General features: G+C 43.6%; 3 protein-coding genes across 7 annotated transcripts; 1 reads left to right on the top strand and 2 right to left on the bottom strand.

The window, feature by feature from the left end:
- Window positions 1-199,977: 199,977 nt before the first annotated feature.
- On the bottom strand, window positions 199,978-236,369 carry SPARC (secreted protein acidic and cysteine rich). Its single transcript, XM_073621128.1, has 10 exons — window positions 236,216-236,369; window positions 214,831-214,900; window positions 214,676-214,729; window positions 213,183-213,276; window positions 211,937-212,058; window positions 211,399-211,519; window positions 208,756-208,889; window positions 206,930-207,078; window positions 205,453-205,601; window positions 199,978-200,747 (listed from the first exon to the last, which is right to left on the bottom strand). Exons 2-10 carry the CDS (start codon window positions 214,885-214,887, stop codon window positions 200,719-200,721), a joined length of 909 nt encoding a protein of 302 aa, XP_073477229.1. The 5' UTR covers window positions 214,888-214,900; window positions 236,216-236,369; the 3' UTR covers window positions 199,978-200,718.
- On the top strand, window positions 227,953-486,180 carry G3BP1 (G3BP stress granule assembly factor 1). Of its 4 annotated transcripts, none has more exons than XM_073621124.1 (12): window positions 412,058-412,205; window positions 472,444-472,557; window positions 472,989-473,070; window positions 473,173-473,346; window positions 474,878-474,968; window positions 476,772-476,865; window positions 477,161-477,374; window positions 477,460-477,561; window positions 482,125-482,236; window positions 482,368-482,493; window positions 484,767-484,876; window positions 485,076-486,180. In XM_073621124.1, the coding sequence occupies exons 1-12, from the start codon at window positions 412,126-412,128 to the stop codon at window positions 485,283-485,285; spliced, it is 1,509 nt and encodes a 502-aa protein (XP_073477225.1). In that variant the 5' UTR covers window positions 412,058-412,125; the 3' UTR covers window positions 485,286-486,180. The 4 variants fall into 4 exon arrangements, with proteins under 4 accessions (XP_073477228.1, XP_073477225.1, XP_073477227.1 ...); XM_073621125.1 differs by lacking the exon at window positions 412,058-412,205 and adding an exon at window positions 458,434-458,590; XM_073621126.1 differs by lacking the exon at window positions 477,460-477,561.
- Window positions 375,874-412,342, bottom strand: ATOX1 (antioxidant 1 copper chaperone). Of its 2 annotated transcripts, none has more exons than XM_073621130.1 (4): window positions 412,291-412,342; window positions 390,183-390,258; window positions 386,250-386,408; window positions 375,874-376,801 (listed from the first exon to the last, which is right to left on the bottom strand). In XM_073621130.1, exons 1-3 carry the CDS (start codon window positions 412,318-412,320, stop codon window positions 386,278-386,280), a joined length of 237 nt encoding a protein of 78 aa, XP_073477231.1. In that variant the 5' UTR covers window positions 412,321-412,342; the 3' UTR covers window positions 375,874-376,801; window positions 386,250-386,277. The 2 variants fall into 2 exon arrangements, with proteins under 2 accessions (XP_073477231.1, XP_073477232.1); XM_073621131.1 differs by lacking the exon at window positions 412,291-412,342 and adding an exon at window positions 411,985-412,125.
- Window positions 486,181-487,587: the final 1,407 nt, after the last annotated feature.

A 487,587-nucleotide genomic window follows, 5' to 3' on the forward strand; every position in this document is an offset into this window, starting at 1 on the left:
TTAATTGTTTGAGCGTTTTCTTTGAGTTTCTCAGGAGGCAATTGATGCCCCTCCCCCATTGTTTTGGGTTTTATCGCTTTAGCTGCGTCTTGTATTGTATAGCTTGCGGTAGAAAAGAAAGGCTTTGGTTTTAAAACTCGTTTTATATTGACTTTATTGTTTAGAGTTGCTTTTGTGCAGCGAGCAGTACATATTTTGTTCATGGCTAGACTGTTAGTTTATTAGGCGTTTTATTGTGTGACTACTGAGACATCGTACAACTGTTGAAATAGACAGCAGAAGGCTATCCCCATTTTTTTGTGATTATTTAGAGAAGCCACATTGTTCTGTAGAGAAAGCGGGCGTAAGTGTGCTGTGTAGTTTAGTCTGGCGACTCAGTGTACGGTCGTACAGTGGATACACTTGTGTATGCATACACTGTGAGGGGTAGAGACATAATTCGGGGGTGATCTGTGGTTGTTAACTAATTATTTGGCATAGTTAATAGTTGGTTGTTATTATGGGCATTGCAGTGTAAAAGAGTGGTACTCTGTAGTTTTGTGCCAAAAGTGTTAGAGCAACAAGCTCTAGAGTTAAATAACGCCTTGGTTAGGGTTTCGAGTTGCTAGACTGGACCAGATATAGTGGTTGTAGTCCGTCAATCTACCATAGAAGAAGGCACCGGGCGGTGCTCTCCTAAATAGGTGCAAGGGTTTCCCTGGATGCAGGGGTAAGACTATAAGCCGATTCGAATCGTCATGGGCAATTGTCAGTCCATGCAAGGGAAGGAATGCGTGGCTTCCCACAGTCAGATGGCTACACAGTACATGAAGTCTAGTTTTGGGGCACAGGCCATGAAACCCCTTAACCACTTGCTTACCAGGCCAATTCTGACATTTCTCTCCTACATGTAAAAATCATAATTTTTTTGCTAGAAAATTACATAGAACCCCCAAACATTGTATATGTTTTTTTAGCAGAGACCCTAGCAGGGGCGGATCCGGGGGGGGGGGGGCAACGGGGCAATTGCCCCCTCCGAGAATGCGGGTGACAGTGCGGGCGGCTTCGAGAGTGACAGTGCGGGCGGTTCCGAGAGTGACAGTGCGGGCGGCTCCGAGAGTGACAGTGCGGGCGGCTCCGAGAGTGACAGTGCGGGCGGCTCCGAGAGTGACAGTGCGGGCGGCTCCGAGAGTGACAGTGCGGGCGGCTCCGAGGATGACAGTGTGGGTGGCTCAGAGAATGACAGTGCGGGCAGCTCTGAGGGTGACAGTGCGAGCGGCTCCGAGGATGACAGTGCGGGTGGCTCCCCAGGTGACAGTGCGGGCGGCTCCCCAGATGACAGTGCGGGCGGCTCCCCAGATGACAGTGCGGGCGGCTCCCCAGATGACAGTGTGGGCGGCACCACGGGTGACAGTGCGGGCGGCTCCGAGGATGACAGTGCGGGTGGCTCCCCAGGTGACAGTGCGGGCGGCTCGGTCGGTGAGTGGGCAGGTGAGGGAGAGGGGGTAGCTGGGCAGCTCCGTGTGTGACTGAGCGGGCTGCTGGCCAATCAGGGAGCCGGCGGGCAGGGGAGCAGAGAGATGACATCTCTCACCACCCTGAGCCTGCCCTGCATCCCTGCAGTTCCGCCCTCACTGTGAAGGCAGCTGTGGGCAGCAGAGAGATTACATCATCTCTCTGCTGCCTGACTCGGGGACATAGCAAGAGACCACCTTAGCAGGAAAGTAACACGGCAGGTGACAATCCGCATCTGGTGACAGGCAACGTGGCAAGTGACAATCCGCAACGTGTAGCAGGTGACGTGACAATTTGCAGCGTGTGGCAAGTGACAGTCCGCATTTGGTGGCAGGCGACATGGAAAATGACTCCCACTGATTCTGCGTTATGGTGAGTTGAACTATTTCATTGTATATTACAATGTAAGAATAGAAATAATGCGCTTCAATCATCCTGACACCATAATAACCATGGTGCCGTGATGATTGAAGCGCCAACACCAGCTATTTCCCAGATAAATTGCCCGCAAAAAAAATGTATTTTCTGGCAGTGCCCCTCCCGGGACTTGACTCTGGATCCGCCCCTGGACCCTAGAGAATACAATGGCGGTCATTGCAACTTTTTATCTCGCATGGTATTTGCACAGCAATTTTTCTAATGCGCTTTTTTTTTGGAAAGAAAAACAGTTTTGTGCTTTAAAAATAACAAAACAGTAAAGTTAGCCCAATGTTTTTGCATAACGTGAAGGATTATGTTATGCCGAGTAAATAGATACCTAACATGTCACACTTCAAAATTGCACACGCTCGTGGAATGGCGCCAAACTTCACTACTTAAAAATAACCTTAGGTAACACTTCAAAATTTTTTGCTGGTTATATGTTTTGAGTTACAAAGGAGGTCTAGGACCAAAATTATTGCTCTCACTCTAACGTTCACGGCGACACCTCACATGTGTGGTTAAAACACAGTTTTCATATATGCGTTCGCTTCTGCGTGCGAGCTCACGGGGACAGGGGCGCTTTAAAAATTTTTTTTTTTTTTTGTTAATTTTGCTTTATTTATTTTAGCTTGACACTTTTTTTTCCCCCCAAAATTTTTTTGATCACTCTTATTTCTATTACAAGGAATGTAAACATCCCTTGTAATATGAATATGGCATACAGAGGCCGGGCGTGACGTCATAACATCTCGCCCGGCCTCTGAACGATCATAGAGACTCTGGCGACCATCTGTTCCACCAGAAATCTCTATTCTTAACATCCGGGGCCGGCAGATCCTGTGTCCGACTCACCGATCGTAGCAGTGAGTCGGTAGAAGCACCAGAGGGCAGTGGGAGGGGGGGATGTCCCCTCTCGCCCCTGTAAGAACGATCAACCGGCGGAACAGCTGCTATGATCATTCTTATGGTGCACAGATTTGCCGGCTCTAAAAGACGATATCTGAATGATGCCTGTAGCTACAGGCATCATTTAGATATCCCCACTCAAAGCCGGGGGCGTCATTTGGCATACGGCAGGTGGGAAGCGGGGTTGGGGTATCTCTCTGGAGGGGACATTTGACGTCTGGAGGTGGGAGAAATTCATAACTGAGTTTAAACCCAGGCTCTGGGCAGCAAAGACCTTAGATGTAGCTCAGCTGTGGTTTCAGAAGTCTATTATGGTAAACTGGCAGGGTATACAGAAGGCAGTTTCAGTCCAGAAGAACCACATTATGTACACCTGGCCCGAGGGGATAGCAGTGATTGGTGATCCAATGCTGGAAGTGGAAGAGGCTTAGTCTGGGCTAACTCTGCTGAGGCAGGCTGGGTCCACCAACACTGGATCTGTTGTAGTTTCCTCTGATGCTTCTGCCATCACCAATGTAACCAACCCTACTCTGCTCTCTCCAGCTACCATTCCTCTCTCTCCCACATCTCCACCTAATCATCTCAGCTTTGATGCTAAACCTCAAGCTAACCCTCTCTATCAGTCTCCCTCTGCTACATCTGGGGTGTTTTCTCTGCCGATTGTGGTTAAATATGAGTCATTTTCAACTGGTAATCTGCAGATGCTATCTGAGTCTAAGGGAATTGAGACAAGACTAAGGATCTGTGGGGATTGCATAGCTGTGCTGAGAGCTTTTGATTCAGCCATGCCTGCCATCTACCCTTCATTAGTTGGCTTCTAGACAGGGAATGTTGTTGATGAGGTAGCACACATTAGCCCACCAATGAAGCCACAGCCTCCAAGGTATACACCTGGCCCCACTTATGTCTCTGAACCTGGTACTTACCCAGTCCGGGTGCAACAATACGAGGGTGTTCCCAATACCAACGGTGAAATGACTTTAGGAGGGAGGGTGGTATGGCATGTCCCTTTTGCTTCCTCAGAAATCAGGACCATACTGGTCGAACTGCCTGACTATAGAACGAATCCCAGAGGATGCGCAAGAATGTTTTGCCAAAATCAATTTAGTTACAGCATGAGCGGAACGGATTGTGCCCAGGTTCTGAGGGCAAAAGTAGGAGAAGAGCTGGCAGTTGTTGATGGGGACAAAGGCCTCATCCCCACAACCCTTGCCCGGTGGTTGTGGGGGTCTGCGGGCGGGGGGCTTATCGGAATCAGGAAGCCCCCTTTAACAAGGGAACCCCCAGATCCCAGCCTCCCCGGCCTTCAGTTTTATCTATATTCAGACTTCTCAAGTCTCCCACATTTGACGGTGGGCTCACAGACACCCGCGAGTGCAGCACAATCTCCTGGCTGTCAGCCACAGCAGCCCGAGCCGCCCCCTTCTCCCAGCCAGGGGAGGCAGTAGCATTGCTATGGGGATCGATTGTGCCAAGGTAGGTGCAGCACAGGACTTCCTATGTGTCCCAGACTGTTACTCCGCCCTCCTCTCATAACCCTCTAGCTCCCCCAATCACTGAGCATCCCTCCCTCTGCCAGTTCAGTTCAGAGAGAGTTAGGAAACCGGGACAGCCAGTGGGAGATGAGCAGCAGCTGTGTGGAGGGAGCTTGTGTCAGATTCAACAGAGGGAGGAGTGAATCCTGCAGCGAGTGAGAGAGAGCTGGTGAGTGTGAGGACGGCATTCATTACTGTTATACACTGCAATGTCTTCTCTGGCAGCACTGTGTTCCTGGCTGGCTCTCTGTGTGCTTCCACACAAAGCCTGGTGACCGTGCAGGCAGCCCCTGAGTGGTTTACACACATGGTGGGAGCTATAGAGGAGTGCTGGTACCTGGGAGGCAGGTAAAATAATTTGGTGGGAAATCCTGACTAGTCAAATATTCTCCCAGGTAGCCTTGTCTGGGGGCAGGGAACACTGATCAAAGGGGGGTTTAAATTTCAGGTGATTTCCCCATTTCTATGTATGCATCCAGATCACACTGACCCTTCCCGATGTCTGTTGGCAGGTTGGCTGAGCCTATTTGTTGTTTCCGCTGCCCTGATGTAAAGGGGAACTCTTTAGACTTTGATGGTGGTAGTGGGGGGGGTGGGGGGTGCAGGAAACACCGTGTGGCGCCACCTTCCTGAAATGGTTTTGCCACCTCCCTGAAATTAGTTTTTGCAGGTTGGGATGTCTGTATATTGTCGAGACCTTCTCATGGGCTTTGAGACGTGTTCTCTGTGTGTGTGGGCGTTTGCCGGTTTGTAAATATCAAGCGCAATGCCCAAAATTAGTGTGACTGCACTAATCCATAAATGCATATATATATATATATATATATATATATATATATATATATATATTATTACCACTAATGCATTTTTACTTATTACCTTTAAACTGCCATGTGCCAACAAAAAAATATAGAGTATATAAAGTAAAACATATGTAGCACTAACTCTCGGTGGACTGCTGGTTTAAACGGGCTGCTACCTTCACTCTCGATACCTCTGTTTCACCGGCACCGGGTCTAGGGTTCCATTGAGTTTAACTCTGGACGATATAAGCACCAACACTTGAGTACATTTTCAATGCTTTATTGAACCAAGTAACAATGGAAGTAGCAGGAAAGAGGCAGGAGAAAAACGGCAGGGAAGCTCAAATACCTTTCTTTAGGTTTCTTTAGAACAGCCTTTTAAGTTGAATACTGTAATTGAATGCAATCCCATTTTTGTGGGACATGATCTTTGCTCGCCTGGATAGGCCTCTCTCACTTGCCTAGCAGCCAGTACGTAACACGAACAAAAGTCTCTGCCACAGACTTGCTTGAAATAAACCCGTACGATCCTCTGCCACAGGATGTATTGGTTAAATGTCAGACACAGTACTTGGACCTCTAAGCCAACCCGGCAGTACCATGCAACAAGACTACTTCAGGATACGTCCTCCAACCGAGTCACCAGGCCCCTCTCCAGACCAGCACTCTGCATGACCCTTCCATGACGGGTCCTCCCCTGGGATCTTCTCGGTTGTCCAGCTTCTTCCCTCTGGATAGACAGCTCAGGACCATTCCTCGGCTGCTGTGGTAGGCCCCAGACAGGCTTCTGGGTGTTAGGGAAATAATTCACCATCTCAGACCGTCCTCGGGCATCAAGGTAATATTTATTGCATATGCAAGAGAAATGAATAGCATTACATCTTCATGCTGTCATCGTCATTTCTAAGGAAAATACTGTGGTACATGTCTTTTTTATAAGCCCCAGACACCCCCCTTTCCTGTCTTAAAACATGCCCAGTCTCATGTATTTTCAACTTTATTCTGGACGTAACAGGAAAGGTGGAAGTGTCTGTTACAGACTGTTATCTTCATCTAACAATGGTTACAGGATACTGACTTGAAAACTCCCCAAGTCAACACAAAAATACAGGATATATGCAAAACTGCAGCTCTAAGCATTTTATATTGCTGAATATATATATATTGCTGACTCCATATTATCTATAGTTTATTTCTAGGCCATGATAAACAAAATGGCGTCTTTCATAACTGACATTTAAAGTATAATTTCTCTTACATCTCCCCCCTTTTATACTAATAATGTCAATACTTCAAATATCCAGGTTATTTTATTTTACCAGGTATTATCATTTTGACAGATGAGTCCTCAGCGAGAGTTGTAAATTCATCATCAGGTTCCGAGTATAGTTCCGTGTCGGTCTGGAGGAGCATAGTTTTTGTTAAAGATGTGTCAATCAGTCTTTGAAGAATTCCCCTAATACAGGGAATGCAGCAACATCCACACAATGTAAGAACTGCGGCTGCCATGACAATAGAGATAAGCAAACTTTTTGCAAGATCACCCCATTTACCAAACCATTTTTCAAAGAGTCTCGTCAGGGGGTTCTCTACACCAGAGTTCTCAGCTAATTCTTCGGATAGCATTTGTAGGCCTTGTAAGGCCTTGGTGATACTTCCATCAGGTGCCGTATTTTTTTGGAATAAAAGTGCAGCAGAAGGTGCCGAACATTTTGCATTCTGCCAGCAACATACCCAACGCTATACGGTTCTGCCACGCTGTCAAAGAGGTGGCATCCAATTGTGCTGCTATGCCTTTGATAGCATCTCTGGTGTAATTCACAAACCTCTGCTGGTTGTAGTAGATGTAGTTTATCCAGTCGACGTTCTTGTTGGGCTGGACCCATATGAAGAGTGAGGTGAGTCCTGCTGTTATTTGATTCTGCGCTTTAATTCCATCTGGAACTCCTTGTGGAACACCTATTTCGTCTATATACACTCGGTTGTCAAATGATCCTTGTGGTGTTTCTCGCTTAATTCCTTTAAAAAAGTATTTACCTGGTAGTTTCATTGATTTATCACTCATAGGAACTATATAAAAGGGAAGCAGCAATCGGGTAAGGACACAATTACCCTCCCCTCTAGGTGGCAGTCTGGGCCTTAGTCTCTTATCTCCACACAGACACCAAACATCAGCCAATTGCTGTTTTTGTTCCTTAAACCATTTTAGTTCATACTTAATGTCCGTAGTACGGGTTGTAATTACACAATATTCAGGGGACAGGGTGCCAACATTTGTACCATTACTGTCACTGTTAGAAAAACAAGTAAAATTTCCTGGTAATGCTTGTACTGATGGGGGTATACTTTGCATTTTAGTCTTAGGGTAACTCTTTTTCTCATTTACACATTCTGACCCAGTTATATTTTATGAAAACATTCTTATTATACAAGTCAAGTCTATTTCCTCTTTAGAGAGAGGAACGGTGGCTAGTTGTGGAATATAATAAGGTTTACAATACAACATTTCATACGGTGTTAGTCCTTTAGCAGTAGGGGTAATTCTTATACTCAACAATGCCATTGGCAAACACTAAACCCATTTATTTTTCCCTGTTTCCTCCAACAATTTTCTTAGTTTACTCTTTAAGGTACCATTGTGTCTCTCCACTGTGCCCACAGATTGTGGGTGGTAGACACAGTGTTTTTTTTTTTTTTTTTTGTCAATATTGTACCATTTACCAATTTGTTGTATTGTTCGGTTTACAAAATGGGAGCCATTGTCACTGTAAATCACAGAGGGGATCCCATGAAATGGAATCACCTCTTTAATAAGTACTTTGGCTACTGACTGCCCATTTGGGTGTGTCATAGGAAAAGCTTCCGGCCACTTTATAAACAACAATAATCATAAAATCCATGCATATCGTGTGAAAGGGATAAGAGGGTTGTGGGAAATGACCTCTTAAGGGTCTTAGGGCACCTTGAGCATGGTATCTGGTACAAAGCGGACATGTGAGGCAAAAGTTTCTAGTCGTTCGTAAACCCATATGTTGTGAACACCTTATTGATCACCTGCACCATCCCTCCTTTTGAGATATGGGCTTGCCCATGGCTCAATAACGCAGCATATCTAAATAGTGATGTAGGTAAGATGGGTTTACCTTCTGTACTTGTGTATATACCATTGACCAGGGTTGCCCCTTTAGATAACCACTTTTGTTTTTCACCTGCCGGTGATGTTTTCTGCATTTCTGATAACCATGTTTTATTAATAGCTTTCCGTACCTCACCATTTTCTTGGGGACCTGTATAGTATATGTGTGTTTTTTGCGGTCCTGTAGTAGCTTCCCTTGCGGCCTTTGTCTGTTAGTGCATTTCCTAGAGTAATTGGATCTGTTCCCTTTCTGTGTGCTGTACATTTACAAATAGCCACTTGTGTTGGTTTCTGTACATTTTCTAGAAGGGCCAGGATAAGATCTCCATGTGAGATTGGTTTACCTGTGGACGTAATCATACCCCTATTTTTCCGTTGTTGGGCAAATATGTGTATAGTAGAAAAAGCGTATTGGCTGTCTGTATAAATATTTATTTTCTTCCCTTCCCCTAGACTACAGGCCCAGGATAGGGCAATAATTTCAGCTTGTTGTGTAGAGTAGGAACTGGGAAGGGGTCTGGCTTCAATGACCTGGTCATGTGTTACTATAGCGTATGCCGTTTGATGTACCCCTTTATCGTCCTTTTTACAAGACCCATCAACACAAAAGGTAATGTCAGCATCTAGAAAGGGAACATCCGTGAGAACCCACAATGAGGTGCTTTACCTTTGTAAATGCATCCTCTGCTTGCACATTCCACTGAATGGAATCTTTTGCAGCCATTAGTGAACCATAGATGAGATCAGAAAGAGGCGCCACCTCCATAGCATAATTTGCTATCCATGCTCTACAGACATTTGCCATGCCAAGAAATGACATCATTTATTTTTGGTATGTGATTTGGGGACTTGAAGGATGGCCTCTTTTCGGATCTCATGCAAAAGTCTACCTTCTTGAGATAAAATGTAACCCAGGCATTTCACCTTTTCTTTCCACAGTTGTAATTAGTCTTTGCTGACCTTTTGACCTTGGTCTACGAGGAAATGCATCAGAACCATGGTAATTTTACATACATTACTACCAGAATGTCATCCACATACAAGAGAATTTAACTCACACTGGGAGGTACAAACCGAGACAAATTATTGGACATTCTTTGTGAGAAGGTAGTTGGACTTTCACAATATCCTTGGGATAACCTAGTGTATGTGTACCTCTTTTTTTTTCCGTGTACATAAATGCAACCCAGAACTGACTGTCTTTGTGTAAGGGAATGGGAAAGAAGGATTACTGTTTTCGATAACAGAAAATACCTTGTTCTCTGGGTAGAGCTCGTTCAGGAGGACATGCATGTCTGGGACCACCGGGGCCCTCGGTAATACGGCCCCATTAACTGCCTGTAAATCCTGCACGAGTCTCCACCCATCTTTCTCTCCCTTATGCCTCCTATACCTCTGAATCCCTCTGGATTTTAGTTTCTCATCTGTCAGTTGGACCCAGTTCGTGATAAGTTCTCCTAGCTCATGCCATGATACCTTGGGGTTCCGGGTGACCGAAACATGAGGTACAGTATCCTGCCTGTATATTTGCAGAATAGGCTATGGTAGGAGACAAGTAGCCACGCTATTTCCTTCCTTATCACAGTACAGACATTTTAATAGAACTTCAGTGTTAGTGAGACTCATTAACTGTTTCTCATAGAACTTATCAGGCCCAGAGGTCTTTCTGTAGTACATGGTGCAATAGAGGTTTGCCTGGACCTTATACCTTTTCCTCACAGACTCTTCATCAATTATTTCTGCCAGGGTTTTGGGTATATTTAATCCCTCAGTTTGCAAATTCCAGGCTGTACCAGTATCAGGGCTCATTATCCACGGCTGTGATTTGTTTTTCACACAGCCGATGGGCTCTGAGACCTCCCTCCACTGGTACGACAGAAATATCAAGAGCGTGCAACATGTCTCTACCCAACAAATTAACAGGACATTTAGTCATAATGACAATTTTACACTGAGCCTATTTACCTGTTTGTGGATCTTCCACAGTAAGGCCTTCAGACATGACCTCCTGGTGCATCAACCCATTTTGCAGATTCTACATATACTACACCTTTTTCTTTACCTTTTTCATATCCAGCGGGTGTATTAGGGTCCTACAAGCCCCAGTATCACAGAGAAATGTTAGCCATCTACCCTTCACAACCAAGATTATTTCTGACTTGACTTTAGCATGCAAACAAGTTTCAACAGTGCACACATCCAAAATTTCAGATTCTTTCTCATCATTTTCTTCTGTATCTCTCTCTCTGCAGACATACTAACATCTTCTAGTCATGCTTCTTCCTCTCTGTTTGACCTACATTCTTTTACCAAATGACCTCTTTTACCTCACAGGAAACACTCCCTTCTCTTTTTTTTTTTTTTTTCATAGTCCTGAATGCGGGGCCTTGTTCAGGTGTTTCCCATCCTTCTGTTCTCTATCCTTGCTATAAGAGCATTTCTCCTGTTTTCTAGTGCTGCATCATCATGAGGCAACACAACTCCCTGATTGTTTAATCCACTCCAATCTCCCACTACATGATGCCAGTCGGGACCCAGGATCTGTCTGATATTCTGCTCTATTTCCCTCCCAATCAGATGATAGTTAGCAATCATTCCCATGATACCATCCCTGATTTGAGCTATGTTGACCTTGGGATGTGGTACCCCTTCAGTAGTTTTTTTTTAACATCTTCAGGGGTCCAGGGGCGATATACCATCATAGTGTTGGGGACTACTATACCACCTACATTTTGTCCTGCCCTAGGGTTGGGAACTTCAATTAGTGGAAATTCTTCCTCTCCACATTCTGTTTGTTCCCCTGCTGAGGGGGATATCAATTGGTTCCCCAGGTCCCTGAAAAATTTTGTAACAGTTGCTGTAAAGGGAGACCTTGTGGACTCCTCTGGACAGCAAGAGTCATCTTGAGAGGGGGTTTAGCTGCAGCCATAGGAGAATCGGTTGCATCTGCGGGTGACCCAGGTGACCACGGGGGAACAACAAACAGTGGAGAGTCAGGTTGCATTTGGTTTGTTACGTTTTGTTCAGTCAATACTTGCTGAACTAAACTTCAGAGGACGGTCATATTATTGTCCTCCTCTTTGTTCAAAAACATAGTCTTTTTATGGTTTTCTGAATTTAACCTATGGTTAGCCTCCTCAAGCCATTTCTTTGCCTGGGGAAGGCCTAATTTCTTGTTTTCTTATTTTTGTGCCGGCATAATTTTTAAGCTTTCTACACAGTATTAAACAATAATCCTTATTTAAAAATGCATCAAAATCATACTTTGTTTTCAAACATTTTAGGAAATGTCACATTCTCTTTGTCTAGACTACACATATACTTAACATCTTCATTCATACCAACAGATTTTCCATGGATCATACCTACTTTGTTTATCGTGCACACGGAGCTCTTTTTTTGTTAATGTCTTCTCACAATGACACAATACACGCACACAGTATCTTATCACTTGCAATCACTCACAGACTTTCTAGTCATGATATATCACTTCTAGATTACTGATCTTGTGTATTGCTAAAACACTGGTGTCTTAGAGAATTACAGAATTACGAGGAGACTGAATTCTCCCGACTGTTCTTTCATTGTTACTTAAAAATTCACTAACTTGTAGAGAGCATTTACAGAATTACGAGGAGACTGAATTCTCCCGACTGTTCTTTCATCCTATCAAAACATTTAATATTTCAGTCCTTGATCCAAAGGTATTTATGTGCCTGCTCAGGATTAATACAACATATGAGGCTGGCATGAACACTGCGGTCCGCCAAATGTCCTCTGTTTGTTACCTGGAAATCTATCAGGCCACACCCTTGTATCAGGGGGGTTCTTTATCTGGAAATATTTTTGATCCAAGGGTATTTATATGCCTAGAAATCTATCAGGCCACACCCTTGTATCAACGGGGGGTTCTTTATCTGGAAGTATTTTTGATCCAAGGGTATTTATATGCCTAGAAATCTATCAGGCCACACCCTTGTATCAACGGGGGCTTCTTTAGGTTTTGATCTAGGAGTATTTATGTGTCCCCAAGGGATTTTCTGCAGTTTACAAGGCTGTCTGGATCTAAGATCCAATCGACAAATTTCCTTTATCTGCACCCGGATATTAGTATGGGACCATACCCCTATATCAAATGACAATTAACCAGAAGAAACAAACAAGAACACACATGAGAGAACACCCACAGTGCTCGACTGCCGCCAGGTCGCCCTGAGCGCGTCTTCCCAAAACGCGGGCTAGTCACTAGGTCTGCCCATCCAGGATGGCCACAGACAGATCTATACGGGGAATACGTGACCACTTATTTCCCCTCAACAAGAGTAAAGCAGATAGGACAGAAACAGATAAACATTCAATCAATCTCTATATTGTATGTATATATTCAAATCCCTTATTCATCAAATTCCTAATGAAGTCTAACACAAAAGGTTAATAATAAAATAAAAATAAAAATCTTACCTTGTCCCGAGAGCGGTCTCTTGTGCTGATCCGGTAAGTCGCTGCCCGGGAGGCACTAGTTCAGCGGACCGGCCTTTTTTTAACATCTAATTTAAGACGGAGGACTTACAGTTTTGCCGTACGGTCATCGGTCACTGTTGGCCAGTGCTTCTCGGGGGACTCCCGGCTCCTCGAAGGACCAAAATGTTAGGGAAATAATTCACCATCTCAGACCGTCCTCGGGCATCAAGGTAATATTTATTGAATATGCAAGAGAAATGAATAGCATTACATCTTCATGCTGTCATCGTCATTTCTAAGGAAAATACTGTGGTACATGTCTTTTTTATAAGCCCTGGACACCCCCCTTTCCTGTCTTAAAACATGCCCAGTCTCATGTATTTTCAACTTTATTCTGGACGTAACAGGAAAGGTGGAAGTGTCTGTTACAGACTGTTATCTTCATCTAACAATGGTTACAGGATACTGACTTGAAAACTCCCCAAGTCAACACAAAAATACAGGATATATGCAAAACTGCAGCTCTAAGCATTTTATATTGCTGAATATATATATATTGCTGACTCCATATTATCTATAGTATATTTCTAGGCCATGATAAACAAAATGGCGTCTTTCATAACTGACATTTAAAGTATAATTTCTCTTACACTGGGCCCACCCACGTGCCGCAGCGACGTGGGCCTCTGGAACGGAGGACCACGAGGTGATACTCTAACACATACCTGTCGGCCAGGAGGGCCAGCAGGTGGCTGAAAACGAAGCCCTAAACATGGCGTCTGTCCCATAAATACCCTCTCCCAGAATGCAACTCGGAGGACCACCTCCACCGAGTTGTCTCCGGGACAGAGGAGCACTCATCCGCTTTAACACGTTGCTTTTCCAACACCCGCCGATGGTGACAACAACACCCACCGGCACAATGTGGAACCACACGCAACGTCAGCCAAGCTGGAACAGAGGCAAATCTACCTCCCTATAACGAGCAATTCACAAAATTTACCTATCAAATGGTAGATCATAAATCTACCAGCGCTACATACTCCCCCCACTACAACAGACGTTGTCCCCAACGTCTGTCCAAAAATAATGATATAAACTCCCAAGCCTGAGAGTAGGTATTTGAGCTTAAAACTTGGATTAGATAAAGAAGAAGGAAAGACAGTGGAAAGACATTATAAGATTAATATCTATAAAACAATATGTTCACGTCCGTAAACAAAACCATCCTATGACTGTACATAACCTCACTGTCTATCTAGTTGAAAATCCTAACAGCTTGATAGAGGATCAAATGGTTCCTGAAAAGGAAAGCATATTAACACATATATATCCTGTACAACTTCAGGAGCAAAGCCTCATTTAAAAATAAGACTCTCTTCCCATAATCTATATCAAAATAATCTTTAGGAGTCCATCCCTGTATACATTTTTTTTTTCTTCAAATGAAAGAAATCCGGCTAGCAAAAAGGATTTGAAACACTGAGATGAATATCCAGATCTTGACCACGAAGATCTCTTTATACTGACACTAACTAACTAACTAACTCCAAAGTTCTTTTGTCCATAATCACCAATAAAACCGGGGATCTGGCAAGGTCAGTGTCTTTCCCAGTTTATCCACTGTAGTAATGAAATATACAACGTCCTCTTTTCCGAGCCTGCAGATAACGACTTTGTCAGCATAGATGTGCCGACCGAAGTTCCAGTGCATAAAACATCCACTAAAACGTTCATCCATTTTAACAGAACATCCTGTCTTTTGGAAAGGCTTAGGCACAGGCAAATAGTCCCAAACAGCTTCACTGTACCAAAGTTCCAGGTTAACTTCAATCACTTGCATTATGTCCTGAGGGACATAAAGGAACTACAAGCCATATTCCGTAGCTACACGCTTCTTCAACATTCTCTGCAAACATGCAAGTCTGGGCAAGGATCTGTTCTTCCCCATACCAGGAGGCACACATGACTCCAATGATTTGCTCACCATAGACCCAGCCGGTGTCTGAAGTGAACTAACAACTTTTGACGATGTCTCATTTACAGTGCTGCGACGTCTTCCCAGAACTCAGGGCTGTCCATTCAGGGAAAGTCATAGCAGAGGTGACATCCTCGCCTTGTGCCCACAACATCTCTTGTGACATAGTCTCAAATAGGTCATCATCACCGGAAAGATCCGACAAGGATTCTATTTCCGAATCTCCCAGTTCTTCTGCTGGCAGATACTTATTTACAGTCCCAGATACATTCCCCATCAGCTGCTTACCCGTTCCCATCGTGGACTTTGTTGGATCCGGTTCGGGTAGTCTCTGGGGTAGGCCTCGGCCACGGCCGCGGGAAGCCTTCACATATCCCCCCTTTCTCTGGATAGGTACAACAGAGACAGGCGTGGTGGACACAGAATTCAAAGCAATGTCCGCTGATGAGACGACAACAGCAGTGTCTCTCTCCGGAACATTCTCGGCAACAACAGGCAAAGTGGTGGCCTGCCGTTCTCTCTCCGTAGTAGTAGCAGCTTCTACTGTGGCGATACCTGTTGCCCAATCCATTCGATAAGCACAGGGCGACATGGTAGGTTGCTCCAGCACAAACAAATACTCTCCACATTGCGGACATCGGCCAAATGGACGGAGATGTACGGTCAATCCTTCACATCGGTGGCAGATCATGCCCAGTCCCTCAATATCTCCTGAGGTATACAGAACAAACCTCCCCTGCGGCTTCAAACGAACGCCAGTGTCTGTAAGCAGGGTTCCGGTCAATACAACATTCGACACAGTGCTTGCAGGGAACATTCTTGGTCTCATAATTGGCTGCATCGCTGAAAAAGACATGGCCACACTCTGATCTTCTCAGCACAATCACGAGGCCTCTCTTCTTCTATGGCGCCAAACACACACACGCGTCCCACGCGGTATCAAGTAGGGTAGGCTCCTCCCACTTGTTCTGACCACGTAGCTCCCGGGCTTTTACTGGCGCCCGCTGCCTACGCATTCAGAAATAAAGTCCTGCAAATTTTAACCTATTCTCTTCCTGAAAAATTGACAAAGTCCAGCTCTCACCGTAAACTCCCGGTGAAACACCTCTCTGGGTCTCTGCGAGAATTGATGGTCAACAAATTCCGAACGACGCCCCCACGTGTAGCACTAACTCTCGGTGGAGCTGCTGGTTTAAACGGGCCGTTACCTTCACTCTCAATACCTCTGTTTCACCGGCACCGGGTATAGGGTTCCATTGAGTTTACCTCTGCACGATATAAGCACCAACACTTGAGTACGTTTTCAATGCTTTATTGAACCAAGTAACGAAGGAAGTAGCAGGAAAGAGGCAGGAGGAAAACGGCAGGGAAGCTCAAATACTTTCTTTAGGTTTCTTTAGAACAGCCTTTTAAGTTGAATACTGTAATTGAATGCAATCCCCTTTTTGTGGGACATGATCTTTGCTGGATAGGCCTCTCTCACTTGCCTAGCAGCCAGTACGTAGCACGAACAAAAGTCTCTGCCACAGACTTGCTTGAAATAAACCCGTACGATCCTCTGCCACAGGATGTATTGGTTCATGATGAATATCAGACACAGTACTTGGACCTCTAAGTCAATCCGGCAGTTCAATGCAACAAGACTACTTCAGGATACATCCTCCAACCGAGTCACCAGGCCCCTCTCCAGACCAGTACTCTGTATGATCCTTCCATGACGGGTCCTCCCCTGGGATCTTCTCGGCTGTCCAGTTTCTTCCCTCTGGATAGACAGCTCAGGACCATTCCTTGGCTGCTGTGGTAGGCCCCAGACAGGCTTCTGGGCGCACCCACGCGCCGCAGTGACGCGGGCCTCCGGAACGGAGGAGCACAAGGTGGTACTCTAACACATACCTGTCGGCCAGGAGCGCCAGCAGGTTGCTGAAAACGAACCCCTAAACATGGCATCTGTCCCATAAATACCCTATCCCAGAATGCAACTCGGAGGACCACCTCCACTGAGTTTTCTCCGGGACAGAGGAACACTCATCCGCTTTATCACGTTGCTTTTCCAACACCCGCCGATGGTGACAACGACACCCACCGGCACAATGTGGAACCACACGCAACGTCAGCCAAGCTGGAACAGAGGCAAGTCTACCTCCCTATAACGAGCAATTCACTAAATTTACCTATCAAATGGTAGATCATAAATCTACCAGCGCTACACATATATAAATAGTGCAGTATAATAGAAAAAATGTCAAAGTTAATGTGACTGCGCTAATCCATAAATGCATATATATATATTTATTATTACCACTGATGCGTTTTTATCTACTACCTTTAAACTGCCAAGTGCCAACAAAAAAATAGAATATATAGAATAAACCATATAAATAAATGGTGCAATATAATAGAAAAAATGTCAAAGTTCATATGGTGAAACAGGGATCACGATTGAAAACCACATCCATGTGTTTTAAATCTCCAATATATAAAAAGTGCTCTTGTGCTTCAAATTTCATTTGTGCTGTATAGCCATAACATTTCACCACTTCTTGTGCCACCACTAGGGATGAGCTTCGTATTCGAATCGAACGCATGTTTGATTCAAACATTGCCTGTTCGGTCATTCACCGAATTCCAAACAATATGGGCCGTTCACGCCAAATTCGAGCGGAATCGCAGTGCATTGCTGGCTGATGATTGGCCAAGCATGCACTATGACCCGCATGCTTGGCCAATCACAGCGCCGTCTGTACAGAGAGCCGTAATTGGCCAAAGCCAGGGTGGCTTTGGCCAATTATGGCTCAGGGGGTTTAGTACACGCCCCACACTATATAAGGCCGCCTGCACGGCGGCCCTGTGTAGTGTGTTCCGGCGTTGAGAGAGAGAGATAGATAGACAGAGAGACAGTGTAATTTAATTTAAGTTAGAGTAGGCAGGCGAGTCAGTTAGCTGCACTTACAGTGTATATATATACATACATCCTAGATGGTGTTTGTGTGTGTGTGTGTATATATATATATATATATATATATATATATATATATATATATATATATATATATATATATATATATATATATATATATATACACACACACACACACTGTATTCAGCTTAGCTAGATCATTTCCTTTTATTCTCTTCCTACTACTGACAGGCAGGCGTTTTTACAGTATTTACAGCTACCTGAAGAAAATTGCTGGTGTTCTTCTGATCCTATTAGTCCTATTAGCTACAGTATTTACAGTTAGTGTAGTGCGTCCTCTGCACAGTGTGCACCTAAAGCTACCTGAAGAAAATTAGTGGTGTTCTTCTGATCCTATTAGTACAGTACCGCAGGCAGCTGCAGTATTTACAAGTTAGTGTAGTGCGTCCTCTGCACAGTGTGCACCTAAAGCTACCTTAAGAAAATTAGTGGGGTTCTTCTGATCCTATTAGTACAGTACCGCAGGCAGCTGCAGTATTTACAAGTTAGTTTAGTGCGTCCTCTGCACAGTGTGCACCTAAAGCTACCTGAAGAAAATTAGTGGTGTTCTTCTGATCCTATTAGTACAGTACCGCAGGCAGCTGCAGTATTTACAAGTTAGTGTAGTGCGTCCTCTGCACAGTGTGCACCTAAAGCTACCTTAAGAAAATTAGTGGGGTTCTTCTGATCCTATTAGTACAGTACCGCAGGCAGCTGCAGTATTTACAAGTTAGTGTAGTGCGTCCTCTGCACAGTGTGCACCTAAAGCTACCTTAAAAAAATTAGTGGTGTTTTTCTGATCCTATTAATACCACAGGCAGGCAGCTACAGTATTTACAGTTAGTGTAGTGCGTTCTCTGCACAGTGTGCACCTAAAGCTACCTAAACAAAATTAGTGGTGTTCTTCTGATCCTATTAGTACAGTACCGCAGGCAGCTGCAGTATTTACAAGTTAGTGTAGTGCGTCCTCTGCACAATGTGCACTTAAAGCTACCTTAAGAAAATTAGTGGTGTTCTTCTGATCCTATTAATACCACAGGCAGGCAGCTACAGTATTTACAGCTAGTGTAGTGCGTCCTCTGCACAGTGTGCACCTAAAGCTACCTGGAGACAATTGTTGTTGTTCTGCTCCTATTAATACCACAGGCAGGCAGCTACAGTATTTACAGTTAGTACACTGTGTCCTCTGCACAGTGTGCACCTAAAGCTACCTGAAGAAAATTAGTGGTGTTCTTCTGATCCTATTAATACCACAGGCAGGCAGCTACAGTATTTACAGCTAGTGTAGTGCGTCCTCTGCACAGTGTGCACCTAAAGCTACCTGGAGACAATTGCTGTTGTTCTGCTCCTATTAATACCACAGGCAGGCAGCTACAGTATTTACAGTTAGTGCACTGTGTCCTCTGCACAGTGTGCACCTAAAGCTCCCCGAAGAAAATGAGTGGTGTTCTTCTGATCCTATTAATACCACAGGCAGGCAGCTACAGTATTTACAGTTAGTGTAGTGCATCCTCTGCACAGTGTGTACCTAAAGCTACCTGGAGACAATTGCTGTTGTTCTGCTCCTATTAATACCACAGGCAGGCAGCTACAGTATTTACAGTTAGTGCACTGTGTCCTCTGCACAGTGTGCACCTAAAGCTACCTGAAGAAGATTAGTGGTGTTCTTCTGATCCTATTAATACCATGGGCAGGCAGCTACAGTATTTACAGTTAGTGTAGTGCGTCCTCTGCACAGTGTGCACCTAAAGCTACCTGGAGACAATTGCTGTTGTTCTGCTCCTATTAATACCACAGGCAGGCAGCTACAGTATTTACAGTTAGTGCACGGTGTCCTCTGCACAGTGTGCACCTAAAGCTACCTGAAGAAAATTAGTGGTGTTCTTCTGATCCTATTAATACCACAGGCAGGCAGCTACAGTATTTACAGTTAGTGTAGTGCATCCTCTGCACAGTGTGCACCTAAAGCTACCTGGAGCCAATTGCTGTTGTTCTGCTCCTATTAATACCACAGGCAGGCAGCTACAGTATTTACAGTTAGTGCACTGTGTCCTCTGCACAATGTACACCTAAAGCTACCTGAAGAAAATTACTGGTATTCTTCTGCTCCTATTAATACCACAGGCAGGCAGCTACAGTATTTACAGCTAGTGTAGTGCGTCCTCTGCACAGTGTGCACCTAAAGCTACCTGGAGACAATTGCTGTTGTTCTGCTCCTATTAATACCACAGGCAGGCAGCTACAGTATTTACAGTTAGTGCACTGTGTCCTCTGCACAGTGTGCACCTAATGCTACCTGAAGAAAATTAGTGGTGTTCTTCTGATCCTATTAATACCACAGGCAGGCAGCTACAGTATTTACAGTTAGTGTGGTGCATCCTCTGCACAGTGTGCACCTATAGCTACCTGAAGACAATTGCTGTTGTTCTGCTCCTATTAATACCACAGGCAGGCAGTTACAGTATTTACAGTTAGTGTACTGAGTCCTCTGCACAGTGTGCACCTAAAGTTACCTGAAGACAATTGCTGGTGTTCTCATACTAATAATACTACAGGCAGGCAGTTGATTCTGCTAGCTGCAGTATCAGTATATATATACATCCCAGCTTTGTGCAGCTGCATCTCACTGTAGGCCATTAGTACCCTGTTTCCCCCAAAATAAGACCTAGCGTGATTGTCAGTGATTGCTGCAATACAAGCCCTACCCCCCAAATAAGCCCTACCCTGTTTCCCCAAAAATAAGCCCTACCCTGAAAATAAGACCTACAAGGACTTTAACTTGGGCTTATTTGGGGGGTAGGGCTTATAATGCAGCCATCACCGACAATCATGCTAGGTCTTATTTTCGGGGAAACAGGGTATGTCTGGAAGGCCAAGAAGGAGAGGCAGACAGTCACAAGCCAATAAAAGAGGGCAAGCAGGCTCTGTGTCTAGAGGCAACAGTGCTGGTCGTGGAGATGGTGCATCCTCATCAGCACGTGGCCGTGGGACACGCTTGTCCTTTTTTTCGGCAGCTGGCCGTGTTGAGCCGCAACATGCGAAAGACTTGGTAAAGTGGATGACCAAGCCGTCCTCATCCTCCTCATCCTCTCTCACCCAGGCTCAGGGTACTTTGTCTGGCAAAGCAGCTGCCAACGCGGCCTCTTCCCTCGGCTCAATGGCATCAGTCACTCCTTCCCTAGCCCCACCATGTCCTCCTGAGGAGTCCCCCGAACTGTTTGACCACAGTGTTGGGTACATGCTCCAGGAGGATGCCCAGCATTTTGAATGATGGTACCCAGCTAGAGGAAGGCAGTAACGTGAGCCCAGAGAGAGGGGGTGCCCGAGAAGGACAGCAGTCTGGCAGTCATGTTCTCCCAGCTGCAGCATACTGCCAGCTTTGCTCCAGTGATAAGGAGGAAGGGGATGATGAGGTCACTGACTCCACATGGGTGCCTGATAGGAGAGAGGAGGAGGAGGAGGCACATCACCAATGAGGCAGGTTGCCCTCCAGAGGCCAGCTTAAGGGCAGCACACCGACTGTATCACACCGCAGAGCTCTGCATGTGCAGGGCACTGCTGTCTCTGCGTGTTATTCCAAAAGTTCTTTGGTGTGGGCCTTTTTTGAGACGAGTGCATCAGATCCCAACCGCTGCTATTTGCAACATATGTCTCAAGCGTATCTCTCGTGGCCAAAACCTCTCTCGCTTGGGCACCACATGCTTGACCAGACATATGTTGACCTGCCATGCAGTTCGTTGGCAAGCATACCTGAAAGACCCACACCAAAGAACAAAGAGGACCTCTCCTTGCTCCTCATCAGCTTTGATCTCCAACCCCATTATACCTTCAGTCCTCTCTGAGACCTGCACTGAGAGAAATGAAGGTGTAGAATTAGGTGTGTCACAGCCAAGTACTTGGGGGCAATCTGCTATCGGTACACCAACTTCAGATTGTACCAGGCAAATTTCCCTGCCCCAGCTGCTGCACCGCCGAAAGAAGTTCGCTCCCAGCCATCCACATGCCCAGCGGTTGAATGTTAGTTTGGCTAAATTGCTAGCACTTCAACTGCTGCCTTTTCAGTTGGTAGACTCTGCCCCCTTCCGTGAGTTTGTGGAATGTGCGGTTCCTCAGTGGCAGGTTCCCAAACACCACTTTTTCTCACGGAAGGTGATTCCGGCTCTTTACCGGCATGTGGATGGCAATGTCTTGGCCTCGCTGCAGTGCGGTCAGCGGTAAGGTGCATATTACCGCTGACTGATGGTCCAGCAGGCATGGACCAGGACATTACCTATCTTTCACTGTGCACTGGGTAACTCTTCTGGGAAGGATGCAGGACAGGGTGCAGTAGTGTTGGAGGTTGTTCTGCCACCACGCCTCCAAAATACTACTAGTGGTGATTCTGCCACACCTCTCTCCTCCACCCCCTCATCTTCTTCTTCCTCCATGGCCTCTTCCTGTGCTGATTTGACTTCGGAACCAGTGGTGCTCCGTAGGCATTCAAGGGGCTACGCAAGCACGCAGGCCAAAAGATGCCATGCGTTGCTTGAGCTGGTGTGCTTGGGGGACAGGAGCCACACTGGGGCAGAGATTCTGTCAGCTCTGCAGGGGCAGGTTCAGAGGTGGTTGACGCCACGCCAGCTTAAGGCAGGTATGATGGTTTTAATGGTAAAAAGAGTATGTGGCGCTAATCTATCTAAATATACCACTCACAATTGTGGAAAGGACCTCTCAAAATAGCATGAATCTAAATCCTTCCTTAATTCACAGTGCACGTAATGCCTATGATTAGTGTAACAACCAATAAACACCTACAAATAGTTACCATAGACCCGTGTACATGTTTTTCCGATAGGAACACTGCGCTTCAGTATTGGCTACTACCTTCTCCTGTTTCAAAAACTGCCAAACTATATTAAAGTGCTAAGTGCTGGTTACCATTCCTAGTGAGATTCTATAAATAAATCATACAGTGTACATAATGTTCCTAAACCACACGTGTGAAAAATGTGACCAGAACATTAAAATAGGTGTGGATAGTGAATAAAAAAATATATATAAAAATATATAAAAATATAGAAATACAATTCTTCAAAATATATAAATACAATGTGCATAATATTCCTAAAAACCACAACGTGTGAAAATGTAGCCAGAAAATTAAATAAATATTACTGGTGAATAAATGGAATCCAGTTCCTCATAATATAAATATAAAAAATGCAATGCAATGCTTGATTAAAGGATGCGACTCTGCACTCTACATCTACGCATAAGTGATCAAGTGCAAAACAAAGTGACAATTGTGCAAAAATCATGCATATATAAATGCGACTCCAATAATAACCCAAAATCAACACCCCTCCCACCTGCAAAAAAAAAAAAAAATATCACTGTGACAAATGATGTGATTGAGTCCAATTAGATGTTGCTTCATGCAATGTGATTCTTAATGTTCCTAAAAACGTGCCAGTAAAGGTGACTTAGTGCTGAATTCTTTCACTCCAAAAACTGGTGCAGCACACAGGTGTTTCCCCCAGCCTCTCACCTCAAATGGCGGCCCCCAATGGGCCAAGTCAAGCAGAAGGTAAATGCTTCTATGCAGAGGATGAAGGTCCAGAGGCTATCCCCCTCCTCCGGAGGGTGTGCGTGGGTCAGGCTTTCTATAGTAATCACCACCGCTCACACAAACCCCAGAATGACAATAAGGAAGAAGAGGAAGCCCTCATAGTGTAGTAATTCGATAAAAGTTTAATATAACATAAGTAGCAACTTACATATAAAAACGAAAATAGCAGCAGGAACAGTAAGGCTTCCGGGTTCGGCCGTCCCCAGGAAGCGTCGGCACCTGGCTCCTCCTACCCTGACGCGTTGCGTCACACCACGTGACTTTATCAAAGGGATCTCTTTGATAAAGTCACGTGGTGTGACGCAACGTGTCAGGGTTCCTGCTGCTATTTTCGTTTTTATATGTAAGTTGTTACTTATGTTATATTAAACTTTTATCGAATTACTACACTATGAGGGCTTCCTCTTCTTCCTTATTGTCATTCTGGGGTTTGTGTGAGCGGTGGTGATTACTATAGAAAGCCTGACCCACGCACACCCTCCGGAGGAGGGGGATAGCCTCTGGACCTTCATCCTCTGCATAGAAGCATTTACCTTCTGCTTGACTTGGCCCATTGGGGGCCGCCATTTGAGGTGAGAGGCTGGGGGAAACACCTGTGTGCTGCACCAGTTTTTGGAGTGAAAGAATTCAGCACTAAGTCACCTTTACTGGCACGTTTTTATGGACATTAAGAATCACATTGCATGAAGCAACATCTAATTGGACTCAATCACATCATTTGTCACAGTGATATTTTTTTTTTTTTTTGCAGGTGGGAGGGGTGTTGATTTTGGGTTATTATTGGAGTCGCATTTATATATGCATGATTTTTGCACAATTGTCACTTTGTTTTGCACTTGATCACTTATGCGTAGATGTGCAGAGTCGCATCCTTTAATCAAGCATTGCATTGCATTTTTTATATTTATATTATGAGGAACTGGATTCCATTTATTCACCAGTAATATTTATTTACCGTATTTATCGGCGTATAACACGCACCGGCGTATAACACGCACCCCAATTTAGGAGGGAATTTTAAGGAAAAAAAACTTTTAGGAGGGAAGTTGAAGGGAAAAAAAACTTACATTTAAATGCCCATCATTGCAGCCTTCTCAGTGCAGCCTTGTCAGTGCAGCCTTGTCAGTGCAGCCATGTCAGTGCAGCCTTGTCAGTGCAGCCATGTCAGTGCAGCCTTCCCCAGTGCAGCCTTCCCCAGTGCAGCCTTGTCAGTGCAGACTTCCCCAGTGCAGCTTGTCAGTGCAGACTTCCCCAGTGCAGCTTGTCAGTGCAGACTTCCCCAGTGCAGCTTGTCAGTGCAGACTTCCCCAGTGCAGCTTGTCAGTGCAGACTTCCCCAGTGCAGCTTGTCAGTACAGACTTCCCCAGTGCAGCTTGTCAGTGCAGCCTTCCCCAGTGCAGCCTTCCCCAGTGATCCCAGCCATTCTGGGCTTCAAAATCGCCGACCGCGATTTGAAAATGGCGTCGCCGGCGCCGAAATACACAGTGCCGGTCCTCGGCTCTTTCCGGCGGCTCTCGTTCACTTTCGGCTCCACTCGTAGTCCCGAGTGGAGCTATCCGAACCTAGCCGAGTAGGTTCGGATAGCTCCGCTCGGGACTACGAGTGGAGCCGAAAATGAACGAGAGGCGCCGGAAAGAGCCGAGGACCGGCACTGTGTATTTCGGCGCCGGCGGCGCCATTTTCAAATCGCGGTTGGCGATTTTGCAAATCTGACAGGTCGGGATCGCAGGGGATCGGCGTATAACACGCACCTGCGATTTTCCCCTGGTTTTAAGGGGAAAAAAGTGCGTGTTATACGCCGATAAATACGGTAATTTTCTGGCTACATTTTCACACGTTGTGGTTTTTAGGAAAATTATGCACATTGTATGATTTATTTATATATTTTGAAGAATTGTATTTCTATATTTTTATATATTTTTATATATTTTTTTATTCACTATCCACACCTATTTTAATGTTCTGGTCACATTTTTCACACGGTGTGGTTTAGGAACATTATGTACACTGTATGATTTATTTATAGAATCTCACTAGGAATGGTAACCAGCACTTAGCACTTTAATATAGTTTGGCAGTTTTTGAAACAGGAGAAGGTAGTAGCCAATACTGAAGCGCAGTGTTCCTATCGGAAAAACATGTACACGGGTCTATGGTAACTATTTGTAGGTGTTTATTGGTTGTTACACTAATCATAGGCATTACGTGCACTGTGAATTAAGGAAGGATTTAGATTCATGCTATTTTGAGAGGTCCTTTCCACAATTGTGAGTGGTATATTTAGATAGATTAGCGCCACATACTCTTTTTACCATTATTACGCATTTATCAGGGTGTGTGAGGACACCTTTTATGTTGGCGGCTGCTTTATCTGATACCATCGTCCTTGGGCTTTGAGAGTGTGGTCTTGCGCACTCGTTTTTTGCTATTTTAGGTATGATGGTTTGCGACAATGGCACCAACCTCCTTTCCGCCCTCCGACAGGGACAACTGACCCATGTGCCCTGTTTGGCTCACGTCCTTAACTTGGTGGTGCAGCGGTTCTTGGGTAGGTACCCGGGCTTACAGGATGTCCTGAGGCAGGCCAGGAAAGTCTGTGTGCATTTCCGCAGGTCATATAATGCCAGTGCTCGGCTGGCTGACCTCCAAAAGGAATTTAACCTGCCCAAGAACTGCCTAATCTGTGACATGCCTACCAGGTGGAACTCAACGTTGGCCATGCTGCAGCGGCTGCACACGCAGCAGAGGGCCATCAATGAGTACCTGTGCGACTATGGCACCAGGACAGGGTCAGGGGAGCTTGTTTTTTTTTCCCCACACCAGTGGGCCATGATCAGGGATGCATGCACTGTCCTGTCACCATTTGAGGAGGCCACGAGGATGGTGAGCAGTGACAGTGTATGCATCAGTGACACTGTCCCCCTTGTCCACCTGTTGGAGCACACGCTGCATGGAATAATGGACAGGGCACTTGAGGCAGAACAGAGGCAGGAAGAGGAGGACTTACTTAGCTCTCAAGCCCCCCTTTATCCAGACAGTGTTCCTGCGTGCCCGCCGATCACACGGGAAGAGGACGAGGAGGCGGAGGAGATGGAGGAGGATTGTGTCAGCATGGAGGTGGAGCCTGGCACTTAGCATCAGCAGCAGTCTTTAAGGGATTATTTACAGTCCCAAGAAACCCATGGACTTGTACATGGCTGGGAGGAGGTGGCTGCGGATCATGTTGTCCTTAGTGACCCAGAGGACTCCGGACCGAATGCCTCAGCAAACCTACGCTGCATGGCCTCCCTGATCCTGCAAAGCCTGTGGAAGGATCCTCGTATTCGTGGTATCAAGGAGAGGGATCAATACTGGCTGGCAACCCTCCTTGATCCATGTTACAAGGGTAAGGTTGCGGACCTTATCTTGCCATCGCAGAGGGAGCAGAGGATGAAACATCTTCAGGAGGCCTTGCAGAAAGGTCTGTGCAACGCGTTCCCAGAGACTGGGAGGTTACAAACTCCTGTTCCTGGACAACGTGTTGCTGAGGCTTCGGTCAGTCAAAGAAGGAGCGGTGGAGAAGGTGGCCATCTGACCGATGCGTTCAGACAATTTTTTAGTCTGCAGCCCCAAGGTATGATCGGTTCCAGCAACCATCACCAGCGTCTGTTTTACATGGTGCAGGAATACCTAGTGGCAAGATCTGACTTGGACACCTTTCCCACCGAAAATCCTCTGGGTTACTGGATCTTGAGGATGGATCACTGGCCAGAGCTTACACAGTAGGAAATTGAGCTACTGGCCTGTCCTGCATCCAGCGCTCTTTCGGAACGCACATTCAGTGCTGCTGGAGGTTTTGTAACTGATCACAGGGTGTGCCTGTCCACCGACTCGGTCGATCGACTGACCTTCATAAAAATGAATCAGTCTTGGATCGCCACCAGCTACCAAGCACCTGATGCTGATGTAACCGAATAATTTTTTTTGAAAAGTGAGATCCTTTCAGACTGCCTATGCTGATGCTGAGTGCCTATCCTGTTATGCTGAGTGACTATCCTCTTCTTCCTCAATGATCATGCTGATAGCTTGTAAGAATATTTTTGGTTCTGGGTGCCGCCACCAGTGGCTAAGGCCCAATTTTTCAGCCCCTGTTTAACAGGGGCGTGTAATTACAATTTTTGATGCAATATTTTACAGGAGGGCTCATTCCTAGAGTATCGGTGAGGGGTTGCAGTGTTGTGGCACCAGTGCCTAAGGCCCAATTTTTCTGCCCCTGTTCAACAGGGATATGTAATTACAATTCTTGATCTAATATTTCACAGCTGGGCCTGTTTCTGCGCCCACCAAGAGTAACTGTGAGGACTTACAGTGTTGTGGCACCAGCACCACCACCACCAAAGGCCCAGTTTTTCTGCCCCTGTTCAACAGGTGCATGTAATTACAATTCTTGATCTAATATTTTACAGCAGGGCCCGTTCCAGCTCCAACCAAGAGTAACTGTGAGGACTTACAGTGTTGTGGCAACACCACCAGCACCAAAGGCCCAATTTTTCTGCCCCTGTTCAACAGGTGCATGTAATTAAAATTCTTGATCTAATATTTCACAGCAGGGCCCATTTCTGCGCCCACCAAGAGTAACTGTGAGAACTTACAGTGTTGTGGCACCAGCACCACCACCACCAAAAGCCCAATTTTTCTGACCCTGTTCAACAGGGGCATGTAATTACAATTCTTCATCTAATATTTCACAGCAGAGCCCACTCCTGCGCCCACCAAGAGTACCTGTGAGGGCTTACAGTGTTGTGGCAACACCAACATCTAAGGCCGCAATTTCTGCAGAGTATATAGGGCAGGTCCCTACTTTCAAACATCCAACTTACAAACGACTCCTACTTGCAAACGGAAGGAGACACCAGGAAGTGAGATGAAATCTACCCCTAGGAAGGGAAATTCTCTCCTGTAAGAGTTAATATGGGAAAAACGTGTCTCCTCTCCACTGATGCTTTATAACCTTTATCAATCCTTGTTTCACTAAAAACCCCAAATTGTCAAAAAACTATTGTCATTGGGACAGAAAGTGAGGTAAAATCTTCTGAAGAGGTGCACAGACAGCAAAACAAATGTCACAGGGGTGATAACTCTTCCCTATGTTTTCCAAAAAGCTTAAAAATAGATTTTTTGGCTAGAGCTATGCTTTAAAAATGTAGCAGTTCAAAATTACAAACAGATTCTACTTAACAACAAACCTACAGTCCCTGTCTTGTTTGCACCGCCTGTGTACTGCTGTTCAGATGGCCTGGTGTAACAAATACTACACCTGGGGCCACGCCTTTCCTTTTTTTAATTTGGGTGCAGAGTGCATGAACATAATGGGAAATGTAGTTCCAAAACATCTGGGGTGCCAAGATTCGCCATCACTGCTATAGACACTCCCCAGGTACGATATTTAAAGGAATATTTCACTTTTTTTTTCCACTTTAAGCATCATTAAAATCACTGCTCCCGAAAAAACTGCCCTTTTTAAAAAGGACAATACCATGCAAATTAGCCTTTAAAATTAGCACTTTTGGTTTTGAACGTTTGAGTCCCATAGACTTCAATGGGGTTCTAACATTTGTGTGAATTTTTGGTCCGTTCGCAGGTTCTGGTGCGAACCGAACTGGGGGGTGTTCGGTTCATCCCTAGCCACCACCACCTTCTAGATTGGTCACTCACCAGAGCCTAGAAAAAGTATTGCCTTTGGTTCATATAGGGATAACCACTCCACTATCCTGGCGTCTCTCCAGTCAGTATATCACCAGATGTTTCTCAATGTCCAATGTAGGTATTTCATAAAGATTTAAAGATTATTATTGCACAGTGTTTATATAAAAGGGAATTTATTTATAATCATTAAAAACAATAATGCCCCGTACACACGGTCGGATTTTCCGATGGAAAATGTCCGATCGGAGCGTGTTGTCGGAAATTCCGACAGTGTGTAGGCTCCATCGGACATTTTCCATCGGATTTTCCGACACACAAAGTTTGAGAGCAAGCTATACATTTTTCTGACAACAAAATCCGTTGTCAGAAATTCCGATCATGTGTACACAAATCCGATGGACAAAGTGCCACGCGTGCTCAGAATAAATAAAGAGATGAAAGCTATTGGCCACTGCCCCATTTATAGTCCCGACGTACGTGTTTTACGGATTTTACGACAACTTTGTGTGACCATGTGTATGCAAGACAAGTTTGAGCCAACATCCGTCGGAAAAAATCATAGGATTTTGTTGTCGGAATGTCCGAACAAAGTCCGACCGTGTGTACGGGGCATAACAGTGCACACTCACATTTCCCAGTGCCTTAGACTGGCACTGAGTGAATCCAGCGTTCTGCTGTGCGGCTCTGTTCTATTGTTGATTTCCTCGTCCCTGGCTTGCACTCCAAGCCTCGTTTTGGTTCGGGTTAGTGACCGGAAGTGACATTCAGAATTACCCAGAAGCCTCTAGCAGAGCGCACTTGGGTTGAATCGGGACCAGCAGTAAAACTGTCAGTATGAAAACCTTCTCATGGGCTTGGAGACGTGTTCTCTGTGTGTGTGGGTGTTTGCCGGTTTGTAGCAATGTCCCCACAGATCTTCTCAAGCCTGTAATAAAAAGTAGAATGATCTTACTAGATACTGGTTACTTTGAGCAGTATTGAATAGGCTCCATGCTGACCAAGATGGTGGATGTGCATGCATGTGGCTGGGTGGGGGGGCAGTGTACATGCCTCAAGTGGGTGAGACATGTGCACCCCCCCCCCCACTCCTGTAGATGCCCTGCCTTTAATGTTGTAATTTCCTGTGTTGTCATTTCCTGTGATGTCATTTTGCATGGAGGGAGCGATTGGCTGTTGGGGCCATGACTTCTGGTTTGTCATTCCTTTTGTTGCCGATAAATAAAAACAAAGTGCCAGTGCTCTTGAGGTCAGACTCATCGAGACTCCAGCTTGAAGCAGCATCTTTTCTGATTCTATCTGGTGCTACTGAAGTACTTCAATTTCCTTTGTACCAAAGAGCTTGATACAAACATGCTTTTAAGCACAAAGGAATTGTTTTGTGCTTTGTGTGCATTTTGATGCTGGAAGTGCACATTTTAGCACGGTGTGGATTTGCGTACATAGCCAAAGGAAATTTCCATGACACAACCACAAACGTAAATGTATTTTATTGGGATTTTATGTGATAAACCCCAAACAAAGTGGCACATAATTTTGAAGTGGAAGGAAAATGATAAATGGTTTTCAACATGTTTTACACATAAATATCTGAAAAGTGGAGTGCATTTGTATTCAACCCCCCCCGAGTCAATACTCTGTAGAACCACCTTTTTCTGCATTTACAGCTGCAAGTCTTTTGGGTATGTCTCTACCAGCTTTGCACATCTAGGGAGTGACATTTCTGCCCATTATTCTTAGCAAAGTAGCTCAAGCTCTGTCAGATTGGATGCTGAGCATCTGTGAACAGCAATCTTCAAATGTTGCCACAGATTCTCAATTGGATTTAGGTCTGGTCTTTGACTGGGCCATTTTAACACATGAATATGCTTTGATCTAAACCATTACATTGTAGCTCTGGCTGTATGTTTAAGGTCATTGTCCTGCTGGAAGGCAAACCTATGCCCCAGTCTCAAGTCTTTTGCAGACTCTAACAGGTATTCTTCTAAGATTTCCCTGTATTTGGCTCCATCCATCTTCCCAACAACTCTGACCAGCTTCCCTGTCCCTGCTGAAGAAAAGCATCCCCACAACATGATGCTGCCACCACCATGTTTCATGGTGGGGATGGTGTGTTCAGGGTAATGTGCAGTGTTAGTTTTCCGCAACACATAGCGTTTTACATTTAGGTAAAGAAGTTTAATTTTGGCCTCATCTGACCAGCGAACCTTCTTCCACATGTCTGCTTTGTCCCCCACTTGGCTTCTCTCAAACTGCAAACGGGACTTATCATGGCTTTCTTTCAACAATTGCTTTCTTCTTGACACTCCTCCATAAAGGCCAGATTTGTGGAGTGCACCACTAATAGTTGTCCATGGACAGATTCTCCCACCTGAGCTGTGGATCTCTGCAGCTCCTCCAGAGTTACAATGGGCCACTTGGCTGCTTCTCTGATCAATGCTCTCTTTGCCTGGCCTGTCAATTTAAGTGGATGACCATGTGTTGGTAGGTTTGCAGTTGTGCCATACTCTTTCCATTTTAGGATGTTGGATTGAGCATTGCTCCTTCAGATGTTCAAAGCTTGGGACATTTTTTTATAACCTAACCCTGCTTTAAACTTCTACAAAACTTTATCCCTACATTTTAAGAATGATTTTAATGCCAAAACCTTTGTTTCTAGATGCTGATCTTATACTGTCACCTCTCAAAATATGTGGACAGCATGGACACTTATTTGTTCCACAATGAAAATTCCCTTTAAAATGCAACCAAGTGCCAGGTTGGGCAGAATGCAATATAAATGGACTAGGGGATGAAACATTTTCCCAATTTAGGAGATCTTCGTTATACAAAGTCAGTCCTTCTCTTAAAAATGTCAGAATATGTATTATCATTAAAAAAAACAAGTAAATGTCTATCTTTATGTAGTGTTACTCCCTTAGGAGCCGCTTGATTTTGTGTCCCCCTTTGTCTGTACAGCGAGGAAACAAGCATTTTCAGCAGACACACAGGGTGTTGTTTTGTTAATTTATTGGGGATAACTTAGATGGGGTTAGGTTGGTATGAAAGGCCCAGAACTGCGTTAAAGTACAACTTTTAGGACAATTGTAGCCAATTCTGTCTTCTTAGCATAAAACTCCAGACTGTGTTCCCATGGAAAACTACTAGCTAACTACTAGCCACTAACTAAATTTACCTACACTATGTACACAAGGAGGTGCTGCAAATAATATTCCTAATATGCTGATACTCCAAACTAAAAGTGGTGGAAAAAATGGGTTTCTTTCTTATACGAAGTTCATCCTTTCCCTTGGTTTTCAATAAATCTATTCTAGTTTTCTTTTTAGCCATTTAGCATAGCAGGAGAATAACCTGAAATAAATTGCTGATACATGACCTCAGCCTCTCTCTCAAAGGTATCTTCTTCAATGCAAATGCAACAAAGTTGTTGAAATTATCCTACAGGTATGGCTTTGATAGTATGCTTAGGATGTGCTGATTGTGCCCGTAATAAATCATTGCCTAACATGGGTTTTGTATGTAATTTAATGGTGACACGATTTTCATTGATAATTAAAAGAAACAGGTGCGCTAATCTATAAGAATATTCACAGTGCAAAAATACACATGACAAAAATTTAAGGGCATAAAGTCCACTACTACAAAAACAAGTGTAGCACCCCCTGGGCATACTGGGAGCAAAGAGGGTACCTCCAGATACAGGGAGCAGACTTACATTCACCCCAGGGCTGAGTCCATGGCTATAATGGGAAGTTAGAACAAATATGGGCGCCAGTCACTTTAGGAATTTTTCAATGCTTTAATTAGAACTTGAGAAAGGTTGTAGGAAAGAGGTTGAGGGGAGGTTTCAGATACCTTTTTAGCAGATCACTTACAGACTCCATGAATCAAAGGGCAAAACACAGGAACGCATAGTCCGGTCAAGTTCCTCATCAAGGACTCAGGGCTGTGGAATGTCGTGAGTATTACCACAGTGGAGGGCTGGAGGTGCCAAGAAGTCTGTGAGGGAACTCTGCTTTTACACGGTCATTAGCAGTCTCCATCAAACACACAGTGGATGATGAGGAGTCCTGAATCAGAAAAGAGACTGTGGGAATCTGTGTCAAGTCGATGTGGCCTGAGGGCACATGATTTGCAAGTTAGGCTGGCTGGGAACAGTAGTCCATTTTCTAAAGTCATGCTTTTAACCTACTAGGCCTCCGGGAAGAGGTTCTGCAGGCCTCAGGCCTAGTAGCAGTGAGCAACCAGAGCCAGTAAAGGGTCTTATTCAGAGTGGGCCTCTATTACCCAATAGAAGAAGATGTGATATACTTTATTTCAGTAACTACAAGTGTGTGCAGGAGGAAACCAGTGTATGTGGATAGAAGGAACAAAGCTTTGTGCAGGAGGGAAGAAGTTTCTGGGAACATCATTTCTACACGGTCAGAAGTGGTGTCCTCATTCTCTTACACGGTATTGAATGAGGAATCCTTGGAAGAAAATAGTCTGCGGGAGGAGAGCAGAAGAGGAGCAACAGTCTGCATGGATATGCAGGAGGAGATTTATGTTTAATGTTCATGCACATCCAATCTTCTGGCTCTAACATTGTGCGTTTGTGCTTAAATTCTAAATAAAATGATGGCAATGATAAATCCTATGGGCATCCCATATTCCAATCCCTATCCGAGATGTACCCCCCAATAAAACAACAAAAACAAAACTCGCAAAAGACTGTTCATTGTCTCTGGAAGTGATGTATGAAGTCTGGCAGTGGGGTGATTTGGCGGATTGTTTGTTACTAGCTGCAACACCATGGCTACATTTGGAGGTCCCACCGAGATCTGCCTTCACGGTTAAACTGCTGGGTGTTGCCCCAAGCAACCTGTTTTCCCAAGTTTGGGGTACAACTAGGGAAAAGACTATGTTTGCACTTAAATTGACTTTTGCCACATGCCGTTGCCCATGGCAACCAAAGTGTTGTTGTCTATAGCAACCGTCCAGGATCAGCGCTGCCATCACGCCCCTGCACTTAGTTGTTTCAATGGAGACTCACCACCGTGAAAAGCCCTGCAACCAGTGATTGTAACCATGTGCTATCACCCGTGGCAACCACGGCAATCGATTGCGCTTCGGACTACCAATATGTCCAGTGCTCTGCATGGCACGGCATTGTTCACTGCATTGCAGAGAAGAAAAAAATGTTTGACTTTATTAATCCTGCTAAACACAGTAAAAAGAGTTGTGGATATCTGCTGTTGCCCCTAGTAATGGAAGGCAATGAGGGAGTGTCTTTGATGGGATTTTGCACGGTCAGTCACACACAGTAGGATATCACAGGAGAGACTTTACTATGTTAATGGTGATCGCTGTACAGTTTGCCTGCTTTCAGTTCCAGCTCCGTGACGCAGTTTTAAAACTAAACCCGGACAGTGTCTGCAATTCATCAGCGCCTGCCACCAGGTGTCACTACAGCGCACACTGTCTGAAGCCTGCTTACAGTTCCTCACACGCTGAACCAACGAGCATGTGGGCGGAGTCACGCCCCCGCGGAGGACAGAAAAGAACCCAGTGTGCTGCACACCAGACACGAGGTGGAGGAAGATGGCGGAGGGTGATCGGAGGATGCATGCTGTGCAGCGATTGCCTGAGATGCAGGACCGGGTGCTAGTTGACACTGGCATCCGATTAGAACTTTGTGGTGGACTCGCTTTGGGAATGATCGGAGGAGTGGAGCGGCAATGCATGTTGTGTTCCAGGTGCCATCTAAATACAATCGGAGTCAGCGTCTGGGCCCGGTGCACTCACTGTGGTGAGCCCCTAACCCGCTTAGAGCCGGTGCAGTGGGAATTGAGGTACTACAATATCCACCTGCTCACAGGACTATGCACGTTACAGCCGCAGGACAGTCGAAGGGCCAGAGAGGGCCAAGGATCACTTGTCAGTGATGGAGGAGAGTGTCCAACAGGTGCGTCCACCCCAGAGTTCCGGAACATAGGAGAAGAAGAGACTGCTTTGGAGACCCATGGCCTGGCCAGGTGCCCGGAGGCTGCAGGAGTCAGTGTGTGGCCTCTGGTTGATATCCCTGAAAAGCCAGTTCCAAGTAAGTCCCTTGCTGTGCCCATCCAGAGGGAGCCCATGCTGCAGGAGGAAGTACCTTCAGGTGAGCTGGATGCGGTGAGCAAGGGCCTGTTCATAGGTTTGGGTTCGCCCAGGATGCTGGAGAGGTTCGGGTCAGTAGAGATGTTGTTCTCCTGGTCTTCCCCGAGAAGGGCTTCAGTGAGGAAGAATGGGAGACCAGAGATTCCCCATCTGTTGATACCCCATCTGACAAAGTAGAGGAACCACAGTTCCCAGCATGGACCCCAGCACAAACCAGCAGGATCTTTACAAATCAGCCATCCACTACCCAGACCAGGGCACCCACCTACAGACAATGGGCTATTAAGGCCCCAGATGCCTGCATACTGCCAGGAAGAGGAAAAATTAAGGAGTTACCCCGACTCTCAAGATTCCAGCGGGAAGTGCAAAGGAGGGTAGCTTTGCAGTGGGGCTTTGATTTTCCCTATGCCCCAGCCCAGACCATGGACGTCATAGAGATCTCACGGGGACAGTGGGAGGATGACATGGTTTGGGATTTTCTGCACGTCCCCAAGCCACTCCGGGTACCAGAGAGTGATGCCTGGGCCCATTTCAAGGACATCAAGAAAGAGTGGAGGTTGGGTTGTGCAATTCACAAAGACCGGGTCTTGGTTGTATAGGCGGGTCAGCCTACCAGGAGTGGGGGGCTGGAGGTGCCAAGGAGTCTGTGAGGGAACTCTGCTTTTACACAGTCATTAGCAGAGTCTACATCAAACACACGGTGGATGATGGGGAGTCCTGAATCAGAAAAGAGACAGTGGGGATCTGTGTCAAGTTGTCAAGTCGATGTGGCCTGAGGGCACATGATTTGCAAGTTCGGCTGGCTGGGAACAGTAGTCCATTTTCTGAAGTCATGCTTTTAACCTACTAGGCCTCCAGGGAGAGGTTCTGCAGGCCTCAGGCCTAGTAGCAGCGAACAACCAGAGCCAGTAAAGGGACTTATTCAGAGTGGGCCCCTATTACCCAATAGAAGAAGACATACTTCATTTGAGTAACTACAAGTGTGTGCAGGAGGAAACCAGTGTATGTGGATAGAAGGAACAAAGCTTTGTGCAGGAGGGAAGAAGTTTCTGGGAACATCATTTCTACACGGTCACAAGTGGTGTCCTCATTCTCTAACATGGTATTGAATGAGGAATCCTTGGAAGCAAATAGTCTGCAGGAGGAAAGCAGAGGAGGAGCAACAGTTCCCCTGATGAAGCCACGTGACCCGTGACGCCACGCGTAGAGACAGGCACCTTCCACTGTCAGCAGTGTACGAGCTCGCCGCTCGTTTGGCTACAATTTACCCTCTGTTACGTTACTGTGTGAGTACCCTTGTTTGTTATCTATGAATAAAGCCCTAAACATTTTAAAATACTACACTATAAGGCATCCTTGTCTCTCCTTTGGCCGCTATGCCCCCTGTGGATCTGAGGTATACTGAAGGACAGTCCGGGACCCAGGACCTACCCCCACGGGAGATACCACAAGCGCTGATTTCCTTATGCTGTAACCTCAGTGTAATGAGGTAAGGGGCCATTACCTTCCAGTGTAGGCTTGTTGCATGAAGAGGACTGGTTTATACACTTCACATTTTCCACCTATTGAAGCAAGTGATGCTTGAATCTAGCTGCTGCCTGCATTATCTCACTGTTTGGCACGTTTGATGAAGTATTGGAGCTGTTTGCTGCTGCACAAGTCACTTTTTCTTTGAACTTTAATACTGTTTTTATACAATTGTGAGCACCTATTGTTGGCACTGGACACTTTATTGCATCCGTCACAGACATTGTGATCTCTCCGGACATCCATTGTAACATTGCACCTTTGTGGTCTATTCTGTTTTTATGTGATTTATGCTCCAGATATTTATTTATTTATTTATTTATTTATTTATTTATTGTTTGCACTACAGCTGAAGTGCTTACACTGCATAATTTATACACTCATGTCGATATTTGCATCTAGTACTATTTATGTGTACTAGACGCTGTGTACCGGACGCTGGTTTTGTTTTGTTACATGTTTTTGTTTTATGTCTTTCTGTTCCCCCTGTCTGTAGACGCGGCAGATCCACTCTCACAGGTGGTCGGCGTCACTTTTATAATTACAGTACTGCACTGGGTCATCACCCTGCTACCTGTTAATATGTGTTCATGCCAATAAATTGCTACCTTTTGCTACTTAAACTTGGTCATTGCTCTTCCATTCAACCCTGCTTTTCTCTTTCCCCACCTGTTTGGGATACTTTTTTACTGTCTTGTTTTGGGGTTGGAGCGCAATCACCATAAATTTATGGTTTATAATCTTTAGGCATTGAACCCTAACATATGAGTCAAGCCTCTCTATCCATACTTATTTTTATACAGTTTTTTCGGATCACTGGTGATCCATTCATGAGGCACTCTATGGTACCAGGTTTCTGACTCAGTAGTGTTATAGGATATGCTGTGATTGGTCTTGGTATTCTTGCTGGAATTTTTTGTGTCTCTGCCCCCCAGCATGGCCTTTGTTTTAGGGGAAGACATAGACCAGGAAATTAATCAGGCTTTCAAAAAAGATTCAGTATCTATACCATCACAGGAAGAGGAGATAAAATCCCGATTTAAAGACCACAAGAAACTGCTTATTAAACACTTAAATGGGAAATGGGACATTTGCTTTTTAGAAACATACATTGCTAACAAAATAGTCCCGAGAGGGTTGAGAGATAAAACAATACCCGCTGAACACCTCCACAGTCCTGGATTCCTTGAAAAATGGAAAGAACTATGTATCAATCATGGAATCTCAGTGATGAAACTTATAGTAGAGGAAGAAAAGATCCAGCTGGGGGAACTGGCAGCAGCCATTGCTGAAAGCTCCACAGGCTTGGATCCGTTTAAAGGTCATGAGGAATTTCAGAAATTGAACGACACATTAAAGAAAGAGATCGAGAAAACACAACAGACACTGAAGGCGACGAAACAATCAAAATTTAGGCGGGATCTGGGTGACTGGGAGAGAGGGGAGATCTTTGATCTCACACCACGCCGCAGCCGAAGCAGATCTAGACGTAGGTCATCCTCAAGGGGCCACAAACCCCACAGTGACACTGACGAGGAAAATATAACCATGAGTGTGACTTTTTTATAAAACGAGGGGGCAGTGGGCGAAGACGGGGAGGACAGACAGGACGAGACATCGCACACACACAGACTCCAGGCCCCCAAAACAAAGAAAACCAACAGGGAATGACATCCACACAAAGGAGGGACTCGCACCAGGAGCCAACAAAGTCAATGGGACTAACTAGCGGAGAGGGACAGGTGATATGAAAATTATCAACCTTTCCAACTTCAAGCTTGAACAAAGACATACAGACCTCCTACAGCGTGGTATGTCCTTCTCACCTACAAACCATATGGATGAGTTCACTGTTTTTAAGGATATCTCCCTGTTTCTCTATAAGGTCTTTTTCCGCTCCCTATACACACATAAATCAGTGTCTGGAGAAGAAAAGGAGCTTCTAAATAGTAAAGACAAGGAGACCTTGGAGATCCTTAATTCCCTCTTGGAGGAGAATGAAGAGGTAGGGGAGGAGGACCCTGGTCCCCACAAGAGGCCATCCAAACTGAATATACGATCCAACAAGATGCCCCCCCCTAAGTAAAAACAAATGGCTGACCCTCTTCCTTGACCTCATACAGATTGATCTGGCTAAGGTTGACTGGGACTCTAAGATCACTGATAATCTTACACCCGAAGAACGAAGAGCTATTAGGGAGCTTACTGAAGCGCAGCAACTGATAATAAAAAACAGTGATAAAGGGGGTAACGTGGTTCTCCTCAACGAGAGAGACTACGAGAGAGAGGTGTTTCGCCTCCTAGGAGACACTAATACTTATAGGAAAATGCCCACAGACCCCTTTCCCAACCTAATTCTCAACCTTAATACTATGCTGCGCTTTGCAAATGAGGAGGGCCTCCTGAGTAAGCGTGAACTAAATTACCTCTTAGTGGAGGAATACAACATACCCACCTTTTATGCCATCCCCAAGGTGCACAAGTCCCTTGTCAACCCCCCAGGGAGACCCATTGTCTCGGCCATCAAAGGACCCCTAGAGCGGGTGGGGAAGTACCTTGATAATCTTCTCAAGGACATGGTTACTGATCTCAGATCATACGTCAGGGACACAGGTGATATCCTTGGTCACATAGCTCAAATTGACTTACCTGGGGCCCCCCTTCTCGTGGGGATCGACGTGGAATCACTATACACCTCGATTCCCCACGAGTGGGGCATAAAAGCAGTGGAACTGTTCCTTGAAAAACACTTCCTGAACAGTGGACCGCAAAATGAGTTCCTGGTGGACCTCCTTACTTTTGCCCTTCACAACAATTATTTTCAATTCTTAACCAACTTTTATCAACAAACTAAGGGCACCTCTATGGGTGCACCGTCGGCTCCAGCATATGCCTGCTTGCACCTGGGACTGTGGGAGGAGGATCTGGTCTATACCTCGCCAATGTATCTGAGCCACGTGCACACGTGGCTCAGGTACATTGATGACATGTTTGTTATATGGATGGGTGATGAGGTTTCTCTTAGGGAATTCATTGATGTCCTTAATTGCAATGATCGTAACATCAAATTAACCTTTACATGTGATCACACAAGGATTTCCTTTTTGGACCTCTCCATTGGGATTGAGGACCTCTCCCTGGTCACCCGTACCTATCGAAAGGAAACCTCGGCCAATACACTCCTGCGAGCCGACAGCCATCACCCACGTTGGCTTAAGGATGGCATCCCAGTGGGCCAATTCCTCCGTATTAAACGCAACTGTACCAATGCAGAGGATTACAGACGGGAAAGCAACGACCTATATCGAAGCTTCCGTGAACGTGGGTACTCCCACAAACAGATCCGCAGGGCTAAACGAAAAGCGGCAGCACGGGACCGTTACGCTCTCTTACAAAAATCTGACCAAGATCCTTCCACCTCTCCCCCTCTCGTTACGGATCCCAGACCGGTGAGGATTATTACACAATACGGTACCCAATGGGATACCATCAGGTCTATACTACAGAAACACTGGGGGATCTTGACAAACACTCCTGGCCTAGCACAAATAGTGGGACCTTCCCCGACAATGACGGCTAGGAGAGCACGCATTCTGGGTGACTGCCTCATCCAATCAGAACATGTCAGGAACCAGGATACCACCTGGCTCTCCCAGTTCCTCAGAACCAAGGGGATGTTCCCCTGCGGGCATTGCCAAGTATGCCCATTCGTTCATAGAACTGCGGTTTTTAGTGACTCCCAAAATAAAACAGAGTTCCATATAAAAAATCTAATTAGCTGTGCCACCAAGAGGGTTATCTATATGATTACCTGTCCATGCAACAAAATGTACATAGGTAAAACAAAACGACAATTTAGAATCCGTCTTGGTGAACACATGAGAGAAATTGAAGAAAAAAATCCGGAGAAACCGGTGGCTAGGCACTTCGCCCAATTCCATCAGGGCAAAGTCTCTGGCATGAGGGTGAAGGGTATCTATGTCCTCAATCTCTCCTCTAGAAGGGGTGATTTTAACCAGATACTCCAGCAACAGGAAAAACAATGGATTTTCCGGTTGGGCTCTCTTGTACCTATGGGCCTCAACACGGAATTAAATCTACAACCTTTCCTGTTGTCCTAGGTCTCTACACCCCTGGGAGACCCACTCTGTGGACCCTACACAACTCTATGCTGGAGCCCTCAGTGGCTTATGTGGCATACTCTACCCTAGCCATACACGCACAGGTCGGTGAATGGGCCTTTAGGCTGATTTGATCTGCCCACACCCACACTGCACTATGGCCTGCTTCCTGTCTATGTACTGTCTGAGTATGTTGTTTCCCTGTTCTTTCCCCCCTTCCCCCATCCCCTCTTTCTCCCCCCCCCTTTTTTTTCTTCATCACCCATTTCTTTTCCCCTCCCCCCCTTTCCCTTTCTCCTCTCCAACTTGGACATGCAATCTCCTCACCCTCTATAAACAATGGACGATGGCAGGCTTACCATACCAATTAATAATGGGCTTTTTACCCCTCTCTAACCATGTCTGGGCCTTTAAACATCCTATATTAACTATAGGTTTGGAATTTGTTACACGATTTTAAAAGTATTTATTGCAATCAAAAGATTCCCAGATAAGTAACGCTGAGCGATTCACAGCAGTCCGATTAATATACAATACAGGGATAGCCTCTCCTTTTTTGTCATTAATCCTCCCAGGTGGGCGTAACCGAGGCGGGAACACCACTACAAAAGGAGTCCTCGGGAACCACCTATTACGTCAGACGAAGCTACACACTCTTAGTTGTGAAACGCGTTACGTCATTTCCGCCCGGACGCCATGCTTAGGCACCATTCCCTATTGGTGCTCAGGGGCACATGACTCTATGGGAGAAATCCGATCATGTGATCACAGGGTACAGAGGAGGAACTGAGGAGGAACGGAGGAGGAGACCGCTGAGACTGCATACCGAAATTACCAATTGAGCCTCTCAGGAATGTCAAGCTACGTGCACTCTGCACTCAGCGCAAGGACCTTGAATACCGCATAGCGGTGCAGCGATTCTGCGCGGAGGACGCCAGCCTCTGTACATGCACGATGGCACCAGTGTGAGATGGTAAAGTAACCTGGTCTTTCTACTGCCTTATCTATACAGCCCGATGTATTGAAATCTCTACAAGATGATGACTGTTTCCTGCTACTTGCTGCTACGACTGTGATGCACTTCCACACAGCAGGATACCTACATGTCCCTCCACTGTAGACTATACGGACACACTATCTGATGTACATAAGCAAGATAATTTTTGACACAATTATTAGCTCTCAGATGCTTTATGGACCTTTCAAGATCCCTCCATTAGCCTCCCGCCCTTCCTCCTTCTCCCTCCCCCCTCCCCCCCCCCGTGCCCCTCCACCTCTGGGATTGATGTCAGCCCTGTAGCCCTACTGAGCATTGGCTCCTTTACGCCCCATTGGACAACAGGACTGACATCAACTCATTGTGCGTCCGGACGCTGGTTTTGTTTTGTTACATGTTTTTGTTTTATGTCTTTCTGTTCCCCCTGTCTGTAGACGTGGCAGATCCACCCTCACAGGTGGTCGGCGTCACTTTTATAATTACAGTACTGCACTGGGTCATCACCCTGCTACCTGTTAATATGTGTTCATGCCAATAAATTGCTACCTTTTGCTACTTAAACTTGGTCATTGCTCTTCCATTCAACCCTGCTTTTCTCTTTCCCCACCTGTTTGGGATACTTTTTTACTACTATTTATGTGTAGTTTGACTATCTCCACCCATTTTCATCAATGTTAATATTTTCCTAATCGAGCACAGCTCGTTATACCTGTATTGTTTGTTTGAGTTTAATTTTAATAAGTATACTGAGTGTAGGCGATTTGCCTCCCAGACAGTAATACCTTAGTATGATTGCACCTATGCACCGGCGTGTATATAAGGATTAGCGCAGCACCATTCCCACTTGTGAATTTACGTTCGTATCAGGGGCCAGGTTGGACCCCATTCGGTGCAAGCTGCTTTTCCCCCCTCACCACTTTTTTTACCGCATGGTAGCGCAGGAATAATACACTTGACACTGCGGAGGAGCAACAGTCTGCATGGATATGCAGGAGGAGATTTACATTTTTTTTACACCTTTTATGAACTGAATCGTATATTTTTCACTTTATGAGTCATTTCATCCAATTTTTTAATTTATTTTTATACACTTGTTTTTGCAGGAGTGGACTTTATGCCCTTAAATTTTCGTCATGTGTATTTTTGCACTGTTTCTTTTAATTATCTATGATTATGTTAGGGGTTCGGACCTTTAGGTTGCAGCTTTTCTTTATCTATATATTTTCATGTATTTATGTGTTTGATTTCTCCATTTCAGTAGTCACACTTCCCTTCAGCAGGAGAGTAGGATATATTAACAGCGCTTAATATAATGAATACTTGAACGACTGACCGTTAAAGTAGAAATAAATATCAGTGGTAATAGAGAGCTCTGATCCCAGCGCTCAAAATGCAGACAAAATAAATAAATAAAACATTTAGTCAATAAATACATAAGGCATAACCAAATCAATAAAGTCCTTCAATGAATAGTTGCATGTGCGGAGCTGACAGTGATGTGAAGATGGACTTCTAATCAGGCCAAGTGCTCTAGCCAAGGGCCGCTATACCATCACCGAATCACCACGTGAGAACCCCCTTAGTGAATGTGCTTACCAGAGGCAATAATCAGTATAGCCTGTGATTAATTTCTCAGCGTTGACCTGCTCCTCAGCCGCTGGATGGATCAGCTCTCCATAGCCACAGGATAACCAAGCTGTGGGTATATCATGCAAAAATACAATGGGAGGCTTCCATAGTGTAAAACCGTTTTTTATTATCAGAAAGAGCCCCCCTAGTAGAAGTTGTGCTCACAAGAAGTAAACTTTAAAATGCAGCCATTCACAGTGCCAATGTTAGCTCACCGCAGATACAGGAAATTCAAACAATCCCGCCCGCCGCGATGAGTCCCGGGATGACTTTGTCTGTGTACAGCTGATGGGTCATGTGGCCACGCCCTAACGCGTTTCGTCATTACGTCTTCAGGGGGCGTGGCCACGCTACACAACCTCGCATCTTAAGTAGCTCAATGGGCGGGATCCTCCAGCGCCGTCAACTCAAACGTCATCGGAGGAGAATCTCGCCCCACTGTCAGCAGTGGGAAGCGTGTCTGTCAGAAGCTGAAAACACCAGCGTAATCCGAAAACATTAACCCGTCCCCTTGCCGTCTCAATAGGCTTACCGAGGCTAACGCGCAGCTTCCCATCCAGAGCATGTGAACCTGTTAAAAATCAAAGATTAAAATGAACTTAGAGGTGCTTACTAGCAAGCACTCTGGAGATCATTAATTATCTGCCATTGAGTAATAATGCGTCCATTGATACATACATAAAATGTACCAACGGCAGCAACTGTAGTCTAATAGAGTTTTTTTATTTACTCTAAGGCTGTATATGAGATGATTTCCAGCTTGATGGGAAACTTTCAATCAGTTTTATTTATCCCACTTATTTTGTCTGCATTTTGAGCACTGGGATATGAGCTTTCTATTACCACTGATATTTATTTCTACTTTACCGGTCAGTCATTCAAGTATTCATTATATTAAGCGCTGTTAATATTTCCTTATTCTAAGGAATATATTCATTGTTATATGGTTTTATTTTATTTTATAATAGCAGCTAGTAGGACATTGGAACAATTTTATCCATTTTGAGCGCTAGGGTCAGAGTCCCTGTTGGCTCTGACATCTTTTTAGGAGCGTAGGATAAGCGCAGGATTTTAACCCTTTTTTGACAAGATTTTCATTGCCCACTAGATTTAAAAAAGCCACTTCAACAGCATTCGTTTGACCTGTGAATGATACATTTAAACTATTGGTATTTAGATAATCTAATAGCGGACTATTCTCTTAAAATATTGTTGTTGCCAATAACATACTCATGACCCTGACGTCACCCATAATTTCCCTACCAAATTTGCTATCCTCTTTAGATACTTTTGCTTCACTCTTGGGACTTTGCGTTAATCATGCCAAGTCTAAGGCAATGTCAGTCAACCTTTCACCTTTCGAACTGGCTGGTTTTAACCACTTGCCGTCCAGCGCGCAACGATATATGTCGGCAGAATGGCACAGCTGCGCAAACGCACATACCCGTACGTCCCCTTTAAATCCCAGGCTAGCAGGCGCGCATGCCTGCCACGCGCTGTAGGTGCCATGGACTCGATGTCCGCCGGTGGCCCTTGATCCTGACACAGAGAGGCAGAACGGGGAGATGCCTATGTAAACAAGGCATTTCCCTGTTCTGCCTAACAACATGACAGGGATCTACTGCTCCTAGTGATCGGGAGCAGTGATCTCTGTCATATTCTAGTGAGCCCATCCCCCCTACAGTTAGAGCACACTGAGGTAACACAATTAACCCCTTGATCGCCCCCTAGTGTTTAACCCCTTCCCTGCCAGTGACATTTACACAGTAATCAGTGCATTTTTATAGCATTGATCGCTGTATAAATGTCAATGGTCTCAAAATAGTATCAAAGTGTCTGATCTGTTCGCCGCAATGTTGCAGTCATGATAAAAATCGCAGATTGCCGCCATTACTAATAAAAAATTAATAATAAAAATGCCATTAATCTATCCCCTATTTTGTAGACGCTATAATTTTTGCGCAAACTAATCAATATATGCTTATTGCGATTTCTTTGCCAAAAATATGTAGAAGAATATATATCGGCCTAAACTGAGGAAGAATTTTTTTTTTTTATATTTTTTGGGGGATATTTATTATAGCAAAAAGTAAAAAATATTGCTTGTTTTTTCAAAATTGTCGCTCTTTTTTTGTTTATAGCGCAAAAAATAAAAACCACAGAGGTGATCAAATACCATCAAAAGAAAGCTGTTTGTGGGAAAAAAAGGACGTCAATTTAGTTTGGGTGCAACGTCGCACGATCGAGCAATTGTCAGTTAAAGCGACGCAGTGCTGTATCGCAAAAAATGCTCTGGTCGGGAAGGGGGTAAATTCTTCCGGGGCTGAAGTGGTTGAGGGAACCTTTCCTTTCCAGTTGCTTACTTCTCTGCTGTACTTGGGAATTCAGCTCACCCTGACCTGTGAGGTACTTTACCACACTAATTTCCCTCCTTTATTCAGGAAATTGACTGAGATGTTGTCCTCTTGGGCCCATTTCTCATTGTCTTGGTTTGGCAGGATTGCCGCAGTCCGCATGTCTAATCTTCCAAAATTGCCAAACGTTTCCGTGTTTTACTAGTTTCAGTCCCCTCACATATCCTATATATACACCAGCGCAAACTTTTGAAATGTGTGGACCACTATTGATCTTGTAGACTCCTACCCCATGCCCTTATCTTCCTTACCATAGCTTCCCACTACTCTTTGCCCAATGACATATAGCCTTATTTTACTTCATACTCTTAGTTTGTGGGACTCGGTCAAATTTTCTGCAGGCTTGATTTCCCCCCATCTACCTTTGGTTTGTCTTCTCCGGTGTCCACTATTTTCCCTGGGGCTTGATAATCCGCAACAATTCTCTTGGTGGACTAACAATGGGTTTGTTGATATCCACTCACTTTATGCCCCCACTAGGATTATAATGTTTGATGCCTTTAGATTAGGTACTTCACATGACATTCCATTGTGAGAGCATTATAGGTATCTTCAACTGCGTCACTTTATCTGCCAACTTCTGGGGTCCCAGCCCACCCCTTTTTTGCTGACCCTATTCAAGAGCCTTTATAGAGCCTGACCCCATTCCTCTGGCCTAATTTCATTGATCTATTCCTCAATAATATCTTCCAAAAGGCCCCCACTGCAACCTTACCATCTCCAGTGGGAAAATGAAATGGAAGTGCGGCTGGATCCGAAAGGCTGGCAAATCCCTGCAATGACACACATTTGATTACTTTACCCGAGGGTGTGCAGACTTTGGGTCAGGGTCTATGCACTTCTTTGCACTTTGCTTCACACTGATCTTACGAGAAATCCATACAAAACTCTTCTTTTCAAATCGATCGATGAACTGCTTCACCCTGAATGAATTGGCCTTGCACCTCTTTACTACAACTAAATTGACTTATGCGAGAGCTTGGAAAACCCCAACTCTTAGCTTTGATGCTGTCAAAAATCATATGAATGACATTTTGGTCAATGAGAAATTGACAGCCATATTATCAGATACCCATGAGAAATTTCTTTGGGTTTGGCAACCCTGGATTGCCCATGCCCAGCCATCTCGGTTCAAAAATACCCTTTTGTTGATCTAGTGGTCCCGCATTACGTATTCCTGGGACTCCTTTTCTTCTGCTCCCACTTTCTTTTCTTTTATGTAGAGAAAAGTAAATGGGACCTTAAAGGAAGCATATATAAATGTGTCTCCATCCCTAAATCAGCAGGAAGTTCTATACTCTTTTATGACAATAAACATGTGAAGGTATAACATATCATTTTTATTCGGTTGCTGGCCACTTGCCTCACTCAAAGTCCCAAAAAATAACCCCCCTCCTCATTTATCTGATTTAGGGATGGAGGTACATATTTATATGTGCTTCATTTAAAGTCCCATTTACTTTTCTCTACATACATGCTTAATAGGGATGGAGGCTTTTGGCTAGCTGATGTACATTTATGCACTGCCATCTATGTATGTTTACGTTTCCCATGTGTTTGAAAGACTTTGAATTGGTATGCACACACTGGATATATTTAATTTTACATCTTAGCAATGTTTGGTACATTGTTCCAATTTGTCACAGTATTCACATTCTAACAACCTCATAAGGTCTACCCTCATGGGGCTGCCTGGCCGTCTGATATCCGGGAGCTGCGATGCACACCGGCGCCCTCCCCTTCCCTTCCCTCCCCTTTGCATTGTGATGGGAGGCAGGGGATAGAGTGGGCAGTACATGCTACGCATCGGCATCACGCTGGGCGCAGCGCGCATGTTGTTATACGAACGTTATGATGTGTGCACTCTTTCAAACCATTGGCTGATTCTTATGGGGAGAAATTTGGAGCCAAATCACAGGCGACAGCTGCTGCCCAGATTGGGACGCCTCTCCTCATAAATCATGCCAGCGTGAAGCTGGTAGGGGCCAGCGTGGTGCCTAGGATGCCTATAAGACATCCCTCACTGAAACAGCTTCTTCAGCTGCATACCACACGCGGATCATGCCACAATGTAGACACTCAAGGTAATTATTAGGTACACTTTGTTTCCTTTTCACATCTATCTTCTTGGTTTTTAATGGTTTTTAACGTTTTTTTGTTTTATTGGGGCAACATGCATGAGTACCCATTTAACACCCTGTAAATAAGTCCTACCTATTTTTTGTCCACGACTATACTCCTTTCAACCCTCTAACACCTCTTAAGGGACACTGGTTTATACATGTTTATTAGTACTACTCATTTTTATGAGAGTTATTCATTACTCACTAATTCCACAGATCCCTTTGGAGTTATCAATCCCTGCCACTTCACAATACTACATGGAGATTTCCTCTCTGGGGATGGTTTGTGGGCGGTCGCCCTGCTCTTGGTTTTACTGCCTCAGCTCCAGGTGCAGACTACAACCACAGCGGGCCTTGTTTTGCAGTACCATTTGTGCTCATACTCTAGTTTAATGTAAGTAATTAGGACTAGATATCTTTTTTGTTCATTTAAATCTTTTTTTGGATTTTTTTAGTCAAAACCTGATTATATTGGTGATCATATATTTTTTGCAGACATGTGGATGCATCCGCTCCTGAAGAATAGGATTTACCACGAAATGCATCAAGAATTGTTCTTTATTTATTCAGCAATGCTGAAGAAGCTTATTGGAGAGCGTAATGCGTACAGGTGCGAGGTGCCGCCATTTAGGATGTCTTTTCCGTTCACATCTAAGTTGATGATATGCTTGTTTGTCACATATTTATATGAGTATTTTTAATCCCTATGTTAACTTTTAAATAAATGCCAATAGCAGAGAGCACTATGGTTTGCCTTTGTCATTATATGGCCACACATGACTTATTGAGATCACAAGGGGTGGGCTGCACTGCCCAGAGATACCAGGAGGAGGTCTTGTGTTCCTGGGGTGTCCCAGTAGAGAGATCATCAGGCGTGTGTGACTCTGTAGTGGGGTCTATATTTGGAGAGTTTAGGAGGAGAGTGGTGTAACCCAGGAATGCCAGGAGGAGGATTTGTTTTTTCCCGAGGTATCCTGAGTGATATCACAACAGGCGTGCATGACTCTGTAGTGGGCTCAACGCTTGGAGGTGAGCAGGCATTCCAGCTAGCGGTGGTGGTCACTGAAGTCACTTGATATTATGAGCTGTCAGCTAAAGTTGTACAACGGTAGAATTTGCTTATTATGAGGACTTGATTTATTATTATTTTTGGTTACACTACACTTGAATTTGTTTTAAAGTATATATATATATATATATATATATGTAGCGTACCCCCGTGAGGGCTGCTGATTGACTTTATACACCACCGGCTACCCCGACTCTGCAGATCCTCTCTTACCTCTGACACCTTGGGTTCCATTCTGTAATAGGTTGTTATCAATAAGAAACTCACACAATGTCACTGAACCACTCAGAAAGTTTACTAGAGTGAATAATAAACACAATGAACAATGTGAATAAACACAAACAATAAATGACAGTTGATAACAATCAGTTTAGATATGAAAACTGTGGATTTAATAATCACCGTAGGAAGTATATGTAGACAGGTGTACAATGGGACAAGTGTTCAATATTCTTCAAAACCTGTATTAAACACCTTCCCACTGAGGCCTCAATACACACACCAAGTTGCAATATAATGTTTCTCACATTCAATAATACAATGCAATATTTAACCTGCACTCAAGGGCTCCCCCTAGGTTATAATCAAAGTTCAAGCTACAAATAGAACCGTAATGCTTTGCAGAAGATGATAAAAGTTCCTTGACTCCAGATATCTTCAGCTAGCCTGTAGTTTAAACTGCAGTATTTGTAAAAGGGTAAAAGAGAGAAAAAACAAACTGTAGACACAGATAACTGCTTAACTGAAGAAATATGGCACTTGTAACTTCCTCCTTATGTGTGAGTGTAATACAGTACTGACCTTACAGCACAGGGAACGACAAACCCCAGAGTTCAGCTGTATGTTGCCTGTGAATAAGTAGAATCACTTCTGTGGAACTACAAGTCTTACCAGCAGTCTGTAAAATAACTCACTCAGCAAACAGTGCACTTTACTGAAATGGGCAGGTGCCCTCTCACCACAGTAGACTCAGAGGCTGCGAGGCTCCGTCCAGACTCCCCTCCTGATGTATCAGTCTGATGAAAAGATGGTGCCGCCACGATGTACCGCTCCTTCGGATGGCTGTATAGGCTGCAGTCTCCTGGTCACACACACAGACCTCCTGCTGGCAGGCATTGAATGGCGTCCAGAGAGGCCGAAAGATGGCATGCTGATCCTTTTATTACTGCTAACAGCATGCAGTGCTGTGCACTTTGCATTGTCTGTATTGTAGTTTAGGGCTGATCCAGCTAACAGAGTGACTTTCTCCTCCAAACTACATCTCCCACAATGCTTTGCAGCGCTGCTTCTCAAGAATTAAAAGAAAGTCCTAACAACATTAAAAGGACACTAGAGGGAGCCAAACTCATTTGCAACCATAACAACTGCAATGCCTTACATTAGCAAACCCTTGGCTACATATATGAAATGACTTTTAGATATGTACCTTACTGTAAAGTGTTATACTCTTTTATGGCAATAAACATATCAATATAATTTTTATTCGGTTGTTGGCCACTTGCCTCAATTAAAGTCCCAAAAAAATACCCCCCTCCTCATTTACCGTTCTTTTTTTTATCTAGTTTGCCTTTTTCTGCTGCTTCTATCTTCTTATTTCTTGGTTAGCTAATATGATTATCTGGCCGCCACACATTGGCCTTGTCTGGATGGATACTATATGTGCATTTCTCATTTATGACAATAGAGCAAGCTTTAGGTCTAACACATTATGGTTTATGTTTGTACTACAGTCAGGTCCATAAATATTGGGACATTGACACAATTCTAATCTTTTTGGCTCTATACACCACCACAATGGATTTGAAATGAAACGAACAAGATATGCTTTAACTGCAGACTTTCAGCTTTAATTTGAGGGTATTTACATCCAAATCAGGTGAACGGGGTATGAATTACAACAGTTTGTATATGTGCCTCCCACTTTTTAAGGGACCAAAAGTAATGGGACAATTGGCTGCTCAGCTGTTCCATGGCCAGGTGTGTGTTATTCCCTCATTATCCCATTTACAAGGAGCAGATAAAAGGTCCAGAGTTCATTTCAAGTGTGCTATTTACATTTGGAATCTGTTGCGGTCAACTCTCAATATGAGATCCAAAGAGCTGTCACTATCAGTGAAGCAAGCCATCATTAGGCTGAAAAAACAAAACAAACCCATTAGACTGATAGCAAAAATATTAGGTGTGGTCAAATCAACTATTTGGAACATCCTTAAAAAGAAAGAACGCACCGGTGAGCTCAGCAACACCAAAAGACCTGGAAGACCACAGAAAACAACTGTGGTGGATGACTGAAGAATTCTTTCCCTGGGGAAGAAAACACCCTTCACAACAGTATGCCAGATCAAGAACACTCTCCAGGAGGTAGGTGTATGTGTGTCAAAGTCAACAATTAAGAGAAGACTTCACCAGAGTGAATACAAAGGGTTCACCACAAGATGTAAACCATTGGTGAGCCTCAAAAACAGGAAGGCCAGATTAGAGTTTGCCAATCAACATCTAAAAAAGCATTCACAGTTCTAGAACAACATCCTATGGACAGATGAAACTACTCACGGCTATTAATGAATTGCCGGTCCGACAATACACATAGAAGTTCACTGATAAAAACGGCATGGGAATTCCCCAGAGGGGAACCCGAACCAAAATTTAAAAAAAAATGACGTGGGGGGTCCCCCTAAATTCCATACCAGGCCCTTCATGTCTGGTATGGATATTAAGGGGAACCCCGGCCAAAATTTAATAAAAAATGGTGTGGGGTCCCCCTAAAAATCTATACCAGACCCTTACCCGAGCACGCAACCTTCGGTTTCTTCCTCCATCTTCTTCTGGTTCTTATGGTTCTTCTGGTTCTTCCTCCGGTGTTCTCGTCCAGATAGAATAGAATAGAAGAAAGAAGAAGCATTTAAATAAAGGAATTGTCAAAAACTGGCTCTTGTCATTTTTAACATCTTTGACACTTTTTTAGTGAAATGGTAGGGGTACTTTTGTACCCCCTTACCATTTCACACAGGGGGGAGGGCCAGGATATGGGGGTCCCCTTGTTTAAGGGGGCTTCCAGATTCCGATCAGCCCCCCGCCCGCAGACCCCCACAACCACCGGCCAAGGGTTGTGGGGATGAGGCCCTTGTCCTCATCAACATGGGGACAAGGTGTTTTGGGGGGCTACCCCAAAGCACCCTCCCAATGTTGAGGGCATGTGGCCTGGTATGGTTCAGGAGGGGGGGCGCTCTCTCATCCCCCCTCTTTTCCTGCGGCCTGCCAGGTTGCATGCTCGGATAAGGGTCTGGTATGGATTTTTGGGGGGACCCCACGCCGTTTTTTTTTTTTTATTTTGGCGCGGGGTTCCCCTTAAAATCCATACCAGACCTGAAGGGTCTGGTATAGATTTTGAGGGGGACCCCATGCCATTTTTTTTTTTAATTTTGGCCGGGATTCCCCTTAATATCCATACCAGACCTTTTTGTTTTTAAAACAAGTTTTATAACAAGCGCTGAAGGGCGTGATCGTATATACAGCAGCTCAAACAGCACACATTGGAACAGCTTGTTCGCTCTGAACAGCTGAGATGGCAACGGGTGACCTGTGAGATGAAGCTCCGCCCCCGTACGTGGCGTTACGTCGGACTTCGTCAGCATTTGTTATAAAACTTTTATTGAATAAAGCTTTTATTGGATTTACCTCCTATCCTTACGGAGTGCACTTAGAGCTTTCTTTCCTCCCTTTATCTGGATTGCTGCATGTCTCTTCTACTGACAACGGCTGATATCCCCTTTGCCATTGTATTGGAGAGTTCTCCTGCGGGGCTGTATTGGACATCAAGTCGTGGACTTCCTGATTACATGTGTTTTTGACCTCCTGTAATAAGAGGTCCACCCTGTCTGGTAAGCACATCTGCGTGTCTGGGGTGGAGGTTAACGTCACTTTGTACAGAAGAATTATTTTTCCTCTTCACGCCACGAGGGATTCTTTCTTTTTTCTACATAGACTGTTTTATTTATGCGCTGTACTAATATCGTTTCTGCATCATTTATATAGGCTTGGTGATTTCCTATAGTGTTCAGCTTGCATTTTATGAGTTTTGAGTTTGCGCTGATTGTCTCCTTTTTTATACACATTGCGTATTGTCCAATTGCCACGCTACGTCACCTGCCACACGTTGCGGATTGTCCACTTGCCACAAGTTGCGGTTGTCATTTTCCACAAGTTGCGGATTGTCACTTGCCACGTCACCTGCCACACATTGCGGATAGTCCACTTGCCACGTCACCTGCCACACATTTTGGATTATCCACTTGCCACATCACCTGCCACAAGTTGCAGATTGTCACTTTCCTGCTAAGGTGGGGAATGGGGATTGTCACTTCCTGTGTCCCAGTCTGAGTCGGGCAGCAGAGAGATGATGTAATCTCTCTGCTGCCTGCACAGTGAGTGCGGGCGGAACCGCCGGGATGCAGGGCGGGCGCCAGGTGGTGAGAGATGATGTCATCTCTCTGCTCCACCACCCGCTGATTGGCCAGTCCACCCACTGAGCCTCCCAGCTGGCAGCTTCCTGTCCGTTTTCTCACCCGCCCATCCGTTGCTCACCCGCCACCAGCTCACTTGCACGCCGGCTCACCGGCCTCCACTCGGCTGGGGGCCCCATAGCACCCGCGTGGGTCGCTATGGCGCCACTGGTCCCAGCACAGAACCCTGGGGGAACCCACCTCCTACCCCTGACCATTCCGAGTATTCCCCATTTATCATTACCCTCTGAACTCGCCCTTGTACCCAGTTTTCAATCCATGTACTCACCCTAGGGTCCATACCAACGGACCTTACTTTGTACAGTAAATGTTTATGAGGAACTGTGTCAAATGCTTTTGACAAATCCAGATACACCGCATGTCTACGGCCCTTCCTTTATTTAGATGGCAGCTCACCTCCTCATAGAAGGTTAATAGATTGGTTTGGCAAGAACGATTCTTCATGAATCCATGCTGATTACTTCTAATGATACCGTTTTAATTACTAAAATCTTGTATAAAGTCCCTTATCATCCCCTCCAAGAGCTTGCATACTATTGATGTTAGGCTAACTGGTCTGTAATTTCCAGTGATGTATTTTGGCCCTTTTTTAAATGTTGGTGCTACATTGACTTTTCTCCAATCAGCTGGTACCATTCCAGTCAGTAGACTGTCAGTAAAAATTAGGAACAATGGTCTGGCAATTACTTAATTGATTAAATATAGGCAATATGGCGTGTTCTGGAATTAACATATTTGCCTCTTCAGAATTAGAAATGCCCAAACTGAAACCTTGGCTAATTAAGTCTGTCAAAGTAGTTTTAAATCCGTTAGTCAGATCTTTTCTTAGTGTTGTACACAGTATGTGTTTCTGTCAGCCAATTTTCTTATAGCCTCATTTTTATGTGCATCTGCCTCCATTAGTACAATCAAACCTCCTTTATCCACATTTTTTATTACTATGGAGGTGTCATTTTCTAAACTTCTTAAAGCGGTTCTCTCCTGAGTAGTAAGGTTATCATATTTTATACGAGGGGGATAGGGCTACCTTAGAAGCCAGGGAGGTGTGATATCGCTCCACCAACTTCTGAAATTCATCCATTTTACTCCCATGTGAGTTAATTGGATAAAACTGAGATTTAATTTTAAAAGGTACACCTCGTCTTAGAAAATAAACACCACCCTGTAGGGATAAGGTTTGTCCTTCACTAGCTTAATTCTCCAGATCCCTGATAGCACAATAATCTTGCAAATATAGAATATCCTGATCAAGATTATTTCCTGATATGTTAACATCAATATCTTTATTGTCATTGGATAGATCAGAAAAATAGTGTTTCCTAACCGTAACAAAGTTATTAACTAATATGGTTTCAAAAGGATTAGAATGATATTGAGGACAGCAATTTAACCCTTTAGAAAACAAGAATAAGTTTAGTTACATATTGTAACTCTGTTTCTGAAAAGAATATCAGTTGCTGCCTCCGGCAGCCCTGTCGTCTTTCACCTCTTCTGGTTTTTGCCACCTCTGTTGTGAAATTTCTTGTGTTTGTGTTTAGGTGAACCCTCATTTGGAAAATCAGAACTTCCGCCTTATATATATATATATATATATATTCTAATGTTCCAGAGAGAAGTCAGTGTCGGACTAGTGCCATAGTATTATCAAGGGTCTTCGCCTCCGTGTCAGAAAAACTGACATGTTTTTTACTTGTATAATGACCGGACTTCCCCCAAAATTGTTTATTCTTCCAATTATAAACATTGTTGGATTCATAATTGAGTTTGCCTCTAATCATTTTTTCTTTTTTACCCTCAATGATTTATTTCTTGATATAATCCAACTTGTCATTAAGATGTTTATCCAACTTAACAAAGTCCATAGGACAATCTCTTGTTGTAAAGCTGAGAACTCAGATTGCAGCTTCTCTAACTCCTAAGTTTTTGATAAAATAATTAGCCGCATAAGGTCAAAAGAACAGGCTGATAGAGTGTCAGTCCATTGTTTTTTCAAACATATGGGGACATTATTCTATTTGCTCTTAATTTATTCTATATATACAATTGAAAGCAATTTTTTTGTATTTGTCTGTTTGATAACTGCAAAAAAACACCCATTGATCATGTAAAAAATCAAGAGCTGCAATGCTATCAGGAGGTGTGTTGGGACCACAGAACATCAATGAAAGATTTTTAAGATTTTATGTAAAGTCTTAAATTATTGTAAATTCTCTCAGCTAAGACACACAAATCCTGGAATACAATTCAAGTAACAATGTACTTCTCAATGCAGTTCTCACATAAAGGACGTATGCGTGTCTGCCACTAGGGAGCACTGCAGGGGGGAAGCTCCTGTTTGGTTTGCTTGTGGCTCCAACTTCTACCTCTTACAGTTGGGTGATTGTATGATGATAGTTTCTGTCCTCTCAGGCCTTAATTGACAGGTAAGAGATTCAATTTGTCTGACAAACTAGTTTATCTTTATAACCTTTAAATGACTCCTATTAATGTTCTCCACCATTACAGCATAAATGTTTACCTTCAGTCTGGTCAGTAATTTTTTTTTTTTTTACCTCCTCTCGGCAAAATGGTGAGACCAACATCTAGAGTTTGGAAACATTTCCACAGTGCAATTTCTGCTGAGAGCAAAGCTGAAATTCGCAAATATTTTAAGAAGAAATTATTTTTTCCAAATGCCTTAAGGATGACAGAACACATCCCTGCATGTCAAAGGGTGCCCTAAAGATAATAAAAATACTTTATGGAATGAAATGATGATAACCGAATGAAAGTGCAAGTAGCTTTTCTCTCCAGAGTTCTCATTCCAGAAACACTTTCAGCTGCTTCTGGATCATCACAAAGTGTTTCTTCACCAGCAGCATCTTCAAGTAAGGAAATGTTACAAACCACTGCCTCCTAAAAATACACAATACCCTCATTTATATATAAAATTAAACCTGAAAATCAGGAGAACATTTAACAAGCTCTAGCAAGAGCAACATATTCTTGTGGATCAGCATTGTCAATAACTGAAAATGCAAAATGGCAGAAAGCTTTTACATTATTAGTGTGAGAGAGAGATAAAGTGGGGTTGTTACCTGTTCTCATGTATAGTTTAAATCTTCTTAACATATCCAGTCCTTGTTATTCCATTTCCAATAAAAAATAAATACAATTTCAAAAAACAAGTTTAGTTTATTTATTGAATAAGCTGTACTTTAATTTCAAGCATAATACTTTTATGTACACCGCATTTCACCTTCCCAGTGTTACAAAATGACTTTCAATTTGTAAAACAAGTCCACACTGAATTTTTTTCAATTTTTCTGAGAAAAAAAAAATAGGGAAAAAAAACGTTTTTTTTCTCATGGCTTCAAAACTTCCAGAAATGTTATATTTCTAGGGATGACCCTCAACGGAGTACATTGACCACAAAGATTCAGAACTACTGCTCTGAATCATAGTGAGAGTAATGATCTCTGGTTAGAATTAATTCCTATTTTGCACGCCACAAAGGCATCAAAGAGGACATCCACATTAACAGACTGTAAGGTAACTCAAGACAAACAAGGAAACCCAACATCACATGCACCTATTTTCAATAAAAGTGCACTAACCTGGTCTTGTACAGTCATCCCACTTATATAATCTATGACAGTTTGACTAAATTGATATAAATGTCAAACACTCTTCGGATACCTAAATTGCTGCAACATGTTTCAAAATAGCACAGAACAAAAGGCATGACTGGTGTTTACATTAAGGTGGGTCATTCAATTTTTTGTAGCGGCTTCTCACGAGTTATTTACCCAGGTCGACACAAAATAGTTTCTGGTTTTGGCAGCCTTGTGTGAAATGAACTTGGAACAGGGTGATCACAAAACCAGGGCTATAACTCTCCTATTCAAAATGAGAATCTAAAGAAATTAGTCAGCATGCCTCATTCCAGGTGTTCCTGCTCTGTATCAGGCATAGATAGGTACACACATGTATTCTGAGGTGACTGGCAGAAGGACAAACACAGGTGAATCTACACAAAGAAAACGCATTGGAGTGTGAGAAATAATTCTGGCATTTGATAGATGTTTGCCATTGCATGGGGCATCGGTTAACCCGTTCTCCTCATGGCGGGGGTTTAGACTGGGTCCCTGTTGTGTTTAGAAATAGCGTATTCGGTGGCTGGAAGTTTTGTCTGCGCTTTCATCTCTCATCAGACAGGAAGTGAGGGATGTCAGCGCCATACATGTTCGCCAAGAATACACACAGCTGACTGAAAGTGGAACAGCTACTAGGGAGCAAAGTGTGCATTGATTAATGGGATATATAAATAAATGCATGCTAAAAAAATGTTAATGGGAAAGAGTTTCACCTCCCTGATTTCTTTTAATTATTATTTTTTTGGATTTTTACATAGTGCAATATAGATTATAATGTTTCTAATATCTCTTGCAAACCTTGCTCTTAAGATTAAGCTGGAAGCACCAGATACGAAAAAATCATATAAAAAAATATATGTAAAGGAAATGTGCTGCGCTACCTAATATTATAGGTAAATAAATCCAGCAATAAATATATGTGTTTTTAGTTAGACATACACATTTACACTATATTACCAAAAGTATTGGGAAACCTGCCTTTACACGCACATAAATTTTAATGGCATCCCAGTCTTATGCCCTGTACACACGGTCGGACATTGATCGGACATTCCGACAACAAAATCCATGTTTTTTTTCCAACGGATGTTGGCTCAAACTTGTCTTGCATACACACGGTCACATAAAGTTGTCGGAAAATCCAATTATTTTAAACGCAGTGACGTAAAACACGTACGTCGCGACTATAAACAGGGCAGTAGCCAATAGCTTTCGTCTCTTAATTTATTCTGAGCATGCGTGGCACTTTGTGCGTTGGATTTGTGTACACACAATCGGAATTTCCGACAACGGATTTTGTTGTCGGAAAATTTTATAGCAAGCTCTCAAACTTTGTGTGTCGGAAATTCTGATGGAAAATGTGTGATGGAGCCCACACACGGTCGGAATTTCCGACAACAAGGTCCTATCACACATTTTCCGTCAGAAAATCCGTCCGTGTGTACAGGGCATTAGTCCATAGGGTTCAATATTGAGTTGGCCCACAGCTTCAACTCTTCTGGGAAGGCTGTCCACAAGGTTTAGGAGTGTGTCTATGGGAATGTTTGATCATTCTTCCAGAAGCGCATTTGTGAGGTAAGGCATAGATGTTGGATGAGAAGACCTGGCTTGCAGTCTCTGCTCTAATTCATCCCAAAGGTGTTCTATCGCGTTGAGGTCAGGACTCTATGCAGGCCGATCAAGTTCCTCCACCCCAAACTCACTCATCCATGTCTTTATAGAGTTTGCTTTGTGCACTGGTCCAAATCATTTGGTGGAGGGGGGATTATGGTGTGGGGTTGTTTTTCAGGGGTTGGGCTTAGCCCCTTAGTTCCAGTAAAGGGAACTCTTAAGGCGTCAGCATACCAAGACATTTTGGACAATTTCATACTCCCAACTTTGTGGAAACAGTTTGGGGATGGTCCCCTTCCTGTTCCAACACAACCAGTGCACAAAGCAAGGTCCATAAAGACATGGATAAGTGAGTTTGGGGTGGAGGAACTTAAAAGGGGTTGTAAACACTCAAGGTTTTTCACCTTAATGCATTCTATGCATAAAAAAAATAACCTTTACAACCCCTTTAACTGGCCCGCACAGAGTCCAGACCTCAACTCGATAGAACACCTTTGGGATGAATTAGAGTGGAGACTGTGAGCCAGGCCTTCTCGTCCAACATCAGTGCCTAACCTCACGAATGTGCTTCTGGAAGAATGGTCAAACATTCCCATAGACGCACTCTTAAACCTTGTGGACAGCCTTCCCAGAAGAGTTGAAGCTGTTATAGCTGCAAAGGGTGGGCCAACTCAATATTTAACCCTACGGACTAAGACTGGGATGCCATTAAAGTTCATGTGCATTTAAAGGCAGGTGTCCCAACAGTTTTGACAATATAGTGTATATCTTTATTGCTGGATTTGATTACATATAACAGTTGGTAGTGCAGCACATTAAAGTATAAATATAAATACAGAGTATGCATCATATTTATCTGAAGCATCCCTCGAGTAGAAATTCAACCAATATAATAAAACCCTACCACAATTAAAGTGGTTCATAGTTCTTCTATAAAGGTGCACACACACAGACACATTTGGGCATACACCACAAGTATTTAGTGTATTTCTGCACCCAGGAATCACAGGTGATGTTGTACAGCCGTGTCAGCAGCCTGTACAGATCAATGAACTGCACGAGTCCAGGGACGCTCATCTGTCCCTTTATGCGTGTAACCATCTCATGTGTGGTTGAAAGCTGACAGCTGCAGCATCTGTCAGCCTGTCCATAATAAGTACGTGGAAATACTATGGATTCCTGCGGTATACAGTTGTGCTCATAATTTTACATACCCTGGCAGAATTTATGATTTGTTGGCCATTTTTCAGAGAATATGAATAAGAACACAAAAACATTTTTCACTCATGGTTAGTGTTTGGCTGAAGCCATTTATTATCAATCAGCTGTGTTTACTCTTTTTAAATCATAATCACAACAGAAACTACCTATATAAGTCGTTGCACACTGCGCACGCGGCATTACATCTGGAGAGAGCGTTGTGTCAACATCGGAAGAAGACCGGAGGGAAGAAGACGACGGAGAAGACCAGGCCAATGCTAGCAAAAGAGCAGGCAAAAAAGCAGAGGATAGTAGAGGAGCCCGGCAGAAGACACCGGAGAGCAGGAGAAGAACCGGAGAACGGGAAAAGAGGCCAGAGAGAGCAGAGAAGTCGGAAGAGACCCCGGAGCTGCCTAACAAATTACTTTAAAAACCTGTTTAGTGTGTTTTTTTATTGACACTTTTTCCCCCCAGGTGAATGGGTAGGGGTACGATGTACCCCATACTCATTCATATAGGGCACCTGACCGGGATCTGGGGCCCCCTTATTAAAGGGGGCTCCCGGATTCTGATAAGCCCCTCACCCACAGACCCCGACAACCAACGGCCAGGGTTGTCGATAAGAGGCCCCTGTCCTCAGTGCACCCCCCTGCTCTTAAAATTCATATCAGACCGAAGGGCCTGGTATGCTCTTGGAGGGGGAACCATGCCGGTTTTTTATTTAAAATTTGGCGTGGAGTTCCCCCTCAAGATCATCAGAGCACAGGTCGCATGCCAAAGTCGGATCAGGCAAGACGGCGATCTGACTTTGATCTGACTTCAATGATTTTCAATGGGCTAAAGTAGGATCGAAGTCAGACCAGAGTAGTGCAGGGAGCATTTTTTAAAAGTCGACCGACTTGTGTTGGACCAGTTAAGATGGCTCCCATAGGGAAACATTGATTTTCAGACGTCATGCGACATGAGCTTCCAATGTCGGAGCGTTTGTCGCACCAGTGTGAACCCAGCCTAAAAGGTCAATGCGTTTCTGGACTCCTGACAGACCCTTGCATCTTTCATCTAGTGCTGCACTGACGTTTCTGGATTCTGAGTCATGGGGAAAGCAAAAGCATTGTCAAAGGATCTGCGGGAAAAGGTAGTTGAACTGTATAAAACAGGAATTGAGAATGCCAATCAGCAGTGTTCAAACTCTAATCAAGAAGTGGAAAATGAGGGGTTCTGTTGAAACCAAACCACGGTCAGGTAGACCAACTAAAATTTTAGCCACAACTGCCTGGAAAACTGCACGGGATGCAAAGAAAAACCCTCTAATAACTTTAGGTGAAATACAAGACTCTCTGAAAACATTTGATGTGGCTGTTTCAAGATGCACAATAAGGAAGCACTTGAAGAAACATGGGCTGCATGGTCGAGGAGACGCCAGAAGAAAGCTATTACTACGCAAATAGATTATAAAGGAAGAATTGCGCTAGGTGCGTGATAAATAAAAATCATGTAAATAAACCGTGAAGGATATCCTGCTGCAAGGCGCTATAACCCCGATATAGGGCACAAAGAGGTAAATGTATAAATAAGAGTGCAGCGCCAGATAATAGACCAATATTGAATATAATGTGTATGTTTACACTAATGTAAAGTGTATATAATTAATCATGATCAAAAATAAAAAACATCCAGTGAAAAGGTAATCCATACATAATTATTGTGTTGGAAAAAATACGTGCATAATAAAACACAAAATGTGACAACAAAAAAGTTCATAAGTGACGGAGTCCCAACGACAGAATTCCAGTACAGGACCCTGGGTCTGTGTTCTCCACCACTTGTGCTGCCCGTCACCTTTCAATAATCAATGGAGGCTTACCAGAAAGCCTGCGACCGTCCTTCTCAAAAAAAAAAAAAAAGGGGAAAAAACAATTTGTAAGATGAGTCCATAAATAGAACATATCTTATTTGTGAAGCAATTTAGGGTTTGGCCTATAATGTATGGGTACCAAGAGTTGGGACAGAACATGTTTTGGTCTCTGGAGAGTTAAAATCAAAGTGACGGGGTAGTAAAACTCTACTTAAAGTGGTAGTAAACATCGCTTGGTGACTTGTACCTATAGGAATCTCTGCACTACTGGAGTTTTTTTCTTCCCTCCCTTTCTTGGATAATCCATTGAATGCCGTGGAAGTGGCTATTCATCGGCGTGCAGCTCCTGTCCCCTCGGTTATTCATCGGTGTGCAGCACCTGTCTCCTGTGAGTGTGCTATGGAAGGTATTCCTTATTGACGCCAGCTGGTCACCCGTGAGGAAGTCCTCAACAGTGTCCCTGCCGTTTCTACTAAGCCTGATTTGAACCCCCTGAGAAGGGCGGTCGCAGGCTTTCTGGTAAGCCTTCATTGTTTATTGAAAGGTGACAGGCAGCACAAGTGGTGGAGAGCACAGACCCAGGGTCCTGTACTGGAATTCTTTCGTTGGGACACCCTCACTTATGAACTTTTTTGTTGTCACATTTTGTGTTTTATTATGCACGTATTTTTTCCAACACAATAATTACGTATGGATTACCTTTTCACTGGATGTTTTTTATTTTTGATCATAATTAATTATATTCACTTTACATTAGTGTAAACATACACATTATATTCAATATTGGTCTATTATCCAGCGCTGCACTCTTATTTATACAATTACTACGCAAATGCCACAAAGTATCTCACTTACAATACGCCAAACAGCACAGAGACAAGCCTCAAACCTTCTGGCACAAAGTCATTTGGAGTGATAAGACCAAAATTTAGCTTTTTGGCCACAACCATAAACACTACATTTGGAGAGGAGTCAACAAGGCCTATGAGGAAAGGTACACCATTCCTACTATGAAACACGGAGGTGGATCGCTGATGTTTTGGGGATGTGTGAGCTACAAAAGGCACAGGAAATTTGGTCAAAATTGATGGCAAGATGAATGAAGTATGTTATCAAAAAATACTGGAGGAACATTTGCATTCATCAGCCAGGAAGCTGTGCATGGGACGTACTTGGACATTCCAACATGACAATGATCCAAAACACAAGGCAGAGTCGACCTGTCATTGGCTACAGCAGAATAAAGTGAATGTTCTGGAGTGGCCATCTCAGTCACCTGACCTCAATATCATTGAGCCACTCTGGGGAGATCTCAAACGTGCAATTCATGCAAGACAGCCCAAGAATTTACAGGAACTGGAGGCTTTTTGCCAGTGACGGCCCATCCATAGGGGGTGCCCGGGTGCCGCCCTCCATGCTGTTAAAAAAAAAAAAACAAAAAAGGTCACTTTAAGAGTGACCAGGCGCCAGACATGCGGCAGTCTATGGGAAGCTTCCCAGCCTGCAATCTGCTGATTGCAGGCTGGGAAGCTGATTTGCCCATGTTTAGCGTGTGGTCGGGGTACACGTAATGTGCCTGCAAACTCCCACACTCTACTGTGATTTGTCTGTGCCTATAGTAACTGGCTATGGATTGGCGTGGAGAGGACCGGAGGAGAGGACAGTGGGCGGTGCTATTTTCGTCACTGTGGGGTCACTTCCAGTTTCCTGGTCACAGTGGGGGTGTAGTCGATTGGTGTGTGCGTGCGCTGGATTCAGAGACGAGCGGTGCCATTGAAGGTAAGTACTGGCCTGGCGCTGCAGACCCCTGACACTCTTCTCTCGGTCTTTCTGAGACCTTGCTGCCCGCCCCTCCATTCCGCACAGCCACACGCTGACTCCCTGTCCCAGGTTCCTACTTCCAATGCCATGATGCCTGCATGTGCCTGATTTATCCACAACTGCACTCAGACTGTCAGACTCAGACACCAGGGCAGGGCGGATGTGATGCGCAGCCGGATATCAGGGGCCTTTTTTGGGGATTATTATTCTCTTCTTCCAAGTGCCTGGATGTCATGTGTATATAGCTGTATACACTATACAATATACACACATTGTGAATACTGTACATCTGTTTTGGGTAGTGTATACAGCTATATACACCCACCTTCTTCCTTCCTGTATACAGGGAGGAAGAAGGTGGGTGTATACAGCTGTATACACTACCCAGGACAGATGTATTCACAATTTGTGTATATTATCTGTATAGTAGTGTATACAGCTATATATACACACACACCTTCTTCCTTCCTGTATATAGAGACCTTGCTCCATCATCATTGACTGCAGAGATACATAATTTGTCCTGTTACTGTATATATAGCTGTATACAGGACAAATTATGTATATCTGCAGTCAGTGATGATGGAGGAAGGTCTCCATATACAGGAAGGTAGGTGGGGTATATATAGCTGTATATGAGATGGCACTGCTGGGCACAGAAGAGACGGCACTGGTGGGCACAGATGAGATAGCACTTGGGGGCACAGATGAGACAGAACTAGTAGGCACAAATGAGATGGTACTGGTGGGCACAAATGAGATGCACTGGTGGGCACAGATGAGACCACACTAGTGGGCACAGATGAGACAGCACTGGTGGGCACAGATGAGACAGCACTGGTGGGCACAGATGAGATCACACTAGTAGGCATAGATGAGACGGCACTGGTGGGCACAGATGAGATCGCACTGCTGGGCACAGATGAGACGGCACTGGTGGGCACAAATGAGATGGCACTGGTGGGCACAAATGAGATGGCACTGGTGGGCACAGATGAGATGGCACTGGTGGGCACAGATGAGACTGCACTAGTGGGTACAGATGAGATCACACTGGTGGGCACAGATAGGCTGCACTGATGGGCATACTATATACCAGGATTTGTGAGAAATGCTATATACCAGGATTTGTGAAACATGCTATATACTAAGCTTTGTGAGAAATGCTATATACCAGGATTTGTGAGAAATGCTATATACCAGGATTTGTGAGAAATGCTACTTCCTGGCCATACCTCACGTCAGCACACAATGGGTTAATGCCTCATCTGGCGCCCACATAACCACCTTTTCCTAGCTGAATAAAAGACAGCCCCTCCCCCACTGATGTGTTCTTTTTTTTTTGGTTTTGTTTTTTTTTACTTTGTTTGCTGCAAGGTTATCTCCCCTACCGCACCGCCCCTCCATGTTCAGCCTCTCATGGAGTTGGAAGACCCTGAATATTGGACAGTAAAGCCTTCTGAAACTGGGTATCCCTTGTGACGGGTCGTGGGCAAAGTTGCTTAGATAGCACAAATATTTTAGAGGTGTGGTATTAGTAAAGTCTGCTATGTCACCATTGGGGTTTTCCTGTCTTGTATAGGCAGCGTGCTGCGCTCCTGACTTTGTCTTCAGTCTGAGAGCGGCGGTGGATGATGTCACAGAGGGAAGGGAGACGAGCAGCGCCGGGTAGTGATCACTATTTAACAAACAGCAGCTTAAACAGTCTTATGCCGCGTACACACGACCGGACTTTCCGTCAGAATAGACTCCCACGGTCTTTCCGATGAAGTTCCGATGGAGTTCCACTAAAACGGACTTGCCTACACACGATCACACCAAAGTCCGATAGTTTAGAATGCGATGACGTACGACGGGACTAAAAAAAGAAGTCCAATAGCCAGTAGCCAATAGCTGCCCTTGCATTGTTTTTGGTCCATTGGAATAGCATACAGACAAGCATCAGAAAGATTTTGAAACATGTTCTATTTCTAGGTCTGTCAGAATTTTAGAAAGAAAAAGTCAGATGAAGCCCACACACGATCGGAATGTCCGACGGAATGATTCCGTCTGACCTTTTCTGTCGGAAAGTCCAGTCGTGTGTACGCGGCCTTAGAACCTCCGGACAGTAGAGGTGTAAAGTTCTGACTTAATATCTACAGTAGAACTAGCCTCTGAGCGAAGTCAGTTCTAATCTGTTATTTAACACCATGTTGTATGTCAGTTTGATGCAATGTTTCATCCAAATGGAATGCATATGTTCTGGACTCTGTAATGTCAAATATTTTTCACACAAAGTTTTTATTTGAGATAAAAAAAAAAAAAAAAAAAAAAACAGTCTTAGAGCCGGAAGAGGAATTGGTTTCTCTCCTCTCTCTGCGGTCCTGACAGTTTTCTCTTGTGTGGTAAAGACTTGTTGCTGGGTTTTTTCCATATTTTTTTTCTACTTATGAGCTCACCACACCTGTCAGTGGCACAGAAGATTAGCTAAGGTACACAGGGACGGCGTGGGACATATCTTCAAAAGAGTGCTCAAGGAATGCAGTATGGTGTTTTGCATGATTTAGGAGCACAAGCCCTAAATGCAAACACTCCAGAAAATCTAAGACCCGCCACTGGTCATCCCCTGACCAGGACAATAGGCATTCCTCACATTCCCGCACAGGGTGGCTTTCATGCTCCTCAAGAAGCTCACATGGCAATGGCTCACATGCGTTTACATCAGCGCAATAGAAAGTTCCTTGCCCAGACCTGTAGCAAACATTGGCCATTAATTGGCAAGGATTGCCTAAAATGCCAAAGGATAAGGAACAGGCAAGACCAATTTACAGTAAAGGTCTCCAAGCTTTATCCAATGAAGCTGGTTGATGCATGTTTAACTACTTCAGATCTTTGCTACTTTGCTACTTCAGGACCTGCTTTGCTGGGAGTACGGCTATTGACATCCTCCTGTGCCCGAGCAGCCTGCGTGCCCCCTGCAGGGAGCGCGCTCTGTGATCAGCAAGTCTATGAGACTCGCTGGATCATAGATCGGAGTAAGGGGTCGATCCCGACCCCTTACCACATGATCAGCTGTCAGCCAATGACAGCTGATCATGTGATGTCAACAGAGCCGGTAATCGGCTTTTCTTTTCTCCTCGTGCTGACAGCGTGAGAAGAAAAAAAGCCGATCACCGGTGGCTGTGAGAGGGATATCAGTCCCGATCACGGCGAGCTGCAGCCAGATCCTCATTGCCCACCCCTGCCAGTACCACCTAGCAATACGCAACAGTGCCACCTACCAGTGCCCACCAGCGCCACCCATCAGTGCCCACAGTGCCACCCATCAGTGACCACAGTGCCACCCATCAGTGACCACAGTGCCACCCATCAGTGCCCACAGTCAGTGCCTCAACAACAGTGCTGCACATCATTGCCACATATCAGTGCCCAATGTCACCTACCAGTGCCCATCAGTGCCGCCCATCAGTGCCACCTATCAGTGGCCATCAGTGCCATCTATCAGTGGTACCCATCAGTGCCACCCATCCGTGCCACCCATCCGTGCCACCTATCAGGGCCCATCAGTGCCATCTTATCAGTGAAAAATGTCATTTGGGTACAGTGTTGTATGACTGCGCAATTGTCATTCAAAGTGCGTCAGCACTGGAAGCTGAAAATTGGTCTTGGCAGGAGGGGGGGTTTAAATGCCCAGTAAACAAGTAGTTAAGCAACGCACTTCCAGGAGTGGATGGGACTAGTATTGGCTCTATGGTACATTCCAGTGGTAGTTCTCATAGTGAGTCCTCTGAACACACAGCTTTCGGTATTTGTAACAATGTACAAAGGTGAAGTGATAGAAGTTGGAAACACAGTGCCATAGGCTTTTTCCATTGGTGTTTGTCTTCCTCCAGTGTCCTTGATTATAAAGATTTGGACAGAACAGGTTTATGTCATACAGGTGCTTTCCACCTGCCGAAGAGGCCTTGGTTGTCATTCAGCACCACCAATCCTGTTTCCAGTCAAACAAGATCTTTTATGCCAACATTAATGGCAGCACCCCAATCCAGTGAGACTTTTAAAGTGGTTGTAAACCTTACAGACCACTTTGTGCTACAGGTAAGCCTATAATAAGGCTTACCTGTAGCTACCCAGGATATCTCCTAAACCTGCACGGTTTAGGAGATATCCCCTGTATTTGCATGTGCCAACGCCATCGGCACATGCGCACTGACACAAACTGACGCAACGGCAGGTATGTGCCGTTGCTTCAGTGAGTGTGCCAATACCGTGCGCATGTACGGGCTTGACGTCATCGCAGCTCCGGCCAATCACAGCGCTGGAGCCGCGATACCCAGAAGTAACCCCCGGGAGTGATGTCGGCCCCTGAAGCGGTGTATGGACACCGCAGCGAGGGTTTCGATCTCAGGTGAGTAATACATAATGAGCTAGTATGCTATGCATACTAGCTCATTATGCCTTTGTCTTGCAGGTGTTAGTTTTTTTTTTTTTTAAAGTGGGTTTACAACCACTTTAATAGCCTGGCTATTGAATCGACTGGACTGGAGGTGCAGGGAGGCTCATCCGAGGTGGTTAAGACCTTGGCAAAGACTACATGAACCATGAATGCTACATATGAGGATATGAAGGAAGTTTGTTCTGTTTACTCAGAAAAGTTTTCTCTCCTGTGTCCCCACCTCTAGACATTTTTACAATCAGCGCTTGAGGTTGGTCTGGCATACAACTCCACTGAATAATTGCTTCATAAAGGCCATAATTCATATACGACCACCAAGGAAATTCTTGTTCCCTTCACGGGACCTAGGCTTGGTTCTGAAAGTGCTTATACAGGCATCCTTTGCTCCAATAGATTAATTTCCATTGCGGTCCCTAGTGGTAAAACTAGTTCCTCTGACAGCAGTTGCTTCAGACAGAAGGATGTTGGAGGTTGCAACACTTTCCTGCAAAGATCCCTTTTGTGTCTTTTTTAGTGATACATCCATCTCCAAGTGGTATCCAGTTTCCAGGAAAACCTGGGGGCAGTCCCTCTAAGCATTCACATGGAGTTACTGAGTATACAGCAGGAAGACTTCAGGTTCTTACACAAGTTGCTAACAGTGTACATGCAAAGATCAAGGACATGAGGAAAGTGGACAATCCTTTTAATTTTGCCGTCAGGTTCTTGAGTCATCTTCTATTGGTTCAGCAGGGTGATTAGATTGTCATGCAGGAAATGGGCCTTTCAGGAACAGGGGCAAGCTGCTTCGAACTGAGGGGTGGCAGCCTTTGGAGCAGTTGTGCCAGGATGTCAGTGAAGAGTATATGAGAGATGGCTAGCCCTTCATTCAACTTTACAAGCTAGGCATGCAGTTGGCAAGTTCTGCAAAGTTTGGGACGAGACATAGAAATAATTTTTGTCTCTGGCAGCTTTTCTGCGATTATCAATGTTTCTCCCCCACCCATTTATTCAGCTAGTTAAATCCCATTGTGTGCTGACGTGGGGTATGGCCAGGAATATGGAAAATTGTTATCAAATACTTAACGTAATTTTCCTTTCCTGGCCTATCCTCATGTCATCACAGGACTCCCTCCCAAGTGGCCTGTCACAGGCTAGATTATCGAACACGTCAGTGGGGGAGGGGCTGTCTTTTATTCAGCTAGGAAAAGGTGGTCATGTGGGCGCCAAATGAGGCTTTAACCCATTGTGTGCTGACGTGAGGATAGGCCAGGAAAGGAAAATTACGGTAAGTATTTGATAACAATTTTCCGTAATACCAGGATTTGTGAGAAATGCTATATCCCAGGGATTTGTGAGAAATGCTATATACTAAGATTTGTGAGAAATGCTATATACCAGTATTGTGAGAAATGCTATATACCAGGCCTTGTGAGAAATGCTATATACCAGGCCTTGTGAGAAATGCTATATACCAGGCCTTGTGAGAAATGCTATATACCAGGATTTGTGAGAAATGCTATATACCAGAATTTGTGGGAAATGCTATATACCAGAATTTGTGGGAAATGCTATATACCAGAATTTGTGAGAAATGTTATATACACCAGGATTTGTGAGAAATGCTATATACCAGGATTTGTGAGAAATGCTATATACCAGGATTTGTGAGAAATATTATATGCTGTAAGCTATATGTTATACTCTGCTGTGATTCTGGACTGTATACTCTGCTGTAATTCTGGGCTGTATACTCTGCTGTTATTCTGGGCTGTATACTCTGCTGTTATTCTGGGCTGTATACTCTGCTGTGAGTCTGGGGCTGTATACTCTCTCCTGTGATGCTGAGCTGTATACTCCTGACACTATGGGTGGAAGCAAGTGGAATACAGGGGACAGAGTGGGTGGATGCTATAAGAGGTGTGGCTTATAAGTGGGGTCAAAAAAGAGGAGCGAGTCTGGCGCCCCCCCATCCTAAAACTTCACCAGCCGCCACTGCTTTTTGCCTAGAGGAATGAGCAGCTTTACCATCTTTGAAGATAAAGAGCCTCATCCCCAAATACCACAAAAGACTTCAAGCTGTCATTGATGTTAAAGGGGGCAATACACGGTATTAAGAACTGGGGTATGTAAACTTGTGATCAGGGTCATTTGGGTAGTTTCTGTTGTAATTATGATTTAAAAAGAGTAAACACAGTTGATTGATAATAAATGGTTTCAGCCAAACACTAACCATGAGTGAAAGAAAAGTTTTTGTGTTATCATTAATTTTCTCATAAAAATGGCCAAGAAATCATAAATTCTGCCAGGGTATGTAAACTTATGAGCACAACTGTATGCCCGAATGTGTTAGTGTGCATGAGCCCTAATGCTTAATATTTGCACCCCAGCAAAACTCTTAACATTGATTCATTAACACATCTTTAAATGTATTTTTGTAAATGCAAGACGTGTAAGTACCTTGACTGCTGAGGCGCAATGGGCTTAGGTCCCAATTAACGTAACACCAAGGGATCAAATCCCCCACAACCTCTTGCCCTTTAACCCATTAAATAAGACACTTACAATCATTAGGTTGCAAATTCCTTTAAACACGTGACATGTGAACATATTTAACCAGTGCTAGTCACAGCCGTACTGTGAGCACCTAACCAAAAGAGGACACTTAGCACTTAACCAAAAGAGGGAAGTGGGGCCTGTCTTTACCATAAGTGCTGGACAGTCAGCCTATTTCCAATTTTCCATCAAGGGCATAGCCCATTACAGCAACTTTAACTGCTGGTAAGGTCAAGAAAACCGCAGCAAGCTGTGACATATCATAACATAGGAAAAAAGGGGGCGGGAAGGTGGGAAACTCTTCCAATGACTCTTCCGAAACACCCAGCATTGGCTGAGGCACACGATTTCCTGAGCTCTGGCCCATTCCATCCCACATGTCCCAACCAATTGTTCCCGTTGTCATGCACCTAGCCATGCCCCCATCAGTCAAGGCTCTCTTTTCCTAGGGAGGGGCTCAAGAGGCCTTCATGACTGCTGAGGCTCAATGGGCTTAGGTCCCAATTAACGTGACACCAAGGGATCAAATCCCCCACCACCCCTTGCCCTTTAACCCATTAAATAAGACCCTTACAACCATTACGTTGGAAAGGGCAAGGCCACAGCTTTATTACATTCCAAAACATAATATGTGAACATATTTAACCAGTGCCAGTCACAGTCGTACTGTGAGCACTTAACCAAAAGAGGGAAGTGGGGCCTGTCCTTACCATAATTGCTGGACAGACAGCCTACTTCCAATTTTCCATCAAGGGCATAGCCCATTACAAAAACTTTAACTGCTGGCAAAGTCAAGAAAACAGCCAACTGCCCCTCAGTTAATAACTGACAAGCGCCCCACCACAGCCAGCACCTGTTCCACACCTTTCTGCAGGCCAAGGTTGAATATGTCCAACCCAATGTCATTAAGGTGAACGCCATCAGGTCTCAACAGATGATCATTATTACCCTCCAGATCCCTGTGACGGATGACAAACCCACCTATTTGCCGAACAAACTTGGCGACCTGAGCGTTCACTTTCTGACGGAAGCGCTCTAGCCGGGGGCCAGGACGTGTATAACCCACATCATTCCCCCCAGCGTGAAGAATCAAGATGATGGGGCCAGACACATGGGACCGAAGGCGTAAACACTCTGGAAAGACCTGAGGCCAGCTTAAACCGCGAAGTCCAAGCCAGCAGATCCTGGCGAGATCATAGGTAAAACCCAAATTCTTCCCGTAGCTCCGAACTTCCGCCCAACGAGCAGCCCAATAAATGAAGGAATCTTCCATGATCCAGACCATGGCCAGGTAACGATCTGAAATTCAGCACAGGTGTGGGCAGACGTACAGAGAAAAACGGGACGATTCCCACCTACCCAAATGCTGGAGTTCCGTATCAGAGAAACCCATACCCGAAGCCGTGGTGGCAGCGACGATTCGAAAGGAGTGGTCCAGTTTTTCGAGGCAGCAACAAAAAAAACAGCAAAAATTGGAACCTGCTAAGAGAGGAGGAATCGGCGTGGACAAAGAAAATAGGGGACGGGGGGTGTGAGGACAGGAAGGGGGAGACCAACGAAACAGGGCAGAAAGGGCCCCCGCAAGGGTACAAAACAACCCTTCTGCTCTTACCAAAGCTGTCGGTTTTTGATGTGCGCAACAAAATCGACACGCAGCGCTCATAGATGGAAACATCCTCTGCCAGGACGCCGCCCACGAAGGAAGTAGATTTCGAAACCAGTTTGCCGATGCGAAAGGCCCCAAAAATACCCACGAGAAAGCCACCTGGAAGAGAAGGGTCTCAGATGCACAGGGGATCTGGCAGAGGCTGCAAGGTATGAAGCTGAATTTGAATCTCCCGCCCAGCTGGACGCAGGGAGATTCGCCGGCTGTGACGTTCTGGCTGTGTCATGCTGCACGGAGGAGGGAGGAAGACGGGCGGTCAGTGCCAGAGCTCCGGGCTGGCGTGCCCGGCTTCCGTGCCCGGCTTCTTCTGCGGGACACTCTACTACGTGTGGCCTCTCCACCCCCCACAGAGCGGTGGGGGGACCAGGGATGGAAACAGGCTGTGGCTCCCGGAGGTGAGAGGCAGGGAGCGCAGCAGCGCCCTCCTGAGCTGAAGAGCAGGCTCCCGCGAGGGGGGAACAGGCGGCAGGTGACTCTGGGGCTCCTGGAGCTGGCCGGGAGAGAGGCATCCTGGCCCATGGAGTGGACGGATGGGGGGGGACCCGCCGGGGGGAGCTCAGGCGGAGGGATACAGCAGGGGGGGGGCGGAGGGGGGGGGGAGCAGGGGCCCACGGCAACAGGGGTTCCAGAGGAAGGTGGGGGGATGACATGTAGGAAGGCCTCAAGGGACTGGGGCTGAGGCGGGAGGGCGGGTACATCTCCAGGCCCTAGTAGCCTGGAACCCCGCGGGAGGAAGTGAAACTGGGGGGGTGGATGGACATGTCAGGGGTGAGGATGGAGGACAACCAGTCACCATGTCCTTGGAGGGCCAGCTTGTGGACCTGGCCAGCAGAGATTCAGTGTCCATAGCAGAGGTGCAGGGTCCACCGCAGCTCTTCCAACGGCTCTTCCAAAAGACCCAGCATTCCCTGGGGCACGCGATTTGCTGAGCTCAGGCCCATCCCAACCCACATGTCCCAACCAATCGTTCCCCTTGTCATGCACCTAGCCATGCCCTCATCAGTCAAGGCTCTCTTTCCCTAGGGAGGAGCTCAAGAGGCCTTCATTATGTGACTTGGCCTCAGCCTCTTCCAATCCCTTGTACAGAAGAGCTCTGACTGGGGAATGGAAGAGCAGCACAATTAGCCTGTCAGGCTGAATTCCTGGGAGTTGAGGTTTATGTTGGCTTTTAGTGTTCCTGCTAAAACTGGGTTTGTTGGTTTAATTGAAACGTCACTACAAGAATGCTACAACCCAAGTCACATGTCATATCAACACCCATATAATAATGGTTCCTATCTCATCCTGGATATAGCATGTTGTTTAATGCAGGATCACTATCATCACTACTATTGCTAATGCATGGGCAATGGTGATCACAAACTCTTAAGCCGCGTACACACGATCGGATTTTCCGCAGACAAATGTTGGATGGCAGGCTTTAAAATTTTCTGCGGACAAAAGTGTGTACACAAGTCCGTCAGACAAAAGTCCAAAGTACGCATGATCGAAAGCAAGGACAAGCCAGAAGCGGTCAGTCTTGTAAACTAGCGTTCGTAATGCAGAATTAACATTCGTGATGTGGCAAATTATGAAATCTAGAAATGCAGTGCACATTCTCTTCTTTTTTAATGGGATAATAATGAAGCTGCTTTGCTGGTGATACTGATGGAGTTATTGCAAACGAATTTTCAAAGGCTTTTTTTTTTCTAGTGATATCAAGAATAATATTATGCTTGTTATTTTTTTTTTTTTTTTTTGGTGCAAGTTACCACAACACCATTATCCCGTAGTTTTTAAGATCAAAGATACAACTATGTTGGTGTCCCTTGTCAATTTTACATTGTATTTTTTAAAATGTAACTGCCTACTCCCAAACTTTCATTTGAAGTAAAACACGTAGCCAAGTATTATTCTACACAATTTTTTTATTGTGCATTAAAAAAAGAAAACAAATAAAATTAGACATGCTATCTATCTGCCACTGGAACTTAACCAAAAAGTGCATTCTATGCATCCAAAAAATATAGAAAATATACCAAATCAAATCATTATTCAACCAAAAAATAAAACAAAAGCCTCATGCATGTGTCCCTAATATAGGGGGTCAACAACCTCAAGAGTTGATGAAAGCAGGGGTTCGTCATCCAGAGATAATTCCAAAAATCATCTGGATTATTCTCCTGGAGCTCCCGCAGCAAAGGCATATGATATAATTGGTCACGTTTAATAAAGCAACCAATTTTTGGTCCAAGAAATCCTCCTCCTCCTGTTCCTGGACTGGACTTGGGTCAAAGCAATAGCTCCAAGGCCAATAATAAATAACACGTTATCTCCTCTGATTCCGCAACATGGCTGGTTGACGAACAGCCGTTCGGAAACTAACTGAAAAGCGCAAAATGAAAACCACGAATCAACACTCACCAAACTTCCACTAAGACAAAATTAGCAGAAGGAGCACAAAGGGTAGCGCCTGACAATTGAACGTCCTCTTTTTTGGCTCGTAGTACATCTAGTACGTCACTATGTTTGTGTTTGTTGGCCGACAATTCCTTGCCGTTTGTATGCAAGACAAAATCCAGGCACTCGCCTGCGGATAAAAGTCCGAGGTTTTGTCTGCGGAAAATCCGATCGTGCATACGAGGCTTTTGGCTGGGATCTCTCCACCTCCGCTGTCATGCATTTTCCCTTGTGTTTTTTATATATTCTTTAACATGCTTTTTACATATGTTTTTTCATACTTTTTCAGTTGGCCACCCACTCCTTCTCAATAAACTCCACTCCCTTGGCCTCCGTGACTCTGCTCTTTCCTGATTCTGCTCTTACCTTACCTCAGTGCATTTTTAGTGCCACATGCAATGCCATCTCCTCCGCTCATCTTACTCTTTCTGTTGGGGTACCCCAAGGCTCTATCCTTGGGACCCTCCTATTCTCTCTATACTTCCATAGTTTCCAACATTCTCAAAAAATGTATAGGGATGCTTTTTTTGTCTGTAGGCAGAGTCTTATAATTAGGGGTGGGGGCATTCATATGTAGGTGTGGTGTAGCAGCGGTGGGGGTGGAAAAATGCTACAGGTGGCATTGCGGGAATAGAGACGTGGTCTAAACTAAACATAGCTTAAAGGGGGGTGTGGTTAGAGTCTGAGATGAAAGAGAGGGATGGTGGGAGAGAAAAAGAAAAGAAAAGAAAGAAAAGAAAAGAAAAGAAAGAAAAGAAACTACACCACAATAGAAATATGTGTATTCCAGAAAGTTCAACAATCAGCAGATAAAGATACTCCAAACACCTGGTGTTGGCGCTTCAATCATCCCGGCACGATAACTTGTGTCAGGATGATTGAAGCGCATTATATCTTATATTATATTATATTGTAATATAAAATGAAAATAGTTCAACTCACCATCATAATGCAGAATCAGTGGGAGCTCTGAGTACATCACTTGCCACTGTCGCCTACCACCAGATGCAGCGTGTCACTTGCCACGTCGCTTGCTGTCAGATGCAGCATGTCACTTGCCACGTCGCCTGCTACCAGATGCAGCTTGGCTCACTTGTCACCACAGATACAGCGTGTCACTTGTCATCACAGATACAGCTTGTCACTTGTCACCACAGATGCAGCGCGCTTGTCACCACAGATGCAGCTTGTCACCACAGATACAGCGTGTCACTTGTCACCACAGATGCAGCACACTTCGCACCACAGATGCAGCGCACTTGTCACCACAGATACAGCTTGTCATTTGTCACCACAGATACAGCTTGCCACTTGTCACCGCATACACAGCTTGTCACTTGTCACTACAGATGCAGTGCACTTCTCACCACAGATATGTAAAAACAAAGTTCCTCAAAAAAATGGGACTTATGGAGGACCATGAACACTCAAAAGGAGTAGAATTTTTTATATAAAATAATACAAATTTATTACAAAGAGTAAATAACATCATACAACATGGGTAAAACTGAAACACATGATGTAAAGAAACAGTCCACAAATAGATAGATGGAAGAGGCCCAAACCAACTGTCGGGGAGACAGATAAAATCCAACGCATTTCAACAAGTGAGGTAAGGATCTTCTTCAGGGACAAGGAATGGACTGAGGGCTTCCAAATGAATACAAACAATCTACAATATTAATATAAACATAATTACACATAGAATTCAAAGTATCACATATTTTGTAGACTAATCATCTTGGTCATTGTCTATAGACACAGACAAAGATGATTAGTCTAAAACATAAATGTTGGTATCAGTACTGACCTCATGTGTTACGTGTTTCAAACAATGGAGAGCATACGCTCAACACAGAAGAAGAAAAACAGAGACGACCAAATGGCGTCAAGCAAGCAGAGCAGGATGGAGATAAATCATGTCCAGGTGAGACCCTCCCATATCTGAGAACTACCTCCCAAAAGGGGGGCTAGAGCAGTCACAGGATGATAGACCAGCATGGATCTGAATGTAAGACAGAAAGATGAAAACAGGGGAGTAATGTAATGGACTAATGCACAAGATAATCTAATGCACAAGATAAATGGACACTCATTAGAGTCGACCATATATATCTACTATCGCTTTGAAGTTTTAGATTGAATTTTGCGGTGCAAAAGTTCTTTCACAGTCCCGCATCACCTAACAGTGGCCACTAGTGTTGAAATAAGGCTCCGCTGCATATGGAACTATAAAGACATCCCATATTTGAAGGTTGATGCCCCCAATATAGGAGAGCTGGCTAAATAGATAACCAGCAGTCAATCTAAGAGCAGATACAGATATAGTGTGCTTTTATATGATGCAGGGAAATTTATCCCAGCATTAATATTACAAAGAGGGGAAAATTACCCCATCATTGTACAGAGGTGTCAAAAGATATGCTGGCCCTAGATGGGTGTCACAGGTGCAGCAATGTCCTATGTCTCCGGAATGAAGCAAAGACCATAGTGAGCTGCCAGATTTATATAGGGGCCATGATGAGAGGGGGGTGTGGTGAATATGCTTCATCTGTGTTGATCTGTCTATAATGCTCCATAGGTGGCCCCCCTGAGCACCACGCCGTGCCACCGACACAGGTGTCTGGTGGTGGTGACGTTGAGTCACAGCGCCACCCGCAGACGATGCCATCGCGAAAAAACGCTGTGAATGACATCAAGAGCAGACGCCGCAGCCGATCACGTGATGGCACGGCGTGCTGCGTCGTCCGCCCACTGACGCAACCAGGGCTTAGAGACGCATGGTTACCCAGGCATCACAGCCCAAACAAGCCGCCGCCACCACAGCAAAAAGGGGTGGACCGTATGGCCTGGGTGTGTCAGATGGGAGAGCAGGTAAAAACAGTCTCACTACAGATACAGCGCACTTGTCACCACAGATACAGTGCACTTGTCACCGCAGATACAGCTTGTCACTTGTCACCACAGATACAGCTTGTCACCACAGATACAGCTTGTCACCACAGATACAGCTTGTCAATACAGACACAGACACAGCTTGTCACCACAGATATAGTGCACTTGTCACCACAGATACAGAGCACTTGTCACCATAGATACAGCTTATAACTTGTCACCACAGATAAGCTTGTCACTTGTGACCACAGATGCAGCTTGTCACTTGTCACCACAGATACAGCTCACTTGTCACCACAGATAAGCTTGTCACTTGTGACCACAGATGCAGCTTGTCACTTGTCACCACAGATGTAGCACTCACTTGTCACCACAGATACAGATTGTCAACACAGATGCAGCGCACTTGTCACCACAGATACAACTTGTCACCACAGATACAGCTTGTCACTTGTCACCACAGATACAGCACACATGTCACCACAGACACAGCTTGTCACTGTGTCACCACAGATACAGCTTGTCATTTGTCCCCACAGATACAGCTTTTCACCACAGATGCAGCGCACTTGTCACCACAGATACAGAGCACTTGTCACCACAGATACAGCTTGTCACCACAGATACAGCTCACTTGTCACCACAGATAAGCTTGTCACTTGTGACCACAGATGCAGCTTGTCACTTGTCACCACAGATACAGATTGTCAACACAGATGCAGCGCACTTGTCACCACAGATACAACTTGTCACCACAGATACAGCTTGTCACTTGTCACCACAGATACAGCACACATGTCACCACAGACACAGCTTGTCACTGTGTCACCACAGATACAGCTTGTCATTTGTCCCCACAGATACAGCTTTTCACCACAGATGCAGCGCACTTGTCACCACAGATACAGAGCACTTGTCACCACAGATACAGCTTGTCACCACAGATACAGCTTGTCACTTGTCATCACAGATACAGCGTGTCACTTGTCACCACAGATACAGCGTGTCACTTGTCACCACAGATACAGCGTGTCACTTGTCACCACAGATATAGCACACTTGTCACCACAGATACAGCTTGTCACTTGTCACCACAGATACAGCTTGTCACCACAGATACAGCGTGTCACTTGTCACTAGGGATGGGCTGTCTGTTCGAGTCGAACATCGGCCGTTCGCTTGTTCGCTGCATTTCGAACATTATGGGCCGTTCGTGCCAAATTCAAGCCGCGCGTCACGGCCCATAATGCACTGCTTCATCGCAGTGCATTGCTGGCTGATGATTGGCCAAGCATGCACTATGACCCGCATGCTTTGGCCAATCACAGCGCCGTCAGTGAAGAGAGCCATAATTGGCCATAGGCAGGGTGCCTGTGGCCAATTATGGCTCGGGGGGTTAAGTACACGCCCCACACTATATAAGGCCACCCGCACGTCAGCCTCGTGTAGTGTACTGGTGTCGTTTGTTCAGGGAGAGACAGAGAGAGTGTCATTTCATTTAGTTTGAGCAGGCAGGCGATTCCTGGTGTTCTGTTGCTAATATACTTCAGGCAGGCAGGCAAGACAGTTAGATAGCTGCAGTGTATTTAGTATATATATATATATATATATATATATATATGCATCCCGATTTTGTATATTACATATATATATACACACTGTATACAGTTTAGCTTCATCTCACTGCAGACCGTTCCTGGTGTACTGTCGCTAATATACTTCAGGCAGGTGGGCGAGACAGTTAGCTGCAGTGTATTTAGTATAAACCGTATTTATCGGCGTATAACACGTGTTGGCGTATAACACGCACCCCAAGTTTAGGAGGGAATTTTAAGGAATAAACTTTTAGAAGGGAAGTTTAAGGAAAAAAAAAAAAAAAAAAAAAAAAAAAAAAACTTACATTTAAATGCCCATCAATGCAGCCTTATCAGTGTCCATCTGCAGCCTTGTCAGTGTCATTGCAGCCTTGTCAGTGCAGCCTTGCCCCAGTGCAGCCTTGCCCCAGTGTCCATTGCAGCCTTGTCAGTGCAGCCTTGCCCCAGTGCAGCCTTGCCTCAGTGTCCATTGCAGCCTTGTCAGTGCAGCCTTGCCCCAATGCAGCCTTGCCCCTAGTGTCCATTGCAGCCTTGCCCCAGTGCAGCCTTGCCCCAGTGTCCATTGCAGCCTTGTCAGTGTAGCCTTGGATGGATTTAAAATTGGTGCCGCCGAGATCGCAGGGCCTGGGCGGAGCAGAGCGAGCGCCGCCGAGATCGCAGGGACTGGGCGGAGCCGAGATACACATAGCCGAGTGTACTCGGCTCTTCTCGGCCCCGCTCACAGTCACGCCCAGTCAGGACATAACATGGGTCCAATGGCAGGACTGGGCGTGACTGTGAGCGGAGCCGAGAAGAGCCGAGTGCACTCGGCTATGTGTATCTCGGCGCCGTTTGCTCCGCAAACAATCAGCGGGATCAACGTATAACACGCACCCACGATTTTAAGGGGAAAAAAGTGCATTTTATACGCCGATAAATACAGTATATACATTAGCTTCATCTCACTGCAGACCATTCCTGGTGTATTGTTTCTAATATACTTCAGCCAGGCAGGTGACTCACTGAGCTGCAGTGCATTTAAATTTATATATATATATATATATATATATATATATATATATATATATATATATATATATATATATATATATATATATATATATATATATATATATATATATATATATATATATGAGTCTATCCAAGCCTATACCTGACTAGGCCATTGCCTGAGTGCGTGTTAAAGGACACTTTCAGCCAGGCGACTCACTGAGCTGCAGTTCATTTAATCTATAGCTATACAGGCTTGTAATATATATATAGTCTAGCCAAACCTATACCTGACTAGGCTATTGCCTGAGTGCTTGTTCAAAGACACTTTCAGCCAGGCAGGTGACTCACTGAGCTTCAGTTCATAAAATATATATCCACTGCATTGTATTCCAGCCAAGCCTATACCTGACTGTAGGCCATTCCTTGAGTGTATGTTCAAAGGCACTTTCAGCCAGGCAGGTGACTCACTGAGCTGCAGTTCATTTTATAAATATATATATTAGTCTAGTCAAGCCTATACCTGACTAGGCCATTGCCTGAGTGCGTGTTCAAAGATACTTTCAGCCAGGCAGGTGACTCAGTGAGCTGCAGTTCATAAAATATATATCCAAGCCTATACCTTACTGTAGGCCATTCCTGGTGTACTGTTTTTAGTAAACTTCAGGCGTTGTTTTGCTAATCTAATTGTACAGTATGTCTGGAAGGCCACCAATGATAGACAGACGCTCACAGACCACTAAAAGAGGGCAAGCAGGCTCTGTGTCTACAGCAAACCGCGCTGGTCGTGGACACGGTGCATCCTCAGCACATGGCCATGGGGCACGCTTGTCCTTTTTTTCCAGCAGCTGGCCATGTTGAGCCACAACATGCAGAAGAGTTGGTAGAGTGGATGACCAAGCCGTCCTCATCCTCTGTCACCCAGACTCAGGGTACTTTGTCTACCATTGCAGCTGCCAAAGCGGCTTCTTCCATCGGCTCAATGTCATCAGTCACTCCTTCCCTAGCCCCCCATCATGCCCTGAGGAGTCCCCCGAACTGTTCAACCACAGTGTACGGTACATGCTGCAGGATGCACAGGGTTTTGAAGGCTCTGATGATGGTACCCAGGTTGAGGACGAAGGCAGTAACTTGAGCCCACAGAGAAGAGGGGGTGCCCAAGACGGACAAGAAACTGGCAGTCATGTTCCCCCAGCTGCAGCATACCGCCAGGTTTGCTCCAGTGGCGAGGAGGGAGGGGATGATGAGGTCACTGACTCTACGTGGGTGCCTGATAAAAGACAGGAGGAGGAGGAGGAGGCACATCTCCAACAAGGCAGGATGCCCTCCAGGGGCCAGCTTAAGGGCAGCCAACCGACTGCATCACAGCGCAGAGCTCCGCATGTGCAGGGCGCTGCTGACTCTGCACGTTTTTCCAAAAGTTCTTTGGTGTGGGCCTTTTTTGAGATGCGTGCAGCAGCTCGCACTGTTGCTGTTTGCAACATATGTCTGAAGCGTATCAAGCGTGGCCCAAACAGGAGCCGCTTGGGCACCACATGCTTGACCAGACATATGTTGAGCTCCCATGTAGTCCGTTGGCAACAGTACTTAAAAGACCCACACCAAAGAACAAGGCGGACCTCTCCTTGCTCCTCATCAGCTGGGATCTCCAACCCCACTATACCTTCAGTCCTCTCAGAAACCAGCACTGACAGGAATGAAGGTGTAGAATTAGGTGTGCCAAGTACTTGTGGGCAATCTGCTATCGCTACACCAACGTCTGATTGTAGCAGGCAAATTTCCCTACCCCAGTTGCTTAACTGGCGAAAGAAATTCTGTCCCAGCCATCCACATGTTCAGCAGCTGAATGCTAGTCTGGCTAAATTGCTAGCACTCCAACTGCTGCCTTTTCAGCTGGTAGACTGTGCCCCCTTTCGAGAATTTGTGGAATGTGCAGTACCTCAGTGGCAGGTTCCCAAACGCCAATTTTTTTCTCGTAAGGCAATTCCTGGTCTCTACCGACATGTGGAAGGCAATGTCTCGGCCTGGTTGGACAGGGCGGTCAGCGGTAAGGTTCATTATACCGCTGACTCATGGTCCAGCAGGCATGGACAGGGACGTTAACTTTCTTTCACGGTGCACTGGGTAACCCTGCTGGCAGCTGGGAAGGATGCAGGACAGGGTGCAGTATTGCTGGAGCTTGTTCCGCCACCACGCCTCCAAAATGCTGGTAGTGGTGATTCTGCCACACCTCTCTCCTCCACCCCCTCCTCTTCTTCTTCCTCTATGGCCTCTTCCTGTGCAGATTTGTCCTCAGAACCAGCGGTGCTCTGTAAGCATTCTAGAGGCTACACAAGCACTCAGGCAAAAAGATGCCATGCGGTGCTTGAGTTGGTGTGCTTAGGGGACAGGAGCCATACTGGGGCAGAGATTCTGTTAGCTCTGCGGGGGCAGGCTCAGAGGTGGTTGACACCATGGCAGCTTCAGCCAGGGATGGTGTTTTGCGACAATGGCACCAACCTCCTCTCCGCTCTCCGACAGGGACACTTCACCCATGTGCCCTGTTTGGCTCATGTCCTTAATTTGGTGGTACAGCAGTTCTTGTGCAGGTACCCGGACTTACAGTATATCCTGAGGCAGGCCAGGAAAGTCTGTGGGCATTTCTGCCGGTCATATAATGCCAGTGCTCGGCTGGCTGACCTTCAAAAGGAATGCAACTTGCCCAAGAACCGCCTCATCTGTGACATGCCCACCAGGTGGAACTCAACATTGGCAATGCTGCAGCGGCTGCACACGCAGCAGAGGGCCATCAACGAGTACCTGTGTGAGTATGGCACCAGGACAGGGTCAGGGGAGCTTGGCTTTTTTTCGCCACACCAGTGGCTCAGATCAAAGGATGCATGCACTGTCCTGTCACCATTTGAGGAGGCCACGAGGATGTTGAGCAGTGACAGTGCATGCATCAGTGATACTGTCCCTCTTGTCTACCTGTTGGAGCACACGCTGTGTGGAATAATGGACAGGACATATGAGGCAGAACAGAGGGAGGAAGAGGAGGACTTCCTTACCTCTCAAGGCCCCCTTTATCCAGACAGTATTCCTGTGGGCCCGCCGATCTCACAGGAAGAGGAGGAGGAGGAAGATGAGGATTGTGTCAGCATGGAGGTGGAGCCTAGCACTCAGCATCAGCAGCAGTTTTTAAGGGATTATTTACAGTCCCCAGAAACCCATGGACTTTTACGTGGCTGGGAGGAGGTAGCTGTGGATCAGGTCATCCTTAGTGACCCAGAGGTCTCCGGATCGAATGCCTCAGCAAACCTACGCTGCATGGCTTCCCTGATCCTGCAAAGCCTGCGAAAGGACCCTCGGATTCGTGTGATCAAGGAGAGGGATCACTACTGGCTGGCAACCCTTCTTGATCCATGTTACAAGGGTAAGGTTGCGGAACTTATCCAGCCGTCGCAGAGGATGAAACATCTTCGGGAGACCTTGCAGAAAGGTTTGTGCAGCGCGTTTCAAGAGCCTGGGAGGGCTCAAATTCCTGGTCCTGGACAACGTGTTGCTGAGGCTTCGGTCAGTCACAGAAGGAGCGCTGGAGAAGGTGGCCGTCTGACCGATGCGTTCAGAGAATTTTTTAGTCCGCAGCCCCAAGGTATAAATCGGTTCCAGCAACCAGCGTCTGTTGTACATGGTGCAGGAATACCTAGGGGCAAAATCAGACTTAGAGACCTTTCCAACCGAAAATCCACTGGGTTACTGGGTCTTGAGGATGGATCACTGGCCAGAGCTTGCACAGTTTGCAATTGAGCTACTGGCCTGTCCTGCATCCAGTGTTCTTTCGAAACGCATATTCAATGCCGCTGGAGGCTTTGTAACCGATCACAGAGTGAGCCTGTCCACAGACTTGGTTGATCGGCTACCTTCATAAAAATGAATCAATCAGTCTTGGATCACCAGCTACCAAGCACCTGATGCTGATGTAACCAAATAATTTTTTTATGAATGTGAGATCCCTTGAAGACTGCCTATGCTGATGCTGACTATCCTATTCCTCCTCTATGTTCATGTTGATAGCTTCTAAGAACATTTTGGTTCTGGGCACCAGCACCAGTGCCTAAAGCCTAATTTTTCTGCCCCTATTTAACAGGGGTGCGTAATTACATTTTTTAAATTTAATAGTTGACAGCAGGGCTCGTTCCTGCGCTCAACAACAGAATCTGTGAGGGGTTGCAGTGTTGTGGCACCAGCACCAGTGCCTAAAGCCCAATTTTTCTGACCCTGTTCAACAGGGGCATGTAATTACAATTCTTGATATAATATTTCACAGCAGGGCCCATTCCAGTGCCCACCAAGACTGACTGTGAGGGCTTACAGTGTTGTGGCAACACCACCACCAAAGGAACAATTTTTCTGACCCTGTTCAATAGGGGCATGTAATTACAATTCTTGATATAATATTTCACAGCAGGGCCCGTTCCAGCACCCAGCAAGAGTTACTGTGAGGGCTTACAGTGTTCTGGTACCACCAACACCTAAGGCCCAATTTTCTGCAGAGTATATAGGGCAGGCCCCTACTTTTAAACATCTGACTTACAAATGACTCCTACTTACAAACAACTCCTACTTACAAACGGAGGGAGACAACAGGAAGTGACAGGAAATCTACCCCTAGGAAGGGAAATTCTCTCCTGTAAGAGTTAATACGGGAAAAAGGTGTCTCCTCCATTGATTTATCACCAATCCTTGTTTCCCTTAAAAAACCCAAATTTTCAAAATCCAATTGTCATTGGGACAGAAAGTGAGGTGAAATCTTCTGAACAGGGGCACAGACAGCAAAACAAATGTTACATGGGGTGATGATAACCCTTCCCTATGTTTTTCAAAAAGCTTTAAAATAGATTTTTGGGCTGGAGCTACACTTACAAAATGTACCAGTTCAAAATTACAAACAGATTCTACATAAGAACAAACCTACAGTCCCTGTCTTGTTTGCACCTCCTGTATACTGCTGCTCAGAGTATATAGGACCTGGGGGCCCAATGCCTTTTCTTTTTTTAATTTGGGTGCGGAGTTCCCCTTAATATCCATACAAGACCCAAAGGGCCTGGTAATGGACTGGGGGGGGTACCTATGCCATTTGTCTCACTGATTTTCATCCATGTTGCCAGGAGCCGACATTACATTAAAGCCGCAAGCAGTTTTAAATGACTTTTATTCCTTTAAAAATTCAATTTTGTGCAGGGACTGTTCTAAGCACGGGAACAGGTGGGCCACTTTACAGGCATACTATAGACACCCCCCAGGTACGATATTTAAAGGAATATTTCACTTTTATTTTTTCACTTTAAGCATCATTAAAATCACTGCTCCCGGAAAAACTGCCATTTTTAAAACTTTCTTTTGCATTGATACATGTCCCCTGGGGCAGGACCCGGGTCCCCAAACCCTTTTTAGGACAATAAATTATAACATATTAGCCTTTAAAATTCGCACTTTTGATTTCTCACGTTCGAGGATAGAATAGAATAGTTCCCATAGACTTTAACAGTGTTTGAATGTTCGCCACGAACATTCGGTCTGTTCGCATGTTCTGGATGCGAACCGAACCAGGGGGTATTTGGCCCATCCCTACTTGTTACTACAGATGCAGCGCACTTGTCACCACAGATACAGCTCACTTGTCACCACAGATACAGCTTGTCACTTGTCACCACAGATACAGCTTGTCACTTGTCACCACAGATGCAGCTTGGCTCACTTGTCACCACAGATGCAGCTTGTCATCACAGATGCAGCGCACTTGTCACCACAGATACAGCTTGTCGCCACAGATACAGCATGTCACTTGTCGCCACAGATACAGCTTGTCACTTTGTCGCCACAGATACAGCTTGTCACTTTGTCGCCACAGATACAGCTTGTCACTTTGTCACCACAGATAGAGAGCACTTGCCACCACAGATACAGCTTGTCACCACAGATACAGCGCACTTCTCATCACAGATACAGCTTGTCACTTTGTCACCACAGATACAGCATGTCACTTGTCACCACTGATACAGCATGTCACTTGTCACCTCAGATGCAGCTTATAACGTGTGACCACAGATGCAGCTTGGCTCACTTGTCACCACAGATGCAGCTTGGCTCACTTGTCACCACAGATGCAGCTTGGCTCACTTGTCACCACAGATGCAGCTTGGCTCACTTGTCACCACAGATGCAGCTTGTCACCACAGATACAGCTTGTCACCACAGATACAGCTTGTCACTTGTCACCACAGATACAGCTTATAACGTGTGACCACAGATGCAGCTTGGCTCACTTGTCACCACAGATGCAGCTTGGCTCACTTGTCACCACAGATGCAGCTTGTCACTTGTCACCACAGATGCAGCTTGTCACCACAGATGCAGCACACTTGTCACCACAGATGCAGCACACTTGTCACCACAGATGCAGTGCTCTTGTCACCACAGATGCAGTGCTCTTGTCACCACAGATGCAGCTTGTCACTTTTCACCACAGATAGACCGTGTCACTTGTCACCGCATATACAGCTTGTCACTACAGATGGAGCACACTTCTCACCACAGATACAGCTTGTCACTTGTCACAGCAGATACAGCTTGTCACTTGTCACCACAGATACAGATTGTCACCACAGATACAGCGTGTGACTTGTGACTACAGATGCAACACACTTCTCACCACAGATACAGCATGTCACTTGTCACCACAGATACAGCTTGTCACCACCGATGCAGCGCACTTGTCAGCACAGATGCAGCACACTTGTCACCACAGAGGCTGCTTGTCACTTGTCACCACAGATATAGCGCACTTTTCACAACAGATATAGCGCACTTGTCACCACAGATACAGAGCACTTGTCACCACAGATACAGCTTGTCATCACATATGCAGCACACTTGTCACCCCAGATAAGCTTGTCACTTGTGACCGCAGATGCAGCTTGGCTCACTTATCACCACAGATGCAGCTTGGCTCACTTGTCACCACAGATACAGCTTGTCACCACAGATACAGAGCACTTGTCACCACAGATGTAGCGCTCACTTGTCACCACAGATACAGCTTGTTACTTTGTCACCACAGATACAGCTTGTCACCACAGATACAGCGCATTTGTCACCACAGATACAGAGCACTTGTCACCACAGATGCAAGTTGTGACCACAGACACAGCTTGTCACTTGTCACCACAGATACAGCGTGTCAGTTGTCCCTACAGGTGCAACACACTTCTCACCACAGATACAGCTTGCCACTTGTCACAGCAGATACAGCTTGTTACTTGTCACCACAGATACAGCTTGTCCCCACAGATGCAGCACACTTGTCACCACAGATACAGCTTGTCACTTATCACCACAGATGCAGCTTGGCTCTCGTATCACCACAGATGCAGCTTGACTCACTTGTCACCACAGATGCAGCTTGTCACCACAGATGTAGTGTTCACTTGTCACCACAGATACAGTGTGTCACCACAGATACAACTTGTCACATGTCACCACAGATACAGCTTGTCACTTTTTTACCACAGATACAGAGCACTTGTCACCACAGATGTAGCGCTCACTTGTCACCACATATACAGCTTGTCACCACAAATACAGCTTGTCACATGTCACCACAGATACAGCTTGTCACTTGTCACAACAGATGCAGCGTGTCACTTGTCACAACAGATGCAGCTTGGCTCACTTGTCACCACAGATGCAGCTTGTCACCACAGATACAGCTTGTCACATGTCACCACAGATACAGCTTGTTACTTTGTCACCACGGATACAGATTGTCACTTTGTCACCACAGATACAGCGCATTTGTCACCACAGATACAGAGCACTTGTCACCACAGATGTAGGTTGTGACCACAGACACAGCTTGTCACTTGTCACCACAGACACAGTGTGTCACTTGTCCCTACAGGTGCAGCACACTTCTCACCACAGATACAGCTTGTCACTTGTCACCACAGATACAGCTTGTCACCACAGATACAGCGCACTTGTCACCACAGAAGCAGGTTGTGACCACAGACACAGCTTGTCACTTGTCACCACAGATACAGCATGTCACTTGTCCCTACAGATGCGGCACACTTGTCACCACAGATACAGCTTGTCACTTGTCACAACAGATACAGCTTGTTACTTGTCATCACAGATACAGCTTGTCACCACAGATGCAGCACACTTGTCACCACAGATACAGCTTGTCACTTGTCACCACAGATAAGCTTGTCACTTGTCACCACAGATGCAGCTTGGCTCTCGTATCACCACAGATGCAGGGGTAGAGAAGGAAGCACCACCTGAGTGTAGTATTAACAAATGATGTTTAATGACACCAGGTAAAAACACACTTACAGGATAAAAACATATAAAAGGCTCATCTGTATAGGTATGTGGTCCTCGGTGTTCCCTCTGATCCTGTGGTGGTGACGCTGCAGGGATGCTGGGCTGCAGAAGGTGGATTACCAGCTGGGAGCTCCTTCTGTGGCCATCAGGAAGAGACTAGGGGCCAGCGTGGAGCGCACGTGGAGTGTGCATGACGTCACAGGTCGTCCGTCTGCTTCCGGGTTCGGTATCCAGGGGAGGGATCGTCCAGGGAGGAGGGCTAGAAGGGAGGTTGAGAGAAGGCTACGCGCTCGGAGCCACTGCTCCTTCAATAGGCCTAATAGGGAGGTGTCTGCAATGTGCTTTTATATGGCAGTGCTGTGGGATAACAGGTCCCAGCGTCTGTCAAAAGAAAGCACAGCGCCACCTGTGGGCGGGAGGGGAACTACAAGGTAACATAATATACACAGAGAAAAAAAGGAGGTTATATAATAGTGTCATGGAAACATATATATGAAGAAGTGCATGGTAGTAAACATGGAGACAATAATATTAGCAATAGTAAAAATGGGAGTAACAATGGGGGCAAAAAATGGAGGTAAGTATAAAAAAAAAAAAATATATATATATATATATATATATATATATATATACACACACATACATACATATATATATATATATATACATACACATACACATATATACACACACATATATATATATATATATATATATATATATATATATATATATATATGTAAGTATAAAAGCATAACATAATAATAATTCCCATGGTGATGATACAAAAGAACCAGAAAATGCAACGGTAAAAAAACAAAAAAAAATAAATAAATAAATACATAAATACATTTAAATAAATAAATAATAAAAATAAAAATAAATGTGAAAATGAGAACAAAAATAAAAATATTATAATAAAAATATTAATATTAATAATAATAATAAAAAAATTTAAAAATTATTAAATAAAATAAGCAAAAAAAACAATAAAAAATTATTAAATAAAATAAAAAAAATAAAATTAAAAAATTAAAAAATTAAAAAATAAAAATAAATAAATAAATAAATAGGTAGAGAAAGGCAAAAAAATGGTGAAAAAAATTATGGTATAAGAAGTGGACATGGATAAAGCATGCGTATTGGGAAAACACAAGGAACAGGGAAGCACGTATCTGTGCAGGGTTCTTAAAGATATATATATTGTAGCAAGGCTACATCTGTAGGGGTGGTCTCATGAGGAAATGGGGTGGCTTAAAGTAGTGTGTGCACCTCAATATCCTCGTTCAACCCCCCAGGTGCTAAAGTGCCCAAAGAGTAGATCCAGTAAGTTTCTTGCTGGCAAAGACGTTTATACCGCTCAGTGGCAGCGTATTTGGCCAGGATTGATTCAATGACCCACACACTGAGGCCAGCTGTAGATCGGCCGTGGTGAGTCAGGAAGTGTTTAGGGACGCTGTGGTGGTCACGGCCTTTTTCGATAAAGCGTCGGTGCTCCCCAAAACGTGCCCTTAGGGCTCTGATGGTTCTGCCGACATATATTAGGCCACAGGGGCAGGTGAGGCAGTATATAACGAAGTCAGTTGAACAGTTGTAGAATTCTTTTAGGGTATAGTTTTTTCCTTTGACAGTGAAGGTTTTCTGACCGTGTTGTATGAACTGGCAGGTTAAGCAGAGGGTTTTTTTGCATTGATACATCCCTCTGAGGGGTATCAGGGTGAGTGGTGATGAGTTGGGTTGGGTAGGCTTAATTCTACTGGGTGCAATTTTACTCTTAATGTTTCTGGATTTTCTATATGCCACTTTAGGTTTGGTATCAACTGTGGTTCTGAGATGACTGACTGTTCAGAGATATTTCAGCATCCAATCCTCCAAACAGGTGTCTGACAATACTTACCAGACACCTCACCCAACGGACCATGACATACTTGATGAGACTGATCAACCTGCACTTGCTCAACTTGAGGAACTATATGCCGAAAACTTTAACGCTGACCTGGAATGGCTCACCCAACACCGCCCCACCTCTCTTCCAGTCAGGCATACCACACTACACCCCAAATCCATTTTTAACCCCACCAACAACAAAGGCCCTTACCTACAAACCTTTTACCAGGTAGTATACTCGGACTTCACCAAAATGTGAAACACCAACCGTGAACACATCTACATCAAATCCAATCTCTCTCCTTTAGAATGCCAGGCTCTAGAACAGCTCACTCTCAACCAGTCCATTGTCATCAAACCCGCGGACAAAGGGGATAGTATAGTGATCCAAGAAAAGGATGATTATGTCTGTGAATCACGTAGACTGCTCTCCGACACCAATACTTACTCCATCCTCTCCAGTGACCCCACATCCCAGTTCGCCCTTGAAGTTGCAACACTGGTCAACCGAGCCCTGACAGAAAAAATCATTTCCAAATCCGAAGCCTCTTTTATTACAAAACATTTCTATAAAGTCCCCTACTTCTACCATCTACCCAAGAGCCATAAAGATCTAACCAATCCCCCTGGCCATCCAATAGTAGCCGCTATGGACAGCGTCACTAATGGCTTCTCCATCTACATTGACCAATTCCTTCATCCTCTGGCACAGAACCTCCCCTCCTACATACGTGATGGACCCCACCTACTTGATATGCTGAAGCCTTACACTTGGGAACAGAACTACTGGTGGCTCTCTCTTGATGTCTCATCATTATACACCTCCATCCCCCACGATGTGGAAGTCTGTGCTGTTGAACACTTCCTGGCCAATGATCCCCTCACCAACCCCCGGCAAGCCAATTTCATTCTTGAGGCCTTAACCTTTTGCCTCAAACACAACTACTTCGAATCAGAAGGCACACACTACCTCCAGATCAGTGGAACAGCCATGGGGGCTAACTTAGCCCCCAGCTATGCCAATCTCACCATGGGATATTGGGAACATATGTACCTTGCAGCTAACCATCCCCACACCGCCCACTTGATATATTACAGTCGATACATCGACGATATAGTGATCATCTGGGATGGCACGTTTGATGACATCTTGACCTTTGTACAATACTGCAACCATAACAGCTTGGGCCTATCCTTCACTCACGTTGCTGACCCTGACACTTTGGCCTTTCTAGACTTTGAGCTTTGCCACGACAACAAAACTATATATGCAAGAAACTTTACCAAACCTACTGCTGGTAATTCATTTATACACTATGATAGCTGCCACCATCCGAGATGGGTCAACAACATCCCCCGCAGCCAATTCTGCCGCCTTCGAAGGAATTGTACCAGAGACTCAGACTATGACAACCATGGACAACTTCTGTCAAAAAAATTCCTAGACAAAGGATACCCCACCCCACTTATAGACGCGGCATTCCATCATTACCATAGTCTATCCCCAGGCCCCAACCGTCCTCCTACCACTGGTAAACAACCTACCCGCTTCATCACGCAATTTCATGACAAATACAAGAAAATGGAGAAGATCCTGGCTTCACACTGGCCTATTCTGTTGGAAGACCCTCATCTCATAACCACAGTCGATACCAAACCTAATATATGTCGGCAGAACCATCAGAGCCCTAAGGGCACGTTTTGGGGAGCACCGACGCTTTATCGAAAAAGGCCGTGACCACCACAGCGTCCCTAAACACTTCCTGACTCACCACGGCCGATCTACAGCTGGCCTCAGTGTGTGGGTCATTGAATCAATCCTGGCCAAATACCCTGCCGCTGAGCGGTATAAACGTCTTTGCCAGCAAGAAACTTACTGGGCACTTTAGCACCTGGGGGGTTGAACGAGGATTTTGAGGTGCACACACTACTTTAAGCCACCCCATTTCCTCATGAGACCACCCCTACAGATGTAGCCTTGCTACAATATATATATCTTTAAGAACCCTGCACAGATACGTGCTTCCCTGTTCCTTGTGTTTTCCCAATACGCATGCTTTATCCATGTCCACTTCTTATACCATAATTTTTTCACCTTTTTTTGCCTTTCTCTGCATATTTATTTATTTATTTATTTATTTTTATATTTTTTTATTTTTTTTTTATTTTATTTATTTAATAATTTTTAATTTTTTTTATTTAATAATTTTTAATTGTTTTTTTTATTATTATTAATAATATTCATATTTTTATTATAATATTTTTATTTTTGTTCTCATTTTCACATTTATTTTTATTTTTATTCGTTATTTATTTATTTATTTATTTAAATTTATTTATGTATTTATTTATTATTATGTGTGTGCATATATGTGTATGTGTATGTATATATATATGTATGTGTGTATATATATATATATATATATATATATATATATATATATATATATATATACATTTTTATACTTACCTCCATTTTTTGCCCCCATTGTTACTCCCATTTTTACTATTGTTAATATTATTGTCCCCATGTTTACTACCATGCAATTCTTCATATATATGTTTCCATGACACTATTATATAACCTCCTTTTTTTCTCTGTGTATATTATGTTACCTTGTAGTTCCCCTCCAGCCCTTAGGTTATCCCACAGCACTGCCATATGCTAGCCCTCCTCCCTGGACGATCCCTCCCCTGGATACCGAACCCGGAAGCAGACGGACGACCTGTGACGTCATGCACGCTCCACATGCGCTCCACGCCGGCCCCTAGTCTCTTCCTGATGGCCACAGAAGGAGCTCCCGGCTGGTAATCCACCTTCTGCAGCCCAGCATCCCTGCAGCGTCACCACCACAGGATCAGAGGGAACACCGAGGACCACATACCTATACAGATGAGCCTTTTATATGTTTTTATCCTGTAAGTGTGTTTTTACCTGCTGTCATTAAACATCATTTGTTAATACTACAGTCAGGTGGCGCTTCCTTCTCTACCCCTCTCTCATCCATCACAGAGCCAGCTCTCTGAGGACAGCAGCCGCCTAGCCTACCAGCCTACTTTAACCATTACATTACCGGATACCACTTAACCCTTGAACTTCCAACCTGTCCCCTATGGACTAAGTTGCTCAGCCCTTTATTTCTCCTGTTATATATGGACTTGTGTGTTTGCGCTTACAGTTACCAATACTCTGTTTGTCACCACAGATGCAGCTTGTCACCACAGATGTAGCGCTCACTTGTCACCACAGATTCAGTGTGTCACCACAGATACAGCTTCTCACATGTCACCACAGATACAGCTTGTCACTTTTTCACCACAGATACAGAGCACTTGTCACCACAGATGTAGCGCTCACTTGTCACCACAGATACAGCTTGTCACATGTCACCACAGATACAGCTTGTCACTTTGTCACCACAGATACAGCTTGGCTCACCTGTCACCACAGATGCAGCTTGGCTCACCTGTCACCACAGATGCAGGTTGGCTCACTTGTCACCACAGATGCAGTTTATCACTTGTCACCACAGATGTAGCGCTCACTTGGCACCATAGTTACAGCGTGTCACCACAGATACAGCGCATGTCTCACCACAGATACAGCTTGTCACTTTGTCACCACAGATACAGCTTGTCAACACAGATGCAGCGCACTTGTCACCACAAATAAGCTTGTCACTTGTCACCACAGATACAGCTTGTCACTTCTCACCACAGATACAGCTTGTCACTTTGTCACCACAGATAAAGCTTGTCACTTTGTCACCACAGATAAAGCTTGTCACTTTGTCACCACAGATACAGCTTGTCAACACAGATGCTGCGCACTTGTCACCACAGATGCAGCGCACTTGTCACCACAGATACAGCTTGTCACTTTGTCACCACAGATAAAGCTTGTCACTTTGTCACCACAGATACAGCTTGTCACTTTGTCACCACAAATACAGCTTGTCACTTTGTCACCACAGATACAGCTTGTCAACACAGATGCAGCACACTTGTCACCACAGATACAGCTTGTCACTTGTAACCACAGATAAGCTTGTCACTTGTCACCACAGATAAGCTTGTCACTTGTCACAACAGATACAGCTTATCACTTGTCACCACAGATACAGCGTGTCACTTGACACTACAGATGCAGTGCACTTCTCACCACAGATACAGCTTGTCACTTTGTCACCACAGATACAGCTTGTCACTTGTCACCACAGATACAACTTGTCACCACAGATGCAGCGCACTTGTCACCACAGATACAGTGCACTTGTCACCACAGATACAGCTTGCCACTTTGTCACCACAGATACGGCTTGCCACTTTGTCACCACAGATACAGCTTGTCACTTTGTCACCACAGATACAGCTTGTCACTTTGTCACCACAGATACAGCTTATAACTTGTCACCACAGATAAGCTTGTCACTTGTCACCGCAGATGCAGCTTGGCTCTCTTATCACCACAGATGCAGCTTGGCTCACTTGTCACCACAGATGCAGCTTGTCACCACAGATGTAGCGCTCACTTGTCACAACAGATACAGTGTGTCACCACAGATACAGCTTGTCACATGCCACCACAGATACAGCTTGTCACTTTTTCACCACAGATACAGAGCACTTGTCACCACAGATGTAGCGCTCACTTGTTACCACAGATACAGCTTGTCACATGTCACCACAGATACAGCTTGTCACATGTCACCACAGATACAGCTTGTCACTTTATCACCACAGATACAGCTTGTTACTTTGTCACCACAGATACAGCTTGTCACTTTGTCACCACAGATACAGCTTGTCACCACAGATACAGCCTTTCCTATCCCTAGGCAGCAAGACGCTTTCTATCCAGGCATCAGCTGCCTCAAGGACACCTCCTCCCTCCTCCTCCCCCCCCTTCTGCTGCCAGGATCACACGCCTCTCCACTCCAAAGGATCTCTACAGTCTGCAGCTGTGTTTACACACTTCTCCTGAGACAGGCACATCTGACAGCCTAACAGCACCGCAAAAAGAAAATACAATCTATTTACATCCATAGAACACCTAGGTATGGAACTTGGAATAATCAATTGTCCATCACAGGACACATCCTCCTACTAGCAACACCACCTCTCCCCATGTACACATGTCGGCCTACCGGCCCATACAGACTGTGCTCCAGTTCTCCTGGCTCTGATGAAGAGGTTTTCCTCGAAACGCGTCAGCCTTTCTTAAATACCTGCCTCAATATGGGCACACCCCAATTTTAACTTCCTAGTACTTATTTTGTTACCTGTTTTTCCTTTTTTTTTTTTTTTTTTTATAATATTATGTAGTATTTGTATGATTTTATATCTATATGACTATATGTCTGTATTCTTTTACATAAATAAACCATACATTTCTTGATGTAAGCGTCTGATCACGCACCTTCCACCCATTCCTACTAAACACACCACAGATACAGCACATTTGTCACCACAGATACAGAGCACTTGTCACCACAGATGCAGGTTTTGACCACAGACACAGCTTGTCACCACAGATACAGCGTGTCACTTGTCCCTACTGGTGCAGCACACTTCTCACCACAGATACAGCTTGTCACAACAGATACAGTTTGTTACTTGTCACCACAGATACAGCTTGTCACCACAGATGCAGCACACTTGTCACCACAGATACAGTCTGTCACTTGTCACCACAGATAAGCTTGTCACTTGTCACCACAGATGTAGCGCTCACTTGTCACCACAGATACAGCGTGTCACTTGTCACCACAGATACAGCGTGTCACTTGTCACCACAGATACGTTTGTCACTTGTCACCACAGATACAGCTTGTCACCACAGATACAGCTTGTCTCTTGTCACCACAGATACAGCGTGTCACTTGTCACCACAGATGCGGCACACTTATCACCACAGATACAGCTTGTCACTTGTCACCACAGATAAGCTTGTCACCACAGATGCAGCTTGGCTCACTTATCACCACAGATGCAGCTTGGCTCACTTATCACCACAGATGCAGCTTGTCACCACAGATACAGCATGTCACTTGTCACCACAGATGCAGCGTGTCACTTGTCACTACAGATGCAGCGCACTTCTCACCACAGATACAGCTTGTCACTTGTCACCATGGATTAGCTTGTCACTTGTGACCACAGATGCAGCTTGGCTCACCTGTCACCACAGATGCAGCTTGGCTCACCTGTCACCACAGATGCAGGTTGGCTCACTTGTCACCACAAATGCAGTTTATCACTTGTCACCACAGATGTAGCGCTCACTTGGCACCACAGTTACAGCGTGTCACCACAGAGGCAGCGCATATCTCACCACAGATACAGCTTGTCACTTTGTCACCACAGATACAGCTAGTCAACACAGATGCAGCGCACTTGTCACCACAAATAAGCTTGTCACTTGTCACCACAGATAAGCTTGTCACTTGTCACCACAGATACAGCTTATCACTTGTCACCACAGATACAGCGTGTCACTTGACACTACAGATGCCGTGCACTTCTCACCACAGATACAGCTTGTCACTTTGTCACCACAGAAACAACTTGTCACTTGTCACCACAAATACAGCTTGTCACCACAGATGCTGCACACTTGTCACCACAGATACAGCGCACTTGTCACCACAGATACAGCGCACTTGTCACCACAGATACAGCTTGTCACCACAGATACAGCTTGTCACTTTGTTACCACAGATAAAGCTTGTCACTTTGTCAACACAGATACAGCTTGTCACTTTGTCACCACAGATACAGCTTATAACTTGTCACCACAGATGCAGCTTGTCACTTGTGATCACAGATGCAGCTTGGCTCACTTATCACCACAGATCAGTTATCAGGCTGGCTATAGCCTAGCTACCCAGTAAAATTGGATAAGGGGCATGCCGACTTATAGCAGGGTCCATGCACAGGTACAACATGTTCAATGACAATAAAATATCCTTATCCTAATAATTCCCACCTTTTAGTCTACCTAAGACCCCCAACAAATTCCTTTTACTGATTTCTTAGCTTATTTTTGTATTAAAATAACATTTAAAACATTGATCTTCAGTAAGGGTGATACTCTTGTCCTAAAAATTAATTTAGTCAGATGCGTTTTACACACTACAAATGTGACTTACTAAACAATTGTTTTCCATGATAAAAAGGGCCATTTCATTTTTCTGCAGCAATCAGGCTGCTAGGTGTTAGTGAGGCAACCATCAGTATAGGAGGTTAAAGTAACATATCTATAATAACACAGTGACCTCACCCATTGTTAAAGAAGATGTGTATGATATCATGTGATCCATTTTCTTTGTCTTGCCCTTCTGGCTTTCGAGGTTCTGTCAATCAACAAAGATATTTATTACAAAGAACCCCAGTGATACACAGTGAGGGATGCTCAGCGATTTTAATGTTGCAATGACAAAAATTTTGTTCACAGAAAGGTTGTGTTTTTTTTGTTTTTTAGAAATTGTATCTTGATTGTAAAAGAAATTAGAAAAGTTATTTAAACCATATAGAAAGTTCAGACTTTTTTTATTTGGATACAATGATGAGGGGTTAGAATTGAAAGCCCTGTCAGATTTTGATTACTTGTTTTGAGTAAGGTTGCACTGGGCTTTCCGTATGTAGCCAGATTGTGTTGGCCCTTTAACCCCTTCCCACTGACTATACACATATATGTGACCTCATGGAAGCGGTCTTCTTCCGTGGAGCCGCATATGTGGCTACCTTTGTTTGTGCTGAGAGCGCACTGCACATCGTTCTGTTGTGACCCTGTTGAACGAGACATCAGAAAGTGCGGGAATTGCCTACATTTGAATCAAGTGACTCTTGAGAGATAGTCGTTTTTGTTACAGATTCCAGAGAGGCGAGGGGCCTTTGGCCACCATCTTTAGTGTAGTAGTTTATTTCGAACATGTAAAAAATAAACATAAAGACGAAATAGCAAAGTAATCATATAGTAATAGTCAGACACACAAAAAACAAACAAACATAAAACTGTATAAAAAAATAAAAATAAAAAATTTGGTTTATGTATTTGAAAAGGAGTGGGAAGAAGTACAAGCTTATTTAATTCCACCCCTTCTCCATAATTAATAACAATACATTATTGACATCATTTATTTTAGTGTACTCTTTGAAACATTCCTGTGGTTCTAAAGCCAGAAGGTTTCTTATCTTAATGCATTAAGATAAAAAACCCTCTGTGCAATAGCCCCCCTTACCTGAGCCCCATCTCGATCCAACAATGTTTAACAAGAGTCTCAGTTGTCTGGGACTCTCCTTCCTCATTGGGTGAGACAGCAGCGGGGTGCCATTGGCTCCCACTGCTGTCAATCAAAGTCAGTGAGCCAATGAGGAGGGAGGGGGAATGGACACACAGAGCAGCAGCTCGGCTCGGTTGCCCCCATAGCAAGCTGCTTGCTGTGGGGTGACTCAGCAGAAGGGAAGGGCCAGAACGAAATTGGCATCCTTTTTTTCCCACAAATATAGCTTTCTTTTGATGGTATTTGATTGCCTCTTCAATTTTTATTTTTTGCGATATAGACGGAAAAAGACCAAATATTTTGAAAAAAAAAATGATATTTTCTACTTTTTGTTATAAAAAAATCCAATAAACTCAATTTTAGTCATACATTTAGGCCAAAATGTATTCAGCCACATGTCTTTGGTAAAAAAATGTCAATAAGCATATATTTATTGGTTTGCGCACAAGTTATAGCGTCTACAAACTAGGGTACATTTTCTGGAATTTACGCAGCTTTTAGTTTATGACTGCCTATCTCATTTCTTGAGGTGCTAAAATGGCAGGGCAGTACAACCCCCCCCCCGCCCCCAAATGACCCCATTTTGGAAAGTAGACACCCCAAGGAAATTGCTGAGAGGCATGTTGAGCCCATTGAATATTGACAAAAAAATTTTAAAAATACACAAAGTTGTCATTAACCAGTTGCCGCCCGCCCACCGTCATATGATGGCTGGGCGGTGCAGCTCTTGTTCTGGGCCGCCGTCATATGACGACATCACAGAACGGCCACTCTCGCGCGACCGCGGGAGCGCGCACCGCGGTGATCGTGGCTGCACCGTGTTGCTAGGACACGGTGCGACACTGATCTGTGTAAAGAGCCGCGTCCACGGCTCTTTAACCATGTAATCGGCTGTGTCCAATCACAGACGGTCACATGTAAACACAGAGATGCCGGTAATCAGCTCTCCTCGCCTCACACTGACAGAGTGCGAGGAGAGGAGAGCCGACCAGCGGCATCTCCTCACAGGGGGACAGCTAGGGAAGTAATCAGGGCACTGATTATCAGTGCCCTGATTACAAGATATAAATAAAGTGTCACAAATAAAGAAAAAACCATGCCCACCAATGCCAGCATACAGTGCCCACCAATGCCAGTGATCAGAGCCCACCAGTGGCAGCAATCAGTGCCCACACTGCCCACAAGTGCCACAAATCAGTGCCCATTAGCCATTCCAGTCAGTTCTGACAATTAGTGCCGCCTATCAGTGCTGCCCATCATTGCCTATCACTTCTGTCCATCATTGCCCATCAGTGTTGCCCATCAGTGCCACCCATCAATGCCCATCAGTGCCCATCTGTACCGCCTATCCATGCTGCCTATCCATGCCCAGCAGTGCTGCCTATCATTGCCCACCAGTGCCACCTATTAGTGCCCATCAGTGCCACCTAACAGTGCCCATCAGTGCCGCCTATCAGTACTCATCAATGCCACATATCAGTGCCACCTACCAGTGCCCATAAGTGTGACATATTAGTGCCTCCTCATCAGTGCCACCTCATCAGTGCCCATAAGTGCTGCCTCATCAGTGCCCATAAGTGCCGCCTCATCAATGCCCATCAGTTCAGCCTATCAGTGCCCATCAGTGCCGCCTCATCAGCGCACATCAGTGAAGGCGAAAAATTACTTAGTTACAAGATTTACTTACAGAAAAAAAGTAAAAAAACTATTTTTTTTTTTTAAATTTCGAAGGCCATAAAATGCCAAGATAGCACAACCCCCCCCCCCCCCCCCAAATTACCCCATTTTGGAAAGTAGACACCCCAAGCTATTTGCTGAGAGGCATGTTGAGTCCATGGAATATTTTATATTTTGCCACAAGTTGCAGGAAAATGACAAACCTTTTTTTTCTTTTTTTTCTCCTGAGTACGGGGATACCACATGTGTGAGACTTTTTGGGAGCCTAGCTGTGTGCAGGACATTCTGTGTTTTTCTGTCAATATGGGGTGCTGTGTGTGCATTAATGAGAAAAAAAATGAACTTCCTTTTTCTAGTCCCGTCGTACGTGCTGTACGTCACCGCGTTCTGGATGGTCGGACTTTGGTAGGACTTTGGTTTGACCGTGTATAGGCAAGACTGTAGGCAAGAACTTCTCCAGAGTGCTCAGGACCTCAGACTGGGCCGAAGGTTTGCCTTCCAACAAGACAATGACCCTAAGCACACAGCTAAAATAACGAAGGAGTGGCTTCACAACAACTCCGTGACTGTTCTTGAATGGCCCAGCCAGAGCCCTGACTTAAACCCAATTGAGCATCTCTGGAGAGACCTAAAAATGGCTGTCCACCAACGTTTACCATCCAACCTGACAGAACTGAAGAGGATCTGCAAGGAGGAATGGCAGAGGATCCCCAAATCCAGGTGTGAAAAACTTGTTGCATCTTTCCCAAAAAGACTCATGGTTGTATTAGAGCAAAAGGGTGCTTCTACTAAATACTGAGCAAAGGGTTTGAATACTTAGGACCATGTGATATTTCAGTTTTTCTTTGGTAATAAATCTGCAAAAATGTCAACAATTCTGTGTTTTTCTGTCAATATAGGGTGCTGTGTGTACATCAATGAGGAAAAAAAATGGACTTAAATGATTTTAGCAAATGGTTGCAATATAACAAAGAGTGAAAAATTTAAAGGGGTCTGAATACTTTCCGTCCCCACTGTAGCACAAACCCCCCCAATTGACCCTATTTTGTAAAGAAGACACTTCAAGCTATTTGACAGGCATGTTGAGTCCATGGAATATTTTATATTTTGCCACAATTTCGGAAATTTTTTTTTTTTTTTACACAAAGTTGTGACTAAATGATATATTGTTCAAACATGGCATGGTTATATGTGAAATTACACCCCAAAATACATTCTGCTGCTTCTCCTGAGTATGGGGATACCACATGTGTGGGACTTTTTGGCAGTCTATCCATGTACAGAACCCCGAAAACCAATCACAGCCTTCAGGCTTTCTAATGCCCCGTACACACGGTCGGATTTTCTGATGGAAAATGTCCGATCGGAGCGTGTTGTCAGAAATTCCGACCGCGTGTGGGCTCCATCGGACATTTTCCATCGGATTTTCCGACACACAAAGTTGGACAGCAGGAGATAAAATTTTCCGACAACAAAATCCGATCGCGTCAATTCCGACCGTGTGTGGCCTGTTCCGACGCACAAAGTGCCACGCATGCTCAGAAGAAATTCCGAGACGGGACAGCTCATTCTGGTAAACTTAGCGTTCGCAATGGATACAGCACTTTCGTCACGCTGCAATGTTAAAAATGGTTTAATACAGCGCACTCTCTTCTTCTTTATAATGTGACAAGAATTAAGTAGTTTTGCTGCTCATATTCACACACACTTCTCACAAACTTCTTTCGTTACTATTTATCGGGATTCCCTCAATATATTTTGATTTCTCACATCTGACAACATATTTTTGTATATTTTTTATATATTTTTGGGCTTTAATGTAGATTCTTTTTTTGTGTTTCTATTTTATTTTTTTTATTTTTGCGATTTTGATTTGTACTCCCGAAAATGTTTGAGTGTGTTTTTTGTGACAAGTTCCCACAACACCATTGATATGTTGTTCTATTTAATCTGTAGGAGATTGTTTGGTGTTGTTGTCTCTTGTTAATTTCACATTTTATGTTAGAAATGTACCTGAATCCTCACCAACAAACTGTCCTTTTTGGATGAAAACACACACAGGAGAGTATAATTTACCTAAAAAATTTATTAAGGGCTCACAACTATAAACAAAGAGGGAGGCAACGCTGGAGAAACTGCAGAAGTGGGTGAAGCCTTGGACCCCCAGGGCAGACATCAACTATTTAAAAGCAAAATTGGTGGCCTGAGGAGTCCTTATCTAAGGGAGGGCAGTGTGATCCAGAAGTCCCAGAGATCCGGAAAGCAGCAGATGACATTTATGTCCCCAGGCTGTGGTCATACGAGAGACTGCATCTTCTGTCAGACCAGACTGAACCCAGGGTCATCACTCTCTGGTCTTCTTTCCACGCCTCCTTCCACGTGGTGGCTCTGGTGGTGGAGTTGTGGCAGCAGGAGGAGGAGGAGGAGGATCGTCCATCTCAATGACATCCTTCTTGGGTGTTAGTTCCCCACTCACCCCCTTATGTAGGACTTTATAAATAAGGTCCTCAGAGAGCCTGCGTTGGCCCTCCTGCATGCCCTGCAATTTGGTGGCAGCCATGCAGGCAAAGGCCTCTTCAGGAGTTGGTAAGGCTCTGAGGGACGCAGAAGCCTCCTGGATCAGCCTGAATGCTGAATCCTGCACGGGACTCGGAGTCGTCTTCCTGGCTCGTTTATGTGGCAGGCGGAGGGGAGGGACCTGAGACTCAGTCAGGCTGCGACTTGTCCCAGGCTCCTCCTGGCTGACACTTAGCCCCGCCTCCTCCTGGCTGCCACTAATCCCCGCCTCCTCCTGACTGCCACATTCCACAACCTCCTCCTGGCTGAGGTCTTCCTGTGTATGAAAAAGGGACATAGTTTTAGTATTTTTTTCATCAATCACACACAATTTTCACCTCCTGACTGCTGCAAATTGAATGTTAACAAATATAACAGACTATCATTCTGAGCCCAGCATTTTTCATTCTTGTCCCAATTGTGGGTGCCCACTACTGTCTATTGATATGTAAAACACTTTTTATAATCAGCAATTAGTGATCAATAATAAAATCTAGTAAACATCATTTATTTATTGACCAGAAATCTGTAGAAGAATGCTATACCTGACTCCAGCTGGGCTCCTCCATTTCTTCCTGGCTGGAAGGCTCAGGTTGGACATCGGAAGCCTCAGCTGGGGTGGAAGGAAGCGTGGAAGGAAGAGTAGAGAGGGATTCCCTGACTTCAGTGTGGTCTGAAAGAAATCGCAGTCTCTCATAGTACCACAGCCTGGGGACATAAACGTCATCTGCTGCAGCTCCGGATCTCTGGGAATCCGTGACCTTCTTGGGCTCCCTTAGATAAGTGCTCCTCAGGCCACCAATTTTAGCTTTTAAATAAGGGATGGTTGCTGTGGGGACCACCGGCTTCACCAACTCCAGCAGTTTCTCCAGCGCTGCCTGCCTCTTCTGTTTGTGGTTATAGTGGGGGTGTCTGACCTGCCACAGACAGGGCAGCTCCCTGTACTTGTCTATGAACAGGGGCAGGAAATTGTGGTCGTTGAACCCATCCATTTTCTCTGCAAGACACAACACAAGACAAACCCTAATGTCAGGCAAAACTCCCCTAATCTTGTTACAATATAGGCTTCCATTTCGAAGCAGTATAGGCGCAAGTTTAGATCTTACCTTCATTATCATGATCGGCGTCTCCGATGCTCCTTCCTCCGCTCACAGATCGTACGTAATACGCACAAGTGTTACGCTTTATACACACTGCGCATGTGTATAACTCCGCCCTCCCCTGACGTTCTTTCTAGTCTATTCCCCGCCCCTTTTCGTTCGGCGCAGTGGGGGAAGAGCACATGGCGGATAGACAGCAGGTGCGTGCTAATTGTAGCAACGAGGAGGAGGAGGAAAGCCGGAGCCTGAAACGTCCCGATCCAGAAGGAGATTTAAGGACTCAAATATGTCCTTCGGGGAGATGTTGGAGATGGTAGACATCCTGAAGAAGGCCGACTATGATGGAAAGTATGGGCCTTACCCCAACCCCAATGTCCGAAAGGCCAAGATCATGGCGAAAGTGGTCAGGAGTCTGCACCAGAAATTCGGGGTACGACGATCGAAAGATCAGCTCAGGAAGCGGTGGTCGGACCTGAAATTACGAGAACATGAGCAGTACAGAAAGATCCGGAGAGTGCTGCAAAAAAAGTAAGTAGTTGTGCTGTGTTCCTATTCTTTTTGTGTTTATTACGTTCGTGCTGCTCCATGTGCTTTTAGGAACTGTTGTACAGTTTAAAATGGCAACTTTCATGTTCATGGGCACATTATTCGTTCGGATCAAACATTTTTCGTTCCAAATATAAAATACCATTGTTTAGCCCATATGCATTTGGCCACCATTTTGACGCCCTATACTTGTCTTCAAAGAATTGGGTTGTGTAGATGGCTTTGTTACTAGAATGAAAAGCAAACTAGATTCTGTGTAAGGAGAGGACACTGAGCAGCTGTTTTCACATCTGGACACTGGAGCACTAGTGTGGGACACAAAAACGCAATTTTTATTAGGGGGGCCACACAGGTGCTCCAGTGTATACTATAGGGGGGTCTCCATCTGTGAAGCTTGTACTAAACAGGTAAAGTATTGCAGGTTGACAAAGGGCATTCCAAAAATTACAACTTGGAACTCTGCTAAAATTGACAATTGTACCCCACTTCCAAGCAATGTTTCCTATGTATAGTTCTGACATTAAATATCTGTGTGCTAATTATACCATTTTGTTTCACATAGGGGAGAAAAGACTCGGAGGACATCCCTCATCTGAGGAGACCAGAGCCCCCCCCTCTGGAAGAAGGGGAAATCCCCCCAACACAAGTTGAGCAGGAGGAAGAAGACGTGGTGGAACTAGTCACCACAACAGGTGAGTGTCTGCAACCACAGGCTCAGATAAGAGATGGATGGCGGCATTTTTTTTAAACCAAATTTATTTTGGGGTTCCTCTCTTTTTAGGTGATCGTAAGGTTGTGGATGAAGATCCTTTCACATCCGAAAGTGCCCAGATCCTGATCGGGGAGATCATGGGGTGTAATTTACAATTGGAAATCATCAAGCAAAACATCAATGATGTTATTCCAAAATATAAAAACATCATTGATGTTTTGGGGCGAGTTTAAAACCCCTCCAAATCACTTTCTTCTTTTGTGTGCTACAATGTGCTAAATGTTTTTGTGATTTTTCCCAAAGCCAAATTTGGAGGATGCACACAGTGTGCCAACATGTGCTATCTGCCATCACGGGAGATCAATGGACGCGTTTTGGGGGTGCAACCCCTTCCTCAATAATAAAGTAGTGGTGAGGAAGGGCTTGCTCCCCCAAAACACATCTCTTGATCCCCGTGATGGCAGGTAGCACAAGTTGACATTGGGAAATTTGTGTGCATCTTCCAAATTTGGCTTTTCCAGGGGTGATTTCCCCCCATCTGAACGCAATATCAAACACAGTTCCTACATACTCATGTCTGATATTGCCTTCAAGTTCTACCAAATGTGAACTTTGTAAGATCAAGATTTGTGTCTTTCTTGTTGGTTTTACACAGGCCTGTTTTCTATAAAATGGACATTTTGATTTTGGATAATGCCACCACAAAAATTGGTATACAACAAACATGTTGGTTTGTGTGAAAAACCTTTGGTAAATGCACATGTGATTGTGCAGGTATTAAAAAGATTGTTAATCAAGAATGTGTGGATTATTGTCTCAACGCTACAACACTTTTGGGGTGATGTAATTGTTGTTTGATGAGAAAATGGGGGTTATTTCCTAAGGGCAAATCCACTTTGCACTACAAGTGCAGTTTCAGTGCAGTTGCAAGTGCACTTGTAGTGAAATGTGTTTTTGCATTTAGTAAATAACAGCCAACAGTGCTTTGTATAAGTTTACACAATCACGCCATTTTCTGCACTCCAAACATTTCTGTCAGGGTCAGCTAAAACAAACACAAGCAGTAAATGTCCACAAAGATTTATTTTGTTTTTTTTTATTATAAAAAGGCTTCACAGATTGTCTGGCATATTGATGGCCCCCCTACCCGCAAAGAACTCCTGGTATCGTAACCGGACATCACGGGCACTCAGGGAGGGCAAGCCAGGATGGCTGCTTTCAAGCGCTGTCAGTGTGGTTTGATGTATCATTCCAGCCTCAGGCCCAACTGAGCCAGCATAGTTGGCCGAATGTTTCCTTAAAAAGTTATGGAGAACACAGCACGCAAGTATTATATGGTTCAGTTTATACTCCGCCATATGGATGGGTGTCATAAATAGGCGGAACCGGCTGGCCAGGATTCCAAATGTGTTCTCCACCACTCTTCGGGCTCTGGCCAGCCGGTAATTAAAAACCCTCTGTTCCGGGGTGAGGGTCCTCATTGGGAATGGCCGCATCAGGTGGTCCCCCAGCGCAAACGCTTCATCAGCAACGAACACGAATGGGAGTCCTTCCACATTGTCCTCTGGAGCTGGCAAGTCCAAGCTGCCATTCTGGAGACGCCTGTAAAACTCCGTCTGGGCGATGACTCCACCATCGGACATCCGGCCATTCTTCCCCACGTCCACATACAAGAAGTCGTAATTAGCCAACACCACCGCCAACATCACTATACTATTGAACCCCTTGTAATTATAATAGTACGACCCCGAGTTGGGTGGTGGGACGATGTGGACGTGTTTCCCATCAATTGCCCCTCCGCAGTTAGGAAAGTCCCACCGCTGGGCAAAGTGGGAGGCCACAGTCTGCCATTCCTGTGGCGTGGAAGGAAACTGTTGAGGAAAAAACAATAAACATTACTATTTTTACTCAGAAACATGGCAAGCAGATTATACACAAACATTATGGGGCAACCTCCAGATAGCATTTATTAAGGGGAATTTAACATGCCAAAGTATAAGGTACACCTATCATATCCCCCCCCCCCCTCTCATGGGCCATTTCTAACATTATGGGGTGTGTGGAAATCTTGGACAGGTAACCCTCTTCACTTCATTGAGAGATGAATGCCTAAATAATGTGTATTACTTGGAACAGCCCCTCCTTAGTTACACTATTGGCAGCCCACTGGACAGGTAAGAAGTGTCATAATACAAAGATATAAATACACACTGTACACATTTGAGGACATTTGGACATTCTGCTATTACCTATCAAGATAATAATAGTATACAAAAACTTTAAACAGTACCATTTGAAAGTATTCAGGCAGGCCCTTGCACTACATGCTTTGGGGAATTCATCCAGAAATCTGACCACAAAAGAGGTGGGTATAGTGTGTATGGGTTTGGCAAAGTCAGCAGATAGATGATTGAGGATACATAGAGAATTGGGATCAGCTGACTTAGAGTTGGGGGGAGGGAGGGTTAGTAAAAAATATTTGGGGACACCACAAAAAAAGCCTCTGGCACTCTGCCTGAATTTAAATCAAAAATTACATTTCCAAACATTTTAGGGGGTGTTTGGGGTAAAGCACTACTATGGAGCTGATAAAATACATTGTTAAGTGACTACATGAGGTGAATATAGGGCAGGAGACACCATGCTGGGGAGGTTAGTGAAGGGCAAATATGTATGAAGGACATAAAATAATAATTACATAAAAATCCAGCATGCATGAGGACAAAGGGGACATTCACAGCATATTACAATCATGGTAATTAGGGAATGAGGAAAGAATACAAGATATTATCAAACATTCAATACAATAAAATGTGATATTAAAGGATAAAAATCTTACCTTCATATACTCCTTCTGCAGGACCTGTATGATGGCAGAACAGGTCTCTGGGATGATGATACCCAGAGCCTGGGGGGAGATGCCTGTCGAGAACTTCAAGTCCTGCAGGCTTCTCCCTGTGGCCAAATACCGCAAGGTAGCGACCAACCTCTGCTCCGGAGTGATGGCTTGCCTCATACAGGTATCCTGCCTGCTGATATAGGGGGTCAGCGAAGCCAACAAACTGTGAAACACGGGGTCCGTCATCCTGAGAAAGTTCCTGAAATCATCAGGATTATTCTCACGGATCTCACGGAGCAAAGGCATATGAGAGAACTGGTCACGCTGAAGCAACCAATTCTTGGTCCATGAACTCCTCCCCACCCTGTTCATGGACTGGACTTGTGTCAAGGTCAGGACCCCAAAACCAAGCCCCCGCACAGCACGAACTCTACGAGGAGTACGTATACGCAACATGGCTAGAAAACGGTCGGCTGCTCAGAACGAAGTAACAGAACGCACTGAAGAACAGCAAGGCCTGTGAAGAGCGACCTGAAAAACAGTAACGAACGAACAAGAATACAATGACTACCTAAAGTCACGCGGAACTTGCTGCACGCACTGAAGAGCAGATACAAACCCACAAGCACAATCTGAAAGCCACGAGTCTGAAAAAGCGCGAATCGTCTCTCACCAAACTTTTACTAACACGAGATTAGCAAAAGGAGCCCAAAGGGTGCCGCGCTTGGTTCTGAACCGGCCTTTTCTAGTCTCGTCGTACGTGGTGTACGTGACCGCGTGGTTGGCGATCGGAAATTCCGACAACTTTGTGCGACCGTGTGTAGGCAAAACAAGTTTGAGCCAACATCCGTCGGAAAAAATCCTAGGATTTTGTTGTCGGAATGTCCGAACAAAGTCCGACCGTGTGTACGCCCTATTAGGGCATACATTTTTTACTTCACTCCTCATGCGGCTATTTGCTGAAAGGCATGTTGAGTATTTTGCAGATCTTACTTTTTGTCACAAAGTTTTGAAAATTGAAAAAAGAAAAAAAAAAATTTCTTTTCTTTCTTCATTTTCAAAAACAAATGAGAGCTGCAAAATACTCACCATGCCTCTTAGCAAATACCTTGGAGTGTCTACTTTCCAAAATGGGGTCATTGGGGGGGGGGGGTGCTATCTGGAAGGAGCTGGCAGTGTTGCTAGGTACCCGAGTTTTGGAGACCCAGGCACCAGGGCCAAGATTACAGAGTAGTTGCAGTGTGTACATTCCTAGTAGTGTAGGTGTCTGAAGGGCAAGCAGGTTTCAAGCAACAATAGACTGGGTAGGTAAGTATTTCCTGAATTTGACTAGTAACTAGACCATAATTCACTATGTAGGGCCTCAGTCACTTGATCATCGTTCCCTTAATACTTTTTACTCTTTTTACTCCTAGGTCATGATCTTCCATTGCACTGTTTGAAAGATCTGAAGCAAATCAAGGAGGCTGCCACTGCTTTACAGTGAAGAATCAGAGATTTTGTGGACATGCTTGCCAAATTTAAACTTCCTCTTGCCTGTTCAGAAGTGTATTGTTCCATTTGTTGGCTCCTGTTTGCCCTTTTAATCTTTACCATGTTTTGCTGACTTTGAAATGTGAAAGTTTAGGGACACAACTCAGTGTTTCTCCACTCCGTGTACCACCAGGTCATGTTTTTTGTATTTTTCTCATTCTAAAAAAAAATTGTGCGAATTACTAACAGTGAACATGACAACATCCTGTGTGCCAAATTATACAAGTATAGAAAGACCTGGGTTTGTATCTTGAGTAGGAGAGTTGGAAAACACTGCCCTAACTAATGTGAATTGTACTGTTTCTGTGTTTTTAAGAATATAAAACCCCAAATTTGAAGGTGCACCCAAATTGTGCATTAACATTCTTATTTCCCTCATGATCACATGCCTAAAAATGTGTGTATTTCCATACATCTAGTTTGCAAAAAGCCCAAAAGCACACAGTATGTCAACATGTGCTATCTACCATCACTGGGTATCAATGGATGCGTTTTGTGGGGTGCAACCCCTTCCTCATAACTAAAAAAGCTCAGAGGAAGGGGTTGCACCCCCGAAAGACGTCCATTGATACCCTGTGATGGGAGATAGCACATGTTGACACACTGTGTGTTTTGTGGGTTTAGAAAAAAAAATGTTTGTAACTGCACACATTTGTGGCATGAGATCATAAGGGAAATGTAATTGTTATGCTTCTACATCTATGTGGCTTTTGGATTTTAGAGGGGTGAGTGTCAGGGCTGGGCTCAGCCCTTCCTTCTCTGAGCTGGCCACTCAGCTGTCGGCTAATTGCCAGCTCCCATCTCTCTCCACAGTTACTCAGCTGTTGATGATCCTGCTCGTCAGTCTGCCTATGTAAGCCCTCCAGTCCAGAGGATCTCTGCATTCGCCTTGGGCAACATAACAAGAAACATCTCCTGCATTCCTGTTTAAAGACTGGCTTTGCTGACATCTCTTCTGGCTCCAGATCCTGCTTGCTGTTCCACTACATTGATCCCTGACTTCTGGCTTGGCTGACTATCCATTCTGGTTACTGAACTTTGGCTATGTTTTGACTAAGTTTGTTCTTTTTATTTTATTATTAAACAAGATTTAACTGTACTTCTGTCTCAGTCTGATTTCATGGTTTCTGACAGTGAGATCACCCCATCTGAAGAAGGCAACATCCACACAGTCTTGGGATACTAATGTCTCATTTGGCTTTCACTTTACCAAAATCTAACTTTGTAAGTTCCTGAGTTTGGGACGTGTATCTAATGTTTTAGAACATGCCTGTTTAGCCACAAAAAAGGAGAAATAATGGTAAACATACATGTTATACACCAAGATGTTGGTTTGTTTTAAAGCCTAAAAACGCACATGTGAATGTGCTTTGAGTAAAATGTCTTTTACTAAACAATGTATGGCTTATTATTTCAATGCTCAATACCAGTGTATTTGTTAAGTTGTTGTAGTTACGGTGATGTGCTCTTAAATGTGGCCAACTCCTGCAATTTTTAGTCCTCCCAAAAATTTGAAGAGTTGAAAGCCTTTTTTTATATTATATTTTTGAACTTCATGCATTAGATCCATTAGCAGACCCCCCCCCCCACCCCCCACCCCATATCTATTTTTACATATGTACACACCCCATTGTGGGCAGGCATGCATATATATATATATATATATATATATATATATATATATATATATATATATATAAAAATATATATATACCTTCCCCCTATATACAGCCCTACCTTCCCTCTATTTACCATACTTCTTATTTTTAACTTTTATTTCTATATATATAAAAAATATCTTTTTTGTATTGATTATTTTCATACATATATATTTTTTTTATATATATTTTTTGTATTTCTTATCTGATTTAATTCCCTTTTTACATCATATATTTATATATTTTTTTTTACACATATTACCTTGATTTTATATTTTATATTTTTTTATATAATTTATATATAATTCAGCCCTTATGTGCCTCCTCCCCAGATGTCATTGATTTTGTATTCATCTTATCACTTCAGTGCGGATTTTCATGACATTATTAAACTGTGTTTCTCTTGCTCCAACCCCCTCCCCCCTGAGCCCACCGTATTTTTACTGTTCCCTATCAGTGCTGTGCTGTTAGCCGGCACTGAGCTTTGTTGTCCCACAGCGCCGGCATATAAATAGCACACCACTGACACACTGCCCCCTCAGGCCTATTGAAGGAGCAGTCGCTCCGAGCGCGTAGCCTAACCAGTGCTCACCCATTACCTGAACCCTCCCTCGGTGTAAGCCCTCCCCCTGGAGTGTACCCGGAAGCCGCTGGACGACCTGTGACGTCACGCACATCCTTTGTGCGCTCCACGCCGGCCCCAGCTTCTCCATGATGGCCACAGGAAGAACTACCTGCTGAATAGCTTCCACCTGCAGCCCTACACTGCTGGTATACTGTCAGATAAGGGTACTCACCGAGGCTGAGATGCTGAGAGCGGTAACCTCTTGCGACTAAGCGCACTCCACTCCTGGAGATGGTACAGGGGGTGAAGGGCACAAAGAGGCACGAGTCACCAGCAGGCTGGGCAGGTCTTGCGTGAAGGTCAGCGGCAGGGAGAGAGCTGTGCAGGACTAGAAGATGCTGAAGCTCAGGAAGGAGGATGAACAGCTGATCCAACAGGCCGGGGGTCAAACACCGTTGACTAGTAAGAGTCTCTAGATAGGCAAAAACAGTCTAGTGCAAGTACTGTTAGCAGGTCTGTCAGCAGGCTGATGACTAATACTGAAATTTGATAGCAAAAGTCCGTAGGCAGGCCGAGGGTCAAACACAGGTGACTGGAAGCAAAGTCTGTGAGCAAGCCCATGGGTCGAGCAGTGAAGACAATAGCAAAGTCCAGGAGCAGGCAGAGGGTCAATCACTGGAGACAGGAAGCAATAGCCGTAGACAGGCCGAGGGTCAAACACAGTAAGCAAGTGGAGAAGTCCGAGAGGCAAGCCGAGGGTCAGATGCAAGTAGAGATCAGAGCAGGTCAAGGTCAATCCGGGTCACAACAGGTAATCAAGAATCAGGATACAAAGCAGGAAACACACGGGGAACTGAAAGACAAACCAGCAATCTGGTCATGGCACAGAGTGCCTTTTATAGGCCAGTGGGAGCCTCACGTTGTGTGCGCTATTGCGTATGCGCGTTCGCCGTTACGATGAATCGCGCACGCGCATTAGCCGTTTCACTGAATTGCACACAAACATTAGGCGTTTAGCCGAATTGCGCACGCGCATTAGCCGTTTCACTGTATTGTGCCTAGGGATGCGCCGGAGTGCCGCTCTACCGCGCATGTGTGAAGGAAAGTAGCGATATTGGCAAGACTGGTACTTGCCTCTTTCCTGACATATACCTTCCGGACTGGAGCTCGAGGAATCCACAAGGACGGCCCTTTTACAGTTGAGCCTTTTTAATCATGTTTTTCTTGTGTTACTATTACTATGTGTCATTAAACATACCTACTAATACTACACTCAGGTGGCACTTCCTTTCTTCACCCCTCACACCATAATAGTTAGCTGAAGTAGATACCTCACCTCATGTAGCAAATAAGGTACATTTGCACTATTGGAGCAAGTGGCAAAAATAAAGCCCATTTGTGAAGATATTAGACAGATAAGAAACACAAACAGTAGTTCAAATGAAATATGAGTTTATAATATCAAAATTATATTAGGCATGATCAGCTACAATTTGCTGTCAAGCCACTGCCCCTCTACCCACAAAATAATCAAGGTATTTCTGCCGTAAATCTCTGGCAATTTGTGAGGGCAATCCAGCACAGGCATTTTCAATAGGCATCAGCATGCCCACAGATGGCCGAGCTGCAGCCTCTTTAGGTGGGCCTGCCACTGCAGGGTCCATGTGACTTGGCAGTGAGGCAAGGTAGCTGGTAGCATTCCTCCTTAAAAAATTATGTAAAATACAACAGCACAGGACCACATGGTTGATCTTGTAGAGTGCCAGGTTGTTTGGAGTCAAAAACAGCCTGAAATGACTCGATAGGATGCCCAAGGCATTTTTGACCACCTTTCTGCCATGAGGCAGCCTGGAATTGAATATTCTCTGCTCTAGGGTGAGGTTCCTCATAGGAAATGGCTTCATCAGATGTTCCCCCAGAGCAAAGGCCTCATCTGCAACAAAAACAAAATTGAGGCCCTCAACATTCTCCTCAGCAGTTGGCAAGTTTAAGGTGCCATTCTGGAGCCGCTTGTAGGACTCTGCATAATCACTCCTCCATCAGAGTTGCGGCCGTTCTGCCCAACATCCAGATACAAAAACTCATAGTTGGCAGACACTACAGCTAGCATGACTATGCTGCAAAAGCCCTTATAATTAAAATAATATAAGCCAGAGTTGGGAGGTGGGACAATACGGACATGCTTGCCATCAATAGCATCACAACAGTTGGGAAAATCCCACTGATGCTGGAACTGGGCTGCAACATTCTGCCATTGCTCTGGGTTGGAAGGAAACTGTGGATTAAAAAAAGAAATGACTACTTCTGCACAAAACATGCTTAGCCAACATAAGGAGAAAACTTAAATAAGTATTTAAAGACAAAAGTGTAAGGTCAACGTATCTGATTCATCACCCTCTCTGTTGGCCCATTAGACAAATTCTAGGGTGGGGGGTAATGGGTAGATGTTTTGGACAGGTAACCCTCTCCACTTCCATGAGAGCTGTTTGCATAAATAATCTGTGATACTTTGGCCAGCCCCTCCTTAATTACACTATTGGCAGCCCAGTGGACAGTAAAGAAGTGTCATAATCTAAAACTCTGGATACACACTGTCCAAATTGCAGTACATTTTGACATTCTGAAAAAAACTATCAATATAATAGGAGACAAAAACTTTCTACCTTACAATTTGTAGGTAATCAGGCAGCCCCGTGCACTACATGGTTTGGTGAATTTATACATAAATATGAACCCAAAAGAGGGATAGTGTGTATGGGTTTTGCAAAGTCAGCAGATAGAGTATTTGTATCTGTTGACTTAGCATTTTTGGGGGGGTCCAAATGAGTTTGGGCTCCAAAAAATGGCCTATTGCACTCTGCCTGAATTTGAGGACAACAAGAACATTTGTACAGATTTTAGGGGTTGTTTAGGGTAAGCCCCAAAATGTAGCTCACAAAAAACTTTGTTAAGTTACTAGGCTAGGTGTGTATGGGTCGAGGATAGCATGCTGGGGAGGTTAGTTATGGTAAATATACATGTAGGCCAAAAAAGGAGCAGGAAAAGCATATTACAATATTGATAATTATGTAATCAACAAATTAATACAATACATTAGCAAACATTAATACATAGAATGTGATCTTAAAGGTAAAAACTTACCCTAATATAGTCCTTCTGCAGTACTTGAATAATGGCTGACCAGGTCTCCGGAATAACGAGTCCCAGAGCCTGGGGGGAGATCCCAGTGGTAAACTTGAGGTCCTGGAGACTTCTCCCTGTCACCAAGTACCGCAAGGTAGCTATGAGCATTTGTTCTGGAGTGATGGCCTCAAGCATGTGTCCTGCTTCTTAATATAGGGAGTCACCAATGCCAAGAGTTGGTGAAAGCAGGGGTCCGTCATCCGGAGATAATTCAGAAAATCATCATGATTATTCTCCTGGAGCTCCCGCAGCAATGGCATATGACATAATTGGTCACGATTAAGCAACCAATTTTTTTTTCCCCTCCTCCTGTTCCTGGACTGGACTTGGGTCAAAGCACTAACTCCAAGCCCAATAATAGCACATTCCCTCCTCCGATCCTGCAACATGGCTGGTTGACGAACGGCCGTTCAGAAACTAACTAAAAAGCATGAACTGAAAATTGCGAATCAACACTCACCAAACTTCTACTAACATGAAATTAGCAGAAGGAGCCCAAAAGGTGGTGCTTGAGAAATGAACTTCCTCTTAGTAGTCTCGTAGTATGTCTAATACGTCACTACGTTCATGTTTGTTGGCCGACAATTGTGTACTGTTAGTATGCAAGACAAGTTCCTGGCACACGGCCTTTGGACAAAAATCAGACACTCGGTTGGCCAACAATCGGATCGTGTGTACGATGCTTTAGAAAGCCTGAAAGCGGTGATTGGTTTTTGGGGTCCTGTACACGGCACCAGAATGTATTTTGTTGTGAAATTCCACATATGCCCATGGCATGTTTGAGCAATATATCATTTAGTGACAACTTTGTGCAAAAAAAAAAAAGTTTGTAATTTTCCCGAAACTTGTGGCAAAATATAAAATATTCCATGGACTCAACATGCCTATCAGCAAATAGCTTGGGGTGTCTACTTTCCGAAAAGGGGTCATTTGGAGGGGGGGTTGAACTGTCCTGGCATTTTATGCACAACATTAGAAGCTTATGTCACACATCGCCCACTCTTCTAACCACTTGAAGACAAAGCCCTCTCTAACACTTTTTGTTTACATGAAAAAATATTTTTTTTGTTGATAGAAAATTACTTTGAACCCCCAAACATTGTATATTTTTTACAGGAAAGGCCCTACAGATTAAAATGGTGGGTGTTGCAATTTTTTTTTCACACAGTATTTGCACAGCGATTTTTCAACGCATTTTTCTTTTGAAAAAACACTCTTTTTTAATTTTAATGCACTAAAACACACTATATTGCCCAAATGTTTGATTAAATAAAAAAAGATGATCTTATGCCGAGTTCACGGATACCGAACACGACATGCTTTAAAATTGCACACAAACTACATACATTTTTAAAAGCCTTTAAAATCCTTTACAGGTTACCACTTTAGATTTACAGAGGAGGTCTACTGCTAAAATCACTGCCCTCGATCTGACCTTCGCAGTGATACCTCACATGCATGGAGCAATTGCTGTTTACATATGACACCAGACCGACGCTTGCGTTTGCCTTTGCGCGTGAGCACGGAGGGACAGGGGTGCTTTTCTCTTTTTTTTTATTATTTATTTTGCCTTTTTATTTTATATTTAAACTGTTCCTTTATTTTTTATTATGGGCTCGACGGGCCTGTGTTTGTATTCTTGGGGGCTGCGGGACACTACTTGTGCTAGCCACCTCACCAGCTTGAACTGCACTTATGGGACTCGCCACGTCACCCAGTGTTACTGCAGTGCTGGATGTACGACCAGGATGTACTATGCCGCTGGTGCTTTCCAGTTCACCAGAATGATGAGCAGCACTAGTACTGGCTCTCTGCTCCATACAAGAGCCCTGTGGTTCTTGCACCACAACAGCAGAAGAACGGGGTCGGGTACACCTGAGCTTGGCAGGGACCACTACTCCATCGCCAGAGCTATCTGTCAGGGTGCCGCTGTGGTCTACAGGATCGTATTCTGAGCCTGAATCTGACAGATGGGTGACTTCTTCTTCACTCTCATCTGTCATGCTCAGAAACGTGTAGGCCTCTTCACTAGTGTACCTTCGATTGGACATTTTGGCCTCTTAATTTACTGGTACACTAGTGCGACTCACAGGAAAAAAGAGCATTTAACTGTCAGCGACCGCTTCAATCCCTTCCAAAAAAACCTGTTAGCTTTCACAGGGATCAGGCCTGACTCTGCAAATGCTGCAGTTATGTGTTTAGTGTTTTGTAAGTGACAGTGATCGATTGATACTGCACTTGGGTGGGCTGCGCTTGGCGGAGGGGCTAAAGGCTGGCCTTTGTTTACACTTACACAGGCAGGGGAAGGATTTAATTCACCAGAACCAATCATCAGGTCCAGGCCAGAAATCATTGGCCTGGGCCTGGAGACTGATCGGTTCTGAAGCGAATCTGATCGTCGGTGGGGCGCGCGCCCCCTGGGCGGCCATGCGCGCGTCCCCTAGGTGGCCATGCGCCCAGCGTAGAGTAACATCACTTCACCCAGCATAGCCAACCTGCCGCAGTATAACTGCGGCTGGTCCGGAACTGGTTAAAGTAAATATATCATGAGAGTTATGCGGGTTGCCTTTGCTAATCTCTTCTTGTGAGAATACTAGTTTCTTGGCTGCCATTGCCTTTTATATTACTTACTTTTAGGTTGGTGATTTGTATTGCGACAGGGGTCACCATGGTGGACAAGCAAGCAACTATCTTTTTTGGAGAGATCCAAAAATGGCAGACTCCATATTTCTGTTTTGACTGGTTTATTTAAGTTTGTGTTTTTAAACAGTTGTTCTTTTTTACTTTTTATACAATGTCTTTTTTTTTACTATGAATATTTAATACAGCATATGCACTAATTACATAGTGTTGAAGAGTATTATGCTGTTTGCTTTCAGACTCCCTGTCTCTGTAGGCACTTAGGAAAATGGAGAGGGGAAGAATCACTCTTCTGGTCATTAAACTGTGTATGGCAATTTGAGCTATTGAGCTATGTAAACCACAATTTTTGTGTTCAGGAAAGTGTTTAAGGCTAGTCTGGTAAAGATATTGGAGCTCTAACCACTGACTGGAAATCTAAAATATTTATATATTATTATTAATATAATAATTATTATATATATATATATATATATATATATATATATATATATATATATATATATATATATATATATATATATATATATAAACACACACAATATTTCTATTTTACATAACTACCTGTAAAGGCAATTTTTGAAATATTTTTAGCCCTTTTTTTGTTCTAAATATACACAAAATACATTAAAAATACTATAAATTCCCTATGTAAACTTTATTTTTTCCTTTCAGTCTGTTTCATATATACCATTAAAAACATTTTGTACTATCCATTCGATAAGTTAAAAAAACAAAAACCTGTTGGTCCTGCCAGAAATACAGCGCTGTGGCGTGGCCTGTGCATGCTGCTGTCTTATCCCATGTGATAAAGATGAGGAGAATTGGATGTGCTCTGAAGTTCTAAAACACTTCTTTTCTTTGGGTGATAATTCTGCTTCTCCATAATTATTCAGTGAGTGAGCGTTGTCAGTCTGGGACAGGAAGTGTGTTACTGGCAGGATCACCAGGTGAAAACAAAGGCAAAAAGAATACAGAAAAATTAAAAACGAATGCAGTCACCACATCTAGGAACTGGTAAGCTGTTATATGTTAAATGTTGTTTTTGGGTTTAGTTATCCTTTAAGCAGTTTTCCTAAGTAAATTGTTAATCTCTGATTGGTTGCTAGGGGTTACTGGACTTTGCCCTTTGCTCTTCCGTTATTACCTACAAGAATGGTTTGTGGAGGGTTATGACAGGGCAGTCAAGCTGTGAATAAATATCACTGTGATCAGTGGAAGGTCTCTTTTTGCTTCTCTCTTCGGCAGGCCACCGGCTTCTTTATACTTCATCAGGATGAAAGGCTGATGTGTTAGCTGGGGATAAGTTGTGTTATCACAGCTGATAAGTTATCACTAAACACACACCATCAATTTGTCAACAAGCTGACATACCCAACTGTAATATGTCTGTTGTCACCTGAACTGCAAGATGTGTTGTACAAGGAAAATGGGGGGAGCACAGAGGTAAATATTACACACCTGCTTATCTTGTACACCTCAGGAGACCCTGTCAGTGCAGGCATTCAGAAAGCCCTTTCTGACTGAGCAAATAATGTTATGGTGATATTTAGACAAACTGGATATTTTATATAATTGTGCTATTTCTGAATGATGATTTATCAAAATGGTTTGCTGCTTGGAATCTCCCACAAATCAACAGTTTGCCAGGACATCAGTGCTTGGCAATGCTGTATGGCTTTCTTTGGAAACCTATTAATGAAAGCTTAGAATGTCTCAGAAACCAAGCAACTGGAATTCTAGTAGTCTCATGCCGCGTACACACGATCGGGATTTTGGTCAGAAAAAGATATGATGGCTTTTCCGACGGAATTCCGCTCAAGCTTGCCTTGCATACACATGGTCACACAGACGTTCGCTGAACTTTCGACCGTCAAGAACGCGGTGAAGTACAACATTACGACCAGCCAAGAAAATGAAGTTCAGGGCTTCCAAGCATGCGTTGAATTGTTTCCGAGCATGCTTAGGAATTTTGCGCGTCAAAATTGCTACAGACGATCGCATTTTCGGATAGGAACTTTTTTCCGACCTGCTCTTAATCTTTTGCTGGCTGGAATTGGGTCAGCAAAAGTCTGATGGAGCATACACATGGTCGCATTTTCCGACCAAAAGCTCTCATCGGTCTTTTGCTGGCCGAATTTCCGATCGTGTGTACGCGGCATTAGATTTGCATGTCAATACTGAAAAGTCAGCTACTCCAGTGGAGGTTTTATGCACCCCGTCCCTCAGGGAAGGTAATTTCTTTCTGTAGATGTAAAATTAAAAATTTTATTACACCAAATGTGATGTATGGGACTTTCCAAAGTAAAACAACTTGAGACAGAAAGAAACTATATCCTTATCTCTACCTTATCTGAGCAAATACATCCAGTCATACAATATACAACAAATGGATTGTGTCTTATCATTACAATAATATTACTAATAAATTTAATGTGGCACTAAGCTCCTCTAGTAATAAACTGCTGGGAAACACAGTGACAGTAAAACAAAATGCTAGCAGAAGTCAACTGAAGCCAGTAGTCTTGTAAAGCTGGCTATTCACTAGTAGAATTTACTTAGAAATTTTTCGTTTTAAGAAATTCATTGGTTTTTCTAATCATTAGTGGGGTCAAATCGACATTCATATTTAGCAACAGTGATAAAGAAATTCGAAGGAGCAAGATGAAAAAAAAATTTTTTGAACCAATGAATTTCTAACAAGGTATATGGGTTTCGTTCAGGAAATTACATTGATTCCAAAATCATGTATTAAAAGCAAACAAAATTTTCAAGTACTTTGAACGACATTCATCCAGTCATCAAACCTACAAAGAATTCTCATACAAATGTTCGTATGAGCTCCTAGCTCATTTGTTAATTTTGTTCATTATATCTGCCTTTATTTTTCAGTTTAAATGTTATTTGAGACAATTACTGTATCTCTAAAACATAAAATGGAATAGAATTCATAACCCCCTTGTACTTGAAAGCAAACCTTTCCCCACTTGTATTAACAATCACGTCAGCTGATATGAAAGTCCCTAAATTTATTTGTTAAACAATCATTTTTTATTTTTCTTACAATTACTGTTTTTCAGCTTCCTGGTTGATTAAGGCACTGGTGATGTAACCCTGGCCTCAAAAATGCATCCTGGGAAGGTTACCTCATCAGTGCCTTCACTTTCACATGTTCCAGGAGGCAGACCCAGAGTTTCAAGAAGTAAAGGGAGATGGATTCATCTGCCCTTAGTGAAAATGGCCACTATGAGCAGAATATAGAAAAATATTTCTAAAGGTGTCTTTGTTGTAATTTTTAAGATAAGGATGACTTTCCTCTTTAAAGATGAACTGTAGTCTGCTCACATAATTTGTATTAAAAACATGTTTGCCATTCTGAAGCTTCCCTCCAACCACTTTGCATATTATTTTATATACCGTATACTGTGATTCTGTATTTGCCAAATATGCTGCAGAAATCTCCCTCCACTAAGTCTGGCTGCAACTGAGGGGAGCTGAAGCTGCTGCCTGTTCACTTCCTGAATTTACACAGACACACAGGGGCACATCTCCAGCTCTGCAGCTCTCATTGGACCTCTTATGACTCATCCCCCCTCCCTTCCTGGTAAACTCTCACGAGTGCGAGAGAGAGGGAGCTGTGCATGAATGATGTCATAAGCCTAGGGTTTTTACCAGACAAAAAAAAGGAAATGGGCTGTATAAGGTATTTACTGGCAGAAAAAAATGTTTTATTATCCAAAGCTAAAACAACAAGGTTGCAGAAGATTTAATAGATGGAAAGTTGAAAAAATGACTGAAGTTCCGCTTTAAGGTAACACTAAGAGCCCTTTCACACCGGGCCGCCCATAGCGTCGGCGGTAAAACGCCACTAATTTTAGCGATGTTTTACCGTCGGATTAGCGGCGCATTTCGGCTGCTAGCGGGGTGCTTTTACCCCCTGCTAGCGGCCGAGAAAGGGTTAAAACCGCCCGCAATGCGCCGCAATAGCGGCGTTTTGCCGGAGGTATCCCAGCGCTGCCCCATTGATTTCAATGGAGAGCAGCGGTAAACACACCGCTCCTTCACCGCTCGAAAGAAGCTGCTGGCAGGACTTTTTTTCCCGTCCTGCCAGCACAGCGCTCCGGTGTGAAAGCCCTCAGGCTTTCACACTGGAGACAATGCTGCAGCTTTGCAGCTTTGCAGTTTGAGGGCGGATTGCAGGCGCTATTTTTAATGCTATAGCGCCTGCAAAACGCCCTCGGTGTGAAAGGGGTCTAAAGCCTGATTTTTTTTAACACTAGCATAACAATAGTAGTTATTTTTGCACAGTACAATAATCAATTCTATCATGAATCGCAAGCGGAACACAATGTGTAGTGTGAACTTTATTCAGTTTCAGAATACTTCCCTTTGGGATTAATAAAGTATTCTGAATCTGAGTAAGGCCCACTTCACACTACACATAGCGGGAACTTGTGTTCCCACTTGCGATTTTGTATGCACAATTCTCATGTGGAAATGCACATTGAGCATAGGGCAGCCTATTCACTTGAATGGGCTGTCTTATGCACAATTATTGCTCCAAAAGAAGCTCAGGGTCCAAATTTTGGCCATGCACCAGGAGCGATTTTACAATCGTGTTTTGCCGCAATAATTCAATCGTTGCAAACAACAATCACTGCAAAATCACGCCATGTTTAGTTTGCCATTCAAGATGTGCTATTCTGTGCGCAATTTCCTAAGCCCCCATATGTGAACAGGACCTAAATATACAGTATCTCACAAAAGTGAGTACACCCCTCACATTTTTGTAAATATTTTATTATATCTTTTCATGTGACAACACTGAAGAAATGACACTTTGCTACAATGTAAAGTAGTGAGTGTACAGCTTGTATAACAGTGTAAATTTGCTGTCCCCTCAAAATAACTCAACACACAGCCATTAATGTAACTGTAATGTAACTGCTGGTAACAAAAGTGAGTATACCCCTAAGTGAAAATGTCCAAATTGGGCCCAAATTGTCAATATTTTGTGTGACCACCATTATTTTCCATCACTGCTTTAACCCTCTTGGGCATGGAGTTCACCAGAGCTTCACAGGTTGCCACTGGAGTCCTCTTCCACTCCTCCATGACGACATCACGGAGCTGGTGGATGTTAGAGACCTTGTGCTCCTCCACCTTCTGTTTGAGGATGCCCCACAGATGCTCAGTAGGGTTTAGGTCTGGAGACATGCTTGGTCAGTCCATCACCTTTACCCTCAGCTTTTTTAGCAAGGCAGTGGTCATCTTGGAGGCATGTTTGAGGTCGTTATCATGTTGGAATACTGCTCTGCGGCCCTATTTCTGAAGGGAGGGGTTCATGCTCTGCTTCAGTATGTCACAGTACATGTTGGCATTCATGGTTCTCTCAATGAACTCTATGGCGTGATTTTGCAGCGATTGTTGTGTGAAAACACAAGTATTGCGGCAAAACACAACTGTAAAATCGCTGCAGTATCTCACTTTTGTGAGATACTGTAAGTTATTAAAAACATACTTTTCTGACATTATGCACCCGCATCCTCCCCCTACTGTTTGGTAGAGTGCACTATTAAGTTCAGTACAATTCACTAGCTTGCATTTATTAGGACAACATGTCTTATCATACACATCACCAGCATGTATATGTGTTCCAGAAGTTTATTGTTGATTTAAGGATGTTGCCTGCGCCCAAGCGCCCTGTAGTCCTCCCAGGGTGTGCACACCTGAATGTGGCTACAGCAGGGCTACATGGGATCCTCCAAGGGGAAGAAGTCATCCTGAAAATAGAATATGTGACCAGCACATAAAAGACCTGTATAAACTGCACCAAAGAATGCTTTCATAAAAAACAAGTGGCATACAGTGTAAGGCCTCTTGCATATGAGCACCTGAACCCATTTGTTGTAAATTCTGGTGTTTTCCCCACCTGGGCCATCCAGATGTTGCATACAGCCTTCCATAGACATGAATGGCAGTGCATGCTCTTTGTCTTCACATATTGTGGTACTCACGTAAACATGAGTATAGCATAAGGGCGCATACAAAAATGAGGCATTTTCTTATTTTTTTTATATGACCATATGCTATACTCATGTTTACGACAGCACCGCCATATACGCAGAGTACAGTCGCGCACACTTTATGCTTATGGGAGGCTGTAAGCAGCACCTGGCCTAGAGTGCTAGATGCTGGAGTTTACATTGAATGGGCTTAGGTGCCTATGTTCACCTCCCTTTAGATTGTAAGCTCTACGAGCAGGGCCCTCCTGTCCCTTCTGTTTTGAACTGTACTGTAATTGTGCTGTCCCCCCTCTACATTGTAAAGCGCTGCATAAACTGTTAGCTCTATATAAATCATGTATAATAATAACAATGTGCAAATGCCCCTAGCCATAACATCTGCAGTAGAAATTGTAAAAATGTATTAGGCTTTAATATCACTGTTGGATTACAATGTTCATTTGTATTTTATGCAACAACTAAATCAACAAAACTATTTAGTAGAGATATATTCAACCAGTAGATGGCAGTATTTAAAAGTTTGTAGCTACATCTATGTTAATACTCTATGTATTTTCCCTGAATAAAGTTTCTGTTCCTGTCTGTGGTTAAGCAGCAGATAAACACATGTGGACTGCACTGTATGTTCTGTAGGGCTATATACAGAATTTCTATACTACAAAATACAGAATTGTTTTCTGCATTTGACAAGTGTATGGAATGTCAATCCTAGTAACTTTAATTGAGCAACGTACATGGCAGTTCAGAGGCTGCATTTGACCTGCTTTGTGCTGCGCTGCATTTCTTTGGGCGCAGCATGTCTTATTTAGGTACGTTGGAACAACCGGCAAACCATGTTGTGTGTAGCCTTTTCTTGTCAAATGCTATGTTGCCATTTGTTTTAGAATGGCAAACTCAGCTTTTGAATAGAGAACAACATGAATTCTAAAACTGGCAGGATCACAAGGCTGAAACAAGCAGAAATTCTTGGACCACCTCAGAGAATAGGCTCACTAGAGAAGGTGCAGGTAAAGACATTACTTAAAGTGGAAGTCTGGTCTAAACCTATCTAATCTTAAACCTGCTACCACGTCCATTCTAAGTCCTATACTATCTATCCTGTAGAGGAATGATATCTATACTTACCTATTCCCTGCTCTCTCTGGTTCGTTCACATGATCATTTTCCAGCGCAGGCTACAGGGGACGGAGAGCTGACAATAAATGCCCCATAGCAAGCCTATGGGTGACATCACTGTCCAGGCATGGCAGCGGTAATTGGCAATCTTTCCTCTCCCCTGAAGCCGGTGCTGGGAGCTGACCACGTGACCGGATCGGAGTGCCCAGGGAATAGGTAAGTATACACATCTTTCCTCTACACTGCCTTAGTAATTATCACAGCGATTTCATCTGAGGGAAATCCTTAAAACATGACCCATCGTATTTGAGGACTGAAGTTGAGAAACATTGATTTACAGGGTAGTTAGTATAGGACATAGAATGGAGGTGAGAGCAGGTTTAAGATCAGATAGGTTTACACCAGACTTCTACTTTAAATAATGTCTTTAATCCATTTCACAGTTTACATATTAAGTTTTGAAAATGATGAGCTATAGAAATATAGTGTCCCTGCAGTGCCCCCTACTGTATGTTTTTAAATTAGGCTGCAGGAATTATAATGTCCCATTGCCTTCTATAGGTAATTTAGGAATTTACAGTAGAAATAGTTGATAGAATGAATATGTCTGGGGTGGCCAGCAGTAATTATAGAAATAGGAACTGGCAGTTCTTGGTGGCACTATTGAAGAGATGTGTTGCAAGAGGTGGGGGAAGAGGGGTATAAAATAAAAGCTAGGCCAGTTTTCTCCAGTTATGAAGATTTTAGTATATTTTAAAAATGTGGTGTTAAGCTGTGTCTTTGAAGTCATGATTCCTGTCAGCACTAATAGTGGCATTAAGGACAAGTTCACACCATATGCAGTCCAGTGTGTTTTTTTCTGCATCAAAAATGCATAGAAAGTAGGTTATATGGTTTTCAATGGCATTGGTCAAACCAGGGCTTGCAGTTCCAGAAAAAAAAAAGTAGAACATGCTGCATTTTTCCTGCACTGCATTGGAACACTGTAAAAAGCATCAAAAACGCGTCAAAAATGTGCATGCAGAAAAGCATCTGGAAAGCATCCGAACTGCATTTCTATGGTGTGAACTGGTCCTAAAAGAAAGAAGAGTGACTAAATAGTTCATTGAGGTAACTTTTTAATTTCATTTCATTTATTTATTTATTATTTTTTGTCCTCTGTATTCAGCGTGTTTAAAGCCTAAGTTTAGGTAATTTTTTTTTCTAAATCAGCACAAGTAAAATTACATTCAGCGTGAAGTGTCCCTTGTGCTGGTGTTGGCTGTCAGTCTTCTGCCTGTCACCCACACCCTGCAGCCAATGCTCCAAGGGTTAGATTATTACTTTATATCCAGCACAGATCACCCGACAACCAACATGGGGACAAGGTGCTTTGGGGTGGGGGGCCGCAGGGCGCCCCCCATTTCCCCAGAGCACCCACCCCCCCATGTTGAGGGCATGCGGCCTGGTACGGCTCAGGAGGGGGGGCGCTCGCTCGACCCCACCCCCTTTCCTGATCGGGTAGGGGTCTGGTATGGATTCTGGGGGGGACCCCACATCGTTTTTTCGGCATAGGGGTTCCCCTTAAAATCCATACCAGACCTAAGAGCCTGGTATGCCCCGCACTCGCCGCAATAGGAAAATTTGTTTTTCCTATTGCAGCGAGCGCGAGATGCAGTACCCTGCCCTTGCGTCGTATCTGGTTCATCGGACCAGCATACAGACGAACGGGCTTTCCGTCAGGAACTGAGTCCGGCGGAGTTACGACGTAAAGATTTGAAGCAAGTTTCAAATATAAGTTTGTCGGATTCCGTCGGAAGTCCGATGCAGCCCACACATGGTCGGATTGTCCGCCGGATTCGGTCCGTCAGACCAGTCCAGTCGGAAAGTCCGCCCGTGTGTACGCAGCATAACTCTATAGAGGTAATCTTGATGAAAGCAAGAATTGACCTTGCTGTAAAAAATTGCAATGACATGCACCTGTCAAACAGGTGCAGAAAAATTGGTCTTTGGGTGTCGGTGGTGCCTTCCCACCGTAACCCTATAGAGGTACTCTTAATGAAAGGAAGAATTGGCCTTGCTGTAATACATTGCAATGATATGCACCTGTTAAACTGGTGTAGAAAAATTGGTCTATGGGTGTTAATTGTGCCCATGAAACCTATACCAAAAACATTCTTCCAGATGAAATGATTAAACACCCTCAAAGCTAGGCAGCCTCGAAGTCCTGCAGAGATTCCGATCCCAAAAAGACTTAATCAGTGACATCGGCATCAGGGGCTTCATAGCTGGTAATCAAGGGCTGATTCAATTTTTTAAAAGTCAAACGGTCCAGAAAGTCTGTGGACAGACGTGTTCTATGATCAGTAACGAAACCTCCTGCAGCACTGAATGCCCATTCTAAAAGCACGTTGGATGCAGGGCACCCCAGCAACTCAATAGCATACAAGTTCTGGCCAGTGGTCTATTCTCATGACCCAGTAAGTCAGTGGATCGTCAGCTGGAAAGCTCTCCATCTCTGTTTTGGCCCCGAGGTAATCGTCCACCATGTGATGCAGACGCTGCCGATGGGATGTGGAAGCTGACAGCCCTGAGCGGCGAGGACTAAAAAAATTCCGAAATGCCTCACTTAGGCGGACACCTTCTTCAATGCTCCTCTCTTGACCAACAGAAGACTCAAAATGACATTTTCCACCTCACTGTAACCTACTAGAGTCAGGAAAAACGTTCAATAAAATCCTCTTTAACGTGTCCTCAAGAGATTTTATCTTCTGTACTCTCTGTGGGGACGGGATGAGTTCTGAGACATTCCCCTTATAACGGTGGTCAAGGAGGGTTCCCAATCAGTAATCATCCTTCTCCTTTATGCCACGTATTCTTGGGTCCTTTCGCAGGCTTTGAAGCATGAGGTTGCCCATGCGCCTCAAATTTGCCGAGGCTTGAGAAGCAGACTCCTCGGGGTCACTCCGGATGACAGCATCTGGAACTTCCTCCTCCCTGCCAAATACTTCTCCCAAGGGTCCTGGGGTTGGAAAGCCATTGCTTATATATTGACGCATGTCTTCCTCTTCTTCAAAGCCTATGAAAGTGCCAGAATCCTCCTTCTCATCCTCCTCCAATCACTCCTCCTGTGTGTTCTGTGACATAGAATGATGGTGTCTGGGTAAAGTGGGCCTTGAGAGGAAAGGAAGTCCTCCTCTTCCTCCTGCTGCTCTGCCTCCAGTGCCCTGTCCATGATGCCACTCAGAGTCTGCTCCAGCAGGAACACAACAGGGATTGTGTCACTGATGCAAGCACTGTCACTGCTCACCATCCTTGTGGCCTCCTCAAATGGTGACAATACAGTGCATGCATCCTTAATGATCAGCCATTGGCGTGGGGAAAAAAAGCTGAGGCCGCCTGAGCCTGTCATCGTGCCGCACTGGCACAGGTACTCGTTGACTGCCCTCTGCTGCATGTATAGCCACTGCAGCATTGCCAAAGTCGAGTTGCACCCAGTGGGCATGTCACAAATCAGGCGGTTTACGGGCAGGTGGAATTCCTGATGAATTTCAGCCAACCGAACACTGGCTGTGTATGACCGCTTGAAATGGCTACAGACTTTTCTGGCCTGTTTTAGTACATCTTGCAACCCTGGGTATGTACTAAGGAAACGCTGCACCACCAAATTGAGGACATGTGCCAGGCATGGCACATGTGTCAACTTTCCCTGTCTAAGGGCTGACAGGAGGTTTGAGCCTTTATCGAAAACCACCATTCCTGGCTCCAGTTGAGGTGGTGTAAACCACCTCTGGGCCTGTCCCTGCAGAGCTGCAAGAATCTCTGCTCCAGTGTGGTTCCTGTCCCCTAAATACACCAGCTGAAGCACTGCATGGCACCTTTTAGCCTGACTTGTGGAATAGCCCTTTGAATGCTTAGGGGGTACCTGATGTTCAAAGGACAATTCTGCAGAGTCACATAGTCACATAGTTAGTCAGGTTGAAAAAATACACAAGTCCATCCAGTTCAACCTTAAAAACAAAAAATAAATAAAATAAAAAATATCGTACAATCCAATATACCCAATTTTATACCCACAGTTGATCCAGAGGAAGGCAAAAAACCCCAGCAGATCATGCTCCAATTTGTTACAGCAGGGGAAAAAATTCCTTCCTGATCCCCCAAGAGGCAATCGGATTTTCCCTGGATCAACTGTTCTGCGATTGCACGTAGGTCTGTGAGTGCCTGTGTATTGTCTTGTTGTGTACCTGTGTATTGTCTTGAGTATTAGTGCCAGGAAGCTAGCTGTTAGGTAATTTGGACAGGGTAAAATCCCCAAATCCTCACTAAATTTAATAGGTACGATGCCCGGCGGGTGTGGAGAGGCGACTCTTTGTACATCTTGCTGCATGTATGCGTTCCTTGATCATCCGATTGAGGGTGAATACTGCTGTGCAAAATGTAAGCACATTGTTTCCCTGGAAGCCCAGGTTCTGAATCTGGGGAAGCAACTGTCAGCACTGAGAAGTCCCTCCATACTAAAGGAGAGCCAGGAACGTACACGGCAGGTGACGGCAGGGGCCAGCACAGAGGCGGGTGGAGACAAAGAGGTGCAGGCACTAGCAAAGAGTAGATGGGTGACAGTCAGGAGGAGTAGAGGGGGAAGTGCCAGGGAGGCCGATCCAGGACTGGAGCATCCCAATAAGTACGCTCCATTGAGTGACATTGGTGAAACCAGTCAGGGACCAGCACTGCTGGAGCTGAGGGACTCTCCTAGCTGCCAGGGGAAGAACTCCTCCAGTGAGAGTGGGGGGGCAGCAAAGGGAAAGGAAAGACAGATTCTGGTGGTAGGGGACTCAATTCTTAGAAAGACAGAGAGGGCAATCTGTAACCAAGACCGGAAGCGCCGAACAGTATGTTGTCTACCGGGCGCTCGGATTCGGCACATCACGGATCTTGTGGACAGATTACTGGGAGGGGCTGTGGAAGACCCGGCTGTCATGGTGCACGTTGGCACCAATGACAAAGTCATAAGCAGATGGAGTGTCCTAAAGAAAGATTTTAGGGACTTAGGAGCTAAATTGAGGAAAAGGACCTCCAAGGTAGTATTCTCAGGAATACTACCGGTACATCGAGCCACACCAGAAAGGCAGAGGGAGATTAGGGAAGTAAACAAGTGGCTGAAGAGCTGGTGTAGTAGGGTTTAGTAAGGAGGGGTCTGGGTTCCTGGAGGACTGGGCCGACTTCTCAGTCGGTAACCGGTACTATAGAAGGGACGGACTGCACCTAAATGAGGAGGGTGTAGATCTGCTGGGAATGAAGATGGTCAAAAAGTTAGAGGGGTTTTTTCCTTGTCAAAAGAAGTTTATTGAGTATACAATATTATAAAGATACATAAAGTAAGTTTACAAGGATCTATAAAGTAAGCTCATTGTTTTACAGTAGGGATTATATAGGTAAATATCATGAAATTTCAAATATTAAACATTGGGTTCACGTAAACCTAAATTAAAGATATATATCATTTCCTTAGTTACTTTTGTAGGTATTTAAATGATTTATACCTACTATATATATTGTTTACAGGTAGAGTGTATATAGGTCAAATAAATTCTGATAATGAGCTTTAATCGTAAGGTGGAGAAAAGGAAAGAGAAAGAAGAAAAAGGGTTGAAAGGCAGAGGTATGGTCCACAAGGTTGTCCCGCTCGTCAGTTTATTATTCTTTTTAGTTCTCTTTGAAGCCTTAGAATGGGTGTCTCTGTAAGTCATTTAATCTGTTACCATGGCAACAGGACAGAGTCATTGAAATTTGACAGGAATTGTTGTTTTATCCAAGGATGCCAAAGTTTTTCAAATTTTGGAATTTGATTTTGATCGATGGCTACCATCTTAGCATGGGACATTGTATTATTCATTCTGTGAATTGTTTCTGCTAGTACCAACGTAGGAGATTTCCATGCTTTGGCCACTGTTTGTTTTGCAGCCGTTGTTAGTTGGATCATAAGTTTGAATTGAGAGAGTGTTAACCATTCCGGTTTTAGATTAAGTAAAGTTATATATGGATCTGGTTGTATTATTTTTTAAAATATTTTAGATGCAATCACGAAGACTTCCTTCCAGAAGGTTTGCATTACTGGGCACGTCCACCATATGTGTAAATTTGTGCCTATTTCTGGGCATCCTCGAAAACAAAGAGCTGAGGTATTAGGTGAATATTTTGCCACTCTAGCGGGTACAAGGTACCAGCGAGTTAGGACTTTATAATTTGTCTCCAGTGCTAAGATGTTGGGTGAGGATGACTTAGATGTGAGCCATATGTTAGACCAGTCCGTGTCTTCTAAAGTTCGTCCCAGGTCCTCCTCCCACCTCTGAACGTAAGAGGGTCTATTAAGATTTACTACTCCATATAATTGATTATAAAGTGATGAAATTGTACCTTTAGCAAATGGATATTTTGTACAGATTGATTCAAAAATGGATAATTGGGATAATGGTGTATCCCCTTTAGGAATGGTGTATAGAAATTTTTGATTTGGAGATATCTAAATATCTCAGAGTTTGGTAGATCATATTTTTCTCTAAGCGATGGGAATGAAAGGAATGATTTAGATGCTATGAAGTCATTTAGTGTCTGAATGCCTGATGTTGTCCAAGCTTTAAAAGAATTTGGGTAGATCCATGCCGGATAAAAGGCCGGATTTCTGATAAAAGAAAGGAGAGGATTGTGTGGAGATTGTAACTGATATTTGGTTTTTAGTTAATCCCAGAGAGATAAGAAGTGTTTAGTTATGGGATTATGAATTTTAAAGCGGTCTTTAGGATCAAGCCATAACAAGTTTGATATTAATAGAGGGTCATTTTCTGAAGCCTCTATAAATACCCATAATGGGATTTCCTCTTTTGCATGGTATTTGGACAGACTGGCCAAATGTGCTGCTCTGTAGTAGTTAGTAAAATTAGGGTATCCCAGGCCTCCTTTATTTTTGGGAAGATGTAGTGTGTGTATAGGTATACGTGGTTTAGAAGAGCCCCATATAAATGAAGTTGCTCTTTTTTGTACTATTCTCAAAAAATAGGAAGGAATTGGAATAGGGAGGACTCTGAATAGATAAAGCAATTTGGGTAGAATAGTCATTTTGATTGCATTAATCTTCCCTATCCAGGATAAAGGAAGTTGCGACCATTGTTTTATTAGATTTGTGATCTGTCTTAATACAGGAGGATAATTGGTTGAGAATAAGTCAGAATGAGATGCTGTTAAATGAATTCCAAGATATGGGATTGATTTTTCTGCCCATGTGAATGGGAGTGCAGCCCTAGCCGGGATCAATTCCATGTTTGTGAGTGAAATATTAAGCACTAGGCATTTCTTAGGATTAATCATAAGGCCGGATAGGGCTGCAAATCCATCAAGAGCTGGTATTAAGTTAGGACCAGAGACCTGTGGTGATGATAGAAAAAGTAATATATCGTCTGCAAATATACATAATTTGTGTGTAATACCTCCTACTTCAATGCCAGTTATAGTTTGGTTTGTTCTGATGTATTGGGCCATGGGTTCGAGTATAAGGGCAAATAATAAGGGAGATAATGGGCAACCCTGTCGGGTACCTCTTTCGATATTAAAGGCATCAGATTTGTATCCAGTGTATTTTATATAGGCTTTGGGTTTATTATATAATGCTTTGATCCATGTTAAAAAGTGGGGTCCAAAACCCCATTTTTGTAATGAATATTGCATATATTGCCAGGATACTGTGTCAAATGCCCTCTTAATATCGAGAGATAGAAAACATAAAGGGATTTTCTGTTTTTTAGCAATATGTGCCAATAACACTGCCCTACGTATATTATGGCCTGCCTGTCTATTTGGCATGAAGCCTACTTGATCTCTATGTATTAATTTTCCTATAATGCTATTGAGGCGTTTTGCTATTATTTTTGCTAATAATTTAATATCAAGGTTTAACAGAGAGATAGGCCGATAATTCACACAGGAAGTATCATCAGAAAGGGGTTTTGGGATCATACAAACAATTGCCATTAGTGTTTCTTGTCGAAAAGAATGTCCTTCTAGAAGTTTGTTAAAAGTTTCAGTGAGAATGGGAGAGAGTATTTCTGAGAATGTTTTATAGTATAAAGCCGAGTAGCCGTCTGGGCCTGGTCTTTTGTTAAGTTTTAGGTCTTTTATGGCGTTAGCAACTTCATCTATAGTTATAGGCTCATCCAAACTGCTTTTTTGATTCTGAGACAACTCAGGTAAGGTTATTTTTGAGAAGAAGGATTCAGCCTCTGTAAGATTAAATTCATTGTTTGTCTTGTATAAAGTTGCGAGATGTGAGTGAAATTTATGGACTATTTTAACTGGATTACAAGTATAAACATTTTTTGATAATTTCAAACGTATTGGTTTGAAAGATTTGTTAGTTGAATTTAATGCCCGAGCCAAATATGTACCTGGTTTGTTTGTATTCATGTAGAAATTGTGTTTGGAGCGTTTGAGGGATTTATCAACTGACTCAGTGAGAAATAGATCGTATTCCAATCTAGATTTTTCCAGATGAGATTTTGTACTCTGAGATGGATTATCTTGGAATGATATGTAGGCTGCATTAAAATTGAGTTCTAGTTTTTTTGCTAGATTTTTGCGTTCCCGTTTAAATAGTGCCATTTGTCTTTGTATTGCACCACGCAAGACAGGCTTATGAGCTTCCCACAGTGTTATTGGGGAAATGTCTGTTGTATTATTAATTGATATGTATTCCTTTAAAGCTTGTTCAATGGCCATCTGATGTAGTGGGTGTTTGAGCATTATGTCCGGTAAGTACCACGTTGGGTCATGCGCTTTTGGTATGGCTGAGGCTATAGTAGTGTATACTGCATTATGGTCAGACCACGGAATCTGAATTATATCTGATGCAATAATTTCTGGTATCATTCCTATTGTTAGAAAAATATGATCTATTCTGGTGAAGGTTTGATGAGGGTGCGAGAAATAAGTGAATTTCTTTTTCATTGGGTTACTTTCTCTCCACGAATCTACCAGATTGTATTTGGAAAGAAGTTGAGAAAAAGGTAATCTAGAGGTTATTTTGGATGGTGTAAAAGGTGATTTATCTAGAAATGGGAGGAGGACCTGGTTCGAATCCCCGCACATTATCACTGTTCCTATTTTGTGTGTATTAATCACTTGTAATATATGTGAGAGGAATGGTGTAGGTTGTTTGTTAGGAGCGTAGTAGGAAATCACCGTGATTGCTGTATCCATTATATAACCCATGAGTATCAGGTATCTACCTTCTGGGTCTTTAATTTCTGATGATAAGGTGAATGGTGTGGATCGGTGAAATGCAATTAGAGCATCCCTTTGTTTGGTACAGGCAGAAGCCGTGTAAATTTGTTGATAAAAAGGAGAAATATATTTTGGAGTAGAATCTTTGGTGAAGTGTGTTTCTTGGAGGCATACTATGTGAGCCTTCTTGTTATGGAAAGTACGGAAGGCTTTGGTCCTTTTTTGAGGGACATTTATTCCCTGAACATTCAGGGAAAGTATATTCAGTGGTGCCATGGCAACAGATCAAATAGTTTTGACTTACTTTTTGTTATGCAGTGCTGACTGCGCAGATCAACCTGTGTGGACTGAAGAGATGAAAAGATAGAAAAGAAACCAGTGAATTCTGGAGTAAAGAGTAAACAAAAAACATATGAGATTAGATGATACATTGTATAAATTATTTTTTGCAAGTAATCACAATTTACCCGTGAAAGAGAATAAATATCTCTCTCAGGGGAATAAGTGCCTTCGTCACACTCCCACATAATATGGTTGGGAGAATGAGGAGGGCTAATGGGGGTACACGGATCTTCCGCTTACAGGAGAGAAGTGCTATGTCAAAAGACATCAAAATGATGATTCATTAATTGGAGTGCAGAATATAGTTTTTGTTGAAATTATTTATTCCAGAGTGGTTGTATATGGTTAAGCTTGCCCTAGGCTAAATAATTCAGTTAGAAAGGTACTGTTAATAACTTTGGTATTGATGAAGATAATTTGAATTATTTTGGGATTTTAACCCTTTTAGAGTAAACAATTACATATTTTATTCATATGTAACTGTTTAGATATGTTAACTCATAAAATTGAGGTTGTATTGCTTCAGATTAGAATAAACAAAAACATAGTTCTAGGAACTAGTTAGGTACTAATATATTTGTTTTAAGAAAAGAAAGAAAAAGCTTCCATTACTTCTGGATTATTGAACATATTTGTCCTAAAAAGTAATAAATCTATTGTTATTACCTGAAAATATATAACTGAACAAGAATTTCCTTATTTCACTTATATATTCTAAGGCTATATGAATCAGAAGTAATAAGAAATATAACTGGAATGTAACTTGATCCCATACAGTGTGTGACTATCAGAATGCAGTTATATTCAGTTATAAATACAGGTTTTTTATAGAGAACCATCTCTTAGTATAATAAATGAAGAGATATCAGGAATTAGGATGTCAGTCCATTGAATCTTCTTGGTCCATGGATGATGTGGCATAACGGCCTCTTTTGTGAGAATGATGATTCCCATTTTGTTCTGAAATTTTCTGGGTGCTGCCTGAAGGTGAAGATGATGCCATTCTTCTGCGTGTGGGGGTGTTGCTGCTTGTGGGTTCTGTCAGATTTAATTTTAAAAGGGTTTGTTGTAGTTCATCTGCTGATCTGCTTCTGTAAATTGTACCTTGGTAGTTAAATCTGACTGAAAAGGGGAAGCCCCATTGATACATAATGTTGTGGCGTTGCAGTTCCATTAGTTGGGGTTTCATGGATCGTCTTTTAGTAATAGTAAGTTGGGATAGGTCAGCAAAAATTTGCTAATTGTGTCCTTGAAAATTAAGTTCCTTTTTTTCTCTTGCAGCAATTAGTATTTGTTCTTTCGTTCTGTAATAATGAAATTTTGTGATTATATCACGTGGGGGTCCGTCTTTCTTTTTGGCTGTAAGGGCTCTGTGTACTCTGTCCAGTTCTAAACGTTCAATAGGGATATCTGGCTTTAGTTCTTGTAATAGAGCAGTAATAGTAGATTGCAGGTCTGTCACAGTTTCAGGTTTCCCCTTATGCGCAAGTTTGAACGTCTGGCTCTATTTTCGTAATCTTCGAGCTTAGTTTGAAGTATTAAATTTTCTTCTTTTAATTGTTCCAATTCTGTTATATTTTCTTGGGTTGTAATTTCAATTTCATCAATTTTTATTTCTAAGGCTGCGGTGCAGTTTCCCAGCTCTCTTATTTCTTTGGTTAGGCTGTTTGTTATTTGGTCTGAGGTTTGTTTTAAAGCCTTATGAAGCATCTTTTCAAATTGTAATAATATTACTGGGGATGCTGAGGAGGCTTGTGGAGAAGTTTGTGAGAGGATTTGTTCTGTATCTGACTCAAATGGAGAGTCTTGCTGTGACATTTTCTGTCTGTGAGAGCGCCCTGATGCTGTATATTGTGAGGTGACTGGAGCTGCTTTAGTTGCAGTGAGTGCCTGTGAGCTCTTTGTGAGGTGATTTTTATTTCTGCCACGGCTTCCTCCCAGTACCATATTTCCTGCCCAAACTTTCACAGTTTGTTCCCTGGGGCAAAAAGGTTCAAATGGATACCTTTTGAGCCTGCAGGCTCCGCTTTGTCCTTCTCTTCTCTCCTCAGCGGTGTGGAGCTCTAACAATGCATGTCTGCTCCGCTAGGCTCCGCCTCCTGTCCCCCCGTTAGAGGGGTTTTTAAACTAGGCGATGGGGGGGAGGGTCCAGAGACAGAGTAAGCCAGCGCGGAAGATATTCCAGAGGGTAGTATTGGGGGCATTAATGGTAGGTTAACCAAAGCACAAAAACACAAGGTGAGTATAGTAGCAAGTCCTAGTTGCAATCTCGAAACACCCAATATGAGGACAATATGCGACCGGTCTAAACTATGTGGCATGTTCACCAATGCCAGGAGCATGGCGGACAAGATGGGTGAACTTGAGATACTGTTGTACAGGGAGGATTTGGATTTTGTGGGAATTTCAGAGACCTGGTTCAACAGCTCTCATGATTGGCTGGCAAACATTCAAGGGTATACCCTATACCGCAAGGATAGAGAGGGTAAAAAAGGGGGAGGGGTATGCCTATATATCAAGAATAATGTACAAGCGAATGTGAGAGATGACATCACTGAGGGAGCTAGAGAGGAGGTGGAATCCTTATGGGTAGAGCTCCAAAGGGATGAAGCTAAGGGGAAAATAATACTGGGAGTATGCTATAGGCCCCCTAACCTGAGGGAGGAAGTGGAGACGGATCTCCTATCACAAATTGGATTAACAGCAAGGATGGGAAGTGTTATCATAATGGGGGATTTTAATTATCCAGACATAGACTGGGCGGAGGGAACGCATTCATTTAAGGCTCGCCAGTTCCTTAATGTCTTGCAGGACAATTTTATGGGTCAGATGGTAGACGCACCAACTAGAAATAAAACATTACTGGATCTACTGATTACCAACAATACAGACCTGATCACGGATGTGGAAATACGGGGCAATTTAGGTAACAGCGATCACAGGTCAATTAGTTTCAGTATAAATCACACAAATAGGAAACATGAAGGGAACACAAAGACACTGAATTTCAAAAGAGCCAACTTCCCTAAACTACAAACCTTGCTAAAAGGCATAAATTGGGATAAAATATTAGGAACAAAGAATACGGAGGAGAGATGGGTTTGCTTTAAGAGCATATTAAATAAGGGCATTAGCCAATGTATCCCATTGGGTAATAAATTTAAAAGAGCGAACAAAAATCCTGGATGGCTTACCTCCAATGTAAAAATGCATATAAAAGCAAAGGAGAAGGCCTTCAAAAAATACAAGGTTGAGGGATCATCCTCAGCATTCAGACTTTATAAAGAATGCAACAAGAAATGTAAGGGTGCAATTAGGACGGCTAAGATAGAACATGAAAGACACATAGCGGAGGAGAGCAAAAAAAAATCCCAAGAAATTCTTTAAGTATGTAAACAGTAAAAAAGGGAGGACAGACCATATTGGCCCCATAAAGAATAAGGAAGGACATCTGGTTACAAAGGATGGGGAGATGGCAAAGGTATTGAATTTATTCTTCTCCTCAGTCTTCACGAGTGAATCGGGGGGCTTCAGTAACCAAAACTGCAGTGTTTATCCTCATGACACAACACAGGAAGCACCTCCATGGTTAACAGAGGACAGAATTAAAATTAGACTTGAGAAACTTAACATTAATAAATCACCGGGACCAGATGGCTTGCATCCGAGGGTACTTAGGGAACTCAGTCAAGTGATTGCCAGACCGTTGTTCCTAATTTTTACAGACAGTCTATTGACTGGAATGGTACCAGCTGATTGGAGAAAAGCCAATGTAGCACCAATATTTAAAAAGGGCCCAAAATACATCCCTGGGAATTACAGACCAGTTAGCCTAACATCAATAGTATGTAAACTCTTGGAGGGGATGATAAGGGACTATATACAAGATTTTAGTAATAAGAACGATATCATTAGCAGTAATCAGCATGGATTCATGAAGAATCGTTCTTGTCAAACCAATCTATTAACCTTCTATGAGGAGGTGAGTTGCTATTTAGATAAAGGAAGGCCCGTAGACGTGGTGTATCTGGATTTTGCAAAAGCATTTGACACAGTTCCCCATAAACGTTTACTGTACAAAATAAGGTCCGTTGGCATGGACCATAGGGTGAGTACATGGATTGAAAACTGGCTACAAGGGTGAGTTCAGAGGGTGGTGATAAACGGGGAGTACTCAGAATGGTCAGGGATGGGTAGTGGGGTTCCCCAGGGTTCTGTGCTGGGACCAATCCTATTTAATTTGTTTATAAACGACCTGGAGGATGGGATAAACAGTTCAATCTCTGTATTTGCAGACGATACTAAGCTAAGCAGGGCAATAACTTCTCCGCAGGATGTGGAAACCTTGCAAAAAGACCTGAACAAATTAATGGGGTGGGTGACTACATGGCAAATGAGGTTCAATGTAGAAAAATGTAAAATAATGCATTTGGGTGGCAAAAATATGAATGCAATCTATACAGTGGGGGGAGAACCTCTGGGGGAATCTAGGATAGAAAAGGACCCGGGGGTCCTAGTAGATGATAGGCTCAGCAATGGCAGGCAATGCCAAGCTGCTGCTAATAAAGCTAACAGAATATTGGCATGCATTAAAAGGGGGATCAACGCAAGAGATAAAACGATAATTCTCCCACTCTACAAGGCTCTGGTCCGGCCGCACCTGGAGTATGCTGTCCGGTTCTGGGCACCAGTCCTCAAGAAGGATGTACTGGAAATGGAGCGAGTACAAAGAAGGGCAACAAAGCTAATAAAGGGTCTGGAGGATCTTAGTTATGAGGAAAGGTTGCAAGCACTGAACTTACTCTCTCAGGAGAAGAGACGCTTGAGAGGGGATATGATTTCAATTTACAAATACTGTACTGGTGACCCCACAATAAGGATAAAACTTTTTTGCAGAAGAGAGTTTAATAAGACTCGTGGCCACTCATTACAATTAGAAGAAAAGAGGTTTAACCTTAAACTACGTAGAGGGTTCTTTACTGTAAGAGCGTCAAGGATGTAGAATTCCCTTCCACAGGCGGTGGTCTCAGCGGGGAGCATTGATAGCTTCAAGAAACTATTAGATAATCACCTGAATGACCGCAACATACAGGGATATATAATGTAATACTGACACATAATCACACACATAGGTTGGACTTGATGGACTTGTGTCTTTTTTCAACCTCACCTACTATGTAACTATGTAACTTTACCTATAAATGTCAGTACCCAGTTATATTATGTAAATTTAGGAAAGTATCCAGGCCTTTCTTAAAGCAATCTACTGAGCTGGCCAGAACCACCTCTGGCAGGAGTCTATTCTACATTTTCACAGCTCTTACTGTGAAGAAACCTTTCCGTATTTGTAGATGAAATCTCTTTTCAAAATGATATCTCTCTCTCTAGAGTCCATACCGATCTTAATACAAGAAAGGACTTTACTCGCTTTGGAAACCGCAGCTTGGCATTGCATGCTATTATTGAGCTTATGATATACCAAAACCCCCAGATCCTTCTCCACCACGGATTCTCCCAGTTGTACTCCCCCTAGCATGTATGATGCATGCATATTCTTAGCCCCCAAGTGCATAACTTTACATTTCTCAACATTAAACCTCATCTGCCACATAGTCGCCCAATTAGACAGTGCATTGAGGTCAGCTTGTAAATTGGAGACATCCTGTAAGGATGTTATTCCACTGCATAAGGGGAAGGCATGGAGGTGGCGGAGGAGGCGGAGGAGGGGAGTAGAACTCTGTAGGTCTGGCATCATCACCACCAGCTGTATGGAGACGTGAGGGCACAACAAGCTGCGGCACCAAGCCCTGTCCTGCATCCTTTCAAGTTGCAAGCAGCGTTACCCAGTGTGCTGTGAACAAAATATATCATCCCTGCCCATGCTTGAAGGACCATGTGTCAGCAGTAAGGTGGATTTTATGGCTGACTGCCTTGCCCAACGATGCCAGAACATTCCCTTCCATGTGATGGTAGAAAGATGGAACAGCCTTTACGTGAAAAGTAGTAGCGACTAGGAACCTGCCATTGTGGTACAGCACATTGTGCGAATTCACGGAAGGGGGCAGAATCCACCAGGCTGAAAGGCAGAAGTTGAAGAGCCAACAGCTTTGACAAGCTTGCATTTAGACATTGGGCATGTGGGTGGCAGGGACTGTATTTTTTTTCCGCTGCAGCAGATGGGGCAGAGAAATTTCTCCTACAGTCTACAGCTAGTGGTGTGCTGCTGGCAGATGTGCTGCTAGGACCTGGGACACCCTTTGCTATACCATCATCCCTGCCAGTGGAGGCTGCTGAGAGGTAATGACTCGGTATAGCAGGGGCAGACTAAAGTGGGTAAGGAGGAGGAGGGACAGATGTGTGCCCCTTTTGTGTGGCTTTTAGGTGCTCTTGCCAAAGGGGTGAATGGTTGGATGTTAAATGCCTTTTTAGGCGTGTGGTACCCAAATGGTTGGTATTTTTGCTACGTTTGATGTGCCTGAGACACAGTTTGCAGATAGCAACAGTGCGATCTGCTGCAGATGTGCTGAAAAAGGCCCAGACAGCTGAGCTTTGGGGAGTGGGCTGGGAGATAACAGCTACAAAATGTGATGGAATAGGGTGGCTACTCTCTACTCTTTCTTGATGTCGGCCTCCTTGGGGTTGTGCCGCCTCACCTTCAGTTTCCTCCTCTGCTCTATCTGGCACCCAAGTCGCATCCGTGACCCCATCATTATCATCATTATCTCCATCTCCGCCATCTTCATCATTACCACTGGAGACAACTTGGCAATACGCTGCGGCTTGGGGAACATGAATGCCAATTTGTCTACCAGTGTTCCTCCCGTTAAACTTGCAGTAACGCACGCAAAACGATATGGCGTTAAACTGGCAGTAATGCACACAAAACGATATGGCGATAAACTGGCATTAATGCAATCAAATAGACATGTTCAACTATCGGTCCTGTTTGATGATGTACGCTCGAGCATAGAGCATAGAAGAAAATGGACTAGTAGTGTTGCGGGATGGGATGGACAAATATGGCAAAGAAGATGGAGAGGGAATCATTTTCAGTATACAATGTTTTTTCTAACTCCACCGTGGCCAGTCCCAAGTCCATGCTGAGAAAGGAGGAGAGTCGAAAGCTGGGTCATGAATCCAACCTTGTAGCAACATCAGCCAGGTGAACGTGTCAGAGGCTTTAAGCTGCGAACTAGTGGTCCCGTCTGATGGTGCATGCTTGAGCATAAAAGAAGAAGATGGCCTATTGAAGTGCTGAGCACCCCCATTCTGCAGAGAATGGATAGCAGCACATCATTATACTTGTGCACAGCATCAACCAGCTGAACATGTTGGATGAGCCAGCAGTGTCAGAGGCTTTAAGCTGAGAACTAGTGGTCCCGTCTGATGGTGCAAGCTCAAGCATAAAAGAAGAAGATGGCTATTAAAGTGCTGAGCACCCCCTGTATAGCCCCATTCATCTCTTGTATACTCCCATCTATCACCTATATATCTCCATTCGCCCCCCTGTATAGCTCCATTCATCTCTTGTATACCTCCATATGCTCCCTATATCCCACCATCCATCACCTATGTATATCTCAATACTCACCCTGTATATCTCCATACACTACCTGTACATCCATCTCCATACACTACCCCATCCATCACCTGTATAGCTCCAAACACCCCATATATACCTTCATACACTCCCTGTATACCCCCATCTATTATCTGTATACCTCCATACACCCCTTGAATATCTCCATACACCCTATTTATACCCCCATTCATCACCTGTATTCATCCATATACAGTGGGGACGGAAAGTATTCAGATCCCCTTAAATTTTTCACTCTTTGTTATATTGCAGCCATTTGCTAAAATCACTTAAGTTCATTTTTTTCCTCATTAATGTACACACAGCACCAGATATTGACAGAAAAACACAGAATTGTTGACATTTTTTTCAGATTTATTAAAAAAGAAAAACTGAAATATCACATGGTCCTAAGTATTCAAAACCTTGGCTGTGACACTCATATATTTAACTCAGGTGCTGTCCATTTCTTCTGATCATCCTTGAGATGGTTCTACACCTTCATTTGAGTCCAGCTGTGTTTGATTATACTGATTGGACTTGATTAGGAAAGCCACACACCTGTCTATATAAGACCTTACAGCTCACAGTGCATATCAGAGCAAATGAGAATCATGAGGTCAAAGGAACTGCCTGAAGAGCTCAGAGACAGAATTGTGGCAAGGCACAGATCTGGCCAAGGTTAAAAAAAAATTCTGCTGCACTTAAGGTTCCTAAGAGCACAGTGGCCTCCATAATCCTTAAATGGAAGACATTTGGGATGACCAGAACCCTTCTTAGAGCTGGCCGTCCTGCCAAACTGAGCTATCGGGGGAGAAGAGCCTTGGTGAGAGAGGTAAAGAAGAACCGAAAGATCACTGTGGCTGAGCTCCAGAGATGCAGTCGGGAGATGGGAGAAGGTTGTAGAAAGTCAACCATCACTGCAGCCCTCCACCAGTCAGGGCTTTATGGCAGAGTGGCCCGACGGAAGCCTCTCCTCAGTGCAAGACACATGAAAGCCCGCATGGAGTTTGCTAAAAAACACCTGAAGGACTCCAAGATGGTGAGAAATAAGATTCTCTGGTCTGATGAGACCAAGATAGAACTTTTTGGCCTTAATTCTAAGCAGTATGTGTGGAGAAAAACCAGGCACTGCTCATCACCTGTCCAATACAGTCCCAACAGTGAAGCATGTTGGTGGCAGCATCATGCTGTGGGGGTGTTTTTCAGCTGCAGGGACAGGACCACTGGTTGCAATCAAGGGAAAGTTAAATGTGGCCAAGTACAGGGATATCCTGGACGAAAACCTTCTCCAGAGTGCTCAGGACCTCAGACTGGGCTGAAGGTACACCTTCCAACAAGACAATGACCCTAAGCACACAGCTAAAATAATGAAGGAGTGGCTTCACAACAACTCCGTGACTGTTCTTGAATGGCCCAGCCAAAGCCCTGACTTAAACCCAATTGAGCATCTCTGGAGAGACCTAAAAATGGCTGTCCACCAACTTTTACCATCCAACCTGACAGAACTGGAGAGGATCTGCAAGGAGGAATGGCAGAGGATCCCCAAATCCAGGTGTGAAAAACTTGTTGCATCTTTCTCAAAAAGACTCATGGCTGTATTAGATCAAAAGGGTGCTTTGACTAAATACTGAGCAAAGGGTCTGAATACTTAGGACCATGTGATATTTCAGTTTTTCTTTTTTAATGAATCTGCAAAAATGTCAACAATTCTGTGTTTTTCTGTCAATATGGGGTGCTGTGTATACATTAATGAGGAAAAAAATGAACTTAAATGATTTTAGCAAATGGCTGCAATATAACAAAGAGTGAAAAATTTAAGGGGGTCTGAATACTTTCCGTCCCCACTATACTCCCTGTGTACCCCCATATACCCATTTTGTATCAACATTCACCACCCTTATAACCCCATACACCCCCTTTATACCCCCCATTTATCACCTGCATACCTCCATACACATTCTCTGTGTACCTCCATCAATCATCTGTATACCTCCGTACACGTACGGTAGAATTGTCTGGAGACGAGAAGAAAGCAAATTGGGCAACAGACCCACAAGAACAACGAACACCTTGCAGTACACAACTACTTCTCAAAGAAGATAAATCCACACAGAAAAGAAGGATCTGCATCTCTTCCTGTCACAGTAGTATATGTTGGTCTGTTTTGTCTTGTGCCATCCATTGTGTACATTTGTGTTGCTAGCTGTGATTGATGACAGTGATTACATGGTACAGACAGGGCCAATCACAGCCCTTCTGTACCACATGATTAGCTGTGGCCAATCACAGCTATTTACAACAAAACACACTGAATAAATCAGTTTCATTCAGTAAAAATGGCTGCGTATACTAGTGAAATTTACTGGTATAAACAAACATACTGTGTTAAAAAAAAAATCTGTATCAATTCCCCAGAGTAGTAGTGTTACAATGGTAACACTTTATTGCTCTGGTCACAGTGTGTTAAAAAAAATGTAAACAAACAAAAATGTAAACCTCATGTACCCATTTTGTATCAACATTCACCACCCTTATACCCCCATACACCCCTTTGTACCCCCATTCATAACCTGCATACCTCCATACAGGTTCTCTCTGTACCTCCATTAATCACCTGTATACCTCCATACACGTAAGATAGAATTGTCTGGAGACAAGAAAAAAAAGAGCTTTAGGCAGTTCTCTGTGCAAAGGGCTAAAAAGCAAATGTAGACAGTCCACTTTGGGACTACACTACACGAGAATATAATGTTTGCTGTACATCTCTTCTCTGCTGCCCCATCTGTGTGCGCAGTTTTGGCTGCAAAGTGTGGGACTAGGGTGTACTCCTTTACAGGGGATAGACAGCAGGACCTGTTCGCCCATAGTACGGTAGAATTATTTGGAAATGAGAGCAAACTGGGCAATAGGCCCATAAGAACAAAGAACACATTGCAGTACACAACTACTTCTCGAAGATGATGAAGCCACATAGAGAAGAAGGATTCACATCTCGTCCTGTCACAGTAGTATATGTTTGTCTGTCTCGTCTTGTCTTTCGCCTCACATTGTCTGGAGACAAGAAAAAAAAAAGCTTTAGGCAGTTCACTGTTCAAAGGGCTAAAAAGAGATCAGAGAACAGTCCACTTTGGGACTACACTACACAAGAATACAATGTTTGCTGTAAATCTCTTCTCTGCTTTCCTGTCTGTGCGTGCAGTCTTGTCTGTAAAGTGTGGGAAGAGGGTGTACCCCTTTACAGAGGATGGACAGCAGGACCTGTTCACCCATAGCATGGTAGAATTGTTTGGAGACAAGAGCAAATTGGGCAATAAAAGAAGGAGATGGCCTATTAAAGTGCTGAGCACCCCATTCAGCAGAGGATGGATAGCAGCAAATCCTTACAATTGTGTACAGCATCAGCCAGTTGAACGTGTCGGCTGAGCCACCAATGTCAGAGGCTTTAAGCTGAGATCTAGTGGTCCGGTTTGATGGTGCACGCTCGAGCATAAAAGAAGATGGCCAATTACAGTGCTGAGCACCCCCATTCTGCAGAGGATGGATAGCAGCACATTATTATAATTGTGCACAGCATTAGCCAGCTGAACATGTCCTCTGAGCCACCAATGTCAGAGGCTTTAAGCTGCGAACTAGTGGTCCTGCCTGATGGCGCACGCTGCAGCATAAAATAAGGAGATGGCCTATTAAAGTGCTGCACACCCCCATTCTGTGAAGGATGGATAGCAGCACGTCATTATAATTGTGCACAGCATCAGCCAGCTGAATGTGTCAGCTGAGCCACCAATATGAGAGGCTTTAGGCTGAGAACTAGTGGTCCCATCTGATGGTGCACGCTCGAGCATAAAAGAAAAAGATGTCTGGGGATGGGCCGAACTCCCCCCGGTTCGGTTCGCACCAGAACATGCGAACAGGCAAAAAAGTTGTGCGAACATGCGAACCCTATTAAAGTCTATGGGACATGAACATGAAAAATCAAAAGTGCTCATTATAAAGGCTTATATCCAAGTTATTGCTGTAAAAAGTGTATGGGGACTCGGGTATTGCCCCAGGGGACATGTATCAATGCAAAAAAAAGTTTTTAAAACAACCATTTTTTCAGGAGCAGTGACTTTAATAATGCCTAAAGTGAAACAATAAAAATAAAAGATTCCTTTAAATATCGTGCCGGGGTCCCCTTAGTCTGTCTGTAAAGTGGCGCATATGTGTGATGGGTTTTACAGTGCCACAGCAAAATTAAATTTCTAAGGGAAAAAATGTAATTTAAAATTGCTCGCAGCTGTAATGTATTGTCGGCTCTTGGCAATATAGATAAAAATCAAGGAAAAAGTAAAAAAAAAAAATTGGTGAGGGGTCCCTCACAAAATCCATAACAGACCCTTATCCGAGCATGCAGCCTGGAGGACAGGATTGAGGGGCGAGCAAGCATTCTCCTCTCCTGAACCATACCAGGCCACATGCTCTCAACATGGGAAGGGTGCTTTGGGGTCCCCCTCAAAGCACCTTGTGGGGCCTCGTCCCCACAACTCTGGCCCGAAGGTTGTGGGGGGCTGCGGGCAGGGGGGCTTATCAGAATCTGGAAGCCCTTAACAAGGGGGCCCCCACTGTACCCCTATCCATTCACAAAAAAAAGTGTCAAAAAGTAAAAACCACAAAAGACAGTTTTTGACAATTCCTTTATTAAAAAAGATAAAAAAAAAAAAGTGTCCCACAATTTACATCCATCATCAATCACGCCACCCAACGGAACCAGGGCACCTGCCGACTGCTGTTTTTTTCGCTGTGACAGCTGTAATATAGGCAAGGGCGGGGCCACTGGCTAATGTAACCGAATGACCCCGCCCCCTCTGACGGCACATGACATCAGAAGGGGCGGTGTCACTCGGTTACGTCACCGGGTGGTCCTGCCCTTGCCTAGATAACAACAGTCACAGCCAAGAGACAGCAGTCTGCGATAAGCCTCCCACCCACAGACCCCCACAACCCCCGGGCCAGGTTGATGGAGTGCTGCAGAGATGGTTGTTCTTCTGGAAGGTTCTCCTCTCTCCACAGAGAAACGCTGGAGCTCTGTCAGAGTGACACCTCCCTGACTAAGGTCCTTCTCCCCCAATTGCTCAGTTTGGCTCTAGGAAGAGTCCTGGTGGTTCCAAATTTCTTCCATTTACAGATGATGGAGGCCACTGTGCTCATTGGAACTTTCAATGATGCAGAAATGTTTCTGTACCCTTCTCCCGATCAGTGCCTCCATACAATCCTGTCTCGGAAGTCTAAAGACAATTCCTTGGACTTCATGGCTTGGTTTGTGCTCTGTGCTCTCAAGTGTTTCCCAGTGCTAAACCTTTCATCCAATTTCTTATATGCTGCATTTGTAAATGTCAAAACCCAGTATAAAGGAATAGTAATGGTAAAAAAAAGCACTTGCAGGTTTACCTAATAATTTTTTTGTATAATTCTCCTTTAAAGGGGCATGGCAGGGGGTGTGTCCTGTGCCTACAACCTTTTGCTAATAGGTATGCCTCGTTCCTATTGCAAAAAGTTGGGAGATATGGGTGTGTGCCTTTCCAAATCATGTATAATCAACTGAATTTACGACAGGTGGACTCCAATCAAGTTTTAGAAGCATCTCAAGGATGATCAGTGGAAATAGGATGCAGCTGAGCTCAATTCTGAGTGTCATGGCAAAGGCTGTGACTACTTATTTACATGGAATTTTTTCGTTTTTTATTTTTAAAAAAATGTGCAAAGATTTCAAACAAACTTCTTTCACGTAGTGATTATGGGGTATTGTTTGTAGAATTTTGAGGAAAATATGAATTGAATCCATTTAAATGAGGCTGTAAAAGGCTGTGAATATTGCCAATGCCACCCCCCACCCTGGGGTCATGGGTCGCACCGCCCCCAGTCTGGGCCCCGCACTTAATCCATCTCATGGGCAGTGTGGCGGACGGTGTCAGCTTCTCTCTGGGCTGCGGGCTGCTTGTTGGCTTGGTTCCCGTCTTCTCCCTCCTCTCCTCCGTGCATCTCCTGCAGCCAGCAAGTCAGATTGGATCTTCTTTTGGCCAATTGGGTGACGGGTCTCATGACCTGCTTCCTGATTGGCCAGGAGGAGATTCAGTGTTACAATAGCGAATATTCATTCGCTATTGTAACACACATGGGTGGGCTCGTAGCGCAGTGCTCTGTGCCCCGAGCCCACCCTATTTTGAAGCCTATTAAAGCCTCTGGCTCTAATGACATATTTCAAACCCCCCCTATTGGAATCCATGGATCTGGCATCCCCCTGTGTGCCCCTAGTGGATGGGCTGCAACTGGAGGTACACATATATGGAGCCCCACTGAAAAAAGCCCAGTTCCATGAGGCCGCATATATGTGTGCGGTCGGCCCGAAGGGGCGTGAAGGTGATTTTGGGAAGAAAATAAATCACAGGGACCCGAGGAGCCACAAGTACTAGGTAAGCCTTTTCTTTTATAGATAAAATGCCATCTCTAAAACCCTGGTCAATAATTCCTTTTTATGTTTAACAGTAGGATCTCACTGAAGAGGGATATATGTCTGATCATCGGACAGTATCCTATTCATTTCACCAATATTTGAGGTCTTGTCAAGGACCACAATACCACGCCTATTTTCCACAGGGTGGACAACAATATCATTCTGCTGTTTTAAAGAATGAAGCCCAACAGAAAGAATTTGTATTCTTTTTATTACGTTTAGTCTGCAATGTATCCAGGCCGAAAGTGATAGTGAAGTTCTACTGCTCACAGGTGAGTAACTACGGCCATAATCCACCTGGTATAATGCAAGCGGTGGGGTGCATGCCCTGTCACTGCTAACAGAAATTGAACAAAAAGATAGGATGGCAGCACTCCCACACGATGCAATATGGCTTTATTGAAGTGAACAAAAATCCATAAAAACAACCAAGTATAGACAGGCAGGGGGCGACAAGGTTGACGCGTTTCACACAGAATCCATGCTTTATGAAAACCACAAAGGAATTCAACTATCAGCACAATATATAAATAAAATCACAAGTCTGATACAGGTGTTCCCAATCAGATCCTTAACCACTTCAATACAGGGCACGTATACACCTTCCTAACGATTTTCTACTTTCAGTGCTGTCGCAGTTTGAATGACAATTGCGTGGTCATCCATCACTGTACCCAAACTAAATTTTTATCATTTTGTTCCCACAAATGGAGCTTTCTTTTGGTGGTATTTGATCACCTCTGCGGTTTTTATTTTTTGCTAAACAAAAAAAAAGACCCAAAATTTTGAAAAAAATAAAAGTTTTGCTTTTGTTTCTGTTATAAAATTTTGTAAATAGGTAAGTTTTCTCTTTCACTGATGGGCACTGATAAGGCGGCACTGACAGGCACTGATAAGGCGGCACTGATGAGGTGGCACCAATGAGCGGGCATTGATGGGCACTGACGATGGGCACTGGTAGGCGGCACTGATGGGCACTGGTAGGCGGCACTGATGGGTGGCACTGATTTGCAGCACTGATGGGCATTGATAGGCGGCACTGATGGGCACTCATGGGTGGCACTGGGTGGCACTGATAGGCGACACTGATGGGCACTGAAAGGCTGCAAAGATGGGTTCTTATGGGTGGCACTGCTGGGCACTGATGGGCACTGATAGGCGGCACTGCTGGGCACTGATGGGCATTGATATGTGGCATTGATGGGCACTGATACGCAGCACTGATATGAGGCACTGATAGGCATCCCTGGTGGCAGTGGTAGGCATTGGAGTGGGCACTGATTGGCAGCTGCCTGGGCACAAATTTGTATTTCCCTGGGGGTCTAGGGGGGCATATCTGGTGGTCCAGTGTGGATGGCCATCCAGGTGGTCCTGGGCGGCATGATGGTGGTCCTGGGTGGGATTCGAGGGGGGGCTGTGCTGATAAACAATCAGCACAGACCCCCCTGTCAGGAGAGCAGCCAATCAGCTCTCCTCTACTCGTGTCTGTCAGACACGAGTGAGGAAAAGCCGATCACCGGCTCTTCCTATTTACATCGTGATCAGCCGTGATTGGACACGACTGATCACGTGGTAAAGAGTCTCTGTCAGAGACTCTTCACCTAGATCGGAGTTGTGGTGTGTCAGACTGACACACTGCAACAACGATCACCGTGGTGCGCGCCCCTGGGGGGCAGCGGCTTAATATCCTGAGAACGTCATATGATGCCCAGTCAGGATATTGAAACTACTTTGCCGCCTTCATTCTGCTATATGGCAGGCGGCAAGTGGTTAAAGGCTGAGATGGAAACTACATTGAAAGGGGGGGGGGTAAAAAGGGAAGCGTTAGATAAACCAGAATGTCTAGTACCATCAGTAGCAACCCCACTATGTTTAACAGGATTGGATATTAAATGTTTGACATTAATTTTCCGGATGTACTTTTGCACATCCATGAACACCTGAAATTTGTTGAGGGGTTTGCCAGGGGCATATTTTGGATCGTGATTCAAAACAAACTTTTTATTTTCAGATAGAGCGGAGGTCAGCAACCTGTAGATCATGATCTACCAGTAGATCATGGACAGGTGACTGGTAGATCTCAGTCTGGGTTTGCTGACCCCCCCCCCATTCCAGAGCATCAAACAGAGTGCAATGCAGAGGGACTAGTTGTAAAGTTAGAGCTGTAGAAGGGAGCAAGAGCTGCATAAGCCGATGCCTCCTCTGTTGTCCTGGCTCCTGTCTCACAAGGAGTGATATCAACTGCAGTCCACCTCTTATGGCAGGTAGCTGTCTCCAGAGTGGTGCCAGCAGCAGGTAAGAAAAGATCTTCAAGTCAGTGTGAAGCAATACACTGGGCATAATAGTATAGGGCTGCTTTCACATTGATGTGCTGCGGTTTACCCATACCATGGGTCCAGTGCAGTGTAACTGCAGCTTTCCTGTGGGTTTGCTGCGCTTAGCCACAGACTTCTATTATATCCTGCTGTTTTACCACTCCCAACTTTACGTGTGAACGAGCCCTAAGGTGCCGCTGCTGAATGCCACTAAGGGCTCATTCAAGTGCTGCTCCTCTGAAAAGCGATCCGAGTGTGTTGATAGGTGGTGAGGAGGTGATATGTTGCCTTCTCACCACCTGATTTAAAACCATGATTGTCGTTGCAATGCCCACGTTTGAGACACGGTAGTACTGCAATTAGAGGTTTAAATCAGGTGTGAGGAGGCGACACTGTGCCCGGTGATCTTTGACTTCACTCGTGATGTTCAGGTAGATCTCCACCACTTTAAGGTTGCCTACCCCTGAGATAGCATAAAGCCTCGTACACACGATCGGATTTCCGGCAGGGAATTGTGTGATGTGTGATTGTCTCCTGTCGCATGTCCGCAGTCTCTGATTGTAAAATTATGGAAATGTGGTGCTCGCAAATGTTATTAAACATGTGTGACCAAGTGTAGATGAGTGCAGATGTCAATATACAAAGCAAAAAACATGTAAATAAAGTCCAAATAAATGTGCTGAATGTTCTGGTCCGCAATGGGAAAAAAAACTTTTGAAGTGCAATGGACCACAGACGCTCCAGGACTTTTCAGGTGCAGAAACGCCACCCCCACATGTGTGTCCACTCACCAAATGGTGATGACCCCCAGCTTTGCAGTCTGGGGGTCACTTCAGGCTTATGTGATGGTATCCAGAGAAGCTCAGCAGTGGTGTTGTGCACATCAGATCAAATGATATCTTGTTGGAATTTCTCAGCAGAATCACAAGGCACCAAAAAGGAAAAAATGTAACTAATAGTGAAAAGTACCGTTTGAAAAGGGATTTATTCCATATACAAATGGGTACTTACAAAATAGTTGACATCATGGAGCGTCTGTGGTCCATTGCACTTCAAAAGTTTTTTTTCCCATTGCGGACCAGAACATTCAGCACATTTATTTGGACTTTATTTATATGTTTTTTTGCTTTGTATATTCACATCTGCACTCATCTACACTTGGGCACACATGTTTAATAACATTTGTGAGCGCCACATTTCCATAATTTTACATTTCTAGTGAGTAGCACTTTGTGTGTGGCAGCTGCTTTAGTTTTCTTTTTCACTGTTTTTTCACCATTCAGCGCGAGTTTAAATTTTATATTATTCGCAGTCTCTGATTGTCACCTGTAGTATGTCCGCAGTCTCTGATTGTCACCTGTAGTATGTCCGCAGTCTCTGATGCTCTCCTGCAGTATATTTGCAGTCTCTGACCCTTTCCTGTAGTATGTGTATTATTGTGCCGATTTACTTGCTCAATTATTTGGAATTGCTCCAGTGCTCAGTGAGTGGTAATGATGTGCATTAACCTGTAGCAACTAATCAGTGAACAGTAGTAATCTGCTGTAATCTCTAGCAACCAACCAGTGAGTGGTAATGATGTGCTGTAACCCCTAGCAACCAATCAGCAAGCAGAAATTATGTGTTGTAACCTTTAGCAACCAGCCAGTGAGGAAAGGTTGTAACCTCTGCCTACCTATTGCAAGCGCTGTGTGATCTGCTGCAGTAAACTGATTTTGCGTCCACCTGCTATTTTTTTGTATGTCTCAGAATGGAGGCGGGGGGGGGGGGGCACTTCTTTCACTTCCTTCCTCATGGTGGAGGAACTCTTGGCAGTAGTGACCTAGTAGCTAGCGGGTACAGCAGGTGACATGCTATCCAAAGCACGGTGGTCATAGCTGTACCAGAGAGTAATGGACTCACTGCTCACCAGTCAGATATGTATCCAACATCCTCTTTTACACAACAGGTATTATGGTTAGCTGCATTGCTACAGTGCATATTTTTCATGCATTAAGTTACACTGTCAGGTTGATTAAAATAAACGGGGCTGCCTTTACACTGCACGACATGCAATAATACAATTCATAGTGCGAATGGGCCCTTAATCATCAGATAATCTGAGATTTAATCCTACTTGATCACAGCCTCTCCTGTTTTCTTTTGCACTTAACTTTTTTAAGCCTGATTCACATGGGTGCCGGTGTTCTGAGAAGAAGTGTCCTCCTATCAGATAGTGTCCGCCCCGTACTGCGCAGGCACAGCGCCTGCGCAGTACGGAGGAGAAGGAGATGCCGAAAGTGTCCGAAGTTGATCAGCTGACCATCAGCTGTACACGGCGCTTGGGCACTTATTAGTGATGGCTTTGCAAGAAGGCCCCTCGCGGGCTCGCTTCGCTCGCCACCTATTTATTCTTACTCTATGTCCACTTGGATAGTAGGGAATGAACCTGGACACAGGGTAAGAATAAAAGTGCAGGCGCCGTGTACAGCTGACGATCAGCTGTTGAACTTTGGAGACTTTCGCCTCTCGTTTGTCCTCTGTACTGCGCCTGCGCAGTACAAGGCGGACACTTTTGGATGGGGGACAGTATTCGACAAGACACCGGCACCCCTTCCACGTGAATGATGTGCTTATTTTTCCACCTGCATCTGCCCTGAGCTGCTTGCAGGCATCAGCTGCATGGACACATTTCAAAATTTGACAGGTATGCAGGAGCAGGTGCACAACCCTAAACCCAGACAAAATTTGCTTTTATTTAAAGCGGAGTTCCACACAAAAATGGAACTTCCGCTTTTCGGAACCCTCCCCCCCTCCGGTGTCAAATTTGGCACCTTTCAGGGGGGAGGGGGGTGCAGATACCTGTCTAAGACAGGTACCTGCACCCACTTACGGCATAGACTCCCATGGGAGTCTATGCCTCTTCCTGTCCCGACCGCGCTGTCTGCTGGGAACACACAGCTCCCAGGAGAGAGCGGGGACCACTAGGGACGCGCAGCGCGACTCGCGCATGCGCAGTAGGGAACCGGGCAGTGAAGCCGCAACGCTTCGCTTCCTGATTCCCTCACCTAGGATGGCGGCGGAAGCTGCCGAGAACCGAGCGGGTTCTGGGTGTCCCCTGCCGACATCGCTGGACCCTGGGACAGGTGAGTGGGCATGTATTAAAAGTCAGCAGCTTCAGTATTTGTAGCTGCTGGCTTTTAATATTTTTTTTTTTGGCGGTGTGGGTGAACCCCCGCTTTAACTGAAAAAAATATATATACATACAAATGAGGCAGGCAGGCCACTAATCTTGTTACATTTTTTTAAAACATTTTTTTCTATCACTACGGCAAAATGTTTTTATCAAATTTAACCAGCAGATGGCATTCTTAGTATAGATTATACCAGCATAATCCAAGTGACACTAAATTTATAAAGAAAAAAATTATATTCTAATTTAAATGTAAAACGTACCTTCAATTGCTGTCAACCAAAAACAAAAATGTATTTTATTGGGATTTCAGGTTATAGATCAACACAAAGTGGCACATAAATGTGAAGTGGAAGGAAAATGATAAATGGTTTTCAAACTTTTTTACAAATAAATACCTGAAAAGTGTGGCGTGCATTTGTATTCAGCCCCATTTACCCTAACTAAAATCTAGTGGAACCAATTGTCTTCAGAAGTCACCTAATTAGGAGTCCACCTGTGTGTAATTTAATCTCAGTATACAGTGCCTTGCAAAAGTATTCACCCCCCCCCCCCCCGGCATTTTTTGTGTTTTGTTGCCTCACAGCCTGGAATTAACATGAATTGTTTGAGGATTTGCATCATTTAATTTATAGAACATGCCCACAGCTTTAAAGATTTAATATGCATAACTATTCACCCCCCTAAAGTCAATACTTTGTAGAGCCACCTTTTCCTCCGCCCGTTCCATCTTGCAAAACTGCTCCAGCTCCTTTAGGTTGGATGGTTTGCGCTTGTGAACAGCAATCTTTAAGTCTGACCACAGATTTTCTATTGGATTGAAGTCTGGGCTTTGATTAGGCCATTCCAACACATTTACATGTTTCCCCTTAAACCACTCAAGTGTTGCTTTAGTAGTGTGTTTGGGGTCATTGTCCTGCTGGAAGGTGAACCTCCGTCCTAGCCTCAAATCACGCACAGAGTGGTACAGGTTTTGCTCAAGAATATCCCTGTATTTAGCACCATCCATCTTTCCCTTAACTCTGACCAGTTTCCCAGTCCCGACTGCTGAAAAACATCCCCACAGCATGATGCTGCCACCACCATGTTTCACTGTGGGGACGGTGTTCTTTGGGTGATGTGATGTGCTGGGTTTGCGCCAGACATAGCGTTTTCTTTGATGGCCAAAAAGTTCAATTTTAGTCTCATCAGACTAGAGCACCTTCCTCCATACATTTTGGGAGTCTCCAACATGCCTTTTCGCAATCTCAAAATGTGCCATTTTGTGTTTTGCTAAAAGTAATGGCTTTCTTCTGGGCACTCTGCCATAAAGCCCAACTCTATGGAGCGTACCACTTATTGTCGTCCTATGTACAGATACTCCAGTCTCTGCTGTGGACCTCTGCAGCTCCTCCACGGTTACATTAGGTCTCTGTGCTGCCTCTCTGATTACCGCCTCCTTGCCCAGTCCGTGAGTTTTGGTGTGCGACCGTCTCTTGGCAGGTTTGCTGTTGTGCCATGTTCTTTCATTTGGTTATGATAGATTTGATGGTGCTCCTAGGATCATCAAAGATTTGGATACTTTTTTATAACTGTAGCACTACCCCCTAGGGAGCCGCTTAATGTATGTTTGATTCTGCACCCTGCCTCTCAACCCCAAGAATGGTCTCAACCCCTCTGGCACACCTGCTTGGTAATATTAGTGTGGGACCCAGCAATAGAGAGAAGCACAGTAATGATAAACCATAAATTATATTTACCATATCCCTGGATCCTGTCACTTCACCAGCTGTAGTAGTAAATAGAGACTCATGCAGAATATCAATTAACCACTCAGAAAGTTTACTAAAGTGAATATTAACACAATGAACAATGTGATAATCAGAAACAATAAATGACAGTAGATAACAGTCAGTGTATATGTGAAATGGTGGGTTCAATAATTACAGTAGGGGAGTATATGCAGACAGGTGCACAGTGGGACAGGCATTCAATATGCTCCAAAACCTATATTAAACACCTTCCCACTGAAACCCCAATACACACACACAAAACTGTCATAATATAATATTACTTACATACAAACAGTACAATGCAATATTTAACCTGTACTCAAGGGCTCCCCTAGGTTGTAATTCAGTGTTCAAACTACAAAGATAGAACCGTGATGCTTTGCAGAAAATGATAAGAGTTCCTTGTCTTCAGATATCTTCAGTTAGCCTGTAGTTTAAACTGCAGTATTTGTAATCCAACAGGGTAAAGAAAGAAAGCAAACTGTAGAATAAATGGTACGTAGATAACCGTGTAACTGAAGAAATATGGCACTTGTGGCTTCCTGCCTCATGTATGAATGTAATACAGTACTGACTTTACAGCACAGGGAATAACAGTCCCAGAGTTCAGCTGTATGAGACCTGTAAATAGGTAGGATCACTTCTGTGAAACTACAAGTCTCACCAGCAGTCTGTAAATAACTCGCTCAGCAAACAGCGCACTTTACTGAAATGGGCAGGTGCCCTCTCACCACAACAGACCCAGAGGCCGTGAGGCTCCATCCAGTCTCCTCTCTTGATGTCTCAGTCTGATGAAAGATGGCGCTGCCACTCTGTATCGCTCCTCCGGATGGCTGGGATCCAGGAAACTTCCAGATGTCCTGGCACTACACACGATCCGCTGCTAAGCTGGTAGGGCTGTATTCTAAAGACCCTCAGAGGCTGGCGATCCCACTCTGCGCCGTGTAGGCCGCAGTCTTTTAGTCACACACACACAGACTCCTGCTGGCAGGTATTGAATGGCGTCCAGAGAGGCCGAAAGATGGCCACGCTTGTCCTTTTATCTGTTTACCCAGCAGGCTGTTCTGTGACTTGGCATTGTGGGTCTGTGACTTGGCATTGTGGGTCAGTAGTTCCCAGACTGATTTAACAACATGAGTCACTTCCTCATCAAACTACATTCCCCACAATGTATAGTTGTTTGCTTCTTAAAAGAAAGAAAGATCCTGGTAAAGTTTCAGCGGTCACTAGGGGGAGCCAAACCCTTACTTAAGAAACAATACATTACTTAACATGATAACTTTTGGTAGCAAACCCCTGTGCTACACACTCCCCCACTTGAAATCTTTCGTCCCCAAAGACAGTAAACGTTTGTGACCTGTTACATGCTTTTATACACAAGCAGAGAAATAGGTTAGTGCACACATGACAACAGACAAGTTGTATTTCAGAAGAAGAGTTCAAACTCAAACAGCTCATATCGTGGCACAGAGCTGACAGAGGAGCCTCCCACCAATTGTCAAAGGAAGGGAGGCTGTTCTGTCCACTTGCCACTGACACCGAAGTGTCCTGTATAAATGTGGCAGGGGATGAGATGGGGTTGTCCTCCACCAAATCAGCAGTGGAAGGACAGGCACTTCAGGAGTCATTTTGAAGTAAGTCAAATCTCCTCTGAGATTTGTCTTACTCTGAGGAGATTTGGGTGGGTTTTGAAGTAAGACAAATCTCCTCTGAGATTTGTCTTACTCTGAGGAGATTTGGGTGGGTGAATAATTCTCTTCGCTCTCTGTTCTTTAGGCTTTGGTGTTACAGGCACACTGGTATTGTCTTCATCCACGGCCACTTCTTCCTCCTGCACATCCACTTCAGCTTACTGTATTTCAGTTTCTTGCATTTCAGCTTCCTGCATTTCCGCTTCAGTGAAGGAAGAAGAACCCTCGGAGTCTGTTTCCATCAAGGAAGATTGGGGGTCTTCCAGATCTTCTGAAGATCTATCTTGAGGCACAAACTTAGGGGCCTCTGTCGGAGAATTCCACTGTTTGTCACCGTGGGATGAGGAAAAGGGGTGGTAGCAATCTCTGGTGTGTGAGATGGACACAACCAATCTATTCCATCTCTTCATCCTTGCTGTCCTCATCTTCTTCAGCAAGAGGCGCAGACTGAGATCTAGTCACTGGTCGGGATCTCTGAGGGGTGTTGGACATGGACGGTGAATCTTGCTGCAGTGGCAAATGAACTGCCTCCGACAGAGGCAAAAGATGATTGCAATGCCAAGTTTTTAGTGGGCCTGTGCATCCCTCTGGCCGAATCTGGTACACTGGCAGTCCTGGGAGTTGTTTGCAGATAACATAGGGCTGTGACTTCCAACGATCAGCGAACTTGTGTTTCCCAGGTACACCTAGATTCCTCAGCAGCACTCTATCACCTGGTTGTAAGTCCTGTACTTGCACCCTGAGGTCGAAATTTCTTTTGTTCCTCTTTCCTTGGGCATCTGAAGCAGCTTGAGCCTTATCATAGGCAGTCTTCAGGCTTCTCCACAGTCTGTCCACATACCCTCTGTGGGAAGTTGCTGAGGTATGGTCCAGGGATGTGCCGAAGGCTAGATCTACTGGTAGCCGGGCCTCCCGCCCAAACATCAAGCATTAGGGAGAGTATCCTGTGGCATCATTTGCAGTGCTGTTGTAGGCATATGCAATAGCCGCTATGTGATTGTTCCAGTGTTGCTTTTGCTCTGAAGTTAGAGTTCCGAGAATATTCAAAAGAGTTCTGTTGAATCTCTCTGGTTGAGGATCTCCTTGAGGATAGTACAGGGTGGTTCTAGATTTCTTGATGCCCAGCAACTCTAAAAGTCTCTTAATGAGGCTGCTCTCAAAGGGGTTGATTTACTAAAGGCAAAAAGACTGTGTACTTTGGAAAGTGCAGTTGCACACTGCAAGAGCAGTTGCTCCAGAGCTTAGTAAATGAATATAAGCTCTGCTGACTTCCATCAACCAATCATGTGCAAGCAAAACTGCTGTTTTTTTTATTTTCCTTGCATGTGATTGGGTATTCTTTGCAAAGTGAAGCTTTACCTCATTTACTAAGCTCTGGAGCAGCTGCACTTGCAGAGTGCAATTGCACTTTCCAAGGTGCACAGTCTATTGGCCTTTAGTAAATCAACCCCAAAGTCTCTCCCTTGATTGGAGTGGATACGCTGGGGCAGGTCATAATGTACAAAGAACTTGCCTACTAAGATCTTGGCCACCGTGGATGCCTGTTCATTCTTTGTGGGAAACGCCTGGGCACAACAGGTGAAATGGTCGGTTATCACCAGGATATTTCCCTGCCCACCCAGATCAGACTCCAAGCACAGGAAGTCAATGCACACCAGCTCCAGTGGACCCTGGCTCTGGAGGTGGCCCATTGGGGCGGCTCGGTGAGGCAAAGTCTTCCTTTGGATACATCTACGGCAAGAGTGGCAGTAGCCCTCGACTTCAGCCCGCATGCGGAGTCAATAGAATCGGTCCCTCACCAGTTGGAAAGTCCTCTCGGACCCTAGATGGTCATGATGGTCATGTAGAGCAATTAACACTGTCTCCCGATGCTTTTCTGGTAGGAATAACTGCCATTTTTTCTTCGGGATCATCAGAGGAGCCCCTTCGGTAGACCTCCCCTTGTTGCAGCTGCAACCGATCCCACTCCTTGTGCAGCAAGCGGGCTTCCTTCAGAGAGTTAGTGAGGAGCAGGTCAGGGCGCTAGCTCTCCAAGGCCTTTTAGGCCAGGCTACAGAGGGAATAATTCCAACTGGTCCCTTCGCAGGTCCTTCTTGGAAAGCTTGGACAGACCTTCATCCCCGACTTGGGTGATGTTGCAATAGCATCTGGGCACCCCAGCGGCTGACACTTCCTCAGCCCTGGTTCCACCTCCAACTTGCTGCTCCGCTCCTTGACAAAGGGCTCTCACCCCCTCAGGGGTCAGCTGAGTCCATTCTTCTAGGGAGTCTCGGGAACAGTGGGGTCTCCTTGACAAAGCATCTGCATCCTTGTTCCCGATCCCTGGCCGGTACTTCAGGCTGAAGGTAAAACCTGATAGGGCAGCCAACCATCTGTGACCGGTGGCATCCAACTTGGCAGTAGTGAGTAGGTATGTGAGGGGATTATTGTCGGTCTTAATTACGAACTCTGCTCCATATAGGTAATCCCTCAGTTTATCCACTACTGCGCATTTCAAGGCCAAGAACTCGAGTTTGTGTGTGGGGTAGTTCTTCTCATTGCCAAACTCCGACTTACATAGGCAACAGGCCATAAGTGCCCATCATGTTCTTGATACAGCACCTAACCCTTCTCGGCTGGCATCTACATGTAGTTCATACAGCTTAGCTGGATCTGCGTAGGCCAAGACTGGAGCAGTTGTAAGGCCCCACTTCAGCTGTCTACAAGCCTCTTCACACTGGGCGGTCCACTGTTCATGAATGGACTCTTTAGGCTTCCTGGGACCTCCAGCTGGTCTTACAGGCTTAACTGAATCTGGATCATCGTCTTCCTTTTCGCTTTTCAATAGCTCATTGAGTGAGTGAGCTATTTTAGCAAATCCCTCAACGAATCTCCAGTAATATGAGCAGAATCTCAGAAACGACCTAAGCTCGGTCACATTAGTGGATCTCGGCCAAGAGGTGACGGCTTCCAGCTTCTGAGGGTCTGTAGCCACTCCATCAGCAGACACAATATGGCCAAGGTAGTTGACCGAAGGTTGATAAAACCGGCACTTCTCCATGGAGAACTTCAAGCCTTCGTCCTGGAATCTCTTCAGGAACTTTTCCAGATGCTCTTCATGCTCCTCCAAAATCCTGCCAAACACGATGATGTCGTCTAAGTATACCAACACCTCAATCAATTTCATGTCACCCACCATCTTCTCCATCAGCCTCTGGAAGGTGGCTGGGGCACCGGACAAGCCTTGAGGCATGCAATCAAATTTAGAGAATCCCACTGGGGTAATGAAAGCTGTCTTCTCCCGATCTTCAGGGTGCATGGGGATTTGGTAGTACAAATCTAACACGCTAAACCATTTCACCCCTGACAGGCTCTGTAAGGCGTCTTCTATCCTTGGGGTGGTATATTGATCAGGAATGGTCCTTCGGTTTAGCGTCCTGTAATCAATACACAACCGCAGCGACCCATTCTTCTTCCGCACCACCACTATTGGGGAAACGTATGAACTCCGACTCTCGGATGACACCTGCTCTCTTCAATTCTGCCAGCTGTTCACGCAGGTCTTCCAAGTTCTCTAAAGGAATCCATCTGACTCTTTGAATGGCTTATCCTCTTGAAGACGGATACGGTGTTGGGCACTTTTTGCACATCCCACGTCAAACTTGCTCTTCGAGAATGCAGCTCGCCATCTTAGGAGCTGGGTCTTGGCCCTTTCCCTCCAGGCAGGTGAGAGAGGAGTATTCTTCGGATAGAACTCCTCTACAGGGATTTCATCTTTCCCTCCTCCCACCAAATCACACTGTGAGACCGGGGTGGCTGGGTTTACTTGCCCCAACAACATTTGAGCTGGCATCTTCACAGGCTGTTGTGTTACGAAAACTAACTGAGATCTTCCCATGACTTCTCTGCAACACCCTAGTTGGGACCACTTCAGGGATTATTTCCAACCCCATGTCTTCTTTCTGACCATCTGCTTCAAGGACAATAAAAGGGCCTGGTTGCTCCCAACTCAGCTTGACGGATGCTCTCAAACAAGCTACCTCACCGGGCTGTAACACTTTCTCACTCCGGTCCAAGCGCCAGATCTTTCCCACTCCTTCAGCTGGAGCCTTTTGTTCTTGCACCAGGCACTGATAGGCTTGTCTCAACATGGGGTGCACACTTGTAGTTGAAGTGCCCTGCTCTTGGACAAGAGATGTTAACAGTCTTCTGACAAGGTCAGTATTAGTCCTGATGATGAGGGAATTTTTTTTAGCCCCTGGTGGGCGAGGACAGACCACAGTATCAAAAGTCTAAGCTTTCCCAGCTACGGGGGGTCAAGGGTCAGTTTAACTGGTAGATAGCCATCATAGGGGTAGTTCTGAGTCCCAATACCCCATATCTCTAGCTCTTCTAACTTCTGTAATGGCAGGTGTTTGAGGTGCTTGTCATAAGTTTCTATAGAGGAGGGTCACTTGAGCTCCAGTATCCAGGAGGGCCTTAGTGTAGATTCCTTCCACTTGGACGGAGACAAATGGAGAAGGTCCCACTAACTTGGGAGGGAATTTGTGAGAAGTGGCAGGCTGGGCCTGTTTGGTGGCTTGTATCTGCACTCTTTTCTTATAGGAAGCCTGATTCGGCTTGAGTTTCCGTTGAGCTCGGGGAGTCTGGTGTGCACTGACTTCCCGACGCTGGGCTGTATGTGTCAAAAGGAGTGGGTTATTAGGTCGCTCAGAGGCAACAATGGAAGCCCTTTGTAAGGATTTTTACTTCCGCTGCTGTCTGTCTGCGTTGTCATTTTTGGGGTGAGCCACTGTAGATGGGCACCCGGTTGGCTCGTTCAGCTCCTGGAGTTTTCCGCTGGCTTCTTGACGGATATTTTCTTCAATGCTTTGGCAACTTCCACTGCAATATCTGCCAAGTCTTCTCCATTTGGGCACTGCGCAATAAAACATCCTACCTCCCCACATTGATAGCATTTCGGAACTGGGGAAGGGGTCACATTTCTTCTTCCAACCGTAGAGGTGAGGGCTTTCATCACTTGCCCAACTATCTGCTGAATCTCGCTGAAGGTTTTGTGTAAAACAGCCTGCACTTGTGCCAGTTGAGCGCTGCTTGTGCCAAAGTGTCAATGGGCTTGTAGATCCCTTCCTCTGGGCTGGTCTCTATTTCAGGTCCCGACTGTATGATGCAAGCTGAGGCACCATGTTTGTGTCCCTTGGTAGGCTCAGGCCTTGGTACCTTAACTGTAATGAGTGCCTCCTCTTCTCTGATAGTCTTCATTAATTTATAGTAAGTGCAGCGGTTACTCGAGCCCTGGGCCCGAAACTGTAGCACAATGGGATCCAGTGGCTGTGCTCCTCTGATCATCTGAGATACTAAGTTCTTGGTTGCGGCTTTGCCTTCCATTCCACCCTTCATTACGATTTGGTGTAGGATCTGATCTAGTCGCTTGACCTCTATCTTAACCCCATAGTTCTCTCGAAGCCCTTCTAGACACTCAGAAGTGGCACAGATGGGCTCGTCTTTTTTTTTCAGGTTCCGCATCACATCAGAAGCTGGAGCTTGCAGGCTTTCAATCAATCTCTGCCTTTTTACTGTATCGGCTACCTCCCATTCTTCAACTGCCTGGATAGCTTGATCAAACCAAGTGTCAAAATCATCCTCTCCAGAGGGGATGGGAATTCTCCCCAAGAAGAATCGTAGCTTTCGATAGTCAACCCCATGACAGACTGAATTGCCCTTCTGGCATTTGGATACAAAGTCTCCCATGGCTGTAAAGAACTTTGGCCAAATCATGGCTAGGGGTGCCGAGGAGGGGGCTACTTCTTCAACCACCTTTGCTTGGCCGGAGCTTGTTGGGCCCTCATCTGGAACTTTCAGCTGAATTATGCAAAGTTCAGTATTGTGAGTCAACTGCACACTGACACCTCTGAAATTTTTAGGAACTCTTTGCCTCCATTCTAACAGTGTATAGGTGCGGGAGGTCCCATGGTTTGTTTTGACAGCAATCACCTACATCTTCCTGTAGTGTATATGTAATGACAGATCATGTGACACTTAGATTGCGCACAGGTGGACATCATTTCACTAATTATGTGACTTCTGAAGGTAATTGGTTGCACCAGAGCTCTTTATGGCTTCATAAGAAAGGGGGTAAATACATACGCACATACCAATTATCAGTTTTTTATTTCTGAAAAATAGTTTTATGTATATATATTTCTAATTTTACTTCACCAACTTAGACTATTGTGTTCTGATACATCACATATAATTCAGATAAAAAAAAAACAGGCTGTAATGGCTATAATGTAAAAAAATAGGTAAAAAGCCAAGGGGGGTGAATACTTTTGCAAGGCACTGTATATACCTTTTTGGCTGATCTGTATACAACAGTCACGTGATAAACTGTAGGGTTTGCCCGAGTGCTGAGTGTTCAGATAGGAGGAGATTTCCTTTACAGCCTGTGTCATCATGCTGTTATGGGAGGCGGATCATCCATGAATCAAGATGTGACATCCCACCCACTGTTTTCTTTTTTAGTTACTGGGCATAGAGGAGGGAGGGACTGGGCTGTCATTTAGGATCTGTATACACGCTCAAATGTGTGATGTCAATATCATGTGACCTGAAAAGCTCAGCTCAAACTAGAAAATGTTCTCTCTAGTAATAGAGACCAAACTGAGCATATGACCCTCACTGTGTCTTATCTGGCCTTGCCAAGAGTTACCCTGCAGGAGGGGGAGGATCTGTCCATACAGGATCAAAGAGTCTTTTTATACAATACAGATGATTAACCCCTTTTGTTTCACAGTGAGTATAACAAGCATGCTATTCTGCATATACAGACAGATTTTACTGTTGTGGGTTTAGCAACACTTTAATGCCGCGTACACACGGTCGGACTTTCCGGCATACTTGGTCCGGCGGACCAGAGTGTGCCGGACAATCCGCCCGTGTGTGGGCGGCGGCGGACTTTTCCGGCGGACTTCTTCCCAAAAGCCCGCCGGACCTAGATTTTAAACATGTTTGAAATCTTTCCGTCGGACTCAGTTTCGGGCGGAAAGTCCGCTCGTGTGTGTGCTGGTCCGACGGAAAGCCCGCTCGTGTGTAGGCTGGTCCGACAGACCAAATACGACACGAGGGGATGGTATTGCATCTCGCGCTCGCTGCAATAGGAAAAACAAATCTTCCTATTGCGGCGAGCGCGGGGCATACCAGGCCCTTAGGTCTGGTATGGATTATAAAGGGGAACCCCGCTACGCCGAAAAAACGGCGTGGGGTCCCCCCTAAAATCCATACCAGACCCCGATCCGAGCACGCAGCCTGGCCGGTCAGGAAAGGGGGTGGGGACGAGCGAGCGCCCCCCCCCCTCCTGAACCGTACCAGGCCGCATGCCCTCAACATGGGGGGTGGGTGCTTTGGGGGAGGGGGGCGCCCTGCGCCCCCCCCCCCCAAAGCACCTTGTCCCCATGTTGATGAGGACAAGGGCCTCTTCCCGACAACCCTGGCCGTTGGTTGTCGGGGTCTGCGGGCGGGGGCTTATCGGAATCTGGGAGCCCCCTTTAATAAGGGGGCCCCCAGATCCCGGCCCCCCACCCTATGTAAATGAGTATGGGGTACATGGTACCCCTACCCATTTACCTAGGAAAAAAGTGTAAGTAATAAAACACACCACACAGGTTTTTAAAATATTTTATTAAACAGCTCCGGGGGGGGGGTCTTCTTCCGGCTTCGGGGGTCCCTCCGCTTCATCTTCTCCCGGCGTCCGGTTGGTTCTTCTCCGCTCTCCGGCCTCTTCTCCCGGTGTCGCAGGTCTTCGGCCGGCCCCTCCGCTCTCTTCATGTAGCTCTATTGCGAGCGGAGGTCCGGACTTCTGGGCTTCTTGGCTTCTTGGCTTCTTGGCTTCTCTTCTCTTCTCCCAGATGTTGACACGACGCTCTCTCCGGCTGGACTGGTCTCTGAGGGCTGCGTTGTGACTTATATAGGCGGAGACCCCGCCCCCATATGATGTCACAGTCCCTGGGCATGCTGGGACTGTGACGTTTTAGGGGGCGTGGTCGACCACGCCCCCTAAAACGTCACAGTCCCAGCATGCCCAGGGACTGTGACATCATATGGGGGCGGGGTCTCCGCCTATATAAGTCACAACGCAGCCCTCAGAGACCAGTCCAGCCGGAGAGAGCGTCGTGTCAACATCTGGGAGAAGAGAAGAGAAGCCAAGAAGCCAAGAAGCCAAGAAGCCCAGAAGTCCGGACCTCCGCTCGCAATAGAGCTACATGAAGAGAGCGGAGGGGCCGGCCGAAGACCTGCGACACCGGGAGAAGAGGCCGGAGAGCGGAGAAGAACCAACCGGACGCCGGGAGAAGATGAAGCGGAGGGACCCCCGAAGCCGGAAGAAGACCCCCCCCCCCGGAGCTGTTTAATAAAATATTTTAAAAACCTGTGTGGTGTGTTTTATTACTTACACTTTTTTCCTAGGTAAATGGGTAGGGGTACCATGTACCCCATACTCATTTACATAGGGTGGGGGGCCGGGATCTGGGGGCCCCCTTATTAAAGGGGGCTCCCAGATTCCGATAAGCCCCCGCCCGCAGACCCCGACAACCAACGGCCAGGGTTGTCGGGAAGAGGCCCTTGTCCTCATCAACATGGGGACAAGGTGCTTTGGGGGGGGGGGGCGCAGGGCGCCCCCCTCCCCCAAAGCACCCACCCCCCATGTTGAGGGCATGCGGCCTGGTACGGTTCAGGAGGGGGGGGCGCTCGCTCGTCCCCACCCCCTTTCCTGACCGGCCAGGCTGCGTGCTCGGATCGGGGTCTGGTATGGATTTTAGGGGGGACCCCACGCCGTTTTTTCGGCGTAGCGGCCCTTTATAATCCATACCAGACCTAAGGGCCTGGTATGCCCCGCGACGGGGCTCGCAAGGTGTCAATCTAGCCGATAAAAGCGGCAAGATTGACATCCTTTTCTAGTCCCGTCGCACCTGAGTCACGTTCAAAATGAACGGACTTGTCCGTGTGTGGGCAAGTCCGTTCATTCTGAAAGTCCGCCGGAACTCCGGCGAAAGTCCGTCGGAAAGACGGGCGGACTTAGCCCGCCGGAAAATCCCGGCGTGTGTGGGCAAGTCCGTTCGTTTTAAAGTCCGGCGCACCTGGCGGACAAAGTCCGTCGGAAAGTGTGCCGGACCAAGTAGGATAGAAAGTCCGCTCGTGTGTACGCGGCATAAGTCTTCCTGTCACAGTGTAACTGCCTGGCTGTATCGGAAGTACGGGCAGACAGATACACAGACAGATACACAGACAGTCTGCAGGTCAATGACATTACACCCACAATCTGCTGATCGTTGTTGCAATGCTTTACAGGTCCATTACAAAAAATAATAAATGCATATTTTTTACCTGCAAAAAAATGTGCATTTATTATTATTTTTTGTAAGGGTGAAATTATCCTTTAACTCTTGTATAGGGATCTGCTGCCCTCTGCTGTTTGTATTTGTGAATAACCTAGCTGTCAATAACAAAAAGTTATGTTGAATTATGTATCAGCTCTTCCTGTCTCTAGGAGGCTGGCTTGGAAACTCCAGCAGAAGGAAGTGGAAAGAGAGAGAGAAGCTGAGATCACATGTCCCCAAGGAAGAACTGTGGCTAATCCAAACTAGAAGCATGGATTATTGAGAAGTGTTCCTATGCTAATAGTTTACTATTGCTTCCTGTCAGGAAAGGTTCCATCTGTTGATGTCTCTGTCAGGCATTTGGCGTACAGTACTGATGTCCACCAGCGGATGTCTCCTGACAGTTCCAGACTGTCAGGGGAGCTCTCTCCTGCTGGTGGTATTATTTGATCTTTGGGCCGCAGTACCAGCGCCCACCAGCTGATGGTTCCTGGCAGTGTGGAGCCAACATCATCTCCTGCGATCAGGTGTCACCTGCGCCCGATTGCAGGAGATGTGTATAAATACCCAGCAGACACACACCTTGCCTTGGTATCTTTCCTTGCGCCCTGACCCTGAACCTGAGAGCTCTGTATCTGTACCTGATCCTGATCCTGTTCCTGTCTGTTTACCTTAACCCTGAGCCTTGTACCTGTACCCGTCCCTCCTGTGATCCTATTACCCTTTCCTTTGTCCTTTAGCCTGATCCATCCATCCTCTCCTTGTCCTGTTTGTTCCCTATCCCCAGCTGCTGACCTCTCATTGTCGACCCTGGCCTGGCTCCGTTTATGATTCCAGTATTCCCCATTATATGTATATATTTATCTGTTACTATTATTAATGGTGGGTTTCTGTTTGTGGTTGGTTGGTTGCACATTGTATTATATTGGAAGTGGTTGTGTTTATTCACTTAACTTAATACATCATTATATTTCACTTATACATGTTTGGGTTTCCTCTGTTGCAGTCCACACAGTTCTGGTCTTATCTGATATGTGACACTTCCCTTAGCGTGTGTGTGTGTATATATGTGTGTGTGTATATATATATATATATATATATATATATATATGTCACCAGAAGTATATCTGGCCCCTTGTTGTTATCTTATGTGCACTATTTCAAATACTAACTGAATATTAGTTGGTGAGCCTGTTTATTGCAATAGAGTTTATATTCAGCTCTTGTTATTTTAGTTAACTCTGTCCCTGGTGGTCTGGGATTCTACAGCTAATTTTAGCTCTAGGCTCAATAACCAGCATAGGCTAGAGCAGTGGCGGTGCGTTCAAACGGGTGCCGCCCCCTCTCTCCTGCCACCCCCCTCTAGCACCAATAGATTCATGCATTGCGCCATCCCCAGCTGGACCAAGCGGGACGCTGGAACTGCTCTGCCACTACACGTGATCTTCTTACTGGATCAGGACTGAGGATGCCGCTGCCACCTCCTCCTTTGCTCCCTTACCATCACTGACGATCCCCTGAATGTTGGGAAGATGTTTCTCCACCTCTTCGGATACCATCCTGGGCTCCCTCTGTGGGTGGGCACAGGGGGAGAGGGGTGGGAAGTGGAGCAGATCGAGACCGTCTCCTCTCCTGTTTGTGTGAAGGGGTCAGAGCCACTCATCCCTGACAGATGGAGCCAACCTATGCTACTGGCGCAGGGGATGTTTAAGGTGTGCCCGGGCACACCCGGCACACCCCCTGCACACGCTTATGAAAGCTTGAATTATTTCCACACCAAGGTGTATCTATATACTTATGTTTTTTTTGTAACAGAAGAGAATATACTTATACTGTAGTTAATGTTATATGCTGGTTGCAGATGTCCCTGTGCTTTCAATTACTTTGATTGAATTACTGGTTCATTTCCAAGGAAGGCAATCCCCTCTGTTTGCAGAGACACTGTCCTGGGTGGAGACAGACAATTTTATTATCAAACCCACTCTTCTACTTAGCAAAGGTTCTGGTTCACTTATTTACCTACAGGTTTAGCACAATATCCTGTTTGGAGTGGGGCATTTTTCATACCTTCCTCCTGCCCCAAAAAAGGGCTACACTTACTACTGCCATATCAAGAGGTAACAGTCAACTATATTTATTGGTATGATACAGGGCAGGTTTATTGCCTGCATGGCAAGTGATACTACTTTGACACAAAAAGCCTCTCCCTATCCTTTGGAATTCGCTACCCCAATCTGTCTGACTATTTTCAACTCTATGCACTTTTAGGTGATCCCTGACAACTTTTCTTTCAGAGAAGCCTATTCTGCCTCCACCTAACAACTGTACTTTAATTTTCTTCATCAGCTCATCGCCACAGTTATTACCTTTTGTATCACTTGACCCTCCCTTCTAGATTGTAAGCTCTAACGAGCAGGGCCCTCTGCTTCCTCGTGTATTGAATTGTATTGTAACTGTACTGTCAGCCCTCACGTTGTAAAGCGCTGCATAAACTGTTGGCGCTATATTAATCCTGCATAATAATAATAATAAAAAAATAAAAAGGAGGTGACCTTACACAGAGGCAGAGCAGAAGCTTAATCAGGGACTAAGGGTCACTTTCTCTTTTTAACTTTACTTTTTTGCTTTTACAAAGATGATTTAACACCATAAAAATTTTGTTAGTATGTAGGAAAACTGTTCAGCACACAGATGTCCTTCCTCATCACTGAACAGATATGAAAGAATTCCCTGCAGTTGTCTCTCCTGTTCCAGATAAAAACATGTGGGGGAAATGCCCTGCAGTGTACTCTTGTTAATAGTGTATGAAGAGCAGATTACAGGTCCCACAGGTTCTGTGGGTGCTATTGGGGCTTTTGTCAGATGGATTGTTGTTCCAGTATTAGTCTACACAGCATTAATACATGCAGAATTGTTACCTGTGTCAGTGCATCACTGTTTAATAGCAATTATTTTTTTTTTTTTTTTCAAGTATAATTTTTATTGAATTTTTCAAAGAGAAAAAACAAAACAAGGGAAGTACAGGGAAAGTACAAGACACCAGTGGCCATGATAGGCAATCAAACATACATATTGGTCTTCAAGAGAAGGCTCAGATTCTATTTACAATATGGATGGCATAAAATACGATAGAGAAAACGTGTTAAAACATCCTATACTTCACCCAATTCGATTATAGCCATTCCTCATCTCATATACATGTTTTTATGATATTGCTCCAGTCAACGGGCTGCGCACATGGTCGCATTATCTATGTCCTGACCACACTAGTAAGATCGGAGAGAGAAAGGCAGGAAGTAAATCAACTGGAAATAGAACCTTCAGTTGACAGAGTAAAAGATGGAGAAAGCAAGAAAGGAAGAAGGGAAAGAGGAGAAGGGAAAGGAAGGGTGGGGGGAAGGGGTGTTGTTTGACACGAGCGTGATGGATGAGGCAATGTTGTTACCTTCCAGTCCATTCGTTTCGGTGTGACCTTTAAGAGTTTAGAAGGGCTTGCCCTTCATCAGACATTATGAACATATTCCATTGCATCCAGGTTTTAGCGTGCTTTTCTTGTTTGTGTTGTGCTGTGAGCACCAGATCCTCTAGTTTTTTAATGTCTTCTACTTTACGCAGCCACAATACGATAGATGGGGGTATATTTTGTTTCCATGTAGCTGGCATACAGGATTTTGCGGCATTGAGTAAGTGTCATATTATGGATTTCTTATATGACTGTGCCGGGATTGTGGTGGCGTGCAGCAGGAAGAACGCTGGGACTTTCCGAATTGCATGGTCTGTAAATTTTTGTATGAGTGTCTCTATTGTTGTCCAAAAGTGTTGCAGTAGCGGGCAAGACCATGGGATATGGAGGAGTGTTCCTTTGTCTGTTTGGCATCTCCAACATCTGTCTGTTGTAGTAGGAAAGAATCTGTGTAGTAACTGAGGCGTATAATACCACCTTGTTAGGATCTTATAGTTCGTTTCTTGTATCCTTGTGCAGATGGATGATTTTAGAGAGAATCTGATTATGTTTTGTTTTTGTATGGTAGTAAAAGTGCATTGTAGGTCACTTTCCCATTGTTGTATGAACATCAGGTCTGGTTGTTCAGTTGGTGTGTTAAGCAAAGCATATGTTTTTTAGAGTACTCGGGTCAATATCCCTTCTTCTCTACAATATTCTTCAAATTATGTCAGGTCTCGTTGGAATTGCACTGGTTCTGGTATTGAGTGTATGAAGTGATGTAATCGGATCGCCTTCCAGAACGCAAGCTGGAAGCCCCCGGTATCACTCATCAGTAATTGGATCGAAGTCCATTTATCCCCGTCTAGGTAGTGTAGAGCACGGTCTTTACCCGCTATCCAAAGTGTTTCATATTCTGATCGATCTAATCCAGTTGCCTAGAATCAGGGATATCGGGGACTGTCGTGATGTCAGGGAGGATTTTTTTGATCATTATGGAGCCCACATGTAACGTGGCGCCTATGATAGGATGTGTTGTCATGTCTGGAGGTAATCGATCATAGCACCAAATTGCTCCCTTTAGAGGGACCCCTACTTGGGTGCGTTCTATTTGAATCCACAATTTGGATTGTTCATGTCTGTTCCAATCTATGATTCTCCCTAGGTGTACCGCTTGGTAATAGTGTTTTATGTCAGGGAGGGCCAGTCCTCCGTATTGTTTCGGTATTGTCAGGTATTGTTTGCGTAGTCGTGGTTTTGTATGGGACCATATAAATTTTGTGAATATTGCGTGTACTTGTTTAAAGTACAGAGGCGGGATCTTAATTGGCAACACTTGAAACAGGTAAAGGAATTTCGGGCATATGCACATTTTGATAAGATTGCATCTGCCAGGAATGGGAGGAGAAGACGTGAGGACGTAACGTCCGTCACGGAGGGAGGAGCTCCGGAATGTCAGCTGGCCGCCGAGATCAGAGAAGGACGCAGAGACGCTGAAGCCGCGGACAGTCGGTATACAGGCGGCGCGATGAGAGGCAGCGTCCCCCCGCAGGAGGAGAGATAGCAGCCGCCGTTGCGCGATTAGACGGAACGGGAGACATGCTGGAGATCATCTGATACAGCGGGGACAGCGCACGTAGGACTGACCTTTGGCACGGCGAGATACTGAACCCTCCACCCCCCGGCCTTCCGGGAATACAACATGCCCCCCCACCCGGATGAATGAAATAACCCTAAAAAGACTGTAAGTATTGCTACCCTATGAGAGGGGAAGAAATATTCCAAGGAAGAGCAGAAATAAGGTAACAATAATGGAGTGAAGTATACAACTGTCTATTGGTTGGTGTCCTTAATGGTGCTCTGAACGGTTGGTAATGCTTTTTGATCATTGTTTGAACATTTGACTGTTACTAGAAAAGGAGGTTCGTGCAAATAATAAGGGAGACGTGCAACCAACTACACGGACTATTAAAGGTTTCTTTCTGATTGTGGGGTTACCCCCTATATATACCAAGTATGTGTGAGGAAAAAATAGCCCACAATTAAACGGGGTGGATTAACTCAAGTGGACAAGCCGGAGCGGGAAAAGGACGGTAACTTGGTAAAACCCCCCATCACTAGAATTTAAACCAAGGGGCATAAATAGAGGAACAATTAGTAATAACAGTAACAAGGACACTACTTCATATACCATACAAGTCCCCCAAAGGGGAAGGGGAAGGGGGGATGCTGGTAGGGAGAAAGCCAGAAGGGAGAGAGTTAACCAATTAAGTCGTGGAACCCCCAAGCCACTCCCCCGCTCCTTGCCCCTCCCCCCCTGTTTTTGTCCGTTTCCTACCCCACTACCTGCAAAAACCCCTCTAAATAGACTTTTTAAGTCCTAGGGCTTCCCTTCACGGAAGTGGAGGGAAATTAAGAAAACCAGGCTGGGGAAGCGAACTAGGGGGCCAAAAAAGGGAGATAAAATGAATAAAAACACAACGAAAGTAACTAGGGGGAATGCCCCCAAATCCCCAAAAGATAAAGATAAACCAACAGTCAGTACCTTAAAACAATATATGACACAAGGAGCAAGCCCTAGGAGTATGGAGTTGGGTAGACAAAGCCAAAACAAAATAGAAAAAAAAAAGGGATCTGATAAAAAAACAGGAGACACCCCAGAACACTCTAGAGATGATCTATCAACAGACGGGGACCAGGACGTAAGTGGGATTGATGGGGAAGCAGGAGGGACCTCCACACTAACCAAGGGAGAGATGAGCGACCTGCTCTGGAAAATGGAAAACTCGATAAAAATGGAGATCCAAAATCTGAGAGGAGATCTGGGTCACTTATTAGAAAGAGTGGAGTATATGGAAAAAACTACTGATAAACAAAAGCAAGAAATTGAAAGTTTAAGACAGCAAATGAAAGAAACACAGAAAAATCAAAAGATGCTACTATACAAGCTGGAAGACCAGGAGAACAGAAATAGACGGAAGAACATCAGGATTCGCTCAGTCCCAGAAAAAGAGGATGAAGATCTGAAGAAATGGATCACCACAATTCTCCGGCCCTTGATTAATAGAGAAGGGGAGGACTGTCTAAAGATAGAAAGGATACACCGAGTGGGTTACGCCAGGGAAGCAAGGACAGAAAGACCAAGGGATATCATCGTTAGATTCAGGTTCTATGAAGACAAATGGGAAATTTGGAGGAATCTGAAAGGAAAACCACCAATTAGGGTCGAGGGAGTAGAAATCCAGTTCTACGCAGACCTCGCGCAAGAAACCCTAATAAGAAGAAGATTGCTGAAACCCCTATTGGAATTAATGAAAGTACAAAACATCAAATATACATGGGGATTCCCGGCCTGTCTGAAAGGATATAAGGAAGGGAGGTCTGCTAAATTACGATTCCCGGAGGAATTAGAAGAATTTTGTAAAAAGCTGGACATTCAGATTCCGGAATTACCAGGCTGGACACCAGAAGATTAGGGGACTTATTAAGTCCCCAGCCGGGAGGAGAGGGGGGGGGATGGGATAATAATAGAGAAGAAAATCAAGTCAAGATAAGAATGGAATAGGCAGGCCACCCCACTCCAATAGCTAATCTAAGGAGTGGGAAGAAGCTGAATACCTGGAGCTCCACCTTTTGATTAAGGGGTTCAGAAAGGGCTCAGATGGAGATCCTGGATGACTTTAGGGGCCAAGAGGGGCCAATTGGGGGGTGGGGGGGGAGGGAATTGGGGGGGGCGGGAGGGGGGGGGGGAGAGGTGAGGGGTGGGAAGGAGGGGGGGGAACACAAGGTGCAAAGGGAAAAAACATATATAACTCAAATTAAGCCAGAGAAGCGTAGCTATCAGGTAGGGGACAAACATGACAACTCTTAAATTTTTGACATATAACGTTAAAGGCCTGAATTCACCCTCTAAAAGATACAACTTATTAAGAGAACTGAAAGAGCAGGGAGCAGGAATAGTGTCATTGCAAGAAACTCATCTGACATATGAATCGAACAGCAGATTATGGTCTAAAAATTTCCCGACATGGTACTATGGAGATACAATATCTAATAGAGCAAGAGGAGTGGCAATAGGAATGGCAAAAGAAGTACAATTTAAATTAGATGGAAGAATGCAGGATACGGAAGGAAGATTCCTTTTTATAAAGGGATCTTTAGGAGAGTTGGATTGCACTATTGCAAGTATTTATGCCCCTAATAAAAACACAGTAAAATTCCTGATAAGTACACTGGAGAAACTAACAAATTTTAGGAAAGGGGGTCTGATAGTGATGGGGGATCTTAATGTGTGTCTAGAACCAACGTGGGATAGTGCGTCCGGTGTGCAGGGGACGAATAACGTGCAACTTAGAAGGTTGAGACAGAAACTACACGAGAACCAACTGGTGGATATATGGCGAATTTTGAATGGTAGAACAAGAGACTATACGTTTTACTCCCCTGTACACCGGACGTATTCCAGACTGGATTACATACTACTGGAACACAGGTGGCTAGAGAGGGCCACTGAAGCAAAAATAGGAGTCGTCACACTGTCGGACCACGCCCCTGTAGTAATGGAATTGCGCATCTCCCAAACGCAGAGAAAAACCCCCCTATGGAGAATAAATGAGGATCTGCTGTCAGATGAGGGGGTGATTCAAAGGGTGGAAGAGGAACTCAAACAGTACTTTAGGATAAATGAAACTGGAGACGTCTCGGGGGCAGTGGTCTGGGAGGCCCATAAAGTGTACATAAGGGGAATACTAATAAAAGAGGGAGCCAGAAAAAAAAAAGAAAGGAACAACAGAATGGGTAATCTTACGACTGAAATATTTAACATCGAACAAGAACACAAAAAAATGAGAGGACTCCATAAAGAAATATATCAAAAGTTGATAGATAAAAGAGATGAATTGAAAAGACTGGTAGATCAGAAAACAAAAGAAAAATACTTTCTAATTGAGAAAGAGAGATATCAGTGGGGGGATAAAACAGGGAAACATCTGGCCAGAATGCTAAAGAAAAAAAAAACTCGTAATTTCATAGGCAGGATACAGACTAAGCAGGGCTCAATGGTTTATGAAACAAAAGAAATAGGAGAGGTATTTAGAAACTATTACAAAGAGTTGTATGCAGGAGAACATAAGGGGGAGCAAGAAAGGTCAAAGAAAAAAAAAAAGATAAGGGAATTTTTAAAGAGTGCAGGGATACCCGAGATTCAGGAGAGAGATAGAGAAGCCCTGGAGGAAGCAATTTCGGAAGAAGAAGTAAAGGAAGCAATACTAGAGGCAGCACAAGGAAAAAGTCCAGGGCCAGACGGATTTACTGCAATCTACTACAAAAAATTTAAGGATATCTTAATACCGAAGATGTGTCAGTATATGAATGTGTTAGGAAAAGATTGTAAACTGAGTAGAGAGGCACAAACGGCCCTGATCACGGTGATCCCAAAGGAAGGAAAAGATACGACCCTCTGCTCCAGCTACAGACCCATATCACTATTAAATACAGATACAAAGATCTATGCAAAAATATTGGCAAAAAGGATGAAGGGGCTAATGAATTCATTGGTCCATCCTGACCAAACAGGGTTTGTGGCTGGAAGAGAGGGAAAGGACCATGGGGTGCGAACACTACTCCTTCTACAAAAAATAAAAGAGGACGGGGCCCCCGGTCTACTCTTGTCCTGCGACGCTGAAAAGGCGTTTGACAGAGTAGACTGGGGGTTCATGTTCCAAACATTAGAAAAAATGGGAGTAGGCCCAAGGATGTTGGAAAGAATAAAAATATTGTATAGACAACCGAGAGCAGCAATCAGCATCAACGGGGTACTCTCAGAAACTTTTGTAATGAGGAGAGGGACAAGACAAGGGTGCCCCCTGTCTCCACTTCTTTTCATCCTTTCATTAGAGCCCCTTCTTGCAACATTAAGAAATGACCCCGATATTAAAGGACCAAAAGTGGGCAATGAAGAGCACAAGGTATCGGCATTTGCCGATGATGTGCTCTTCTATATAATTAAACCAGAAAGTACCCTGCCAAAATTAATCGGAACGATAGAACAATATGGAGAGCTCTCAAATTTTAAGATAAATATGGGAAAATCTGAAATCCTAAACATAAACCTAAGAAAAGCAGATGAGGAAAATTTGAGGAAGAAATTTCAATTTATATGGAAAAAAGAAATAAAATACTTGGGCGTAAAACTAGCTAACTCCCTGGATAAAATCTATAAAGGGAACTACATCCCCCTACTGGATGAAATCAGAAAAGAGGGTAAAAAAATACAAATTAGACCAATTTCTTGGATAGGCCGGATAAACGCCATAAAAATGACCCTGCTTCCAAAAATTACTTATAAATTCCAAATGTTACCTACCAATATATTACCTCAGAAAACTAAAAACAATACTAACAAATGTAATCTGGAAAAATAAAAAACCGAGGGTATCTTTAAAGATGCTAAGAAAAGGAAAAAAGAATGGGGGTTTGGCGGCTCCGGATATTGTAACATATTATAACGCAATAATCTTGTCACGAGCGATAGAATGGGTAAGGGATAATCAAGAAAAAAGATGGGTAAATCTGGAAAAATTTTATAGTAAGGCACAGCTAGGAGCAATTATTTGGAATCCCCCCCAACACAGAACGATAGATGAAAATACACATGGGTTAACACGGGTGGTAATTAAGATGTGGGATAGAACTTACAAACAGTTAAATAAGACTTATAACTCACCACTTATAAGAGTAAACGATAATGAGTTTTTTGCACCGGGGAAAGTAAGTATAGGGGGGAAATGGATAAAGAAAGATAAGGTGGAATTAAGAGAGATAATGAAAAAGGGGAAAATTAAAACAATGCACGAGTTACAACAGGATACAGAAACATGGGTGATGAATGGATGGCGGTATGCACAGTTAGAAAGATTTATTAGAAAACTACCACAACCTATAAGATCAGGAGAAGAGTTGACGGGATTGGAAAAACTATGCACGTTAGAAAACACAAAAAACACCATATCAAAATTATATAAATTATTACTAGATGAAGACGAAATAGAGAAGCCCAGTTATATCAAACAATGGGAAAAGGATTTGGGGACACTGGTTGAACTTAACACGATAAAAAAGATTATGAACCTTACCCACAGCTCGGCGATAGATGTTAAAACAACCGAAATGAATTATAAGTGTTTAGTGAGGTGGTATATAACACCAGAGAGGGCCAGTAAATTCCAAAAAGAATCATCGGCAGAATGCTGGAGAGGATGTGGGGAAATAGGTACTATGGCACACATATGGTGGAAATGTCCGAAGATTCAAAAATATTGGGAAAAAGTTTTGAGTATGGTCCAAAAAATTACGGGCAAGGAGGTGAAAAAAGAACCATGGTCGGTGCTCTTCCACGGCATTAAGGAAAGTGAGAAACAATATAAAGCCTCGTTGGTGCCTCATTTAATTAATGCAGCAAAAAAACTAATACCCAAAAATTGGAGAGAAAAAGAATCCCCACAGATTTGTGAGTGGATTAATGCCGTGGAGGAAACCTACACCATGGAGAGGTTTTATGGTAGCAAGGAAGAAGGGGGTGAGGGAAGGAAAGATAAATGGAAGAGTTGGAGAGAGTTTAAAAAAACATGGAGTTACGCTGAGAAAATTAGGTATCAGTAGAGTTATATATGGGAAGAGGATGTACACCAGGGGAATAAGGGAGGGGGGAGGGGGGACGGGGGGGGGGAGATGAAATGGTGTATACTATTAAGGGAAAAGAGTTATTGAGATAATAGAACAAAGGTTGTTTTTGTTTTTTTGTATAGCTTTTCTTTTTTTGTTTCTAATTTATCTCTTTCTTTCCTTTCTCTTGGTCTTTATATACAAGGGAGGGTAAAGAGAAAGAAGGGAGGGGCCTATATTGAGACAGGAAGAATGCTACATTATGGGAGATCTGTATCGTTCCTACCCCTTCCTAGTTTAATTCAAATTTTATAGTTGATATGAAAATTAGCCACAGTGATGTGAAGGAAAAGAGAGACGTACATGAATGGAAAAGTTGATGGTTGTCTCACTAATTAAAGTAAGCTGAGTGGCAAAAAAAAAAAAAAAAAAAAAGATTGCATCTGCCGAACCAGGAGTGGAGTCCTTTGTTCCACTCCTCGAGCAGCCCTCTTGCTTTAGATAACATTGTAGGGAAATTTAGTTCAAATGTGTGCGTCAAGTCACTGGGGATGTTGGTTCCTAGATAACTAAGATGGCTGTCTGACCATTTGGAATTGAATTTGGTTTTCAGAGTGGTCAGGTTGTCAGGAGTCATATTAATGCCCATAGCTGTGGATTTGTCGAAGTTGATCTTGAGATTAGATATATTCCCATAACTCTTTAATTCTTTAATTAAGTTTGGGAGAGGTACCACTGGGTTAGTGAGGGAAAATAGAAGGTCATCTGCATATGCAGAAATCTTATATTGAGCCTGACCTATGGTGATTCCGGATGTATCTGGGTTTCGGCGTATCGTACATAGGAAGGGTTCTAGTACTAGGACGAAGAGAAGAGGTGACAGGGGACAGCCCTGCCTGGTACCATTGGAGATGGTGAAGGGATCAGAGAGGACTCCGTTAGCTTTGACCTGGGCCGTCGGGATAGAGTATATATTGGAGATCCAATGTAGCATGTTCTCACCGAGTCCAATGTGTTTGAGAACAGAAAACATAAATTCCCAACTCACCCGGTCAAAAGGCCTTCACAGCATCTGTGCTGAGAAAGACACACTGGGTTTTGGATACTGAAGCCCTATGTGTTAAATTAAGTACTTTGGTGGTGTTGTCCCTAGCTTCTCTTGAGGGAACGAAGCCCACTTGGTCTAAGTGTATCACGTCTGTCATATGCTGTGATAGTCTGTTGGCCAATATTTTAGTAAAGAGTTTGAGATCTATATTTAGAAGAGATATAGGCCTATAGCTGCCACAGGCAATCGGATCCTTTCCCTCTTTAGGTATGAGAGCGATGTGGGCCCTTAAGGCATCTCTTTGTAGGTGGCCTCCCTCTGTAAGATTGTTGAATAGTTTGATCATGTAGGGTCCTATTACTGGTAGGAAGGTTTGATAGTATCGTAGGGTAAACCCGTCTGGGCCTGGCGCTTTACCCGGTTTCATGCTTTTGATGGCACATTGTAGTTCCATCAATGTGATGGGTTCCTCCAGTGCCTCTCTAGTTTCTTCCGAAAGTTTGGGAATGTTTTACGAGTTTAGATAATCCCTTATTGCAGTGTCCCTAGTACGTTGCTTCGGGAGGTTATACAGGGAAGAATAGTAGGCCTGGAATTCACTGGATATTTGAGTAGGCATAACTTTCCTATGACCGAGGATGAGATAACTTGGGGAATGTATGCGTGTAGTCTCTGTTGTCTAACTGCTTTGGCCAGAAGTTTCCCGCATTTGTTCCCTGATTCGTAGGAAAGTCTCCTACAAGATTGTAATGCTGCCTTAGCCTTATATTGTAAGAGGTCTACTGTTTGTCTGCGGAGAGTTTGCAATTCTGCTTCTAGTGAGGGTATGGGGTTCTTCTTGTGTTTGGTTTCCAATTTCTGTATCTTATGCAAGAGTAGTAATAGTTGTTTTTCCCGTTCTTATTTGATATGTGACCCGTGCTTGATCAGGACTCCCCTGATTACGGATTTGTGGGATTCCCAGAGTATCCCTGGGTCACAATCGTCGGTGTCGTTGGTTTGAAAATATTGGTTCAGTTCTTTTGTAATGTCTGTCAGCACCATAGGGGTCTGTAGTAGGCTTTCATTCAGTCTCCGGAACTTTGCCTTAGTTGTGGAGGTCTGCGAGAGAGTGTAGCGCATGGTAATGGGTGCATGATTGACCAGGTGATATTTCCTATCACTGGGTCATGTGCCGCTTCAAGTTGGCCATGCGGTGTCAAGAAATAATCGATACGGGAGTATATTTTGTGAGGGGACGAGTAGAATGTGTAATCTCTCTCCCCTGCGTGGTGAAGTCTCCATATGTCTATTAGTTGGGCTTCATGGAATTCTCGAGTGATGCGTTTGTGTATACTGGTGCAGAGAGATGGGGTACCAGAGGATGTGTCCACCATGGGGCTCAGGGGTACGTTAAAGTCACCTCCCAGAATCAAATGCCCTTCGGCAAAATCTATCAGGAGGGTCAGTATATTGTGTATGAAAGTATCTTGTCTGTCATTTGGTGCGTAAACCGCAGCTAGCGTCACCAGCACCTCTCCTATTAGCCCCTTAGTGAACACATACCACCCCTCGGTGTCTACTTTAATGTCACGGCAGGTCCAAGGTAAGTTTCCTGCAAGGAGTATAGATACACCCTTAAGCTGGCCATACACCTATAGATTATCTGCAGATTTTCTATGGTTAGATGGAAAAAGTGCAACAGATTTCTCCATGTTCGCTAAACTGTGTGGATGGAGGAATCTCCCACTTTTTCCATCTAACCATAGAAAATCTGCAGATAATCTATAGGTGTATGGCCAGCTTTAGACTTTGCTGTTGGATTCGTGGCATGGTAAGTTGTCGGGAAGTAACGTTTTTTCAGGCAAGGTGGTGTGCCTGTTTTGAAGTGTGTTTCCTGAATGAACGCTATATCTGCTCTAAATCTTTTAAGATCATTCAAGAGCATACAGCGCTTTTCAGGCACATTTAGCCCCTTGGCATTCAGTGAAAAAATATTAAGGTGATCCATCACGCCCGTGTCGAGGGGGGAGGCTGTAGGTAGGGAAAGTGAAGGGTTGGTGAGGGGAGAGCAAGATAGCTCTAAAAAGAGTAGAGTGGACAATAAGTGCTATAAATTGTCCTAACTAGTACTAATTGCTTAAAAAACAATTGTACGCAAACTTCTGCAATGAAACACAATCCGGTTATCACCGAGCAGGTGTTTCGGCCTATTGGGGATGAGGTTAGACTACGAACTGGGGAGTCTACCCGGCCCCCCCCAGCCCCCCCAGCCCTAGGGTAAAACTTTGGCATGTATTGTATGAAAACAGAAAAACAACATATAAATAAGTAAGCAAACAGGCGATAACCTAAACATAAACACATATGTAGAACACACATGTCCCCAGTATTAACTTATTAAACATGTTTATTTTGACCCATTTTTAAACGTCAGGTGAGAGAACTTTTTTTGCCCAACACCAGTGGAGCCCTTTTACCTCCATTTGAACATTCCAACCTGATCGGTGTTTCGGACGGTCCCTGGTCGATGTCCTCCCTAATTGGTTGCGACGTGGGCAGACCCGATCTCTTGTAAATAGCCAGTGTGCCCGTGTCACCCCGGAAAGGGGGACCACGCCCATCTTTGTAAGGACATAACCACGCCCCTCCAGGGTTAAACCAGGGGGAGCGTGAAAACATGCCTTTGTGGCCCATGGACCCACCCATCCAGCCCCTTCTCCCGTTGAGGGACTTTCCTTCCCTTCTTCACACAACCAATCCGAGATGGCCTCCCGGGCAACACCTATGGCTCCAGAGTTCCCCCAGTATAGCCCAAAGTGCCATTCCCATTACACATAGTACATTCACCAGTTTATTATCTAAAAATAAAGATCGTATTCCATATACATCGGGCATTCACACAGCGGAGCTAGGCCTGCCGGCTTCTAAAAAGTATGTAGTATTTAGTATTTTCACCGCAGCTGTCCCCTCCCTCCACCCCTTAGCGGGCATGAGAGGAGGAGGCAGCTAATGGTTCCAGGAAAAATTAAGGCTTTAAAACCCTTCTTGGGGTGTATCTGATGGTCCATTTTGTCCTAGTCCCCCACGGTGATCAGACCCCCGTATGACAGTAAAATAACCTGTTTAGAACAAACAACTGTTATGTGTAAAAATTTCTGCAAGCCCATGTCCGATCATTCGGGTCGCAAGTTTTCCCCCTAATTATGTACAAGCACATGGATCATGAGACCAGGTTGTCTAGATCATAATATGCGAGTGTCCCCACCACAGACGTGTTTGCGAGCCCTCCACAGCCCACTGATCGTGTCTCTCCCAACCAACTTCGTTTTCTGAGTGCATTTGGTCAGTCTGTAGTGTGATACAAAGAGAGTTCCTGTTCAGGAGTGCCTTTATGGGTCTGTGGAGATTAACGTGGGGGGGGATGCCTCTGCTGTGTGTCCACCCCAGGGGCCGGTTTCAAATGACCACAGCATCAGGCAAAAGCTTAAACATGAGGACAGAAATAAGTAACCAACCCAGAAACCATCGCTACTTCTGATCCCCAATGTCCATCCACCGCTCACAGTCTCACCGCCCACCCCAGGTGTCAAAACCTTGGTGTGAGGTTAAACTAATGGAGCAGGGATTATAGTGATTTTTTGTCTGTAAAGAGTTTTCACTATGTTTATATGTCTTCAAATTGGGGTGAGGTGTCAGGAGGCTCCAACATGGAGGCATGTGGGTCTAACTAGAAAAGTACTGGGGATGAGGCACAAAAGGCAGTATGCTTGTGTGCACAGTCTCACCGCTGCGGTCACCGCCGCTAGGTTTCCCTGGTTTCCTCCGGTGATGTGATGCGAGATCTGCGCCGGTTCCTCTGTGGCCTCTGTGAGCAGGTTCTTCTCTGATTTGGCCGAATCGTGGGATTACCTGGAGCCAATCTGGAACTTCTACTGGATCTGCTTCCAGGAAATCAAACAGTGCATGGAGTTCTGATGGTGACGCAGGGTGAAGAACTGTGAATGCTTCTTGAATGTCACCGCTATAGGGAAGCCCCATCTGTATGTAATACCGCGGTGCAGGGTGATTTTAAGAACAGGCTTTAGCAGTGCTCTCCGTTGCAGGGTGGCTCTTGAGAGATCTGGCAGGACTTGAATGATAGCTCCATCAAATTCCATGTCTCTCACCACCCATGCTTTCCGTAGGATGATTTCTTTGTGTACATACTGATGGACTCGACAGATGACATCACTTGGGCGATTCGGGTCTGACGATCGTGGCCCCAGCGCTCTGTGTATCCTGTCAAAAGACATGGTAGTTGGGAAAGCATCTCCTGCTATGTTCCAGAATATGGCTAGCATAGTAGCTGCCAGGTCTTCTGTTCCAGTGGCTTCAGGTAAGCCCCGGAGTCGCAGGTTGTTCCTCCTGCTGAGATTCTCAGTTTCTTCCAGGTGTAGTTGCTGGGCGAGTACTGATGCTGCTTGTGCGGCTTGTGCTTCTTCCACTCATTTCAGTCTCTTCTCCAGTGCCGACACTGTGGACTCCCCTGCTCCCATCCTCTCTGTCAGCAAGATAATGTCATTTCTTACCACTGCTATGTCCTGTCTGTGGGATGCTTCTAGCCTGTCTGCTAATGACTCAAAATCAGCTCTCGTAGGCAGAGCCTGCAGCAGCGCCCGCAGCTCTGCATCTGCCCGCAGAGTCAGCAGTATGGGATGTGCGTGAAGTGAGTCCTGTGTGTCAGAGCGAAACACCGCTGGTATGCCGAGATCTCCCTCCATGGAGTGAGAGGCTATGGGAGACATTTGTGAGCTGCGCTGTACTGTATTGGCATGTCCGTCCGACCTCGTGATGTCTGCCATCTTAGGAGCCGGGATGTTTCCTGCTGGCCGGGGAAATAACGTTTTAATTTCCCCCTTTGGTTGTGTTGTAGGCAGCGGTTTCCTCCTCTGTTTCCCTCTCCGCTTCCCAGCAGAGTACATGCCGTGAATGCTGAAATTAGGGCTGTAAGGGCCAGGACAGACCGGGAGCTCCACAAGAACACGTCTTTACTCAGCCATGTCCAGACCACGCCCCAATAGCAACTATTTTTCATCTCCCTGATGAAGGCACGTGATCCCTGTGCCGAATACGCGTAGGGGAGGGGCCAGGACGGAGCTGTCAGCAGTGAGAAGCAGAGGAGACCAACACACCACACCGCACGCCATACAAGCATTCCCTGTATACTATACTCTGGATAGGATGGTGCACTCACGCACCTGTGCATTGTGAGTACCCTCTTGAGGGGAATTGTATGGTTTATTCAATAAAATCCCTGACTGTATTACGCTATGCAGTTTCTTTCTTCTTATATGTGAATCATTGGTGTTATCCAAGCGGGTTGGAGATCAGCATCAGCATACCCTTTATGAGCCCAGGAGGGGCTCCAATGCGTGTTTAGACACTGTTTGGTTACTGTGTCACACGCTCAGAGGTGAGCGCATACGCTGTTGGGGGTCACAGGAGAGCACTGAAGCATGCTTTGTGTTGCACACTGTTAAGGAGGAGCATGATTGATACCAGTTTATATGGACACTATATTTATGCACTTTATGTTTGCTATTTATGAACTTTTTGAACTTACACGTGGATACTCTATTGTTGTGTAATCAGCACTTGGATTTTATATATAATTTTTTTTGCATGTTGCACTTTGGTTATATATCACAGATGAATTGCACATATCATTGCTTAGTATATAATTTTGATTTTATTTGATTATTGACATTTATAGTTTTTCATTGATATTTAATATTCATTATTTATTATATACTTTTTTATCGTATATTTTTGCACCATCAATTTTCTAGCACAGGCACAATTATTTATATAGCTTAACTATTTTTTATCGCTAGTGTAATGCTAAAAAGGACACAGTGTGGGTGATGATTAATACTGGCCAGGAGTATATAAAAAATACAATGGCAGCTCCTTTTTAACCACTTCAATACCAGGCACTTTCGGCCATTCCTGGCGAGGACAATTTTCAGCTTTCAGCACTGTCACACTTTGAATAACAATTGCGCGGCCATGCAGCACTGTACCCAAACTAAATTTTTTATAATTTTCTTCCCGCAAATAGAGCTTTCTTTTGGTGGTATTTGATCACCTCTGGGGTTTTTATTTTTTGCTAAACAAACTAAAAAAGACCAACATTTTTGAAAAAAAAAAAAAGTTTTTCTTAGTTTTTGTCATAAAATTTTGTTTTCCCCTTCACTGACGGGCACTGTTGAGGCGGCACTTATTGGCACTGTGGTGGGTTCTGATTGGCACTGTGGTGGGCACTGGCACACTTTATTGTTGGGACACTGCTGGGTACTGATTTACAGGTGATTTGAACAACTGAGGGGGGCTGTGCTGATAATCAATGTGCTGATTATCAGCACAGACCCCCCCCTTTGACAGGGAAAGCCGCAGATCGGCTCTCCCTGTCAGCGTGAACCGAGAAATTCCGTTTACTGGCACTTCCTGACTTGATTGATGATTGGTCACAGCTGATCACGTGGTAAGAAGCCTCTGTCAGAGGCTTCTTATCACGAGTGGAGATGCGGTGTGCTGCAGTGTGCTGCGCACCTCCACGGGCGGGCAACGGCATGTTATTGTGCTGGACGTCATATGACGCCCAGTCAGGATAACAGAACCACTTCCCGGTCGTCATTCTGCATACGGCGGGCGGGAATAGTCATCTTAGTATTATCACCTCCTAGGAAATTAAACTTCAGTTTTAAGAAGAGTTTTTTCTGAAGAAGATGCCCCTCCTTTCAATCTCTACACCATTAAATTCAGGCGAGTGACACTGGAATGAGGATGACCATGAGGTGATCCCTCTCTACAGGAAGGGAAAGAGGAGGCATTGTTACCAACTCTAAATAAAGGAAATCACAAGGCATAAAGGAAATCACTGCAGCCTTGGCCAGCATGGAAGAATGACTATGGCTGAAACGTCCTCCCTGTCTATCTTCATGAGTACATCACATTATCAGAGGTAGGTAGATGCATACCAGCTGGAGTCTCCATGATGTTTTAAAGGGCATCTTGCTCTAAGGCCTCTGGGCAGCAATATTGAGTTACAAATCTTGGAACTCGTGCATTAGATCCATCTAGTGAGTCCAAAATGCTGCTAGCAGGTGCCATTAGATCTTCTAGGTGCCTCTGCCCAGGAAAACAGATCTGCTGCTAGAAATTCATCTTTCGTTCCTCCCTGAATGATGTACGACAGCACCATTCTGTTGTTTAAACCTCTCTGGTAATAGAAGAAATACCTTTTAAAGCTTTGAAAGCAGCTTGAAGCTACAACACATTCAAATGTATTAGAACTGGCCCCTATCTTCCACAAGTATGGATCCCTTGACACTTACGGGTCTTTCCACTCTCTTAGCCTGTGATTGGACAGCATGGTGTGGCTGCAGTAAACACTTAGAGTCCAGTTGCAGAAACAGAACTGTATTGAAGTTAAAGTTCAGCAAAGTGCAACTAATCCAGCGGGGGAGACAACCTAACAGGGTACACTCACAGAACGTTACAGTGATGGGTGTATCAATAGGCCTCAGGTGTGCAGACAGCTTCTGTATCAGATGAGAATTATGCATCCTGGATGGTTTCCACCCCAAGAAGAGAGGCTTCCAGGAAGGATGGCATGTCCCTGCACTTTCACTACTCATTTGGAACCTCTTCCTGCCGCTAATTACTGTCCCTGCCAGACAGGTGACCTGTCCTTACACTACCCACGCGTGAAATGCCCGGGAACCAGGGTCTTAAATAGACTCTGCCTGATCCAAGATGGCCACCAGAGTCACATGGGGCACCAGCATCCAATCGGATAGCTCTCCCAGTGACCAAGGAAACCATAGAGGAACCATGTTCCTCTAGAATTCCTCTCCTCTTCCTCTTTGAGCTCCACCTGCAGTAAAGAAGGCATACTGCACCTGCCTACACATGTGCCATCAAGGACTATGCTAACAGGAGAACAAAATTAGCATCAGCATGAGTCTTTCACTCTAATGCTGCTCCTTAACTGTCAACTTACACGCTGGAGACAGTGATTGTAGCAGAAAAAAGTCAGTTCTCCAGGCTGCTTATTCTATTTGTGTAGCGCTCCATGTAGCTACTGTTTGTTAAATTTAGTTTTTAGCCTCCCTGTAATCAGGGAGAGCAGTATTTGACTAGTTAGGTCTGCTCTAGGCTCTGTAGGTATTGGCTCAAAAAATCCCCCTTGTCTGCCAGGGGACCCTGGGACAGTGGGTGGGAGAACATGACCTCAGCCTGCATGTTAATATCTCCCCAGCCAACCCCTGATCAATTTGGCAGGTGACCAGCAAGGGGATGAGGGGATATAAATGGGCTAGAGCCCAGAGCAGAGGCCTCTTGTTCCTGGGGGAGTAAGACTCAGCCTGAGGGAGATCTGCCCAGAACAGCCAGCATCATTTGTGGGGTCCCACCTACTCCTTAGCTGGGGGACCTCCGTTCTACCCTCCAGGAGCATTTACGGAAATGATCCAAGACACAGGCGACTGTAGTACAGAAGTTGACTGACCTTGCACATGGCTGCACTGAGATCAGGAAACAGCAAGTACCAGCCTTCTGGACCTAAAGACTTTCCTAGCTTCTCTGGGAGATCAGTAGTTACTATTTTGCACACTCAGGACTGTATTCCTGTTAAGGAATTCCTGTTTGGTACTGTTCACCTATACACTTCATATGGGGTGCCATCAGCCTGAAGTCCTAAAGACTTTCCTTAGCTTTTCTGAAAGTTCACCAGCTACTACTTAGTACATTCAGGACTGTATTCCTGTTGAGGGGTCCCTGTGTGGTATCATTCATCCATACACTTCAAAGTGGGTGTCCTTGCCATGAAGTCTTAGTGCAGAGTTAGTGTCCTCATTTTCAATTGTATATTGGAGTATTCCCAGGCTCACCCTCATCCTATCCAAGTTCTACCCAAAAATAAAAACCACAGAAAAAAACATGCACGGCCTGGTTACTGGCTCAAGTGTGTGTGGAAATGTTGTGTGCTTGGCTGTCATGTGCCTATCAGGGAATGGAGGCCGGGATCAAACTGCCAAACCAATCCGGTCAGTGTGCTACATTTGTAAAGGTTATTTAAATCACAGGAATGGATGCTCAGAAATACAAATCCTTTGGCGGGTAACTTCCGTAAAAAGTGACATTAGCACACAAGTATCTGAGGTGTCCTCAGAATATTAGGGCATGAAGGAGTCTCACATACTCAATGATGAAACCCACCAAAGTCCAACTGAAAGCAAGCAGTCAGTTTTGGCAAAGATACCTAATAACGTCCAAATTTTTATTATAGTCTGCAAACTTTTTTTGTAGCACAAGCAATGCACTGCTCTACACAGATTGTTCATGCACAATGGAAAAATCTATGCGAGCCTTGATGAAAAATGACTCCTAGTAGAATTGCAGCACAGATCTGGAATGTGTCCATGCTGTACAAAGCTGCTTTCCACACTTTATTGTCCGCGTAGTATGCTTCGTAAGATGTTCTGCTAAATATGATAGCCCAGCAACGGAAATAATGAGCTTTTCCAGACAGCCAGGGGTTATGGAAGCCGAATCCGTCAGCTTGTATTTTGTGAACACATCTGCCTGGATGTGGTTGGCTGCTGGCAAAGAGCTGGGAGGACTCAGTGGGAAGGAATGCAGCTTAGTGCTGGAGGAGGGAGCACTGCAGCTGGAGGCACAGGCTATGAAGGAGCTGATGGATAGCAGGTTGAGAAAATGTTGTGCCTGTTAGGATGGGGATACCAGCTGGTGGGTGGCCACATGACCCCGATTTGTAGTGGATTTTACTCCACACTCACTGCTAGATAATAACAGCTGTCACTACACTGTAAACAGTGCCTGGGAATGTGTGGAAGAGATACAAATGATCACAGTTGTAGGACTGTAATTAGTTTAAACAGTTGGGTTAAATTAACAGGATCATGCGAGCTGTGGTTAATCTACAAAGCAGTACAAACAGCAGTGCATAGTGTAATAGCCACTAGAGAGCAGTCCCATTGCTCCTGATTATCTCTTTTTTGAAGAATGCCTTTTTAATACAGTAGGGATTAGAGCGTCTGTGATGCTTTTATTGCTGTTGATTGGCGATATTTTACTCTCACTTGCTATTGAAGTGCGGAGCACAGTGATAAAAAACCAACAGGAGCTAACTGGCTATATCTAAAAAAAAAAAAATTCTGGCTAGATTTTGCAGGCCCATTCACATAAGACTGCAATACACTACAGCCTGAATTTTATTGTGTATTAATTAACCACTTCAGCCCCGGAAGATTTGGCCCCTTAATGACCAGGCCACTTTTTGCGATACGGCATTGCGTTACTTTAACTGACAATTGCGCGTGTGACCTTATACAAAAACAAAATTGACGCCTTTTTTTTCCACAAATAGAGCTTTCTTTTGGTAGTATTTGATCACCTCTGCGATTTTTATTTAAAGTGCGACAATTTTGAAAAATAAATAACATTTTTTACTTTTTGCTATAATAAATACCCCCAATTAAAAAAAAAAAAAAACAAATTTCTTCCTCAGTTTAGGCCAATATGTATTCTTCTACATATTTTTGGTAAAAAAATTGCAATACGCGTATATTGATAGCATCTACAAAATAGGGGATATATTTATGGCATTTTTATTAATGGCGGCACTCTGCTTCTAATTTTTATTGGGACTGCAACATTTCGGTGGACAGATCAGACACTTTTGACACTTTTTTGGGACCATTGACATTTATACAGCGATCAGAGCTAAAAATAGCCACTGATTACTGTATAAATGTCATTGGCAGGGAAGGGGTTAACACTAGGGGGCGATCAAGGGGTTAAGTGTGTGTCCTAGGAAGTGATTCTAACTGTGGGGGGATGGGACTGCCTGGGGGAAGAGACCAATCGTTGTTCACACTTAGTATGAACAACAGATATGGCTCCTCTCCCCTGACAGAACAGACATCTGTGTGTTTAAATTGACAGACCTCCATGCCTTCTCTGTGTGGAGCGATTGCAGGTGCCCGGCGGACAAAACGATCACGCAGTTAAAAAATAGGTCCTGCTATATAATTTTGCAGCACATAGTTCTGGTGTGCTGTTGCACAGCTGCATTCTGGATGTGCATTTGGTTGCCGTTCAAAATAGGTTGACTGTATTGCACATCAATGCAGCAAAAAAATGGTCCTGCTGCATATGTTTTTTTCAGTGCACTGCAACACACATCATGTGTTTGGCAGTGTGCTGTTGCACAGCTGCATTGTATACTTGCGCTTGGGTGCCATTTAGAATGAATGACAATGCAGTGTACTAATACATGCATGATGCCCTACCAAAGTGTGAGCAGACCCTTATTCAGGTTTTAGTCTATGACAAAAGAAAGTCAAGGGAAAACTTTTTTTCAAATGCAGGAACTTGCATAGGTCCTTGTGATATCTACTGTGTTAAAGTATTAGAATAACTAGTCTGGTATGTAAGATGGCTCCAGCTGAATGCTGTACTATTTTATTGTTAATAATATAAATGCCTCACAAGGATCCTGGATTTATGATCGTGTTAGAACACAGTTGGCTTATACTCGAGTCAAGCACTTTTCTGCAGCAGAGAATGACATTTTCTGAACCGACTTTGGGGCCCGTATCTCGGGACCACTTGGTGCTAGGAACCCCACATTTGGTGTACAAACCCACTACAGCATATCCAAAGCTGGGGTTCCTAGCACCAAGATACGGGGCACCAAGATACGGGGCCCCAAAGTCGGTCAACTGTGTCCACCTGCAGCAATGTCATTTCGGGACCCTTTGGGTCCAGAGACCCCAAATTTTCAGCTAGGGGACATCTAGGAACCCTTAACTACTGAGTTTGAAGTTTGGGGGACCTATGGCTGAAAATGGGCACAGTGAGGCTGCAAATGGGCATTGTTGACCCTCTTTTCCACTTACAGTAGCTGCGCATTTCTCACCCTAGGCTTATACTCGAGTCAATAAGTTTTCCCAGTTTTTTGTGGTAAAATTAGGTGCCTCAGCTTATATTCGGGTCGGCTTATACTCGAGTATATACGGTAATCATTTTACTGGAAGAAATTACATCATATAATGCGTTATCTTAATGGTTGAAGCTTTCCCCATGGATCATGAGTTAGATTTCTTCGTTGATTTATAGGTTGCTCTATTATGTGAAGGGGATATGGATGGCTTCATCATCTTAATATGTCCCTTGTTATCTTTCTTCAGCATCCACTCTCCAATAAACTGCCTTTATGTTGCAGGTCAGTAAAGAACAGAGGAAAGAGAGAAAAAAATAAATAATCAAAGTGAAACTCCACTCAATTGTGACCATAAAGTATCCAAGAGAGAAGAGGCAAAAAGCTCAATTCACAGCAGAGCTCAAGCAATCTCAATGGAGCAGGCTATAGGTGGAGATTACCTCCAAGGCCATGGACAGCAGAAAAGTTTTGGCAAGGGGTTCTAATTTTCCTAACTCCTTTCAAAATTAAAACAAAAAACAGAATTCAGTTTAAGAAAAAAAATTAAACTGAAATGTGTTGAAATAAAAATAAAAGGTTTAAGAATAAAAAAAATACTCAAGTTGTCAGGGCTTTAAAAAAAAGTAATTATTCCAACACATACAAACATTTGCCAAGCCTTCTTGTTACAGAAAAATTGTAACCTAGAGCAGTGATTGAAGTGAATCTAAATTCAGGACTTTTAGAATGAGATGGAGTTGTGTGGGGTTAAGTTGGAATATCCTTCGATTTTTATTGCCGAAAGTGTGCCAGTTGAGGATATTTCACCTCACTTATTGTCCAGGATACAAGTGTCAGACATAACAGGAAATAGGAGGACACCAGGAATGCAGATGCATAAAAAAAGGTTTTGCCTTTAGTTTTACTTTAAACCATCTCAACGCCTACACAAAAACGTAGCCATTCTAGCCAACCAAGCCAAATGTAACCAGTAGCAGTTATATAAGGAAGAGCACTTCTAAGTGCAGTAGATTGAATTATTTATTAGTACAAAAAATATAAACGCCACTCACATGAAGTAGGAGCCAGTCTGACAGGATGGGAACCTGGCTGATGACATTAGATGCTGGAGGACGTGGAGGTGGCATGGCTACATGCTTGGAGGCGACAATACCTCTTTCTCAAGCCTGTCATTTAGTAGCAGCTATATGGCGGAACTCTACCCAGTGGGGAAACCTGACAAAGGGTTCTAAAGTCTTCCCACAAAAAAAAGGGTTTTTTTGCTTTAGTTAGAGTGGACAGGGATTAGAACCTGTCCGATTTTTATTGTTGTCTGTGCCCCTGTTAGTGAGATTCATCCTCTATCTTTGACCTTTTTTCGTTGAAAGTGAAAGTAAAAGAAAATCACAAATTTTGGGTTGTCCCCAGAACAGTAATAAAGGGGACACTAGTTCTGGTGACCCTGGTAACAACCAGAGATTCTCTCACTTTGGAGGGAATTCTTCTCGCTTCGTGTTTTGACTATGGTACAGGAAGTGAAGGGAAATCTCTCCAATGGGACACAGATAGCAAAAAAAAAAAAAATGACAGGGGTTACTGCCCTCCCTTACTCTATCCAAAATGAAAAAAAAGTTTTGCATATGGATCTACTTTAGGCATTTAGAGCATTTAGTTCTACTTTAATGCCTACTACAGACAACCTTTTTATGGATTTTTTTTACTCCCCTTGTGTTTATACTTTTTCACTATGTAGTATAATTTTCTTACACAAAAATAATCTGGCAGGTTGTTTGGTTCCTACCTGAACTGGTCAAAAAATACACTATATTACCAAAAGTATTGCGACACCTGCCTTTACACGCACATGAACATTAATGGCATCCCAGTCTTAGTCTGTAGGGCTCAATATTGAGTTGGCTCTTTGCAGCTATAACAGCGTCAACTCTTCTGAGAAGGCTATCCACATAGGAGTGTATCTCTGTGTATCTCTGTGTATCTCATGAGGTTTGAGAGTCAGATGAAGCTAGAAGGCTGTGTCTAAGCATTCTGAGGATTTTTAAATATAACAGCTACAGAACACACTCCTACACAAATAACTCTGACAACTTGTAGACTAATATGGCACTAGCAACTCTAGTATATCAAATCAATCAAGTTGTAGTGGGATACTATTTCTTTTAATTTGAACACAAGGTAAATGTTTTTTTTTTTTAAAGCCACCTACGAGTATTGTCCCCAAATGTTTTTTCTCATTTTCTCAACTTTGCATTCTACAGACTTTCTACTTTCTGCACACTGTTTATTGGCCTGGGGTGATCTTAGGAAACCCTTTTGTGTAATACAAAAGGTAACTTCTCTGTAAGGGCCTGTGTCTAGCCAGCAAGTCCACAAATTCAAATAGAAGGTGGAAGTCCGCCAGCTTGGCTATAGCCAGAAGTGTTCCAGTCTCCTGGATAGTTTGCATACTCAATTGATGGTGTGTTTACACCCTTGTGAAAATGATGACCTGTCTAAATTCAGATTGAAATTCAGCATTGAGTACTTAATTATGGATAATATAATATATAATAAAAATGTCATCTATAAAACCTCACAGCGTTTCATTTTTTAAATCCACCACCACCGGTGTGTCCTGTGAGGACAAGGAGTTCTCTAGCACAAGAGTGTTTTAATGAAGCAGTAAAAAGGACATTTGTCCAGAGTCTGCCAGGGGAGAGATCCAAGGAACAGAGCTTTTAGTAATTGTAACAGATCCTAATAGTTGCTTTAACCTAGCCTGTATCCAAGCCCCTCTGTGTCCTAACAATGCAAGTGTTTTTTTTTATAACAGTCTCTTCTTTTGTGTGGATAATTCCATGAAAAACATAGTTCAATAAGAAAAAATTTTGCTTTAAGCCCATGCAAATCACTAAGACTTTTTCCCAAATTTTAACAAGAAACCATTTGTGGGTCTGGTTTAGTTATCACTTGTAAATGCTGGTTTGTAGAGCACCAGAAAGCATTTATGCATTAAGAATTAATTAATCAATTGCCGACCGGCTCCTGTACATATACGTCGGCACTTTAAAGATGGGTATATTGGTAACGGCAGCAGCTGCTGCCACAACCGAGGTATCCATCTCTTCAGGAGCTGATCGCGTTTACATTAATGGTGGTCTCTACGGAGGATTCGCCGCGAGATCACAGTTATCAGCGGCGGGAGAGGTGCCACCCCCTCCCGCTGCTCTCCTGCACCCTCCGCCGCTTACCGGAGCCGCCGGCAGCGGCGGAGGCGAGCGGGACCTGTCCGTGGCCGGGTATGGAGACGAGTGAGGGGAAGATGGCCCCCACCGGTCTCCATACTATAGCAGGGCGGAAGCGATGTCATAACGTCACTTCTGCCCATACGTCTTAAAGGGACATTTTTTCAAAGTAATTTTTTCAAATGACAAAATTTTTATTTATTTTTTTTTTTTTTTATTGCATTTAAGTCCAAATATGGGATCTGAGGACTTTTTGACCCCAGATCTCATAATTAAGAGGACCTGTCATGCTTTTTTCTATTCTTGTAATAGAAATAAAAGTGACCCAATTTTTTTTTTTTTTTATTAAAACTGTGAAAAATAAATAAAATCAAGTAAAATCAATAAGAAAAAAATTTTTTAAAAGCGCCCCGTCCCGACGAGCTTGCGCGCAGAAACCAACGCATACGTGAGTAGCCCCTGCATATGAAAACGGTGGTCAAACCACACGTGAGGTATTGCCCCAATCGTTAGAGCGAGAGCAATAATTCTAGCCCTAAACCTCCTCTGTAACTCAAAACATGAAACCTGTACAATGTTTTAAACGTTGCCTTTTTAAGGGTAAAAGTTTGACGCCATTCCACGAGCGGGCGCAATTTTGAAGCGTGACATGTTGGGTATCGGTTTACTTGGCATAACATTATCTTTCACAATATAAAAAAATTAGGCTAACTTTACTGTTGTCTTATTTTTTTTATTCAAAAAAGTGAATTTTTTCCAAAAAAAGTGCGCTTGTAAGACCGCTGCGCAAATACGGTGTGAAAAAAAGTATTGCAATGACAGCCATTTTATTCTCTAGGGTGTTAGAGAAAAAAATAATATATAATGTTTGGGGGTTATAAGTAATCTTCTAGCAAAAAAAAAACTGTTTTAAACTTGTAAACACCAAAATCTCAAACTGAGGCTAGACCTTTAAGCATTTATTCAAATCACCTCTCACATCCACACTGGGAATTATGCATAGGGTCTTAAATTGAATGCTATTTGCTGTTTTAAACAGGCTTCATGCTTGATTTTTAAAAAGCCTTCTAAAAGCTTGTTTAAAATTACTGCCAACACTCCCATTATTATCTGTATTCAGCACTTCCACCCTGGGGGAAAGGGGTGCTTTAAATTTAAATTTTATTGGGTCATGATAGCTGAAGTGTAAAGCCTGTGTAGCTGTAACATACTGAACATGGGAGTGACCACACAGGGGTAAAAAATTTTGTAATCATTCAACATGTACAGTACATGTAGTGTTTTTTTCACAGAATTTAATTTTCCCTAGTGTGCTTGCAGAGTTCTTTGAATTTGTTTCCAGCCTTTATCAGGCTAGCAATAATAATTTGAGTTCTTCTTCTAAAACAGGGGTCTCCAAACTTTCTAAACAAAGGGCTATTTTATTGTCCTTTAGATTTTAGGGGGGCTGGACTGTGGCCAGTGGGAATGGAAATTTTCCTGGCATCAGTGGGAGTAAATATTGTCACATTTGTTATTAGGGGGGGACTAGTGTCCCATTGTTGGTATCATTGGGAGCAATAGTGCCCCATTGTTGGTGTCAGTGGGAGAAATGGTGCCCCATTGTTGGTGTCAGTTGGCAGAATTGTGTCTCCTAACAGTGGGGGGAATAGTGCCCTAAGGGCCTAATAAAGGCAAGCAAAGGGCCGCATGTGGCCCCTGGGCCGGAGTTTGGAGACCACTGTTCTAAACCCTGCAATGAACAGCACAGCAGTGTCCCACTGAATAGTTGCCACTAATGAACCCTTATACTTGTATTTAATAAATCATTGCGAAAAGCAGTATCTCATAGTAACCAATCACTATAGTAAGATGAGTTAAATTGATATCTGAATGGCTGATGTGAAAAACTGTTCTTTGTACATAATGGTTGTGCAACTAATAGTGCCCGCTATTTGTATCAAGAGTAAGTTATTACAGACAGAAAATTTCAATTTTTAAAGTGCTCACAGAACACCAATCTCTAACACAAAATATGTAAAGAACACACACTTTGGGCGGAGTTCACTAATAATATTGAACAATGATTACTCCAGTTCCCAAAAGTTTAATGAGTCTCATAATGTTTAAACAACTTCTTCTTTTGGCATGGGTGACCATATTGACGATGGGAGGCTAAGGATGCAAACAGTATCAACAATGCTGTGCCTTGAAAATAGATCTCATTCATCTGAATGAGTATTGATGAGCGAATCTGCCTGGGTTTATTTGTTAATCATTTCAAAAATTTCCTTCTAAGTTTGAAGTTCGCACACTTTGCAGTGAACCCTATTGAACTCTATGGGCTACAAATCTTGGTATTTAATCTGGGCACTGCCATAGGAGACATGTACTAATGTCAAATTGACTCTCATGACTCATTGTTGACTAAGGGCATAGGGTATGCTGTGAATTATAAGTGTTCCTTATTTCTGGCAGTGAACCTGCAAAGTTTTTGGCCAAATGCAAATTTCGCAGAGTTTGGGGTTTTACAACAAACAACCTGAACCTCATTCCTATGAATGAAACGTGAAACTCTTTTGGATCTTTACATAAACTGGCCAATAACAAGTCAGCACCTCAAAAGTAAGGAGGGCATTCAGGTGATATTCAGATCCCAACTACAGTACTAAATTGAACTTTAATGCCGCGTACACACGGTCAGACTTTTCGTCTACAAAAGTCCGACAGCCTGTCCGACAGACTTCCGGCGGACTTTCGGCGGACTTGCAGCAGACTTTCTAACGAACGGACTTGCCTACACACGACCACACAAAAGTCCGACGGATTCGTACGTGATGACGTACACCGGACTAAAATAAGGAAGTTCATAGCCAGTAGCCAATAGCTGCCCTAGCATGGGTTTTTGTCCGTCGGACTAGCACACAGACGAGCGGATTTCGGGGTCCGTCGTAGTTACGACGTAAAGATTTGAAGCATGTTTCAAATCTAAAGTCCGTCGGATTTGAGGCTGAAAAAGTCTGCTGAAAGTCCGGAGAAGCCCACACACGATCGGATTACCAGCCAGCTTTAGTCCGTCGGCGTCCGTTGGACTTTTGTAGACGAAAAGTCCGACCGTGTGTACGCGGCATTAGTTTTGTTTTCATGGACCTAAATTTCAACAAACCCACTGAACCACCTCCATCATACAGAAAGGTAAAATGTTAATACTGACTGGAAACAGCAACAGGCTGTTACTGTGGTGCTAGTCATGTAACGTCACTATTATTAGGATCCAGCTTGACAAAAAGCATTCTGCCTCGAATCCTGTCTGTGTATAGCAAGTCTGTTGTAATTGTTACTATCAGCTGTTTTATTATGTCTAGTATTATCATCATGTGGTGTACCTTTTAGCTATATACTTACAGGCTGCTGGATAACCAAAGCATCTTCATAATCTGTACCGGGCGTCATTTATCAAAGTTTCTTAAAAGGATATGTTATTTTTTGCATTCAACGTACTTCATTAATACAAATATTGAATTTTAAGCAAAAAACTCCCCAAAAACAAAACAAAAATAAAACGCCTACAATTAATACCCATCCACACAGGTTGCATTTGTAGTTATGTTGTTTACATCTATGGGCTAGATCTGTATTGGCTATATGCAGTGTTATATCATTTGGGAATAGAATTACACTCATCAAGGATGAATACAGTTCTTTTATTTTGATTTTTATGACTTTTGGATTTTGAATAAACTTTATATACTTTTATACAGAAAACTATAGTACTAATCTTCTTTATTTAGGGGTTATTGGTAGCAACCTACAAGGCCCTTTCTTTCTTTCTTTCTTTGTTTTTTGAGCCAATATTTATTGAACGGGGTGCCATGTCAACAATGTGTGCTTCATTTTGTGCTATAGATTACATTTGTGGCTATATTAAAGTATATATGAACCAAATAACAAATATATTGCATCTTAGCAGCCATTAGATGTGTTAGCTGCATTCATTTTCTTATTTTTGGGCTGTTTTTTTTTCTCTTTATTTTTTTCCCTGTGATCCTGTCAATAACAATTATCCTGTTCTCTTGATTTGGATTACTTTTGATTTCTATCAGGAACAACAGGTATTTTTTTTAATTGCAGGAAATATACTGAGCTTAAAAAAAGTATTCAAATACAACCATCATGACTAAAAACTTGTAATAATATATATTATCATTATTTTTAACTGGCAATATAATACATTTTTGTTATTGAGTTTAGGTATACTTTAATCTCATTTAAAGATCTTAGCATAACAATTTTACAATTTGCTCTAAGATCTCACTTTCTGATATAGCCAAATTTCCTTTATTACATTATTTTATTTTATCGTTCACTTTAGTAAACAGCATGAGTGTTATTATTTATTGTTTTACTGCAGCAAGAAGTGTGGATGTTTTATAGATAAAACAGAAAATTAGAGCTGAGAAGGTACCGAGGTTGATTTACTAAAGGAATAGATCATGTTCAACTTGCAAAATGAATGTTTTCTTGGCTTGGCGAATGAGATGAAAGTAAGTGAAAATACACTCTGGAAAAAAAAATCTTACAATCATGTGCAAGAAAAAAAATAGGATTTTTGCTTTCACATGATTGGATTATTGACGTCGGCGCAGTTTAAAGCGGACCTCCACCCAAAAGGGGAAATTTCGCTTGTTTGCACATTTGGCACTTTTTGGGCGGGAGTGGGTACCTGGCTTTGACAGGTACCCTCTCCCACTTCCGCCTCAGATGGTCATGGCTAACAGAGCCTGATGTTTGGCCAGCCCTCCTTCCCCTGCAGTTTATGGGACCATTCACCAGGAGCAGTGCGACTCCTGTACACGCAGCAGGAAGCCAGCTGTGAAGGCTTCACTTCCTGTTTCCCTTACTTCAGATTCCGGCATCTGCACCCAAAACTGATTAAAGAAACGGCATAGGTGAGGACATTGCTGGATCCCTGGACAGGTAAGTGTCCTTATACCAAAAGTCAGCAGCTACAGTATTTTTTTTTTGGGGGGGGAGCCTGGAGCTCCTCTTTTATCCCCATTGACTATGTCCAGTAAAAATGTACTTGCTAAATGAACGGTCCATTGCGTGTTGTCTTATGTTTTGATATGTGTGATAGATGTCCCAAATAAGTACAGGTTTGTATTAAAAACTTTTTTTTTTTACAATTTAAGTTTCACATTCTAAAGTTGTTTTGACTGCCTACATTTGTATTTGCAACCAGTGAGATTCAAACTGTCTCTGGATAAATGGTGGAAGGGGATTGATATACCAAAGGATTAGAGTATGTTCACTTCCAAAGTAAATTGTTACTGTAAGTGAATTTTTATTTAGCTAAATTAATGAGATGAGGTTGTGCTGACGTCAATCATCCCAATCATGCACGTGCAGAGATCCTGTTTCTTCCATTTTTCTTATGCAGGATTGAGTATTCTTTGCAAAGCGAATTTTCATTTATTTGTTTCATCTCATTTACTAAGATAAGATAAGTGAAAATTTACTTTAAAAGAGAACATATTCTACTCCTTTAGTAAATCAGGGTCAAAGTCAAAAAAGGCACTTTGATAACAAAAAAAAAAAATACCCCTAAAATATGTGTAAATTACTCTTCACTTTCAGAACACAATAATCAATCTTCAAACCAGAACTAGCTTTTTTAGAGTAAGCATCTATCCAAATGTATAAATTTTATTTCATTAATAAAGCGTAAGACACAGCGCAACCACAGGAAACTGAAAGGAATAAAGGAGAGAGATTTTTTAATCTTTTATTCTTTGTGGAGTCCTGTGCCTCAGTTTCGATGAATTAATGCCAAATTTTCTAGAAAAATTGAAATTAACATTCCAGATAACCCAGCCTTGTGCGTGGCTTAGATGGGAACTTCCCTACACTAAAGAATAAAGAAGCTCCTGTCTTATGTCAGATCCCGCCACCTGCCTGACCCCGGGGTACGAGTCAGGTGTTAACCCCTTCATTGCTGAAGTGTCTCTGCAATAATTGGGGGGCTACTCCAGCAGGGAAGGGGTTAAAGTCCAGCTTTAACGCTCCCTTATCTTTAACTGGCTATCCCTGAACTAGAACAAAAAATGGTAAGCAACACTGGAACAGAAAAGTCTTTGCTTTCTTGAAGTTGAAGTTGAAAGCCATTCTATTCAATCTTTGTTCTCAGGAGAGTGAAAGAACATGAAAGTCAGGAATTGAAGGGGTGTAGAAAGCAGAGAGGAAGAGAGAGAAATTTGAACTGGATGAACAATGAAATTCTGAGCGAGTGGTAACGCGCTGTCATCTCCTCCAATCGCTAATGCGTCTTGCTCCGAAGGTCTTTAGCACCGTTAATAGAACCTGTTCTAAGTTAGCACCATTTTTTTGTCTTTTTGCCGCCCAACCCCGAGAGACAAATATTACAAACTAGAGTGTGAAAAAAGGAGATATGAAATAAAATATTACACAAATAATTTCAGATGAGACAAAAAATAAAAAATAACTGGAGTGGCTTAGACGATCATGTCTTGATCCACGTCATCTGCAATAGAGAAGTACAGATATGTGTAAGGTTTTTTTTTTTATTAGTCTTATGGCTTTATAAACACTTTAAAACATTCATAGTAAATATTTAACTCAAACCAAACTAGATTTTGCTCTGAGGTCCAAATTCATACTTTAAACCCTAACAACAATGGATACAATAAAGAAATCAACCAATCAGATATTTTCTTCCTTAGGCTCCATGCACACTGGCGTAAAAAAAATTGCTTCTACAGGAGTTTTGTGTTCTGCCTGTAGAAGCAACTCAGTGTTATCCTATGTGTCCATGCATATTAGGACGTTTGCAGGCATATTTTGAGATCAACATTTAGAGGCAGGAAAAAAAAACCTTCTCCTTCGCGTTTCTGATTGGAGCTCACTGGCAGAAAAAAAACGTAAAACTCTCCAAAACTCGTCTAAACTTTGTACAAAAAATGCTCTGAGCATTTTTCACTCCAAAGAGAACAGACGTTTTTTTACGCCCAGTGTGCATGGAGCCTAATGGCCCGTACACACGATCGGACTTTCCGACAACAAAACCGTGGAATTTAGTTTGAAGGTTGTTGGCTCCAACTTGTCTTGCATACACACGGTTACACAAATGTTGGGCAACAATTACAAACGTAGTGACGTTCAATGGTCATGTGATATCTCCATTACGAATGCTAGTTTTACAAGACTGAGCGCTTCCGGCTCATACTTGATTCTGAGCATGCGTGGACTTTTGTGCGACGGACTTGTGTACACAAGATCGGAAAGTCCGACAACAAAAATTTGTTGGCGGAAAATTTGAGAACCTGCCAGCCAACATTTGTTGGCGGAAACTCCAACAACAAATGTTCGATGGAGCATACACACAGTCGGACTTTCCGCCAACAAGCTCACATCAAACATTTGTTTTCGGAAAATCCGATCATGTGTACGCGGCACTAGACTAACATTGCTCTGATCAGTATCCACAATGCTTGTTTAAATACTCGTTTATACCTGTTTAAATAATGTTGGAAATCCACTTTATATTACTTTAAATGTTTTTATCTACAGGAAGTGAAAACGACCGCTTCACTGCATGTTTGAAACTATCACAATCTGTTGTACATAAGACATCTGCCTGTCTTGGGGCAACTGTAGACTAGACTTATGCCCCGTACACATGGTCGGACTTTGTTCGGACATTCCGACAACAAAATCCTAGGATTTTTTCCGACGGATGTTGGCTCAAACTTGTCTTGTATACACACGGTCACACAAAGTTGTCGGAAAATCCGATCGTTCTGAACGCGGTGACGTAAAACACGTACGTCGGAACTATAAACGGGGCAGTGGCCAATAGCTTTCATCTCTTTATTTATTTTGAGCATGCCTGGCACTTTGTCCATCGGATTTGTGTACACACGATCGGAATTTCCGACAACGGATTTTGTTGTCGGAAAATTTTATCTCCTGCTCTCCAACTTCGTGTGTCGGAAAATCCGATGGAAAATGTCCGATGGAGCCCACACACGGTCGGAATTTCCGACAACACGCTCCGATCGGACATTTTCCATTGGAAAATCCGACCGTGTGTACGGAGCATTACAGTTGCAATAAAAAGTATGTGAACCCTTTTGGAATGATATGGATTTCTGCACAAATTGGTCATAAAATGTGATCTGATCTTCATCTAAGTCACAACAATAGACAATCACAGTCTGCTTAAACTAATAACACACAAAGAATTAAATGTTACCATGTTTTTATTGAACACACCATGTAAACATTCACAGTGCAGGTGGAAAAAGTATGTGAACCCTTGGATTTAATAACTGGTTGAACCTCCTTTGGCAGCAATAACTTCAACCAAATGTTTCCTGTAGTTGCAGATCAGACGTGCACAACGGTCAGGAGTAATTCTTGACCATTCCTCTTTACAGAACTGTTTCAGTTCAGCAATATTCTTGGGATGTCTGGTGTGAATCGCTTTCTTGAGGTCATGCCACAGCATCTCAATCGGGTTGAGGTCAGGACTCTGACAGGGCCCATCCAGAAGGCGTATTTTCTTCTGTTTAAGCCATTCTGTTGTTGATTTACTTCTATGCTTTGGGTCGTTGTCCTGTTGCAACACCCATCTTCTGTTGAGCTTTAGCTGGTGGACAGATGGCTTTAAGTTCTCCTGCAAAATGTCTTGATAAACTTGGGAATTCATTTTTCCTTCGATGATAGCAATCCGTCCAGGCCCTGACACAGCAAAGAAGCCCCAAACCATGATGCCCCCACCACCATACTTCACAGTTGGGATGAGGTTTTGATGTTGGTGTGCTGTGCCTCTTTTTCACCACACATAGTGTTGTGTGTTTCTTCCAAGCAACTCAACTTTGGTTTCATCTGTCCACAGAATATTTTGCCAGTACTGCTGTGGAACATCCAGGTGCTCTTGTGCAAACTGTAAACATGCAGCAATGTTTTTTTGGGACAGCAGTGGCTTCCTCTGTGGTATCCTCCCATGAAATCCATTTTTGTTTAGTGTTTTACGTATCGTTAGTATATGCCAGAGACTTTTGTAAGTCTTTAGCTGACACTCTAGGATTTGTCTTCACCTCATTGAGCAGTCTGCGCTGTGCTCTTCATCTCTTCAGTCATCTTTACAGGATGCCCACTCCTAGGGAGAGTAGCAGCAGTGCTGAACTTTCTCCATTCATAGACAATTTGTCTTACCGTGGACTGATGAACAGCAAGGCTTTTGGAGATACTTTTATAACCCTTTCCAGCTTTATACAAGTCAACAATTCTTAATCGTAGGTCTTCTGAGAGCTCTTTTGTGCGAGGCATCATTCACATCAGGCAATGCTTCTTGTGAAAAGCAAACCCAGAACTGGTGTGTGTTTTTATAGGGCAGGGCAGCTGTACCAACACCTCCAATCTCATCTTATTGATTAGACTCCAGTTGGCTGACACCTCACTCCAATTAGCTCTTGGAGATCTCATTAGTCTAGGGGTTTACATACTTTTTTCACCTGCACTGTGAATGTTTACATGGTGTGTTCAATAAAAACATGGTAACATTTAATTATTTGTGTGTTATTAGTTTAAGCAGACTGTGATTGTCTATTTTTGTGACTTAGATGAAGATCCAAAAGGGTTCACATACTTTTTATTGCAACTGTAAGTACAAAAATAACTACTAGACAAGTCTTATAGGAAACACTGTAAAAGTATACAGTATTTATAAATGATATTTTGCTCTGATCTGCAGGAGAGGGTTGATGAGGGAAGAGTTTAGGGCAGTGGCGGCCCGTCCATTTTGTTACCCCAAGCCAGTCACAAAAAAAAAAAAAAAATGTCCCTTTAATTTTAATTGCACTGTGTTCCGGGGGGACCCGGACAGAGTGCACTATGGAAGCGTCATGCCAATGCAATCCCGTGATTGCAGGCAAAACGCTTCATTTGCGGTGTTTTTTGATGCCCTGTGGTGCTGTGCAGTGCGCCTCTACACGCTCATTGGGGCATTCTCCTTCATGTCTGGGCGGTGCTGTCCCCAGGCGGCGTGTCACTTCCTGTTTCGGCTCTGTGTGAATGGAGAAGCCAGGTAATGTGTTACTAACAGCCTGTCTGTCCACTGTATTATATTCTTCTCGGAGGGTGGAGGGAGCCGTGCTTCACCTCTGCCCTGCCTGGAATCAACCTCTGCTCCAGCCCTTTACCCGACAATCTGCTGGAGCCTTCATTACACATCTGCTGTATGTGTATACCACGAGGGCTCCCAGCACTGCGTCCTAGAGGTCTGTCTGCATGTCTGTCTTATCACGGGCGAGTGACGTTAAGGGGGGGTTGGTTGGGATTTTGTTTGTGCCCCCCTAAAAAAATGGAGCACCTGCCGCCACTGGTTTAGGGTATAGGAGGGCTTCTTCCAGCACATATGTAGACATTACTCCAGTGTAAAGTGACTGTTTACAACACTGATATACCAATTTCATTGTTAGTGGCCTGTATAAACAGTGAAGGGGAAGGGAAAATTGGAGAATGGGGGTGGAAGGGTCAGGAAGCCAAAAGGTGAACAGATGGGACCAGGAGGTGAGCAATGTATGAGGACATCTTAAAGCCCCGTAGACACTAGTAGTTTTTTTTTTTTAAGTTCAACCCAGCAGGGCTGAACGAGAAAAACTGACAGTTCTGGAGGAGCCGCTGTACTAACTATCCAACGTTAGAACAGCGATCTCCCCTGCTGTGCTATTGTGTTCCGACAGGGGGGCGCTCCCCCGCCAGAGCACTTCGGTCAGCGCTCTCAGCCATTGGCTGAGAGCGCTGATTGGGAGCCAGTTGGCAGACCTTTTTCGGTCATGCCCCTTTGTTCGGCCGGCTTCTGTAGGACCAACTCCAGGATACATGATGCCACCCGACATTTGGCTCATGCATACTAGGCTTAAGTGTGGTGGCTTAATCTTTATCACTCTAGAGATCAAGACTTCAGTGGGTGAAGTCTGCTAACAGCTCACAGACACTAACCCTAAATTGGAACTCCACTCAAGATAAAGAAAGTTTTTACATGTACATCCTATTTCATGATCTAAAATTTGTTAATATTCCATACTATTCTGAACCTAAGGAGCTTAAAAATTAGGCAAGAATGGTGTCACTCTCACAACTGGAACTTCCCTGCAGGTCATTTGGGTAGATGGAGGCACTTCCAAATGTAGATATGCTGTACGTTTTGTGACAATACGTACCATCCTTGATTCCAAAGCACTTAGCCCATTCATCCAATGCAATGTATTTGTCGCTGTCAAGGTCACACTCTTCAAAGAAACGGGTGGTGCAGTGCTCCATAGGGATGAGGGGGGCACGGAGAGGAGACAGCTCGGTGTGGGAGAGGTATCTGTAGGTAAATATGGGACATAAAGGTAAGCAGAAATAATAAAAATACATGTGACTGGGTCTTTATTCGTGTACTCCTTCCTTTTCTAAAATATTACCTACTCTGTGTTTACATTATCCACCCTGCCTCGTTTCTCTGGACTGAAAAAAAAAAAAAGCCGATAGACAATGTATCTAAAAATCCCAGCCCTACTTTTAGGAATCCTTACTATTGCTATCAATGTACACACAAATTACTTGGCTACTTAGGACCCAATGTACACTGTTGTGGTTCAGTAACTTGTGCAATACTCCAATCCATAGTAATGGTACCCTAACGCACCTTGCCAGCACACCTGTGTTGCAACAAATGGTATTGCACTGGAGTGTGTTGTGATGTACTGGGTTGCAAAAAATAATGCATGTTCAATTTTTAATGCAGTCTGGTATGGTTCACATGAATGGGCTGCCTTAATACAATACATGTGAAAATGTTGCACAAGGTACTTTAATGCACGTGTGTTAACACAATGCATCAGAACCCAACAGTGTGACTGGGCTCTTAAAGTGTTTGCTCCTAGAGTGGCCTGACAGGCTTTCCAAATCTACTTTTTTATAAAACTGCTCCACAGGTTTTTGAACAAACCCTGTAGGAAATCTACAAATTCTGCTCATGCAGATTGTAAAGGAATGGACTCATTAGTCTGCATGACCATTCCATAAACAACAATAGATCACTGAATTCGCTGTGTCTGCAGAATCTTTATACGAGGGGTCTTACAAAAAGCTTTTGCACTTTTTTATATTTGATAGTTAAAAAAGTGTGGAAACTTTTTGAAGAACCCTCGTAGCAAAAGGTGACCATTTCTGTAGGCAGCAGAAAATTACATTTCTCAGAATGGAAGACAATCAAAAACATAGAGTGCTCCTATGAAAAAGTGCTACAATACAAGAACAAAAACATACATGGTGTATCACACAGCATTCAATCCATGAAAGTACTTCTGCACTGTTCTTCTATGGCAGAAAGGGGATAATTTAGTAGAACTTGGCTTCTAAGCAAGTCTGAATGTAAGGTGACATTTCTGAAATGTGCTCATTTTCTAACAGAACTAAGCCCTGCCCCTTCCTGTGAAGTCATGACAATTCAACCAATCTGTGGCAGGTGAAGAAGGCAGTTACCCTGGTATATATACAATCGTGTACATGACAAAACTGACATTATATAGGAAAACAAGTTCCAGCATGTGCCCTAGAAAGTGCACATATAATAATATACCAAACAGAATAAATGCCATGAAATATTGCCCCTACTTATCTACTTTAACTATAATATAAGGTTTTACATACCCATCAATGGGGTGCTGGTCCAGCTGTCCAAACTGCCAGTGAACTGGGAAGATGTACATGTTGTAGTTCTTCTCAAAGTCACGAGCAAGCAGCTCAACTGGGTGGTCTCCAGCCTCCAGACGCTTCTCGTTTTCATGGATTTTCTTTACCTATTATAAAGGATCATATTATTACAGTTAGAATCACTGCCAGACTTCTGTGAAGCCCACTGTGCCCTAAGCCATTAGTACATTTAATAGTATTGCTAACATATTATTGCAGTCAACATTAATGAGTGTTGTGGGCTTTTATATGCAGGGTCTTCAAATATTAGACCCTGCAATCCTAAATGTCAGTTTGACAATGCCTTAATGTGATCCAGTGTTATAGGCATTGATATTGACATTAATATTCTACAGCTGACACTGATATATGTTGCATTGCAGGTTGCACCTAAACCCTAGAAAAGGTGACACTCTACCCTCTCTCTTACTTTTAAAATGGCCCATTACTATAACGGGAGGCCCCCAAACAATAGTAAGGTAATGGAGGCAGGAAAGGGTTACCCAGAATCAGCAATCACCATAGCAGGTATTCTTTAATAATCGGAAGACCATGTACTTTGTGCTCCACAAAATAATAGAACTTTATGGACACAATTTTACATTAAGGTGTTTCTGTTTATATACTGTATACAAAAAACACTCCTTTGTAGTCTGCACCAACGTCTATGAAAATGGCAGCTATCATGATTCTAGGAACCAGCAATTAGGCAATACATTTTATCAATTCTGGAAGAACCAGTGTTTTTTGCCCTCATTTTGTTCTTTGGTGACCAATGTACTATAACAGGAAAATATTGCTTTGGTATTAGCAAACAGTTGTAATGGTTTAATTAACAAGGGATATACATACACTGGGCATGAAAAATTCCGCATAGCGAATGACATTTGAATGATCTGAGGATTTTCGTATGAATTTTCCTGACTTTTCCTGACAATTTTCCTAATTCTATCCATCTATGACCAGCTTTAGAATGAGGTCCACAGCACGTCTAATTCACCTGTCAATGATTTGTGAATAGTTGCAGAAATAACTAAAACTGATCTCTCCTGAAAGCATTTTCCATATTTTGTTCATTCTCCTCTGTTGCCTGAAGCTGGCCATAAACTGGAGTATGCATGAGATTAACTAACACATGTAGATATCTAATTTGTATAGTTAAAGCTGAAATGTAATCTGCTTATATTTCACTTTTTCTGGTTCTTCCCCCTTCCCTAGCTACATGCTAGTTACATTTGTAAATTAAACCTTTCCATTTTCATAACATTTTTTATTTTAAAGCCAGTGATGTCATCAAGGGCCCTGGAAGATGACAATTTTGCTTGTAAGCTTCCAACTGCATTCAGTAAATTTGCAAGCAGATTGTCATTGGGTTTCTTAGGATGCTTATAAGTCATATGGCCTGCTTTACATCATGTGTGTGGCATTTTGTTTTTGTAACATGGTCATTGGTCTAAAATACTATCATACATTCTGACATACAGTATGAGAGGCTAGAATATCCTAGTATATAAGACCAATGCACGTCGTAATTTACCCTTTACCCTCTTGTTTCAATACATTGAGTCAATGACCTGCAAAAAACATGCAGATAAGGACTTCTAAATTCACACCCAATTTACAGTATCTTAACTGCACACTTATTCTGAGTCGGTGACTCAAAAAGTGAAGTTGAATATCATTTAGTTTAGCAGCCAAGCAATTAACAGTTACACAAGGACAACAATTGCATGACAGATGTACTTTGAGACAAGATTTGGTTATGTTCACATCTGATTCCATACCCTCAGCTTCTGCTTCTCGTTGAGTAAATTGTTGTTCTCATCGCGCTCATACAGGCTGACCAGGACATTCTTCAGCCAGTCGCGCATACGCAGAGGGAATTCAGTTAGCTCAGAATCCATGCAAGCAGGGATGTCTGAAAGACCAAATGGAGAAAAGTTTATATGAGATAAGCTTAAAAAGTTTAATGAGATAAGCGAAGAGCTCAGCCACCTGGATGGACAATCTTGATTTGCATTGTTAACGTATTTCCAAAGTATGACAATATGAGTAACCATGTCTGTACAGCTGGTTCATTAGCCCAGGTATGTTTTATACAAAAAAAGATATCAAGCAATGTCATCACTGCAGGGGATTAAGTAATACACGTTGCTGAAATCCCCATTGGCACTGTTTACATCCTCCAAGGCTCCCTGAAAGGAGGTTTTTATTAGGCCAGTTCTTGACTCTACAGCTCAAGGTTCGCAATCGGAACAGAAGCCCCATTGTTAGAGCAGTAGCATCTATTATTCAGCCTGTTGTTATCAGAATAGCTACTGTAGAAAATTTTCAGTCAAAATGGAGCTTTTGTTTCCCCTCCAGATCTACTGCCTCCCTTAGTGGAATGGAGTACTTCACAGATTGTATTTCTCACTTATGATGACAGAAACAGTTCACATGCCACAGTCATTAGAAAGAATCTCCTTGACAGCAAGATATCTATACCCAAGAACCCACCTTCTTAGTTAAAATGAGAATTTTACAGAGATACAGATATCTCCAGAGGAATGTTTGAAGAGATGGGTTCAGTGAAAATTTGTTGATTATGGTAGGATGAATAAGCCATTGGCTTCTTAAATGTCATGAGGACTCCAACAGTATGTCTATGCTGGTCTTCCACACTCTAGATATTGCACAGAATGGCTTGCATACAAAAAAATATATAAATGAATTACTTAACCATAATGAGATCCTCTTAAAATAACTGTGGTAGGTCAACAGAGGTGGGAACAGAGATCTTGCTACCTTTATCTCTAGGTTTGTAGACAATGGGTGATTCAACTTGTCAACACCCATCCAAAATGAAAGTAATTGAAACTAACATTTCAGTATTAATAGGAGTTTAATAAACAGGACCAGCCTCTGGTCATACCAGAGATGTCTGAACAGCAGCGGTCTTAATAAGGGGGCTTAGGGAGTTGCTGGGGAGAGGTGGGACATTTGAATGATACCTGTACTAAATGTACAGTTTAATAGGTAGCAACATTATATTTTTTTAAAGAAAATTTGTTGCATTTTTGCAAGCATTTGAAAAAAATAACTGGATTTATTTTGCGCAGACATCCATCTGATTTAAAGAAACTGGACAGAATGTTCTATATAAAGCATAGCAAGCCTAAACACATCTGTGTATTGTAGGAATTAATCCCTAAGGGTGGCTTCACTGATTGTTGGCTGAGCCAGCAGGAAACTGACGGCTGACTCCCAGCAGCTGGATATAACATCTTCCCTCTTGGGACCTACACTTGCTGGAACCAGTCATTTAAAATTCAGTCACCCTGGGGCCCTGTTACAACATTCTATTGGAAAATGTCACTTAGGGGCTTACATTTCCAAACCATAAATGGGAGTAATCATATTACTTTAATGACAAGGTTACTGTGTGTTATAAGTAAGAATTCTAACTTTGTCGGCATACTATTTTTACTCTAATAAGGAAGCTTCAAATTTACATCTAGAATACATTTAATTTTGGTAAAAATGTATAATTACCTACTGGTTTTTATATTTTGACGGAAATATCAGGGTGACAACCCTAGAACCTGACATTTAAAAAACAAATTACGAATGGCAGATGCAATATTACTGTCCCCATGCATTTCCTTTTAGGCCCCATCTAAGTCCTGACATTTTATGACTAAATAAGAATAGGCACTGTCTTTTTTAATTGAAGAAGTCCTCAGTTTCATAAAAATTGGACCAACCCACTTCTAGAACTTCTTGACAATTTCTGTATCTCTCTAATGTGATGTGTCAACTTTGTAAATCAAAATGGAGAATTCTCTGACACCCGGAGAGACATGGAAGTTGGCCACTTGTCCCAGAGCTGAATGGCAAAGGAAATTGCAGCATGCAGATTGGGGTACTAGGACCAAACAGGTAGTCAAAGTTTAATTCATCGCTCTCATTTTACAGAGCTGATGGTATTTTCATAAATGTTTTGGTGTGATTTGATTTGCTTGTATTTATTTTCACATATATGTGACAAGAATATGCTCAGTATAAAAAAAAAGGTGCACACTGATGATGCCTTCACAGGCAAAACTTTAATCAGCCAACAAGCTTCAGCACATAATCCTACCCCCAGGACCAACAAAATCTATGATTAAGCCCATTGGGTGAAATATGTTGGAGGGTTGGTTATGGGGGCGGCGCCATGTGCTTAAGCTAGTACGCTTATTAAAGTTTTGCCTGTGACAACATCATCAATGTAAGGCTTTTCTTTTGGATTATACTGAGCCATGTGTGGAGAAGTGATGTACTGAGAGCCAGCACCTGATGCCAGCATATGAGGGGAGAACTTAAAGGGTTGGAGCAGTGCATTTTTCCTTGACTCTACAAACTTTTAAAATAGTACCCTGTTATTAAATAGATGCATGACTCACATTTGCATGGTCCAATGTAGTCAAGGTGCAGTTTGTGGCCCTTCTTTGTGCCCTCCAAGGTGCACTTGGTGGCAAAGAAGTGGCATGAAGAATCATAGGTTTTGTTGTCATTACCACAGACCTGCAGGAGAAAATTGAGAAAGGTAATTTTGTAAGCAACAGCTTAACAATAGATACATATTAGCATAGCTGACATCCATTTAATCAGACACTAAAATCCTTTAAATGCCACCAGGCTATATGTGTATTTTTTTTTATCAGGGTTACTCACTGGGACTCACTTATGTGATGTAGCAGAAATGACATTCTGGATTTGTAGCACACCATTCAGAATGTACATAGTGGCACTAATGAATATGTACTAGTCAATTCATGACAATGTTACTTTTCTTCAATTCTCATCCCATTTTGTAGTCCGCTCTTACAGTCATATAATTTATGCCATGGTTTGTACACTAATATATTGTCACTAATATACTGTAATTTTTTTCATTGTATTAATTACAGTAAAGTGTATATGCTTTATTTGTTTTCTTACCTTCTCAAACTCTCCTACACTTTCGGGGCAGGTAGAAGGATCTTGGCACACGCACATTGGTTTGTTGCTCTCATCAACTTCACACACCTTGCCATGTTTGCAGTGGTGGTTAAGGCATGGATCTGTAAAAAAATAAATCATTTTATGAAAAAGCTGCAAAGGTCACTGTAAAACATAAGTGGAACTCCATCCAAAACATATTTTTCTGAATTTCAAATAGAGTGAGGAAAGGTATTCCAGATTTTTATTGTTGTGCCCCCGTTGAGGTAGCTGCATGTTACAGTGTGGATGTATAAGCTTTAAATTTAAAACATGGTGGTGGGGGAAAAAGTCCCAGCACCAGCTTATTTTGCAGTAATCAGTATCAATAGCAAAATGTTCTAGATCACTTAGTTCCTTACGAACAGTCTTGCAGGACTATCTGATGGTACCCACTGGACAGAAAAATATCAATCTTAAAGCGGCTTTTTATGGGGGCACTTGTCATAGAGGAAGAGCCTGGAGTGTGGGCGGATGCCCCTAGAAGAAGAGGATGGGGGCTGCTCTGTGGAATACCATTGCAGAGAGCAGGTAAGTATACCATGTTTGTTATTTTAATAAAAAAAAAACAAAGCTTTAATCTCACTTCGGTATACAAATATCGAAATTCGAAATTCAGCCAGTTCAGTAGGTACCTGACGAATTTTGATCTGTGTTCCCCCCCTCTGTTCGACAGAAGCTTGTTAGACTCACTTCTGTGGAATGGTCCTGCTGGAAAACCATCATTCAATCAGCTGCTGCAGCCCATAGTATTCTGACAATGTCAGGAACAATAGCGCAGGGGGGAAATCCCACTGGTTGAAGGAAAAAAAAGACCTCAAAGTGTATACCCAGCTGTAGAGGCTATAATCTAACGCCTTTGGAAATGTTAATGTAATAATTAACACATTCATTCACACCTTTGATGCTATAACTGAACATTAAGACTAACTGAGGTTGATTTACTAAAGGCAAATCGGTTGCTCCCTTTGCATGTGAGCCTTCCCTTAGTGAACGTAGTTAAAAAATTCACTTTGCAAAGAATACCCAATCGCATGCAAGGGAAATAAAAACCAAAAAACAAATAGTATTTCTTCTTGCACATAATTGGATGATGGAAGTCAGCAGAGCTTCCCCTCATTCACTAAGCTCTGAGGAAAATTCCTTATGTGTAAATCAACTCCATGAACTCATATAATTTAGAATGCCATTTTTACACCATACTTACTCTCAGTTGTGGTCTCTTCCTCTTCCTCTTCAGCAATCGCTTCATCAAATTCGCCAACTTCTACCTGCACGGGATTTGATCCAACTACTGCCTCCTGTAATCAGCAAAGTGTAAATGTGAAAAAACTGCATATTGTAACTTCTTCCTCAGGAGGATGGCATTGATGGCTTGCACCACTAGCGTCCTTTGTTTAATTCCACTTATTGATAGCTATCATGCAGTTGTTATGTATGTTATCTTCTTATTTGTGTGGGACTTTTTGGGCAATGTACTCATTGTTATTACTATCAAATGTGCCATTCTTCCTCATGTGCAATGCTAACAGAGTCTGCTTCTGAAACCTTTTAATGCCTCTCCAATAAATGTATTGTATTTAAATCTGCTCTCCCAAAACAGCCCTTTAAAACAGATAAATACACAGATACAATTCCAATTCACATAGTGGTGCTTGCGCTGTTTCTCCACCAGTCTGGGCTCTGTACAGGAACTGCAAAAGGCTAATCCCAAGCTAAATTCAGGTACTTAATCTGCTTATATTAAACAAAAATTAAGACTATATTATGGCTCATTTACGTTTGCATTGCTCACTGATGGTACATGGTGGATCGCTTTTCAGAAAGTGTTGTGCAGGAGCTGCTGACAGGCATTCAGGAGGAGATGATGCTGCTTCCTGAATGCCTGTTTTTTTTTTTTCGTTTTTTTTTTTTTTTGTTGACAGCCTAAAGTGTTTTTGAATGGGAATACAGAGCTTCAACCACAAGCCTAGCATTTATGGCATGGTCCAATCAACACGAATGTCAATTTTCCCATTGCACAGGTTTCTGGAATGAGCTTAGGGTAGTGGATACTGTAGAAATAGCCAGCTGGAGACTGGACGCATCACAAATCTGTGTAAATATTTGCCAGCTCACCACAGATCTTCAAATAACATGCAAAGGTTTTATTGAAGAATGATCACATCACGGTGGGAAAAGTGCATTGTTTCGGAGCCACGTAGGACACCTTCCTCAGGTATGTGATATCACATGCCTGACAAAGAGGTCCTGGGCGGCTCTGAAAAATTTGTTCTTTTCCCCACTGTGATGTGATCACTCGTCAGTAGAACCTTTGGACGTTATTTGAAGATCCATGGTGTGCTGGCAAATATGTACACTAAATCACATGAATGGGTCAAGTTCATTGGCAGTTCTGAAGGATAATTTTTGCCATGCAACAAAACAAAGCATTGTAGTTATGGAATGTGTACAACCCTATCCGGCTGCCTTTCAGCTTGTGGGGGGGAGGGGGCTGGGATAATATCTGTATTTCAAATCTGCAAGCAGTTAGATATGGCCCTAATTTCCTACTTTGAGCGTGGACAGTGCAGGACCCCCTAAACCAGGCAAACTTCATTAACTGGCATTGAATACGGCAGGTCTGTTTATAACTCTTTTTCCCCCCGTATTTGCCTTGCTAAATAAGCATGCCTAACACAAAGATATGTGTAGTTTTACCTCTGTCACGACATCTTCAATCACCTCCTCCTCTTCCGGCAAAGCATCCTGTTGCTGTGTAAGAGAGTTAGGTTAGTTACTAAAAATATACTAATTCTAAATACTATTATTCAATAACCATTACTGTATATAACAACTATATAAAAACCACTTACAGGTGCAGCTAGTGCTCTGCCAGCCAGGCACAGGACGAAGAAGATCCAGACCCTCATTGTGCAGTCAGACCTGAAGACAAAAAGAACTTTTTATGAGTATCTGGTAAAAATTTGTGAAGATTCTTATTCATCCATCTCATGGTAGTTAGTCACATTCAACTGGACTTTTTCTATAATGTTGAAGACTTTTCTCAGCTTCTCCAAACCACCTCTTCAGTTGCAACAAGTGGCAAGAAGATGTCTCAGCCTTTATATCTACACATCAGAGGTCTGCAACACTACACGACAAGTCCAGTTGAATGTGATTAACTACAACTAACTAGTATCTAGTTAAGAACTGACACTAGTGATATATACGCTATGATGGAAAAGTAAGTGTATATATGACACATAGGGGTTGATTTACTAAAACTGGAGAGTGCAAAATCTGGTGCAGCTGTGCATGGTAGCCAATCAGCTGCTAACTTCAACTTCTTCAATTAAAGTGGTTGTAAACCGAAGAAAAAAAAAACATTTAAGACAAAGGCATAATGTACTAGTATGCATCACATACTAGCACATTATGAAATACTCACCTTAGAACGAAGCCCTCTCAGCAGCGCTTGGTCACCACTGAGAGGGCTGACATCTTCTCTCGTCCTTTCTTGGTTTCTGGGCTCTGGCGCTGTGAGTGGCTGGAGCTGCGATTACATCATTCCTGTGCGTGGGAGCCCTTGGTTCTGGAAAGAAGCTCTTAAGTTCCGGCACAGTAAGCCAGACCTTTAGAGCGCATGCACCATTGACATCAGTGGCTGCATGCAGGGTGATATTCATTTTACCTATAGATAAGCCTTATTATAGGCTTACCTGTAGGTATAAAATCATAAAGCGGGGTTTACAACCACTTTAAACTTTGACAAAATACCTGGAAACTGATTGGTTTCCAATCAGAGCTGAACCAGATTTTGCACTCTACAGTTTTAGTAAATCAACCCCATGTCGTAACTTACATATTTCTATATTAGGCTTTAGCTTGCAGTGAACCGAGAAAATCTAAAGATACCTAAAAGAGTATCATGTGCCATAATTAGAAATCATGGAGGGGGGATAGTCAGATAGCCTCCTCATGTCAATTCCCCAAGATCCTATGTACTGGCAAAGGTGCCCAAAGTGCCTAAGCACTGGAGAAATTTGGAATTACCTTTACAATATATTGTACTCTTTTCTGCCCCTGAACTTATGCTGATAAAAAGAAGTCTATTTGTATTAATTGTTTAGCATTGCATAGCTTCCTTTGTGAACACCACCTTCCTCTGCCATTGCAGCTTAAAGGGGGGCAATTTGGGGTTGCTAAACACATGCCTCAACCACGCTTTTTTAACACCCCAACCACAGGTCTAAGTGAGCTCCAAAGTGTAAGTTACACATTTAGCATGCAATATCATGTACAGTAGCAGCGGTTAATCTTTGATGACTGCACAATGCCTCAGTTATGTGCATTTGATTGCTACAGGGTGCAAATGCATTTTAGTGTGGATAGCATGAAATCTCTGTCAGGATTTTTTGGCAGACTGTGTCCTTTTGAGGAGAATTCCCCTTGTTTTCTGCACCAGTGACCATGCAGTAAATAAGGAAAATTATCCTCACTAGGGACACAGACAAAAATTAAAACCTAAAAGAAAATCTATTACTTCCCCATGTTATCAAAAACTAGAGAAAAAAATGTACTCTGTTGGACTACCTACCAGAAAACGATTTTACTTCACTTAGCCTGGCTATGTTCTAAGGGGGTGACGGTTAGTGCCATAGAAAATAATGACAGTCCCTATATGTACCTTGGCATCTGTGAACATGAATTATCCTTTGTGGCAATTCCTGTTAGCCTTAAAAAGTGAATTCATCTTTAAAGGCCTCTCTTGACCTATGCATTGCAGTAATGCACAGTAACATGGACCAATCTAACACAATAATTTTTTTTTGGTAATATTGACTTGCAAACATTTTTTCCGTTTTTATGAAATTTATAGACAAATAGCTGTAAAAGAGGAAATTAAACATTTTAAAAAGAAGGTAGATTTACGGTTAAAAATGTATAAACTATATTTTATACCGTAATTTGTCTATATTAAAATAACACTAAAAACTATGTTTCTGGTGCAAAGCATAGCAAAGTAATTTGTAGCACTAAAAAAGAAAAAAACAAATGAAAGCGAAAAATAAAACCGAATAGTAATGGTATAAAATAGTAATATATAAGTATTTAAATAATAGTAGTTCATCAGAGTAGCAGAGGAAGGTGTTAGTTAGGGTTGATTAGGGTTAAATAAAAGTTAAGAATGGATTAATTAGTAATATTATTTATTTTTTTATTTTTATTTTTTTGCTTGTAGGGCTCCTTTAACTGATGACATATGCAGATCAAAGATCATACCTCTACATATCATTGAAATAGTAAACACAATGCAACAATGCATCGTTACATTGTATTTACTGAAATGACATATGTAGACTACCCACAAGCTTCATTTTGACAGCCACTCTTCCTGTGTATTACAAAGCAATTCACAGCTGTCATTTTGACAGCAAGTAAATGCTGGAGAAGCAGGGGCAGGTGAAGAAGAGTGGTACGTAGGAGATGCATTCTATAAGCTTTGTTGACATTTTTTTTATGATATACTGTATATCATGTTCAAAATCCTCAAGTGGTTAAAAATGGCACTCGAACATACAAATACAGCGGATGTCAAGGGACCTGTGCTGCAGTGGATCACAACACACACGCTTCAGGTCTGGTTTTTGGTCCCTTGATGGGTGTTATAGGTGCATTAAGACCACAACAGACCACAACAGGCCTCAAATGTTTTTAGGGGCCCTAAATAAAACAAAGAACAATATGTGAAGTGCAGTAACCAACAGCTACCAGGCAGCTATCAGTCAGTTATTATTCTTTCATTACTCAAATGGCACTAAATGGATGAATCCTGAAATCTGAGTATTAGCTTTGCATAATTAAGCCTGTGATTTGACTCTTAGATGAATACCAAGACATTTAAACTAGTTACAAAAATATACAAATTTGTAAACACATAACTAAATGTAAAATGAAACCTATATTATAGTGATACCTGATTAAATTCTAATACTTTATTATCCACAATCAGGTATAATATCTCAAATATTTGATACAAGGATTTTGAAACTTGTAGTTGCTAGTTGGGCTGAACTACAAAGTAAGAGACATAACACTTGCCATTGATAAAGGTCCAGGACATAATCTGCATTGGCCACCAGGACAAAAAAAAGAGAGTAAATCTCTGTAACAAGATACAGCAGATATTCTAACCCCTCACCACCCTGTGCATAAGGTAAAATAGGACACTTTACAATCCACCTCCGCCTATAGTTAATATATACCATCATTTTAGTGTGGTTTCTAGCAAATTGTGCCATATATTGTCTTCCTATACCACTTGGGACTTCAATGGTGGGCCTAGCCAGAAGGAAGAGTGACACTTTCAAGGTGGCCTTGAAGAAAGGGATGAAGAAGTACAGCTGGGAAATCTTATTTTTGCAATTGGTGACAGAAGTAGCAAGCCAGTGGGGATTATTTCTCAGAGACAGGTGAAATAGCAGTTTTTAACGAGTAGACCAAAAATGGTTCATTTACAAAAGCCAGGCTTGGACAGAAGGGAAATGGAAAATGGACAAATTATAGGCTATAGTAGTTAAGTGTACATTATTGTTTGCACTCTTTCATTACATAAACTCCTACACAGCAAATGTATCATATTTAAAGCACTGTATTTATTAAGACTTTTATTCTCCATATGTTAACCTAGGATATGTCTACACGTGTACCCTTAATGTTTTTTCCGGTCAGTGTTTATCTTTGTCAGCTGCCCCATACACCGTGTAAAGTGGCCGGGCTTGTGCAGCCAGCAAACTTCCTTTCATCCTATTTTCTCTGGCCACGCCACCTCCTCTATGCTCTGTCTCTGTGCTTTTTCTCTCACACTGAGGTCATTTCAGCTTTTTTGAAACTTTGATGAGTGTCTGGGTGGAAAATTACTGCCACCGTTGGCAAAACTCAGTGCCCCTTTCCCAGTATACACAGACTGGGGCACCTTGTTTTATTTGGATCCTTCCTGGCACACAGTATATGCATGTTGGGAGTACATTCCTTATGTCCACAGCTAGAAGATAAACATGGTTATTTAATCACATTGCAGATCAGAGCGCGAAAACACTTTCCCTGACCAAAATCAACAGCAGGCTGGAGATGACTGTGGTGTCCCCAATATTTTCGAGAAGCTGTTGGAAAGGATTTTCTTTTAATCTCACTGCCTCTTCAAGGTTATCCCAAAGGCACATTTTAAAACTTAAAAATTAACTCTGGGCTCAAATACTTTATTTGGAATATAATCCTCTATAGCCAAAGAGGATATAAATTCATTTTGTATGCACCAAGTGCATTTGCAAGTTGATTTATTGGTTTGCAAATACAATAGTGACATCATCACTGTGCTGCACATTGAGAAAAAAACTGTAATGGGGACACAGAAAGGAATACAAAGACAGGAAGTGAGGGGAAATCTCTCCAAAGGATACCAGTGAAAATCTTTCCCACTCTATCCAAAACTAAGAAAAAAGCTTTGGCTAGACATACACTTAAACTGTCTTATGTGTCTTCCCCTCCTTCCATCTAGAATTTTCACACATTGCAGTGTCACAAGTGCTTATAGAAGACCACAGGTTGTAGAGTGTCAAAAGAGAACACCCATATTGCATAATCAGGGCTGGAAATCTACCAACTAGAAAATGTCTGGAGCATGCCTCCCAACTTTCTGAAATGAGAAAGAGGGATAACTTTCTCCGTTTTCTCTACGATTTTTTTCTCTGCGATTTCTTTTTGCGACTTTTAGCAATTTTTTTTTATTATTATTGAAGGCGGCTAACTACTTTAGGTTAGAATGATGATTTTAATAGATCAAGGATGAATTTCAGTAAAAATACGACAAATGTTAATGTTCTCAAAGCATGTTTTCTATTAATGATAATAATGAGAGTCTGACCTATATATATATATATATATATATATATATATATATATATATATATATATATACATATATATAATTTTAATATATCACATTTTATATTTTAAATAGTATAAGTAAACACTATTTCTATTTTTGATTAAATTTTATTAAAGTAAACATAATTAATGCATATACACCTGTTCAAAACTTTTCTTAGGACGTTGTTGCTAAATATCAGGCCCTCCCCTCTCTGAATGTGTTTCCTGTTGTGAACTCCATGCTCCTGGTCTGTCGAACGGTATTGGCTGTCCCGGGGGCGGGGCTGGAGGGTTCATATAAAGACAGGCTAGAGGTGGTAAGGGCGTGACCTGAAGAAGGAGGCCACGCCTCCGAAACATGTAGTCTTGGCAACCATTTTTTGTTAGCTAAAGAGGAGACATCTCACTCACCTTGTCCTTCCTCTCCGGCCGTGAGTGACGTCAGGCAGCGCCGGCTGGATTGTGCGCGTGCCCTACAGCAGACACAGCCTGACGAGACGTGGAAACAGAGTCTGCAGTGACTTTTCATACCATCACCACTTGTTCTTGGGAGCCAACCCAGTTATACAGGCCAGGAAGGGAAACATACATCCTGCTGTACATGCAATCTAAGTCCCATGTTTGTGAGTGCAATCCTCTATTATTTGATTTTGCATTTGTATCATTAAAATGGAATTACACTAGGGCAGCTGTGCGCTCTCTTTTCCTTGTATATTTAACTTTCAGCACAATCTATGTAGGCAAAGGACAAACCCCTAGTTACATGGGTCATAAAGAAATGATACACATAAAAATGACTTATTAAATGCTTTATTTCACCTTTATTTTTCAACAATCCTACATATAGGCCTTTTGTGAAATAGAGACAAAAATATGGAGGAATGAATGATTTAGTGTGGTATAAAACTTTGGGTACTTAAAAGTACATCTATGTAGAGGTCTGTACATCAGACCTAAAAGAATGGCAAATGAGAAAGACGGTATATGGGGGATTTGGGTCTAAAAGTGGGGCAGTCCCTCCAAATGTTGGTGTAATAGGCAACATAAATTTGAAAAACTTTCATACATGAAGTCCCTTAAGACTAAAGGCATTACAACTGTCATTTTCCTAATGTTGATAAGAAAATCAAAAGACATATTTGATTTATTACTGTAAAAAACGCATCCATCTTTCTTTAACTTGTTTTTTTACATTCATTATTGTGTAATAAGTAAAAGTTCAGCAAAGCCTCTTTAAAACTTTCTATGTTTCAATGTGAGTTCTCCCTAATTACTAATCAAAATAAATGCATGAAATGTTATCTACCTAAGGGAAAGCTGGACACAAAGGCCACAGGTCTAACTCTATGGGGGTTTTGCTATCTAAGGCTGGGTTCACACTTGTGCGATCACAGACATTGCATGTGATTCGCACTGCATTGCTGTGCAGATCACATGTGATGTCTGTGTGATGCAAATTTAGCCATACAAAATGTATGGCTGAAATCGCATCACAGTCGCACCAAAATAGTGCAGGACCCTTTTTTTGGTCCGCGCTGGAATCAGATCGCATGGGTGTTCACACCTATGTGATCTGATTCCTGCATCATTTGACAGTTCGCACTGCGATCTACGAACCGATCTGGGGGTGTCATTAACTTTGCATTGACACCCGCAGTGGTTCGCAGGTGTCAGTGTGAACCGCCGGTGAGTGACATGCGATGCGGGAACCCGCACTGGAATCGCGCTGGTTCCCGCATCGCATATATGTGAACCAGGACTAATGGTCACTGACTATTATGGCCAAATTGACAGCATGAAACTTGCATAAGGGCCTGGGTGGATGGCCTTTTGTTTATTTCAGACAGACAAACCAGCTTTTTAGAGGCTGCCGACATCCAAATAAACAGAAGAAAAGATTATCTCACATGGAAACGCCTGTGATTATAGGTGGACTTTAAAAAGGCACATGAGACATGTACACAAGTAATTTCTATAAAATTTCAATTTACTTAACAAATAATTAAAAACGTATGAGTAACAAACGGCATTAAGAACAAAGCCAACAGGCAGGGGGAGAAGTAAAGCTCCCTACAAAGATGTATGCATACCCTCAACTCAAACAGACAAGAGTGACAGCAAATACACATATAGCAACCTATAACATTCAATATTCATAGAATGCTTATGCTCTTCGGTTGAACGCCATACGCACTAATTCCAATATATTCTATACTTAGAACTCCCACCTGCCTCCATGCACTAACCCTTGGGTTGGCCAACTTGAGCTTCTGTGTCCGCCCCACAGACTGCTATATCAGGGAGCATGAAAGTACAGCTAAATGTAAGCCATATAATTATACTACATGATCCTATAGATGGAATTATGTAAAATGATTTGTACAATTCTTAACAAATGTTTGTTTGCTTTAAGATAACTTTGCCTGTACCCCCACAACCAAACTGTCTTGAAGAAGCTATTGCTCAGTGAAACCCATTGACTGCCTATCAGACAAGAGTATTTGGATGTTATGCATCAATATTTGTGTATTTACCGTCACTCTTGTCTGTATTTGAGTTAGGGGTACACATAAAACTTTGTAGGAGCTCCACTTCTCCCCCTGCCTGTTGGCTTTGCTCTTAAACCCAGTTGTTTTTTTTTACTCATACGTTTTTTAATGATTGGTTAAATAAATTGAATTTTTATAGAAATTTTACTTGTGTACATATCTCATGTTGCGCCTTTAAAGCCCACCTATACTCACAGGGGTTTCCATGTGAGATAAACAGGTTTTGCATTCCCATATAAGTCTAAGGGAAAGAAAAACACATATGAAGCAGGTCAAATATAGGTCAAAAGAAACTGCAGGTCAAATAAACCTGCCAATGCATTCTAAATGATCTCAGAAGTGTCTTAATCTAATGTCAAACTGATGCCTTCAAGCCCATCAACACAAACCCCTAAAAAATATGTGGACCGCCATTGCTGGGCTCTGATTTTGAAAATGCTAGATGCATGGCTGTCATGGTAACCCTAGGCCTTCAATACTTTCTCACTGCCTAATGGTAAGCATATTCTTTTATTCTTTTCTTCTTTAAAAATAAGTTTCCTTTAAAGTGAATGTCCAGCCAAACTTTTTTTTTTAAATGTTGAACAGCATGGAAGAGGGTAAGAAACTATATTGGGTTTTTCATGCTATCCAGGATCTCATTTAAAGAAATTCACTCTCACCTCCACATCCGCAGATATAAAAATTATTTTCTTTAGTACAGGCATACCCCACTTTTAAGTACACAAAGAGGTTTATTTACCAAAGCTGGAAAATGCTAAATCAGGCTCACTTCTGCATAGAAACCAATCAGCTTCTAACCCCAGCTTGTATAATAAAACCTGAAAGCTCATTGGTTTCTAGACAGAAGGGAGCCTGATTTTGCACTTTCCAGCTTTAGTAAATAAACCCCATTGTGTACTTAAAAGTGAGGTATGCCTGTAGAGTAGGGGAAGACTAGAACCCCTGTCAGATTTTTAATTATGTCCCTGTTACAGATATTCCCTCACTTCCTGTCTGATGAGACAACTGTCAGTAGGGCAGCTATAGCAGGGAAATCTCTGTAACGAAGCCTCAGGTAGCAGAAAAAAACCCCACAAGATTTCTAACCCTTCATTTCTATCCAAAACTAAATTAAAACTAGACATACAAAAAATCTCTTTGGCTCTTTCAGATTAGCTAGACCAATCTGCCATGCTCAACTGTATTTACTATCAAATGCACTATACCCAATAAAAAAATATACACTTAGAAATGTATATATAACCAGTGAGGGCTAAATAATCGTGAGGAATAATGTCCAATTAATTGTATGATTACATAATCTAAAAACAGCCATTGTATTGCAATGTTTGACTCAAAAGAGATTCAGAAGTTTTGAACATGTGGTCAGGCCTACATGTTCCCAGGAAACTTAAACTAAACCTGTGTGTTCTTCTGGCATAGGGCATGTGACAGCACTGGTGCTTGGTAACTGTCCCAATTTGTTCACATGAAAGCAAGGAGAGTCATCAGTCTTGTGCTCCAAATGGTGCGTAAAGAGCTATATTTTTATGTTTCTAACAGCAGACTGAAGTGGCTGGGGAGGGAAAAGGACATAAGTATGTGCTACTGAGAAGGGGTGCATTGTGTAAACTTTTGTTTTACCCTAAATAGCCAAAGCAAAGGTAAAAAAAAAGGAAATCTAGTAGACATATGCTAGAAACAGTCAAGAATAACATACAAAACGTAACCAGGTCAAGTCAAAACACCTAATACCCACTAAAAATAATGACCTTGCTCTTAACCTAAAACTGATTATTTATGCTGATCTGAAATCCCAAAAATCAATATTTTAAACAAATGAGAGCCAACAATAGTAGTTCCATATATCTCCGAATTTAGGTTTCATCTAACTTAGTAGGACCAATCACTGAAAAGCAAAAAACTGGTTGCTCTTGAGTAAATGTACCCAAGCAGGTATTTAATTTAGATCTCTCAGTTTACAAAATAACATTATATAGGGTGATCTTTCTTTTATTTTAAGCCATAATGTTTAATCTGTGAACACCATTAGATTGAACTGTTTATTATTTTCAACTGCCCCCAGCAAAGTAACAGATGCTCCTTAACTGCTGAACCCATAGACGCAGTAGTAATGAACTTTGTGTGTTTTGGTTGGAAAGCTGTGAAGAGGAACCGTGTCCTGTGTCAAACAAACCTCAGGTCCACATGATCTCATTGCAAGGAAAAAACAAGTTTATTTCAGAAGAGTAAACTAAGTTTATGAAAAGAGACTTATGCCTGAGCCTCATCTATGTCTGGAAATACTTCACTTTGTACACTTCCAAGACAGAGAAATACACATTGGCTGGTTCATCGTGAAAGATTGACCAGAAGATCTAATTAACCCAGTATGAACATTGCTAAGCATGAGCTTCTGTAGAGGGATAGAGATTTGACTTTCCTACTTCTCTATAAGAATGGTCTCAGAAATTAATATAAAATTGGAGAAATTTCAAGTTTTTATTTTTACCATTTGCCACACTAATTAAAATACCAGCTAAGGAATGCACCAAGTAAAAGACTGATCTGGCTCAAGTTCTGGCAATTAATTGTTTTCAATGGTGACATCCTGGATCCTGTCATATGAAGCCTATAATGACATATATATATATATATATATATATATATATACTGCAAAATGATATGAAAAATTAAATTGAATCAGTTGATGTATACAACGAAGTTTTTAAAATAAATTTTTGGTATGTGAGGTCCACTGGCAGTTGAAAAGTACTCCTTGTTTGTCACATAAATTTGGCTTCACACCACTTTAGCAAAGCATCTCTTCAAAGATCAGTACACAAACATCCTGATGCCATGCTTGGCAAATCAGTATATCATTATCAGTAACTAACTATGCAAATAGCAGACTGCAGTGAGTTCCCTGAGCCTACATTTTCTACAATATTGTATTTTAATTGCCATTGGGAGCTCAATTAAGCCATCAACAATGCATTACCATGTCTGAGTTAAGACATTTCAAGGTGTGTTCAGGTACGCATGTTGGCAAACCATTTCCTGCCTCTCATACCTCAGCCTATAAAAAGTATATAATTGTTCAGCATCAAACTTGAATTAAAACTCTTTTTTCCAAAGCATTCGTCAGTTTCAAAAACAGTCTAGTTCAATGACAGTTTGAAGTTTCAGCTCCTTTTTGTTGGCATTCAATTATAGTTTAAGCTTGATGATCAATACCCAATGCACTGACTTTGTGAGTCCAGCCAAAATCCTTTTTTTTTGTTAGAGGAAGTATTAGAACCTATCTCAGATTTGTATTGCTATCTGTGGATCTGGGATCCTGGTAAAGCTGAACTTCAGGGGGAAACTAAATTTGCAGTGGGGCTCCCTGCTGCACTGCAAGTGTTAGAAGCTTCTGTTTATCTAGATTACCATTAAATGTTTACCCTATAGGTAAAAAACTGAATTTAAAGGTACTCCAGACAAAAATTAGCATTTAGCCTGTTGTAGTGCAGGGGAAGCCCAACTACAAGGGTAGTTTCATTTTTCATAAGAGTTCAGCCTTAAAGAGATTTCTCTTCTTTGGCTTTCACGATGACAACAGTTTCACAAGACAGCAAATTAGGGAAAATCTGCAACAGGGACACAGATGACATTAAAAAGCTGACAGGAGATCTAACCTTCACCTACTCAAAAAAAAAAATCTGTGTCTTTATGGCAAATCTCTTGATCAGAGCCTTAGGCTGGCCAAACATTATACAATTTTCCTTTAGATTTACCAAAACCATATAATATGAAATAAAACCTAAACACCTTCAATTTGTGTGCAATCAGGCAGACCCTTATCCTACATAGTTGAAGGTCAATCCAAAGGAAATTGAATAAGAAAATTGTATAATGTATGGCCAGCCTTAGGCTGCCCATAGATTACTATTTTTTTTTTTTTTTGGATTAGCCTGAAAACGAACGGAATCCCCCATTCACACAAGCGAGGTGGATGAAGGAATCCTCGAAAAAAATACACAAGTCCATCAAGTCCAACCTATGTATTCCTATGTATACCAATGTATTCTGACAGCAGAGACTCCTCCACTGTCAGAATATACTAGTCAGTGCTGCAGCCAACAGACTGCAGCCCACTGATTGGCAAAGATTTTCGTACAGTTCCATTTGACAGAAGTCAATCGCTAGAACATCTTCTGTTGGACGGGAAGGGTCATAGATGGATTGAAATTCAGCTGGTCCCTGCTGAACCGGTTGTCTTTTGATCCATCTATGGCCAGCTTTAGACAGCAATAAAATCTGGGGAAAAGCTATAATCTTTACCCACTCTATCCAAAAACTTTTAAAAATGGCTGCACATGTAACTTAAAATTTTCTAGTGTCTTGTTTTGAATCTATGCTGAGACTGTTAGCAGACTTTTCCAACTTTCTTAATGTACACCGATGATAGGAAGTTGTAAGATAACATTGCTATTTACTGCCTGTTCATATTCTCTTCTCCTCTGCTGCAGACAGACAGTAGATGGCATGGTTGGAAGATGCACTTCTTTGCTTATAGAACATGTTCCCTGATGAAGTGTTTGTATGTGCATTGGTTTTACTTTTAGCCATACAAAAAAAAAAAGTTGAACACTTTATATGGTCCTACTTTAGGTCAAGCAAAGTTACTTTTGTTAAAATTACTTATAATTTTGCTAGTGGACATCTGAAAATTGCAGCTGTTTGGTTTAAGTCTTTTGAAGAAAAAAAAGAAATTTGGTCTAAAGTGGCATGGCTACAAACTCAAAGGATCGTTCTTTAGATAATAATGGAGAAGGTCCCATGTGCCTTTGGTTCTTGTAAGTAGAACTTCTATTACTATGTACTGCTGTTTCCTTTGGAAAACAATCATGGCCTACTAAAATGAGACTATATTAAAAATTTAAAAAGAAAATATATTAAAAAACCTAGAAGAAAATATAAAAAAAGAAGCACAGTGTCCATGTTTTAGTAGCAAGGAAGTACTTTTTATCTTCTATCTTACATAACACAAGTCATTTATTTGAGTTATATCAGAGCCGTAGTATTTATTCAAGAACTACAGGTATATTACACTTGCATGTCCATCATGAATGAGGTAAGGATGAAGAAGGAAATTTATCTTGGTCTGCAGCCCAAAGACATCCACCTGTGAAAAAGAGCTCTGTGTACATACAGATCATCGCACTAACGTCATTGCCCAGCGAAGTCATAAACTGAATCATGCCAGGGAAAGTGTTTGGGCATCTGTACAAACTGAAATTTAACATTAGATTACTAAACCATCCAGAAGTATGTTATGCTAACATTATGTCATGGAGGGTGGGTGCTGGGGTGATGTGGGAAGGGTTGGCTATAAAAAATTGTTGACCATGATTGACCAAAGGAAATTAAAAATGTTGTCCATTTCAACCTTTCAGATCTCGGCAGGCATTTCTAATGCAGGTTAGAAAACAATTGCTGCTATTGGCGATACACTTTTCATTCATCTAGTTTTTATGAATCAGCAGGGGCAAGCTTGTAGATGATAAGACACCATAAAAAATCATTTTAGACCTCCCAGATATTAAAAATTGCAGTGAAGCATTAGCTATTTTATAGTTAGTAAATACCCAGCTGAATGCAAAAGTAGGCACTTTCAGGTGGTTATATATAACTTATTTTATGTTTGCAGTGGTATGGGCTACTCTGTTATGCAAATTCTGATTTCATTCGGAAAGCTGTCGCTTTGACCTTCCATCCCCTACCTGTACTGGATTATGTATGAGAGTAGCTTAAAGCTAAAAACTAGGCTAATATAAAAGACACCCATTAATGCAGCTCTGTAAACATTAAAGTGGTTGTAAACCTCGGACATGAAATATGAGCAAAGCATATCACACCATAGTGCGTACTTGTCTCAATTAAGAGCACTTAGGGGTTTATTTGCTAAAGGCAAATCCATTTTGCACTACAAGTGCACTTGGAAGTGCAGTCGCTGTAGATCTGAAGGGGACATGCAAGGAAAATAAAAAACAGCATTTTTTCTTGTAAATGATTTGATGATAAAATCAGCAGAGCTTCCCCTCATTTCACATCTTCCACTCAGATCTACAGTGACTGCACCTCCAAGTGCACTTGCAGTGCAAAGTGAATTTGCCTTTAGTAAATCAACCCCATAGTGTCATTTCTCTCTGCTGCTTCATTCCTCTGCTATCAGCATGAGTCACTTCTGACAAGTTTTCCTGACACCAAGAGAAAAACAATGACAGGGGAAGGAGCTCCAGCTGATTGACAGCCTCAGCCCTGTTCCTGAGAGCTGTTTGAAAGGGGGTGTGTCCTTTCTCTCCAATCAGATTTCAGAGCTCTCCTCACTGAGCTCTGCAGGGTGTAACTTCGGCTCTCCGCCCCTTTTTTTATGAACTCTGAGACAAGTTGATAAATTCTTGACTTTGAACGGATGTAGAAAAGACTACAGATAAACAGGTACAACTTATGTAGGAGGGATTTGTTTAATCTCTGTGTATCACCTTAGACCAGTCACTTCACTAGGTATATCTAAGGGTTTACAACCACTTTAAAGTGACACTACACTGCATCTGAGCACCACAAACCAAAAACGCTATTCATTTCCTTTTTTATAGTCAAAGGAAACTTACCTATACACCCATGCCTTCATGCTTTATTTTTCTGAGAAATCACGTTGAGAACCACCCCCTAGCATTTCTAACAATGGCCATCCCGAATAAGGGCAGATTATTCATGTAGCATTTACTACTTAGAATCCAACTGCCCTTAGCTCAGACATGCAGGCAGGAGGGTGGGCTTAGCTGGGAAATCCCTCCTGAAGACTCCTGGGATGCTTGACATTATTTGCCTAGGCTTGGAAACCAGGAAGTAACAGAAGAAAAAAAATTAAAACAAGTAAATAAGATATACTTTCCTATCTGTTTACTAAGGTTAGTAGCATAAGTATTAAAAATAGTCAATGTTGATTAAAAGAGTGAAGTTCCACTTTAATACATGACTAAAGTAGTTGTAAAGGCTGAAGGTTTTTTCACCTTCATGCATTCTATGCATGAAGGTAAAAAACCTCCAGTATGCAGCTCCCCCAGCCCCCCTAATACTTACCTGAGCCCAATCTTGATCCAGTGATGTGCACGAGAGCAGTAGCTGTCCCAGCTCTCTGCCTCCTCCTTGGCTCAGAGACAGCAGAAGGAGCCATTGGCGGGGCTGAGCCCCACTTTTGTGTGTCTTAAATATTCGCTATTCTCATATTCTTGAATGGAGGAGAAGATTTGGATGCCGCACACTGGATGTAGTCAAAAAACTTCACTTTATTGAAAAAATGGGATCATCAAAACAACAAGACTGTCATGCAGAAAGTACAGGTAAGCTGACGCGTTTCACACTCAGGACTGAGTGCTTACTCACAGCTATGAGTAAGCACTCAGTCCTGAGTGCGAAACGCGTCAGCTTACCTGTACTTTCTGCATGACAGTCTTGTTGTTTTGATGATCCCATTTTTTCAATAAAGTGAAGTTTTTTGACTACATCCAGTGTGCGGCATCCAAATCTTCTCCTCCATTCAAGCCTGCTTTGCCTAGCATTCAGCCAGCACCTGGAGCTCTTCTGCTCTGAAACTTCTACTTACACCTGGGTCAGTGTCAGCCTGAGCGGTGGAAACACTTTCTTTGCTTGTCTGCATCTAAGGATATATTCTCATATTCTCACACTAATCCTCCTTCCGGCCAATCAGGAAGCAGGTTATGAAGCCCTTTTCCAGATTGGACAAAATGCCAGGTGATCCTATTGGATACCTAAGAGGATGGAGGAGGAGAAAGGAGAGCATGGTCAGAAGAGAAGACCCGCCAACCCACCAGCCGCCACTGAATTGGCTCACCCGCAACGGCGCTCCCCGGTTCAGACAGAGGACGGAGGAGAGATCGGAGTGAGGAGGTAAGGAGGCTGTCCATCTCGCGGGGGGGGGGGGCGCATACCTCCCTCGCATTCATTTCCCCAGGGAGGGGGGTGGACCCACTTTAGTTTAGCGCCCCCCCCCCCCCCCCCGAATTATCGAGCACCAGCCGCCACTGAGTATCACTTTAAGTTCTTATGTGCTAATTAGTTTCAGACATTGGTTTTGTTTTACTTCCGCTCCTACTCAGATTTTGTTATTAAAAAAAAGTTAAATGTGAGCATTTGGTATCACTTTAAATTAATTCTTGAAGCAGTGGCCAAAATAAGCCAGACGGCAAAGGATTAGTCACCAATATTAATTCCTGCAGCTGATCTTTTCCCATTACTGACTTTCCATCCCTTCTTCTGCACTGTGTCTCAGAGTGGAGATGCCCATCTTTGTAGAGGAAAGGAGAGCAACCAAATCTCAAGACTAGCAGTCAGCACTACAGATATACAGCTATGGTGGTTGTAGGTGTTGGAGCGCCTTGGCTCATTCACATTCCAGTCAAAAGGTACATTTTCAGGGTACTTCTTAGGCACAATTTTAAATGTTCCATATAACATAGCAAATTTTCACTTTTTTTGAGTTACACTCCACTTTAATTGTATTATTGTAAATGTAAGCAGTGTAAGTTCCTAAATTTGACTTGGTATCAGCCCTTTGCAGTCCCTGTACAGCAGATAATGCTGATGAGAGAACAAAGTGATAGAGAGATGAGCTGATCAGTCTGCTGCTTCTCTATTTATTCTCCAGTCACCGGAGGGCTATATCTTAAAAAGGAATGCGCTGGCGTCAACCACCAGTTTCAGATTCTCTTACGCATAGGTTTAAATTCATTGAAATAATTCTTTACTTTTTTAAAAATTTTTAAAATTGTGTAAAATATGTATTCCTGTGTGTTCCTATGTGCTTAGTGGTTTAGGACAATGATTTTGTTTTACTCCTGACCCTACTCAGAATAAAAAAATGTCTAGATGGTTTATTTTGCAATTGGTTGCAATTGGTTTTATTTCACCAACTGCTACACATATTTGCTATATGCTGACATACAGACAATGAAAATACATAAATATGGCATTGCAAAAAAACAACAAATTGCATAAAAACGTATCTTTTGCTAAACGTTATAAAGCCACTTATAATCTATAGTTACTGAACTTACTCTTATCATTTACATTTACCTACAAAAGTTTATCCATTGAGAAAATACTCCGATATGGAAAAAGGCCAAACAAAGGAAATGTAGGCTTCCATAAAACTAACACATTAAAACGGAACTTCAGTCTTTTTTTCATCTTTCTATCTATTAAATCTTCTGCCCTTGTTGTTTTAACATTGGAAAGTAAAACATTTTTTTTCTGCCAGTAAATACCTTATACAGCCCACTTCCCGTTTCTTGTCTGGAAAAAAGCCTAGGCTTATGACATCACGCACAGCTCTCTCTCTCACTCTCGTGAGAGTTTGCCAGGAAGAGAGGGGGGATGAGTCATAAGAGGACCAGTGAGAGCTGCAGAGCTGGAGGTGTGCCTCTGTGTGTCTGTAAATCCAGGAAGTGAACAGGCAGCAGCTTCAGCTGCCCACCGTTAAAATGATTGCAGCCAGACTTAGTGGAGGGAGATTTCTGCAGCATATTTGGCAAGTACAGAATCACAGTATGTATAAAAAAATATGCAAAGTGGTTGGAGGGAATCTTCAGAATGGCAAACATGTTTTTATTATAAATTACGTGAGCAGACTGCAGTTCCTCTTTAAGAACAATTGATATGTAAATATCATATTTTTTATTTGTACTTTTTACAAACTTTAGTTCATTCTACATACAGATTGCCCTTCAGACTGGAACTCTTATAATGTGATATAAAAACAATCAGCAATGGTAACACAACCAATTAGAAATCATCACTCAGTGACTCAGATAGGCCATTTCTGATTGGTTAGTGTGAAGTTATTGCACAGTTTACTTGGGGTGGGCATTTCTAACAGTAACAAAAAATATATTTTAGATGAGGCCATGACTCTAAAGGGAGTTTGTCATCAAAGGAAAGGGTGACTGGAAATGGACAAATGGCAGGTCCATTACAAGAAAAACACAAGGCTCCTAGACTGTATTAGGTTAGCCAGCCTTGTTACAATCAGTTTTCAATCTTCAATAGATTTCTAACAATCCATTCAATTTGTATGTAATCAGGCAGGTCACTACTATGTAATATGGTTAAATCTAAAGGAGAGTTTACAGTCAGACTGTAGCCAGCTTTAATACTTCAAGCAGCAGTACAAAATTTACTCTGGGTGCAGCCATTTTAATAAAAATGTGTCTTTCAGGCACAAAGCTGATCCAAAGTCCCCCAATTCCATCTATTACTCTGCTACAGAGACAGATATTTAAAGCCTCGCTTTAAAAAAAAAAAAAAAAAAAAAAACCCTTGCAATGGCCCCTTCCACACTGCCAGTGTGGAAGGGACCATAATGAGTTTAATGCTCATTAAGCGTAGAGTTAAAGTTTTATGTTGTTCTAACAGTTAAGTCTAGGATTTTCTGTGTAACCAGTCCTCCGAAATCTCTTCTCTAAGATGCTCCAGCGGTCACACGCTGACATCATCAACTACACTGCAAGGCCAATAGTCCTTCATTATACACTCCAAAGACATGCTGGTAGGTTAATTGGATCCTATCTAAATTGTCCCTAGTATGTATGAATATGAGTTTAGGGACCTTAGATTGTAAGCTCCTTGAGGGTAGGGACTGATGTGAATGTACAATGTATATGTAAAGCGCTGCGTAAATTGACGGCGCTATATAAGTAACTGAAATAAATAAAATAAATAAAAATTGTAAGTGAGGACAGGTGGGTATGGGAGGAAACCCACAACATGGAGCATTGGAGAGAGGAGGAGAACACCGGAGGCAGCAGCTGCAAAGTCAAATAAAATCATATAATGTAAAAAAAAAGGTAAAAAAATTTAAATCTGAACTCCAGGAATAATCTTTATTTCATATTTACACTGGTCCAGCTTAGCACAATGTAAATGTGCCTATTGCATACCTGAGGGACTCCTGAGGAAGTTGACAATCACTGTTGTAGTTTGCGCTACTACAGTGACTGCTGCAATCTTCCAGGTCCTACTTGGGTTCAGTGCAAGAGGTTTCTCCTCTGCATATTAAACTTAGGGCGATTGCTGGTTTGGCACTAACACCATTCATGGAACACCTAGTATTTTTTCATTAAAAAGAAGTATTCTCTGATTTCCTGAGGTGGAGAGGATGAGCAGTAATGTCACAATCTCCACCTTGCACCAACTACTACAGTGATTTTGCCCTGGGGTCCATCAGAAATGAGATATACATACTTCCATTGTGCCAAGCTGGACTAATGTCTCTATGTAACACACACAAATCCTGGAGTTCAGATGTAATTCCAGAATAGTATTGCGGATGTATAAATCACTTGTAAGGCCATATATTATATGAGGTGCACTGTGTGCAGGACATTTGGAAAGGGGTCAAAGGTGGGCAACTTAATAAAAGGGTCTCATAGTGAAAGGTTAGACAAATGTATCTTGTGTTGTTTTGATTAAAGATATTATTTGTTAAATATAATTTAATACAAATTAAAAAAGGTTTTGACACATAAAACATTATCCCAAGAACTGTACACAGAGCAAAGGGACATCAGTTTGGAATGAGCTTAGATAGCATAGTGAAAACGGTTAAGTGTGGAAGGAACGCCATACCCTAAAGAAGTATTAATGGAGAAATCTACAACATAACTTAATGACACTACAAATATCCAAATGTTATGAAAGGATTTTGTGGAAATATTTTTATCAATGGCTCTCTCTCTATATAGACCCAAACCATTGGGATTATTGCTGGTTGCACTAGATGAACATTGGCCTTTCTTTGTCTAGGTAACTGTAGCCATCAAACAATGCTTGCATGCTGTACAACTTTGTGACTTGTGATGAAGGTGGACAGCGGAGAAAATAACTTGTGATGGAGGTGGACAGTGGAGAAAATAAAGATTTGACATAAGCGTGCTCCGTCATACCATTTAGGACCTGACTATGTTACCACAGCAACTAGCATTCCTCTGGGCCTGAGTAATGCGAGAGGGGAGCCAGGCAGGGTGGAGCTCAACTAAGAGCAAGTTTGAAAAGTTGATTCTCTCCCACACAACATCAGCCCCCCCCCCTCCTTTCTTTTCTCTCATCCCACCCATCCCCCTTTTTCTGCCTATGTGGCAGACAATGGCTGTGTTAACCCCTTTTTACAACTCTATATAGGGACCTGCCACGCAGTGACAGGCAGGCTTTATGGCTACTCATCCTGTCCATCATCTGTTGACTATTGGCAATGTATATTGCCATTTCTGCACCAATTAAAGAAAAACATGTTTGCATTTTTTTAATATTATAACATATTATATTTAGAATTATTATTAGAATTTAACGCGTTATTACGAAATAGCATAACATGTCTTTTTCTTTTTCTTTTTTTACACTCTTCTACGCAACATTGTTATACTCAATATCAGTCGTTTATCACTGGACTATTTTCCAGTCACTGCTCCTCAAGGGCATGCTTAAAATACTTTAATAACATTCCAGTGATAGAAGGCACTCCTGCTTGTCCTCATCCTTCTCTAACATCTATTATGTGATCCACAACAGACCTCTCTATATTGCATATATCAACTAACACCTCCTATGGCACTTGCATTTCACAGTGAGATAAAAGGTTTAAGGTTTAGGGTTATGATCATACTTAAAAAATATAGAGAGGCTCATTTTCTAAGCATAACTGAGCTGTAAATCTTACCAAAATTTCCAAACTTTATTTTGAGAAATATATTTAAAATTGTAACTTTAAATAAAGTATTTAAAATAATGGTGATAAAATCGTAATCAGTGTTACGTTAAAAGAGTAAGGATTTAAATGTAGGTTGGCAACTATAGGGAGTAAAGTACTACATCTGACCACACCACCTGGCTAAAGGGGATATTTCTAATACATACTCATACATGTAAATAAAAGTAAGTAAAAAAATCAGTATAACATTTATATAATAATATCTTAACCAGTTTGGCTGTTGCTTCAAAGCTTATCAAAGATCATATATATATATATATATATATATATATATATATATATATATATATATATATATATATATATATATTTATTTATATATCATAATTAAACATAATTAAACATGCTACAAAATATACCATTATTTACATACACAGTTTTTTTTCTTGTTGTAAATCTTTTTCCCTTTACTGTTGTAATCACACCTTTTTATGAAGTGGATTGTTCAAATTCTTGTGCATCTCTCCAATGTTGCCATTGTAATTCCTTATCTCTAGAATTTTTAAAACATGTCATCTTCAGACCAGAAAAAAAAAAAAAAACCCTTAGGTCCCTTCGAGCAAGAGTAAAAGTGTGCCTATCAGTGGCATACAAAGTACACGGGGGGTTAAATTAAAATTTTTGGTGAATAATGTAAAAATATTTCCCTTTTGACATATTTAATGCAATGGATTAAAATGATATAAGCATAATGTAACAATTAAATAGGAATAATTAATTAAGTCTTCTAGAATATCAATAAAATATATAAGATGTAGCTATAGTAATTATGTCGCCACACCTATAATTCAGGTCGTTAATAGTTATGCTTCCCAAGATGTACCTATTTCCTATAGAGCAGCATTTCTATACTTAGTTTCCAGAGTGAGAACTTGCAGTTCTACTTGGAAAGTTCCAGGATGATAGAAGCAGCTGCATTATATGGGGATATAGGTATAGGAAGCCTGTTCAGGAGATAGTTCATACCTTGCAACACGAGAGGAGAGAGCTTGAGCCTCAGGGATGGTCTGAAGAAATCTGAAGGGTGCACAATAACTTAGCACAGAGCAGAAGCAGGATGGGTGGGACTGAGCTGTCTGTCTTTCTCATTCTCTCTTTTTTTTTTTTTTCAGGGGAGGCTGTGCAAACTCATCCAGCCCCCTGACAAGCCTATTCCAAGGATGAAGCCAAAAGTACATAAAAAAAGTAACTGCAGATTTCAGACCAGAACAATCCATAGAGACTCCTAAACCTAGGAGAGGAAATGGGTAATATGAATAGTGTCTGGTCTGTTGGTTGAACAATGTTAGTTTGATGAAACTTGTATAGTTTGTAGGAAACAATGGTAATAAATAGCAACAGTGTAACCAAACTTTCTGAATGTTTTGCCAGGTGTTGGTAACAAAAGCTAATATAATAAAAGTGCGGATTTATAGCGTAAAAAATTCAAGCAGCGTGAAGAGTTTAAAAGAGAGGTATGGGAATAAAAAAACAAAACAAACATACAGTAACAAACATAAAGTACATACTCATCTAGATGGCTACAGCATCAATCTGATGTTGCCGTTGTCTCCTGCTGGTTCTATAGTGTGAACTGAGCCATCAAAGACTGCTGATTGCTCAGTTCTCGGGTCTGCTCTGAGCACAGAGCCATGACTGTCAGTCACCGTTCTGTACTATGCCTCTTTAGTGATCACTGGGACACCGGACTGATACTCAGCTCTTACTGATACTCATACTTAGCTCATTATGCCTTTGTCTTGCAGGTTAGTTTTTTTTTTTTTCAAAGTGGGTTTACAACCACTTTAAGTAAAATTTTGTTCCAGTAGAGGTCCAAATCTCATGTTTGTTCTATTACTCAGCCCCCTTTACATCACAGTCCCCCTATTTACATCATAGCCCCCTTTAAAATACAGCCCCCTCTTTACATCACATTATCCCCATTTGTATCACAGTCCCACCCCCCTTTACATTGCTTCTCCATTTACATCACATCGCAATCTTTTTGCATCTCAGTCCCCCCCTTTATATCACAGCCCCTCTGCCCCTCTTTACAATACACCCCCCCCTTTGCATCGCAGGCCCCCATCTTTACATTGTACATTGCAGTCCCCCATCTTTACATCTCAGCCCCCCTTTTGTAATACAGTCCCACCCCCTTTACATCATAGTCCCCCATCTTTACATCACAGTCCCTTTTACAATATAGTCCCCTCTTTACCTCATATTCCCCTCACTTGCATCACAGCCCTGCCTCCCCTTTACATTGCAGTCTACCATCTTTATATAACAGTCCTCCCCTTTACATTGCAGTCTGCCATCTTTATATAACAGTCCTTCCCTTTGCAACCCCGTTCCCCGATTTTATATCACAGTCCCCACTTTCGCATCTGAACATTGCAGCCCTCTTCTTACATTACAGTCTCCCATCTCTTCATTGCAGTTCCCACTTTACATTACAGCCCCCCTTCACATAAAAGAATCCCCCTTTTACAACACAGTTTCCCTTTACATAATAGCACCCCCTTTACATCAGAGCCCCCCTTTACATTGCAGCCCTTCTTCACATCAAAATCCCCCTTTTATAGTACAGCCCTTACTTCTATATTATAGCACCCCCTGTTACATCTCAGTGCCTTCACTTTCCATGGCGGTCCACTGTTTAGATAGCAGCCAGCACTCCCTTCCTTCAGTGTGCTCATCTCCCCTTCCCCTTCCTCTCCTACATTTCATAGCAGAGGGTGGGAGGTGCAAACAGTCTGGACGGGGGTGGAAGCTTCCTAACTTCTCCTATTAACAAGTGGGTGATTGATTGCTAGGACCGCCCTGCGTCCTAGTAATCAACCAACCACTTGTTAACTTGAAAGTGGGGCAGCTCCTACCCTCCATCCAGACTGATTGCACTTCCCGCCCTTTGTCCTGCTGTGAAGAGGACAGCAGTGGCATCAGCAGGATGAAGAAAGGACACACAGGCAGCTAAATGGCAAGGCCGTGGCGGTCTGGATAAAACCGATACTCGGTCAAGATCCAGACCATGGTCCACCATTTAGTGATGCCTGCTGGAGACAAAGCTTTTCTAAGTTTTTGGGAGTTGGAAAAGGTTGGAACCTCTGTCAGATTTTATTGCTGTCTGTGTAGTTCACCTTCACTATTTATCTTAGTGATCCTTGTCAAGGAGACTCTTGATGGAATCTGGAATACTTGATAAGAAATATGCATCCCCCCCCTCTCACCTGTAAAGCAGGGTATATACATGGACTGAAAAATCGGCCGGTTCAGCAGGATTTTTCAAATTTTGTTCTGTGTGTACCACTGCCTGTTCAACAGAAGACAACCTTTCTGTCCAACTGTCCTGTTGGAAAACCAGCATTTGATCAACAGTCACAGCCTATGGCTGTAGCACTGATCTGTGTATTCTGATAGGGGCGAGTAGTCCCCGCTGTCAGAATACAATAGAGCAGCATAGGGGATCCCTGCATCTACTTTGCTTATGTGGATGTGGGGATCTGTCCATTTTTTCATTCAACTAAAAAAAAAAAAAAGTTGTATACCCTACTTTAATCTCCCTGTTGTCACCAGAGATTTTGGCCAACACTCCAGATCCATTTAATCATGTTCCACTATAGAAATACATTTTATTTCCAATGTTAAAAAATGTTGACCAATCCTCGATTGCTCTCTTACATTAGTGGACAGTAGAGGTGTAACTAAAAATAACAGGACCCATATAAACCAATAGTCAAATTTGTATCTAAAGATAAGGCTGGTAGGTTTTCTGTGACAACAAGACAAAGATTGTCAGCAGTTCCCACCCTTCACTGTACTACAATTGTGTTTTTGTCTGCGTCCCTATTGAAGAGATTTCCCATCACTTCCTGTCCTGACAGTAATAATATGATAATAGTGGCCAACCCGTCTTCAACACTTCTTGTTTGGGTGGGGGGGGGGGGGGTGCAGATGGTATGGACCCATAACCCGATGGGCAATGTTTCAGATATATTTCTTCACCCCGCTGGTTAAACCTCTGCAAAATAATATACGAGTCATACCACAATTCACATGAAGACTGAGTGCGATCGTGGGAAGAACATACAGCATACAGCAACGTATACATTTTTACCTTGCTCAGAAAGTTGAATATTATACCGGAATCGTGGGTGCCCTGGCAGCAGATTGTGAAGGTGGGAGAGCACAAGAGAAGTAAATTTTGACTGCTTAAAATTTGTTACCAACACTTCATATTCCTCATATGTGCCTGCTGTGCCATGTAATTGTATGAGAAGGTATACTGTTCTCTTTGTATTGCTTCCTTTATGTGAAATCCCTGGTGTTCCTGCCAGTCCCCTTGCTTTCCTAATAAAAACTGACCCCACTAAGCAGGAGAACACACCATGGTCAGTTCTCTAGCCATGCTGGGAACTCTGCCTGCTCTCCTCCAATGTGATCAGGCTTGTCCAGGCACCCAACCCCCCCCCCCCCGCTGCGCAGCCATTCACTGGAAAGGGAAATTTCAGTGTGCTGTTGCTTCTCCCCCCCAGCTAAGCAGCTAAGAACAGAGGGAATGTGATCACTTATAAAAAAAAGGGAAAAACTGTATTTATAATGTATTTTTATAACTATACAAACATTTTTTCCCTTTCATGTTTATTTTAGACGTAATGGGTTGTATATAATCACTTTAACATCCCTGTAAAGTGGACCTGTCATCTTGCCTAGTATAGGCAAAGTACAATTTCACTGTAGGTGGTATTTATTAAACACTTCCAACCAGTTTGTGATTGTCAATGAGGCCTTACAAACCATATGTCCTACTACAGGGATCTGAGTTTTCAATAGACACTTGCTTGTAAGAGCGGGGCTGACAGCTGTATGAGTTATACTTCCTGCCTGGCAGTAGAAAATATACAAACCTACACCAGTCTATTCATATATTTGGTCTGAGGTTTTTCCAGGTGTAAACATGTGGTCAGACATCAACCACAGCTCTTGCACCCCCATAAATAGATAGAAAACCCATTACCTGTACTGAGACTTCAGTGTCCTCTGAATGATCTGTTTGCTGCACTGGTTATGAATAACTGCAAAATTGTATTTGGCCAGAGAGTAAATGATCATATCATATAAGGGAATTGTTTATAAAAAGCATAGAAAAAAAGGATGTTTTGTGCATATAAATCACAAGCTGCTAAGATTTTAAAGTGACTAAGGGGTTAATTTACTAAAGACAAATAGGCTGTGCACTTTGCAAAGTGCAGTTGCACTCTGCAAGAGCAGTTGCTCCAGAGCTTAGTAAATGAGGTGGAGCTCGGCTGACTTCCATCATCCAATCACGTGGAAGCAACAATGCTGTTTTTTCCCTTGCATGTGATTGGATGTTCTTTGCAAAGTAAAGCTTTACCTCATTTACTAAGCTCTGGTGCATCTGCACTGGCCGAGTACAACTGTACATTGCATAGTGCATAGTCTATTTGCCTTTAGTAAATCAACCCCTTTGTCTCTGTGCTAAGGTTCCCAAGCAAAGCTATACCTGTAAAAGAAGAGTGTAGTACTTCCCTCTTCTGCCACCCATGGCTCTGAATACCACTCTGTTAATGAGAGATCATTCCCTAAACTTTGCTGGGGTATGAACACTTCTGGAAGTATCGATCTCCTTGATTTCCTGAAGCTCTTACAGGTTCTCCCAGTTGACTTCCAAATTAATACAGGAAGAACCAGCGAGAGCTGCCAGGAGATATCCCCTGATTACTGGTGTTCTGATGACTGGCGGGGTAATGATCCAGAAGCAACAAGAGAGGTGTAGGAAGTATGGCTAAAGCAGAAGTAGGTAGATCCTTGTACTGCAGGTCCTCATGGTGCAGAAGTGATATCATCAATCTCACTCCAAATCTGGTGAAACTAGCAGTCAGAGGCATCTGCCTTAGATGATCTCATACTGCAGATATACAGGTTAGCAGTGCCAGGAGCAAAGTCAACCGGTGCCCAGGATGAAGATAGGAATCCCCCCCCCCATTTACTGTTTGGTGGAGAATCAGATGGGGCCAATAGTGGCGAGTGCCAAAATGTTTATTATGCAAGTGGCATGCAAATACATAGTACCAGTATAAAGTTTAAAACATAAAAAGTTTCTGAGTTGGTGGTGTCACTTAAAGGAAAAAATGTCCCCCGAGTTGGTGATGTGAATGGAATAAAAAAAAAGCTCCCTAAATCAGTGGTGTCATTGGAAATTAAATACCCCTGCATGGGGGTGTCACTGACATTGAAAAAGACTGAGTTGGTGGTGTCATTGGGAAAAAAATTGTCCCTAAGTCAGTGGTGTCACTGAAAGGAAAAAAATCGTCCCTACATTGGTGGTGTCACAGGAAAAAACATCACTACAAAGCTCCTCCCCCACCCCTAGTACAGAGCTCTTCCCTCCGACCCCTTCTTCCTCACTAAAAATCTCACCCCCCCAGTCCAGAGCTCTCCCCTCCCAGTACAGAGGTATCCCTTCCTCTACCCCCCCCCAGTACAGAGCTATCCCTCCCAGTAGAAAGCCCCCCCCACCCCCTTGACCCCCCCCCCAATACAGAACTACCCCCTTTTCCCACCCCCCAATACAGAATTCCCCTAACCCCTTACCCCAAGTCCACAGAGCTCCCCTTTTCTTCCCCATTTCCCCAGTACACAGAGCTCTAGCCTCCACCTGCCCACCGCCAAAGTACACCAGTCTACCATCCACCCCCAGCCATTTACTTAGTTCTGCAGAGAACTCAATACCCAGTGTCCTGGTAGCTGCTCATCCTAAACTGAGGAGGCGCTATCACTTGAGGCACACTGTCATTTTTAAACACAGAATTGACATAGGAAACCTCATCTGTGTTTACAGCAATTGACAGCAGCAGGCGGGGAGCATAGAGATAGTGCCAGAGGTGGGGGTAGAACTGCTGTGCTCTGGAAGGATGGACATTGCAGGCATTCCTGTCAATGAGAGGCAAAGGAAGGGAACCCCCCATCTTCCTGCACATAGAACCGGGGCTCCTCTGCTTTCACCCCCTTGTTCCAGCAATGCTGCTTAGAATAAAGAATATAAGTGCCTAGGCACTGTTACATGTCAGGGAGTACACTATATTTTTAGCAGGAATTCAAAGCAAATGATCATTTCCCAGGGTAATGCTTTGGCATTTCTAAATGTTCCCTAAAAGATCTGCATTTAGGAGATACTTGCGTAGCTGATCTTGAGGAGAAAGTACCCATCATCTAGAAAAATATCTTGACTAATCATTTATTCCTCAAGATCAGATGGTCATGTGGTGTTTGCAAAATGTGCAACATACCAACAGGCGAATGTGAAAAAAGTGGTACATCGCTACCCCTATAATAAGCAATAACGAAAACAAATGTGACATACACAATGGGTTAATTCAAATAGGGCATGCTCATAATAAATAAACCGTTTTCTGTAGTAAATAAATCATGTGAAACTCTGGGCTACAAAGTCCCAACTACAATATATATATGATCATAAACACACTTGCTCAGTGATACAATTACATTTCGTGCTCATAGAGTAAACAAAAATAAAAAATGACAGGGAGTTAAGTGTATGAATACACTCTTCTTGTGAGCTAGGTGTAAAGTTAACACAAAAGTCCTTCTGTGAACCTGAATGTGGATAAACACAAATCACAGTGCCCCTCCACTTTCCAAACTATGCGCTCACCTCCAGCATAAACCTGCCACAGGTCTAACCAAGCCTTCCCCTTTAAGGGGTATATACATCCATTACTGGGTTAAAGGATCTTAATCCTGTTCCATTCCTTCCAGCCTGTGATGCTCCATAAGATGATGTTCATAGAAAAATCAAAAGGCTGAAATAGTGCTGAATCACATAAAAGCACACTTTAATAAAAACTTAATGAATAAAAACTCACATTTCTCAGTGCACTTCCTCTAGTGCACCTAGGAAATGGATTTGGCACATTAGGACTGTGCAGGCCTTTTAAAAGATCACTTGGGTACTGTAAACCTTGGATCTATACAGCCAGGGTTCAAACTTCCTGAATGTGCACGATGATGTCAACAGGCCCTGACCCAATGCGTTTTGTCACTTGTCATGTGACTTCCTCAAGGAAGTCCAACAAGCGAACTGTTTCCATTGCCAAATGTCATCATCTAGATCAGCCAATAATCATCTCCAGTCTATTGGAAGCCTAGAGGTGACCAAAAATGTAGTAATGGGCTCAATTTGGGCATTGCCTGCAACAGTTGTGTCCTTTAAGATTTCACTTAATGGTATCAACATATCAACCAACACATCTGACCTTAGAAGATCATGTATAGAGTGAGTAAAGTAGAGAGGAAGCAAGTACTACTATGCTTGTGAATCTGTCATGCATAGGCCATGCACTGTGGTGGATATAGGGACTATAACGTCATAATACAGGAGAGGCAGATGTCCTTTTTTGTCAATATTGGCTGTAAAAAATAATAGTAATAATCGCCACCGGCATTGGTGTTCTGTGCTTACTTATCTGAACACACTCTCCTGTGCTAAGCTCCCTCTCTCCCAGTCAAGCTGGAACTATAGTTGTCCACTTCTGCCTAGCAGCACTAGGGTCGCTGGCAGTGGTGGCCGGTGCTTAATTTTTTTGGGCTGGCATACAAACCAGGTCCCCTCACTCCCCTCCCATCGCTCAATTCAATCGCCCGCTCGCTCCCCCGTCACCCACCAGGCCGCCCGCCAGCCCCGCACTTATCCTATCCAGGTCATGGCTTCGGCCACTTCCCCCCTGCATCTCCTCCCAAGTCCCGGTGGTTGCTTCTCCTCCCAGCCAATCGGGTATTAGGACTCTCGGCCAATTGAGTTTTAGGACCCGCTTCCTGATGAAGACATTAGCGAATATTAATTCGCTAATGTCACACAAGTGGGTGGGCTCGGGGCGCAGTGCTCTGCAACCTGTGCCCACCCTTTTTTAAGCCAATTAGAGCCTCAGGCTCTAATCATGTGCTTAAAAAAAAAAAACCTCATTGAAATCCATGCGTCCGGCACCCTGAATGGAGATTAGAGGCTGGGTGAATGGATTAGGGGGGTGGCTCCCCTGTGCCTCTTATGAGTGGCCGCCACTGGTCGCTGGTTCGAGTCCCAACCACGGCACTACCTGCCTGCAGTTTGCATGTTCTCCCTGTGTATGCATGGGTCTCCTCCGTATACTCCAGTTTTCTCCCACACTCCAAAGCCATGCTGGCATGTTGATTGGCTCCTGTCGAAAATGGCCCTAGTATGTGTATGCGTGAATGTGAGTTAGGGACCTTAGAATGTAAGCTTCTTGAGGGCAGGGGCTGAATGTATAATATATGTGTAAAGCGCTGCATAAATTGACAGCACTATATAAGTACCTTCAATACATTAAATAAAAACTGTCCAGGGCAAAGATCACTCCACCTGTCAGTTCCTCCTTTTTTTCTGTGCCAGGTGTTAGAAAGCAGAGAGGGTTTGAGTACCCGACACACTGTTGCTACTCTGCACACATGGCGACAGTAGTACACCATCTGGGTGGTGTTAAAAAAAGGCGGGGCATGCGTGTAATGAGGAGGTGCGGCTCACCACGCAGTGCCCCTACACACATGAAAACATTGCACTTTGAGTAGCTGCCCCTCCTGTTCCCCTCCCCGACCCAGGCTTGACTATACTGACTGTAATCACGAAAACATTTTATGATTCTAAAGGAAATACAACGTGTTAACATGGTCATGTTTTATAAAAGCTGTGTGGTGGGTACATTGGGGTGGAATTTGGACAGTTCAGTTGCATTTAAGGTACAGATTTTGGGAATACAAATTATGCACACAATAGTTACAAGAGGTTTCCATGTACTATACTAATCTTTTAAAATATAAGTCTGTTCTTTGTGTATTTTGTAGGCAAAGCGGAGTTCCACTCACCCCTCCAAAAATTAAAAGCCAGCAGCTACACATATTGTAGCTGCTGACTTTTAATAATAGGACACTTACCTTTCCTGGAGTCCAGCGATGTCGGAACCACAGCTGATGTTTCCATTAGCTGTCGGGTTCTGCCGCTGCCATTGCTGGTAGGGGAACCCAGCAGTGAAGCATTGCGGCTTTACGGCCGGGTCCCTACTGCGCATGTGTGAAGCGTGCTGCGCTCTCTTACTGGCCCGGCGGTGGGGGGAAGGAGGAGGGAGGAGGAGGAAGCCGAACTTCTGACGTACCTCGCCGCAGTGAGGTCCGGCGGAAGTGAACACAGGGTACCTGTCAAAAACAGGTACCCCCCCCGAAAGCTACCAAATGAGGCACGGGAGGGGAGACGGAGACAGGTGAGCGGAAGTTCCACTTTTGGGTGGAACTCTGCTTTAATGTTATAGTTAGGTATAAAGTATGTTGCAGATGTAATAATGTTCCAGAGCGGACCTCCCATTTTCTGACAACAGGATATAGCTGACACATTATGTTCTGTTTAAGTGCTGAAAATTGTGACCTCTTCACCTTTGTCTGCACAAGAGTTATTGCTGAAAGTAATAAACACACAGAGGAGCTCATTATACTAAGTGTTTTACACTGCATACTTTTCTCACAGTTACTGTACCTTAATTTGAAAATGGATATATTTGCTTTGCTATATGTACACTGCTGTTATTTTCTATTTTAACAAGCAAATTCATTTTATTATCAAAAAAACACAAAAAAAGAGTAAAGTGCACCAAAAATAAGCCACGTCCATAAATCATTGAGGATACAAAATAAGGTAGTACTAAGTATTACCAGGGAGGCGGACTTTTTAGGCTAAGAACCAGTGGAGAAGACATAGCAGTATAAAAAATATAAATTTATTGAAAAATACAATATCTAAAAAACAATGACAATTGTAACATATAGCATCTATGATTATTGTGCAGTGAGCCCCCGTATGTCCACGCGCCCCACCGTTAGGCTTCCCCGGGACACGGCCAAGGCCCACAGATGAGACAGAGAAGGAAATATGTCTCTCTATCTTAAATTGGAATGCAAAATTATGCAAGTCACGGTACCATGAGAAAGTTCAATCAGCAGTAAGAAAGTATATTAGATATAGCTAAATATCTCAGCAGGGGCATGTAAACAATATTCCTAATTAAGGGAGCAGCCATTAGAGGGAGGAGGGCCAACACCGGATTCAACATTTAGATCCTGGATTTAGTATCAGCAATGCTGAAGGCTCAATACAATCCCATCGCTGCATATTCAGGATACAAATAATCCAGCGTGCCCCTGGGAGACAGCAATACACTGCACATTATCAAAAAAACATATAGATATCCATTTTTAAATAATTAAAAGCAATAACGAGTGTCAAAAGGAACTAGTATCCTTGGGACCCAAATTTGTGAGGTCCCTCCCTAAAGGCCACCAGCCAAGCACACCAGGCATATACCGTGGCTATAAAAAAATAATCAACCCCCTTTAAAATAATCATATTCTGTTGCTTTGCAGCCTGAAATGAAGACAGGCACAGTTTTTATTTTATCCAGCTGTATTTACTACATATAACATCCAACATGTAAAAAAAAAAAAAATCAAAACAGAATCACTGAGTTGGAAAAAGGATCAACCCCGTATCAGTATTTTTTTTAACCATCTTTGCTTTAATTACAGCCATTAATCTGTTGGGATATCTCTCTACTGACTTTGCACATCTACACTGCAATATTTGCCCAATCTTCTTTGCAGAACTGCTCAAGTTCAGTTAAATTTGATCGTGCCAGTTTCTAGACTGCAGTTTTCAAGTCATTCCACAGATTTTCAATGGGGTTTATACCTGGGCTCTGACTAGGCCATGCAAGGACATTCACCTTTTTCTCCTTCAACCACTGTGTGGTCATTTTTGCTGTGTGCTTTGGGTCATTGTCATATTGGAAGGTAAACCTTCTTCCCATTGACAACTTTCTGGCAGAGGGCAGCAGATTTTCCTCGAAAATTTGACTGTATTTTGCACCATCTGTTTTCCTTCTAAAACACCCCCATATTACCCCCTCCATGCTTTACTGTAGGAATGGTGTTATTTGGATGTTGAGCTGTACTAGATTTCCGTCAGACATATAATTTGGTGTTGAGGCCAAATAATTCAATCTTAGCCTGATCTGACCATAACACCTTTTTCCATGTGGCCTCAGAATCTTCAAGGTACATTTTGGCAAAGCTCAGTCATGACTGCATGTGGCCTTTCTTGAGGAGTGGCTTTTTTTCCTGCAACCCCCCCCCCCCCACCCCCCACCCCCCCATATACGCCACATTTGTGGAGAATTTGTGATATTGTTGTCACATGCACACAATGATTTCTCTTAATTTCCTGCAACTGCTTCAGAGATGCTGTAGGCCTCTTGGTAGCCTCTCTGACTGGTTTCCTCCTGGTTCCTTCATCCAGTTTGGAGTGATGTCCTGATCCAGGGAGGGTCTGTGTTGTACCAAATACCTTCCTCTTCTTAATATTAGACTTCACTGTGCTTCTAGACATTGATATAGCATTTGACATTTTTTATATCCATCTCCTGAGTTGTGTCTGTCCACAACTTAATCCCGGAGATGTTTTGGCAGTGCCTTGCCACCCATAGTTGATGGTTTTCTACAGGACCGAAATGCTCCAGGAAAGCTCTTTTAATGCTGAGCTAATCAAAATGACCACATCTGATCACTGTTGAAAGTCAAATGGCTTTGTGTGTCATTTAGAAGGTATTTAGCTACACCTGATTGAGTTAACAAGTCATTTTTAAGAGGGCTTGATCCTTTTTCCAACTCAGTGATTCTGTTTTTTAATTTAGTTTTTTGTTTACATTTTTTTCTGACATTCTGGTGTTATATCTTTCACTTGGATTTTATAAGTTGCACTGAGTAAATACAGCTGGATAAAACCAAAAAAATGTGTCTTCATTTCAGGCTGCAAAGCAACAAAATGTGACTAGGGAGTTTCTGGGTGTTTCTGGGAGATTTAAGTGGGCATGGGTGTAATTGTGGGAAGTCAAAGGACATATGCACAATAAAGTTTAATGCTGAAATTCAGGCTAAATAAATATTACCTAGCTACAGTCATATGTATTCTTATTTAAAGGGTAACTCCACTTTCATGGAAAAGAAATAGCAAATAAAAAAAAATAATATAGCATATACAATTGCAACACAAGTCATATTGTAATTGAATTTTATTAAAAATGTAAGTGGTATTTGTCTTGATGATACATACGCAAAAAGAAAATAGGGACCCAAAGAATAAGTATTGAGGTTTTGTTTTTATTCCTTTTAGACCAAAAAAGAAAAATTAACACAGGCCATTTAGTTTTACTCAGGCCACAACAACAGCAACAGTAATGCCATGGATAGTAATTGTATTACTTTTTTAGTATGCAGAATAATATGTTATCTTCCTACAGCTATTTAGCTATATTTTATTAATTTTTCATAGCTACAATCTAACTGCTTTTAAAACACTCTTATGCCCTGTACACACGATAGGATTTTCCGATGGAAAATGTGTGATAGGACCTTGTTGTCGGAAATTCCGACTGTGTGTAGGCTCCATCACACATTTTCCATAGAAATATCCTACACACAAAGTTTGAGAGCTTGCTATAAAATTTTCCGACAACAAAATACGTTGTCGGAAAATCCGATCATGTGTACACAAATCCAACGCACAAAGTGCCACGCATGCTCAGAATAAATTAAGAGACGAAAGCTATTGGCTACTGCCCCGTTTATAGTCCCGACGTACGTGTTTTACGTCACCGCGTTCAGGACGATCGGATTTTCCGACAACTTTGTGTGACCGTGTGTATGCAAGACAAGTTTGAGCCAACATCCGTCGGAAAAAATCCATGGATTTTGTTGTCGGAATGTCCGATCAATGTCCGACTGGGTGTACGGGGCATTAGTCTATGAGTTACGACCATAGTTAACAATTTGAAATGCACAAAATTGTGCCTACAGTGTTTAAGTATGTGACAATAAAGGCTAAGGCTAAAGAGTCTCAACCCCAGCTGTTCAATATGACACGTGTTTGCATTCTTTCCTACAATGTAACGGTATGGCCTTTAAAAAAACTTGTTTGAAGCTTGCTGAATGCTTTGCAAATGCTGTGCAAAAGTTTGCTTTACCCACTGCTCTTATTCAAACCTAATCCTGTGTAAGGAAGGCCTAAATGTATGGTGCAGGAGCCCATGATGGACATATTTTGCCATGACCTGGATTGAGTGTTTTCTGAAATGGATTATTACAGTCTGTTCCATACACAGACCTGATTATAGCCTTCAAAGCAGCAGCTGCTCATACAGTACATGTCTCTACAAGACACAAAACATCTGGGCTGAAGCTCACTTAAACATTCAGTAGAGAGCTGATTGGGCTGAGGACGTGGCAGAAGGGAAATCCTCCCATTCTTGGCCCAAAGCTCACCCCTCCTTCTTTTAAACAGAACCAAATGGCACGGATGCAGATGTCAGCCGATGTACGTGGCGTCTCTGCCACAAGATTGCAGTTTATTTTATTCGAAATTACCTTTTTAAAAATAGTGAATGTTTCTGTGTGCAATTTTAAATCCAGACAGAACAGGGAGCCCTCAAAGTGTCAGCTACAGAGTTAAAATATGTTCTGATTAAGAGGGAAAAATTTTGTAATAAAATTGCATTCCACCATTATTTGTGGACGTGCATTTCATAAAAACTATCCGCAATGTTCCTGAGTAACTAATCAGGTTCCTTGCTGAAGAATGATAGTTGGGAAGTTAAAGCCTGACTCTCACTGGTTGTTGTAGGGGAATATAGACAGGTATTATTTCCAACTCATTCATAAACTAGACCTTTAAATAATGAGTCTGGCCCTTTCACACGAAGAGTCCATTTAGGTCTAATGCCCCGTACACACGGTCGGATTTTCCGATGGAAAATGTGTGATAGGACCTTGTTGTCGGAAATTCCGATCGTGTGTAGGCTCCATGACACATTTTCCATCGGATTTTCCGACACACAAAGTTTGAGAGCAGGATATAAAATTTTCCGACAACAAAATCCGTTGTCGGAAATTCCGATCGTGTGTACACAAATCCGACGGACAAAGTGCCACGCATGCTCAGAATAAATAAAAAGATGAAAGCTATTGGCCACTGCCCCGTTTATAGTCCCGACGTACGTGTTTTACGTCACCGCGTTTAGAACGATTGGATTTTCCGACAACTTTGTGTGACCGTGTGTATGCAAGACAAGTTTGAGCCAACATCCGTCGGAAAAAATCCTAGGATTTTGTTGTCGGAATGTCCGAACAAAGTCCGACCGTGTGTACGGGGCATAACTGTCAGTTTTTCAGATGGACCTGATCAGGCCCTCCATTAAGCCCTATGGACCAGTGGGTGTAAACAGACCTGTGTCCATTTAAACCCGCCTACCACCAATCCGATCCGGTCCACTAAACAAAAACAGATCCGTCCCCCTTCATCTAGGCGGATCAGAGCAGAAGGCAGTCAGGTATAAATGGACAGCAGAGTCTGTTTACACCTGGCTGTCCATAGAGCAGAGTGGGCTTTATCCATGTTAGCTCGGCATAAACTGAGCAGACACAAACCTGTTATCTGCCTGCTCCTATCATTGAACAGATCCCTTGCTAATCAAAATGGAGTCAACACCATGTGAAAATAAAATAAAACAGGTAAATAGAAGGATGAAGTAAAGCATTGCACAAGTCATAATTGTAAACATATTATAATTTGGTATAGCAATCCATAAAATTAAATCTTTGTATCCTGAAAGCCTCCCAAAAAAAAACCCTTTAGGATCATTTTTTACTTTCTAGCATCTGAAATAATGTAACCTTTCACAGAAGAAAAAAAGCATCCAAGAGGCGCTGGAATGTTGATGTGAGTTCATAGTAGTTAGAGGGCAAATACATTCGGAGAGCTCACTGGCTCAGGTTAGGATGCTCACAACAGACAAGGCTACCCTCCAGTGGGTACCCCAGTAGGTTACCAGAGAAAAACATGCACAAGTGGAAGGTGTGCCAGACCAAATGATAACAGTCCACACTCATTTATTAGTTTGTACGAAAAAAACAATCAAGGTATTAGTCAAGAAAAAACTCCCCCTTCATCGGGGCTTCAGTGAAAATAAGAACATTGGGCCTAGTTTCACACTACTGCGCTGCGATGTACTGCAAATTTAATCAATTTTTTGTCCTGTGTGAGGTGCAAATTTTTCTTGCGTTTTGAGGTGGACAGGTGTGAATTTACCGCAAATTTACTGCAATTTTACTGCAAATTTCAGGAGGCAGACAATGAATAATTCGCAGAGATGTGATGTGAACTGTGTGCTGCGAGTTGACTGCAAGTTCATTTGAAGCCTATGGAGATAAAATTCACACTGCACCATAGGAATTCACAGCGCACATGCAGTCAAGTACAGGACCCTTTTTTTTTTTCTCCCACCAAATTTGCAACGCATAGATGTCAACCAAAGCCATGGAATACTATGCTTTTTACATGACCTGCAAATCTGTGCGTTCCTAAATGCATCAAACCAGCTGTAAATTCGCATCAGTGTGAACCCAGGCTGAATGGACTCAAAATAGAGTGTTCCTTTGTGAAACTGGGTAGGGAAACTGATTGTTGGATAAAGGAGAGTTACTGACCAGCAGATTTTGTTCAGGCAGTCTAATAAAATTATTTGGACTCTATTATCCTCCTTCCATTTGTGCATGTTTTGTTTTTTTTTCTAATAAAGGAGATTGGTAACCCACCACTGCCCTTTGCTGCTACCATTGCTTTTGAAAACTGATGCAAAAGATTTCTACCCTTATACATGTCAGGCCCAATATGACCTCCTATGATTTAAGAGGTCTAAGTTTAAAGTGAGCGGTTTGATAGGCATGAGGTAAAGAAGAGACACTTTGTGGTGGCAAGAGACAATCGTTTTCAAACACAATATTTTTATATATACTGTATATTAGGATAAGATATGCATTTTGCTAAATTTTGTATTGAATTGATTGACACTTGTTTAGTTAGTATTATAATATTTTGTTTATTATATAAAATTTTGATATTATTTGGTGTGCTAGAGGTACCTTGGTTTACACGAGTGAATATACTTGAGATAGAGCTGCACTTTTTTCAGACAGTTTATATTCCTACCTGCTTCTGCTCTGAAGAAAAAATCGTTTTGAACCTGCCCCCTGCCGACTCGCGCTGTGATTGCGGTGATTGGACACAGCAGAAGTTTGGCAGCAGATTTCAGCTAATGATTTCAGCTGAAACCTGCAGATCAGCTGAAAAGCAGGGCAAAAAAAGAGCCAGATTAGCAAGTAAAAGCAGCACATATTACACACATTACACTTGTTAGTCACACAGTTAACCCCTTGATTGCCCCTAGATGTTAACCCCTTTCCAGCCAGTGTCATTAGTACAGTGCCAATGTACAGTATGATCACTGATCACTGTATTTGTGTCACTAGCGACATCAGTATCAGTTAGTGACTCTCCCAGCCAGTGTCTGTTAGCGCCAGATTGCTCTCCACCCTATTAAGTCACACTATAAGTCACTTATTACACAATAGCATCTATAGCTGTGTAAATTCCAGTATATATACTATATATAGTTTGTATATGCTATAACTTTCACACAAACCAAATAATATACGCTTATTGTGATTTTTTTTTATACCAAAGTCATATAGCAGCAATATATATATATATATATATATATATATATATATATATATATATATATATATATATAGCCTAAATTTATGAAGAAATTTGATTTTCTGATTATTTTATTGGACATGTTTTATAACAGAAACTAGAAAATATCGGGGGGGGGGGGGTTCAAAATGTTCAGTCTTTTTTCGTTTACCTCGCAAAAAAAAAAGTGGTAATCAAATACCATCAAAAGCTCTATTTGTGTGAAAAAAAAAGATAAAAATGTAATATTTATGGAACCCACGTCCAACCCATATGTCTAATAATTGTGACTTCCATTTTATTAAATGTGGCTTAATACTACCCCTGAGTGGCTGATACCTAGATTTTCTAGCAATCTCAGAAGTTACTGGAGCGTGTAGTCTTGTTCTAGTGCCAATAGCGGCACTACTGTTAAGTAATCCTAGTACAGACATACCCCGCTTTACGGACACTCACTTTACGTACACTTGCGAGTACGGACCCTGGCACCCCTATTACAGCCTCTGGTACCCCCACTACAGCCTAGAAGTGAAAAAAGGTATTGCTACACTTTTAAGTGGAGTTCCACCCAAAAATTGAACTTCAGCTTTAAGGAAAGGTGACCCCCTGACACGCCACATTTGGCATGTTATTTTTTGGGGGGGGGAGCGGAAACCCTCTTTTTAGAGGGTTCCAGGTCCCACTTCTTCCCAGGGCTCCGCGGGACCAGAAGTCAGTTCACCTCTCCCCCTTCCCTCTCGGCAATCATCTGGGACACGTCACCCGTCCCATATCATTGCTTGGCCAGTCAGAGCGTGCCACGTGGCTCGCGCATGCGCAGTGCGTGCCCGGCTATGAAGCCACAGCTGGGCGCCCACAGTGACAATGCCGGGGCCGCAGAGAGGAGGGGGAGATGAGGGCTTTGTTCCCCCGCATCGCTGGACCCTGGGACGGGTAAGTTTCCGATTATTAAAAGTCAGCAGCTGCAGTATTTGTAGCTGCTGACTTTTAAAGCTTTTTTTTTTAAGGGGAACTCTGCTTTAAGTACATTTTCATTTTACATACATGCTCTGGTCCCATTGTGTACTTAAAAGTGGCGTATGCCTGTATTACCCATCAACAGTGGTCAAATAAAAAACTGGAGGTCTGGTTAGATGAAACAGGAAAGACAAGCAGTCGAGTATAATTTAGGGATTTTCAGCCTTGTGGTTATTTGGGCATTTTATTAAGAACAAATTTGAAAAGTAAACATTTTGTTAGGCTGCAATAATATTTGGGAGACTGAAGAATACCAAGCATGGGAGGAATGGCAGAAAGGTGATTTTGGATTATACAGTGCATGCGGAAAGTAGTCACATCGCTTGACTTTTTCCACATTTTGTTATGTTACAGCCTTATTCCAAATTTATTAAAAATAAAAAAATGTACACTGCCTTGAAAAAGTATTCATGCCCCTTGAAATTTTCCACATATTGTCATGTCTTTTAGAAATAAATATCTGAAAAGTGTGGCTTGCATTTGTATTCAGCCCCCCCGAGTCAATACTTTGTAGAACCACCTTTCGCTGCAATTACAGCTGCAAGTCTTTTTGGGTATGCCTCTACCGGTTTTGCACATCTAGAGAGTGAAATTGTTGCCCATTCTTCTTTGCAAAATAGCTCAAGCTCTGTCAGATTGGATGGAGAGCATCTGTGAACAGCAATTTTGATGTCTTGCCACAGATTCTCAATTGGATTTAGGGCTGGACTTTGACTGGGCCATTCTAACACCTTCCAGGTCCTGCTGGAAGGTGAACCTCCATCGCAGTCTCAAGTCTTTTGCAGACTCTAACAGGTTTTCTGTTAGCCTTTGCTCAATATGTTGTTGAAGCACCTTTGGCATCAATTACACCGAAGTCTTTTTAAATATGATGCTACAAACTTGGCACACCTATTTTTGGACAGTTTCTCCCATTCTTCTTTGCAGGACCTCTCAAGCTCCATCAGATTTTTGAGGTTATTTTCAGATCTCTCCAGAGATATTCGAGTCTAAGCACTGGATGGGCCACTCAAGGACATTCACAGAGTTGTCCCGTAGCCATTCCTTTGTTATTGTGGCTGTGTACTTAGGGTCGTTGTCCTGTTGGAAGATGAACCTTCTCCCCAGTCTGAGATCCAGAGCGCTCTGGAGAAGATTTTCATCAAGGATGTCTCTGTATATTATTGCATTCATCTTTCCCTCGATCCTAACTAGTCTCCTAGTTCCTGCTGCTGAAAAACATCCCCACAGCATGATGCTTCCACTACCATGCTTCACTGTAGAGATGGTATTGGCCAGGTGATGAGCAGTGCCTGGTTTCTTCCAGAAATTACGCTTGCCATTCAGGCCAAAGAGTTCAATTTTTGTTTTATCAGACCAGAGAACTTTGTTTCTCATGGTCTGAGAGTCCTTTAGGTGTCTTTTGGCACACTCCAGAAGGGGCTGTCATGCCTTTTACTGAGAAGTGGCTTCCGTCTGGCCACTCTACCATACAGGCCTGATTGGTGGAGTGCTGCAGAGATGGTTCTTCTTCTGGAAGGTTCTCCTCTCTCCACAGAGGAAAAGTTAGAGCTCTGTCAGAGTGACCATCGGGTTCTTGGTCACCTCCCTAAGGCCCTTCTCTCCCGATTGCTCAGTTTACCCGGGTGGCCGTTCTAGGAAGAGTCCTGGTGGTTCCAAACTTCTTTCATTTACGCATGATGGAGATCACTGTGCTCATTGGGACCTTCAATGCTGCAAACAGTTTTCTGTACCCTTCCCCAGATCTGTGCCTCGATACAATCCTGTCTCGGAGGTCTATAAACAATTCCTTGGACTTCATGGCTTGGTTTGTGCTCTGACATGTACTGTTAACTATGGGACCTTATATAGATAGGTGTGTGCCTTTCCAAATCATGTCCAATCAACGGAATTTACCACAGGTGGATTTCAATCAAGTTTTAGAAACATCTCAAGGATGATCAGTGAAAACAGGATGCACCTGAGCTCAATTTTGAGTGTCATGGCAAAGGCTGTGAATATTTATGTACATGTGATTTTTTTTTTTCGGTTTTTATTTTTAATAAATTTGCAAAGATTTCAAACAAACTTTTTTCACGTTGTCATTATGGGGTATTGTTTGTAGAATTTTGAGGAAAATAATGAATTTAATCAATTTTGGAATAAGGTTGTAACATAACAAAATGTGGAAAAGTGTAGCGCTGTGAATACTTTTCCAGGTGCACTGTATTGTGTGATGGGGGCTCAGTGATTTGGGGAGCATGGTGATGGGGGAAATTTGATGTGATGAGAAGACTAGGTGAATCTAATGTAATAGAGGACTCTGACATATGGGGAAGAACTCTGACATATGGGGGTGACCCTGATATTATGGAGAGACTCTAATGTGATGGGGTGGAACCGCTGATGTGATGGAAGGACCTCTTATGTGAAGGGGGGCTTTTAATATGAAGTTCATTTCACCAAGGCAGTTGCATGCATTATCCCAGGCTCAGGTTTGCCATTGATGTAGTAATATTTATATTTTTTTTACATTTTAGACGGGGGGTACTTCAGGATTTTGCATACTTTTAAAGGATGGCGCTACAGTACTGAAATAAGTTTGAGAAACGCTGCCAATAAATATACCTTCTTTCTGTGTTACAAATGATAATTGGTTTCATTTCAAAAGATGCATTACCTAATGCCCCAGAATGCTGAGGTTTGAAGGGGGGTTTAAGGTTTACCCCTACTTTACCTATAACATTTGTTTGTTGAATTGATAGTGCAAAAAAATAAATAAATAAATAAAAAAGAAAGTTTGTAATTGTGCCTACATATCTTTTATGATTTTCATCCCACTATTAGATAAAACCAGTTATTAGACACAACATGGCAATCTTGTTTTGCACCTCATCTATGCATCTGAAATGTTTGGTCGGTGTTGGATTTTATCTTATAGTGATCTGTTCAGGCAGTCTATGTGGAATGATGATACTGACGCCTGGACAATACAGCTAGTGTAACGTGGCTGCTGCTTTGAGATCATGAACAGTCTGTAAATGTAAAAGCCTTTCTGAATAATTTTTATGTGAGTCACTTTTATGGAATGCATTGAATGAATGTGATCTAGCTCAATGCTCTGCAATGCACCAAAAAACGAACACTACTGTGGGGTTTAAAGGGTTCCAGTAAATGTATACCTGTAAACAAATCAATGGTTAATGTCTACCTGAGCTTTGTTTACTATTCTAAAGCCTATTAGCTATATGCTAAATACATTCTGTATACATATCAAAAGTTCTCACCAGCAATAGTTGCATGGTTTTTCATAAGGCATTTTTCCTGATGGTGAAAACAGTAAACCATGACTACTTTGTTTGGGTTGGAACAACCACTTGTAGCCTCCATTGGAAGCTTGTGTGATGGAAGACAATACTGGAAGGTGACCCCTGACATGCCACTTTTGGCATGTCATTTTTTTGGGGGGGAGTGTAAACCCTCTTTTTAGAGGGTTCCAGCTCCCACTTCCTTGCGGGGCTCCACGGCGCCGGATGTCAGTTCACCTCTCCCCCCTCCCTCTCGGCATACATCTGGGACCCGTCACAGGTCCCAGATGATTGCCCGGCCAGTCACAGCGCAATGCGCTGCTCGCGCATGCGCAGTGCGTGCCCGGCTGTGAAGCCACAGCCAGGTGCCCACAGTGACAATGCCGGCACTGCAGAGAGGAGGGGGAGACGAGCGGGGCTTCGCTGGAGTCTTTGTAGCTGCTGACTTTTAATTTTTTTTTTTTTTTTAATCGGAACTCCACTTTAAGTACATTTTCATTTTACATACATGCTCTGGTCCCATTGTGTACTTAAAGGTGGGGTATGCCAATGTAGCACCCTCTACCATAGGTAGGTGCTAGAGTGAGGATTTTGTAAGGGAAACTGTCAGTGCAGGTAAATTCGGGCATGCCTATGCTTCAGGCTAGGCCTGCTTGTTTTGATCTGGGGGCAGGGAGTGGTTAGTGTAGCAGTAGGTGTGACCACCTGTGCTTTAGTTCTGCAGCGCCTCCCCTGCTTCCTGGAAGAATTATCTGGAAGAGGGGTGGGGCCTAGGACTGGAGTGGCAGGCAGTTCATGTGAGGAGCTCTGACCAATCCCCAACTGGAATTGGCAGGGGACAGGCCTCCCATATAAGCTGAGGTAACAGGCCACTGGGGAGGAGTTGTAGGCCGGGAGAAGCAGGGGCCCCATTCCCATCGGGGGGGGGGGGGGGGAGAGGCCTAGTGGAGGAGCCCGGGAGAGCTGGGAGGGAGCTTCATCTTTTAGGTCATGGATGAAGTGTTCTGGAACGGAGGGGCTGGAGAAGCTACGAACGTATGTCCAGTTAAAGTTCTCCATCATGGACTCAGGGAAGGAGAAGGTCGGTGAGTGGACCAGAGTGGAGTTCTGCATGAGGCATGCCAGGGAAGCTGGGTGTGAGGCCAGAGGAGAGACTGTGGGGAGAGTGTCAAATCGCTGTGGCCTGAGGGCGCAGGATTTGCAGGCCGGACTAGCTGGGAGCTGTAGTCCACCAATCAACACATGCTACTAAATTATTAGGCCGCCGGGGAGAGGTACTGCAGACCTCTGGCCTAGTAACAGTGCAACCAATTCTAGCCAGCAACTGAGACTGTTCAGAGTGGTCTCTTTAGTCAAAAGAGGATGATGTGACAGGAAGATTAATGATCTACAGTGGAAGTTCGTGCAGGAGGGTGGAAGTCCTGGGAGCAACAGTCTGCAGGAGATACGCAGAGGAGGAGAAATAGTCTGCATAGTGTTATGCATGGGAAGCGGCTGTAGATAATATGTGCACATAAGTACTTCATGGCTCAACCTTTTGTTCTAATTCTTAAACATGATGGCAAAGCAATTGTTCTATGGGCATCCCATATTTCCTTTCCCCACAACTAAGTTATATTCCCCATAAACAAAACAAAAACAACGCAAAATGACTGTTCATGTCAGAAGGGATAGATGGAGGTCTGGCTGCAGGGTGACATGGTGGATGTGAGTTACTAGTAGGGATGAGCCGATGTTCGAGTCGAACGTAAGTTCGACTCGAACATTGGGTGTTCGTCAGTTTGCCGAACAGCGAACAATTTGGGGTGTTTGCGGCAAATTCGAAAGCCGCGGAACATCCTTTAAAAGTCTAGGGGAGAAATCAAAAGTGCTAATTTTAAAAGTTAATATGCAAGCTATTGTCATAAAAAGTGTTTGGGGACCTGGGTCCTGCCCCAGGGGACATGTATGAATGCAAAAAAAGTTTTTAAAACGGCCGTTTTTTCGGGAGCAGTGATTTTAATAATGCTTAAAGTGAAACAATAAAAGTGAAATATTTCCTTAAATTTCATACCTGGGGGGTGTCAATAGTATGCCTGTAAAGTGGCGCATTTTTCCCGTGTTTAGAACAGTCCCTGCACAAAATGACATTTCAAAAGGAAAAAAAGTCATTTAAAACTAATGGCGGCTATAATGAATTGTCTATGGGAGAAATCAAAAGTGCAAATTTTAAGGGTTAATATGCAAGTTATTGTCATAAAAAGTGTTTTGGGACCCGGGTCCTGCCCCAGGGGACATGTATGAATGCAAAAAAAGTTTTAAAAACGTCCGTTTTTTTCGGGAGCAGTGATTTTAATAATGCTTAAAGTGAAACAATAAAAGTGAAATATTCCTTTAAATTTCGTATCTGGGGGGTGTCTATAGTATGCCTATAAAGTGGCACATTTTTCCCATGTTTAGAACAGTCCCTGCACAAAATGACATTTCTAAAGGAAAAAAAGTCATTTAAAAGTAATAGCGGCTATATTGAATTGTCGGGTCTCGGCAATACAGATAAAAGTCATTGAAAAAAACGGCATGGGATCCCCCCAGTCCATTACCAGGCACTTTGGGTCTGGTATGAATATTAAGGGGAACCCCAAACCAAAATCTTTAAAAAAAATTGCATGGGGGTCCCCCCAAATTTCATACCAGGCCCTTAAAGTCTGGTATGGATATTAAGGGGAACCCTGCGCCAAATTTTTTTTTAAAAATGGCGTAGGGGTCCCCCTCAAAATCCATACCAGACTCTTATCCGAGCACGCAACCTGGCAGGCCGTAGTTAAAGAGGGGGGGCAAGAGATCACCCCCCCTCCTGAATCATACCAGGCCACATGCCCTCAACATGGAGAGGGTGCTTTGAGGTAGCCCCCCAAAGCACCTTGTCCCCATGTTGATGGGGACAAGGGCCTCATCCCCACAACCCTTGCCCGGTGGTTGTGGGGGTCTGCGGGCAGGGGGCTTATCGGAATCTGGAAGCCCCCTTTAACAAGGGGACCCCAAGATCCCAGCCTCCCCCCTGTGGAAATGGTAATGGGGTACAAATGTACCCCTACCATTTCACAAAAAAGTGTCAAAATGGTGCAAAAGACAAGACACAGCTTGGGACAAGTCCTTTATTAAAAAATAATTTAAAAAAAATGTCCCATTCATTTTCTTCTCTCGCTCTGCCGACGGACCGAAAAAGAAAAAAAAAACAAAGCCATGACCGCCCCACCCCCATGGGAAGCACCTGCCGTATGACGCATCTTTGCTTTGACAGTTCTTATATAACTGAGGGCGGGGCCACACGGTTAGGTTCCCGGGTGACCCCGCCCCCTCTGATGCACGGGGACTTCCCCATGGCTTTCCTGGGGCTTCAGAGGGGGCGAGGCCACTACTTAATTGGGTGGCCCCGCCCCCTCTGACACCCCGGGAAAGCCATGGGGAAGTCCCTGTGCACGTATCCTTGTGGCCCCACCCTCAGTTATATATGAACTGTCAAAACAAAGACGCGTCATACGTGGAGGCAGGTCAGTCGCGGCTTTGTTTTTTTTTCTTTTTCAGTCCGTCAGCAGAGCAAGAGAAGAAGATAAATGGACTTCGTGGGACATTTTTATTTTTTTATTTTTTAATAAAGGACTTGTCCCCAAGCTGTGTCTTGTCTTTTTTAACAATTTGACACTTTTTTTGTGAAATGGTAGGGGTACATTTGTACCCATTACCATTTCCCACAGGGGGGAGGCCGGAATCTGGGGGTCCCCTTGTTAAAGGGGGCTTCCAGATTCCGATAAGCCCCCCGCCCACAGACCCCCACAACCACCAGGCAAGGGTTGTGGGGATGAGGCCCTTGTCCCCATCATCATGGGGACAAGGTGCTTTGGGGGGCTACCCCAAAGCACCCTCCCTATGTTGAGGGCATGTGCCCTGGTACGGATCAGAAGGGGGGGTGCTCTCTCTTCCCCCATCTTTTCCTGCGGCCTGCCAGGTTGTGTGCTCAGATAAGGGTCTGGCATGGATTTTTGGGGGGACCCCACACCATTTTTTAAAATTTTGGCGCGGGGTTCCCCTTAAAACCCATTCCAGACCCTTCAGGTAGGGGACCCCTACGCCATTTTTTTTTTAAATTGGCGCATTTTTTTAAATTGGCCCATACCAGACCTGAAGAGCCTGGTATGGAATTTAGGGGGACCCCCACGCAAACGGCCGTTTCTAAAACTTTTTTTTTGCATTGATACATGTCCCCTGGGGCAGGACCTGGGTCCCCAAACATTTTTATGACAATAACTTGCATATTAACCCTTAAAATTAGCACTTTTGATTTCTCCCATACACAATTTACTAAAGGCGCTATTACTTTTAAATGACTTTTTTCCTTTAGAAATGTCATTTTGTGCAGGGACTGTTCTAAATTTGGGTAAAATGCGCCACTTTACAGGCATACTATAGACACCCCCCAGGTACGAAATTTAAAGGAATATTTCACTTTTATTGTTTCACTTTAAGCATTATTAAAATCACTGCTCCCGAAAAAACAGGCATTTTTAAAACTTTTTTTGCATTGATACATGTCCCCTGGGGCAGGACCCAGGTCCCCAAACACTTTTTATGAAAATAACTTGCATATTAACCCTTAAAAATAGCACTTTTGATTTCTCACGTTCGTGTCCCATAGACTTTAATGGTGTTCGCGTGTTCGAACAAATTTTTTGCCTGTTCGCATGTTCTGCTGCGAACCGAACCAGGGGGTGTTCGGCTCATCCCTAGTTATTAGCAACCAAGCGTTACACCTGTATTACCCATCAACAATGGTCAAATAAAAAACTGGAGGTCTGGTTAAATGAAACAGGAAAGACAAGCAGTTAAGTACAATTTAGGGATTTTCAGCCTTGTGGTTATTTGGGCATTTTATTAACCGCTAAGCCACCGCCCACCGTCATATGACGGCTGGACGAGGCTTCTATTGTTCTGGGAGGACGTCATATGACGTCCTCGCCTTCCGAGCCACTAGGGGGCGCGCGCGCGCCGCCGGCGGCGCGCGCGCGTGCCCGCTGCGTCGCTCGGGACCCGGTGCGCGTGCCCGGCGGCCGCGATGTCCGCCGGGCACCCGCGATTGCCGGGTAACAGAGCAGGAGCGTGGATCTGTGCATGTAAACACAGATCCACGTCCTGTCAGAGAGGAGAGGAGACCGATGGCGTGTCCCTTGTACATAGGGACAGCGATCGGTCACCTCCCCCAGTCAGTCCCCTCCCCCCACAGTTAGAATCACCTCCTTAGGTCATACATTAACCCCTCGAGCGCCCCCTAGTGTTAACCCCTTCCCTGCCAGTCACATTTACACAGTAATCAATGCAATTTTATAGCATTGATCGCTGTATAAATGTGAATGGTCCCAAAAATGTGTCAAAAGTGTCCGATATGTCCGCCGCAATATCGCAGTCACAATAAAAATTGCAGATCGCCGCCATTACTAGTAAAAAATAAATAAATAATAAAAATGCTATAAATCTATCCCCTATTTTGTAGACGCTATAACTTTTGCGCAAACCAATCAATATACGCTTAGCGCAATTTTTTTTTACCAAAAATATGTAGAAGAATACGTATCGGCCTAAACTGAGGAAAAAATTTGTTAAAAAAAAAAAAAAATTGGATATTTATTATAGCAAAAAGTAAAAAATATTGTGTTTTTTCAAAATTGTCCCTCTTCTTTTGTTTATAGCGCAATAAATAAAAACCGCAGAGGTGATCAAATACCACCAAAAGAAAGCTCTATTTGTGGGGAAAAAATGATAAAAATTTCATTAGGGTACAGTGTAACATGACCGCGCAATTGTCATTCAAAGTGCGACAGCGCTGAAAACTGAAAAATGGCTTGGGCAGGAAGGGGGTGAAAGTGCCCTGTATTGAGGTGGTTAAGAACAAATTTGAAAAGTAAACATTTTGTTAGGCTGCAATAAAATTTGGGAGACTGAAGACTGCCAAGCATGGGAGGAATGGCAGGAAGGTGATTTTGGATTATACAATGCATTCGGAAAGTAGTCACAATGCTTCACTTTTTCCACATTTTGTTATGTTACAGCCTTATTCCAAAATGGATTAAATTCATTATTTTCCTCAAAATTCTACAAACAATACTCCATAATGACAACGTGAAAGAAGTTTGAAATCTTTGCAAATTTATTAAAAATAAAAAAACAAAAAAAATCCACATGCACAGTGCCTTGTAAAAGTATTCATACCCCTTGAAATTTTCCACATATTGTCATGTTACAACCAAAAACGTAAATGTATTTTATTGTTTTTTTATGTGATAGACCAACACAAAGTGGCACATAATTGTAAAGTAGAAGGAAAATGATAAATGGTTTCAAAGTGTTTTACAAATAAATATCTCAAAAGTGTGCCTTGCATTTGTATTCAGCTCCCCTGAGTCAATAATTTGTAGAACCCCATTTCCCTGCAATTACAGCTGCAAGTCTTTTTGGGTATGTCTCTACCAGGGATGAGCCGAACACCCCCCGGTTTGCACCAGAACCTGCGAATGGACCGAAAATTCGCACGAACGTTAGAACCCCATTGAAGTCTATGGGACTCGAACGTTCGAAATCAAAAGTGCTAATTTTAAAGGCTAATTTGCATGGTATTTTCATAAAAAGGGTTTTTCAATGCAAAAAAAAGTTTTTTTTCCGGAGCAGTGATTTTAATGATGCTTAAAGTGAAAAAAAAAGAAAAAAGTTAAATATTCCTTTAAATATCGTACCTGGGGGGTGTCTATAGTATGCCTGTAAAGTGGCACATGTTTCCCGTGCTTAGAACAGTCCCTGCACAAAATGACATTTTTAAAGGAATAAAAGTCATTTAAAACCGCTTGCAGCTTTAATGTAATGTTGGGTCAATATGGATGAAAATCAGTGAGACAAACGGCATGGGTACCCCCCCCCCCCACCAGTCCATTACCAGGCCCTTGTATGGATATATGGATAAAGAAAAGGAAAGGCGTGGGGCCCCCAGGCCCTATATACTCTGAACAGCAGTTGACAGGCGGTGCAAACAAGACAGGGACTGTAGGTTTGTTGTTAAGTAGAATCTGTTTGTAATTTTGAACTGGTACATTTTTAAAGTGTAGCTCCAGCCAAAAAATCTATTTTTAGCTTTTTGGAAAACATAGGGAAGGGTTATCACCCCTGTGACATTTGTTTTGCTGTCCGTGCTCCTCTTCAGAAGATTTCACCTCACTTTCTGTCACAATGACAAATGTTTTTAGAAAATGAGGGGTTTTTAGTAAAACAAGGATTGGTGATAAAGCATCAGTGGAAAGGAGAAACGTTTTTCCCATATTAACTCTTACAGGAGAGAATTTCCCTTCCTAGGGGTAGATTTCCTCTCACTTCCTGTTGTCTCCTTTCGTTTGCAAGTAGGAGTCGTTTGTAAGTTGGATGTTTGAAAGTAGGGGCCTGCCCTATATACTCTGCAGAAATTGGGGCCTTAGATGTTGGTGTTGCCACAACACTGTAAGCCCTCACAGGGCCCTGCTGTGAAATATTAGATCAAGAATTGTAATTACATGCCCCTGTTGAACAGGGGCAGAAAAATTGGGCCTTTGGTGATGGTGGTGGTGCTGGTGTCACAACACTGTAAGTCCTCATAGTTACTCTTGGTGGGCGCTGGAACGGGCCCTACTGTGAAATATTAGATCAAAAATTGTATACACATGCCCCTGTTAAACAGGGGCTGAAAAATTGGGCCTTAGGCACTGGTGCTGGTGCCACAACACTGCAACCCCTCACAGATACTCTAGTTGGAGCACAGGAATGAGCCCTGCTGCAAAGAATTGCATCAAAAATTGTAATTACGCGCCCCTGTTAAAATTGGGCCTTAGCCACTGGTGGCGGCCCCCAGAAACAAAAATATTCTTACAAGCTATGAGCATTATCATTGAGGAGGAAGAGGATAGTCACTCAGCATAACAGGATAGTCACTCAGCATCAGCATAGGCAGTCTTGAAGGGATCTGACATTTCAAAAAAATGTATTCGGTTACATCAGCATCAGGTACTTGGTATCTTGTGGTGATCCAAGACTGATTAATTTTTATGAAGGTCAGTCGATCGACCGAGTCGGTGGACAGGCGCACCCTGTGATCGGTTACAAAGCCTCCAACAGCACTGAATGTGCGTTCCGAAAGAACGCTGGATGCAGGACAGGCCAGTAGCTCAACTGCATACTGTGCAAGCTCTGGCCAGTGATCCATCCTCAAGACCCAGTAACCCAGAGGATTTTCGGTGGGAAAACAGACGCTGGCAATGGTTGCTGGAACAAATCATACCTTGGGGCTGTGGACTAAAAAATTGTCTGAACGCATCGGTCAGATGGCCACCTTCTCCACCGCTCCTTCTTTGACTGACCGAAGCCTCGGCAACACGTTGTCCAGGAACAGGAGTTTGTAACCTCCCAGTCTCTGGGAACACGTTGCACAGACCTTTCTGCAAGGCCTCCCCAAGATGTTTCATCCTTTGCTCCCTCTGTGACGGCAAGATAAGGTCTGCAACCTTACTCTTGTAACGTGGATCAAGGAGGGTTGCCAGCCAGTAACAATCCCTCTCCTTGATAACACGAATACGAGGATCCTTCCGCAGGCTTTGCAGGATCAGGGAGGCCATGCAGCGTAGGTTTGCTGAGGCATTCGGTCCGGAGTCCTCTGGGTCACTAAGGACGACATGATACGCAGCCACCTCCACACAAGTCCATGGGTTTCTTGGGACTGTAAATGATCCCTTAAAGACTGCTGCTGATGCTGAGTGCCGGGCTCCACCTCCATGGTGACACAATCCTCCTCCTCTTCCTGTGTGATCGGTGGGTACGCAGGAACACTGTCTGGATAAAGGGGGCCTTGAGAGCTAAGGAAGTCCTCCTCTTCCTGCCTCTGTTCTGCCTCAAGTGCCCTGTCCATTATTCCACGCAGCGTGTGCTCCAATAGGTGGACAAGGGGGATAGTGTCACTGATGCATGCACTGTCACTGCTCATCTGCCTCGTGGCCTCCTCAAATGGTGACAGGACAGTGCATGCATCCCTGATCATGGCCCACCGGTGTGGGGAAAAAAAAGAAGCTCCCCTGACCCTGTCCTGGTGCCCTAGTCGCACAGGTACTCATTGATGGCCATCTGCTGCGTGTGCAGCTGCTGCAGCATGGCCAACATTGAGTTTGACCTGGTGGGCATGTCACAGATCAGGCGGTTCTTGGGCAGGTTAAATTCCCTTTTGGAGGTCTGCCAGCTGAGCACTGGCATTATATGACCGGCGGAAATGCACACAGACTTTCCTTGCCTGCCTCAGGACATCCTGTAAGCCCGGTTACCTACCCAAAAACCGCTGCACCACCAAGTTAAGGACGTGAGCCAAACAGGACACATGGGTCAGTTGTCCCTGTCGGAGGGCGGAGAGGAGGTTGGTGCCATTGTTGCAAACCACCATTCCTGGCTTAAGTTGGCGTGGCGTCAACTAGACATGTGCACACTGAAATATTTCATTTCGGAATTTTCTTTTCGTCTGAAAAATACATTTATTTAGTTACTCCCGAAATTCGTTTTTATTTATTTCGTTTTTCATTAAAAATTGCATTCGTCCGAAAATCCAAATGAATTAAGGTTGAATCTATCATTGAAGGCTTATGGTGTCTGTTGAATGTTCTAAGAAGATTCGACGGAGCAGCTAAACAGTACGATGCTGCAATCATACATTTCCAAGGCAAATTTTTCACCTACAAGCTAGCTGTAGTAGAATTCTAATGTTGTATGGCTAGTAATAATTATATTTATTAATTAATTTACTAGTCAACCAACATTACAATTTTTCTATAGCCTATGGGCGGATGCATTTGACCGGAAATGTACGATTGCAGGGTCGTACAGTTTAGATGCTCCGTCAAATCTTCTTAGAAGTTTCGACAGACACCATAAGCCAAAGATTCGATGTTGGTATGTTTTTCGTTGCTTTGTACGAATCTTCGTCGTTCATGTTGAATGGTCTACTCTACCCCAACAGTCAGCCAACTTTCACATTTGTTTCTCAATCTCCAAGTGCAATCCGACGTGTGGCATCCGACGTGTCAGATATTGATATGGCATTATAATATAGATTCTATAATAATAAATCCCCCCCACAACACAGGCAGCCTCTGAGGCTATCACAACACTAGCACTATAACACTAGTATCACTATCAAGTTCACAACACTAACACAATGGCAGCAGATTATTATGAAAAAGTTAAGTTGAACTGTAGCTTGCTTCACTATTGTTCTGCTGCTGTGCTTATGCTTAATTGCTAAATAATTCAGGTTCTCTGACAAACGGACCAGCTAAGACTGACTGTCTTCTGAAATGATTCAGTGTGTGTGTGTCTCTCTCTGCTAGCAAATCGTAAGTGAAAGTAAGTTGGCTGTACGTGTGTACTTAGTTCTAGCTATTTTACTGCCCCTCCTCTTTGGTTACAATCGGCCAATAACATTCATCATCATCATTATTTTTATTTTACTTCCCCCACCCAATTCCAGCAGTGATCTTTTCTCTCTATGTCAAATCCTTTCTCTCTATGTTGAATCTTTTCTCTCTATGTCGAATCTTTTCTCTCTATGTAGAATAATGTTGGACTAATGGAGTTAAGGTTAGACACATTCGACCACAGGTTCGATAGACACAGATTGTTATTGTTAGCGTCATGTCGAATCTCCTATCTATATCGAACTGTTGTCGCAACGAAAATGAAAATAAAGCATTTGTTTATGTCGGATCTTTCGGTTTTCGTATTCTGCGCTTTCATTATCGTTTGTTAAAACGATAACGAAAATACCTGAAATTCGGGCGAAAATGGATTCGGGCGAAAACGAATGCACATGTCTAGCGTCAACCACCTCTGAACCTGCCCCTGCAGAGCTGAAAGAATCTCTGCCCCAGTGTGGCTCCTGTCCCCCAAGCACATGCTCAAGCACCGCATGGCATCATTTGGCCTGCGTATTTGCGTAGCCCCTTGAACGCCTACGGAGCACCGCTGGTTCCGAGGACAAAGCACAGAAAGAGGTCATGGAGGAAGAAGAAGAGGAGGGGGTGTAGGAGAGAGGTGTGTCAGAATCACCAGTAGTGGCATTTTGGAGGCGTGGTGGCGGAACAACCTCCAACACTACTGCACCTTGTCCTGCATCCTTCCCAGCTGCCAGCAGAGTCACCCAATGCGGCGTGAAACTTAGGTAACGTCCCTGTCCATGCTTTCTGGACCATGAGTCAGCGGTAATATGCACCTTACCGCTGACCGCCCTGTCCAGCGATGCCAAGACATTGCCTTCCACATGCTGGTAGAGAGCGGGAATCACCTTCCGTGAGAAAAAGTGACGTTTGGGAACCTGCCACTGAGGAACCGCACATTCCACAAACTCACAGAAGGGGGCAGAGTTTACCAACTGAAAAGGTAGCAGTTGAAGTGCTAGCAATTTAGCCAAGCTAGCATTCAACCGCTGGGCATGTGGATGGCTGGGAGCGAACTTCTTTCTGTGGTGCAGCAGCTGGGGCAGAGAAATTTGCCTGGTACAATCACCGATAGCAGATTGCCTGCAAGTACTTGGCTGTGACACACCTAATTCTACACCTTCATTCCTTTCAGTGCAGGTCTCAGAGAGGACTAAAGGTATAGTGGGGTTGGAGATCCCAGCTGATGAGGAGCAAGGAGAGGTCCTCTTTGTTCTTTGGTGTGGGTCTTTTAGGTACGCTTGCCAACGAACTGCATGGCAGGTCAACATTTGTCTGGTCAAGCATGTGGTGCCCAAGCGGGAGATGTTTTGGCCACGCGAGATACGCTTGAGACATATGTTGCAAATAGCAGCGGTGCGATCTGATGCACTCATCTCAAAAAAGCCCACACCAAAGAACTTTTGGAATAACGTGCTGAGACAGCAGCACCCTGCACATGCGGAGCTCTGCGGTGTGATGCAGTCAGTGCTGCCCTTAGGCTGGCCCCTGGAGGGCATCCTGCCTCGTTGGGGATGTGCCTCCTCCTCTCTCCTATTAGGCACCCACGTGGAGTCAGTGACCTCATCATCCCCTCCCTCCTCATCACTGGAGCAAACCTGGCAGTATGCTGCAGCAGGGGGAACATGACTGCCAAATTGCTGTCCTTCTTGGGCACCCCCTCTGTCTGGGCTCACGGTACTGCCTTCCTCTAGCTGAGTACCATCATCGGAGCCTTCAAAACGCTGGGCATCCTCCTGGAGCATGTACCCAACACTGTGGTCAAACAGATTGGGGGACTCCTCAGGAGGACATGGTGGGGCTAGGGAAGGAGTCACTGACGCAATTGAGCCGAGGGAAGAGGCCGCGTTGGCAGCTGCTTTGCCAGACAAGTACCCTGAGCCTGGGTGAGAGGGGATGAGGAGGATGAGGACGGCATGGTCATCCACTCGACCAAGTCTTCCGCATGTTGCGGCTCAACATGGCCAGCTGCCGAAAAAAAGGCCAAGCGTGTTCCACGGCCACGTGCTAATGAGGATGCACTGTGTCCATGACCAGCACTGTTGCCTCGAGACACAGAGCTTGCTTGCCCTCTTTTATTGGCTTGTGACTGTCAGCCTCTCCTTGTTGGCCTTCCAGACATACTATTATCCTGCAGTGAGATGCAGCTGCACAAAACTGGGATGTATAAATATACCGATTATACTGCAGCTAGCAGAATCAACTGCCTATTATTAGTATGAGAACACCTGCACTTGTCTTCAGGTAGCTATACTGTAGGTGCAACTGTGCAGGGTACACAGTACAGTAACTGGAAATACGTCAAGAGCCTACACAAGCACCTGGCTTCAGGTAACTATACTGTAGGTGCAACTGTGCAGGGTACACAGTACACTAACTGGAAATACTTCAAGAGCCTACACAAGCACCTGGCTTCAGGTAGCTATACTGTAGGTGCAACTGTGCAGGGTACACAGTACAGTAACTGGAAATACGTCAAGAGCCCACACAAGCACCTGGCATCAGGTAGCTATACTGTAGGTTCAACTGTGCAGGGTACACAGTACAGTAACTGGAAATACGTCAAGAGCCTACACAAGCACCTGGCTTCAGGTAGCTACACTGTAGGTGCAACTGTGCAGGGTACACAGTACAATAACTGGAAATACTTCAAGAGCCTACACAAGCACCTGGCTTCAGGTAGCTATACTGTAGGTGCAACTGTGCAGGGTACACAGTACAGTAACTGGAAATACTTCAAGAGCCTACACAAGCACCTGGCTTCAGGTAGCTATACTGTAGGTGCAACTGTGCAGGGTACACAGTACAGTAACTGGAAATACTTCAAGAGCCTACACAAGCACCTGACTTCAGGTAGCTATACTGTAGGTGCAACTGTGCAGGGTACACAGTACAGTAACTGGAAATACTTCAAGAGTCTACACAAGCACCTGGCTTCAGGTAGCTATACTGTAGGTGCAACTGTGCAGGGTACACAGTACAGTAACTGGAAATACGTCAAGAGCCTACACAAGCACCTGGCTTTAGGTAGCTATACTGTAGGTGCAACTGTGCAGGGTACACAGTACAGTAACTGGAAATACGTCAAGAGCCTACACAAGCACCTGGCTTCAGGTAGCTATACTGTAGGTGCAACTGTGCAGAGTACACAGTACAGTAACTGGAAATACGTCAAGAGCCTACACAAGCACCTGGCTTCAGGTAGCTAAACTGTAGGTGCAACTGTGCAGGGTACACAGTACAGTAACTGGAAATACGTCAAGAGCCTACACAAGCACCTGGCTTCAGGTAGCTATACTGTATGTGCAACTGTGCAGGGTACACAGTACACTAACTGGAAATACGTCAAGAGCCTACACAAGCACCTGGCTTCAGGTAGCTATACTGTAGGTGCAACTGTGCAGGGTACACAGTACAGTAACTGGAAATACGTCAAGAGCCTACACAAGCACCTGGCTTCAGGTAGCTATACTGTAGGTGCAACTGTGCAGGGTACACAATACAGTAACTGGAAATACGTCAAGAGCCTACACAAGCACCTGGTTTCAGGCAGCTATGCTGTAGGTGCAACTGTGCAGGGTAAACAGTACAGTAACTGGAAATACGTCAAGAGCCCACACAAGCACCTGGCTTTGGGTAGCTATACTGTAGGTGCAACTGTGCAGGGTACACAGTACAGTAACTGGAAATACGTCAAGAGCCTACACAAGCACCTGGCTTCAGGTAGCTATACTGTAGGTACAACTGTGCAGGGTACACAGTACAGTAACTGGAAATACGTCAAGAGCCTACACAAGCACCTGGCTTCAGGTAGCTATACTGTAGGTGCAACTGTGCAGGGTACACAGTACAGTAACTGGAAATACCTCAAGAGCCTACACAAGCACCTGGCTTCAGGTAGCTATAATGTAGGTGCAACTGTGCAGGGTACACAGTACAGTAACTGGAAATACGTCAAGAGCCTACACAAGCACCTGGCTTCAGGTAGCTATACTGTAGGTGCAACTGTGCAGGGTACACAGTACAGTAACTGGAAATACTTCAAGAACCTACACAAGCACCTGGCTTCAGGTAGCTATACTGTAGGTACAACCGTGCAGGGTACACAGTACAGTAACTGGAAATACGTTAAGCGCCTACACAAGCACCTGGCTTCAGGTAGCTATACTGTAGGTGCAACTGTGCAGGGTACACAGTACAGTAACTGGAAATACGTCAAGAGCCTACACAAGCACCTGGCTTCAGGTAGCTATACTGTAGGTGCAACTGTGCAGGGTACACAGTACAGTAACTGGAAATGCGTCAAGAGCCTACACAAGCACCTGGCTTCAGGTAGCTATACTGTAGGTGCAACTGTGCAGGGTACACAGTACAGTAACTGGAAATACTTCAAGAGCCTACACAAGCACCTGGCTTCAGGTAGCTATACTGTAGGTGCAACCGTGCAGGGTACACAGTACAGTAACTGGAAATACGTCAAGAGCCTACACAAGCACCTGGCTTCAGGTAGCTATACTGTAGGTACAACTGTGCAGGGTACACAGTACAGTAACTGGAAATACTTCAAGAGCCTACACAAGCACCTGGCTTCAGGTAGCTATACTGTAGGTGCAACCGTGCAGGGTGCAGGGTACACAGTACAGTAACTGGAAATACGCCAAGAGCCCACACAAGCACCTGGTTTCAGGTAGCTATGCTGTAGGTGCAACTGCGCAGGGTACACAGTACAGTAACTGGAAATACGTCAAGAGCCTACACAAGCACCTGGCTTCAGGTAGCTATGCTGTAGGTGCAACTGTGCAGGGTACACAGTACAGTAACTGGAAATACATCAAGAGCCCACACAAGCACCTGGCTTCAGGTAGCTATGCTGGAGGTGCAACTGTGTAGGGTACACAGTACAGTAACTGGAAATACTTCAAGAGCCTACACAAGCACCTGACTTCAGAGAGCTATACTGTAGGTGCAATTGTGCAGGGTACACAGTACAGTAACTGGAAATAAGTCAAGAGCCCACACAAGCACCTGGCTTTAGGTAGCTATACTGTAGGTGCAACTGTGCAGGGTACACAGTACAGTAACTGGAAATACGTCAAGAGCCTACACAAGCACCTGGCTTCAGGTAGCTATACTGTAGGTGCAATTGTGCAGGGTACACAGTACAGTAACTGGAAATACTTCAAGAGCCTACACAAGCACCTGGCTTCAGGTAGCTATACTGTAGGTGCAACTGTGCAGGGTACACAGTACAGTAACTGGAAATACTTCAAGAGCCTACACAAGCACCTGGCTTCAGGTAGCTATACTGTAGGTGCAACTGTGCAGGGTACACAGTACAGTAACTGGAAATACTTCAAGAGCCTACACGAGCACCTGGCTTCAGGTAGCTATACTGTAGGTGCAAATGTGCAGGGTACACAGTACAGTAACTGGAAATAAGTCAAGAGCCCACACAAGCACCTGGCTTTAGGTAGCTATATTGTAGGTGCAACTGTGCAGGGTACACAGTACAGTAACTGGAAATACATCAGGAGCCTACACAAGCACCTGGCTTCAGGTAGCTATGCTGTAGGTGCAACTGTGCAGGGTACACAGTACAGTAACTGGAAATACGTCAAGAGCCTACACAAGCACCTGCTTCAGGTAGCTATACAGTAGGTGCAACTGTGCAGGGTACACAGTACACTAACTGGAAATACTGTAAAAACACCTGCCTGCCAGTCAGTATATTAGGAAGAGAAGAACAGGATCTAGCTAAACTGAATACAGTGTATATATATATATATATATATATATATATATATATATATATATATATATATATATATATATATACAACACCTGGGATGCATATATATACACAATAAACTGTAAGTGCAGCTAACTGACTTGACCTGCCTACTCTAACTTAAATCAAATGGCACTATCTCTCTGTCTATCTATCTCTCCTCACTCTCCACCGCAACACACTACACAAGGCCGCTGGAGGCGGCCTTATATAGTGTGGGGCGTATACTAAACCCCCTGAGCCATAATTGGGCAAAGCCTCCTTGGCTTTGGCTAATTACGGCTCTCTGTACACACAGCGCTGATTGGCCAAGCATGCGGGTCATAGTGCATGCTTGGCCAATCATCAGCCAGCAATGCACTGCGATGCCGCAGTGAATTATGGGCCGTGACGCACCACTCAAATTTGGCGCGAACGGCTCATATAGTTTGTAATTCGGCGAACGACCGAACACACGATGTTCGAGTCGAACATGCGTTCGACTCGAACACAAAGCTCATCCCTAGTCTCTACCAGTCTCTACCAGTTTTGCACATCTAGAGAGTGAAATTGTTGCCCATTCTTCTTTACAAAATAGCTCAAGCTCTGTCAGATTGGATGGAGAGCATCTATGAACAGCAATTTTGATGTCTTTCCACAGATTCTCAATTGGTTTTAGGTCTGGACTTTGACTGGGCCATTCTAACACCTTCCAGGTCCTGCTGGAAGGTGAGCCTCCGTCATAGTCTCAAGTCTTTTGCAGACTCTAACAGGTTTTCTGTTAGCCTTTGCTCAATACGTTGTTGAAGCACCTTTGGCATCAATTACAGCCTTAAGTCTTTTTTGAGTAGTGATGCTACAAACTTGGCACACCTATTTGTGGGCAGTTTCTACCATTCTTCTTTGCAGGACCTCTCAAGCTCCATCAGGTTGGATGGGGAACGTCAGTGCACATCCATTTTTAGATCTCTCCAGAGATGTTCATCAGGTTCAAGTCTATGTGCAGGGCCACTCAAGGACATTCACAGAGTTGTCCCGTAGCCACTCCTTTGTTATTGTGGCTGTGTACTTAGGGTCGTTGTCCTGTTGGAAGATGAAAAAATAACACTGGAATGACAACATGCATATACTAAATAAAATGGTATACACAAAAAAGTCCATAAGTGATAGTAAATGTGAGTCTATTCTCAGTAGAGTGCGAAGAAATCTTGCAAGCAGTGAATATGTATACACATGTGGAGAAAACCACCACCGGATATAGGAAAGGCTTACCAGATGGTTTGAACACACTAGAGCATACGCTCTGTGTGTCAAACAGGCTTGATTTATATTAGATGGACCCTGGGTTGGTAACGTCAGACAGGTGTATGCAGATGACAGCCAGATGGAATCATGGTTTTTCATTTAATAAATGTATCCTTGTTTTATGGAATCACGCTATGGTCCTTTTTCGTTTTCCTCTTTGATACTCTCCATATGCCCATGGAATTTTGAGCTGCGGTCTGCTTCTGCTTCTGGTACTGTATTTCCCATGATTCCATCTGGCTGTCGTCTGCATACACCTGTCTGACGTTACCAACCCAGGGTCCATCTAATATGAATCAAGCCTGTTTGACACACAGAGCGTATACTCTAGTGTGTTCAAACAATCTGGTAAGCCTTTCCTATATCCGGTGGTGGTTTTCTCCACATGTGCATACATATTCACTGCTTGCAAGATTTCTTCGCACTCTACTGGGAATAGACTCACATTTACTATCACTTATGGACTTGTGTATACCATTTTATTTAGTATATGCATGTTGTCATTCCAGTGTTATTTTTTGATTTTCGCATAGATTGCACTGGGCACATCAATTTTCAGCGCTACACTTTGATATATTAGTATTGTTTACCATTTTTTCAATGTGGTGTGTTAGCTGCTAATACTGTGAGCAGCGCAGAATTATCTGGTTTACCCTGTTGGAAGATGAACCTTCTCCCCAGTCTGAGGTCCAGAGCGCTCTGGAGCAGATTTTCAACAAGGATATCTCTGTATATTATTGCATTCATCTTTCCCTCGATCCTAACTAGTCTCCTAGTTCCTGCTGCTGAAAAACATCCCCACAGCATGATGCTGCTACCACCATGCTTCACTGTAGGGGTGGTATTGGCCAGGTGATGAGTGGTGCCTGGTTTCCTCCTGAAATGACGCTTGCCATTCAGGCCAAAGAGTTCAATCTTTGTTTCATCAGACCAGGGAACTTTGTTTCTCATGGTCTGAGAGTCCTTTAGGTGTCTTTTGGCACACTCCAGAAGGGGCTGTCATGCCTTTTACTGAGAAGTGGCTTCCGTCTGGCCACTCTACCACACAGGCCTGATTGGTGGAGTGCTGCAGAGATGGTTCTTCTTCTGGAAGGTTCTCCTCTCTCCGCAGAGGAAAAGTTAGTGCTCTGTTAGAGTGACCATCGGGTTTTTGGTGACCTCCTTAAGGCCCATCTCTCCCGATTGCTCAATTTGCCTGGGTGGCCCATTCTAGGAAGAGTCCTGGTGGTTCCAAACTTCTTTCATTTACGCATGATGGAGATCACTGTGCTCATTGGGACCTTCAATGCTACAAACAGTTTTCTGTACCCTTCCCCAGATCTGTGCCTTGATACAATCCTGTCTCAGTGGTCTACAAACAAATCCTTGGACTTCATGGCTTGGTTTGTGCTCTGACATGCACTGTTAACTATGGGACCTTATATAGATAGGTGTGTGCCTTTCCAAATCATGTCCAATTAACTGAATTTACCACAGGTTGATTTCAATCCGGTTTTAGAAACATATCAAGGAGGATCAGTGAAAACAGGATGCACCTGAGCTCAATTTTGAGTGTCATGCAAGAGGCTGTGAATATTTATGTACGTGTGATTTTTTTTTTAAGGTTTTTATTTTTAATAAATTTGCAAAGATTTCAAACAAAGTTTTTTCACGTTGTCATTATGGGGTATTGTTTGTAGAATTTTGAGGAAAATAATGAATTTAATCAATTTTGAAATAAGGTTGTAACATAACAAAATGTGGAAAAGTGTAGCGCTGTGAATACTTTCCAGGTGCACTGTATTGTGTGATGGGGGCTCAGTGATTTGGGGAGCTTTGTAATGGGGGAATTTTGATGTGATGAGAAGAATCTAATGTAATAGGGGACTCTGACATATGGGGAAGAACTCTGACATGGGGGTGACCCTGATATTATGGAGAGAATCTAATGTGATGGGGTGGAACCTCTGATGTGATGGAAGGACCTCTTATGTGAAGGGTGCTTTTAATATGAAGTTCATTTCACCAAGGCAGTTGCATGCATTGTCCCAGGCTCAGGTTTGCCATTGATGTAGTAATATTTATGTTTTTTTACATTTTAGACGGGGGTACGTCAGGATTTTGCATACTTTTAAAGGATGGCGCTACTGAAATAAGTTTGAGAAACGCTGCTCAAGGAAACAATAGTGATTTAGCATTAACTTTCACAATCGTTTTAAATCCCACAGCAAACAATGCTTAGAAGTCTTCACTTTATATGTTGTTCTTTTCTTGTGGCATGCATTAAAATCAATGAAACTCATCCTCTCTGAATTTTCTTGTGTCATTCTCCTGTCTCTGTCCATTCTGGGTTCAAGATAAGGTGATTCTCGCTCCTCCAGTTGTTCCAAAATTCAGCCTGCAACCACAAGGAAATATAACTTTTTTTCACCCACATGCTTGTTACTGATTCCATTGCCCATCAATAACTTTTTTCTTGAGCTGGTGTTTTGCAGCTCCGCCGTGTTGCTGGCAATACACTGCCGTCAAGGCTACTCAATCTATTATAAAATAGCCAAGGACCTTCCCAAGCATTTCAAACACAGCTGTATCCTTCTTCAGGATTCCAGCCCTTGGACTAATGCCTAGTACACACGAGCGGACTTTACGGCAGACTTTGCCCGGCGGACAGGATTTCGTCGGACAATTTGATCGTGTGTGGACTCCAGCGGACTTTGTTTTCTCAAAAGTTGGACGGACTTAGATTTGAAACATGTTTCAAATCTATCCGACGGACTCGAGTCCAGTCGAAAAGTCCGCTCGTCTGTATGCTAGTTCGACGGACAAAAAGCCACGCTAGGGCAGCTATTGGCTACTGGCTATGAACTTCCTTATTTTAGTCCGGTCGTACGTCATCATGTACGAATTAGACAGACTTTGGTTGATTGTGTGTAGGCAAGTCCGTTCATTCAGAAAGTCCGTCTTAAAGTCCGTCAAAAGGTCCGCCGGGGAAAATCTGCCGTAAAGTCCGCTCGTGTGTACGCGGCATTACACTTGATATCTCTCCTACTTTCTTCCATTTAAATCCTGCCTGTAAAGATATGAGTTTAAATCAAAATCAGTGTTATGACCTTTGGATTGAAATACTTCCAACTTGTAAATACACTATCCTTTTTGTGATAAGGTTTTCATAATATTTCTCCATCCCCAATGTATTGTAGCCTTTTCTATCCCTATACATTTGAACCAGTTAGGTCACAATTGTGTACTGCCATGTGCCTATATGGGCTTTTAAAGCCTTTTTGGTATTCCTGATATGTTCTCTACAGTATATAGCCTTATAATTGATGATTTGTCCTTTTATGTATTGAAAAAGACAGCTACCAATAAATATACCTTCTTTCTGTGTTAAAAATGATAATTTGTTTCATTTCAAAAGATGCATTAACCTAATGCCCCAGAATGCTGAGGTTTGAAGGGAGACTTAAGGTTTACCCCCTACTTTACTGATAAAATTTGTTTGTTAAATCGATAGTGCAAAAAAAAAAAAAAAAGTTTGTAATTGTGCCTGTATAGCTTTTATGATTTTCATCTCACTATTAGATACAACAGCTATTACACACAACATGGCAATCTTGTTTTGCACCTCATCTTTGCATCTGAAATGTTTGGTCGGTGTTGGATTTTATCTTATAGTGATCTGTTCAGGCAGCCTATGTGGAATGATGATACTGACGCCTAGACAATACAGCTAGTGTAACGCGGCTGCTGCTTTGAGATCATGGACAATCTGTAAATGTAAAAGCCTTTCTGAATAATTTTTAAATTTTTATGTGAGTCACTTTTATGGAATGCATTGTATGAATGTGATCTAGCTCAATGCTCTGCAATGCACTAAAAATGAACACTGCTGTATACCTGTAAACAAATCAATGGTTAATGTCTACCTGAGCTTTGTTTACTATTCTAAAGTCTATTAGCTATATGCTAAATACATTCTGTATACATATCAAAAGTTCTTACTAGCAATAGTTGCATGGTGTTTCATAAGGCATGTTGCCTGATGGTGAAAACATGAAACCTTGACTACTTAGTTTGGTTTGGAACAACCACATGTAGCCTCCATTGGAAGCTTGTGTGATGGAAGACAATGCTGGAATCCAATTCGAAGACAGAGACAAGGCATTGTCACCCTATAACAGGAAAAGAAAACTGCAGATTTAGAACAACTTTCAAAATTACTTTTGTAATTACACTAACATGTTAAAGCTTCTATGAGGTTTTTAGTGATTGGGTTTACATATAGTTATATTGGTTGTAAACCTCAGACATGAAATATGAACAAAGCTTATCCATCTATAAGGTGTTACTGTCTCAATTAAGAGCACTAAGTGGAGGGGAGGGCGCTCCAGCTAATTGACAGCCTTATCTCTGTTCCCATGTGCTGTGTGGAGGGGGGGGTGTCACTTGCCTCCAATCAGCTCTCAGAGCTCTCCTCACTGAGCTCTGCAGAGTGTAACTTTAGCTCCCCGCCCCCTGCTTTTTGAAGCTTAGACAAGCTGTAAAAATTATGCACTTTGAACAGCTGTAGAGAAGAGAAAACGGCAGATAAACAGGTACAACTTATGTACTGTAGAAGTATTTGTTTCATCTTTGTGTATCACCTGAGGCTAGTCAATTCATATGTAAAACTTTACAACCACTTTAAGTGCTCACTGACATGAGATGAATCCCTCAAGAAAATTGAAAAATCCGCAGGGGGTTTTTGGCAACAGGAAATGTAATGTATTGAGAAAATAACTTAATAAAGGGTATGTTTTATTGTACAAATGCTAAAATCACACAAAGATTTTTTTTTAAATATGAGCTCTGGTTACAAACATCCTCCATTCATCTTGTCAGCCATAACAACAATAATAATACAGGCAGGTATACTTATATGCAGATATTCAGAATGAACATTACAGTATTGATCCTTCCCTAAGAAATGCATTTAAACCATATGTGTCTGGGTTAGGCACACCTGTGGCAAGTAGTTCCCAATGTTTAGAAAACATAATATGCAAATATAATTTTTTTAAAGGATACATTAGAAGCACAAAGGTGGTCTGTAAGAGTATTTAATCACTGAGATTCACTGTTTATAGTTATCTCACTGGACAGATACTAAGTAATATATCAGAAGAGTTCAAGAATTGGGGGTAGTTGTCCCAATAGGAAGGCCATTAAAACCTTACTTCTGGCTGTAATTATTTTTTTTAGCCAAGGTAATATTATGTGCAGCCTTTTAAGTAACATGGAGTAATATTATATGGAGAAAAAAATACTTTATTATTTATAAAAGCTTCATTGGTTTTATAAATGATTTGTCCATCTCCACTTGCCTCCTGTATGGGACTCTACTGCCCTCTTTCTGGGGGAATATCCATGGCTTATCCATTCAAGGTAATTTTTTTTTCTCCATATAACATTACTTCATGTTGTTTAAAAAAGCTATACATAATATTACCTTGGCTAACAAAAATAATTACAGCAGAAGTGAGATTTTAATGGCTTCTCTATTGGGGCAAATACCTTCAATTCTTGAACTCCTTTGATGTATTACTTAGTATCTGTCCAATGAGATAGCTATAAACAGTGAATTTCAGTGATTAAATACTCTTACAGACGACCTTTGTGCATCCAATGTATCCTTTTACAAATTTATTTTTGCATATTATGTTTTCTAAACATTGGGAACTACATGCCTCAGGTGTGCCTAACCCCGCCTCCCCCAAGCACCCCACACATGGTTCCTTGCAAGCCATATATTTTGAGCCCTGCCGTGTAGCTGTACACAATGTTATGAGATGGATCTTGGACGTTTTTGTGCTCCCTTGTCTTTCATTTGTTGGAGGTAATTATAGATTGAGCGAGTCCATATAGACTCATTGCTGCTATAACATTTGTCTTGATATGTACAAATTGTATGTTTTAAAATGTAGACCACACGGATTCCCTGAAGAAGACCATGACACATATGGTTGAAACATGTTGGAGCATTTATTAGGGCAGGATTAATACTGTAATGTTCATTCTTTATATCTGTATATAAGTATACCTGCCTGTATTATTATTGTTGTTATGGCCGACAGGCTAAATGGAGGATTGTTTGTAACCTGAGCTCATATTTAAGAAGAATCTTTGTGTGATTTTAATATTTAAAAAAAGGGGGGGGGATCCTGAGCTAAAAAGCAAAATAACAAAAACGGACTGCAGCTGCAACAAACACCACAAATATCAATGAGGTGTTAATTAAGGAAAATAAAAATAAGTGTGCTTGCAATAAGTGACATAAATGGATATTTAAACAATCAAGTGACATAAAAATGTAATCATAAGACATATGTGACCACAAACTAAAGTGACAACAGAAAAAAATGACCATAAATAGTGATAAAGTTCATAACCTCCTTAAGAGGTATGTGATGAAGACCATTCGTAGGCATACAAAATGAATCAAAGAAAAATAATAAATAAATAAAAAATAAAATAAAAATTGAAAATGAAAAAGATAAGTCCAGTGAGGAGGGGTAACACATCCAAATAGTGTCCACTTAAACCCACATATGAGGAGAGGGGAAGAGGGATGTGTGAAGTGAGCATCCAGGCTGAAGGTGAATCCAGGTAACAGTGAAGCCAATGCCCTTACCGGAATCCGTGGACCTCCTTTAGAGCAAGGTCTTATGCACAGGCAGATACAGCCCTTTGCAGGGACAAATGGACTCTCACATTCCTCAGCAGGGATGGATGAGCTCCTACATCTGGATCCTCCGAGATCTGTAGCAATCCAGGGGCAAGCGACTCCAAGGAGTTGATCTATGGGAAAGCACTCACTGATCCGGGAGGGCCGCAAAAGATCCCAATAGTGTAGTAAAAACGTAAGCCTTTATTGCTCAAAAAACGGAGCACGTATCTCCGCGATATACATATTAAAAAGGCGGCAGGTTAAAATAGATAGCGAACACCCGTGTACAAACAATATGGGGCGTACGACGTGATGGCTTATAGTGCGTAGCCACGCCCTACATGTTTCGTCATAAATGACGTCTTTAAAGATTTTAATATTTGTACAATAAAATATACCCTTTGTATTAATATTTTTGTCAGGGAAGAAACCAGAGAAGAACTGGCAGATATGTCAATATCCATTATGGCCACGCGAATCTGTGCATGCGCATTAGCAATCGTCGCATAACGGCGAACGCGCATTAGCGAGAGCTAAGGTGCATACGCAAAACATTCTAATTAGCAGTGTTTTGTTGGCTGGATTATCATCAGCTCTGTATTCTGTGTTCCTGTGTTTCTTGCCCCTGTTTGATTACCTGTTACCGACCCGGCTTACCCTAATCTGCTCTGGCTTCTCTCCTGGCTCTGAACTCAGCTTGTTTCACAGACCTGCTCTTGTCTGTTCCAGATTGACTTCCGGCTTGATCACAACTACCCCTCCTGCCTCTGCTTCTGATTGCCTTCCTGTGTTTGACCCGCGGCCTGGCTTCTGACAACGTCTCTGCTTTTCCACCTGTTAAGATCCACCACTACCTCCAGGGAATCACTGTCTGTGACCACCTTCTCTGCTCCTGGGTGTCCGCTCCTGGAACTATCAGACAGCTTCATGGGCAGGCAATCCATGCATCTCTGGGCATAGCACCCTCTGTCTCCAACACCAGGAGTACTCTGCAATCAGCCGCAAGGGGAGCCCTGTCGTAACCTCAGCCTCCAGCCTGGTACGTGACAATTTTCTTAATACATTATTATTCTGCTGCCAAAAAAATCCTGGAGATTTTTCAATTTTCTTTTGTGTTACAATTTTTGGGGTGTGCAGCATTTATATTTCCTTTTGTGTGTCCCTAGATTTCTGAGATGAATCCCTCTTGATCTGGTTCTTTGCAGCTGTATTGAACAGCCTTTGCATGACTATGGCAACAACTTGACCGTTCTGTGATATCACTTTATATCTTGCCAGATGAGGTAACAACTCTTTGGTTTCATAAAGTTTGATACCAACTACTATTGCATAAACAGTATGAACTTCCCTACTGAAAAAAACATTCTCTTGTTAGGGCCACACAAGAAAATTGGCCCCATGGGATTGTTACCCCTGTAATTCATTTGTTTTCTAAATTAACTATAATGACTGTTAAGTACATGTCTCTCTGGGGTTGCTTTGCTGGTTCTTTCTGGTCTATGTTTTAGAGGCAGATCTTCAGTCAGCTGAGTGCTGGATTGATGATAAATCTTTTGGCCGGAAAACATCTGGCCAATGAGTGTACCATTATATCCTCTCCTGTGACTGGGCGATAGTTGACCCTTTACTATAGAATACTGTGCTGTAGCCGTCTTTTGGCTATAATGCAATACTAAAGTGGTTAAAGCAGTTCTTCGACCTTTTTGAAAAATACAAATATTGTAGCTACTGACTTTTAATTAAAGAACAGTCACCTGTCCAGGGGTCTTGCGCTGTGCTCACCCGAACCGCTTCTTCGACGGTCTTTGGGTCCCTGGTGCTGGCATGTTTACTGTGAGCAGCCGGCTGTGATTCCTTGCAGCTTCACAGGCGGCTGCTCACTGCGCATGTGGGAGCTGTACTGCGCTTTGTTAATGGTCCCACAGCCTTCTTGGACCCGTGAAAAACAACTGAAAGTTGGAGCAGGTACCTCTCAAATCCAGGTATCCGCCCCCCCCCTGCCCCAAAAAGTGCCAAAAATAAAAGGGGAAGGGGAGGGCATAAAAAGGAATTTCCCCTTTGGGGTGAAGTTCTGCTTTAAGGGTAAGCCATACTGGCTGCCAAGGCTTGTGTTATCTTGCAAGAACTCAAGCACTATCATGCAATACGTTACTGCCTAAGGGTGTGTGAAAGGAAAGTGTTGGATAAGTTGGGGAGTCATTTGGTGGTCTTCATCTAATTTTCAGGAGTGGTATTGGTTAAAATTTCAAAATTTCAGTTTGCTGGGAGAGGTATGGGGGATAGATGCTCACTTGTGTTTTGGTGGGATTGTGGTATGTCCTTATCTAGCCGAAGGAAAATAAATAGTGAGGTAAGCCGCAGAAAACATGCAGCAGTACTTGTTCGATATCTATAGTTGCTACATGAAGTTATAAACAGCCTCAGATGTTGCAAAGGTGCCTAGCCCTGGACAAGCGTTATATTGCACCCAGAATTTGGTGCGTCCCAATGTGAACATTTGGCTTGAGTCTTTCTGTCTAGCATCCTGATACACCCTTCCTCTGAAATATTAGGCTTTAATTGGCATAGCCCATTAGCTATTTAATTGGCATAGACCCACAATTATCTTAAAGGGGTCTTGCTTGTATTTATACATTTTACCTAGCACATCTATCATTTCACTTCCTTATCTATTAATGGATTTTTAAGCTCTGATGCTAGGATTACATGCCTTGGGCTTAAAATGTTACCAAAATGGTCTTGTTTTTCCCTCTCACACTACTTTCCTCCAGAAGCATCTGTGAGCTGCACAGTATACAGCTGCTAGTCAATATAAGGCCAGGGTAATTCCAGGACAATATTGATGGGCAAAACCTCAAATGTTGGTGGGGAATCATAGGAGCATGAAAAAGGGGAAAGAAATTTTGTTACATTAAGCTGACATAATGAAAAATTTGCAGCAGATAAATGACATGCAGAACACGTGAAAAAGGTAAAGAGAGTTGGTCCTTTCAATGTTCTATGAAAACATGCTTAAATTGAGAATTCTGTTTACCTCCAGCTTTGTTTACCTTTTCTCATCCCCCTGTACTGCCAACTACCAGTCTCTATCTTCATTCTATTCAGAGGTGAGGACAGGGATTGTTCAACTCTCAATGGGAATCTGGAATGTCTGTTATTTAAACAGCTGCTCTTTCCATGTAGGATGTGCTGTGAGGCATGTGAATGTTCTATGGTCCTTGCTGTAAACCCACCCTTAGATTGTAGATGGTGGTAGGACACTTACAGTCTATACACACATTATCTAAACCCCCTGATTTACTACCCTTATACCTAAAAAACGAAATATGAGGTGACTATTTTAGCCTCATAGTTGTCTATGCCTCACAGTCCTTGAAGTTCCTGATAAACAGGAGCCTTTACTGCTATACATGTGCAATTTGTTTCGTTCCGAATTAGTTGAACAAATTTCAACAAATTTGTTACAAAGTTACATAGTAGGTGAGGTTGAAAAAAGACACAAGTCCATCAAGTCCAACCTATGTGTGTGATTATGTGTCAGTATTGCATTGTATATCCCTGTATGTTGTGGTCATTCAGATGCTTATCTAATAGTTTCTTGAAGCTATCAATGCTCCCTGCTGAGACCACCACCTGTGGAAGGGAATTCCACATCCTTGCCGCTCTTACAGTAAAGAACCCTCTACGCAGTTTAAGGTTAAACCTCTTTTCTTCTAATTTTAATGAGTGGCTACGAGTCTTGTTAAACTCTCTTCTGTGAAAAAGTTTTATCCCTATTGTGGGGTCACCAGTCCGGTATTTGTAAATTGAAATCATATCCCCTCTCAAGCGTCTCTTCTCCAGAGAGAATAAGTTCAGTGCTCGCAACCTTTCCTCATAACTAAGATCCTCCAGACCCTTTATTAGCTTTGTTGCCCTTCTTTGTACTCTCTCCATTTCCAGTACATCCTTCCTGAGGACTGGTGCCCAGAACTGGACCGCATACTCTAGGTGCGACCGGACCAGAGTCTTGTAGAGCGGGAGAATTATCGTTTTATCTCTGGAGTTGATCCCCCTTTTAATGCATGCCAATATTCTGTTTGCTTTGTTAGCAGCAGCTTGGCATTGCCTGCCATTGCTGAGCCTATCATCTACTAGGACCCCCAGGTCCTTTTCCATCCTAGATTCCCCCAGAGGTTCTCCCCCCAGTGTATAGATTGCATTCATATTTTTGCCACCCAAATGCATTATTTTACATTTTTCTACATTGAACCTCATTTGCCATGTAGTCGCCCACCCCATTAATTTGTTCAGGTCTTTTTGCAAGGTTTCCACGTCCTGCGGAGAAGTTATTACCCTGCTTAGCTTAGTATCGTCTGCAAATACAGAGATTGAACTGTTTATCCCATCCTCCAGATCGTTTATGAACAAATAAAATAGGATTGGTCCCAGCACAGAACCCTGGGGAACCCCACTACCCACCCCTGACCATTCCGAGTACTCCCCATTTATCACCACCCTCTGAACTCGCCCTTGTAGCCAGTTTTCAATCCATGTACTCACCCTATGGTCCATGCCAACGGACCTTATCTTGTACAGTAAATGTTTATGGGGAACTGTGTCAAATGCTTTTGCAAAATCCAGATACACCACGTCTACGGGCCTTCCTTTATCTAGATGGCAACTCACCTCCTCATAGAAGGTTAATAGATTGGTTTGGCAAGAACGATTCTTCATGAATCCATGCTGATTACTGCTAATGATACCGTTCTTATTACTAAAATCTTGTATATAGTCCCTTATCATCCCCTCCAAGAGTTTACATACTATTGATGTTAGGCTACCTGGTCTGTAATTCCCAGGGATGTATTTTGGGCCCTTTTTAAATATTGGTGCTACATTGGCTTTTCTCCAATCAGCTGGTACCATTCCAGTCAGTAGACTATCTGTAAAAATTAGGAACAACAGTCTGGCAATCACTTGACTGAGTTCCCTAAGTACCCTCGGATGCAAGCCATCTGGTCCCGGTGATTTATTAATGTTAAGTTTCTCAAGTCTAATTTTAATTCCGTCCTCTGTTAACCATGGAGGTGCTTCCTGTGTTGTGTCATGAGGATAAACACTGCAGTTTTGGTTACTGAAGCCCCCCGATTCACTCGTGAAGACTGAGGAGAAAAATAAATTCAATACCTTCGCCATTTCCCCATCCTTTGTAACCAGATGTCCTTCCTCATTCTTTATGGGGACAATATGGTCTGTCCTCCCTTTTTTACTGTTTACATACTTAAAGAATTTCTTGGGATTTTTTTTGCTCTCCTCCGCTATGTGTCTTTCATGTTCTATCTTAGCTGTCCTAATTGCACCCTTACATTTCCTGTTGCATTCTTTATAAAGTCTGAATGCTGAGGATGATCCCTCAACCTTGTATTTTTTGAAGGCCTTCTCCTTTGCTTTTATATGCATTTTTACATTGGAGTTAAGCCATCCAGGACTTTTGTTCGCTCTTTTAAATGTATTACCCAATGGGATACATTGGCTAATGCCCTTATTTAATATGCTCTTAAAGCAAACCCATCTCTCCTCCGTATTCTTTTGAAATTCAGTGTCTTTGTATTCCCTTTATGTTTCCTATTTGTGTGATTTATACTGAAACTAATTGACCTGTGATCGCTGTTACCTAAATTGCCCCGTATTTCCACATCCGTGATCAGGTCTGTATTGTTGGTAATCAGTAGATCCAGTAATGTTTTATTTCTAGTTGGTGCGTCTACCATCTGACCCATAAAATTGTCCTGCAAGACATTAAGGAACTGGCGAGCCTTAAATGAATGCGCGGTTCCCTCCGCCCAGTCTATGTCTGGATAATTAAAATCCCCCATTATGATAACACTTCCCATCCTTGCTGCTAATCCAATTTGTGATAGGAGATCCGTCTCCACTTCCTCCCTCAGGTTAGGGGGCCTATAGCATACTCCCAGTATTATTTTCCCCTTAGCTTCATCCCTTTGGAGCTCTACCCATAAGGATTCCACCTCCTCTCTAGCTCTCTCAGTGATGTCATCTCTCACATTCATTTGTACATTATTCTTGATATATAGGCATAACCCTCCTCCTTTTTTACCCTCTCTATCCTTGCGGTATAGGGTATACCCTTGAATGTTTGCCAGCCAATCATGAGAGCTGTTGAACCAGGTCTCTGAAATTCCCACAAAATCCAAATCCTCCTCGTACAACAGTATCTCTAGTTTACCCATCTTGTCTGCCATGCTCCTGGCATTGGTGAACATGCCACATAGTTTAGACCGGTCGCATATTGTCCTCGTATTGGGTGTTTCGAGATTGCAACTAGGGCTTGCTACTATACTCACCTTGTGTTTTTGTGCTTTGGTTAACCTACCACTAATGCCCCCAATACTACCCTCTGGAATATCTTCCGCTCTGGCTATCTCTGCCTCTGGACCCTCCCCCCCATCGCCTAGTTTAAAAACCCCTCTAACTTTTTGGCCATCTTCATTCCCAGCAGATCTGCACCCTCCTCATTTAGGTGCAGTCCGTCCCTTCTATAGTACCGGTTACCAACTGAGAAGTCGGCCCAGTCCTCCAGGAACCCAAACCCCTCCTTACTACACCAGCTCTTCAGCCACTTGTTTACTTCCCTAATCTCCCTCTTCCTTTCTGGTGTGGCTCGATGTACCGGTAGTATTCCTGAGAATACTACCTTGGAGGTCCTTTTCCTCAATTTAGTTCCCAAGTCCCTAAAATCGTTCTTTAGGACACTCCATCTGCCTCTGACTTTGTCATTGGTGCCAACGTGCACCATGACAGCCGGGTCTTCCCCAGCCCCTCCCAGTAATCTGTCCACAAGATCCGCTTTGTGCCGAACCCGAGCGCCCGGTAGACAACATACTGTTCGGCGCTTCAGGTCTTGGTTACAGATTGCCCTCTCTGTCCTTCTAAGAATTGAGTCCCCTACCACCAGAATCTGTCTTTCCTTTCCCTTTGCTGCCCCCCCACTCTCACTGGAGGAGTTCTTCCCCCGGCAGCTAGGAGAGTCCCTCAGCTCCAGCAGTGCCGGTCCCTGACTGGTTTCACCAATGTCACTCAATGGAGCGTACTTATTGGGATGCTCCAGTCCTCCTCTACCCCTCCTGACTGTCACCCATCTACTCTTTGCTAGTGCCAGCACCTCTTTGTCTCCACCCGCCTCTGTGCTGGCCCCTGCCAGCACCTGCCGTGTACGTTCCTGGCTCTCCTTTAGTATGGAGGGACTTCTCAGTGCTGACAGTTGCTTCCCCAGATTCAGAACCTGGGCTTCCAGGGAAACAATGTGCTTACATTTTGCACAGCAGTATTAGCCCTCGATCGGATGATCAAGGAACGCATACATGCGGCAAGATGTACAAAGAGTCGCCTCTCCACACCCGCCGGGCATCGTACCTATTAAATTTAGTGAAGATTGGGGATTTTACCCTGTCCAAATTACCTAACAGCTAGCTTCCTGGCACTAATACTCAAGACAATACACAGGTACTCACAGACCTACGTGCAATTGCAGAACAGTCGCAGACCTATGTGCACTCACAATACTCAAGTATACAGTACACAATACACAAGTACCAACGATCCACACACACTACTCAGACAACACTCATGTACTCACACTACACAGGTACTATGACCCCTGTTATAATCTCCTGTTTTAAACTCTGGTTTTTAACTCACCACTTAGAAAAGTTCCACTTGGTTTAAGTTCCAGCAGACTCACAATGAGCACGCTCAGGATGAGTCCTACACACAGTTATATAGACTGCAGGCACCCGTGAGCAATTACCCCCTCCCCTTAATTAAGAGCCTGAAGGAACCAAAGAAGAAAAATAAATAAATAAATAAATTAAAAAAATTCGGAAATATCCGAATTAAGGAAAAACCGTTTGACAAATTTTTTATTCGGAAATTTGAAAATCCGAAAACCTGAAAATTTGAAAATCTGAAATAATAACTAACTAGTAATAACTTAACTATTACTAACTATTAAATTATAGGCAGGGGTGGACTGACCATTCGGGCACTCAGGCACGGACCGAGGGCCCCATCAGGGTGGCCAGCCTCAGAAAAAGCAGGGACAGTATGTAAAAATCTGTGTTTTTTTGTCCCTGAAATGTCCCTTGCCGACATAATTTTGCTGTAAATAAACCGAGGCTATAGCTGCCCTTCCACTGTACTGCCTCCTCAACCAATGGGAACACAGTGTACATGCCCCCTTCCTCACCGCGGCTCATTTGATTTCAGAGCAGGAGATTGCCGACAGCTGGAGGAGAGGAGAGGGAGGAGGGGACACAGCCTGCAGTGTGGGAGGGGCTGCAACCTGCTGGAAGGTAAGCTTGCTGAGCTGAACTGATTGTATTTTTGTCAGTGGCTTACCCTGGTGAGCAGGAGGGAGGGGGAGGATGTCTTTTTGCTCTAGCAGGGCTCCTCTTGTCTCTGAAGCTGTTAGATCTATTTTCTGTGTGAGAAGTGCTCTGCTTCTGGAGGAAGGATGTTCTGAACTTCTCCCCCAATCTCTGCTACCCTGCCTACTCATTACCTGCCCACCAATACACATACACAGTCCCCTCCTCTCCTGCATTACCACCTAAAGTGTCTGTAAGCTGCTGGGGCACTACAAGTCCCAGCATGCCAAGAGATGGGGGCAGCAGTGTGTTTCTTTTAGGCTGATTTTTGGGTGAAAAGTGCTGATATGTGTGTGTGTGTATGTATATATGTATGATGTGTGCCTGTGTCTATGTGTATATATGTATGCTGTGTGTCTATGTGTATTTATACTGTGTGTGTCTATGTGTCTATGTGTATATATGTATACTGTGTGTCTATGTTTATATATGTATACTGTGTGTCTATGTGTATGTATACTGTGTGTTTCTATGTGTATATATGTATACTGTGTGTCTATGTGTATATATGTATACTGTGTGTCTATGTGTATGTATACTGTGTGTGTCTATGTGTGTCTATGTGTCTATGTGTATATATGTATACTGTGTGTCTATGTTTATATATGTATACTGTGTGTCTATGTGTATATATGTATACTGTGTGTCTATGTTTATATATGTATACTGTGTGTCTGTGTGCTCGGGTCTGTTACCTGTCACCTGATTGGCTGAAGCGCCAGGCACTGTGATTGGACGCTTGATAGAGAGGACAGAAGAAGACATTGAGGAGCGTGCAGGACACTGCCGCTGACCTGCTGCGAGACAGGTAAGTGCCGGGCGATGCACACTGGCAACATTTGATGGGGCACAGTAGCGGCAATTGATGGGCACACTGGCAGCACTTGATGGGGCACAGTAGTGGCAATTGATGGGCACACTGGCAGCATTTGATGGGGCACAGTAGCAGCAATTGATGGGCACACTGGCAGCAATTGATAGGCACACTGGCAGCAATTGATAGGCACACTGGCAGCAATTGATGGGCACAGTAGCGGCAATTGATGGGCATACTGGCAGTAATTGATGGGCACAGTGGCTGCGTTTGATGGGCACAGTGGTGGCAATTTATAGGTACAGTGTCTGCGTTTGATGGGCACAGTGGCTGCGCTTGATGGGCACAGTGGCTGTGTTTGATGGGCACAGTGGTGGCAATTTATGGGTACAGTGGCTGCATTTGACACAGTGGCTGCGCTTGATGGACACAGTGGCTGCACTTGATGGGCACAGTGGCTGCGCTTGATGGGCACAGTGGCGGCAATTGATGGGCACAGTAGCTCCATTTGATGGGTACAGTGGCGGCAATTTATGGGTACAGTGGCGGCAATTTATGGGTACAGTGGCTGCGTTTGATGGCACAGTGGCTGCGTTTGATTGCACAGTGGCTGCGCTTGATGGGCACAGTGGTTGTGCTTGATGGGCATAGTGGCAGCAATTGATGGGCACAGTAGCTGCATTTGATGGGTACAGTAGCTGCGTTTGATGGGCACAGTGGCTGCAATTGATGTTTTTTTTTTCAGTTTGTTTGCGCCCCCCCCCCAAAAATTTTGAGCACCAGCCACCACTGGTGTCTATGTGTATATATGTATAATGTGTGTGTCTATGTGTATGTATACTGTGTGTGTATGTATACTGTATGTTTCATTTGTGCCTACTGCCGCTAAACAGAAGTCGATCTAACAATCCTATGCCCGTGAAAAATCCACTTGTTGCCATTCAGAGGCAGCTGAATGGTGAACTGTTGAGCCTGGCCTCAGATCAGGCAGCAGGGCAGGTCTGGGTGCGTGTCTGTGCGTTGATATGGCACAAATGAAGCATGGCTTTTATTCACACGCCCCACTGCCAGATCTGAGGCCAACCACAGCAGTTCACTATTCCGCTGGCTCTAAGACTCACTTGCGCAGTTCAGAGCCTGCAACAAGTGGATTTTTTTTTCTAATTTAAAGGCCTTTTCCTGCCAGCTGCCTGCCACACCAAGCACTAAGGTGCAAAGGTGTGTAAGGGGACACTGATAGAAGGTGACACACTGGGGGGCTCTGCCATAAGGTAGGACTCTGCGGACTGTGATGTATAGGGAGAATGTTGGGACTTTGGTGTAAGGGAGGACTCTGATGTGAGCGTGGCGCTCATCCTAACTGCTGTACTCTATATGTTGTTTTGTTTGTTACTTCTCCTGGCATGGCAGCCACCTGTAAGTCTGGGGGCCCCATAATCTTCTATTGCCCGAGGGCCCCATGAGTTGTCAGTACGCCCCTGATTATAGGAATTGGAATTTCTTTTCAAATTTGTCTGTTAGTGAACGTAATGATTACGAATGTATCTGAAGTTACAAATGATCCGAAATAACGAATGCCGTATCTAAATGAATGGCACGTAACAAATTAATAATAATAATTATCAATAATAATCATTATTATTAATATTAATATTAATAATATTTTTTTATATTAATTTATTCCGTTTCATTTGTTTAGATGCGGCATTCCTTATTTCGGATCATTCGTAACTTTGAAAAAATTTGTATTAGTTACGTTCACTAACAGCCAAGTTTGAAAGGAAATTCCAATACCTATAATTTAATAGTTATTATTAGTTAGTTATTCTTTCACATTTTCGGATTTTCTTTCTTATTTTCGGATTTTTGAATTTTCAAATTTACAAATTTACGAATTTATGAATTTTCAAATTTACGAATTGCGATCATAACGAATGACCTGAAAAATGAAAAAAAAAAACCCAAAAAACGAATGAAACGAAAACAAACACATTTTTCGGGAGTGCACATGTCTATTTACTGCTGGGAGCTTAGCAATTAAAGGATGTGCAGGATAAATGCAGAGGCTTCCCATTTAGCTTTATAAAGCCCACCCCCTGTGCCATAAATACCTTTCCCCTGCAGCTTAGTTGTTCTATTGGAGCTGCTGAAAAATAACTTCAGCTCCTAGGTATGGGGGAATATATGTCACCCTACCATGATTCAGTGCTTGGGTCTAGCACCCATTCGCAAGGAGGACTACATAGTCCTCAACCCTTTGTATGCTCTGACACCATCTGAACTTACACACCCAGAGCAATGGGGTGGGTCAGTTGGTGGGTTTAAAGAAACCCTGTCAAGTCACAGAGTCTTCTTTAACCACTTCACCCCCTTCCTGACCAGGCCATTTTTTGCGATATGGCACCGCGTTGCTTTAATGGACAATTGCGTGGTCATGCGACGTTGTACCCAAATAACATGTATGTCCTTTTTTCCCCACAAATAGAGCTTTCTTTTGGTGGCATTTGATCACCTCTGCGGTTTTTATTTTTAGCGCTATAAACAAAAAAGTGCAACCATTTAAAAAAAAAAACACTATTTTTTGCTTTCTGCTATAAAACATATCCATTAAAAAAATTTAAAAAATCAAATTTCTTCATCATTTTAAGCTAATATGTATTCTGCTACATGTTTTTCGAAAAAAAAAAACAGTAAGCGTATATTGATTGGTTTGCGCAAAAGTTATAGTTTAAAAAAAAAATTACTAGTAATGGCAATGATCAGCGTCTTATAGCAGGTCTGCAACATTGTGGTGGACAAATCTGACACTAAGTGACACTTTTTGGGGACCAGTGACACCAATACAGTGATCAGTGCTAAAACAAAATGCACTGTCACTGTACTAATGACACTGGCAGGGAAGGGGTTAACATCAGGAGCGATCACAGGGTTAAATGTGTTCCCTGGGAGTGTTTTCTAACTGTGGGGGGGATGCAGTGACTGTGTGAAGACAGAGATCCGTGTGCCTGCTTAGCAGAAACACAAAATCTCTATCTTCCACTCTGACAGAAAGGCGATCTGCCTCGTTTTCATTTGCAGACAGCTGTTCTGTCTGCCTCAGGAACAATCGGCGGGTTCCGGCGAACATCGGGTCTGCCGGACCTGCTGATTGGCTCCCGCTGTGTCCGATCACAATGGGAGCGGGTCTCCAAAGAAAGAGATCACCTATAGGTACGTGATTTTGCTCTTAAGGGCCATCCTGCCACAGTATTTATATGTGGGACGGTCCTTAAGCGGTTAAAGTGGTTATAAACCCTTACATATACCCAGTGAAGTGTTTATCCTCAGTTGATACACAGAGATGAAACAAATCCACCTACATAAGTTGTATCTGTCTATCTGCAGTCTTCTCTTCTCTACATCTGTTTAAAGTCCAGATTCTATAAGCTTGCCTGAGTGTTAAGAAAAAATGAGGCGGAGAGCTGTAGTTACTCTGCAGAGCGCAGTGAGGAGAGGTCTGAGAGCTAATTGGAAGGAAGAGACGCACCCCCTTTTCACACAGCACACAGGAAGAGAGCTGAGGCTGTCAATCTGCTGGTGGTTCCTCCCCGTCACTTTTTTTCACTTGGTGTCAGAAAAACTTGCCAGAATTGGTTCATGCTGATAGCAGAGGAACAAAGCAGCAGACAGAAATGACACTTAGTGCTCTTAAAAGGAGTAGTCCAGTCTGAGCTCGTTTGGCTGGGCTTTTCTTATGGGTCACAGGAGTGCAAACCATTTTGTACTCCTGTGACTCGTTTTCAGCAGAGAACGGTCTGAAGTCCTCTCTCTCTTGACGTCACAGGAATCAGCCCAGCCATCACGACAATAAAGTCTGGATCTGCCTGGACTGATGCCTGTCTCAGGCTCTCAGCGAGACGCTGAGAGCCTGAGACAGCCGCTCCACTCCCCTCCACAGCTCAGCACTCCAGTGAGCGAGGAGGAGGCAGAGCGGAGAGCTGCTGATTGACAGTCAGCAGCTCTCTGCTTGGGGAGCAGTGAGAACTGAGCCATCGATGATGTTCGATAGCTCGGTTCTCAGATCAGACTGATGCTGCATCCACCTAGGTAAGTGTAAAACTGAAAAAAAAAACTAACTTCTCTTTTAATTGAGACAACTACACACTAAAGAGCAGGGATCTCAAAGTACCGGCCCACGGGCCATTTGCGGCCCGCAGACCGGTTACAAATGGCCCACAGGCAGGGCCGATCCTGGGCGGGTGGCAGCGGCTGGGAGATTTCTCTCTCTGATCCTCCCTCTGCTGCTGCAGCCCAGCACGCACAACACAGGAGAGCAGAGCAAGGAAGGATCCGCCCATTGCCCTGCCCACCTGTTCTGTCGAGAAATGCCCCCATCGAATAGTGACCGGGCTGAAGGTGCATGCGCCCTACGTAACATCACAACAGCTGATTTTACCATCAGCTGTTGTAACGGCGAGGCGGCGCAGGCGCACAATAGGCGACAAAATTTTTTCTTCTGTCAGATTGTGCTCACCCGTGCTCCCGTGGCGAGTTCATGTCCATGATGGGTGGATTTCTAGAAGTTGTGGGCGGATTTATGGGCACTTTGGGGCAGAATTAGATGGCCAGTGCTGCAAAAAAAAAAACTTTGTGATATTCCTCCCAGCACTGGCCATGTAATTCTGCCCCCAAATGCCCATAAATCCACCCACAACATGTAGAAATCCGCCCATCATGGACATGAACTCGCCACAGGAGCGCGGGCCACAATCTGACTAAAAAAAAAATTCTGTCAGCTATTGTGCACCTGCGCCGTCTCGCTGACACAAAAGCTGATGGTAAAATCAGCTGTTGTGATGTTACGTACAGCGCATGCATTGCGCATGCGCCCTACAGACCAGGCACTATTCGATGGGGGCATTTCTCGACAGAACATCTGGACGAACTGCGTATGTAATAGCACAACAGCTGATTTTACCATCAGCTGTTGTGACGGCGAGACGGTGCCTGCGCACAATAGCCGACTGAAGACATTTTTCAGTCAGATTGTGCCGGGGCACGTTAATGTAGGTGAGGGGCAGAATTTAACATGTAGGGGGAGGATGTTTTCATTGAAGGCCAGTGCTGACCTAACATGAAGGGGGCAGATGTTTTCATTGATGGCCACTGCTGCAAAGATGGGGGCAGAATTTTAAACGTTTAGCTAGCTAATAGGCCCTCCAGGAAGAATAGCAGATAAAGATTTGTTTAGCAGATTTGCATCGTTAAAAATTCTGCCCCCATCTTTGCAGCACTGGCCATCATTGAAAACATCAGCACCCTTCATGTTAAATTCCGCCCCTCACCTACATGAACACTCCTGAGCAGCGCGAGGCACAATCTGACTGAAAAATGTCTTCAGTCGTCTCGCCAACACAACGACTGATCGTAAAATCAGCTGTTGTGTTATTACGTAAAGCGCATGCGCAGTTCGTCCTGGGCACTATTTGATAGCGGGCACTTCTCGACAGAACACTGGCCCCGGATCCAGGGTCCTGCTGCCACCTCAGGGCGGAAGATTGTGGCGTTCTCAGGGTGCCCTGCCACTAGGCCTATGATGAAGCCAGGACCTGACAGGAGGAGAGGACTCAGGAGGCAGAAGATCAGGCCACCAGCTGACTGCCAGGAGGAGAGGTAAGTGAGCCATCATACAGAGGCTGAGCAAAGTCCTTAGTTGCGTGACTGGGGTTGAAATTTGTGAAGAGGTGGTATTTGTGGAGTGTGTGTGGGGGGGGTGGTATTTATGGAGTGTAAGGGGTGATATTTGTGAAGTTGAGTGTAGGGGGTAATGCTGGGGTTTAATGTTGTGTCCGCTGACACCAATGCTGGGGGAAAGGACAGTTTGCATACGGCCCCCATTGGATGTGAAAATTTGTCCTGTGGCCCTCAGGTAATTTGAGTTTGAGACCCCTGCTATAGAGGGATATGCTTTGTTTATATTTCATGCCTGAAATTTACAACCGCTTTAAGAATGTCTATAGATAGTTATAGACTGATTAGGCTATGGTGGAAATGGTTGGGCCTAGATCTCTATTTTATGTAGTGTTGGGGGGTACCCACCTCGATCTTGAAGTCCTGAATCAACAGATAAGTTCTCTGCCTGGCATGCCTGTGGTTACTTGGTCATCACAGCTTTATTGTCAGATGTTAATTTCCAGTGTATGACTGTTTATGTTCATGCCCTCAAGAGGGTTTGAGGTAGCCTCATGCCTGTGTGGCACTCAGAACAGGCTTTGGTCATGGTTTACTTAATTTGTGCGTTTAGGTAGGTAAATGCTCACTGTATACCAGGGGTCTCCAAACTTTCTAAACAAAGGGTCAGTATACTGTCCTTCAGAGTTTAGGGGGGCTGGACTGTGACCAGTGAGTAGGACATGTCTCTAAGCCAGTGGAAGAAAACAATGACTTATCATTGGTGTCAGTGGGAGGAATTATGCCCCATTGTTGGTGTCAGTAGATGGCATAATGCCCCAAGGGCCGGATAAAAGCAAAAGAGGGCCACATCTGCCCCCACCCCCCACCCCCCGGGCTGCAGTTTGGAGATTACTGCTGTATACTATTGACTTTTTTTTTGTACTGAGTAGAGCTAAAGCGCAAACTTTTTTTTTTTAAATAGAGCCCTCTCAGTTTTTTTGCCATCTTCGTCCCATTCACAAGATTTGCCTTCACTTCTTGTCCTGTAGACACAACAGGAAGTAGGAGGAAATCCCCCAAAGTAAGGTAAATACCATCTTACAACAGTTGTCACCTAAATAATTGTCTCCATTGGTTGATTTCCCCTCAATTCCTGTACTGGTGGCAACTTAAGATATTTGGATTTCCCATCACTTTGAGTCAATTGATGTTGTGGCTGGGAGCAAAGACACAAACTACTAGCTGATAATTAATTCAATCCATGGTACTCTCCTATTACAGAAGTATCTTTTTCAATCACTGATCCAAATTCAAATTTTCTTTTAAGTGGGGTTGTACTAAAGCCCAGAATTCACTTTGTATTAGTGCATGTGGTACATCTGCATTGATCTCTAAGCGCATCCTTAAGTGTACATCTGTGCAGGATTCATATAGTGCTCAACAGTTTGTGCAGACTAAGCTTTGCTAAATAAAGGGAGACAGTGCAGTTACAATGCAATTAAATACAGGGGAGTTCAGAGAGCCCTGCTTGTGACAGCTCTGTTCCTGTGTGCTGTGCAAAGGGGGGGGGGGGTCCCTTCCCTCCAATTAGCTCTTAGACCTCTCCTCACTGAGCTCTGCAGAGCGTAACTTCAGCTCTCCGCCCCCTTTTTTCTGACAGCTCAGACGAACTTTATAAATTCTAGACTTTGAATGGATGTAGAGAAGACCGCAGATAAACAGGTACAACTTATGTAGGAGGATTTGTTTCATCTCTGTGTATCACCTGAGGTCAGTCACTTCACTATGTCAGGGTTTACAACCACTTTAACCTCTTGGCGTTGGCGCCTCCCAGCCCTTTAAGAGGTGGGGTGTGGCTAAAGATCACGTGACCGTCGTAATTGACTGTCACAGCGGTGAGGTGGTCTAAAAACTTGCGATCCTTGTGATCAGGAGCTTTCTGTTAGGCAGTAATAACTGCCAGGAGCGCAGTTTTTTTGCAAAAAAAAGAAAAAGGTTGTGCTTACACACACCATCAGCTTTGTTTGCAGAGAAACCATTCCACTGTAAGGATCGGTAATCAAGAGAAAGAGGAGAATGCACATGTAGGGCAAAACAACAGATTTGCTTAAAGTGATTGTAGATCAACCCATTGAGTTTGAAAGACAAAACATTTGTGTAGACATATAAAAACATTATAAATACCTTTTTCCCCTTTTTTTTAATAAGTCATCACATTCCCTCTGTTCTCAACTGCATAAGAGCTGGAGAAGCAACAGCACACTGATCTTCCCAGTGAATGGCTGTGTGGGGAGGGGGGGTGTCAGGACAAGACTGATCATTGGAGGAGAGCAGGCTGAGTTCTCAGCACAGCTAGAGAACTGAGCATGGTGTGTTCTGCCTAGTGTGTCAGTTTTTAATAGGAAAGCAGAGGGCAGAGGGACTGGCAGGGACACCAGTGATTTCACACAAAGGAAGCAATACAAAGAGAATACTAAGAGGATAGAATACTTTCTCATACACGTATATGGTGCAGCAGGCACATATTAGGAATATGGAATGTTGGGTTGACATACTCTTTAAAGCCTCGTACACACGATCAGATTTTCCGACGGGAAATGTGTGATGACAGGCTGCTGCCGGAAAATCTGACCGTGTGTACGCTCGATCGGACAATTGTTGTCGGATTTTCCACGGACAAATGTTGGATAGCAGGATTTAAAATTTTCCGCAGACAAATATGTGTTGTCGGACTTTCTGAGCGTGTGTACACAAGTCCGTTGGACAAAAGTCCAAAGTACAAACACGCATGCTCGGAAGCAAGGATGAGCCGGAAGCGGACGGTCTTGTAAACTAGCGTTCGTAATGGAGAATTAACATTCATGCCGTGTCAAATGAGGAAATCTCCAAATGCAGCGCACAATTCTCTTCTTCTTTAATGGGATAATAATGAAGTTGCCATTATCCCATAGTTTTTAAGATCAAAGATACAACTATGTTGGTGTCCCTTGTTAATTTTACATTGTATTTTTTAAAATGTAACTGCCTACTCCCAAACTGTCATTTGAAGTAAAACACATAGCCAAGTATTATTCTCCACAATTTTTTTTTGTGCATTAAAAAAGAAAATTAAAAAATTAGACATGCTATCTGCCAATAGAACTTAACCAAAAAGTGCATTCTATGCATCCAAAAATATAGAAAATATAACAAATCAAATCATTACTATTCAACCAAAAAAATAATGTTAGAGCAATAACTCCATGGCCAATAATAAATAACACGTTATCTCCTCTGATTCCACAACATGTCTGGTTGACGAACGGCCGTTCAGAAATGAACTGAAAAGCGCGAAATGAAAAGCGCAAACTGAAAAGCTCTAAATAAAAGCGCGAAAGAAAAGCGCGAATCAACACTCACCAAACTTCTACTAACATGAAATTAGCAGAAGGAGCCCAAAGGGTGGCGCTAAAGAGCTGAGAAACCATGTAGTACGTCACTACGTTCGTGATTGTTGGCCAACAATTGTGTGCCGTGTGTATGCAAGACAAGTTTGGGCCAACGCCCTTCAGACAAAAGTCCACGGTTTTGTCGGCCAACAATCCAATCGTGTGTACGAAGCTTAAGAGCCATCTCCCTAGCAGCACATATTTACATTTCCTTTGATCCCCTGCAGCTCTGTTTAGCCACCTGGAGCATAAAAAAATGCCCAGTACATCTGTGTATGGAGGAGCTTGTGTCACTTTCACCCACCTTACAACTCCAGTGTTTGGGGATTGTGCTGAACAATTTGGAGCTTACACAGGGCTATGTTTCTCTTCTCTGCAGCTGAGCAGAGGAGAGGAGGGAAGGTGACTATATGCCACTGGTGGGGAGTAGGTCTCTAAAGTGTATCTGTTGCTTTCCTTTCATGAGCAAAGCACAGGTTCACTTTAACGCTGCAGTCCTCAATAGCCATAATGGACATAACGCCGTTTTGTGTGCCCCAAATGCCTTTGCAAACCCAGTTGTTACTTTGTAAAAGTAGTGGTGACATCATCATCACTGTGCTGCAGATAGCCTTTACAAAAAGCAGAGCTGTGGTAGGGACCCAGATGGACCACCCAATACAGGCTATTACCAAGCTGCTTGCTGTTGGGGCACTCAGCAGGAGGAAGGGGCCAGAAGCGCCAAAGATTGACCCGAAAAGAGGAGGATCTGGGCTGCTCTGTGCAAAACCATTACACAGAGCAGGTATGTATAACATGTTTGTTATTTTTAAACACAAAAAACAAGTCTTTTACAAATACTTTACATATATTCCAAAAGTGACCACTGCTGGTGTAGTGTAAGCTCTGAATCGCTCCATTGGGAGCTTGCACAGGGCTGAAGACTGTCCCCCATGTGACAACAGTGCACCAAACACCAAGAACCAACGTTGTTATATCAATGGAAAGGTAGTGAGTCTTGTGCTCCTTCATACCCAGATGTTTGGGCATCATCTTTGCTTCCAGCTGTGGTGAATTTAAGAAAAGGTGACGATATGCTGCTAGGGAAGCGGGGGGGAGCATTAAAATGAACCTATAGCTTTGCCCTTAAGCATATCAAAGGTTAACTTTAGGTTCTTTTGCTGGATATACTTACATAAAATATCCCAAGGTGACAAGGCAAAAGGAAAGTAAGAAAAATGATTCCTTATGATGGTCTTATGGTAAATGGACTACATGCAACACTCAAATAATGGTGTGCCAGATTATTCCAGAACAACATGAACTTTGTACAGAGTGTAATCTGTTCTCTGACACCCTCTGCTGAACTGATGTTGCTGGGAAATGTCTGCATTGACTGGTTTCTTTGGCTGCAGGGGGTATGATTGGAGTTAGTGGCTGAGTAAACGATGTCTGTTCAGCAACGTGTCACATCACTGTGGAGGAACGCCCAGAAGCCATGCTGTAAAAATGATGATGCTGTACAGCTGGCAGTCAGCTCATAGCCTAGAGTCAATTACATACTCAGATGTTCTCTGTACACTTTAGTTAGCTCTACTTAAAGTGTTGGGTGGAGCTGTTAGACAGTGATGATCCAATATTGCCATACATTTTACCACACATGCCGCCACTGTAAATACCACCACACTGGGCTTATTCATGAAGGTCGTGCAAAAAGTAGTGACAACCAGCACAGTGCTGGAAAGCAGAAATTATCACTCATGTGTTGACTATAGTTAAAGTGTACCAAAGCCCAAAAATTTGAATCCCCATATGTTAGCATACCTTACATAATCTGTGTTCAGTGTATTGTTTTTCAATGCAGGCTTGCTCTTACTGGCAGGATCACCTAGCACAAGTAACGTAAGAGACTCCTCAGCAGCTTCCTGTCCTAGAGTGACAACTTTCTTTGAGTGTCTGCCTATGCAGGAGCAGCGTTGTCGCCCAAGGAAGTATTCTCTAGTTGTGAACTAAAATTTGTGGAACTAGCATGCATAATGCTGGCTAAGCTGGTCATGTCACTCCAAAGAGATATGCATTCATGGTTAGGGTGCACAAACTGGAAATAGCCAGTAAATAAACATGTCAAAGGCTCCTTCAGCAGGGGGAAGGGGAAAATATGGGTATATTGTGTATGCAGTTCCTGCCTCTGGGTTGTTGGGTTGAAAGCCCCAAAAGGAGCAAGTGGAAAGAGGGAAAGAAAGTCTGAGGCCACATGACCTTAAACACACAGGAGGTGCTGTGTTTGACCCAGGCCAAAAGCAGAGGCTATTAGGCAAGTATTCCTATGTACTAATAGTTTAACTGCAGCTGCCCATAGCTTATTGCTTCTTGAGTGTGTATATAAATTCTTTTGACAGACATATCTCTGTCCTATTGTTATTATCTCACATACATAGTGCCAGTTAACTAAGTCTGTGCTACAGAAAAAAACAGATTGGATAGTCAAGGAGAAACTGTCTATAACGATAATCCAATGGGAGGGGAGTGTACCAATATCTAAACAGAAATAATAATAGTATAGACACTCTACCCATCCAGGTGCAAGGGGTCTATTGTTTATAGCCCCGGGTAATTATATAACAATAAGGCTATTAAAACAAGTTCCTCTGAATCAAACCAACAATATAAACAAAAATCCGGGAAAGGGAAGAGACCAGGAAAAAAGCCCAGAGGGCTGGAAAAGGATTCTTCAGAGAGGAACACCCATATAATATTATAAACATAATTCTTTATTTAGAAAAAACAAAAAATTACACCCACAATAAATGTAATAGAATATCTCAATACCTCCACCACAAATTTAAAATGAATGATAACGTTATCAAAACCAGGTGATCACCACTGACAAACACCCCTCAATCATACAATCATTCACGCACTAGTAGCTCTAGTACTAGCTTTGATGAATTTCGCTTGTCGAAAGAAACCGGTCAGTCATACGCCCCTTTTTTTACAGGGTCTACCACGGACTTCTCACCCCTTCATCTCCCACGATTCCTGCCCTGGGAGCAGCTGTCTCTATATGAACATGGGTGGCCGTATTTAATTTTATTGGAGACTGCAGCCTACACAGCCAGCATCATCTATGGATGAGTTGATATTACCACGTTTGAATGAATTAACTTTGGGTCCACTGATCCTGAAGGAGATCTAAAATTTAACTGGGACTAATCTAATCTAATCTCTATACACCTGAACATCAGCGTACTGTGGATGTAAATTTAACTTCCACCTGGAATTCTATCACGTGGGTTGCTCATCTGATGCTGCACGGCCAGTGTGTCGTTCTGTCTGTCAGCTGAGCGGTCTGGTCCTGAAATTTCTGACTATTCCCATAAGGACTGATAAGCTTGTGATGAGACCTCTATCATATGGGCTTCACCGGCAATACAGTAAGTCCAGTAAGTGCATCTGCCTGTGAGCTACACGGTCCGGTCTCGTGGATACCGCTAACTAACCCTGCATGGACCAGTAAGTTTTTAAACACTTGACATTGTCTAGATACACTTAACTGGAACCTCCATAAGGGATATCCAACTGCGGGTGTGCAACATATCCTTCACCCTTGTATCTGTGAGTATGTGCTTCATGATATGAAATAAGCTCCTATTCAAGCCTCCTCAAGCCGCCTCACATAGACTGTTGCAAGGGAAGGAGTTTTACCCCCCCTATTTCACCGGCGAGTATGTGCTTCAGCCATGATATGAAATAAGCTCCTATTCAAGCCGCCTCACATAGACTGTTGCAAGGGAAGGAATTTCACCCCCCTATTCACCTGCTCTCCTCATCAGTTAAACTCATTCATTCAATAGTGCTGCAACGCTATGTTTTTTCACCCTTTATAACTGTTTGTACATTAGGGGACCGCTATCCTTATCATCTTGGATCGCGTCCATAGCCCCCTGCTCATATTTTCATCTGCTTCCCTTGAGGAACTGTATTAGGGCAGGTCCTGCACTATTTGGTGTACAAACCAAAATTGCTCTCTATGATCTGAAGATTTTTTTCTCTAATGCCCCGTACACACGGTCGGATTTTCCGATGGAAAATGTCCGATCGGAGCGTGTTGTCGGAAATTCCGACCGTGTGTGGGCTCCATCGGACATTTCCCATCGGATTTTCCGACACACAAAGTTTGAGAGCAGGCTATAAAATTTACCGACAACAAAATCCGATCGCGTCAATTCCGACCGTGTGTGGCCTGTTCCGACGCACAAAGTGGCACGCATGCTCAGAAGAAATTCCAAGACGGAACAGCTCGGTCTGGTAAACTTAGCGTTCGCAATGGATACAGCACTTTCGTCACGCTGCAATGTTAAAAATGGTTTAATACAGCGCACTCTCTTCTTCTTTATAATGTGAGAAGAATGAAGTAGTTTTGCTGCTCATATTCACACAGACTTCTCACAAACTTCTTTCTTTACTATCTATCGGGATTCCCTCAATATATTTTGATTTGTCAAATCTGACAACATTATTTTTGTGTTGTATTTTTTTTTTGTTTTGTTTTAAGGCAGATTATTTTTTTTGGTTTGTATTTTTTTCAAGGCTAATCTTTGTTTTATTGTATTTTTAGTTTTACTCCAGAATATTTTTGTGTGTGTTTTGTGTGTCAAGTTACCACAACACCATTGATATGTTGTTATATTTAATCTGTAGGAGATTGTTTGGTGTTGTTGTCTCTTGTTAATTTCACATTGTACTTTAGAAATGTACCTGAATCGTCACCAACAAACTGTCCTATTTGAATGAAAACACACATAGGAGAGTATAATTGAAAAAAAAATTTCATTTAATAAGGGCTCACAACTAAACAAAGAGGGAGGCAACGCTGGAGAAACAGCAGAAATGGGTGAAGCCTTGGAACCCCAGGGCACACATCAACTATTTTCAAGTAAAATTGGTGGCCTGAGGAGTCCTTATCTATGGGAGTGCAGTCTGGTCCAGAAGTCCCAGAGATCCGGAAAGCAGCAAATGACATCTGTGTCCCCAGGCTGTGGTCATACAAGAGACTGCATCTTTTGCCAGACCAGACTGAACCCAGGGCCATCACTCTCTTGTCTTCCTTCCACGCTTCCTTCCACGCTGTGGCTCTGGTGGTGGAGTTGTGGCAGCAGGAGGAGGAGGAGGGGCCAACTCACTCAGGTGGGTATTGGGTGTTAGTTCCCCACTCACCCCCTTACTTAGGACTTTATACAGAAGGTCCTCACATAGCTTGCGTTGACCCTCCTGCATGCCCTGCAGTTTTGTGGAAGCCATGCAGGCAAAGGCCTCTTCAGGAGTGGGTAAGGCTCTGAGGGACGCAGAAGCCTCCTGAATGAGCCTGAGCGCAGAATCCTGCATGTGAGTCGCCTTCCTCGCTTTTTTGTATGGAAGGCGGAGGGGAGGAACCTGCGATTCGGTCAGGCTTCCACTCGTCCCAGGCTTCTCCTGGCTGACACTTAGCCCCGCCTCCTCCTGGCTGCAACTTAGCCCTGCCTCCTCCTGGCTGCCACATTCCACAGCCTCCTCCCGGCTGAGGTCTTCCTGTGTATGAAAAAGGGACATCGTTTTAGTTTTTTATTCATCAATCACACACAATTTTCACCTCCTGACTGTTGCAAATTGAATGTTAACAAATATAACAGACTATCATTCTGAGCCCAACATTTTTCATTCTTGTCCCAATTTTGGGTGCCCACTACTGTCTATTGATATGTAAAACACTTTTTGCAATCAGCAACTAGTGATCAATAATGACATCTAGTAAACATCATTTATTTATTGACCAGAAATCTGTAGAACAATGCTATACCTGACTCCAGCTGGGCTCCTCCACTTCTTCCTGGCTGGAAGTCCCAGGTTGGACATTGGAAGCCTCAGCTGGGGTGGAAGATAGGGTGGAAGGAAGAGTGAAAGGAAGAGTGGAGAGGGATTCCCTGACTTCAGTGTGGTCTGACAGAAATCGCAGTCTCTCATAGTACCACAGTCTGGGGACATAAACGTCATCTGCTGCAGCTCCGGATCTCTGGGAACCTGTGACCTTCTTGCGCTCCCTAAGATAAGTGCTCCTCAGGCCACCAATTTTGGTTTTTAAATAAGGGATGGTTGCTGTGGGAACCACCGGCTTCACCAACTCCAGCAGTTTCTCCAGCGCTGCCTGCCTCTTTTGTTTATTGTTGTAATGGGGGTGTCTCACCTGCCACAGACAGGGCAGCTCCCTGTACTTGTCTATGAACAGGGGGAGGAAATTGTGGTCGTTGAAGCCATCCATTTTCTCTGCAAGACACAACACAAGACAAACCCTGAAGTCAGGCCAAACTCTCCTAATCTTGTTACAATATAGGCTTCAATTTCGAAGCAGTATAGGCTCAAGTTTAGATCTTACCTTCGTTATCACGATCGGTGCCTCCGATGCTCCTTCCTCCGCTCACAGATCGTACGTAATACGCACGCGTGTTACGCTTTATACACACTGCGCATGCGTGTAACTCCGCCCACCCCTGACATTCTTTCTAGTCTATTCCCCGCCCCTTTTCGTTCTGCGCAGTGGGGGAAGAGTACATGGCGGAGACACAGCAGGTGTGTGCTAATTACAGCAACGAGGAGGAGGAAAGCCCGGATCCGGAGACGTCCCGATCCAGAAGGAGAAGATTTAAGGCATCAAATATGTCCTTTGAGGAGATGTTGGAGATGGTCGACATCCTGAAGAAGGCCGACTATGACGGGAAGTATGGACCTTACCCCAACCCCAATGTCAGAAAGGCCAAGATCATGGCGAAAGTGGTCAAAAGTCTGCACCGGAATTTCGGGGTACGACGATCGAAAGATCAGCTCAGGAAGCGGTGGTCGGACCTCAATTTACGAGAACATGAGCAGTACAGAAAGATCCAGAGAGTGCTGAAAAAAAGTAAGTAGTTGTGCTGTGTTCCTATTCTTTTTTTTTCCTATTCAAATTTTAAATTTGTGGTGGAGGTATTGAGATATTCTATTATATTTATTGTGGGTGTAATTTTTTGTTTTTTCTAAATAAAGAATTCTGTTTATAATATTATATGGGTGTTCCTCTCTGAAGAATCCTTTTCCAGCCCTTTGGGCTTCTTTCCTGCTCTCCTCCCTTCCCTGTATTTTTGTTTATAATCTGTGCTGCTGCATGTTTGTAGTAGTCACCTTCCAGTATATTAGTAGGTGAACCTGTTTGTTGCAATAGAGTTTATATTCAACTCCTGTTATTTTAGTTAACTGTCAATTCTGGTCTCAGGTTCTATAGCTAGTTTTTGCTTAGGGCTCAATAACCAACATAAGCTAGAGCCAGGTTAGGAAGTTGATGGCCATTTCTGGTAGTTAGAGGTCTGGGTGCATGAAAGATTAGAAACTACAGTACTAGGGACTTAGATGCAGAGTAGATAGGATGACTCTGAGTTCCAGTGCCACGCCATAGTTTCTGCTGTGAATAAGCTGTGTTTCAGGCTGCACATGGCGATTCTCCTCAGGGCCCCCTGCAAATCAAATTTGCTGCAGCATTAATCTGGAGGTATCTTTATCAATAGCTATATATACCCGGATATATGTGCACAATTCTACCAGGACTCTTGTTGGGCCTTTTGATGATAATACCTGTTTGCACATTGGATGTATGTACTAATATATACTTTATATACTTATGGTTAATGCTATATGCTGTCTACAGTAGTTAATCTGCTCCCAATAACTTTGGATTATTGGGTAATTTCCTAGGAAGGGAACACTCCCTCTGCTCATAGAGGCCCTTTTCTGGGTGGATGCACTACCAATTTTATCAATAAACCCACTCTTCCACTTAGCAAAGGTTCTAGTTCTCTTATTTACCTACAGTATCTCAAAAAGATGTGAGAGAGTGAGAGCGATATGACCAAATTTAACACACCTGCTCCCCATTCACACATGAGACCTTGTAACTCTAATGAGTCACATGACACCGGGGAGGGAAAATGGCTAATTGGGTCCAATTTGGACATTTTCACTTAGGGGTGTACTCACTTCTGTTGCCAGCGGTTTATGGCTGTGTGTTGAGTTATTTTGAGGGAACAGCAAATTTACACTGTTATACAAGCTGTACACTCACTACTTTACATTGTAGCAAAGAGTCATTTCTTCAGTGTTGTCACATGAAAAGATAGAATAAAATATGTACAAAAATGTGAGGGGTATACTCACTTTTGTGAGATACTGTAGATAAATAAGAGAACCAGGACCTTTGCTAAGTGGAAGAGTGGGTTTATTGATTAAATTGACAGTGTATCCACCCAGAAAAGGGCCTCTTTGAACAGAGGGAATGATCCCTTCCTAGGAAATTACCCAATAATGCATAGTAATTGGGTGCAGATTAACCACTGTAGCCAGCATATAGTATTAACCATAAGTATATACAGTATATATTAGTACATACATCCAATGTGCAAACAGGTATTATAATAAAATATCTACAAAAATGTGAGGGGTGTATTCACCTTTGTGAGATACTGTACATGTTAACACAATATCCTGTTTGGATAGGGCCATATCTCATCCCACCCAACCCCCCCCCTCAGGAAGTGAAGTTCCGTTACGGCCATCTTGGTACACTCTGCACTCGGCCACACTAAGCCTACAGTCTGAAGTCGCCAAGCGGACATCTTTTTACACCCACCGAAGTCTTGCATTTCACACTTATTTTTACCAGTAAACTGAGTTTATATAGTGAAATACAGTATTTAGAACTCTGTGACACTGTTTTGATGTTGAATTTTAAAAGCAGCTGCAAGCCTGCTGATCTCACACGTTTGCTAATTTGACAAAAGACCACTGCTTTTAGACTTCAACAACAAAGTGCAGTGTGTACCAAGATGGCCGTAACGGAACTTCACTTCCGTTACAAGATTTGACGGGTCGCCTAATCTGACGGAATACAGGAACTTAACATGTATAGTCTTGAGGAAAGAAAGGAATGGGGAGACATGATTAAAACCTTTAGATACATTAAATATCATCATGAAATTTGATCTGGGCACATTCCAGTGGGTTTCTCCTGCTCTGTAGCTCTGTTATCAGCCTTTTACCTTCTGACAAGTTCTCAGACACAGGAGATAAAAGCAGCCTGAAATTTGTGTCGTGAGAGGTTGCTATAAATAGATTAGAAGACAGCTTGCCGTCTCACAGCAGAACTCTGCACATTCCTTTCTTATGGCCCCTACACACGATCCGATTATCGTACGACGGATCGTACGACTTTCCCCGCTTGCTTGTCGCATCGGGACCAGAATAGTAAAAAATACTCCCGAAAAAGCTTGTACGACGACAATTGACCGCCCCGCTTGCGTAGTACGGTGTAGCGTAGTGATGTAATGTACGTGTGACCCCTCTAGTCACACCTGCAGCATAGACGACCGAGAGTTCCGTCATTGCACACGAATGGCCGTTCTGACTCAAAGTTCATTCTGACTAGCACGCTTCTTCTAGTACGGTAGTTCTTTCGGACTGGCACGGTCGTTTGTCCACGATGGATCATTGCATGCAAAAAAAAAATCTAGCTGTTTCAATGATTGGAATAATGGCCATACAAAATGTCCTTAAACAGAATAAAAAAGCATGTAGAAGGACATGGACAAAAGAGTGGCTGCTCAACCGAGAAAAGTACTCACACATGTCTTTGCTCAAGGATCTCCAGGAAAATAACCCAGAAGACTATAGAAACTACTTAAGAATGGATGATGAGTGCTTCCAAGAATTGTTAATGTCAGTAACACCGCATATACAGAAGCAGGACACTGTCATGCGAGAGGCTATAAGTGCCGAACAAAGGCTCATAGCCACCTTACGTTTTTTGGCACCTGGACGCAGTCTGCAGGACCTGAAATTCACCACAGGAATATCTCCACAGGCACTTGACAAGATTATTCCGGAAACCTGTCAAGCTCTCATCCTGACACTCAAGGATCAATATATTAAGGTACTGTGGCTTGTAATATATATGTATGTTCAGAATATCAAATGTATATATCAAATGTCAAATAACATACCAAATTGGCGACAATTGCAAGCACGGCCACAATCCTAATTGTTGCAATAACCACAATGTAGTGTTACACCAATTTCCAAAAAGTTAAAACTTTACTGGTTGTGACATCTTTGGGTGTGAGGAACATTAATAACTCTCTGTTCCACATATACGGTCATGTTTGGGTGCAATTAAAATAGCTATCTGGTCAGGAACCCAAACAGATGTCGCTCAAATTACCCCTGAAGTCAGAGTGGAATGTACAAGTTCAGCTCAACTAACAATCCTGCAGCATATGTAAACCATTACTTATAAATACTTATAAATAATATATATATTGTTAGCATACAGAATCATAATTATTGAATCTTTATCTCTCCTTTTCCTCATAGTTTCCAGCCAATACAGCTGAATGGCTGGAGGTGGGCCAAAAATTTCATGAACAATGGAATTTCCCTAATTGTGGTGGCACAATAGATGGTAAAGACATCAGGATAGCACCACCCCCCAATTCTGGCTCTTTTTTTTAATAATTATAAAGGTTTTTTAGCATTATCCTTCTAGCCATTGTAAATGCCAACTATGAATTTTTATATGTGGACATTGGCAAAAACGGCTGGAATTCAGATGGTAGTGTGATAGAACACACTAAGTTCTACCAACTGCTTCAGAGTGGATCCCTGAATCTTCCAACCCCCAGTGAAACTGTGGAAGGTCTGAACTTCGTGTTCGTTGCAGATGATGCGTTTGCATTGGGAGACCACCTCCTCAAGCCCTTCCCAATGAGGAACATGACCCCTGACCATAGGATCTACAATTATCGCTTATCAAGGGCACGGAGAGTGGTGGAAAATGCATTTGGTATAATGGCCAATCTAGTGCTTTGTTGCTGTGCTTTACACAATTACTTGCGGAGACATGCACAGGGCTATATTACAGCTATGTCGACGGAAAATCCTGATGACAGAGGAGCATCAACATCAGCCCAACCAGTGCGAGATAACAGCAATGCCACATTGAATCAATTGACACCACTGGCTCTTCCACATTCAAGGCTGCCAAGTCAAACTGCCCGTCAATGCCGACTGGACTATCTCAATTATTTTGTTGGTCGGGGGGAAGTATCATAGCAGAATGACATGTAAGATCTTCTTAAACCCAAAACCTGTGTGATGTTGACAGTATATCTCGAATAATAATCTTTGTCATGTTTATGCTTGGCTATTTAGTTTTTATAGTACAAGGTGTTAATACGTTAATCAAAAATTTGACTTCTTCAGTATATTTTTTAGGTAATATTGTATGAAGCTGTCAGCAAAGTTGTCACATATGTGCCCATTAATACTGCCTTATAGTGCCAGCTGTCAGTGCCCACACAGTGCCACGAAAGTGCCAGCAATCAGTGCCACCTATCAATCACCACAAGTGACACCTATGAATGCCCACCAGTGACACCTATGAATGCCCACCAGTGACACCTATGAATGCCCACCAGTGCCACCTAGCAGTGCTGCCTATCAATGCCCTTCAGTGCCCAGCAGTGCCACTTATTAGTGCCCATTAGTGCTGCCTTATCAGAGCCCATAAATGGTGCACATCAGTTCAGCATCATCAAGGTACAGCAATGATGATGGAAAATGATTGTTATGAAACATTTCTTCCAAAAAATTAAAACTGTTTTCTATGTTTAATTCCAAAAAAGTGGTATTTTAACCTTTAAAAAAATTAAAGAAATCAGAGAGGATCAAATACCACCAAAAGAAAGCTCTAATGTCTGGTAAATAATGTGAAAAATATAATTCAGGTACAGTGTTGTATGACCACGTTCTGGACAGGAATGTGGTATAGGTACCCACTAAGCAAGTGGTGAATTAATTAATAAGGAATAACACATATACCAAGATGCATTAAACAAAAAAAAAACCTAGTAAAAACATATTTTATTACTATCACACTATTATGGTTGTTCCAACCCACATCTCGTGCACATGGCCTACGAGGAGACGTCGCCTACATAGTACGTGCGCACTGTAGTGATGTCATAAGTGACGGCCAGGCCGATTGACGCATGCGCAATGCACGAAAGACCGGCCGTGGAAGGAGCGCCGTTACGAAAGATAGGCTACACCGAACTGAGGAAAAATTTAATGTCAAATATTTTTTGCAAAAATTTTATTGTTAGATAAGGAAGATATTAATCTGAGCTCATTCATGTTATTATCAGGGAATCATGCCAGACAGATTTACATCACCAGATTTTCTACCCCAGTTCATTGATATGTACAGACAACTGCCATGTTTATGGAAAGTTACATCAAAGGAATATTCTAACAGAGAAAAGAAGCATGAGGCCCTTACCAAACTACTTGAACTTTGTAAAGCTGTGTGCCCGAATCCAAGCATAGATTATGTTAGAAATAAAATATCAAATATATGAACTGTCTTTAAAAGAGAACTTAACAAGGTTCGTGAATCCCAGAAGTCTGGTGCAGGAACAGATGACATCTATGTTCCACGTCTCTGGTATTACGAAAGTCTGCGCTTTCTCACAGACCAGGTGGATGCCAGAGCATCATTATGCAGCCTTCCAGGAACATCCACTGCATCACCAGAGCCACAGTCACTAGATGAGGATCAGGACAATATTGAGGATAGCTCCAGATCACAGGTTAGTGTATAATGTTCAATTTTACATATGTAAATAATGTTTGACTTGATTAAATGAAAGTAAACATAATATGCTAGTATGGACAACATACTAGCACATTATGTGCCACTTACCTGCAAACAAAGCACAAGCTGGCCCCACTGTAGGCCGCATTCATGCACCCACTTCTGGGAGATGGAGCTGAAGTAACATCCCTTGTTTTCTTTTCCACACCCCTCCTTCATACCTTGTCAGTCTTATATGATTTGTCCATTTATTAAACTGAATAGCAGTGATGATCAAGGCAGAACATTTCATCCATTGATTATCTCTACATACAGAGAATCTCACTGGTGATCTTTATCTGATTTGACACTGCATGATTCACCATCTCAGCGTTGGTGAATTTAGGATGGAAGAGAGAATTCACAGGGAAGGATAAAGATATAAGACTTTCCCATTATTTGTATTTGCATTGAGAAATCATCACTGGTTCATATATGGACATCTGAAAGCTGAGTACATACACAGTAGGGAACTAGCAGTGAACTAAAAAGGCTCATCACATGCGTGCTACTTTTAAAGGTAAGTATCCCTATAATAAAAGTCAGCAACTGCAGTATATGTAGCTTCGGAATCTTTGTTTAGTTGGCGCAGACACAACTGCACCATAATAGAGCAATCTGAATAAAACTTATAATGTCAATAGTATTGATTTACCATTTATTTATTTTTTCAAATTCAGGATCAAGAAACCAATGAGGAGATTATAATATCCAGGCCTGTTAGTACAACCCTCAGTAGGAGCAAAAAAAGGAATATTGAGACTGCTACGTCTTCATTCCTGAACAAGGCTGCATCTGCACTGCAGAGCAAGGCTGATGAATCAGATGGTTTTGGAGTCCTGACTGCCAGCAAGCACAGGAGAATGACAGATCAACAGAAGGAGTTGGCAGAGATACTTGTGTTGCAAGTGCTTTCGAAGGGGCTCAGAGGAGAACTTACCACGAAGACAAGTTTGACAGAGGAACAACAAGCAATACCTTACCAACCCATGCATTATTCCCAATCGCAGCCATCAAACCACCAGGCAGCACAGTGGCAATATTCACCTGTTCAAGGCAACAGTTCTCATTGGTCCCATGATTATACAAACCTTTAATTTTTTTTGCTCAGTGATTGAGTTATATGCCCATTTATTTTATATTTTTTTTAGTTTTATATTAAATTGTTACTTGAGTAAATTGAGTAGATTGAGTAAATATATACATCTTATGCCTTTTGTATGTGTACGGTATGATGATTTATTAAACATTATGATTCCTTAAAACATTTAAAAAGTGATTGCAACACATAACTTTTTTTTTTTTTTATAATAAAAACTATAGTGTAATCTTTGTTCGTCTCTATCTCCCCCCTCTCTCCTTCTCCCCAAAAACTTAAAGGACAATTGTTATGGGATTAAATCCAAATTTTTTTATTGGCATATGTCAAGTCAAGGAAAAGGCCAATATAAAGATCTTTTTTGCATTGTATAAAAAATAAAATATGCATGTGAGAACTATACACAAACTTTGTGCAATTTTACATAGCAAACATAATAAACAATTTGAGGTAGAGTAACAACATACCCACTGAAATGTACCATAAGCGAACTACTTTAATAACTATTTGACCCCATGCACAATATTAGATTTTATGCTGATTATTGTCTTGAGATTTACAAAAGAAATATAATATGAGGTCAAACAAAGCCTCAGTGTGAAAACCGTTACTAGTTTAAAATTGTATGTAATCAGGCAGGACCTTACATGATATTGTTTTTGAAAATCAGAAGACAAAAATATGCATAAAATCAAATAGGGAGTAGGGAAAGAGAGGTGTTTTGATTAGAGGAGCGTGATGAATGACATTTTTGGGTAATGACTAGATATAAAAGATTTTTTATCCATAATATTGTAGATTTGTAGAGGTAGTGAATGTATTATGGAAATACAGTGAAAGGCACACCATAGTATAGTATAGATTTCTTGAAAACTAGCATAACAATTATACACCTTACAAACTAGCCTACTTGTTTGGTGTAGGGCAGTGATTGTCTACTTTGGCACCACACACGCTCAAGAACTATAATTCCTATGATACTCATGTATAGTCAAGAGTATATGAGCATCATGAGAAATGCAGTTCAGGAACAATAAAATGTGCCAAGGCTCGCTATCACTGGTGTAGGTTTTGTGGAACCTTTGGTGCATTAATCAGTGCAGATTGACACAAACATATGCAAATTAACAATTATTATAAGAGCCCTTTCACACCAAGCTGCCCCGAGCGTTTATGGTGAAATACCACTATTTTTAGCAAGGCTTTCCTTTTACTCCCCTTTAACACTGGTGCGTTAATTGCGCTGACGGTATAGCGCCGCTATTTTTAAACACCGCTAGCATATGGAAAGGGGTTAAAACCGCCCGAAATGCGCTGCTGAAGCAGTACATTGTGGGGTGTATAGCCGCACTGTACCATTGATTTTAATGGGCAGGAGCGGAGAAGTAGAGGTAAACAAACCGCTTCTTCACCGCTGCTGTATGGCTAGCAGGATTTTATTTGACGTCCTGCTAGCGCAATGCTCCAGTGTGAATGCTCTTGGGCTTTCACACTGGAGACAATGGATCAGCTGTTTGAGGGCGGATTATAGGCGCTATGTTTAACGTTATAGCGCCTGCAATACACCCTCAGTGTGAAAGGGGTCTGTGAAAAACATTTTTACGTTAAAATGCAGAATAAATTTTAACAGACATTGTTAACATTATAAAAAAAACAAAAACTACAAAGTGCAAGAACAGGTTAAGACCTAGAACAGCTAGAATTTGTTCAGCAGATCTATGAACTCTTTCAATTAAAGCTGGAGTGCAGCAGCAGTTTGTTTAATTTTCTCAAGTTCAGCACAGCATTTCAATATATCCATTTTGGAATCCGAAATTGTGGTACTGTCCAGCACATGACCTGGAAGGTATAATAATCACTAAGGAAAAATTTATGACAGATATACAATCAATTACTTAAATACATATTGACACTTACGTGTGCTGGACACAAGATTAATATTTTCCTCTTGAGGGATTCCTTGATTATTTTCATCACCTTCTAATGCGGTGATGTCGATCAATTCAAGATTAATTTTGCTTTCACTGGGGGAATGATCCCATACCTCCATTCCTGAATCTTGATTGTGAGACTGCATCTCTTGTCCTTCAAGTTGTTAGAAGGATTGATTTTCTGTAAATTGGAGACATGTAAAGAACATCATTGTAGTTTAACCTACAATCTATGTTTTCAAAAATATATATGCACATCATTAACTTATTTGTTTGGTTTGCCATCCTTTGCTGTTTAAATATTGTGGAGGTGATAATTCAATTATTTCCTCTGCTTGCACTGTTTCCATAGATAGTTTGGATGATGAACCTATGGAAAAGCAAACATGCCTCTCACCATCAACGAAAATGTATTTTAAACATAGTCAAATCTACACTGTCTTCAATTATATGTGTGCAACACAATAATATAAATGAAAATTTTTTAGAATTTATTCACTAAAATTTCAACATACCCCACCACCCAACTAATACAAACACCCCAACATTTAAAATTAACATCGCATAACAGGTTGTGGCAGTACTGGGGATCCGTATGAGCAAGCTGGAGTCTGCCTGTTTTAACATTTCTCTACAGCCACCAGATTATCTGTGGAATAATGCAATGTTTACAAAAGGTGTTCAAAGAATAGATTGATAGCAGCGCAGCCGCTGGCTCCAACTGTTGTCAATCAAATTCAATGACAGGGTTGCCAGGCAAAGTCCTGAATTCGGTTCATATTGGTTAATGAATGCTGAACTTGGGGGCTACCCTGAAAGGTAATCCCCCGGAGAGAGTGCTTCTCCCAGGGGGAGATCTGATGCGGGAAGGAGCAGAGTGAGCCGCAGAGGAACCCCTAAAGATGAGGATCGGGGGCACTCTGTGCAAAAGAAGCTTCACGGTGGAGCATGTCTGTTATTTTTGATAAAATATTTTAACTGTCACTTTAAACACCATGTGGTTATTTGCACATACCTCTGGAACACTGCAGTGATTGCTCTTTTTTCTTAAGGTGCTTGCAATATCCTTTTTGGACTTCTGATTTGGTGTCTTTGCAATTTTTTGTTTAGTTTTTCCTGAAATTAAACAAAATAAATGCATTGTAACATAAATCGAAATGTGACAATATGCATGACTGATGGATAACATATGTTGTACAGTTATATTAATCCCTTCTTACCGTTCTACTCCCAATAAATCAAACACACCAACTTGGAGTAAAAAAGGCCGTAGCAGCCTACTTTATTAAAATAATATATATTTTAACTTTCTTATAAAACTCTTTTATCAAAACAATCTAACAATAAAAACATCTTTTCTTCCCTGAGAACATTTTTAAACTAAAGAGCGTTGGTCTGCGCTATCACTTGAAATCCTTCTGCTGTTCATCACCCACTCAGCACTGCGGTACTTATCAAAACTATCTCAAACTATGCCTCAAGCCGACAAGCTGGCTCAGAGACTAACAATTCCCGCAGTGCCCCATTATCACTTCCCGGTTAACCTCCGTTAACCGGGAACCAAAAGACCTCCGGATCTATAACACCGTTAGATCCACCCACTTACTTTTTCCATCTTCCTTCTTTTTTACAGACCAACGCCCGCCACTGCCACGACTATTTAATCCTCACCACCTGTTGAGAAATAACATCAACTTCCTTTATATCAACCATGATTCTAATACCACTAAAAAAGGGGCGGGTGGGCGGGAACTTTCCTCCAACCTTCTGTTAACCCCTCCCAGGTCAACCCTCTTAAATAGTACCCCACCCTATCCTGTCCCTCCCCCTCGGCTCCATTTTAACTCTACCTTCCCCCCACTGTTCCCACTGTCATGTATGCCCTCCATTTTAAGCATTACATGCTGCATTTTGGGCCTTTCTTGACTGATGGATAACATATGTTGTACAGTTATATTAATCCCTTCTTACCGTTCTACTCCCAATAAATCAAACACACCAACTTGGAGTAAAAAAGGCCGTAGCAGCCTACTTTATTAAAATAATATATATTTTAACTTTCTTATAAAACTCTTTTATCAAAACAATCTAACAATAAAAACATCTTTTCTTCCCTGAGAACATTTTTAAACTAAAGAGCGTTGGTCTGCGCTATCACTTGAAATCCTTCTGCTGTTCATCACCCACTCAGCACTGCGGTACTTATCAAAACTATCTCAAACTATGCCTCAAGCCGACAAGCTGGCTCAGAGACTAACAATTCCCGCAGTGCCCCATTATCACTTCCCGGTTAACCTCCGTTAACCGGGAACCAAAAGACCTCCGGATCTATAACACCGTTAGATCCACCCACTTACTTTTTCCATCTTCCTTCTTTTTTACAGACCAACGCCCGCCACTGCATCCCACGAGTAATACCTTACTCTTGGATGCCCCTCCACACCCTTATGGCTCGTTGTATTCCATCCTGCAAACCTAACATCCACAAATCTAACCCCACATCATTAAGATGAACCCCATCAACTCTCAGATATCTCCACGTTTCAAATTCTAGTTCTGGATGTCTGATTGCTAAACACCCATTGCGTACCATAAATTTGCTTATGTCCCTATTTATCTTTTTTCTGGCCCGATTCACACCTTCCACTGACCTGGCCATTCTCCATGATGTCCTAGCCACCATATCCGACCATAGAACTATAGTTTTTGGGAATAATTCCATTAAACGCCACACATCTCCTTTTATATCGCGCGAAATGTCCACCATGGATCTGATACTTAAATCATTACCACCTAAATGCAAAATTAACACATCCGGTGGTCCCTCCCGCAGGGCATGCTTTTTAACTTCAGGAAGTAATCTACTCCACAGCATTCCAGGTACTCCCAACCACTTAATATAAACCTCCCGTTTGTCAAAACCTAACTGCCTACCATCCCTACGAGCATCCCCTCTTCTTGCCCCCCAACATACATAAGAATGGCCCATAATCCAGACCATTCCTGGCGCCGCACCTGTAATTAGAAAAAGACAAGAAGACTATACTAAAACACTATCCCGCAATAACAACTTCCATTACTATTACTTAATTATCCTCCTTTAACCATAGCTTCCTTTCCCTTATACCACCAAATGAGGCCTAATGTAAGACCGAAACCTGTGAGATTCCCACCTTCCAATGCGTTTTTACCGCCTCCACGTCCAAACCCAATCTAGCTGCTTCAGTAGCCGCCCCAATCCTAAAAGAGTGTGATGAAAATTCTTTTCCTTGTAATCCCACCCCTTCTAGGCACCTTCTAAAAATTGTGATGAACTGGAACTTAGATAAAAAACTACCGTCCTGGTGAATCAATAAAGGACCCTGTACCCCTGGCCGTACTTGTAAGTACTGCCCAACCGTGCTCACCGGGCACAGGAAAGATCCCTGAATCGGGTAAACCCTCACTACCCTGCCTTTTCCTACTTGATCAGTTTTTGATCGTTTGACCACCACCGTCAAACCTCCCCTCTCAACCTGAACCTCTTGCCAACCCAAACCACCCTGAACTTTTTTAGCCGGACTGACCAGCTCGCCAATCCTGAATGCCCCAAAAAAAACCATTACAAAAGCCGCCTTAAACAACTCTACCTCATACTCTGAAGAGCATACCTCCCTCAACTTCTTCACAATTCTCCCCAGAATAGAAAACGTCACAGGTCTTCTCGCATCCTTTACGATTCTATTTTTTCTATACCCTTTAAGCGCTTGACGCACCCAAAAATCTTTCGTGACCTCCCGCTGACCCTGCAACTTAAACAAGAACGCTAACCCTGCTAACTGCATGTTTATCACCGCCACTGACGCCCCTTCCTCCATTTTTCTTGCCACGTAATATAGTAGCAACAAACGCAAATTGTTTTCAGACGGCTCTTCCCCTAAGACCTGAAGAAATCCCGTCCACTCTTTCCACACTTTTGAGTACGCCGCCCAAGTGGACCCACTTACCGACTGTTTGATCCATCCTGCGATGACACCAACGGAATCTCCCACAGCCAATCGGGACAAGGTACCCCTTGTTGCTCCGCTTCCGGCGCCAACTCTCGGAACCTGTCCCACTGGAAGCGAGATAACGCATCAGCGACCACATTCTCAACCCCTGGCAAATGTACGGCATGAATGTACACATTCAATTGCAAACATCTTAACACTAAATGTTGCAACAATTTGATTACTGGCGGAGACGAAGCCGTCACCCTATTGATAACCTGTACCACCCCCAAATTATCCCCGTGAAAGCGCACCTTCAGATCCCTGAAGGAAGTGCCCCATAGCTCTACCGCCACTACTACTGGAAACAGTTCCAATAGTACCAAATTTTTGGTAAAACCCTCCTCTATCCATGATTGAGGCCAAGGACCTGCACTCCACCGCCCTCGAAAAAATGCCCCAAAACCCGTGGACCCTGCCGCATCGGTGAATAATTCAATATCAAAATTACTTACCGGGCCCGCCATCCACATCGCCCTTCCGTTGAAAGATTCCAGAAACGTATGCCATACCCTTAGATCATCTCTGTGCGACTTTACCAATCGCACAAAGTGTCTCGGTGATTTCACCCCACCTGTGCTAGCCGCCAGCCGGCGGCTGAACACTCTCCCCATAGGTAGTATGCGGCAGGCAAAATTTAGCTTACCTAGGACCGATTGCAGTGCCCTCAGCTGCACTTTCTTTAAGCCAAGTAACCCCGCAATCTCTTTTTTTAAGTCTTCCAATTTGTCTTCCGGCAACCTACATTCCATGGCCTCAGAATCAATGACAATGCCTAGGAACGTGATGACCTTGCAAGGTCCCTCCGTCTTTTCGTTTGCCAATGGAATGCCGAATCTGTCAGCGATATGTTGCAGTGTCGCCAATAACACCGAACAGATTCTAGATGATGCCGGCCCTATGCATAAAAAATCGTCAAGGTAGTGAATGATTGAATTCACACCCGATATGTCCCGCACCACCCATTCCAAAAAAGAGCTGAATTGTTCAAATATCGCACATGATATTGAACAACCCATTGGCAAGCATTTGTCCACATAAAATTCCCCTTTCCAATGACACCCCAGCAATCTGAAGCTGTCCGGGTGTACCGGCAATAATCGAAAAGCCGATTCGACGTCGGCTTTTGCCATCAACGCTCCTTTGCCATAACGCCTCACCCAACCCACAGCGGCATCAAATGACGTATAAGTCACCGAGCATGCTTCCGGATCAATGGCATCATTCACCGATCCACCCTTTGGGAAAGACAGGTGGTGAATGAGCCGGAACTTATTGTTTTCTTTCTTGGGCACCACACCAAGCGGTGACAGCACTAAGTCAGCTATTGGTGCACAACGAAAAGGACCTCCCATTCTCCCCATTGCAACCTCCTTTGCCAGCTTTTCAGAAACCACCTCCGGATGTTGCAATGCGGACCGTAAATTATTTGGCACTTTGGGCACTATAAGTAACCTGCACGGTATCCTAAACCCCCCCGTGAAAACCTCGTCCAACAACCTCGCAGCTTGCCTATCCGGATACTTACCGAGAAACGGGCGCATCCTTTCCACTATCACCGGAGTCCTCCCTTTTGTTCCCAACGTCCCCAAATCTGCCTTTTCCTTGCTTAAAGCATCTAGATGCTGGATGCGTTCCCCCGCAGCCTGAGCACTCGTGCTTATACTTACATGTCGCACCAAATTTACAGGCTCCGGAATTGTATTGCCAACACACCCCCTTTTTATTTCCAGCCGAGTGTCCCAGGGCAGATGGTCCACCGGCTCCCCCCTGAAAAAACTGGTTCGGAGCCCGCGTATTCGTCATCAGGCGCATCCACAAGCTAATGTCCTTGTGGTCCCAACGCAGCTCTGGCCGTATCGCTCTCCTCTGCCTGAACTGCTCGTCGTATCTCAGCCAGCCCGTGCCGCCATATACTCTGTAGGCCTCCCCTATCGCATCTTGATAGCAAAATAATGCTGAACAGTGTTCCGGATGTTTCTCCCCAATCACGCTTGCCATGATAGCAAACGCTTGCAGCCAGTTTGCAAACGTCCTTGGTATCAGCCGATACCTCCTCTTCTCCTCATCGTCCTTCTTGGAACTGTCTGGCTTAACCCTATCCAAGTTAAATTTTTCCAAAGGTAATAGTGAAAATATTTCCACGTACTCACCTTTCCACAATTTGTCCCGTACTTCCTGTTTTAAATGTGCTCCTAAAGGCCCCTCGTAACACACATACACTTCGCAGCGCGCTGCATCAGCCAGCCTAGTTATATCCTGCCTATCTGTCGTCTCTGTAGCTTTTTCCTTCCCCTGCGCAGCTTCACTCCCTGCAGACTCTGGGGCGGTAACCGCAACCGTCGCTGCGGGCGTCCCCACTCCTGCCGCATTAATGCTACCCCCTGCTGGCGGTACCCACGCCGCTGCCGGGCCTCCTGCCATGCGCTCTCCCACCTCAAACTTTTTCACCAAATCTTTTATACCCTCCAAAAATCCCAATAAACCTGAGCCCCCCGCTTGTGAGGCCGCCCCCCTTATGTTGCTCTCGGGCCTGTTTGTGTTTTGTACTACACTGCTTCTCCCAGCTAACCCCAGATGTGGTGACTTACCGGGCTGCACAGGTGTTGCCCCATCAGCCGACCGTCTGCTCTCCTCCTCGTCCGTTCTCCTGGAAGGGGGGGCCGCCTCCTCCTCCGATTCCGACACCTCCTCTCGATCTCCTGGATCTTCCTCTGCTTCTTCCACCTCCGAAAGCCCGCCTGGCCTGGTAACTGAGGCTGCCGCCGTCATCTCTGCACTTTCTTCCCTGTTGCTGGTATCCTTCCTGGAAGCCTTGTGGACAGCAGTAGCAGGGCCGGTGCAGGATACCGCAGCCCTGTATGCCTCCACTCCTCCATCCCTCCTTCCTCCTCTACCTCTGGCTTTTTTAGCATCCTTCCTGCTGTCCCCTGCCGGATTAGACAGCCCAGGGACAGCCGCATCTCTTTCCACCGCATCTGCGCCCTCCGCCGTTATCCGGGGGGCGGGGCTCGCGCTCACCGCTCTTCTCCTCCTGTCAGTCCCGCTGCGCTGTCTCTCCCCGCCATGCGACGCCGGGGATGTGACAGCTCCTCCGCTCCTGCCGCCTTGCTTCTTCTTCGCCGGAGGGCATCCCTGCTCTTCTTCACCGCTCCTTCTTAGTCTACCGCCCACCGCCCGCTCTGGGGAGAAACGCTCAGGCGGACGGGACCTCCGTGCTCTGACGCCGCTCCCCTCTCCCAGTGACATTCGCTGTTCAGTTCTCTCCATTGCCGCCCCGATCGCAGCCTGCAGCCATGCCGTGCCCCTAACCTCAGCCTCCGCTCTAAACTGCGCCATTATCCTCTCTACCTCTGCCATGTTCAACTTTCCTCCAACCTTCTGTTAACCCCTCCCAGGTCAACCCTCTTAAATAGTACCCCACCCTATCCTGTCCCTCCCCCTCGGCTCCATTTTAACTCTACCTTCCCCCCACTGTTCCCACTGTCATGTATGCCCTCCATTTTAAGCATTACATGCTGCATTTTGGGCCTTTCTTTTTTGGAAAAAGATTACAATAAAATCTTACTTTTATTAATGATCTGATGAATTTTTTGGAGTTGCGCATGTTCTCTATGTTTAAGATCAGACCATCTTTTGCGTAGTTGATCTTTGGACCGCAGGATTCCATGCTTCTTATTTATATCCTCAATTACTTTATCCAGTATGCGATCCTTACGTGCATTCGGTTTGTTGTAGTTCTTTAGCTTCCCATCGTAATCATAGGTTTCAAACGACCTCACGAGCTCCACCATTTCTGCTCTACTCATGGCTGTTGCCTTTGTTTTGCCTGCGTGCTTTTTCTTATGCCCAGGCGTGCTCTCCTCTGCTTTCTCCATGCTGCAATGGCGCTAGTGTAGGCCCTATGTCGTAGACTGCTTGCGTGATCACGGGGCACAGAGGGGCGGAGCTTACGACACATGCACCGAGACTCGAAACCATGCAGGATCGTTCCCATGACGTTCTTTCGGTGCTTTCATTCCAAGCATGGTGATTCTTCCGTATTGTTTATTTGATATTACTTCTGGGGTCATGCGCAGCTTCCGATTATGCGCGAATAGTTCGCTTACGAGTTTTTACGGACAATTGCTGTACACATTACACGATTATCGTTCGTTCCACTGACGTACGAGAAAAACTATGGGGCTTGCTCCGTCGATATTTTTCGTTTGCACAGTCGGAATCGGGTGTCGAAAGTAGTGTACACACGATACGAAAATCGTACGATCCTTCCTCGGACGACCGTTTTCGTACGATAATCGGATCGTGTGTAGGGGCCATTAGAGTGGGGTGTGTGCCTTTCCTCAAATCAGCTGTCTTGGCTGTATGCCCAGACTTCACACTCAGTGTTGAACAGGAAGAGAAAATCTGTAACATGATAAGCAATTTCTAAAGGACATATAAAGCTAAAGACAGCTGATATACATGTAAAACTTATGTAGGGAGTATGTATCATGTAAGGCTGTTCACTTCACTGGGTATATGTGAGGGTTTACATCCACTTTAAGGGTCTAAATAGAGTATAGTAGGGCAGTACTTGAAACTAAGATCAAAAATACGGGGATATGACCTCAAACTAGCAGGAGGAATTTCAAAACTAATGTTAGAAAGTATTTTTTTAACTGAAAAAGTAGTTGGTGCTCAGAACAGACTTCAAGCAGAGGTAGTGAGTGTCAGAAACCATAAATCAGACTGAGACAGATGTACAGTTAAATCACACTTGTTTAATAATAATAAAAAAAGGTAAACAGAGAAAACATAATCAAAACATAGCCAGAGTTAGTCAGATGGATAGTCAGACAAACCAAAACATCAGGGAGCCAGAGATGAGCGTAGTAAAACAGCAAGCGGGATCTGGATCCAGAAGGAATGGCAGCCAAGCAAGTCTTTAACAGGAACACAGGAGAGTGTCTCTAGAGATGTGACCAAAGCGAAGGCAGAGATCATCTGGACTGGACGGCTTAAGTAGGCAGGACTGACGAACAGGATATCATCAACAGGTGAGTCACTGTGGAGAGATAGGAGCTGGCAATTAGCTGACAGCTGAGTGGCCAGCTTTGGGAAGGAAAGACTGAGCCCAGCCCTGACAGTGAGTCAGTCAACACCAGTGGTAGCTGGTGCTCATTTTTTGGGGGGGGGAGCGGCAAACAAACCTGGCCCCCTCAATCCCCCATCGCTTGATCGATTGCCCGCTTGATTGTCGCTTCACTCGCCCGTTGCCCGTCAGCCACACATTTACCCCATCCAGGTCGCGGCTTCCCCTTGCATCTCCTCCCAAGTTCCGGTGGTGGCTTCTCCTCCTGGCCAATTGGGTCTTAGGACTCCCGGCCAATCAGGTCTTAACTCGCTAATATCACAAAAGTGGGTGGGCTTGGGGCGCAGTGCTCTGAACCCCGAGCCCACCCTTTTTGAAGCCAATTAGAGCCTCAGGCTCTATTCATGTGCTTAACTACTTCCCACCCAGCCACTGCACATAAGCGGCCGGGTGGGCGCTCTCTCCTTCTGAGTGGTTGTTCAGGAATGTCCCTCAGAAGGAGGGGGATCCCGCGCGTGTGTGCCCACGCAGCGGCGCGATCCCTATTCGCTCATGTCACCTGGACACGTGGTATCTCCAAACGGCAGGAGGGCTCTGTGATTGGCCCTCCTGATCACATGACGGCCGTGTCCAATCACAGTCATCAGGTGATGTAAATACAGAGCAGGTTGCTAGACAATCGGCTCTCCTCTCCTCACACATTAGTTGTCGGTGAGGAGAGGAGAGCGGATGGCTGCAGCCGGCTGGTGATCAGTGAGTATGAGCTGTTTTTTACAGCTTTTTACTAACTGATAACCAGTCTAGTGTCCCCAGAGTGTAAACACACAAAGTTAACACACATGTCCCCAAAACATATGTCCCCAAAACACATGTCCCCACATAGTAAAAACACCTGTCCCCAACATATATAACAGTAAAATCACATGTCCCAATGATTATCTGCACACATATGTCCGTGATCACCTGAGCACATCTGTACATGATCATTTGCCTACATCTGTCTGTGATCACACGAACCAATTATTATACACTTAACGGGATTTTTTTTACCAAAAACAGCAGAATACATTTTGGCGTAAATTTATGACAAAATTTGATTTTATTGGATTTCTTTAAAAATAGAAAGAAGAAAATACTGTTTTTTTTTCCAAATTTCCACTCTTTTTTTGCTTATATCGCAAAAAATAAAAAATTGAGTCGTGAATAAATACCACCAAAAGAAAGCTCTATTTGTGTGAACAAAATGATAAAAATTTCATTTGAATACAGCATTGCATGACCACGCAATTGTCATTGAAAGTACGAGAGCGCTGAAAGCTTAAAATTGGTCTGGGAAGGAAGGGGGTGAAAGTGCCCAGTATTGATGTGGTTAAAAAAAAAAAACAACCCGATTTAAATCCATGCATCCGGCACCCTGCATAGAGATTAGGGGCCAGGCACATGGATTGGGGGGCGGCTCCCCTGCGGCCCTTATGGATGGGTCAACAATAACTTAAATTTAACATGCTTGGAGCAAACATACTGTATATCTATACTCAGACAAAAAAGATTAGAAAAGAAAAAAAAAAAAGTCAAAAGAGGGCAGACTTAATAGAACACTTTGCCCTTTTATGTTGTCATTCTTCTATGTTTCTGCAGAGTGAGGTTGTCAAGCGTTACTGGTAACCATAGCATTCTGCAGATTGGGGTAGCCAGGTAAAATTACCACATGATGATGTTTTGCACTGTGGAATGGCCGACTGTTACTGGTAACTATTGGATTTTGTAAAGTGGAGTGGCTGGATCATACTGAAGACCATATAATTCTGTAGAGTAGGTTGGTTAGATTAAGCTGAAGACCATAAGATTCTGTAGACTGAGATGGCTGGGTGTTCCTAGTGACCATAGGATACAGTAGAATGGGGTGATGGGTGTTACCAAAGATCATAGAAATCTGTAGAGTGATGTGGCTGGGTGTTCCTAGAGACCATAGGTATCTGTAGATTGGGGTGATTGGGCATAACTAGGGACCATAGGATTCTTTAGATTGAGGTGACTGAGTGTTCTTAGAGATCATAGAATTCTGTAGTGGGATGGCTGATGTTGCTAGAGAGTATAAGATTTAGTAGAGTGAAGTAGTTGGGTGTAACTAGAGACTATGGGATTATGTAGAAAGGCAATCTTATGGATGTTACTGGCATCCATAAGATTCTGTAGAATGAGGAAGCTGGGTGTTACTGAAGACTATAGGATTCTGTAGAGTGGGGTGTTTAGTTATTACTGGAAATTGTAGTACTCTGCAGGATGGGCTGGTATGACTATTCATGAACAATACTAACATTAAAGTATACTAGAGTGTACCTCTTATTGCCAATTTTGGAAAGTAATATAGCAAACATCTAACTAGTGTTTATGTACCTACCACATGCTGGAACACAATATGCCAGAATGGTTGCTAGGCTGCAGAATTGCTGGGTGTTTCTAATGTACCAGCTTAAAAATAGCTCTCAGTGGTTGCCAGGATCCCTTGAGTGGCTTACCATGGGACACATGTCACTCTGCTATTGTCACAGAAGATGGCAATCTTTTCTTAGGTTTGATCCTCAGCAACAAAGATGAAAATGTATCTGCAATATAATCGTCCTTAACTGGCATTTTGGAGTTCTTGTAGTTTTGTATGTATGCCTTTAAATGCTAAAATATACGTTCTACCAAAATTCTACCAAAATTCTATTTTTTTTTTTTTTTGACAGAGTGGGGAAGGATTGAAACCCCTGTCAGGTTTTATTGCTACCTAGGACCCTGTTAGAGAGATTTCACCCCACTTAGGGTCCTTTCACACGAGGATTCCATCTGTCCGTTTTTTATCCATCCACTGACGGATGAAAAAAAGACAGAAATGCATTCCTGTGGGGAAACAGGTGCAAACAGATGACCATTTATATCCCCATCTGTTCAGGTCTATTTTTTAAACAGAACAAGTCTATTTTTTTCCATTTAAAAAACAGAAGTGGACCTAAATGCATGTAAATGGACAAAGGTCCATTTTTTAATCCGTTTTTTGCATTGGTTGTTAGGAGCCTGCACCCGTTGGCTTCCTAACAATGATGAGTCAATCCTGCTGTCAGTGAGGAATGCAAACAAAAGAGCTGAAAATCTGAATTATGTAATAAAGGGGTAGGCCATCCAGTAACTTTACTTACATAAATGTCTGTTTACGACAGCTGTATGCAACGTCATGAGGGGTCACCTGGTGACGTCACCGGATGGCTTTGTGCCTTTGTATATGTTAGCTGCAGGGGTAAACTGGCATTGTCATTTGGCATGATGAGGACAAAGGCCTCTTCCCCACTACCCTGGCCCAATGGTTGGGGGGGGGGTTAATTTATCAGGATCTGGGAGCCGAACACAAACCCCCCCCCAAGTGAATGAGTCACCAAAAAATGATTAGTGTAAATAAACACAGAACGTAGTTTTTGACAAGTCCTATATTAAAAGAATGTTGTCCCCCGATATAGATTCATCATCAATATGACATCCAGCGATGTAGGTCCACACCACTCACAATCAACAAGGGCTGCCGTTGTAAAAAAGCGGCAGCCCTTGTTGATTGTGACAAGGGCTGCCATTGTAAAAAAGCGGCAGCCCTTGTTGATTGTGAGTGGTGTGGACCTACATCGCTGGATGACATGAATGATGATGAATCTATATCGGGGGACAAAATTCTTTTAATATAGGACTTGTCAAAAACTACGTTCTGTGTTTATTTACACTAATCATTTTTTGGTGACTCATTCACTTGGCGGGGGGGGGGGATTTGTGGTCCCCTTGTTAAAGGGGGCTCCCAGATCCTGATAAATTACCCGCCCTTTCCCCCCAACCATTGGGCCAGGGTAGTGAGGTTGTCCTCATCAACAGCTGAAAGCAGAGATGACTCATCATTGTTAGGAAGCTGGCGGGTGCTGGCTCCTTAACAACCAATGACTCATCTCTGCTGCTGACAGCAGGGATAAGTACTGGTTGTTAGGACACCGGTGAGTGCCGGATCCTAACAACCAATACAAATACGGATGCAAAAATGGACCATTTGTCTGTTTACATCTGTTTAGGTCCGCTCCCTCAACAAACACGTATTTAAACTGATTATCATCCGTTTGTATTTGTTTGCCCAACAGATACACAGATTTCATTTTTATGTGTAAAAATATTTATAAATTGTAGATGTCCTTGAAAATTCGACAAAGTCGAATAGATGCCAGCACATCATAGTTGGCAACATGTCAAAACATTTTCAAAGACATGTTTTTGCACTGTTTCTGAACTTATCACTGCATTCCTGTTCAAATCACACGCAATTTTTGGCAGTGTGATTTGAGCACATTCATGCATGCACCTTTTTTTTATTATTTTATTATATATTTTCATGTGACAACACTGATGAAATGACACTTTGCTACAAAATAAAGTAGTGAGTGTACAGCTTGTATAACAGTGTACATTTGACGTCCCCTCAAAATAACTCAACACACAGCCAATAATGTCTAAACTGCTGACAACAAAAGTAAATAACACCCCTAAGTGAAAATGTCCAAATTGGGCCCAATCAGCCATTTTCCCTCCCTGGTGTCATGTGACTGGTTAGTGTTACAAGGTCCCTCATAACAAAGAACTCTGAGGATCTGAAAAAAAGAATTGTTGCTTTACATAAAGATGGCCTAGGGTATAAGAAAATTGCCAAGACCCTGAAACTGAGCTGCAGCATGGTGGCCAAGACCATACAGTGGTTTAACAGGACAGGTTCCACTCAGAACAGGCCTCGCCATGGTTCACCAAAGAAGTTGAGTGCACGTGCTCAGCATCATATCCAGAGGTTGTCTTTGGGAAATAGATGTATGAGTGCTGCCAGCATTGCTGCAGAGGTTGAAGGGGTGGAGGGGTCAGCCTGTTAGTGCTCAGACCATACGCCACACACTGCATTCAATTTGTCTGCATGGCTGTCGTCCCAGAAGGAAGACTCTTCTAAAGATGATGCACAAGAAAGCCCGCAAACAGTTTGCTGAAGACAGATTACTGGAATCATGTGCTGTGGTCTGATGAGACCAAGATAAACTTATTTGGTTCAGATGGTGTAAAGCATGTGTGGCGGCAACCAGGTGAGGAGTACAAAGACAAGTGTGTCTTGCCTACAGTAAAGCATGGTGGTGGAAGTGTCATGGTCTGGGGCTGCATGAGTGCTGCCAGCACTGGGGAGCTACAGTTCATTGAGGGAACCATGAATGCCAACATGTAATGTGACATACTGAAGCAGAGCAAGATCCCCTCCCTTCAGAGACTGGGCCGCAGGGCAGTATTCAAACATGATAACGACCCCAAACACGCCTCCAAAATGACCACTGCCTTGCTAAAGAAGTGGAGGGTAAAGGTGATGGACTGGCTGACCTAAACCCTATTGAGCATCTGTGGGGCATCCTCAAACGGAAGGTGGAGGCGCGCAAGATCTCTAATATCCACCAGCTCCGTGATGTCGTCATGGAGGAGTGGAAGAGGACTGCAGTGGCAACCTGTGAAGCTCTGGTGAACTCCATGCCCAAGAGGTTTAAGGCAGTGCTGGAAAATAATGGTGGGCACACAAAATATTGACACTTTGGGCCCAATTTGGACATTTTTACTTAGGAGTGTACTCACTTTTGTTGCCAGCGATTTAAACATTAATGGCTGTGTGTTGAGTTATTTTGAGGGGACAGCAAATTTACACTGTTATACAAGCTGTACACTCACTACTTTAAATTGTAGCAAAGTGTAATTTCTTCAATCATGTCACATGATAAGATATAATAAAATATTTACAAAAATGTGAGGGGTGTACTCATTTTGTTAGATACTGTACATAATATAAATATACATCAGCGGGCAAGAAGAAGGGGTGTAGAAATCTATGTTTATATAAGATAACAATTACATTTAAGGACAGATTAGATTAATCTGCATAAATCTTGCCTGTACAACATAGCTGAATCCAAACCCTGAAGTCACTTTTTTTAAATAAACACTCTGATGTCATAGTGTATAATAAGAAGAAGAAGAAGAAAAAGAAGAAAAATAAACAAAATGCTAAATTCTCATTTACTGGAAGGAAACAGACTCCTGCGACATTATGTGGCTTTTGTCAGGCAAGCTCTACAGTCAGAGCCATTGATTGATTGACAACGCACATGTGACCCCCTCCTAACTGCAGATCAGGTTTAGTACCTGCAGCTTGATTTATCTGGATGGTAAGTATTTATAAAAAAAAATGTTATTATTTATTTTTTTTAGCATATAACGTGCCAGGACATTTTAGTGTTTAATAATGCAAAACTCCAACCAGAAATAAGAATAAAAAGAATAAAAAGAGACTGATAAACATTAAAACACCAAAACCAGCTTTCACTGCTTTATTTACCTTCAGTTCAGAGATCTCCTCCATACCACCACCATGTCCTCAGTTTTATAGCCAGCATCATTCAACCCACTTCCTCTGAGGCCAAGTCGTGTTGGACCCACCCCAACCTGTGAGTATAGCAAAAGGAGAAGCAGCACAGTCAGGGATGAGCACTTCTCTTTGTCACTCTGCTTCCGCTTCCTGATTGGCTCAGTGTGCTGTTTCTTCTTCTACTACTCAAGCCCTGCTGTACAGGGACTGCAAGAGCTTAAACTCAGATATTTTATATTGCTTGCATTTAAAAAGATACATTCAGTGATGTATTAGGCCTCATATACACTTATGATTGAAGGGCAGTAAAACCCTGTGGTTAGGCTGCGCTTTTACTCCCTCTCCTTTATTGCTCCCCCTGTTGCTGCTGAGGCAGTGAGCATACACATGCCACTACCATGATGCTGTGCTTCGCAGCATGAATTACTCTCCCTGTTGTGCTCGATTACTTTTTCAAGTGAATAGGGCCCCACTGCATTCTCCTGCAACCACACACAACACACGTGGTTGCGGCGCAGTTGTCTGGTAATTGGGTTAAAAAGGCAGTGACAGTGCCCCTCGTGGTGATACTCTGTGGGCTGCCCCTCTTTGAGTCTGATCGCTCAAACCCTCTGCACCCCCACTCTGCTACCTCTGGAAGAAGGGGTACCCGACTGGTTATGCCTTATCTTCCCCCACCTATTTTAAGAATCATCCTTTTGAGCTTTTTCCCTTGCCTGTCCTTACTGGTGCCCCTTTGAGGTCTGCAGACTGGGGTTGCTGGTAAGAATGCCGACTCCCCCCTCCCCCCCCCCCCATCTCAACCCCCCCTTCCTACTTCCATCCTGCCCTTCACCTTCCCCACCCCCTTCACTCCCTCCCTTGGCCCTCACAACCCCCCCCCCCCTTTTGTTCCCCGCTGTCCCGCAGTTGCTGTTATTTACAACACCATGGCTCCAGACATTCTATCGCCTTTATATAGATTCAATAATGAGCTATGCTGCTTATCATTTTTGTTTCTATTCACCCATTTCTAATTGGAGAGACATAATCTGTGATAGGACTTTTTGAACACATTCACTGTTGTGTGCGATTTTTTTCCTTTTGATTGTATACTTACCTGTATCTGTTCTGATCTAAACAGCAATGTTCTTTATCTGTATGGATATGCTGCCATGTAGCTTGTCCCTGTCTCTCTTTAATAGACTATCTTTGGAACAAAAAATTTATAAAAAAATCAGTGAGGAGGTGATACAATGCATCTTCACAGCAAAACAAAGAAAAGAGGGCGCACCAACCTTGCGCATTACCATTTGAGGAACAGGGGATCTTCTCGAAATGCGCCAGCCTTCTGGAAGGTCTTTCGACCTGCTGGGAACAGCCTCGTTGACCTGGGCGCTTTGCGCCTACTATGGACTTTTGATATGCTTTTATCATTAATATATTTATTTTTATACATTATTAAATATATCACTTGGGTAATGCACAATCTTTTTTTTGTCCCCCAACCCTTGGAGAGCAACAAAACCTGTGCTCTCCTTTGAGCCACCAAGAACCTTTGATAAATCCATTACCATTACACCACCCTCGAGCGCAGGAGAATACTTTTGCACTGTTTGTCAATGGCTCTTCAATGTCTGAAGAGAGGATTCTGAATGTAGATTGCGCTTTAGATAGCAAAGCAAGTCTAAACGTGGCTAGAATGTTTACTGAACTACATACTGTGTCTTCTATATCTGCCTAGAGTTCAGCTTTAAAAAGCAAACATGACCTGAGGGTTTAGGTCTGCTGTAAAGGAAACCTGAAATAAGAATGTATAAAGACCTCCTCCTCTGAAAATACTAATTTCCTGGCTGGTAAAGTGATCCAATAGCTTTAGTACTTTGGCAGTATTGACCGGAACTGACTTGAAACGAGCCTACATATTATGAGTTCTGACTTTTCTCTGACTTTCCTGAATATTTGTTTCTGGCCCCTGTTTAAAAAAAAAAGCCAGAGGCAGGCAGACAACTGGGTTTTTCAGAAGGGGGTCAGCAATGACAGCCTCATTGTTTTCTAAAAGATGTGTATGCATTTAAAAGCAGTAAGCGCCATCTGCTGGTTATTTTAGCTTACAGGTATTTGAACTGTCCGTGATCCTATTTTTGTTTGTTGTATTGTATTTTTGTATTTTTGTTTGGGCTAACAATTTTCAGGACAAGTTTTATGAAGTCTACCCCCTTCTTCCCAGTCCAAGCAGTACTGATACATAATATTAATCATATATATAATCATATATACCTCTAAGGGTACAGTTTCTTTTATCCTATTAATAGTTTTTAATTGTGATTAATATTTTAGGACAGTCAATATTTCTAATGGTAATTATATCAATATTTCTTATACATTGTATTTATTGTTTATTTTAACACCAGCATTCTTATTGTATCACCAACGAACCAATGTTTCATATACATGTCATTTTAATATTTCTATACTTCTCTATACCTCGGATGAAGAGGGAGTTTCTGGCCCCTGAAACGCATCGGATGTTTTTGCTTTCTTGTAGTTGTTGATTGAACTATTAAAGACATGGACTCTTATGACATTTCTTTGATGTTAACTTCTTCATCTGGGTGAGCCCCCATCCATCCCCTCCCCAAGGAGGTAACCGTTTGTTAGAGAGCTTGTGAACTCAAGCCATCAGGCTCAAGTAATGATGCTGTTCACCTTTTTAAGATTTGAGTCCCTCTTCTCAGCTCTAACTTTCCTCCCCCCAGGGCTGGGACGGGGGGTGGACAGGAGGGACGACTGCCCTGGGCACTGTGGTATCATGTAAGGCAGAAGGACACCACAAGGAGATTCGGGGGGAGGTGTTTTGGTGCTGAGAGGGGATCTCAGCAGGGGACGGATTTGTACTGGGAGGAGGCTGGATTTATGCTTAGGGGGTAAGCATGCAGATTAATTGCTCAGTGTTTTTGTGGGGAGATTTTTTCTGACTCATAATGGTCATACATCCTGGGGGGGTGTCACAGTTTGGCATGTTCGCCCTGGGCTCTAGGTGACCATGTTCTGTCACTGCCTCCCGGCCTTATTCCCTAGAGCTTATTCACACCAACATATTGCAGTCACTTTGAATAGTACCCAAAGTATAAAGTTGACCCATCATGGCTCTATACATGTATATAGGAGTATAAAGAGGACCTGTCATGGCTCTATACATGTATATAGGAGTATAAAGAGCACCTGTCATGGCTCTATACATGTACATAGGAGTATAAAGAGCACCTGTCATGGTTGTTTACATGTATATAGGAGTATAAAGAGGACCTGTCATGGCTCTATACATGTATATAGGAGTATAAAGAGCACCTGTCATGGTTGTTTACATGTATATAGGAGTATAAAGAGGACCTGTCATGGCTCTATACATGTATATAGGAGTATAAAGAGGACCTGTCATGGCTCTATACATGTATATAGGAGTATAAAGAGGACCCGTCATGGCTCTATACATGTATATAGGAGTATAAAGAGGACCTGTCATGGTTGTTTACATGTATATAGGATTATAAAGAGGACCTGTCATGGCTCTGTACATGTATATAGGAGTATAAAGGGGACTCGTCATGGCTCTATACATGTATATAGGAAAATAAAGAGGACCTGTCATGGCTCTATACATGTATATAGAAGTATAAAGAGGACTTGTCATGGCTCTATACATGTATATAGGAGTATAAAGGGGACCTGTCATGGCTCTATACATGTATATAGGAAAATAAAGAGGACCTGTCATGGCTATATACATGTATATAGAAGTATAAAGAGGACCCGTCATGGCTCTATACATGTATATAGGAAAATAAAGAGGACCTGTCATGGCTCTATACATGTATGTAGTAGTATAAAGAGGACCTGTCATGGCTTTATACATATATATAGGAGTATAAAGGGGACCTGTCATGGCTCTCTACATGTATATAGAAGAATAAGGAGGACCTGTCATGGCATTATACATGTATATAGGAGTATAAAGGGGACCCGTCATGGCTCTATACATGTATATAGGAAAATAAAGAGGACCTGTCATGGCTCTATACATGTATGTAGTAGTATAAAGAGGACCTGTCATGGCTTTATACATATATATAGGAGTATAAGGGGACCTGTCATGGCTCTCTACATGTATATAGAAGAATAAGGAGGACCTGTCATGGCATTATACATGTATATAGGAGTATAAAGGGGACCTGTCATGGCTCTATACATGTATATAGAAGAATAAGGAGGACCTGTCATGGCTCTATACATGTATATAGAAGAATAAGGAGGACCTGATATGGCTCTATACATGTATATAGAAGAATAAGGAGGACCTGTCATGGCTCTATACATGTATATAGAAGAATAAGGAGGACCTGTCATGGCTCTATACATGTATATAGAAGAATAAGGAGGACCTGTCATGGCTCTATACATGTATAAAGGACTATTAAGATGACCTGTCATGGCTCTATACATGTATATAGAAGTATAAAGAGGACCTGCCATGGCTTTATACATGTATATAGGGATAGAAAGAGAACCTGTCATGACTATATATATATATATATATATATATATATATATATATATATATAGATAGATAGATAGAAAGAGAACCTGTCATGGTTCTATACATGTAAAGGAATATAAAGAGGACCTGTCACGGCTCTATACATATATATAAGTATAAAGAGAACCTGTCATGGTTCTATACATGTAAAGGAATATAAAGAGGACTTGTCATGGCTCTATACATATATATAAGTATAAAGAGAACCTGTCATGGTTCTATACATGTAAAGGAATATAAAGAGGACCTGTCATGGCTCTATACATATATATAAGTATAAAGAGAACCTGTCATGGTTCTAAACATGTAAAGGAATATAAAGAGGACCTGTCATGGCTCTATACATATAAGTATAAAGAGAACCTGTCTTGACTCTGTACATGTAAAGGAATATAAAGAGGACCTGCCATGGCTTTATACATGCATATAGGGGTAGAAAGAGAACCTGTCATGGTTCTATACATATATATATAGGGATAGAATGAGAACCTGTCATGGCTCTATACATGTAAAGGAATATAAAGAGAACCTGTCATGGCTCTATACATGTTTATAGGAGTATAAAGAGGACCTGTTATGGCTCAATACATGTATATAGAAGTATAAAGAGGACCTGTCATTACTCTATACATGTATATAGGAGTATAAAGAGGACCTGTCATGGCTCTATACGTGTATATAGGAGTATAAAGAGGACCTGCCATGGTTGTTTACATGTATAGGAGTATAACGAGGACCTGTTATGGCTCTATACATGTATATAGGAGTATAAAGAGGACCTGTCATGGCTCTATACATGTATATAAAAGTATAACGAGGACCTGTCATGGCTCTATACATGTATATAGGAGAATAAAGAGGACCTGTCATGGCTCTATACATGTATATAGGAGATTAAAAAGGACCTGTCATGGCACTATACAAGTATATAGGAGTATAAAGAGGACCTGTCATGGCTCTATAGAGTATGGGAGTATAAAGAGGACCTGTCATGGCTCTATACATGTATATAGGAGTAAAAAGAGGACCTGTCATGGCTCTATACATGTATATAGAAGTATAAAGAGGACCTGTCATGGCTCTATACATGTACATAGATGAATAAAGAGGACCTGTCATGGTTCTATACATGTATGTAGGAGTATAAAGAGGACCTGCCATGGCTCTATACATGTATATAGGAGTATAAAAGGACTTGTCTGGGCTCTGTACATGTATATAGGAGTATAAAAGGACCTGTGCATGGCCAGCAGCCGCGATGTCCACCGGCCACCCATGATCGTTTCACAGAGAGCCAGAATGTCAATGTAAACAGACAGATCCCCATTCTGACAGGGGAGGAGAGACAGATCTGCTGTTCCTAGTGATTAGGAACAGCGATCTCTCTCCTCCCTTAGTCAGTCCCATCCCCTGACAGTTAGAAACACCTCCCAGGGAACACATTTAACCCCTTGATCGCCCCCTAGAGTTAAGCCCTTCCCTGCCAGTGACATTTACACAGTAATCAGTGCATTTTTTTAGCACAGATCACTGTATAACTGTCAGTGGTACCAAAAATGTGTCAAAAGTGCCTGATCTGTCGCAGTCCCGCTAAAAAATCGCAGATCGCAGCCATTACTAGTAAAAAAAAAATGCCAGAAATCAATCCCCTATTTTGTAGACGCTATACCGAATACATATTGGCCTAAACTGAAGAAGAATTTATTATTTTTTTTGGATATTTACTATAGCAAAAAGTAAAAAATATTAATTCTTTTTAAAAAATGTCGCTCTTTTTTGTTTATAGTGCAAAAAAATAAAAACCGCAGAGGTGATCAAATACCACCAAAAGAAAGCTCTATTTGTGGGAAAAAAAGACTTCAAATGTATTTATGTACAGCGTCGCACGGCCACGCAATTGTCAGTTAAAGCGACGCAGTGTCGTATCGCAAAAAATTGCCTGGTCATTAAGGGGGCAAATCCTTATGGTCTGTAAGTGGATAATCAGGGCTGGGCAAGGCAAGTCCCTCTCAGGCTCCCATGTCTCATACAACTTGTGATGTGTGTTTGTACTAGTTTTGATTCAGACTCCACCACTAGATGCGGATTGTCACTTTCCACACGTTGCGAATTGTCACTTGCCACGTCACCTGCCACACGTTACGGATTGTTACTTGCCATGCCACCTGCCACAAGTTGCGGATTGTCACTTGCCACACGTTGCAAGGATTCCTCAGACAATACAAACAAGTTGAATCTATTTTCAGAAAATTCTGGCCTATACTTTTAAAAGATAAAGATCTACAACGTTCAATACCTCCAAAGCCTAAATTCAGGGCCGATCCTGGGCGGGGTGCACTGTGCCCCAGCGCTGTAATGTGCCTGCAGAAGAGGGGCGCCGCCGCCGAAGCTGACTGCACTGGTTGCTCACTTGGCTAGCTAGCAAACAGTGACGTCAGTGAAAGACCCCGGCCGCCCCAGCATTCATTGCGCCCAGCCTTCGCGGCTAGTGATCAAGCTCTGCCCACCTCGGCTGTTTTTCAGACAGCGTGGCGAGGGAGCGGAGCGGACGGAGCCGGAGCATGTCTGAAGAGAGAGAGCTGTGTCTCCAGTCCCTGCACTGCACCAGGCCGGTCAAGGAAGTACGTGACACTGTGCCCATCAAAAGCTGACACTGTGCCCATCAAATGTCCACTGTGCCCATCAAAAGCTGCCACTGTACCCATCAAACGCCCACTGTGCCCATCAAAAGCAGTGCCACTATTCCCATCAAACGCCCAATGTGCCCATCAAAAGCTGCCACCGTGCCCATCAACCACAGTCACTGTGCCCATCAAACACAGCCACTATGCCCATCAAACGCAGCCACTGTGCCATCAAACGCAGCCACTGTGCCATCAAATGCAGCCACTGTGCCCATCAAACGCAGCCACTGTGCCCATCAAACACTGCCACTGTGCCATAAAACGCAGCCACTGTGCCCATCAAACACAGCCACTGTTCCCATCAAACGCAGTCACTGTGCCATCATACGCAGCCACTGTGCCCATCAAACACTGCCATTATGCCATAAAATGCAGCCACTGTGCCCATCAAACACAGCCACTGTTCCCATCAAACTCAGTCACTGTGCCATCAAACGCAGCCACTGTGCCCATCAAACGCTGCCACTGTGCCCATCAAACGCAGCCACTGTGCCATAAAACACAGCCATTGTGCCCATCAAACGCAGCCACTGTGCCCATCAAACACTGCCACTGTGCCATAAAACACAGCCACTGTGCCCATCAAACGCAGCCACTGTGCCCATCAAACGCAGCCACTGTTCCCATCAAACACAGCCACTGTGCCCATCAAACTCAGCCACTGTGCCCATCAAACGCAGCCACTGTGCCCATCAAACACAGCCACTGTTCCTATCAAACACAGTCACTGTGCCATCAAACACAGCCACTGTGCCCGTCAAATGCAGCCACTGTGTCCAGCAAACGCAGCAACTGTGCCATCAAACGCAGCCACTGTGCCATAAAACGTAGCCACTGTGCCCATCAAACGCAGCCACTGTGCCCACCAAACGCAGCCACTGTGCTCATCAAACACTGCCACTGTGCCATAAAACGCAGCCACTGTGCCCATCAAACACAGCCACTGTTCCCATCAAACGCAGCCACTGTGCCATCAAAGCAGCCTCTGTGCCCATCAAACGCAGCCACTGTTCCCATCAAACGCAGCCACTGTGCCATAAAACACAGCCACTGTGCCCATCAAACGCAGCCACTGTGCCCATCAAACGCAGCCACTGTGCCATCAAACGCAGCCACTGTGCCCATCAAATGCAGCCACTGTGCCCATCAAACGCTGCCATTGTGCCCATCAAACACTGCCACTGTGCCCATCAAATACAGCCACTGTTCCCATCAAACACAGCCACTGTGCCCATCAAACGCAGCCACTGTGCCCATCAAACGCAGCCACTGTGCCATAAAATGCAGCCTCTGTGCCCATCAAACGCAGCCACTGTGCCAAATGCAGCCACTGTGCCCATCAAACGCAGCCACTGTGCCATCAAACGCAGCCACTGTGCCCATCAAAGACAGCCACTATGCCCATCAAACACAGCCACTGTGCCATCAAACGCAGCCACTGTGCCATAAAACGTAGCCACTTTGCCATCAAACGCAGCCACTGTGCCCATCAAATGCAGCAACTGTGCCCATCAAATGCAGCCACTGTGCCCATCAAACGCAGCCACTGTGCCCAGCAAACACAGCCACTGTGCCATCAAACGCAGCCACTGTGCCATAAAATCTTGCCACTGTGCCCATCAAACGCAGCCACTGTGCCCATCAAACGCAGCCACTGTGCCCACCAAACGCAGCCACTGTGCCCATCAAACACTGCCACTGTGCCATAAAATGCAGCCACTGTGCCCATCAAACACAGCCACTGTTCCCATCAAACGCAGCCACTGTGCCATCAAAGCAGCCTCTGTGCCCATCAAACGCAGCCACTGTGCCCATCAAACGCAGCCACTGTGCCATAAAACACAGCCACTGTGCCCATCAAACGCAGCCACTGTGCCATAAAACGCAGCCACTGTGCCCATCAAACGCAGCCACTGTGCCATCAAACGCAGCCACTGTGCCCATCAAACACTGCCACTGTGCCCATCAAACACTGCCACTGTGCCCATCAAACACAGCCACTGTTCCCATCAAACACAGCCACTGTGCCATCAAACGCAGTCACTGTGCCCATCAAACGCAGCCACTGTGCCCATCAAACGCAGCCACTGTGCCCATCAAACACTGCCACTGTGCCCAGCAAACGCAGCAACTGTGCCATCAAACGCAGCCACTGTGCCATAAAACGTAGCCACTGTGCCCATCAAACGCAGCCACTGTGCCCACCAAACGCAGCCACTGTGCCCATCAAACACTGCCACTGTGCCATAAAACGCAGCCACTGTGCCCATCAAACACAGCCACTGTTCCCATCAAACGCAGCCACTGTGCCATCAAAGCAGCCTCTGTGCCCATCAAACGCAGCCACTGTTCCCATCAAACGCAGCCACTGTGCAATAAAACACAGCCACTGTGCCCATCAAACGCAGCCACTGTGCCCATCAAACGCAGCCACTGTGCCATCAAACGCAGCCACTGTGCCCATCAAATGCAGCCACTGTGCCCATCAAACGCTGCCACTGTGCCCATCAAACACTGCCACTGTGCCCATCAAATACAGCCACTGTTCCCATCAAACACAGCCACTGTGCCCATCAAACGCAGCCACTGTGCCCATCAAACGCAGCCACTGTGCCATAAAATGCAGCCTCTGTGCCCATCAAACGCAGCCACTGTGCCAAATGCAGCCACTGTGCCCATCAAACGCAGCCACTGTGCCATCAAACGCAGCCACTGTGCCCATCAAAGACAGCCACTATGCCCATCAAACACAGCCACTGTGCCATCAAACGCAGCCACTGTGCCATAAAACGTAGCCACTTTGCCATCAAACGCAGCCACTGTGCCCATCAAATGCAGCAACTGTGCCCATCAAATGCAGCCACTGTGCCCATCAAACGCAGCCACTGTGCCCAGCAAACACAGCCACTGTGCCATCAAACGCAGCCACTGTGCCATAAAATCTTGCCACTGTGCCCATCAAACGCAGCCACTGTGCCCATCAAACGCAGCCACTGTGCCCACCAAACGCAGCCACTGTGCCCATCAAACACTGCCACTGTGCCATAAAATGCAGCCACTGTGCCCATCAAACACAGCCACTGTTCCCATCAAACGCAGCCACTGTGCCATCAAAGCAGCTTCTGTGCCCATCAAACGCAGCCACTGTTCCCATCAAACGCAGCCACTGTGCCCATCAAACGCAGCCACTGTGCCATCAAACGCAGCCACTGTGCCCATCAAACGCAGCCACTGTGCCCATCAAACACAGCCACTGTGCCCATCAAACACTGCCACTGTGCCCATCAAACACTGCCACTGTGCCCATCAAACACTGCCACTGTGCCCATCAAACACAGCCACTGTTCCCATCAAACACAGCCACTGTGCCATCAAACGCAGCCACTGTGCCCATCAAACGCAGCCACTGTGCCCATCAAACGCAGCCACTGTGCCCATCAAACACTGCCACTGTGCCCATCAAACACTGCCACTGTGCCCATCAAACACAGCCACTGTTCCCATCAAACACAGCCACTGTGCCCATCAAACGCAGCTACTTTGCCCATCAAACGCAGCCACTGTGCTATAAAATGCAGCCTCTGTGCCCATCAAATGCAGCCACTGTGCCAAACGCAGCCACTGTGCCCATCAAATGCAGCCACTGTGCCATCAAACGCAGCCACTGTGCCCATCAAATGCAGCAACTGTGCCCATCAAATGCAGCCACTGTGCCATCAAACGCAGCCACTGTGCCATAAAATGCAGCCACTGTGCCATCAAACGCTGCCACTGTGCCCATCAAATGCAGCCACTGTGCCCACCAAACACAGCCGCTGTGCCCATCAAACACTGCCACTGTGCCATAAAATGCAGCCACTGTGCCCATCAAACACAGCCACTGTTCCCATCAAACGCAGCCACTGTGCCCATCAAACGCAGCCACTGTGCCATAAAACGCAGCCACTGTGCCCACCAAACGCAGCTACTGTGCCCATCAAACACTGCCACTGTGCCATAAAACGCAGCCACTGTGCCCATCAAACACAGCCACTGTTCCCATCAAATGCAGCCACTGTGCCATCAAAGCAGCCTCTGTGCCCATCAAACGCAGCCACTGTGCCCATCAAACGCAGCCACTGTGCCATAAAACACAGCCACTGTGCCCATCAAACACAGCCACTGTGCCATAAAACGCAGTCACTGTGCCCATCAAACGCAGCCACTGTGCCATCAAACGCAGCCACTCTGCCCATCAAATGCAGCCACTGTGCCCATCAAACACTGCCACTGTGCCCATCAAACACAGCCACTGTTCCCATCAAACACAGCCACTGTGCCATCAAACGCAGCCACTGTGCCCATCAAACACAGCCACTGTGCCCATCAAACACAGCCACTGTTCCCATCAAACACAGCCACTGTGCCATCAAACGCAGCCACTGTGCCCATCAAACGCAGCCACTGTGCCATAAAATGCAGCCTCTGTGCCCATCAAAAGCAGCTACTGTGCCAAACGCAGCCACTGTGCCCATCAAAGGCAGCCACTGTGCCCATCAAACGCAGCCACTGTGCCATCAAACGCAGCCACTGTGCCCATCAAAGACAGCCACTATGCCCATCAAACACAGCCACTGTGCCATCAAACGCAGCCATTGTGCCATAAAATGTAGCCACTTTGCCATCAAACGCAGCCACTGTGCCCATCAAATGCAGCAACTGTGCCCATCAAATGCAGCCACTGTGCCATCAAACGCAGCCACTGTGCCATAAAATGCAGCCACTGTGCCATCAAACGTTGCCACTGTGCCCATCAAGTGCAGCAACTGTGCCCATCAAATGCAGCCACTGTGCCATCAAACGCAGCCACTGTGCCATAAAATGCAGCCACTGCGCCATCAAACGCTGCCACTGTGCCCATCGAGTGCAGCCACTGTGCCCACTAAACACAGCCGCTGTGCCCATCAAACACTGCCACTGTGCCATAAAACGCAGCCACTGTGCCCATCAAACACAGCCACTGTTCCCATCAAACGCAGCCACTGTGCCATCAAACGCAGCCACTGTGCCCATCAAACGCAGCCACTGTGCCATAAAACGCAGCCACTGTGCCCATCAAACGCAGCCACTGTGCCATCAAACGCAGCCACTGTGCCCATCAAATGCTGCCACTGTGCCCATCAAACGAAGGGGGGGTTGAGCAGATGGGGGAGGGGGGTAATTGTGCAGACTGGGGAAGGGGGGATTGTGCAGACTGGGGGGGGGGTAATTGTGCAGACTGGAGGAAGGGGGGATTGTGCAGACTGGGGGGAGGGGGGGATTGTGCAGACTAGGTGAGGGGGGTAATTGTGCAGACCGGGGGGAGGTGAGCTTGTGCAGACTAGGGGTACGGGAGATTGGGCAGACTGGGGGTAAGGGGGATTGAACAGACTAGGGAGAGTTGTGCAGAATGGGAGGGGGGTGGAGAACTGAAAGCAGCGCAGAGCAAACTCCCAGAGTTTGAAGGTAGTCAGAGGCAGGGCACACCAGGGAGTCATGATGCATGTGACTGGCTCAGGTTGTGGGGCTAGACGCTGGTATGCAACAACTTGACCCCAGGACCAGGAGCATCAGCCCCCCAGGAGGCCGTGCAAGGATCTGCTAAGCTGACATCGCTGAGGTGAGAGACCCTGACACAGCTAGCCCCCCACATCAGGCTGCATTGATGGGCACTAGTGAGGTGGCACTGATGGTCACTGATAAGGCTAAGCTTATGGGCACTAGTGAGGCTGCATTGATGGGCACTGATCAGGCAGTCTCCCACCATCTCTTGTATCATGTCTGCAGTCTTTGACCATCTCCTGTAGTATGTTTGTAGTCTCTGACAATTTCTTGTATCATGTCTGCAGTCTCTGACCATCTCCTGTAGTATTTCTGCAGTCTCTGATCATCTCTTGTACTATGTATGCAGTCTCTGACCTTTTCTTGTACTATGTATGCAGTCTCTGACCATCTCTTGTACTATGTATGCAGGCTCTGATCATCTCTTGTACTATGTATGCAGGCTCTGGCCATCTGTTGTACTATGTATGCAGGCTCTGACCATCTCTTGTACTATGTATGCAGTCTCTGACCATCTCTTCTCCTATGTATGCAGTCTCTGACCATCTCTTATATCATAACTGCAGCCTCTGACCATCTTATGTATCATGTCTGCATTCTCTGACCATCTTCTGTAGGATGTCTGCAGTCTCTGACCATCTCTTGTATCATGTCTGCAGTCGATGGCCATCTTCTGTAGTATATCTGCAGTCTCTGACCATATCTTGTACTAGGTCTGCAGTCTCTGACCATCTCTTATAGTATGTCTGCAGTCTCTGACCATCTTTTGTAGTATGTCTGCAGTCTCTGACCATTTCTTGTATTATATCTGCAGCCTCTGACCATCTTCTGTATTATGTCTGCATTCTCTGACCATCTCTTGTATCATGTCCGCAGTCTCTGACCATCTCTTGTATCATGTCTGCAGTCTTTGACCATCTTCTGTAGTATGTCTGCAGTCTTTGACCATCTTCTGTAGTATGTCTGCAGTCTCTGACCATCTCTTGTACTATGTCTGCAGTCTCTGACCATCTCTTGTATTATGTCTGCAGTCTCTGACCATCTCCTGTACTATGTCTGCAGTCTCTGATCATCTCTTGTATCATGTCTGCAGTCTCTGACCATCTCTTGTATCATATCTGCAGTCTCAAAACATCTCTTGTATCATATCTGCAGTCTCAAAACATCTTATATAGTATTTTTGCAGTCTCTGACCATTTCTTGTATCATATCTGCAGCCTCTGACCATCTTCTGTAGTATGTCTGCAGTCTCTGACCATCTTCTGTAGTATGTCTGCAGGCTCTGACCATCTCTTGTACTATGTCTGCAGTCTCTGACCATCTCTTGTACTATGTCTACAGTCTCTGACCATCTCTTGTATCATGTCTGCAGTCTCTGACCATCTCTTGTATTAGGTCTGCAGTCTCTGACCATTTCTTGTATCATGTCTGCAGTCTCTGACCATTTCTTGTATCATGTCTGCAGTCTCTGACCATCTCCTGTAGTATGTTTGCAGTCTCTGGACATCTCCTGTATTATGTCTGCAGTCTCTGACCATCTCGTTCACTTTATTGTTAAGAGATCATGGGAGGATCCCAGCTTAACAAGGACTCCTTAGGGGAGCATATCAGTGTTTGAGTCGTTGCCATAAAAAACATTTGCAAAGGGGAGGCGTTAGTAGGGTGACCACGCCCACGTGGGGGCGCCCAAAATATTTTTGCACCCAGGCGTCTGTGACCCCAGGATCGGCCCTGCCTAAATTTATATATAGGGAGAGCTCCAGGACTAAGGAATTTAATTGCTCGTAATGTTCCAGACCCCCCAAAAAAACCTTCCACATTTTTGGACGGTTCAGGCTTTCATTACTGCACCAGATGTAAAGCCTGCAGAACAACTAAAAAACTAGGTACTTCTAAAAAAAAATTCACAAAAATTTAAGTTCAAGCCCCTGATTACATGTCATTCAGACTGTGTCACCTACGTGTTGGAGTGTCCTTGCTCCCTCCAATATGTAGGCAGAACCACACGACAATTAAGAGTCAGAATAAATGAACATCTTGCCAATATTAAAAAAGGTTTTTTAAACCATAGCGTATCAAAACATTTCAAATTCTTTCATAATAGCGATCCTACTCTTTTGACATTTTATGGAATTGATAAAATATCCAAACATTGGAGGGGAACACATACAGTGGGGCAAAAAAGTATTTAGTCAGCCACCAATTGTGCAAGTTCTCCCACTTAAAAAAGATGAGAGAGGCCTGTAATTGTGATCATAGGTACCTCAATTATGAGAGACAAAATGTGGAAACAAATCCAGACAATCGCATTGTCTGATTTTTGAAAGAATTTATTTACAAATTATGGTGGAAAATAAGTATTTGGTCACCTACACCTACAAACAAGCAAGATTTCTAGCTGTCACAGACCTGTATCTTCTTCTTTAAGAGGCTCCTCTGTCCTCCACTCATTACCTGTATTAATGGCACCTGTTTGAACTTGTTATCGGTATAAAAGACACCTGTCCAACCTCAAACAGTCACACTCCAAACTTCACTATGGTGAAGACCAAAGAGCTGTCGAAGGACACCAGAAACAAAATTGTAGACCTGCACCAGACTGGGAAGACTGAATCTGCAATAAACAAGCAGCTTGGTGTGAAGAAATCAACTGTGAGAGCAATAATTAGAAAATGGAAGACATACAAGACCACTGATAATCTCCCTCGATCTGGGGCTCCACGCAAGATCTCACCCCGCGGGGTCAAAATGATCACAAGAATGGTGAGCAAAAATCCCAGAACCACACGGGGGGACCTAGTGAATGACCTGCAGAGAGCTGGGACCAACGTAACAAAGGCTACCATCAGTAACACACTACGCCGCCAGGGACTGAGATCCTGCAGTGCCAGACGTGTCCCCCTGCTTAAGCCAGTACATGTCCGGGCCTGTCTGAGGTTTGCTAGAGAGCATTTGGATGATCCAGAAGAGGATTAGGAGAATGCCATATGGTCAGATGAAACCAAAGTAGAACTGTTTGGTAGAAACACAACTCGTCATGTTTGGAGGAACGAGAATGCTGAGTTGCACCCAAAGAACACCATACCTACTGTGAAGCATGGGGGTGGCAACATCATGCTTTGGGGCTATTTCTCTGCAAAGGGAACAGGACAACTGATCCGTGTACTTGAAAGAATGAATGGGGCCATGTATCGTGAGATTTGTCTGCAAACCTCCTCCCATCAGCAAGGGCATTGTAGATGAAACGTGGCTGGGCCTTTCAGCATGACAATGATCCCAAACACACCGCCCGGACAACGAAGGAGTGGCTTCGTAAGAAGCATTTCAAGGTCCTGGAGTGGCCTAGCTAGTCTCCAGATTTCAACCCCGTAGAAAACTTTTGGAGAGCGTTGAAAGTCCGTGTTGCCCAGGGACATCCCCAAAACATCACTGCTCTAGAGGAGATCTGCATGGAGGAATGGGCCAACATACCAGCAACAGTGTGTGACAACCTTGTGAAGATTTACAGAAAACGTTTGACCTCTGTCATTGCCAGCAAAGGATATATAACAAAGTATTGAGATGAACTTTTGACATTGACCAAATACTTATTTTCCACCATAATTTGCAAATAAATTCTTTCCAAACTCAGACAATGTGATTGTCTGGATTTGTTTCCACATTTTGTCTCTCATAGTTGAGGTATACCTATGATGACAATTACAGGCCTCTCTCATCTTTTTAAGTGGAAGAACTTGCACAATTGGTGGCTGACTAAATACTTTTTTGCCCCACTGTATGAAGAGAGAAATCTCACAAAATGAAACTCAGTGGCTGTATAAATTGCAGACCATGCAGCCCTATGGCATGAACATAGAGCTGGATTTGAACTGCTTTCTGTCAAATGACTAGTAGCGCTATGTGCCTGCCATACCACTGCTTTCTGGTGGACGTATGGTGACACTCTTCACTCTACACTCTATATAAATCCCCTCCTCTCAATAATGTCTTTCTAGGCATTCAATATATGTTGGTCTATTCTGCTATAACTTTTTTGTACATTTCCATTTTTCCATTTAGATTGCCCCGTAATATTTTAGGAGGTTCAGTATATCTATTGTTAATTGTTTTTTAGCTGTATATTGTATATTTTAACTGTTGTTTTAAGTCTGCCAGCAATGTAAACCGGCACTGCGGCTGCCAATTCACAATTTCCGTTTAACCACCTCAATACTGGGCACTTTCACCCCCTTCCTGCCCAAGCCATTTTTCAGTTTTCAGCGCTGTCGCACTTTGAATGACAATTGCGCGGTCATGCAACACTGCACCCTAATGACATTTTTATCATTTTTTTCCCAACAAATAGAGCTTTCTTTTGGTGGTATTTAATCACCTCTGCGGTTTTTATTTATTGCACTATAAACATAAGAAGAGGGACAAGTTTGAAAAAACACAATATTTTTTACTTTCGGCTATAATAAATATCCAATTTTTTTTATTTTTAAACAAATTTTTTCCTCAGTTTAGGACGATATGTATTCTTCTACATATTTTTGGTAAAAAAAATCGCAATAAGCGTATATTGATTGGTTTGCGCAAAAGTTATAGGGTCTACAAAATAGGGGATAGATTTATAGCATTTTTATTTATTTATTTATTTTTTTACTAGTAATGGTGGTGATCTAGAATTTTTTTGTGACTGCAATGTTACAGCGGACATATCGGACACTTTTGACACATTTCTGGGACCATTCACATTTATACAGCGATCCGTGCTATAAAAATGCATTGATTACTGTGTAAATGTGACTGGCAGGGAAGGGGTTAACACTAGGGGGTGATCGAGGGGTTAATGTGTGTCCTAGGGAGGTGATTCTAACTGTGGGGGGAGGGGACTGATTTGGGGATGTGACCGATCGGTGTCCCTATGTACAAGGGACACACCATCGGTCTCCTCTCCTCTGACAGGACGTGGATCTGTGTGTCTACATACACAGATCCACGGTCCTGCTCTGTTACCCGGCAATCGCGGGTGCCCGGCGAACATCGCGGCCGCTGGGCACGCGCACCGGGTCCCGAGCGACGCGGTGGGCACACGCGTCCCCTAGTGGCTCAGGAGGGCGATCACGACATATGACGTCCGCCCAAAACAAGAGCTGCCTCGTCCCACTGTCATATGATGGTGGGTGATAGGGTAGTGGTTAATTAGTCTGGTCTCAGACTATAAGTATCATGTTTCCCAGTGACCAGGCACGCTTCCTGAAGACGTAATCACGAAACGTACGTCGATGCGGTACCTGGTCATGCTTTTCCGGTCAGTGGAACGCACGCCATCCACGGAGGTGGACGCTAGGCACATGCAGCCATTACCTTGAGACAAGCCAGCAGCCCCAGTGCCGGGTCAAGGCACTTTTATATGTAAGCAGCCATTTGGATATTTCTTTATTACAACGTTTTAATTAAACAGTATTACGCTATGGATGTTTATCATTGTTTTCACATATCCTGCCTTACACTATGAGGCGGAAGGCTCCTATACATCTCCAGTCATACTGTATGCGAGCAGGCATCATCCTGCCAAAGCGACATTTGACGTTCTTTTAAACTAAAGAAGTTAAATCTCTCTCTTAAGCAGATCACTTATCCGGTACACTTTGGTGTTGTTCTTTCTAGTGTTTGGTGAAGGATAACTGATTACTTGTTTGGAAGAAATCTCCACATCAAAGGAATCTTCTTTTTCTGAATTTAATTAACTTTTTGTTTGGGACCTTTTTTACACATTTATGCTTCAATGCTATTTGTTTAACCGTTTAGTTTTTTTTGTTACATTTGCGTTTTTGTGTATCTATTTACTAATCACTGTTTTCCAGCGTGAAGGCAGGCAGCAGAGAGATGATGTAATCCCTCTGCTGCCCGCTGCTGCACAGTGAGGCGGAACTGCAGTGATGCAGGGTGGGTAGTGAGAGATAATGTCATCTCTCTGCTCCCCCGCCCGTCGGCCCGCTGACTAGCCCGTCCGCTCACTCACCCGCCAACCCGCCCACTCACCCACTGACTTCTCCCCCCTGGGCAGCGAGTGTTCTGCCCGCCCACTCCTGTCACTACTAACAGCAACGGCGCTGGGCTCCCTCACAGCGGGATAAGTGGCGGAGCGGACAGAACAGGCTGGCTGGTGGGCAGCAGCTCTGCCACTGCTCTTGGGCATCAGTTTGCCGCCCCCCTGAAAGTGACGCTCAGGACCCATGGTCCCACCGGGTCCCATGATAGGGCCGGCCCTAAAGTGCATGCGGCATCAGCTACATACAGTATATAGTACTGTGAAAGCTGCTCAGACATTTACAGGAATACAAATGAAAGATTGTGACATCAACCACCCGCCTCTTCACCTCAACCAATCGGAGGGAGCACCTAAACAATCATACATTTTATCAATCACATTCACAGCAGCCCCCTATTCCCACAGAAAAAAAAAAAAAACTCCAGTTAAAAATATTCCACTGTTCAGCCACTGGCAAATTTTACACAGCTCTAACTTCTTTGAGCTGATGCTATAATTCTTGTACAAAAACACTTGTGCCAGTTTAGACCCCCACACTAAGAATCAGATCTTGTGCGTTGCCCCTTTATATTACAGTATCTGGGTACCCAACTCACTACCCCCAGCTCTAGACTTTTTTTGGCCAATTTCACGGCCCTTACAACCAAACTAACCCAGCTAAGCACAAACCTGACCTTGGTTCCCTTCTCTTGGGCTGGCCGTATTGTACTAGCCAAAATGTTTTTCTTACCTCATATATTGTACATGTTTAGAGCCTTACCCAATCCCTTCTTTTCATCTCCGGAAATTACAATCCATACTGTACTCTCTTATCTGGCATGCCAAGTGCCCATGCATAAAATTGTCCATTCTCCTACGCCCAGCAAAATTTGCCGGCTTAGGAGCTCCTAATGTCACATTATATTACAAAGCAATTATACTAGCACAGTTGAAAGAATGGTGGTCTCCTCCACCTCACCTTTCATGGAAATAGATTGAAACTACAGGCTTGGGGTGTGACCTAAAGCACTCCTCTTCCCAAAAAAACATTTCCTGGACACGATCACAGCTGCTTACAGCTGATCCTAAGCACACAGCTAAAATAACGAAGGAGTGGCTTCACAACAACTCCGTGACTATTCCTGAATGGCCCAGCCAGAGCCCTGACTTAAACCCAATTGAGCATCTCTGGAGAGACCTAAAAATGGCTGTCCACCAACGTTTACCATCCAGCCTGACAGAACTGGAGAGGATCTGCAAGGAGGAATGGCAGAGGATCCCCAAATCCAGGTGTGAAAAAATTGTTGCATCTTTCCCAAAAAGACTCATTTCTGTATTAGATCAAAAGGGTGCTTCTACTAAATACTGAGCAATGGGTCTGAATACTTTGGACCATGTGATTTTTCAGTTTTTCTTTTTTAATAAATCTGCAAAAATGTCAACAATTCTGTGTTTTTCTGTCAATATGGTGTGCTGTGTGTACATTAATGAGGAAGAAAATTAACTTAAATGATTTTAGCAAATGGCTGCAATATAACAAAGAGTGAAAAATTTAAGGGGGTCTGAATACTTTCCGTCCCCACTGTTACATGGTTAGGTTGAAAAAAGACACAAGTCCATCTAGTTCAACCAAAAAAGGCAATCGGATTTTCTTTGGATCAACTTTACCTATAAATGTCAGTATCCAATTATATTATGTACATTTAGGAAAAAATACAGACCTTTCCTAAAGCAATCTACTGAGCTAACCAGAACCACCTCTGGAGGGAGTCTATACTTTCAAGTCCGACACACCACACCCTACAATGTCTACAATTTCAAGAAGGGACACTTATGGATGACATGCTGGACATTTTTGATTCCTCCAAGGCCTCCCAAAAAGGAATCTCACCAATATACACTCTCCTTTCCAAACTGTCCTCTACAGGGAAATTACCACTATGTCCTCATGGCACTCTGCAATATCATTACCTCTGAAGTACTCCTGCTGTGTAGCTCACTTGAAAGCTTTACAAAAACTTTGATATCACTGGAATTTTACCCCTGACAAGCTTGCTGCCATCTTTCCAGGATCCATCACCATTATGTTGGAGGCAGTGTGGCTTGCCCGGCTCTCTACCACATTTATGGTGGCACTACCCAGCAATTGCTAATTTCTTAAATAATATCTTCTCCATGGCTACCACCATCACTGGCATACACATTACACCAGATCCTAAATTAGCTCTACTGGGCATCAGCATGGACTCCTGGCACCGCGACTTCCACCCTTTGCTCACCCACCTGTTTATCGCAGCTAGACTCTCTACAGCCCGCAGTTGTAAACAACCATCCCTACCCAACCTTCTTGCAGTTATTCAGATCCTTAATGACAAAGCTCACTATGAGTTCATGTTTGCCAAAGCTCACCTCCTTTGGCAAACATGAAGATTTTATTTTCATTGGTCCCCATGGCTTCAATACCCAGATTGCTCATTGAATATTTGATAATATAAGTAGTCTTTTTGTACTGATTTGTTGTTTGTTATCTTTATTAGTTACTAACCTACTTGACCTACTAACCTACTTGATATGCACACCACCTACCACTTTTTTCCTTTCTTTTCCTCTCTTTTCCCCCTATCCTCTACACCTTTCACTCCATTACCCTCATATAAAGTTTTATGATAAGTGCTATACGTGCAGAGTGATCTCCTGCCTGACATTAGCATTATACTTTCAGGTAGAACGAGGCAGCAGCACAGGAAGCAGAGTGTGGAAGGTTTTATTTCACTGAAAACCAGTGTACTGCACCAAACACTTATGTACCCTACTGGAGCCAATGTACCCCTCCCTAACCTCACCAAGCACCAGTGCCCCACTTTCCCCCCAAAGAATGCCAGTGCCCCCACTTGCCAAAAAGTAGCAGTGCCCCTCTCTTTCCCCACAGAGAATCAGAGTCTCCCACTTCTTCCACGTAGCATCAGTGCCCCCTCTCCCCCTCTCTTCAAACCTTAAGTTACTTACACAGAACAAGTATGCATAGAATGGCTTTTACCTTTCCTGATATTTATACTTGTTTCATATCAGTGGTAACTTGCAGTCCTTGGAAGCAGGGACTCACGGAGTTCCCACCAAGGGTGGAACAGAACACACACAGATTTTAGTGCCCTGGGGGTCACTCAGCCTGGCATAGTTTAGGTAAATCTAAAGTTTATAGTACAACATCCCACCTGGGATGTCTTGCCAACTACATTCTTTCCCAAGTAAAGTGTTTACCCAAGAGAATAGTAACATAGTTACAATTAGTCAGGTTGAAAAAAGACCCAAGTCCATCTAGTTCAACCAATAAAAAAGAGGAAAAAAAAAAAATTATACAATCCCATATAAAAAATCCTATACCTACAGTTGATCCAGTGGAGGGCAAAAAACCCCAGCAAAGCATGATCCAGTTTGCTACAGCAGGGAAAAAAATCCTTTCTGATTTCCCGAGAGGCAATCGGATATTCCCTGGATCAACTTTACCTATAAATGTTCAGTTATATTATGTACATTTAGGAAACAATCCAGGCCTTGTTTAAAGCAATCTACTGAGCTGGTCAGAACCAGCTCTTGAGGGAGCCTAATCTACACTTTCACAGTTCTAACTGTGAAGCAGTGGCGTAGCGTGGGGGGTGCGGGGGGGTCATGGCACCGGGCGCAACATTTAGGGGGCGAAATCCCATGCCAGGCAGTGTGTGTCACTGCAGGCTGGGTCCCCCTAATGTTTACTTCCTGTGTCCCTGCGGCTGGCGCCCTGTGATTCGGCGAATAGGATCATGTGCAGCGGTCACGGTTTGGCTGGCCTATCCGCGATCATGGCGGCGCTGGAGTCCGGCCTCCGCCTAGTCTCCAGACCGATGTGCTGTCTTTACCTCCTCCAGACTGATGGAAGACACAAGCTGCAGGTGAGGTCATAAGAGTCGGGTAGTGTTGCTGGCCCTGGGGGTTGTGGGTACGGTCCGGGGAGAGGGAGCAGACAGCCAGAGAGAGAGAGAGAGATTAGACAAGCAGTTAGAGTCAGTATTGGTCAGTATAGGAATACTGTACTGGTCAGTGTAATCTGGTGGTCAGTGTAGTGGTCAGTGTAGTGGACAGAGCAGTGGTCAGTGTAGTGTAGTGGTCAGTGTAGTGTAGTGTAGTGGTCAGTGTAGTAGTCAGTGTAGTGTAGTGGTCAGTGTAGTGTAGTGGACAGTGTAGTGCAGTGGTCAGTGTAGTGTAGTGTAGTGGTCAGTGTAGTATAGTGGTCAGTGTAGTGTAGTGATCAGTGTAGTGGACAGTGTAGTGGTCAGTGTAGTGGACAGAGCAGTGGTCAGTATAGTGGACAGAGCAGTGGTCAGTGTAGTGGACAGTGTAGTGGTTAGTGTAGTGTAGTGGGTAGTGTAGTGATCAGTGGAGTGGACAGAGCAGTGATCAGAGTAGTGTAGTTGTCAGTGTAGTGTAGTGTAGTGGACAGTGTAGTGGTCAGTGTAGTGCAGTGATCAGTGTAGTGGACAGAGCAGTGGTCAGTGTAGTGGACAGAGCAGTGGTCAGTGTAGCACAGTGGTCAGTATAATGGACAGAGCAGTGGTCAGTGTAGTGGACAGTGTAGTGATCAGTGAAGTGTTGTGGACAGAGCAATGGTCAGTATAGTGTAGTGGTCAGTGTAGTGTAATGGACAGAGAAGTGGTCGGTGCAGTGTAGTGTAGTGGACAGTGTAGTGAATAGTGTAGTGGTCAGTGTAGTGGACAGTGGAGTGTAGTGGACAGAGCAGTGGTCAGTGTAGTATAGTGGACAGAGCAGTGAACAGTGTAGTGGACAGAGCAGTGTAGTGGTCAGGTAGGTCAGTGTAGTGTAATGGACAGTGTAGTGGACAGAGCAGTGGTCAGTGTAGTGTAGTGGACAGTGTTGTGTAGTGGACAGAGCAGTGGTCAGTGTAGTCTAGTGGACAGTGTAGCTTAATGGACAGTCTAGTGTAATGGACAGTGTAGTGGACAGAGTAGTGTAGTGGTCAGGTAGGTCAGTGTAGTGTAATGGGCAGTGTAGTGGACAGTGTAGGAATTAGGTAGTGTAGTGGTCAAGCTAGTGGACAGGTAGGGCAGTGTAGTGGCCAGTATAGGAAGCAGGTAGGTTAGTGTAGTGGTCAGTATAGGAAGCAGGTAGGTTAGTGTAGTGGTCAGGTAAGTCAGTGTTGGAATCAGGTAGATTAGTGCAGTGGTCAGTGTAGGAATCAGGCTGGTCAGTACTATTGTAGAAAGGGAAGGGACTCAGGGAGTGCTAAAAGCCTACAGGTTAGGGGGCGCAAATTACTTGCCTTGCCCCGGGTGCTGACAACCCACGCTACGCCCCTGCTGTGAAAAAATCTTTCCGTATTTGGAGATAAAATCTCTTTTCCTAGGTGTAAAGAGTGCCCCCTGTCCTCTTTGATGACCTTAAAGTGAATAACTCAACACCAAGTTCATTATATGGACCCCTTATGTATTTGTACATATTGATCATATCCCCCTTAATCTCCTCTTCTCAAGAGAGAATAGATTTATTTCCTCTAATCTATCCTCATAGCTGAGCGCCTCCATGCTTCTTATCAGTTTGGTTGCCCTTCTCTGCACTTTCTCTAGTTCCCCATATCCTTTTTGAGAACTGGTGCCCAAAACTAAACTGCATATTCCAGATGAGGTCTTACTAATGATTTGTACAGGGGCAAAATTATATTTTTCTCTCTGGAGCCCATGCCTCTCTTAAAGCGGGGTTCCACCCAAATGTTGAACAACATCTGTATGTATTCTCTTCCTTGCCTAGATGCTGACATGCCGTTTAAAAAAATTTAAATCGCCGTAATTACCTTTTATTTTTCTATTCTTCTTTGCACTTCCTGGTTCTCCTCCTGTGGGAGTAGGCGTGTTTCTAGCCTCTCCCAGACTCCTGGGAGCTAGTCTCAGGCTTCCCAGGATGCCACTGAGCATGTGCGGGAACGAGCGGTGAATGCTGGGAGCACAGCAAATAAATGCTTGTGGGCTCCAAATGCCCACAATGAAGATGGAAACCGCCTGCAGTGAATAATATAAGTTATTCTTTCCGACGAAATCTGACACAGGCGGACATATTACACACAATATGTGAGTGTGTAATGCTGAGAAGAAAAGTTTGTGAATGAACTAAAAAAAAAAAAATGATAGATAGGTGGACCCCCGCTTTAATACAAGAAAGGACTTTGCTCGCTTTGGAAACCGCAACTTGGCATTGCATGGTTTTATTAAGCTTATGATCTACCAAAACCCCCAGATCCTTCTCCACCTTTGATTCCCCCAGTTGTACTCTCACTAGAATGTATGATGCATGCATATTCTTAGCCCCCAATTGCATAACTTTACATTTATCAACATTAAACCTTATTTGCCACCTAGTTGTCCAATTAAACAAGGCATTGAGGTTGGCTTGTAAGTTGAAGACATCCTGTAAGGATGTTATTCCACTGCAAAGCTTGGTGTCTGCAAAGACTAAAATGGTACTTTTAATCCCAGACCCTATATCATCTATAAATATATGAAAAAGTAAGGGTCCCACTGAACCTTGGGGTACACCACTAATAAGCTTAAACCATTCAGAGTAAGAATCATTAACCACTACTCTCTGAATTCTGTCTTTTAGCCAGTTTTCTATCCATTTACAAACTGATCTTTCCAAGCCTGTAGACTTTACCTCACACAGCCGTGTGTGGGTAACTGTGTCAAACACTTTTGCAAAATCCAAGTATACCACATACACAGCCACCCCTCTGTCCAAGGCTTTACTTACCTCCTCATAAAAAGAAAACAAGTTTGTTTGACAACCTCTATCTTTCATGAACCCAAGCTTTCTGTTTCTTAAAATATTTTTTTCCCAGGAAGAACTCATCTATGTGGTCTTTTATTAAGCTCTCCAGTATCTTCCTGACTATAGAAGTTAAACTAATAGGCCTATAGTTATTTGGTAAAGGCATTGATCCCTTTTTAAATATAGGCACCACATTGGCCCTACCATTAACGAGTCCCTAAAAATTAGAAACAGGGAACCACCCAGCAGCTTGTCACCAGCCACTCACAACCTATCTATTTATAGCCCTCTTTTGAAGGGTTATGAGAGATGGCCTCCTCAAACAGGATATTGTGCTAAACCTGAAGGCAAATAAGAGAACATAAACCATTGCTAAGTGGAAAAGTGGGTTTGATAGTAAAGTTGTTGGTGCCTCCACCCAGGACAGGGCCTTTGTGAACAGAGGGGATTCCCCTCCTAGGAAATGAACCAGTAATCTAAATCAAAGTACTGTAATTGAGAGCAGAGGAACTAGAACTGCAACCCGCATATAACATTAACCACAAGTATGAAGATGCACACCAGTATGGAACTAATACAAGGTTTATATAACAAAAGAATAATAATAGTACATACATCCAACGTACAAAGCAGGGTATATAATGTAGTTATTAATAGAGATATCTCCGGATGAATGTTGCAGCAAAATCCAGTTGCATGAGCCACTGAGGATGATCACAATGCAGTCTTAATTTTGGTGTTGGAAACCTGAAGACAAGATCTGTGGCGATGAGGAGACCCATCAGCCATTGTCCACCAGCCTGGAATGCCGCTTTTCACCAACAGAAATGATTTTGTTGCACTGGAACTCAGAGCATCTAATCTGTCATGCAACTGGACCTCTAACTACCAGACGTGGCCAATGAGTGCCTAACTTGGCTCTAGCCTATGCTGGTTATTAAGCCCTGAGCTAAAACAAATTATATAATCCCAGACCAGAAGAATCAGGGTTAACTAACAGAAGCTGCATATAAACTTTATTGCAATATTAGGATTTTTATAACAGCTTACCTGTAAAAATCCTTTTTTTTTAAGTACATCACGGGACACAGAGCTATAGTAGTTACTATGTGGGTTATAGGCCACCTTCAGGTGATAGACACAGGCACACCCTAAGACAGGAAGTCCACTCCCTATATAACCCCTCCCACTACTGGGAGTACCTCAGTTTTTGTAGCAAAGCAATACACGTGTATACCAGAAAGAAGGGAGTGTCCGGTGATGTACTTCAAAGAAAAGGTTTTTACAGGTAAGCCGTTATAAAAATCCTATTTTCTTATCATACATCATGGGACACAGAGCCATATTAGTTACTATGTGTGATGTCCCATAGCAATGCCAACTGAAGGGAGGGAGACACATCAAAAGTAGGGCACCATGAGTCCAGAGGACTTATACTGCTGCCTGCAGCACATTGCGCCCAATGGCAATATCCTCATGATCTTTTACATCTACTTGATAGAATCTGGTAAATGTATGGACTGAAGACCAAGTTGCGGCCTTGCAGACTTGAGTCATGGAGGCTTGGTGATGCACTGCCCAGGAAGTACTAACAGCCCTGGTGGAGTGCGCTTTAATATGAAAAGGTGGAACTTTCCTCTTTAAACCATAAGCTTGAACGATTTCGATGCTGCCTGTCCTCTTTTAGGACCTTCAGGCAACACAAACAAAATATCCGTTTTTCGAATCTGAGCAGTCGTCCTTAAATAGATTTTGACTGCTCTCACCACATCAAGAGAATGCAGTGACCTTTCTTCCGCAGAACGGGGTTCTGGGAAAAATTAAGGTAGAACAATATCCTGGTTTAAATGAAAACCTGACACTACCTTCGGTAGAAAATTAGGATGAGGACGCAATACAACCTTATCCTTGTGAAAAATTAAATATGGCTCTTTACAAGAAAGAGCAGCCAACTCTGATACCCTTCTTGCAGAAGATATGGCTACTAGAAAAACTAGCTTCCTTGTCAAAAGGACCAAGGGAATATGTTGTATTGGCTCAAAAGGCTGTTTCTGTAATACCGACAGGACTAAATTCAAGTCCCAAGGGTTCAGGGGTGACCTAACCGGAGGATTAAGCCACGTTATCCCCTGAATAAGCTATGAACCAAAAAGTGTGAAGCAAGTGGTCGCTGAAATAATACCAATAAGGCCGAAACCTGGCCCTTGATAGTACTCAAGACCAGCTTTATTTCTAATCCCATCTGTAGAAAGTCAAGGATTCTACCTATAATATACTTCCAGGGGTACCAAGCCCTGGATGCACACCAGGAGACATATGCCTTCCAGACTCTATAATATATGACTCTGGAGGCCGGGTTCCTTGCATTAACCAGAGTAGACTCCACTGAACCCGACAGCCCACGCTTCTTCAGAATGAGGGTCTCAATAGCCAAACCGTTAAATTTAGTGTTTGTAAAGTAGGATGGAATATCGGACTGAAAAGACAGTTTGAATGGATCTGGCTGCATAGCTGGCCCCAGCAAGGGGCAAGCAGCAATTGCTCCAGTGGAGCTCAGCACAGCACAGCACATCACATCTTTACTCGTGACCAACACCTTAGACACTGGTGAAAAAACTGAGGTACTCCCAGTAGTGGGAGGGGTTATATAGGGAGTGGACTTCCTGTCTTAGGGTGTGCCAGTGTCCATCACCTGAAGGTGGCCTATAACCCACATAGTAACTACTATGGCTCTGTTTCCCGTGATGTACGATAAGTAAAACAGGTTTGCCTGCTAATATACTAGAAGGTGTCCGCTACAACATACAGTAGCACAGATATAGCTAGCTGGCACTGCGCATGTGAGATAATAAGAATAGCACAGAGAAATCTATGTCACAAGGATTCAAATACACACTCAAGAAGCTATAGGCAGCTGCAGTTAAACTATTAGAACATAGGAGTACTTGCATAATAGTCTCTGGTTCTGGTCTGGATGAAATACAACAGCAGCAACAGCTCTTGTATGTGTAAGGTCACGTGTCTTAGTTTCTTTCACTCGCTCTTCACTTCCTCTTTCTGGTGTTTTTAATCCAGCCCCACAGAGACAGTAAGTGATGTACATAAATAATTTCCAGCACAGTCACTAATAAATACAAATAGTAGAGGGCCGTAGATCCCTACATATTTATAATCTGGCTCTTGGGCACTACCCACAGATGGGGTCCCATTCCTAAGGCAGGCTGGCAGCTGAATAGCTTCCTCCATCACTGCCTAAGACATTACCTCCTATGATGGTGACAAGGCCCAGTGGTATTACTATAGAGACTATTCTGTGCATCCTAATATACCCCACACTCCCCTACAAAACATTTTATTTTTTTCAAAATTTTGCTAGAATAGGAGATTGGTAATACCCCTGTAAGTCCATTTTTGCTGTTGGTGTCCTGTTGAGGAGATTATCCTTTACTTCCTGTCTTAGGGATGCAACATGATGTAAGAATTATCTACAAAGTGCGTTTAAAACTCATCCTGTTCTGGACAACTGCAATGTTTTTTTTAAATAACATCACTTTCTTTCTCTGTGACAATGGTCACTTGGAATAATAAAGCAAATTTCCCCAACAGGCTTGACAGAGGTTCTTAAACCTTCCCAACTCTCTAAAAAAAACAAAAAAAAAACACATGGGTTTGGCTATAAATACACTTTAGGGCAGAGGGTCAACATAACAGCCAGGTAACTAGCAATTACAGAAAGAAAGTCAGAAGGAAGTCAGTAATGGTAGCGACCATATTTCTTTCAAGACTATTTTAACTTTTTACCTTTTCTGCTTGGTTTTTACATGGTGTGGTATGAATCAAAGAGTTAACCAAGCACCAACACAGGATGGAACTGTGGGGACTTAAGGTAGCGCAGTGCCACATTCTAAACATCGATGGTTAAATAAAAAAATGGAAAAATGGACTTTCCAGGCACCAATTATAGAAAATAGACAGTAGCTTTATTTAACAATTAATACATAAAAAAAATTGTGTGGTAGAAGTCTTATGCCACAATTCAAGTACTTACTTCTGTGTCTTCTGAAAAATATACACTAGGTGGTGCTGCTGCAGCATGCATGTGAGAAGCTTAAAGTGATTATAAAGGTGCTTTTTCTTTTAAATAATAAACATTATTATTATTATTATTATACAGGATTTATATAGTGCCGACAGTTTACGCAGTGTTTTACAACATTAGAGCAGACAGTACAAGTACAATACAATTCAATACAGGAGAAATCAGAGGGCCCTGCTCGTTAGAGCTTACAATCTAGGAGGGAGGGTCAAGTTATACAAAAGGGTAATAGCTGTGGGGGATGAGCTAATGGAGAAAATAGTGCAGTTGTTAGATGGAGGCAGGATAGGCTTCTCTGAAGAGGAAAGTTTTCAGGGATCGCCTAAAAGTGGATACATTTGGAGACAGTCTGACAGATTGGGGTAGGGAATTCCAGAGGATGGGAGAGGCTCGGTAGAAGTCCTGGAGGTGGATATGGGAGGAGGTGATGAGGGAGCTAGAGAGCAGGAGATCTTGGGAGGAACGGAGATGGCGATTAGGTTGGTATTTTGAGACTAGGTTAGTGATGTAGCTGGGGGCAGAGTTGTGGATGGCTTTGTAACTTATTGTTAGTATTTTGAATTTAATTAGTTGGGCGAGTGGTAGCCAATGGAGGGATTGGCAGAGAGGGGTAGCAGACACTGAGCGGTTTGTAAGGTGGATGAGTCTGGCAGCCGCATTCATGATGGACTGAAGGGGGGATAGTCTATTTAAAGGTAAGCCAATGAGGAGTGAGTTGTAGTAGTCAAGGCGAGAGATAACCAGGGAGTGAAACAGGAGCTTTGTGGTTTCATTGGTTAGAAAGGGACATAGTTTAGAGATGTTGCGGAGGTTGAGGCGGCAAGCTTTGGAAAGTGATTGGATGTGGGGCTGAAAGGAGAGTTCAGAATCTAGGATAACACCTAGCACCCTGACATGTGGGGACAGGTGGATGGTTTTGCCATTGCTCTTCACAGAGAAGTCAGGGGAAGAGGCACGTGGGAGAGGAAATATTATAAGCTTGGTTTTGGACAAGTTGAGTTTGAGGAAGTGGTGTGACATCCATACAGATATGTCGGTTAGTAAGTTAGTGATGCGTGAGGAGACTGATGGAGTGAGTTGAGGGGTGGAGAGATAGATTTGTGTGTCATCAGCATAGAAATGATATTGAAAGCAGTGAGAGGCTAACAGCTGACCCAGGGAAGAGGTGTAGATTGAAAATAAAAGAGGTCCAAGAAGGGAACCTTGGGGGACCCCGACAGAGAAGGGAAGAGGAGTGGAGGAAGTAGAATTGTAAGTGACACTGAAGGTGCGTTGGGATAGGTAGGATGAGACCCACTGAAGAGCACAGTCACGGACACCGAGGGAGTAGTTTTTTGAGGAGGAGGGGGTGGTCAACCGTGTCAAAGGCAGCTGAAAGATCCAGAAGTAGGAGTACAGAATAGTGTCCGTTGGTTTTTGCAGTTAGCAGGTCATTTGTGAGTTTTAAAAGAGCAGTTTCTGTGGAGTGTTGAGGGCGAAATCCAGATTGAAGGGGATCAAGAAGGTTGTTTTTAATGAGTACTATGCACAGGGAGAACACTGGAGGTGAATGTGAGATTGGATCTGTCTAGTGTGTGGGCTCTGGGGCCCCGGAGAGGAGGTTTAGTCACCTAGGGGTGTCTGGCAGTAAAGAGAACCTGTCATCGTCCATTCAGATCAAAGTGAAAGCTTTCCGTGCTGAGGGTTTGCTGACCCGCTACTGATTCATCAGATATCAAGGCCCCCAACTTTTCAACATAGCGGAGCTGTCTGGTTTTTGATGGTGGTCCGGAGTGATTATCCCTTAACAGCTTACCCTGACCCTCTGTAGCGGGGGGTCATGGGTCTCTGGTAAGCGGCCAACTTTTATATTTGGTGACGGTGAATCTGACACTTCATATTTAATCATCAATGAACTTTTAATACTCATCAGCACTTGGGTGGTCATCACATTTATTATATAGACTTTTTAACATGTCTCAGAATTTGCACTGATGCACATGATTATGCACTTTTGCACATGTATTGAATGCATATTTTTTATGAGCAATTATTTATATGCTCCATATATACACATGGTCTTTTTTTGCACCCTATAATGGTCAATTGTCATCTATATCAGTCTATTAGCGCAGTTTCACATTTTCTTACTTGGTTTAATTTATGTTTGTGTTATACATAGGGACTGCAGCTTTTTAATTTGTTTATATATTTACCTATGCGCAGTTTTATCTTTTTCCTTTTGTTTTTAATGAGGTGGTCATTCAGTTGGTTGTAAACCAGGCGTTCAAGGAGTTTAGAGGAAAAGGGGAGCAAGGAGATAGGGCATAGGTTGTTAAGATTGGTAGGGTCCAAGGACGGCTTTTTGAGTATGGGAGTGACCAGTGCATGTTTTAGAGCATCGGGGAAGATGCCAGAGGTGAGGGAGAGATTGAAGATGTGGGTTAGAGAGTGTAGGATGGGGTCAGAGGGTGACCGTAGCATTTGAGAGGGAATAGGGTCCAGGGGACAGGTGGTTAGGTGGGCGATAGAAAGGAGTTTAGCAACTTCGTCTGGAGTAGCAGATTTGAATAGGGGGCGTGTCAGTTGTACCTGTTGACATGGGGTCGTAGCTGGGGGAGATACCTGTAGAGTGGAGATTTCATCACGGATTGTATCAATCTTGTTTTTGAAGTGATTAGCGATCTCCTGTGCAGTGAGTAAGTCAGGGGGGGGAGGCGGTGGAGGACAAAGTAGAGAGTTGAAGGTAGAGAAGAGTTTATGGGGATTGGATGAGAAGGTGTTAATAAGAGTAGTAAAATAGGTTTGCTTGGCAGTGTGGAGGAAAGAATAGTATTTTTGGAGGGCAGATTTGTATTGGTTGAAGTCTTTGAGAGCGCGACTACGTTTTTTAAGAATTTTAGTGTCATCTGTTTGCCAGGGTTGTAGGGGTCGAAGCCTGATTCTGCCTGTAGTGAGGGGAGCGAGCTTGTCCAGGGTGGTGGACAGAGATTTATTGTAGATGGACGTGGCTTGGTTGGGGCAGGACAGGGGAGAGATTTTGTCATAGAGGTGGTCAGTAGCAGAATAGAGGAGAGAGGAGTTGAAGTTGCGAAAGTTTCTACGGGTGATGGTTATGCGATTGGAGGGAAAGGTGGTGGATGACAGGGGGAGAGAGAAACTAATAAGGTGGTGGTTACATTTACCTGCTCTGTGCTGTGGTTTTGCACAGAGCAGCCCTGAATGTCTTTTTCTGGGGTCCCCCGCCGATGCTCTCATCTCCTCCTCCCTTCTGAGTTCCCCCATAGCAAGCTACTTGCTATGGGGGCACATGTTCAGGCTGAATTCCAAGCTAGGTTGTGTGCACCTATTATGTATGCTCCCTCTTTACAGGATGTGATTGGCAGCAGTAGGGGCCAATGGTTCCAGCTACTACCTCCATGTCCTGTGAGGAGAGACAGATTAAGCAGGGCTGCTGCTCTCGGGCACTGTACTGGACTGAGATCGGCTAAGGTAAGTATCTGGTGGGCTGGGGGAGCTGATCATAGAAGGTTTTTACATGAATGCATTAAAGCATTTGTAAATGCTTTTTTTTTTTTTTTTTTTGCAGAGATGCCCTGAACCTTCTCTTCTGGAATCCCCCGCCTGCTCTCTAGGCTCCTCCTCTTCTACGAGTGCCCCCATAGCAAGCCACTTGCTTGCTATGAGGCACTCATGTACGATAGCTCTCGAGCTGGGCTGTGTGTGTCTATTGACATTGATCCCGCTCACAGGATTGGCTCCTGCTGCCTCAGCAAAACCTGTGAGAGCAGGGAAAGAGCAGACAGACAGGCACAGCGCTGGATCAACTGAGGACTCAAGTAAAAATAAGGGGGTGATACTAGCACTGGCACATTTTTTTACTTAATGCAGAGAATGCATTAAGGTAAAAAAAAAAATGTATAGGCTTACACTCACTTAACCACTTCCCGACCGGCTCACGTACATATACGTCGGCAGTTTGGCAGCCCTGCGCAAAACGACGTACAGGTACATCGGCTCCTTTAAGAGCCTAAGCCGACGTAGCCACAATGGCCACCTTCCTCCTGCGATCGTGGGCACGAGAGACAGAACGGGGATCTGTGTGTGTAAACACACAAATCCCCGTTCTGTCAGGAGAGGAGAGACAGATTGTGTGTTCCTATTAGTTAGGAACAACGATATGTCTCCTCCTCTAGTCACTCCAATCCCCCCACAGTTAGAACACACACTGAGGGAACACATTTAACCCCTTGATTGCCCCATAGTGTTAACCCCTTCCCTGCCAGTGACATTTATACAGTAAGGAGTGGCTATTTTTTAGCTCTGATCGCTGTATAAATGTCAATGGTCCCGATAAAAATCACTGATCACTGCCATTACTAGTAAAAAAAAATTAAATAAATAAAAATGCTATAAATCTATCCCCTATTTTGTAGACGCTATGACTTTTGCGCAAACCAATCAATTTGCAATTTTTTTTACCAAAAATATGTACAAGAATATATATCGGCCTAAACTGATGAAGACATTTGTTTTTAAAAAAAATTTGGGGGGATATTTTTTATATCAAAACTAAAAAATATTGTTTTTTTTTCAACATTGTCACTCTTTTTTTTGTTTATAGCGCAAAAAATAAAAAACGCTTTACTGTCAGCGCCTGCCCGCCCCAGTGTGAAAGTAGCCTTACAACCACTTTAAATGCACATTCCATCTTTAGGACCATGTTTCATGTTACTCCCATATGGTTGCATTCCCCAAACCTCCACCTCTACTCCATAAATCACAGGGTGCTTCTTCTTGCAGCATTCTGTTTTTGTTTGAATTTGACGTGGCAGTGTGTGGCTCTGCCTGCACAGCCATGTCAAATATTTGTAGGGATATGTGAACAGGAAGACTACAAGTCCCACCTTCCACCATGGCAGAGAGACTTACAGATTGCAATGGAGCACAAGTGCAGTGACATTATTGTGCTTGTCCATTGTTTAATTCCTGCAGCTCTGTAATAGATACATTCCTCCATAGAGACCTGGGGGTAAACAATACAGGAGCTTGTACTCTGCACCCACAACGCTCTGATCACAGTTACAATGCTCTGCTGGCTTCTATGCAAACATTTTAAAAATGCACTTTCTTACATTATAGTGGGTGCATTTCTAAAAATGTTGTGAAATGTGAATAATGCATTTAAAAGGAAAAAGCTCTGGGACTTGGAAGAAGCAGGAGCAGAGAATGTCAGGGTGCTAAGGGAATCAGGAGGGTCAAGCAGGAAAGCACTGTGGAAAGCAAACAGTGGAAGAAGAATGCAATGGGAAATAATTACAGATCTGGGTAGAACCGGTCTACAGGTAATAAGTGACTGGCTATCGACAAAGTGTCACAGCAAAAAATAGAACAAACAGGTTCAATAATGAGGAAGCACTAATATGCAGTATGATTTAGGCAGGCTATACATTAGGCAATTTTCTTTCGAAAGAAAATTGCTTGATTCCCCCCAACAGTCAGTATTGATGGAGAAATCCCTCCCACAGGGCTATGGTATTCTGCCTGTGGGGAGCCTTCCCTGCCTCCAGCCGGGGGCACTAATCGTTCGAAAAAAAAATGAGAGGCTGGTTGTTTACAATGTATTGGGTTATGAATATTTATTTCACCCTTGCCAATTACTAGGAGGTTTAGGCGATTGATGTGAGCTAGGGAAGGGAATGAATATTTGCAGAGACCTTCTAGAAGAGTCCTTCCCTCCCGAGCTTTGCCTGAAGGGGAAGTACTGTTGGAAGTTCCGTGATTGCTTCCCAGGCCTGCTGCCTGACAATGGTGAGAAAAGTCGAAAGGTCCTTTGAATCTTAACCTTGCTGGTTAGGGAGGGTAAAGTTCCAGAGCCAAGGCCCCAAGACTGGCTGGAAGACCTGGAAGTACAGGAAGGTAGCTATTAAGGGGAGTACCTTCACAAGATTCCTGCTCAGTCCATTTCCGATCTCAGGTCCACTATTTCAGAATTGTTGGTCTTGATGTGCTGGAGGTTCTACTCTTCAGAAGGCTTGTGGAAAGCACAGGTGAAGGCCTATTCATTAGAAGATGTGTTGCAGGTACAGGTGGATTACTATTGATCAGATGTGTTGTCGGCACATCTGGAAATGATATTGGCAACATCTGCCAGTCCTGCAATGATTATTTCCACAATAACCAGGACAGCTTGGTATTTTTAAGCTTCTGTCTTGCATTCAATCCTTTTCTGGTCTCGTTCCCTTTCTCAGTGTACTGGTCTACAATTTCAGGTTTATACTGTGTGCATGAACATTCTTTCCTGGCACTACCTCACATTAGCACACAACAGGTTAACTTTTTCCTTGTAACCCACAGGACCACCTCTTTCTAGCTAAATGAAAGACAGCCCCTCCCCAAATGAAGTGTCTTTTTTGGTCATGCTCCAGGCCACCTGTTGATTGCAGTTAGTAAGTACTTTGTTGCAAGTATTTCCCTTGCTGCTGTACTTGCTCTCTGGGTTCAGCTTCTCCTGGTGTTCCAGGATGCGGGCAACGTGCTTAACCACTTCCAGACTGCCGCACGCCGATATTGGAATATCGTTGTTAGCTGCCAGACCCCTGGTATCCTCTTTTTCGGCTGGTGGTCCAGTTTCCGACAATAGTGGTCTCTTTGACGGATTCGCCGCAAGATCACTTTTATCGGAGGTGGGAGAGGACCCCGCACCCCTCCCGCTGCGCTCCAGAGCCCTCTGCCGCTTACCGGAGCCATCAGCAGCTGTGGAGACGATCGGATCCTCTCACGTCAGTGGTATGGAGACGAGTGAGGGGAAGATGGCCCCCACCCGTCTCCATACCATTGCAGGGCGGAAGGGATGTCAAAACGTCACTTTCACCCATAGCTCTTAAAGGGCCATTTTTAAAAAAAATTTATTTTAAATGACAAATTTTTTTTTATTGCATTTTAGTGTAAATATGAGATGTGAGGTCTTTTTGACCACAGATCTCATATTTAAGAGGTCCTGTCATGCTTTTTTTCTACTACAAAGGATGTTTACATTCCTTGTAATAAAAAAAAAATGTCACTTTTATTCCTAAGAACAGTGTAAAAATAAAAAATAAAAGGTAAAATAAATAAGACATTTTTTTTTTTATAAACGCGCCCCGTCCCGCCTAGTTCGCGTGCAGAAGCAAACGCATACGTGAGTAGCGCCCGTATATGAAAACGGTGTTCAAACCACACATGTGAGGTATCGCCGCAATCGGTAGAGCGAGAGCAATAATTCTAGCCCTAGACCAGTGATGGCAAACCTTGGCACCCCAGATGTTTTGGAACTACATTTCCCATGATGCTCATGCACTCTGCAGTGTAGTGGAGCATCATGGGAAATGTAGTTCCAAAACATCTGGGGTGCCAAGGTTCGCCATCACCGCCCTAGACCTACTCTGTAACTCAAAACATGCAACCTGTAGACTTTTTTTAAACGTCGCCTATGGAGATTTTTAAGGGTAAAAGTTTGTCGCCATTCCACAAGCAGATGCAATTTTGAAGCATGACATGTTGGGTATCAATTTACTTTCACAAGATAAAAAAAATTGGGCCAACTTTACTGTTGTCTTATTTTTTCATTAAAAAAGTGTATTTTTTCCAAAAAAAGTACGCTTGTAAGACCGCTGCGCAAATACGGTGTGACAGAAAGTATTGCAACGAACGCCATTTTATTCTCTAGGGTGTTAGAAAAAAATGTACAATGTTTGGGGGTTCTAAGTAGTTTTCTGTATTTCAAAATGAATCCATTGCGATCAATCAGGCTTTATTCCTAATAGAGCCACAGCAAATAATATTCAACGGCTATTTCTAAACTTACCACTTCCAACAGATAATATGGGAAATAGAGCCATAATGTCACTTGATGCAGCTAAAGCATTTGATAGTATATAATGGGCCTTTTTGTGGAAATGCTTAAAATGGTATGGGTTTGGTCCTAGATTTATTAAATGGATACAACTCTTGTATAACTCCCCGAGTGCAAGGATACAGGTGAATGGATGTGTATCGGCCCCTTTTCCGCTGTCCAGAGGGACGAGGCAGGGATGTCCTTTATCTCCGCTTCTTTTTGCGCTGATCATTGAACCACTGGCGGAGGCTATTCGTTCCTCTACAAATATAGTGGGATTTCGTAGATTTACAGGTGAAGTTAAGATAGCACTATATGTGGACGATACTTTAGTGTTTCTGGGGGATACCATGTCCTTAATAGACCTGTATGTAGAAATGTGCAATTCGTTTCGTTCCGAATTCGTTTTTTAACGAAATTTGACAAATTTGTTAATTCAGAAATATCCAAATTAAGGAAAACCCATTTAATGAATTTTTCCGCATATTCGAAAATTTGTAAATTCGTACATTGGTAAATTCTTAAATTCGTACATTGGTAAATTCTTACATTCATAAATTCATACATTCGTAAATCTGAAATAATAATTACCTAATAACTTAACTATTACTAACTATTAAATTATAGGTATTGTAATTTCCTTTAAATTTTGGCTGTTAGTGAACGCAACAAATACAAACTTATCCCAAGTTACGAATTATCCAAAATAACGAATGCCGTATCTAAACGAATGGAAAGTAATGAATTAATAATAATAAATAATAACTTTGTATTATTATTAATTAGTTCCGTTCCATTTGTTTAGATGCGGCATTCGTTATTTCGGATAATTCGTAACTTCGGATAAATTCGTATTCATTACGTTCGCTAACAGCCAAATTTGAAAGGAAATTACAATGCCTATACTGAATTTAATAGTTATATACTATTTCAGATTTTAGAATTTCCAAATTTCCGAATTTTCTAATTTACGAATGTACGAATGTAAGAATTGCGATCATAACGAATGACCCGAAGAATGAAAAAAAAAAAAATCGAATGAAACGGAAATGAAAATGAACACATTTTTTGGCAGTGTACATGTCTACCTGTATGGATCCTTTTCAGGATTCAACATCAGATGGGACTAATATGTAGTGATGCATGTGGACCCTGGGTATGTGGTGCATCCACGCCAGACTCATCAGCTGGCCTTGGTTACATCTTTTAAATATCTGGGAGTGGTAATTACATATAATGTTATTGAATATACAGATAGGAATATACTCCCTCTTATTGCCAAATTTAGACAACAGAGTAAAGCTTGGAATAAATTTCCATTGTCTATAGTGGGGAGAGCGAATCTGGTGAAAACGGTGTGGATGCTATATGTATTGCAGAACTGTCCCATATGGTTGACATTATGATTATTTAGAACTATTGACTCGGTTTTTAGGGATCTTGTGTGGAAGGGGGAAAACCTAGAATTATATTAGAAATATTACAACAGCCCATAGATAGGGAGGGAATTGCGATACCAAATGCAAGTTTATACTTTATTGCATCACAGCATTGGCACGGATGGGAGGTAGTGGATATGGAAGATCCTACACAGAAGATAATAGCATCCCAATTCAAAAAATATCTTCTGGTTCAATTAATAGTAGCTCACCATTTTTATAATAAAAGGGGGTTCCCTACGTTTAACTTGATTCATAGGATTTGGGAAGCAGTGCGAAATATCACTCAGCACAGCGGGTATACGAAACATATGCTCATATGGGATAACTTTTGTCTTCATGAACGGAGTGGACTCTTGGAATTTTTAGATTGGAAAAAGGCGGGTATAACATTTTTGCACCAGCTTTATGAAGGGGATGTCTTACTGTCTTTTAAATGAATTAAAGGACCGTTATCAGTTAATGAATAAAAACTTCTACCAATATCTTCAAATACTTCATGTATTACAAACTCAAAGCTTAAAAATTCAATTACAGTATGAACACTCTAAAGTATTAACAAAGGCAACCTCGACTGTCTGTAGGAAACAAGGATTAATAGATCTTTATTCCAACCTACAAATAACAGAGAACACTGAAAAACATAAAAATAGTTTTGTCCGGTGGCAAGAGGATATAGAAGATCTAGATGAGGTGGATTGGACACAAGCCCCGGAAACACTTCCCAAGATATCCCTCTCACCCTCTCAAAGGCTATCTCAGCTTTTAATTATACATAGGGCTCCCCACAAAAACTCCATGCTTGGGGAAAAAAAAACACAACATCGTTATGTCCGCGATGCTCTTAATTTAATAAGGATGAGCTCCGGCGTGTTCGGACACTCCACGTGCAGAGCCCGCCAGGAAGTCGGCACGGCACTGCGCTAATCACAGGCAGAGAGACATTTCCCGATCTCTGCAGCCGCACATCGGGAAAATGTCTCACTGCCTGTGATTAGCGCAGCACAGCGCCGACTTCCTGGCGTGCTCTGCACGTGGAGTGTGCGAACACACCGGAGCTCATCCTTATTGTTTAATGGTTCTCTTATCCACATGCTTTGGCGATGTCCGAAGCTCCATCGTTACTGGGGAAAAATATTCACAACTTTAACATACTATGTCTTACTGAGATAACAGGAACAACCCAAATTTGCACTATTGGGAATAATACATGATGGAGCATTACCTGTAGAGATGTACACTATGTGGACAAGATCATTACAGATAGCACGCAAAGTCATCCTCCAACACATTGCCCAAATAACCCAAACAATGGGTTAAGAAACTTAACTATATACTTAAAAGAGAAAAACTAATGTATAAGCATAGAGGTACACCTCAAAAGTTTGGTAAAATATGGTCATGGTAGATAGAACCTAGTAAAGAACTTTACAATGGTTTATCAAGTAGAGAGGAGTAAAAGTAATGGAGATAGATGGGAGTAAGGAGCTGAGGCAGAAGGAAGTGGAGTAGATGAGAAGAAAAGAAAGCTATATGTGAAAGAAAGATAAGCTGAAGCTGCAGGGAAGCTACCATAGTCTGATGATTGATATTAGGGGAGCTTAATTGGATCAGTAAATTGTATTCATGCTCCTACTATGTTTTGGCTATTATATGAGAAAGCCACTTTAATATGAGACATGCAAGGTTTGTCTGGTCTATGTTTTATGTTTCTTTTTTCCTTGTTTTGTGTTTTTTTTTTTTTATATTTGATAATATTTGATATTTTTGTTTGTATAACTATAAAAATAAAAATTATTTGATTAAAAAAAAGTAATTTTCTAGCAAACAAAACTGTTTTTAACTTGTGAACAACAAATCTCAAAAAGAGGCTCGGTCCTTAAGTGGTTAAACAGCACTGGTATTGTACAGATGTGGTATTAGTAAGCTCTGAAATGTCGCCATTGCCCTCTCCCTTGGGGTTTTTCCCGTCCTGTATAGGCAGTGCACCACAACGCTTTTCTGGCTTTATTTTCAGTCTGAGAGCAGCTGTGGATGATGTCACAGGGAGCAGGAATTCCAGCAGTAGTTCTCATAGAGACTCCACTGAACGCGCATCTTCCGGTATTTGCAACAAGGTACAAAAGGTGAAGACTCAGTGATACAAGGGTGCTTCTGAAAATTTGGACAGAACACATTGATGCCATATAGGTGCTTTCCACCTGAGAAGCCCTGGTTTTTGCAGCTCCTCCAGATATCAAAACACCACCAATCCCATTTCTGGTCAAACTAGATCTAGTTTTCTGATCTAGTTTGACCAGAAATGGGATTGGTGGTGTTGATGACATCTGGAGGATCTGCAAAATCAGGGCTTCTCAGGTGGAAAGCACCTGTGTGGCATGAACGTGTTCTGTCCAAATTTTCAGAAGCACCCCAATCCAGTGGGACTACTTTTAATAGCTTGGCTATTGAATTGGCTGGACTAGGAGGTACAGGGATTCTCATCAGAGGTGGTTCAGACCTTGGTGAAGGTCACAAGATCATCCATGAACGCTAGATACAAGATATGAAGGAAGTTCTAGCTAATATCCTGGACATTTATTTTTACAAATCAGTGCTAGAGGTTGGTTTAGCATACAACTCCATTAAAATACAGATTTCTACCTTATCCTCTTTCTCAGGCTGCAGATGGGAGGAAGAACCATCAACCAGATGCTTCATGAAGGTGGTAAACCACATACAATCCTCAAGGAAATCTTTGTTCCTTTCATGTAACTAAGGCTTGGTTCTGAAAGCACGGGTGCTGGCACCCTTTGCTCCAATAGTTTCATTTCCATTGAGGTTCCTCATTGTAAAACTAGTTCTGACAGCAATTGCTTTAGACAGAAGGATGTTGGAGATTGCAGCACTTTCTTGCAAAGATCCCTTTTGTGTCTTTTTACCAGAAATAGTGATACTACGTCCATCTCCAAAGCGCAGTTCTAAATGGCATCCAGTTCCAGGAAAACTGGGGGGCTTTCACGCGAGAGTCAGAGTACACAGCAGGAAGACTTCAGTTCCTTACACATGGTCAAGTTGCTAATGTTCTTGTGCGGCCTTCATTCGACTTTACAAGCTAGACTTGCGATCAGCAAGTTCTGCAAAGTTTGGGACAAGACCAGTTCTTTTTGTTTTTAGCAGCTTTTCTTTTCATATGTTCTCTCCTGCCCATTGTGTGCTGACTTGAGGTAGGGGCAGGAAAACTGAAAATTTTTATCAGATACTTGGCATAATTTTCCTTTCCTAGCCTATCCTCACATCAGCACAGGACTCCCTCCCTAGTTGCCTGTTGCAGGCTAGTTTATCAAACACTTCAGTTGGGGAGAGGCTGTCTTATTTAGCTAGGAAGAGGTGGTCCTCTAAGTTCCAGAGGAGGTGTTAATCCATTGCGTGCCAACGTGAAGATAGGCCAGGAAAGTAAATTATGTTTCATACATTTGTCTTGCCAGAATGTGTTCTTTGGCTATGTGGACCTCATCTGCAGTTTTAGCAAAAGGTCATCTAATTGGTGCTTGCTTGTAATTTCCCTGATTTTGATAATATACAAGTTAGCTTCTCCTTTAGAACATAGAGAATTTTACACTGAGGCATATTTTGAAGTTTGAAACTCTAAGTTAAAGCGGAACTACACTCAAATGGGGAAGTTTCCGCTTTAAGGCCTGCTCCCCCTCCTCTTTGACAATCTTTTTTTTGGGGGGGGGGGTAGAGCGCGTACTTGGTTTTGACAGGTACCCGCTCCCACTTCCTAGGCGATCCAAGCAGAAGTTTTCCTTCCCCGCAGTCTTCTATGACACCTCATAGGTCCCAGAAGACTGCAGGATCAAACACAATGCACAGCGTGGTTTGGGCATGCGCAGCAGGCACTTGGCTGTGTCAGCTTGCTGCTTCACAGCCAGGTGCCCAGTTAGGATGACAGTCCCCAGTGCCCCTCGGGTGAGCACAGAGCTGGGTTCTGGTACAGGTGTCTGTTTATTAAAAGTCAGCAGCTGACTTAATTTTCACAAGAACTACTGGAGCTCCCCTTTAAACTCATTCTAATTGAGGTACCCAGGACTGAGAAGCATTAAGCCTACCATTGCTGACCTTCTGAAAATGGCTGCCTACATTTTCCCTCAGTACAGGTTTTCTTTTACCATGATTTTTATATTATGTTAACATTTGTACTAATCCATATATTTAAGTCTCTTCAATATAAATATAAAATAGTCTTGTGAGCAAGGCTTACCCAGCATACCCAAGAATTGGGGGGAGTCAACACATGTTGCTGCTTAAAAGTTACATTATATTGTAGAAATTGAATTACCCAGGAATAAGGAAGTATACAGAAATGGCACCATATACAGTATGTTGTGGATTATACACTTATTCAAACAGAAAGGAAATACCCAGTAACAAAGCACTTTTCAACAGCAATACAATATGATCTTACAGACCACTGAATGCCTGAGGGCCTGTTTATACTTGTGGTTGGGCAATAAAACATGTTGCATTTTTACTGCCCCTTAACTGCTCTCTCTGTTGCTGCTGAGGCAGTGGCCAGGGATGTACACATACCATGACTGCAGCATGAACTATACCCCATTGCGCTCAGTGGGCAAGGGTGCTGCCCTGAATGGTGCTGCTCTGTAACCACTCACAACACACGCAGTTGCAGTGCAGTTATCCAGTAATTGGGGCGCTAAAACAGGAGGCAATACAATGCCTTTGACTGTCTTCTGTGGTCTGAATGCAGGAGCTTTAAAGCCTCTTCCCTAAATATCCCCAGCCCAGGCTCTCACCACTGTCAGTCTGCAATCATGACCGGGAAGACTACCCTGCAGTGGAGGCGGAGCGATCTGAAAGCAAGGCTTGAAGCACTCATGGAGCGCAGTGTGGAAGGGATGATGTCAATGGTGGTGCAGAGGACTGTCTATGTAGACAGCTTTACCCCAGATGTCTGCATACTTCGCTGTGCCTGTTTTAAATCATCAAGCATTATTTTTTTTTTTTTTTTTTAATTTCAGGTACTTATATAGCGCCGTCAATTTACGTAGCGCTTTACATATATAGTGTACATTCACATCAGTCCCTACCCTCAAGGAGCTTACAATCTAAAGTCCCTAACTCACATTCATACATACATACTAGGGACAATTTAGACAGGATCCAATTAACCTACCAGCATGTCTTTGGAGTGTGGGAGGAAACCGGAGTACCCGGAGGAAACCCACGCAGGCACAGGGAGAACATGCAAACTCCAGGCAGGTAGTGTCGTGGTTGGGATTCGAACCAGCGACCCTTCTTACTGCTAGGTGAGAGTGCTACCCACTACACCACTGTGCTGAATTGCTAAAATGTTGTAAATGTAACCATATTGCTACACTTAGGAGGCACCTCTCTTCTCTTTTTATACTCAGTTGTGCTACTTGATAAACGAGCGATGTCTTGATATGCAAGTCAAAATTTATAAAAAAAAGAAAGAATGTTGCTTGTCTTGCAAAACACTCTCAGACCAAGTTACTCTCAATCCAAGGTATTACTGTATATGCTTTTTTGTGATTAAAAATGAAGGTTTAATTTCCTCCTTGTCAGAGCTGCCAGAATGTTCTCATTCTGGCAACTCTTACAATATAGCACCCCTATTTTCTGGATTCACAGAAATAATGCATTAAAAAAAAAAAAAAAAACACACTCCATTTAATAATGTATTTATTACTACCAAATACCAGCAGCCTTTATATCCATTATGTACATACAAGGAAACTGAGGCACTTAAAGTGTACCTGTCCCTTCCAAACCCAGGGGAGGCAATTTTTTGGGGTAGGCTCGATTTTCAAAGGTAGGAAAAGTGGGGCTTTAAAACAGTGACATGATATACTGCAAAATGCAGCATATAATTCAAATCCTATTCTCGCTGCCTTGACCACAGGTGGACTGTTGTGGGACTTTTACAGGCTCCAGCTCATATTAATTTGCAGAGGTAGGTGCTGCGTTGTGGTTAAGGATGGAGATGGGGTCTGTTTTAGGTTGAGAAGTATTCCATACAAACCTACACTTCCCCATCATACCTCAGCACCTAACCCTTGCTGCATGTACAATTGGTTGTAGCATACAAAGGCTTCCTCACAGACCTAGCACTCCACTTAGAAAGAGTTATTCTGCTGCATTTTACGTTATCTTGCCACCATTTTCAATAAATTCCTTTGAATTAAAGCAAGCCTCCATAAAAAAAGTCTGCCTTTGGTGTAAGGGCGACAGATAAATGCTAAACTAGCTCAACAATAACTGTTGCTCTTCACCGACTTAGTGATACTATCAGATTATCTAGCTTAGTGTTATGGAGACATGTATACATAACTGGTTCCCATGTATAAAATTATCTTAATTAGGAACTCCCTGTGCGGTGAACAGCCAAATTTTCAGATACCAATTAAGATTTGGAATTTGCTAGTCTGAATACAACTGCCGATTGTAGGCAACACAGGAAATTTCTATTTAACAAACTTTTATAAGTTAGGTCCATAGTAAGACCCTGGTGTATACTCTTCAGGGTCATCTCTATGATTGTTGGAGAAAATTCTTCATGGAATGCCATCTGATCCCAATCACACAGCTTCATTCTAAGGGAAAAAATGATCAACAGTTAGTTACCACAGAATTTTTCCAGTCCAATTGCATTCATTTATTTGCTTAAATGTTTAATGTCATTGGTTTATCAGACAGAAATGTTAAAAAGCAAGATGCACTAATACACACACGATGGACAACTGCTTCTAAGCGATTGCTTTGGCCAGTTCCTACTTCCTACACCACTGCAAAATGCCAAATACTTACGTGCTTTTAGCAGACATTAAACAGACATTTAGACCCCTTTCACACTGAGGCGTTTTTCAGGCACTTTTGGGCTAAAAATAGCGCCTGTAAAGCGCCTGAAAAATGTCTCCCTTGCAGTCTCAGTGTGAAAGCCAGAGTGCTTTCACACTGGGGCGATGCGCAGGCAGGACGTTAAAAAACTCCTGCAAGCAGCATCTTTGGAGCGGTGAAAGAGCAGTGTAAACACCGCTCCTAAAGCACCCCTGCCCATTGAAATGAATGGGCAGCTCCACCAAACCACCGGCAAAGCGCTGCTGCAGTGGCGTTTTGTGGGTTGTTTTAACCCTTTTTAGGCTAACGGGGATTAAAAGCGCCCTGCTAGCAGCCGAAAACCTCCGTAGAGACGACGATAAAGCGCCGCTTTACCGCCGATGCCTCAGTGTGAAAGCAGCCTTAATGGACAATATGGCATGAACTGTCAGAGCTGGAGGTCAGCTTCAGACCTTTAATGAAGTTGGCCAGCTTGAACACGTATTGCAACATACAGTTGAGGCCAAAAAAAAAAAAAAAAAAAAGAAATCACAAATATTAAATTTTCAAAGTCTGCTGCTTTAGTGTTTTCAATTTTTTTTGCCAGATGTTACTATGGTATTTCATAAGTGTCAAAGGCTTTTATTGACAATTACAATTAAGTTTATGTCAATATTTGCAGTGTTGATCTTTCTTTTTCAAGACCTTTGCAGTTGGCCCTGGCATGCTGTCAATCAACTATTAACTTCTGGGCCACATCCTGACTGATGGCAGCCCATTTTTGCATAATCAATGCTTGGAGTTTGTCAGAATTTGTGGGGTCTTTTTTGTTCACCCACCTCTTGAGGATTGACCACAAGTTCTCAATGGGATTAAGGTCTGGGAAGTTAGCTGGCCATGGACCCAATATTTCAATGTTTTTGTTTTGTTCCCCAAGCCACTTAGTTATCACTTTTGCTTTATGGCAAGGTGCTCCATCATGCTGGAAAAGGCATTGTTTATCACCAAAGTGTTCTTGGATGGTTGGGAATAGCTGCTCTCGGAGAATGTTTTTGTACCATTCTTTATTCATGGCTGTGTCCACTTCCTCGGCTAAAAGCAACCCCACACATGAATGGTCTCAGGATGCTTTACTGTTGGCATGACACAGGACTGGTGGTAGTGCTCACCTTTTCTTCCCCGGACAAGATTTTTTCCGGATGCCCCAAACAATCTGAAAGGAAATTCAGAGAAAAGGACTTTACCCCAGTCCTCAGCAGTTTAATACCAGTACCTTTTGCAGAATATCAGTCTGTCCCTGATGTTTTTCCTAGAGAGAAGTGGCTTCTATGCTGCCCTTCTTGACACCAAGCCATCCTCCAAAGTCTTCACCTCACTGTGCGTGCAAATGCACTCACACCTGCCTGCTGCCATTCCTGAGCAAGCTCTGCACTGGTGGTGCCCCGATCCCGCAGCTGAATCAACTGTAGGAGACAGTCCTGGCGCTAGCTGAACTTTCTTTCTGGAGCGCCCTGAAGCCTCCTTCACAAATGCAGTGGAAATGTTTTTTATGGAATTAAGTTAATATTCATGGCAAACAGGGACTTGATCATTCTTCATAACATTCTGGAGTATATGCAAATTGCCATCACAAAAACTGAGGCAGCAATACTGGTGTCATTCTCAAAACTTTTGGCCACCGCTGTACAGTATACAAATCCAAAATCCCTGATTTTATCCAAAAGTTGTTTAGAAGTAAGGTTCTGTTCACATATATATGTGAATCGGATTTGTTTTGAACCGCATGACATGTAAACCAAACCAAATACCAGCTAGCAGTTCACTTCTCAAGCGTCAGTTATATACAGTGGAGAGGGGCCTTTGATCTGGGCAGGCATTGGCAAGAGTGTACAAGCAGAGCAACTCACTTGTGCACTGAATCTGGTCCCTGCCCGAGTCAGAGACCCCTGCCCTCTCCACTGTATACAACTGACACTCAGGAAGTGAACTGCTAGCCGGTATTCTGAATGGGACATTCCGCGGACATCACAGAGATTCAGATCGCCCCCTCCCCCCCCTCTGCTGTATAGTTAGCTGCCAGCCTGAGGTACAGGGGGAGATGCTGGGTCTTGGGGCCCCCCACAGTGGCGGGCCCGGTCACAAGTGCGACTCTGGTAGTTCTGCCACAGTCCCACAGTTAACAGTGCATGTCAAAGCACAAACCAAGCCACGAAGTCCAAGGAGTTGTCTGTAGACCTCCGAGACAGGATTGTATGGAGGCACAGATCTGGAGAAGGGTGCAGTACTCCACCAATCAGGCCTGTATGGTAGAGTGGCCAGACGGAAGCCACTCCTCAGTAAAAGACAAATGACAGTCTGTCTGGAGTTGGCCAAAAGGCACCTGAAGGACTCTTAGACCATGAGAAACAAAATTCTCTTTAGTCTGAACGGCAAGCGTCATGTCTGGAGGAAACCAGGCACCGCTCATCACCTGGCTAATACCATCTGTACAGTGAAGCATGGTGGCGGTAGCATCATGCTGTGTGGATGTTTTCCAGCGGCAGGAACCCAGAGACTAGTCCAGATCGAGGAAAAGATGAATGCAGCAATATACAGAGACATCCTTGATGAAAACCTGCTCCAGAGCACTCTGGACCTCAGACTGGGGCAAAGGTTCATCTTCCAACCCAATAACGACCCTAAGCACACAGCCAAGATAACAAAGGAGTGGCTATGGGACAACTCTGTGAATGTCCTTGAGTGGCCCAGCCAGAACCCAGATCTGAACCCGATTGAACATCTCTGGAGAGATCTGAAAATGGCTGTGCATTGACACCCCCATCCAACCTGATAGCACTTGAGAGGCTGTGCAAAGAAGAATGGGAGAAACTTCCCAAAAATAGGTGTGCCAAGCTTGTAGCATCATACACAAAAAGACTTGAGGCTATAATTGGTGCCAAAGGTGCTTCAACAAAGTATTGAGCAAAGGCTGTGATACTTATGCACATTTGATGTTTTTTTATTTTTGACAAATTTGCAAAGATTTCAAAACAAACTTTTTTACTGTTGTCATTATGTTTGTATTGTATTGTAGAATTTTGAGGAAAATAATGAATTGAATCCATTTTGGAATAAGGCTGTAACATAACAAATTTGGGAAAAAGTGAAGCGTTGTGAATATTTTCCGGATGCACTGTATGTGGTGTAGCGGCAGTGTGAATTTGCTGCGAATTTGAAAAGAGTCCTGTTCGTTCTCTGGAGCACTGAGGTGTGATTCAGATGCGAATTTCAGACTCATTGCTTTCTATGGGAACGCATCTGAATCACACATCTTGTCAGTTTTGAACACAAATGTAATGAGAAAAAGAAAAAAAAAAAAAAACACCACACAGCATGCGCTGGAGGGCCCCCCCCCAAAATTCATACCAGAACCTTATCTGAGCATGCAGCTTGGCAGGCCCGGAAAGGAGGGGGATGAACGAGCGCGCTTTGTGGCAGAAGGGTTCTGCACCCCCCCTCAAAGCACCTTGTCCATATGTTGAGAAATCTGATGTGAAATCCTGGCTCATAATAAAGAATGAACAGTGTGCCTCTTATCCTAACCCCCCCTAACCCATTTACACTCTGTAGTTAGGTTGGTGTAAAATGAACAGAACTGCAGCATAAGGTCAGATGGCTCTAAACTGTAAGTTATGCTGCTCCAAAGTTCTTAAAAAAGCTGTAATGAAGAAATATGAAGGCTATCATTACTGACCTTTCCACTTGAAATTACAAGTTCCATGGCCGTCATGCTGATCTAATGGCTTCAAGTACTATTATAGTAAGGTTCCTTAATCAAGCTTGCCAAATAGAAGGTCTGAAGTCCCCCCCCCCCCCCCAATTCTGGCCAGTGTCTCAGAAACTACTGAAGTCAGAGATAGCCAAGAATCCAGCATGTTTAGAAAGAGGTCTGCAAAGGCAGCCCCCGCTTTTCTTCCAGTACAGGTGCCGTTTTGTTTTACTGTTTATTCATTGTATGGATACTATAACTTATTATGAATGTTTTGTTTCGAATAACATGTATGTAACTATAGAGTGCATGGGAAGTTCTAGAAGTGTAAGACTGACTTCCAAAGGTTACCTAAATCAAAACAAAAAAATAAGATAAAATGAATTGACCACTGAGGGCTGATTGACATCTGAGTTTCACATGAACATGGTCCACATTCCTATGTGATTCTTGTGAAATTTTCAGCTCATTCATTTGAATGGGCTAAAATCACACTGGATTGCACCAAAAGTAGTGCATGTACCTACCACTTTTAAAAATTTACTGCAATCGGATTGCATGGTACTGCAGTACCATGTGATCCAGTACAGGCAAATGCACTGTGTTTGGAATCTGCTTTCTAAATGTTGTTAGGATACCTGCAGCAATTCGCACACCCAATGTTTTTTGAATGTGGTGCAAAAAATATGAATGGAACACAAGTTGCACTGCGTTGTGGTGTGATCGATCCCTACAAGAAACAAAAACCAGCTTTGCTGCATAATTCACTTTCAATCCAGAGATTTGCCCTGCAGTACTTTTTCTGCCTCTAGATGTTCTCAGTCTGATATCCAGCATTATTTACCCACTTTCTTTAACCCCAGGTCATCCTGGACCTGACCCAGGCCTATGACAGGACAGTGAAAGGAGAAGTAGCACAGCGGGAGATCATTTCCCCTTTCACTTTGCTTTTTCCTCATATCAGCATGTTTTTTTTTCAGCATATTAACTGATGGCTCGCTGTACTGCTCCTTCCTCTCACACTCCATCTTTGCTGTACAGGAGCTGCAGAGATTGATAGCAAGTAAAATGCAGGTAATTACACTGGTTGGATTAACCCTCTGGCTACAGCGGGGGGTTTACACACATCCCCGTGTGACTATCTGACAAGCAGACTTCTTCCGCCTGTCAGATAAAAGCAGTCCGGCCCCTACGAATTGCTTTCATACCCCTCCAGGTAACGTGCAACCCCGTGCACACCCCCGCCATGTATCCAAGGCTCCGCTTGCCCATCCACGGGCCCGAGACTGGCATAACAGGTGCTGCCAGGTAGGGGGGAGGGAGCTGAGCTAACACATCCACTGTCGTCCAAAGCTTGTCACCGACCCAGAAACTACAGGTTTCGAAGTCACATCCGGGTCCCCCCGCCCGTTTGCCTTGTTAGCATGGCTGGGAAAGAATGTGATGCAATGCGATCTGCACTGCATTACATTCAGTGAAGCACAGGTAACACATCCAGGGTCTTTTAAACCCTGGATGTCTCATTAAAGAGAACCTGTCAGCAAAAAAATTCATAACACAGGGGACTTTTTTGCCAAGTAAAAAACGTTTTTTAAAATGGTAAAAATGAGAAAAAAAAAAAAGAAGTACGCCTAAGCTTATAACCCCCCCCCCCCCCCCAAAAAAAATGTTTTGAGGCCCACCCCCACATATACACATGCGTCAGGGGTGCCTACACATAAAAACGTTGATTGCAATACATGGTACATATTGCCACGCACAAAAGAGCAATATTTCTAGCACCTGACCTCCATAACACTAAACTCATGACCTATAGGGGGCTTTAAAGCATTGCTTATAGAAAATATACAGTACTGAAGTTTGTCGCCATTTCACGGGTGCAAGCAGTTTGACACGTTGGGTAACTATTTACTCGGTGTAACCTCATCATTTTACTATTAAATTGGATAACTTATTGCATCTATGGGCCCTAAAATAAATTTTAGTGTATTTTTACAGAAATATTCCTAGACCTTTACGGTAAGATCATGTAACATACAAAATTGGAACTACCACTATTTTATTCTCTTGGGTGTCTGCTTTCAGAAAATATATAATATTTTTGGTGTTTTATGCAATCTTTAGGCCCAAAATGTTTTTTTTTACGCTGTGCAAAGAAACTTGTCAAAACAGCTCTGGCAGCAAAAGGGTTCATTTTTGATTTAATGATGACAGAGCTGCATTCATTTGTATCTTTTATATTTGCCCAGACTTCTGATTGAAAGTAAATTATACAAATGTGTCCAAATTAATTGTCTCGCCAGTCTTACAAGAGAAAAAAAAAAGTAATACAATAATAATAGCTGGCATGTCCATCACATATATCCTTCCTTTATCCCAGTTAACGTACAGGAATCTGCAACCCTCTCCCAGACTCTATGATTAACCCTTTCATGCCTAAGCCTATTTCTGACATTTGGTGTTTACAAGTTAAAATCCGTATTTTTTGCTAGAAAATTACTTAGAACACCCCAAACATTATATATATATATAATGTTTGGGGTGTTCTAAGTAATTTTCTAGCAAAAAATACGGATATATAATGTTTGGGGTGTTCTAAGTAATTTTCTAGCAAAAAATACGGATTTTAACTTGTAAACACCAAATGTCAGAAATATATATATATATATATATATATATATATATATATATATATATATATATATATATATATATATTTTAGCAGAGAATCTAGAGAATAAAATGGTGATTGTTGCAATATTTTATGTCACACGGTATTTGTGCAGCAGTGTTTTAAATGCAACTTTTTGGGAAAAGGGACACTTTCATGAATTTAAAAAAAACAAAACTGTAAATTTAGCCCAATTTTTTTTTATAATGTGAAAGATGATGTTGCGCCGAGTAAATAGATACCAAACATGTCACGCTTTATGATGTACACACTCGTGGAATGCCGACAAACTACAGTACCTAAAAATCTCCATAGGCGACGCTTTAAATTTTTTTTTGCAGTTACCAGGTTAGAGTTAGAGTTAGAGGAGGTCTAGTACTAACATTATTGCACTCACTCTGACGATCGCGGTGATACCTCACATGTGTGATTTGAACACTGTTTACATATGCGGGCGCGACTTCCGTATGCGTTTTCTTTGCTGCGCGAGCTCGCGGGGACGGGGGCGCTTTAAAATTTTTTTTTTTTTCTTATTCATTTTATTTATTTTTATATTATTAAATTGTGTTTTAAAAAAAAAACGCGATCACTTTTATTGCTGTCACAAGGAATGTAAACATCCTTTGTGACAGTAATAGGTGGTGACAGATACTCATAATGGAGGGATCAGAGGTCTAAAAGACCTCCGATCCCTCCTTTGCACTTCAAAGTATTCAGATCGCCTAAAATGGCAATTCTGAATACTGTATATATTTTTTTTAAATCCGGTGCCATTGGCAGCCGAGTAACCCGGAAGTGACGTTGTGTTTACATTTGGGAGACTGGAACGAAGCTGTAACAGCTTCGTTCCAGTCTGTGGCTAGACACCAGAAGTGCCGGATCGGGTCTCCCGGTGGGACGGGAGGTCTGGTCAGAGCGGCAGCGGCGGGGGGGGTTGTGGATGTCCCCTCCCGCTCCTCCGGGATAACAAATCGAGCGGCTTTTAGCCGCATCGGTTGTTATCCCTGGAAAGCCGATCACCGCTCTAAAAACCGGTACTGAGATAATGCCTGCAGCTGCGGGCATCATCCCGGTATAACCCCCGAAAGCTGAGGCCGCATATCTGCGTACGCTCGGCGGGAAGGGGTTAAGCTCTTGACAGATTAAAATGCGTTGGTGGGCAGATAAGCAGGTGGAACAGCCTCTGTACTGAGAAATACCAATAAATACTCATATCTGGTTTTACGATGGAGGGTGACTTTTTTCCATCTTGGATGGTTAGGACTAGGGAGCGGGTAGCAAATCACTTGAAGCCAGTGCCTATCGATTGGGGAAGCAGGGAGCAACTGCCTTAATAGAAGCAATATAGTTTTCCTGTATCGTGGCTTTATCTAGATGCATTTCCAACACTAAATATGCCAATCACCCCCCACCCCCCGGAAAATTTGACAGCCCATTTTACTACAACAAATTTAGGAGCTGCCAATGTTGACTTGTTTTTCAAAGATGTAGGCTTGTCAAGTTTTGACAACTTGTTAAGTCCTGACCTATTTATGGTTAAGTATAAGGTTGACCAAGTACAATTCAGTAAGGAGTGCTGCGTTAGGGAAGCCCACCTTAACCACTTGACAACCGTCTCCTGTACATATACGTTGGCAATTTAAAGATAGATATCTCGGTAACGGCAGCAGCTGCTGCCACAACCGAGGTATCCATCTTTTGAGCCGGCGGTCCTGTTTACGATAATGGTGGTCTCTGCGGCATTCACTGTCGCCGCTCTCCCGCGCCCTCCACTGCTGCCGACGGCTCCGAGGCGGCGATCGGGACCTGTCCGTGGCCGGGTATGGAGACGAGTGAGGGGAAAATGGCCCCCACCTGACTCCATACTATAGCAGGGCAGAAGCGACGTCAAAACATCACTTCCGCCCATATGTCTTAAAGGGCCATTTTTCTGTTATTTTTTCAAATGACAATTTTTTCTTTTTTTTTTTTTTTTATTGCATTTAAGTCCAAATATGAGATCTCAGGACTTTTTGACCCCAGATCTCATTTAAGAGGACCTGTCATGCTTTTTTTCTATTACAAGGGATGTTTACATCCCTTGTAATAGGAATAAAGGTGACCCAATTAAAAAAAAAAAAAAAAAAAAAAGTGAAAAAATAAAATCAAGTAAAATAAATAAGAAAACATTTTTTTTAACGCACCCCGTCCCGACGAGCTCACGCAGAGAAGCGAACGCATACGTGAGTAGAGCCCGCATATGAAAACGGTGGTCAAACCACACATGTGAGGTATCGCCACAATCATTAGAGCAAGAACAATAATTCTAGCCCTAGACCTCCCCTGTAACTCAAAACATGCAACCTGTAGAATTTTTTAAACGTCGCCTATGGATATTTTTAAGGGTAAAAGTTTGACGCCATTCCACGAGCAGGCGCAATTTTGAAGCGTGACATGTTGGGTATCAATTTATGCAGCATAACATTATCTTTCACAATATAAAAAAAAATTGGGATAACTTTACTGTTGTCTTATTTTTTTATTAAAAAAAAAGTGCGCTGGCAAGACCGCTGCGCAAATACGGTGTGACAAAAAGTATTGCAATGACCGCCATTTTATTCTCTAGGGTGTTAGAAAAAAAATGTATAATGTTTAGGGGTTCCAAGTAATTTTCTAGCAAAAAAACTTGCTTTTAACTTGTAAACACTGAGCCTGAAAAAGAGACCTGGTCTTTAGGTGGTTAATGCGTGAAAAAAAAAAAAAAAACCACACTTGCAGCATTTTCTGCCAGGCAGCGCACCACAACAAACACTATGAAAATAGTTACCGTATGCCAGTTCCTTTTATTCTGTAGTTCAGTCCTTACAGCCCAGGTATTTTGCCTCTTTTCCAGTCTTCTTTAGGGTCTCTAACAATTGGTCCACTGAGTGTTGGTCAGACTGTATCAGCACTTTCTTATTCGGCAAGTCAATTTCAAACTTCACATCTAAAAAAAGGAAAGAAGCCTACATTAATGCTTCCATCCAAAAAGGTAGTTTTTTTTGTTATACTGTATACACCCAGGCTGTAGCACACGCCAATTTTTATATCTCTGTGACGTCTCTCTAGGACATTAGATCCCAAAGGCATTCATATTCCTTTGGCGTATGGAAACCAAATTACAGTATTGGGACGCCTGCCTTTACACACACACACATGAACTTTAAAGGCAGGCGGCCCAATACGTTTGGCAATATAGGGTATGTAGGTATTGGAACAGGTCTCTAGATTCAGCAAAGGATGATGTTATGAATTTCCAAAAAGACCCAAGAAAAAAAAAAAAAAAAAAAGGTATATATTTCTAAAAAGTGTGGGTTCGATATTGTACAGTTTTGATGTGGGCCGTTAGCGGGTTACCCTATCTTGGGGATAAGGGTGAAGAATGTTTTGGTTCCCTTCACTGCCTATCTATGTAAAGCTGGATTCTCTTCCCAGCATCATTTAACCCCAAAAAACTAGCACATACTGTGAGTGATGCCTGGCAGATGGGGGCTTTGGGAACCCCTTTTCTGGGACTTCTCCACTACAAAGATTCAGACAATAATAAAATCCAAGTACAGCTTCAAACACTTGCTCACGTAATCAACTTTTCTATTAGGCAGACTGCAGATTTTAGTTTCCTATACAACAAATGGAAAAGTAGCAGCTATACATTATCTTCTACTTTACTGCTCCAGCCTTCTGTGATCAGGAAGCTTCCATGTGGGCCAATATCCACCAGTATAATGAAGAGCTCTGGTCTCGGATATTTACTTGTGTTCTCAGTGTTTGCTTGTCCTGATTACTTACTGTGAACAAACAGCTTCATGGCTTGGAAAAAGAATTTAAAAGCCAGGGAACAGGGACAAAAGCAGAGCTTGGAACATTTCAGAGAAACACTAGCCTTGGCGGAAAGCAATTTGAAAATTTGATCAACCCTCCCACCACCGCCGTTCCGCAACAGGTCAGAAATCATCCATCATTGCTGTGACTACGATGAACTGAGGGAAGCATTGGCAAATTTGATGGCTGGTAATCACCCGTGTAAAAATACAGACTTGTGCAGGGGGCAATGAGAAAGGTCAATAATGGATTACATTTGTGTGCTGTACCCTCATTTGACCATATAGTACTTGCCATCTATCTGATAAGTAAAGAAATATTTTACAGCCTTGGGGGTAATGGATGTGTCATAAAGCCCCAAATATGAGCAGATTGGGTATAAATTAACTTATTCCGTGATATATGTGCAACTGGTTCATTTTAATCTCCTCCTCAACATCACATACTCCTCTTTTCTTCTTTCCCCCACCACTCTTAAGCTGCAGGGGGAATAGGAAACTGCCCTATGTAAGCTATGAGTTGCTCAAGCATGAGTGTTGGTGCACAGCATTGGTGCTTGTATGAGTGTACAGCATTGGTGCTTGTAGCTTGGCCCAGCAGCATCATGGTGAGTAAGTCACATGCTCCTCTATACGCATGTTTTCTTGCTCCCGGCAACTGAAAAAAGAGTGGTAGGGGATGAAGAAAAGTTTATTATACAATGCCGGGAAGGGAAACACCAATGCAAATCTGCTCATTTTATAGGGGTTTATGTTAAATGGTTCTGTTAATGGCTCTACAAGTCAAGGTGACTGGATGCTGGTCAGATGTGTAGTATAGCCTACTCAAACATCATTTATAAACATGCATGCTCATTGGATTAGACTGTGCATGACTATATTGATGAAAAAGAATAGGAGGAAGAGATCCCCAACCTGACATAAAAAAAATAAAAAATAAAATATGAATTACACTTCACTCCAAAGACATGCTGATGGCGAGATGGCCATCAAGACTGAACTATGGCAATGATGGGCTGTTCAAGAGTCAACTGCTGGGAAATTAGAGCCCTCTTTCCTGCTTGCCTGTGTGGGTCTTACAGAGCTTAGTGGAGCCAGGTTTTTACCGCTGGAGGAGAGAAGCTGGACGGATGTTTAAATCCACCGCCCTCGCCTGAGTGTTTCCTCCTGTCTGTGCCCATTAGACCTCCGTAATAGAGGTCCCACGGTTCTGGTAAGAGGCCATCTGGCATTCCTTATCATTTATCATCTGCCGGCTACAGTGTGTGATCCCATTTTGGAAAGGACCATTTGGGGGTTTTCTATCTGCATCCTTTATTGGACTTTATAGAACACTCTATGGACTTTTTTCTGTGTTTGTATGTTAGCACATATGTATAATTTATCCTGACACAGGTTTCATTCAGATAATGCATTCGTTTGCTGGTACATGGTCTTAGTTGGTTGATTTGTCCAGATAGGACATTACATTAATTGGAGTTTCTATTTTGCACACACTTGATTTTTAGATTTTTTCTTTTTTTTGGGTTGCGCATCTACTTTTCACATCACACTTCCAAACGGAATATTCCGTTTTTTTAGATTGCAGCACCCGTCACATAAGTATTAACATTCACCGTAATATTTTTTAATAATATTTTTCATATATTGTTTTCATCAATATTCTCTGGGGGTAGCGCGGATTGACCACGTTACACATAGTTTCTGATATCTTGCACAATAAAAGAAGCTACATCCTGGATCATTTGTATATGATCTACATATTACGTTCTATAATTTCTAAGTCTTTGGTTGGAAACAAAAACCTCTCGAGGCCAGGAAGAGTTTATTCCATCATAAAAACATGAAAAAGCATTTGGGATGGTTACAATGTTCTCTCTCATCAGGGCTACAAACTGCTGGTAAAAATTTGGATGGTCTCAGGTATAAAATGTTAAAAGCAGGCCCCAGCAGCTAAAAAGAAATTCACAGTAATTTTGAGTCCTGAAGAAAGTGGACGATTAGAACCCTTAAAACGCGTTGACTTGTCCTTTTAAAGTTTTATGAAGAAACATTTTGGTTGGCACTACTCTTATTTTTCTGTACCACTTGGATCATACATCTTTGATTTCATAGGTTCTTCACACAGCAACAATTACAGGCTGTTTTAAGCAGGTTTCTGGCTGCTTTGAACTCCATTACTCCCTGCACTATTATAAAACAATGAACATTGCAAATGCAGAAACATTCTCATTTTTACATTTTAATATGTGTCTATGTGTAATCTGTAACTGATCATGAACTATTAAAGGGAATCTGTCATGATAGAAACATGGGAGCTTGCACACTGATGTTTAAAATATGCAAACTACAAGGTTGTGACCCTGATTCAGCCTTAATTTCTCACTGACCTCAAGCAAGTATGCAAGACAGAATTGAGACCTCCCTTGCTGCATGCTTGCACTCACTACTAGATAGAAAAGCCGGGATGAACATGACACCTGTTCTCAGCAATGGCAGCTTTCATATTTCTGTCCTCATAGGTTCACTTTAAAGGATGAATCCACCCAAAACCAATTCTGGATAGTTTAGCAAACTAGCTGTTCATTATATCTTTTAGATTTGACTACTCAGCCTGCCATGGCTGTGTCTAGGTGTCAGCTTTACTGTTGTTTTCTTTATTTCTTATTATGAAAAAGAATGTGGTAGCAGGGGTAGGAACATCCCAAAACATGTAGAAAGACACAAACACCACTGTGGGTTGGCATTGAGTCAGGAACTATGGCAGGAGTGGCAAGTAGTGATATCACCATGAAATACAAGAATCCAACAGGTTGCTCAACACACCAGCATATACCTGAAGAACAACGTTTGGGTGAACAATGCAAACTTTAACGAACAGAATGACACAGTACTGTTACCTGGAAGTCGGGAGAGAACCCGCGTCACAGCATTCGAGCAACCTTCACAGGTCATGTCCACAAAAAATTCCTCTTTCTGAAAGCAAAAAAAGAAACAAGAAAATTATATACACTCTGGTATGTATTGCTCCTTGCATGATTCAGTGTTAAAGTGGATATTCCTTTCTAGATTTGATGAAAACATAATTTCCATACACACAGTAGTCTTGATAAAAAATAAATGAAAAAACACAAATGATTTTTCCCCCCCCACAACATTTCCCTCTTATACATTGTTTCCCATGTAGCATCTCAGTGTCCTTTGGCACATCCCTGTCCCTCCATCTTTGGCTCCAAAGTGCATTATAAGCGGGAACCCCAAAAAATAAAAGCAGAAAAAAAAACTACTGAAATTTCTGGGGGAGGGTCTAAGTTCACCATTTGAAAAAAATAATAAATGCACATTTATTATTTTTTTCTAGAGAGCCTGCAAAGCATTGCACTTGAAGAATAGTGGTCTGTCTGTACCTCTGATAAGGGCAGGCAGTTACCTGAGAGCAGGAAGATCAATGAACGAGGACGCTCACCAATGCCCTCGTAGTTCATTGAGAACTACAAGCTCTCAGCCACAACAGGTGACGGTACTTTTGGTCTATTCAATCACAGGAAACTGTTTCTAAATGATGAAGCTGTGTAGGTGGAGTGCCAGAAGATCCCCCGCCTGTTGTCACAGGGGGACAAGGTGCAGATGCTGGAAGAGGTTACATGTTCCACCCCAAAAAAGGGTGGAATATGTAACATATTCTAAAGGTGAACTTATCATTAAAAAGTAAGCATTTCCTTTGCCTGGTCCTTACTGATTGGCCAAGTGCTGTTACTTGGGGTTGGGGAGCAAGGGGAGTTTATGCTTTTAAGTAGGTGAGGAGGAAAGGGGTTAGGTGACCCTTTTACTTTTTCCTGCATGGCCAACGGAAAGGGTCACTTTAAATAAATCTTTTGCATTGCCTATTCCATTTATGTGCTATTGGAATTAAAAAGAGAAGAATAGGTTTCACGAAGAAAAAAAAAAAAAAAAACAATTATATTATAATTATATATACAATACACACACACATTACTCACCTAGGTGACTGTAGCTTAGGTCCTATGCTGAATCTGGGCCCGCCACTACTAAGACTGAGAACCGAGCGGTCAAAGACTGCGGATTGGGATGGCACAGTGGTGTAGTGGGTAGCACTCTTGCCTGGTTGGGATTCGAAGGGTCGCCGGTTCAAATCCCAACCACGACACTACCTGCCTGGAGTTTGCATGCTCTCCCGGTGCCTGCGTGGGTTTCCTCCGCGTGGCCCTAGTATGAATGTGAGTTGGGGATCTTAGTGTGTAAGCTCCTTGAGGGTAGGGACCGATGTGCGTGTGCAATGTATGTGTGGAGCGCTGTGTAAATTGACGGCGCTATATGGGTACCTTAAATAAATAATATAATAGATGAACATCTTAATGAGACACAATGTACAGGGATAGGGACAATAGACACACACCCACACTCACTCAGGTTTAACTGGATGGACTATGTAACTACGATTGCTCAGTTCTCTGCCTTGTCAGCCCCTGGCTCTCTTCTCTGCTCCTCCAGCCCTCACTGGAGCACTGGGCTGTGGAAGGGGCTTATTCAGGCTCTCAGTGGCTCGCTGAGAGGCTGAGCTAGCTGCCGGTCCAGGCTTCTGGGTGGATCCTGACTGTATGGTCCGACATTTTCAGTGCCTTGAACGGCACTGTGATGTCAGCCGACAGCGGGCTTTAGCACACAGGAACTGCACTCCTGTGATCCATAGAAGTACAGCCAAAAAAGCTTTGGCTATATGGTAAACCATGTCAAATTTTCTTTTTAAAAAAAAAAAAAAAAAACCCTGCAAAAAAAAAAAAAAGACATAATGTGCTAGTATGCATCGCATACTAGCACATTATGAAATATTTACCTTAGAACGAAGCCCTGTACTGCCACACTGTGAGCTCTGACAGACACTTCATCTTCACCCGGGCTTCCTTTCAGGTTTGAGTCCTCTGGCCATCTGACTGGCCACGTCGAGATATCACTCCCGCGCATGCGTGGGAGTCATGGACCGCAGCCTGGAGCTCTGAAGGGAAGGCACAGGTATACCGTCCTTTCAGAGCGCATGCGCCGGTGACATCACCAGCTGCGCGAAGTGTAAACCATGCAGGTTTAAGAAAATATTCATAGTACCTACAGGGAAGTCTTACATGTAGGTACAAGTTTACAAACTCTTTAAGGTTCATTTTAGGGTCAGTTGTGTAGAAAAATCTGGCCATACTCCCTGCATTCTGATTAAACAATCCTTTTAGATCTGCCAACAGCTTTGCAGAACAAGAGCCTACCTGACTAGACAAAAATGTAATGTACTATTTAGATGGGGTAGTTTGGTAGATAAAAAAAAAAAATTCAGATTACAAGGTATATGGCCAGCTTTAGTTTTAAATGAAGGATTAAAGTGTATGTTACCCCCAAATGCCTGTTTCCTGCTACGTGTCTGTGTTACAATGTACTTGTATGAAAAAGTATTCTACTCTTTTTGCATTGCTCCCTGGTGATCCTGCCAGTCCTTTAGCTTTCCTATTTCAAACTGACCACACTAGGCTAGTAAGCACATTCATCCCAGAGTAGTAATTTTGCTTCATTGCATTTTACTTAGGAGCACTATCCTCCAATAGTCAGACTTGTGCTGGCACGCCCCCCTGCACTGCCAGTTACTGGGAAGATCAGTGTACTGCCGTTTCTCTGCCTCTTGCTGAGGTGTCTCTCTGCAGTCTTCACTCCTAGCTCTCTAAGCACGTTATAAAGTGAAGAAGAACAGAAGTCATGTGATCACTTATTAAATTTTTTTTTATATATACACACACACACACACACACACACACACAAACATTTTGCCTTGCATTTCTATTTTGAACTGAATGGGTTGTTTTACAATGTGAGGGTTCACATATACTTTATGGTTAAGCCTTGGTTCAATGAAAAAGCCCACGCTCACATGTGATTCGACATGCCGGCAATAGCACCGATTCCGATTCCCAAAAGTAGTTTCTGCACTACTTTTGGCGACTTCGGGGTGATTTCAATAGCAATCTGTGCATGAACCCGCACAGATGTCGGTCAAATCGCCCCCCAAAGTCGGACTGAAAAGCCGGTTTGAAATTGTGTGGGTTCAGCTGCACACTTTCACACCTGCCCTCATGTTCTCTTTAAATAAACATTTGTTCTTATCATCAGAATGATAAGTTTAAAGGACACTGGAACTAAAGTTCACACTTTCATATGTTCAGTCTATGTGCAGCAGGTCCACGCTCATTAATGCGATAGCTAGAATGATTTGTGCAATTACCCTGAAGCTGATATAGAAACTCTTATTTATCAAAGTGTTATTAAAGGGCAACTTCCGTGAAACAGAAAATGTACACAATTAAAAACGTATCATAGCAACTATTTTATCTGCTGAAAGATTTTATAAGTAATGGACACAACCTAGTGATGCACCTAATGCTGCTGAGCTAAAGGGCTGCACATCATAAGATAAGTGATCTCATAAATAAAAGGTGTATCAGATCGCCATTTTATTATAACAGCTAGTCAGGAGGGGGTGTGATCTTTCACTTTACCGTCTATTTTGTCTTGATGAAGTTCTTGTTTACATAAAAAACACACGGCTGTGGCTTTTCGGAAAACTGTACCTTTGCCTGGCTTTGCCCTGCCATGTATTTTTCATCACTGTCTAATATCCTGCCTGCTTCCTGTCCGCTGACCCACATTCTGAATTCCAAAACAGAAGCTGGAACTGCCACCACAGTTAATTGAAACACAAGAAAACATTATGGACACAGGGAGCGTTAAAATGCTGTGCATGCCGTTTTTAAAGAATTCTTATAGTGATGTGAGCACACAATTCACTTATCAATACAGTCTTAAGCCGACCATAGACAGTTCGAACCTCAGCCAGTTCAGCAAGGACTGGCCGAGATTCGAACCATGTATGGGCAGGCTGAATGTACCCAAGTTGATCGATTGATCAACTTGGGTACAACCGGCCCATCGGATTTTACATGCAATTATTGCTAGTGGCTATTATAGCCGTTAGCAGTAATTACTGTCTCTTCCTGGCGGGGAGCCCCGTTGAGAGAACACAATAGCTCAGCGGGACTCACACTGACTGTGTTGATGTAGGAAATCAAGCAAAATTGAAAGAAGATCGCTCCATCTATGGCCAGCTTTAAAGCAGTAGTAAACCACATCCTTTAAAAAAAAAAAAAAAAACTGCAAAACAATGGCATAATATGCTAGTATGCATTGCATACTAGCACATTATGAAATTCTTATATTAGAATAAAACTCTCCAGAGGGAAGCCCTGTCAGCGGTGACAGCGAGCATTTGGTCCCTTTAGAGCGCATTCGCTGGTGACATCACCGGCTGCATGCAGTGCGAATATCTCCTAAACAGTGCACGTTTAGGAGATATTCACTGTACCTACAGATAAGCCTTATAGGCTTACCTGTAGGTACAAGTGAAAATAAAAGGCTTTAGAGTACTACCACAATGACATCGTTAGCGCTAAATCGTCGCTCATTTTTGTGGCGCTGTTTTAGCGGCGCTTTTCGGACCCTAGCAGGGCGTTTTGGGCGCTAAATACAAACGCTCCCAACCCACCCAAAGATGCTGTTTGCAGGACTTTTCATAATGCCCCGCAAACACACCACCCGACTGTGAAAAGACACACTGCAATGAATTGGAGGCAGTTTTCAGGCACTTTGCAGAGGCTATTTCTAGCGCTAAAGCGCCTGAAAACTGCCCCAGTGTGTAAGGGGTCCAACTACCACTTTAATGATTGTGGTTGCGTATCTGTTGCATCTTAGGGCAGGTTCACACTTGTGGAGAGAGCTGCATTTTGTGCATATAAAAAAAAACACGGGTAGAGAGGTGTGAAAAACAGCTGCATACTCCTGCACTACTCCGCAGGGCTCTGTGCGACACTGCGTTTTTATAAACGGTCGCTCAGTTCCGCTAAGCCGCTGTGCAAATAAATGAATGCACATTTCACTAAAGATGGAGGGGGGGGGGGGGAAACGAACCATGCCTTGTGTTGTAAAAACAAAAAGGCAAATGCCCCTTTGGCAGCTGAGACCACTACCTGCAAAAGAAAAAAAAAAATATATAGAAGAAAAGCTGCTCGCATTTGCAGCAGAAGAGTATATAGGCGGGCAGTGGCTATTTGGCTGCACAATCATGCACAACTAAATCTGTTACTTTGGTTGCAAAACAGATGCAAAAAGAAATAAAAAAAAAATAAAATAAATAAAAAATCACACGTACGTGCTTGCACACAAATTACGCAATTATTATTACGCAACTGCTTTAATGAATGTCTGCAATGCTCGCTCCTGTACAGATAGTCAGAGAATATAGCTGGTCAGTGTAGTTTCAGCTATAGCAGGCTTACCGATACTTGATTGCCCCCCCTGGACTTTTACATAATGTTATATACTCTAGCTGCTAGAACAAGAGGCTGAGCAAAAGATAGAAAAAGGAGTGCCTGTCATACAGGGAGATGCAGGTGTCTTCAAGCTTCTAGTTAAAGTGAACATAAAAGTATTTATTTAAAAGAACAAAACACGTTATACTTTCCTGCTCTGTTCAATAGTTTTGCACAGAGCAACCCTGATCCTCCTCTTCTCAGGTCCCTCGCCAGCACTCCTAGCTCCTCCCTCCTGCTGAGTGCCCCCACAGCAAACCCCATGCTATGGGACACACATGCAGGCTCGCTCCCTGAGCCATGCTCCCTGTGTCCATTGACACATACAGTGTGGCTCGGCTCTGCCCCTCTCCCTCCTCACTGTCTTTGATTGACAGCAGCAGGAGCCAATGGCTCTTCTGTTGCCTCTGAGACAATAAGGAGACAGAGAGGAGAGATCTGCTGCTTTCATGAACAGCGTTGGATCAACATCGGGCTCAGGTAAGTATAAGGGCGTGCTGGAGGAAGCAAAGGTATCTTACCTTAATGCATAGACTGTATTAAGGTAAACAACCTTCTGCCTTTTGAACAACTTTAAAAAGTGGTTGTAAACCCTACACATGAAATATCAACAAAGAATTTCCCTCTAGTGTGTACTTGTCTTAATTAAGAGCACCAAGTGTAATTTCTGTCTGCTGCTTCATTCCTCTGCTATCAGCATGAATCACTTCTGACAAGTTTTCCTGACACCAAGAGAAAAAATTGACAGGAAAGGGATCTCCAGCTGATTGGCAGTCTTAGCTCTGTTCCTGTGTGCCGTGTTAAGGGGTGTGTCCCTTCCCTCCAATCAGCTCTCAGAGCTCTGCCCCCTTTTTTCTGACAGCTCAGACAAGCTTTATAAATTCTGCACTTTGAATGAATGAAGAGAAGATAAACAGGTACAGCTTATGTGGGAAGATTTGTTTAATCTCTGTGTATTGCCCGAGGCTACACAACTATTAAATTGCCCAATTCTTTCTACTACTTACTGTCACTTCTGTAATGCCCTGTACACACGATTGGACATTCCAACAACAAAATCCATGGATTTTTTCTGACGGATGTTGGCTCAAACTTGTCTTGCATACACAAGGTCACACAAATATTCCGAACGCCAAGAACGCAGTGACGTACAACGAGCCGAGAAGAATGAAGTTCAATAGCCAGTGCGGCTTTTCTGCTCGATCCCGAGCATGCGTGGAACTTTGTGCGTCGGAATTGTGTACACACCATCGGAATTTACGACAATGGATTTTGTTGTCGGAAAATTTGAGATCCAGATCGCAAATTTTGTGTGACGGAAATTCCAATGGAAAATGTCCGATAGAGCCTACACACGGTCGGAATTTCTGACAACAAGCTCCCATCGAACACAAAATCCCACCGTGTGTACGGGGCATAACACTTCTTCAGCGTTGCCTGCAATTTCACCAGCCTTGCCTGTTGTGGAACAAGCTCACTTACTTGTATTCTGAAAGAATAGCTAGCATCAAAGCTAGACATTAGTGGGCAGTCAGAGGGGAATATACAAAATCCAAATACTTCTCAATGTGAGGAAATCAAAGCTGCTGCACCACTTTTCTAGCATTAATTGCTCTTGTTAAAATGTTGCTCCTATTTAAAAAAAAAAAACATCTGCAACAGTTTTGTTTCTGACAGGGACTCATACGCCAAATTCAGTTAGTTCTAATTTGCGCCACAATACCCGCGTCATATTCCAAATAAAATACGGATAGTTTCTATCTTACAAAGTGGAACCAATTAAGACCAGCTTTCTTTTGGTGTACAGAGACAGATTTTTGCAAAAAAAAAAAAAAAGAAAAAAAAAAAAAAAAGTGTCCCGTGCGTTCTAAAATCAGCGCAGCATGTGCCAAATTCAAGAACGATTTCTAGACAAGTACATGAATTTGAAGCACGCTAAGACTCTTTAGAACACATGCAAGACACTCACAAATCTGTCTGTGCCAGCCTTTATGAATTCCAAGGATTATCTCTATGTCTAGTTACCCCCCCCCCCCCCTTTTTTTAACAAAACATTTTATTGAGAAAATAATAAAGATCGGATCATAGTTACAAAAACAGTGAGGTACACACATAGAACACACCAAAATGAGCTACCAAAGTATCAAACATAAGATACTAAACAATATCATTAGAGCAAGTCATGTAGGCCAGGTAAAATAGAAAGTGGAGGCACCCTGGAGGCAGCACACCCGCTGCAATTATAAATCAGAATGGTCTCCATCAGCTAGGATTGGGGGAAAGGGATGAGGTAGTAACTAAGCAGAGAGAACAGGGGCTTGCGTCAGGGGCCAATTAAAGAGAAGGGGGACTGTAAGTAGCCCAGATTCCCAGAGAGCCAAGTAATAGCCAAATAGTCAGAGCTGCCAGATCTTCAATTTGGGGTCTAGTCTTAACCCAAGCATCCCAGACCTTTCCAAACTTCTGGGGGCACTTACGACTCATATGTTAATTTATACAGAGGTAGCACCAAATCTTTTAGCTGGTGCCATTGGGGCACCGTGGGGGGTAGTCAGCTTCCAGTTTTGAAGAATAACCTTACTGGCATAAAAACACATATAGAATAACAGTAATTTATTATGTGTAGATTGAGCCACTGAGTCCCCAATTCCCAGGAGAAGCACCCTGGGATCCATCGTCATAGAGAGTTCTGTGATTATGTTAATCTCAAGTACCACCGTCTTCCAAAATTCCTGGATAAGCGAGCATTTAAAGATAACATGATAGTACGTCTAGTTTCTCCCTGAATCACTTCAAGATTGCAATACATATACTAGAGCTGCACGATTCTGGCTAAAATTAGAATCACAATTTTTTTTTGCTTAGAATAAAGATCATGATTCTCTCACGATTATTGCAGCGTAGCATATTTCATATTACACAAAAAATTGGGCTAACTTTACCGTTTAGTTTTTTGTTTTTTTTTAATTCATTAAAGTGTATTTTTTCCAAAAAAAAAATTGTGTTTGAAAGACCGCTGCACAGCGTAAATTGCACCCAAGCTGCCACAGCCGGGCGCCTACACTTACAATGACGGTACCGCATAGAGGGGCGAGGCTTCGGGCGTCCACATCACTGGACCATGGGACAGGTGAGTGTGTGTTTATTAAAAGTCAGCAGTACTCACTTTTGTTGCCAGCGGTTTAGACATTAATGGCTGTGTGTTGAATTATTTTGAGGGGACAGCAAATTTACACTGTTATATAAGCTGTACACTTACTACTTTACATTGTAGCAAAGTGTCATTTCTTCAGTGTTGTCACATAAAAAGATATAATAAAATTATATCTCTCTGTCTATATCTACATTTAGGTCCATATATATTTGGACCCAGGCACAATTTTCATACTTTTGGCTCTGTATGCCACCAGAATAAAATTAAAATGAAACAATCCAAATGCAGACTTTCAGCTTGAATTCAAAGGGTTAAACATAAATATTAAGTACAAATTTTAGGAACTACAAGCATTTTTATACACAGTCCCTCATTTTCAGGGGCTCAAATGTAATTGGACAAATAAATATAATCATAAAAAAATTGTTACATATTTTGTTGAGAATCCTTTACTGGCAATGACTGCCTGAAGTTTGGAACCCATGGACATTACCAAAGACTGGGTTTTCTCCCTTCTGATGCTTTGCCAGGCTCTAACTGCAGCAGTCTTCAGTTTTTCTTTGTTTGTGGGTCTTTCTGCCTTTAGTTTTGCCTTTAGCAAGTGAAAAGCATGCGCAATTGGGTTAAGATCAGGTGATTGACTGGGCCATTGCAGAATATTCCACTTCTTTTCCTTCAAAAGCTCCTGGGTTGCTTTTGCAGTTTGTTTTGGATCATTGTCCATTTGTACTGTGAAGTACCAACCAATCAACTTTGCTCCATTTGGCTGAATCTAGGCTGACAGTATATCTCTAAACACTTCAGAATTCATCCAGCTGCTTCTGTCTTCTGATACATCATCAATAAACACCAATGGCACAGTGCCACTGGAAGCCATGCATGAACATGCCATCATACTGCCTCCAACATGTTTTACAGATGACGTTGTATGCTTTGGATCATGAGCTGTTACAAGCCTTCTCCACGCTTTTTTCTTCCCGTCATTCTGGTACAGACTAATCTTTATTTTATTTATTATTTTATTTCAGGTACTTATATAGCGCCGTCAATTTACGCAGCGCTTTACATATACATTGTACATTCACATCAGTCCCTTACAATCTAAGGTCCCTAACTCACATTCATACATACTAGGGACAATATAGACAGGATCCAATGAACCTATCAGCATGTCTTTGGAGTGTGGGAGGAAACCGGAGTACCCGGAGGAAACCCACGCAGGCACAGGGAGAACATGCAAACTCCAGGCAGGTAGTGTCGTGGTTGGGATTCGAACCAGCGACCCTTCTTACTGCTAGGCGAGAGTGCTCCCCACTACACCACTGTGCCGCAAATCTTAGTCTTAGTTTCATCTGTCCAAAGAATGCTTTTCCAGAACTGGTCTGGCTTTTTTTAGATGTTTTTTGGCAAAGTCTAATCTGGCTTTTCTATTCTTCAGGCTTATGAATGGTTTGCACCTTGTGGTGAACCCTCTGTATTTGCTCTTGTGAAGTCTTCTCTTGATTGTAGACTTTGACAATGATACACCCACCTCCTGGAGAGTATCCTTCACTTGTCTGGATGTTGTGAATGGGTTTTTTTTTTACCATAGAGGAGGATCCTGCGATCATCCACCACTGTTGTCTACCATGGACGTCCAGGCCTTTTTATGTTGCTGAGCTCACCACTGCGTTGTTCTTTCCTCCGTGTACCAAACTGTTGCTTTGGCCTCTCATAATGTTGCTGCTCTCTCTCTGATGGATTGTTTAGTTTTTGAAGCCTTACAATGGACGGTTTCACTTGCATGGACAGCTCCTTTGAATGCATGATTTAGGTTCACAGCAATAGATTCCAAATGCAAATACCACACTTATGCCGCGTACACACGAGCGGACTTTCTATCCTACTTGGTCCGGCACACTTTCCGACGGACTTTGTCCGCCAGGTGCGCCGGACTTTAAAACGGACGGACTTGCCCACACACGCCGGGACTTTCCGGCGGGCTAAGTCCGCCCGTCTTTCCGACGGACTTTCGCCGGAGTTCCGGCGGACTTTCAGAATGAACGGACTTGCCCACACACGGACAAGTCCGTTCATTTTGAACGTGACTCAGGTGCGACGGGACTAGAAAAGGATGTCAATCTTGCCGCTTTTATCGGCGAGATTGACACCTTACTAGCCCCGTCGCGGGGCATACCAGGCCCTTGGGTCTGGTATGGATTATAAAGGGGAACCCCGCTACGCCGAAAAAACGGTGTGGGGTCCCCCTAAAATCCATACCAGACCCCGATCCGAGCACGCAGCCTGGCCGGTCAGGAAAGGGGGTGGGGACGAGCGAGCGCCCCCCCCCCCCTCCTGAACCGTACCAGGCCGCATGCCCTCAACATGGGGGTGGGTGCTTTGGGGGAGGGGGGCGCCCTGCGGGGCCCCCCACCCCAAAGCACCTTGTCCCCATGTTGATGAGGACAAGGGCCTCTTCCCGACAACCCTGGCCGTTGGTTGTCGGGGTCTGCGGGCGGGGGCTTATCGGAATCTGGGAGCCCCCTTTAATAAGGGGGCCCCCAGATCCCGGCCCCCCACCCTATGTAAATGAGTATGGGGTACATGGTACCCCTACCCATTTACCTAGGAAAAAAGTGTAAGTAATAAAACACACTACACAGGTTTTTAAAATATTTTATTAAACAGCTCCGGGGGGGGATCTTCCTCCGGCTTCGGGGGTCTTCTTCCGGCTTCGGGGGTCCCTCCGCTTCATCTTCTCCCGGCGTCCGGTTGGTTCTTCTCCGCTCTCTTCTCCCGGTGTTCCTGTTCTTCGGCCGGCTCCTCTGCTGTCTTCAAGTAGCTCTCTTGCCAGCAGAGGTCCGGACTTCTGGGCTTCTGGGCTTCTCTTCCCCAGATGTTGACACGACGCTCTCTCCTGCTGGACTGCTCTCCGAGGGCTGCGTTGTGACTTATATAGGTGGAGACCCCGCCCCCTTTTGATGTCACAGTCCCTGGGCATGCTGGGACTGTGACGTTTTAGGGGGCGTGGTCAACATCACCCATTGACCACGCCCCCTAAAACGTCACAGTCCCAGCATGCCCAGGGACTGTGACATCAAAAGGGGGCGGGGTCTCCACCTATATAAGTCACAACGCAGCCCTCGGAGAGCAGTCCAGCAGGAGAGAGCGTCGTGTCAACATCTGGGGAAGAGAAGCCCAGAAGCCCAGAAGTCCGGACCTCTGCTGGCAAGAGAGCTACTTGAAGACAGCAGAGGAGCCGGCCGAAGAACAGGAACACCGGGAGAAGAGAGCGGAGAAGAACCAACCGGACGCCGGGAGAAGATGAAGCGGAGGGACCCCCGAAGCCGGAAGAAGACCCCCGAAGCCGGAGGAAGATCCCCCCCCGGAGCTGTTTAATAAAATATTTTAAAAACCTGTGTAGTGTGTTTTATTACTTACACTTTTTTCCTAGGTAAATGGGTAGGGGTACCATGTACCCCATACTCATTTACATAGGGTGGGGGGCCGGGATCTGGGGGCCCCCTTATTAAAGGGGGCTCCCAGATTCCGATAAGCCCCCGCCCGCAGACCCCGACAACCAACGGCCAGGGTTGTCGGGAAGAGGCCCTTGTCCTCATCAACATGGGGACAAGGTGCTTTGGGGTGGGGGGCCCCGCAGGGCGCCCCCCTCCCCCAAAGCACCCACCCCCATGTTGAGGGCATGCGGCCTGGTACGGTTCAGGAGGGGGGGGGCGCTCGCTCGTCCCCACCCCCTTTCCTGACCGGCCAGGCTGCGTGCTCGGATCGGGGTCTGGTATGGATTTTAGGGGGACCCCACGCCGTTTTTTCGGCGTAGCGGGGTTCCCCTTTATAATCCATACCAGACCTAAGGGCCTGGTATGCCCCGCGCTCGCCGCAATAGGAAAATGTGTTTTTCCTATTGCAGCGAGCGTGAGATGCAATACCCTGCCCTCGTGTTGTATCTGGTCCGTCGGACCAGCATACACACGAGCGGGCTTTCCGTCGGACCAGCACACACACGAGCGGACTTTCCGCCCGAAACTGAGTCCGGCGGAAAGATTTAGAACTTTCTTCAAATCTAGGTCCGGCGGGCTTTTGGGAAAAAGTCCGCCGGAAAAGTCCGCCGGTGCCTACACACGGGCGGATTGTCCGGCACACTCTGGTCCGCCGGACCAAGTATGCCGGAAAGTCCGACCGTGTGTACGCGGCATTAGAATCAACTTCAGACCTTTTACCTGCTTAACTGATGAAGAAATAATGAAGGAGTAGCCCACACCTGGTCATGAAACAGCTTTGGATTCAATTGTCCAATTACTTTTGGTCCCTTGAAAAAGGGGGGGTGGCTACTCTTAAGAGCTATAATTCCTAAACCCTTGCTCCGATTTGGATGAACATACCCTGAAATTAAACCTGAGAGTGTGCACTTTCAGCCCATATCCATTGTATAACTATAGCTTGAATATGTTTTGGTAAATAACTGAAAAAACTAAAATTGTACCTGTGTCCAAATATATATGGACCTAACTGTAGATATAAAAATGGACATGGATGGAGACACAACTACCCAAAGTAAGGATTGCCTCTGTGGAGGTTCACCTCATCAGAAGGCCACAGAAGCGAGGCACTGTGAACAATGCATCTGAAAAAACTAAACATTACCTGATAACAGGTGATGCATTACACCGAAAAAAAGATCAAAAAAGAAAAGAAAAGATGCATTGTTCACAGTGGCAATCCCTACTTTGGGTAGTTGTGTCTCCGTTAGTCCATGCCTGGTTCTCCTTTCTGTGTCTGACTGTTCGGTGTTTTTTTTATATTTGAGTGCAAGCCTAGGTTGTATGGATTATATGGTATGTATCATTTACCTCTGAATATGATGCATTCCTTTTCACTGCTTCCATATGATATGATGTTGGAAGTGATGTCATGTGTTGTAATGCATCTCTATTGTATTTTCGGACAACTGTACTGATTAAAACAAAAATCATACGAGAAAAAATTATCGTGTTTGTCCGATCTAATAATAATCAGATGAACTGTTGTGATCGGCTCTCGAAAGCTCTGTACTAACAATTCGCTTATCGTACGATCGCTTTGAAAGCGGTATTTTTAGTCCAATTTTCGGATCGTGTGCACAGGCCATTAGTCTTGGTTCACACTGTGGCAGCTTCAATGTCGTCCGACTCTGAAGCCGCCCCGCACAGCGTGACTTCAGCGCGGCTTGCAAACGACTTCTGTAATAGAAGTCAATGTAAGACATTCTGAAGTCACCCCCAAGTAGTACAGGAACCTTTTTCTACGTCTGAATGACTTGAGTCGCTCCAATTAGAACGGTTCCATTGCACTGAATAGAGCACGACTTATCAGACGGCTAAGTCGCCTGACAGGTCGTCTAAGTGTGAACCGAGCCTAAAAGCAAAACGTCACCCAAAAGAGGGAATTTTCCTCCTCCTAAACCCCCTCCCCTGTATTTGGGACAATTTTTTTTGGGGGGGGGGGGGGGCGAGAGTAGCCTAGGCGATCCAAGCAGAAGTTCTCCTTACAACCCCCTGCCTTCTAGGACACATCACAGGCCCCAGAAGGTTGCAGGACCATTCACAATGTGCAGCATGGCTCATGCATGCGGAGCCACAAGGAGTCACAGCCAGCCGCCCACAGTGGAGATGCCGGCACTGGGGACCTGAAGACTGGTGAAGCACAGCGCTGGATCCCTGTGCCAGTGTATTAAAACTTTGAATTTTTTCCGAACTGACTAAAGAACCACTTTAGGGTTAAAAATTAGTGCATTTGAAAAAAAAAATCCATCCTGTTCCCTCAAATGTTCTTGTCACTGCAGTGGAAAATGAATATGGGTTGGACCCCACTAATGATTAGAAAATCAATCCCATGTTCTAAAAAAATAAAAAATAAAAAAATAAGCACTGGGGTGGTGCGCTTGCAGGACCGAAAAAAAAAAAAGTCCTGCAAGCAATGTCTTTGAGGCGGTGCGGGGGCAGTGTATACACCACTTTTAAACCACCCCTGCCATTGAAATCAATGGGCAGTGCTGCCGAAGTGCCTGCAAAGCGCCCCGCTCCCACCTGCATAGCGGCGCTTTACCGCTAATGCAGCCCGTGCCCCAGTGTGAAAGGGCTCTTAAAATTGTTCTAAAAAGTACACCACTATCACAGAGCAGTAAATATTGTAGTGATTAGGATCGGCTAATGAGGAGCTGCAGGAGGGGAGGAGGGGCAGATACATATGGATAGACAGCATACTACTATCATACAACAAATTCATAAATGGTTGTGCAACACTTTCTATTATTTAGCACATAAAGCACTAAATAATTGTGCATATAGAAACAGAAATTATATTTTTTCTGTGTACAATCTTTGTTACTCCCCTGTGGGTTCTAGCTATAAGGATGTGTACATTATTTGTGTGCTGCCAGGATGGGAGAGGAATTAAAGCGGAGTTTCACCCAGAAATGGAACTTCCGCTGATCCAGTCCCCCCCCCCCCCCCCTCCAGTGTCACATTTGGCACTTTTTTTTGGGGGGGGGTGGGGGGAGCAGATACCTGTCTACTCCAGGTATTTGCTCCCACTTCTGGCGAAAGAGCGCCGCAGAATTTGCGGTGAACTACACCATGTCTGGCCCCTCCTCTGTTCTCCACCCCAAACCCCCCCGCCGTCTTCTGGGAGACACACAGGTTCCAGAATACAGCAGGGACCAGTCAGAATGCTCAGCGCGACTCGCGCATGCACAGTAGGAAACTTCCTGATTCCCTCACCTAAAGTGATTGTAATGTTTTGTTTTTTTGTTTTGTTTTTTTTCGGGTGAGGACATCGCAGGCGCCCTGGACAGGTAAGAGCCCATTCACACAGGGGCAACACAACTTCCAGCGCGACTATGGGAGGCAACTTGGACACGACTTGAGTATGAATCACAGCACGACTTGGGGCAACTTACAACACAACCAGAAGTCGCCTCCAGGACAGGGAACTTTACAAGTGGCCAATCAGAGCTTATCAGCTGTGTGTGAGAAGGAGGGGGCTGGCTGTTTAGTGGAGTAAATTACTTTCTGTTTCCTGTAAAGTTGCCTCAGTATGAACAGTGATCAGTCTTGGAGGCAACTTCCATTGAAATCAATGGGCACAAGTCGCCTTCTAGTCGGATTGAAGTAGTACAGGAACCTTTTCTGAAGTCGGAGCGACTGCAGTAGCGTGCATTAAGACGGATCCATTCACTTACATTGATTTTTTCATGTTGCACGACTTGAGGTGACTAGGGGCGACTTGAGGTCGGATCCAAAGTTGCCCCTGTGTGAATGGAGCCTAGGTGTCATTATTTTAAAAGTCAGCAGCTGCAGTATTTGTAGCTGCTGACTTTAATTTTTTTTTCAGGCGGAACTCCGTTTTAAGATGACTGCTGGATTAAAAAGGTATGGAATTTCTTGTTTCGTTTTCTTAGGACAGTGTGCACATTTAACCACTTCAAGACCGCCGCATGACGATGTACGTCCAAACTTTGAACGGGGATATCGTTGTTATGGCAGCAGCTAGCTGCCATAACCCCGGTATCCCCATTTTCGTGCGGCGGTCGGCTTTCAGATAAAAGTGGTCCCTGCGGCGGATTCGCCGCGAGATCGCTTTTATCGGTGGCGGGAGAGGCCCCCCACCTCCCGCTGCGATCCGGTGCCCTCCAACGCTTACCAGAGCCATCGGTAGTGGCGGAGGCGATCGCGTCCTTCTGTGTGGTGTGTCTGGAGACGAGTGAGGCTAAGATGGCGCTCGCTCGTCTCCATGACACTGCTGGGCGGAAGCGACGTCAATACGTCACTTCCGTCCACGCCTCTTAAAGGCACATTTTTTCAAATGTCATTTTTCTAAATGACTTTTTTTTTTTTTTATTGCATTTTAGTGTAAATGAGATCTGTGGTCTTTTTGACCCCAGATCTCATATTTAAGAGGTCCTGCCTTTCTTTTTTCTATTACAAGGGATGTTTACATTCCTTGTAATAGGAATAAAAGTGACACCATTTTTTCTAATTTAAAAAAACAGTGTAAAAATAAATAAAATATTGTAAAATAAATAATACAAATAAAAAAAATTTTAAAACCCCCCTGTCCCGACGAGCTCGCGCGCAGAAGCGAACGCATACGTGAGTAGCGCCCGCATATGAAAACGGTGGTCAAACCACACATGTGAGGTATCGCCGCGACCGGTAGAGCGAGAGCAATAATTCTAGCCCTAGACCTCCTCTGTACCGCAAAATATGCAACCTGTAGAATTTTTTAAACGTCGCCTATGGAGATTTTTGAGGGTAAAAGTTTGACACCATTCCGGGAGCGGACGCAATTTTCAAGCATGACATGTTGGGTATCAATTTACTTGGCGTAACATTATATTTCACAATATAAAAAAATTGGGCTAACTTTACTGTTGTCTTATTTTTTAATTCAAAAAAGTGAATTTTTTCCAAAAAAAAGTGAATTTTTTCCAAAAAAAAGTGAATTTTTTCCAAAAAAAAGTGAATTTTTTCCAAAAAAAAGTGAATTTTTTCCAAAAAAAAGTGAATTTTTTCAAAAAAAAAAGTGCGCTTTTAAGACCGCTGCGCAAATACAGTGCAAAAAAAAGTATTGCAATGACCGCCATTTTATTCTCTAGGGTGTTAGAAAAAAAAACATATATAATGTTTGGGGGTTCTAAGTAATTTTCTAGCAGAAAAACCTGTTTTAAACATGTAAACACCTAAAATCCAAAACGAGGCTGGTCCTTAAGTGGTTAAGCCCTGTACAAACGGGTCAAATGTCAGGAGATGACTGTGTGTATGTCGTTCTGTCCGACAGAAGCTGGCCTTTTGGCCAGCTTCTGTTGGAGGTGCATGCTGGAAAACCAGCAGCCGACTGACTCCCGGTCAGCGCTCTTAGCCAATGGTAGAGAGCGCTGATCGGAGTGCTCTGGCGGGCAGGGGGCGCCCCCCTGTCAAAACACAACAGCTCAGCAGGGGAGAGCGCTGAACCTTGCATGGCGGTTCTGACCAGAGCTGTCAGTTATTTATTCACACAACCTGCTGGTTTGTGTGTACCCAACTTTATTTTACAACTAATAATGGGTTCTGTCAGCACAGTACAGACAGGGCGAATTACAAAACAAACATATCCAAGGCCTACTTCTTAACATAGAATACGCAAAACTTTTTTTCCCCCATTTTAGATAAGAGTAAGGGAGTGTTATAACCTGTGTAAGGTTTATTTTTGCCATCTGTGTTCCATTGTGCAGGTTTCCCTTTACTTCCTGCTCCGTAGCTAAAACAGGAAGTGAGAGAAAATCCCTAAAAAGTAAGGCAAATCCCTAAAAAGTAAGGCAAATCCCTAGTTATCACCAGAACTAGTGTCCCCATTGGAAAATATCCCCACTATTCCTGTTCTAGGGACAACCTAAATTTGGGATTTTCTTTTACTTTTGTTGATAATGGTAAACACGATAGAGAGGGTAAATCTCCCTAACCCTTACGGGAGCATAGACCAATAAAAACTGACAGGTGTTCTAATTCCTCTCCAATCTATCCAAAAAAAAAAAAAAAAAAAGGAAGGATTTTGCCTTTAGTTACAGCCTCAATGCATATGGCTCTGCTGTTTTTGTGCAGGCAGAAGGCACTCTGTGAGAGTGTGACAGTTGTGGCTGGACAGTACATTGAGCAGTAAAAAGGTTTAGGGCAGTATCTATTTATTTAGGGATGAATGCCATATCAAAACTAGTCTGTTTCAGGCATTTAGGCCCCATTCACACTTGTGCGACTTGCCATGCAGCTTTGGACATCAAAATTGCATGACAAGTCGTTCCCCATGTTTTCCAATGATAACCATTCATATATGTACAACTTAAAGTTGCAGCGACTGCAAAGTAGTTTATGCACTACTTTGGTCCGACTTTCATGCAACTTGAAGGCCATAGACTTCAATGTTAACTCTCAATAGTTGCATGAAAGCCGGACCTGAATGTTCTACAATGCAACAGTTGTCCATTATCACTGGTCAAAGCCAAGTCGCACCCATCCAAATTTGCACCAAAGTTGCACTCCAAAGCCGGCGCAACTTTGCAACTGAACAAGTGTGAATGGAGCCTTATACCCAAGTGCATACAACCCTACAGCATCCAGCTGCTGCATTTTCAGAATCTCAGACTTTTGCGTGCTGCCAGCAGTGGCTCTAAACGGTGTACCTGTGCCTTCTGCTCACACCAAAACACTAGAATCTCAGGCATAAGGGCAAAATGCCCAGAGTGCATAAGGCCTTATTTCCATGTACCCCCCACATAACAGAGATAAACAAAAGGAGATATGCTTGTAGACCTAATCGAGAGCAACCATAGATCCTTCCATAATTAGTGAATGTTGTCACCCTAGGACAGGAAGTGTGTTACTGGCTGGATCACCAGATGAAATAAAAAGGAGGGAAAAAAAAAATGTATCTACCACATCTATAGACTGGTGAGCTGCACTATAATAATAATAATAATATAGTACCTGTGTGCGGCATAGTCTAATAGGGATATCAGTTCTGGGATTTCCCCACGTTTGGGGGGGGATTTTCTGTTGCTGTCATGGGACAGGAAGCAAAGGGAAATCTCCCCACTGGGTCACTAATGGCAAAAAAGAAACACTGACAGGGCTTATAACCCTATCTATACAAAAAAAAAAAAAAAAAAAAAAAAAAAAGGAAGGGTTCTGCCCTTCGTTCTACTTTAGAGTGGAACATCACTTGAAAGCAGAAGTTGCACTCATGCCCCAACCAACCCCCCCCCCCCCGCCAACCAGCTCTACCATCAGGGGAATCTTTTTTTTCTGGAAGAATGGATCGATTTCTGAAAGGTTCTTGCACCCACTTCTGCTTTTTTTTCTTGCCTAATAGCAGAAATTCCCCCATCCCCCCAGATAAAACATGTCCTAGGAGACTGTGGGACCTTGAAGTGTAGTGTGCCAGGCTTGCCAACCATCAGTAAATTCACAGTGTGTAAAATCCGTTTTGCATCCATCCATAAATGTCCATTACGGACATGAAGTCTGCAAATCTGTAACGGACATTCATAGACAGATGTAAGCCCCAGTTCACATATATACTGTGCGAGAAATGCAGCGAATACTGAGAGTTACCCACACCACACTGAACTCGCACTCATGCGTTCTGCCACCGGTGAAGTCTGCATATCCATAACGGACATTCATAAACAGATGTAAGCCTCACTTCACATATATACGGTATGGGAAACACCGCAAATTCTGAGCATTTTCTGCACCACACTTAAATCGCACTCCATTTATGCGATTTTCCACCGGTAAAGTATGCATATCCATACCAAACATTCGTAGACAGATGTAAGCCCCAGTTCACATATATGCGGTGCAGGGAATTCAGCAAAATCTTTAAAGTTTCCCGTACTGCACTGAAATCACACTCTGTTCATGGGATCTGCCACTGGTGACACCCCAAAACAGGTCGCAAAACACAATGAAATTGCAAGAATTGGATCACATGGGTAAGAACACCCATGTGATCTGATTACAGTGCGGCAAAAAAAAAAAAGCCTGCACCTTTTTTGTGCGGCACGATGCAAATTTAGCCCAGACTAAATGAATGTGCTCAAATCACACAGCAAAGAATCGCATGTGATTTGAATAGGAATGCGATCACATGCTGTGTCCCACACCGCACATACGTGAACCCAGCCGGACAGATATAAAAACAACAGATTTTACAGTACAAACCGTCTGTGAAGTGAGCCCTCATTCACACCAATGCAATCTGTGTCGCACCCTATTTGCAGCAATGGAACCGGTCCAATTGTTGCAGCGACTTTTAGGCTGGGTTCACACCTATGCGAATTGGATGCGGCTTACACCGCATCCAATTCGCAGAACATTTTAAAATGTATTACTTTCAATCAGTCTGGTTCACATATGTGCGTTGCATTCGCACTCCGCATTGCCCAAAAACGTGCGTGTTTTCTAGGCAGTGCGGTGCGAATTGCAGGCACATATTCTTCTATGGGAACGCACCTGATGATTCGCAAATGCGTTCCGTTGGGAACAGGCATTCTCTCCCTCTCCTCACTACACCTCCCCACCCCCCTCAGCTGATCCCCAGCTACAACGGAAAGGAATCGCTGAACAGCTGCTTTTTCTCTTTGCACAGAGAACGGAGCTGGAATTCAAACACTACTTTTCTGCGATTTCATTGTGACTTGCATTCTGTTAAAGTGATTGTAAAAGGTAATTTAAAAAAAAAAAAAAATAACAAACATATCATACTTACCTCCACTGTGCAGCTCGTTTTGCACAGAGTGGCCCGATAATGCTGTTCTGGGGTCCGCCGGCAGCTCTCACGGCTCCTGCCCACATTTAATAAGCCCCGCAGGGAAGAGCTTCCCCAAGGGGTTTACATTGCGGGCGCACTCCTGAGTCCAGCATTCTGCGTCCATAGAGGCCGAATGCAGGACTCGGCCACACCCCCCGGTGCTTGCGTCATTGGATTTTATTGACAGCAGCGGGAGCCAATGGCTGCGCTGCTATCAATCTATCCAATCAAGAGCCGAGAACCCCGGGCAGAGAGACAGCGCGTCCCCACTGGGTCAAGTTTGAGGGTTCAGGTAAGTAAAAAGGGGGGGCGGGGCTGGGGGCCGGTCACTGACAGGTGTTTTTTCACCTTAAGGCATAAAATGCCCTAAGGTGAAAAAAAACATGAAGGTTTACAACCCTTTTAAATAAAGTTACAAGCTGCAATAAAATCGCACATCCAAACAGCACAGATCGATTGAAATTGCACTGAAGAATCGCAATCTCATCGGACTGGTGTAAACATGAGTGCGTCTCACCAGCTGGGTTCCCAAAGCCAAGCAGGGGGGGACCCGAAGAACCAGCCAGGGTGAAGACAGCGCTGGATCTCCAGGCTGGGGAGATTTGTATAATAAGATCCAACTGATGCAGGATTTGTAGCTGCTGAATTATTTGATTTGAGAAATAAGAGTCGTTCCTCTTTCAGTATCAGATGTAATGGAGGAGCAATGAGAAGCTCAGTATTGAGGTCTCCTATAGAAATAAGCCCAGGTCCCCCCTCCCCCGGTACAATGACCCCCCTCATATCCTGCCCATAGGGCGCTTCACCTACCGGCATGGTGCAAAGCTGATGTGTACAGACAGGATGTGTGACAGCTCAGCCCGAGAGGATACTCCGCCCCCCGTCCAGCCCTGCTTCCGGTGTGATGACACGGAGGAGGGAGCGCCTCCTTCCCTTCTCGACTCATAGGACATGAAGATGCTGCCATCTTGTGGTGTACATGGTCAGGCTGAAGAGCACACAGTGATCATCATGGGAGAAGCCGACACAAAGTATGTACACAGCGCTCCCCGCTCGTCTGCCCACCTACCTTAGTCCGGTGTGGGAGTCGTGGCTGTGCTGATGGCCCGTACTAACCTCCTGAGCCCCGGGACAAGTTGTCCGCATTGTTTCTGAGCTCTCCTTCCTGTTTGGTGACTTGTTGGGACTTGTAACACCGCTCCAGTGCCAGGAGGGGGGGCAGTGTGAGGATCTGATCGGAGGGGGGTGTTTACTGTCACACTCTGGAGGGCCACAGCCAATCACACCCCAAACTTCATACTTTTATTAAAAAAGTTAGAAAATGTTAGCCAACACTTGATTGGCTGCTGGGGGCCCAGCCTGCTTTCAGCTTTTATGTTCATTGACCCATAAAGATCAACAAGAGTACACAGAGAAAACAATTGAGGTCCATGGGCCCTATTCACACCTCCCCGATGAGCCCAGATTAGGATCTGAATTTACGTGTGTGAGCCCGCCAGGAAGGTGTCACCTGTACAGGCCAATCATCTGCAGCCGCACATATACATACAAAGGAATGCGCTTTCCGCAGATGATTGGCCGGTACAGGTGACATCATACTGGTGGGCTCACACACATAAATTCGAATCCCAGTCCAGATCAGTGATGAGCTCAGACAAATCTGTATCCACCCTAAGCTATCCCACCGGGGAGCTGTCAAAGCCGACAGCCAATCATTGATGGCGGAGGCATTCCGCGCCCAGCAGCTGCACCTGTACATGCCACTGCAGGGCAGGGACTGCCTTTGCCTCCTACGATTGGCTGTTGGCTTTGACAGCTTCCTGGTGGGATCAGGCTCGATGGCTGAGCTCATTCACTATTCAACATCATACAGGTGCGCTGCGCAAAAATGTAGCATGTACCTGTATGTGTTTTTATACCACATGCCACCGAAGCTCATCATGATGCACTGTGGTGCAAAGAGCTGAATGATGTATCAGTTGGTGACACATCAATTAAAGTGATTGTAAAGGTAAAATAAATAAACATATCATACCTCCACTGTGCAGCTCGTTTTGCACAGAGTGGCCCCGAACCTCCTCTTCTGAGGTCCCCTGGTGGCTCCTCCCCACATCTGATAACCCCCCTCAGAGAAACGCTTCCTCAGGGGGTTCCCTTGCGGGCGCACTCCCGAGACCAGCATTCAGAGGCCGAATGCAGGCCTCGCCCCGCCCCCAAGTGCTCGCGTTATTGGATTTGATTGACAGCAGCGGGATGGCTCCGCTGCTATCAACCTATCCAATCAAGATCCGAGAACCCCCTGCGGAGAGAGCGCACCCCCGCCAGGTCAAGTTCGAGGGTTCAGGTAAGTAAAATGGGGGGCGGTCACTGACAGGTGTTTTTTCACCTTAATGCATAGGATGCACTAAGGTGAAAAAACACAAACCTTTACAACCCCTTTAAGTTAAAAAAAAAAAAAAAAGGAAACCATGTTCTAACAACACAGACCCTACACAACAACCTCCTCACAAAATATAAAGCAGCATGCACATGGCCGAGTAAGGCTGTACACTGCCCAGATCGTTTTGTTTTTTTTGTAGCGGGTATGACCAGGTGTTTCTGATGGGCTGCAGAAAGGAAAACTGTACAAATCAATGACAGTCTGACATCGCCGAGTGGTTACCTGCAGCTAGGGTCTGACGTGCGCCCTGGATGTGAACTGTCTGCATCCAGAGGTGCACAGCCATCCCTAAACAGGTAATGGCTCCAAGTGATTACATGTGTACAGCTGCAAACAATGTCAGCCTGTCATTGATTTGTTCAGGCTTCCTGTCTGCGGCCAATCGGAAACATCCGGTCCTTCCTGCTGCAGAAATAACCTGTGCTGCACAATTGTAGGATTTTCCTTAGACTCAATTCACGCAACTCCAAAGTCACGCGATTTCCAGTGCAAGTTTGATCCAGCTTTACACTCTCTGGATCAAAGTTGCATCAAAGTAGTGAAGGCACATTTTCAAAGTCACACCGATTGTCATGCAACTTTGATGTTCAGAGTCGTATGACAATTTGCACACGAGTAAATGGAGCCTTAAAGCACTCCCTTCCCTGTTCTTCCGCTCCACCATCTCACAAGGTGTGCGCAGATGCAACGCGGTTTTCTGATAGGTATTTGGGTCCTGGGAACGACTGGCACAGCGCATATGAATACACAGAGGCTTTTCTGTGCACAAACGCAGCCATTTCCAGTGTACATTGACACCCAAGTTGTAAGCGTTTTTTGAGTGCATTTGCAGAAACACAGCACACTGCCTCCTGGGATAGCTGTGACGTAGCAATCCCAGGAGGCAGCGGGGCCTGGCCTAGGCTGAAAACACATAAAGATACAAATCATAATACATTTCTTTTTTTACATTTTTGTAAAAGGGAGGGGGAGGACCAAAAAGAAAAAAAAGTTGCTACAGGGAAGATCCGCTTTAAAGGAGATCTATTTTTTTTTCCTTTACAAGTACTTATATAGTGCTGTCAATTTATGCAGCGCTTATTATACATTCACATCAGTCCCTGCCCTCAAGGAGTTTAAAATCTATATGGTGCCTAAGGCCAGGTTCAGAATCTGTAAGGTGGCCCCCAGAACCCCCCCCCCATGTGAATGAGTAGGGGTACATTGTGCCCCTACTCATTCACCCAACAGTGTCAAAAATAAATAAATATAGTACACATGTTTTTGACAAAGTCCTTTATTAAAAATGAAGAATGTCCCCCGTCATAGCTTTGTATCTTCTTTCTCCGGTGATGTCTTCTTTGTCCAGTTCTTCTCCCTGCGCTGCTGATATCTTCTTTCTCTGGTTCCTCTGATGTCTTCTCCCAATGCTAGCTCCCTCAGTTGTGGCAGCTCTGTTCTCTGCCAGTTCTTATATAGCCATGGGGCATGGCTTTCTGGTGATGTCATCCAGAGACCCTGCTCCCTTGTGACATCACCGCCCCATCATGGTATGGTCCAGGAGGGGGGCGCTCGCTTATCCCCCTCCCATTTCTGACCTGCCGGGCTGCATGCTCAGATAATGGTCTGGTATAGATTTTAGGGGGGACCCAGGCCGTTTTTTTTTTACTTAGATATGGGGGTCCCCCTTAAAAGCCATACTAGACCGAAGGGTCTGGTATGGAATTGGGGGGGGAGACCCCACTCCGTTCTTTTTTTTTAAACTTTGGTGCGGGGCTCCCCTTCAAGATCCTCGGAGCACAAGTCCCATCAGTTAAGATGATGATCCGACTTTGATCCAACTTCAATGATATTGAATGGGCTGAAAACGAACCAAAGTAGTGCGGGAATTTTTTTCAAAGTCGTACCGACTTGTGTTGGCTGCAATAGGGAACCATTGATTTATACACGTCCTGCGACATGTGCTCCCAAAGTCGGAGCATATGTCGCCCCAGTGTGAACCTGGCCTTACTCGCATTCCTACCCTGTTTCCCCGAAAATAAGACCTAGCGTGATTGTCAGTGATGGCTGCAATATAAGCCCTACCCCCCAAATAAGCCCTACCCTGTTTCCCCAAAAATAAGCCCTACCCTGAAAATAAGACCTACAAGGACTTTAACTAGGGCTTATATTGCAGCCATCACCGACAATCACGCTAGGTCTTATTTTCGGGGAAACAGGGTACATACTCATACTAGCGCCAATTTAGACAATGAACCTACCAGCACGTCTTTGCAGTGTGGGAGGAGATCGGAGTACCCGGAGGAAACCCACGTAGGTACAGGGAGAACATGCAAACTCCAGGCAGGTAGCGCCGTGGTTGAGATTCGAATCAACAACACCAGTGCTGCCAGGTGGAAGTGCTAACTACTTCATTATTATTTTCCCAAATCATTTCCAGAACGGCTACTTCTGATGATTGGCTCCGCCTTCAATAGGAAACACAAACCAGAAGGAGATTAAAAAGCCCCTCCCTTCCCCCCCAGCCTCAGTTGTTTTGTGTTTCTGACCATACTGGATTAGACTTTGTCATGTTTGTATTAGGCTGCATTTACACCTGAGTGTATTCAGCTTGTAAAACGCCCAACAAGCCAAATCCCATTCATTTAAATGGCCCCTGTTCACATCTGAGTGTTTTGTAGCCTAAAGAAAAACGGCTGAAGCTCAAAAAAAGTAAATGAGCTTCTTTTTTGGCAGACTACAGGCGGTTTCTGTGTGTTACATTGGTGACCTTTTGACCTGTGCAAAATCGTGCGACTTTCTGCCTGAAAATGAAATGCCCAGGTGTGAATGCAGCCTTAGTTCTTCTGGCTCTGATAATTGTGGTTGTCTGGGAGCAATGAAGCCTCCTGATCAGGCTAGATTGGGCTCCACTTTCAGAGCTGCACTTACTAAGGTAAGCCCATATCAATAGATTGGGGTCCACCTCTACTTTCAGAGCATAGGCAAGCCCATACAAAGTACCTTGTAAATATTGCTTTATGTTACTGAGCTCTTTGCAGTACTTTTCAACTCATATTTTTAAGTTAGTCTAGGCTATTAGGAATGTGGAGGCTGTATATTTTAACCACTTCCCAACCGGGCCAATTCTGACACATGTAAAAATCTACTTTTTTTTTTTGCTAGCAAATGACTTAGAACCCCCAAACATTGCATATATAGTTTTAACAGAGGCCCTAAAGAACAAAATGATGGGTGTTGCAATTTTTTATGTCACATGGTATTTGCGCAGTGGTTTAAAAAAAAAAAAAATACACTTTAATTTTATTGAACAGATCCACAATATACAACCCAATTTTTGGTAAAAAAATAAAAGATGTTACGTCAAGTAAATAGGTACTAGAGATGCATCAAAATTTCAGCATTTTGCTGATAGAGAAAAAGGTTTCGATAGTGGCGCTGAAAAACGCATGCGATTTTTACCCTGATTTTGCTGTGCTTGTGTGATTTTCATAGGTCATGTGACTCAAAAACTGCATCAAAAATGTAACAATGGTGCGTTATTGATGTGTTTTCATGCACTTTAACGGGGAGGTGCGTTTTTTGGTGCGGTTTTTTAACTGACCAAAAATGCAGCAAGTAAAATATTGAACACCACAGCGGAAGCGTAATAGACCAGTGTGAAGACATAGAATTTAAAGGGATGTATTTTTCTTGCGCTTTTCTTGCACTAAAGGTGCCGATAATACATTCATATTCATGATATTAATTAAAAAGTCAAATGTGTGTGTATATATTATATTCACAATGGTGCAATGCAGACCCGAATGCGATTTGCACAGAAATTGCACCGCATTCCTGTGCACATCACATGCGATGTCTGTGCAGTGTGATTTAAGCCATACATTTTGTATGGCTCAAATCGCATCCGCGCAAAAGAGGTGCAGGACCCCTTTTTTTTCAAACATTAATCGCATCACATGGGTGTGAACATCCATGCGATCCAATTTTGGCAATCGCACTGCATCTTGCGAACGGTTTGGGGGTATCGTTAATCTAGCATTGACACCGTAGCAGATTGCATGGACGCTGTGCGATTGCAGTGTGGGTAATGCACAGGATTTACTGTGCTTCCTGCATCGCATAAGTGTGAACCAGGGCTGATTCTGCACAGAGCAGCTGCCCTGTAGCTGTAAAGCTGCTATAGGGTGGTCATCAAGTGGTTATATCTTTTTTGTGTTTTAATATCACTTTAAACTAAATTTAGCCTTGATTCACAGCTGATCCTTAAGCCCTGGTTCAGGCTTTTGCTCTAACCAGTGCAATTCCAGTGCCGGTTCCCACAATGCATTGCAGGCAGTTCACACTGCCCTCTGTAAACCGCTGCGGGCGTCAATACAAAGTTAATGACACCCCCAGGTCGGTTCGCAGATGGTAGTGAACTGTGAATTCCGACAGGAATCAGTGTGAACACCCATGCAATCCGATTCCAGTGCGGGGAAAAAAAGGTTCCTGCTGCATTTTCGTGCAAATCTAATGCGAGTTCAGCCATACAAACTGTATGGCTGAATTTACATTGCACGGACATCACGTGTGATCAGCACAGCGATGCAGTGCGAATCGTATGCGATGTCTGTGTTCACAATAGTGTGAACCCAGGCTCTATCTGTTCACATGAGTGCTCAGGTGCCTGTAGGTCAAAAAGATGTATGAGCTGCATTTGAAACAGTATGGGTCACTTTTGGCCCCATAGACTTCAATAGAAGTACCTAAAAACATGTATTTTTTTTTTTAAGCCCAAACAACTATATCCTCCTAGCAACTAGCTTTGCATTGGTTAAAACAAAAAGGATCAAGACTAAAAAAAATGCAAAAATGCCCAGAAAAAAGTTCCAAAATCATCTGCAGTCGCGCATGCTCAGGTGTGAATTCAGCTTTAGGGCCCATTTACCCTGTTGCATTTCAAGGCATGCGTTATTTGCTAAAACGTATCCAAGTGTCCAAGTTCCCCCGTAAAACAATATTGACAATTCTTTTGCACTGCAATGTTTTTGAAAGACACATGTCCAATTTTTTTGTCCTGTGCATTGGTAGGCCCATAGAATTCAATGGCAGCACATCAAGACGTATATGGCATGTTTTGATGTGTTGGCAACAGGTATTAACATGTCTTGGTCAATGCCTGTTAACTCCATACCAAATCGTAACTTCAACGATGCGTGCGTGTCAACGCTACATAAATGTAAATGAGCCCTTAGGTCTCATGCACACTGACGCTAGTAATTTTTTTTTTTTAAAAAGCCACCTATATAGGCACCATCCCTCTAAAGGAGTACATAGAACAGAATAATCTCTCCTGACCATACATCAGCAGCTCTAGTATAGCCAATGTATCAATGTGTGAATCTCGCATTTGGAGATGAACATATTTAGATATTTTACACGTATACGCACGTAACTATGTTTATCCATTCCAGTTGTAAAAAAAAAAAAAATTCTTGTAAATGCAATACTACAAAAGATCCAGCGTATTTGTGAGTAAATTAAACACATCCTTTGTTATGATCTTTAAGAATGCATTACGTTATAGTACAAGCAGCTAGAGAGGTCAATAAAGACTAGTTCTAAAGCTCTTTTATTGCTTGATAAATATACTGTATGTACTTTGAACCAGCCTTTCTCAACCTTTTTAAGCCTTTTAAGCCTTTTTGAGTCCTTTAAATAATTTTCAGGTATCAGGCTTCCCTTCTTAAAACAAATCCATTATGGGTAAGTTGCAAAAATTCCCCTTACATTAGGAAGAATACCCTTTGCATTGGTGGTTATTGGGAAGAGTGCACCCCTACAGATACAGTGCCTTGAAAAAGTATTCATGCTCCTTGAAATGTTCCACATTTTGTCATGTTACAACCAAAAACATAAATATATTTTATTGAGATTTTATGTGATAGACCAACACAAAGTGGCACATAATTGTAAAGTACAAAGAAAATTTAAAATAGTTTTCATTTTTTTTTTAAATATCTGAAAAGTGTGGCGCGTATTTGTATTCAGCCCCCCTGGGTCAATATCTTGTAAAACCACCTTTCGCTGCAATTACAGCTGCAAGTCTTTTTGGGAATGTCTCTACGGGCTTTGCACATCTAGAGAGTGACATTTTTGCCTATTCTTTGCAAAATATTTCAAGCTGAAGCTCTGTCAGATTGGATGGAGAGCATCTGTGAACAGCAATTTTCAAGTCTTGCCACAGATTCTCAATTGGATTTAAATCCGGACTTTGGGACATTCTGACACATGAATATGCTTTGATCTATAATTACATTGTATCTCTGTTTGTTTAGGGTCGTTGTCCTGCTGGAAGGTGAACCTCCGCCCCAGTCAAGTCTTTTGCAGACTCCAACAGGTTTTCTTTTGCCCTGTAGATTGTCCTGTATTTGGCTCCATCCATCTTCCTATCAACTCTGACCAGCTTCCCTGTCCCTGCTGAAGAAAAGCATCCCCACAACATGATGCTGCCACCACTGTGTTCAGGGCGATGTGCAGTGTTTATTTTTCCACAACACATAGTGTTTTGCTTTTAGGCCAAAAAGTTAAATTTTGGTCGTATTTGACCAGAGCACCTTCTTCAACATGTTTGCTGTCCCCCTCCACTTGACTTCTTGCAAACTGCAAATGGGAATTTTTATGGCTTTCTTTTAATAATGGCTTTCTTCTTGCCACTCTTCTATAAAGGCCAAATTTTGTGGAGTGCACGACTAATAGTTGTTTCAGGTTCTCTCACCTGAGCTGTGATCTCTGCAGCTCCTCCATGGGCCTCTTGGCTGCTTCTCTGATTAATGCTCTTCTTGCCTAGCCTGTCAGTTTAGGTGGACATTTCCCTTTAACACGAGTCAAGTAAATCTGAGGTCCATTTTTTGGACCTTAAGATTGAAGTGTAGGATGGAGCCATCGTTAAGTCAACCTTTTTTTAAGGAGACAGACCGAAATGGCTTCATCTGCACCAATAGTTGTCGTCATCCTGCCTGGCTTAGATCAGTTCCAGTCAGCCAGTTCCTACGTTTGAGGAGGAATTGCACAAGGTCTGAGGACTGCGTGCGAGAGGCCTCTGCTCTTAAATCACATTTCTTGGAGAAAGGGTATAATGAGGCAGAATTTGAGCAAGCCATAGACCGTGCAACTAAGAAGAATAGGGAGGAACTATTGGTTCCTCGGGAAGCAAGGCCCAATGATGGCTATAAGCATGCATTTTTCACCACTTTTTCCACACAGCAATATGCTATCAAAAACATTTTACGTAAACATTGGAATGTTTTCAGGAATGATGGGGTCCTAGGGCCCTTTTTCTTCCGGTGGCACCTGCAGTCGTTTTCAGGGGTGCTCCACCCTTTAGACTTCAAGTGGCTCCGAACGTTATAGATCCGCCCAATAGGATCTCTTTCTTCCATAATATGGGGGGTTTCTTCCTATGTAGGAAGTGTTCTATATGCCATATTAATGCTGAGAGATGTCGCAAAATTGATTCCTATACATCCAATTTTACTGGAGAATGTTTTACCATCAAACCCTAAATTACATGTACCACTAGACATGCAGTGTATGTTATTAGGTGCCTGTGTGGGTTAGAATATATAGGTAGGACTATACGACAACTCCAAGTACAGCTAAAAGAACATGTTACTAATATCAAAAATGGATACCCAAAACATAGTTTATCCCATCATTATGCCAATCATCATAATAAGAGCCTAACGGGTACAGTATTTCTGGGCATTGATAAATTCACGGGAAACTGGAGGGTTAGCCATATGACCAAAGAAGTGTCCAAGTTGGAGACCCAATGGATCTATAAGGCTAGAACTTACAATCCTCACGGCTTGAACGTGGAATAAGTAATGCGCAAGGAGAGGTTTAGCTAGTGGTAAAGTATCCCACTAACATTGAATAGTCTGCCAGGGTAGGAGTATTTTTAATTTTTACTTCTATTATACCTTTTTTCCTTTTAATTATGTTCTGTATGAATTTATTTAATTTTTTTTTTTTTTTTTTTTTTTTTTTTTTTTTTTATGCTTATCCCTGCTTTATGTGTGTAATATGCCAAATATATATTTTGGTTGATTGTAGTTTCTCCAAGAACCACAAAATGGCGCTGTGTCCGAGTGAAATATATGTCTGTTATAGACAATCTTTAGTATAAAGTTTTAATTTCTAGATCCCTCTTTTTTGAACAAATGATTGGATCTAAGTTCAATTAAGGGTGTAGATTGTGCTGCCTATATGTTTGTGAGCCGTGGTTTAACATCCGGTGCTTGGAGCGCATTTATTTCCTCATTTCAATCAGTGTGTCCCGCATATATAAACCAGCCAAGCGTCCATCTAGCCATGCCCCTGACAACGTCATTCTCTAACGAAACGGCTTAGGGAGGAGTCGGCGACGAGACGCTGCTGCATGCTGTGACACGGTGGCCATCTTTGTGTTGTGTTGAGGAAAGGCTGCATACATACAAACCGAGCTTGACTTGTTTGTGAACAATGTGAGCGTAATTTTATTCATTTTTTACCTGATTAAACATTATCCCGATGTACTGCACAATGAGGCATCTTTCCTTTTGTTTACATGGGATGTTATATGTGTGGTGAATACCGCTGGAGCGCTTTGGGGTTGAACCTTGGATAAGGAGACTTATATCTAAGTTTGCTGCATCCACTATTCGGTCTGCTGCTAGGAATGCATGAAGATTGAGGGGCTCCCAATATACTTAATATGTTAATCATAAAAAGGAAAGCTGTGCTGTAAAATGATTTGTGATCACAAAAAATTATACAACATTTAAATCACACCATTGAGGGGGGCGTGGCCTGGCTGGAGTCCGGAATGATCGCTTGAATACAGAGCTCCGGCCAACTGAGGATTGAATTCAGCCTAATACGGGGAATTAACGCTTTAATCCATGATGGGGAAATCCAACAGGAGTGTCTCGGCTTCCCGGACACCGAAGGAGCCGACCACACAGCTCAGTCGCAACATCCCAGAGATATTCCGCACACTCCGCTCTGGCGACCACGAGGCCTCGCAGACACTACAGGCCTCAGGTCCTATCTCCCCCAGTCATGACTCAGACTCTCAGCTAGAAGACAGGGATACCCGAACCCACCGCTTCAGCCAAGCGGTTAACCTGTCGGACTTACAACATGTCGCTTCAGACATCACCAATAACATTACGGGCACCTTAAAAGTGGCAATCTTGGACCTCAAGATGGACATTCAGGCAGTGGCGGCCCATATAACAGACGTGGAGCAAACTACGCAGCTCCATACAGCTGCCATCAGGCAAGTGCAGCACACATATGATGCCCAGCTTTCTTATCTATATGATTTACACCGCCAAGTCGAAGACCTCGATAACCGAGGACAGAGGCATAATATCCGAGTCAGGGGAGTACCGGAGAGCTTAGAGGCAGGTTCCCTGCCCCAGGTTGTTTGCGCCATCTTTAATGATCTTTTAGATCGCCCACCAGACTCCCCGATCGAGATGGAGAGATTACATCGAGCCCTCAGGCCGCCCCCTCAAGATAATGAACCCCCGAGGGATGTTATATGTTGTGTAGTGAACTTTCCGCTTAAAGAAGAAATCCTGAGGAAAGCCAAGGAAAGAGGCCAAATACATCATAATGGCACTGAGATTAAGCTTTTTCAGGATCTTTCTCCAACTACATTACAGAACAGGCGAGCCTTGCGCCCCCTGCTGGACCAACTTAGAGCGTGGAATATACAATACCGCTGGAAGTTTCCTTTTTGCCTGTCCGCCACCGCTAGAGGCCGCACTGCCCTTTTAAGATCGCCAGACGATCTTCCGGCCTTCTGTGAGCAGCTCGACTTACCGATGACGGAGCTTCCGGACTAGTGTGCGTTCCACTTCCTGTCTGAGCCATGGAGACCGGTGACACACAATCCCTCACCCAAAGCGCAGAGACACCGCTCTAGATGCAGGAGATCGGGACCCTCCTCTCCTGGAGCTCATCCCTCCCGCCGAGATCTGGATTATCACGCCATGGGACAGCCTGCAACCCCCCCGCAGGAACAACCATGATGCCTGAAAAACACATTTCCTTGACATCCTGACACTGCCTGCGTAGGTCTGTATACCCAGAGAGATTCATGTTACTGTTACAGCTTCTAGTTTTTTCTATTTTTTTCTGTTCTTTTTGGTTATGGATTTCGTGTCTCATCTCCATTATGTACGCAAGAGAGGCTTGCAACGTGCCCTGTGAGCCGGGGACCACAACTTACCCGCATGTCGCTTCGACCTTGGAAAGACTTACACCATGGTTCTAAACAGGGTCCTGCAAACACGACTGATTTTTCCCGGTTAACGCAAAAGACGGCGAATACTAAGACAGTCTCTATAACCCACGAATAAAGAATATTGGACTAATATGCAGCGAGGGAACCGAAACGCTTCCATCAACCCAGAAGGAAACGCTTTTTCCGTGTGCCCTCATGTCTTCTGACATTACCTGTCAGAACCTTGAAGGCATTCGGGCTCTTACGATCGAGAAGTCGACTATCATCTTTACTTGTTAGCTATTATACCTGAAGCTGGCCTGCATTAACTATCTTAAGACAGAGGTAGAGCATACATGGGGACAGCAAAAGCAAAAACAAAGAATTGATCACCTGAACTTCACCGAAATACTGCCTCCCGGACGTTTTTTGTTTTTTGTCTTTTTTTCTTTTACAGCATGCAGCCAATGTAACCGGGGACAGTGTTTTTATCTGACTTCCCAGGATTGCAGAAACCTCCCAGCAAATTAGAGTACCAGTACTTTGATACCTGAGGCGCTACCCATGCAGTGGGCTCTTAAAAATCTACATTCCCATAAAAGCCTTGGAAGACGACCTCCTCATGCGATGAACACATACACCGTCCTTAGATTTTTGGGAGAAGGCATATCTATATTATCGAAGTAACTTGTTTAATACTTCCCCTTTTTGGACCTCCCTCGTACTCCCTCCCCATCCCTATCTACACCTCCCCCCTCCCTCCCCTCCTCTTCTCCTCTTCCCCCCCTGCCCTTCTTTTTATCCCTTCCGCCCCCTTTTTCCCTTCCCCAACCTGTCCCTTCCCTTCCCTTTTCCCCTAACCCTCTCCCCCCAATACTCGTTCCCTTGCTTCCTCTCCCTCTCCTACCTTCCCCCCCTTCCCTACTCCCCAATATCCCTCTACCTTCCTATGGATATATGCAGCAACTGTCTAAATATGTTTATGGCTTGTAAATATGTATAACTAGGAGTCACCGAGGCAGGCACATGCGGATCCCTTCTTTATCTAAAAATGCGTATGTCCTCTCAGTGTTATACATTGTTGAGGACATCAACACTTGGACATATTAAGAGACCAATATCTTATGATACTATCTACTACCCACCCAACCATGTATGGGATACCGTGCAAAATGCCTCAGGAGCTCAAAGGACTATAGTATTACAAAGGTTTACAAGATTTACCAACACAGAGGCTTGCTTTAAAATCAATATGTGGGTAATTCTCGTAAATTGTAAGAGGTGGGAGGACTCTCCTCCCACTTTCTATACCTCTCATTATCTAACTTTGAGATGAAGGGTTACGGATATCTGCCCCTATACACTTACGGGCGGAAGACTCAGCTAGTGTATGCCAAGAGATGTGAGCCCCCCCATAATAACAAAATGGGGAGGTAAGTACATGGAGTCATGGGTCACGATGTCTAGGTTTATGTTTATGCCTATGTTTCTGTTTACCACACGTTTTAAATCTCTATTAGTCTCTGGACGTTAACCCATATACTTGATCCCCAGTGGTGGGTACCCAGGATGTCTATGTTGAGTTGGATGATGACACGAATCAAGTTTCCCAATCTCATTCTTGCACTGTTCCCCCTTACATTACATTATTACCTACTCTCAGTCCTCCCTGCGGCCATGGAGTAGGATTCCAGACACTCTCACCAACCCCCAGCAGTAGTACTAGGTTCTAGTCTGCTGACCAACCAGCTCCCTCTCGAATAGGTGGACTGGCATTTCCACTTCCACCTCTGGTACTTCTCCCCACCCTATACCTCCCTCGCTCTCTCTGATCCCCTCTTTTTCTAACCTATCTTACCCTCTGCGGGCCTCTCCCCCTTTACTTCCTAGACACTCCATAAGATCTGTCCCAGCACCCTCCTATAGCTGCTGACTAGAGCGCCCCGACGTAGACTGACAATTGTTAGAGGAGATAAATAAAAACCCAGGCCTCCAACTTTGTATCGGAACCCATCTATTTCTTACGCAGGAAAAATGCCCTCCCACGCTCTTCTATCGCTGAAATGTGTTTCTCTCAACGCGAAAGGCCTCAATGTGCCTGAAAAGCGTTCGCAGGTCCTGTCCTCCCTCACCAAACAAAAAGCTCAATTTATCCTCCTTCAGGAGACTCACTTTCGATCTAACGCCATCCCAAAAATGACCAACCATATATACCAGACTGTCTTCCACTCTACAAATCCTATAGCAAAGACCAAAAGGGTTTCCATACTCGTCTCTAAACATGCCCCATTTAAGTTTTCAGACTCCTTGTTGGACCCTGAGGGGAGATTTGTGTTCATTAAAGGTACCTATGCTTCTAGGCCGATTACGCTGGCAAACATATATGCCCCAAATGAACACCAGGTATCTTTTTTCAGGAAAGGGAGCGATCTCTTGATCTCCTTCCTTTTAAAGAAGGGGTAGTGCTTTTGGGAGGTGATTTCAATGTACCTCTCAACCCAGACCTGGATACCTCCTCAGGCACCTCAGCGCTGCCTTTCAGGGCCCTGAGACAAATTAAATTGCAGCTTCAAGGTCTGGCGCTGCACGATACATGGCGCACATTGTTCCCTTCTGTAAAGGATTACACCTTCTATTCCGCCCCCTTTCAAAAATATTCACGACTGGACTATTTGTTCCTCTCCCAACCTGACTTAACCTATCTTACACATGCCACGATTGACCCCATGTACCTCTCTGACCAACACCCAATCTCAGTTACACTGACCTTCCCGGACTCGATCCCGAAAACAAAAACTTGGAGACTTAACGCCTCCTTATTAAAAGACGCGGAGTTCACCACACACCTGGCAACAAGTATTGACACATACTTCAAGGAAAACTCTACCCTAGACATATCTCCTACTACTCTTTGGGAAGCTCACAAATGTGTGATCAGAGGGGAATTGATGGCTCAGGCAGCGAAAGTTAAAAGGAACCATCAGATCACCATAGACAACCTGATCGCCAACATTAGGCGATTGGAGGCCACACACAAAAAATCCCAGTCACAGCAGACACTACAGGAGCTGACGCATTTGCGTTCAATGCTTCTGGAAGAGCTAGGTAAACGTACTAGACGCCGATACGTTCTCCATCAACGAGTCTTTTATGAACACGGTAACATGTGCGGTAAATTACTGGCCAGAGCGGTACGAGCCTCTAGACCATCTAACACAATTCACCTCATATGGACCCAACAGAAATGCTATCTAGAAATGAAGACATAACCCACGCTTTTGAACAAAACTACAAAAACCTATACAACCTAGACTCCCCCAATCAGAACCCGGACCAAGCGTTATGCAGAACGGAAGCTATACAAAGCTTCCTGACTCAACATGGCCCACAACCACTCTCACAGACACAGGTGGAAGAACTAGAACAGCCCCTTTCCACAGCTGAATTGCAAGCTGCCATGAAACAGATGAAAACGGGGAAAAGCCCTGGCCCTGACGGGTTCACTCTGCAATATTACAAGTGTTTCTCCCAGACCTTAGTTCCAAAAATGTTAACTACCTTCAACTCGTTAGCTGACCCTACAACGAACATGGGGCGTATGTTGGAGGCACATGTCACAGTAATCCCTAAGGAGGGAAAGGATACCACACAAGTACAAAATTACAGACCAATTTCACTGCTAAATGTGGACATCAAGATCTACGCCAAAATTTTAGCCAACAGAATGTCCACTCTCCTGCCAAGACTTATCTCGTTAGATCAGGTTGGGTTTGTCCCTGGTCGTGAGGCCAGGGACAACACCATCAGAGCACTAAATCTACATCATTGGCTCACAACCACAAAAACGCAAGGTTTTTTCTGTCATTTGATGCTGAGAAGGCGTTCGACAGAGTGGCCTGGGACTATATGGGTGAGGTCCTGAAGAAGATTGGCCTCTACCCGCGTATGCTGTCCCACATCTCAGCGCTGTACTCTAACCCGGGTGCAGCTGTAAGAGTAAATGGCCACCTGTCGAGCGCCTTCCCTATAAGTAACGGTACGCGTCAAGGCTTCCGCCTTTCACCTTTAATATTTGTACTCTCTTTAGAACCCCTCCTTAACAGATTAAGGGACAACTCCGATATTACAGGTCTTACAATTCGAGGAAAGGAATACAAGATTTCTGCTTTTGCGGATGACATTTTGCTTTCCTTGACCTCCCCAATCACCTCCATACCTAATTTGCTCATAGATATTGAACACTTTGGGACCTTATCACATCTTAAGATTAACTACGCGAAATCCCAAGCCCTAAACGGCACCCTTACAACACAGGAGCTTGAACGCTGCCAATCTTCCTTCCCTTTCCAGTGGAGTCAACGGGCAATAACCTACTTAGGTGTCCAAATCACTACTAAACTGGAAGACCTATATAGGGTTAATTTCCTTAAGGTCCTAAAGAAAGCTCAACTTGATTTAAAAGAATGGGGGAATCTTAATATCTCTTGGTTTGGCCGCTCCGCCCTTCTAAAAATGATAACCCTACCGCGATTCCTTTATTTCATCCAATGTCTACCGATCAATCTTCCAGCCTCCTTTTTTGGTGCGTACAGGAAGATGTGCACTCTGTTTCTGTGGAAAGGCTCCCCTCTGCGCATTAAATTCACCCGGCTCACGCGGCCAAGCCTTAAAGGAGGCATCGGGCTTCCAGACCTCCACAAATATTTCCTAGCGAGTCATCTTGCCTGGCTTGTGGACTGGAATATCCATGAGCCGGATAAGATTTGGGTCACCTTAGAGAAATCATTATCTCAACTCCCACTGGAGTCTTTCCCCTGGATCCTGCCGGGACAAGTACCACAGGAGACATCAGCACATCCTTTCATCTCAGCGTCGCTGAGTTCTTTCAGATGAGCAATCAAAACCTCGTCAATATCAACCATACCGGGCCCGTTAACCCCTTTGAGGGGGAACCCTGGTTTTACACCAGGGCTCTCACCATCTTTCCTTAATCAAATATGACCACATGACAAAATGTCAGCCTATCAGTTCTATGATGGCAATACCCCTAGATCATACGAGAACCTAGTAGACTTGTCCCTGTTCAAATCCTTCCCCTTTTGGACATAGACAGATTCGACATTTCCTTTCCACTCAGGGAACAACATTGACTTGGACTAGACAACTAACTCCCTTTGAGGAACTATGCACCCCTACTTCCCCACAGAGACACCTAATCTCATACATGTATAATGCACTCATAGACGAGACCACTTACATCCCTGACTCAGCACACACAGCATGGGAAGTGGACCTCCAGACGACCTTTACGGAGGAGGACTGGACTCGTATCAATGAATATATACACAAGGGCTCCCCTAATGTAGCCATTCAGGAAAATGGATATAAAATTCAAACACGCTGGTATAGGACCCCGTCACTTTTACATAAATTCTCCCCAACTATCCCAGATACATGCTGGAGATGTGGAAAAGCTAAAGGCACCATGCTACATATATGGTGGGATTGTGATTCCATACAGCCATTCTGGAAGGAAGTTCACGACCTCATTTCACATATTACAACATACTCCTTAGCCTTTTCTCCTGCCCAATACCTTATACATCACTCCCACCTAACTAAAAATGAGTACTATAAATCACTGGCTATGCATTTGGTGAACTAGGCTATGCATCCCAACACATTGGAGATCCTCCTCCGCCCCTACCATTGGGGAGTGGTTCCGGAGGATCTCCAAGATAGAGGAGATGGAGGAGCTGATACATATTTCTCGAGAACGAATCCAAAAATTTACGATCCCATGGGCATGTTGGACACATTTCAAATCATCCCAACGCTACAGTATATATAGCTCTTGAACAACCACGATTGGCCCCTCAAAGGGTTAAATTTAAATATAAATATAGCTTAAGTCACGTCGAGGCGAAAGTCCCACACAGAGGAAACTGGGTAGACCGTACTTTTCGTTGCTGCCCCCCCCCCCCCCAAACTCCACTATCTCTCCCCTTCTCAACCCGCCATCCCTCTCCTCGTCCCCACACTCCCACGTTCCCAACGTCCACTTTCTCTGATACTTTTTTTCTCCTTCTCCCCCATTCACTCCTTTTCTTCCCTTTCCCCTATTTTCTATTCTCGGTCCCACTCTTTGGTACCATATTTGCTTTCTTTTCCTGTTCTTTATCTTGCTTTCTAAACACATTCCCTATCTTTTTAAACAGGGCTATCTGAACCCCTCTGAGTACTTTATAAGGGGTTACGTTCAGTACCATACGAACTAATCACACAATAATTGAAAACTTGACTTGACATTTACATGTTTGTGTTTATGTAATATATTTGTAACTCAGAACAGTGTGACAAAAAGTAATATATAATACCCTTGTTATTGTACAAGATGTTTCTTTAAACGCTTTTGTTAATAAAAATTATTATGGAAAAAAAAAAAATCACACCATTGAAAATATATAAAAGGTTCTTGCAATATGGTATCACATCAACATTTATGTTTTCACCAGTGATAAGTGCAAAGAATTGTGAAAATAGGGTACATAGCAAGATGCACACGTAACAAAATCAAGTCCACTCAGATAGGCTAGTTGAAAAAAGCCCACTTATAAGCAATTGTATAGAAGGTGACTTTGTAATCTTCCTGTCAGCAAAGACATGCAATTTCAACACTCGGAGGGGTGTGATGGGGTGCAATGAGAGAGTGCCTCCACCCACGAAAATACTGCCGCTTACCAGCTCCTTAGATCCCCCGTTTAAGGAGATCATACACGCCTGTGGCTCTTAACCCCAGCCTCGGGTCTTTCAAAGCTAAAGGGGCTCCTCAGACTCTCCACGTAAGATGTCATCACATATGGTAGAAGTATGTTCATTCACCATACAACCCAGGCTGCCGGCGGTGCTTGCCCCCCGCTCGAAGGTGGCCCACACACCAGCTCACAGACAACCAAATTGACCTGTCTAACAGTATGCATTAAAAACAGGGGTTTAGTCCACACGCATTTGCAAACGCATGCGTGAGCCACGTCACGGCACCCTGGTATCTGTGGTCCTAACACTAAAATATGATTTTATACCATATTGCAAGAACCTTTTATATCTTTTCAATGGTGTGATTTACATGTTGTATCATTTTTTATGATCACAAATCATTTTACAGCGCAGCTTTCCTTTTTATGATATTTGTAATGTGTGTGTCTTACATTGTTAGTTGCAGCTTTTTTTCACTTCATTTAAGGTTTAACCCTATATACACGATTATTTTTGGGATAGCGCAGTAATATAATTTATTCTGTTTATACTTAATATGTGCTGATGTGACATTTGTAATGAGGGTCCACTAAGCAGGGTAAGTGGTTGTATCATTGGGTTCTGGTGACAGGTCTCCATATCTTTTACTTACCACGGATTGAACCATCACTCGACCATCTGTTCCTGATTTATTTCTTGGGACTATTATCTGAGCGCTGCACTTTTATTATATATACTTTTTTATTAATTTTCTTCAATATTGTGCTGGCTGCTGTCCTATCGAATATATTGTTACCTCAAATTTTAGCGCAACATAGTTTACTCTTATTTTCTGAGTTTAGGTGGATGGCCATGTCTTGGTAGGTTGGCAGTTGTGCCATACTCTTTCTATTTTCGGATGATGGATTGAACAATGCTCCGTGAGATGTTCAATGCTTGGGATATTTTTTTATAACCTAACCCTATTTCAAACTTCTCTACAACTTTATTCCTGACCTGTCTTGTGTGTTCCTTGGTCTTCATATTGCTGTTTGTTCACTAAGGTTCTCTAACAAACCTTTGAGGGCTTCATAGAAGAGCTGTATTTATACTGAGATTAAATTACACACAGGTGGACTCTATTTACTAATTAGGTGAATTCTGAAGGCAATTGGTTCCACTAGATTTTAGTTAGGGGTATCAGTAAAGGGGGCTGAATATAAATGCACGCTACACTTTTCAGATCTTTATTCCTAAAAAATTTGGAAAACCATTCATCATTTTCGTTCCACTTCACAATTATGTGCCACTTTGTGTTGGTCTATCACATGAAATCCCAATAAAATCCATTTACGTTTTTTGTTGTAACATGACAAAATGTGGAAAATTTCAAGGGGTATGAATACTTTTTCAAGGCACTGTAGCTATAAAGATCAAGTGGCGTTGGCCTGGAACAACAAAGACATCATCAAATGGAAGGCCAATAAGCCAGAGCTCAAGGAACCCCTACCAACCTGTGGAGGAACCCCAGGATTCCATACAACCCTGGTTGAGAATGGCTGCTTTAAAGGGTTGGAAGAGTTAAAGTACACACGGGCCGAATATCGGGCGGCATTGGCCAGTCCAATAGAAGCCGGCCGACATTGGGCCTGTGTGTGTGCGGCAGTAGTTCCAACAGAAACCGGCTGTTCAGCTAGCTTCTGTCGAAAGGTCATGACCAAAAAAGGTCTGCCGATCGGCATTCGAACAACACTCTCAGCCAATGGATGAGAGCGGTGACTGGTGTGTTCTGGGGGGCCGTCCCCCTGTCAGAACACAATAGCTCAGCAGGGGAGATCACTGTACTAACATCAAATAGTTAGTACAGCTGCTCCTTTCGAGCTATTTTGTTTTTTTTTCGCTTCCCCTTCCTCTCAGTACACTGCAGCATCCCAAGCACATTGTAATTCACTCTTCAGCATTTAAAACAAAATACATCTTTTGTTATTCTATACCTGCCCATAGTCTGGGCACAGGAATACAGTAGCATTAGCATGCCAATTTTTGTACGTGGTCAGTCATCTGGCATCAGGAAGTAGGAATCCAGCTGTGACATGAGATAAAGGAGGATCAACAAAGATGTGGGTGGAGAGGAAGAGAATGTTGTTTGCACTCGGTGTGTTCTGTTGTAATATTACTTGTTACCCATTATTTGTGAAAAAAGTAGCAAAGGCAGGGACCCTGAAAGGTTTCATAGCTGATCTACTGTATGTTGTAAAACAGAAAACCCTTTTCTGTAGGGCACATCCACACAGGCGAAGAGGCCAATACTGCATGGAAGAGTCATTTTTTTTAATTAATTTTTTTTTTTTTTTGGATCTCCGTGCAGACGGCTGTGTTAGTCTATGAAGACGGCTGTTTGGACTGGACTGAATGCAGACAGTGTGCCACTGCCTCAGGGGTCCTGCACAACTGTCAGACTTGGATGTATGAGTGAGTCAGTACAGCTGATACATCTCTATTGAGTAACATAGGCTGCCTGCATGAAGCTCCACACTGCTTAGTACACACAAACAAATGACTGGTGCACGCAGCACAGACCTCTGCACCAGTGTGAATAAGCCCTTAAAGTGTGCCCTCAGAGCGGTTCTAAACCTAAATTATTTTTTTTTGTTTTCCTAAACTGAACAGCAGGTTTATACTTGCCTTGTTTGTGCAATGTTATTGCACGGAGTGGACCCTAACCTCCTCTTCTGGGGTTCCCCACCAGCGCTCTCCACTCTTCTTCGAGTGCCCTCCATAGCAAGCTGCATGCTATGGGGGCACTCGTGCAGGCTCGCTTCCCAGCTGGGCTGTGTGCTTCTATAGACAGACACAGAGCTGCTTAGCCCTACCTTCTGCACCCTTCTCACAGGATTTGATTGACTGCAGCAGGAGCCAATACCTCCCGCTGCTATCGGCCTGTGAGACCAGGAAGAGGGGAGAACAGCTGCTGCAGACGGGCACAGCGCTGGATTGAGAATGGACCCAGGTACGTGTTTGGGGGGATGCTACTTTTTTTTTTTTTAACCTTCATGTACTGTAGACAACGCATTAGGGTACACAGCCATTTGCCTTTAGAACCACTTGAAATGTACTGTTGGTGATTTTTCAGTCAGATGAATGCTTTCGTTTTTTTTTTTTTTTTTTTTCCTAGGTTACCCCAATTTGGATTTTATTGGTGGGTGTATGTGTGTGTGTGTATATGTATATATAATATTTTTTTAGAAAAAAGATCACGATTCTCAGTGTACCATCATCTTTCACATACAAAAAAATTGGGCTAACTTTACTGTTTATTTTTTTAAATTCATTACAGTCTATTTTTCCCAAAGAACTGCGTTTAAAGGCCCGCTGCGCAAATACAGTGTGACATAAAATATTGCAACGACCCCCGTTTTAATCTCTAGGGTCTCTGCTAAAAAGTGTGTGTGTATGTATATGTTTGGGGGTCCTAAGTAATTTTCTAGCAGAAAATACTGATTTTAACTTGTAAGCAGCAAGTGTCAGAAAAGGGATTGGTCTTTAAGTGGTTAAGCCAGCTGTGTTATGGTGACTACAGCTGTAGTCACCATAACAGTCTTGCTATCAGTATTTGTTTAGCCCTATATTACATAATCTAGACTGCATTGTACCGTATGCTTTGCTGTGTGTTACTTACACAGGAGTCAATCTTGTATGTATTTTTCATTTTTTCAGAAGATTGTACCTAGAGGGTTATTCCTATTGCTTGGATAAGGGCCTGCAGGATTGTTGACTGGCCCCTTAAACATAAGACATATGTGTGTAGGACAATCAACATTGGATGGTCGCTCCTCAGGAATTGGGGAGGTGAATAGTTGAATGGTATTGGTTTTACACACCACTTTCTACCCAGCAATTAATTTTATGTTGGTGGAATTTGTTCATTTATTTATTAGTTCATTTACCCAATGGTGAATAAATATCACCAAAAGAAAGCTCTATCTGTCTTTAAAAAATTATAAAAATTTCATATGAGTACAGTGCTGCGTGACCTCGCAATTGTCATTCAAAGTGCGACAGCACTGAAAGCACTGACAGCACTGAAAGCTGAAAATTGGCCTGGGCAGGAAGGGGGTCAACGTGCCCAGTGGTTAAACAAATGAGTTTACAATACATAAATTGGTGTATGCTATGAGTCCAGCAGAGGGGAAGACCTTCATGATTAAAAGGTTTAATATCCTAGGGCCCCTTTCACACGGGGGGGGGGATCGCTCTGTTGATCCCCGCAGAGCCGGCGAATGACAGGTCCGCCTCTGCTCACTGTGCAGGGATGGACCTGTCAGAGCTCCGCTACCCTCTATGGGGTAACGGATGAAAATGGACCGCCTGTCTGTTTTCATCCGATCTTGCCAGACGGACTGGAAAATAGGATTTCCACCCGTCTGGATTCAGCGGATCGGATTTCAGCGGACATGTCACCGCTGACATCTGTCACTCCATAGACCTGCATGGAGTGTCCGTTCAGGTCCGCCCGTGTGAAAGGGGCCCTAGACAACCAAAAGAATGTATTCTTTTGATAGATAAAAAAAGTACACATGTCCAAGGGTTAATTTCTATTGGTATCAAAGATTACAGAAAATTCCTCTTTTTCTTGGATGATTTAGAATTGCTTCATGACCTCATGGTTCAAACGGTTGACAGGTCACTAAAACATGCTTGGGAAACATCTGCTGCTGTATTTAAAGCTCAACTCCAGGAAAATATACAGATTGAATACATATAAAAGAGCTGTTTTTTTTTGTTCCTTATGTTGAGAGATTAATGCAACTGGCACGGTAGAAGGGCCTGCTTCCCCTCTTCTACATTTAAAGTGATTGTAAAGTCATGTTTGTTAATTTTATAGGAGAAAAAAACAAGTCTTGCATACCTGCACACTTGCACAGGGCAGCTTGGATTCTCGTTTTCTGTGCTCCTGGCCCCTCCCTCCTGTTAAGTGCCCCCACAGCAAGCAGCTTGCTATGGGGGCACCTGAGCCGAGTCACAGCTCCCGGTGTCTATTCAGACATTGAGCCCTGACCCATCCTCGCCCTCTCTCTCCCCTGATTGGCTAGCTGACTTTGACAACAGTAGCAGCCAATGGCGCCGCTGCTGTGTCTCAGCCAATCAGGAGGGAGAATCTCGGATGACTGAGACACTCATAGTTATCGCTAGACAGAGAGGGGCTCGGGTAAGTATTAGAGGGGGCTGGTGCACGCAGAAGGCTTTTTATCTTAATGCATAGAATGCATTAAAGCGGAGTTTCGCCCAAATTTTTTTTTTTTTAAAGTCAGCAGCTACAAATACTGCAGCTGCTGACTTTTAAAATATGGACCTGTCCAGGTCGCCCGCGATGTCCTCACCCAAAGCCAATCTGTCCCTTGGCTCTCAGGTGGAGGCGCCGCCATCTTCGGTAAGGGAATCAGGAAGTGAACCCTTAGGGTTTCACAGCCTGGTTCCTTACTGCGCATGCACGAGTTGTGCTGCGCGTCCTCACTGGTCCTTGCTGTCTCTAGGGACCTGTGTATCTCCCAGAAGACAGCGGGGGGGCAGACATGGCGTAGATTGCCGTGGAGCCTGCAGCGATCTATGCCCGGAAGTGGGAGCAAATACCTGGATTATACAGGTTTCTGCAAACCCCCCCCCCCCCCCAAATGTGACACTGGCGGGGGGGGGAGGAATCCGATCATCGGAAGTTCCATTTTTGGGTGGAACACCGCTTTAAGATAAAAAAAAAAAAACCTGACCTTACAAACCACTCTAGGTAACATTTAAATGCCCAGCCTATGACTGTACAATGAAGGAAAAACGGCACACTAGTGAGCTCATCTGTCACTCAACTCTCCTCCTGTCAGCATGTTCCTTGTTGGCCTGTAAGCACTACAACACAACTGATTGGCTTCATGTGCTGCTTCTCCCTCTCCCAGTTTGAATTCTGCTGTACAGTAGAGCTGCACGATTCTGGCTAAAATGAGAATCACAATTTTTTTGCTTATCTCACGATTCTCGCGGAGTAACATCATCTTTCACATTAAAACAAAAAAAAAAAGAAAACGGGGCTAACGTTACTGTTTCTCTTTTTTTTTTTTTTTTTTTCCCCAAAAAAATTTGAGTTTGAAAGAATGCTGGGCAAATACAGTGTGACATAAAATATTGCAGCAATTGACATTTTATTCCCTAGGGTCTCTGCTAAAATATATAATGTTTGGAGGTTCCAAGCAATTTTCTAGCAAAAAAATATTGATTTTAACTTAAACAAGTGTCAGAAAAAAAATTTAAGCCGCGTACACGCTGTCGGAATTTCGGCCCACAAAGGACCGATGAGATTTTTTCGTCAGAAAATGTGACCGTGTGGATGCTCCATCGGTCTTTTGCTGGTGGAATTCCAGCCAGCAAAAGATTGAGAGCATGCTAGTTTCTATGCGAAAATGCAATCTCCTGTGGCAATTCCGACGCGCAAAATCCCTACGCATGCTCGGAAACAATTCGACGCATGCTCGGAAGCATTGAACGTCATTTTCTTGGCTCGTCATAGTGTACGTCACCGCATTCTTGACTGTTGTAATTTCAGCAAACTTTTGCGTGACCGTGTGTATGCAAGGCAAACTTGAGCGGAATCCCGTCGGAAAAGCCGTCATATCATTTTCCGACGAGAAAACCGATTGTGTGTATGCAGCATTAGACTTTAAGTGGTTAAACTTCCTGCATTGTTTAAAAACTTGGCAGACTGCCTGGATTTTTTTTTTCACACAGAAGTTTTATTCCTTTGATCTAAGAAGGAAGAGTTAGTTACAATGTTTCAAGTTAAAAACTTGGCAGACTGCCTGGATGTTTTCTTTTGACAGCTGAGTGAGCAGATAAGTCTCTCCACTTGTTATATGAAAGAATAGGCAAACTCTGCAATAGAGATCATCAGGGGTGTTGAATCGAGATCATGATTTTTTAACGATTAATTGTGCAGCTCTACTGTACAGGGGATCACAAGAGGCCAATTAAAAAAATGCATTTAATGAGGCATTAAAGTGGTTGTCAACTCTGTTACACCACTTGTACCTACAGGTAAGCCTATAACAAGGCTTACCTGTAGGTACTGTAAATATCTCTTAAACTTGTTCAGGCGGCAATGTAGGGCATCGTTCTAAGGTATTTCATAATGAGCTAGTATGCGATGCATACTAGCTCATTATGCCTTTGACTTGCAGGTGTCCCCCCCCCTTTAAAGCGGTGGTAAATCGCAGTTGATTGGGGGAGGTCCCCTGCAAGGCAAAGGCATAATGTGCTAGTGTGTATCGCATACTAGCACATTATGAGAGACTTGCCTTAGAACGAAGCCTTCCAGCGCCGCATTGTCACCACTGAGAGGGCTGACATCAAGCCCCAGTCTTCCTTTAGGGTTCGCGTCCTCCGGCTACATGAGTGGCCAGAGACGCGATGACGTCAATCCCGCGCATGAGCGCAGTAGCCGCCATTAACAGCACGGGCTCTGAAGGTCTGGCACTGTATGCCGGACCTTCAGAGCACATGCGCCGGTGACGTCACCGACTACATGCACTCTGAATATCTCCTATACAGTGCAAGTTTAGGATTTATTCATAGTACCTACAAGTAAGCCTTATGCTGGCAATACACTAAAAATCGTCCGAAATTGGGTCATTTATACAGTTTGTTCGTCTTTCGGCCAGGTTAATGGGTACAAAATCGATAATCGGGATGTTTTTGAGCCGAGAGAACAAAGGACAAGTTTGGACATTTTCTGCTGAACGAACGATAAATTGAAAGGTTAATGTATTTCCCGTCCGAACTGTTTGCACTAGGTATATGTAAAAAAAAAAAAAAAAAAGAACAAAAAATTGATTAAGTTATGTCCACTGAACGATTTATCAGTCATTACGTGTTGGCACTGTGGCTTGCTCTAACAGCCGAATGTTCGTTTTTCGAAAATGGGTTTGATCGATTTTTCGTATAGTGTATGGCCAGCATCACTATAGGCTTGCCTGTAGGTACAAGTGGTAGAACAGAGTTTACTACCACTTTAATGAATACAGATATACTGTACATTCATCTGTGTGTTTTTTTTTTTTTTTTTAAATCTTCCTGGAGTTCAGCTTAAAACCTGATCTTGTGACCACTTGTGTGATAGAACCTTTAACCACTTGACAACCGTAGGCCGTCATATGACGTCCTCAATTTGCAGTGGTTATACCAGGATGATGCCTGCAGCTACATGCATCATCCTGGTATTAAAATTTGCAGTCAGCGGTTCCCTCTAATGCAGAATTCAGCCACTCTATCACTTTTGCGGGTGGTGGAATGTGGTATCCAACTCTCCCTTTCCTGGGCTCTGCCGTCTGATCGCAAATGCCCGGGAGCGGCGCAACCGGTGGCGACGGCTGCACAGAGAGGGGAACTGACAATGTTCCTCACTCTCTGTGACCCCGGAAGTCAGAAGTGACGAGAATTTTGTTACTTCCGGTTCTGCCTCTCTCCTTTACCTGGCTGTTAGCAGCCAGGGAAGTAGCAGTTTAAACCGGTCTGTGTCTGATTGGCTGCATTGGAGGCCAGAGGAGAGATTTGGAGTCTAATATACCCCAGATCTCTCCATAAAGAGGACCTGTCACAGCCCATGCTATTACAAGGAAAGTTGTTAACCCCTTGTAATGGCAATAAAGTAATCAGTCAAAAAAAAAAAAAAGTTGGTGTTAAAAAAAATAAAAACCAATAATTTAAAGCGCCCCCATTCCCCCCGTGCAAATGCGACTGCACACGTAGGTCCTGCACACATATGTAAACGACAATCACACCACACATGAGGTATCGCCGTGAATGTCAGAGCGAGAGCAATAGTTTAAGCTCCAGACCTCCTGTGTAACTCTAAACTGCTAACTTGTAAAAGCTTTTAATGGAGATTTTTTAGGTACTGTAATTTTGGTGCCATTCCACGGGTGGACGCAATTTGAAAGCATGACATGTTTGGAATCTCTTTACTTAGCATAACATCATCTTTTTTTATATTCTGTTCTGTTTTTGTGCATTGAAATCCATGAAAGTGTATTTTTTGCAAAAAAATTTGCGTTTGAAAAACCGCCGCGCAAATATCGTGTGACATAAAAATATGCAATGCTCACCATTTTGTTCTGTAGGGCCTCTGCTAAAAAATGTATATTATGTTTGAGGGTTCTAAGAAGTTTTCTAGCAAAAAAATAGTTTTTTACATGTAGGAGAAGAATGCCAGAATTGGCACGGACTGGAAGAGGTAATTTAACATTAAAGGTTCAACCTATGACTATACAATGAAGGAGAAGCGGCACACTAGTGAGCTCATCTGTCAACTCTCTCCTCCTTTAAGCTTGTTCCTTGTTGCCCTATTAAGTGACATAAAAAATATAAAGTAGCACAAAGTCCACTGTGTATAGGGAAAAACAAGTCGTTAGTGTGAAAACTCAACTCGCATGCTCAACATCCATCACCGATAAGGAAGGAAGTGCTCCAATAGTTTAGCCACCACTGTATGTTCTGCACTTCCGGGTGCCACTTCTGCTGTGATTAGTCACAGCAGAAACCGATCAGCGGGTGCCAGCCATTGATCGACCGCTGGCACCTGCTGATCGGTGAGGAGACACACTAGACAGAGCTCTGCATGTGTAAACAATGCAGAGTTCCATCCTGTCAGCGAGGATGTGCTGGATTTTGTTTCCCTACAAAGTGGCAGGGAAAGCAGCACACTGTGCACACACAAACACTGGTTAGGCACAAATTCAACCCTTTGATCGCCCTAGATGTTTAACTCCTTCCCTGCCAGTGTAATTAGTACAGTGACAGTGCCTATTTTTAGCACCGATCACTGTATTAGTGTCACTAGTTCCCACAAAGTGTCAGTGTCAGATTGTCCACTGTAATATCGCAGTCCTGCTATAAGTCGCTGATCGCCGCCATTACTGGTATAAAAAATAATTCCAGTCTATGTAACATAGTTTGTAGATGCTTTACTTTTTGCGCAAACCAATCAATATACTTTTAGACTGTAAGCTCTAATAAGCAGGGCCCTCTGATTCCTCTTGTACCAAATTGTAATGCCTGCCTCCATTTTGTTAAGCGCTGCGCAAACTGTTGGTGCTATATAAATCCCATATAATAATAATAACATTATACGCTTATTGGGATTTTTATTACCAAAAATATGTAGCAGAATACATATTGGCCCAAATTTATGAAGAAATTATATTTTTTTATTTTTTCTATATTGGATGTTTTATAGCAGAAAGTAAAACCTATTGTTTTTTTTTTTTGTTTTTTTTTTTAAGCGCAAACAATAAAAAACCCCGAGGTGATTAAATGCCACCAAAATAAAGCTCTATTTGTGGGGGAAAAAAGGAGATAGATTTCATTTATGTACAGCGTTCCATGACTGCGCAATTGCCGTTTAAAATAACACAGCGCTGTATAGCAAAAAATGGCCTGGTCATGAAGGGGGGTAAATGTTCCAGAGGTCAAGTGGATAAGAAGGTGATGAAGTCACTGGATCACCACGATAGCCAAGCAACTAGCATTTTCAGAAGGAGGCATTAACAGGTTTTCTTAAAAAGGTTAATTGGGGACAAAGAGGGATTGTTTTAAGCATGCCACAACAGACTGTCAGGTTATACACACAGACATACTGCGTATGCAGGATAAATTAGAAAATTCATTGTTTCCATGGAGACCAGATCGTGACAATATATGAACTGTGTTCATGAACACTAATCTTATTATGTGAACATCAAGTTTTATGTGTTTTTTTTTTTTTTTTTTTACCAAATCACATTAGAAACCTCCAAATGTAATTTTTAGTAACCTTGATCACTTAAAGTGACCCTGCCATCATAGTAAACATTCTAAACTAAAGCATAGCTATAAAAGAAGATGTCGATGTGCTCCACTTTGAAGCTGAGATGTCTTCAGATGAAGTCCGCACTGAAGCCATCACATCCAGTGGGTACTCCTTCTGGACTGAATGGCGCTCATGTAATATTAGAGGGGTGCATGCAGAAGATTTTTTATTTTAATGCATTAAGGTAAAAAAAAACCTTGTACCTTTTTTAGAACCACTTTAGTGCCTTGAAAGCGGCACATCTTCTATATCACATGACAACGGTCACTTGTCCCAATGGCTCCTGATTAGAAGCCTTAACGGTGACCGCTCGGTCAGTGTGCTGGGAGTGCGTAGAAAGGGCCCTCTCAGCCACCGTGGATGTATATGTGCAGAGGCTGGGTGTTAAAGCCCACCTTACTTGATGCCACATGTATGCCCTACATAGTTGGCAAGTGGTTAAGCAAATTAAGCATGTGCTTGGGTTACCAAGGGCAGAGGGCATCACATAAAACATAATTGCACTTTAAAGTGGAATTCCAGGGTCAATCTACAGTGAGGGGAAAAAAAGTATTTGATCCCCTGCTGATTTTGTACCTTTGCCCACAGAGAAATGATCAGTCTCTAATTTTAATGGTAGGTTTATTTTAACAGTGAGAAACAGAATAAAAACAAAAATATCCAGAAAAACGCATTTCAGAAAAGTTATTAATTTAATTTGCATTTTAATGAGTGAAATAAGTATTTGACCCCTTCGCAAAACATGATTTAGTACTTGGTGGCAAAACCCTTGTTGGCAATCACAGAGGTCAGACGTTTCTTGTAGTTGGCCACCAGGTTTGCACACATCTCAGGAGGGATTTTGTTCCACTCCTCTTTGCAGATCCTCTTCCAAGTCATTAAAGTGTTACTAAACCCAGTAATCTGAAAATAGTTTATCTGCCACTATATACCTTTTTTGGATGATCTGTAGTATACCATGGTCATTTGATAAACTGCACAGTTTCTCCAGTGCTGAGAGTTCAGGAGGGAGGAGACTTCCACTTCAGCCTGTATACACGCCCACATGTGTGATGCCAATATCATGTGACCTTGCTAGTAATTATTCTCTCCAGCATAAAAGACACAACTGAGCATGTGCAGGTTGGCTACCCCGCTGTTAGCTAACTTTCCCCAGATACAGTGCAGGAGGGAAGGATCTGTCCATAGAGGATAAAACAGCCTTTTTACCCACTTCAGCCCCGGAAGAATTTACCCCGTTCCTGACCAGAGCACTTTTTGCGATTCGGCGCTGCGTCGCTTTAACTGACAATTGCGCTGTCGTGCGACGTGGCTCCCAAACAAAATTGACGTCCTTTTTTTCCCGCAAATAGAGCTTTCTTTTGGTGGTATTTGATCGCCTCTGCGGTTTTTATTTTTTGCACTATAAACAAAAATAGAGCGACAATTTTGAAAAAAAAAAAATTATTTTTTACTTTTTGCTATAATAAATATCCCCCAAAAATATATAAAAAAAACTATTTTTTTCCTCAGTTTAGGCCGATACGTATTCTTCTACATATTTTTGGTTAAAAAAAATTGCAATAAGCGATTATTGATCGGTTTGCGCAAAAGTTATAGCGTTTACAAAATAGGGGATAGTTTTATGGCATTTTTATTAATTTTTTTTTTTTTTTCTTTAAATGGCGGCGATCAGCGATTTTTATAGTGACTGCAACATTATGGCGGACACATCGGACATTTTTGACACCATTGTCATTTATACAGAAATCAGTGCTATAAAAATGCACTGATTCCTGTGTAAATGACACTGGCAGTGAAGGGGTTAACCACTAGGGGGCGGGGAGGGGTTAAATCAGTACTAGGAAGTGTTTTATAACTGTCAGGGGGATGGGCTCTGTGTGTGACGTCACTGATCTCTGATCCGATGATGGGGATCGAGTGACACTGTCACTAGGCAGAACGGGGAGATGCTGTTTACATCAGCATCTCCCTGTTCTTCCTCCCCGTGAGGCGATCGCGTGTATCCCTGCGGCGATCGAGTCTGCGGGACCCGCAACCCGACCTACGGAGCTTTCCGCGGGCGCGAGCCTGCTGGGCGCCTCTTAAAGGGCAACGTACAGGTACGTGATTTTGCCTGTACGAGCCCTTCTGCCGCAGTATATCTGTGTGAAGCGGTCGGCAAGCGGTTACACAATACAGAGGATTGACCCTTTAAGTTCCACAGTTAGTATAACAAGCATGCTATGCTGAATATACAGACGGATTTTACTGTTTTGCTGTGGGTTTAGTAACACTTTAAGGTTTCGAGGCTGACATTTGGTATCTCGAACCTTCAGCTCCCTTACATATTTTCTAAGGGATTAGGGTCTGGAGACTGGTTAGGCCACTCCAGAATCTTAATATGTTTCTTCTTGAGCCACTCCTTTGTTGACTTGGCTGTGTGTTTTGGGTCATTGTCATGCTGGAATACCCATCCACAACCCATTTTCAATGCCCTGGCTGAGGGAAGGACGTTCTCACCCAAGATTTGATGGTACATGGCCCTATCCATCGTCCCTTTTGATGCAGTGAAGTTGTCCTGTCTCCTTAGCAGAAAAACGCCCCCCAAAGCATAATGTCTCCACCTCCATGTTTGATCATGGGGATGGTGTTCTTGGGGTCATAGGCAGCATTCTTCCTCCTCCAAACACGGCGAGTTAAGTTGATGCCAAAGAGGTTGATTTTGGTCTCATCTGACCACAACACTTTCATCCAGTTCTCCTCTGAATCATTCAGATGTTGATTAGCAAACTTCAGACGGGTCTGTACATGTGCTTTTCTTGAGCGGGGGGGGACTTTGCGGGCGCTGCAGGGTTTCAGTCCTTCACGGCATTGTGTGTTACCAATTGTTTTCTTGGTGACTATGGTCCCAGCTGCCTTGAGATCACTGACAAGATTCTTCCATGTGGTTCTGGGCTGATTCCTCACTGTTCTCATGATCAATGAATCTCTACGAGGTGAGATCTTGCATGGAGCCCCAGACTGAGGGAGATTGAAAGATAATTTTGTGTTTCTTCCATTTGCAAATAATCGCACCAACTGTCACCCTCTCACCAAGCTGCTTGGCGATGGTCTTGTGACCCCATTCCAGCCTTGTGTAGGTCTACAATCTTGTCCCTGACATCCTTGGACAGCTCTTTGGTCTTGGCTATGGTGGAGAGATTGGAATCTGATTGCTTCTGTGGACAGGTGTCTTTTATACAGGTAACAAGCTGACATTAGAAGCACTCCCTTTAAGAGTGCTCCTAACCTGGGAGCCAGAAATCTTGCTGATAGGGGATCAAATACTTATTTCACTTATTAAAATGCAAATCGATATATAACTTTTTTGAAATGGGTTTTTATGAATATTTTGTTATTCTCATTCTCACTGTTAAATAAACCTACCGTTAAAATTATAGACTGATCATTTCTTTGTCAGTGTGCAAACATACAAAATCAGCAGGGGATCAAATCGGACCAAAAGTGCAGGCACCTGAACCTGATCGCATGGTCATTTTGTACCATGTAATCCGGTGCAGGCAAACCGCAGTGTGTTTTCAATGCATTTGGGGTGTCGTTAACTTTGTTTTGACACCCGCAGCAGATCTGAAATACGTATGTAAAAACTCATATGTGTGAACCTGGGCTAATAGTAATTCTTTTTAACCACTTCAAGCCCACGGACGTCATATGACGTCCTGGGCTTTGAGCAGGTATATCTGAATGATGCCTGTAGTTACAGACATCATTCAGATATTGCCGGTTTCAGCCGGCGAATCTCTACACCATAGAAACGATCATAGCGGCCGTTCCGCCGCTTGATCGTTCCTATGGGAGGCGAGAGGGGACACCCCCCCCCCCTCCCGCCGCCCTCCGGTGCTTGCTCCGACTCACCGTTACGATCGGTGAGGCGGAGAGTGGATCCGCCGGCGCCGGATGTAGATCATAGAGATTTCCGGCGGACCAGATGGTCCCCGGAGTCTCTATGATCGTCGGAGGCCGGGCGCGATGTTATGACGTCACGCCCGGCCTCTCCATTCAAAAAAATGGCGCAATCGTTTTATTTTTTTTTTTATTTCAGGCTTCCCAGCCTAGTGGTGAGATATGGGGTCTTATTGACCCCATATATCACTATTAAGAGCACCTGACATGTCATATTGCTATTACAAGGGATGTTTACATTCCTTGTAATAGGAATAAAAGTGATCAATTTTTTTTTTTTTTTCAAAAAAGTGTCAAAATAAAAAAAATAAAATATAATTAACAATAAAAAAAAAAAAAAAAATTTTTAAAGCGCCGCTGTCCCCGTGTGCTCGCACGCAGAAGCGAACGCATACGTAAGTCCCGCCCACATATGAAAACTGTGTTCAAACCATACATGTGAGGTATCGCCGCAAACATTGGAGCGAGAGCAATAATTTTGGCCCTAGACCTCCTCTGTAACTCAAAACATGTAACCAGTAAAAAAATTTCAAGCGTCGCCTATGGGGATTTTTAAGTACCGAACATTGGCGCCATTCCACGAGCGTGTGCAGTTTTGAAGCGTGACATGTTAGGTATCTATTTACTCGGCGTAACTTCATCTTTCACAAAATGCAAAAACATTGGGCTAACTTTACTGTTTTGTTTTTTTGTTTTTTTTTAACCGGTTCAATACCGGGCAATTTCACCCCCTTCCTTCCCAGGCCAATTTTTAGTTTTCAGCGCTGTCGCACTTTAAACGTCAATTGCGCGGTCGTGCGACGTTGTACCCAAAAGAAATTGACGTCCTTTTTTTCACCACAAATAGAGCTTTTTTTTGGTGGTATTTGATCGCCTCTGCGGTTTTTATTTTTTGCGCTATAAACAAAAGAAGAGCGACAATTTTGAAAAAAAACACAATATTTTTTACTTTTTGCTATAATAAATATCCCAATTTTTTTTTTTAAAAACACATTTTTTCCTCAGTTTTGGCCGATACGTATTCTTCTACATATTTTTGGTAAAAAAAATCGCAATAACCGTATATTGATTGGTTTGCGCAAAAGTTATAGCGTCTACAAAATACAGGATAGATTTATGGCATTTTTAAAAAAAAAAAAAATTTTAATTTTTTTTTAGCGGCGATCGCGATTTTTTTTGGTGACTGCGACATTATGGCGGACACATCGGACACTTTTGACACATTTTTGGGACCAATCACATTTATACAGCGATCAATGCTATAAAATTGCATTGATTACTGTGTAAATGTGACAGTTAGTGAAGGGGTTAACCACTAGGGGGCGGGGAGGGGTTAATATGTTTCCTAGGGAATGATTCTAACTGAAGGGGGAGGGGACGCACTAGGGGAGGAGACTGATCTGTGTTCCTCCGTTCTGGGAACACAGATCGCTCTCCTCAGAGCTGACAGGCTGTGGATCTGTGTGTTTACACACACAGATCCACATGCCGGCCCGGTTAACGGGCAATCGCGGGTGCCCGGCGGACATCGCGGCCGCCGGGCACACGCACCGGGTCCCGAGGAACGCGGCGGGCGCGCGCGCCCCCTAGACGGCCGGGAATCGCAGGACGTCATATGACTATGGGCGGGTAGGGAAGTGGTTAAACACAAAACAGTTTTTTTCCCCAAAAAAACGCGTTCGAAAAATTCCTGCGCAAATACTGTGTGAGATAAAAAGTTCCAACAACCGCCATTGTATTCTCTAGGGTCTTTGCTAAAAAAACATATATAATGTTTGGGGGTTCTATGTAATTTTCTAGCAAAAAAATGATGATTTTTACATGTAGGAGCAAAGTGTCAGAATTGGCCTGGTATTGAAGTGGTTAATGGGGTTGTAAAGTCTGTGTTTTTCACCTTAATGTATTCTATGCATTGAGGTGAAGAACCTTCCGTGCTGCAGCAGCCCCCCAGAGCCCCCCTTTTACTTATCTGAACCCAATTTTTCCAGTGAGAATGAGCACAGCAGCTCCATCCTCTGTCTCTAGTCCTCATTGGACCATTGCCCCCCGCTGCTGTCAATCAAATCCAGTGACATGGGAGCTAGGGGCGGGGCCGAGTCCTGCTGTCTGTGTCAATGGACGCAGCAGCAGGACTCGGGAGCGTGCCCGCACGAGTGCCCTCATGCTTTCCGTGGGGACACTTGAGAAGAGGAGGAGCTAGGAGTGCCGCTGAGGGACCCCAGAAGAGGAGGATCGGCGCCGCTCAGTGCAAAATCCTTGCATAGAGGAGGCAAGTATATTAAAAAAAAATGAACCTTTAGTATCACTTTAACTATTATTTATTAACGGAGTGATTTCCCTCATCAGTTTGTTGATTTTGATGCATGTCCAAACCTGTAAGGCTCCATTCAAATGTTTGCGAATTGGATGTGTTTTTAACTGTGAATCAAAACGACTTTCTGTGGAGTCGGTTCACATATATGCGGTGAAGCGGCTGTGCAAATTTGCTAGACATGAACTACCGAAAAATTTGTTTATTTTCATTTCATGTTTGTTTTTTCGTTTATCGTATCATACGTTATGATCGGTATTTGTTACTTCCGATCATTCGTTACTTCGGATACATTCGTATTCGTTACGTTTACTAACAGTTACTTTAGCCAAATTTGAAAGGAAATTCCAATACCTATAATTGAATAGTTTATAATAAATAATAATAACTGTAATAATGGATAATAATTTAATTATAACACATACAAAAAACAGAATTTATCCGAATGTAATAGATTCGTTAAACTCGTAGGTTGAATCGTTTTTCGGAGTTCCGTTCTTTCGGATTTTCGTATGCGTTCGTCAAGAGTCTTTCGTTCATTCAGATGATTCCGAATGAACGAATATGCCAAATTTTGTTTGAAAACGTATTCGTAACGAAACAAATTGCGCATGTCTAGAATTTGCCACAAATTTTAAAGTGGTTGTACACCCTGTACAACCACTTATACCTACAGGTAAGCCTATATTAAAGCTTACCTGTAAGTGCTGGAAATATCTCCTAAACCATGGAAAAAAAGCCATGCGCCAATGTCTACGGCACATACACACTTTAGAAAGGGCACTTTGTGTCGTTTCTAATAGGGGTCATGCCGTGACTGGTGGCTCCCGCGCAGGAGTGATGTCATGCGACTCCGGCCAGTCACAGACCGGAGTTTGCGGCCTTGGAAGGAAGAGGGGTGAAGATGGACGCTCGCTGCTAGTGGCCCATTATGCTTTAACTTTGCAGGGAAATAGAGGAAGCAAAACCCACCAGGGTTTACTTTTTAACAGTTTCCCGGCCGATGTACGCCGCCAGAATGGCACGGTTGGGCAAATGGGCGTACCCGTACGTCCCTTTAAATTTGCCGCCATGCCATTGCGTGTGCACCAGCCGGGAGCTCTGTGAGTTGGGTTGCGGGTCCCGCGGACTCGTTCGCCGCGGGGATACCCGCGATCGCCTCACGGAGAGGAAGAACAGAGAGATGCTAATGTAAACAAGCATCTCCCCGTTCTGCCTAGTGACAGTGTCACTGATCTCTGCTCCCTGTGATCGGGAGCAGAGATCAGTGATGTCACACGTAGCCACGCCCCCCCACAGTTAGAAACACTCCCCAGGACATACTTAACCCTTACACTGCCCCCTAGTGGTTAACCCTTTCACTGCCAGTGTCATTTGCATTTGTATAGCACTGATTGCTGTATAAATGACAATGGTCCCAAAAATGTGTCAAAAATGTCTGATGTGTCCGCCATAATGTAGCGGCTATTCCTTTGCGAGATCCCCCCTCTTTTTAAGCTGGCCTTTTCCCCTTATATAGATGTTTCTTTTATCTGCATTTATTCATATTTATATTGTATTACATTTGTTGATTTATTGTTTGTCCAATAAATTTTCTACTTTTATAATATTATTGCCTTGCGTCCATTTAAAGTCCCAAACCTGAGGAATCTTGTTCTATCTGTCCAATGAGGAGAGAGTCTGGAGACGGTGCACATCGCTGGATCGCATGAGCTCAGGTAAGAAATAAAGGGGGGGGGGGGGGGCGGCGCTGCAGCACAGAAGGTTTTTTTTTTTTTTTTTTTTTCCCCTTAATGGACAAGTATCCATTAACCACTTCAGCTCCAGGCCATTTGGCTGGCAAAAGACCAGAGCACTTTTTGCGATTCGGCACTGCGTCGCTTTAACTGACAATTGCGCGGTCGTGCAACGTGGCTCCCAAACAAAATTGACGGCCTTTTTTCCCCATAAATAGAGCTTTCTTTTGGTGGTATTTGATCACCTCTGCAGTTTTTATTTTTTGCACTATAAACAAAAAAATAGCGTCAATTTTGAAAAAAACGCATTCTTTTTTACTTTTTGCTATAATAAATATCCCCCCAAAAAATAACAAAAAACGTTTCTTCCTCAGTTTAGGCCAATACCTATTCTTCTACATATTTTTGGTAAAAAAAAAAAGCGTTTGGTTTGCGCAAAAGTTATAGCGTCTACAAAATAGGGGATAGTTTTATGGCATTTTTATTAATAATTTATTTTTTTTTACTAGTAATGGCGGTGATCTGCGTTTTCCTTTTTTTTTTTTTTTTGTTTATTTTTTTTTTTTTTTTTTTTAATATATCGTAACTGCGACATTATGGCGGACAGATCGGGCACTTTTGGCGCTATTTTGGGACCATTCACATTTATACAGCAATCAGTGCGATTAAAAATGCATTGATTACTGTGTAAATGTGACTCAGTGAAGGGGTTAACCACTAGGGGGCGCTGTAGGGGTAAAGTGTGTCCTAGGAAATGATTCTAACTGGGGGGGGGCGGCTATGTGTGACACGACACTGATCAACGCTCTTGATTACAAGGAGCGGTGATCAGTTCTGTCACTAGGCAGAACAGGGAAATGCTTGTTTACATCCGCATTTCCCCATTCTTTCTCTCCGCGAGACGATCGCGGGTATCCCCGTAGACATGGAGTCCGCGGGACCCGCGATCACACTTGGGAAGCTCGCGGCGGCGCCCCCGCAAACTGCTTCTTAAAGGGCAACATACAGGTACCTTAACCACTTGCCAACCGCCCCATAGCCAAATGACGGCTGCAGGGCGGCTGGATAACTCTGGGATCACGTCATATGACGTGATTCCAGAAAACTGCTCCCGCGCGCCCCTTGGGGCGCGCACACGGGAACAACCGTGACCGCCGGGTCCAGAGGACCCGGCGCATCACGGATCACGGTAAACGGCCGCTCATCGCGGCCGTTTACCATGTGATCGCTCCGTCAAATGACGGAGCGATCACATGTAAACAAACCGGCGTCATATCTTGACGCCGGTTCCTCCCTCCCCTCTCTGTACCGATCGGTACAGAGGGGGAGAGATCGGATGGGAGCCGCGCTGTGGGCTAGATGTGTAGTGCCCACAGCGCAGCTCAGTAACATGTACAGTCACATCCATCCATCCATGCTCAGCCATCCCCCCCATGCTCTGCAATGACCCTGTGCAATACTCTGCAATGACCCTGTGCAATACTCTGCAACCCTGTGCAATACTCTGCAATACTCTGCAACCCTGTGCAATACTCTGCAATTATCCTGTGCAATACTCTGCAATGATCCTGTGCAACCCTGTGCAATACTCTGCAATGATCCTGTGCAACCCTGTGCAATACTCTGCAATGATCCTGTGCAATACTCTGCAATGATCCTGTGCAACCCTGTGCAATACTCCGCCATGCCCCGCCATACTCCGCCATGCCCCGCCATACTCCGCCATGCCCCGCCATACTCCGCCATGCCCCGCCATGCTCCGCCATACCCCGCCATGCTCCTCCATGCTCCTCCATACTCCTCCATACTCCTCCATACTCCGCCATGCCCCGCCATACTCCGCCATGCCCCGCCATACTCTGCCATACCCCGCCATACCCCGCCATACTCTGCCATACCCCGCCATACTCTGTCATACCCCGCCATACTCTGCCATACCCCGCCATACTCTGCCATACCCCGCCATACTCTGCCATACTCTGCCATACTCTGCCATACCCCGCCATACTCTGCCATACTCTGCCATACCCCGCCATACCCCGCCATACTCTGCCATACCCCGCCATACTCTGCCATACCCCGCCATACCCCGCCATACTCCGCCATACTCTGCCATACCCCGCCATACCCCGCCATACTCTGCCATACTCTGCCATACCCCGCCATACCCCGCCATACTCCGCCATACCCCGCCATACTCCGCGATACCCAGCCATACTTTGCCATGCTCGGCTGTACTCGGCCTCTGTATGTGGCCAGGCTGTGGAAGTCTCACACATGTGGTATCGCCGTACTCAGGAGGAGTAGGAGAATCTATTTTGTGGTGTCATTTTTGGTATCTACATGCTGTGTGTTAGAAATATTGTATAAATGGACAACTTTGTGTTAAAAAAAATGTGTTTTAACCACTTCCTGCCCGCCGGCCGTCATATGACGTCCTTGACTTTGTGCGGGGATATCTGAATGATGGGTGCAGCTACAGGCATCATTCAGATATCATCTTTTTCAGCTGGCGATTCCCTACACCATAGGAATGATCATAGCGGCTGTTCCACTGCTTGATCATTCTTACGGGAGGCGAGAGGGGACGCCCCCCCCCCCTCGCCGCCCTCAGGTGCTTCTACCGACTCACCGCTACGATCGAAGCCAGGATCATTTTTTTTTTTATATTTCAGGCTTCCCAGCCTAGAGGCTTATTGACCCCATATCTCACTGTAAAGAGGACCTGTCATGCCATATTCCTATTACAAGGGATGTTTACATTCCTTGTAATAGAAATAAAAGTGATCAAAAAATTTATTTTTTGGAAAAAAGCCTCAAACCAAAATAAATAAAGTAAAATGAACAATAAAAAAAAAAAAAAAATTTCCCCGTGTGCTCGCAGTCAGAAGCGAACACATACGTAAGTTGCGCCCACATGTGAAAATGGTGTTCAAACCACACATGTGAGGTATCGCTGCGATCGGTAGAGCGAGAGCAATAATTTTGGCCCTAGACCTCCTCTGTAACTCACAACATGTAACCAGTAAAATTTTTTAAAGCGTCTCCTATGGGGATTTTTAAGTAGCGAAGTTTGGCGCCATTCCACGAGCGTGTGCAATTTTGAAGGGTGACATGTTAGGTATCTATTTACTCGGCATAACTTCATTATTCACATTATGTAAAAACATTGGGCTAACTTTACTCTTTTGTTTTTTTTTTTCAAACAAAACGTGTTCAAAAAATTGCTGCGCAAATACCGTGCGAGATAAAAAGTTGCAACGACCACCATTGTATTCTCTAGGGTCTTTGCTAAAAAAACATATATAATGTTTTGGCGTTCTATGTAAAAGCAAATAAATTATGATTTTTACATGTAGGAGAGAAATGTCAGAATTGGCCTGGGCACTCCAGAACACCTGATGGTGTTCCGTGCATGTTGGGCCTCTGTATGTGGCCACGCTGTGTAAAAGTCTCACACATGTGGTATCGCCATACTCGGGAGTAATAGCAGAATGTGTTTTGGGGTGTAATTTGTGGTATGCATATGCGGTGTGTGAGAAATAACCTGCTAATATGACAATTTTGTGAAAAAAAAAAAGAAAAAAAAAATCTTGATTTTGCAAAGAATTGTGGGAAAAAATGACAACTTCAAAAAACTCATCATGCATCTTTCTAAATACCTTGGAATGTCTTCTTTCCAAAAAGGGGTCATTTGGGGGGTATTTGTACTTTTCTGGCATGTTAGGGTCTCAAGAAATGAGATAGGCCGTCAGTACTTCAGGTGTGATCAATTTTCAGAGATTGGCACCATAGCTTGTGGACTCTATAACTTTCACAAAGACCAAATAATATCCACCGATTTGGGTTATTTTTACCAAAGATATGTAGCGGTATACATTTTGGCCAAAATATATGAAGAAAAAATTACTAATTTGCAAAATATTATAACAGAAACAAAGAAAAATGCATTTTTTTACAGAATTTTTGGTCTTTTTTTCTTTTATAACGCAAAAAATAAAGAACCCAGTGGTGATTAAATACCACCAAAAGAAAGCTCTATTTGTGTGAAAAAAAGGACAAAAAATTCATTTGGGTACAGTGTTGCATGACTGAGTAATTGTCATTCAAAGTGTGAGAGCACTGAAAGCTGAAAATTGGTCTGGTTATTAAGGGGGTTTAAGTGCCCAGTGGTCAAGTGGTTAATATGCCTGTACGTGCCCTTCTGCCGACGTATGTTTGTGTGAGCCAGTCGACAAGCGGTTAAGGTAAAAAACCTTGAGGCTTTACAACCACTTTAAGTGCTTCTCAGCACTCATTATGTGTCATTGTAGCTTGAGAAGTCAGGGCCATTTTGTGCAGTCATATGCATAAATGTGTTTTTTGGATTTTTTTTCTTCAGGCACAGGGCCATTTTGTGTGGTTGTTGTGGATATTGGTATCTCACATAAGCGCTTTGGCACTGGGGTTGATTTACTAAAACTAGAGAGTCCAAAATCTGGTGCAGCTGTGCATAGAAACCAATCCGCTTCCAGGTTTAAGGCTAGGTTCACACTAGTGTGGGCCGTGTGTTCCGCATTTTGCTCGGGCACAGCAGCCCATCCATTTAAATGGGTTGCTGTGCCACGCGAACTGCACAAAAATGGTGCATGCACCTTTTGAAAAAACGCAGTCGCATGGAAACCGCCCAGAATGAACCAAGCCATCAATTTCACCTCATGTTGCTACAGAAAAGCATTTTCGCGGCCGGGAATCTTCTTTTCTTTCCAGGTCACAGCTTAGGGCTTGACTAACTCCGGGTCGCATTGGCGCCTAAAATTAGCGGTCTGGCGCTTGGGCTAGACTGCGGGAGGTGTCTTGTCCCCATGCAGACCCCCCCTGCAAGCGTGCAGACTACAATGCCGCACTGGCCGGTAATTGAGGCCATGGCTTTGCAGCCTGTTGGAGCGAGATGCAGCTCTTGCTCTGTATACTGAGGGCATTGCCCTTAGGTTGCTTACACTGACGGGCACTGGCACACTCTTCTGGTTGCTGGAGCTGGGACAAGCAGTCACTGATGGCCTTGAGGGCTTCCCCTGCCTGCTCCCCCTGCCGACAGCTGGGAAGAGGTTGAAGGCGTTGCGGGCGTCATCTGGCCCCCTTTCCATAACCGTGAGCGGACGGAGTGTGGGGCAGCTGGTTGGAAAGGCTTCAGTTTCATTTACACATCCCCCTCCCCCAAAAGATGGAAGCAGTTTTCCATTCATTATTTTTTATTGTTTTTCATTATAATTTTTCTTTTTCATTCTCTTCAGTTTTGCACTCTCTCCCTGCCATGCTGGCTGTTCAGCCATCTTCTGTTGGACGAGCATACTGGAAAACCAGCAGCCGATCAGCGCTCTCAGCCAATGGCAGAGAGCGCTGACCGGAGTGTTCTGTGGGGGGAATGTCCCCCTGTCAGAACACAACAGTTCAGTGGGGGAGATATCTGTACTAACATTTGGATTGTTAGTACAGCAGCTCCGACCCGATTTTTAAGAGTGTGTACCAGGCTTTACATGCATATGGTGGCTAGGTGATGGACAGACTGTGATGCAGCCCTTCTGCCTGTGTCCTACTGGGGATGGTCCACATGCTCTGCTTGTCCATCTGCGGGCCCGGAACTGGAATAGCGGATGCCGCAGGGTAGAGGGGAGGGAGGAGAGCAGACACTTGTCCGCTCTCCTCCCCATCTTGTTCCTGACCCAGAAACTATGTGTATGACATCACATGAGAATCGTCTGCTGCTGCGGCCCACTAATGGTGCAAACTTTGAACTTTGAGATGGTCTCCCCCCCCCCCCCGATGGTCTTCCCCCCCCCCCCCCTCAGAGATGGTCTTTTTTTTTCCCACCCCTCAGAGATGGTCTCCCCCCCAGAGATGGTCTCCCCCCCCCTCAGAGATGGTCTCCCCCCCCCTCAGAGATGGTCTCCCCCCCCTCAGAGATGGTCTCCCCCCCCCTCAGAGATGGTCTCCCCCCCCTCAGAGATGGTCTCCCCCCCCCCTCAGAGATGGTCTCCCCCCCCCTCAGAGATGGTCTCCCCCCCCCAGAGATGGTCTCCCCCCCCCCTCAGAGATGGTCTCCCCCCCCCCTCAGAGATGGTCTCCCCCCCCCCTCAGAGATGGTCTCCCCCCCCCTCAGAGATGGTCTCCCCCCCCCCTCAGAGATGGTCTTCCCCCCCCCCCCTCAGAGATGGTCTTCCCCCCCCCTCAGAGATGGTCTTCCCCCCCCCCCTCAGAGATGGTCTTCCCCCCCCCCTCAGAGATGGTCTCCCCCCCCCCCCAGAGATGGTCTCCCCCCCCAGAGATGGTCTCCCCCCCCCTCAGAGATGGTCTCCCCCCCCCTCAGAGATGGTCTCCCCCCCCCTCAGAGATGGTCTCCCCCCCCTCAGAGATGGTCTCCCCCCCCCTCAGAGATGGTCTCCCCCCCCCTCAGAGATGGTCTCCCCCCCCCTCAGAGATGGTCCCCCCCCCCTCAGAGATGGTCCCCCCCCCCCTCAGAGATGGTCTTTCCCCCCCCCTCAGAGATGGTCTTTCCCCCCCCCCCAGAGATGGTCTTTCCCCCCCCCTCAGAGATGGTCTTTCCCCCCCCCCCAGAGATGGTCTTTCCCCCCCCCCCCCCAGAGATGGTCTTTCCCCCCCCCCCCTCAGAGATGGTCTTTCCCCCCCCCTCTCAGAGATGGTCTTTCCCCCCCCCCCCTCAGAGATGGTCTTTCCCCCCCCTCAGAGATGGTCTTCCCCCCCCCCCTCAGAGATGGTCTTCCCCCCCCCCCCCTCAGAGATGGTCTCCCCCCCCCCCCCTCAGAGATGGTCTTTCCCCCCCCCCTCAGAGATGGTCTTTCCCCCCCCCTCAGAGATGGTCTTTCCCCCCCCCCCTCAGAGATGGTCTTTCCCCCCCCCCTCAGAGATGGTCTTTCCCCCCCCCTCAGAGATGGTCTTTCCAACCCCCCCAGAGATGGTCTCCCACCCCCCCTCAGAGATGGTCTCCCCTCTCCCCCCCCCCCTCAGAGATGGTCTCCCCTCTCCCCCCCCCTCAGAGATGGTCTCCCCTCTCCCCCCCCCTCAGAGATGGTCTCCCCTCTCCCCCCCCCTCAGAGATGGTCTCCCCTCTTCCCCCCCCCTCAGAGATGGTCTCCCCTCTTCCCCCCCCCTCAGAGATGGTCTCCCCTCTCCCCCCCCCTCAGAGATGGTCTCCCCTCTCCCCTCTCCCCCCCCCCCTCAGAGATGGTCTCCCCTCTCCCCCCCCCCTCAGAGATGGTCTCCCCTCTCCCCCCCCCCCTCAGAGATGGTCTCCCCTCTCCCCCCCCCTCAGAGATGGTCTCCCCTCCCCCCCCCCCCCTCAGAGATGGTCTCCCCTCTCCCCCCCCCTCAGAGATGGTCTCCCCTCTCCCCCCCCCCCCTCAGAGATGGTCTTTTTTTTTTCCCTCCTCAGAGATGGTCTTTTTTTTTTTTCCCTCCTCAGAGATGGTCTTTTTTTTTTCCCTCCTCAGAGATGGTCTTCCCCCCACCCCAGAGATGGTCTTTTTTTTTTTTCCCCTCAGAGATGGTCTTTTTTTTTCCCCCCTCAGAGAGTGTCTCCTCCCCCCCTCCCCCTCCAGAGATGGTCTTTTTTTTTTTTTTCCCCCTCAGAGATGGTCTTTTTTTTTTTTTCCCCCCTCAGAGATGGTCTTTTTTTTTTTTCCCCCTCAGAGATGGTCTTTTTTTTTTTTTTCCCCCCTCAGAGATGGTCTTTTTTTTTTTTCCCCCTCAGAGATGGTCTTTTTTTTTCCCCCCTCAGAGATGATCTTCCCCCAGCCCCCCCCCCTCAGAGATGATCTCTCTCCCCCCTCCCTCTCAGAGATGGTCTTTGTGAATTAGTGCTGCCGGGACCTTGAAGAAAGAGACATATCCAAAAAGCTTGTCCTGAAAAATTGGATGTTAGTGCAAATAAAAAAGTATCAGACCCCTTTCACAATGCCGCAACTTAAAAGGCACGCTATTTTACCGCAATTTTGAGGGCGTGAGTTTGCCACAATTTCAGGGAACACCAGTGTAAACTTGAGGTCTATGGACCTCAACTTGCGGGAAAGTCAGACCAAAGTAGTACAGGGACTACTTTGAAGTCGGCAGGCCTTGAAGTCACACATATATGAATGGTTATCATTGGAAATCATGGGGAACAACTTGTCATGCGACTTTGCAGACCCAAGTCGTACAAGTGTGAAAGGGGCCTTGCTTGCGGAAAGTACTCAATTATTTCTGATTTTTGGAATTCCACCCATGCATGGCCGACTTTAGAAGCTGATTGGTTTCTATACAGAGTTTCACCAGATTTTGCACTCTCCAGTTTTAGTAAATCAGCTGCGGTGTGTTTTCCCAGTCAGACATGGTGATGGAAGGTGGTGTTTAGGTGTCTTTTATAGTGGACATGGTGAGATGGAGGGCAGAGGTCATTCTTTTGTTCCAGCTTTGCAGGGCCTGCTGCTACTAATGGCTCAGCTTATGGGCCAGCTGCTCCTCGCCAGTAGGTGGTAATACTGAGGAAGCCCGTCTCTTTTTTTGACTATGTATGTGTTCATGCAAAGGGTTACTTTAGTTTAGGAAACCCTTCCTTCCCCTGTCAATCATTTCTGTCCCTTCACTCTGATTCGCCAGCGCGCCCTTTTCCCGCCTCTCTTTATAGCCATGCCGGGGTTTCCTGCTCCATTTCGCAGGGGTCCCCCTTTCTTCACAACCACACTACTTTTAGTGTGGGAACCTCCACGCGCCAACCCGGCCCGGGCTCTCTTTGTGGGCAGCGAGCCTCCCCGCTAGCCACGCCCTCAACAATGTGTTGTTCATTGCTATTGGCAGTCCATCGCGATCTATTACAATTCCGGCCCGCCTACGGAAATCTTCTTGCACGATTATTGGTTAACAGGCATGTCAGTCACGCCGTTGTGCTGCCCATCAAGCGCTGAAGGGCGAATGAGCTTCCGAAGTTCTTAGGATAATTGATGTGATTGGTCCGGGAGGCTTATCAGGTTGGGTTGTACGCCTGGTATATGTAGCCGGCAGCTGAGCACGCCGTTGCTTGTGCCGACGCTGTGAGAGGAAAATCGAGGCTGCTCCGGAGCGCATAGCCCTCCCCAAGCCGGATCTTTAGCAGGTAATTCAATTTTCTGACCGCTCGATACGCTGAAGGGGGGAGGGATGTGTGCGGGCTTCTGTAGAGCGGGCCTGGTTTCCTTTCTCCTTGAGACGACTCGCGGTGTATCCTGCGGCCTACCTGCCGGTCTACGCCTCTACCCGGACTGCTTCTCCTTATACCCGCCTTACTGTGTGTGCGGTGACCGAGCCAACCCACTAGGGGAATGGGAATGTTATAGGGGGGCTCCATTGGGGGTTATCAGGCTGGGTCTTCATTGTGACTGGAACCGTGGGCCATCCTCCCATTAATAGGGGGGCTCCTCATCTGTACATTGTCTTTATAGGGAATGGGAAGCTGAGACTACCAGACCTCCCCAAATAGGCCCCAACCACATTTTGCAAACACGTTTTTTGTTTTGTGTGACAACATAAGCTGCCCTACGCGCCACAAAACGCACCACAGAAGCTCATGTGCCTTTTTTCAGTGCAGATCCTGGCGCATACGTTGCACCGCAAGCGCAACATGGGGTTTTATTTCTTTTTGCGTGTTCCAGAAACGCACAAATGTGAATGCAGCCTTGACGTGAGCTCTGCGAATCTCATGTCCCCCCCCCCCCCAGATGTGGGTACATTATTTTAGACTTCTTGTTCTCTATGAAGGGTTCTCAGAAAAAAAAAGTGTGTATATAAAGTGGACTGTGCTGGGTTCAGTAAGGGTTAGAACCCATCAAGTTTTTGAGATGTTCCCCCATGAGGGAGATTTACTATTTTCTTGAGGCCTGTTTACACCCCTGTGCCATGGTAATGTTCCATGCACAGAGAAGGTGATCCTTATTATGGTACCCCCTCCCACACCTGAGTTGAAGTGCACTACCATACGCTGTGCTAGCAAAAATGCAGAAGGCACAAAGAGCGCTGGGGCTTTAGGTTCCCACACTAAAAGTAGTGTGGTTGAGAAGAAAGGCGGACCCCTGCGAAATGCATCATTTAAGCAGTCTATTCAAATGCACAATGGCGGACTTTCCATGTGAATGGGAGGTCTGCTTTCCTGCCACCCATACAAAAAATAACTACAAAAAGATCTTATGGCCCTTTCACACTGGGCGGTTTGCAGGCGCTATTGCGCTAAAAGCGCCTGCAAACCGACCCAAAACAGGCGCTGCTGTCTCTCCAGTGTGAAAGCCCAGAGGGCTTTCACACTGGAGCGGTGCGCTAGCAGGACAGGAAAAAAAAGTCCCGCTAGCAGCATCTTCGGAGCGGTGTGTATACCGCTCCTGCCCATTGAAATCAGTGGGACAATGCGGCTATACCGCCGGCAAAGCGCCTCTGTAGAGGCGCTTTGCTGTGGTTTTTAACCCTTTCTTGGCCTCTAGCGGGGGGGGGTAAAACCGCCCCGCTAGCGGCCGAATACCGACGGTAAAGCGCAGCTTACAATAGCGGCATTTTACCGCCGACCCCGCCCCAGTGTGAAAGGGCCTTTAGACCAGTGATGGCGAACCTTGGCACTCCAGATGTTTTGGAACTACATTTCCCATTAAGCTCATACACTCTGCAGTGTAGTTGAGCATCATGGGAAAGGTAGTTCCAAAACATCTGGGGTGCCAAGGTTTGCCATCACTGCCTTAGTCAATCTTCACCTTAAAGCGGAGCTCCGCCCAAAAGAGGAAATTCCACTTTTAAGTCCTCCTCCCCAGCTCCTGTTTGTGAAACAGCTTTTGGGGAGGATGGGGGGAGCGATTACCCAGTTTTAACAGGTATCTGCTTCCACTTCGTTCGGGTCGCCTTAAAGAGGAGTTCCACCCAAGGTCCAGTCAAAAAAAAAAAAATTTAAAGTCAGCAGCTACAAATACTGCAGCTGCTGACTTTTAATTGGACACTTACCTGTCCCAGGGTCCAGCTATGCGGGGGATCGAAGCCCCGCTCGTCTCCCCCTCCGTTCAGCGGCGCCGGCATTGCAACTGTGGGCGCCGGGCTCTGGCTTCACAGCCTGGCACCCACTGCGCATGCGCGAGCGGCGCCTCACACCGTGATTGGCCGCTCAGTCACCTGGGACCTGTAATGGGTCCCAGATGATTGACAGGAGGGAGGGAGCAGATCTGAGCCCTTCCTGTGCCAAGGGGGAAGTGATGTCACCAGCCCAGGCACTGGAAGAGGCAGACTACGAGGGACCACCTAGCAACAGGCATTTAGAGGTAAGTAAAAAAAATATCCAAATTTTTTTTGTATGGGTGGAACCCCACTTTAAGTCAGTGATGGCAAGCCTTGGTCCGCCCAGATGTTTTGGAATTACATTTCCCATGATGCTCCATTACACTGCAGAATGCATGAGCATCATGGGAAATGTAGTTCCAAAACATCTGGGGGTGCCAAGGTTCGCCATCACTACTTTGGGTGATTGGAAGTTCTTCTCCACCCCCTCCCTGAAGTCCTCTGGGACATATGACGGTCCCAAAAGACTTAAGGACCAGTCACAGAGCACATCACCACTCACGCGTGGGCACCCTCCTGTGAGCCTGTGTTCACACATATGCAAACAGACATATGTGTGCATGGACACATAAGATAACATACTGGGGAGTTTATTGTCTGTAGAAAAAAATGCCTGAAACCAAAAACAGCTGTAAAAATGGTCAGTGTGTATGAGGCCGCAAAGTCAACAGCTGCACTTTTTGTAGCTGCTGACTTTTAATAAACACAAAAATGACTGGACCTCCACTTAAAGACAAGCTAGCAGCTACAAATACTGTAGCTATTGACTTTAATAAAAGCACCCTTGCCTGTCCAGGGATCCAGCGTTGTCCTCGCCTTAGCACCCTTTTTAAAGCAGGGTGTTAAAAATCCTGCTTGGTGCATATTTGTTCAGCACCTCCCCATTGAAATAGATTGAAAATGCAACAAGAACGGATCAAGAACACAACTCGTATTGTGTTTTTGATGCATTTTTTTTGAGTCACATGACCTAAGAAAAACGCCATTAGCAGCACAGCAAAATCGCAGGCATTTTCGGCAGCAGTTATCACCATCTTTTTTTGCTTTTGTCTCAATGCTTAAAACCCTATTTTCGGCGGCCGGTTATTTTGGTGCATCACTACTGGCAACCATTATTTCCAGGACATAGTGGACAGGTGGTGATGGGGAAATGCTTTCAGTGAGGAAACTTGTTTGTGTGACATCTAGGAAGGGGGCATCTAAGGCTTTGGGACAGGAAATGAAGGAGGTCAACCGAACAGGACTCATGCAGCAAAAGTGAAACTGACGGCATTCCAACCCTTTCTTGCACTGTCTGAGGCATATAGAGGTCAGTGTTCCCTGCAGCCACCCATGCATTATGTCACCTCATCAGAATGATCTTGATGTGGGTGTACATTTAAAAAAAATTAAATAAACATGTCATACCTGCTCCATGCAGTTGGTTTTGCACAAGAGCAGCCCAGATCCTCCTCTTCTCAGATCCCTCTGCGCTGCTCCTGGCCCCTCCCTCCTATCTAGTGCCCCCACAGCCAACAGCTTGCTATGGGGGCATCCGAGCAGAGTCACAGCTTTGTGTATCTATTCAGACACTAATCCAGCCCTCTCTCCCCCCTGATTGGCTAACTGACTTTGACAGCCAATGGCACCTCTGCTTTGTCTCAGCCAATCAGGAGGCGAGTCCCAGACAGCTGAGACACTCGTGGACATTGCTGAAGAGAAATGGGGCACAGGTAAGTAATTTGGGGGAGCTGGGGAGGCTGCTACACAGGTTTTTTTGCTTCATGCATAGAATGCATGAAGATAAATCTTTTGCCTTTACAACACAATTTAATACTGTATAAACATTTAATCAATATTGATTGTTTAACCACTTCAATACAGGGCACTTGCACCTCTTCCCGCCCAGGCAAATTTTCAGTGCTGTCACATTTTGAATGACAATTGCGCGGTCATGCAACACTGTACCCATATGACATTTTTTATTTTTAAAGCCAATAGAGCTTTTGTTTGGCGGTATTTATTCACCACTGGGTTTTTAATTTTTTTGCTAATTCAATGAAAAAAGATGGAAAATTGCGAAGAATTTTTTTTTTTTTTCCTTAGTTTGTTATAAAATTTTGCAAATAAGTAATTTTTCTTCACTGATGACCAGGCCACTGATGATCAGTGTTAATGATGTGCTGACAGTCTTTCCAGTTATCGGCTTTCCTTTCCTCCCACAGACACTGTACAGAAAGGACTTCAGATAACCAGCCAGTCTGTTTACATTGTGATCAGCTGTGATTGGACACAGTTAATCACCTGGTAAAGGGCTGCTGTAATTGGCCCTTTACTCAAATCTGTGATCAGCTGTGTCCGGTCACAGTGCCCCCGATGCGCACACACCGCAGGGGCTGGGTTTTTGAAAGGATGTCTAAAGACACCCTCCCAGAACTGGACGGCCGCGCTGTAGCGTCTTTTGGCTATAGCATGGTCAAGAAGTAGTTAAAGCGCCATTCAAACCAAAAATTTAAGCTATTGCAGCTTACCAATTATTAGATGGGGTGGTTGCAATATTGTATTTTTTAGGCTTTTTTTTCACTGGGTGATCTGGCCAGTAATGTCTCACCTGTATTAGAGTGCCTCTGCTCTGGATGGAGTAGTGCAGGGGGCACATTTGCACAGCAGCATTGTTAAAGTGGATCTCTGCTTGTTCTCACCCTCCACTGCCACATTTGGCACTTTTTTGGGGGGAGGGGCAAAGCGGGTACCTTCTGGGTAAGATGTTGTGGCGATTTACGAGTATGTTTGTTTGGACCGTGTCATCCTTAACACTAACTAATTGAAGCTTAACTACAGCAGCAGTGTTTTTTTTTTTTTTTTTTCTTTCTTTCGGGATCAGGTTTTACATGAATAAACAAAACCTGACTATTGTTGTAAGCACCCCTGTCAGTAGTAAATAATTTGTCTCAACTGATAAATCTGCAGGACAGCTTGTTTTGAAAAGCTGATGTGTACTGGTCAGAAATCACCAGGTGAGAATTAACAAAAGAGCCTGAAAAGGAAAACTAATGCAGCGCTTTACATATACATTGTACGTTAGGTGCTGCAGTTTTTAAGGCATTATTGGCCAGGCAACCAGAATCGTTTCAGTCTTTTGGCGAAGATCAAGCATGGTATTTGTTCTTATTGTGCAGTAGGGGTGCTCCACCTCTGCTTTTTGGAAGGATTTGCCATCTGTATAGTATCCCTACTAGTATGATGGTGGGTGGGGGCTGAGGGACTTTTCCCATGAGATGGAATCCAAATTAACCTCCCATCTGTTAAGCTGGGGGTCAGGAACTGCCCTAGTGGGCAGGGTTTTGGGGGTCCAAGTGCCCCTGGTTTTGAGCAGTGCTACCTTGTCTGGTCAAGGGATAGGAAGACACAGTCTTTAGTGTCAAGTGGTAACATGGGGGTGTTGTTAGTATCCGGCCAAACTGAGTGATCAGGGGAGAAGGGCCTTGTTAGGGAGGTGACCAAGAACCCTATGGCCACTCTGACAGAGCTCCAGCCTTTCTCTGTGGAGAGAGGATAACCTTCCAGAAGAACAACCATCTCTGCATCACTCCACCTATCATGCCTGTATGGGAGAGTGGCCAGACATCAGTAAAATGCACACGGCAGCCCACCTGGAGTTTGCCAAAAGGCACCTGAAGGACTCTGACCGTGAGAAACAAAATTTTCTGGTCTCATGAAACGAAGATTGGACTCATTGGCCTGAATGGCAAGCGTCATGTCTGGAGGAAACCAGGCACCACTCATCACCTGGCCAATGCCATTCCTACAGTGAAGCATGGTGGTGGCAGCATCGTGCTGTGGGATGTTTTTCAGCGGCAGGAACTGGGAGATCAGTCAGGGATCGAGGGAAATATAAATGAAGCAATCTTTATTGAAAACTTGCTCCAGAGTGCTCTGGACTTCAGACTGGGGCAATGGTTTATCTTCCAACAGGACAACAACCCTAAGCACTCAGCCAAAATGACAAAGGAGTGGCTACAGGACTATTCTGTGAATGTCCTTGAGTGGCCCAGACTTGAACCTGATTGAACATCTCAGGAGAGATCTGAAAATGGCTGTGCACTGACGCTCCCCATCCAACCTGATGGTGCTTGAGAGGTCGTGCAAAGAAGAATGGGGGAAACTGCTCAAAAATAGGTGTGCCAAGCTTATTTAAAAAAGACTTGAGGCTGTAACTGGTGCCAAAGGTGCTTCAACAAAAAACTGAAAGAAGGTTGTGAATACTTATGTACATAGGCTTTTCTTTCGTTTTTATTTTTATTTATAAATTTGCAGATTTCAAACTTTTTTCCACTTTGACATTATGGGGTATTGTTTATAGAATTTTGAGGAAAGTAATTTAATCCATTTTGGAGTAAGGCTGTAATATAACAAAATGCAGAAAAAGTGAAGCACTGTAAATACTTTGCGAATGCGCTGTACGTGAGCACGGGGCAATAAGGTCCCTTTAAAAAAAACTAACTTTTTTTTTTTTTTTATCGAACTTTATTTATCTTACAAGGGATGAACAACCTCAACATTACAGGTCCTATTTATGGAGAGCTCTGGGGTCTATTCGACTCAAAATCTCTTCTCTGGCCTCCAATGCTGCCGATCAGACACAGGTCAGAGAACCGAAACAGGAAGTGACGAAGTCCTTGCATCTTCTGTTTCTGACATCACACAGTGGGAGGAGGAACATCTGTTCCTCTCACTGTGTGCCTAGAGCTGGATGCTGCTGGTCACATCCCTATTGGGCTCTCCGATTGCACAGGAAAGCCTGGTTACAGCGGCGAGAGGGGGGTTGGACCCCCTTCTACCTGTAAAATCAGCAGCTCGTTAGCCACTCGGATTACTTTTACTGTGTGCAGAATCGCTGGCCCTAAAAGAGGAAGCAGCAGTGATGACCAAGATATCACCCTTCCTGTCCGAGAACCTTTATAAACGTATGTCGGACAAGACGTGGTTAAAGCACACTAGCCCCTGGTTCACACTATAAATGCACTAGGCATTCCTGTGCGATTCAGTGTGGTGCGATTTGAGTCCATTCATTTTGAATAGGTTCAGATCGCAGCAAAAGTAGTGTAAGCATTTAAAGTGTTTACTTTTATAATGTACCTGCTTTGTGCACTGGTTTTGCACAGGGCAGCCAGGATTCTCCTCTTCTTGGGTCCCTCTTCGCTGCTCCTGGCCCCTCCCTCCTGTCGAATGCCCCCACCGCAAGCAGCTTGCTATAGCAACACCCGAGCTGAGCTGCAGCTCCGTCTAATTATTCAGAAATGGAGCTGCGGTTTGGCCCTCTCCCCTCTCTCCTGATTGGCTTACTGAGTTTGACAGGGGCAGGAGCCAATGGCGCTGCTGCTGTGTCTCAGCCAATTAGGAGGGAGAGTCCCGGACTACCAAGGTTCTTGTGGACATCACTGGATAGGGAGGGGTCTCAGGTAAGTATTAGGGGGGCTGCTGTACACAGAAGGATTTTTATCTTAGGCCCCTTCCACACTGGGGCGGTTTGCAGGTGCTATTGCGCTAATAGTGCCTGCAAACTGACCCGAAACAGCCGCTGCTGTCTCTCCAGTGTGAAAGCCCTCAGTGGTGCGCTAGCAGGATGGGAAAAAAAGTCCTACTAGCAGCATCTTCGGAGCGGGGAAGGAGCGGTGTATACACCGCTCCTGCCCATTGAAATCAATGGGACAGCACGGCTATACCGCTGGCAAAGCGCCTCTACAGAAGCGCTTTGCAGTGGTTTTTAACCCTTTCTCGGCCGCTAGCAGGGGCTAAAATTACCCCGCTAGCGGCCGAATACAGACGGTAAAGCGCCACTAACAATAGCGGCGCTTTACCACCGACGTTGCCCCCACCCCAGTGTGAAAGGGACCTTGATGCATGAAGATAAAAAAATATCTGCTTTTACAACCCCTTTAATTTTGAAAACTCACTGCATCCGCATTGCATAGTATTTTTGTGCGATACAGATGTTTTTTGCTTCTTTTGAGGTTTTAACTTATTGACACCCACTGCAGATCCCAAATGCACGGAGTGCAGTGTTTCCTGCACTGTGTTCTACTGTGAACCTAGCCCAAATGATCTAATGAATACAGAGCTATAATTGTGTCTTTGTCTATCTGCCAGGAGTTATGCTTTAATCCTGTAAATCTTGGGGTAGTATTTTGTAGTACAAAGGGATGTGCATCCCAAATTATAAAGGGCTATTAAGGCCTCATGCGCACACAGGGCGTTTATTTAACTCTCCTAGAGCCAGCAGTGTTTTGGTAGAAAATAATGCATGACGCTTGTAAAAGAGTCTAATGCTTTTACAAGCGTTTAGGCTAGGGGTGCACCGAATGAAAATTTTGGTTTCAAACGAAAATGACAGTTTTAAAAAAAAAATATATATATATATATATATATATATATATATATATATATATATATTTTTTTTAAAACTGTCATTTTCGTTTGAAACCAAAATTTTCATTCGGTGCACCCCTAGCCTAAACGCTTGTAAAAGCATTAGACTCTTTTACAAGCGTCATGCATTATTTTCTACCAAAACACTGCTGGCTCTAGGAGAGTTAAATAAACGCCCTGTGTGCGCATGAGGCCTTAATAGCCCTTTATAATTTGGGATGCACATCCCTTTGTACTACAAAATACTACCCCAAGATTTACAGGATTAAAGCATAACTCCTGGCAGATAGACAAAGACACAATTATAGCTCTGTATTCATTAGATCATTTGGGCTAGGTTCACAGTAGAACACAGTGCAGGAAACACTGCACTCCGTGCATTTTTTTATATATAATTGTAGTCTATTTGACTTTAATATCATCAATTTTAAATTAATATGAATTTATTATTGGCACTTTTTTATTGCAAGAAAAGCTGAAGAAAAATGCAGTCTCTAACCATCTCTTGTATCATCATGTCCTCAGTCTCTGACTGTTTTCATCCGATCCCTCCATAGGCAGCAGCGGCGCCTGACAAGCCCCTCCCCGCTCAGTGAGCAGAGAGGGACCTGTCATCCGCCGGCTCAGCAGAGATCAACGGAGAGATCTCCCGCTGAGCCGGCGGACTCCGTGGAAACTGAGTCCGCCTTGTGTGAATGAGGCCTAACATGCATGGGAGTTTAGAGGCAGGGAAATGCCTGACGCCCCTAGGAGCAGCTGTAAAAACATCCAGTGATCATGAGGCCTTAGTATGCAAGCGGAATTAACTTCTACTGACCTTTTTCCACTTTCAGGACCTACACTATACAGGTGCATCTCATAAAATTTGAATATCTTCAAAAAGTTAATTTTATTTCAGTAATTCAATTCAAAAAGTGAAACCAAAATACGTTTTGTATAGATGCGTTACACACTGATATATTTCAAGCATTTTTTTTTCTTTTAATTCTGATTATGGCTTACAGCTATTGAAAACCCCAAATTCAGTATCGGAAAATCAGAATATTACATAGGACCTATTAAAAAAAAAAAAAAAAAAAAAAAAAAGGACTTTTAATACAGAAATATTGGCTTACTAAAGCATGTCCATGTACAGTATAGTATGCACTCAATATTTGGACGGGGGCTCGTTTTTGTATGATTTATGGCATCAATGTGGCATGGATGTGATCAGCCTGTGGCACTGCTAAGGTGTTATGGAAGTCCAGATTGCTTTTAATAGCGGCTTTCAGCTTGTCTGCATTGTTGGGTCTGGTGTCTCATCTTCCTCTTGACAATACCCCACAGATTCTCTATGGGGTTTAGGTCAGGCAAGTTTGCTGGCCAATCAAGCGCAGTGATACCATGAGCCTTAAACCAGGTATTGGTACTTTTGACAGTGTGGGCTGGTGCCAAGTCCTGCTGGAAAATGAAACCAGCATCTCGCTAAAGCTGGTCAGCAGAGGGAAGCATGAAGTGCTCTAGAATTTCCTGGCAGAGGGCTGTGCTGACTTTGGCCTTGATAAAATACAGTGGACCAACACCAGCAGATGACATGGCTTCTCAAATCATCACTGACTGAAAACTTCACACTGGACCTCATGCAACTTGAATTCTGTGCCTCTCCAGACTCTGGGACCTTGATTTCCAAATGAAATGCAACATTTTCCACAGTGCGTGATGATTAGAGAAGCCATGTCATCTGCTGGTGATGGTCCACTGTGTTTTATCAAGTCCAAAGTCAGCGCAGCCCTCTACCAGGAAATTCTAGAGCACTTCATGCTTCAATCTGCTGAAAAGCTTTGTGGAGATGCTGATTTCATTTTCCAGCAGGACTTGGCACCTGCCCACACTGCCAAATGTACCAATACCTGGTTTAATGATCATGGTATCACTGTGCTTGATTGGTCAGCAAACTCGCCTGACCTAAACCCCATAGAGAATCTGTGGAGTATTGTCAAGAAGATGAGACACCAGACCCAACAATGCAGATGAGCTGAAGGCCACTATCAAAGCAACCTGGGCTTCCATAACAACTCGGCAGCGACACAGGCTGATTGCCTCCATGCCACGCCGCACTGATGCAGTAATTTATGCAAAAGGAGCCCCGACCAAGTATTGAATGCATACTATACTGTACATGGACATGTTTTTTAGTAAGCCAACATTTCTGTATTTATTTTTTTTATTGGTCTTATGTAATAAACAAATTTTCTGAGATACTGAATTTGGGGTTTTCACTAGCTGTAATCTATTATCAAAATTAAAAGAAGGAAATGCTTGAAATATATCTGTGTGTAACGCATCTATATAAAATATTTTAGTTTCACTTTTTGAATTGCATTACTGAAACAACTTTTTGATCTTCCAATTTTATGAGATGCACCTGTATATTGGCCAATGTGCTTCAAGGCTTTTTAAAAAAACACCTACTTCTAATCTAATCTTCTAACTTGATGTTCATTAGCGACCTGCTTTTGCGCTTTCTTTTTCTCCTGGTAGCAGCTCATAGAAATTTGAGAACAAGTTATTTCCAGTTGCCATAAATAGCATGTCCTTCTGTAGATAGACTTTCAGTTGTAGCATGTTTCACTCTAGCCTGCATTTGCTCTCCTGTGGTTTGATTTAAAGTGGTTGTAAACCCTTACAGACCACTTTTTGCTACAGGTAAGCCTATAATAAGGCTTACCTGTAGCTACCCAGGATATCTCCTAAACCTGCACTGTTAAGGAGATATTCCCTGTATTTGCATGTGCCGACGTCTTCAGCACATGCGCACTGACACAAATTGAAGCATTGGCACGTACGTGCCGTTGCCTCAGCTAGTGCGCTGTTACCGTGCGCATGCGTGGGATTGACGTTATCGTGGCCCCTGGCCAATCACAGCGCCGGAGCCGCGATACCCAGAAGTAATCCCAGGGAGTAATGTCGGCCGCCGGAGCGGTGTACAGGCACCACAACGAGGGCTTCAGTCTCAGGTGTGTATTACATAATGAGCTAGTATGCTATGCATACTAGCTCATTATGCCTTTCTTTCTGCTATGCATACTAGCTCATTATGCCTTTCTTTCTGCTATGCATACTAGCTCATTATGCCTTTCTTTCTGCTATGCATACTAGCTCATTATGCCTTTCTTTCTGCTATGCATACTAGCTCATTATGCCTTTCTTTCTGCTATGCATACTAGCTCATTATGCCTTTCTTTCTGCTATGCATACTAGCTCATTATGCCTTTCTTTCTGCTATGCATACTAGCTCATTATGCCTTTCTTTCTGCTATGCATACTAGCTCATTATGCCTTTCTTTGTCTTGCGGGTGTTATTTTTTTTAAAGTGAGTTTACACCCACTTTAAGATTGTGTTGGAAAATAGACCATTTAAGGCTTTCCTTGTTTTAACAGATTAACTCCAGATAACCATCAGGCAATGCATTTTTTTTTTGTCTGTACTAGAAATGACTTCACCAAAAAATGTGCTGTTGATACAGACTGTAATGTTCTTTGCTTACCTTATTGACCAATGTGTTGTCTGCATGGTCACTAAAGGATAAGTGCACTTATGGAAAATAAAGTATCATACAGCAAAAAAGACTCATAAGTTACTGTTCATGACTCTTGCATCCTTCTGATATAGCAAGGCTTTGTTTGGGCTACCAGAGCTGTGACCTAGAAGAAAATGTAGGGAGATATCCATCATGCATACTTGATACATTCATACATACATTCATTCATACATACATAAAAATCACTTGGAGTTAATGGGGGCTGGTCACTGCATGGTGGTTTCATGAGGAAGCGTTGTCCGGCAACTTCTGTTTATGGCAACTGGCTGTATCCACAGAAGCTTTTATAATTGTCCCACAGTGTGAATATTTATAGAATGTCACAGCGTCAAAAAAACGCAGTGCTTATTTTTTGTGAACTTTTGCCTACCTCGGGTTAGGATGTGCCAACTCTAGAGTAAAAACAGATGGCAAGTGCTACAGTAGAAGCAGGTGCAGTCTTATAACAGATTGTAGCTTGTGTCTTGCCTTCCATAACACAGACATTCAGTCCTGTAAGGAATACTTTGGCTGTGTGATTTATGGTTTTAGGGGGCATGGCTTGCTTCAAGAGCTGTAGATATTCCCTACACATAGCCCAAGGCGAAAGCAGCTTTTGAATGACTTGGGATCTCAGTAAATCACTAATACAATTCTTGAACAAACTTATTGTGATGTTGGTTAGAGTGTAGTGTGTGTTTTCCCCTTTTTTTTTTTTTTTTTTTTTTACGTCTTAACAGGTAGTGTGGTTATCAAGCATTAGCCTGTTGGTAGCCAGCTGGGTTGTTTGACAGAGACTGCATCTAGTTTGGTCTACACTTTGCTTCTACAAATGTTGAGCAGATTTAAGTTGATCTGTTTTACAAGAACTCTATGCACTTAGCAAGCACTTTTTGTCTTTGTTTGTGGTCGATGGTTGCATTCATTATTCATGCATCTGCCATAGCACGATCTAAAGCTCCTCTATGGAAATGGCGGTTTAAAAATGGTTTTATTTTTTTTTCACTAAAATAAAAAGATGTTAGATCGGTCACATAACTCTTCTTCTGGCTTCCCCTGTCCATACTTTCCACTCTGCCTCCTTTTTACACGTGCCCCTAGAGCTGCACGATTCTGGCATAAATGAGAATCACAATTTTTTTTGGTTAGAAAAAAAAATCATGATATTCTCACGACGTAAAATCTTTCACATCATGCAAATAAAATTAGGCTGACTTTACTGGTTTGTTTTTTTTTTTTTGTTTGTTTTTTTTATTTATTAAAGTAATTTTTTCCCCAAAAATTGCATTTGAAAGACCGCTGCGCAAATGTAGTGTATTATAAAATATTGCAACAACCACCATTTTATTCTCTAGGGTCTCTACTTTAAAAAAATCTATATATAATGTTTGGGGGTTCTAAGTAATTTTCTAGCAAAAAAAAAAAAAAAAAAGATTTTAACTTGAAACCAACAAATGTCAGAGCATCCAATGGTCAGGTCAGAGCATTTCAATGGGCAGGTCATTTTGGGAGCGCTGTATGCTGCGCTCCCAAACACCCCTGAAGACTTTTTCCTAACATCTTGCAAGCGCACCACCCCAGTGTGAAAAGTCACACTCAAATGAATGGGAATCGCTTTACAGGCGCTATTTCTAGTGCTAAAACGCCTGAAAACAGTCTCGGTGTGAAAGGGGTCTAAAAGTCTTGTACTATGCTGTCTAGCCTGCCCACATCAGGTTTGATTTTAAACTGTGATAGGTGGGCAAACACTGGTGGACTGAATATTCTACTTTTTTTAGGTAATGATGCTAGTGCAGAGACGCCCCTGCAGGAACTCAAAGCTACCAGACCATCAATGTTACTGTTAAAGGATATATGGTTTTGATCTTTTATGTCTTTTTTTTTTTTTTTTTTTTTTTTTTTTCTTTTCTTACAGATTTCAGTTGACCAAAGAAATGGTGATGGAGAAGCCAAGTCCCCTGCTTGTCGGGCGGGAGTTTGTGAGGCAATATTATACCCTCCTTAACCAAGCACCAGACTTTTTGCATAGGTAGGTCTTGTGTTATTTAGGCTTCCTCATACAGGTGTGTGGGCAAGTCACACCTTGATGGCTATCACTAAAGCAAATGTCCCCAATAGAAAAACTTCTACTTCTGTTTCCACTGAAAACTGTAAATATGTAGCTTTTCCCTTTGTCTTCAGCTGGACAGAAACAGTGTGCATCCTCCCCTGATGATACAAATGACAGTATAAGGACTTGACATAAGTTCTGAGTCTTCCCTGATGTACAGACACTAATTGGGTAGGGGGGATGGGTTGGCTGGCGTTCTAGTTTAAGGGTTTTAATAAAGGCTGTTTTTCTTGCTCTCAAGCAGTTTTTACCTCACTGACAGTCTCCTTTTTTTTTAAAAAAAAAACAATGTTTTTTTTTCAAAAGGTTGAAATATGTGCATGAAACAGTTTTCGTTATTGTTTTGTTAGGTTCTATGGCAAAAGTTCTTCCTACGTTCATGGTGGCTTGGACACCAATGGGAAACCAGCAGATGCTGTCTATGGGCAAGCTGTAAGTACTATATAAATTGATATAGTTCTATACAGGGAGAGGCGAATATTATTTTCTTCCTTCTTTCGTGTGCGAACACTAAAGTGTTTTCATGTTCTACAGGACATCCATAAAAAAGTAATGTCCTTGAATTTTAAGGACTGTCGAACAAAGATCCGCCATGTTGATGCCCATGCCACTCTTAATGATGGGGTCGTGGTACAAGTCATGGGAGAGCTGTCCAACAACCGACAACCTATGCGGCGCTTTATGCAGACCTTTGTTTTGGCACCAGAGGTAAATAACCTGCCTTACAGCACTATTTTACTACGTTTGGTATGTGAAACTGTTAAAATTGTTTGTTCTCACTCCCTGTTTTCTTTTCCAAGGTATTTCAGTCTGATGTTGGAGCATCCTCTGTACTGGAAATCAGATGGCAATAGCTTTAGTCAAAGGGAGGGTTCTAATTTCCAATTGGCTTGCTCCCTTCTAATTTACAACAGATTTCTTGTTGCATAATAATCTTTATGCAGCTTTAATATACACAGATGTTGCTAAATCACATAAAGAGTGCCTGTGACTACCTACCTGTCTTGTTTGTGTGCCCCGTGGGATAATCCTTATAGCTGTCAGCTTTCCCTTTTGAATGCCTGTGAAAATGCTGGCTAATGTGTTCTTATTCTAGTATTGCCCCTCACTTGAACCCAGAGAAGCTGTTACCACATACCTTGTAAAATAAGAGGTTACAGTGTAAATGCAGCAGCTATCCAAAAGGGGTTTCTTAGAAATATGGGTTTATCACTTTATCCCCAGGCCAATTCTGACTTTTGCCTACATGTTCAAATCTGAATTATTATTTTTTTTTTTTTTTTTTAATGTTTTTTTTAACACAATTTTTTGGGGAAAAATACACTTTAATGAATAGTGGACGCAAGCACAATAGAATACCCAATTTTATTGTAAAATAAAATGTTATGTAATTAAAAGCCAAACATGACTCTTGTTATAGTTGCGTGTGCCCTTAGCGACCAAAACTACGGTACATTAAATGTATCCATTGGCGATGCTTTAAAAGCCTTTTCAGGTTACACAGGAGTTCTGGTCCTGGAATTATTGCTCTCACTTTGACGTTTGCAGTGATACCTCATGTGTGGTGTGACCACTGTTTACATATGTTTGTGGGGGGGGTCAGGAAAGCCTTTTTTTTTTTTTTTTTTTTTTTTTTTCATTTATACCTGTTAATTGACTTTATTGCTATCACAAGGAATGAACAACATCCCTTGTGATAGCATGGGCCATGACAGGCTCTCTTTATGGAGACATCTGGAGCCTATGAGACCCCATCTCTCTCAGGCCTTTAAAAGCAGTCGATTAAACTGCTTGCTGTACAAACCTGTAACGGCTTATAAATAAACAAACGATAAGTGACTAAATCATTGTCGCTTCTTTTTTCTGATCTCAGAGGGAGGATCGTTCCATTCCTCTCTCTGTTATGTGCAGCTGATGCGTCCCAGCTCCGCGATGGGATGGGAGAGCCCAGGAAAAGCGACAGCAACCGGTTCGGATCACTTTTAATTAGAGAATTCCTGGCAGAAAAAAAAATGGTCCCGTGACCATGATTGTAACCGTGACCATGATCCCAATTTATAACCACCTCAATACAAGGCTGTGTGTGTGTGTATAATCTCTATCTATCTCTCTCTCTCTGTATTGTAGTTATCAGGTAAACTTGAGCACTCTTTAGCCGAGTTCCTGGTTTCCTGGAAAATGTCAGTAGTTCACGCAAGTTTCACATTTTGGTGATTGTGACTTTTTTTCCTTTTTTTAGGGTTCTGTGGCAAACAAATTTTACGTCCACAATGACATATTCCGTTATCAAGATGAAGTTTTTGGTGACTCTGATACAGAACCCCCAGAAGGTATGTAGTTTCTAATTCCTTCCCATGACATTCAAGAGTTGTGCTCATAAGTTTACATACCCTGCCAGAATTTGATTTCTTAACCATTTTTCAGAGAATATGAACACAAACTTTTCTTTCACTCATGGTCAGTGTTTGGCTGAAGTCATTTATTATCAATGAACTGTTGAGCTTTTTAAATCATAATCACAACAGAAACTACCCAAATGATCCTGATCAAAAGTTTACATACCCCAGTTCTTAATACCGTGTATTGCCCCCTTTAACATCAGTGACAGCTTGCAGTCTTTTGTGGATGAGGCTCTTTATCTTAGATGGTAAAGCTGCCCATTCCTCCTGGCAAAAAGCCTTCAGTTCCTGTAAGTTTTTGGGCTGTCTTGCATGAACTGCACATTTGAGATCTCCCCAGAGAAGCTCAATGATATTGAGGTCAGGAGACTGAGATGGCCACTCCAGAACCTTCACTTTATTCTGCTGTAGCCAATGACAGGTCGACTTGGCCTTGTGTTTTGGATCATTGTCATGTTGGAATGTCCAAGTACGTCCCATGCGCAGCTTCCTGGCTCGTGCATGCAAATGTTCCTCCATTATTTTTTGATAGCATACTGCATTCATCTTGCCATCAGTTTTAACCAAATTTCCTCTACCCTTGTAGCTCACACATGCCCAAAACATTAGCGATCCACCTCCGTACCTTTCATCATAGGCCTTGTTGACTCCTCTCCAAATGTAGCGTTTATGGTTGTGGCCAAAAAGCTCAATTTTGGTCTCATCACTCCAAATGACTTTGTGGCAGAAGGTTTGAGGCTTGTCTCTGTGCTGTTTGCCATATTGTAAGTGGGGGATACTTTGTGGCATTTGCAAAGTAATGGCTTTCTTCTGATGACTCTACCAGGCAGCCCATCTTTCTTCAAGTGCCTCCTTATTGTGCATTTTGAAACAGCTACACCACATGTTTTCAGAGAGTCCTGTATTTCATCTGAAGTTATTTGTGATTTTTTTTCTTTGCATCTGAAAAATTTTCTTGACAGTTGTGGCAAAAAATGTTGTTGGTCTACCTGACCGTGGTTTGGTTTCAACAGAACCCCACATTTTCCACTTCTTGATTAGAGTTTGAACTCTGCTGATTGGCATTCTCAATTCCTTGGATATCTTTTTATATCCCTTTCCTGGTTTATACAGTTCAATTACCTTTTCCCGCAGATCCTTGGACATGTCTTTTGCTTTCCCCATGACAGAAACTCATTGACCTTTTTACACACACACACACACACACACACACACACACACACACACACACACACACACACACACACACACACACACACTACAAGCAAACAGATCACAGGTGAGGATAGATACCTTTTTAATAGCCATTCAAACCCCTTTGTGTCAACTTGTGTGCATGTTATCAGGCCAAAATCGCCAGGGTATGTAAACTTTTGATCAGGGTCATTTGTGTAGTTTCTGTTGTGGTTATGATTTAAAAAGAGTAAACACAGTTGATAATTGGCTTCAGCCAAACACTGACCACGAGTGAAATGTTTTTGTGTTATTCATGTTGTTCATATTCCATGATATATATGGCCATGAAATCATAAATTCTGCCAGGGTATGTAAACCTATGATCACAAGTGTGTGTGTATATATATATATATATATATATATATATATATATATATATATATATATATATATTATTTTTATTCTGTAACAATGTTGTGGTCGATGTAGTATTAACTTGATTTGTGGTGATTTAACTTCTCTACCACCCCCCACCCCCCTCTCTTATCTCTGTTCTAGAATCAGATGAGGAAGTAGATGAGCCTGAGGAAAGGCAGCAGACTCCAGAAGTAGTTGCCACAGATGATGGTGCATACTATGACCAGTCTGGCAGGTGACTGTTATCTCTGCTTTATTTTGATGGAATATGTAATGCATGCACAATGTGCCCTGTAGGAATTTTTTCACAAAGTTTTACTTTAGAAGGATCTTCATTTTTAGTCATGTGCGTGTCAATTTCACATCTCAAAGTCAGTTGAGTCTTTCTGCTTTGTCAACTGAACTATATGCATTGTATATTTGTTCTAGTTTTCTTGATTTTCAGATTTGGTTCTTGCAAATAGACTTCATAGACATTGATGAACTTGTGTAATTTTACCAGAATTTCATACAACCAATCCTATTTTCAGTAACCATGACTTGGATGAACCACTGGAAGAGCAGATAGTAGAACCAGAACCAGAACCAGAGCCTGAACCTGAGCAGGATCCAGAGCCAGAGGTGGTAGAAGAAAAGTGTGAACCTGTCTCTGAGGAACCAGCCCCAGAAGAGGAAGAGGTGCTGGAAAAGAGCCCATCCCCACTTCCTGCAGACCCTGCACCAGCAGTACAGGAGGACTCTAGGGTAAATGACATTCCTATTGATTTAGACTGTCTTTTAAAAGTATTTAATAACTGGTATTAACTGTTAGCTCTCTTAACCGCCTTAGACCTTTTCCTGGGCCTCTGTGACAAGCAAAAATCTCCCACCTAGTGGTGCTGTCCCAGTGTCTGGAATCCCTCCCCACGTTGTCAAAGTTCAACCGTCACAGGTAAACTTAGACGTTTGTCACATTTTATCTTGAAATAAGACTTGCTAGTTGTCCAGTTTTACTGGATTCTTGCAGCCTTAACCCAAAAATAAAAAAAAACAGTATTTGTTAGCTGCTAAGCTGCTGGGGAGTAGAGATGGAAGTCGGGGGCTCCTTTTGGTTGCATCTCATAATGGTGGATTCTGCCACTCTAGTACCAACCACAGCAGTACCCACTCCCGTTTAAAGTTGAATGAGAGTGTTGTTCTGTGTCTTTTTTTTTTTTTTGTTTGTTTGTTTTCAGAGCAAATCTTCCAGTGGCATGTAACTATATATGTATCACTTTTCCAACTTGAGTCTGTAGTGATCCCTTGATGGTGTGGTGTGTGTGTTTTTTTTTTTTTTTTTTTTTTTGTGGTTGCAGAGCAGATATGTGACCCCAGACGGTTCTTTCACTATGGTTTCTGTTCATGTGTTTTTGACTTTCCCACCTTACACATCTAACAGTTTCTTGGGGTTGAGCAATCGCTTTCTGTCACAATGGGGCCCCAGAGTGTGAGTGTGTGTGTGCTTTTGCCATAAAAAAAAAATAGAAAAAGCCATTGCTACGGTGGGATTTGTTGCCAGTTTATCACGAACATGCAAAAAGCCAGTGATGAGCGTTTTGGCCAGCGAGTGTTTTCAGCTTTAACCGCAACATTTCTTTTGGGTGGACTGACATTTTTACCCTTTGCCATAAATATAGGCTAAAAATCATGGAAAGTAAAGGGTTAAACAAGCTTGGTGTTAGCTGGTTTTAAAATCTTCTAGGTTTCCTTGCTTTTTTATTTATTTTAGTTTTTTCAAAGTGAATTGAACACTTTTGTCAAGTCTACCTACAAAAAAGTCCACCTTGTGTATACCCACGTATGCCACAGGTGATAGATATGTTTAGTACAGTTTTTTAAGCTTTACTCTAAACTGATTATCTACGAGGGTAGTCAATGAGTCGACCATTCAGTTTTGGGTATTTTGTCGTTTTTTGCAGATTCGCAAGTGCACACTATTTTGGGGACAGTTGTTTGACAATGTCCTCTTTTAATGGAAAATTGGGTGGTATTGCTTGGGGTACTTTTTTTTATTTGTTTTGTGCGATTTCACAGACTGGACTGATGACGCCATTCTATTCTATAGGTCCTCTGCTTTATGGAAATCTTCTCGGGGCTCATTAGTAAACCCCCCCCCCCAAAGACATATGTGCATTTATCTGTGACAAAACTGACCTGGCAGTGTGGGGTAAAGATCCCTTCCTATATGCATTCTGCATATTGACCATTTTACAGGAACTCTTTGAAGAGTGCCTTTGTCTGACACGTGATGGTAGTGGTATTGGGGGATAAAAAAAATATACTTCTCAGCATGCCATGGAAGGGAAGGTCTGAATTTCCCTAATTTGCTCTGCTCTTTTCATGTCCACTTTAGTGTGATTCCCATGGATGGATGCAAGCAAAACACAGGCTTCCTCTGCTCCCTAGTTATTCTGGCTCTGTTGTGTAAATGTGCTAATTTTTTTCATATTGCTAATCTTTCCAACTTCAGATGCTAGATCAGACTTGGCTAGGTCATAGTTAATCATTTGTGGACTTTAACCACTTGCCGTCCGCCCATGGTCAAATGACGGCTGGGCGGTGCGGCTCTCTTTCTGGGTGGACGTCATATGACGGGCTCCCAGAACGGCCGCTCTCGAGCACCCCGGGGGTGCACATCGCGGCCACACCGTGTTGCTAGGACATGGCGTGACCCCCGATCTGTGTAAAGGGCCACGGCTGTTTAAACATGTGATCGGCTGTGTAATCAGTGCCCTGATTACAATTAAGTGCCAGCAATGAGCCCACAGGTGATGCCATCAGTGCCGCCTATCTGTGCCCAGTGCCGCTCTTCAGTGCCCATAAGTGCGGCATATCCATGCCACCTCATCAGTGCCCATCAGTGAAGGAGAAAAATTACTGACAGGAACTAAGAAACTTTTGAAAAGAAATTATATAGTTTTTTTTTTTTTTTTTTTGGAAAAAATAAAAAACCCAGGAGTGATTAAATACCACCAAAAGAAAGCTCTATTTGTGTGAAGAAAATGATGATAAAAATTTTACTGGGTTACACTGTTGCATGACCGTGTAATTGCCTTTCAAAGTGTGACAGCGCTGAAGGCTGACTAATGGCCTGGGCAGGAAGGGGGTGTAAGTGCCCTGTATTGAGGTGGTTAAGCAGGTTACACTTTATCAAAGTAGTCCCACCGTGCCTGCCCTTCTGCCACTCCACCTGTGCATTTCCTGGCTTCAAAATGATGGCTGGGAGTTGCTGTGTAAATGCAGTAGTTATTAGTTGGTGTGTGTGTGTGTTTAAAAAGAAGGAAAAAAAATGGTTATCTTACACAATGCGTTCTAAACGCTGCAGGGCAGAGAGATAAAACTCGTAGTTTCTTTGTATTTAGAGCCTGTTCACATCTGTGCTTTCGCTCAACTAAAATGCACCTACTTAGCATGTCAAAAGGGCATGTAAAATAACCCTCTTTAAATGCTATGTAATTGTTCAGACCATCAGTGTGTTGCGTTTTTTAATGCAGTGCGCTGCACTTTTTGAGAAGTCCTGATTATTGTATCTTCAGTGCAGTGCATTTTGTGAAAAACACACCTTTCGATTATAGTCAACGGTAGCACACCAAAAACACCCCACGTATTCCTTTTTTTTTTTTCCTGACTGGGGAGGAAACCACATGCAAATTAAATTGTGTGTTGCGCTAAATTTAAACACAACACATTAAAAATTTGATATGTATTTTTTTTCCTAACTGTTTTACAACATACAGATGTGAAGAACGGGCCCTTGCTCTTTGCATATCAGAGGGATGAGCTTCAACCCAAAAATAAATAGTGACCTTCCTGATTTTTAACAACTTTTAACCTTGGTTCTCTGAAATATACTTTTCTATTATAGAAAGAAATTATCTGTTTTTATCCTGACAGTGGTACCTCTTGGTGGCAATGATCTGCGGGATCATAGAGCTTCTGCAGTGTTACCACAGTGTGCATGCTCCATGTTTTCTACACACAATTTACTGTGTGGGTGTAAATCTCTCAGCTGCTTGCGTCCACAGCAGCGCCTGTGGGGCAGATCATTTTCCTGATGGCCAGCTCCACTCTGCATGGCGAGAGGGGAGAGTGTGAGCTGACCAGGACATTTTGAGGTGCTGTCACTTAGCTCAGCCCCTGATCTGGGCAAAGCTGAGTGGAAGAGAAGGGAGTCATGTGACCTACACAAGGTATAAAAGGTATTTGTAAAGAATTTACTCTGTAAATTAATCAGTGTAGGTTTGAACCCTATTAGCCATATTGACAGTTTTATTGCCAAATGAGCCGAAGTAAACATTTGTCTAGTTCATAAAGGGTGTACATGTACAAGAGCTGACGTGCTTAAAGTGTAGGTCTGGCCAAAAATATTCACATCTCCAACACTTTTTTTTTTTTTTTTTTTCCCTCATGAAATACATGTTTTTAATCCTGTGAAGTCTATTCAGCTCCTAACTTTGAGCTGACATCATTCCTCTGCTATACTGAAGTCCCAAGCATTGTTGACAGCCTTGATTTTCTCTGCTGATTTACAGAACACCTCCCTCCCATGTAGTTTTTAGAATTGGTGTGGCAACCGCTGCAAAAGGCAGCACTGAAGTGTTGAAAAGGAAAGTAGTGTACTTATACACTTGAATAGGAAATCAAGGCAAAAATCTCATTAAAAAAAAAAAATTATTCAGAAGAACTTTGTCCAGCTCAGTTGTTTTTTTTTTTTTTTTTTTTTTTTGTTTTTTTTTTTTTTTTTTGTTTTTTCCAGTTTAAGTGCAAATTGGTGCTGCTCAGTGAAAAAGGGGACATGAATGTTTTCCTTCTTTGCTATCCACCGTATACTTGTTTGTAGTCTATATAAGGGGAACAGCCTAGGACGACCTCCATAGATACAATGGAGGCATGAAAAATAACAACCCAGGTTTAGGAAGTGTTTACAGGAATATCAATTTAAAAATGAAGCTTAAAAAAACGATGCAATATGAATATGCACTTTAAACCACATTATTACATAGACATGCTGTGCTTGGTCACTGCAGTTTACACCAATTTGGTTCAGTTTAGAGCCATAATAAGCCAACAATTTCCAGGTATCCTAGTCTGTATCCAGTTTTTAGTTTTGCAGCTTACAAAGGTGGTCTGGAACTAAACAGGAACAGAAAACACGGTCGAACAAACTAGTTTTCCTTTTACCATACAAAATTTGTGCATGGATAGACTTGTGGGAGGTGTTTTAAGGGCACTTTTTTGTGTCCAGGCGATTGATGATAAACTCAACTGGATATAAGATGGCCTTCACTTACGAATTTAGGTTCTCTTTTTAGTACACCAGAACTGTTTAAGACATTGATGCTGGCTATGCCAGATGGACAGTTTATTTTTGAGTTGTGAGTTTCCATGCAGCAGCTAAATCAAATCAATGTAATAGCAGAGATCATATAGATAATTGCATTGTACAGTAATAACTTTTTTGTTCATTCTTTTACAGCCCCGACCTGAAGCCAAAACTGAAAACCAAATACAGAGACCACCACAGAGAGATCAAAGAGTCAGAGAACAGAGGACTATGATAGTACCTCCCCGGGCAGGACCCAGACCAGGTAAAGACATAACTAAATAAGACATTAATTATAATCGTGATCTCTTTGATGTGATACTAACAAACCCCCCACCAGCACACTTAAGATGTTTTGCATGTGATTTTTTTTTTTTTTTTTTTTTTAAATTTTAGTACGAGAGGGTGAACAGGGAGAGTTGGAGACACGGCGCATTAACAGATATCCAGACAGCCATCAACTGTTTGTGGGCAATCTGCCACATGATGTGGACAGGAATGAACTCAAGGAGTTCTTTCAGAGTAAGTTTGTTTCATAGAAGAAAAGTTTTGAAACTGTTTACTTTTAACCCAGAAATTGGTAGACACTTGTTTTGTTAAAATGTGTGTTGAGTAATATTTCTGAACTGTTTTGATTTTTAGTATGAATGTATAAATGTGATCTTGCGTGGCCTCCTAAAGTATTCATAGTTCCCTTCTTAACCACTTCCGGCCGCCCACCGTCGTACGTCGGTATTTTGAAGAGGTATATCTGTGTTATGGCAGCAGCTAGCTGATATAACCCCGTTATCTTCTTCAGCGGGCGGTCCGCTTCAAGATAAGTGGTTTCTGCTGCGGATTCACCGTGAGATCACTTTTATCAGCTGGAGAGTGCCCTCCACCGCTTACCAGAGCTGTCGGTAGTGGCAGAGGCGATCGGATCCTTTCCCTAGCCTGACATGGAGACAAGTGAGTGGAAGATGGCAGGGTGGCAGCGACGTCAAAATGTCACTTCCGCCCATAGCTCTTGGCCCTTTCTTTTGGTTTTTTTTTTGGTTTTATTATTGCATTTTAGTGTGAACATGAAATCTGAGGTCTTTTTGATCTCATATTTAAGAGGTCCTGTCATGCTATTTTTCTATTACAAGGGATGTTTACATTCCTTGTAATAGGAATAAAAGTGACACCATTTTGTTTAAAAATAACAGTGTAAAAATAAAAGGTAAAATAACAAAGAAAAAAAAATTTTAAACACGCCCTGTCCCGCCGAGCTCGCGTGTAGAAGCGAATGCATATGAGTAGCACCCGCATATGAAAATGGTGTTCAAACCACACATGTGAGGTATTGCTGCAATCGGTAGAGCAATTCTAGCCTCTAACTCAAAACATGCAACCTGTAGAATTTTTTTAAACGTTGCCTATGGAGACTTTTAAGGGTAAGTTTGTCGCCATTCCACAAACTGGCGCAATTTTGAAGCGTAACATGTTGGGTATCCATTTATTCGGCATAACATTATGTTTCACAATGAAAAAAAAAAAAGGGCTAACTTTACTGTTGTCCTATTTTTTTAATTCAAATTTTTTTCCAAAAAAGTGCACTTGTAAGACCGCTGCGCAAATAAGGTGTGACAAAGTATTGCAACGACCGCCATTTTATTCTCTAGGGTGTTAGAAAAGATTTTTTTATAATGTTTGGGGGTTCTAAGTCATTTTCTAGCATTAAAAACCTGCTTTTAACTTTTAACCACTTGCCATCGGCAGGCCGTCATAGGACATCCTCGGCTTTGTGGTGGTATATCTGAAGGATGCCTGTAGCTACAGGCATCCTTCAGATATTGGCATTTTCAGCCGGCGATTCCCTACACCATAAGAATGATCATATCGGCTGTTCCGCCGCTTGATCGTTCTTACGGGCGGCGGAAGGGGGCATCCCATCCCGCCGCCCTCCAGTGCTTCTACCGACTCACTGCTGCGAGTCGGAGAACGAATCCGCCAGCCCCGGATGTTGAGCATGGAGATTTCTGACGGACCATCTGGTCGCCGGAGTCTCTATGATCGTCGGAGGCCGGGCGCAATGTTATGATGTCACGCCCGGCCTCTGCATTAAAAAAAAAAAAAAACGGCGCCGCCTTGGCTGGGAAGCCGTGATCGTGTGTGTGTTTGTTTTGTTTTTTTTTTTTTTTTTATTATTATTTTAGGCTTCCCAGCCTAGAGGTGCGATGTGCGGTCTTATTGACCCCATATCTCACTGTAAAGAGGACCGATCATGCCATATTCCTATTACAAGGGATGTTTACATTCCTTGTAATAGGAATAAGAGTGATCCAAAAAAAATTTTTTAAAGTGTCAAAATAAAAATTTTTTAAATAAAATTAACAATAAAAAAAAAATGCCCCTGTATGCTCGCACGCAGAAGCGAACGCATACGTAAGTCCCGCCCACATATGAAAACGGTGTTCAAACCACACGTGTGAGGTGTCGCCACGAATGTTAGAGCGAGAGCAATAATTTTTCTACCAAGTGTGGAGGTGTATTTGTGTGTGTGTGATTCAAGTTTTTTTTTTTTTTGTAGGGCTAGATCTGTTCAAGTGACCACTAAAGCATAAAGGAGAAATCTTTTGAACAAACATCTCTCTGCAGTAGTTCTAAGCCCTTATTCACTAAGGGGAGAGGGTGTGAGATGTAATTCTGGGGTGTGGGTGGAATGCTATGGTTGGTTAAGACTTGTTACTCCTATGTAGATCCACATAGACAAGCTGCAAGATTGGGTTTCAAACTCCTCAGAGCTAATTTCTTTTTGTTTTCTTCATTTCTAGCTTATGGCACCGTTGTTGAACTTCGTATAAACAGTGGTGGAAAGCTTCCGAACTTTGGTTTTGTTGTATTTGATGATGCAGAGCCTGTTCAGAAAATCCTGAGCAGTCGGGTAAGGCATGGCTATGTGACGTTAGTTTATGCCAAGAAAGTGTTCTTTTGGTAGTGGTTTTCCCCCTTTTTCTTTTTTTTCTACTCCCTCTCAAAATTTGCTACTCTACACTTGGTGTAATACATGGTCTGAACTGCATGTGGCTACATTGGTGTATCCTAAATCATAGTCAATGTCCTATCTTTTTTCCCCCCTATAGCCCATCATGTTCCGTGGAGATGTGCGTTTGAACGTAGAAGAGAAGAAAACGCGTGCTGCTCGAGAGGTTGACCGTCGAGGTGATAGGCCCCGTGGCCCTGGAGGACCACGTGGAGGTCTGGGAGGTGGTCTGAGAGGTCCGCCACGTGGTGCAATGTCACAGAAGCCTGGTTTTGGGGCTGGAAGAGGCATTCAAGGTCCACGCCAGTGATTTTGTTTTTTGGGGGTTTTTTTCCGTGTGTTTTGAGTGGCATCTAACATCAAAAGGCAAATCGCCCTCTTCTGTCCTGCAGCCTTCTGAAACTTGGGGTCTTGGATGTCTTGGCATATTGTCCCAATGTGATGGACTGCTACACTTCACCTATCCCATCCCAACCCTTTTGTTTGTGTTGCGATTTTATGGATTTTTTTTTTCTTCTTGATCCTCTTCCCAGAATCCAGCATTTGTTGGACAATGTCTTTTAGAGGGGGGGGAAGGATTTAAATCAAGCAAAACAAAAACAAACCATGTTTTCAGGAGTAAAACGCAATGGAACATTTCCTGAATTTAGGCAAATCCAGAAGTTTGATTGGGAATGCTGATATAGGCTCTGTTTTTGACTTCTCAAACCTGTTTTGGCACTCTACACAAAGCCCTACTTGGGGGGGAAAAGGCTAGTCCTTGGCGCAGTATTCTGGTCTTGGTAGTATATATCCATTGAAGCTGTGAGTAGTGATGAAGACGCGGGTGGCTTAGAGCAGCTGCTTACAATCTCCATCTGATTTACTGCAAAAAATTAATAATAATAAAAGGTGTTCATTGGAATTTCTGTACTAACACTTTTTTATACAACACCATCAAGGAATTGTGGAAAATTATGGAAATTACTGTTTTACCACTCAAATTTTGGATTTTGGGATAGGTTTTAAATGTCTAGCTACTTGACTTTAAAACTCATTTGAATTTGTGAAAATATTTTTTTGATAGGGAATTTTTTTTCCTCATGGTTTTTAGTTCGTATTTGTAAAAAACAAAAACTTCAAAAAAGAAAGCAAAATCGTTGTGCCTTCTATTTATCTCTCATTCCAGTCTCGGCAAGTTATAAAAATAAAATGCATAAAAAATTGATGTTTGTCTTCAAGGTCCTGTCTAATGCTACTTTTTTTTTTTCCTTTAACAGTTTTAAAGGACTGGTTAGATTGGACACTATTAGAAACCAATGCTACAATTTTGCCTTCCAGCTCTTGTTTTGGGGTTAGTGAAGGCCACCCGTGGATAGAAAAAATACCGGAACTGCACTGGTGTTTTTGAAGTGATTAGATTCTGTTGCTACATCGCTAAAAAATCTTGTGCTATCAGTTTCCCACATCAGGTCACATTGTAACAAGTCTGTATCCGACTGTGTGATCATTGCAAATCACCATGTTGCTATGAACTGAGTAATTTGGAGGGATTGTGAATGCAAATCTTCAAGCTTTAGGCTTCATGTACACGGACGTTTTAAAACCTCTCCTGAATGATTTAACTTGACAGATGTTAACCGAAGTTTAAAAACATCCGTTGTGCTGCTTTTGCATTTAGAAGCATTTTTTGCATTGCAAATAGTCAAAAATGTATCTCCATTAAAAAGGCCTGTAAATGAAACATGACTAAACGCGAGTTACTGCGTTTGCAAGGTGTAATGGGCATTTAGCGTTTCAAATGCCTCTAAACATTTGTCCTAACTCACTTTCTTTAATTTTTTTTTTTTTTTTTGCTTTCCAAAAAAATGCTTCTAAACTCAAACTATTATAAATGATCCTGTGTACATGTACTGATAAGTTAACATTGAGAGTTCAGGGACCATTTAAAAAAAAAAAATGCCGAACTGCTAAATATTCATTTACCAGCAGCAGTGTACATGAGGCCTTAGTGTGACTGAAAACTTAAGTGCATCTTAAACCAAAACTACTGGAGAAGGGTTAGAACGGCTATCTGTGGTTCACTTTCTGTCCTGCAAATAACTTTCACCCGACGGGGTGGGGGTGCCAACAGGGACGTTTCTTATGTTGCTATTGGAAAATGGGTGGAACTCTCTGTCTGGTAAAGTGTCAATAGAAAGCAAAGGTAAATCTTAGACAAAGCTCCTAAGAGCAGTTAATTGTTGATAATGGTTTTTAAACCTTCCTTCACTTGCCACAGTTTTGGCTGGACTTCTGCTTTTGGTTGCCAGAAGGTTAAGGCTTCATGTACATGAGACATTTAAAAACCTCTCCTGAACGATGGAACTTGACAGCTAGTAACCGACGTTTAAAAACGTCAATTGAACCACGTATACATGCTGCGTTTGAGTTTTAGAAGCGTTTTTTACATTGTAAATGGTCAGAAATGTATCTCCATTGAAAACGCCTATAAACTAAATGCGAGTTACCACATTTAGGCGCGTTTGCATGAGGTTACAAGCATTTGGTGTTTTTAAATGCCAATAAACTGTCCTGAATGCAATTTTTTTTTTTTTTAAATGCCACTAAACTTAAAGTGGAGTTCCACCCAC

This window comes from Aquarana catesbeiana, linkage group LG03 (assembly GCF_042186555.1).
Source record: "Aquarana catesbeiana isolate 2022-GZ linkage group LG03, ASM4218655v1, whole genome shotgun sequence".
Taxonomy (NCBI): Eukaryota; Metazoa; Chordata; class Amphibia; order Anura; family Ranidae; genus Aquarana; species Aquarana catesbeiana.

Bases quoted from the DNA above. Each gene is read 5' to 3' on its own strand.
- SPARC (XM_073621128.1), bottom strand. From the start codon at position 214,887: ATGAGGGTCTGGATCTTCTTCGTCCTGTGCCTGGCTGGCAGAGCACTA. The intron at 212,059-213,182 runs GTAAGTATGGTG...ATTTTTTTACAG, and splicing joins GGAAGAGACCACAACTGAGA to ATCCATGCCTTAACCACCAC. The intron at 205,602-206,929 runs GTATGTAAAACC...ATTTACCTACAG, and splicing joins GACCAGCACCCCATTGATGG to ATACCTCTCCCACACCGAGC.
- G3BP1 (XM_073621124.1), top strand. From the start codon at position 412,126: ATGAAGATGCTGCCATCTTGTGGTGTACATGGTCAGGCTGAAGAGCAC. The intron at 473,347-474,877 runs GTAAATAACCTG...TCCTTTTTTTAG, and splicing joins CCTTTGTTTTGGCACCAGAG to GGTTCTGTGGCAAACAAATT. The intron at 476,866-477,160 runs GTGACTGTTATC...TCCTATTTTCAG, and splicing joins TACTATGACCAGTCTGGCAG to TAACCATGACTTGGATGAAC.
- ATOX1 (XM_073621130.1), bottom strand. From the start codon at position 412,320: ATGCGGACAACTTGTCCCGGGGCTCAGGAG. The intron at 390,259-412,290 runs GTTAGTACGGGC...TTTTGCTTTCAG, and splicing joins CTTGTCCCGGGGCTCAGGAG to AAAGAGGAATTTTTTGTGGA. The intron at 386,409-390,182 runs GTAACAGTACTG...TCCTTTTTTTAG, and splicing joins GGTTCTCTCCCGACTTCCAG to ATGTGAAGTTTGAAATTGAC.